The sequence below is a fragment of the Nomia melanderi genome, chromosome 10 (genome assembly GCF_051020985.1).
Source record: "Nomia melanderi isolate GNS246 chromosome 10, iyNomMela1, whole genome shotgun sequence".
NCBI classification, from domain to species: domain Eukaryota; kingdom Metazoa; phylum Arthropoda; class Insecta; order Hymenoptera; family Halictidae; genus Nomia; species Nomia melanderi.
Genome location: NC_135008.1, coordinates 5,377,939 through 5,875,219, shown reverse-complemented (window position 1 = coordinate 5,875,219; position 497,281 = coordinate 5,377,939). Strand labels below are relative to the sequence as shown.

The window sequence follows — 497,281 nt, the reverse complement described above, 5'->3', positions numbered from 1 at the left end:
CGCGATAAAATGTTCCTTTTCTCATATAAAACAAGCAATATGGCGCGTTTTTAGGGCGCGACATAAAGATTCTATCGTGGCCCCTTACTTATGCGCTATCAAGATACAAAAATTTATTCCCGCGGCGTCAAGGCCGCAAGCTGGCAATTATTGCGAGCCCCGGCGGACACTATCGCGAAAAATTATCGAATCACGTCCGTAACAAAGTAATGTAAATTCAGAAACTAACACGGCGATTCTAAATGTTAAATTCTTTATCGTAAAACTTGCAGTCCATTAAAGAAATTGAATGAATTGTCGCCATTTAGCCCGGCGATCTAAAAAGAGAACGGCTCTAGATGAATATTTATCGCGGAAATTAACATTGGACACCCCGTGGAATCTCGTCGATCATGCCGTCGGTATAAAGCTGCCGTTCAAATACTAATTTCGCGTTTCTTTTTAATCGGAACTCGACGAAAGGCCCCCCCTCCCCCGATCGTCGTGCAAAGATAATAATCACGAAAAATCGGACAATTCGTATTTTCCGTTGCCAGTGTTTCGCACCGGCGACGGATGAAATATTCATGCTGGCGTGTGCAGCTAATGTATGCAGCTATTACATCTGCATCTACGAGCGACGGTGTAATCGCCACGCGCATGTATAATTAGACTAAGGACACTTTTCAGTGGGTACACTCTCGGCCGGAAGGAATCATGGAAGGACCCGCGAGATCTATGCGTAGGCACGAACACTGGCCTAATACATAATGTACCGATCGTAACGGAGTCCCCGAACAGCTTGGAAATCTACGTCGCGTTATTCTCCGCTCCCCGACCATCAATCAAATCCGCGTTTCCAGCTGTGACTCTAGAAAAATGCTCCGCTCTCCCTCGTCCTCGATTTATACGCCGTCGTATCGTACGCGCGACACCCTCGGCGGCGTCTCTAAATAAAACATCGTCGCTTCTTTGTTCGAGTAGACGAAATTTCGAGTACAACGTGAAAAATTCCGGTGAATTCGTGGTTCAAAGCCTCTGTGATACATCTGCGCGCTGAGCGGGCATGAATAACAACCGTACCGAGACTCTTTCGGGTTCAAACGAGTAGTCTCTGGGCGTGAATCATTCCGGAGCCTTCCGTGACAGTAGAAAAATCATGATTGCCTTTGCCACTGTACCAGAGATTCGAGTGTAATGACGAAAAGTGAACACCGATCGAAAAACACCGGCGGCCGCGCGACGAGTTCAGAAACGCGTGGAACGTCCATCGACGGTTTGTTGTTTCCAAGCCCGAGCGCCGTTAAATCGCGCACAACCCACGAATTGTCACGTGCCCGAGCGTATCCGCGTATTTTTATTGGCATGCACGATTTTCTTCGTGCCTCGTAAAACTGATTTATTCGCGGCCGTTCCCCGCGCGCACGATCGATACCATTGTTCTGACGAGCCATTAGAGGGGTCGCCGCGGTAAATTCTATAATTCGGGTCGAAGCAAATAGTCACGTTGGAATTCCGCGTCGGACACCGCGAGGAAATCCTGTTTGCCGGCGGGTTAACCGCATCACCGTCAAACCTACGGGAACGTAGTGATCCTCCGAGTTACGTCGTAATTGTTTGCTACAGGTGCAACGATAACGCGGGAACGCGACAAGTGCGTTACGCGAATCTAATTCTTGTTGCGTGGAAATTGTGCATTTCGACAGGGTTCCGGGACGCAACAGCGGAATTTCGGAATTTTACTCTCTCCGAATGAACGTTCGAGATCCTCCGCGAACGATTCGCTAGACTCGAATCGTTTCGTTCTTCCCGCGGCGGGGAGTTATGCGGCGAACAATAATAAATTGTCGCGAGAGGAAAAATCCGCGGGGAGAAAGATCGCTGATACCGACGACAGTATCGGCATTCAAAATTTAATGGCGGCGCGTGTTTCATTTATTTCGAGCGGACGGCCATTCAGAATACAACGATTAAATCAACATTAAATATCCACCGCGCCCACTTGAATCGTGCGCGCGCACGCGGGTACCGGTTTCAAAATACACGTCGGCGGGTAGCGCACGCAGCCCCATGAATTATGATATCGCGACGCATTAGTTTTAAATGATGCTTTTCAGCGTCAACGATGAATTTATGAATAAGGATAACCAGGATTCTGGTGAGTTACTGGATCGCCGGTCGCATATCAATCACCTGGCTGACCCAGAATAGCGAGCCCGCGCGCTCGAGTTGCATACAGTGTAATTCCGCTCGTGACCACGCTTTTGTCGAGTGGTCGCGAAGAGAAATTCGTAAGATACTGAAATATTTCCGAGCTCGGAACGGACAAAGTGAGAGGTATTTCGAATGTAATGCACTTCTGTTTGAGAAGATCATCGATAAGATAGGGAGCCATACGTAAATTAAGGAACAAAGCAATTTCTTTTCAACATTCCACGTAACGATGCATTATACAAACCTGAATACCACATACAAAACTTGACAATTTTACTATATCACGACTGAGAGTCTACCTGTCGAATGCAAAGTCTAAACAGATATAAAGAATCCTAGAAATTTCTAAAATTAAGGAACAAAGCAATTTCGTTTGAACATTCCACGTAACGATGCATTATACAAACCTGAATACCACATGCAAAACTTGATAATTTTACTATATCACGACTGAGAATCCACCTGTCGAATGCAAAGCCTTAACAGATATAAAGCACCCTAGAAATGTCTGAAATTTCTAAAACCTCATCGTGGCGAGGAAAGTAACGTTCGCCATTGAAAACATAGCCGCGGATACGCGCGTCTATCGGGGGTGCCAGCGTATTTTCAAGTTAATCTAGCCACTAACAGAAGTGGTTGACAAGCTTAATTCCATCAGCTTAGCAATCGCGCAGTGCAAGCTGAAAAAGCCCGTCCTCCTCCGCGGCCGCGCCTCTTCCCCCGTCCGTAGCATCACGTTCTGAGATGTATAACGAGTGGATTTCCGTCCTCTGGAAAGATGTTTCGTAGTAACGAGGGGAAGAGTAAAAAGGCGGAAAAGCCGGGCGGGGAGGTGGCGGATGGGACGTAAAACGCAGAAGGACGCCACCGTTCGTCCGGCAGATTGCCAAGAGACGGTTTTGGCCCTTGGAGGCCATCGCGCCAACTGCAACCTCGTGGGCGGAATTTAAAAGAGGGGACCCGGCCATTATAAGTTTTCTGCTTCTCATCGGGCTTCCGTCCGCGCGACGCGACTCCGCGGGCTTCCCATTAATCGCGGGAGGTAATTATTATGAAACGAACAGCCAATTTAACTGCACCGGAGGTGAGAATCTTAATGAAAAGGGGTGTATTGTCCCGGAATGAATGCGTTTCCCGTGCGCACGCGTGGGGGGGGACGGTTGTTCCTCGTGGCACCGCTCGTGAAAAAATGGCCGCGAAACGATCACGCGGACACGATATTTGCTCAAGATTTCAGGATCCATTACGATAAATCGCTGGTTAATGAAAGGATCGTAAGGGGGTGGGGAGGGAGGACGAGCAGAGAAGACGCTCTCTCTCGAAGAGAGACCAACGCAGAAGAAACGGGACGCGGAGAGTTTGTTGCATTAACGTCATCGTTTGTAACTTTTATTGAGCGCGCAGCAAACCGCTCGGTTCGGGACAGTGCGCATAGGAATATTATGCGCGCCGAACGATAAATAAAAGCCGGTGTGTGCGGCTGTTGTTGATATCGCGAGCGCGCGACACGTAATTAATGTCGGCGCGTATAAGCGTAAAGAACATGTGTTGCCGCGCTTCCACCGGCACGGCCATTACGTCTCGCGCTAATTTTCGAACTTTCATCTTTCCCTTTTTTTCCCCTCTCTCCCTCTCGTTCGCCACTCCCGCCACTCTTTCTCTTTCCGCTTAATTATCCGTTCAATTTAAACCGTTCGCCGGCGCGAACTCGATCTTTGTTACTTATCGCGATCACGGAATGCGTTCCCGGATCACGGGTACAACCTCGGACGAAACTCTCGACGTTTATCGGACGATGTAACCGCTCCGAGCTTCTGCGGGCCCGGATTCAGAGGCGGGGATGGGGGATCGGACTTTCGGATATTCCGATAACGGGAAATTAAACGGGCTCTATAAGAAGCGAAGCTCGATTTCGAGTCGATATCGAATTAAACGATTCCCCGTCGAAATACGGAGACCGTGGACGCCGGTGCGCGCCGCGGGTTCTGGAACTGCAAAACTACCCCGTGGCAGGGTTCAGCGGTCCGTTTAACCCCCTGCTTAAGCATGCTTCTCGTAATAGATCTGTTAACTGGTAGTTACGTCAATTAGGTTAACTCCGAGTAGCTGGTTTCTGGATTACTTAAATAGTCATTACAGTCGCGGATCTCGGGAACGTCTCTAATATCCTGGCTCCGCTCGGGGGAGGGGCCCGTCTCCCGCTTTGCGGAACGGCGGACGCGACAACCACTCGTAAGACGATCCATCCTCGACCCAGAACGAGCACTTCTTCGCCGCTCTCGCAATCTCACGATCCACTTGTCCCCGGGCTTTCGTAATTGAAATTGCTCGTGATTTTAATATTTCACTCTGTTCATCGCGCCGATTTCCACTCTCTAAATCGTACCCGCTCGCTGCGGGGCCCGCGCCGCACCGGACCAGTTGCCGGTCCCCCGATGCCCCAGTTGCAATAACCAGCTACCGGTCGTCTCGCTTCACACTCGATGCTGCCCGAATCGCGAAATAAAGTATCTCGAACTGCTCTGTAAAGTATTCCGAAGAGTTAGTATATCCCGGCTGCCGGGGAGAAGGAGAAATTGCGAGGCAACGTAGGTCGATCGCTTGTAATTATTGCTTCTGATCTGAATACGAGGGATCCAACGAGAACGTGTCTCATATTTCAATGTTTCTAATCGGTCAGTGAGAGTTTCTTTTATTTCCGAGCGTAGTCTGGTAAATTATAAATAATTCCAGAGTCGTTCGCAGAGCGGCGTATCTAAAATCGTTCGACGAGCCAATCGTGCGAAGAGAAACGCTCCTCGGCGTTCGACTCGCAGACAATATTTTCAACGCTCCGGGCATCGGATTCAACGATCACCGCTGCCGGTGTTCTCCGGTTGGAATCGGCGTTCACGCTGGCGCGTCCGCGCGAGATCATTGCGGAGATATCGTTACGTATTCGCGCGATCGCGGCGAGCAATTTCGTCAAGTTGCGCAAACACGTGTTGCGCGGATACGTGCTCCGCGGGCACGGTGATCCGGTCGTAAACATTTTATCCGGCGCGTTGCGCCGACACAGCTGCGCCGGGGGAAGAGCTCGCCTCAATGACAGAGATTCAACCGTGAACGGCCGGCGAACAGATTTTATCGCTCGCCTCGTACCCCCGTGCCGCGATTTGCGAAATCATTCAACCCGCTAAATGAAGAGTTGCGCAACCCGAGTGAAATTAATGCCTCTCTCGCCGGCGCGGGCATAAATTATATTCATTTACGTATCGTAGATCGTTTTAGAGCGGCGCGCGAGCCCCGTTCTCGTCGCTTCGTTTGCGAAATTCCGTCGGCCCCGAGTGTCTACGTGAAATCGCGGAAAAATTTCCGGTGTAATTGATTGGACGCCGACAATCGAATATCGCCTGTCCATTCCGGCGCGAGTGTAGTCGTCGCGCGCGTTACGCCAGTCGAAAATTGTTCAGCGATCGAGTGGTTGTATCTTGATCGGCGATTTTGCGACCCTTCCGAAACGTTGCTGAAAATTCGATTCCGTTCGTTGAATTTTTTTACGATGTTTCCGATCGGTCGTCGACGGCGATGGCGGAATGTAACGGGGAACTGGATAAAGCAACCAAAAGCCACGGTACAGCTACCTTTTTAATTTCCACAACGCTTGTTCGGCTTTCGCGGTGGCTGCTACCGGTGTTTTTTAGCGATCGGCGGTCCGACGTAGCCCCGATGGTGATTAATCGTACTCGCGTATCGATCGCCGCCGATGCTTCGAATTAATTATCGATGTATGACGAGGCGAAACGGAACCGGCGTCTTTGGTTTTGCTCGCAAGCGAGAACCTTGGACGGGCTACCCTAATCAACCCTGGTAAGTCGCGTTATTGCCGATTAATTCAGTCGAAAAAATAAATTAGTCATGTCCGGGTTACTGATAAGGATAACGCGTATCCAATTATCGGACGATAGAAAAGTTTTAATGAAATGCCTGCTGCTAGACCTGCCGCGGGAGAGCCGGAAGAAAAACTCGCTCCGTTTACTTTGCTTCGCTTGCGTTACAGTTTCCTAGACGCGGCGAAAAAAGCGCGGTACGGGCTTGGCTGTAGAGGAAGATGTGTTCCGACGCGAATGTTCCTTGCAGCTTGAAAGTTGTCGGAAAAACAGTCGGATTAAAGTTTGAAATAGAAAATTTGAAACGCGTAATTTACAATTTGAAATTTTTTAAAATTTGAAAGATTGAAACGTTAATATTGAAAAGATCCCAGTGGTCTTTAACACGTTGAATACCACGGGGGTCACCGGTGACCCCCAACCAAATCGAATTACTATAGCTCACTCAGTTAAACTATGATTATTTGAAAACATTTCTATATTATAAAAAATACTATCTAATGCGGTGACATCCAGCTATACGAACGTGCAATAATAATAATGCAAGTCAATCAAATGATTTAATATTTAGCTACCTATTTACAATTATATATACAAATTCAAACTCTTGTTAGATCTATCTATTTATTTAAATGTTAATGTGTTTATGGTATAAGAGCCACCACAGACTGAGATCTGATAATAGTGACAAACACTACAGAGTTATATTAACTATTTTGCCTTCGCCATAAGGGCGCTACTATGTATCTACCCCCCGCCAGACTATGTAAGGCTGGGGGAACATTTTTTGAAATAAAGCGCTTTTATACTTTGTCTATTTTCTGTATTTTTCTCTATGAAATCGCGCGGCATTTAACGCGTTAACAAAAGCAGATATATTAATGAAAATTTAACAAACCCCACATCATCCAAAGAATCGACCGAAACGAAGTACACCCGGTGATCGCACCAATTACAATTCAAACTCACGATCCGTCGAACCCAGTCATTTTCAATGACCCACGTGTACCGCGAAGTTCGATGGACGCAGTCGATCAGGGTGAGCGTGCTGTCTGCGGGGCTGATACTGAAGCTAGAATCGCGTCGCGCGTGCGCTGCCGCGGTAACGTATTCGGCGCGTGTACGGGAGCGCGCGTGAATCGTAACCCAGTTCCGTACACGCGAACGGATAATGCGCCCCTTTGACGCCGTTCGAGCACCACCGCTTCATCCCGAGTCAATCTTCGCCGAGGCTCGCGTTTGAATTATTACACCTTATGTGGATCGGCCGTTGACTGGGCGCTCGAAACTCTGTTGCCTTAATTAACGGCGCCGCCTTGTGAAACGTGGCCAATCTGCCGACCCACTCGTTAAATTATCACGATCCGCTTCATTAAGCGTCCGCTACTCGATAAGCTGCATCGCTCCGTCCGAACCGTCGAATCGAATTCACGTGTTTACGAATTACTGGTTCAAACGGGCAACCGATTGGGAGAAATCGTGATTTATAGAGACTCGCGCTGCACAACCGATGCCTGGCCAGCTTATCGAAGCTTCTAATGGTCGGTGATTTTTCAATTGAACGGATAACGAAAGGATGTTCCTTAATTTATGGCTACGTCGAGCCTCGGACGCCGGTGTATCCGTCGTCTCGGTGTCCGACGCCGTGGCTTCCCGGCGTTGATCAATTTTCGAGGAAGATCTCGTTAAGTTGGCGCTTAGTAAATTGACGCTGGAATGCATCCATTAGGATGCTAATAAGCTGCGCGGCTTCAGTGTGTCGGTGTAAATAAAGGCTCGTGTGTCAGCGCGAGCGACTCGTCGTTTCATTACTTATTGCGATGAAAATGTAATTACGCGACGGGGGACGGCGCGCTCGCCACCTTCGGCCGACCGGGCTCTTTCGTTTGTAGTAATCAATGAACCGCGATAATGTTTCGACACTCGGAATCTTTCCACTTTAATCCAGGCATCGTTAAACTAGAACCGCTGCGCAATCAAATGGACTGCCTTGTATTTTCTCGTATAAATCGTGAGAACGCATTTGACGGCACTTGATTTCACTCGCGTCTATTCCACGTACTTAGCCAACTTATTTAATAAATCCTTACAGTGCTACATACATCCATTCGACAGTCGTGAAACAAAGAATCAGATGTACATCATTCCGACCCATCCAGTAGCAAAGCGAAGTCGTCTTCAGATCTTACGAACAATTTTATTTCACTCCGAATATCGTATCGAATCTTACAATTCCGCTATTCGAAACCGCGACTACGACTCGCCTCTTGAAGGCTTCAATAAAAACACAGAAGACCGTGCACAAAGGAAAGCCGCGTGACGGACTGCCGGGCGATGCACGCGAAAACGCGGACACGACGTTTACGCGATCCCGGGATGTTCGTCGGCCGCGGTAATTAAGACGCCGCGCAATTACCGGGGTCCGCTTTATAAATCGTCGCCGTGTCTCGTTTGCGCGGGGCACTCGAGGAATCTCCGCCGGAAGTTGCGGCGGTTCCGAAGGAGAACGAACGGTCGACCGAGCTGGATGGCCGGCGATCGCTCGGGGTTAGCGCGCGATCCTTCCCGGTGCCCTTTATTTTCGCCCCGCGGCGTAACTCGAGAGGACGCGGGACGGCCGTCGACAGCTCCCTGAGCAGCGCGAGCCCACCGTTCACGGAATCTATAAAATGCCCGAGCTATTCAAACCGGAGAAGTTATAATGTTACTGAGAATTCCCCCGCGAGAGATCGTTATCGGCCGGGCAACGTCCGCGCCCGACGACGTACCGGCCACGTAACGTTTCTCCGGTGTGCGGCGTGGCCGGACGCTCTCTCGTTTCTCTCCGGTCGCCGCGATACTCCACGAACTCCAGGACTAAGGAGGCCGCGGCTGCCGGCTGATAAATGGGCCTGGCTGAAATTTCAACGATAACTCCGTATACGATTTCTCATGAGGCCGCGCGCTCTCCCCGCAGCCGCGCGGCGCCGCGCCGGCCGGCCGGCGAACGCCTCCTCGTTTTTGCCGGTGGCCGTTCCTCCGGCGACCCTGAATTCCGCCTTCCGCGAAGAAATTTTAAGCACGCGCGGGACGCGCTTTCTCGGCCACGTGAAATTGATTTTTCAGCCGATCCGGCGACCGGCGAGCCACCGCGGGACAAATCTCGTGCCCCCGCAAGAAGAACGATACGACCGCCGCGCTGTTTTTCTGGACCCACCCAGTTGCTGTGTGGAATCTAGCCGCGGAGCCGCGACCACGGCTGCTAATGAGCCTAGGGGAACTTTTGCGGAATCCGTGGACCGTGCTGTAGATCGATGATCGCTCGAGCTATGCGAAACTTGGGCACGGTAGTCGACGGCTGCGCCGAGCGAAAGTTATTCGGAATAACGAATGGAGGATGATGTGTAACTTCGGTGCGGTGAATAATTAATAGATTCATTATCCGTGGCTAATACATAAATCGTATTCAACGTTGATCGACGGCTGGTACTTCGCCGTTGGATGTAATCGTACGTGTTTGTTCTTGGTATTTGTTGCGGAGTTGCTGCACTTTCATTCGTCTGTCGATCAAAGGAATATTCCATGTAGACGCTTACCTTGGACGAGGAACAACTCGAAACTTAGCGTTGTAGCTTGGATAATCTTCATTTTACATAATGCAGAGTACAACGTGCACGGAATGAACGATAGAACGAAATTAACTCGAAATACAAAATTGCATCCAATGTTACAGTAGTTCTCCGTGACGTTTCGTCGAAGAGTTATTCGCCGACGCAACGTACCGCTGATTAAACGGTGAATGCGTCGCTCGAATCCCCCAGAAGCTCGCGCTATACAATTAGAAGTGACAACCGAAGTTAATACTTGGCGAAGCGAAGGAGAACTTTGATCACGGTATACGGTATCAAACGAGAAAACTGCAAACTGCAACTATACGCATTATATACTCCTCTATTCAGAAGAAATCCTGAATCGACGCTTCATTTCATCGAACAGCTAAAAATACCGAGCAGTCAAATTGTTTCAAAATTCATTAACTTCCCAGAGAAGCATCTATTTTTAATAATTCCGAAAGAATTCAGTAATGGATCAATTTGACTAATTTCCTAGTTTCACTGTTTAAGACGCATCGTTATAAAACCGCGTGAAAAAAGGAATCCAGTGTTCCCATTGCTCGTCACCATGATTCGTCAAAGTCCCTCGGTCGACCGCGAGGAGGGACGATTCTGAAAAAGTGGATGCTCGTCGCGCGCTGATTGCACGACCAGTAGGAGAATCATCGAGCACGCTCGAGCAGAGGAGTATCACTCCGAAATCTACCGGCGCGGCTCGGAACATTTACGAACCGCGCTTCGTTAGTATAACCGCGGCGGTGGAACGTGATCCAATCGTCCCTCTCTCGTCGCCGTGACTGGAGACGGCGCGGTGCACCGGCCGCGTCGCATCTCGAAACACAATATCTCGCGCGTCCCATTATACTACGCGTACATCGGACCGGCAGCGTTCTTCTCGACGCGAGTCATCGAGACACGAGCGCTCGCGTGCGAGGAATTTCTTTCTACTTTCGTTCGATCGAGCGCGGACAACGCTTTCCCGACATCGGGGAAAGGGCGCCTCTCCGTTTCGCTCCGCGTTTCTATTATCCTCGAGGACTCCGGGTTGTAACTCGAAAGGTAAAGTTACGAACGCGACGAGAAGGGAATCCTACAGGCTGATTTATTTTTCCTCCGTGTCCCCCGCGATAAGGGAGCATCGGTTTCCAGGGGACTCGTAAAGCGTCTTCCTATTTATTCGTTCGAGCAGTCTTCCGCTTAATCGCGGCCGTAATGCCCACAGTAGTCGGAACAATAAATCATCGTTACCTAATAACGAGTGAGAAGAGTTACGGTGGAACAGTACGGCAATGATTTATGCCACGATAAAAATGGCACAAAGGTGCGCGGCGCGCGAAGGGAACGGCGCATTGACCGTCCAATAATTATAAATCTTCGGCCGCTCGGTAACCTCCTAACGCGAACAATAATGAATAAGCGGGCATTACTCTCGCCGGCGAGGTTCTATTAAGCAAATATTGACGCAACAAGAGGGATCGCGTAAAAAGGAGCCGCCGGTTCGCCGCGACGACGGCGGGGGAGCGGGACGCGAACCGCGGAAAGCTGATCGGGCTAATCGGCTGTCATCTTGAGAAATGTTTTCGCAAATGCCGGCTGATGCAGCTGTTGCCCCGCTCCGTATCGGGAGAAATGATTACGAGGCAGATGCCGTGGGAGATAGCGTCGAGGCAAGACGTAGCGAATAGAGAACAATCGTTCCGTACAGGTGCGCCTTCGTCTTATTCCGTTACGTTGAATTGTTTCCAGTGGCGCTCAATACCCGAGGCGCGGGTAATGGTGCCCGTATCTTCCGCGGCCGATGCTGCCTATTAAGATGCCCATTAACTGTCGAACGTCGGGGTACACGGCCGCCGAGATATCGTACCGCGCTGAAATTGGGTTAACAGTGAAAAATACCGCGTCACGACGCCACGCGTTCGACCGTGGAAAGGTTCGCGTCCGCTCGTCGCCCGTGTAACATCGCGTCGGGACGTCACGCCCGGGCCCGACAAAAGGAAACGTCGCTGATGAAGAACCGCGCCGTTGATTGATCGCATCGGGAGATAATTAAATATCGCCGACGATGATTGAACCTAACGTCGGCGGACGGGCTCCGCGGCGCGCTGTTCCTTTTCTGCGATCCTTCTGTAATATATTGTTGCCGACGCCGCGCGGGTAGAAAGTCAAGGATATTTACGATACGCGCGAAGATAAAGAGGACGCGGGACATCAATTCGACGGATTCGAATGACGGATAGCGGAGCACGGAGACGCGCGACGATAAGACTCGGATAAGCGAACAGGTTTCGAGTAAATTACATAATATTACGGGGTCAGGTGAGTATAGGCGGAGCCCGGCGTAGTGTTGCTAATGGCGACGCGGCGAGCGGGGGAAGATCGTGTCGCGAGTCTCTGTGTGTTCGCGTTGACAATCCCGATAACGTCGCCGCGAGCAGATAGTCTAGTAGGTTTGACGAACGTTTATTAAATGCGGCTTTTTCCTGTCTCGAGTCGAGCGCGTCGACTATGAAACTCGTGTAATGGAGCGATTACGGTGGAATGTTTAGATCCCATTGAATATCATAGTTTCTACTATGAATATTAGAACCATCGATCAAAGGCGACTTAAACGGCAGAAAACTACGCGAATTAACTGTGCCAATGAATCGAGACTGATCTACCGATTGTAATGAGTTCTCTGTACCCATCGAGTTAACCATGTAGCAGTTGACGCGATGTTAAGCCGAAATTAAAAGAGAGAAACAACTGAACCCCTGATTCCGCCGTACTTTTACGCCGTTTGAACGATAACGAGCGCCCGTTTAGTCCGCGGAGAAAAAAGAGGAGGCAGGAGATCGTGGCTCGCTGCAAAAGGCGATCAGACCATTTTCTGGCTGGTTAGTTATTCAATCGAGAAGCAGCCGTTCCACGCCGCGGGAAGGTAATCCGAGCGTCGACCGAAACGGAAAACAGATTTCGAGTACGGTCAGATATCGGTGGTTGATTCCGCTCGGGATTACGCGCCATTAAAGTAACAGCTACGTTACGGCCGGTGTAATAAGACCGGACAATTACGTAGCATTACCTTCTTCGTGGAATCTGATTCCGCCGTCAGACGTAGGCTTAAGCTTCTAATATAAAATATCGGGCATCGTTTGATCCCTTAAACCTGCTCCCGGGGTTTTCCCCCGGTGGATTCGGATCCTCGGTGTGCCGTTCGATTCGCGCGCACTTCGATTCCTCGTGAAACCGACGTTCGCCGGGGGATATTCGTGAATCGGGCAGAGACCGGCGCAGATAACGCGAATTGGGTCGTAAGAAATTCGTCGTCGAGTCTCGAGGATTGAGCTAGATTTTATTTAATTAATTCAACCCCTTCCGAATATTTATTCAGTATGCTCGTACCGTTGGAAAATAATTTGATACCGATGGCAAGGAAATCGCGAATCCTATTTGCAGGAACTTTATCGCGCGAGGGACTTAAGTAGAATAAGTGCTAATGGTCAGACGTCGTTTCCTTCGAAACCCGTACCGATCGAGCAAACTGGATACCAGCTGAATCTTGGACGATCCTTTTACACGGTATGAAAGTTTAATTATCCCTTCGTAAACTATAGTCGATAATCGACCGAGTCGAGTATTCGGCGTCGCGGCGTTAAACTCTTCTCCGTTCGCGCAACGGTGACCAGCATGAATAATTACTTATTAAATTCTATTCACGAGCATTTCAGCAATCGGAGTGACGGAATAGTAAATGGTACGAGAGAACAGCGGTCCGGTGTCCAACGGTGCGCGACGTCCGCGCGGAGCGCGTTGACGAATGAGAAAATAACCAGTCGCGGGTAGTTCATCACCAGTTTCATTCCTCGTCCATTTCCCGAGGTCTCGCCTCAGATCGACATTTTCCAGCTATAATAACGTTCTCGCCGGCGAATCAATCGTTTCCTGCACGTTCGCCCGAAAATCATCCGCCGGTGCGCGCCGATGATTAACACCGAAATGATCAGGTGACCGGAATGATGGATGAAATGGCCTCCGCCGGTAACCGAGCGTACGCTATCGGCTAAAAGCGAGAGGTCGAGCCGACGTGTAATCGGTAGGATCGATACCATAAAATCGTTGGAAACCTCTGAAACCGAGTTCTTCGATGTCGAGAAAGATTCCGAATCGTTCGAATATCCCATCAGGTTCAGAGATCACCTGCGTCCGCCGTCAGGTTGATCGCTTCCTTGTCAGCGAACGTAAAACACCGCGAAAGCCCGTTTCGCTCGCCGGCGTAGGCCAAGACAGCGCGCGGCTCTAATATCCGAAACCTTTGAACTTTATGATCCCGATCGAATCCGGGCGCACCGGTGCAAGCTATGCGAGCGGCGTTTCGCCTACTCGGTACGGAATTCCTATGCTGAATCTTCCCCTCGAATTTCAAGGAAAGGGATAAAGACGTCGTATCTCGGGAGATCCGCTCGTAGAACCCGCGAATTTCTGCTTCGACACGTAACTATTCCGATGTAGCCGCGCTGCGGCGGCCGGGGATCGGCGTTGCGCTCGTTTCAGTAGACCGCCGGCCCTCGTTCCCTCTCTTTCTCGATCTGATAGCCGGGAACCGGTTTATAGACGGCGGAAAAAGAACAACGGGATCGTAAAGCCGGACGCGAGAGCTTCAATTTTGGACGAGTACCGCTTATCTTCCTCCTCGTCGAAGCTCATCCGCGTGAGAGCGTCTAACGTGATCACCGGCGAGTTTTACGGGCAATATCGCTTTACAATGTGCAATTAAATGAATTTCAACCCGGACGTAATCGTTCCGCGAATAAGCCGGTAAACGCGTGAACGGGGCGGGCGAGGAGGGATGCGAGGATAGTGCCGGATATAAAGCGCAACCTCTCGTGGAACGTAAAAGCCGTTCTCGGCTGAGCTGAAACTAATCGTTAAACATTGAGACATCATGCTCGTGAACACCTCGGCCGTCCTTCGGCGAGTTCATCGTCTGGCCGTCCGTTCTCGAAATCATTCGTTTCGTGCCGAATAAATTCGACGTTGCGCGGGGAATATAAATAGGGAGGGCAGTAACAGAATGAAATAATAACAAAGAAACTAGAATATTGCGAATTCTACGTATTATTAACGCATAATTAATATTCTTTATCGGAAATATCGAATATTTCGATCTACATTTCCAACAATAAACTATTCCTTTCATGTTCCAAATTAATGTATATAATATTCATTTAACACATCAAGCGTCATGTCACTGATGACGAACGCTTCCGAGTTACTCGAAAACAATCGTAACATGCAAAATAATGTCCAATGAAAATGTTTCATGACGTAACTAAGTTGATAATAGTGTAGTGCAAGGACTGTAACGCGAAATAATTAATAATCCTTTTTCTTTGCTGCAGAATAACTCGAACGTTCCAGGTTTTCGTGGCGCTCAACGCGTTAACCAGAGTCGCGGAGTAATTCTAAGCCATTAACGAGTTCCATCCTCGTAGCGATCGCACAATGCGTCGTTCGCGGGCCAAGAGACGACCATGGTCCGGCAGTGGATTCAACAAACTCTCCTCTCCGGGGATCAAATCGTTCGTCGAGTGCATAAGGGGAAAAAGCTACGACTATCCGAGACCGTTCATTGTCCCGGGGTCGAGAAAAGAATCCGCGGGCGTCAGCGTACACTGGGAAACTTTCTTAAACAGTCTTTGGAACTCTCGGCCGGCGCGCTGAGCTTCTCGGCGCCGATACAAAGGGAGGAGGAACGAGGAGGAGACGCCTGAGGAAAAGGACATCGGTCGGTCACGAAGGCAGCCGGGATCGAGGTAACCCGAAGACTGAAATCTGGCCGGCCTCGCGGGAGTCAGGGAGGACAGAAAGGCCAGAGGGCTTTCTCACCGGAGTTGCTGGAATTGTTCGGAGGAAAAGTTTCCCGCGCCCCGGCGACGGTGAAAAGCGTCACTTAGTAGTAGTTCGGCTGAATTCTGATTGGTCTGCATTAAAACAAGTGCGAACTAACTAAAGCTCCGCGACGCTGCCCGTGTAACAAGAACTCCCTTCACGGAAACGTCTTCGTTCTCGTTGCGAGGATCTTCTGTCGGTTTGGGAATCGATGATACACGACTTAGCATCGAATCGATTGATACTATAGTGATCCCGGACGAGCCGCCGAGTTTATAGTATGGAGGTATTATTATTATAGAAAAGGTGGATCTTCGGTAATCGAGAATTAGGAATAAATATATGTACTTAATGAAATAAGGAAACAATACGGACAGCACGTAAAAATACAACTCACGGAAGCCAACACACGACTCTCCCTCGCCACTCTCTTACCACTCTTTTACAGACATTCTCTCCCACAAGCATTCTTCTCACTCGTACTTATCACAAACACTCAGATGCACCCCTGGAAAGCTGGCCCTGCAATCTTGGATCCGCGACGCGCAGGCCACTTTCCCTCGACGGTTTTATAGCCTGTCCTTCACTCAGACTCATCCTTACATTCGCTTTTCTTAAAAATACTTCAACCTACGCTAACAATTCTAGATACTAGAATACCAATAATCGACCAATTAACGGATAGATCGGAATATACCAATATTCGCGATTGAAAGCTAAGAAAATGCGATGGTACGTACGGGAAAGGATGTGTCGGAAGTATCGCGGGATTGATTTTTGTGGGTCTCGCAACGCGATAGAGCAATCTATCGTAAACCGTCGAGGATAACATCGAGGCAATAGCGTCGGAGAACAAATTGCGCTCGGCGGGAGGAAGCGCAGCGTTTCACGGTACATCGGCGGCGTCAAAATCCCGGCGATGTGTTCCGGTCGGTCAGGCGACGCGGTATTCCGCGACGAAGTATTAATTTTCGCGAACAAATTACGGTTATTAATAATATAATAATGTAACAGAACGTCGCGGTATGTGCTCGCCGTGTAATTTATAGGAGCGTTATAGGCGCACTAATTTATTCGCTGATCCGCGGGACGTTTTATCGTAGCTCGGATCGGCGGCCGGCCCGAATCATTAAATTATAGCGAGCAAATAGATGTAAACAGTTTGAAAGTGGAAAACGTATTGGACACCGATAACGCGTGATGAGCAGGAGGAGATTTAAAGAGATTGGAAGCCGGGGATCGTAATTCATTTGGCCGATAATCGCGGCAAACTGGTTTGATAAATCTTTTGTAGCCATCTACCCTGCCGGAGACTGCCTAGACAGGCAATATCGTACGTGAGCCGCGGATCGTCCGATCCCCCCTCCGGCGGCTTTAATTGGCCGGCGAAACAAAAATTAATAAGAATCCCGATGGAAACGCGCGGCCGGGCCCGGCTCACCGGCGATCGTCCCGCCGGAAAAAAATCTTGCTCCGAATGTCGGTTATATATTTTACACGGGGCAACGCTTCCGTGATGTCCGCGTATTTCAACCTTTAAACGCACCGCGGTTCCCGTATCTTTTATTTCCAGCTGTACGCTCGCCGTTAATCATTTCTTTTTTTTCGTTACAATCGCGGAACCAGCGCGCACCGAACGAAAAATATTTACCGCTTATCGGGTACGCCCGAAGATCGACTATTAAATATTGTTTGCACCGTCGGAACGGATTTAAACCGCGCCGGAGTAACTTCGTAATCTATTCGACGGCCCCGTCGACTGGAAAAATCTACGCTCGTTGAGGGGGGCGGGGGGAGCGAATTGGGACCCGAATCGCGCACTTCTGTTCCCTCTGTTTTTCGTTTTGTTTGCCTCTAATTGCACAAAGTCGAAAAATGGAAATGCGCGCGGGTTTTCCTCCCGCGCGCAATCCGGTTACCGTGAATGAAGAGGCGAACATTGACGCGGAATAATGGCCTCAAAGAGACCGTTCCACATATGAATTCGCGACGGTGCCTCGCGAGCGACAATCGGCGCGGGCGTTTTCAATATACGCGCCGCGAACGGCGCATTGTCGCCGGCGCGTCAAACATTTCCTTATATTGTAAGCGAAACCAGAACGCCGCAATTTCCCGACTCAGCCGGCGGAACTATCTGAACTTCTGCCGATATAATTGTGTCAGATGGGAAGTTCGGGAACTGTGCCGGACGTCCGCGAAACAAAAATTCACACGTAACCGTGCGTGCCGGAGCTCCCCCGCTATCACGGCCGTTTAACTTTCATACGCTCGCAATCCGCGTGCCCGTCAAATTGACAATTTCGGGGACCATAGCCCGGTAAATTTCGGTCTTCCCACTCGCCCCGGTTCGCGGGATATTGACGTTTCTAGCGCTCGAAAAATACTGCCCGCCCCGGTACGCTCGTATATCTTTCTGTCAATGTTTCTGGACCATCGTTAACCCATCCTTTCGCGATGTAAGCGATTCCTCATCCGACGAACAGGTTACACCTGTTAAATAATCTTGCTCGTAGCCACTCGAGACAATTGATTCCGAATATTTATCGCTTAAGCTACTCGAACTCCACTTCGCGCTTCGAACTGTCTACACCTGGCCCTTGATTTACGCGAATCTCGTTTTTACGCGGTTGATTGGAACAATATTTACGCGGAATTCAGTAACAGCGAATAAAATATACTCTTGTTTTCTGAAATGTCATTGTTATTATTTCTCTTGTTAAGCTGTGCGAAATAAATATGTATTTCTGAAACTTATACCAGCTTTTGTCTTCAATGTTTTTTCTCTAGTACCGACAGGTTCTATTTACACGATTTCGCGTAAAACCCACGTGGAACGGATTTCCGCGTAAATGAACTTCCCATTCGTTCACGATAAAGCAGTTTCCAACTTTATGCTACTACGCCTAAAAAATTGATTTTTCTAGGACTCTATCTGTTAATAGATACAATCACATAGATACATTGTAATCAATAATAACTTTATTACAAAGTAAACGTTACGTCACTGAATCTGTACTCTTACGTCACAATATGAAGCTTATTTCTAGCTACTATGGTATGAACATTAATTTCTTATTAAAAATTTTGCCGCTTCCCAGGTTGAAAATCGATACTTTTCATGATCAATCAATATTCAAGCTCGCCCAGTGCATTTGATTTAACTTCCCCGAGCAATTTTGTTGTCAACTTTCAAATATCACCGATTACATCTCCAGTACGCTCGCAAGTCGATGCATTTGCCATGTCGATTGACGCGCGAGCCTGCGGCTCGGTTTCCGCGCGGAGGATTCTGTCCTGCACGGGAAAGATCGACCATTAATAACCCGGTAACTTTTAATCGGTATTCCCGACAATTTCGTTGTCGTTGCGGGCCGAATCGGGTCGCGCGCCCGGCGGATTCGAGCCGAATGATTTATCGCGGCCGATGCGCGTCGCGGCGCGGCCGCAGTTTTCGCCGTGGCGCATAAATTTCGGCCGGCCGGACAGCGCGCTTCTTGGCCCTCGGGTAATTTAATATTTCGTCGTCTCGATTCCAGCCAGTGGTCCCATAAAAAGCCCCGTTAAAACGGCGCGCACCGTGCCCGCGGATTCGACCGAGACACCGGGGCTTTATTGTTTCAACTATGACAAACGCGCGGAGGAAATTATTTCCGATAGCGGAAATCGTACCGCTGAATCATTGCTATCAACGCGTGGCTGCTTTACAACGATCGAACACCATTCGATTAATGTTGCGGAGGGTTTCGGTTTTCGTAGTTTTCTTGAGTAAGCTGTTAACACTCTGCGTACCGGCTAATTATCAGAAAATTTAATTCTATGGATTTTCAGTGAGATCCACTTATATCACCTTCTATAAAAAAGACTCAGATATCATGTTGTTATGTAATATATTTTAAATGAACAATTGTAATCAAATTTAATATTTCTTTAAATGCTGTAATTAGCAAAGTTATATAGCTAAGAGTCTTCGTGTAAAAATTTCTTGTTACCAGTACGCAATGTGTTAATAGGTATTTTACATATTTAAGTCATTAAGGTGGAAGGGGAAAATCTCTGTCTGCTTCTTCGAGAAGGCGGAGTGGGGGGAGGAAATTAGAGTTCGCGGCTAGTTTCCAATTATACACGATACTTTACAGTTAATAGGTGTAACTAGATGAGTCACAATTTAATCATTTTTGTGAGATAGTCTTAGTGAAGGTAAAGTCGAATGTTGATCGTCTGCGTTTCGGCAATCAGTGTCTTCTTAACAGTGGAACTACTAAACGGGTCGGAATGATTTATTCTTGATTCCTTCTTTTTGCAATGGTTAACAAGGTAATAGATGTTTCTTTGAGAAATTATCCGAGAAATTGATTTAGCAGTACACAAACTGAACGGTGAATCAAGTACAGCTTCAGTAGACGCGCTCTTGGAGTTTCTATGGAGGAATTTCGAAAAGTCAGTTTAACTGCACGGTAGTTTCAGTGTTAGGGGAATGTGTCCCCGAGTATCGGGGTGCAATAAACAGAGCTGGAATAGAACAGTAGAAAGTAGAACGCATTGCAGTAAAAAGATTACGATTCCATCGAGTTTTCGCCATTTTATTTTACCTACAAAATCTTGTCTTACATTGCCTTTGAACTGGGTCTCAAATAATAATTGCATCGTATCACCGAATACTATTTGTTGCTTCAATATATCAATTGGCATTACTGTTGAAGGTAACATTGAGGAATTCTTAACCCTTTAAATGAATTTATCGAGAAATCACACATAAATTAGGGAACAAAGCAATTTCCTTTCAACATTTCACTTGATGCAGTATACAAAGGTTAATGGCAAATACAAAAATTTCTAATTTTACCGTATCAAATCACCTAGCGATTGGACGTCGCCTCTTGAGTGCAAAGGGTTAAACGTCGATTATTAACCCTTTGCGAACGAACGTCATTTCGGCGAGATTAGATGTTCATATTTGCAACGCTAAGTCGCAAACAAATGATTTAATTACTAAAACAGCTGTAAATATCTAAGCAATCGATACATAATTTAGCTTCATCTGCTGACGATTTTCTATATCTCAAAGAATCTTCGTGCGCAAAGGGTTAGTCTTGAATAATGTGTTAACACATTGTGCGCCGGCCTATTTTCAGTCTATTGTTTAATTACTAATCCTTCGTTAATGCAACATTTCAGATACGCACAACACAAACCCAAAGTAAAATTACAAATTCCTTATTCATTCCGTAAGTTAGAAATTTCGGTTCGATTGACGTTTAAAAATTCTATCAACACAATCACCAACGCTCGCGCTTTTAGTAGCCGAAATTTATCCGTCGTACAATGTGTTAACACGTTTACCTTCCATCGGAATCCCGATTCCGCAATTCTGCGGTTAGAATCGGTATCCAGCCGGGCGGCGTAAAAGCCGAAGAACGCTTGCGCGTAAAAGTTTCGTGAACGCGCGTTTACGACGCGCGATGTCGAGCCAACGGGAGCCGGTGGCTTCGTTTCCGCGGTAATTAAAAAGGAAACGGGCTTCTTTCTCCGGGGCACGATCATCGTTCCGTTCACCCGGATAAAACAATATACCGTACTTTCGTCCGCGTCACGTACATGCTCATCAACTTTTTCCTGCGGCTCGCCGTGGCAAGGGGGCCCCGGTAATTTTGGAATTTCGTAATTTATATCAGCCCGTTAACGAGAACACGATGTCGGACAGATAATTTCCTCCGGGCTGTCCCTCCCTCTCCCCGGCGAGCCCGGCCGCCGCGGCGCCGCAGCCGCGCGCGACCGAGACGAAACGGCGAGCGTCGCGAATAAATTTGCTAATTGATGCTTCCGTGCGGAATTTATTATCTAGATCAATTACGCTCGATACGGAATAATTCCCGAATAATTCCTTCCACGGAACAGAGAGACAGTTCCTTTCGATGGCCGTACGCCGGCCAATAAAGCCGGCCGAGTATAAAAGTGAAAATAAATATTAAATTACACGGATGAGGAGACGAGGGCCGCAAGTGAAAAGGACACGGCGCGCCGTAAACTACTTCGCCCGTATGGTTTCGCTCGCTCCGGCCCGCAATTTGGGTCGTCCACGAGTTCGACTTACAATTAGCTGACAGTGGTCTGCTCGCGACAGCTCACCGGGCACGATCGCGTTCGTCAAACGCCGGGACGCTCCGACGAACGTCTCGTTGAACTGCGAAGAACTCCTTAGTCATACGAAATTCCGGCGTCCGCTATGATTCAATAGATCGAGACGACTTTCGGTTCCCATCCGCACGCCTCGAACGCCGATCGGCACGGACTCGATATAAACAGAACACAGTTTAACCTAACCGTTCCCCGGAGCGTCTGGGAGACGTAACGAGATAAGACCGGGGATATTAAAATTACCTTAGAAATCATGGGAATGAAATCTCCGGCTTAATCATACTTTCCCTCCCGTTCTTTCGACAAACTAAAAGAACGTTATCCCACTATCGGAGCCGACGTTTACGTAATGACCCTCCGTTCGCTCAATTGTCTCGTACCCCGAAGGGCCGCGTCGATCTCGCGATCTTTTATTACTCCACATAATGAAGCTCCGCTTGCGCTCGGCCGGGGCCCCCTCCATCGATAAGCGGCGGACGGGACGGGGCGAGGCGAGGAATCGCTTCGGACTGGTATTTCCTGCGCGGCGCGAGCGTGTTTTCCGCTCCTTCCCGGTTTCTTTTATTTTCCGGAGGAATCGTTATCCCGGGGTACTTAGCTTAATGAAGGGTTAAGACGCGAGAGGGCAGCGGGAAATAATATCGGAATGCGTTGTTAGGCCGGCCGAGTGCGATTCAGTCCGGGCTTCGTCCCTGATCAGCCCGTCCGTCTATCCGGCAGTACTGGAATAGGCTCGCCGGGTCCTGGCGGTGGTACGGGCGCGGGCTCACGTGGGCAGAATCGACTGGGGTAATTGTTGCCGGCTCTATAGCTTCGAATCAACCGTGTAATCGGCGCTCCGCAAATCAAGACCGAGGGTGATGCAATTAACACATTCAGCTTGAACCAGTTCGTAGCTAATTCTCGTGCGCCGACCCCTCTGCGCGAGGTACATCCAATAATGATGATTGCCTCTTTCCATGGGAGGGTTGCGTCGGGAAGAAGGAGAAATTTCTGGGCGACCGCGAGCGAACGCCGGTAAGTTCGCGATCTCAGCCGATTCTTGCCTCTATTAAGTAATTATTATTCTTCGTTTTCTACCGGGTTGATGGACAGATATCGATGGGTGAATCGGTGAACTGACGGACGATGGTTGTACCGAATGTCCGAGCGTATCCGACGTCGTTCTCAGGTTCAGATTTAGTATCCAAACGCAAGGATTATGTTCTGAACTTATAGCTGGACGCGAGCGGAGATGTATTCTCGAGTAGAAGGAAATCTTAACGATTCCACGGCTTCCCCTCGATTCGAACACAAACGATCCACGTCGGGATCAACGTGATTCAAGTGCAACGCGTTCCGCGTGCTAATAGACGGTATCACGTGACATCATTGAAATCTATGGACCGTAAATCCGACGGCTGTTCCCCCGACAAGGTAAAATAAGTCCGTCGCAGCGATTTAGAAGCCGTGACGTAACCGCGGCGATAAAGTGTCGGGCCGCGCGAGCAACGCGAGTATAATTCCAGTGATCGGTTCCGCGTATAATTAGATACCGGCGACAGTGTCGTTCCAGTGAAATTTGACACGCGGATTAGGCAGCGTTATTATCGTGGCCGCGGGATCGGGCAGGTGCAACTGCAACAATAATTATGGGAAACCGACACCGCCGCGACGGTTCGTTTCCCTTTCTTCGATTATCGCCGCCGATTAAGTATTTCGTAACGATTCCGCGTAACTTATCCGCGGCTCCCATCGGCCCGCAGTTTCCGCGCGCATTAACCCAGGACTGCACCGGCGGTTTACACGCCGCGTTTTCTCCGCTCAAGTGCGAACCGAATATTTCAATGCATCCGACTGCGCAAGCGTTCGAGATCCTGCAGCGTGTTCCACGCTCGAGGATTCAGTTGCACTGACACTTTGCTAACCGAATAGATAGATCTCCCTGTTTCGAGGTAAGCGTCTAGATAATCGGTGAGAAGTTCGCTTAGAAGCGTGTTACCTTTCAAACTGTTTATTCCTTTCGTTATTTAACACTTTGATCGCCAAGTAAACAATCATCAACACTCCCATGTCGAAACAGTTTTCTTAACACTAGATTTACGAACGTTCGGTGGACAGTTCGTTGTATCGTTCTTAGAAAAATGGATATCCATTTAGATCTTGGAAATTAGAGGTTTAACAGTAAACGATTACATACTTGCGTAACTGTGTCGATCAGAATTGACACTAGCATTTAGTAAATGTTTATAAAATTCAGTATGAGTCAACTTGACTCGTTCCGTAAATCTAGTGTTTATAAATCGTAGACTAAAGAGTCTCGACTCTTCGTAACGATTACTCTGTCTTCCTTGTATCTCGTACAACAAGTAAGACTTCGTTCGACACGTCACCAAGAAAATATTCAAGACTACGTTAAAAATGGTGTCACCCGTGTTCGGGTGACGTGGCAGTCGACGTGTTAATCAACTCCGAGGCGGAGTTGCCTGCAATTGAACGTTACCACGCGTCATTAGCGAAAAATGCGCCGTAGAAAGTGTAGCTGCGATAAAATCGGTTGAAGTATAATCGATTCACACTGTGGCCTCCTCGAAATACTTCCCTGGTCTGCTATTTTCATGAACAAAAGTGAAGCGAAATCGAGCCGGGATCGGACCGGGACTCGGAGTGAACGTATGCATTATAAACAGCCGAAGAATATTCGATCGAAGCGAGAACGGATCGAGATCTATTCTATACAATGTTCCACCGTCACGATTATCTCGTTACCCTGCATACGGTAGCTCTTGAACCGCGTCGCCGCGATCCTCGGCGCCTCCCCGGAAGCCCAGGAATCTCCGCGGGCCGCGCGTCACGTAGCGATCGCGGGATTTAACAACAGAAACGCGACGTCTGCGGCGCGCTCGGCTCGGGGAAGCAGTGAATGCTGGGTGGTAGGAAGCGAGGAAGTTTGCGCGGAGGAAATTACATAGACGTTTTATACGAGAAATATATTTGCCGCGGCGCGGGACGTGCGATTGACAGGGAGCTCGAAGTGTAACGTCTGCGACGCGCGGCGAGGTATTCGCTCGATCAGGCCGAACGTCCATTTTAAAGAGTTTACTCTGTATTTTATTGCATCACATTGTCATATTTTCTTGTTAGAACTCGATATACACATGTCTTTAATTTTTACCGCTCAGATCGAGGAAGTACCTCCGGAAGTTCCTCCGGAAGTTTCAACTTTAACCCTTCTACCCGTTACAGTATACCCCAGAACTCGCTTGAATACTCTTCGAGTAACAACGAACACGTGGTACGCGTCGTTAGCAAGAAACTCGAAGATTTTCCAGCGTTATTCAGAAATTTCGCGCGTGTCACGCTCGCGGAATCGTTCGCCGAAATGCAAATGCCGACTTCCGCTCGATTTGCCCGGCGTCTCGCGGGTCGGAAACGTACGCATCGCGATGTATAATAACGAGTCGAAGGACGTTCGGGGCGAAGAATTACGCCGAATGGGCCGCGTGAAACGTCGAGGAGCAGAGATGGAAGCGCGGGACGTATCGGCGCGTCGGCGATCATTACGGAGTTTACAAGTTCTCGTTACGGGGTCGGTATTAATTAAATTGACTCCGCGTAATCGATACCAGGGGAACATACTCCGGGCACTCGTTAAAATACATTGATTCAAATACACCGGAACAATCGCGGGATTTATTACGAGCGTTTCACCGGCGGCAATCAATAACTGCGCGACACGGGTACGCGCGCCCGAACAAAACGCGTCCCCGCTTCTTTCCGTCCCCGACAATTAGCGCTATTCATCTTGCCGCGGTTTTCAACGAATTTCGACGGGGATGGTTAGCAAACGGCGAAATTAATAACGAAGAATTATTAAGCTTTCAGCCGCAGCGCATAAACCGTAAGCGATATTCGTTTCTGCGCGGGCCCCGTATAAATTTCGAGCGGCCCGCTCGAACGCGATTTATCATCGGCCCCGAGCGTAGGTCTCGGCTCGGCTCTCGTCTCCGCGAGCGAGCTAGCGCGTGTCGCGCCGAAAAGTTCGGCCAATTTCCTTGCGGATCGATGCGCCGGCTCTTAGCCGGAATATCTATGTTCTCTAGGAACTTTACACGGTCCGGCGCCTCGGTATAAATCAAGTAAAAACGGTTGTACCTACCCGCGCGATGCCGCCGCCGGCGATCTCCGCCTCGCGTTTTTTCCCCCCTTCCCCTTCCGGCCCGCTGCGCACGGCCCCCCTTTTCATCGTGCCTCTCTTTGCCCCGCGGTCACTCCTTCCCGGCCTCCCCCGATCCTCCGCGAGTTCTGCACACTTTTTCTTTCCGCCTCTCTCTTTTCCAAGCTTTATCGGCTTGTATAAGGTGTCCCGTGACGCGCCGGACCCGCTGCACCGCTGAATTTCTCAGCTAAATACTGTGTAATAAATTCGCGCTAATGCACGCTCGAGGATGTTACAGGTTGTTCGTGTTTCTCGGAACGATGCGTACTTGTAAATTGTCTTTGGGGATGTAGATTACGTTCGGATTAATTCTAGAAATACCGGAGGGATCGGAACGAGTCACCTCGAACTTTGTATTTTACTATTGTTGGACGTACGATGGTACTCCGTTCGGCGACGGTACGGTAACGAGAGCGTCGCGCGTTAAGAATAATAAATTTGAATAAATCACTCTAAGTACCGGATGGCTCTAGCGTCAGTTGTCTAGATTTATCGCACGGTTTGCGAGAAGACACTCTGTAATACGGCGGAGCCTACAGATTGGAAGTTATAGGGACTTATTTCGGACGGGACAATTAAGTCTAATAGAGGATCTAAAATATTGCGGAGCACCCTGTATATGCGTGGTTAACTGCACACTCTTTCTCCCACTCGTGATGCGAGCCGTTCATTATCTCGTTCCCGCGAAGATATTTATTATGAACGATCGCGGTTGTCGTAAATAAGAAAGCCAGAACGGAGTACAAACAAACGTGATTGCCTACCGACGAAACGGCCACGATATATCTCGCGGGGTGGCGAATGGGGGCGGTAATTATGTCGCTGTACGCGCTGCCCCGCCGGAACACCCCGGTGAGATTTATGACAACGCTTCGACACAGCTATCGGCTGCTTCCCTGCGTCCGTTTCGTCTATTTTTCTCCGCGTCGCCGGGGACGCGACGTATAATTCCGCGCGCAGATTGACAACTCCCATCCGAGCGGGATAGCTCGGAAAAACGGACGAAACGGGTCGCCCAGAAAATCCATTCTTTTCAACTTTTCAACTCTACTCCGCTAAAGAACCTAAACATCCAAATCCGGTCGATTAGAAGAATTACAACGCGAGACTTTCGAGGGTTCAATTATTGAGTGGAGTTAAGGCTGAAACTTCGAGGCTCGACGCTCGCAGTTTAGAGTTCGCCGCTTAAAGTTCGCGTCTAGAGTTTAATGCTCGAGTTGCGGGGATTAATAAGACGATTAACGTGCACAGTAACATATTTAAAGGGGCGAAATTATACAGGAGATCCGCCGTCGGCGGGCGAATTCATCGGGCGGAATCACTCCCGCGAAATTAATTAACGTCGCCGCGTGATCTATAGAGCCCGATGCCTTTTTCAGAGAGCATATGGTTCCGCGGGCCGGATTAATTAACTTCCAGCGCATTCTTCGGCATAACGAGTCCGACGAAGGAACCTCGCCGAAGCCGGATGAGAAGCGGGGACGAAAAACTGCTCGCCGGGGCGAGAAAAACCGGCGGATTATTGCGTCCATTAAATACTCGAAGAGTTTAGCGCAGTCACGATCGGGATCGACACAGGGTAGACTCGCCGCGGGAGTTTCGTCGGAATTAATCCAGATGAATCCGTCGTTCTAGATGGAACGTACGGGGCTATTCTGATCGCGCTTCGACGTATAATCCGACAGCGAACAGTGAATTAGAACGCTCTCCCATATTGAAATACGAACATCGGAATCATCTCCTCGGCAAACACGTATCTCGCGCGACCGGAATATGCGCGGCGGGATCGATAATAGCTTTCGACTTTCAGGATCCGCCGTAAAGGAGCCAGAAACGGTGAAATTGTGCTCGGGATACGATCCGCCCGCCGGCTCGTTTGCGGGAACTTTTATCGAAGGATGTGGGAGTTCTGCCTGATAGACCGGCGTCTCGTGAAATTTCGTTTGCGGATCGGGAATGCATACCGGTATCGGTTAATTTCAGGAGATACCATGGAAGATGTTTCTAATAATACGTATATAAATCGGGTCGAAATTGGAATAGCCAATGCACTCGATACGGAACACGGGATTTCCTTGTGAATCTTTTATTCCTTTCTTGGAACTGTCTACGCCCTCTTTGAGAGCACCAAGATGGCCATCCGCGAATCTATAACTTAGATTCCTTTCGCTACAACGAGTCGCCGTATAAGATTCCTTACCGAATAAAACTAATAAGATTCTCCTTGCGCGGCGAACAAATATTCTCGTCGGTCGATCGATGTTCCCCGGTGTCTCGGTGGTAAACAGATAACCCCGCGGGCATTTTTCCTTCGAGTTCGAGATAACTGTTCCCGAGCCCTGACCGGCGAGCCTCGATACCGCGGACAAAGCGCGGATTAACCATTTTCATTACGGGGCAATGAGGAGAACCGTAACTGGCCGCGATAAAACATAACCGCGTAATTTATAAATACCGTTCCGCGTCGCAATCAGCTCCCAAATACGCCGATTCCGCGCGCGTTTCTCCCGAAGCCTTTAATCGGCTGTAAACGAGCTAACGAGTGTCCCGACTAAACCCGTTTTTCACCGTCCCCGGCTGCCACCAACGTTGTCGACGTCGTCGATGGCAATGAGCGATTCGACTCGACGCGCGGCCGAGAAATTGTTCCTCGAATTAAGCGATTCGTCGCACGAGCTGCACGGAACGGGTATCGACGCGAATCCGAAAGCAGCCCGGTGCACCGTCGAACCTCTCCGTCGTCGTCGCTCCTCGCAGGATAACGATCGCGGACGGAAATTGCGCGCATTGCGCGCAACGTTTTTCGGAATCGCGAGTCATTCGGATTCCCGAGTGTCCTCGAAACTCGCTGCTTTTCTTAATCCGCGGGGAGCGAAAGCTGCTGAAGTGTTCGTTGTCCTGTGACGCGGGTGCCAGGACTTGGCGCGCGTAAAATACACCGTAGACGCTGAAACGTGCGACGACGACGACGGTGTTGAGCTTTTCTCACTTTTTCGTTGAACGCAACATGTTCCCTGAAACTTTAGAAGCCTGAAACCCAACATCGCAGCATGCTTCAGCGTGTTCTTCAATTTTTCCTCGATAACTCTGCACTGTTACGATATTTTATTTGAAATGCATTTTAGAAGACAGTTTAAAGAGTGCAAACGATTCTCCTTACTAATAATATCGAAGATGTAATAATATAATCCATTTTAAAAATATCTTAACGAAGAGGCACACGTGGATAAAACTGATGTCGAGTCACGCTCATACGAGCGCAAAGGGTTAACACGTTCGCAGCCAGCGAACGAAAGTTTCAGCAGCAATCAAGACGGTAGCACTAGGTTTTCTACGGAGAATACAGAATGTCATGCATCGCAGATATGAAACACTGGTCGCCGAAATGTTGAATCTCCCCAGTTCTCGCGGCGTTCTCCGTTTTAAAAGGAAACTAAATCAACAAAGGCGCGATGCAGTTACCAAGAACAGTCGGAGTCCCGCCTACCGCGCCGTTCCTTAAAGCTGTCGGGAAACTAGCGCGGGCGTGGCGTAGTTTTCACGATAAACGCCGATGCGTAATTGCAGCAGTACGCGTCTGCCAAGTGGATTTATCGCGGAAATAAAAACGGCGGCCTTGTTATTGCGCCCCGAGCAGCCTCCAGTTACATCTATCCGACGCGGGCCCAGCTTTTACAGGCGCGTCCGTGTAATTTAAGCGCCGCTGGGACACTCCTGCGCCCGAGTGCACTATACCATTCCGCATTAACCTAAAAAGGACTTCGCCGGGTCAGTGGTAACTCTTCAGCACTTACGGCGCGTCGTTAGCCCGCGATGCCGCGCGCAGCCGTTTAAAGCCGATCCGACCGCATCGGTGTACCGATTAACTCTTTCGTTGCGTCGCCGGCCAATAATGTACCGTTGCACGGATTCCGGCCGCGTAAACAATTTCTCGTCGCGGTGTGTTTTCCTTTTCGATGCCATAATATTTGCCCGAGGATAGCGATTATTTCATTCATTCCGCGGAGAGCCGTAACGCGAGTCGAACGACGTATTTTCCGCAATTTCATCGGGCGCATCGTTATTCCGCGTGTTTACCGTCACCAAAACAAACAGCTCTAGGAAAATACGTATTTTTCCGCGTGTTTCGCCGCGAACGGAATTCCCAAATAATATGTTTCCATGGGTAACTTCGGCGTACAGTGTTTCCAAACTTCGTCGACTACGGTCGCCTGCAGCTATGAAAGGATTAAGCGTGCCGACACGTTTCCATCCGGCTACGAATTCGCCGTGCGTGGGAGCAGTACCTGCACGCTTCCTTCTTCTATTTTCCCCGGCGGCTTCATTTTTGTCCCGCTCGTTCCTTTTCACCCGGCGGACAACTAGGAATTCCGTGTCGGGGTCCGGCGCGCGACTATACACGCCGAATCGCCGGTCGTTTTTGCGAGGAAGCTATTCCGCTGTCTGAAAAGTTCCGATCTCTCGCCTGAGAGCGATCGCGCATCAATCTGCCGCCGCTTTTGTCGGTCGGCAGCGTGTACACGCGCCCCGCCCCGCCCCGGACTCGAAACTATAAAAATACCATTCCCGGGGATCAGCCATTGTCGTCTCCCGCGGCGCACGCTCGATGAAACGCCTCCCCCGGAATGATCTATCAGCTACGATCGACCGCGGTGAAAAGGTTAAAAGGCGGATTTGCCTTTTTCAATATCGCCGGTGACGGATTTTCGCGCGAGCGGGTACATATTCCGAAACGCTCCGGATCGGAACGCGTGTCGTTCTTGTGGACACGATCGTGATCGAATCGCGGCTCTGTTACCCGACCGTTTCCACGGTGAATCCACGGCGATTCCGTTGTATCGTGTCATTGTTCGTCTGAGATTTTCAGCGGAGATGGGGATTAAAATTGTACGGGAGATCGGACAACGATAGGATCATATTTGTGGAAGTTCGTGAGAAAGTTATTGGGAAATGCTTGAAGGAGCTCGCTGAAGATATTTTTGACGCGTTATTGAGATCATCGTATTACCCGACTATTTCATTATATTACATAATTGTATAAATATGATATTTCTTTCTCCCTTGAACTGCCACGTTAATGAAGTAAATGATTTCAATCTTCCGAGTGAGAAACATTCGGAATAAAGTAGCACTCCTCCAATGAATGCCTGTAACTAATGAGAACGCACTTCCAGCACGGTTCTGTCTAGACAGGCTCGAACCTGAATGAGTTCTTAATTTGGGAAAAAGGTAAAACGAACTCGAGATGTATTCTGATAAAGTCCCGTTCGCCTTGAGCGAATGAAGAAGGCTGTCGGGGCCGGGGTTTTCTTTGTACCCGAGGAAACCAATTGCACGCAGTCTGCAGTCTCATTTAATTCAGCGTCGGGCAACCTTTCTTTAGAAATTGTTAAAGACGAACCGACTGCGAGGAGCCGCGAAAGAAATCGCAAGGTTAACTCGGCGACTTCCGCGATCGGCCGAGCGCCGAAAGAAGGCGTAATCTATGTTTAGCCAGGAGAAATTGACCTTCTGATCCGGAAACCGACGGCGTTTCCGCTCGCCACGAAAATTCGCCGTTGCAGCCGCGGATAATAACCGTGAACTTCCAGTTGCGATTCCCCGCGGCGGCCGGCCGGAGAACAATCGGTCGCTGGAACTTTCTAATAATCGCCGCTTTCACGAGGGCCCGCCGCGGATACGTGCGAATGCGTTTCATTAGACGTCGATGGTTTTCGTTCGATCCGCAACAAGGAAATTATAGATCTCGGGGCCGGAGTATCGGCACCGGTAATCAGAAAGTATAATGAGCGCCGACTCTTCCAAAAAGGCGAGCCCGCGTGTGAAAGAAAGTTAATGGAAAATAAAGTTTCGAACATTGTGGAGATTTAATCGAGTGCGAAGGAAATATAACGTATGGCCGATTGTGCGTAATAGCTTGAAAACTATACGCGATTGCGACTCAAGATTATAACAGAAGCTATATAAAAGCTGCTACCACTGAACAATGACTAGAAATACCAACGCTCGACAACTCAACTGACAATACTGACTGCAACTCTGTCAACAACTGACTTTTCCATCCACGCAAATCCCACCTATTATATTTATAAACTCTTCAAACGATAAAAGATACATTATGTTCTGCAGGATACTACGATACCTAAGTACAATACATTTTCAAGTTTCCTTAGAAAATAATGTGTAGAATAGTTGCAGTCAAAATTAACGCTTTGCACGCGACAGTTTTTCACTAGAAGTATTCAATATTCTGCGATACAGACGATGTTCTTTGAAATTAATTAATGAGGAAACATGTTCGAGATTTTATTTCAATATTCCACGTATTGATGCATCATTCAAAGCTTAATATCATATATAAGACTTTATAATTTTGCAAGTCGAGTCAAGTGGTGACAGAGTCTCCTCTCGAGAGCAAAGGGTTAAGGAATAAGAATTTAAGAAGCGCATTTGAATTGACGAGGATATTGGATTACAAAAGGAAGCGTCGAATGTGGATAATGTTGCCTTTTTAGGGTTAATGTCGATGATAGACCGGTTTACACAGGGTCACGCGTAAATACGCTTGTCCCGTAGTCATATCCGGATCATGTTTACTTTGTATCATCAGTATCCGCGGAACGGTAATAGAAACATTGACGGGAGGAATTTAAAAACGTGCACGCAGAGAGTACGCACGGATTTCCCGTTTATCCCGTATCCGCGGGGAATGGAGGCGCAGCATTCCAGTTTGTTATCCATCGAGACGCTTCCTTCTCTCTCTCCGCCACGCAATTTTCCGGCTTACCTGCGCCGAGGGAAACGATCGCGTATACAAGCTCGCGAGGGGAAATTTCGCAGACTCATTTCTGTTTCATAAACGAGCGACTAGGATGTTGATATTTCATGGATAATGAAATGAAAACCTGAGAATTTATCGTCGATAATTATTACGCTGCGAATGTTTGCACGGAATAAAATTCATTTCCCACGTTTTACAGGCCCCGCGTGTTTAGTACCTCAACGATTCGAATCCATTAATAACGAAACGGATATTTGATTTAATCGTACGGTTACATTTGAGATTCCGAGAAGAATCGGAATTTTAGATGGTTCCGCTGATAGTTTCAGTTCCAACGATTTTCTATCGCGCCGGGTTTCTGCAGGGTTACATTACCGAGAATGCTCCGTGTCTGAACCATTGGAATTATTTTTGAGAAGCGGCAATGGCTGGTTCGTTCGAAGCACGTAGCGAGTTTCGCTAATTGTTCCTGACGTAACGTTCTGGTTCGCCATGAATGAAACGCGCCGTTTATTCTCGTTTTCCCGTTAAACAATTTAATTAGCGGGGGGTCGCGAAAGAACTTCCGGTCCGGCGTTTCTCAAAGCTGGGTTCACGACTTCGCGAAACTTCTAATTGCCAACGCGGGGCCGCGTTAACAAGCCGAGGCGTCGCTGCAGAAAACGCAGATGGATGACGGCCGGGAGTGCTGTTGAAGCAACGGTTCGACGATTCGTTAACTTTTCCCGCGCGGATTATCCAAATATTCGGAGGTAAGTAGACGGATCACTCGGAGCGTGTATTCCACGGAGAACTGAAATGTCTTGACAGAGAATTACTTCGCGCCGTCACTTGTCTGCTCGCAGCTCGGAGAGTGAAATTAAACCGAATCAAAATCCGGCGAACTTTCCGCCGCGTTTTGGAACCTGTACTTAACCGAATTGTTCGGACCGTGATTAGTAGATTCTGGATGCGTAGTTCGCTCGAGTTACGATCCAGTTTCGACGGAGTTCTCGACTATTTCTCGGCTTAGTTTAGTTCGCCCGGCTTCTGGACGAATTAATTACACCGTAAAACCGTTCGGACACTTCCGTGGAACTTCTGATAACGTAAATCACCGAAAATCTACGTACCATTGGATACCGAACAGTTCAGTGCATGTCTTCCGAGAAGAAATTCTTGCGATTCAGGGAACATCGATGAAACACGAAGGAACTGCTTGAACCCAGAATCAACAGCGGTTAGCTGTAACACAGTTGTCACAGCCGCCTGGCTCCCAACAAGTACCGAGCAGCAATTGAATCCAACTCGCTGGAATCAGCATTCGACGTGCCATTGATACCCACACCGACACGCGTCTCGCGATCCGGCGTAACGTAACGCGCCGAGTTTCTTGGCAACGCTACATCCGCGGAGCACGTAGCCGGAAGCGCGGCACGCGATAACAGACATTGTCGTTTTCGTTGCGCATAGTTTGACGCGTTACTATAACGGCACTTGGCAACTATTCGGCGCGTTTAGCGTCGGTTTCCCTTCTACGCGCGGCGGATTTCATTTTCGAGGATGTTACAGGCACGCTGATTTTACACCGCGAGAATCGGCGGTTAAGAGGATACACGGCGATTAGGCGTTTTTTTCCGTGGGTCCCGTGGGATACGTTCCAGCGTGTCGATAACAGTACGGCGAGGTCGGAGGTGCAAGGATATTTAATCGAAAGGTCAGGAGTTAAAAGGAATCGTAATTGAAGAGTTAATAGCGGACTCCGGGCCGAGTGTAAAATTGATGAATGGCGATTGTACAAGTTTCAGAGGCGCGCTCGGTTAGAATCGAAAGCCGCGGAATAAATGGAATAATGCGGGAACGCGATTTTTCATTTCCGCGAGCGATCAGGATCTCTTAAGGATTCGCTCGGGCCGAATGTCGGTACCGAGGAGTTTAACGAAACGGATTTCAAAGGAATCAGAGACAGCCGGTTCCCACGTTCCAACCGCGAAATCCACAAAGTGGCGGATACTCGTCCGTCGACAAACACCGCGTGCAACGTAATATTATGAGCACACCGTTTCTGCAAATTTACATTTCTTCGGCCCGGCGCTCCACGCCGCGGCTTTCTCTTATTCTTTAAGGCCGTTCCGGGAGGATGATCGGGCTGCGGAGCCTCCTTTCGGGAAGCGGGAAAAGCGGCAGGTAATTGAATTCATTCCGACCGGCCCGTTTTCCAGGCTGCCGTACCGTTTCACCGGATATCGCGGTGTTGTTCGCATTAATTGACGCCCTGAGCAGCCTCGAATCACGCCCGATGCTCTCGGCTCATTGATAATTCAAGGAAATGGGCGGCAAATAGATTCATAATTAAGATATCCACCGATAGGTAATTACAATTGGGATGTAATGGCGGAATTATGATAATTCACGGAACGCCCAGCCGTCTTTATAATATGTTAATTAATACCGCGAACAGCCCTCGGGCCACGCCGCGGCGAAATCGTTCAAGTCGGGGGATATCCTGTCTCCGTCGTGCGGGGACATCCGAGTATCAATTTCGAGAGAAATCTTCGCATTCGAACAATTTCCAGCGAACCTCTCCAGACATTTCTTCCGTTGAGATATTCAAAGGAGATTTTAGCGTCATAATAAACCGCGTTAGAACTCAGGGAAGTTCACAGGTTCACTCGTTAAATGCCGCGTCACTGGTGACCACCAATTAAATCAAATTACTGTAATTCCCTCCACTAAACGACGATCGCTTGAAAACTTCTCTGTATTATACACAATCCGACACATAGCAATATTCAGCAAAATAAAAGGTTCAGTAACGATAACGTTATTTAACCAGTTAACTGTGTTTCACAAGTATAGGCGCCATCGTAAAGCTTGACACGATACTAATTCTTTCAGCGATTTCTTTATTTCTTCGCATAAACATGTAATTCCTCTTTGTTTCGCTTTGACCGTTCATTAAAATATACTCTACGCGCATTCGTCCTGCGTCGGACGAGTGCACGCTCCATTCTTTTATTTTATCGCGCGCGGAACGAGAGGTTTCTCCGACTAAATTCCACAGTTAACTGGTTAAATAACTCGATACACTTTCCGCGTTTCGTGTATTCGGCAACGCGTTGAGCGTGTAAGAGCATTAGATAATTCGCCGTTGAATCTGTCGTGTCCAGAATCCAGTTCGACTCGCGATGGAACGCGAAACATCGCCGGCGCGGCCTCGACCGCGGCGTTCATTAATTTTAATGCGGACGCCCCGAGAGATTACGCGAACCCGGATCGCCACTGTTCGCCGGAATTCTCGGTGCGTTTTTTAAAGTGCGTCCATTCGCTCCCGCAGTCGCGAGCGCTCGAAATAAGTTGAACCGTATTCGTAATAACCGATAGCGACGTCGATTTCGCGGATCGAACCAGTCCGCGGCGAGTAAGTGGCCGCGCGATCGGGCCCGTGCATCGTTTAAATAGACCGCGAGTGGTGCTCGATGTTGAAACGGTAATGATACACGGTAGCATATAAATTATACCCCGTTCCGCGGCGCAATACGGGACTGCCGCTTGTCTTCTCGAATTCCGTGGACTACGTAACGGCGGATGAAATTTACATTCGCCTCTCCTCCCTCGCGCGAAACGTAATTCCCCGGGAAAAATGTCGATCGAAACTCGTTATTGCGATCGTTATAAGTCCGACGAGCGGGTAGTCGCTCGCGGAACGCGTTTATCCGCGTTTAACCTACCGGAGCCGTTTAAAACGCGTCACGATCCGGCGACTATGTTATCGTCTCGATGGGAACCCGGGAACGGAGAGAAAAAGAGGAGAAGTGGGAGAAGACCGGGACGGAATAAAACATAATAAACTGTAAACGGAAGAACGTTTGCATGGGACGTCTTCTATTTACCTTCGGGGAAACATGCTCCGTTCCAGAACTCGTGGAAAATCCTGCATGGAAGTCGACGTGGGATCCGGAACTTCTCCGTATCACGAGAACGACGCTCCTTCGCGCGTTTTGCAACGATACGGTTGCTAAATCCTGCCGCGATTCGTTTGCTTCGTATAAATCGATAACCATGATTGACGTTCTATCTACCGACGATCGTTGGCTTTCTAAATTTCTCAATCCGACCAATTAATGAAGCACCGTTTTAAAGATCTTTAGTGGCAGGTGCAGTAAGACGAACCAACGACGAGCATGCGCGTCGAACGATAAGCAGATGCGTCCGATGTACGTCGAAGTAAAAAACTAAACGGGAATGGAAAAGAATTAGCAATATTTTAGGGTTTCGGATAGCAGGTATTTATACACGCGAGACACGGTTAACTGGTTAATAAACGTTTCGACGATAAGAGTAGCTGTGATCGTGGGTCAGCGAGCATTTCGTGTAATATAATTTAATATTTCCCTTATGTTTATCGTGTAGAAGTAATTAAACTCCTTTTTGATAAAGTACAGTTATCAGGAAGCCTGTTAACAGGCTCCCGCCAGATAAAATGTTAACTTGCCCGTTCGTTTTCCTTTTTCCCCGCGTTTAACGCAGCCGAGTGGTATCGGGCTCGAGCGGATCGCGGCCGGTTTACGTTGGTTCCAAGGAAAAATGGCGGCCGGCGGTACACCGCAAAAAAAAAACGCGCACCCGTATGCACCTATGCGCGCGCCTTCGCCTGTAGAATTTACGCGGATATAATTTTGCGGGCTCGCGACGGATCGAGATAAATCTAATTTTCGCGGAAGTCCGAGAGAGCCGGCGGAGAGCTCGGAATTAACGCCACCGGTGGCAAAGTTCGGGATAACCTTCATTTATTAGCTAGCCTCGCGAAAGACTCGAATTCTAGGTAAGTACGGTTGTCGCGTCCTCGCGTCGTAAATTGGCTTCGCCGTATGAAAACGAGATGGCCGCTCGTTGTCATCGATGGTTAGCGAAGAAACTTTATTAGAAAATACATTCGCCAGAAACCGTTCCGTTCGGGAGTCCGATCATGACTGGTTGTTTCCACTTAATGCGTTGGACGCTGACATACGGTATTCTTCTATTTCTGACGATGCCGCGGTGTAAATTCAGCCGACGAAGGAACTGTTAGGTGATAAGTATTTCTGTGTCGTTGATGATGTTTATTATAAGTAGAAGCGACGCGGAATAGTCAGACTCGAATCAATCAGACTTAATTTTACAGATACGGCTGCCTTGTGTTGTCTTAGGAGAATATTGTTCGAAACGCCCTGTAGGCTAATGTGTTCCACTTGTCCGAAGTGTCGGCAACTTTTTTGCGATGATTAATTATGATGTTCTTGTAGCAGACAGACAAACAAGATAGCGTGCAATTTGTCCGCTGCAAGACCGTGCTCAATATAGCGGACTCACCTTCGCAGAGATCGGGCAGCAAAATCTTTGATTCGAACGGACGCGGCCGCTATCGTGGAAACAGTCGAAAGCCGCGATGCGGTCATTTGTAGCGTTCAGGGACGTAGGGAAGTTAACGGTGATAACTTCGTGGAACTCTTTTGAAGCGAGAGGAACATTTATTCGCGGTGAAAATGACAAATCCGTTAGCTGTTTGCTTTCTCGTACGATTACGTGTTTTTCTTGTACAGGGTCGCTCGAAGGCCAGCATAATATACGAGGAAACAAGTATGTCACAGCCAGTTATGTGTAAAATGGCAGTTTCTAACGTGCGCGATGACAATTAATAAACAAACGATCAGGAAGTTGTATCGAACGGGCCGACGTGACACACAGCGTACAGAAATTCAAGGAAAATAACGCATTCCCACAGTACAGTAAATTCTTCTTGCACTTTAACTTATCGTGTCGGCCTCGCGATGGAAATTTCAAACGGAATTTAGCAAATCTAAATGTTATTTACTTCCTTTGAGTATTCCATTACCAACTATTAGCCTCCGGTGCAAACTCGAAGAGTATCAAACTCTTTCCCTTCCCTCGTTAATGACAAACGGTATCCTTCACCGGGCACAGTTAAAAATCCCGAGTCAAGTGGTCGACAAAGAAAGAGATGATAAACCAGGAACAAAGGAAATCCAAATTCCGCCGCAATGATCGCAAACAAGTCGCCGACTTTCGCGAGATACGCCGATGGGAACTAGGCTAAGCAAGCGTTCTTCGAATATTCGCAACAATCGGGGCGGCGTTGTTTGCGAATGTGGGGGCCGTACGCGTCCGCGTTTGCACAGGTCGCGAAGGGACTGGTTGGTTGGTCCTGGAACCGCTTTATCGCGGGCATAACGCTGCTACTTAGATTTACCGAGCAAACGAAACGTGACGACAGGAAGGGAGCGCGGCCGGTCTGTGTACCTCGAATTCGGCCGTCCTTCTTGCCCGGCGCTCGCGCGCACACTCGAACGGGCGTGTGGCTAATGAAACTCGGGCTCGCGGCTGATATTCGGCCGCAAATCAGCGCCGCGCTGCCCATAATAGACCGGTGACGGCGGAGCTTAATTACGAGCTAGCGGGCGGACATTTGCTACGCGTGCAGCCGAGCCCGGCAGTTTATAACCGGGCGCGGTATCAGTCTCGCGCGATCTCACCGCCGCCATTAGAAACATCGTGCCTCCTTGCGTCCGCCTCGGGAACCACTGCAACGAATTTTCCGGGTTGCCCCGGGGGCGCGGGCCTCGTTTGCAGGATGCGCGCCGCAATTTTTCGTCCCCCTGGCGTCGCATTAAAGACGCCACGGAATTGATTAAAATTCAAAGTGATCCACTTCGGGCGAAAGCTGCCTCCTTAATGATCCCCATAATACCATATATAAAAGCGGCAGAAACTTCGACCGGCAAACGTGACTGAGATCGGAATGAACGCCGCGCCGCGCCGCGCTTCAACACGACCGACCGGCTTTCGTTCGATGTTCCAGGTACCGTTTCTGGGCTTACAGAGAATAGCTTCGGCCGTATTCCTCTTTATCACTGGCCATATTTTTAATAAGCGTTTGATTTAATAGTCACGCCGTTTTAACACCCGGCTCGCTGGAACGCACGGCGCGGCGGTAACGTTCAACGTTCTAGACCGATCTCGATTGTTTCCTGTATTCGTTCAACTTGACGATAAATCGTTCGTCTTAATGTCGATCGTTAAACCGGGAGCAATAGCCTGAGATTAACTTAACCCTTTGCACCGGCGAGTTCTTTCCGAAAGGACATTTCAAGCGGAATATTAAATCTCTCGCTCTACTTTTTCAACCACTTCGTAATACAACCCTGTCGCTAATAAATTTATTGAAAACAAATATTCTATATCTATATTTTCTCTAAAGTATAACAACCAATAACAATAGAACCAATACTTTATTCGATAGAACCGTAATATTTACATTCGCCGAATTCCGTTCGAAACGTTCATCCGACACGTTATAAGCCGAAGGGTGAAAATCTCCTGGTGCAAAGGGTTAACTCGTTACGGAGCTGTTTACACGATCGTCAATCTCGCTGTCAGCGTTCAGCTTACGTATGAAGCCGTCAAGAGGCAACGTTCATTGTAAACTTTTCGAACTCCTCGATCTCCCAGCGTTCGATCCGTATGGTAGCGACGCGCGGACACGTTGAAATGGACGCTAACGTTCGGCCTCCCCAACGATTAGACCCCGATACCCTCAGTACACTTCCTACGATCAGTTATCGCACCCTATTCAGCACTCTGACACGAATTCAGACAATCATTCATTCGCGTTATCTCCCGCGTTCCTGCGGCTCGGTACATATTATGTACAGTTATTCTCGCGCGCCTATGCCTGCCGCTCGCGCGCCATGATAAATACCTATATCTGCACGCACGCGTGCGTGCGCCCGTGCGTGTGCCTCGGGACGGGTACGTGTGCGCCGGTGGAAATTCCTCCGAGATGAAACATTATTTTTACCGGAACCCCGGGGAATTTCGAATTCGCATTTCCCCGCCCGCAGCTACGGACGATCCATCATTTGTTACTTACACCGCCGCGACTATCCGTAATTATTCACCGCGTACACTTCCACGACTCTTTCCCTTCCACTTCGTGCTCCCTCTTTGTTCCCTTTATCATTCGCTCTTTCTTCGTTCACCGGCCGCCCCTCCCCTCCCGCCCCCGTCGTGCTACTACACGGTCCACCGTCCATTTTTCTCCTTCACATTCTCCTCGCCATTACCGTTTCACCGTTTAGCCCGGAATGGTAGAAACCCATTGGTCTCGTCACCTCTTTCTGTAACGAGCAATTAACGCTGAGCCAACGGTAATATAAACACGACCACCGGCAGGTCTATTCATACCCGCTCCCGCTATTCGGATGATAAATGGATTGAAAACTGTTTTACTAACGTTCGCCGTTGCCCCTGCTAATTACTTCTTGTAGTCAATTGGAAGTGTAAGCGCACGGCGCGCGGCTAAGTTATGGACTTTCCTACTGATTGCACGAACTCGGAGGGGAAAAGTCGGCACGTCGGCCGGGCTCGTTCGAGTTTTCTTTCACGGAACCGGAGTATCAGTGGTACAATTCATCCTGATTCCATTTAGCGAAGTTCGCTGCTCGCCGCGTACCAAATTAATAAAGCTCGCACGCGTGCTTGTTACCTCGAGATGGTAAATCGCGGTCGCGTACCCTCACCGCTGCTACATCCTCGTCCTCGCCTCCCCGGTTGTGTCGCGTGGTCGATCCCCACCACGTCTCCTCGCACCTCGTCGCCGACGAATTACGCTGGAAGCTCCGTCCGGAAAATTGATCGGTTACATCCACTTCGTTCCCGTCTATCCTCTCTAATCCTCCCTGTCCCCAGACGTTCCTCTTCCCCCCCTCGTTTGTTTCATGATAAACACGCCCGAGTCGTCTCCATTCAAGCCGGCCACGTTTCCCCCCCCGTCGAACGCTGCAGGCTCGCCGAAGTTTCTCACGCGCCCGCCGCCATTACCGGAATTTTGTCCGGGCTCCCGGCGATTACTGGGCGGAAAATCTGGAAATCCAGCGGCGAGTCGCCGGTCCCCCGTGCCGCAACTGTTAATCAGAGATTCCGGATGGTCCGCGTTGATTTATCGCGCGGACGCGACGTGTCCGCGCATAGTCGGCCCCCGAACCCGCGCGACCCCCCTTCCCGTCCTCGTGGTTTGTTTCTTAATTTCGAGCATCGACGGCGGGTTCGTTCGGGGCTCGCTTATCGCCGGCGGTTTGATTTACGAGCGACTCCCAAATGAAAAGAGCGACCCGGGGGGAGGGGGAGGAGAAAAAGACGATTCGAGGGAATCGGCGGACGGATCCGCCCAGAGGGACGCGAGACTTTTGAGAACCCCTGTCGCGGAAAAGAGAAGCGCGGAGAAACAGGGGGGAAAAAAGGAAGCTGAGGAGGCAAGGCGCATTCCGTGCATTGAGTTATTCGACTCGCGGCCACCGCTAATAATTTTAATCCACCGGACGTATGTACTTTTACCCAAACGGGGGACCATTAATTCACCATATATCCAGTGTGCCGAGGGGTCAACCTGTTATTTATCATAAAATATGAGGGCTCGTGCCGGGCGAGCCGCAGCCTTTATGTAATGCTGCATAATAAATTGCATTCAATCTGCTCGCTCGGAAATATTTGTATAGCCCGCGCGTTTCCATCGGCCGCTTCGTTCGCGACGCTTCGCTTTCTTTTTTATTCTCTCTTCTCACCCGGCGTTTTATCCTTAACTCGCAGCCGTGATTCTTTCAACGGAACTCCTGTTAACCCCTTCCACTGCTTTGACGGATCTCGCTCGTGATCGGAGTTTCGAGTTCGCGATTTCGAGCTAAACATAAACATCGCCGATATTGGCGTTAATACTAATGCGGAGGCTTAAAAAGTTCCACGGTCCCGCAGGATTAACCGGTCATGGTCAGCGAACGGAACGGTGGACCGTCCCGTGGCCCGAAAAGCCGGCCAACAGCCTCCCTAGGGAATCGGCTCGCTCCAACGAGGACGTTCGAACGCTTTATTAACCGATAGCCCTTCGTACCGGATGCCCGTCCGACGTGCACCTGGAAGGCGAACGCGTGCAACAATGCAGCCGGGATTCGGCGTCATTGTCCGAAGTAATTGGACTGCCGTCGAAACTTGAACTCTTTACGATCCATAAAGGCGTGCGTCCGAAGCTGGACGATAAATCGCCGGATGAGCCATTAACTGGCTAGTCGGCGATTCTTACGCGTTCCTCGTAACGGCCTCTAAAACAAACAGGGGAGACGGTTCGGCAGGATACCTCCTCCCGCGTATCGTTACGACCTCCCAAGAATGTCGTTCCGTAAATTACCCTGGCTACGGATACACCATCGGTCGCGTTCAACCCCTTGGAGGAACCATTTGGGATCTGTGTAAAGCTAGGTGTCCATTTGAGAGTAAAAGCTTCGTTGGCTGCTCTGGAACGTGCTTCCAACCCTTCCCCAGTTGGAGGGCATTAGTCACCGAGTGATTTAGCATAACCAAAATTGAACGAAAGAGAAGTATTGAAATAAAGTAGCTCTGTTCTTTAATTGACTTGTGATTTCTCAATGAGTCCATCAGAAATTGCCGCATGTTGAAAAACTCTAGAGTGCAAAGGGTTAAGTGGATGCGTTTAGAGCGTCCAGCTAAGAAACTGTCGAACTCAGTCACTCTTTACACTGTGTCCGAGAAGTCTTACCAGAAGCAATCTCCGACGGTTTTCCTGTCGAATGGACACCTAGCTTAACAAAGCCCGCCTCGCCGTCAGCCGTCGACACAATGGAAGGGCCAACGTTTACTTTCCGCGGGCCGAGCCGCGCGGGACCGGCGCGTTATGGTTTTTTCGAGCGGACGGGAGGCGCAATACCGACAGGCGTTAATTCTCGGGCGACTAACGGCAACTTTTAGCGCGGTGTTGCGGGCATTTCGCGGTGACGGGGTAATTTCGTCGAGTAACGGCCGCGCGCTCTCCTCGGCGGACGCTGCGAGCATCGTCGCGCGTTATGCTTGACCCGTCGGTGCTCCCGAGAAATTTATTAACACCGTTTTCGGACGACTTTATGCGACTTTCCATTCACCGTCTGGACGATTTTATTACGAGCCGCTTGAAGAGGATGTTACCACCGCGTCCGCGGACAGACGGTAGATTCATGGTGAGAAAGGTCCGTTGATCTCGCGGCTCGCCGGTCGTCGATATATTTTACGGGGTTTGCCGGGGATTAATGCTGATGAATGAATAAATTACGGCACTTTCTATCCACCCGTTTCCGATAACCGGACCTTAGCCGGCGTCGTCTACGAACTTTTCGTTCGCGGGACGCGCACGACCGCGTGTAAATTAGCGGAGCGAGGAAACGGCCGCGCTCCCGCGAAACAAGGTCAGATGAACTATTAAAGAACTAATGCACCCCTCGAAGCGGGTCGCGCCAATAAAGAAACGTCCCGCGCGGCGTGCAATATTCATAAATAAGACTATGAATGTCAATATTATCGTTACGGCGGAAATTAAGCATACGAGGTCACGGAGCCACCGGCAATCAGAAACCGCTTTATTATATGCCCAGTCTCGTAAACTCGGATTCTTGGAGAGTTGTATGCGCCGCGCAGCCTCGAGCTTGGCCAAAGGTCCTTAATATCTTACGCGCCGCATGCTGATCTCCAAGGATTCCTGGATAATTAAAGCTTTCCCTTTCGTGACAAACCGACGTTGCCAACGGCAGCCTTCGACGTTCCAATCCGGGAGCGTAATTAAAACAAAATAGAGGGACGGAGGGGGAGAAGGAGGCAAAGAACACGTAGGGCGTTCGGGAAACGAGCGGCCGTTCCGTTCACGCTTATTCTACTTAACGCGAAAACGAGGGAAAGATCGCGCCATTATAGTCCGGCTAACGGTCCTCGCCGGGCTCCATCAACCGTTTTTACATTATTAATTTCCATGAAGGACTTACGGAAAATAACAGTTCTGAAAGTCTCCGGCGCCGCTTTAAACCGCCTCGATGATCCGTAAATAATGCTCGAAAATGTGCCGGGGCTTTAATAACGAGGATTCAAAATTATTATAATTCTCCCATATTTTCGGCGGACGGCCTGGACGCGCGTTCCGCAGCGCGCGCGAAATAATTTCACGGGTGTTAAGTGGAACATTGTTTCTGGTGAATCCGTCGAAGAAATATCGCCGGGAATTTATTCGTGTTGCAGCGACCGTAACACGGGATATCCGAAAAATATTAACTGCATCGTCCGCAGGCCGACGTAATACCTTGGAAATTATTATTGCGCCGCGTTCGGCCGAACAAGAAATTGATTAACATCGTTGCGAATGAGAACAAAAAATAAGAAAAAAGAAACAAAACAACGACGTTTCAGGTGTCATTTTTCACGAGCGGTATCTCCGGCGCGCCGCAGTAATTCGGATCGAATACCCCTGTTTTTCCGCTTTTCCGTTGCGGCGCGCGAGAAAAATTTCACAATATTAAATTTCTCGAGGTTAAAGAGACTCTAGCCGGCCGCGATCGCAACGGGAAATGGAAACGCTCGTGTTTCCCCGTCAGGATAATGTACAACCGACCGCGAAATACGATTTCTGTGTATTTCAGCTCGCATTAGCGGGTCCGCGTCGTAAGCGCCGCAGAAAAATTGCATTTTCGATCGGACGGGCACCGGTAATTAAAAGCGAGGATCTGACCGTTAATTCCACGGGAGCCGAGCGATTACGCGTGCCTTTACGCTCGTTCGAAAGTATCGGCGAATGACACCTTGATTGCATTGACATTTCGCGATACGCATCTAGAAGGAGCATGGCCGTGAAAATTCGAAAACACGCGGCGCGTTCTTAACCGGGAACTCGAATCGGGTCGCGATTTCACCGGGCCGTTCCCTTCTCCCGACCTTCCACCCACGAAAACGTACTTCCCGTTCACCGCGACGTTTAACGAGTCACTAAATAACCGGCATGCGACTATTAGGCTACTTCAATCAAACGGTTGATTTATTTTCCAGCCTTTTATGGCCCGTTTCTGTTCGGCATTCGAGTAAATCACCGCTCGGGAACAAGATGTTTTCAACGTCCTCCTTAAATTGGAACAATTCACTTCGCGAAAGAAAGGTGTACGGTAACAGCCTCCTTCTCTAATGTACTGGAACAATTCAATTAGCCATTCGAAGACAAACGCTTCGAACGGCTTGTAAGGCTCAGGGATCCAAAAATATTTTACAAATCGGTTTACGGGACGACGGAGTATCAAACGAGATAGCATATTACAGAAACTAGATCGAACCTAAAATTCGAATCAGCCGATAGTTTAGACTTAACCGTAAAGGAAACTCGTATTTATGAAAGTGCGCGGCGCGGGAGGGGAAAGAGGGGATCAGCGAGGGGAAAGAGTGTCGAAAGGCGGAATCACGGGACCTGAATTCGCGAAGAACGAAAGTTCGGTGGAACGTTTACCGTCGCGAAGATGTGACTTTCTGCACCCTAAGGATATTGCGCCGCTGCGAGCTGCGCTATCAACGGAAGTCGGCGAACAACCCCGGGACTCCGTTCCCCGCTCGTAATTTCGTATTCGCGCCCTTACCCTGTACCCCCTGCGCTCGTCCCTTTCGGAAATAAAGTCCGGACGACCCGATAAAATCGGATCTGCAGAAATTCGAATAGACAATACGCTCGAGCTTGGCTGCCGACCTTCGCGCACTCCGCCGTTTCCTTCGCGAGCATCTCCTGCGTGAAGTCACTTTAACGGGTTGGGAATTGACCGTGCCCTTATCTCGATCGTTTGGATCCAGAATCGTTGGAGTCACTCTTGGCCAACGATCGCTGGGATACTAAACAAGAACGTTTCGACTGAGGAGTTCTTTTATTAATTATCGAACTGTTAAGAGATTCTTCTCTGGGAAACTACTGGAGAAACTGATTTAGTAACACTGAATTCTGAGTTAGAAATCTATTTAATCTCTTTCTATAGAAATATTTAAGATCAACTGGAGTACTAGATAGTTGCGATAATGGTAAATTATAATTTTAGTTAATTGTGTAGCTAAAACAGAGTTTAAAGAGGGATATACGTATAAATATGGAATATTGTTGAAGCTATCAGAGAGTATTACTGGCAAAGGAACGCCAAGTAGAATGGCAAGAAGCATCGCGTGCCCACACGACATATAATTCGTTTTCAATCGTTCCTATTAACTCGTTACCAGAGAAACACGCGTTTTCTGTTCCTGCCCGGCTCACGTTCGCGCCGTAACGAGATTCGATTAACGCGCGTGCATACGTCCGCGAGCGATTATTCTTAACGGCGTTCGTTTACGGCGTATAAATTAATAGAAGCCCCGTGTCGCCGTATAAGCGTAACCCCGCGCGAAACTTTCACCCGTGGGCCATTTAGTACGCAGCGCCTTTTAATTGTCACTCCGATTAATCGTTTAACGAGCTTTTAATCGCGGCCCGTTCGACTTCGAGCGCAGTTAGAAAGTGTTCCCGGCAGATACCAGCGCAACGTGTAAACCTTGAGGTATATTGAAAAATTCAATCGACCCATTCTCCCGTGTAATCATAAATTATCGGGCCGAAGCATTGTTGTTACCTTTCTCCTCCGCTTTTCCCAGGGGATTTTATTGTAATACTGGCTTCATGGTTATCGAGATTTTGAACGGTTTACCCCTTACATTTCCAACCGAAACATTTGCATTTATCGAAAATATTATTATCACAATATTTTCGAAGCAATCGATGTGAAAGTGTTGAATGAAAATTTAAAGGAATTTTGTCAGATTCCCAGGAGAACGGAGAACAGTTTCGTGAAAGGAAATTTCAAAATGGGTAGCTGTGCATCGGATCGCCAAGGTAAGAGTTAAATTGATCGAGGTACTGGAGATTGCGACGCGTTAAAATCGGGTTAAAATCATCGGAACTAATGGCATTAATACCATCGATCCTTCGAGCATAACACCCTCGGCTTGATTTCCATCGCGATCGGATACGCGGTTGGCCTAAGACTGAAATTAATCGTCCCCGCGGTGACCTTTGCACCATGGACGTATTTATTGAGTTCGTGGGAAAGTGACGTCGGTTTTCGATGTTACCAACATGAGGATTATTTTTGCTCGACGATCAATCAGGATACAAGAAGCTTAATTGAGAATAAAATGATCTTTGACTTGGATAGGAAAGTACACGTGTTTCTCGAGGATACACCGGTAAGGGGAGACCGCGGACAATGAAAAAGTTTTTGTATAATTTTTTCATTAGTACCTTTCGTACTTTCGCGCGCATAATCGCTCAATTACCTCCGTATACTCTTCCCTGTCCTTGTCCGTTTCGCAGGACGACCTCGTTGCTCGAAACGCCTTAATAGAATATTTATGAGTCAATTAACTCCTCCGGGTAAATCAATTTTAACTCATTTCGAGAGGCTAATGCTCGTGGAAGTGGGCACGGGAAAACGGAGACGTGTAAATTTTCAATAATTTTTGGTCGGAGCCCGACCGATTAATATTGTCGGAAAAAACCAGTTTCACTCGGGGTAGAGGGCAGGGAGCAATAGATTCACGCGCTAACATCGTTGAACGAAGGCCAACGCCGCAGGGCCAATGAAAAGAAAGTAGCGGAGGAAGGGTGTTAATTTATGAAGGCTATAGCGTGTGTCGCTGACAACAATTAATTACCTTCGTGCGCAGAGACGCGACCAATCCGCGTCCTCCTCGTGGTATTTCCCGCCCGCCGCGATACCTTCTCGCAGCTCGGACCGTGAACTATTTTAATATTGCTCGGAACACTTCTTACAGGTGCCATCGCGGTAAAAACGAGAATTATGAAGTCTGCCCCTGAAGGAAGAGAATAAATATGTCACGGACCTATTAAGATCACAATTATTCGCCGGGAATAAACATTTCGACCCATTTAACGGAGAAATTCAGCTCCCCCGACTGTCACGTTCCGCGAATACCTCGGCGTATTTTCGAACGGAACGAAGTAATTCAGCCGGTAATTGTTCGACCGAAGAAGCACCGGAAGATCTCGACTCGTATCGGCCGGCCGAGAGGTCATTCCGAGGTGGGAAGGGTACTTTCGGAAGCGAGCTCTCCTCGAGTGTAACTAAAATTATGAGACGCCGCGAAGCACCGGTGATTCGTAAGGTTTCTCGTGTTAGCGCGAGCTACGTTTCTCGAGTCCGAACAAAATCCAAGCAGTCGAAAGGGGCTGACTGCGTTTCATCAACGTCTTCCTCCTTTAATTAACTCGGCGGAATAACACGACGCGTCGTCCTTCATTGTCACATAATTTGGTTAAAGGCCCGAGTTCGAGACGGTCGTGTTATAAGACACAATATTCGCGAGATTGTTCCAGAGGAGTTCCCTCTATTAATTGGAAAGTAAAGTTCGAACGGAAAATGTACGGCACGAATCAGGTTCCAAGTAAAATTCGCTGAAACCGCGAAGGGAAACATTCGTCGCTGATTCTACGTACCTGATTATTCCTCCGCGGTACGCTGCGAACGATCTTGCGTATTTCAATTCCTGCTTCAGACAAACCGCCCCGTCGCGCGCGGAGCGCCGAGGAAAACGAGTTAGCCGAGTTTTCCATGTCCGGGGATGAAGATTAACGTTAGACCGACGACTCGGGAAAGTTTCGGTGGTCAACGGAGTGCATCCTTGTGTTCCCACCGCGCCGAAAATGAATGAACTCCCGCCGCGCTGCATTTCCCGGCGTCAAACGAAATTTCTGTCCGTTCATTTCCCTCCTTTTCCGCTCCGGCCGCCTCGCTGAAAGGAAGAACAATCAGTGTACCCGCGCTGGACAGGCTCGGGGTTGGGAGAACGAAGGGTTGCTCGGAACAACACCGAAGAATGCCGTCAGTCGGCGGTGACAACTGCTGCATCCTTTAAAACGTGCTCCGCTTCGTTTAAGAACCGTTTAGCGTTTCCAGGATGAAAAGGAAATTCTACTTTAACTATCCTATGATTTACGAGACTTTATCTTTGGATAAAGCCACCAGAAACATCTCCTTTCGCATTTCTTGCGAATCACTTCTAGCGAAAGTAGTTAGTGGAGCGTAAGAGGAAATCATATGGCGAGAGGTTAAGGAAGTATAATACCGTCCCTTGACAAGCTCTTACGGTTAAAGTCTGCGGTGCTTCGGCGAGCAGCAGTGGCCGTTTGGCACGAAGCGCCGGTCACAGTCGCCGAAAACTTCGTTTGGGTAATACGTTTCGTCCCGCGCGTTCCCGAGAGAGTGTCCAAAAAGTCCGTGACCATAAATCCCCGCGACGGAACAGATACGCTCTCCCGGTTTCTTTTCCTTTAGCAACCCGAGCGACGACTATATCCCGCACCCGCGGGTGCGAAATTTATAGTCCCGACGAAAGAAGAACGGTTGCAACAACGAGCAATAATTAATGCCGATAAATAAAGGGGAACGCGCGGTGTGTAAGACTGTAATTAAGGAAGGCAGTGGCACACCACCGCGCCTCGCCGCGCCGACGGATTATTGAATCGTAGTGCGTTCGGCAATTTAATTAATAATAGGTCCCCGCGTAGCGCCGGCATGCCGGAACGCATTAGAGGTAAATTAACAAATGAGTCCCGCGGGGGCCGTAAACTCGGCCTTATTTATCGTGCCCGAAGACAGGCCGCGCGTGTTGTTCCGATAGCCGACAGGAAAAAAGAGATAGGCGCGCACTCGATGGATCGTTATTCAAAATTTTATGCTCCCCTTCTTTTCCCGACCATCGACGTCACCCGGGAAATTTATTCGGTCGTTTGTCGGCCGGCTTTATTCCCGGTGAAAATATCGCGACGATAGAGCTCCGCGCGTGCATAAATTAGGCACCGACCTATTCTCCGCGGCCCGCGCGCGGTATCTCGGCCGGAGGCCTACTGAAAAAAGTTCCGCTTAATCCAGTAATTATCGGTCTAACTCGTTACCCGGCCGCATTCCTCGCGTTACAATATCGTGTTCCCCCGCCGAAGAATTCCGGGACTTCGGCGAAGTTATTATTAATTTTCTGCCTATCGGGGCTGAACATCTGGGACGCACTCGAAAATTCCGAGACGTCTGCTTTTAATTAACGCCTGCCACCGCCGTTTACCCGTAATATACACCTCCGACGTAATATGTAATTAACGTGACTTTGAAGAGGATAATGAATAATCGAATTATCGATCGAACCTTGATAAGATTATCATTTGATTGAGCGCGTTTTAATTGCCGCTCCCCCACGCCCGCGTCAGGTATAATGCCCGCGCGGATCCACGCGTTTTCCGTTGCGTTCGAGGATTTTTGGCTTCTCGATCTTCCAGGGATTCGTCGATCTGGATTCTGTGAATATTTCAAGTGTCTGGGACATTGAAGGATTTATGGAATCGCGAAGCGACCTTGCCAGGATTCGCTAATTCCCGCTAATTGCAGTCTCTCGGTGTCTACCTCGAATTTCCCTTTGGCTCCTTTGTTTCAGAAATAACCGCCGGTACTTTTTTTTAAATAAATCACGTTGCGGAGGCATTAATAACAGTCAAGATCAAAAGTTTTCCCCTGTTATCTGATCTCGGGCGAGACCCACCTCGAGGGACACAGTTACGGGGGATTTTTAGATTTTAATTGCTTCGGTGACGAATGAAGTCGGCCCCCGTGTCGCAGTCGGAGCGGTTCGACGCCAATTTTCTGATCGAACTCACCGATCACCCGTGACAGGGCCGCTTATTCAGATTTTCTAACCGCGTCGCACGCGTTGCACGCGATTACCGGCACGGACACGGTGTTCGCAGACATTATTTGATACCCTTGTCAATCGAAGTAACAATCACTCGCGTCGCCTTGCCGGCCGAGCGGCTTTCTCACCGTGCGCGGCTACCGTGAAACTTCGCGCTCACGTTACCTATATTTGCCGAGTAATTAACTACGATGTGTCCGTGCATTTCGATACACCAGTCCGCGAAGGATCGTTTTCACGCTGCCTACCGTGCACCGCTCCGGGTATCCGCAACGCTTAGCTGAACCCTTTTGTTGTCCTCGCTCTAGAAAACGAGGTGAGTGGCGTCAGGCGAACGCGTCGGTTATTGTTCGATACGTGTTTCAATTCTCCGATGCAATGAACGCTTGAACCGATGAATCGACCTTAAGGAATGCGTTACAAGCCGAGTTAAGAAATTCTGCAGGTTCATGGATCTAGGAAATGGATCTCGGTTTCTAGCTCTTAAGTTTTCCCATGGAATAAAGCCCTCAGACACATTATTCCCTGGTTATCTACGATTCATTGATTACTAATCACTCTCATTTCATTTCAAACGTCAAGCTACAATGTATGATTCGAGATGTTAACCCTTTGCGGACGGATGTCATGTTAGAAAGATCGAATTTTCACAGTTGGAACACTCAATAACAAACAAATGATTTAGTTACTGAAACAGCAAGAGATTAATACATGATTTCCTTTCTTTCATTATTTAAGCAATCGATATCTAATTTAGCTTCGTCTCCTCAAGGTTTTGTATATTTCAAAGAACCTTCGTCGGCTAATGGTTGACTCACGAGTAAGCGGTCTATTATACCCTGAAATAAGGTGTTTACCGCGTTATTTACAGGTTATACGATAAAACGCTGCGGTCGACGTTCCAGTTTTTAGTTCGTTATCCACCCTCCTCCGATGCAGAGCAGATTTTTCGCCAGCGCGCGATGAACTTCGGGAATCCCTCGGACCACGACGAAACAGCCGAGCGAAGGGAGGACACGCCGTAAGTGGAAATAATGCGGAGCCAGTCCCCTTTCCGGCTTTCGTTCAGTGGCCAACTATTTCGAGCTGTTGCTCGCGCTAACAAGAGAGGCGGAATACATCAAAGCGTCGAAATCGTCAAGAACGCCGGATCGAAGCTCGCCGGCCGCGACAGCGACGGTTCCACGCGGGTTATCGATAACGCGCCATTATTTCCACCCCGACGAGCCGAGGACCTCCATTCGAGACACGAAAACGCCGACGACGAGACCGAGCGAAGCGGAATCCGCAACTATCCACGAAAGTTGCGCGGGTTAACCGGAAGTTGTTGTCCGGCAACTATGCCGAATATCGATTACAGTTGCAGCAAGGTGCTACTCCATTCGCGGGCTCAACATATGTACAGACTCGTGCATACAATGCACCTTTCCGCCTACAGTTCTGAAATACCGACACTGTTAAAAATGCCCCGACGCATTAGCGAACTGAATCGAACGGTCACTGAGAGAACTGTATAATGCTGCACCATGAAAAGTGTGTCTTGATAGACCAATTGCGTCTGATTAAACTTTATAAAATAATCGCAAAGGAATAACCTTGTAGAATACTGGTACACCGATTTGGATGCTAATAAATAAAAGAGCAAAAGACTATCTGAGTATAATCCTTTCGATCGTTTACAAACCTACATAATTACGAAAAATCGTTGCACGAATATAAATGATCATCGCTATTCCAATTCAGCGCCGCTATTTCGATATCTGTAATGAATCTGAACATTTTCAACTATCTCGGTGAACGTTCCGGCAGCGGCGTCGAAGTACATCGGTCGCTCGTTACGTTGCAGCTCGCGACGCGTCATCGCGGAAGTCTCGCGATCGCGAACGGAAAAGATGATAGCCGCCGTAAAGAAAAACCATTGATCAAGGACCGAGGTGAGAGGAGTCCCGGCCGCGCTGTCACGTCCCGGTCGAATAATTTCCTTATAGCCTTCGCCGCGGCTAATTACGAACGGCCTGGCCGTGGAAATAAAAGTGAGGCATCGGGTGTAAACAGTCGGGGCGAATAATTTATTCTTTCATTTCATTTCTTCGGCCGGTCGCGTAATGCGAGTTCACCGGTTCTGCTTATAACTCTCGCCGCCACCGGCGGAGATTAAAACGGCCCCGGATAATGAGAACCGCGCGCCGTTCCTTCGCTCCTCTCCTCGCCGTTCGCGTTTTCTTCCTTTCGCGCGCGCTTTTCGCTCGACGCTCGTCTCTTTTCCGTTCTCCGTTACTCTTTCACCCCTCGCTCCGTTCGGCCGTTCCTTTCTCCCTCTTTTAAACGATATTACTTTCCCTGGCAGAGCCGGGAGACCCGCTCCTCGGATGATTTCGTATCGTCCGACGACGCGCCGTGGGATGTTCCCGTCCGCTTTTAATCGGTCTCCGCCGCGTCACGACGCGCTCCTATCGCGATTCCTCTCTGTCCGATCTGTACGCGACCCTGGACGCCGCGGACGTTACGAAACGGTGGCTCACGGAGCTCTCTCGGCCGACGAATGCCGTATGAAGTTGTTCTCGGGCCGACAGGAGGATCGCGGCTCTCCCACGAGTTTGTTTCCTCGGCTCGTGCCGACGGCAGCTGAAAGGATTCAAGCTGAGAGGTAGTATTGTGCAAAGGGAATGCTTCGACAATGGTTCGCAATGTACCAGTTGCTCGGCTACCATCGGACTGTGGATTTTTATGCATTCATAATCAAGCACGGACGCCAGAAACGATTGAATTCGTTTCACTTTGACGTTCGCCTATCGGGATCAAACATTTATTCAAAATTTCGCTTTTGAGCTGGTCGCTTCGATTCCCGTCGGTGCTCTCGCGATGCGATCGGACGATCGACGATCTCCTCCTTTCTCCGTCTATCTTCCGAAGGTTGATATCGCGGCGAGGATGATTGAGACGCTTTGTAGTTGGTTCCCGCAGAAGATCGAACGGCAAACGAGCTTGCGGCGACGCGACGTTGCCGAGGAATATAAGAAAATTTCTCGACGGCGTGTTCCAGGCGAGGGATCATGCACGCGACGAGCTAGGAAGATCGATAGCCACCGCGATTACGTGATGCTACTTAAGATAGGAACAAGGGCTGACGCGTAATTATGATGCAATAAACGCGGCGGAATAAATGAACGGCGCCGCGGCGCGGGCCGCGGGCGCCGCGCAAAAATCCGGTAAATGAATCGTAAGTAATAACGCGGCGTGTTTCTCTGCGACCGCTCGGAAACCGTCCATGTTAATTTCCATGCTGGAAAAGATGTTATCTACGGCCGCGCCGCGCCGGTTCGCGGGCCCTTCTCGCCGCTCATTACGCTCCGTGCTCTAGTAATTACAATAAATCGATTAATGGACCGATAACGAGCGAAACGTATGATTATATCCGTCAAACGTTTACCTTCTATTCCCGTACCGGCCGCACAACGTTTCATTACACCCGATCGTTTCACGGACGTCGCCAAGGACAGGGAGCCGACGTTTCCTCCGATCTACCTTGATATTTCGCCGGGAAGGAAAAATTAATTATTGCCCGTACACAGCGAGACTGCAAACCGTCCGATCGTGAAACGACAATGTTATCGGTACTAGAATCCTGTCGCAGCTGAAAAAACGTGCGGCAACTTTTCTGGAGAAATCGGAGGCGTGGCCGATCGTTTCGTGGTTTATAATGTTGCTTTTCATCGGACCAGTTCGGCCCTCTCGAAGGACAACTACTCAGGATTCATGGGGTTCCTGTTAATTTATAGTAAGTGATAAAGATGTAAGAAGAAACTTCGCGTTGATATCTTATCGGACGATCGTATCTGGAATACAAAGTTGCTGTTATCGAGCAACCGACGACTGTCTCCGCATTTCAATGTGTCACAGTTGCATATAAAAAGCCGGTTCCACCGTTGAGTTGTATAAAGTTTAATAAAGCTTCTGTAATATAAAGCCACTGCGTTATTGTCCAAAATGCAAGCATCGTTGAAACCAGAGTTGCAAACGTAATTGTATTCAAAGTTGCAAACACAGCTAGCACCAGAGTTGCTAACATATTATACATATTCCACATCTACAAACTCAAATCCGAATTTTTCATTTGAATTATTCCGCGGCGAAAATTCGTTTCGTGGGAAAAGGAGAGCTGTAGCGAAACACTCTGGAACTGGCGTAAGCCGCTAACCAGCGAATTTACAAGATAAATTTTCAATTCCACGATTGCCCGGCGTGTAGAACGTTCTACAGGACAGTTACAGGGAAACGTCCCGGCTGAGCGAAATTGCGAGAACGTCCGTGGACACGATCGAGACGAGTCCGATCTATCGAGCACCTACGGGACGCGTAAGAGGGCCCGATTTCGTCGGGCTGCCAAGCGAATTCATTAGCCGTGTCGCAAATTACTGCTCCAGACGGGTCTATCCGCCGCCTCTGGCCGAAACTAATTCCGCACGGTCGTTCTCTGAGCGCGTCACGAGCCGTGCTGATTAGCGTTCCCCTAATAGCAAGAGGCTGCGTGACGAGATAAAAGGTAAACGCGGTGAAAGGGTGCTTTCCGTGCCACACCTACGGGTCGCCCGGTTTTATCTTTCCGCCGCCGCTTACGAAATTTAATATTTTACCAGGAAAATTCCTTGCTCGCGAAAAACTATCCCCCTGCTTCACGGAACGGTCTTAAATTGGCATCGCGCAATTTGCGCGTGTGCGCCGCTCCAAACGAGCAGCGATTTTATAGCCGGAGGACCGTGTATCTCTATTTCAAAGGTACTCCGCGAAGTGTGCACTTGATACTAGGATATTCATTTCGACTAGATCCGTACGACGCGATTCGTATCAGCTCACGATCGAACGACACATTTCGTATATTTTTAGCACTGTTAGTCGAAACAGTAAACAATTCCGACGAAACAACCGAGGCCCTTTGAAGAGGGAACCGTTCCGGTGGACTTGCAAATTTCCCCCTGTTCAAATCCCCTCGACCCCATTATTTTTATGAAATCGTGAAACCGAAGAAAGCTTCGAACGCGAAGCAAACGATGCACGACGAGGGTTTGCGCATCTATACGCGTTAGCAGGGTTCAAAGCCAGGGGTATTAATTTGAATACAGAAAAACAATAGCTTTGAAGCTCGCCACTGGTACGAGCGAGTAGCAAAAGTTTGCGAGAACCAGTACAGGGTAAGACCGTGCGGAGTCGGCTCGTAGAAAAATAACGTTCCCCGTTGTCGCGCGGCTCGAAAATTAGGGTAATTGCGTACGCGAGGTTATTTTCGGCTCGCGTGAAAAGAGACAGTTCTCGATAAACGATGAAACGGTGGCTGTCGGCGGGACGTTGTTCAACATTCCCGGGGGATCGTAATCGCTGATCTCGCAACAAATCACGAAAGTTGACTTCGCGAAGTAGGACGGGTCGGCGACGGGGGACGAGACCCGTTCCGCTCGCGAAGTTGTCGTTCCGATTTCATTATCGACCGCCGCGCGCCAAGGAATGCGAGGAAAAGATTTCGACGGGGACGCAACGCCGTTCCTCTGTTAACGACAACGGTCTCGTAAACTTCATTAAGCCCGGCAATATTGTATCCATCCGGCGTGTACACGGGGTCGTGAAAGTAATCAACGATCAGCGACATCCAATTAGAAATGCCTCTCATCGGCTTCCATGCGCGGCGCACGCAATGGTACCGGTGGCGATCGAGATTGATTAACGGGATTAACGGGATAACGCGAGGAGAGCGGTGCCACCGAGTATTTACCCATATTATTGCGCGACGCGTGTCCGGGCTGGCGTGGCGCGGCGCGGCGAAGAAGATCGCCGAGCTTTCTTCGAGATTGCTTTTGTCTCCTCCGCGCCGGAGGAGAATCTGCCAGTCCAGTGAATCGGCCTCGAACCTGCGTCCCTCGTTTAATGGATAACTACTTTGCTAATTGAACTACCTAGACCGTCCGGACTTGAAACGGCCGCCCTCGGTTCATCGTTCTCCGCTTCGGCTGGCCCATCCCGCCATTAATCCGAGAAATAATAATTGGCCCGGTTTTATAGCCTACCGGAACGATAGCTTCTAAATTGCGAGAGTCACTCGCAGCTAATCCTCGTTACGGGATTGGAATTTGAAAATCGCAGACGGGCTAGATTTACGTATCCGCCGTTGCGATCGAGCGACTTCGCGATACAATCGTTTTATCAGGGAATGATGTAAGGCTTCTGTAACTATTGCTCTACGTTTTATGCTCCTCGATGAGCCGAATATCTTCGCCGAATTTATAGTTCATCTTGGTAGCTTGAAACGCTATGAAACGCTGTTCGACCTTTCAATTAACCCCTTGTTATGTAATCTATCTCTCAATTACGATCGATACTACTTTGTCATTGATGATTTATTGAAAAGAGGACGATTCTAGGTATATTCTATTTGATCGGAAGTTTAATAATCGATAACCGAGGAATATTTCATTCGATTGCGAAAGAACTAAGTAATATTCATGCTTGTGAGATTCTGGTTGAAATCTCTACCATGAGTCTGACATGTTATTATCACGTTAATAATCTGTTTAGCTACATTGAACGCGATGCTAAACGAGGGGTTGTCCGCCAGCGGGTCCGCCGGAGTTTCCGTCAAACTCGACACGATTTTCCTGTCGATGCCGGGATACCCCAGCGAGGCCGACTCGCGGACGACTTGTACCGCGGTCCCTGTACCAACCGCATTTTAATACGAGCGCGGCATCGCGGAAGTTATAATGTAAAAGTAAGGGCGAAGTTCGCGAGAAACTCCCGCCGCGACTGGATAAACTTGTTTACCCGGCTAAAAGTAAGACTGCGCGTTGTTTGCGAATGAATACATACGAAAGCAGCGGGCTATGCATAAGTAAAGGGAGGGGAAACGTTACGCGCGTGTACCATCGCAACGGAACGCGCCTGTTACGGGGAACTTCGCGAAAGAAATTGCCGCGCCACGTCGCGCGGCACTTATTCCTGTAACTGAAGATACCGATAAGCGGCCAACTTCTCCGCTGTTAAAAGTAGGGAGCATCGATTCGTTTCCACGCGCGGTCCCGGGGATATCTGGTTCGCACGGCTCGGTGACTTTGCCACGTGGAAATATCGCGTTCCGAAGCGGCGCGAGCAATGGCCGTTAAAAACTTCGGATCATCTTGAAATGGCGTTTAACCCCTTGTCCTACAACGAGTGAGGCTCGTGGTGAAGATTTTCAAAGTGATTCGAAGTGAATATTATTTCTCTGTAATCAACTATTATACTTAAAAGGACATATTGGCGTAACATATGCTTAGAATTCTTCTCTTCCTCCAATAAATTGTTAATGACAAAGTAGTATCGATCAGAATTGAGAAAGAATTCACAGGCCAAGGAGTCGACGCGTTAACCACGAAAGTCAAGGCGGTTTCGCATAAAGCTTATTCATTCGTAGCAAAGATTGATCTTACAATTGTCTCCGAGGAATTCAGAAGCGTCGGTCTCAGATATTATCCTCAACGGCAGTCTACACGAGGAGAAATCATCTCGAGTTCTGTCGGGAGATAGTAAACATGTCAGCGAAGCGTCGAAATTAGGGAAATGAGAGAGCAGTCAGGTCCGTGCAATGTTACGTTAAGAATATCCTGCCAGCATCGCGCCGAGCCGCTCACGAGTTCTAAAGAAATTCTGGAAAGCGTGAGGAGTATGTGAAAGACAGTTATTGGCTGAACCTATGCACTCCACGATCCCCCAGCCGCTGCCACGTAGTTCCGTGCCTCTCGAGTTCTACATCGCTAAATCATCGCGTTACCGTATCGACAGATGCAGGTCATCGTCGAGAATATTAATAGCAGGCTTCCGTGGATATTTCGATGGAAAGGAAGGTCGAAAATCTGTAACGGCCGGGTGGCTCTCGCTTCCGTATATGCGCGTAGACGCGGAGAACTAGTTCCATCGAGCGGTAACCTATATGACGGACGTTAACGAAGGCAAGACCGACGGTAGGCGGGGCGAGGGTATCCTCTCAGTGTTGCGGAGCAATGGATAATTGGTTCTAATAGGCGTCTGGAGGCTGACTGCCGTTACCGGACCAGAGAGAGGTTCGTCCTTTCTTGCCCCTCGTTCCTCGGCCCACATGACCCCGCGGGGCCTGCGTGTTTCCAACGGGAACGCGTGTTCCAGCGGGCCTCGGCTACGTATATCCACGGTGTCGCGTTACGTTACGTTCGCATTAGCTGTTACCAGTTCCATCCATTCCCGTCGCGGAGCCGCGATTCTTAATCGCTTCCCGGCGCGGTCGTCCGCCGTTAAAAGGAGATAACCACGTTACGGCTCGTAATAAGTCGCGGCAGCGGCTCGCCAATATCCTTACTCGCGGAGAACAAATTTGGAACTCGTGTCGTTTCGCGCAGCCAGCTCTCCTCTCAGCAGATAATACAGACGTAAGCGTCTTTCGCGCGTGTCCGCCGATAATTTCGCGTTCCCCTCGATCGACTCAATAAAACAAGGTACTACAAGGTTGTACAAGATTACTTGCAGCGGACGGGAAGCTTGTCGTCGATCAACATTCGAAACTGTTCCGAGTTCGAGGATAACCGAACGAACGAACGAAGGAACGAACGATGAAGTTTCGAAATTCATCTAATTACAGGAATAAGCGACCGATGGGACGAGATAGCGGCGGCAAGTTTGGAAATAATTTGACTGCCACGGGGAACGAGTTAAGGGATTCTTCGCAGACGACGCAGAGGGCGTCGCGGCAAAACAGCTCGGCATTAATTGAATAATTAATCAGCGCGCTCCGGCGAACGCCGTTACGGATGACGTTCCCATAATCCCCATCCGCGCGTTCCCTCGCGAAACGCTGACGGGATGGATACTAAATCTCGCTCGTCTACTCTATGAACTTCCGTCCCGGCGTGTACCGTGCACCTGCAACTGCATTTTCCAAAGACCGGCGAACGGGAGTCTTAAAAGTTTCGGGGCGGGTCGACATGCGCGGAGGCCAGCGCGCCCACTTGACATTCCGGACACGCTGCCTCATATCCTTTTACGAGCGGCGCGGCCTTCCACTTGATAAGGCGAGTTCTCAATCGATACTTGGACGAACTTCGCCGGAACACGTGTAGTAATCGCGCCGGGGACTCGAAATAAAGGAAACGCGGAAACGCTTCGTCCCGCCTGTGCCCTGATCCCGAAGGATCTTTCCAGCGAGATCGCTCGGAATAAGATCGAGCGCTTGCGATGTTTTACAGCACACTTCTCTTCTCTTTTCGATCGAAGGCGTCTGACAAGAAACGCTTTGAATTGCAAGGTAACGATCAAATTCGGTGCATACACGGAGACATGGTTTCGTATGGAACTAACAAAGTCATTCGAGTTTAAAGCATTTTTGCGAACGCTTTACTTTCCAAAGAGTTCCAGTAATGTTTGCGATAGCTTCTTGCGTGAATACACTCGAGACACAATGGCATTCAGTGTTAGGCGCGTATGATTTCTCTGCATCCGCCGCGCGCTTCTCTTTCACAAGTCGTTCGCGCGTTTGAATTGTTTCAGCGTCGCACACGACACCGTGTCACTTTTCTAGGATGAAAGAGGCAAACGCGCCGAAGCCGAGTAACTGCGGGCGATAACTCGGCGAATATGAGCAAGCCGCGATGAATGGAACGATATCCTTATCAAGGCGTGTAATTGATGTTCCGTGTACGGTTTTTATGACCCCGGCTGTTTAACATTTCTCGAATTACCTTTCTCCGCCTTTCACTCCGACGGAGTGCCAACGCGTATTGTTCTTTCGCGTCTGGTTCGAACGTTGTTCGATTTCCAGGCGCCGTCGCCGCGTTGTCCCATTGCGAAACGCGCACAGAAGCCACCGTGGAAGTGGGCGACAATGGCTCCGGCGAACGGCGATCGTTCATCCGGCAGAATTTTTGTTGCTTCCTGCGCGAATAATAACCGGCATCGCGCTCCGGTAAGGCACCGGCTGCCTCTCCTATTATGCAGAACGTTCCCGCAATCTTTTTACAATCTCCTAACGAGTGCTGCGGAAGCGAGCAATTTCCTAGCATGGATTTTCACAGAGTTCTCCCCTTACTGTGCGTACGATTCGTAATTAAGATTTGGAGCAACCTTGTCGATACAGCCTGTTGATCGTTATCCTAATAATTCGCCACTATGTGCTTCGCGTGCAATTCGCGTTGCGTTCGCGTGTGCCGCTAATTGCGCCGATTCGAAGAAGTGTCGGAAGCTAATGACTATGTACACAGCTAAGTTGCATACTCTTTCCAAGGTTAATCACGATTGCACGGGTGCTCGTAGAAGAAAAATCAATCGCTCGACGAATAGACGGCGAATCGACAAACAACAGAATCGATCGAACGATAAGTCAGATTCACAGCGAGTGAGCAGTTTTCGAACGATAATCACGCTTCTCTTCCAGTCGATCGTGTCCCACCGTTCTCCGAAGGAACCGCAGCCGTAAAATCGCTCTAACGAACGAACGACAGCGGAGAGCGCAGAAGTGGTCCCAGGACGACTCGCCGAACGCGCGCTGGCAGGAAATGCAAATAGAACTCGTCGGGGTGCCGCGCTCGCGAAATTTTCTATCGCGTAACGGGAACTTGGACGGGGAAGATAACGCGTTCGGCTGATTGCAGCTGGCTGCATCCATCCGACGACCCATTTTGCACGACGATGCGGCGGAACGGGATAACGCGGCCGACGTCGCCTCGGAACCGCGTCTGCGAAGCGGTGATCGGTGGATATGTTATGCAAATTCGATTTGCGAGGAGCGCGCACCTAAGCGTTGCGCCTAATTTCTCCTCGAACGAAATTATAAGCCCGTAACGAGATTTACGGGCGACGTACGCGTGCGCCCGCCCGCCCGCCAGCCGTATTATGCGCGGACGAAGCGTTCAACGTCGTGAACCGCTGCACCGAGCTGCACCGAGTTGCAGTGCTATTTCCCGGGCTCTTTCGCGCCTCGGCGCGGGTAATGGTTGACGTTGGACACGTTCGAAAACTCGAACATCGGCTACACGGTGCCGGTCGAGCGCCGCAATAAATTACCGCGCCGCCGCGCGGGATCCCCTTATTTCCACGCTTGTCACGATCGGAAACAGTTAGAGGAATTTCGGTGAACACGGACGCCGGTGCCAGCCGTCCGCGTGTCCGACCGCGGAGAGATTTGATACCGTACACGCGCGGGGGATTCTTTCCTCAAGCTCGTGGCATTCGCCGGTAGGCTTGCGAAACTCGCCAGGCGAAGCCCGCCGGCGTGCGCACGGCGAAGGGTTTTGGTATTGTATGGTAATGTTTTCGAAAGTCGAGTGGAACGTCGACCCGGTGTCTCGCGTGTCTCGCTCCGAGCGCAGTTTCGCTAATGCTCATTTATTTATCACCTGGCGGGTTTAATGATCCGCGGGAAATCCGATCCACGAAGGAACGCTCGAGCGACGAGCAAAACAGCTCGACCGGCCGCGCGGGCGCAGGCCGCTAGGGGGATACGATTATTTGTTTCCACGGTTGATCGACGACTGCGACAAATTACTCGGATTTAGGTCTCCCCGGCGAGATGATACGTCGAATCCATCACACTTCCGTTACTTTCTCCGGGCGACCGTGCACCGTTTCGTACCGCCGGCTCTACTCTGTCCGAGCCTCCGCTATCATTATCATTATCCCCGCCGTATTGAAGTGCACCGTCACCACACGCTCTTTCCCGGCACAAGAAAAGCCGTAGCGTCGGGTGAAACGTATTACCGTCGTGTTTATATCGGGGCGCTGATATCGATATAAATCGCGAAAAAGCAACGTTCGCTCGTTAATTATCCGGGTGCCCGTCCGAGGCTGGCTCGCTCGCATCCTCCGTGAACATTTTACGCGTGACAGAAGTCGATCTTTTTATGGAATCTCATCTCGCCGCGATATAAAATCACTTATTACTCGTAAACGTTCTTGCGGACGGTCGCCGTACTTATATTTCATTCCCTGTGACCGGTAATCGGGAACGGACGGCAGGCAGTTTTTCCCCGGCACGCTGAAAGATTCAGGCTCACGGGAATCCATGAAAATCCCAGCTCGGAACTGTCGGCTGGGATCTTTGACATTTCCGAGGATCTCGCGACGACCTGGCATTAAGAATTTTAACGAGTTCGAATCGCTGAAAAGATCGCGGAAACATAGAGGACGGGACGGTAATATAATTTCACATGCCATCTTCGGTGAGACGAGCCCGCCGGAGAGGGCACCGGGTCACTGGTTCGTTAAAGCGAACCGAAAAACGTGTATTTTCTGTCGACCGAATAGGTTGCTCGATCGGCGGAGCACGGTGACAGGAAACAGAATAGTTTCTGCCGCTATAATCCTCGCTATAAACCTTATTTCGCCGAGACCATCCTCTCTAATCCTCTACTTAGCATTCGGAAAGATCGCTCGAGAAAAGGGGCGTAATTCACTCGAAAAACTGACTAGCGGAAACTTATTAGTTTCGAAAACGGAGCGATACCATTACGAACATTCGCTTCCGCGTGAGATCTTGAATTTCAGTGCTCCTCGAGAATATTATTCTCGAATATTATTCCGTTCCGCGAGATGAAACATCGTCGAACGTTCGGGCTATCCGGTTCTCAGCTTTCGAAACTGCAGAAACATCTCGCCGCCGATTTTCGCGGGCAAGGAACGAACGGTAAGTGGAGCCAATCGACGTTCAATCCTTCAGCGCCTTAATCGTCTCGAGTGAAGACGTTTCGCGCGAGGAGCGAATAAACGCGCGGAGAAACAGTCGATTCCGGCTGAGTGGAGTGGAACGAGTGCCGGTTCGTCGCGAACGTGACAAATCGCGAGCGGCGGGGTGACATTTTCCGAGTGTACGCCGTTTCTCGGGAATAGTTACGGGGCTAAGTAGCGGGAACGATTCCGTCGTTACGGGTTCTATCTGCAGGCCGATCGTCACGAAAGTTTAGCGTACCGTAAATGTCGCGCCCGTTAGCTCCCCTTTGTAGCATTATTTCACGCTTTCCAGACCGTACGGTAATCCGCGATCGGTGTCTTTCCGCGCCCCCGCGGCGCGTACGCGTTCGACGATCGTTGAATTTCAGCGACCGCTGGAAAAACAGAAAAAAAAGTCAGAACGCACGAACAAAAAAAGAAAACAAGCCGTCGTCGGTTTCTCCGCGCGTTCACTCCGACGTGGCGATTTATTCGGCGGCGAACCTGAACGAGGGAACAAAACGGGGAAAAAGAGGAGCAACGCGAAACGAGAAAAATGTATAAAATGAAAACTCGTCCGCGGTCTCTTCGTTAACGAAAAAGCTTATTGTCGGCGCTGATCGTTAGCGCCCGCGACGCGTTCCGACGGGCGGCCGCGCGAACGCGCGACGAAGAACGCCGCGGACAGGATTTGCCGCGATAAATGTTTGCCTTGTCGAAAACACGGGAGTCCTGGTATCGGTCGATGCGTAATATTCTTAATAACGTCCGGCGCACGGCAAACATTTGGAATCTGTTTATTAGCCGACGCGAAAGCGTTTCGTGATTATTGCCGCGCATAAATATTTATTATACAATGCGTGTTTCCAGCTGCGATTCTATCGCTTGTCCGCGGATTAAATTAACGGCGTGTGTCGCGAGTAAACTAGCCCGGCGAATAATTAGCCGTGAAATTCGATTATTTGTTTCCATCCTTTCTTCGTTTTATTCTTCCCGGCCGGTCGACTCGCGTTAATGCGACTCGCGGACCGATTCCAGGCTTATCCCGGACGTTATTCAATTCGCGCCGATCGATTCACCGGACGCGTTACGGTCGTGATCGCCGTTATTTCATCTGTTTCTGGAGCTACCGTTGCACTCTCTCTCTCTCTCTCTCTCTCTCTCTTTTTTTCGACACACCCCGAAACGCGAGTATTTTCGCGTCTATCCGCGCAGAAATGGAACGATCGCGTCCATCCGAAAGGCATTTACGAAACAAATCCGCTGATAAATATTGTGTAACAAGTGTCGGCGTGGAAGTGTGGAAAAGTTCGCGGATCTGCAGACTCGTTATTGACTCGGATTAAAAGCTTCGTAACGCGTACGAGTCCATCGGGTCGAGTATAGGCTAACACGTCCGTGAAAGCTTAATGTTCGTATCGGATCGATCCGATGGTATTTTTGTCATTTATGAGATAATAATAATGGAATCCAATCGCGCGCGACGAAGTAAAGCGTGTCAGCGCAGTAACGCCGACAGGGACGGGTTAATTAAAACAATAAAGTTTTTAATCTCCTTGCGCACCGGAGACAAGAAGCGGCTGACTCTCCGGCCGCCATGATTGATGGATATGTCAGTGGATAAATAACAGTCCGACATAGTTCAGGATACGCGGGCTGCGCGGTTCGAGAGGCATCTCCTCTAATTGTATCCGGCTTTTCTTGCGTGACGCCAGATTCGCGAGTAACAGCTGACCGTTGCTCGATGATAAAATAATTAAATCGCTGTACAGACAAGCGAGATCCTTCGGCAATTTCAAACGATTTTGAGCCTGATATTACCGCTTATTACTTCTCGGTCGTTGATTGGGGAATCTTGATGGATCACGGAAATATCGGGCAATCTGGAGGCATTAAGTAGATAGTAGCTCGCAGATCCGACGATCTAAAAACTTGAAAGCGTTACCAGATCCTGCGGAGAATCTTGGATATCTCGGGGGAATCAGGAGATATTTAAGGTTTAAAAGATTCACGATGATTCCGGTGATTCTAAGTTCTTTAGGAAATAGGAGGTACAGCGATTCCATAGATTTTAATGACCCGAGGAGTCCGAGGGAGACTGAAATTCTGAAAAGCCTCGAAGGTTCGGCTAAAGTTTTTTCATGAAAGATATATCAAAGGCGATGCCAACTATTTCTTTTTTACACCGAGATAATTTATATTTCACGAGGCGCTGTACAGGGAATAATTTATATAAAACGATGTTCTCCGTAGAGATTAATTCATATTTTACGAGGTCCCGCGTCGAGAATAATTTATATTTAACGAAGCTGATCATAGGGAATAATTGATATTTTGGCGAGTATATTCCTCATAGGGAATAATTTATGTTTTCGTAAGACAGTCGTAGCGAAAAAATTATTTTCAGAACGAAATAATTTATGGTACGTCCGTGCGGCACGAAATTTCAGTAGGTACTGGAAAGGGACTGCGAGTTCATGCAGTCCGCTCGCAATGTCGTTGGCTTCCTCGTTACAAGCGGTTTCCCTTTCGGTTCGTTACCCCGGAAATTGCAAGCAGTCTGCGAAATTTCGACAAAGAATGTTTAATTGATGCTGCCCCCGGTACGCCGCAGAATTAAAATGAAATTCACTGCGTAACGAGAACACCGGCATTTTGTAACGTTCTCGTTACGCAACGGCACAATATTTCGATAACGACTGCAAAAGATCCATAAAAACATTTCATCGAAAAGGAATACCGTTCTCCTCTTTCTGTTGCTTTTCACGGTACACGCGGACAAGCGGGAGAAAATTATTTCCATTGCCTTATATTTTTACGTTTCGAAGATAATCGACTTTCAACGTTCGATACACGTGCTGCAGAATTTACATCAAGCAGAGGCGGCAAGTTATGCGCAGGCACGCCGGCCGATTCATATTTTATCCTACATTTTCGACTCCTTGTTCCGGTGGAATCACCTTTTCCTCGGTTATATCTCAATTTCGAGAATACCCATCATAAAGCTCCATCGATACGGATGAAAATGTTGACGCGAACAAGGGAGCCGACCCGAAAGCAATTTCGAACTCCATTTCGAGTCGAATGAATCGAGAAATCGAATGCTTTGCGCCTTCGCTCTTCTCTTTTTTACGCGAACTTTTCCGTCGAATCCGGTACAACGCGTGCGAAAACTGTGCGTGCGCCGTTCCTGCCTGCTTTTTCGCGCGACTATCGGTCTCGCGGATCGATCGCCGATATTTGCATCAATGATAATCATCTCGGATGGTAGCCGGGACACCGAAATAGACACTTGTTGCTGGAAATCAGCTACCTGGCCGATCGTTCGGCGCCGGATTACAGATCGCGTGCAACACTGTAATTTTTTGTGGTCACGCGATTAGCCTCGGCGTTCCTATGTGCGTTGAGTAAACAGCCAATTGCATCTTTCATCGTGCATTAATGAGCCCCGATCCGAGGCTATCATCAGCGGCTTTTTAGTTGCACCGGACGAGCCACTCGAAAATTAGAATGGAACGTATCCGCGGCGAATTAGTTTCGCTACTTATCGTTAATGAGTACCTTCCGCGACGCAGATCCGTCCGACGATACATTCACCCTCGAATTTCCCCGCGACGTTCCAGGAAACAAGAACGAAGGAATTAGTGGAAACGCTAGGCCCGCTGGAAATTAGTGGAAACGAATAACAAGAGCGAGGAGATTAAACTCACGGCAGCCTCGCGGAAACTGCATTCGTCAGAGCCGGGTGGGAGGAGGTCGAGATAACTGTTTTTAAAAACGGCGGTGGGCAACCGTAGTAAATTTCATTCGATTTTCATTAGCCCCGGCTAAATTGGTTTATGTAATTGAAGCTGAATAAAATATACGAAACACTCTCTCGAAATTCTGGTTCGAGCGACGTCTAACCGAGCCCTATCCGCCGACCGGGGAAAAATTATTCGCGCGACATGAAAGGGGAGGGGAAAATGGACCGCGTTCATCAAATCTTTTACGGTTCAAAGTGACGGGTACGTTATTAATCTCACGTCTGATTCTGTTTTCTATTTCCGGCTAAATCAATAAATGGGCCCGTAATGTCTGTCGTTGGTGCCGGCGATCCGAGAAATTTATGGTTTCTCGTTGTATCGGCGGTACGTAACGAGACCGATTATAATGATTTTCCCGGCGGATCATCCGCGTGACCCACTAACGCTGGCAAACGTTAGAAATTAGAAAGCGATCTAATTAAATCTTCTTGCGTGGCTCGTCGCGAGGGACGAATCGCGCGGCGGTGTCCTGGCGCTGCGATCGTGTAATTGGGTCGACATGGATCACGAGAAGAAACGTGTCGTACGAGCAATTTACGGAATACCCGTTCTACGCGTTCATCGCGGAGGACGCGCGCTTCCGGAAACTGACACCGTTTAGCGGGGCGAACAGGAGGAGCTCCTGCACGTCATTTAATAAGCGGCGAATCGATTTCACACACGTGTTCGAATCAATCTAAATTAATGTTAACATTGGAATTAAATCGATCACGGCACTGTTATCTTTCGAGCGTCGCTTCACCGTTCACGTGGCCTAATTTGCTACAATTTTATCGTTAGCTACAGAGGGCATAGGTAGCAAAATCTACTGAACACCGTAGAAATATACAGGTCGTTCCCAAAAGTCTGGTACAGTGGGAAAAGAAGAATTTTCACGAATTTCGTCTCGTAGGCTTTAAGAATCAATCGAAATTCTTACGATCGCACACGTCTTTGTCAGAGAATTTCCTATGAGAGACATTCATTTGCTACACGACTGTCGATTTCAATACACAATTGTTTACATTGCAGAACGCACCGAACGAGCCAGTCATTTTAAAATCAGAGGCAAAGGGGAACGAGCCTCGGAATGATTGCTACGAAGTAACTCCACCGTTATTAGCCAAATTCAGTGGCATATAATGAACTCGCGTAGCATCGTGTAATTGAAAACCCGCGAGGTGTTTAACATTCGAAATGGAACGTTCGCCGAGGATACGAGCCTCCTGCTGCTACATTAATCGAGCGTTTAACTTTAATTCACCGCGCCATAACATTTTACGAGCGTCCGCCTCGCTACCCGGTGGAGAAAAAATGGCGGCCGGGGAGAGGAACCGGAATGGGGGTTCCTCGGACTGTATGAAAAAAGAGAACGGTCCGTTCGGGACTCGCGTTGTGACCCGCGGATGACCCACCTTAACGTCTCGCGGCGCAAAGCGGGGCCGAGCGGATCCGGGAACGCGAACAGATTATGACGAATAGTCGACAGCGCGGCCGGAGGTACTTAGCCGGCCGCCATTACGGCGCGGCCATTTTTCAAGCGGGCCAAGTATCGTTAGCGGCGTTGCGGATGCCGGGGCGCTGCTTTTTTTCGGACGGGGCTCGAATTAACCGGCACGGTATCGAGACTTGTCCGGTATATCGAGTTCGTGCGCCGGTTCCGCGCCGGACGAACTCGAGAGTCGCGCCGCGACGGGATTATTAATTTCTCGTTGCGACCGAAAGAGCACCGCCGTCGAACGGCGGGCTTTGAAAGATCGAGCCCCTGGGAGATAATGAAAGGGGAGGGAACGTTGTTTCGGCGCACGGCGAAGTACCCGGAATCATGATTCCCATACGACGACACGCGTACTTATACACACGATAAATCTCAATAACACCGCGGCGAGCGATATACGCGGCAACCTACTATCTTTCCGAATAACTTCGGGAAACATTACATTTCCCGGAATTACCGTACAGGTGTTCAAGCAACAGTCTCGCGGGACCATTCTCCACTTATTCACGAAGTTTATAACTTCATTCGAGACGATAAAAAACGAAACCGCCGCGGCGAGCCGCTCGAACGGAGACGACTAACCGACTCTGCGCGCGTCTCCCACGTTTCAGGTTTACGCCGACGGGGGTAAATGTGTCTTCCTCGTGCTCGCAGACACGTATTGCTTACAGCTATCCATAAATTAGGCGTCTTGTACAGATATTGCATTCTCTGTGCGCCACGGCGCGGCGTAAAGGATCCAACGGCGGTATAGGCGAGCTAAGCGAAACAGAGTGCTGGAAATTCCTCGTTTCCGAGGCACAGACAGGCGACGGTATAGTTGCGCGAATGAATGCAAAGTGCGAGGAGCGCGGGGGAGGGGAGACACCGGGTATTCCCCTCGAGCGGCGCGCGGTCGGTGGAGCCAAGTGTACTTCAAACAGTCCCGGATCGTCTCCGCTTCGTTCCCCTCCCCCCGCGCGACAAAAGCAGACGGATACACGGCGAAGTGGCACGGGTCACGAGGTACAACGGGACGATCGTCAAAGGGGTTGTCTCGTCGTCTGTCATTATAATTACCGCAAAACCGTAACCGGCGTGTCTAAGTCGTAACTAAGATTTAGATTGCGGCCGGGGGATGCGTCGGGTCGCATCGAGCTAGGGCGTCGCCGCGCCGACCGGATAATAACACCTCGGCGAACCCGGCGAGCCGTAATATCATTGCGCCGAATGGTCCATTCGTATTCTCACGGGTATCTCGTCTTCCAGAGACGTCGCTGGTTGCCATTGCGGTCGCGGTTCCCATCCCGTTGAATTCGATTCGCGGGCACGATCCGAGATTCTCGCGCTCGCCCGTCTCTATCCTCTCTTTTCCCGCTGCCCCCACCGTCCTTTCCGCGCGAGAAACGCGCTCGACTGGATCGTGTGTCCGTCGATCGGTCGGCGGACTTCGAAAAAAAGCCGCGGCGTAAAAACGATACCCTGAAAAATTGTAATTCGAACTTGAAATTCGGTGGTCACCGATACACCGTCCGGTGTAAAACGACTACGCGGTCGGCGGTGATATTTAATAATATTGAATTCGTCTTCCGCTGCCCGAACGGTTCGATTAAAACGATATTGTGTTATGGCTGCTGGGAACGACGGAGGTTCGGCGTCTGAAACGCGCTCGGAAAATAACAATGCGATTAATAATATCAATATCATTCTCCTATCGTTATCTTCTTTCGTCGGACGCATCGCCGGTAACTTCAGCTGCGCAGCAATCGGCCAAACCGAGCTATTCTCGAGTTCTTCTTTCGTGACTGTTAAATAGATAACAGAATCGTAAGTCAATTGGAGCGTTTGCACCTGCACCCTTAGAGTTCCTAGAGAAAAATTTGCCAAAATCAATTTGACCGGCAGTTCGACGGTAGCTCTATTGTTGAACAAACAAAAACTGACGATCGCTTGTTCGGTGCGTGAAAATTCGTACGTTTCCCCGCGTCGCGCAATTGAAACTTTCCGCTCGGCCAGCGCGCGCAGAGAGCCGTTCGCGTCCGCGGGAGGTCCAACCAGCGGAATAACGCAGCTCGCCTCGTAACCGGCGCGAGATAGGAGGAGGTCCAGATTTCCCTCGAATTTCCAGCCCGCATTGTAACGCGCGCCGTCCGTTCGGGGTTCGACGCGCCGCTCGCGCTCCTCGGAATAGAGCGCGACGGGGCCGCGGCAGTAACACTTCAAAGCATATTTATTCGAGCGAAACAGCCGGAGCGAATAAGTAATTTCAGGGGTGGGGGTTTAACTTTCATGAAAAAGTCCGCACGGTCGGGGCCTTTGTGAATCCGAGCGGGCTGTCCGGGCTCGTAATGTATGCCGCGGCTTAAAAGCCCCCTTTCTACGGAATGCGCAATTATTTTTTAATGCACATTATTAAATACTCGCGTGTCCACGGCGCGCACCGGCGCGACAGCCGCCTCGGTTCCGCCCGCGGCCACGTGACCGTCACCGCCGGAAAGGAAACGTATCGCGCAACGGACCGTCCGAGTGTATCGGTCCGCGGCGAATTCGAGAGGAAAATTTATGCGTCCGATCGATCGGCTCGACGATACACAGCGTATTTAAACAGCCCATTGAAATTTCTTATTACTTCCTGGACGTTGTATTTTTCGCGTGAGAGGCGGCCGGCGACGGGCGGGGGGCAGATACCGCGTCGGACGCGAACGACGTTGTAAACGCGGCCTGGTACACGGCCGAGCAGCGCGTGGCGTGTTTTCGCTCGAATTGAGAAAGATCGGGCTGGCAATAAACGTTTATACGATCGCGCGGGAAACGCCCTTCGCGACTGTCTAATAGGCGAGAGAGCGGCGGCCGCCAGCGAGAGATGCACGTCGCGAACCGGAATCGATGAGTAACGCGAAATCCGAGGCGGACGCGTGCATCGACCGCTGCGGGGAAAGTATCTGGAAGAGTAAAAGGAAAGAGCGGACGAAGAAAAAGAAGCGACTAGCGGAGAAAGAGCTGAAACAGCGAGAGAGGTTTGAATCGAGCTGGAGGGGGTTGGAATGGGGAGAGGGGGGCAAATAGGAGGAGAGCCAGTGAAGAAGGTCGCCGGGTACCACGCCAGACGTTGGCTCGCGTGCTAAACTATGCGTGTAATATGCTGAATTATTTTAGCCCCCGCGTGCTGTCCCAGCTCTGCCAACCCGTACGCACATGGGAAAGAGATTACGCCACCTTGAATTCTTAAGCCGCTGTTGCAATTGCCAACCGCGGCCGGGGGCAAGTCGCCAGCCGGTCTAATTAACGGCCGCGTCGACCCATCGGGTGTCGACCCGTCAAAAACGATCAAAAAGAGGATCGTCCCGGCTGCGTTTTCTTTCTATTGCATACACGTGTGCCTTTAATCTTCTCGCTCTCTATCCCCCCGCCTCCTCTTCCTCTATCCTTTGAACACTCTCGCGTTCCTCTCGGTGTTTCTTACCGCGGGCCGCCGCCGGTTCTCGGCAATCGAATTTTTTGCCATTAAACACACTTGAACCTGACTTTATATAGATCCTGAATGACGAATACCCGACGCGTAGGTTTTTCGTCGCACTCGGCTGCGCCTCGAACTTATCTCCTATTCGCGTGCTAGGGAAACGCTTGTCCCTACACCGTACGATCCCCGGTATTCTCTCCTCGGACGAGCGTGTTCAATTTTAATTCGGCTGCATTATGTAAAGGCAATTTTCGCGTTACGAGGAAGGGCTCCGGGATATAGGAAAAGTGCAATTAACCCGGTCGCACGATTTCAATTAAAGGGAACCGGGTCAGCGTGCTGCGGAAGACGTCGCGAACACGAAAATATCATGGAGGAACTTTACGCGCGGATTATTCCTGACGAGCCGGCCGCGATCGCTTTTCTCGTCGACTACGATGGGGGGGGGGGGGGGCAACTGGAACTATCCAATTACGCATTGATTGAGCATCCGTAAAGCTGACGAACATTTTTCAACCGGTGCGGTCGCTTGAATATTTCATTCGCCTCGACGCCCGCAATTTAAAGAACGCCGGTCAAGTAACCCCTGAATCTCGTGTCCGACGACTTAATTAATAATCGGATGTGAGGCTCCGCCTACCCGCCAGGAGGAGTTACTTTGAAATATTGCCTCACGGAAGGCGAGAAGTTGATCGGCCCGCCAGACGATTGTTACGTCGCGGCGCGGAACTTTCGCGCGTTTCCGGCTCGGGCATCGTTCCCTTCGATTATTTCCCTCCCGTCACAGACGCCGCCGAGCCCGCGACCCGAATAATGTCGAGAGTCCGCCTCGCGCGGAGACACGGAGTGTCGATTGTGTTCGTTATCAACGTCTGCTTTGAAATTCAACTCTTATTCCGGGTCGCGCGTGAAGTGTCGAACCTTGACACCCTCCGGAGGATCTATTTTTTTCTCCTCTGGAAGCAGCGGATCCTCCGGTGCGGTCGAAATCGCTCGTCGTAGGCAGACCGAAGACAAATTATGCGTTTCATTAATCCCCGGCCGTCGCCGCAGGGTCAATTTCACTTCCAATAAATTTCGTCCACGGTTAACCAATAATTCCACGTGCAATTAATCAGTATTACGGGCCGTCACGATTGTGTAAGTGTTTTCTGTGCGAGTACGCGGACGGCTGTTCAATAAATAAAGATGTAATTGCCGGTGCTTTAGGAAACGCTCCTTTTCGGACGACGCGACTCACGGTCTGATTACACGCCGGCGCATTTTTTTCCCGACAGCGGTACGGAGATCCACTACTGTTCCGTTCCCGCAGCGAGAAATACCGTTCGTTGCTTGCGAAATCGATATTATACCTTTATCCGGGAGATAAAGATCTGGTAAGGGTATCGCGTGGAAAAAATTACGTGGAAATATGGCGTGAATATTTTAAGCGTCTCTTTCCAGGAAGCTGACGTCGGGAATGAGCTTCTCTCGCGGTCCGTCTAACGCGTCTCTGCGATACCAAATATTACTACTCGCATAATGATTATTAAAAGATTGATATTAATCATCGTGAAGTACCTCAGAAGCAAGGAACCACGATTTCTGAAGCAACGAACACGGTGAAGAACAAGAAATGGTGCCCATCTATGTTTTCGGTAAGTAGATATATCGATCGAAAGTCAGACTATTTATCAAACTGCATCCATACGAGCAACATTCCACTGCACAATCCTTTAACATTATATATTATAAAGCGTAAACGACCTCTACGTTACGAAGAAATAAGGAAACGATTCGAAGCGGTCTGAACTGAAACCGGACACCGAGGCAATACAGAAAAATCCCGAATAAATCGGTGCACTTTGTAACAGCTTCTTAGAAGCACGAGGCCAGCGTGAGGCAGCCAACAAAGTTGCAGTCCCGATACGATATTGCGTGCACGGTGCGTGTCAGGTACACCGCGAGCAGAACACGCAACGACCCTTTGTCCGTGCACACGAATCGCCCGGCGGTTTTTCTCCCCCCCGCGCGACGTTCTCCGGGCAAAATTATTGCCCTCCACCTACGAGTAACTGGATCTCGTGCCTTCCGAGCGGAACAAAGCGGCTGGCGACGGGGTTGCAAGAGAATGCGGCGCAACGCCGTGAAACGCGTTGCACCGGGAGCTAACACCTTTGTGACTGAGGCGACCCGGTGCACGGTGAACCGCGATATCGGTACACCGGGTCGAACCTGTAACTCGTACGCCGCGAAAACGCTTGATGTTTCCTGCGACGTTCCTCGGATTACAGTGGCTCCGCTTTTACGAGAGATTTACGAGAGATTCACGAGAGATTCCAGCTGTGTCCCCTGTTTCGCGCGACCTTTGATGATCGAGGAATGACGGTGGCTGGAACAATACCTAGGCTAAACAGGATTTATCGTGTTAATGTATCTCAGCACTGAACCCCTCGCACTCGGAAGTTTTCCACTGATAATATTTCAGTTCGGTGAAACTGACTAATGAAACGTACATAAATTATGAAACAAAGATGCTTTAACATTTCACGTGTTGATCTATTATACGAAGGTCAATGTTATATACGTGACATGATTCGACTGTATCGAATCAAATGATTGATAGTCGCCTCTCGAGTTCAAAGGGTTAGACGAATCGTTATTCCGCCGGGCTCTGGATTTTAACGATAGAACTATATAGAGCAATTCGAGTGATTTACTCGCGGTCTCTTACAAAGGTTATAAGTTCTTAGCCGAGCAATAAACAAGCCGAAATTATTTCCCGAGTCAACGTATTTTCGTGCCAGTTTGGGGAGCGGAGGCGGCAAGTTCGGCGTTATCTGCCAGGCAATAGAATACAGAGTTCCATTCTATACGATTATCCGGTTTAAAAAGGATTATGCAAAGAAGTGGCGTGCTCGCGGTTCTAATATTTCTGCGTAATAAAAATTATACTTATTCAAATTTATTCATAAGCTTTTCCTATCTCGCGGACATAATTGATACCAGGGCCGAGTGGAATGAAATTGATCGAGCAGCAGGGAGGAGGAGGAGGAGGAGGAGGAGGAGGAGGAGGAGGAGGAGGAGGAGAAGGAGGAGGCCGGGCCGAGAGGGACTTTCTCGCCGGAGATTGCGTGTCAAAATCAAATGAAACGAGAGTAAGAGAGGAAGGAAGGGAACGGAGAGTTGTCGTAATTTTCGCGGTAGCCCGCAAACGATACTCGTGCGCGTCCTTTTCGTTTCGTTGTAATGTTTCGGGTTTCGTCCGGGTGAAACGAAAGCGATGGCCGTCTTAAACGAACAGCGAACGGACCGAGCGTTTCCGTCGCGTAATGAGAGCGCATCCACGAGCCGCTCATTAGTAACCCGTATTAACAAGATGTCATTTTTTCCCGAAATTTCCTCCTTTTTCCCCGTTTCGCCAGCGACATCACGCGCAGCTGCGTGTCGGTCGAGTAGGTTTGTCGAGTGCGTTCACCGGGAAAAATTACAGCGAAACAAAAATACACGCGCCGACACTTCGGCAACCGAACCGCGTGAATTTCATTTACAGCGTTGGACGAATTTCTTTCAGCGCGACCATTACCCCGTGTATTCTATTCACCGCGTTTTCCACGATTCCCGTTTGAATCGACGTTACAGAGAAAAAAAATCGGTTCGCTCGTCGGGGAGCCGGGGCGTGCATATTTCACGGTCGTTTCGGGGCGGTATTGCCATTTCGAGAGCGTGCCCGCCATTTTGGGAGCGCGCGCGAGACCGGCCGGCTATATAATATCGCCGGAAGTAATTTAAGTTGTTCAATTTATATCGCGGGAAGCCGTGAGCCGTTCTTAGCTTTTCGTTACAGCCGTTACCGAAGTTCGTCGAACAATATCGGATCTCGCGACGGTTTAATTGAAATCCGGATATAATCGGGGAACGTGCGACGAATCAGAATACGGCTCGCACTTGGCTCTCCCCGCTTTCGTCATCCAGTTCCTACGTGAAATCGGTACTTGTATTAATTATTTTAGATCTTCCGGATTCTTTACACGTATCGCGACGCTGGATTAACGTTCCCCGTAGCGGCGGCAGCTTTGGAAACGAGACTTCACGGAAACATGCGTTCCAGATAACGTTGTAACTTCAAAAGAAATTTTTCACGTATTCCGTGTTTCACGCGTTTACGGAAGAAGTTCGCAAACGCGTTTTCAATGTTTGAAACTTCAAAGGAACGTGGCAGGAATGAAAATCCGGCTTTCGAGTTTACGGACTGCAAACGTGATTCCGCTTTTTTCGAATGATTGGAGAAAGTATTGCTCGACGGTCGCGGATCTCAGAATTCAATTCAGGGAATGTTAACTGTACGGGAACAGTCGGTTTAGCTAGGGCAGAGGGGCGAGGGCCGGGGGGAAGGGAAGCCGGGTTATTAAGCAAAATTACGTTACTCTGATTGAAGTCGGCGCGACATTGCGACTGAATCGATCCCGACGACGCACTCCGACATGTCCGCCAATTGTCGGTCGAGGCGCAATCGCGGTATCTGCATATGCCAATCCGTCAAATTCTGGCTGATTCGCCCACTTGCTTCGATTACTCTGTCAATATGAGATCTGCGATGATCTGCTCGTTCGTCGCATGTGTCGTGGGAACGTCCGAGGCACATTATTCCAGCGAACGGAACGCGCGAATGAACGATTGTTGCTCGTTTTTCACTGGAGTGTCGAAATATAACAGATTCGGTAACTAATAAAGAAAACTCAGAAATTATTCTCGTTTCCGCTGTACAGCAAACTGCTCTCGAATATTCGTGAAAAATAAACGGTATATGCGGCGCGAGCAATTCCCACGCAAGCTTGTTTTCGATTTTCAGCGATATTTTCCGCGACGAAAATTACGATTCGTTTGAGGACGCTTGAAACGACAAGCGTGGGCACTGACAGTAACCGTGACAAAAATCGCTAACGCAAATGCGTTTTTCGTGTTTGTAAAGTGGCTGCGTTTGCGCGCTGTTGGTCGGCCGCGCGTGGAGGATCAGCGAAACATCGGTCAAGGACGGGGAATATATCTCCGGAGCATCGAATCAGTTTCCAATAGAGGCGACCGATCGTTTGCCAGCCGAATGAACGAGTTAATAGCTCCGCGTGCGGAACAGTTGACGTCGCAATGGTAATTTATGGCAGTAAAACAATAATTCCGTCGGTCGTCCGTGCGATTAAGACGATTATACAGCAGAAATTAATGAGATTCCATCCGCTGAGCGTCTCCAGGAAATTGTTTTCAGCTTCCTCGCATCCGATGTTTACTTTACTCGTACCATTTACAAATATCCCCAACTTATTGTCTTGCGATTGAAATTAAGAATCACCTAAGGGAAACATAAAACGCACATATCATGTAACAACGCGATCCTAAAACACTTTCGCGCGCGGTAAAAAGTATTTTACGGGAAGCACTCGAACAGCACGCCTCTGTATCTCACCGAGTAACTCAAAACCTATTCTCCAAGACGTATTCTCTGCTCCGCGATAAATTTTCGGCGTTTGTTTCCGCCAGTAAAGTGCCGGGCGCAAGTTCGCAGCGCGGAAGAAGATAACAAACTGCTCGATAGGAAGGTTGAAGAGGGTCGGGGGGAGAAAAAAAGAATCTCAATTAGAAGAGAACCAGGGGTGAGACGGGGAATCGATCGACTCGCTCGAAAGTTTCGCCCGGGAAAGTTTTCCACTCCATAGAGGCGGAGCTTTTTACAAGCGACTTCGCCGGGAAGTAAAAAAAAAAAACGAGAGAGAGAGAGAGAGCGATATCTCGCCGGTCCCGCATCGATTGACGTTTATTATCGGCGTAAAACAATTCGGAATCATTGGACCGATCGGGGTAGCTGCTGTTATTGCCATTGTTACACATGTCGCCGGGATACGAGGATACGAGGGGCTAACTTTATGATCGGAACCGTGTGCCGGGCCAATTCAGCACGCGTAAAATCGGTAATTGATAATAGAAAGAACGGACGCCCGTGGAACACCATAACCAGACCGATCCGCGGCGATCAACCCTTGTCGGAGGCGAGCTTAACCGTGTCTCCGGTTAATAAGTGCCAGCCCTGGCGTCGGGACGGCTGGAAATACTCGGCGGATCGTTTCGCTGGCCGAACGAAAAGTATTAATTTCACGGCCGAGCCGATGGAATCGGTTCGAGCATCAATCTTCGGAGTCGCTTTAACGATATATAGGTCCACGGTGAAAGTGTCTGCGAAACTGTACCGACTCTCCGCAGTAGATTCGTGTACGGTGTCGAATCAGTCTTGGATTTCCAGGTCGGCGAGGCAGCCGACTTATGTCCGCAGCTGTTCGCTTCATAAGACGCTCTCGATCCCCGCTGATATCGATACTTTATTGTGATTCCTTAAATACCCGAGTGATATTTTATTAGACCGTTCGTGTCTCGGACGAGCGACGAAAAAAAAAGATGGTAAAACCCACCGGGGAATACACGGGATCGGTCCGCCCGGTGAACGGGTATACGTGCATAACCCGCTGATACCGGTAAATGAATATTAAACGGATATTAATAAAATTGTCAGGAACTGAAAAGATCGCGGATAAGGGTAATAAGCGGACAGTGGTAGTCGGCCAGCGACATAGAACAAGAATTCCTAGCGATCCCGCAAAAAGACGAGCGGCCGCGTTCATGAAATACCCGTTACGATAAGTAAATAACCCGATAAGATACCATTACGTCCAGCCATTCAGGCAGCTCCGTAAATCCCCGCGGCGGGGCGTGCAGAGTGTCCCGCATATTTTCCGGTTGACGTGCGCGTATCGTTTCCATTTCTAGAATAATCAATTCTATAAATCCGTGTTTAATGATCCGGAGTGAGGACACCGGCGCTCGCCGGTAACGTGTAAACGTGATTCGCATCGCTTTCACGACGGGCCGACCCGTTAGCGGGCAAGAGGCGAAACCCGCGAGTTCCTTGCCGGCCTGAACCCTTGTTCGCCCGCGATACCCGGCTTCCCCTCGGACCATTCAGCTGTCATTAGCGTTATTTATCGCCGTTCGAATGAATTACGCCCGGTGCGCGGATTCTAGACCGGGCAGGCTGACCATTGCTATTACCGGATGAGGCGCCATGAAATCTTAATAACGACGACAGCGCGTCTACCCTGTCGTTGCGCGGCTCGATTTCCTGGAGCCGTTCCCGATATTCACTCTACAGGAACGCACTTACGGCGACGAGTCATCCTCCCGATGAAAAGATACGCGACGGTCTCGCGGGGAAATGCTGCGCGGCGTCGTTGCCTCGCAGGATGGAGGAAGAACAGACGATCGCGATGTTCCAGCCGTTCGATGAACACGGGAGAATGACGAGGGACGCGCTGGCCTTGATTTCGTAATATATTGAAATCGAATAGCGGAGCATTAACGCGTCGATTAACGTGATGATTTTTAGCGTTTTATGGAATACTTGTTTGTTGATAGTAAAGTTGTATGATATGAGAAGTAATTGTTAAATGGTTCGAGATTAACGATAGATTCCTTCGGGTTGCATTCTTTTAAAGGAAATCATGGAGGACGAAGAGAAAAGAGAGAGGCAATCCACTTTGGAAATATGAAACTCATGCTACGATTATATTCGAGAAGTAGAAAGTGCAATTCACCAGACGCGTCACACGTGAATTTTTCAAGCTTGATTATCTCGGAAACCATCGTATCGAAAACCTTTATTATACTCGAATTCAATTTTTCTCGCGGAATTATCGCTCTTTCTTTGGAAAGCGGCCTGAACCGTAACTCCGATTACAGAAACTGCGACGTGTACGAGCCGAAGATAAAAGATACTTCGCGATTGAAACGTTTTCGCGACTTAACAGAATTATATGTCAGCCGAGATTCCAATATATGTGTGTACTCTTAAAATTCTTAGATACGAAACGAATGTAGAAAAATCAAGTAAGCCGTTCGGTAGTTCCGTTGTTAACAATGCCGACTGTTTTGCGTTCGCCGGTTGAGAGTTTACGCAGTCGTAGATCCACCTACGCAAAGCGGATCACGGGGGCCAGCACGTCGCGCGATTTTCTTTTGTTCGGTGGAGGCCGACCGCGCGTTTTCCGTATCACGTGGCACGCGGAATGGAACGACTAACGAGCTATCGTACCCGTAACGTATCCGCGCGCGGCGTACCTCCGGCAACAGATGCCAACTCGCCTTCCTGGAGGCTCCAATTAATTGTGGTATCATCACGCGACCGCGTTATGTGTGCACACGCGTGTGCCGGACGACGGCGACCGCGGCCGAGCAAACCAGCTCCGATCGAGCAGAAACTACGACGTCGTACTTAACGAGGGCTGATCCGATCGTCATCGGATTAAACGGAGAAAGAGGGAGAACGAGAGACCGGAGACGCATACGATATCCGCGAGCGCGTTCTTCCTTTTAAACGATTCCGACGGGAAGTCGGATTCCTCTTATTCCTGAATCATCCGGATCATTATTGTCCCTGATACTCTAAGCAGATTGGGCGGAAAGAGTTCCCCGGCGAGCAGGTGTTACGCGGAAAGCTCCCAGGCGACGTAAGAGATTTCTTATTATCGCAACCGCTCGATAGAGTTGTAAACATTAGCGGCTAACGAGTCGTTCGTCCGTCGAAGTGGCATTAAAGTTCGAAAAAATCGGTGCCTTCGGGATTAAGCGTCCCGCTACTTGCTTAGTGGGACAGAACTGGAATGTTTTAATTACTTTATCATCGGAGTAACCGTTCGCCGGTCTGAGATGATAATAGATACTTAAAGGGGATCAGCGATTAGACGCGCGCTTCTGGGTCACGCTGCACTCGATTACCTCGCGCAGTGTGAAAAATTTAGACGATACTAACCGACGAGTAAATTAGAAAGCATTTATCTTCATCACGCGGTTCTTCTCTCGGCAAGAAATGCAATACTGTGGAAGAAATCACCGACACGCGTAGATTCATTCTTAATTACACTCGCGCGGTGCGTGCAGCCGCTCGAACAATGCGCTCGCGGAACGACACGCGGGGAGGTGTGAGATCGTGCGGAGCGTACGCGTTATCCGGAATCTCGATTCATTAAATGATAACAGACCCTTATCGCCCGATCTCGGCGACACTTTGTACGTTTTGTATTCATACGTCGCGCCTTTGATAAAGGCCGATTCCCAGGATTCAACCGGCGTAATCCAGCAGCGCTCGGTCGTTAACTTATCGTCGTCGCGTCCGTTTCCACCTGAGCGTGGAAGTAATTAACCGGACGTGTAGAATTTACGATTACGCGTGACCGTCCGGGGAAAAGCGAAAAAAAACGGCCGACGCGGAAGTCGAACGGGACTTAACGAAGGAATGCGTGATACTGCTCGCGTCTTGAGTTACGCGCGGAAATGGAAACCTTACCGGTCACCCTAATAAAGAACCATTATCCCGCCGGGTGTATTTCCTTTTTCCCCGGCTCGTTACGACGGATGAGCGGACAGCAATGAACCTCCAGCTTCTTTTCTCCGCGACAACCAGAACAGAAAAGCGCCCGTCATGTTTCCGGTTCGACGCTCGACGATGCTTAAGGGAGTCGAAAGCGAGGCTACCCGCAATTCGATAAACTTTCGCGGGAGAAGAACCGATCGGATTTCCACGGGCACCGCTTCCTCTGTATCTTGTTCCGAGAAACTTTTGGCAAAACGACGAAACCGACAGTTCCGTTCATTTTTCAGTCGGCAAGTTTCCTCGATATTTTGTAATCCCGGATTTCCAGACATCGCCGGGATCCGCGATCTTATTAAGATGCAATCTCCCCCGAGTTTCGAAGAAGCCGATCTTTAATGTATAATTACTTACAACTCTGGGATTCAACTCGTTCAATTCCGTCTTGTTGTTCGCTAAATCCGTCTATTACGCTTCCAACGGTAATCCAACGTTAACTCTTTGCACTCGGAAATGTTTCAGTAGAAACATTCAACATTCTCCGATGGGATATAGACGACATTCTTCGATGAAAAAGGAAGCAAAGCTATTCCATTTCAATGTTTCCTATACCGATGCATTATACAAAACTTAATAGTATATAGAATTCTTTATACTTCTGCTACGTCGAATCGACTGATGAATTACAATCGCCTCTCGAGTGCAAAGGATTAAGCTTAAAGACAGAAAGGTATTTCAGTCACAGAAACATTCAGACATCTCCGTTTTATCGACGCGCTGATTCCCGTAGGTTCCACCTCGGCACTTTAACGAGGTCGAATAATTTCCCTGCGAAACTTTAGGCGACAGCGTTCATGGTGGACTTCGAAAGTTGTATTTCCGCGGCGAGGATAAAGCCGAGTTACTGATCCGCGGCGGAAGAAGAGCCCTGTTCCGGTTGAACGGAGGTTGGGCCCGATTTCCGAGGAGTTAAGTAATTTGTCGTTGCCGATGGGTTAATGTCATCCATCACTAGGCGGGAATTTACGATGTAATAAGGCCGATTTCTGCGATCTACCTCGAGCGTCCCTTCTCAATCCTCTTTCGCGACGTTTTCCCGTCCTCCGGCTCCCCTTCGAGTCTTATCGCAGTTTCCATCGACTTCCGTGAGCTCCGTTGCCCCGAAGGTGCGTCGGAACTCTATCCCGAGCGGGATTTCTTGCCGAGCTTTGCACCCGGTTCAGGATTAATTAATATGATCGGGTCACCGGACTAACCGTCCGGAGAGAACTGAAAGTTATCGCTCTGTTATCGGACCGTGACTGCCTATCCCGTGAACCAGCTTCTTTCCTAGCGACCGACGCGATGCTTGAACGGACGGCGTTTTGCCTTGCTCGAACTTCGGAAAATATAAAGTTAAAGATAGCGCATGAATTAGTTAAGTGGCCACTCTCTTGACGGGCGAAACGTTCGCGAAAAAGTTCATCGCGCTCGTTCGACTTGGACGCCAACCGCCCCCTTTCTTCCCTGAATTCGTCGTTAACGACTAATGTACCTCGGACGAGCATTTAATTAACAGCTACACGGCGAAGCAACTATTACACCGGCGCGTCGATGTCCTTAGATTCCGCGGTAATCATTAGACGGCAGATATTTACGCAAATATCAGCTTTTATGGGCTAATTTATAGAAATCGGAGTCGGAAAGAAATTTTCATTACTCCGCCGGGGCACCGTCGCATTCCGGGGAAGATAAAGATTGTATTGAGTTTTATGAAACATTTTAGCATGCCGAGTTTAAGAAGATCGAGTGCACTGTAAACACATAAAACTCGCGGCCCGGTAATTATAGCAGAGCCATCCGGTGAAATTTACGCGAGCGCCGGCGCGAGGCGTAGCGGTTCAGAAACACGGAAGAGCGCAAGTTACGAACTGAGGGGACGGCCGGTGACATTGCATAAATACAATTAAGTGGCCCGCGGACTGCCGGTAAATCGTGATCGTCGTTCCGTCCCGATCCGAAAGTTATTGGAGCCGAGTCGGTGTTCGAAAACGGCGCGCTCGCGACGGAACGGCGGCGGCCGACGTATTTACGCGGCCTGGCCGCGTAAAAGCGGAAAGACTATCGACGGGCCGCATCGATTTCCTCGGGGACTCGCAAGTTACCGCAACCGGATAATTCGTTCGCGATATAACTCGGGACGCGCTAGCTTTACGACGATCCCTCAACATACCGCGAACGCTCCCGGACGAGTTCTTTCCGTCGGATTTTACAGTTCCCGCGTCCGACGTCGGGGATTCTCGAATTTTATCGCACGCGGAAACTCGCCGTCCGCGAATCCCCGCGCAAAAAGAAAAGGTTTACCCGCCTTATTAACCCTCGCGGATGTTACATCGAATCTCCTCGAAGATTTTCATTTGCCTCGTATATATACCGCCGCGTCGCGTTATTCCCGGTAGTACTTAAATCTAGGAATGCAGAGCCTTGGGCCTAGTTCTTTTTCAACGAGAATGACATGTCGTGAAACCTTCGGACGTCGTTGTGAATACCATTACGAAACATCATGGACTGGATTCCGAGACATTTCTTTCCCTTCCCGATATACTGCTGGGACGACTCGAATTTGTTAGAACGTATACGCTTATTGCTTGCGGTTACCGCTCTATATCGTGATCATTACGAAACACGAGAACCCTGAAATTGCCCACGGAATGTAATTCGAGGTGTATCTTATTACTTGGCGTCTATAAATTTCCATACGGTCGTCGATTGAGATCGAAAGTCGGCTTCCGATATTACGAAACCCGGACGACGGGGCAGAATCCACGAGAAGGAACGTCTGAAACCGTGCATGAATAAACGCCGAAGAAAGCGTGGATAAGAGAGCATCGAGCAAGGTAGATTAATGCGCGCAGAATTTTGATAATGGCGTAAATATCTTAATTAATGCCGCGGCGAGCCGCGATTGCCTGCTCTTAATTTGTAGCTATCGAGGTTTGTCGGAAGAAAAAGGGGACACCGATATCTTGACAGGTAATCACGATGATTTATCATTGCTGAATCTTTAAAGGGCTACTTTAACGATGCTGGCTGGCTCATTAGAGAGTATTTTTTTACGATTCGAATGGCAGATAAAGTACGGCGGCTCGCGCGGCCGCGCGCGCGAGCAAGATGGCGGCCGGCCGAAACCGAAGCACGAGTCATCGGCCCTCGTTAAAACGGGTGACGCATGAAAACTTTCGAATTAATCTTTGAAGAAATTCATTACTGCCGCGGGGAGGCATTTAAACGCGCGGTTATGACGACAGAGGATGATCTTTACAAGCTACCGCGTTACACGGCCCGAAACAGGTCCCGGATCGCTCGCATTTGCCTCCATTGAAGTTTCACGATGCAATCGTTACAACTCTTTAACGTTCGAATGGCCAATGATTCGTGCTTCTTCCGGGCAATTATTCTTAATTCTCGCTAATTTCGTTCGTATTTCGCTTGTCGTTTAATATCGGATTAAAGTAACAAAAGGCGACGTCGGTCGGCCGAAAAACAGCATTGAAATACTGACCGTCGATCGCTCGAGACGCGTATTACCGTTATAAGAGAGGGGGAAAAAAAAAAAAATACATGAATTACGTCTCCTCCGACCATTAAAATTACTGCGCGACTAACAACAGTCATCTCGAAAAGTTTCTACGATTTAACAACTCCTTGAGACTTGTAATTTAGCTTATCATAAATCGCGAACGCTACGGCTATCTGCGTAGAACGAGGCAGAAGAGGAACTTTCCCTCGGAACTTTCGAACAAAGCTCACGTATTCTACGCTGGAGCTCGTAAGTTGGAAAGGATTCGAGATCCTTTTATACGTAAGCAAATAGTTGCTTTCCCGATCCGACGCGTCAAACACGTAGAGAAACTTTATTTACCGAACGCGTTTATGGGATTCGCCGGAGGCAATCTTCGTCTCCAAATTGGTCTCGTTTGATCGCCCCTCCCGAACGGAAACGGAGACCCGCGCACGGCTGCGGAACAGGGAAATTATGCGGTTTCGGCCGTTCCATTTTTCCCCGGATAAATGTAGTTCATAAATATTGCAGGACGAAAATTGGAATTCAACGCGGGGCCGACACGCCACGCCTACGCGCGCCTCGTTCCTCGTCGGCCTCGTGTGTTCGGCGGAATGCGTTTGACAGCGAATTGATGCGCATATTATAATAGATTAACGATACGTACATTCATCGTACGAAAATAATGCCAGACTGCCTTATCGATTCGAAAATTTCGAGACTAAATATCGTTCCTGTAAACGATGGGTTAATGACTCGCTGCGTCACGTTCCGTCGTTCCAGCGGAATCATTTGGAATGGTAAACTCGAATAGTAACACTTAATCGTCACTTTGATTTTATATAGCAAAAATCTTATATACAATATTGAGCTTCGTACAATGTATCAATATGTGAAATATTGAAATAAAATAGCTTTGTTTCTGTATATATGTATCACATCGGAAAATGTTGATTTCCAATCGAAACCTTCTTGCTGCAAAGGATTAATGCAATGAGATGGGGATTTTTTTACTTGGAAATATGCGAATAGATCTTAGGGCTTTCAGACATATGAAACTCCGTGCTACGTTATCGTCTACATTTTCGCTCCTCGTCGCAACAAATCAGTCCTACGAACTAAATTTCTACCGTGCTTCATGAACGAGCGGAGTGCAACAGATTATAAGTTCCATGCATAACGGCAACAATATACGTCCCCAGAGACGCGCCGTCAGGCTACAGACAAGAGAATTCCGTTTTCTAGAACAAACGTGCCTCGCCGCACGGCCCGACGTAGATATACTGCGCTGAAAACGATAGATAGGAAAGGGGGACGATAAAGTGGGCCGGCGAACTTGCGGGAAATGTGACAATCGTCTCGACGCCGACGGAACAGGCAAGAACGAGCAAGAACGAGAGAGGGGGCTGGCAAGAACTGGAATTGTCCTGGGGTTCGTCGCCTTAAGAATAAGTCACTCGCGCCGCGAACGTTCGATAAATCAAGAAAAAAAAACGAATCATCGTTGTAATCTTTATCGAAAATCCATCGAATCACGCTGACGCACAATATGCCCTCGTTTCGCCCGACTATTCCGGTTTTCTTCGAATTCGATCAACAGCTCGTCGTCGCTGATTCAGCGAGCCGACTGATGTTTTCAGCGGAAAAAATACGAGCTAACGATCGCGCCGTTGCACGGCTCGGGTCGAGGCGTCGATAAGTCATAGGATTCATTAGGAATATGAAATCATTAGGTGAATTTAAACCTTATAATACCGCGAATCTCATTACGCGGGAATATCGAGGACACGCCGGCGAAGCTCGGACGTTCTCGCGTGACGAGTCCGCGAACGAAACGCGATCACGTACGTATAATGGCATGGAAGAGGCTTTCCAATACGTGTCACCTTTTCGGTGTTGTGTATTATTACGAGTTATTAGTCGGTAACATCACGTTCGTTCCGTTTCACCCCTGGCCGACAGATTATTTGCATTCACCGGCGTGCGGGGAAGAAAAGTAGCTCGTTTCCGCGGCGGAATCGGCGCAAAATATTCCGGGAATGCAACACTTTATCCTATGCGCGGTGCATCGTGACCGGGTGATGTTCGTTTGAAAAATCTCTATACGGGTAATTAAAGTCTGCCGCGTGTGAGCGGCATAATGAAATACGCGCGATTCCGCGCGTGAACGGGAATTTGTAGCTGGACGTGTTTTGAATGACCGAACCGCGTCCGGATACATAAGAACATTCTAAATAAAAGCGGACCAACAAAACGGCCCGTCGATCGATGGCGCCGCGCCGCGATAGCTGGCAATTATTGGACATTGATTCGAGCGCGCGCCAGCGCATTTGAAATTCGATCTGCGCTTCGGACAAGTAATAAAAATTATAGCAATATCAATTCAATCCCGATGAAACCGAATGAAAAATAATATCCGCCGGTTCGAAAGTGTTCACCGTTACTATTCTGTCCGCGCGTGTCGTAGAAACGTGTTGCTGCGAGATGCTGTTATTATCTCCGGCGAATCGGGACTCGTCCGTAAACGTAGAAATTCCAAATGGCGACGGGAGGAACGTTCGTTCCCGGAGCAACAGAAGGAGGAACGCGCGCGCCGGCATAGCTCTCGATCTCGTTAGGAGTGAACGTTCGAACGACCGTTCGTTCATTTGCTCCGGCAGATCGTCCCTGATAAGTGTGGCGGACCAGGGAACGTCATATCTCGCGAAAGTTCGATAACGATCTTTTCCTGCAGCCATGCACTTCGATACAATGCAAACTTAATTAAATAGAACGCCGTCGCCGGTCTTCGGCCACCGTTTCGCCCCCCCCCCCCCCCTGCGCCGTCGCAAGGCTGAGTCTCTAGCAGAGAGCAAATGGGTCTCGCCGAGGGGAACACAATGCCGAGTATCGGGTGGAAGCTTCTTCACGGCGGCGTCGCGACCGGAATCGCGTTCGACGTGTCTCCTGAAGTGGACCCAGTTATAGCACTGCATACACTCCTTGAAACTGGAAGTACGTGGCACTGGAATCGTTCGACACTGTTTGGATTCTAGAGCACATACTGGCTGACTTCTTGTTACAGCTGGCTTTTATAATATAGCGAGGTGAATGCTGTATAATGCTTGTCAATCGAGATTTAGATGTCCCTTTGTCGCTACGACTGCATTCAATTCCTATACAACACGAAGATGACTGATTCAATTGTTAACGATCCGACCGTTTCGCGAGAAGACCAAGAGATAACTCTATCTAGGCGAAGGCAGTGTCCAAATTCTAGCGCCTCATTGATTTCAATTCAATTTTCCTAGCTGTAAAGGAAGCTTTCCTCGGACAAAGAAAACGGAACGAAAAGGAGCAAAGGAGCCTAACTCAGACTTGACAATTTAATCGAGAGGAAGGTCACTGTTTACATCCCCTTCGTCTTCGTCAACTGTCCGTGCAGCTCACACCTGTGGGCATCCGCTAAAATCCCGAAGATCAATAAACGACCGTATCAGTGTCAACCACAGGGCACACAGTTCGCCCGGTCGAAATCCAGAGGCCGGCACGCCGGTCCGGGCTAGGTCACACCCGAGTTCCATCCGCAGCGGAGATTCGATCCCGAAACTTGCCGGCAAAGGCTACAAATTACAGCGACAACGGTGTACAGCGCGCGCCGGTGGGGGTGGTTCCGTTGAAACAACAGCGTTTCCGTGACAATTAATCGTGGCGAGACCAGCAGGGAGCAGAGGGCGCAAGAAAAGCGAGACTGCCGCGGCGCGTCCCAAGTCGGGGAGCATCTTGACACGGGCTGAGAAGCGTACCGCGCCGTGCCACTCGATTCATACGGTGCTTTACGGAGCCTGTTAATTACCGGTGACCAAGCGACAGACACGAAACGGCGTCGAGTGGCTTAACTGGCCCGTTATGCTCCTCCCGTGGGCTGCGGGCTCGGTGCAAATCACTCGTACGTCGCCTTGCCAGCACGAACTCAGCACAATTCTGTGCACCGAGGAGACGCCTGGCGCCGCTGCCGTTACTACACCTGCCATCGTTGGTGCCGGCGCAGCTACTGCTGCCGCTGCCGGTGCTGGTGCTGCTGCTACCGCTGCTGCTGCTGTAGCAGGATCAATGCGAGAGGAAGCTGTAAATCAACCGACGCGTCTCTAAAGACTATACACGGTTCTGCGCGTCGAGGTTTCTGATCGATCCTTTGGAACTTAATCGAAGGGTCTGGGTAACGTGGAAATCCTGATAATGACGGAGGGCTATTTTGATTTGATATAGTAAAATTATAGAGTATTGTACATAACATTGAGCATTGTGCACTAATATTGGAGATATTGAAAGAATAGATTTGCTTCTTAATCTATGTATGTTTTCTCATTAGTCGGTTTCAAACTGAAATATATCTAGCGAAGAATTTTCGAGTGTAAAGGATTAATTAACGACGCCTTATTCATTAGGTACCTACTTTGGATTCAATGGGTCCAGTGGAAAGTTCAATTTGCAATCTAATTGTGCACCGTATTTTGGGAATAATGACACGCTCTTCTGAATGCAAGTGTCGTTAAGAAATTAAATATGTCGGTTGTATGAAAGGGATTCGTTCGTGTCCAGGGGAGTGGCCGAAGTTCCATTTTCGGTTCGTTGATCTTTAGCCGTAACCGATAGCACATTCTGCAAGGTATATAGGTAAACAAACGTAAAGTTGAAAGGGTCTCCGGTGTCCGTGGAACCTCCCTCGTAAGACAGTGAAACATCTCAGGTTACCAGTTTGAAGAGGGATTAAGGGGGATCAGGATCTAACCTTCTGGTATAAACCGTAAGATAGCCCGCTCCTGTGCAATTAAATCCGCGGGTCGATAGCGGTCCGACCGACCGACCGACCGGGAAAATAATTTCTCACTGGTAAAACGATCTTGTTCGGCGACTGGTTCAACAATCGGACCGCATATGAAATTTCAGTTTGAATTTCACGCGGACACTTTATGGTACGTCCGCGCGGAGGATAAATAAAGATTTTTAAATCGGGACCGGGGATCGACTTTTACTTACTCTCAATTAAATCTCTATTTTATCGAAACATTAAGCGAGCCCACTCCCTTCGACCGGTACTTACACGATCTTAAACACTATGTTACTTCATTCTCCGAGGAGCAGCCGGTGCGCTCGACGCCCGTGCTGTTTCGTGCAATATGTGTGATTTTTTCTTTAAAGAGGCCAGGTTTCATTAAAAAGAACATTTGTAATGGCAAAAATAAAGGATTATCGAGCCACGATTTCGTTCCCTGCATACGATTCCCCGAAAAGCTCCGGCGATTTCGTCGGGCTCGATTAATTATTATTGACAATCGGTGCTCGTCGACCGATATATTCGGCTACGCTCCGGTCCCCGTAAAAGCCAAGGATTCCTCGATTACCGGGACGAAATTATAATGGAACAGGTGGCGGCCGGTTCACCTTGAACGCCAGTATCTACGTGGAGAGTCGCGGTGAACTTTCGTTTCCATCGAAATCACGGGAACGATGGGAATCCCACTCAGCAGGGGCAATCTTCGAAATTACCTAGTGGTATGATTTTTGATGTTATGGTTTCCACGGATCCGCAATCTTTTGGCCGTTCCGCGCAGGGAGGAACGCGGATTCTGGAATAGCGCTGTATCGCCGACACGTCGCCGACCCGTGACGTTTGTATACATCGAGGAGATTGCCATCACCGCGAATCGAATCCGTAAAAGAACGATCGTGATTAGAGAGTCGAACAATTAAAAGTGGAATTGGTCGTCGAAGCGGCGGAAAGGAGGATAGTCTGGAATCAGCGCGATACGTGTTCTGCTGGCAACGCAGTTCCTTTCACGCGAGGTTTCGAAGATAATCGTCTTACTTGTCGAGCGAACGTGTCCTCAAGATAAGAGGATCTTCTTGCACGGAACTGGATTAGGTGGCTCCGCGAGCTGCAAATCTCGGCATTATGGAAACCCAAGATGCCGCAATTTCCTCGACCGCTTCTACCGTAAATCATATTCTATAAACACACCGTCTAGTCGGCCCACAGTAGGATATTCGTCCGATTTGGGCGGCTAAAAGTCTGTTTTAAAAATTTTACTTAAATTGATGAATTTCTGCTGTTTAAGACAATCTATAATAATGCATCTCGAAAGATATACATTTTTCGACTACGCGTTTTACAAATTTCTCGTAACACTTTCCGTATGTTTTGGAAAAGTAGTACGAATTTTTCTTTAATGTAAGTTGTACAACTTCACGAATGATTTTGTCATGTGATAAAAAAAAAAACTAATTTGCGCACGTCAAAAGCCACTCTCTACGGTGATTAAGTTTAATACTTCGAAACAAATTTTGTTCGTACAAATTTCCATTACTTTCAACTGCAGTAATTTTTAAACAGAAGTATCGTCATTCTTTAATTCAGCTCACTGGTATACAAAATTTGCAGATATTCAATAAATTGAACAATTATATATTATTTGTGATGCATTATTATGTTTTATATATTATATTCTATATTACATCTTGTAATATATCATATATAAATGTATATTTTCTTATATAATTACATGAAATTATATATATATAGATAATTTATATTAACAAATTGATTGTAATATACTATATAATTGCATACTATTGTATATTAATATATTACATTCCCATATTTTCTTGTAAAAAGTCGATGTAAACCTGTCTTTAATTTCGGTCGCTCAGATCGGGCGAGTACCCCACTGTGCGGCCATCAAATCAAGTTCGGGGGAACGATTGAAACCTTCACGCTGCGGCTGCGTGCAATTATTATGTACGTGTACTCCTCGACGAACGATACGATCGGCCAACCTGCCGTTACTCTCGTATTCGACTACTTAGAAAATGAAGAATCAGTTACGATACTTCCTGAGGCTACAACTAGATTCTGTAATTTCTCTTCCTGTCAAGGGTGGCAATTTATGGGAGTTCATTTTCCTACTTTGCTATTGGAACTTTCAATCTCACTCTTCCTCGAAGATGCATAGAAATCTATTTATTGGTAATTCTTCGGGCCAAGGAATCGCGTTTATCTTCACACATTGAACGATCCCCGAAATTCTTCCTGGTGAGATGCATTTTCTCCGCGAAAGAATGCGCGATGATAAAGTAATAAGGAAAGTGGAGCGAACACTGTTGGTGCGAGGAGCTCACGTTTGGATGCAAATAAGTTAGCAACTCGCCAACTCCTCCCGCGCTAATAGTTGTACCTTTGCCACCCACTAATTATGGAAATTCCGCCGGAATACGAGCGTGTGCCGTTTCAGTCTTTCGGCGATCCCCGAAACTCGGATTACAGACTACCCGCTCCGTTCCCAGAAACTTTGATAACCTCCTTTTTCGGCGTTCCTCTCCGTTCGACGTCTTCCCGGTAACGATAACTTTTCTACACGCAGCCACAACGTCGGCTGGGAAGCGTTTAATAAGAGAAATTGGTAGCAGTCACGGTTACCGGGCTCGATGGAACTTGTTAATCACCGCCATGCAATGAAACCCGACGGAAACAGGAAACGGATTTTCTTTTAGCGCATTCCTCGCGGACAACTTTCACCCGATGAGTATGGAAATTCGGGCTGCCGGAATTGGAAGAAACACTAGAACTTTCAAACAGTGGCAGCGCCGGACATTACAAATACGCGGAGCAGCGAACAGAAGGATCGTGCTACCGGGTAATAAACCGAGCGTCTCGGTAGAAAGAGAACGCGAAAGGCATTACCGCTTGAAACATTTATAGCGCTCCATTTATAACGTATTGTACTTGTATCGTTGAAAACTAGACACCTTGAGCAATTTAATTTATATTTGAAACTAGCCCGAGCCGGGGGATCAAAAATCAATCATGGATGTCCGACTGGGCAGTTATCCACGGGTCACTTGGCCGGGAACCCATTAATATTTGCTTTCACGGAGCCAGTTGTTTTAGGCGGAAAAAGGCAATGGTCCCGCAGGTAAGGGAGCCCATTTTCACCGATTCCGAGCGCACAATGCCGTGCGCGGCGCAGCAACCTCCGTATAATATTATCGTAAAACACCCGTTACCCGTGCACCACCGGGCCGACGTCCATTAAATCATGAAGGTATCGAGCAGCCGATACACGACCGTGTCACTGCATTATCGTTGTACTATTTGTATCCGTTTAGACGAGAAAATCGCTTCCATTACACGATTCCCTCACGATTCCGGGCGACGCGGCGCGCGCGCGCTCCTGCACTGGACGCCGTGACGCGCGTTTTATCGGTAATAACGCTTCCAGTTTTATAGTGACACGGTGTTTTATACTTTTCGTGACTCGTAAATTTCACAGGCAGCTTTATCGTTAATATCGCTTCGTGAATCTCGGAGGAGGACGCGATACCGTTCCTGCCCCGTGCAACCGTTCGCCCCGGTATCCGCGTCGAATCGGCGCGAGCCGAACGCATCCGCGCGAACTTCGAAAATTTCGATCGCTTTAACGTGAATCCCCGGAGCGGATGATAATGGCGGACATAACCGAAGTCGTATTTCGGGGGAGATAAAGGCAGGAATTTCCATGCTTTAATTAGGAAAATTTGTTCTCGTCGAAACTTCAGAGCAGCGCGCTGTGTAATTGGCACGAAAGTTGCCGGGATTCGTGACTCTAATGCGTCGTAATTGGAGGGAGCGGGACGCGTTTCAGCTTTTATCTTGACCAATGAAAGTGATGAATCGGGAAAACAGCGGTGACTCAACGAGGAAATTGTGTTTCGGAAGATGAGTTCCAACTCTGCTTAACGATAGACATCAAAAAGCTATTATCTTTGACACGAATCTCGGGCTGATTAATGGATCGGTATCGTGGCTGGTAAGGGATTCAAACGCGTTGAATTATCTCTTCGAACATCGAGCAATGATTTTCCACGTGTTTTGCTCACGTAATGAATCAAACTTTGATACACTCTTTAATAATGTTACACAAGTATCTATTAGTGTAGGAATACAAATAGTGTTAAGAAAGGCTCAATGTGCAAAGCGCTTCAATGGTCAAGTCTTTGGTTCGAATAATAAAACCGTCTGTTGCTATACAACACTGTACAACGTTAATACGCCGACCACTACGGATCACTACTGACTATACAAATTTCAAGCTACCTGCAACAAAGCTTCCTTTTTGGCGAAAAGGCAAGTAGCAGGATGTTCGTGTTTGCGAAACGTATATCTTCCCGAGTTATATTTTTCAAGGGAGCCGAAGAAAAGGGACCCATGAAATATTGATTCCTTGGAGGTCACTTGCAAAACTTCGAAAAGAGGAACGGTAAAAAGATATTTCTTCCAATTCTTAACACGTCCCTTTTAAATCTCGAGGAAACCATCTACTATGCTGGGAGTAAAATAATATTGAACGATGAAACACTGGCCCATTGGTTTCTTTCAAATATTCCAAGCAGAAATCACTGTTGGGCTGATCTTCTTTACATAAAACAGTAGGTACTAGAAAACACTGTTTTATATTGTAACAAAGAAAAATATTTTCTTGAATAACTTATGACTTCGTAGAATTCCGAAATAAAAATCAGACTAGCTGGTAAAATTGATACACTGCGACAACTGGTGGCAGAAATTATGCCAACAAAATTTTATAACTTTAACTTTATCCTATAAAATGCAACGCAAAGAACACTCGGTGTTTTTACCGAGTACCATGAATCAAGAAACAATTTTAAAAGTGTCCGCTTATCGCGTCACCGCAACGTTGAAAAGGATTACAGCGAATTTCACCTGAGTCGGAAACCCGAAGCCTAAAACCACGCAGTGCAGATTAGATTAAATGCTTCGAACGAAAAATAACTGTTTCAAAAACTTTCCTGCTCTTTGCCAAAACAACAGTGTGTCATAAAATTGACTAGAAACGAGATAATTTTTATTGTAAATATAATCAGACTCTCGAGAAAATACCACTCAGCTTATCAGATACACTAAGTAAAAACAGAAAGTGGCCTACCAATTGATCCATTCACCCGGATATAATACTACGGATACTAAAATAACCAGCGAAATCCTCAAAGAAACAAAGCTTGCCGCGAATTCTCTTGTTCGATCACTTCGAGTCGTATCTTGATCATCTAATTCTGATAAATCACAGACGAAATCCTCTGATTCATACTCTGAGACCGAATATTATCGTGCAGATCGAAGAAATAATTCGTTGGTTACTCATAAATTCATCGATGACGAACCAATATCCGCTGTCCCATCAAAAATCTCTCCTTCGTAATAAGAAAACCCAGTGGCGCACGGTGTACAAGTACAGGCAAGAAAAATATATACACTCGAACAGAGTCTGATAAGCATAGTTCGCACGTGACTAACTTTCGCGGTCATAGATTAAGCTACGAGCCGGGCCGGCCTATCGCGGCGCTATTAGAATTACTCGCAAGTACCCATTGTGATCTGCTCGTTTCCATAGATCGCTGACACAAAAGAAATATAGCGTAGGACACGCGGATTGTAACCCCCTGGCTATTGCCACACACGTGGCTGATAACCCCGTACGATCTTCCTCGAGCAAACACGGTGTAATTGCATAGGCGCCGGATTTTTCTACCCACATACGGAGACCCGGCCTCTATCTCTGTCCCTTTTTCCAGCGGAGCTTCGTGCTTCCATGGCCTGCAAGCGGCGCGCTTCCCGAACGGCGTTCACCGGGCCGCAGCGCCTCGTACTACTTATCGGTACCTGCTCCGGGGCGAATTCGACCGAACCTAGAATCTCCTTGCCACTCATTCACTCGTCGATCCCTTGTTATCGCCGTGAGCGGCTGGAGATCCGAAGAATCGATTACAGTTTCGCCGGCTGCGAGGCTGCATTATTCATTACGCACCGCGGTTAACACACGTGAAACTTTCAGCGACCCTGATGTTCTTTGAAACTCGTTAGAACATTGAATCTTCTTCGTGGAAGTTTCCTTTCCGCCAAGTGTTTAGTGCATTGAACTCGGAAGATAGTAAACGTGTCGAGCGAAAGGATTTTCTTTAGAAGAAAGAATTGAAAAGAATTTAGGGGAAACTCTGATATAATATTGAACGCAACGGAATTCGTGGAATAACATCGTTTTTATGTAAATACGTTTGATCGCCTAATTTCCGCAACGCTCCTTCGGCTAACCCCGGATCCTTCGAGTCCTGTCGACTCCAAGCAGTACTTTGTTTGTTGGTTCCCTTGTATCGAGAGCACGCCGACTAATGTATTCCGAAGGCAATCATTGCGGTGCCTTGTTCTATGTAAATCGCCGCACTTGGTGGAGATAGATTGTCCGAGACGGTTCGCTTCGTCGTCGTCCTTTCGAAATAGATTTCGTTCGACCGAATTTGCCACGGTGTACCCGTTTTAAGGGCGCGCGTTAAGGAAACGATTAATTTGAAAGTAAAATGCCGTGAAACCGCGACGGGAACAAATAGTATCCGTGACGTAGGAAAAATGATTGTTACGTCGTCCGAGCGAGCGCCGACATGCACGATTCGCCGGGAGAAACATGTACGGGAGGGGAATAAAAAAAAAACCATAGAGGAATATCAAGATGAGCCGCGGTACTTTCCAATCGGAAAAAAGCCGGCAGGATAAATGAAGAAGTGAAGGCAATTTTCCTCTTAAACTAACATCCCATCATAGCTGCTATATTGTTGGACCGCTACACGTGCTCCGGCAGTTCCCTGTACTCACTCAAGTTTTTGCAGCGGAGACGCAATCATGTCGGCTCCGCTTTCCAATTGCACCGTTACCGAGCAACACGCCGCGATCGTGGCCGGGACAGGTCAAACCCTCTCGAAGTCACCGAAGAACCTCGATAGAGTACGATCAAAAGTGTATCGTGTAACTGTCGGCCTTCTTTTCTCCAAATAACACGCCGCTTCGTTTAAAAAATTTCCCTCTCCCCGTTCGAAACATCCAAATATCAATCCTACGAATTGCTTCAGCCTAACTGTCGACGGTCACGTTGCACCGATAAAAACTGTCAAACATGTAATAGCAGAGAACGACAGGAATTTGGCAAGCAAAGACACCGGACAATTCATACCGAAATTTCTCGAGTCAATAAAACATGACCAACGTCGTTTAACTTGGCCCCATTCTTTCTTGTTTCTCCGGTACCGGCCAGCTTTCCCACGAACGAATCAAAGCGGCCGACGGGGACCGCAAATGCACCGTCGATAAAGCCTCGGAATGACTGAAACGTGTTACACTTGTAACGCAGACGAGCCAGTCGATAAGATCGCAGGATGGTGTAACACAATGGCCGTCGCGACGTTGCACACGGTCGGATAACGTTCGTCAGCCTCTTCACGGGTTAATGTCATAAAGCACAGGTTGGGCGGGTGGGGGGCGGAGGGACCCGAAGACGCAAACTCGGTGTACACGGTGGCCGGCTTTTACGATCCGACCCATAAATCCGCGCGAGGAGATAAGTGAGTCGTCCGCCTTCCAAATACCGCGTATCGTCGATCTTCCCTTTACATAAAGAGCCTGGGTACCCCGGCGAACCCAGAAGCCAGTGCACAGTAATGGATCTCACTTCCAACCTAATTCAATCTAATCGTTAGCGGGACTTCGCCGTGTACGGCCGTGAGCGCGAGCGCGAGCGGTAACTCTGAAGGATGTACGAGACACGGTATGGTAAGATTCGAGATCGTTACGCGTACCTCGACGGAGTTACTAATTCGACGAATCCCCCTGTATCGGATTTTACGGGGAAAACTGGTAGCGCTTGTCAACGGGGACGTCGGGAAGTTGGAACTCCTTAGATTGATGTTCGATCCTGAGTGACAATCGCGCTACCGAATATTCTAATGTCTCTGCGCTCATGTGTCGGCGTCGGACAGTATTTAATTAAACACGAGATTCCTTGATGTATCTCGATATTAGTGTATTCCAGGGAACAGGAGACGAACGGTGAATGAAAAGAGCATTGAAAAGGAAATCCATTGTAAACCGTAAAACTGGAGTTCAATTAAAAGGAATGAAACCTTGTTAAAAGAATGTTTAACCGAAACGTACATCGTTAACAGGTGGTTCGACGAACGGAGGTTTCGGAGATGATTGTTAGGAACATCCCGTTACTGTATCGAAATATAAAAATCGATTCGTTGCACCTAATTGAACTTCACTCTCGCGAAACAGCCTCGAAACGACGGCACTCGAACGGACTTTCACGCGTTCCCGTCGAAGCCGGTCAATCTCGGGCAATCGATATCTATTATAAAAACAGCCGACAATGATATTATAATAAATTATCTGTCATCGGGCGTCTCGATATTTGCGGGACCGGCTGACACGGCCGAGCGGAGATAACGAGACGCGATCGAGTGCCACGGATCGAAGGTATGCATCCTTAGATTCGTTTCGCGGATAAAGCATGCCGCATTTCAGGGTGCACACGCAGGCCGGCCGCGTTTCCGTGATCACATTTGACTGACAGTTCGCCGTGCCGCGCGGCGTTCTGTAATCGAGCCGATGGAAAGTTTTCGACCCCGGTGGCTCGAAAAACGGTCGTCGAGTGCACGCCGCGCACGGTTCCCGGCTATCACGCGTGTTCTGTTTGTTGAACTGGAACCGTACGTGTCGCCCGGTGATCTCTGGAGTTCCACTCATGCTTAAAATTATCCAATTTCTCTATTATCGTAGCACGTACGTGCGTGTACGGGAATGCTTATTATTTGCCACACCTTGCGCAAGGAGATATTTTAACGATCCCGCCGGCCAGCTCGCCGGCTGTCCATTTAGGGCCGGATAATAGTGATCGTGCATCATCGTTCTTTGCCTTCTTTTGCGTGTACGCACTGTTATGTTGTTCCGTGATCCGGCACGCTAACGGAACGGTATCAATCTTCCTCCGTCATTCGAACGCTTAACGCGTTTTCGCGTTGACAACGGAACGTGATGTCCGCTGCGAGGAATTCCGTCCCGTTCCTCCGCTCGGTGGAAATGTTGCATAACAAGTCGCAGATGACAACTCGCGTGTTGGCATTCGCGAAAAATCTTTTACACGACGAAATGATATCGATACGCCGAGGAAAAGTGGAAGCGCGCGGTCGTAGGTCAAACTCATAGATGTTCATTCGCACCGAGTGACTTTGATTCTACCCGGAGAAAGTACCGAATGATGAATAGTAGGCGGGAATCGGTAGTATTCCGTAGAAAGCGAAGAGTAATGAGGAAAGTAGTGATAAGTAGTAAATGGAAAGACAGAGTCAAGGGGATTCAATCTGAGAATCTATATACCCCGCGAACAATCTTTGCCGATGTTATCAATGTTATTTAAGCAAATTCGAAAGATAAGGTTGGCAAAGAACACCACACGCAAGATTCGCATTCTGAATTGCTTACCATGACCCCGTTGCAGTTACATATGACAATCGATAATAACTGCGTGTCAACTGTCTGTTTACACTGAATTGGCAATCTGTTGTTTACCTCTGCCCTCCGAGGATCAGCGGCCGATATTAATCGGAGTTTCTTTATCTCACTTAATATGTATTTTCCTTAACCGATCATATTTAAATAAGTTATCGCAGACGTTGTGTTTCGATGTTTCTTCGTGTAACTTTCGAGAATCTTATAATATAGATATCGATCGTCTTGGGACCCGTTGAGCGCGAGAAAAACAAGAGTGAAGTACAATGCTGCGATTGAAGTTTATTTGACGGTAACAAGCATTATTATGAATGAACTCGGCTTATCGTGTAACTTATGTATAACCCGATTTACCGAATTCATCCCCGAGCTATGAACAACATTTGGGTTATTGCCAATGTACAGTAATAATAAATATGGTGCTTCAGGGAAACTCGATGCTGCATGGTACCAAGAGTATTACCCGTATTATTTATTCAGTCCCTTGCACTTCGATTACTTTGGTGCAAAGTTCTCATTATTCACGAGCAGAACTGGGTACATTGTTCCAAACTTGCGAAGTTATTTTCGTTTCCGCGGCAACCGCCGTACAGAAACTCTTCACACTCATTCGTTTCCGGATTGTAACAGTATCTCCTGATCCTCGCTCTGCATGGACCACGCTCCACTGGCAATAAGCACTCTACAAATGATTTACAACCGTCATTGGAACGAAAATACAGGTAAAATTACCTCACTGCCTCGGAAATCGAGAAAATGGAGAATTTAATATACTCTGAATCTTTGTTTCTTCTTTAATAGAGAATACATTAAAAGTCACTAATACCAATGGTATAGTTTACGTCAATTGAAGCAATTATCCCTGTTAAATATAGAACTTTTCCATTGCAGAACGAATGGTTGACTCGTCAAACAATTACCCGTGAACACCTAATATATGTATCAGTACCAAGGCTCTCGGCACGGTCAAAGTAGGATATACTAGATACCAAAAATGTGTGACAAGTATTGAAGTAACAAATGAATGCAGAAAAATATTCTGTATATTCTGTATATACTAATTAATATTATATAACCATTGTAACTAATTTATAAATAAAATGAATTCCATTAAGTCTATTGTTTCACTATATAAATCAACGTGATAGAAGTTCTATGGTGTTTTCAAGGAATAGTTACTACAAACTGAATCTACAATATCCCAATGAAATCAGGAAAAACTGAATAGCCTTTAATATGAAATTAAGATCAATACCGTCTAAACTATATCAATGAAAATTCTTTATTCTTTCCACCTCTAAATCTTCGGTGTTTCTTTAATTTCCAATTTATGCAAAAAACGACGAAGTTACGTACGTGGTCCAATAGCAGCAGAGACATCGTAGATGAGCACGCAGAAAACGGCAATTAAGAAGAAGGCGAAGATTTTCCCGTTCATTTTACGGTTTCCTGGTGCTAACAGTGCGCAGCTCAACTTCGTATTGCAACTTCGGCAACTAATGCTCCTATACGTTATTAACCGGACTTTATATAGATCGCGCGAGACTCGATACGAAACCTATATAAGGATGAACGAACGATATGGCACTTTTAATCGTATTATCGGCGTGTATATTTGCTCAACACACACGTACATGGTGTTATACTTTCATTGGTTTAACCAAATCCTTGAAACGTGCTTGATCAGGGGAAAATATGGTTCAATGTACATCGCCGCGAATGCTGAACCCGAAACATCGCACTCTGGTTCCTTACAGCGACTGGTGTAACCGCTCGTTTGTCGCGCGACCATTGTGACGACTTTTAAATGGCATTGATATTGTGACTCACGTACGATGATAAGCTATTTATCTATTTCGCTCTTTATTAACAGAGATAACCTATTCGATTCTACATAACGACGCATTCATTCAGACTCGTGCATACGACACGGTTTTATCGAGTGCAGTTTTCCCGGAACTTTTTTATTAACATGTAAATATTCCAGTCGCATCAGCGATATGTCGGTAAACAAATTTATAAATAAACGTTTACTCGAATTGCGTACGAATTTGGTAACGTTTGATCCGAGCCTGTCTCATTTATCATCTGAACGATCGTGTTCTGCAATGATAATTAATGATAAACAGCACTTGACCGGTGGCACTCAGCAGAACGGGATATAAATAATGGCATTGTGTAAATGTATTTTCGCGCGGAAAAGTCCATTAAGGTGATGGAGAATAATACATCATGTTTTTGTTAACTAGTTCCGACTCGGTCTAATAAATTTCTGCTCGGTTGTACACGAGAAATTATGCTAAATAATCTGATTGGCCATGTTTTTAAAACTACGATATAACAGCAAGACATACGATAATTACTTAAGTGCATTCAAACGTATCATCTGGTTAAAGGATTTTGATTAAATTTATGGCAAGTGTGTGTATACATATAAACCCTTACGTCTGTGTCATGCGGTATAATCTACTTACTCGACTGTCGCGCCACGTTTTACGGTCTGGAATCGACGAAATTGTGAAGTTCTTTGCGATGAATGCTGTCTGACTCGTAGGGTAAACGATTGGAATTATGTCTGCAGCGCCCTCTTCGATTTTCCGAACGTTAATACACGAACGAACATCTTAGCAACGCCACAAGGCACTAAAGAAAACCACTCTAGCGATTTTGGCGCCCCAACTTTCGGCACAGACTCGAGTCTGTGCTTTAGGTGCTATGTAGAGGGAATCGCTGCGTTGAGTTTGGAAACTCATTTAACCTGTTCGTGCAGTGACAGAAGATTTAAAAGCGCGATAAGTGTTTTAGAAGTCAGTGTTTCACGTAACATACCGTAAAACATCGTGCGGGAAAACGGGCGCACAAAGAGGTACATCATGATACTCATTTCTTTCATATTCACACGAACAAATCGTTTTTGTTTATCCGAAGCACATAACCTATTTCTGGAAAGAACGGTTTTATTTAGAGTTTAAAACCGCGTAGAGTAGTCCTGTGTCGTTGAATTGCTCGCATCGATTGTATTTCACGTTAATATTATGTTCTTTGAATTTCATTTACACTGTATCCGCTATGACAAGTGATACTTGTTTGCTTGGAGTTCTAACCTTCAAACTATAATGTTTATTTGGCAACAATTGGAGCCAAATTTCTGAGCTGTTGAATGTGGATGCATTGTATTCAAATTATGTCAGGAATGTTGTATATGTGTATTATGCAATAAGAAATGTTTAATTGGTGATAATATTCATGTGAATATGTCTATAGTGATATGAAGAAGGTAAAGCTGTGACGGTGGGAATTAAACGTAAAAATAGACCTGGTGACGACAGGAATATCTAACCTTATGCCCTCAGCTACCGGTACGTATAATGTTTCTGAAAAATACATGTAAGTGATTCCTTTTTTTAATTTGGGTACTGTTTGTCTCATAAGTTTGGTAATACATGTAGCCCACGAGCTAGGTCAATAGAGATCTTAAGAATTTTCAATGGATCGTGTCTTGAGGAGCAATGCGCTTGATTTTAATCTGTTCAAATTAAAGAACAGTTCAATTATAGGAAAAATACCAAAGGTGCAATGCAAATTCACACCTTTTCGACAACAAAAATATGGCATATACGTATTACAGGAACTTTGAGGCAAAATTGTGTGGAGCAAATTGCATGAACCATCTGTACAGAAGAACATGATAATTGAAGCCCTCCCTGAAAGTAGTAAAATTATATTAAAGAAATGAAATGAAGTTGTTAAGAAATATACAGTCTCTCTTGCCGTAAGATAAAATGTCTGCTTTCAAAGAATTCCCAAAGAATGCATTGATATTAGAAGTTATTGTTGTAGGAGCCATTTTCTATAGATTATTATACATTTTCTATATAATTATTAAATAATTATTGAAATAAAATCCATATAGTAAGATCAAAAAGAAACAGAATATTAAAGTCTAGAGACACAAGCACCACAATGATTTTTGTTAAACCAATAGGTGTTGTTCTGTACAGAATAATGTTGATCAGCAATAAACTTTACAGGAGGTAATAACCCTATAGGGCAGCAGAAGGGTGGGGCGACTATGCCCAGTAATGAAGAATGTGGGATCCGAGATGTATGGGGCCACAATCTGGAAGAAGAATTCCGAACGATACGGCAAGTCGTACAACAATATCAGTACATCGCTATGGATACTGAATTTCCCGGAGTAGTAGCTAGACCTATTGGTACGGTACATTACGAACTGCTCAAATCATCTAGCATTCCTTGGCAGAATAAAATAATGATTTAAAAAATAATTCCGAATTCCAGGTGAATTCAGAACTAGTGCCGATTATCAGTATCAGTTGTTACGATGTAATGTAGATCTTCTACGGATAATTCAATTGGGTCTTACGTTTCTCGATGAATCGGGGAATACCCCTGGGGGTAGTTACACGACGTGGCAGTTTAATTTCAAATTCAATTTACAGTAAGCTCTGACAATTAATATATAATAAGATAAGTGGATTAGAATAATAATAAAAAAAATATTGATGTTATACCTTATCTTAGGGAGGATATGTATGCACAGGATAGTATAGATATGCTACAGAACAGTGGTATTCAATTCAAAAAACACGAAGAAGAGGGTATAGATCCATTGGATTTCGCTGAACTTTTAATGACATCGGGAATTGTTCTTGTCGACGATATAAAATGGCTATCGTTTCATTCCGGCTATGATTTCGGTTATCTACTGAAGCTTCTTACAGACCAAAATTTACCACAGGAAGAAAGTGAATTCTTTGAACTCCTTAGGATATATTTTCCGACGATATATGATGTAAAAGTAAGCTTGAACGCTTATTATTTTGTTATAATAAATGTATTGTTCCCTTCTATGATTCTAATAAAAATTCTTTTTGTATTCAGTACTTAATGAAATCTTGCAAGAATCTGAAAGGAGGTCTTCAGGAAGTAGCGGAACAATTGGAAATACAAAGAGTGGGACCGCAGCATCAAGCTGGATCTGATTCGTTACTCACGGGAATGGTCTTTTTTAAGATGCGAGAGGTAAAAATCATATTCGACTGATAATGCGATTAATACCATCCGATATTAAAGCAAAAATGTTTTATTCTAGATGTTTTTCGAGGACAACATTGACGATGCGAAATACTGTGGTCATTTATACGGATTGGGAACATCATTTGTTGTGAACGGTTCAGGAGGATATCTAGACAGTAATGGAGATAATTCTTCGTCTTCGTAATGTTAACGAAAAAAAAAAACTATCGCGCTTCAATCGGATCAGATTATTTCATTACAAATAAAATGTTATAAATAATGTTTTACCTAATGATCAAGCGTATAGTTCATGTCCATGATATAACGAGTCACTGCTGTAGATCATGAATATCACTGATCGAAGGAAAGAAAACAATGAAAACAACAGGAGAATTTTTTCATATTCGTGCACTTTTTTTTTGTATATCCTCGAATTTTTAAGTCTTTCGTAGGTTTCTTCTGTGATACGTGCTAATTAATCGAAAATATTTACGATAACGTGCAACGTGAAATATATAAGATAGTTTCTTTACAAACTTTTATGACAATATTGGTATAAAAGATATAAGATTGCAGTACAAAGCAAAAAAAAAGAGAGATAAAAGAAGCAAATACTAATTTTAAGATTTTTCAAAAAATCTCTAAATGATGGGATAGAACATTGGAAAAGCATTAGAAGAGACGTGCAGGGAATGCAAGAGTTGCATTGTCCGAGTGCATCTATCAGTGTTCATATGTACATTTATCATACAGTGCATTTATAGATCAGTAAATTTTAAGCCTGACAATTTCTTATAATTAGCGTTTTCATTAATATCCGTTAAAATCATGCTTCTCGTAAACCTTAAACCGAGCGAACAAGACGTTAAACGCGTAGTATAACAGAAAAGATCATTCTATTGTCCGTCTATGATTGATACTCCTATCGAATGATTTCGTTATCTCTATAGAAGACTACAAATAGTCGACTTACTTTCTAAAATTATTTTACGCGACATGATCCCCTTATACATACTACGTACATTTTATTGTCATACGCATTATTTATCCGGCTAACGGCAAAACACCCTACTGCTGTGCCCTGAACGTAATGACGCAAACATGCATTTCTTTTGTAAATAACACGACGTTCCAGAAATACAATAAACAATTTACTTAAACCGAAACCTTGTTAATTATTAATAACGATTGTAACAGAGACACGTAACATTTATTGCTTTCGAAACATCATCGTCGAAGCTCCTTACAAAAAAAGATAATACTCCACCTGTTCCTTCTCTAATTATTAATGCTAATTACAATAAAACCACGAATATACAGTGATCGTGCGACATGTTATACTAATTGTAAGAGATACGACTTTTTAAAGGCCGTCGATCCACGCCCTTTGGAAAATGTAGGACACGGATCCCTTCGTTTATTTCATTGGTTTCAGTTTCCACGTTAGCTTATCCACCTGTAGTAAGAAGATAAACGCGCGTTATCGTAATATAACTGATATCAGTCTCGTTATCAGGGTTCGTTACCTGAAGCGAAGCTCAGTGTCTTTAGGCGTACTAGACAAATCGGTTCATTTACTCTGGGGCTTATTAAAAATGCGGAACGAGCTTCGCCTCGACCGCGTTTCCGGTTTCGCAAAATCGATCTTTCTCGGATGTCTTTTATTGTCGTTGGCGAGTCGGATTTCCGCTCAGAGCGGAAAGGAAACTTTCGAAAGTGTATTCGGATTGGACGGAGGTAAATCCGTGGGCAACAGCGAACAGCTTCACGGGGAAATCGATTCGAATGTCGGCGATGCATCGGCGAAGAAGACACCGGAAGAATTAGAGGACCTGACCGACGATGGGAACGCTTTCGGGGAGATCGACGAAGGGAAAGGGGATGAAACTCCAAATGTCGGCGACGTTGTGGAACCAAAGGAACAAATCACGTATTCTGAAGGTATTTCCGGTAGAGCGATCGGAGAAAAAAGCGGAAAGTATGTGAGATACGGTGAGTGTTTCGATATCGATGGGCGTGACCACTATTTTCCACATTTTGTTTCATCAGTCGAGATTTCGAGGTTCGCTGTCTCAGGGTTGATTCGGCAAGATCTTTGTTTCGTTTTTTTATCGCTCGAACAGGCGCGCGTGTAGTTTTTTCGAATCTGTATTCTTGGAATGTGTATCGTGTAGAAGCGTTATTTATTATATTGCTCCAATAACGAATCCGATCTTATCTAACTTTATCAGTTACTCACTCGTATGTGAATCGCAGATGAATCATTGGATATCCATCGTCACTACTTTCCTAATGATAAATCACGCTGTTCATCATTACTGCTTTATTTTTATGAACATACGCTCTCGACTATAAAATTACGGGAAACATGATACTTATATCTTCGATGTTTACCGTGTTCTATGAATATTTGAATTGTTGCCTTGGAATGTTATACGATAGTCGATATCCATATTGAGATGAGTCATAAACGTTCTCCTATGTATTCTCTACGCGTGTATTTACGTAATGTTTAACTTGAAAATCTAAATTCACATAACGCATCAAATCACCATAGATTCGGATTCACCGGAAGCGGACAGGTACGCGCCCCGCTCGTCAGATTCAGTTATCGATTACCACATAACTGATGCGCGACTAAACCAAATCCGTTCGAAGTTCATGTACTGGTACTTCGACAAAGGCGGCGATAACAATGAGGGCGATTACCAAAAAGAAATTCAATCGTCAACACCTCAGACACACAAGAACTTCAACTTCCAACTGCCCTTCTTCGGGTTCAGATTCAATTACACCAGAGTACGATCAAACTGAATTTTCTATAGTCTATACCGATCTTAGAGGCAAGAGACAATAAAGAATTGTTTCACGTTCTAGGTGTCTATGAATGGTTTCCTAGAGTTCAGCGATCCTCCCGTGCACTACACTTACCCCCTGGTATTCCCCGTGAAAGATTGGCCGAAGAAGAATGATCCTAGTTTCATAGGAATATTCTTCAGCAAATGCCGAATAGGTGAAATAAGGCGGGACGATATAGACCAAAGACAACCGGGTGTCTACTTTAGGTACGTGAAGCTTCACTTCGCCGATAGACAATGAACATTAATTCGAACAGTACTGTGCGCTGAAATATTTCAGACTCGAGAGAGATCTACAAACGAGGAAGGACCAGTTCGGTGTCGAAATGCGGGAGCGTTTGAAGTGGGACATCCGCCAGGGGATAGTCGGTTCCGAGTCGTTCGATCCTAAACACGCTGTTATAGTCACGTGGAAGAACATGTCATTCGCCGGTGGCATCGATAATTCCCTTTACAAGACGAACACTTTCCAGATGGTTCTGGCCACAGACGAAGTGACCACTTACGCAATTTTCAACTACCTGAATATTCAGTGGACCAGTCACACGGAGGCTGGCGGCGACACCACCGGCGGGGAGGGTGGCGTTCCTGCTTTCGTAAGTTTCAAATCTTACCGTTTATTTTTTAGAAACGCGACTAAGCTTGTAACTAAGGATTTGAATTTAATAACGGCACCCTTGTTGTATATTGAAATTACTAAAAGAGCTTATAGTATTTGTAAGACTCTTGGAAATCCTGAACTTATAACGACGATGCTTGAGCGAGTAATGAGGATGACAATTTTCCTTTGTATCAGGTCGGCTTCAATGCTGGCAATGGAACCCAAAGCTACGAATACAAGCCCTACTCCCAAATGTCGACTATACGCGACTTAACGGGCAGAGGTTGGGCAAATGGTTTCCCAGGGCGCCATATGTTCAGGATAGACGAGAAGATCATGCTTGGGACATGCAACAAAGATATCGGTAAAGTTCGAACTTCGAAGGAACAATAATGAAAAGGGGAAAGGAAAGATTAGGGACACTGGGAATATTCGTGTGTTACAGCTGGAGCAAACTTGCCGTTAGTATTTGCTCCCGAAAGCGGAAACATGTTGGGCGGGACCATTGTCAACATCACTGGCCCTTGTTTCAATCGGAACGAAAAGATTCGATGCATGTTCGAGACTGTGATGGTAATAGGTACTGTGGTCGATAGCAATCGAGCCATATGCGTTCAGCCGTTTGTGAAGGCTCAGGGGTATATCCGGTTCGCGATTAGCATTGGAGACAGTAAAGTGTACAACTGGAAGGGCAAATATTTCATCGGTAAGATGAAGTTCAAGTTTGATTCGATACTGGTGTTAATAACTTCGATACTTTCCAGAAACCCCAGCAACAGCAGCCGAAAAGATCTTTGTTGCCAGTACCGTTCACGAACGTCAGCCTGCCGAGATAAAAATCACTTGGGACCAGTTCAACTTAACTAGCAATACACAAGCTGGAGTACAAATAGCCCTATGGGGTTATCGTGAAACAAAGACTACCCCCGAGTTTGAATACATCACTCTCCTAGAGGTTGGTGAGCCGACAGTTCACGTCTAATGCTCAGAGATTATGCGATGTGATTTTATAAATGTAAACTTTACTAATCAAAATTTAGGCCGCATACCAAAACACTGGCTTCTACAACATCGTTCCAGCTACATACCGTGATGCGTACCACCCTTACCAGCAGGACATGACCTTCGGATTTATTCAATTGAATTTAACCAATCCGAAGCAGCACTCCGATCAAAACGTCACACCGTGCGTAGATCGTATTTAAACAATATTATTCGTTTCTCCCTTTTTACACGTGATTAATTATTTCCCAATGTTGTACAGGACTCTATGGAGTAGACCGATTCCTCTAGCGTGGTACTTCGGGCCGAGCTGGGAACGAGAAATGGGGGCAAAATGGCCGCAGCGACTTTGCGACAAGTGGATCATGAACGACAGATACTTGAAAAATTTCGCCTCCGAGATATCCATATGTCCGTGCACGTTGAAGCACGCGTTGACCGACAAAGGGCGTTTCCTTCCGGATTATGACTGCGACAAAGACTCGAATTTGGACTGCCTCTACAACCAACACGCTCATCACTGTGTGAGAACTGGAGCACCGAAGTAAGTGAAAGTAAGATTCAAGTAACCTGAACATGTTCTTTAACACAATTTTTCCATATTAATAGCATGGACGGTTCTGAGCAACAATGTTGCTACGACAAATACGGGTTCCTGATGTTGACCTATGATCAGCAATGGGGTTCGAGGCCACATCGGTCTCATAATTTGGGATATTACCCATGGGATGAAGCCAACAAGGTCCCAACCCTTTCTCACTGGTACCACGATGTGATTCCAATCTATCTGTGCTGTATGTGGCAAGAAGAACACGCAGTGGGCTGCGAAACGTTCAGATTCGAGAGACGTCCGACGCAAGATTGCGTGGCTTATCAATCTCCCGGAGTAGCAACGGTGTTCGGGGATCCCCATATCGTAACGTTCGACAATTTAGAGTATACCTTCAACGGAAAGGGAGAGTTTGTTCTGCTGCGAGTGAACCATGCGAAAGACAAGCTCGATGTGCAAGGCAGGTTCGAGCAATTGCCGAACAACATACACGGCGAAGTTAAAGCTACCCAGTTGACCTCCATTGCAGGTAATTGAGGAAGCTTTGAAAGTCGAGAAGTCCAAATAAGACTTATTTCATAATTAATTGAGAATATATTGAATAAATATCTTCAAATTTCGTTCACAGCAAGGGGCAACAACTCGGTTCCGATAGAAGTTCGGCTGAGACCTAAACACGCTCAGTGGCGTTACCGACTAGACGTTTTCGCGGATAAAAAACGAGTGTACTTTGACAGACCAGCCCTGAAATTCCAACACTTCCCCGGAGTTATCGTTTATACACCGACGTACATTCTAAACCAGAGCGAAGTGATTATCATGTTCGACACTGGCGCAGGAGTGGAAGTGGTTGAAAACGAAGGATTCATGTCGGCTAGAGTTTATCTACCTTGGACCTATTTGGTACGGTTTAAGTGTTGACTTAATTTTTGAATAATTCTTACTTGATTCACTTATACGGATAGCCAATTAATCGAGTAGTTGCTCGGGAAGATAAAGAAGATCGGTAACGCGTTTGGAACCATTTCAGAACAAAACCAAAGGGCTTTTCGGTAAATGGAACAACGACATGGCGGATGACCTAATAACCCCAGAGGGTCAAATAATAAGCGGGACCAATCTGAATCATTTCGAAACTGTGCACAAAGATTTCGCGTTGAAGTGGATGCTAGAGGATAAGGAGGACGATTTAAAGGGTGGCACGTTGTTTACCAGAGAATTCGGCAGGACTGCTAGTTACTTCGCGAATAGAACTTTCGAGCCTGAATGGCGGAAGATGCCTGAAGATATTATACCTACTAACAGGTGACTAGCTTATCGCTTCGAAGAAAGATTAACCGATCCATTATCATTAAAAAAAAGTAATTTATCTTTCAATTTGTTATAGATCGTATGACTTACAGCGAGCCCACGATTTGTGCGGAGATACGTATCAATGTCAATACGACTACGCGATGTCGCTGAATAGGGATTTAGCGCATTTCACGAAAAATTATTACGATACTTATACACAGATCAGGTATATCAACGAAGATGAACCAGGTGAGTGATTCAGAAATCGACGAATACCATTTGCGTAACGTTAATATAATGACTGATCCATTCTATCGTGTGTTCGGTCGTTTACAGTGGTTTCGTGTGGTGTATTGGAGACACCACGATTCGGTCGCAAGAGCAACTTCTTCTTCACGCCTGGCACGAAGGTAACTTTCGAGTGTAACCAGGACTTCATACTGGTGGGAGATCAACGGAGGGTCTGCATGCCTGACGGACGCTGGGACGTGCCGGAATATGGATACACGGAATGTCTGCGTAAGTATTTATACAATGACTCAATCAGCAAGCAGACTTACGACATTCTTTCACGATGGGGGGACGACACACTGTTCAAGATAGTTACGAGATACTAAAATGAATATCGAAGCTTCGCCTGCACATTTTCATCGTGCAGAAACTCAGATCATAACTCATAGCTAAAAATAGTTATTACCTTGACCAGTGTGCGTTACCACAACACTGCGGATCTTAATGCGAATTCATCTCTTGAAAGATTGATCGATAGTGTAGAAAGAGGCTTGCCGACCAGATAAACGATAGCGTTAAGTAGTAATATCTGATACAAGTGCATAAAGATCTGCAGTCTACACATCACATTCGTATACCTATCATACTCTAAGCTTTTTGTTTTAATCGCCCTTTGTACCCTTTCGCGATCATTCTGATTCTCGTAATCTCACCTATCAAAAATTCTTATCATCAATCGGACACTCATCATTACGGTTGGGCCAAAGACAGAGTGGAGAATAAAAATTGTTTGATATTACATAAATATAGGTCAGGTCGAGTATGCTCAGCGTACGGCGTGGACTACAATTGGTATTGTTTGCGTCGTGGTAATTACCGTAACCGCATGTATCGCAGGCGCCTTTTTCTGCGTGAGGAGGGGTAATTCGAACGAGAGTTCAGTCAAATCGTGGCGCTTTTCCGAGCGTAGCTCTGCTATTGACAATGAAACCGCGTTGTTGAGGCATAGCACACCGTTGAAACCGTTCGACAGAGCGATCTCGCCGGTTAGCGATACTAGCACAACGACGAGCACTAGCAAAAAACGACATAGCTATGACAAAGTTTATCGAACACACGAGCCCCTACCAGACAGACCGGAAGTCGATTTCGAGGACAAAGATTGGGACCTCAAAGAGCCCTATTCCCCGACAGACTCCGAAAAAAGTACCTTAACGAACACCACCGAATCGATTAGGAAAGCTGGAAGCCCTACCAAAGAGAGCGACGTGTAAAGCTGTTCGTTTGGAAAAGGCAACTCGTAACGAAACGAACCAATGAATTGGAAGTCTTCGTTGACTAAACTTTTGATTTGTGGTGCGGTTAATGTTTTGAGATGGTGTTTCGTGAATCGATTCGAGTAGACTTCCGTTTAGTATAGCGTACGTTTTAGTTATTGAAAACTGATTAGTAGGGCATTATTGTTTTAGACTAAAGGTCGCTAATAGAAAAATGTCTTTTAAAATCAGTTTCGAATTAAATTAATAATCAGGCTGAACGGATACGCTTTATGACTCACGGTGTATACGTACTCTTCGATTAAGAAACTTATCATTTGCACGTTCAAATCATTGGAGGCATTTACCTTCCATGACAAATATTTATAAGCATTTTCCTCTTCGATTTTCGAAACTATTCGCGTTCGGATTGTCGCCGCAATTTAGCGTTAAATCGCGCGCGACGAATATAATTGTATATCATTTCCACAAAAGACGAGTCCGCGCGACTGGAAACGAACGAAATAATCGCAGAACACGATTGTACAGGGTGGTCATTTTTCAGCCAGTAGAAATTTGCTTTTGTTTTTGCTGTGGAATAGAAATGTGTCGGTTCACTGTACGATATGTATTGGACATATTGTTGTTGCATCAAAAACGAGTTTTGTATTTGTGAAAAAAAAAATGTAATGAAGAGCATGTTTCGAACGGTGCTGAAACGAAGTTCATTATAGTATGATTGTATAAAATGCTTACTTATTATTGTAAGAACGCAGTTCAATAAATATTTTTTTACACCTTTAAATGCTCAGGAAATTTCTATTCCACATGCATTCGCCAACATATTCGAGCAAATATTTGATACACTCGCTAGAGATATTTTATTGGAATGGAAATTTCCACCAGTGTTATTGTCATCACTTTTAGTTACTCTTATCCTTTCACCTTCATCCTTTCCATAGCCTTTTGCACTCGGAAGTTTTTCACCGGAAATATTTTAACATTTTCTGATGAGATAAACACGATATTTTGTGAAACTAACTCGAAGAGAAATCGCACGTATATTGAAGAACAAAGCTATTTTATTTCAATATTTCTCAAATTGATACATTATACGAAGTATAATATTAAATATCAAATTTTATAGTTTCACTGTATGAAATCGAATGGTGAGTGAGAGTCACCTCTCGAGTGCAAAGGGTTAACAATCTAGTATCATAATCTAATTTGGCTATTCACGTTTATCTATTGTTCTAATTCTTTTTGTGTTTATTAATTCCACCAATTTCATTAAAAATCACAGGTCAACAGGAATATAGTTCACGACAGGCTGGTACTGCAACTGGTATAGTACTTGCTTGCCTAGTACCAATTATACTTCTAATAGTGTTTGGAGCTATCAGGTTGTTAAAGAAACAGAAAAAAGAACGAGAAGAGGAGGAGAAACTCGCTAGGTATAATACTAAGAAGCCATTACCAAACCAATATAATTATGCAGCCACAATTTTTGTTTTTAATTAAGTATGAATAATGAAATACAATTCTTGCAGAACAAGAAGTGCAGAGCTGCAGAGATTAAAGAAAATCGGAGAAGATGAAGAGCCTGGACCTTACACAATCAAAGCAACAGAAATTAACTAAGTAGTATTTAATGAATTTTTTATAAAATCTTTTTTACAACTTTCCTCGTGTCATCCTACATCAGACATTTATCATTTGTTCATACCAATATGTTATCATATACATTTTAAATAAGTATTCATAGCAAACTTAATTAGCCTTAATTAGTTAATTTATATAATCAACCAATTACAAAATGAAACACCTATTTAATGGTAGAAATATACCAATACAAATATACCATTTAAAATTTATTGTAATTTTATATTGTTACACAACAAGAAAGACTGGAAAATATAGTTAAATTCAGAGAGAAACCGTTGTTTAAATCAGAAATCAGCAAATCTGTCGTGCGAATAAAAAATTCCATACAGTGAAAACAAAATGGACGCCAGGCTAATGCAACAAGTTAATGCATATATTCACATGATTATTGTGAATAAATGTCAAAGCGAAACCTTTACATATTACTATTATTTACCACTTAATATTCGCATGAACTCCTACCAAAACGCTGACAAATGAATATTAACTCTCCAATCACGGGCAACGTGGAAATCGCGTTCTAAATATTTTATAAAACATCCCCGCCTCCTTAAATGTTAACCTCTCTTAAGTACTTTATTAGGCTATTGTCAGTTATCGAATGTCCCTTATTTCATTAGTTTTTATCCGACTCTTAGGGCGCGTATGCCTAAGGAATAAAACTAAACCGCGATTTCATAAATGTTAACGAGGCCAATTCGTACTTACGGTGGCAGCGCAGTTTCGTGTTTGCCGCTCCGACCGTTTGATTGTGACAGCCGTTACAGGACTTAATGCCGGCGAGCTGTATCTCGTTTCCAAACGAAACCCGATTAAGACAAACTTGAAACAAATTACCCAAATATTACACCGTACGTTCCTCGTTATTATTCACTTTAGAAAAACGTCCCCGCACAGCCGTTACATTACACATTGCGAAACTTTCGACGCGCACGTACCGTTTGAAAAAAGTCCCTTCGACTGTGCGACGCGCAGCCAACTTCAGGCCGTTGAACGAACATTGCCCCCTAGCATCAGAAATCGGCAACTATGTCACGAGTTACCGACAGTCCGACGCATGGCGTCGCGTCACTCGTACCGAGTGGTAATTCTACCAGCGCGTTATCCAGTGATTAAACTATTTATGTTAGACTTCCTGCTTCGGGGGTTTAGGATGCGTGCCGTCCGGACGTTGTGTTTCTCGGTAACAGTGATTACGCGAATTTACAAACGTTACCAAAGGTAAACACGTTCCGTTGTAACAGAAACGAGTGCCAGTATCTGAGCGAAATTTTTGTGCAAAAGAATCACGTGATATATTACGGATCGAAGCAGTTCGGTGCGATGGAATTAATTGGATGACAGTCGGTGAAAAAAGTCACGGTACCAGAGGTATGTGGTCCTGACTATCGTTTATCGTAGAACAATATTGGTCTCCCTCTCGATCGACCAATAATTGGATAAATAAACTTCGGAATTAATCTTTTGTTTGCACCGTGTGTCATGCTGTTAAATATCAAATGTTCTGCTCGAGCATTGTCTACCGCGTGTAGATCATTCACTGACGCACTTACTGTTGTAATGATGAAGATGGGGTGGTTAATTCATTGTAAGGGAAATGAGGATTTATAGTCTTCTAATTTGTATTTTAACAGCATCAAAAGCGCTCGTAGGGAATATTGTAGAACTTTAAATGCTTAAAACTTTTAAAACTTTTAAAACTTTAAAAACTTAAATTACTAAACTTAAAATATACCGCTAGTGTAACATTTGAATAACACATTTAATAGATAGTAGCATAAGTTCTATGTTATCAGATATATTAACATATATTTGATGAAAGTCTCGTTCGTACGAAGAAATTCAGTGCTGATAAAGTATTTAGTTTTTGAATTTTAATAGAGCAACGCGACTAATTACTAAAATATGAAATATGCATGGCGGGGGTGAGTAACGCCCTCGATAACTTTCGGTGCGGAATTAAAATTGTACAGTATGCAGGAGGTACATGCAAATAATGAATCCATTAATGAATTTCTAATTATAGATCTTGGCATTTACACGATAGATTTCACACGCTAATCATTCTACGAGTTGGGAAATATGTCTTCCATATTACAATGGCTCGATCATGGCTAGGATGTTTTTTGGGCGTTTTAGTGCCATCGGCAGTCTTTTACTTGTATTTATTGTTCAATGGTAATGCACCGCGACATTCTTCAAGTTCTCAAGGTCTTCTAGGATTCTCACCGTGTATCATTGTAGTGCCTTCCGCTGAAATTGGTTCCTTCAAACTCGATGGGAAATCGAGCTCGTTGTCCCTGGACGAGAGAACGCGATTGCGCGTCGATGAGCCTAGCTTCCAAAAGTTCCATGTAGAAAATACTCAAATCGAGGTAAACATGCTAAAAGAATCGATCCGACGTGATCCTTAATTGCGTGTGTACGATAAACATGCAATTAAGAATCCAGTTTAGATAGGATCTTATCTTAGGAGCAGCATCGATCTATCCAGAGACATGGAAGATCGATGAACAATAGCTAGTATCCTTTTCATTCAAGGGAAAATGCGATACCGTTCACATCGCAATGGTCTGCGCCGGATACAATTCGACGTTGGCCCTGGTGACAGCAGTAAAATCCGTTTTATTCTACCGCACTAAACCGCTGCACTTTCACTTGCTCGTCGATGAGATCGCAAAGAGAACTTTGACGACCCTGTTCCGAACATGGGATCTACCTCACGGTTAGTTGAAAGCCCACCGGCATTATTATTCTCCTCCGTTCCTTAACGTTAATCGATCCAATTCTTCTTTCATCGATCGCAATGCCGAACTTTGAATCGTATTGTCCCCGTTACATTAGTCATTCAACGTCGGCAACCGCTGGAAAACATTTAACTAGCGGTGACCCGGTTCCAACAATTAACCGAGTGAACTGAATTAGACCAATTAACGGGCCTCGAGCAGATCGCATTACTCAAGGAACGGACGGGAGCCAATAATGCCGTGAGCCAGCACGGGGTCGACAATTTTTTTCGTGCTCGTTCCAGTGAACTTGACGTACTACAAGGCCGAGCGATGGGTGCCAAGCGTGTCCTGGATACCGAACAAGCATTATTCCGGCGTTTACGGTCTCCTAAAGTTAATTCTGCCGGACGCGATGCGGGAAGACAAGGTGCTCGTATTCGACACGGACGTGACCGTCCTAAACGACGTTAGTTTGCTTTGGCGGATGTTCGAGAAGTTCACGAACGATCAGGCGCTAGGATTGACGGAGAATCAGAGTCATTGGTACATAAAGGCGCTGTCTTACGGGCAACGGCCATGGCCAGCTCTTGGCAGAGGGTTCAACACTGGCGTGATGCTAATGCAGTTGCAGCAACTCCGTAACAGAAAATTTATGACCCTCTGGGAAACAGTTACCAAGCGTGTGCTCGCCCGCATACCGGAAACTAGTTTAGCCGATCAAGATGTAATAAATGCGGTTATCAAAGAGCACCCGTCTATTATATATAAAATAGAGTGCACATGGAATATTCAACTGAGCGATCACACGATCAGCGATCTTTGTTACCGAGACACTAGTCAGATAAGTGTACGTGCATTTTTCAACGGAGCATAACTACTCTACTCGAGTTTCTCCGAGGTTTCCATTATCGGGATGCTTTTAGATCGTGCATTGGAACTCTCCTCGAAAACAGGATGTATATAATAAGCACATCAACGAGTTCCGTAAGTTGCACAAGGTCTTCCTCGAAATGGATGGGAATTTGCTACGCAGACGTTTGTTCGGTTGCGATAAGCACGACGAAACCGTGTCACAAGTAAGTCTCGATTTTAAGTATCACGGCGACGCGATCGAAGAATCTTAATCGCGATCTTTCGCGTGGTTAATCCACGGACAGCCCTAAGCATCCGTTAACGTTCGTCGACGGCAAGAAAGCGATTTCTAATTTCCAGTACAACGAATCGAGTCCGTGTCAGGATTTCACCAGAGGCGCAACCATGTTGTACCGCACTCACCCTTTCCTCCTAGAGTACGAATATAACGTGTACGCCCCTGCAGACGTTGCTCTGGTAACTCAGTGTAGCGTGGAGAGAATACCACTGCTGGAGGACCTATCAAAGCACTGGCCAGGAACTATAAGCGTCGCGCTTTACCTCACTGACGCAGAAGTGCAGAATTTCCTCGAATTCGTGCGCGGATCCATCGAATTACGCACGAGGAAGAATATCGCGTACCACGTAGTCTATAAAGATGGGGTGCGTTTTGTTTTTAAAGTTCGAGGACGTACACAGATCACAGTCTAGGAAATTATTTCAATAAAAGACGACTCCTCTTCTAGGATCTGTACCCGATCAATTACCTGAGAAACATCGCGATGTCTTATGTATCGACTCCATACATTTTTCAACTGGACGTCGATTTCCTGCCGCAGTACGGGCTACACGAGGGCCTCATGAATTACATCTCTAAATTAAATATCACCGAATCGGACAAAGTAGCTCTGATCGTGCCGGCATTCGAGACCGAACGTTACAGGTATTTCCGCTCAAGCGGCTTGCAAGCGCATTCAGATCTGTTGTCTGCCGCACAATGTGTACACCCTCGGTGATTCGATGCGTTGCACACTCACGTGAATGCATGAAATGTCTCTGGCGGGTTTCGACTGCCGATTACATTCGGTCACGGGAACAAATGTCTCTTTGAACGTGTTAAGATCGTACCGCGATATATATATATATATATATTGGACTTATAGATAGAATTAACGGCGAAACGACCGAGCGAGTGACCTGTCATTATGATCATTTATATCGGATACCTGTTCCGAGAAATACTTTATCGAATTAAAAACAATTTGTCAAGAGAATGGGATTGTAATGGCGGGATATAACGATTCGCGTTAGAAGCCAAACACGTTTCGTGCACTCGTGCGAGGGCGGCGCGAATCAAACGAGCTGGGTGTGTTTTATAGGTTCACATTCCCCGCTGACAAAAACGAGTTGTTGAAGTTCTTGAAACGAGGAATTTTGTACACCTTCCGGTACCATGTGTGGACTCAAGGCCACGCTCCCACTAATTATAGTTACTGGCGGAACACGATGGAACCGTACGAAGTACGTGACGTAAGCCGACCGCGATCGTTTCCCCGAGCTGCAAACGATTAAGTTAATGTGATCGTAGGTCTCATGGGAACCAGATTTTGAGCCGTACATCGTGGTCTCGAGGCTGGCCCCTAGATACGACACCAGATTCGTCGGTTTCGGGTGGAACAAGGTTTCCTACGTGACGCATTTGACGATACTAGATTACAAGTAAGAGATCCCCCGTAAGCGGCTCGTTAGTAATCTTAATTGCATTGATCACTGTAGTGCGATACCATAAATTGAGGATTTATATAGGTACATCGTTTTACCGGATACGTTCATTATCCACCGACCTCATGCACCTAGTCTGGACATCGGCAAGTTTAGGACTGATTCTATTTATAGGAGGTAACGTATGAAAAATATAATTATAATATGGACGATCACACACTTCGATCCCTACGAAGATTACCTGTCAAATAAACCATTTTCCGAAACATCCGCTGATTTTCTTATCAAAAGCAGAAGGAATCCTTAAGAGTGTGTTGATTGTGGAGCACTATGTACAACGTGTTGGAACATCGCCATATTGGATGAAATAAAACGGATGTAATTGCATTCACTTTTTTCTCTATTACAATGCCATTCCAGATGCTTGAAGAAGTTGAAGGACGACTTCGTCGAAGAGCTGCTGGCCAAGTACGGCGAGAGCGCGCTGCCAAAGTTAAAGAAGCTAACCAAAGAGGACAAAGTATTGAAACCCGTTGGAACCAAATAATTGACAATATTTATGATAAATATTTTGGGCGATTCCGAAGGTGTTAATTATATTATTTTCTCAATAAAAAGAAAAGATATCTTGCTGAAAAAGAAAATGATGAAACGTTGTCCGTCCCCTGTTCCGTGGATTATTTGTGAAAAGAGTCGCATTGAAGTCAATGGGAATGGGGTTGGGAAATATTTATTAAAATTTAACCATCGTAGTGGAGTGTACAGAGTGGTGCTTTCAGTACATTCTCTTAATGTTACAGTCACGCTAGATATTTCATTTATAAAATATGTATAATATTTACAGTGATAGTACATTGACATGGCATTATAAATTATAGTCGGCCGAGAATGTTACACCGAAACGGAACTAAATTCGGTTGAACGCGTGGCATGCCGCGTTGTTACATGGTAAAAACTCTCGTACAAAAATAATCGTGGCTACAACGATCGCAATGATAATGAATAACAGCGCAAAAACGTAAACGGTTATTGAATCGGATCGTTAATAGGAATATTAAATAGTTTTAACCACAGCGATAATCATAATGATAGTATGATAACACGATTATTGATAAGACGACGGCGTTACGTATATAATAAAAAGTATCAAAGAAATCAGACGTGGTCAACGTTTCCGCGAAATGTTACGTCGATTAATTCCATCCTTAACGTTTCTATGTTCATCTAGGATCTAATAAAAGAAAGTGTTCTGAACGCTACCTACCCTAAAGAGGTTCCCTTAACGTTTATATCGTGACACGCAAACATAGTTCCTTTACATTTATAATAATCCCTATTACGATAAAAACACTTGAAAGCGTTCTTATCCTGTACAACGGTGAGCTGTACGAGATACGAAAATATGGTAATGGAACGTCACTTATTCATGACTCAGCCCAGAGTAATGTCTACACACATTCATCAAGTACGAGAGAAACCTGGACGCGGCCTGATCCACAGAAACACGTGTCCTACACCGTTTTCGCCTAACGGCTCATCGTCAGGAACATGTCTCGCGTTTCTGCACGTCACCATTTCACATACGCTATGTATACACGCGGAAAGTGGCGAAAAGTCCTTCCGTATCCGTTCACAGACCTGGCAATGGAATGAATTAGGCAGTTTCGACGGCGATTAGGACACGACTCGAGCGATCACACGAGAAAGCACACTTGCATACATCCGACGTCTCGGCTAACGTTCGCATGGACGAACCGTCGTGTCGCTGTTACGAGAAACTCGGGTCTCGGCACTCTGTACAACCCTCTGTGATTGGACGTCGCGTGATCCTGTCAAATTACAGCGCAGAATAACGATAATGGTACCTTCTTTTCCAGGGCAAATAAACTGTAACTACCAATTCCGCTGGTTAATTAAGTTATAAAACAGAAAAGCATACATCCGTTCAGACTTTGAAATGAAACAATCAATAGGTTTTAATATCGATTATTAGTTTCTCGAGATATACTTTGAAAGTTCAGTTCTCGTTAATGCGTTCCTTCGATGTTCAATCATTTTAATGTAGAACTTATTTCTGTCTTGCATTAATTGTCCGGAATTCAATGAACCGCGCAGTACCACTCTTTCACTGTAACACTTAGGCCAATCGGGGACTTTAATTATTCACCGCGTCTACTTGTACGCGAAGAATGAGCAGTATCATGGGGAGGATGCTTCAGCGGCCTTGAGCAACTAATTCACTTCGTCTCCACGCGCGACCCATCACAAATTGGGTTTTACGACCGTCGAACGGTTCCAATCACAAAGAGTTAACGCGTTTGATCAGATTTACATTTGCAGCACTTGTCGTACGCAAAACCGTTCACGGGTTTTGTTTTCGCAACATGACGCTCGATCGACTTCGCAGAATCAATTAGGACATTCTCCCGTTCGCGAGAATTGTTCGCGGCTTCTGGATAGTTACCCGGTTAATTCGTCCTTTCGTCATCAACGCAATTCCTTCGGACCAGTTACGTATAAAAACGAAATTCATATCGTTTCTTTGTCGATAAATGTCAGTCTTCGAAGAGCAGCTACTACTTAATGCTGTAACGAAATGCTACACGAGCTCCGGTACGCAAAGGAACGACGTTCAAACTAATGCACGCGATGCACTTAAATCTATTTAAATTAATAACATCCTTAGCAGCACACGATTAATCCTTGAAAATCAAAGCTTACAGAATTCATGCTTGCAGCTGTAATGTTTAATTATTAAAGGCGCCCGAATACACGAACCAGTTCGGATTCAGGAGCCTCGAAATATTCGGCGCCATTTTGATTCCCACCTCCGAGCATTAGTCAATTAATTACGGAACCCTGCCACTGCAGTGCACATTAGTACCGCTGAGAATGTTTTACAAAAATGCATTGAAACGGAACGAATTCGGGGGATGTTACCGTCAGTTTTTGGAATGTGTTCAACGTGATCCGAAACGTTCTTTTCGATGTTGAAGATATCGATGACTCTGTCGAATGGTGTTATCGATTATGCCACGGATGTACTACATTGCGGTCGAAGGAAATTTTTGAATAAAACGACGTGAAAGATGATCGGTATCTTCGAGAAACGTCGTGCTCGGTGGTATATCACGTTGAATTAGATTAATTATGCGCACATTACGTCCAGATGGCTGTGGTCGGATCAGTGTATTGGACGGTACTTTCATCTGCACGCTCGCAGATGCAGTCAAGAACTTCACGCCAATATCTCAGTGTCAGGACTGGGGATGTTCTCCAGGACAGTCGGTCGGAATAGGGTTCGAGTCATCGAACTCGGCAAAAACAATTATATCATGATATCATCATAGATTTTTGAGATTGCGGGACAACATCGATTAGAATCGTCGCTCCTAAAGCGATCGATTTCGTAAGAAATTTCGCGTCAGAATGAATTTCTTTTGACAGCGTAATCGAGGATGCAAATGGAACGATCGACTGCAATCGTTACACCTGAATTTCTTTACAGGGTTCACAGTAAAATTTGAATTTGATTTGATGGGCTGTTTAGAGCTTGCACGCCAACGAACTCGCAGGCGACCCTGCACCGTTCATACGTCCAATCCCCTTCGAACTATACGCTATTGGTTGAAACCAGTTTTTGTTAAAATCAATATTTACAAACTGCCTCTAGTTACGCGGCCATTCGCGTCTGTCAACATGCTTCGCGTGATCGTCGATTTTGCGATTGCGCCCATGGGGGTTCGCGATCCAATTTCCCTTCCGTTTAAAAAATTCATGTTTGCCGTGCCTTGTGCGAGCAGAAACGTAATACTTCCCTGCTTTCTCAACCGAAGGTAACGTACGAGTTCAACCGTCTAGAACAATTTCTCTCAAACGAACAGCACAACGACGTCCAATTTGACTAAAATAAAATCGTCGGAAGAATTTAAAACAGACACGGATTAACCTCGTGATCCCATCATACGCATACAAGACGTTTCTCCGATCAAATTCATAAAAGTAAAATTTAGAAATCCAAGCGCAAAGTATGCGTCTCGTTAACCAGTTAACCGTATTCGAAGAGTATTCCCTGTTACCTTAAATCCCAAAGTGATACTAATTTCTCCAAACAAACATGTAATTCTCTTTCATTTCGCTTTAGCTTTTTATTTCAACGTGTAACTAGGTGTATCTGTTCTACGTTCGACGTATATACTCGTCACCGGTTGATTTCATTACACATTCCACCGAGAGACTTTGAGAAGCAAGTTCCACAGTTAACTGGTTAAAAATCCTGAGCGAAACGTGTCCGATAGGAACGCGGCATTTGCAATTACACGCGCCTCGCCGCTCCCCGGTCCCGTCAGTGAACCCTGATCCCCGTTTGACTTCCGTCGTAACGACTTCAAGCGGATATGTACCCGTCGGGTAGATACGCAAGTCATTAGAGAAGTGAAATGGTAAACGGAGTCGGTTCGAAGTGTATCGCGGGTCACGTGCATCGATCGCTCGCGATCTTCGCGTCCGACGACTGTTCGAGCTGTCAAAGAGGGATTCTCATTACACCCGACCAACAACCTGCCCTTTCGCGGTCGCGCAAAGTATTTCGCGATAATAATTGCGCCGACTGCCGAGTCTCGTTCGTCGCGCGCGGACCCCGGTAAACAGGGCCCGGCTAATAGCGCATAGAGCACCGCGAGGTTGACATCCGCAGTAATTGCGGGCTTGTACGTGTTCCATTTCCACGTATACTTGTCGCCGGCGTCATTAAGTGGGAGTATGTGACGCGAGAAGGCAACGGAAGGGATGGGTTGGCTCGTGTTCTCGCGAAACGAGCCCCGCGAGGGAGAAAGATTCTACCCTTCCTCTCCCTGGAGTGTAAATGGAGAGAATTCTGATTTAGGGTGACTAACGTGTAACGCTCCGGGTGAAGGGGAAAAGTAGCTGGATGGTAAATATTTCAGAGTAGCGAGCCATTATTTCGAGGTTGATTCGCAGAATCTCGAGTAGCTTGTGTTTCAAGCGGATAGAAATCGTAAGGTTCGCAACGGAAACACCGATCGCTTAAACATCGTAACACATCGATGGGAAGGGACAGGCTTAAAATAATCAGAACCGATATGAGGTCTCTCGCGGTACCTAAACGACGAAGCTGAAGGTCTCCCGCATTACGAGCAAAATCTTCGCGTGGCACTCGTTAAAACGCGCACCGAAATTCTCATTACCAGACTCATCTCTAAGCTTCCCCAGTCTCAATTTGGAGCACGGCATAAACCAACGCGGAGATGTACTCGCCGTAAGCGTCGCCGCGATCGAGAAATCAACGCGATGGAGCCGAGTTTAGGGGATCCAGAAGTACCGTGCAGCTCTAACGACCGTTCAATTATATTTTACTGGCCGTATCGCGCGCGATCTGGATCCGGTTAATTCCCCGGGCGTCGGTGTCGTTGATCCCGGGGCGGGGACGTAGAGACACGAGGCCGTCTTCCCCAGGCCGCGGTCGCCGTGTGACTGGACGTGGCCGGAGAACCCGTCAAAATACAAAATTACAAAAATATACTCGTGGCGCCGTGTCAACCGGTCGTGCCGCGCTGCTTTCAACGTGGCCGCAATTTACATATAAACAACGTCGTGGATCAGCGTGCAATTAGGGTCCGTGTATTTACAGGGCGCGGCACGACGATTGGATCGGACGAGCCGCGACTCTGCTAGGCCGCTTAAAATAATTCGCGACGATTCCTGCACGGACGTGTAGCCTCGGCCCCGGACTCCCCCAATTTTCTTCGTGGTCGCAGCGTTCCCGATCCCCCACTTCCACCGGAAATGAGAGGAGAAGGCTGCCGGTTGGCACCTGTTTCGCGGATCCGATTCATCGTTCTTCGACGGTGCTCTCGCTAAAGATCATCGTCGTTTGTTTCCCTGCGGCGGCGATTAACCCGTTGACGCGTTAAATACGGCCAAGGGACCGAAGTTACACGACTGCGTCGCGATTTTCTCCGCGTCGTCTCAACGGCTCCGCGTAATCGTACACGAGTCTCGTTCGTAATACTGTTTAGGTGCGTTTACGATCGTCGGGGAAGGTGCCTCGTCGTCGTTCGATCGACTCGTTTGATCGGTGTTAATGGTCGGTGTTCGCGATCACTGGCGGACAGTTCTACGAAAAGTCAAATTTTACGAGGAAGCTGATCAAAACGATCGGAGGACTCGATGATTGTTAGGCGACCCTAGAGGAACGATAAAACACGAAACTCGATGCGCGTAATTGTACATTTTATCCAATAATCGCGGTGAATGGGCTATCTTATGTCGTGCGTTTACAACGTCGAAAGTACCGTGGAAATTGTTTGTCGTCCCCTAACCGTTTTGAAAATTGATGTACTCGGTGATAGGAAGGTAATCGACGAAGTGTAAATATTTGGAGAAGGATAGAGAATTTGGAATATATCCTGTTGGAGTATAGTCGACTGGATTCGAATAGCGTTACCGAGCAAGGATTCTTCGCCGCTCGCAACAAGTTGCACGCGATCGATCCGAAAATCCCCGGTAAAGGTGGGAATGCAACGTTAAGCTCCGGATAAAACGCACCGAAAGTATAACAAGTTCGTGGCTTACGTGTAATAAACTCTGCAGTTGAAAAATGATCCTGCCGGAGAGCTGGTATCGATCAGTCGGAATCACACTGGCGCAAAGTGTTTCCCCTTCCCGATCAAAGGTGTTCCATTAGTCGTTGTACAATTAGTCTAATAACATGACCCGAGAAAGTACGGAAAAAGGTATTAAAAAGTAACCTCGTTGCCTAGGACTGAGGATCGAATTGAAAGGTAAATTCAATTAAAAAATAACCACGTGTCCGAGAAGTCTGCTACAACGTCGTTTAAATTCGATTCGTCCGTTACACATGGATCGCGTTACGCGTTAAAATCGCTACGAAAGTGTATCTACTAGTTACGTATACAATGGCGTCCTCATCGTTACAAATTGGGCCAGTTTTTCGTTCTCGTCGTTGGCGTCTCCGTCATTGGCACCGCCGCTTTACAAGAAGATCGTGTACAAAACGTGATCGTCGTTCAACGCGTGTTCTCCGTTAGGCAAACAGTCAGCGCGACAATAAATAAGACGAATGGTACCCGTTCACCCATAACACCAGCGTCTCCGTTCATTAAAAGATCGATGCGCGAATGGAACGGACATCGAGCTGTCCCATAATCCACCATCTTCATTGTCGAGTGTCACGAGAAGTCAACCGACAGACCGTGCTCTACCAGAGTCCACCACTAGAAGTTTCGGTTTGTGAAAGTCGAATCACTGTGTATGTCGTCCGCGGTGAGTCTCGGCACAGAACATAAATAAATTAGAAAACGCAGGAGAACAGAGAAACACGGAGAGATAGAAAGAGATCAAAGAGAAAAAGAGAAAAACAGGGACGAGGAAAGAACGACCGGCGAAGGCGTCGCGTGCCGAAAAGTTCTGCTGGTTCCTTGCGAGTCAGCGGTTCGCCCGACGACCTGTTTCACCGGATGTGGAAGCCCGCCGTACGATCGTCCGTCAGCACATTCGCCGGGCGAAGTTACGCGCTCGAACCAAGTATCGACCCGCGCGTCGCGTCGCGTCGCGCCGCGTAGTTTCGCGTCGTGTCGCCGCGCTGGTCGTCTCGTCTTCAAAGGCACTACCGATTTATTGTGACTGCGGTCATGCGTCTCTCCTCCTCAGCACGGCCACGACCTCGCGGCCTCAGCTTCGCCGACCCATGTACGCTGATCATACCTCGGTGCCATCTTCTCCTTCGTCCTCGTACAGGGGTCCATTCGTGGACTTCTTCTTGGGCTTGGGCGGTGGCCTGGGCGGGACTTTTCTGCCGAGTGTGTTGCTGCTGCCCGATTGTTGTTGGGCTAGAACGTTGTTGCTGTCCGTGGACTCGTCGGCTAGTTTAGCTGGCCATTCGGCTGCGCCCTCGGGGGCGGCTCTGTCCAGCGGGCTGCTGGTTAGTATGTTCGGGGTGCTTCGTTGTATCGTGCCATAGTGCGAGCTAGGCGTCCCCGGCAGGGGTCTATTCCTCATGGAGGACAATGGCTCGGGACTTTTGTTCAGAGAGAGCACGGAGCTTCCGTCCGCGGTGGTGCGCAGCCCTAGGTTATCGTAGACCGGTTCCAGGCCGTCCGTCGGCGACATCGGTGGTCCGCTGCTCCAGCTAGGCGCTCTCGGTCGCCGTGGTATCGTCACGTAGCCGTGCCGTGGCATCACCGGCGCGATCGTCGAGCTCGCGATACCGTACGGCGTGACGCTACGATTGTGGGGCAGGGTCTTGAACGCGGCTGGGTATTGGTTCGAGGGCGAGCCGAACGCGGCCGTGGTGGGTGTCGCGTGCTGACTCGGAAGACGAGTGTTGTCAGGTGCTGTGGATGCTTGGCTGGTCGGCGAGGCGCCGCGACCTCCGGAGAAGGCCAGTAGGTCCGGCGGATACTGGCGGTAGCTACCACCTCCTCCACGGCACAGGGTACCGGTACCGCTCTCGAGCTCGGGGGTAGCTCGTTCCTCCCTCTCGTCGTCGCCGACCCCTCCGATCACTCCGCCGCCGACACCGCTACCGATACCATCAGCTGCCAGATCATGAACAAAAAAAAGAAGGAGGAACGTTAACAAACAGAAAAGTGGAGAGACGCGTGGTGATGAAACGAATTAAAAAAAGAGAGAAAAAAAATGAGAGAGAATAAGTTGCGAGATGTTGCGTGTCCGAGCGAATTGCCCGGTTTGTGGCGTGTTTGTGTCTGGATTTCTGGGAATGGGAAAGACGCGAACGCCTTTTCGATCGAAGGTGTTCGATCGTCGCATTCAGTCACGCGCGGGTCAACCTCTCGCGGGATCTTTCGACGCGGGGGGTGCGGACCGAACGGCGAGGAGGTCGTAATCATGGGAACAGGCTGAATCCTCCTTAGCGCGACAAGTTAGATGGAACGTCCGATATCGCGTACCGATAGTCGAGGGTATTACATAATGTAGTGGAGCTGTCGTGGCTTATATCGCGAAGACACGTAAATCGATCGTGCCGGGCGAGATAAAATTTCATCGCGGGAAAAGTGGGTCGACTTCTGCCGTCGGAGTTACCCGAATGCGCCGTTCGAGTTTATAAATTAAATGGCGGGGCCGCCCGCCGCGATTCGTGTCGTAACGAATCTGTCAAGAAAATGGAACGGAGGTCGACGTCGATGCACACTCGTCCGTTTTTATCGCGTTTCACTCGCAGCCACTGACTTCGCTCGCAATCTTCTCGACGAGGAGGAGCAGAAGTCGGTCCCTGCGCGACACACCGTCGTCCTGCGCCAGTTCCTATTACACCGGGAGTCGTTGCGGCAATGTTGGTGGCCAGGTAAACGAGGGAACCCGGTAATCATGGAACTTTTATCGCGGTCCGTGTTTTTTCCGAGGATCCGAATGCAATTCAATGACGGTCTAAGGAGAAAGTAGAACACGCTCTAGGGGAATAAGGATGCGCTGGGGATCAGCCGTAACCGCGACGGATATACAAAGGATTGCGGGAGGGATAGCCGAGATGTTGGATACGAGATCCTCGATTATATTCCGATTACCTTTGAAATCGCACAGACCCGCGTGGAGGTACGATACTCGCGATTTACCTATATCTTTATTTCGATGACCACCGCGTGGCAAATGAATTCAATAATTGGTAAACAAAATGGCCCCACTCGATAACGCTCGGAATTCTGATATATTTTGGTCGCCATTGTTTCTTATATTATCGGTTTTCACGAAACAGAATAAAGTTCCAATTTAAACCACCGTTTGCCCGGTAATGTCGCGAAATTTTCCGTATCGTCTTACGGTTACTCGAGGCATTTCGCTGCTTCTGTCCCGGTGTACACGCGAATTCAACTAGACGCCTCTCTCTTCTCTCCCACGGCTGACGCTTATTAATTATGTACAGCACCAGTAGAGTCTCAAGACAAAAATAATTCAATCCTCTGGAACGCTGCTTCCCGCCGACGTATAATTTACCGCCTCTGCTTTGCTCCGCGTATTTACACCTTTATCAAAATAATTCGCGAAACGTCGCGTTTCGGGGATACGACGATCAGATAGGTCGCGTCTAATTAACGACGCGCCACGTCGGCGCACAGACGCGGCCGCCCGATCTTCCACGAGAAACGGGGCTCCCGCTCGCGTGGAGGAAAAACGGTATCGCTGCCAGCCAGACACAAATGACGAATGCCTTTTTCCTCTCTATCATTACGTGTTGCACGCTCTCATTAATCTTGCAACAGTCTTGGCCGATACTTGTTAACCCGGGATCGATGGCGCCTCGTTTATCTGCCGTCGGGATTACTGAACCCCGCCGCAACGTTCCGACGCGATCGTCTTACACTTAAATACATTCGCCGTTCGCAATACCATTAATCCGTTCTATCCCTTAATTATCGATGTTCAACCATTCCGCGGATGTTCACCGCGGTTCCTTTCAAAGGAAACTGGAAGATCGATGGCCGCCGTCGTCGACGATGCCCAAACTGAATTTTCATTTTCGGAATTCATCGACGTGTACGTCTCGTTAAACTCTGATCGATCGGTTACCATCGATGCCGGGTCAATGGTTTCCGCTATTGTTTCGGCGAAACATTTTCAGCGTTCAATTACGACGAGAATACGTGTTAATTCTTTTAATTCAAATTGCGCCCGGCGAGAGATAAAACGGGAAATCAAATCGAACATTCCTTCGAAATGTTTTGATTAATTCATGTAAACCAAATTGAATTCCGCGACCGACGGTATCTATTATATTTTTGTTACATTTACGACCGGTCTCGCTGAAAATCATCCTCCACCGTTACGCGTTCCTATCGGCGCGAGACATTGATCAGGAGAAAGATTGCCAGGGGAACTATTCCGACTATCGGTTTCTCGAGAACGTAATAGCACCAACGAGGTAATTATTCCTCCGTTTTCCTCGAAACTAGCACGCCAGTCTCACACGCAACACCATCGAACCCGTGTCAACGTCGCCCGTCCCGCGAGCGTTCTACGTTTCGCCGTGATCGCCCGACGGAAGTAACAAATAGTTAGTAGCTAGCACCTGGCCACGCACTGTTTAGTAATGTAGGCTGTGTACTGACCAAAGACCGAGTCGTTGTCGAGCAATGTACGGTTCAGCTCCGTCATCTCGGTGCCGTGCGACGTCACGGACGGCGCCTCGTACCGTCTGGGCGGCTTCACCACGGGATTTATGGTCGTGATCAAGGACTTCTCCTGCTCGCCGAGGCCGTGGTGCTCTATCGAGGCGGCCTCCAGGCTCTTCTCGTCGTGCCTCGTCCTACGGCGCCGACAGTAACACACGCAAAGGGACACAGTGACAATTAGAAGTACCAACGCCGACACACCCAATGCCAAGGCCAGCGGCAGACTGATTATATTGTCCTTGCCGCCTATAGCGTCTCCTGCGATAGCCAGGGTCACGTTTTTCTCGGTATTTCCGCCAGGACTTTTCGCCACACAGACGTAATCACCCTTGTCGGAAAGCGTGACGTCCGGAATCGTGAGGTTCAACCAGTCGTGGCTCGACTTCAGGATGTAGCTTTTCTCACCGTTAGGCCGCCTCGTCTGGTTGTTCAGAATTCGGGACCGATACAGCCAGAACAGCTGAAAAACGAGAAGCAAGCTTTTCATGAGATCCTTCGATCGCGTCGGGACATTCTCCGACGACGGAACACCGTCGACGAGACCTGCCTCGACGTACAGCGGGAACTAAGCACGGAAACCATTGGAAAAACTCAGTACACGATATACCGTTTCTCGAATTATTCTATTTCTCTTCTACTTTCCGTATTTTCCGTCGTCGAGTTCTAGGATCATTCTCTTCGGTTTATAGAATAAAAAGAGAAATAGAGCGATCACTGTTCCACGACAAAAGTGATTCAGCCGTGAATCCGAGTCAGCTGAGGGCCGACTCGTAAAAAAATGAAGACGCGGCCGACTCTCGTACGCGCGGACAATGGAAGTTGGGCCGCGGAACAGTGCGAGCTCGCCTTAAAGGTGTTCTTAATTTTCGGCCTTCGTGCCGGGAAAAATCTGAAAGGACTTCGTTATTACACGCAAAAGCTCCGCGTAACTACGCCTCCCTTTTGTACGGCTCGTATCAAAAGGCTGCCTTGTCCCCCTCTCGCCCCCGCCGGTTTCCTCTTTTTTCCGGCTGCGCGAATTCTCCGCGCGAGAATCAAAGAATTTCATTAAATCGAGAAAATTCCGCGACACGGTTTCCAACGCGGTCCCCGCGACCCGGTCACAAAGACGCACGAATTACCGCACGTATTAAAGGGCAATCCGCAAAAGACAGAGGCCCGCAATTTCTCCCGGTTCGGTGTCAATGCAATATTCATCCCTCTGCGGAAACCGTACAAGATTCATGCGACGAGACCGCACCGAAAATTTTGGCATTCGCGTCGGCGAAGGTTCCCGCGGAGCCGTTTCAATTAGTAAAGAAGCGCATCCGCCGGATAAACCCGAAAGAGTTTCTTCCGGTCCGAGATCAGGGAACAATGTTGCCCGGCCGCAAACGTTTACATGCTTCCAGCTAAGTTGCCCGAACGTGAATCTAGCCGGGCGCAATCTTTTCAGCGGCGGCCGACCCCCGGCGTCGAGTCGGATTGTATACTAAATTGCTCGCAAGTTACCGCGGACTGGCCGCAGTCAACGGTTCCCCGCTTTACCTCTCTTTCTTTTACAATGCCCTAGTGCCGCGAGATAGCTTCCGTTCCGCCTCGCCTCGCTTTTTTTTCTGCGACTCCACCCCGAAACGAGAGAGAGAGAGAGAGAGGGAGCTTATGGTTACCTGAGGTCGCGGAATCCCGGATGCCCGGCACCAGAAGGTAACGTTCCCCTTGCCGACCTCGGTCTTCACGGACGGCCCGATCGTGAAGATCTCCGGCCTGCAGGCGAACTCGTCGCTGCTGATCTCGTCCCACATCTTGTCGGCTAGGGTAGCCGGGTACTGGCACGTGGTAGGTTTCGTGTACAGCTTCCGCTCGATCGTCCAATCACGGAATTTCTTGAGATGGCAGTTGCAATCCCACGGATTATTCTGGAGCTCGAGGCTGCCTAGCTTCGGCAGGAACTCGAAGCTCTGCACCTTCAGCGTCCTCAGATTGTTCCCGTTCAAGGTAACTAACTGCAGCCCCGGCAGATTGCGAAAAGTCTTCTCGTCGATACGCTCCAACTCGTTGTTCGACAGTATCACCTTCTGCAGGTAGTGCAGGTCTCGGAACAGATCCTTCTCCAGTACTTTCAACTTGTTGTCGTTCAACAGCAACACCCTCAGCCTCTGAGTCTCGTTGAACGTGCCCGGGTACAGGGTTTTTATGTGATTCGCGGACAGGTCGATCTCGATAACGATCTTCAAGCCGTTGAACGCGTCCGTGTGGATCGACTCGATGTCGCACTTCCGCAGCACCAGCTTGTGCAGGTTCACTAGATAGACGCGGCTGAAGGAGTTGTACATCAGGTGCGTGATCTGGTTCCCGGTCAGATCGAAGTTCTGGACCTCGGGCGATAGGCCTTCCGGGATCTGCGTCAGGTTCTGGTTGATGCATTCGGCGGTCTTCTTGCCGGACACCCATCTGCACTTGCACGACGGCGAGCATTGCGCTGTCCAATCCTGCTGGCTCCAGCAGACCACAACCATCAGCGTCGAGTAGAGCAACAGTTTCGCTGTTCTTAGCTCCATCCCGAGGATTTCTGTTAACACGAGAAACACAACGGCGAAGATTAGAGAGAGAGTCAGAGTGCGAAAGGGAGATTGTTGCAAGTAATTGCGGCGGCCTGCGCCATTTGTCTCTTAATCTACGACCCAGAACCTTTTCCTTAAATGAACGTAAATTGCTGACTCTACGCGGTAAAAAGTTTCGTTTCAATTTTCGTAAATTAATACGCGAAAATGCGGTCCAGGAAATGATATAAAATAGTCCTTAATCAGCTAGTGCGCCACGAGCATCCACGAGCGCCAAGCGGCGCTTTAATTAAAACATTTTTAACCAGTAATGTTTACGCAACACCGTGTACCATGGGACAGCGGGGGGCTCGCCGGGTCGAGCAACGCGATCAACAGGAGGAAGCTGAACTTTCGTAGTTACCAGAGGAAGTCCGACAACAGAGCTGTATAATACTTCCGTTACCAGGACCGACCGCCATCTTCGTTTCTCCGAATCCGCCCCCCGCGTTTCTCCGTTTCCTCCTTTTTCGTGTTTTTACCTCGCTCCGTTTTCTTTACACTTCTTGGCCAGTTTCGTTAATCTCGAACTCGGGGGAGGAGAGTCACCTAAAGCGCGGTACCGTTGGCAATTTAGCTTAATATCATTTTGGTGTAGCCCCCTCTACTTCACTCGCGACCCCATCCCCCCATTCCCGCTCGTCGTCGGTCGGCGAACGCGCGTTGCTGAAGTTAAATTAATACAACACGACGACGAACACAGTTTACCCCTTTTATTATCGTTGGGTCCGTGGAGTCCAAGGGCGTGCATCAAATTACTCCCACCGCCGTGCAGGCGGCTAGTACAATTCATTTTGTACCTCCCTCCGGGATAGAGCGCAGGAAGACGGGCTCGAGGAAACGGCGCGCCGCGCGACGGCGGTTGCATCGAGCACGACTACGACGACTACAGAGACGACGACGACGACGACGGCGACGTTCTTACTATTTGAATTTATTCCGAAACTCCGAGGGGAAGAAAGAACGCCGGAGGAAGAGTATCTCTCCTGGCGGCGAGTGTGACGAAAAATCGGAGGAAAAGAAGGAGCGACGACGGAGCAGCGTCGGTTATGCGCGGGTAAATCGATTCCCCGGCCGGGGAAAGGACCCTCGAACATTATAATAATGTCAATTCTCGTGGGCTCGATATAAGCGAACGTTACACAAATTCAATTACGGTCGACGCCGCGTATACCACCAACAAACCTCGTTTATCAGGTACAGGGGACGCACCGCGGCGCGTAGGTAAATCGGATCGAGTTATCGAATATTTCTAAAGGGAACAAATTGGCCCACCAGATCCCGTTCGAATCGGACGCGGAGACAATCGTAAACATTGTTCATTACCGACGTAACTACTCGTCATTTTTTTTCCCGCCCGCCTCGGAACGACACAATCGATAATGCCATTTGTCCAGTTTACCTGTCGGCGCTCATCGAAAATCTCGTTGCGCCGGACAGGGACGATTGTTCGTTCCGCGCGGGCGATAACGTAATTCTTTCAATTCAGCGCGCGAACAGATTATTACGCAATTCCATTCGCCGTCAATTAAGGCTGGCGCTTCACGGCTAGATACAGGGATTTTTTCGTTTCCGGCTACAATCGGCCGGCGACGACTCTACGCTGGCGGCAATAAATAACGCGATTCGAAGATAATGCAAATCCCCGGTTCACGCCGCGACGCAACGGCGCGAAATAATCTCGCGCGCGCCGATCGGATCCCTTCGGTGGAAGCACGCGTGAAAAATAATTATAGCGAGGCCGTATTATACCCCGTTAAACCGGCGATGGCGCGACAGTAATCGCCTATACTTTCGCGAATTAAATCACTCCGAAGTCGCGCCGCCGTTTTATCTCTTGATAACGGCCGAACCCCGATCCTCCCGCACATTTCATTATTTCTATCCCCGGCGGCCTCATAAATAACGCCGAATTCGAGCGAACGGAAAGTCGGAGGGGGTGGGGGTTCGTCAAGTCCATTAACTTCGGCCGCGCAGAAAAGCCGGCGTCGTCGAAGGAGAAATAAATGGGCAGGGTCGCGAGAATTTATTTCTCGTCGTGGAACCAAGATTCCTCCCGTTCCCCCCGTTCCGGATGGAGCCAGTGCTTAGCGGTGTCGTCCTTCGGCGCGAGAACTTTCCACATGCATGACTCGTGCGAGCGGCCTCCTCAGGACCGGGAACTTTTTCGAGTCTCCGGCCGCGACCGGGGAACTCGTGACCCCGCGCGCTTTGTCGCTCCACCGGACTTTATCTGGTCGCAGGGCAGGAAGGGAGGGTGTTGGAGGATCCTTTTGTGCCGGGTCTCGCGGCGAACCGCGCGGGAACAAAATAAATACGATCCCGTGACTCGTCGTGCATTCTATTTTTCTCGTTACACGCTATCCATTGTTAAATCTCTCTCTCTATATCTCTATCTCCCTTTCTCTCGCTCCCAACAGCGTCATCAACCACGGCATTCTTTACCCGGCTTTTCCAACCCCCTCCCCGTCGTTTCCCAAGCTTCAGCGCTGGTGCCGGTTTCACCTGATCGTTGTAACGCGCGTCGATCGATCCCATTTGACTTGTAAATATCCAACCAACGAGGACATTAGATATGCATAAGGCGAAAGTAAAGAGTTTATATACCCTCTATGTATACTATGTAGAAGAGGAACGGGGTGAGCGACGAGGGTTACGGGGAGGGGTAGAAAGAGGATCAGGGAGAGGGTGAATTTCGGAGCGGCGCGGTTAACCGGGACGACAGGGGGCGAACTGGAAGCAGTGTCCTTTGGAAACACGGGCCGGAAGACACCTTCTACGTGCCTTGTTCCAGGACGTGCACAGTCGGAAGGAGTTTGACGTGGACATACGTCCCCGTGTAAGTGTGCGCGGGGCTCCCGACCCACCTGCCGTTTGCATACCTCTCGGAAAAAGGTACGCCCAACAGGGAGGAGGCATGTGTTTTTCTCGTTCGAACGGAATTCCAAATTGCCGCGTTCTCTATCAATCAAAATCATCCCCTCCGACGCTGTTCCTCCTGGGATTACGTGTCTCGATCATCGGGTCGTTTTCATAAAAACTTCATCGATCATGCTTGTCTCGTGACGAGATCGCAATCGTTTTCGTACCGAGCGTGCTTTTTCCTTCGCAGCGGTTCCTGCGGATTTCGTGGCGCGAGCGTTGAGGTTCATGACGAATGGAGTAAACCGATTGTTTAAAGAAATCGAAGAGAACAGAAAAGAAACTTCCTTTTAAAATGGAGAGAACTTGATAAGGGGGTGGATACGATTTATTAACGAAGCAATTACGTTCGCGAATCAAGAAGACAAGTCGAGTTATATGAAATAATCCTTATTTTACGATTGCCGTTTGAAATTCGCTTATTTACCTAACACAATTGATGGGAAATATTAATAGACGTTCGACGAGTAAACAGATAAATGAAATTTCCAATCTCCGAAACTCGTCACAGTGGGAACAGAAGTAATCGGGCGTTTCATGGTTCATACAATCGTTATTGCGTCGCGTAAATCGATCTTCCCGCGAGCCATTAACAGGATAGACGGTTTTCCATAGATCCGCGCGGTGGTTTTTCTTTTCCCCGGTCGGATATTAAAAAAGAAACTCGAAATAATACGAACTCGTTACGATCCCGTACGCGATCTGATTCGGATTGAAACGGTCCAGCAGCTTCCGGAGATCGGGCCGGAATTGGCGGCGCATCGATTAACGTATCTTTTCACATGCAAAAAGGTACCCCGCAGTGATCCTCGCCTAGCCGACGAATCTCCCCGATTAATATCCGCCATTTCGCGAGCAATCGTCGAAGCCCGAGCCAATGAATTATGGCGTGATCGCCGGTTTGCCGAGCTATTATAAATCCTATCGATTGCCGCCCACTGTCACGGATGCTCAACGGCGATCAATGCCACGTTTACGATTCTGTGCCCAATCATAGACCGATCGAAACGGATTCGACGATACAATTATACGATATGTTAATCAAACCGAGACTCGGAAATCTGTTGTCCGTAAATTCGCTAATAACCCCGAGATCGACGGACCGGTCCAAACGACATCGACGTCCAATCGATTCCCAGTTTCGCCGGTGTTAAATCCAGCGTCGATGTTTAAAATTTCAGCCATTGTTTCGCGCCGCCCCGTTCACCGCCCCCCCCCCCCCCCTTCCCCTTCGCCGCGTTAACAGTGTACATTAAACTGCCACGAGAAAAAAGTTAATACTCATCGGTCGGCAACGGCTGTTAATTATAACTTAATTGTTTCAGCCCCGGAATTTCAACGTTAAACCAATTTCAAACTATTCCATAGAATTTTAAGTAGCCCCGCTAATTGAATTTTTCCGAATCATAAACGTCGATCGCCGGTGGAAAGAAGTTTAACGAAGCTGAAATTTCGTGTCTTCCTTTTTTAGAAATTTTCCGAAGTTGTCATGTTCAACGGTCGAACCGTACGTACGCAACAAAAGGCTTCCACGTTTTTTCCCTCTGCTCGCTTAATGCAGAGGGGATACTTAAGAGCTCTCGGCGCTTAATCGTCCGTGGAAATCTGTCGTTGCATATGCAGCCACACGACCCGGAGGGCTTCCAATGAGATAGCAACGAGCCAAACCCGGCTGGATCCAATCGAATAAACCCGATCGATCCACTGTTGCGCCGAACACGCGTCTACGGGAAGCTTTCCTAATATCCGCGACAATCGAGCGGTTTCCGCGCAAACCTCGGAAGAAGAAGAAATCCGTATCGTTCGAGGAAGCTCGTGTGCCGTCGAGAATCATCGAGACGACGCGCCCCTGATCTTTTTCCCGTGCCGCGAACCGATTTTTAAAACGCCTCGGAAATTCATGGCTCTGCGGCTCCCATCGCGATCCTTTTAATTCACGATTTACGGGAAATGAGACGGAATTGAGCGCAGCCACTGTTTGCCTGGTAATATTTATACTCCCTGCCGTTTTAATCTTAATATCCCTTAAGGTTTCAGAGGTCTTCGTGTTTCAAGCTATTAATACACCCGATATCCGAGGAGTCTCGTGGCGCCCGTGGAATTTTAAAAGGCGATTAAAACGCTAGAATGTTATACTTTAATATTACAAAGTACCGGCCGCATTAATTCCTTCCCCGGTCTCATTTTTCCGCATTTTGCTTAATAATGGCGAGCATATTTCTTCCTGAACTCCACTTCTGGGCGACCTTAAACGTACGATTTTGTCATTGTTCCCGGTTCTACCTTTGATCATCGTATATTGCGCCGTTAATATATAAACGCGTTGCCAGCCGCTTCCTTCGATCTTCCGGCGAGGCGAATAGTATCGGCGCGAATTTAAAAATTCAACTCCCCACGGGTTACACCGATGTTATTCCACTGTACCAACTTCGTCCCGACGCAGCCTAGCATAATCTGGATTTATGGAAATGATAGATCGCAGTAAAAGCAGGGTACCGTACCCATTTGGTAATTGAATATCAGCGTGTGCGCGCCGATGATGGAATTCTACGTGATCGAGTGCAACCCAGAACCTCCATTCAGCCGAAGGGATATTTTCCTTTCATTTCGTCCTGAACTATAACATCGTGACGTTTATTTCGACCTCTGTTCCGATGCTCCACGAGTTGCCGATTTCGGACTCGCCAACTTACAGCTCCCATCCCCTTTTTAATCACTGACTCTTTATATCGAGGCGAGAACGGTCGAAAAAAAGGGGAGAAGAGATATATTCCAGACCGGCGCAGTTCACTCGAGGGCGTTTGTTCCTTATTAGAGGAAAAGTTTCGGCGCTGATCAGGGATATTTTTCCAGCGGCGCAATCGAACCGAGCCGAGCCGACTTCGAGACCCGCAAGAGGGAAGTTCGGATAATTATTCGCAGTCCGAGTGTCTTCGAAGTGGAATCGATTTGCTGCCAGTGCAGAAGTGAAAGCACAGATCGGGCATCAGGATCCTCCCGGAGGCGGTGTCGTCTATATACGGTACATTATATTCCAGTTACCACGGAAACTTCCTCAAGATTCAGTTTCAAAGTGGAACGGCTCGGGCGTAATAACGAAACCGAGGCGGGGCGAGAGAAACTTTTCCCTAAATTGGTTGGTCGAAATACAAATCGGCGGGCGGTCGAAGCAAATCGCACAGACATCGAGTTCCCGCGGCAGACATAATTATATTAATTCTATTAAATCTCGCCGGCCGTTTATTTTCATTGTGCCTCGCTCCTCGACTTGATTTCCTGAAGCGCGAAAGTTATTTCCGCGGGCGCGCGATCCGTTGAAAAGTTGTTAACGTCATATCTATGGGGGCAAAAATGGTATCTTCGGAACTAGTTACTTCGCACCGGGTTCATTGTTAATAACGAAATTTCGTCTTAAATATGTTTCACGTATCTCGCAAGGGGTAATTCATTTCGGAGAGGAACGTTATTAATTTCTTAGCAGAACAAAATTCCACGACGCGAAGATCGTTTCCGTTCATCAATCACTCGAGAAAATAAAAGTCCGCCAGATATCATCTAACATTCGCAGAAAAACCATGCGCAACCGTTACACGTCGCGTAACCGAGTCATTGTCCGCGTCCAGACAAAACTCGTTTGTCCCTATCGAATTCGCCAGAATATTGGCCGATTTTTGTCCGGGAAAAAAAACAACGAAATCTGGTTCATGACACTGCCGCGTGTTTGATAAATAGCGTTCCGCGACGAATGGACTGGGAATAAAATTTTGTAAAGGCTCCAACCGGCAGCCGTACGGACAAAACTTCCCCGTTTTTTGACATTTTAATGCGCCCCATTGATCGCCCGTTACCGCGGGTCGAATATCGTGGACCCGGAATCGCGTTAAAAAAAATCGGAAGCTACTCGCGACTGCTAATAGTCGGCCGAAGATAAAATAAACGAACCTGACTCTGTATTAACATCGAGGAATATATTATTTAATCAATAACCGACATCTCGACCGAACGTTGTGGCAAAAGGGGAATTCATTGGCGGAGATCTCGCAGCTTCGCCGAAAGAATATTTTATAATCGGTTCGCCTCCGAAGAGCGGCTGCGTTTCGCGCGCGCGGTCGTTCAACTCGCGGCGAAACGCGAGCGCGCGCGATCCGAGTCGATTTCGAGCGGAAAATAAACGAAACCCGGGATTTAATCGGCTTTGTCTCGTTCCTCGAGGAAAACTCGTGAGTTTTTCGAAGTTATCGAAGGCGGCGGCGGCGGCGGCGGCGGCGGCAGTGGGAGTTCTAATGCGTCTGCACGCACCGCGGCAAAGGCGCCGGGGTTAATCGACTTTCTAATTATAAATGAGAAACGATCGACCGTACAGAGAAGGCTCGAACCCCTCGACAAAGGTCGCCACTCCACGATAAGCTGTTAATACTTAATTACCAATGAATATCGATACGGCCGACGGCTGGTCGAATAACAGTGCCGCTGATAACACAATTCCGAACGGTTCGCGGCGCTCCCCGGTCGCCGAGAACGTTTCCGCAATTATTTCCGTATTTTCCGTGCGATCAATTCTCCAAATTTAATCACCTATTTTCCTAGCAAACAGAGACACCTGCCCGCACGCCGGAACTTTGCGCCGTTCATATTTCGGGATTTCTGCGCGCGGAATATTCAGATTTCGAGTGGCCCGATGATATTATTCGATCGAATAGACTCTTAATAACTCGACCTGTATCCGCACGCAACGAAATCAGCTAAAACCGATTAACAATAACGAAGCACAGTGAAATTCGACCTCTATTCGTCAGAGATCTTCGATTCCGTCACAAGTACGGATCGATCGTGCACAAACACGCGAATTCTCGGTCGTTATTCTTCTGGTGTCAGCGAATCGCTCGGAAACTCGATGAAAGAAATTCAAGCGGGGCAAGCTTGACCGTCTAACATCGCAGGGAACTCGAAACCGGATGACCGCACAGTTCGCCGCGAGGAGAGCCGATCGATCGGGACCCGGGCACGCACGCACGCAGCTACGCTAATATCGGGGAGCGTTTCCACTCTATACGGTTGTGCCTCGCTTACAGTTACATCTCGTGTCTCTGTAACGTGACAAGGATCCAGGGGGAGCAGCAAGGTGATGCCCTAGAAGGCTGCCAGCGAGATATTAATATGGGCGCGGAGTCGATACACACTTGCCGTGCCTTCCTCCTCCGGGGACGTCACCCTTTATGTAAGTAAACCTCTTGTCGTCTATTTGTCTGCGCATCCACCTCCGTCGCCCGTGCGCGTCGAGGTTCACGTGCACGGCACGGAGAATACAGCTCGTGATTACGAGATACAACCGTCTCCGGGGAGGTCCGTAAGGAAGAACGATGTCGCGCCGGGGGAAGGCGCACGTACGTAAGGCAGCAGCGAGGATCATATATGCCGGTGGCCGGTGTGCATCTCCAGGACACCTAGCGCATCCCCCCGCCGGACCAAATGGCGTTTGCTTGTGCCGGAGAAAACTCCGAAGGAGCGTTAAATTCGGTAACAGCGAGCCGGCTACGCCCGTCACGGAGCGGACGGCGGGCGCATTTAGAGGATAACGCAACGTGCGATTCTTTATATACAGTAAGAATGATAATACGCCGCGGCCGTGTTTCCTCGAGGGTGTTCTTCGTATTACTTAACCCCGCGGACTCGAAAACAACACCGCCGCGCGCACCTATCCGACCGCTCTTATTACCGCTATAAAAACTAGAATTTTAACTCTCACGGCGGTGTTCCGGCCGCGTCTGAAATGTTCCGGCGCGCTATCAGGGTAATGCGCCGTTGTATCCATTTTTAGCACTTAACCGGCGCGGCGAACGCATCGGCGGAATTTGCGGGGTCAAGGATTCCCAGTCCCATCTCTGGATAGTGTATTCATGAAGGAACTCGAGCTTGAATTCGCTGCCTCGCCTTGAATTTCTCCGTATTCTTGACACCCTTACTTTCACGGAGCGAGAGATGTGATCCAGAGATAAAGTAACTTTTATGGAAGTTCTTCCATTCGCGGCGGTGCCCGTCGGAGTTCGAGGAGCGGGAACCGCGCGGAACGGAGGACGGAACGGGTTGACGAGCGGACGTTAATCTCGCGTTAAATTATTGAGCCGCTTCTTTGGTAACTTCGATAAAAGCTGGCTTTTAATTAGCAAACGGACATCCTTCGTGGCTCGCGGAATACGCGGCCGAAGACCACGCGCGCGGCGGACGTATGAGAATTAATAACCACTAACGAGGTAATGTCACTCTTTCAGGGATAATGGCTCGAAGAATGGAGGGGCCATAAAAACGGAATAAATGAGAAGACTGAGGGTGAAATCTGTATGGAGGGAGTACCGCGCGCGTATGCAGCTATTCGATACGGTTTCGATACGGTGCGACGGGAAAGATTTATGCGATTCCCGGCGTGCACTTACGCGGCTGAAATTACGCGGCCCTCCTGTGTGATCTCGGTTTCAAGCACGCCCGCAGAGGAGATATTTGATCGACACGGTGTTGCAGTTCCCGGCGCCGTAATTACGTATCACGGGGAACGTCGTAATGAACTGCGAAGCCGAGAAAAATGCGTCCGCGTTACCTCGCGGGGGTATATTAAAATTACACGGAAACTTCCGTTTCGTTTATTAACGTTTCCAATGGAAAGTGAGGCGAGCTTTCGAAGCGATTAAACGCTCGTTAGCTCTAGCGATGGAAGCGTGCGATAAAATTGTTCGATGGCATTGGCAAATTGGCCCCAGCGGACGGGGAGCAGTTAAAAAAAGATTTTCGAAAGGTAAATTACGGGAGATTTTACAAATATACGGGTCACGAAGGAAACATCGCGTAGGCCAACGAAACGATTCCGAAATCTCATCTTGACGCCTGCGCGAAGGTACCTCGCGGAAGAATGAAACCGTAAATAATAATAGTCACTTGCCCGGAGTACCCTACAATTTACACTTGTTCCTCGGGATCCGTAAAACAAATTCTCGCAGTAGCATCAACTTTAGGATTAATAAAAGTAGAAAAGTATCCAGTGATTTACGACGAGGAAGTGTATCCCGCGCCGGACGACTTAACTCGCTGCATTTCGTTCCACGGCGAGCGTATTTCAGCCCCGACTGCTTTTTACCATCGAGCCAAGGAGTCTTTTATTTCTAATGATACACGCGAGCGCGCCGCGTACACCCGCGGGCGGACTCGTGGAACTAAGAATAGTTCCCGTGCTTTGTTATTGACGCGGCATGATTGAAACGCGGGGCTATAATTTCCGTTTCTATCTATCTGTAAACACGGACGAGATACAGCGGGGCGCGCAGATGTCAAAGTAGACGCAGCTGTGACCCCGCCGGAAAACTCGTATTTATTATCGGATCTCTACAATTACTCGTCGATCCACCTAGAGTCTGATAAGTATTGTTTCTCCAGCTGAAATAAAGAAAGGAATTGCGAGCGAGCTCTGAGAAACTGCGGATATTGCTCCCGGCCGAACTTGAAACGTACCTGATACAAGCTGATCGTCTTAAATACTTAAATACTTAAATATTTGTCGAAACATCTGGGCGAAAATAGTCATTTTGCATTGTCTGCAGTGAAAACTGATTCGAAAATTTTCATCGTGTACAATCTCGCGCGGTTACTCTCTTCACATTCGCCGATCTTACGATAGGAAAATATTCGCTCGTCGAGTCCCCATTAATGTAAAAGAGAGAACATCCCCGTGTAAAAGTGTTTACCAGCGGAATTATGAAGAAACGATAATGAGCGTGTTGCGATAACGGGGCAGATAATGAGAAAGCCGGCGTAAGCTTTGGCTTGCGAGGTCGTTTATCCGCGAATACACAGGATTTAAATCCTCTCGCATTACGGAAGATGGCGAGCGTACCGCTCCGAAACGGGTCGACGGTCGGCCACGTAGCCGGAAAAGACGAAGAGAACTTTTTCCAGCGTATAATTATCAACGATACAACCCTTCGCCCCTTGGAACTTCGGCTGGAAGCTAAACGATAACCCAGGAACGATGAAATGAAAGCAACAAACGAGGAAGTCCTTTTAATCTCACCGCGAAATCTTCTCTGCTTAATGTCTGGTTTCCATGGCAGGCCAAGTTCGTCGGATGATTAGCGAGCTTTGTGCATTCTTTCCGCGACGATTATGAATGCAAATGGGAGAGGGATCAAGCGGCGAACAACGTCGCGAGATAACAAGTATCCGCTGTCAGGTCGCGCGACGTAATAGAACACCCCCGTTACTTCCTATCTCATTAAGATTCTATTGGAAATCGTTACACGTTAGCCGGGCGCCAATGTTCTTTTCCCCCGTGAAATGTAATTCCCGTCCGATCGTGTATCTTCAATCAAGCGAATCTCCCCCGATTTTCGTCGAGCTTCCGCGGAGCCCAAGGTCGCTGCTTCATTTTTTATTAACAAAGAAGATACGAAGGGAACCGATCGCAGATGAAAACCACCGGTCACGGAGCGTGCAGCTCCTGTCTGATATCGGAACGCATCCAATAGCGTAAGTTTCCTCAGACTTCGCCGGACGAACCGGGGATTTACCTTGCCTCCCGAAGTTTCGAGCTCTCTGAATATTTACAGACCATGTGTCGCTGCCGCGAAATTGCATGAACTTTTCAAATAAGCGGGACGGACGTGTAAATCATCCGCGGGCAGCTACCGCGCGCGGGGAAAAATTCCAAGTACGTCCCGGAAGCGGTCCGATCGAAAGCTCGTTAAAGGAATTCGCGACTCGGCTGTACCAGATTAATCCCCGGCATTCTCGCTGCCGTTTTCATTACGCCGTTAGCTTTTCTTCTGCGAATTTTTCACCCCTGACAGCGTAACCTCCGCCGATATTGAACCGTGGATGAAATTAAATGGAAAGATCGCGTCGTTCGGCTCGGTCACCAATGGGAATTCGATTCCTCGAGGAACCCGGGGTATTTGTAACGCCTTGTTTCATCCTTCGGGCATTAGTCCTCCTAAATTTTTATATCTCCGTAAAATATCCCTGGCATAAAGTCTCTATCGCGCGATTGAATAACTATGAGAAGTATTAATAGCCTGTACGAAACGGTAGGACGTAAAATCCGTCTGAAATGGAGACACTTCCAGTCCGGGGTCCACACGCACGGACACCGACACCTTTCCAGACGATTGCGCTTCTAGGTTAAGTAATCTTCATTCTCAAATATAGAAACATCGATATTCAAGAATATTGAAGGTGGTTAACGAAACAATGATCATTTCTACTTTCATAGATTCGTTGTGCAATTCTTGCGCGAGGCTATATCCGGCGGTCACGTGTATATCCGTCGCAATTTATTTTCCCCGGCTTAATTATTCTCCTCTAACCGTGCGCAACGTGAAAACTTCCAACCGCGTCTCGAAGGAACATTTTCTTTTTTTCCATAATGAGTGGCTAGAAGCAAAATTTATTTTTCAAAGAGCCGTGACACGGAGAGCGCCGTCGGATGGCGGAACAGCGGGGGTGGGAGGAGCGCCTTTTTCTCTTCGCGCGATCCTTTGATCTTTCAACGTCACGGTTAGGGCGTGCCGGTCTATCAAGAGCGTCGCGCGCAAATAAGAAACTTCTGATTCCCGGAAATATTCAGAAATCAAGCCGCGTGTATCGGGGAGCGCGCTCGCTGATCGAAACGCCGCCGCCGCTTCGGACCGAATTATTTCTCGGATTACTTTTTCCCGGCGCTACCCGGTCGTTTCTGTGACGAGGGTAAATCGAAACGGAGCCTTCTTCTCTCCACTTTCGCCGTAATATCTCCCCGGCGACTTTCGGGCGCGACCGATGAATCGCGCGTTTTCCCAAAAACGTTTCGCGATAATATCCGTCGCGCGGATAACGGACGATCACTCGATATTTCGTTGCACGCCATGTACCGTCCGACGTTTGGTCGAATCGCGTGAACGAAAATCGCAAACGACACGGAATATAACAAAGCGAGATAGAAATAAGAAGTTTGACGTCCATGTTCTGTCGTTTTCTGTCGTTGTATCTCACTTTGTCGTATCATGTATCATTTGCGATCTTCGTTTACGCGACTCTCGACCAATCATAAAAGTCGGGCGAAATCGAGGCGTCAACGTTTGTCGCGAGTGGACGCCTTTCTCTTGCACTGCTGTTTCAGTTTGGCACTCTGCTCCCTCAACGCGTTTGCAAGGCCTGCACATTTTTTAGCGTTCCAGAGATGGTACAATTTTTATATCCACTTTTTCGATTCAGATTTCTGAAATATTTTTAAATATTACTGCACGTTTCTTACACGTCTACTTGTTATATAGGATTTTTCACAGTTAATTATTATTTATTATATAAATAAAATCAGATCGTCGATACCTGCATATGAGAAAACAAAAGAGATACCTCGTATCCCGGTCATAAAGCTCGGTTTATTATATACGAGATATTTCCTGACTCGTACGCAATGTATCAACATTATTTCTACGTTGGATTTTATTCGCTCGCATGATTCAATAGAATTCATTGTTCGAGTCTTTTGTCAGATGATTAACTTTTCAGGAATCCCTTTTATATTCAAATCGTTTTCAATTCTGTGGGCAGGAACTTTACTGTAAAATTTTCCGTTCGCATCTGAACGGATCAATGTACGCCAGCGTTCGAGATGTTCCATGAAAATGGTCGGGGTAAAACAGTAATTTTGCGAGTTTTATACGGGAAACGTGGCAGATTGGATGTCCTGTTTAGAGAAACAACTTCTTCCGTCGAACACCAGGCGAGAAGCACAAGAGAAACGCGGCGAAGTAGAACAAAATACAAATACCGTGCACCTCGAACCCGTAGAGAAACTTCGAAATTTATCGACTTAATCGTCTCGGGGTAAGAAAGCGGTTGAGTCAAAGGAGGAGCAAACTTCTCTAAACAAATAGAAACTTTTGATTCTCAGCCAGCGGCGGGGGAACACGCAGAAACGTTTCATGTAATTGTAATATCGCCGAATTTTGTAAAAAGAACACTCGATATCCTTTCGGATGTTCCGCCAGGTTTCCAATCTATCGCGCAGCTTTTATTTAGCTTCTCGCGTGGTAAACTTCAGGTCGGAAAATTCGGTGAACCGTTTTGTTCAGACTTACCCTTAACTTAGACAGGAGCGAAAAATCGGTGACCGCCTTGAGCGTCACTTTGCCGAGGGAATGTTCTGCAACAGAAACCAAAAGGCGATTGAATAGATCAGTCTGGCCGGGCGGTATTGATCGGCGAACGAGAGAATTGACAACAGAATGCACGGTTCATCGGTTACTTTCGGCTCGGCATCGCGTAAATAATTGAACGCGGGCGAAAGCGTTTCGCGGATTCCATTTCGTTCGCGCAAACTGCCCCGTAAAAAAATGCGTCGGGGACAAAGAGAAGCTTTTCCCTCCATGTCGGTTATGAGGCCGAAGGGACCGGAAAACGGGCGATATCCAGTTTTTTTCCTATGTTACGCGGCTCGGCAAACAACGAAACAAAAAACTTTCTATTAAGAGGAACAAAGGGGGTCCGGCCGGGGTTCTATTCGCGAGTTATGTGTCCCGTAAGCGGCTTTCCGGCCCGGACGGTTTCAATTTAACTTCGCGCGCTGAATATTCGCGGGAAAAACCGGCCAGTGACTAACACCGGAACCCCTTCGATTCCGGAACGATTACAATGAAACCACCTGGCACGATCGGAACCAATAGATCGCAAAGCTGCTCGATCGAAACCACGGCTGCGGCCAAGTTTCGTGGTCGTCGCAAGTTTTTCTTGCTCGGATTGTATAACAGCGCCGGTCTCGCTGTGCAAGACGAAGCGTACGCCTAAGGAACGTGCGGAAAAACGAGCAGCTGTTCGTCTTTGAAACTAAAACGAAACCGCGACGTCGCGACGAAACTTCGGACGAAGTTCGATCGGTTAACGCCGCGGCGTGGGGCGGACGATAAGAAAAGCGAAGCCTTATTGGCCAGCGAAGGGGCTTGTCTATTCGTGATTCTTCGTGGGCCGCTCGATCATCGAGAAATCTGATCGTTTGATACACTTATAGTTGAGCTCAAGGGACATTCGATTAAAGTTACTTTATTTCAACTTTCTCACTTGAAAACAACTTCCCCGAAATTCTTCTTAGATCGATCGTTAATTTCACTTTGACGAATCGGCGAGCGAACGTATTAGAATCGCAGGACCTTCGTTGAACGCTCGATTTCATCCATTTACAACCGAACGTTGGAATACCCAGTTAACTGCTAGTTATTCCGATTGAACCCCGTGAACGAATAGTCGAGGATATTGCGCCAACTTGCAAAGTACTCCGAATTTCACGGGTATATTAGTTGAACACGCTATGGCGAATACGTTTCAGGGTTTATTGATGGAGTCTGATTGAACGCAGGGTCACAAAGGCATGGCGTGCCTTCCGAGGATTCTCGTCGCACTAAATTCCCTAGGCCCTTCCTCGGCTGGTTCCACTGGCTGCGCCGAATGACGGACTGTTTTCAGCGAACGCGAGGCATTCATTTATTAAGCAAACCGACACACCGGAGAAGACAGATTTTACGAGGGTAATCTAGCCGCGTTCCAACCTAAAGGCTCGCGCACCTAGCCAGGTGTTTAATTATTCCGAAGACGTACGGTTGCACGCGCTTTACACGCCCTGCCCGTAGGACACCGGTATTATTTCTGCCTCGTTATGGCCACCGCCGCCGCTGTCCTTTGTTCGCCCCACAAAGATAAAATCAAGCGACTCCTCTGGCCAGATGTTAATTACGCCGACGAGATAAGAATGCGCGCTTACATTGAAAAGAACAGGCATAAATAATTCAGATAATCTGGGAAAGTGGATCGTACACTTTTTTCCACTCTTAATCCTGTTTAGAACAGGTCGACACTGACAGATGTTACCGGCTAACTTATGTGTCATCGACCTGTTAATCCTCGAATCATCTTGTACGAGAAGATGAATTATTTGTTTCCCTTCCGAGCGGCTAAGCGACTTTCACGAATGTTGTCACCGTCGGGGCGTTCACATTCCAACGGGAGTATTCAAATCTGGTAAACAGATGTCGCAATGGAAACCGTCTCGTCATATGGTTCCAGTTTGCGCGGCCAACGGGTGAGACGGGATAAAGGGCACGACGCTGGCATCCGTTTCATTTAATTCAGGCAGCCATCCAATTCACATCGGACGCAGGAACTTCCTAAACGAGAAAACAGTCGAGGAAGAGGATCGTGAGTGTGGATCCTGCATCTTTTATGGGCAATTCTTCACGCGATAAAAGTTCGGTCGTTTCCCAGCGGCGGTCCACCGACGTGGCACGCTGACGTAAATACGCTTTGGCCCATTTTCTCGACTGTAATCTAATCTGTTGGGAAAACTGCTCGTCATTTTCAATAAATCTTTCACACGCCGTCCTTAATTCGATCGTCGGCGCTGGGGGTGTGGAAAAGTTACGCCGTTCGCGGACTCACTGGATTCCAGCGACGCGCGGCTGTTAGAGAAACCCTTAAATCTCCTGAACGGGAGACCAAGACAATATCAGTGTACCGGCGGGGGTCCTGCCAATCGGCGATCCGCTGGCTAATCGAAAAACACGGTGTCCGTTCGGAAGGCATCGCCCGGATGATCGGGCGCGCGCGATTTCACAAAGCGACTAATAAGTGTGTTTCAATGAAAGATGAATCGATCAGACTTCACAGCGCAGCCAACGCTCTCGCCGGGGATGTTTGATCGTGCGAGCGCGTACATGATTAAACCGGAAAGTAGAGTGTAATCTCTACACTGTCTACGCTAAGTACAGCCGGCTCATTATGCATGCGCTGTGTATAATACAGTACGTAAGCACTATCGATTCTGAATCGCGGCCGAGTGAGGCAACTTCGACGGAGTTCATTAATAATTGTTTGAGCTCCATCAACTTTTGCGGAACGGTTCGTTGAATTTTCCAACGGCACCCGTTTAACGCGGACCCGCCTAGCCAACCCTCCGACTGCCATTCCACCCGTAGAATTTATTTTTCGCTGAATTCTCCGTTCTTCCGTATAAATTCATTTACAGAGACGATCGAACGAGCCGTCCGCGAAATTCTTTCGTGCATTCGCATCGCGGATTTACTAATCATCGATCACGGGTAGCAATCGGTTCACGATCGGCCACACGTAGTTTCGACTAATTTCGCGGCGCGTCACTTAGGCCCAGTCGATTTTCCAGGTAATTGATCATTCGAGAAGCGGCGACTATCGAAAAATAATTTGCCCGCTAATTAATTGGCCCCGTTTTTTCCTTTCGCATTCGCCGCGTGACGCGCGACCGACGGATTTCCCAACAAAAACGTGCCGGTCAGTTCCTTTCCCGCCGGTCTAATTAAGTTTATTCGAGTATAGGCATACCTAAATATCCATTCTAATAAATGCGATTACAGCTGGGATCTGATTCGGCTCGACAAAGCAGCTCGGACGGGGAGAAAGGAGAGCCGGCGACTGAAAAATACATTCAACATTTTCCACTTATTTCGTCACAGGGAAGACCGCCCTACCCTCAATTATGGCGGCTATTAAGGCCCGTCTTTGCGCGGGAGTGCTCGCCTTTTTCCTCCTCGGAGAGGCCGTTTCTTTCTTGGCCGCGCGAAAGGAGCCACCGGGCAAATTCCTCTTTCTTCTCCCGATTTGAAATGCGAAACATCTACGTGTTGGACGGCAAACGCCCGCCGCGCCGCCCGACTCCCGCCGCCGTCTTCCTTCCTTCCTTCGTAACCGGCATAATACGAATTAAATTATTTCTTAGACGAACGGGGGTGAAAGAGGTCAGGAGTGGGCGGTGGAAGGAGTCGGGGGAGACAAAAGAAATATCGCGGGAGGAACGAAACGTGGCAGAGAAGCGAACCGCCGGTAGCGGTTTTCGAGCGACGGGTCGGGTCGGGTCGGGCCGCGCCGCGCCGGGCCGGGTCGAGCCGGGTCGGCGCCAGCCAGATCGCACGGAGTGGGTACCGGCAACGACACCGGGAACACGGAAAAGAAGAAATGAAAGGAAGATAAAGCGGCGCGTTAAATCGGATACTTTATACGTGTAATAAGCAGGAGGAGAGCGTACTTATGCGCCGCGGGTGTTTCATGAGGCCCATAACCATCAGGTACCGGGAACGAAAGAAGCTTCTTTTGCTGTTTAGTTATTCGCCCAGCAGAACCGTGGCGTTTCTATTCGAGCATCCGCTGGATACACCCTTTGTGGGAATTCCTTGCAATTGTTTGCTCCATGGGTTTTCTGCGGAGCGCGGTAATGAAAGCAATGTCAGCGGGTTCGAAAGCCTATTGTTTCCTTAACCCTTCAGCCGCGTAGACACAGACGGATAAGTTTGGTACAGTCGCCGGCGACGAACGTGATAGGTAATTAAAGCCGGAAATATTTCATTGTAATTGAAATAGCCAAAGTGTTCCGTAACTTGTAAGTTTACATTCAACAGTCTGCGACGTCTCTTTCGACGAGGAGAGGATTCCTCGTACGAAATGCTAATACATCGCGATGCTCGACGTTACAATAGCAAATTGATCGCGAGCGAGTATGCTGAAGCATCATAGAAATGTTGGAATTAATGCTCCAAGAGCATCGAGGAGAGTAACGAGAATAACCAGCGGACACGAAAGGAGTTCTGACTCCAACGAGACCGCAATCAGCGCGTCCCGCGTTATGGCGGAGCATCACGTGCTCTAAATGAATCAAAGCGAATAAAGATTACGAGCTTTTACGTGAAAGTGACTCTTTCATAGCCGCGTGTTTTCCGCCCGCGGCGAAAGCTCGCAATGAAAATCCCTCGTGTTCACCGTATCGCGGGCTACGATAATTTCAAGACACCCCATTGTCTTTGCGTTGATACGGACGGTAATTGATGGAATTTCCAGCCAGCCGGCAAAGAAGCGGGAGCAGAAATGCGCTCTTCCGGTTCTTTGAGCCGCGTCGCGCGAATACGTCCACGTCCCGCGTATAATCTGCTGCCGTTTCGAGTACCGGTGCGGTGGAAACGTTCACGGGCAGGCTATCGCTACGGCTGTCGATGTGGCTCTTGTTTAGTCGGAACAGACTATAATACGTAAACGAGAGCGCCGCGCGATCTTCAGCGCGGAACACTATGCATCTCCCAACCCCCACGGATACAAATGGGCTTACGGATGCACCCGTAGTCGTTTCGCTGGCAAACTACGTACAATGTACACCGTTCATCTTGCGCGGTTACACGACGAATCTTGGCAACGATTTACCGTTAACCGAATTATACGCATTATCGAGATGCCGGGGCTCGCTGTTTAAGGATTAACGAGCGTGTTATAAATAACCGCTCCCCCTATCGATCTCGTATTGGCGATGCCGGCGGTTTTTCCGTTGCGCGAAGGGGTCGACCGACGTGCACGCGGCTCGTCTTGTTTCACGCGGGTAAATATTTGCGGTAGTTGGAACGGAACGCGTATTAATAGCGGCGCAGGACGAATCACGTCTGGGCAACGAACAATAACGACCCGGAACTCGTTTTCCGTTTCGACGACTGGCTTTTCCACGACGCCGTACCATTCATCCGTTCAGTCGCCTCCTTTTTTTCCGTTGTTATTAAATTAACGTGGCGGCCGCAAACAGACCAGGTTACAACCGCGCCGGCGACTATCCTTTTGTTTCGATACCCCGCCGCAAACGAAACGGAAGTTCGGTCGTTGTGCGCGACGTCAGCGTCGCCAGTCGATGACCGCCTTTATTCGATAATTTCCAGAACGCAAGCTTCCGTTCGATACTTCGATGGCTCGCCACCGCCGTCACAAAAGACCGGCGAAATTGAAATCGCAAAGGTTTATCGAGTGAAGTTAGTTCCGCCGCGACGGCCATTACGGGAAATGGTTCCTGCCGCTGCGAGCTGCGCAAAACCATAGGCGTACGCTCTGGGAAATAGTGTAAAATAGAAATAAATCGAATCGTTTATCCAACGATTTTCTAGAGCTTTTTTCGGCCGCGAGTCATATTTCCTGGCCTGTTGTTACGTCATTTCGATTCGAAATTGTCAACCCCTTGTAATCGAAAGTTCTTCACTAGAATTATTCCTCATTTTCCGACTAGATACGGATATTTCGTGAAACTAACTAACGAGAGGACACAAATTACGAAACAAAGCTATCATTTGAATATGTCACATACTGATGGAAGCTGAATATTATATACAAAACTATAATTTCGCTATATCACAGCTCTCGACTGCAAAAGATTATTAATACACGAAACTTGTGAAATTTGTAGGGGACCAGGGGATCGTTTTAGTCGGTTTCATTGAATAATGAAAATTGTATAAAACGGTAATTGGTCCCCGGGTTCCGCCAATCAGCTGTCAAGTTCGCTCGTCAAAATTTCGAATTTAGAGTATCTATGAATCACGCGGTTGAAACGCGGTCCGGCCATTACGCGAATCTATAACGGAATTCACGAATCCACGGTGCACAGGCGAGAGTTCATGCACCGGTGACTCGTATGTTCGATGGCGGCATTATCGAGCGTGTGCGTGACAAGATTTCCCAGGATTCCGGGGAGCGAAGCCGGAATCCGATTCGCGCGAGCGAACGGAACAGTAAGTTTCCGTCTCGTTTGCCTTCGGTGGCTTTTTATTCAGGCAGACAGAGAGGAAGTCAAGGGTCGTCGACAGTTTTCGAGCGGAGTCCGACGGAGTAGTTCCTCTCCTGTTCAAATTTTTGCCCCATATCTCCTTATTCCCACGGCCGTGAGCGTGCTCCCGCCTCGCTGCCGGGCTCGCCTCTATCGCCTTGAGCCACCTTAACACCTCGCTTGTTCCGTAGAATTGATTTCAGGTGCACAGACTCGGGAAAGTCAGTGTTTATTCAGGAGCACTCGAGAAGTCCCGAGATGGGCGAGATTGAAACCGAACTATTTTCAATCGAGCCACTCTCAACCCGGTTTCTATACTTTGCAAATCGAATTCGATTGCCGCGATATCCCCGATTCACCGTGATCCGCCCTCTCCCCGTACGCCCGTCGCCCAGCGGGCTCCCCGGATTTCACCCCCGTCAACATTTGACGCGGGCGCGACGCATAATTTATTTCGACGCTTGTCAAACGACAGATTCTTGAACGGAACCGGAAGCCAGTGGACTAATCTGTCTTTTTCACGAGGATAGGTGACAACTTTCATTTGACTGACGTGCTTAATTTTCGTCACTCGAATAGACGTTCAAATCAGAATGATTGTACGTCCATTTAACGTCCTAACTGTTATTTTCTTCTATTTGCAGTGAAACTATGTATTAATAGGAGGTTGTCACAGTGTTACTATGGATTTCCCAGGTTTTTCCGTGTACATTGTTAAAAGACGATATTCCTGTGCAGCGGCCACGTGGGGATTGACGGTCTAGGGTCAACCACCACTCTCCCCAAGCCGAAGGGCCTCTCGAGGGAAGCCTTTGTTGCTTTTGCCGTAATTTATGGCACCTAGACCCTCATACGTTCAGGGTTCGACTGCGAGCGTGCAGCAATCCTCTCGAGAAATTTCTAATTTCTTACACTTCCCGTAACTCGTCCCATTGAAATAAATAGCATACCTCATACGTGAATCTTGATTCTCTTATGCACCGATGAAACCGGGTCGCTGACTGTTCCATCGATATCACTCATCGATAATCCAACGAGAACCATGTTGAAATTCAATTTTCAACTGTTGCGTAACGTCACCAAACATCAATATCCTCGCGAATAAATTTATTATAGTACTTATGTCTATCGACGGTCGAGCAAACATGCGAACGATGTTTAAAATCCAGCATCACAGAAATACCGGGAGCAGCGTTAACGGGAGAAACTACCAGAAACCTTCACGCGCACGGTCGTACACATGTTGTCGAACCGCCAGCTAAAATCGGACTGACAATTTCCCGAGGATACCTAAAGAGAGGGAATTTCCTTGGTTGCCGAGTCCTTCGCCGAGGAGGGAGAGGCTCGGCACGCTTAATTGATTGGTTATTGCTTTTACTTGTACCTGTCCCGGATGGGATTACGGGCATAAACAAGGATCGACAAGGTAGGTAGGAGTATACCTCGAAATTTTATTTCCTGCCCGGCCCACGGTCTCCAGTTTCCACGCGAAGATTGCGTGCTACTACAAATTAATCTATCAGCCCCCCCCGATCGATCGATTGATGAGATACTTCCACGTTTTCACGGCTTTCGACGCGCGTTTGCTTGTCATCCTCTGAAGAGACAGTGTTCACCGTTCTACTTCTCGCATCTGCCTGGATATCATAACGTTCGCGGGTCTTCTAATTTGCACGGTCAACTGGGAACGTGTATCAGTGTTCGTTCATTTTTTCCAGCTCGAAATTTAAGGAGCTTCTCATTATATTATTCCACGTTGTATAATGATCGTAACCGAATATATAAATTTGATACAGCCGCAGCTAACCGTTAGCAAATTATTTCGTTGAATTCGCGAGCACCGCCCGCTTCCGTTCTCCTCTTTTTGGAATTCCCTTCATCCAGCCGGCGAAACGCGCTGCGGTAACATTAACGTGTTAATTATTTTACACCACGCGTACATATCCTCGCATTTTTTCTACTTTAAATGATACATTATGCACACAATTTTGTTCCAAAAGAATCTCGTTTCACGAGATATCCTATTTCCGCCTTACCTGCGAAGGAGGCTAGCATCCGCGATGCAAAAGTAATTCAGTAATTACACCGGTGTATATTTAACCGAGGAACCGGGCAAAACGGAGAAAGAAAAACACGATTTTCTATACTACCGCCCCCTCCTTTCTACCGCACAAAAAATTCGCCATGCTTTTACAACCTCGCGTTAATGTTTCCATTGCAGCAAGGGATACTGTGATAATCATTAAAGCGCGCGAGAGAAGTTCACAGTTAATCGACGATTTAAAATACACCGGGCGCAACGTTGTTCCCCGTCCGTGGAAGAATGTCGCTACGGATCGTCGCATTCAACTTCTGGTCACGTTGTTTCCGTCTTTTATTTGTTTCCTCCCGATCGAGATGTCGCTCGAGTCGAAGATAATAATTTTCAGCTGAAAGGTTCGCTCAACCGTGAAATAAGGGGAACACCGGAATGTATACGGTGCTCGAAAGCGATTCTATGTCATTTTCTTTACGAAACAAACCCATTTAACGGAAGCTCCGCGCTTCACGCGGCGCAAAAGGCAAGCTGAAACAACAGTCTGGCACTTGTTGACGCACAATTTCGCCCAATCGTTTCGAATAGAGCTCATTGGAACGACAACGGGAGAAATTAAGCCGAGTGTACGATTAATTGAACTCCGCCGACCCCGTCCAGACTGAACATCTTGCGCGCCCTTTGTCCGCGACATTCTTATTGGCGTCGTCGTGTCGTCCCACGAGAAACAGTTCGTCGCGAATAAACATGCAGGAACGACCCGGCGAAAACCTGCGCCATCGATCCCGCGGCAAAGTGGAAAACTTCTCGAAGACATTCCTAATAACAAACAAACCGGCCGGCGCAACTAGCTCCGCGAACAAAGCTTTCCAAGTAATAATGTCCCGGGTTGCACGAATCCTTTGGAGCTCCCCATTCAAGTTCCTCGAATAGCCAGTTTCGTTTACCGGCGCAACACGGAGACGCGTACACCGCCGATTGTCCTATATCGTTGTTATGTCAATGAACGCAGCTCGCGCTGGAGCGGGATTATAAATCTTTCGAAATCAATCTGCGAGCGGGCAAACACGACGAAAGCGAAAGAAACGTCTGAACGCGGCTGAATGCAAGGTTCCTTTCCAGTTGATTGCGTTTCGCTTCTTCTTCCCTCCTGCTCCTTGCTGTTTCGTCCGTCTGAATTATTATTTTAGAGATACCACGGGCCACCTTCATCGCGCGAGCGGGCCGCGCGTCACGTTTGTTAGAACTCTTCCCGCCCGGCGAATAACTTTTTCCCGGGGCGCGGCTAAATGGATTTTTCGTGCGTAGTTTATGTTCCAAGCGCGCAACGCTCGCCCCGTTTCGAGGATCCACCGTTTTAAAAAAGATGGCCTACTTCACCACGCTAATGACATAATTCCTCCAGATAACCGTGTCAAGCCCGCTGCAGTGGAACAATGGACACTGCGGGGATTGTGTCCCCGCGGACTTTTGATGCCCGGCTCCATTCACTACGGAGTAATCGAATGTTTGCGGAATTCTTGAATATTTCAAACAGCCCCGACGAAAATGAAACTTCCCCTCCAAGTTCCGTATTTTTTTTTTTCGAAGCCGTCGCCGAGCCAGGAACACACCGCGATCTATACAGGATAACGAGGCAAGAAATCTCCTCGGCCCGAGTATAAAACTCCGTCGCGATTATAATCGATCGGAACGCTACAGCGGCGTTCGTTTCAAACCGAACAAGGCATGGCCCGATTCGATTCAACGTTTATCGTCCGCATTCGTATAGATTTTCCACGTGTTCCGGCTGAAAAGCCCGTTCCCGGCCGTCCCCTGAATCCGATTCATTAATTCCCGCGGAACATCGTGTCCGCGCATTCGAATTTCGCCGGTCGTGTCTTATCGCAAAATATTATCCGACGTCGGCCGTGGTTCGATCCGCTCGGTCGCCCAGTTCCTCTCCTTTCATTCGCCGAGCAGCCGCGCGCGCGCGCGCTCGCGCCAGACGCATTCAATTTGACTTCTAATGACGGCTGACATAAAGATGAGGGAAAAGTAATAACCCAACAGCCGTAAAATCGTTCTTTTGTGGCGCGTAACGAGCGACTCGTGCGCACTCGAATTACGGATCGATACTATTCCTTGCCCGGCGCTCTGTCCCGCGCGGCACGTTAAAACAAGCAGCGATGTAATTACCGGCGTAATCTTTCCATCTGAGACACACCGCCGGCCGAGTAATCTGAATGCGTTCGCCGAATGCATGACGGTCGTTTGTCCGCGTCGCGCCCCGTGTCGGGCGAAAGCAAATTTCCCGTACGACCATTTTAAAGCTATGGTCACACCAGACTTCGAGTAACGTCATAAGAACAATGCTCTAATTAGTACGCCGCTGTCGGGCACGAGTTCTGAAACTCGCCGGCAATACGCCGCGCTATCAATGTTAATTGCTCTAACTCCGCGGTCATCGTTTTCTTCGCTGTGCCCCCGCGAACACGGCAATGCGCGTTTGCGTTTCGCGGAATGGTAAGTTCACGTTGACAACGAATCTCGAGTGTATAAAGAGCTTTCGCCTGCTTTTGATGTTGTACTCGGAATTGCGTGCTTTGTCCTTCTCAAATGATCCTATGGAAGCTGTAGTCTCTTTCAGTGTTGGATAAAGTTGAGCTCGAGTGAGAGATGAAGAATAAAGAGTGACAAATACAATGTTGTTCGAATAAGACTGGATTCGTTGCTGATCATATCCATGTCTCGCTGGATCGATTACGTGCTCCATTGGTGTTTTAACTGCGCGTACACGTGTACCTCGGAACAAGCTCGTAAAACAGCTCGCGATTTCAACGCAAGTGTGACCCGGGCCTTAAAGTCACGCCGCGAGTCTTGAAGTCGATGCAAATGGAATATCGATTAATACTTTAAAGCGAGCTCCCCTTCCCCGCGACTTCGAACGACGCAATTTATGGATGCAATGACGCCAAACACCATGTAAAATACGAACGGCCGGGAGTCGGGCCGAACCGAGAAACGCGAACGCGAGAGCTGCAGAGACGGGGCGGAAAATAAAGGGGGAAAAATTGTAGGTGAAACGGTTCGCGCGTGCACAGAGGAGAAGGATTAACGCGTCACAGCACGTGGAATTACGCCGCGATGATTGAAACAAGTGGATCGCGTTTGTTATTCCATTATTCCCTTTCGCTCTGCTCGATTTTTGCTCGCCCCGAGCGGTCGCCTAACGGGGATAGGTGGAAGGCGTCAAAAGCTAATGGGTTTAGAGTACCGAGAGCCGGACACTTGATCGTTATTATATTTTACTCCGAACGAAGCCGCCCTCCTGTGCTTCCTATGCAAATTGCTCGCGATAAAGATCACTTTCTGAGGCTTAATTAGGTGGGGGGAATGCATAATTCGAAACTTTCCACGTAATTGGCTCGAGCTCGCCGTGAAAATTTTTCCGGTTAACGGATCCGCCAGAACGCGCCGGATGCTCGAAGCCTAGTGCACGACGAGGAGTCCGATTCCTCCGCATCGGCGATCCTGCGAGGTTGTACGAAATTCGATTCGATCGTCGCGGACCGCGTGCAAATTGTTCGATATTTAGAATAGGATTTAATTCGAGTTAAACACAATAGATAAATACGAACGCAGACGGAATATCCGGCAACGAATTCGTCAAAAGTGAACTCCATTACGTGGAATGTACAATAACGCTTCAATGGTGGCAGGAGAAGAGTTAATTTCACCCTCTGTGCCCGGCAATCCGCAGTGTATACACAGTTTCGAACTAAATTTGCTTTAACGAAAGCAAATAAACGTTTATTATAGTTAGGAAAATAAAGGGGTAGCTGTTCGAACAACTAAAATCGCCTTCATCTCTATTCGCGGAAACGTTCCTAAACTGTTTGCTGAAACTTCGCCGGCAGACTGCTAATCGTGTGGATGGGATTGAAGATTCGTTTGCATAATCCTTCTTTTCAGCTTAAGCTTTACGCTATTAATTCATACTCCAGACGCTTCCCTTCTCGGCGAAAGAATCGAAATCACCCGGCAAGCTCCATTCATCCGCGCAACCTGTGGCGGTACTTTCAATAATTATCCAACTTCTAATTATTAATTCCCGGTGCCTCGGGAGCGGCGTGCACCGCCTCGGCGAGCTCCGAAATTCGCGAAACAATTCCGGAGAAACACGACCGCGAGTAATCGCTCGCTCGTCCGCAGGAAGAAACAAGAAGAAAAAAAAACAGTGAACACAGGACCAGAGAACGACAAGCGATAGCCGTAACCCGGATTAACGCGGAGCCACGGTCGTGTAGGCGTATGGTAAACGTCGCTTTTTAACGGCGCTCTGACCCCTTTCGACGTGAACGTGTAAACGGTGCGACGCGTTAAATTGGGGGTGGCTTGGCTCTCGCGCTGCACGCCGAAAAGCGGGACAGAAAGGGGTTAGAACAGTGACGAACAATCCGCGGGTCTGCTACTACTTATCTGCGGCCTGCCGAATAACTGCCGGATAAAACTTGCAATTATCGCAAACACAGTCCTTATTCTACTTAAACTAAAATATATTTATTAATATATTTATCACCGCCAAGAAAAGATGAATCTTCCATCTATACAAACTTCAACCCTTTGCGAACGAAGATTCTTCGAAACATACAAAACCTTCAACATATGAAGCTAAATTACAAATCAATCGCTTAATCAATAGAAAAAAAGAAAACTACGTTCTCTTGCTCAACTAATATCATTTGTTCGCGAATTAGTCTTCCAAATACGAACATTTCATCTCACCGAAATGCCGACATCCGTCCGCAAGGGGTTAAAAGCGCCTATTGAGATTTCAAGTGGCCTATCATTCAGTTCACATGTCTTTAAAGTAATTTCACAAAAGAAGCATCTGCTATCTTTTTAAATTAGTTACTTCCATTCGGTTCCAGCGGCAAGTGTTACAATATAAACATTACTGAATTAGTTACATTTTCCACTTCCTTTGACGACGCGTCTCCCTTCGTTTCCTTTACATCCTCCATTTAACATCGTACACGTCGCGACTCGCGTAGGATATTATTTCCTTAACGTTGTTGTACCAGCGAGACAAAGGTTGCTCATCACTGGTTTAGAGCGTGGCCGGTACGATGGCGCGAGAGAAAGAGGCCACCGTATAGGAGAACCGGTTCCGCCGGGCATGGCGGCGCCAGGACGTCTCGCATCATAGATGTGTAATACGAGTTAATACGTGTCGAACATGCCGGCGCGTTCACGGGACACAGTATCGCGGGCGGGCGATGTCGCGGGGCCGTGGCCTCTCTCGCGTACACCTCGAGCCACACGTACGAGTACACAGAGAGAGAGAGGTGTATCGGTCGAATGGACGGCGTTTGGGCGGAGTGCAAGTCACTCACAGCTGTCCTCCGCATATGAGCACGCATGCTAAGCATTAATCATATCGAGAACAACCCTCCGCCCTCTGCCTCTCGACCCACCCCCACTTGCCGCGAACCGGTCTCTCCTCTAAGCCTCGCCGGCCACCCTCTCCTTTCCGCTGCTCAAGCTCGTTCAGCCCTCGCATCGTCCACCGATCATGCACATGCAACGGGCCGGAGATGCACGGCGCGTATATAAACGGAGCCGCCTACGGGCTGCTATGCTGGCTGAGCTCTCTCGCGCTGCGCTTGAAGTTCAGCTTAATGACGATGTCAATCACGGGCTGCGGTCGCTCAACCTTTGCCGGTTTTCGAACGCCTCATCTCGAGGAGCAACGGCTCCCTCCATCTTGTCGGTGCCACTCGGCCTTGGAAGACTTCCGTCGACTGTCCGTGGAAATTGACGTTGAATAGAAATGTTTAGCAACGTGAGTAACTAGATAACAGTGTAACGCGAGAACCGAGATACCGAATTAAGAATACCGTGGAAGGTTCGAAATTCTGCTGGTAATCAACGTGTCGAATGACGCGGCGAAATGTTTCTCGAACAAAGCGTGCGCGTTGAATCGAATTGAAGGAGACTGAAAGAAAACGGCTGGCTGGTGCGCGAATCACGATTAACGGCGTTGATCTTTGTCCGCTGGTCACTCGGCTTTTCCTGTTTTCCGCCTTCCGCGGGGAACTCGGGGGGTCTCTTTTAACGCGTTCGCATCACGGAACAGTTTCAGCTTCGTGACAGCGCGGCGAACTTGCTTGATAGCGTGCTACACAGGTCGCCGAGACTTTGGGCAGATTAAAAGATGCGATCTTAAGCGATGAATTAAGCGGCGTTCCACTGTTAGTTCTTTCTCCGTTTTTCCGGCACGGTCGGCGCGGGGCTGGCGTCACCGGTTGCCTAGATAGCGACCGCTAATCGGCGAAATTATTACGAATTGGTCGCACAATATCGGCACAATGGCCACCGCGAAAACGTTGGCATGCGAATTAAATAAATCAACGGTGGCCGGTCGGATCGCGAAACGATAATTGGCATTAGCCGTACCGTTTAACGACTGGATATGTCATAATAGCGTAAATCGTAACGAGTCGGGGCAAATAATATATATGAAATATAATATGAATATATTGATGTAATAACGCGGTTTGCGCGAGTGGCAAACAAAGTGGAACGGCTGGCGAACCGATAAATGGTTTACAGTTCCCGGCAGCCGTATGACGAATAGAAAGTTCGGTTTCATAATCCACGAACGACCGTAACTAATAACAATTCTAAAATCGACCCCCCTCCCCCTCCCGCCACGGTCGGAAAAACATTCCTGTAATTCGCCGCGTCGCGGAATAATATTATGACAAGTGACGTACTCCGGTAGTTTCATTTCGAATGCGTCAAACCATAGAAATCAATTCCGTACGTGTACCTCGATTAATATTATTATACATTCGATATTCTGGATCGTTCCTGCAAATTGATACTTGATGCAAGTTCCGTTTAAAATATCCGTTTCATTCCGCCTCTTGCCTGTAATGTAGAACGCGCGTGTATGTTTAGTTTCTGAAATTCGATTACAATCATTTTAATTGAAACGGTCTACGTATAAACACCGTTGAAATTACAGTAACAGCGCGCGATTCGAATGACTGACATTTATTCCGCCGTTTACCGAAGTCTCGGTAAATCCTGTCACTTCCCCGAAAACCCCCATGGCGTCGGGGTGGGAACGCGCTCGGACAAAGAATGGGAAACGATTACGGGAGAAGTGGTAATTTCGTTTTAAAGAAAAAGGGGTTTGCTCGGTAAATGGACGCGCGTTTGCGTCGTTCATGGCCATTACACGACACAGATGTAGAACGATGATGCAAGGGGCGATAGCTTAAACCACCCCTCCCGCCCCCTATCGTCCGTGTAAGTGCCATTATTATGCCGCGCGAGATATTCCCGCGAAAATTACGACGACCGGCGCGGCGTCGTCCGCGTTTTCGAAATTGCCGCTGCGGGAGCGCGAGTTCGATCGACCCGGTTGAATGCGAATCGGCCGATTCTCGCCGTTCCCGTTAACTGCGTCGCGAGATAATGGCGGGGCACGGTCCGTGGCTGAAATTGGCACTGTCGCGGCGGACCCGGCGATCGCCGAGTCGCGGCCACTCGAGCTCCTTTGTGAACATTCGCGAACGCCCCATCGTCGGGACGCGACGACAGGAACGTGTGCCGGGTAAAGTGCCGATAATTGGTACTTTGCGCGACACGTAATTCAATGGAAGATCGACGCGGGTTCCACGCCTGTTTCCGGAAATACTTTCAACATTCTTGCGTTATTTATTACAGCGCCATTCGCGTAACACACGGGAGCGCGCTCTCGTACGCCCGCAGTTTATGCAAAGTCAGATAATCTGTGAACGTGTGTAATCTTGAGAGAGACCGATTACAAGGTATATAGTTGCACCTTACGTTATCTGTACCGTAAGCTGGGCTAATGTTTATTCAGGGAACAGTGGAAAAACAGTTGGCAGTTGAAGGTTTAATTAGACGTTCTTTATCGTATTTTCCCGTGGTTTTATTAGTTCACGGGGGAAGCTTTCTTAACGGGTATGTAATCTGCCGTCAAGAATGGTCGGTTATTATAAGTTTGTCTTCCCTCTGGCAAATATTTTCCTACCTTCGCGTCTTATTATCCTTGGCTGTGTCCAGAAGGACTCCAAAGATTACGGGGAGGATAAAATAATGTACAGTATCAAAGAAAATAGAAGTTTGCCTAGCAAAAAGGTGGAGGACAGTGCAAGAGGAGAGCGTACAGTGTCGCGGGTGAGCCTGCGTGTAAAATCCAGCAGCTTTTTCGCGAACCGAAAGAAAAATAATTACAATTGTATCCCGCTCCAAAGATCCATTCATCTCTATTGTTCTTTTCACCCCCCTTTTTTGCGAAAAGCAACAATATACTTTCGGAAAAAGGTATAAAAGTTTCAAATGGAAACGTCGAGCACGTCAAGGAGCGCACAAAGAAACGCATATTGCCAATCAGAAAAATTGGATAGCGCGGTCCACGTGAATGCATTTTTCGCGTCGAAGAGGAAAGAGGGAAACACAGGCGTCCGGAGAATAGGCGGTCCATTGTCCGAAAAAGAAACGGGAACGGCAAGGACAAGCGTTTTAATATACGGCGGGATCCCGTATAACGCGATTAAAAAATTCCCTGTTACAGAGATTTGAAATTTACATTTTACAGGTTTTCGTGTACTCGTTCGATTTCTTCCTCTCGCGTGTACTATTTTTTTTCACGATGAATCCTCGTTTTGCAGTCGCTTTCCATCGATCTCTTAATCGCGTTATAGGAGTCTCGCGGCGGTTGAAATAAACATGAATTACAGGAACGCCGCGGCGGATAAAATAGAAGAGCGAGGTCGCAATAACGGCAGCCGGAGCTCCGTGTTCCGGCCACTGCGCGCGTTAAAATCAACTGTCGTGCTCTCGCGTCGCTCGAAGACACGTGCGACGCACGCGACTTTCCTCTCGCGTAGGCGTGCGCGCGTAAACGTGCCCGGCCGACTAAATAAACCGACTTGGAAACTTGCGCCGGCTAGACGGTGTTATGTCTGCGGTAAATCTATTGCTCCGGTTTAAGTCCGATTCACACCATTCCGTTCCGCGCGAACGTGATCGTTACGGTGCGTTTATGCAGACGCGAATTCCATCGGAATAAATCCCGAAGAGTTCGATTTAAACAACAACCGGCCCGCCCTGTCCATTAAATTCCTCGTGTATGAAAAATCTCGTTAAACATTTTAAATCCCGCGATGACGCGCTCCGTACAATCGAATATCCTATAAAACCGTAAAATCCGCAGCTTAGCAGCTGTACAATTATATCGGAAAGAGGGCGGGGCTAATCACAAAAGCTCGCCGGTATGAAAATTGCGTTCGAATTTCGTTGCGGACGCGCCGGAAATTTGAAAACCGGGTTATCAACGATTCCGCGATGGTTTCTGATTGTTTGATCTTACAAAGGCTTCCCGTTTGACCGATGACAGTTTTGAAAAGGTTCCGCAACTTTTCACGACGGCCCCACAATGGCCGGGTTTCCATCTAAGCGTTTTGCGATGGCCGCCGGACAAAAATTCCTGGTCGATTCATCCATCACCAGTTTCGCGTGTCGGTTGTCGTTCAAAGAATATTTCTGTCGAACGGCGCGCCGGAAAGCACGGTGTGAATACGCCTTTATCCGGGAAGCTATGAAAACGGCAACACAATCAAATAACGAGTTGATTGGAATGGGAGCCTCTATTTGCGGTGCGCGCGAAAAGTAAAGAGACACGGGGATCATCGATGCGCGGGCTCACGCGGTCATTGGTAATCGATGTTGTGTGTTTCGATGAGTGTTGAACAACTATTGACACATTCTTTGGGACACGACCCGCCCGGCCATTGTCGTTAATCCGGAGCAGACGACGTAACGTTGTAACGCGCCCGCTAACCGGATTTCGAAAAGGGGAAGATGAGGAACGGATGAGGCGGTTTCATCCGCGCGGAGGCCGGCGGTTTCATTAGGGAGGTTACTGAACGGGTCCGTACTTTATGCACTGGGACAAGTATGAAATTTGCGGTGAATTACGCGATGATGATGGAAATCATTTACCGGGGAGAGCGGTTAATGTATTCGAATAATTACAACAATTCACGTTTAACAATAATGAAGCAGATAATTGGGGAAAAGTAGACGTTTAATGCTACGCGTCGTGAAACGTTCGCAGAGGAAATGGAATTTATGGAAAAAACCTGGCGAAAGAATGAGGCGCATGAAAACGCAATTACTTTTACAATTACCCGACTAATAAGCTGATTAGACCCCGGGAACGGGTAACAATTTTGATTAAAGTGGAACGTATAAAAAGAGATCACCGGTGAAGAGCGGAGATAGCGAAACGGAATTAGAGGGGACAATAATTCTTACGATTATCCCGGTATAATTAACTGCCCTATTACCCAGCTGTGTTCCCAGTGAACTACTGCCGCGGGTACGCAAAACAGAGGCCGGCAAACCTGTGCGCCGCCACGTATTCGCGGCATTCGGCCGGGTATAAGACGCGCGCGGCGCCCCTCGCGTTTCGGCATTTCCATTATGCGGTTCTATCGTCACCAGGAATTCCGGCGTGTAGAACGTCTGAATGCAAATTTCATATTTATTCCCATTAATCTTATTCACGGCGACGAACGCGAGCCCCGAAAATGCGAGCCGTCACGCGAGCAGCGCGAACGACCTCGCCGAAGCGCGAAATCCCCGGTTGCCATTCAATCCGTCGCGTCGAACCGCGGGGAAACTTTAAAATCATCGTCCATCCATCAGTTTATCGGACCATTATCGGTATATTCAGAGTTGTTACCTTGTCAAGACAGCTCAGCGTTGAACTGACCGTGCGTTGGTTACGTACGAGATTGTGTTCGCAATAATTGGCCATTTTACAGAGGTATCGAAGATTTCTAGCAGAGAAATGGCTATAATAGGCGCCATTGGTGCTCGTAAAGTATTATTGACAATCATTTCAGCGAAACCAGTTTAGGTCTGACGTAAGTGAATTCTAATTCAACAATGACGTCTTTCGTTTGTCATATATTATATAAATGTGATTAGTTTAGATCGGTTTAATTTAGTTTAGTACACTCTCTTAGAAATACGAGTTGACAAAATTCTTAGCTAAAGGATTATACATACATTAACTATGACGATTATAGGATTCATTAAATTTCAAACTTCTATGTACTCAATATTTTCTTTTCTTATTACCGTTCTTTTCATTAGCCGTTTGAGTCCCACCGGTTTCTGCGAAAATTCAGTCGAAAAATGCCAAGAGATCGCGTTCTTTCGTTTCAATGAAGAAACTGAGCTTTTCTATTTTCACAAAAAGAAACTTTAAATAGGTCGTTATATTTTTACAGTCTCAGGCGGATAATGACAAAAATAAAACTGAAAAATTAGGAAAAGAAATAAATAAGCTACGTTTGATTCTACGAACCGATAGACTGGCGCTTTTAGGCAGTGTAACGCCTCGGGCTCGAACGGTCAACCTTATATACATCGATGACGGTTTGATGGGTTTTACTGTCGGACAATGATCTTGAACGTTGCGGATTCCCCGAACGAATCTCCCGATGATCGACGGAACGCACCGCAAGGGCGGCGAATCGAAAATTGCTACCTGTCGGTTCGTTATTACAGCCGGTCGGCCCGACGGCTTCGAAAACGGGCGTTCCATAAACGCCGCGCTTCTTTACGCCCGGCCTGACAAAACCGCACTGTTAGCATCTTCGCGAGACGCGCGGCGCGAGAGCACAAAGCAATTTGAAGAGATACCATTCCGTGTACGGTAGGTACGATCTGCTCGCCGGCGTGCCCGCGAGGAAACGCCGCCACAAAGGGATCGTAACACTTCCGCCCGCGAAAGATCTTCATATTTTTTCGCGTCTCCCCTCCAGGAACCTTCTGTTACGTCCGAGATAAAATCTTGTCCTCTTATAGGAGAATTCTAAAGAGCCGGAAGAATAAGCTTGGTAATACGACGGCGGCGAAACAGAATATTGGAGTCGCGGATCTAAAACTCAAGAAAACAAGCCGACAATCGACTCGAGCGTCGTAAAGTTGTATGAACTTCAGAGAAGAATGAATAAGATTTTTCTTCGTGGAAATGTTAATTATAGGGAACAGAATATAGAGAAGGTTCACGCAAACAAGAACGAATAACGAAGAAACATGATTAGTACTTCTACTCGTTTCTCAGGAAACGTCGATGAATCTACTCGTGGAATTAAGGACTGATTAACTAAAATACGCCAGACGGATTCCCTTGGTTCGCGTGTAGGATGCACTTTATTCTAGCACGTCCATTGAAATCATTCTGTACCCTTTAGCGACTCCGAACGGGCTATACGTGTCCGGCCTTTAGAAAATACGTGGCTCCGTATCCGGGTAATTGCGAGCACCGGCGGAAATTAGTGTATCTATTTGAGATATTAACCGCGCGGGAGACACAAACGGTCCCGAAACGTAACCATTAGCCGCGAACGAAATACTCGTCACGATTTGCGCGGATGTCGGATGTATAAAGGCTATTCATATTTCTCGCAATTGCTGTGCATCGTAAGAGAGAGGGAGATAGAGAGAGAGAGAGAGAGAGAGAGAACCGTGAAACACCGGTGCCGGCGAACGGTCGATTGGAGCGAGCGTATTTAGTCCCGCGAGCATTCGTACTTTCCAGGTAGCAAATAAATTCTTCCGAGTCGTTGTGCTCGCGCAATTATTCCTCCGGGAACGGGCCGATGTAAAAGGAGAATCGAAATAGAAAGGATACCTGTGGGCCGCTTGTATTACAGATCGCATCGACGTGACGCGAGGCCCGCGAACAAAAGACAACGTTTTTCCCTGCGACGTTGTGTGCTCATTGTCTTTGACCGTCTATGGGAGAGGAAATATCGGGACGTTCCTCGGGAACAATAAGTCCCGGTTAGGCCGATGACCTCCCATATTTGAAACCGCCTTTACCTTCTTTTCCCGGGGTTTTTTTTCTCAGCGAGCATTAACGGAACATCTTGCAACCGCGGACAGCAGAAAGCGAGAAGTGTCTTGTAAGATGTAGGTATGGGATTACAAGTTCTTCGAGATCAATTGAAGAATTTATATATTCCTTTTCATGAATATTGAAAATCTTTCGATGTACGGGATGTTTCGATGTATCGGAAAGCTTGACGGTATAAAAGACGTCAAGAGAATTGGATATTTTTATGGTGTAGTAATCTGAAAGTCCGATTAGATCGGGGGGAGCTTGAATATAGACCCTTCGGTCCACAAGAAGGTCGCCGGTTTCTCAGTGGCACGTGTTTACTCTGCTTCTCCGCGGTGTGTACTGTTCCTTTTGTGTTCCGAGGTGTTGGTTGAGTCCACAGTGTTCGCCGAGCGTTACGTGGACGATATCTAGATGCATGCGCCGCGCGGAGTCCATGTTGGTTCTATCGGCTGCGTACTATATGGAGTTGACTTCCATAAAGTTAGTGTCTTTGATACCGAGTCCATTTGCCGGGAGATAATCCCTGTCGCAATGTACGCCGTTACGTTCCCGGTATCGAATCCTCGATTGCTGAGAGACGATCTTCGAAGGATCGGCAATATCGCGCGGAACAAACGTTCCAATGATAAATGATAATGCCCGGTAATAAAGTCTGACGGTGGGTAATTAAATTTTTACGAACATACCGAACGCTCGGGGATATATTGATTAATAATAATTCGGAGCGTGTACGGAGAACAATTTGTAATTACAAAATTAGCCCGACACGTCTCCAATAATGTATGATAACGAAAGCTCATGATGGTCAGAACGGCGCGATAGGATACGATGATTAATAACGCGCTATCGGGATTTTAAAATGTAAGTGGCGAATTTAATAGCTGAAACGGCAGAGTTTCCCGCCGCATGGGAAAATTATTGTTATTACGGTTTTGAAGCGCAATAACTCATCGTGATTAATTCGTTCGTTCGTTCGTTCGTTCGTTCGTAAGCACGCGCTGGGAAAACGTGGCGCGATTTTATTAATACCAAGACCTAGTTCACTGCCATCGAACCGCCGTAATGACCGCGTTTAATTCTCTTGTCGACAATTCATTTCACAGTTAACGCCTTTCGCCCGTGGATTACAGCGAACTTAACTGGAATAAATAATTAAAAACGATACGGGACGCTTCTTCTCGCGGTACCTTTTGTCACGAAGGAAACATTACGCCCCCATCTTCGGCTGTCTGCTCTATCAATATTATCCTAGCTTGTACCAACACAGATTTGTTGTACGTTTTTCGACGAGTAGAGTTTCAACATACATTTACATAAATGGAGAACATGTGTACACACAGTCGACTGTCTCTCGCGAAATTAAAATGACAAGAAGGAGCAAATGGAAACAAGCTGTGGATTGTTCCATAGAATGGCCAGGAATGGCAGCGTGTCCAACGGACGTGGCTCTTTGGAAAATATTGGAATTGCTCCAAAATGTCCACGGAACGTATGCGCCACAATTTTTCAAGCTAAACACGTATCTCCGTTTGTTCCTCTTAACTTCGCACAATTCTAAACTGTTCTTAAAGGATCACCAAACGAGATGATCATCGATAGAAGATCCCTGAGATCCATAAAAACTCCAGCCAAGAGGCCAATTAATAACTCTCCACTGCAGAAGCTGATTTCAATAACGACGCGACATGAATTTCAGTCGACCGCCCGAAGAATCTGCGCCGCAAAGGAAACAAGTTTATGCATTCCCGTATGATAACGTTATATTCTACAACTGCGCATGTTATATTCCGACAGTCGTACAATGCAACAGAATGCATGCAAAATGTATGAACCTCATTTTACGTACATCAATAAATCTTTGTACATGAAAATTGAATGTCTCGTTGACTCATTCATGAGCGGCATGATGTACCACGGAAATACTGTCCGCCCTAAATAATTCCGGGTGCATTACGCGCGTACGCCTATGCAATAGTAAAAATATAATTGCGTCCTCTCGTCAAACAAAACGGTTTACAGTTCCGAAAAATCTATTTTTCAATAGCTCCGTCGAGCGTGTCGTAAACTTCCCGTCGAACCAGCGCGCGTCGCGACGGATTTTTCCGCCGCGGACCGTCGAGCGCCCTCGGAGATCTCTCTCGCGCAAACTTGAAGTCGACGTTGGTAATAATATCCCGCGATCTCACGAGCGGCCGTCCGCTTTCCGTCGATAAAGGTAATGCATCCCACGCGGCCTGATCAAATAACTATGATCAGCGTGTCCCCGCCGGATCGCCTTAACGTATGCGAGACGATGCCCGTCCGGGAACGATGTATCGAACGATAAGCCGGCAGATTGCTGGGACGCGCGCGGACGGTCTCGCGCGAGCAGCCCGTTCAACGGAGGAGGAAGAGGAACCCGGCCGGGCGCGTGGTGCTGCATGCAACGCCGGCAATTGAGGTTCAACCCATCGAGGCTGTGCCCGTCGAAATGAGGTTCGCTGCCGTTGTACTCGTGATACCCCGGTAAATGCCCGGAGAGCGCGGCCGCGCATGCACACGCATAGGGAACCGGCTGGAACTTGCGAATTGCTTCGCTCCGCGGCGGATCGCGCGTGAAGTCGACGTTTCAATGGAGGCCTGTGCCCGTGCTGGTGCGAATTAATCGCTTAACCCGTTGGCCCGTGATTTCTTTCGTAACTCCGCTACCCGGAATGATTTACGCGTTAATAATTTACTGGGAACAAAGAAGAATTCCGTGTTCCACGGTTATTCCGGGGCGTAACAATTGATAACAGGAACGTAGTATTTAACGTGGACCCAGAAGAGTTTCACTGGCGTTTCATTTCTGTTCGCAACAGATTTATAGACGTTCGCTGTACACTTTATTCTATTATTCTTAGTAAAATAGGAGCTCGTTCGTGTACATTTCGAAAGAATTTCAATCGGAGTTTACACTTAACCCTTTGCACTCGAGAGATTCTCGATTGAAATATCCGGTACGTTCTAATTAGGTGTAAGCGAGATACTTTGAAATGAATTCATTAAGAAATCACATGTGAATTAACCCTTTGCGCACGAATGTCGACGTTTTGCCGAGATCAAACTTTCATATTTCGAATGCAGAGTCGCGAACGAATGATTTAATAACTGAAGCAGCAAGGGATCGGTGCATAGTTTCCTTTTTCTCTATTGTTTAAGCATACGAGATATAATTTGGCCTAATCTGCTGAAGTCCGCAAAGGATCAAGGAACTAAAGCTATTTTCTTTCAATATTTCACGTATCGATGCAGCATACAGAGGGTAATGGAAATACCAAAGTTTGTAATGTTCCTCTATCAAATCATCTGGCGACTAGGAGTCGCCTTTCGAGTGCAAAGGGTTAAAACTTCCACTAAATAATGTTCATTCAATATCATATTAGCTTTTAACCAGCGTCCACTTTTATCTCACATCTTTCTCGCGTGGCACGATATTGTTTAGCAACGGGTTGATCGTTAGCGAGTCAAGCAGATTGCGAGAGGTTGAAAGATCGAGCGAGGAAGATTGAGGATGATAGGAGAGGACATTCGTGGTACGTTTGATTGCGCGGGGGTGTTCTTGAAAACCGAAATTCCCAATGGCGGTCCCGACGGGCGCCGATTAACGGGCCGCTCCTCGGCAGGCTAAGTAATTGCGGTCGTTTAATACCGGGACGGGAATAATACTGTCGCGTAGTAAATCGACGCCACGATGTTTTCCGCGGATCGATTTGTTACGCTGTTTTTGTCTGGCCGCGTTCTGCGAGCGGGACCGCCATCGAACTAATTACGGTTTCGGTGATTATGATTATGGTGACGGGATGTGGGTGGGATGAGAAACACGACCGCGGCGGAAAAAGCTGTTCGACGACTGGTTACACGGGTGTTTAGGGAACGGGCTGATTCACGGTGAAACGGAGCCTTTTTTAATTGCTTTGGCGGGGAACAATCTGAAAATGATACCGTTGTGCCGCTGGGGCAGAGGCTGCCGCAATATCTTCTATCGGGTAGAGGCAATAAAGGAGATTTAGTGGGAGGCACTAAGTGGTGTTAACGTGCCGCCCTGACAAAACAAGAACTTCCCGCGTACTCGTTCTTTTCCCATTTATTAATCGCGTTGACGTTCGTTTCTCGATTTCTCGGTGAGATATAAAATACGCAGCGGCGATTGACATTAGCCCCTTGTTCTACGATATCAGACTCGCGAAGGTTCCAAGTAGAATTTAACGAACATCAATATTATCCAATTCGTTCGAATACAAGTTACGTATTATTCCTCTGTTATTAATGATTACACTTTAGAATAAACGTTGACGTAGAATACTACAGTGTTACTATAGTATAAATAATGAAAGGGTGGATCTTGAGTAATCGAGAGCTAGGAATAAATATATGTATTTAATAAAATAAAGCTAAAACTATGGTCAAAATATAAAATATGGTAAAAAGTACAACTACTTGTACACTATCAACACGACTCTCCTCCCGCAACTCTCTGACCGGTATTCCCTGCCAAGAATCATTCTCTCCATCACTAGCATTCTCACTCGCACTCGTCACAAACACTCGGATGCACCCCTGGAAAGCTGGCCCAGCAATCTTGGGTCCGCGACGTTCTGCAGGTCACTTTCTCTCGTCCGTTTTACAACCTGTCCTTCACTCACACTCATTCTTACATTCACTCTTCTTAAAAATACCTTAACCTACGCTAAAAATTCTAGATACTACAATACGATTGGAATTTTCTCTTATTTTGAATGAATTATCAACAACAAAGTAGTTAGATCGATCACAATTCAGGAAGAAGTCACAGGGCAAGGGGTTAAATCTAAAATGAAAGCTTCACATTCGGTTGACGGTATCGTTTGAATAAAATCGGCATTTTAAAATACCCCCGGGACAATGTTTCACGCGTACGAATCTATTAGATCAATTGTCGCACGGCGTTCGGACGCGCGAGATCATCAGTCGCCGATGATAATTTTTCAGCGGACCGTAATTTCTCATCCCCCGTATCATCCGAGGGCTACGCCGCGTTAATAGTGATCAATCAGATAGTATAATTCATATTCACGCACGTGCGAGAGAGCCGGCCCCGATAGTAACGATGCCAATGATTTACTGGCGGCCCGGCATGAGCGTACTACGGACGATTTGTTTTAACGTTACGGTTTCCCGGAGCAATAAACAAAACCGAGTGCGTGAAACGAGTGCGTGGCTGCGAGCCTCGCGAAATTATCGCCGCGGCTGATTAATTAACGAACTGCACCGAAATTCCCCGTCGTTCCTTTTTTTTCCACCGATGCGCGGGTTGTTTCGTTTATTCGTCGCTCGCGATTCGCGTGGCGCTAAATTAAATGTAGCGCGCTCTGATAGAATTCAGTTATTGTTAGTTACGAAATGAACTAATAGGCGTATCGTACACGTCGCTCGTGTTTCATGGGAAAAATTTTCGCGGAAAAATATGTTCGCTTTCAAGGCACAATCGGCGTTGTTGTAAACTCATGAATTTTTCAATTTCAATCGCAACATGTTTTTGCGTTTTCTCGTTCATGCAACGCTCCGCGACGGAACAGCGAATTAAAACGCGGAGCGAAACGCGTTAGGAGCCAATCAACGAGCCCCGAGCGAGGAGCAGGCAAATTGTCGCGACACTTTCGAACATTAACCGTGTAATACCTTTTAAAGACGTTGCTCTCCGAAGTTTCGAACGCACGCGCTCCTCAAAGTCATCGCCGGTGATTATATTTACAGCAAAACTTCCGGCAAGAATTCGATCGTTAAAGACGCCTTCCGGACATTAAATCCGCGCTGAACTGGCGCGCACTCGAACGATTTCACTTTCGCGTCGGACGGTGAAGCTCGCCGATGGGTCGCCGATCGAGCCCTGTAGCTCTCGAGGACGCCGAATTAATCAGCTTCTTCGCGCTCGCCAATTTCGGAGTTAATAAAGGGCTGATGAGTTATTTAAATCCTGCACCGGGGGGCGTAGTGGACGGAGAACAGCAGCGACGAAGTTAAATCATTTGCAATGGAGTTTCGGTTATCTGATTTCCGATTATCAGCCGGCCCCGCTTTTATTTGAGCCGGCGAGGCCCCCGAGTGATCGGGAGCGAACTCCATCACAGATAATCAACGTTCCGCTGTATCGGGAATCCAAGTTTCCCTGGCAGCCCTTTCACCAAGGGCTTTTGCCACGCGGAGTTTGAGAACGAGATGATTGGCAATGTTGGGCTATCGCGAATGATCGTAGCTGCTCGCGCGAATTTTCTTTAATTCGGGGAAACATTCTCGTTCGTTGAATCGAAGAGTCGGAAAGGGAAAAAACGATTGATTCTGTTTTAATCGATTAAAGGGCTGACTCGCTTAGGGATCTCGGTGTTCACTGACCGTTAATGTTAACCCTTTGCACTCGGAAGCTTCTCGCTAGAAACATTCGGCGCCGTTTGAAACGAACTAATGAGGAAGCGTACGTCAATTAAGAAACAAAGATATTTTATAGGAATATTTCACATGCAGGTGCATTATACAGAACGTAATATTGTATATAACACTTTGGAATTTTTTTATATGAAATTAAATGGTGACTGAGAGTCACCTCTCGAGTGCAAAGGGTTAATCAGTGTCATGTTAATCATCAATATGAAGAAAGATAGAGGGATAAAATATACTCATAGCTAAATTCCAATTTCATTTCATTCTCCCGTGTACAAGTCAGTAATCTCGTGTCACAACTAATAAGAGGCAAGATGCAATTGATTACATTCGTTGGAACACTCGAAAATGAGTTCTTCCGACGCACAGTGCGGCTTAACTTAAACAGTACGAGTGATACAAACAAATATTTCAGACGAAAGTTGTAAGGTACAGAGCTGAGCATACGATGGTTACGACTTTTTCACACCAAACGTTATATAAACAGAGAAACGGAGTTTATCTACACAATTTGAAATGAAAATTATCTTGTACAGCATGGACTATTCAACAACACCTTCATTTTTCGTCGTACGAGTAATCGAATTTTGGAGTTTTGTCCACAGGCGTCACTGTGCGACGTCTTCTATTAACCAGTTTTTAGATGTAAGCAGCAATCGATGCGAAATATCGGATCGCCGCGGAATAGAAGCGTTACAGAGTTCCATCCGAATGAATTCACCGCGTCGATATGACGATGGCGCGCCGCGTCTCTAATGTTCGCGAGCGGAACGGCAACGATCGGCTGTTGTTCGGTTGCTTTTATCCGTTTATCCGGGAATTGGCTCGCGTCGACGAGCAGGAAAATTTGAGCGGCACGGGGCGGCGCGGCGCAACGAAACGGCGCAATGTGCGGCTACACGTGAAATGTGTCGGCAGTAATTGCCGTGGTAATTACGGTGCGTCAGTACCGGCGACACCGCTGTCTGTGTAATGCGAGTCTAAACGTGGCTTCCTGCGTGTACCGCGCGCGTCACGATATCAGGGACACCGGCTAAAAGGAGCAAAAACATAACGACACCCCGAAGATCCCGTCGCAGCCGCCTGATTACGTTGCCGCTCCATTTTTGCTTGTATCCCGAATTAATTCATTCGCCGCGGCCTCGTGCTCTTTTTCCGCCCGTTATTCCCCGAGAATATCATTCCTGCGACTGCGTATTCACTATTCTCTGACTACCTTAACACGTTGTCCGGAGAATCAGCACACACCGAATTACTCGTACGATCAAAGCAACTTTTTTCGAACAGAAAATTGAAAAGCCTATATCTGACGCAAAGATCGGTCTTTCAACCTTCTTGCATCTGATAGGTTCGATTATCGTATCAAGTTCGACTCTCAAGATTGAAGAAGCCGAGCTTCTGCTTTTCGATTTGGTTCAGTGGCCTCGTCTTGAAGGTAGCGCGGGGTTATCGAATATTGAAGAGGTTCGTTTATTTCCACGGAAACCGCGAACTAATGAAAACAAGAAACAATATGGACAGAGTTTTAATTAGCCGGCCGGGTAAACGCGGAAGAAGAGCGCGCGCCGCGCACGACCCGGCGGCCTCCGTTCCGTTTACAATTCTCCATCATTGTCAGCCTTCAATTTACGCGTTCCGCATTTAATTCCGACTACTTTCGCGGGGAGCGCGCGTGCACGGCGGACGCGTTACCTTCCACTCCCCATTACGAAACGAAATAATAATGATGTATTATGCGCGTGTCACAATGGCCACTGTACGGTTGAAAATTGCACTGAAACACGCTTTTGTGTTCATAATTAATGAACTCCATCGAGCTGCACGGTTCATACAAACTTCCATCTTCCGAATGATGGCCGGCCGTGTTACTTAGGTAATCCGCGCGCGCACAGGCGCACACGTATATACGTATACAGAGACAGAGAGACGTATCCGCCGGGAAATTATTATCGTCGGGGCGGGGATGCGGAATACGGACCGACCTCTCTCGTAACCCATTCGGCAACCCTGAAATTTTCCCGTTATCTCGTCGGTTGTATGCAACCGAGCGCAGCCGGGGCAACCATCTCGCCCTGCGCGCCGTCCGCGGAAACTAACTTGGACTAGTCCGTCATTTCCAGTTTCTCGTGGTACTTCGTACAGCGAACCAGAACCTGTTCCGCCGTAATAACGCCGGCTAATTGAGATGAATCCGCGCTACCTCTTTCCCGATGGATCGGATCCACCGTGGGTCAACGTTAATAAAATTGATCGAGGGGAAAAGGATCGATCGCCGGTAATCATCGATCAAACGCGATGTTCGGTGGCTCGGTTGCTGGCATTTAGCGCGATTTCGAAATAGTAAAGCCACCGGCGCGGTGCTCGGAGATCGTCCGATAATTCTTGAAAGAGTCGACCGAGACCAGTAGCAAAGGCGGACTAACCGGATACACCGCTTCGCCGTTTGATTACTCTATTGGGTTATGATACTTGATAATTATCTCTTGAAAAGTAGTCCCTAATTAGACCGACTATTACACTTATACGGAGCTGAGCACTGAGTAGTTGGATTCAAAGTTAACTCAGTCCATTAACACGTCGACTGCCAGGAGAATTTCCAGCGTTTCGAGTAGTAACACTTATTCTTTAATAACAAAGGCAAGTGATATTGAAAATAATTATTAATGGTTTAGTATCACAGTAGTCATATTACGCTATCTAGCTACTTGTATTGCTAAATATTTTTATTTACAATCAAGTTTTTTATTATAATTGTTCAGCAATTTGGAAGTCATCGGTGACCATAGCAGTCAACGTGTTAACGGGTCTATTTCGATTCTTACCTTATTATATCCGCTTGATGTTTAAATAGGATACAATCGAAATTTATAGTAAATCTGTCGTTTGTGACGATAAGAAACAACTCGAGGACAATCATTCCATACTTTACACCTGAACACGCTCCAAGCGCAGCGGGACAGTCCCAAAGGGCGCCATCAGATTTCGCGGCGAGCGGGTTTCAAAATTAAATTCCACGCGTGCACATCTATAATGGGAGGTCCCTTATTTCGCGTTATCATCTCCGCAGGGCGTAATTTCCATTAAACCCCGACACGTACGGCTCGCGCGAGTGACACCCGCCGTGTCGGCGTTTACGAAACACGCGAGACAGTCCCATGCCCGAGGAAACACAATCGCGTGACGAATTTACACGCGCTTTACGGGGGCGGCACGCTTTTTAGTTTCGACGGTTACCATTTAAACCCGCGGACCGCACGCGCGCGCGCGGGCGCGGGCGCGGAACGGCACGGAAGAAGTCGTTCGCGTCTGGGCCGATTAAAATCAAGTCGCCCACTCGATTCGCGGCGCTTTAACGGTCGGTCGCGGGGGAGATTTTATAGAAACTAATTGCGTCGCACTATCGCATTCAGCTGGAAGCGTTGGAGGCTTAAATTAAATTCGATCTCGGCGAACGACGAAAAGTTCGCGCGACTAGAGCGAGAGGTACACACCGAGGCGCGTTATTACAAGGCGAAGGTTCAGCCCGGCGCGAGTTCGGCTCGCAGTCTCCATCGATCCGAGGAATCGACCGCTATTTTTCAAGCGGCGTGTCTGGCCCCGTATGGCGGATCGCCGGGATATCGTATACCGAGACGGAAAACTTTTTCCCAAGGATAAAGGGCGGGGGAAGGAGTTACGAGTTGTTTGCCGTGGCGGGCGGGCAAAGAAGTTCGCCCGAGTGGACGTGATTACGCGGGGAAAACGATGGCGGGCCAGGGGGGAGGGAGCGGACGGGCCAGGAAATGGGCCGGGGCTGATTGCTAAAAATTACGGCGCGCACGCCTCGCCGCTGTACACTCGGGCCAGCCCGCGTCGATCTAGCGTGAGATTGCGTCTCCTTGTTAGAATTTGTAACAGCTGCATGTTCCTGGGCATCTGCTCCGGCTGTCCCGACCAAGTCGAACGGCTTAATGCTTCGTCCCTGCCGGGACGAGCATGCTCTGGCGGCAAGATGCGACACCGAGACGCTGATTCGCGACGACTCAAGCTGTTGAAACACGCGAGCGGACAATTTGGAAACTCTGACGCCTCGGCGACGAACGTTGTCCTTCTGATGACGCGAAAGTTTCGTATCGCAGAAATCAAAGATGCGAAACTGATTGGATTATTTAAATAGTGGGAGACTGGTGTATAGATCTCTTTCAGTTTAGAGTTCAGCAGCTCGATAGATGGGTAATTATTCGGCTCTGTTAAAGGTCTTGATTACTTTGAAGTTGAAGAGGGTTAATGTATTCATAGATTTATCTGGAAATATACGCGAGGTAAACACACGTTGCACGAACGAGTTACAAGAGAGCATAAACTTTAACGGCCGGAACATTTCTACATAGAGGCAGGAATTATTTAAGGCCCCGTTGTTTGTACGTTGCTCCAGATCTTCGGACGTTTCCTCGCATCTTTCTGCCGTTGTATTCATGGTTAACCCTTTCGAAACCGGGCTGCTACCCCTGATAAGTCCATTTGCAGATTAAAGCGAGTTGTTCTGGGTGTATACAGGCCGCTCCATTTATCATGATTACCCTGAACAGGTTCGTTAGGCTAAACCGTGGGAGAATAATAGCTCCTGATGAGTTTCTTTGTTCCAGAGAGCTACGTACTTGTTACCATTCGATTAATATCTATTCCTTTCGCCGTGTCCCCTAATCAAGCTCGATTTCTTCTTGAAACTCGCACAAAGGAGGCTCGCGTGGAATATTTCCAATCGCATTAATCATAATATCCAACCTCTGCGATCCTCGAAACGATCTCCTCTCGAACCGTCTTAACAGCGACCCCGATAAGCAGGAAAATAATTTACCGCCGTCATTAATGTCCGTGACGTCCAGTACGCGCAACGAAAGGCGAACGGAAACAGGGAATAAATTAAAATTTACCTCGGAACCGGCGCGACGTCGCGCGTCGCGAGATGATGTACGACCGAGAGAGGTTTTGTATTTATTTAACCGGGGATTCCCGCGAATTCGGCCGTGTCGTCGAATCGCAGTCACCGGCCGCGCGTCTGACAACTGTTCGACCGACGGACTGTTATCTAAAATTGTCCGTAACGGCAGGGACCGATAATTGCGCGGTTTCTGCGGCCATATTTTCGGTCGCGATAACGGCCGGTTGTCTCGCCGGATCGACTCGTTGATTAACTGTCGCCGGCTGTCCCGTTTCCAGCCGCGGCAACACGCTCACGCTCGATGAAGATTTACGCGCCGGGAACGTGACTCCTTGACTCTGTTATATTGCACGCCGCTCTTTTACGGACTGTCCGCCCGTTGCGAGATTCATGCGCCACGCGCGGAATGGCGGCCACGGCTGCGGCCTGAACGAACGTGCCGGAGACACGCGTCTCGCGGACAATCCGCGTGCATGAGCTACGAGGGAGAGGTACGTCGACGTCCCCCGTTACATTTTTATCGGTGGTTATGACAGAACGAAAAGCCGCGGCTCCATTATCGCGCGCGCGCGCCGATCGATCGTCGAGTTTTTACACTGACGAGAAACAAATAAGGAGAGAAGCGGCTCGGAGACGCGTCATTGTCGCGTATAAATATTTTATTGTCCCGCGGCCTCGTTTGACGGAAGGTATTGAATTCCGTTTTTACGAGCTTATGCGGGAACGACCGCTGTAAAATTCGTTAGAGTTTAGTGGACCTTTTCGAGCGCGATCTAAACCGCGTCGTAGCAACATCGCCGCTCAAAGTGTGGCTTGTCGGAAATATCGACGAATGCGCGTTCTGGAAATCCTGGACGTTAACCGGGGAAAATGTAATCTCGAACAAAGGGAAGCTTGGTTCAGAGACAAGACGAGATAAGCATGACCGGTTGCGCGAAGGGTTCGTAAAGAATTTAACGTTCCGCGCGCTTCAAAGGGCGCTGCGACTTTTCGGAGAACTTTACAGGTTAACGTAAAAATCGCATAAATTTCTTTTTATCGGCTTTTATACCTCTCCTTTATGAAAATTCCTCCTGCGATTTACATCGGACGCAGTCCATATAATCTTCCGCGAAGTTTCTTATAGCGAGATTCTGTGAGCGTTCTGGATTTTTCTGGGTGATTAGTTTCTGTAATCGTTATGTTCTTCTTTTTTTGTTAGTTTCTTAGAGAAATTAGGCTTCTCGCATGGACGAGTTGAGCCTAGATCGAGATAGGATGGACCGTGCGTAACAGTCGATAGCCGAGGTCATCGAATGACCGCGAAGCCGGCGATCGGCCTCGAAATAGTCACGATTCGCTCGATCCATCAGCGAATGGCGAGGGTGCAGTACGCGATGCGGGGCGCGAGGTAATCGCGATTAACCCGATTCCATCGACTGACCGTAACGCCGATTTCGACCGAGCGTACGATCTTTTTTTCGCGGGACCCATTTACCCAGTGACGTGTTCCGCGCGGGCGTATTCCAGTTTCGTTTCAACCACCTCGGTGCGTGCATGAAAAGACCGCGGAACGGGGTCACCGGACGTTCCCTTTCAGTCTCCGATACGTTTTCTATTTCGCGATCAACCTCGCTTAGTCCCCTCTTCCTCTATTTCCCTGATTTCCGCACGTCCGTTCACATTCCTGCCGCATCGACACTCACGCGGGAACGGCGTATTCTATGGCCAGGTCGCCTGATGCATCGTCGGTCAACTGATCATCGGTTATTCCAACGTACAGCGATTTACAAACGCATGAAAATGTTTAACGCGTGAAACACCGTTCAAGGATATCGTAGATTTAATAAAGTTCCCATAGAACCGATTACTTGGAAAATTAGAAAATTAAAAAATATTTGGACTACGTATTTCATACAATTAATTAGTTAAATGTACGCGAATAATCTACGATCGTAGTATTTACGTTGCCAGGTCGGCTATAGAATCGGTTACATAATTCGACGCCGATACGTTTGCCAAGGGAACCATGATCCTTTGCAACAATATCTACGGAATATGACAGAGCCCGATGATATCGCGGCTGCCAGGACGTTGTAAGCGGAATTTACGGAATCCGGATTGAATAAATGGCCGGTGATACACGTGTGCCTTTGGGGGCGGCCAGATGCGCTCCGGTCATTCGTGCACCGACCGATACTGCACCGGATCGTAATCAACATAACGGCGAAATAAACGGGCGCGCGGCCGTCCGTTCGCCGATGTCACAAACTGTGAGTGACACGTACGCGCCGCTCTCATCTCGCGAATGCGACGTTACAGCGCGCGCTACGCGTACGGCCGTGTGTCGCGTGTTTTTATGGTCTTTCGGTTGCTCGTTGTTTATTCCGCTCATACGGTAATCCCGCGTCGGCCGCCGGTCCGGTAAAAATGCGAACGTAACTCGCCGCGATCGGACGGTGATCGAGCGTGTCTTAGGAGTTCCCCGATAAAATCACGGACGACACGCATTCGGTGCACGGCGCAGTTTGCGCCGTCGTTATCCGATGAATATTCAATGCCGGGTATCGATGAAATATCGTTGATAGGTGTACCGTGACATCGATGATCCGGCTCGATGGGGAACGCCGCCGAATCAGCAAGTCAAAGGGACACGGGCCGCGCCCCGGTTAACGATTACAGAAAACCCGCCAACGACAAAGACGATTTATTCATCTGTCGAGGAAAATAGAGCACGGGTAGGAGCTAAGGGGCAAGCAGAAGACAAACAGAATAGGTCCGTAGACCGTTTTCGTTATTCATGAGCCGACATTTTCCAGACAGAGTCCCCATCGATTCGCCGTTCGACGACGTCTAAGCACACATCGATATTGATATTAGAACGAATCGAAGCGATGCCGGTTATTTCGGTTGACGAGACGAGGCGAATGAAATCGGCCCGCTCGGTCAATATTTATGCGCCGGGGAACACCTTCCAGCTCGAATAATCCGAGCGGGCCGCGTTCCTCTTCCGCAAATTTAAATTCGCCTATTCCACCGACTCGCGGCCGCGTATCGATTCCCGGTAAAAATACAGGTATCGTTTCCGGCGAGTAGCTTTCCGATGGTATAATTCTAGTTTCCGGTAATTCCGGCGTTCGTTAAGCTTCTCCGTTCTACTGGAACCGAGGATCGCGGCAGTTATGAATCCGAATGAGGGCGCAAACGAGGGTGCAGTCGGAGGTGCGCTGCATCTTGTCCGGCAGTTCGGATCTCGATTCAATTCCATGTACCGCGTTCCCAGAAGAGGGAATCAGAGTTGCAGAGCTTATTATTCGGTAAACTCTCGAGAAAATCAAAGTTTCGAAATTGTATCAGTGACCTAGATATTTATAAACATCCAATAAGAAACATCTAAAAAGAAAGAACCGTCGATCCAGCAATTACATCTACTAATTAATATCTAATTAACATTCAACAATGTCCACTTCGCTCGCAGCGTTATAAAAGAGCCGAGCCATCTGCATGGCGGAAAGGCAGAGGAAATGGGGAACGAACCAGTCGTCACCGAGCGTTCGAAAGAATCGGCGTTCGCGCGAGGTTGGATTTTCCGCGTGAATCTCGTTGTTCTTCGGCCGAGCTGTTATTAAGGGGGGGATGGCGGCGGAAAAGCGGGAGCGGTTTTTGACGCGGTCGGCCGACGTAAATCCATCGGGCCGGGAATTTCCGCGCGCACGACCGAACAATGGCGGCCGGCGGATTCGATTTCACGCGAGACGCCGGGAATGGATTTACTCACGTCCAGCGAGATTTCCTCGGCGGCGCGTCGTCGTCGTCGTCCTCCTCCTCTTTGTCCTCGGTGGCACGTCACTTCCGTCGCGGATCGATCGTCGGTGGCGCATCAATGAATCCCTCCTGGTCGCTGACTCGAAGATTCCCCGTTGCAAATCGCGCCGGCGATCACCGGGTACGCGTGACACTGAAACAAGAAAGATAAATCGATCAGCTGTCAGCTCTTCGAGAACGAATGTCGTCGCATTGTACTTGAATTATAAAAATTCGTTGTAAATAGGTAATCGAATTCTTCAAACAGTGAGAGATCAGTGCAGTTTCCATTTGGCATTCGAGGTCTCGATGTATTTAATCGTTCGAGTCACAAGTAATTAAACGTGGAATGTATTACTTACACGATTCAAATGCGGGAAAGCAACGAAACGGCGAGCGCCAGTGAAATTCAAATACACCGTTATCTAAAGCGGTCAAATGTAGATCTTTTCGACGTGGAATCTGAGCATCCAGTTGGCGGTCGGTGGGACTCAAACGATTGACTTCCTCTGCCAAAGGTTTTGAATACTTCAAAAAATCCTCGTCGGCAAAGGGTGAAATCGCGCTGCGGCCGGGTTTACCGGCCGCCTGATCGATACGGGGGTGAAGGAGGACGGTTTTTCGCGGCTTGTCGCGGCGGTCCGCTCCGTCCCCCCATTTCTACGGTCACCCGGTCAGCGGGCTATTATTAAATTCCTCTTACGCGGGCCACGGACACCGAACGGTAATTAACGCGAGCCTACATTTTTTTCCCCGCGAGCAGTTTTAATTGCGCGCGCCGCGCGCGAGCAGTTTTAATCAAGCCATACTAATTTTTCGGCCGATCACAGGGGAAACTTCGGCGGAACTTGTTGCGGACCGCGCTGATTAAAGTTTCCCGGATGGCTACGCGAGGCCCGCGGGCGCTCTTTTAATATGGATTTTAGCCGCAGAACGTTCAATTTATCGCGAGGATTCGCCGGCTTACGAAAGACCGGCTCTCTTTTGTGCCGACCCCAATTTCGCATTTCTGTTCGACGCAGATTTTTGTGACAGCCGCACGACCCAGTGCCTTTTCACCCGACGGATTGAAAATTCTTTTAAAATTCGAACGTATTTCTCCATTTCGGAGATTTTTTCAGTTCCAAATGGGGAATATTTCAAGCGTGATACCCGCTTCGGACGAATAACGAACTGATTCCACAAACGCGCCGAATTCATTGCTGCACTTAACACACTAATTCGCGAGATCGAAGCGTGCACGGCTGTCGGTCCGCGGGTAATTGTTTCGAAGTTACGTAATTCACCGATGTTTGTCTACCGTTATGGGAGACTGATTGCCTTAAGGGCCGGCGGCGTATCACAAAAGAGTGTACTAAGTAGGATCACGTGAACGGGAGAGTATTTTTCCGCATTAAAATCATATTACGATCAAATTCGTGCAAGAGCCGCCTTCTGTGCGCGACGCCGGTCTACTTGAATTACTCTAACAAGCTTGAGGCTGCCTGTTACGAAACCAGCTTCTTCGCGTTATTATACCCAGCGCTCAGCGTGCGCTACAATCTCTTGGAACACCGTCGCGTCGCGTCGCGTCGCGTCGTCGATCGGAGGGTAGATAAACATGACGGAGGAGGCTGCGGGGTCAATCGAACGAGTCAATCAATGCGCGCGGGATAAAGGGACGCGGTTTAATGGCAAAAATGAACTCGCTTCTAAATGGAATAACAATCGCGCCGCTGAGCAAGGGAATAACGTAAACCCCGGAGGGAATTGTTCCTTTGCGAGTCAGACGAATGATTGATCGCCGCCACTTCGTCAAAAGAATCCAGCGAACGGGAGGTTTACAAAATAAAAGCTGTGATACAGATAAACGGATGAAACGAGGAGACCAAAAAACAACAATCGGCGAACGTTCCTTCAGCGCCGCCGCCCATTACCGAAATCGCGTTTTCCGTTGGCACGAAAATCGCTTGCGTATCCGCGAATTTTGTTTCGCGTTTGGTAACTGAAATAAAATCAAAAAAAAAGAGAAAAGCGAGAGAGAGAGGGGGAGGAATTGACAAAAAGTCCGGCCGTGCGAGAGCCTCTCGAGTGAATGGGCCGGAGCTTTCTGCGGTTTCACGGCCGTTTCAATTTACTCGCGGCGAGGAACGAGCGAGGGGGCGCAGAGGCCGTTAAAACGCGTGGAATCAGGCTGGAAGAATAGCGGCGAGTGAAAAAGAGAGATCGGGCGGGGGGAGGAGGGTGGCGCGGGGGTCTCTGGCTGGTCGAAATTCAAAGTACTTGATGACAACGAGCGCAGGGTGAGGTTAGATTGAACCGTACTTACGTGTACGCGGAATCGTGCCCACGGCGTGTTTCGTACGTGCATGCGGTTGTTGTCTAAACGCGCGCGAGGGAAAGAGGGGCGAGTTTAAAAGGGTGGCTCATCGGCGTCGCGAAGGTAACGCCAGCGGCTCCTGCCGATGTACAGGTTGTTTCTTCGATTCCGGTCAGAAATCTGGAGGATCATGCAATTCCCTATCATTTCGCTTTCCGTTCAAGCGCATTCAAGATGCAACGAATACACTCGTGTAATTTGAAACACACGCTAGCCACGAGTGTACTCACGATCGGCAGCGAGTAGGTTAAACGTTGTTTTCGAATGTTTCATATTGCGGTATTACTCAACTAAATACGTAAGACAGTTGCAAAATCTTCTTCAATTAGAATCCAAGTTAACGCGATTACCAGGGCGAAGCAAGTAACGGTAATCCAGTTTGTATTCAAAATACCCGGATTATCATCCGTTTAAAAAGTTTGATTAAGCCCCGGAGGGCTCGCCCTATCAGTTATGGGTTAACCGGTCTGAAGTCTCGAGAATTGTTTGGCCCAGTGGTGTGATCTTTCAGTTTCTTTCGCGTAATTCTATTTTCCTTTCTTCGGGAACTTCTTTAAACTTCTCCTCGTCCCCCGGTGTTCCGTACAGTTAAACCGAGGACCATAACCGGGTCGAGATGAATGAGTTTCTTAAAGATGTTTCAGAAGTCGCGATCGCAGTGCGTCGGACAGGGGAGAGGTTGAATGCGGAAGGTCGCCGGTAGGGGCGGCGATAATGAAACCGCCTGTACAAGCAGCGCATTACTTCGCGACGGGCCTGTGTTCGTAAGTAATGTATCGCGTTCTTTGGAATACACCCTTTCCCTCCGCGGCGCCATTCTCATCCCCGCGACACCCTTTACACCGATCCACCGCCCTTCCCGCTTCCTCGCGCGTCGTCTTGCTCTTCCCCTGATTGTTCGCCGATGTGTTCGCGCGCCTTGCAGACTCGTAGGACAACCGCGTCGCGCGGACACAATGGAACATTACGGAACAATCGACGATGCATGCCTAGGGGCCGAATGAAAGTGTCCCCGTTGTGGGATCGTAGGTAGCAAATCCGGCTCGAAGGACCAAAAATGTTACGCTACGATCGACGTGTGATGCCCGCCAAATTAATCTTGGGCACCTGGATCCGTCGGTAGAGCAGTGGTCGCGTGTTCGCGTTACGTTTTGTTCGAATCGAGAATTTTGTACGAGTCTGTCGTGTGATAGACTCGAAGATGATGCGTGATTGAGTTTTCCGAATGTTGTACGAGAACTCTATTTGTCGAACGCGTGTCGTGAATTATGGAAAGAACAGTTCTTGTCGAATGTATGTGTATGACTGTCTTGTCGAATGCGGATGTATGACGGTCTTGTCGAATGCGGATGGATGACTGACTTGTCGAATGCGGATGTATGACTGACTTGTCGAATGCGGATGGATGACTGACTTGTCGAATGCGGATGTATGACTGACTTGTCGAATGCGGATGTATGACTAACCTTCGTCGGAACTCTTGCACCCACAAGTCAACTTTCTTACCCCTCCTTCGGATGTACGGAAGGGGATGCTGACGGAGTGGGAACAAGAGATCGACGAAGTCTCGAGTAAAAAATACATTTGGCAACAGCGAGAAAATACCGCTACCTTGACGAACGTGCAAGGGTGTACCCCGATGTGAGTACGCACCCTTGTCCGCAGGTAGTCCTCGCTGTTGCGCGCACGTTCGGTTAGTCAGCGACGAAAACCCCGTTACGTGGGCCCATGTGCACGTGCCCACCTAAGTACGGGCACGTACCCATGGCCGCGGGTAATCCTCGCCGCTGCGCGAGAATTTGTCTGGTTTATGACAGGGGCGATTTTTGTACGGGACAGAAAATGCGAGGCTGACTTGCACAATGGCCGAAGCCGGGCCCCGGATCAACTGTCCCGAACGCTCGATCGTGTTTGCGCCCGTGTCATAAACCAGAACCGTGTATCGACGTGCCGCGGTCCTCGGTATCCCGAAAGGCCCCTTGTTCCACGACGGAACATGCTCCCCCCGTTGAGAGACCCTGTCGATCAATTTGCGTACGAGTGTTGACAATGTGCGAATGTAATATACAATGTTGCGATACGGGGTCGTGTAGACGACGAAGACTTAATCCTAAATTCGTGTGAGGATCCGAGAGGATGATCTTCTTCTCGTGGAGGCCGTGGACTGCGTGGATGCTCCAGTCCACCCTGGGATGTCAAGCGTTGTCTTCCGTCGGAAGAAGCGCGAGTTGCTTGACATTCCGCTTGAACGTGCCGTTTGCCGTACGAACTGTCACCGCCCTGATGACGCCATCTGAGCCGGGGTGTACGGCTTCGATGCGTCCGAGGTCCCACTGCAGCGGCGGAAGATGGTCGTTCTTGAGGACCACGAGAGATCCCGTTTTGATTTCGTGCGATCCTCGGGTCCATTTTTGTCGCACGTTGAGGTGGTGGATATATTCCTTGTGCCACCTAGTCCAAAAGTCCTGTTTCACCTTCTGGGCATGTTGCCAGGATGACAGGCGATTGCTCGGCACATCGTGAAAACTCGTCTCGGGCATGCCCGTCAACGAATTGCCGATTAAAAAATGGGCGGGAGTGAGAGCAGAAGGATCATTAGGATCTGACGAAAGTGGTGTCAGCGGACGGGAATTTAGGATCGCTTCTATTTCGATTACTATGGTATTGAAATGTTCGAACGTGTATAAATTGTCACCCATTACCCGTCGGAGATGGTGTTTAAAAGATTTTACCGCAGCTTCCCAGAGACCACCGAAATTGGGGGAAATTGAGGGAATGAAGTGCCATGACATCTCCTTATCGGTAAGGAAATGCCGTAACACATCATCCCCTTGCAAATCTTGGTAGAGCCGGGTGAGTTCGTTATTGGCACCCACAAAATTGGTGCCATTATCCGAGTAGATGTTACGACATATGCCCCTTCGCGAAATGAAGCGTTTCAACGCGGCGATAAACGCTTCCGTCGTCATGTCGCTGACAACCTCGAGATGGACGGCCTTCGTAGCGAAGCAGACAAAGACGGCAACGTAAACCTTAACGCGAGCCCGGTTTCGATATTTCTTCTCCTTAACGGAAAATGGTCCACAATAGTCGATGCCGCAATTCTGGAAGGGTCGAGACTGGGTGACGCGGGTAATGGGTAGACGACCCATTACATATTCGGTGCTCGGTGGGCTGACGCGGAAGCAACGGATACATTGTCGTATGATTTTACGCACCGAATTTTTGCCGTCGATGGGCCAGTACCGTTGTCGTATGTTGTGTAACGTCGTGTTCAGTCCTGCGTGGTGGTTGTCGATATGTGTTTGTCGAATGATCAGTTCGGTTATGTAGTGTCCCTTGGGCAGTAATATCGGATGTTTTTGGTCGAACGGTAGGTCGGAGTTTTGTAGTCGGCCTCCGACGCGAAGTATTCCCTTTTTGTCGCGGAACGGGTGCAACGGGAGCAACTTACTTTTGGGACTGAGTTCGCGCTCAGTGTCGAGGCGGTGCAAGTCAGTCGCGAACGCGGAAGCCTGCGCGAGTAAAACAACGCGTTCGTTAGCGCGGCGAATCTCCTCAACCGACGGTGGTCCGTTCGCGCGATAGTCCTTTTTGAACCGTAAACAGTAGGCCACGATACGCTGAAGTCTCTTTATGCATGAAAACCGTCGCAGAATTCCGTCGTCTCGAACGACGGACGTGGCGAGACACATCACCGGCCGCGATTCCGGTACCTCCGTGGAGGGCGCGAACCTTGACTCAGGCCACCTCGAACGGTCGTGGCTGAGCCATTGTGGGCCATGGTACCAGATCGAGGCACGAGCGAACTCCGAGGGGGTCTGTCCTCGTGAAACTAAGTCCGCCGGATTGTCGTTCGAGCGTACGTGATTCCACGCGGCAATGTCGGTCCTTTTCTGTATTTCTGCCACGCGATTGGCCACAAATGTTTTTAGCGTGTTTGGTTCCTTTTGTAACCAATTTAGTACGATTGTCGAGTCCGTCCAGAAGTATGTCTTGTCGAGTCGGTAAGTCAGTGCGTCGCGTACGGTCGTGTAGAGGGATGCGAGGAGGACGGCACCGCATAATTCTAGACGAGCGAGAGTGGCGGTCTTCAATGGTGCGACTCGAGACTTTGCGCACAACAATTGAGATTTGATGTTCTCCGCGGAATCTATCGTGCGGATGTAAATGCAAGCTCCATAGGCTCGCTCGCTCGCGTCGCAGAACCCATGGAGCTCGATACGTCTAGCCGCGCGTTGAGACACGTGTCGTTCAAACCGAACGTGCTCCAACCGTGGCAATTCCTTGACGTACGTAGTCCACTCCGTATGAAAAAGAGCTGGGAGTGACTCGTCCCAGTCTAACTGCAGTTGCCACAATCGCTGCATCAGGATTTTTGCGGTGACGATGACCGGCGCGAGTAAGCCCAAGGGGTCGAAAATTTTCGCGATCGCGGAAAGAATGTTGCGTTTCGTGACCCGCTGGTTATGGTTCGAGTCGACTACGTAAATGATGTTGTCGCGGCGCGAGTCCCAAGACACGCCGAGGGTTTTTACCATTGTGTCGCCAAAAACCTTCGGGTGAATTTGCGACGTGGAGAGTCCGCCGAGAAGTCGCGGATGGTTGGAGACCCACTGTCTGATATTGAGTCCGCCGCGTTTTAATAACCCGAGCATTTGATCGCGAATGTTCAATGCTTCCGTGTATGTATTTGCTCCCGTTATGAGATCGTCCACGTACAAGTCGCGTCGAAGAACATCTGCCGCCACGGGATAGTTGTTCTGTTCATCTTGCGCGAGTTGATGCAAACACCGGATCGCGAGGTACGGAGCAGAGGTCAAACCGAATGTGACCGTGTTCAACGTGTATGTCTTTATGTTGTTGTGTTCGTCTCGCCACAAGATGCGTTGATACGGCCGATCCTCAGGACGTATGATAAACTGGCGGTACATTTTCTCGATATCGCCTGTGATGACGTATGCATGCATACGAAATCGCAAAAGCAACGCCAGCAGATCGTCCTGAATCGTCGGTCCGGTGATCAAGGCATCGTTGAGGGAGACTCCACTGTTCGATTTCGCGGAACCGTCAAACACTACGCGGACCTTCGTGGTTTCGCTCGACTCTTTTAGGACCGCGTGATGAGGCAGGTAGAAACCGTGCGTGCCGGGGGTTTCCTCCTGGCTCATGTGCCCTAAGTCGAGGTATTCCTTCATAACGTTGGAATACTCGCGTTTGAGCGACGAGTCCCTTTTCAGTTTCCGCTCGAGTGCTGCTAGACGGTTTAGTGCGCGCGATCGCGATTCCGCGATGTCCCGTTTCTTTTCGTTGAAGGGTAACGCTACGACGTAACGGCCGGTGCTGTCGCGTGTAACGTTATCCTTGAAGTGTTCTTCACATTCCCGTTCCTCCGAAGTCAGATGTTGTATATGAGGACCGTCCTCCAATTCCCAGAATTTCCTTAAGTCGAACTGTAGACTTGTAAGGAAAGTCTGGGCCTTGATACGTGATTTCGCGGTCGGAACGCTCCCCCCGATGATCCATCCAAACTGTGTTTTTTGGAGAATCATGTCCGGTCCGTTTCGGGGGGAGAGACTCCGTTGCCCGATGCTCAGGCACGACAACGCAGGTCCGGTGCCGATGAGCATGTCCACGGTTCCCGGACGATGGAACTGCGGATCCGCGAGTCTGATGTTCGGAGGAATGGGAATGTTTGCGCGGTCGTTCTGTTGATCCGGTGTTGGACCCGAGATTTTTGGAATGGTGTAGAATGTTAACACACGCTGATAGTTCGCCATTCTAGATTTTATCGTTGCCGTGATTAATTTCGTAGCTACCGTGCTCATTTGATTGAGCGCTTCAATCGTTGTCGCGCTCTTTTGAGCCGGTAGTTTTAATTTCGCGGCGAGATTTTCGGTCATGAAGTTGGCGGTGGAGCACGTGTCTATCAGCGTGCGACACTCTACTGCCCTTCCGTCGCGGTCGAGAACGTTGACGACTGCCGTGGCGAGCAGATTATTCGCAGGGACGTCGATCGCGGAGGCCGTACAAACGTGTTGTACCTTTCGTGTCTTGGTTCGTGTCGGAGTCGGTCGTGTCGCGGTTCGTGTCGGAGTCGGTCGTGTCGCGGTTCGTGTCGGAGTCGGTCGTGTCGCGGTTCGTGTCGCGGTTCGTGTCGCGGTTCGTGTCGCGGTTCGTGTCGGAGACGATCGTGTCGCGGTTCGTGTCGCGGTTCGTGTCGCGGTTCGTGTCGCGGTTCGTGTTGCCGTTGGTTGTGACGTGGTTTGTATAGCCGTTGGACGTGACGTGGTTTGTGTAGCCGTTGGACGTGACGTGGTTTGTGTAGCCGTCGGACGTGACGTGGTTTGTGTAGGTACCCTTAGTCATGCCTTAGCTGTCTCGTTATGACGGTGAAGCTTCGTGTTGTGTCGTCCGTGGCACACACGACAGGTCCCGGATCGACAGTTCTCAGTTTTGTGACCGTCTCGGAGACAGTTAAGGCACAACCCTGCCTTTCGAGCCGCTTCGGTTCGCTCGGCTATCGTCATCGCGGCAAATTTCGCGCAATGATACATCGCGTGGACTCCCTTGCAAAGGTGGCAACGCGGCGTGTTTTCCTCCTGTCGCGGTGAAGAGGGGCGCGAGATTCGTCGTCGTTGCGTTGAAGGCGACGAGGGTGGTGTCGACCGCGGTGTAGACGCCCGCGATGAGGTCGAACGCGCGATTGATGTCGAACGCGGTGACGACGGTGGCGTCCGTTCCTTCGTGACGTACGTCCGATGTCGCGTGACTTGAGAGTACGTCGGGCTTGGTTTCGAATGCTTCTGATGCCTGCCCGACCCTTTCGGCTCCTTGTTTGGAACCTCGTGATGGTTCCGTAACGTGGTTCGCGTCGAGGTCGTGGAAACGTAGCTTTCCGTTTGATGCGCCGCAATGTGGAGGTGTTTGAACACCTCCTCGATTTTTGGCGCCTCTGTATCGGTCAGGGTACGTTCCCACGATTTCAGGGTGCCCTTTCCCATTTTCGAAATCGCGAGGCTACACAATAGGTCATTGCCGATATCTTCTGGCGTCCGACCGAGAGCCTGCAATGACCTAATGTGCAGCTGTAAATGGTTTCGTAGGGCTCGAATGGATTCCGGAGAGTCGTTCTGCATCGTCGGCGTATCAATAAGCAACGCGGCATGACGGAGAATTAACACGCGTTTGTTGTCATAGATTTCACAGAGGTGAGTCCACGCGGTTTTATAGTTATCCTCTGTGATCGCGAATGCACCGATCGCGTCCGCGGCTTGGCCCAATAATGATAGACGCAGATAATTTAATTTTTGGTTGTTTGCAAGACCTGGATGGGCGTCTATCATCGTAAGAAACGCGTCTTTGTACGTCGTCCAGTTTTCGAGCTTCCCGTCGAATTTTGGCAAATCTATTTTTGGCAAATTGATGGTGATCGGGTGCGACGGAGACCCGATCAAGGAGGAGTCGGAAGCGTTGACCGGTGTGCTGTTTCGGGCCGGTTTCTCAAGGCTATCTAACAAACGGCGGGCGTCCGCGAGGGCATCGTCGTAATTGTCCGTAATTGTTATGCGTTCGGGGTCTAAACCCTCCAGATTTTCAAGGTACCCCAATTCATCTTGGTCCCTGTTGAAGGAGTCGAAGAGACTGCGTATACGCTCAATGCGCTCGCGAAGTTTGAACGGCGCGTTTTCGGAAGGTTGTAGCTTGTGAATAAAATCTTTAAATACCGTCACCTGGCCTTTGAATGCCCGTTGTTTATACTTGAGCATCCGGATGCGTTCGTTGCTATTGGCTTCTACGTTCGTTGCCATTTTAATAGAAGCGAGGATTGTGAAAGGATATTTGAGAGATCGACAATTCGAAACGAGCTTACCTCGACGATTTTCTCCCGAATTGCCTTGTAGGTGTAGCCTGGATTCCTCCTGGTTCCCTTGATGTAGTCTCGATGCTTGTTTCCGGCTCGTTCGTGTTCCACGCACTGCTTCCGTAGGCCGAGGATCCGGCTCGAAGGACCAAAATGTTATGTGGGATCGTAGGTAGCAAATCCGGCTCGAAGGACCAAAAATGTTACGCTACGATCGACGTGTGATGCCCGCCAAATTAATCTTGGGCACCTGGATCCGTCGGTAGAGCAGTGGTCGCGTGTTCGCGTTACGTTTTGTTCGAATCGAGAATTTTGTACGAGTCTGTCGTGTGATAGACTCGAAGATGATGCGTGATTGAGTTTTCCGAATGTTGTACGAGAACTCTATTTGTCGAACGCGTGTCGTGAATTATGGAAAGAACAGTTCTTGTCGAATGTATGTGTATGACTGTCTTGTCGAATGCGGATGTATGACGGTCTTGTCGAATGCGGATGGATGACTGACTTGTCGAATGCGGATGTATGACTGACTTGTCGAATGCGGATGGATGACTGACTTGTCGAATGCGGATGTATGACTGACTTGTCGAATGCGGATGTATGACTAACCTTCGTCGGAACTCTTGCACCCACAAGTCAACTTTCTTACCCCTCCTTCGGATGTACGGAAGGGGATGCTGACGGAGTGGGAACAAGAGATCGACGAAGTCTCGAGTAAAAAATACATTTGGCAACAGCGAGAAAATACCGCTACCTTGACGAACGTGCAAGGGTGTACCCCGATGTGAGTACGCACCCTTGTCCGCAGGTAGTCCTCGCTGTTGCGCGCACGTTCGGTTAGTCAGCGACGAAAACCCCGTTACGTGGGCCCATGTGCACGTGCCCACCTAAGTACGGGCACGTACCCATGGCCGCGGGTAATCCTCGCCGCTGCGCGAGAATTTGTCTGGTTTATGACAGGGGCGATTTTTGTACGGGACAGAAAATGCGAGGCTGACTTGCACAATGGCCGAAGCCGGGCCCCGGATCAACTGTCCCGAACGCTCGATCGTGTTTGCGCCCGTGTCATAAACCAGAACCGTGTATCGACGTGCCGCGGTCCTCGGTATCCCGAAAGGCCCCTTGTTCCACGACGGAACACCCGTTCCCTGGTAAATTAGTCCGAATTGTCGCGGAGCCAATGATCTCGGCGACAATTTCTTCGTTCCCCCCCTTGCAGAGTTTTCCGCGTTTCCCCTACCGTTCCCAACGGTTTCCTCGCCTCTTCGCGGATGTTTCGTGCACGTACGAAAACGATCGCGAGGCCGTTCGTAATTTTTGACGATGGGAAAGTTCGACGCACACGGCATTACGGACACCGGGGAACCGGAAAGTTTCGGTCCCGGAGCAGCACGCTGCGCGAGCCATTATAATCACTGGCTAAAGCTGGCTAATTTCGTATGAACTTGTTTAAACTTCTCCGAACTTTTCCGCCCGTTTTTTGCTCATTATTTTCACACACAGCTCCCTCCGCGCGCGGAAATCCCCGTGTTCTTTGTTATTGATAAACTCATCAGCCGTTCGAATAGAACCACCGAAACGTATCCGTCAGAGGCAAAACTGAATTCACCGCGGAATATCGAACGATTCGAAGATAGAAATAAATCCACACGCTGCTGTCGGATATAAATATGACCGGAATCGGCGAGGAACTCCGGCGGTCGATGTAACAATCGAACGGACGGAACTATCCTCCGACATCCGTTCCGCTTTAACGCCCCGTCCATTCGGATTGCGGCGACCGGAGCGCGAAAAGAAATTCCAGCGCGAAAACTAATTAAAGTTCCCGGATCTCTTGGCGGCGCATGAATCGCCGATCGTTACCGGCATTATCTCCCCGCGTCGCTATACCGTGTCTATCAAGCGCACGGACTCGAATTGCCGCCGGGCGGGCGGGTACACGTTCGCGCGGAGTGAACCGAAACTAATCTTCCATTGGAGGATACAGCTGGCCGAGCACAGCTTTTAAGCGGAGACACTTCGCCGCGGTGATAAACGAAGTCCGCTTTGTCTTCGAGTTACCGCGGGTGCGAGATACAGCCGCGCGGCAACGAGGTTCACGGCCATCCGTTATCTGGAGCACCGCTATCGGGCGTCATGGAACACCGCTATTGAACCGCAGAGCGCACGGTCGCAAGAAGCAACGGCTAGGTGCAAATTTGTCGGCCGTGCCTCATGATTATCGGACTGTCGGCTAAGTGGGGCGGCCGGGGGCCGGCACAGCTCGTGCCTCGAGTACGTTCAACTCCGCATCCGCGTTCTAGACAACTGCGTTACCCGCGAACCGCAACGGCCGAGATGTCTGCGCTTTTTACGCGTCCTCGGTGCGGCGCGGCGCGGCGCGGCGCTCTGTCTGGCCGCCGCGTAACGAACGCGAGAGCCCGTCCGCGCGGAAAAGCAAAAATTAAACGCCGTACATGTGCAAACGGGATTATCGGGGACCCGCGCGTCGCGTCGAGAAAGGCTATCTTCTTTCTGAGCCACGGCTAAAGCTCTCAAAGTCGATTGCACGGCAACTAGAAAGGTATTACGCGAGAATGCGACAGTAATTTGTAGAGCGCGATTACCGCGGAAAGCTGGTCCTTTGTGGATACCTCTTTTTTTTCGAGAATGTAATTCCTCTGTCTGGCTTGCGGCGGAAATACCGGCGCAGTCTCTTGGGCCTCGGACTTTTTGCGCGATGATATACAAACTCTGCCGGTGCATTATAATGCGGAGGATCGTGTTTAAGGGGCGAACTTCGCCATTCATGGGGAAACTAAGGTTTGATTGCGATGTGCTCTGTAATAGGAATTATTAACAGTGAAAAACGAAGGACTCGGGCCGCGGCTTGGGCAAAGATTTCCACGTTAGAGCGTGAAAATATTCGAAAGCCGATAGAACCTTCCCTAGGGTGCCAAACCTCTCTACTTTCAATACACTTCTCCGAGCGATTTTTCGCTTATTTTCGATATTGGATCGACTTCGAGCTGGTACCTTCGCAGACGTCCAGGTTACCGTTACTTCGTAAACGTTACGGATTTTACGAACGAGCGGTATTTTGAACGTTAAAAGTAGTTTAGCGATAAGAGGACGTTGTTATAAATCTCAGGGGAACCACCGAGAGAGCCCATTAATATCAATGAAGCAGTTGTTATTGTCCTTAACGCCAGGAAAGAATAATTCCGAAGTACATTTCGTGTCGTGTTCGCAGCTTCCGTCTGGATTCCTCGCGCCGGGGTGGACTCGGAAGTTTCGCGGAGGGCTTGAAAGTATAAACAAGGAAGGACGGATATAGACGCATCGGAGGAAAAGTTCGGAGTCGCAGCTGCAAAAGAAAGTGGCTCGCGGCGCGGCGCAACGGCAAGAACAATCAACAAAAGAAATCGGCCGAGCGGCTGACTATTAATTCAGCTCCAATGAGTCAGAAAAGTGGCCCCCGAACGACGCAGACTCCGAAACTTTTCCACCGATCGGTAATCCTTCGCCGTGCATCCCGACGAACCGGCGAATCGCTGATCCGCCATTGACCCGGATAAACTTTCGTTCCTTCATTTGTTGCTTCCGCCGAGGGGGTCTCCCATAATCGAAGATTAATTAACAGCCACCTACCCCCGCGGACCTCCGTGAATCCCGAAATCTTTTGTCCGGCGGACGGGGGACAGTGGATATCTCATTAAAATTGAAATCTCCTTCGAACCGTAACCGATTCATTACGCGCCGTAATTTTCTTGGCTAAACATTTGGATCGGGCACACACCGGCGTATTCGGCGTATTATCGGGGCAAACTCAATCTCGCCGTGCCCGAATTCGCAGTCGTAATAATTCAAAACCATTTACTTCTGAATAGACCGGCAATAATCGGCTCGGCTACAATGGTTTCCCGCGGAACGTGGCTACACCTTCGGCTATTTATCATGGGACAAAGTGCTCGAAGGTGATTCATTCTTTCGATGGACCGGATTTTTCCAGTCAGACCGATGCTCGTAACTCAAAGCTGAACTATCGCGGATACAGCAAAGCCCATTTCGAATTGTCTCGGAGCTTCCATTTCGACTACAGCGGCGTTACCGTTGAGCGATCGCTCGATGTCTAGCAATCATTTTTATGGTTATGATCAGTCTCACGTAACCGTATCAACGAACAGCAAATTAGTATCGCAAATAAGATGGGAACTGACCGATCCGTCAGTCTAGTCATCAAGTGGTCTTCCAACTGTTGCGTCTAAGGGTACATAAATAGAGACAATTCGAAGGTTTCTTAGCAACCTAATTAAAACAAGTCCGACACATCATACATCTGCTCTCTGATAACAACTTAACACATTGCGCGCTACCGTTTAATTACTAATCCTTCATTAATGTACATTTTAGATACGTATAACGCAAATCCAAAGTAAAATTGCAAAATCGAATTCCTTATTCTTTTTCGTAAGTCACAAGTTTCGGTTGTGTTTCTAGTAGACGAAATTTACACGACGTATATGTCAAGCCCACTCTCCCTAAAAAACAAAAGCACACGCGGCGTATTCTGCTTCGCAGTCGCCTTCCAGAGACATCAATTTTCAAATCGACGATCGCTTCCCGCTCGGCGCTCGTGCTATTTACGCGCGAGAACGAACGTACCCAAACAACTGTACACGCGAGAATCACAAGGCCGGACCGAATAAATTCCGCGCTTAAAAGCGGCAAAGAAACAGAATTTACCGCGGGGTGTCGTTATCGGGCTCTCGCGGCGCCGCTTAAAGCTGCCGCTATGCAAGAAAAGAATCCGTGGCGTTGTATCAGGCTGAACGCGCGCGACGTTCGGCCATTCTTACGCTTATCAGTAATTCCTTTCTTCGAACGGTCTCCTTCTTATCCGCCGGCACGAGCGGCAGATATTTTTTGCCAAGCTGATAGCGAGCGTTGTTGTCCTCATTCCTGACGCTCGCCGATGGATCGGCGAGCCCTGTTCCTCCGTTTCCTCCCTAATAAACGTCCTCCGCGTGCCTTTCTTGCACGGCTCGCCGTACACGGACGCGAAACGCTGCGGCGCGACCGTATCTCGGCTATAACGCGGCGTATTGTAACAGGGGACGGCGCACTTAACGGTACGCGTTCGTTCGAGCGTGTTGAAGTTTCCGGGGACACATCCTAAACGCTCGAATTCCTAAGTGAGTCCGTCGTATTGTTAATGGGTCGTAGCAGCGGCGCGAACCCGTTTAAGTAGGAGCTTCCCTTGATGTCCCACTTGAGTTTCGGCTCAGGCGGAGATACACCTTAACACTTGCATAGAGATACGTCTAGTTTGCCTGTTTATAGTTCGCCGGAACACGCTGTTACATCCACGACTACCGGGCGTCCTCAACTTTTCACTTGGAAATCAAACGTTTCGTTCGTCGCTGTAAAACATCGATTACCTCGTTAACTCCTATCTAATCTTCGTAAGAAAATATGCGACGTGCGTTGTTCGCGAACGCGTCCGCGACGAGAATATTTGTCATTTCGGTCTTAGCGTCGCGATTCACGCTCCGACCCTGCGACGTTTTACAGTGATAGGGTTAGTAAGGGTGTTGAACTGGTTTGTTTGTTTTAACGAAAAATATAGTTTCACAATTTAACGATTCGGAAGATACATTTAATTTTTATAGTATTCCTAGCGAAAATGAGAAATGCTATAACATTTCTTCGATCTTTTATTTTCCTTCTTAGTACAAAATATGGATGCGTGGAAAATCTGATAATTTTAGTGTAGTTTCTTTAAGATTCATTGAAATATTTAATATTCTGGTGCAATATTGGAGCCTACAGAGTTCAAAGGGTTAACATGTTTCGACGAGGCGTAGATGATATTCTTTGAGACTAACTCGAAGAGAAATCACCAGTGCATTGAGGAACAAAGCTGTTTTATTCCAATATTTCAAGTATCGAGGCATTATACGAGTTCAACGTTAAATATCAGATTTTATAGTTTTTCTGCGCCAAATTAAGTGGTGACTGAGAGTCAGCTCCCGAGTGCAAAGGGTCAATATGATTTATAAAGGAGCTACGCACGCGATAGAACGCTACCCAGAGGTCATTCCCGATGAAAACGTTGTAATCGCACGACCGCCACGCTAGACTCCGCTGATCCCGTTCTCGCCGGAGTAGCACCTGATACCTCGCCCCCGTTATCGTCCGCGTAACTTACGAGGCTCCCCGCCGTCGCGCAACAAGTACCTTCCATAAAATCTCGGCCGGTTCGTTCCTCTTCATTTCGGGCCGGAGTTTGCGTTTAATCCGATATCTCTATCCGGCCGCGATCTAGCTCCGTTCCGGCGGGCCGCGTAAATATTCAGCCGCGGTTATACAATCGCGGATCGCGCGCTGTGCACTGCCCTTCGTTCTTTCCTGCTGACCTTAATACCTATCCTGCCGGGTGGAAAAGGGGCCACTGACGCGGCTCGATATCCGAACGACCTCGGCCAACAATGGGAAGTGGAAGCGCGGCACGCGAGCACCGCGGCAAACCGTGAAAATTCACCTTACCGAGCCGAGTGCGTCGACCGAACAGCGCACACTCTAGGGCACTCTAATTACACACACGCAAAAAAGCTCACAGGAAACACAACGGGGAGAGCTTACGGTGTTTCTGACGTGTGGGATCATTATTTAACACTCGAACGAGACCTTGAACCCCTTAACTGTTAAATGTTCTCGGCGCACAGTGTTACTCGCGAATATTAATAACGAGGGGTTAAGTCTCGGTTAGGTTAATATTCGCGCATATTAACACTAAAGCTACCAGACGGGTCAAACGACCCATGCCTGATGGTTTTTGGAATTATTACAAAGGTGACAAATGTTTCTCTGAGAAATGATTAAAGAAATTCATTCAGCACTACGCAAATCGAATTGTAAATCAATGAAAGTGAACAGATGCACTCTTGGAGATTCTATAGAAATTTTAAAAAGTTAATTGAACTGCAGTTTTAGTGTTGATGACAAGGGGTTAATACTACAATGATGTCTCTATATTCAGGAGCAGACTGAAGATTCCATTGAAAAGCGAGTGTTCCTAATTGAACTGAAACTTAAAAGCTGGCTCTGACGTGTACGAGGATCGTTCAGCGATGAAGAAGAGTAAATCCGATGGTAGAGGCTGGCTTCTCAATTTAGAGGATGTTCCGGTGGATCCCGGTCCCATGAATTCTCGCTTACTCACAGATTCCGCGCTACAGAATATCGTCTTAGGCAAGATCTGTCGTGTTCGGCCGGAAAATATTAGCCGTTCATGGTCCCTGCAGAGCCGTCGCCGCCATACTGTACATAGATCCTTCGATCCAACGCAGCGCGCCTCCGAAGAGCAGCCAGATATTCACGGAGTAGAAAATATTGGTCACCCATGGTTATCGCTCAACGTCTAACCCAACTATTCCCCTCAGCTCCCGGCGCCCGCTGCCTAATGTAATTCATGGCGGGGAAGTGGCCGTGAACTTTCAATACTAGTTGTCTGAAATATAATACTTGACTTCCTATGATACTCCGGGGATCATAAATACGGAAGGATGCCCCATATCATTGCTGACACAGGGGACCCGCCTTCTGGGTAGTAAGTTATCGCCCCGGACCGCGATCGCGCTGCTCTGGCGCCGTAAAAAAATGTAACGCGTATGAAACCTTAATAAAATCTCAATAATTCCCATACCGTGTCAGACTGGAGACTTGCCGCGGGGAATAAAATTCTGCTCGACGATAATTTCGCGACGCCCGGTTAGATAAGTGTGAACTGCCGCGAAAACCCGCGATACGGCGATTAAGTTTGTCCGACTAGACTTTCGCCCTAGCAATCGTGAAAAGAAGATGATATTTCAAAGGATAAAGGAGCGAAGATCGACCGAGTCGCCGTCTCGCAGATCTGTCAGCGTTACGAGCGAGACGTAACGCGAAAGCAACGCCGAGGGAAGACAAATAGCATCTCTCCGTTCGAACATAAATCTCGATTGACGCGTGAAAAGTTCACCGGACGCGGTTCACGCAGGAATCGGGCACGCTCCCGCGTGGATCGGTCGAAGTGCTCGCGACGGGATGTCAAGCGGTAATACATTTCGATCGTCCCACGCGTTATCTCCGAGAGAAAGGGCGGACCGAGAGAATTCGCCCGGAGGATGGACTTTCTTTAAATTCATCCGAAAAGTAGGGCCGCGGGATACGACCGTTCGAGCAGCACGACTCCCAAAGGGTCTCGAACACGACACCATAAAATGAAATTCAGGCGGGCGGTGCGGATCGGCCGTAAATAGAACCGACCCGGACTGACCATGGCGGGGTAAGCTGATAGAACAGCTGCAATTCATCCGGGAGAGCGAAACTTGTAAGAAACCAGAGAAAACGGCGTGTTTTAATCCGAGCAACTTCGCGGCGAACATCCCGGAAACTTGGCTCGACCGAGCTGCATTATGGATACAACCGTCAAAACAAGGCAGCCGAGCCAAGTATCAAACTATTCAAAATTTCGAACATCCCTTTGAACATTTGCCATGGGAATCGCAACGCTGCGGCATCGGAACTCGCCATTACTCCGGTAACTGTAAACTTCACGAAGCTCGAAGTACGATAACGCGTCAAGGATGATTACGCTTCGGTTGGCTCGAAAAGAAGCGAGATTGTCCCGGTTGAAACGGTGAAATCGACGAAAACCGTGCGAGTTTCCGACATTGTCCGACGCGCGTAACAGCGGCGGAATTTTATGTATAACAGAGAATTCCGCGTACAATACGTAAGCGTACGTAACCAGTGGTAATCGCGATTCCGATGATCATTGTGCTGAGAGATAGCGGGCGTTATTTCAGCGGAATTAATCGTACACGGCGGGCCGCGATTACCGTCATTAAATTATGAGCGACCGCTATTAGAACCGGCATTGATGCGGCGATACCCGGAGTCGGAATTAAACACACGGAAGGACGGTTTATACATTTTAACGTTCCCTTGGTCCGCGCCGGTGACACCTATTCGGTAATACCGGTCGGATGATAAGCGGACGCGAGCGGTTCCCGAATCCGCGGCAAGCCGACCGAAATAATAGACTCTGCGGAGGCTCGTGTCGATGAATATTAAAGCCAGCAGCCCGGAGCGGGGGCTTATTTATAATGCCTTAATCTCGTCTCGACCGTTGGATTAATAGTTCGGTTTGGAAACGGTCGCATGCTGGGCTGCAATATAAAATGCACGACGGGTCAGCCCGGCGCGGGTGGCTCGACAACAACGACTGGTTGCCGATTATGAAGGAACAACGCGCCGATTCCCTCAGACCCCGGCGATTGGCCGTAGAATGGAATGCGCGATAATTGGGCTGGCTTAATTGTATACGTCGCGCGTGTTTGCGAACCCGCGCCGCCACTAGACTACGATGCCACTAGGAATCGACTCAATCAGGCCGTACGCAGCCACGTATAAACCTATTCATTCTCGTGTGTCCGACCCCCGCTTCGCACCCTCGATCACCCTGCCCGCCATCCCCTGCCCGTGAATACCGGCAAGGTTAACCGCGAAACACATCGGGCCAACCGGTATCGAGGAATCGAATTCCAGCAGGTCGGGCCACGCCAAACTCGATCTCCCGTTGCACGGATTAAAAACGGATGGTTCCGTTGACGGATCGTGGATCTTCATTCATGATCATGCTTTGGAATACGTAATTAATATGAATATTGTAGGATTGAGATTTAACGATCGAGAGCAATTAATCGAGAGAGAGGAGCAATGTTTCGGAAGTATAAGGCATTCTTAAATAAATTTTGTTAGCTGTTGGTTGTCTGTGGTCTGTTTTGACAGTTGACTGTTCGCAATTGGCGATCAGATTACGTTAACCTTTTGCTCTGCAACGAGTGAGACTCGTGATGAAGATTTTCAACGTGATACAAGTATATATATTACTCATTCGAATTTAAAGTAAATATTATACGTAATCAACTGTTATACTTAAAAGGAAATATAGGCGTAACATTTGCTTAGAATTCTTCTCTTTCTGCAATGAATTATTAATGACAAAGCAGCCGCATCGATCAAAGTTGAGAAAGAAATCATAGTATAACATTTGCTTAGAATTTTTCTCTTTCCCCAATGAATTATTAATGACGAAGTGGCCGTGTCGATCAAAGTTGAGAAAAAAATGACAGGCCAGGTTAACCCTTTGCACTCCAGAAGTTTTTCGCCGGAAATATTCAATATTTTCTAATGAGATACGGACATTTTCTTAGATTGAATTAAGAAATCTCGCATGCATTCAGAAAGAGAATTATTTTCTTTCTATATTTCGTACATTGATGCATTACACAAAGTTTAATATTAAATATGAAAATTTACGGTTTTGCTGTGTAAAATCACTTGACGACTTAGAGGCGCCCCTGGACTGCAAAGGGTTAAAATTGTCGCAACTTCGGTGAACGCATTCCGTGGATGGCGTCATTACATTGGCAACGATCATTAAGCAACGATTATTACCAGTCAAGTCTCGATCCAGTTCGACCGTATCGTTTACTACTGCGAATCACATCTAATTCCCCGAATCGCGATCAACAAGTTGCACGACGCAAGTTCCTTCGCGCAAGTTCCCGCATTGTGTGCTACATCGGAAAACCTGCAGGTACGTCGCGAGCGTTTATCGGGTCGACTTAGGTGTCCGCGAGTTCGGTAAAGGATTTAAGTCTTCTCCGAGGCGGCGGATCGGCTCCGGACGCAACTCGTAACTGGGTTAAACTCGCCACGCGTTTCGGTTCAGTTTCGGCGCGCGTTAAATCTGGGTGCGGGTTACAGTTCGCAAGATTTCCGTTCGAATTGAATTCGACGCGGCCCCGGCTCGGATAAGGTTAACTGCGGATCGGATCCCGGAGGATATTACGCGCGTCGAACAATCTCGATTAGATTACGGCGCGCGTTAGGTTCGCGCGAGCGATACGTTCCCGAAAAACAGGAGGTACGGAGGCATTCACTAGCGCGGCAGATAAATTTTCATCCGAGGCCGGATCGACGATCAACAAGTAGCTCCGCGTAACTTTCTCGTTATTTCTAAATTGCGATCTATTGAAAGATTTAAGCGAGCCGGCGGGCTGCAGTGGCCTGCGGTTTTTCTAGCTTCGGCCTTCCGGGAAGTTCGGGCGCGCGTACCTGTCCGTCGGTTCATATTTTAAAACTTCCCGCGGGAATCGAGCGTGCAAAAACACCGTTAAAACAGTTCCCGGCGAACGAGCAAGAAATGGATGGACAGTGCCTCGTGGCACGCTTTGTCTCCGTTTCCTCGAACAATGATCGATGGGGGTGTCTAATGAAACCGTATATACTCGGAGCTAAGCGCTCCATCCTCGGGGCGAGGAGGACGAGCGGCTCTTAAACTTTGACACGGACCCTATCGTGTCGAGGAGCTTTCAATTTCATTCGAATTTTCCACGTATAAAACACGATCGGCTCTATTTTATCGATCACGTCGCCGCCGCTAACCGGCGCCGAACGTGCCGCCGTCGAATGGATAAAGTTTGACGGTTACCCTCGCGCGCTCCTACGCTTTTTCATCCCGTCGCGTGTAACCGATTCCGCGGGAAACGTGTTAATTACCTTAAACGGCCGCGGCGACATCAATATTGACGGGCCGGGCACCGGTATTGAAAGGTGAACGGCCGGTTGCGCACTTTCCTTTCAATGGTGTCCCATCCCCCGCGGCGGGCGGATTGATAATTGTCCGTCGCGCGTTCCCACCGACGCGGAAGGGCATAAAAACGATGATCATTAATAAAAGTCCTGCCGCGGACGCGTGATTAGCGGGTTACGTGTTCGCGTAATTAAACGCGCTTTTACAGCGACGAAGATGAGCCTGTGAGCGTGGAATTCGCGGTTCGCGTGGCGTACGAAGGTTGGTTTGCGTAACTCGACCGGCCATAAGCGATTCCTATCGCGACGAGGATCCTTCTCATTATGTTTCGGTTTAATCGAAGATCTTCGGGTGAAAAAAGGACACGTTAATTCGCATGCACTCGAATGATGCAGAATGGTATGTACTTAACGCTAAACCTACCGAGCAGTTAAACTGACTTCTTGAAATTCCTCTGTAGCAACTTCAAGGGTGGATCTATCGAGACTTTGATCGATTTACCATTCAGTTTATGTATTCTTAGCCCCTTGTCCTACAACAACGAGTTAGACTCGTGAAGATGTTCAACGTGATTCAACAAATACATGTATCATTCAGTTCATTCGAAATGAAAGTGAATATTATTAAAAGAAAACAAAGGCATATGCTTAGAATTTTTCTCTTTAATAAATTATTAATGAAAAAGCAGTCGTACCGACCAGAGTTGAGACACATATAGACCAAAGGGTTAAATCAATTTCTTGAATAATTTCTCAGAGAAACATCAGTTATCTTATTAATAATTGCGAAAAGAAGAGATGGGTCATTTTGACCCGTCTGGTAGGTTTAGTGTTAATATATAATGATAAAGCTTGGATGGTTTTAAATATTATTAATTTTTCATGTCCAAGTTCTGTCGTTAGGCAGGAAGGGAACGAACTATTATCTAATTAACATTTTTAGTTTCCAATCGATAATGTGTAAATGAAAGAGTACATTGTTTCACGTCTCGGGAATATTGCCTTATAAAGGATTAACAGAGCCGGCACGGTATCCCGCGGCACGCTTTTGTAACTTGCCTCGCGCGACGCTTCTATTCAATTAACAAATCCTCCCAACGCAATTATTGCTTCGCTAAATTCGCGTACCCGTGACACGAGGCTTTGTTTGAAATTCGGGCGAACTGCTTGAATTATTCAGATTCCACAGTCGATTTGTTAACTTTGTATTCGTGTAAACGGGGCCGCGAGGTAATTTATTAAAACTGCCAATTAGATTATATTCGACGGCCACGTCAACTTTTTTCCCCGCGAACGTCCGTTCCGGTTCTTTTGTTCGGCGCAGCGGAGATCGCCGCGGCTAATACAGCCCGCATATTTAAATAAAGCGATTAATTAATCCGACGGGCGGTTATATTGCGGCACTTGTCAATCTTCCTCGGGAATTGAGGACAGAAATAGCGATGCTGAATGATCTGTTATTCATGTCCGTTCTATTAATTGCGTTAACGCGGTATTCACCTGTCGAGACCGGTGTGTGATGCGTTTCGCGTGTGTCCGTGCCCTATTCATTTAGCAATTATACTAACAATCGATCGGATTTAATCAGCAAAAATAGTCTCTTCGTTACTCTCGCGAATGAACAAAATTACGTTACATTTCGCGTTCGATTAAAAGGAAAGCTTCACTTATTATTCACTCGCGACATACGTCATCAACAAAATGTATAAATTCCCGAAGTTCTATATAAAAGAAACTCAATTAACACGTTCCCTGCCAGACGGTTTTTTGAAGACTTTCGTATTGTTTTATTTCTGGTGTATGCCTTACAATGATTAAAATAATGCAAAACTCATAACTGTCAAGAAAAGGGTGTATAGTTTAAGACGCATAACACAACAAAGCAATAAATTAATTTTTTTAGGAATTATTCTAACAAATACCTGGCTGAACATTACTCTACCGAGCAAGTCGCATCCTCGCACATGATATTTTTTTACGATGCCTATATTAGTTTAAAATAAAACATTTTAGTTGAAATATATTTAATATTTATGTGACAAGTTTCTATATAATCAGGAAGGGATATTACGGTGAACTTTGTTAAAACATAGCAAACAAAAACGTGGTTTATCCACGCAACTATTACAGAATGCTGCAACTTTTACAATACAGTTTCTTGCTGACTGGTAATCGCATTTTTTAACGTTAAAACAAATCGCCGCGTGGGGCGTATACGACAATAGTATTAAGATGCCCATAATTGACTGCGTAATACATTTTTAATAAATTCTTCATTTTACAATGAAAATACCCAATACTTTAACGGAAAGTTCAGCGCGTACGCCCCACGCGGCAGGGGACGCGTTAAAAACGAAGATCTCCCGCGTCAAATTAACCGGCGCGACGCGCCGAGCCTAACAGATTCCAAACGAAGAAACAACAGTTATCCCCCGGCGCGGTGATAAAAATCAAAGCACCAACCCCGCGCTCCGCCCCGAGCACTTTGCACGAACTCCGTCGTGCCCCCCGTAGCTGTAATGTTTTAATGGTATTTGCGGGGATCCCGATAAGCTGCGTTTCCCCTATATTAGATTCGGAATTTGGTTCTGTTTCCCGGGCTGAATCTCATCGCGTGAAAATTGGAAAAGTTCAAAGCGGCCCGGCGGCCGCGACGCCGGCTCGGAGCGAAAGGGAACACGAAGCGGGACGGAAGGGATCGGATGAAGCTGCCGGTGAGAGGTGAGAACGAACGATCGGGAGAAAAAAGAACCGGCGGGAGGTTTAAAGAGGGATGGAACGACGAGGACCGAGAAAATTAGAGAGGCACGAGCGAAAGGGAGAGAATCCCATTGTTCCTCGCAGTCGAGGGCGCCGTTCGATTTCACAGGGCGCACCGACGCCGGTGGAACGAATCAATTGCGCGAAAGTATGCACCGAGGTAACGTTTAATATGGCGGTCTCACGGTGAGCCCCGATGCCTAGATGACTCTCCTAAAGTATGCCGGCTAAGGAACCGTCGGCGGATCGTCCTCGACGGGGCTGGCAAACAATCCGTGCGAACGAGTCGCTGGAAATCGGATCTTCCGCTTGCACTGTGCCAGGCGAGGGGCTGTTATTTCCTCTAGACCCGGTATAATTAAGCTTCCCAGTCCGACGACCGATCCCTGGATGCGTTCAGTGTACACGGCCGTGAGTGCTCCGCGAACGCTTTCGCATGATCGCTGATACCTGCCACCGGGAACTAAGCTCGGAAATTGTTCCATCGAGTTACCCTACTTCCCCGGCGCATTTGTTTCTCCCTGTATCGAATTTAGAGCGTGTCGAGTTTGCTTATTAAGTGCTCGACGCTCTAAACGACTCGCGAGTACGGATCTTAGCACTGTAACCAAGTCGCGAGACTCGATAAAAACGGTCGATCCGCGACTTTCAGCGAATCGGAGGGTTGTTTATCGTAAACGTTTGAATGTGGAACAAAGCACGTTTAGGGCACTCGATCCGAGAGCGTACCAAGATTTCGTCCTGCCTTGTTTCCTTCCGGTTGTAACGCCTTCACAAAGATCCGTTTACAACATTTTCATCCACTTAACGTCGTTAAAGAGAAGATGCTGCGCGCGGAGCGTGGAGGGATCAAGAACCGTGCCGGCGGAGGGGGAGGCGTCGCCGAGTTCCGCCGCGATTCTTTACGGAAACGTGGCAAGCCGCGGCAAAGAAAATTGCAACGAAGTGTCTCGTAGTTCTGAGATAATAAAAGAAACGTGCTGAGGATCGCTTTTCTTCCGCGGCCGGCGGAAAAGCCCCGGCGCGAGAGAAACAGCCGGCATTTTGCGGCTCTTTTCGACGACGCCGGGAACGTTCGTCCAATATAACCGTGTTCAAATAATCCCGCGGAAAAAAATGGACGGGGCGGGTTGCTCGCGCGACGGAGAGAGACGCGTTTCACGGGCGAACATTAATGATCGCCGAGAGATTTCGTTAGAGATGCCAATCTGGCTCGCGACTCGTTCTCGAAGAATCAGATTGGAACAGTGTCAATCCGGACGAAAAGCGTCACGTAATTAAATCACTTCAACGTAGATACGTTTCTATTCCAGCGGAATATTTCAGCAGGTCCTCCGATTGAATTGCAGACTAGGGTGGATCGATATGATAGAATCGAGTCGCGGGTCGAATCGCTTGAAAATAAGACTTCAATCGACGCTTGTTATCATAAATCATATTTCTCGCTTTCTATTTTCTATCTGTGAAGAGAATATTTACACATTGCTCTCAACTTATTACAGTATTCTACAGAATGCACTGTAGTTTGTAATGTAGTTTTAATAAACACATTGTGTTATAACATTTAGACGTTATTTAGTAGTAACAGTAGATTCGTTAGCAGTCTCTCTAGTTATAATCGCGTCTAAGACACACAATATACGTTCAAGCGTTAACAATCACATTCCATTACACTGAATCGTATCTCTGTATTATTAACGCCTCCACTGCGGTCTACCCTGCACGATCGAAATTCGGTGCGAACGCCGTAGAAGCACCCACAGCTCGCATCCGTTTATCGCACACGAATTATCGAATGAACACACTTATCGTGAGGCTTATGAAAGTCAGCGTGACCACTGAATTTCCTCGGGCGCGATATAGAGTTTCAGCGCGGTTTGGCGGCCGTTCGGGACCACTGAATCGCGTATGCGCGACCGAAGTAATTAATCGTGGGCAATTAAACTTAACCGATAGGCTGCGGTCGTCCGGCTTCGGAAATATTAGCTTTCGGCGAGGCCTCCGAACGAAGCCCCGCAGCTAATCTTCTTTCGATGAGCGGGCCACGGAGCCGGCTGGCCGGCGTCACTCGGTCCCCCGCGCTGACAACGACTTATCGAGCCTGTCAACGACTCGTTACACACGACACGGCAATTAGTTCCGTGCCGGTGCGCGCTTATTAATTAACCGCGGCCATCGGCGAGGCTCGTTTCGCCTCGGACCACGGACAAAGCGGAATCGATACGATTGTCACGCGTGCACACTTTTCTTCGCGCGTGCCGGCTGAGCCGCACCGACCGATTTTCCAACGATCGAGGGGCCCGGATTCGTCCGCGTCGCGCGCGACGCTCGCTCAATGAGTAATGTTAGGCTGCCGGTGGATAAACGGCCGATCGACATTCGTCCCTTCGAAGCGTCGCCCTTTATTACTCGCGGACAGTTTATAGGGTTTTACAAAACACGAGCTGCGACTCGTTCCGGCGCAGACAACAGGACGTTTATATCCGAGCATCTGTTAATCGAATGGCAAAGTTGCCGTTCAGCGTGCGCGTGACGGCGAGGACGATTTAGTAATGTTGCTCGAGCGGCGGCATGGAAATCCTTAATTTTTCTCCGCGAACGGTTCCGATGCGAACTTAAATTGCACGGGATTAGCTATTAAGGAGCCGGCTTCCGTGCAGCGAACGTTATGGGAGATTTACTGGGATCTTCTATTTGGCGTGCGAAAACGAATCGATCCTCCGCGGGTTGAAATATTTAAGGACTTATTCGGAACGGCTTCTACTCGTGATGCTCGAGAGTTATCGGTGGCGTGTAACTGAAAGATCGCGTGAAGAAAGAACGCCGCGGCGGGGGATCGGGAGAAACGTATGCAGGCTGCGATGAAGTTGACGTTGATCGTTCCGAAAGGGTTTCGCATTATGTCACCGCGGGTCGGGTGCGACGCGTGTAACGAGCCTCATTATAATCGAAACGCCGCGGCACGCTTGTCGATGCGGAAATTGCGGGACTTAATTCCCCGGGAATTGAAAGAAAAGCGTCGTCATTGTTTCGCTGCAATTGGTTACATCACGGGCAATATCGCCGCGTCAGTTGGTTGGCGATTCCATTAGTTAGTAATTTGCGACGGCTCCGGCTCGACAAAGATTAATAGTTCGACTGACCTCCTTCGATTAGCTGATTAATCAAGAAAGTTGATTAAGCCTCGAACGAGAACGTATTCAAACTTCGTCAAGCATGCATAAACATCACGCCTGAAGGGAGGGGGTTGGTTGTACGCCGGTATTTGTATTTCCAAGAGTGGCCCACTTATTTTCCAAGAAGCCGGTACATCGGGAACAAAGTTAAGTAGCCTGTCAAGACCACCGCTCGAGCCTGTAACCTGATAACCGGCGATTACGATGTAATTTACATCTCCGTGAGTGTCAGAATTCAAATCGAAATAATCCCCGTGCAGTTCAACAAGAGTACAAGATATCGAAGAATACGATCGAACAATTTATTCGTTCTTCACGTCTGAGACATTAATCCGTCATCGAGCATTCATCTTCGCGAACGAACAACTCATTCTTCTTCTTTCTACAACCGTTCCTCATTTCAACGTACATTACGTACATTTCCGCGTTATACACTCGTCCCTGATCGACACTATTCTCCCGCGAGAGATTATTAAAACCAAATTCCACGGTGAACCGGTTAAAGATTCCAAATGCATAGCGACACGAAATGACAGAAGAAAATATTCGAGCGCCGAGAAGAGGAACTCCGATTCCGCGACGCGAATCAATATTATCCCTCGCGCTGCTTTATTTGCCTGCGCCGCGGTCCCGGTTCCATTCCTCCGTTATACACTCGGATATTGCGTGAATTCCGGGATACTCCCGGAGCCAGGCGATGCCTCCTTTGTCGTTCAAAGCCAAAGAATATTCGGGGAATAAAGAACCGACCAGCCCCGGCGGAGGTATGCGCGCGGGGCGCACGCAATCTCCTCCGGGTCGGCTCTCGGGGGCATCGTTCGACTCGCGGTCCGTGGGGGTAACGTTCCGCGTGTAGCAGGTGACCGGAAATTCGGCGAGCGGTTATCGCGTGGGCGCGCGGAGCGTTGCAGAGATGCCGTGTCACGAGCAGAGCGCGAACTTGACGCGGCCGGGGTTGATCGTCGAACAGCGAGCGCCCTCGGCCCCGTGTTCCAACCTTTTATCAAGATCTATAAATCTCCGGCGTGGAAATAGGCCACGGGGACGCTGCGATGGGAATTTCCGGCGTTCGCGAAGACGTTACGTAAATAACGAAGCCAACGGTCCGAGTTATGGCGTTCTCGAACCAGCGATTCGACCTCCGGCCTCCCGCCCTTAACGATAAGGATTCATTTCCATTCTACGGCCGCTTCGAACCGTTGCGATTTCTACCCTCCCCCCGTGTCCTTTCTCATCCTCTTTTTCGTTTGCTTCATTTACCAGGTAATATAACGCGAACGAGGAAACCCGGGATCCGTTTTCCCCCGGTCCTCTCGCAACGGCGATCGGGGGGAGGGCTGCGCCCAGGCATAACCGAGTTCCTCCTCCGTTTGATGTCCCTCGCCGTAATCGGCCGGGCAATTACAGAACAAAAGGATCCTACAGCCGGGCAGATGTAGGACGACTTTATCCCGAGTTAAAGGAGGGACGTTTCATCTTTGCGCGACGTCTAGAAAAAGGGACTCCGGCATTGTTTGCCGTCGGAGTTTGCGCCCCCTTCCGCTAGGAGAGGCGGGAAGGACCGACCGGCGCGCGGAACAGAAACGGCGCGGGCATATTGTAATGAAACGCGCCGCGACGATACGTCGGGATTTACTTTTCAGACTGTTCCTTACTTCGGGCTCGATCACCTTTGTGGATACGGGGAACTTCCGCCGTGAAAGTAATCTCGGGAACAATATTCCTCCGGGGGGAGGAAGTTTTCGATTCGACTCGAGCAGTACGAGCATTGATGCGCGCGGGCTCGGCGTGTACGCGAGCCGACGCGAACATATGTATGTTTCTGTTGCTCGGTTGTTGCCGCGATTCGTTTTCCCGTGGCTCCCTTTGTATCGTGTGTTTCCGTGTTTATGAAGCCGACGTTTAACGCAACACGTTTGGATCGACGAAATCTAGATATCGTTTCCATGATACAATACTAGCTGAAAGGTTGAGAGTATTGAGGCTGACCTTTTAATCCTCGACGGATGAAGATTATTTAAAATATACGAAACTTAAGGCGGGTCCCGCCGAATTACGAATGCTTAAATAATATAGGAGAAAGAAACAATTTACTGATCTGCTGTTCTAGTAATTAAATCATTTGAAACTTAGTATTACAAACTTGAGTTTGTTCTCGGCAGTGTCGACATTCGGAAAGGGTTAATCTTCTTGCATGCGATGGACCCAAGAAAATCCAGCCCCTTATGTCACTGAGTAATTTTTTAATTTATTCAAAAAAATATATGTATTTCAAGTAACATGGTACATTGCGTTAAAGAACAAATGAACTTAGTTATTCGTTGCAGATATCAAATCATAAAAGCGTCCTGATACATGTATCGAGTCTCGCGGTAATTAGCCAGAGTCTCGGAACACCGTGCAAACATCTTGAAAGTGTTCGGTTGCGAGTAGCGATTTTTGGCGCACCGGTCGTAGGAAAGTTCATTACTGTTGGGTAGCGTTCGCCGCGGCAGCAATAATTCTATGACCGGGGAATACTTTGATAAAGTCATTAATGTACCTATTCATAGAGAAACACGAAACTTGGAGCGGCCCGTCTAAACTATGCCACAACATTTGCCGCAACGCTGAACGCTCCAAGTGGCATTCGAGCAATTTCTAGCCGGGTTCAATCTTCGCGGGCGCAGGCCCCGTAAACCGGGGGGGACGTCTTCATCGCAGCAATAAGGCGGAAGTGGTGGTATTAGTAACTCGCGAAATGTTCATTGAACCCGGGGTAGCAGGTGTTTCGCGACAACGCGGGCCGAGTGATCGCGTACGAGTGCGTCGCGTCGCCGTTAATGCGTGCCAGAACGATCTTGATAAACGGTTCCGGCCGTTACCCTTCGTTATCAAACGGGAATAAATGTACCATGGATTAGCGAGCTCCGGAACGGGACCGCTTCTTGCCACTAAACCGAGGCGACGAGGGAAGCCTTGGCAAACTCCGAACGCCCGTAAAGATCAAAGATCTTCCGAAGCAAATCCTTAAGTGTAATAACCAGAGCTTCTTCAATTATTCTCGCAATTTCTTTAAAATATCGACTGCTTCAACTATTAACTACCACCGACCTGTAAAATCGACTGTTTCATATTTTACGAAACTTATAAAGAATACATTCACCGAGACTTCAATTCAATTATATTTTAGTTTAAGCTCATCTATATCAATTTTCTGAATAATTTCTCAGAAAATCCCTCGGGTTCAATAATTACGAGAGAGGAGACCCGAAACGTCATTTCGATCCATCTCATAGTTCCAGCGTTAATAATCTTATTCTTGATTGACGGTTAATTACCAACGAAGAAACAGCGGGATAAAATTATATAGAACAATGAAAACTGATCTCGTAACTTTCCTCAGATTTTCTGCGGGGCGAGTAATTAAAACAGTTCCAAATCACCGTTTATAGGTATCGCGGGTGTATCGTCAATGGCTTCGGCGAGGGTCGCGCGATAATACTCATTATTATTCATTACGCGATTCCTGATTAGAATCGGGTGAAAAGCCGCTTAAACGGCGGCCGGGAATACAATCCTAGCCGCATGAATTTTCAATCGGCGATCTTTTTGCCCCTCGCGTTTCGATAATGGCCCGGATCCTTTTTCCTTCTTCTGACATTCGTGTCTGTCGGTTTCAGCGCGCGTCTGGCTTCGCTCTTCCCTTTTCCCTTCGCCAGACACCGCGGCTCCTCGGCGATATTCACGATCCGCTCGGTTTCTTACGATACTCGCCGGACGCAGACTCTCGCAGCGGCGCCGCAGTTTAATTCAATCGTGACAATCAACCGCGACGATTCGCGAGCCGGTCATTGGAAATTAGTCCCGCGACCTCGAGCTGATTACTGGCGCGTGTTCGGACGCGGGCGATTATTTCCGATCGCCGTGCGATCACTTCGCCGAAATGATTCGAACGAGTTCGCTTTCCTAACGTATCGATATTCCACTGGCGACCATTTTCAGCGCTACTCGTTAGGTTTTTTTTTTAAATAAAACATCTACGCCGTTATTCACAGTTCATCATACAGAGAAATAATAAATAAATCCGGGGGCAGAGCTGTATTGGTCCAATATTTATCTGCCGTTAAATGGTATAAAATTGGAGGGGGAATATTGAATTTTCTGATTCTTCTATATCACTCCGAACCGCCATTGCGAATCGGGAGCAAAGGGTGAACCGAGCCAGAATAAATCGACGTATAAACGCTCCGCGGACGAAAAATTCGGAATTCCTTGCGAATCTTTAACGAATCGGAATTAATGAACTAGGAATTAGCCAGAGACCCGGAATTTCCGGGCCACCGGTGAAACGATAAAATAACTAAGTATAGCCGCGGCGAAATGATGGACGCGCATCTAACGCAGCCCTGTCCTGGCTCTCCCTCGGGGCAAACAGTTTCCCCGTTCTGTATTCGTTATTATAGCGGACGAACGTTGTACGGTTGATGCTCCGTTATGCGTACATGTAAGCCGACATGAATTCGATATGTCGGAGGGTGCGGTTACCGGGCAGCGGCCGGCGAATTCTAATACACCCGGCTCGCTGGGGGTCGAAGGGTATTTTCTATAAATATTATCCTATTCCCGCGAAACAGTCGCGTATACATCAATAACTTATTAGGGAAAACCGCGTGGAGGATACAGGGGAGAATATAACTTATATTCTTTATTACGCAGCCCAAATCGATTTCCCTTCGCCCTTTCGATAGAATTCCCTGCAGTCCTCCTTTCAACCTGCCCCCTCCACTTCTATTACATTCGATCACGATATTATAAAAGCAATCACGTCACGAGCATTCGTTTCCAAGAGAACGGATACGGGATTCAATGTGTTTTCACAAAAGCGTTCGTGGACCAGAATCTCTCGAACTAGTGCATTTACTTCGGAGAGAGGGAGGTAGATAGAGAGATAGAGAGAGAAGGAGAGAGAGAGAGAGAGAAAGCGACGGAAAGGGGGAAAAGACAAGAAATCTAGGAGAAAATATTTCCAGACCCAGTAATGCACTCAACGGATTGTCGCGTGGCTATCGCCCCGTGTTAATGTTAATTCAATCCTCCAGAAAAATTTCTTTGCAAACGTTCACACTCCTCCCGCGGATAGAGTCATCAGCGAGCTGGTAATCTTGGCCGCAGATCCGATTCGGTTCTACGCGGGGATCTGGAGCTGTTTGAAGAAGGAAAAAGAATAACGTTTCCTCAATTTCACACCCTCAAGATAGAATATATCTGTTTGGACTACTTGGATGGGATAGTCGAGCACACCATCAGGGAAAGATAACACTTCAACTTGAGCGCTCGTGGATGCACGTGAAGCTATACGTACACGAGGAGGACCTGTTGAAGTGGCAGGGTTCAAGATTAGAGTACAGAGTTTCGAAAGGAAACGCTGCGAAGGAGGCGTACGCGACGAGGGAAAATTAACGTCGCCCTCGGCCGAGATAACGATCGGATACGTTACACGCGCGTCAAACGGAATTTCGACGATGAAATCAAATAACCGTGCGGTTGATATAATACGGATGAGACCTGGCCAGGAGCGGTTGACAGTTCAGGGGAATCCCGTCGGGAGAGTGACAGAAAAACGACAGTCGGCCTTCGCGCTCGGCGAACGCCGCCCGCGGTTATTTAAACGTACATTACGCGCTGCGAAGGGGCGGAGCCTCCGCGCAGGAACAATATTGTCCTCCTGTAATTAAACGCAACTTCGCTTTGCCTTGGAGCGCGGAAGGGGCGGCGTCGGGTGGATGACTTGCAGCCTCTCGGCACCGATGTGTTGAAGTATAACTGGTCCGCCTACGGCGTTAGCCTTTATTGATTCATACCGGCCAGTTGGGGACAGGCTGGATGCATAGATAATCACTGGGGAAGGAAATAGTCAGCGGGACTGCCGGCGACACAGTCACGACGCTGAGATTCACCGCTAACCTACCGGAATCGCGTTAACCCCTTGCGGTCCCCGGTTTTTCGCCCCGAAGCTCGTTGAAACGTCAACCGCAGTTCAACGTGCCACCCGAATCGTTTATTCAGGAACTGATCATAACAGGAATTAACGAAACAGATAAATATCGGAATAAAATGCGTCTGCCTCGGCATACGGCCGTAGAAGCTTAAGTTTCCCATGAACAGCTCGAAACGTAGCCTGTCAGAAGGGTTTCACGACCGGCGATCCCATCTTTCTTTTGTATCTCGGCCACCTTGACAGACACGTTCGCTTAGCGGAGCTCGGAACAACACTTTCCGCATCCCCTCGTTATTATCATTCGCCCAGCTTCCCACCGGGCGGAGTTCCGCGCAGTCGAAATCATTTGTTCGGCGGATGGTTCTCGTCGTTCCGAGAATCAAACGAACCTCGCTCCAGAAAATTCGGACACCGCGACGCGGGAATCTTTTATTCCATTTCCGTGCATCGATGCACGTTGCACACGTCGGGGGAATTTAATATAACAACCGGCACGAGCTAGCGCAGCGAAGGGGGAGCGAGCGTGAAAGGACGAGAGAAAGGGAGAGAGAAATGACACGGCACCGGCGGAATTGAAACGTATCCGTTTCTTCATCGAGCACCGGCTTAGCATCGTGCTCGGGCCCGTCGACAACTCGTTCATTCGTCTCGACGGTGTGTACCGGTGACTGACGCTTCTAGAAAGGATTTCCCGCGATTCCGGGGAACGGCGGCGGCGGCGGCGGCGGCGGCGGGGCACGGCTGACAGGCGGAAGAAATTCGGTCGGAATCGATTCTCTGTACGCTTTCTTTTAGGAAAGCACTCGAAGCAGGAAAGGAACTCGGGGGCGAAGAAGTAATAAAGAACCTGTCGGGAATTTGGCGGCCATTCTTCTTCATTGGCGTACTCCATTTCCCGCGGTGCACCACAATCTCCCGCGGTGATATCGTTCTACTCGGGCTTCGTCTCTTTTCCGGATCCTCTCCCCTCCGCCTCTCGCCCCGTCGCGTCGGCTCACGTCGCTCTCCCGCGGCCTGTCCCCTCCTTAACCCGCTATCTCTCTAGTATCTTCTCTGCCCCCGGCCGCCGCGCCCTTCGGCCGACTAGATCAGGCTCCTTTGAATTCTCGAGTGTCCTTCATATCTGTCCTCACTCCCGGTGTATTCTCTTTAACGAAAACACGTGCACTCGGGACGACCAGAGCGCGGCGAGGAAGAGAGAGGACGGACAGAGGGAGAGTGCCTCGGAACACCCCGCCAAAGGGGAACCGATCGAGCGGCAACGGCGACCCGTTAATCTATTACCGATGCACCTTCCTTTTCAGAATCGGATCGATTCGGCGCTGCCGATGGCCACGTGTACCTGCAACTTTAATTAATATCCTCGATCGTGCTGGAAGCGACGAGCAGCGCGCATCGATCCGCAGCTGGACGAAAGCAATTTCATCGCGGAGGAAAGAAAGTAAACCGCGCTGCTCGAGTCGCTGGAACATCGGGCCGCTCGAAGGAGGATCGTAAACGGTCCGACGCGAGTTCTCCGGTGGCCGCGAGCCGTGTTACACATTCAGGTAAATTTGTTGCCAGGTGGAAATGAACCGGCGGCGCACTGCTTTCGTAATGAACGAATTCGGGGGGTTAAGCTGCTTTGCCCGGAGCTTCCAAATCGCTTTGTCGATAAAGAGAATATTAGCCTCGTGGCGCTGCGGAAGTTTGCGACTGCCAGTCGCCATTTTATTTGATACAGCGGAATTAGGTAGTAAAAGTCCCCGAGATATTCGAATAAAATAACTTTATTCCTTAAATCATGCATCTTCTCTAATTAGTCAGCTTCCAAGAATGTCGCTTGTACCTCGGAAAATGTGGAATACTTCCAGCGAAAAACTTTCAATTGCAAAGGGATTAACCTACTCGCCGCAGCTACCTTCCAGTGGGAATCTCCAGATACGGATCGAACCGCTCGCGACTTAAGCCGAACCGTGTACCCGTTACATCGAGCTTGCGTTTTCGAAACGGAGATACGCGCTCTCGAAGATCGATCGCCTCGCGATGATCGAGTATTCCTTTATTCGTCTGTCAGCGGTCGGAGGTATTCAACGCGCGATAGTAAATACGGCCGGGAAAAAGAATAAACGAACAGTCGGATGGGAGTGTACGAGTTCTCTGGATCCTTTGTAACTGTTCGTTCCGGCGAAAATATTCAAGCAAGCTCGGTTGGCCATGCTCCGGGATATAGGTCAAGATTCTTCTTATCAATCCGCCTCCACTTTGTCGTGGCCGCTGTCCAATCCCGGCGAAGATAATTCAATCCATCCCGCGGAAATGTAATCCCGGGCTAGAATGTTGCTGAATTCAGCGTATTCTTTCAGGCGCCGGTCCTCCGCCCCCGTTAACCGGCCACCGGTTCGTTAGCATTCATAATTAGCATTAATTTGTATTCATGGTTCAAGAGCTTAACATTCATTACTCGGCTGCGAGGAGAGGACACGCGCGCGCTCGCCCGCGACCGCGCTCGCGAGCCACGGCGGTGCCACTACGGCGATTTTATTTCAGCTCGGCTATCGGAACCAGCCACGAAATGTTATTCGTGCAGCCGGCCGGCATCGCCGGATAAACGGGGAATTAATTCACTCTCGAAGCGGACGGCCGCGAAGCTGAACGTCCGCGTACTGTGCACGTAACCTATTAAACGGCCTGGCTCTCCCCGCCGAGCAATCCCGCCGCTTCCACGATCCGTGTGCCCCCGCCGCCCTCCCTCTTCCTTCCATCGACTAATCGAATGACTGGTCAAAAAAATTTGCATAATCTGTTTTCGCAGTTAGGAGGCCACTCGTGGCGGTCAGGTGGCCGCGAGCAACCGGTTGCGGCCGTTGTCCGCCGCCCCGGGAAGGAAGCGCGAACTGATGCAATTTATCGGCGCTCTCGTTCCCGTATAAACAGGTGCGGTAACTCAGCTGAATTTCCATTAGAAAATATTGGAACTCAGGTTTACGGTCGCCCGTCCTGGAATAAATAGGATTCTTCGACGGCTCGGCGGCTCCGCGACGCCTGGCTTTGAGTAACAGTACCGAACCGTAACGCGAATATCGATGTTTACGGTCCAGTTTTGACGAAGTACGTAAACTGCTAGGGAATCACGGATGCTGCGAACGCGCGCAGAGAACCGCAGCCCGCTGATTACATTACGCTCTCGTCGCGAGAGGAAAGAAGCTGAATTACGAATGGACTCGCGCGAAATTTAATATGTTACTATTAATACAAGCAACGCGGGGACTGTTTTGTACACAAAACTTCAGAGACCGTCGCATGAAATGCCGCGGAATATAGAGAGAGTGTCTCTTAATTAAAAGCGCAGAAATACGAGCGTGCGCGCAATTATTCCGGCTCCATTCGTTAACTTTTTCCCGTCCATTGCCACCGGTTTCCGATTGTATTACTAGAAAAACCGGCCGTTAGTCAAGCCAGCTGCGCGAGCGGCGCAATAAGCAACAGAATAAGTCACAGGAAGCCATCCTTCATCCCGCGAAGGAAAAGCTCGAAGCGGTGCAGCCACGCGATGCTTCTCAATCGGTCAAGCGATAATTCCTTGGAACCCGCCGTTGGTTTTCCCCTGCAACAGGTATCCGTTGATCGTGAGTCTCGTTGAAAAGGTCGCTTCGATCACCGATTAAACGACTCGCGCGGAATCGTTCCGGAATATGAACCCAGCGACGCTTCCAGGATTTTTGCCATTTGGAGATGATTCGCTGTCAATCGAGCCAATACAGGGGTAAGCGGAGTCTTCGCTGCGTGTTTCCTTCGTAGTTTCGATTGGTTCGTTGTGGCTGTATTAAAGAACAGCAAATTAGCATCGCAAACGACACAGAAACTGACCAATCGGATCCACGCTCCTCGGTTTAGCCTTCAAGTGATCTCCCAACAGTAGCTTCCTTTGTTCGCGACAGTGGAGATGCAGGAGCTCGCAGATAAGCGGCACAAAAGCCAGTCCATTGAAAGGACCCACGCGAGGCCAATTGAAAGAAGGGAGCGATAAGTTTTCGGCGACGTGTCCGGCAGGCTCGCACTTCCGCGAGCCGAATCCCGGCGGAGGGAACCGCCGGAAGCGGATTCGTTCGCAGAATGACGGTCATAATGGAGGAACGGATCGGCCGTAGCTGCGCGCGAGCGCGCGCGTTCAATTACCGCGTTTTAACGGTGGATACATTAACGGTGGAAGAATAGCTTAATCGCGGCCGCGTGGCCGGAATCGGAAGGGAAGAGCGAGCAGCTCCAAGTCGGGGCGAATTTTTCTGAGGGGAGAGGATTGAATGTTCGGGGGAACTGTGGGATTGATTAATGCGGCCGGGCTCGTTTCAGCGTGATACCGTTGCATTAGGGCTAATCGTAGAGGTAATTCCGATCATTTTTCAGCCGGGGGGACACTGTATGAAGATGGATCGATTGTTACAATAATTTCTAATAACTTCGGTAATTGCGAGGCCGCTCCCGCGCGGTTTAGTCCGGCGGTCTAGCGGCGCGGTCGGTGAATAGGGCGGTTTCACCCACTCCTCCTAAATTGTCCAGCGTTTGCATGGAATACATTTATTAACAGAACGGCGGAATATTGACAGAGTGGGAAAGCAAACGAAGCTGAAGTAGGGGGCCCTTCACCATGAACCGGGATAGAGTGCTTGATCGATAGATTGCAGCGGCCTGGGTTATATTATTTTTCTCATTCCCATTATTCCTATGATTTTTGGAGATTGACGGGTGATCGAGTGCCCGGACTCTATGTTTAGTAAATAGTCGTGAAGCACGATCCTCCGTGGAAGGTTGACGAATGGAACCCACCGTTTCGCTTCCCTTCATTCCGACAGACACCCGGAGAGCTCGCCGGGATAATCGTTTCATCGTCTTTCTCGGTTTCATTAGGCTCAACGACGACGCCAGCCCGTTTCCTTATTTAGATCAGCGGAGTGTATCTCCGAATCGACTATCGAGGACGGCGGGCAGGGTAGAAGCGGAAGTTTCCAGCGCGCTCATTAGAACGCATCAGTTTAACGACATGACATAATAGCCGGGGTTCGATAGATTACACCGGTACGTCTTAATCGCGGCCGGAGCGGGGTTTTTCTTAGCGAATGCTCGGTGCTTAGTAAGCTCGTCCTCCGGCGGCATTATCGACGTGAAAAAAAAGGAAGGATCGCCGCGCCGAGCACGGTAATAATTGGAATAAACGGTCGGGACTCGTGATTTCATTAAAATCAGCGCCCGCCGCGGTTCCTCGTTTCGTAACAGGAGTAGAGGAACCGGAGCATCGATTCCAATTCCTTTTTTCTCGGCGCGGTATTTCGTTGCGCTCGCGTTTCCTCGTTTTCGGGACATTAAGCTGCGTAATTGACATACTTGCCGATATATGAAGCGGTTTCCTCATGTTCCGCGATACCGAAGTAGGCTGCGCGCATGGAAACCAGTTTCCCCAAGGTTTTTTGCCGGCCCGGCGTTGCGCCCGTGCGTGCAGGAGTCGGCCGCGCTCGTATAAAATTTAGGTAATTTCGACCCCGGAAGTTTATCCTGTAATTTCCGCTAACGCGAGTCGCTGGTCGTTGGACGTTCAACTTTCATGTACAGTTATTAAACAAATCTCGGCGCCACCCGACCGTGCTGGCCGCGTTCTCGGAAAAAGAAGGAAAGACAGGGCCAGTCGCGCGTGAAACTTTCCTCGCGAGAAATTTTTAGTGTTTCGTTTCCTTGCTCCGGGGGAGCGAAGTTCTGCATCGGCTGCACGCTGAAGCACAACGCTTGACTCGCTCGCGAATAAACGCGCGGTTCCGCGACGGTCGACCATGAAATTCGACAGAAACAGTCCAAACGTTGCTTAAGGTTGCCGCGGAACAACCGGCGAAAGGCGATTGTTTCCAATTATTCCCGCCTCCGCGAAGAGCCAACTATTTCCTAGATCGGGCAAACTGATTACAGGCCGCGGAACCATGAAGGCAGATCCATTATACGGAATCGATTATCTTCGGCCGATGAACCGCGGCGCCACGATTTCCCATTCCCTTCGCGCGCCGGAGAAGCTCCATTTCCCGCGCGAGCGTGCACTCGCTAAATCACGAGCGAATCGCGAGTTCATCTCGGCGAGTGGCGGACGGATGCGGATCAAGCCGACAATACGGTCTCTCCGTCTCCCGGCCGCGTCTCCTTTAGCGTCATCCGCCGGCTACGAGCGCAGGGAGACCGAGAGGATGAAACTTAACGCCTCTCGTCCCGTTGCCTAATGGATTCACGCGAAATTATCTTCGCGGAATACTAAATGAGCGGTAAGGACTGTCGTATAATTCAGCCTCGTCGTGGATATTAGGTGTACCCATTTAACGTCACGTCCCTTCCGTCTAAACGTGGCATCGTAGCTTCCGGCCTCCTGAGGGACGACGTAGCAGAGACGCGGCGCTGCGTCTGTGTGGATCCGTGAGTCCGTGGGTGAGACGGGAAGGGGACGAAGGGGAGCAACAGAGAGAGAGAGAGAGATGGAGGAAGAAAGAGAGAGAGAAAGGAGGGTGGTTGGCGTCGAGTGCAGATAAAACGAGGGTTCGGTAGGGGTTAAAGACACGGGCAATCGGCCAAAGCCTGGCCACGACCTTTTGAGCGTGCTCTATGCCCTTAACTGCGGCTTTTGTCGACCTAACTGACTCTTACTTCCTGAATTAACGTGTAACACGGCGCTGGGAACAATCAGCCCTCTCCTCCGATGCAACCCCCCGCGCGGAGAGCATTCGGGAAGACAGGGCAGCTCGGTCTAATTGCAAACAGTTCGATTGCGTGCTCCTGGAGAATATATCCTTCTTTCGCGATACGTTTGTTATCGCGATAACTCGACTCCAGGGATGAAAGCCGGCACTGTAACGACCGTGCACCCTGTAAGAATCGGTCTACCCGCGGACGCATCGAGCGAGAGACGGCCCCTGTTCCCGCGGAACGGCGACGGATAGTTCCAAAGACGTCGAGCGACCGGCGAACTTTGAGAACGGAGAAAACGACGGGGAGCGAAACAACGAATAAATGTATACGAAAAAGTATCCTCTAATTGGACCGTCTCGCCGACCGGGACAAAAGGAAGTCGACGGAGTTTAATAAGGGGAACAGGATCGGGCGAGTTCGCGGAACATAATGTTTCGGGGCATGAGTCAGGAATTCAGCGACAAAGAGTCCGTTCGTAAATTAATCGAGTCTCTTTCCCTCCCGCTCGGCTTCGAGAAACAAGTTCCCTTGAAAATGTCATTACTCTGATAGGATTCCCGCGGAAACTTCGCTCCCTTCTTGCATCTACCGGGGCACAATGGCTTCATCCGAGGTGAAGGATCTCGGGGAATCGAAAGGATAGCACCTACAGCCGTCCCTTTTTACGGGGGCATTAATATTTAAGCTGCGTATCGCGTCGGCGCCGCCGTTCCGACGTCCCGTGGTGCCCGGTTCCGTGGATCTCGCGGCGCAGTCCTTGTAATTAATAATTAAATTGCCGAAACTTCCTGGCCGGGGCACGTCGAGCGTGCGATCGCGCGCTGATCTTCTCGCAGCGGGCTCCTTTCAAGGCGAGGAACCACGGAAGATGACTGCCGGAGAACAAAGGACCGCCGGATGCGGAAGAAAAGCGATAGATGCTCGGAGAACGGCGTAAGAGCGCGGGACGGAGGGTAGAAGCAGCGCGGGTAGACGAAAAGAGAATTGTCCGGGGCGGAAGGGTTGCGGGGGGGTTTGAAATAGCTGAAAGACAGAAACACGCCGGGTACGGGGGTCGGACAGTCAACGACGATGAGATAAGGGACAGAGAAAGAGACAGGGTTGAACTGGCGTGTTGGGCGGGGGCGAAAGAAACGCGGACAAAGAGGAGAACCGGAAAAGAGGAAGGGATCGAGACTCGGAGATAAGACAGTCGAAGTCGACAGGAACTTTTGAACCGACAAACGCCCTGGAAAAACATTGAATCGCACAAAGGCTGATGATCTTCGCCGAGAGTCTGCCCCCCCCCCCCAACCTCTCGCCGCGTCGCGGCGAACGACGCGGCCGATTGTTATTCCCGCGACGAGCAGACATATCGCCGCCTCCTTCTAATACGTGTTTAATTATAACTTCCCCTTTAAGCCGCGCCCCCATCCTCGCCGGCGAAAATTACTTTGTCGCGTTACGGAATCAGACCCGGTCGTCTAAAACTTTGCTCCGTAGTTCCCCGACCGGTTCGGTAGTTATCGTCTTCCGCCGCGTTTGGGGAACTTGCGGACGGTCAACGGCTCGGGGGTGTCACGGGATATCTTACTCGGTATTCCCAAATGTAAAGGATTCTAATACCGGTTCCCAGACTGCGAGAAGAGCCTCGCAGACGGCGAACGTGTTCAGCAAGTTCTCCGTTCGTAATCGTCGCTGAGAAATTGGGGGTAAATTGCATTGCTACCGGTGAAAGTGAAACGAGTCTACTTTTTGTTTCTGCCTGTTGGTTAATCCGCTGATACGGTAGAATTAGCAGGTAGTTTTTAACGGCGTCCGTTAGGCAATCAGGCGGGTTTAATCTCTGCCTTCTAAGTGCCACCGGAAAATATTCCCGGAGAAATCCGATTAATACGGGGATTGCATTGTACGGTGTCTCAACATTTATCACGACCAGTGTTATCCTTAAGCTGCGCAGATAAATCGTAAAAGGGGGGATTGATGGAATGTTTGCCCTTTATTTCGGGGAACGCATTAATCATAGTTAGCGAGGGTGCGTCGTTTGCGTGTATAGAGGCGCGGTGTCATCGCCGAAATCACTGTCGCCGGATCGGTCGGGAATTTGGAGAATATCTCGAATGACTAGGTCGATTAGTTAATTTGCGTTCCGTCGCTGCGTTACGTCTACCAGGCTCGCTGATTGCGACGTTAAATGTAATTAACGACTGTGCCTGTAAACGCGAAGGGCCCTTAGGTGATTTCATCCATGGCAACGATCGAAATTGGAAGATCGGGCCAGGCGTTTATCGCCGTTAGGAAATACGGTCGCGATGCTCCCTCCATGGAAACCGGAGATACGAAGTCCCGTTGAAGAACGTTCGCTCCTTAAAAGCTTCGATAAAAGTCCGCCGAGTGACTTACAGGAGAAAAACCTAATCAATTCTCGCTTCGTTAGTGGATCTTAAGTAATTTTTGTGCTTTGACTTTAACGAGACCACCGCTCACCGTAAATCCCCGTTTTTTTATCCCGTTATCGTTAGCATTTACGGGCGTTGGTCATCCACCGTCAATTAATTAACCACGAAAACTGTTGCATTCAGATTCGAGCTATCTCCGTTTGCCCCGGGTTTATGCACTGGTTTTACGGTGGTCGGAGCCAGCTTCGCGGTAATATATCACTGTTTTTCGAGAAACGTTGCTGGCAGTGTTACGAACTAGGAAGAATCTCATCCGTGAAGATAACAAATGCTGTGTGACTTCCGGCCGTTCCCACCAGGCCGCAGGTTACATTTCACTACCACGGTACTACGCGAACCAACTAAAAAACACATTTCGCCCGGCGATATTTTACCGGCCGGATAAACACTATATCTGGAGGATCGAAACCGTCTACCGGTATATCTGTGTAATATATTCCTTTCCACGTTGAACGCTTTATTCCGCTGGAGGCCCATTAACAGGCTCTTCGATCATTTCGAAAAGGAGCTTAATAATTATGTCACATGGAATGAATCGTTCGTTCTCCGTTGCAATTATTCTTGCTCCGCCGTCAATCTTCTACCTCAGACACGCTGTCGAAACGTGGATAAAATATGCACACACTTCAGAAATTTGTAATTCGTCGTCCATCGACCGGCGGGCACTAGACGGACAGCTCGGATTTCATTTGCGACGAGGTAATAAAACGTCCGATAGCATACGCGATCGAAATAAACAAATGTAGCATCCTCTCCGTCTTCGGAACCTTTGCCAGCCTTCAAATCGTCGTTTATTGATTTTATTGCGCAATGCTGCGACAACACGGTTGCGGTTCCACGGAGGAACTCGAATAACGACCAACGGTTTGGCATCCACGCCGCTGACCAAGATTGTAATCGCGTGTCTGGCTTCGCACCTGCGGTATCCGCCGATAACGCCGCGTTTCGATCAATTTCACCTGGGACTTACTTTCCTTTAACTATCGGTCTCCATAGCGCCGCGCAGTAACCTCGGATATGGCCCGCGATAAAAGAATTTAATTGGCGCGCTCGTTGCGACGCGCGGACGGAATGAAAACCGGCCTAAAGTCGCGCCGAGTAGCGATCGTTCTAACCGATTCCACTCTCTAAATCGTTCGGCGGCCTGCTGACAATCTTCCTGTGTCGAAAAAAAACATCAAGTCCCACGAGTGATGCGCGGGGAACGAAGAAGGGAGAGAGAGAGGATCGACGATCGGCTCCTTCCCTACGGACAGCGTATGAAATATCCATAAAGTTGCGGCGCGATACTGGCGAACGCGCGGGGTACAAATGTAACGTCGTCTACATATTGATCAGAGAGTCCCCTGGTGCTCCGATATATTCCGGGCTGGATGGTTTTCCGACGGTGGTAGCGATTTGTTAGCCACCGCGTGCCGACCGGCCGCCGGTAAAAGCCTATTTAACCGTATTCGACGATCCACCGCGCTAACTGCAATCCCTTTTTCATTTTCTTCCGTCCTTGCTACGTGTTTGCTGTCCGTTGACACTCTAACTGATATTAAACTTTTGCCCTATGATAAGGAAGACTCGATGATTTGCATATGAACAGTGCGCGCTTGAAATTTTTTTAGAAATATTCAGCGAGTTCCGAGGTGAGATTCATCGAAACTGAGACAATATATATAAATTAAGGAACCAAGGTATTTTATCTCAATATCTCATATATCGAAGATTTATACGAAGCTCGATATTATATATTATATTTTGTAGTTTCACTGAATTGAATTAAATGACAGAAAGATTCGAGGCTCGATATTCCCGATACTTCACCTTCAAAGCAAATATGTAATTACGAGAAATAAAACGTTTCCTCGCGTTACTTGGAAACTGTTGATAGCGAGATTAGTCAGTCAAGCTTACCGAAGAAACTCATATAGCGAGGGGTTAATGAGCCGGAATACCGAGCCGGTTTCCGCCTTGGCTTTCAGGCACGCGCGATATTGCGGGTCACGGGAACACGTGTTCGTATGCGTACGTGTCCCCGGGCCCGGGCAACGCGCCGCTGCCGGACACCCGACAAAGGAGACACGGGACTGTCAAGACCGTTGGGCGGCCCGGCAGGAGAAGCAATTTAATCGGTTCGAGAGATCGATTCGGCTTTCGAGACAATTAAGCTGCACCACTTTTCACTCGAACGTCTAATTTCCGACCAGCCCTCTCGCTACGATGTTACGGTCGACCGGTAATTAAAGCGACATGTCGGGTTTGTAACCGCCTCCCCCGCCCCCGTCCGTCCGCGCGCGTTTCCACGCTGGTTCCGTCGGGCCTGGAAAAACGGTCGCCTCGAGATTCGTGGGTCAAACCGGTTGACCTCATTCCGGGATCAGTGACACGTTTGATAGGGAAACGATGGCGCTAACCTGCGCGTGGGAGGAACGGGGTCAGAGATTCTGCGAGCTACACGAGTCGAAGAAGCGATAGGGGAAAATGTAGAATAAACGAAGCAGTGTCGTGTCCCTTAACATTGTCAAGTACGAAATATTCGCATACCTTCTATTTGTAAGACCAGCTAATCGAATTTACCAAATGGAATCGTTCCCGTTATTCTCGAATCGAACGCGAGATTAAAAATATTTGGCGAATTGTACAGGTTGTCTTGCAACGGCTAGTAAAAACTGGTTATCTCTCGATCGCGGAGTTTATCGATATTATCCTCCACGAGGTACAGCGGCGCGGGTCAACGTTTTTTCCACTTACTCATACAATCTCGCACAAGGTATCGCCATTACCAGCCGCGGCGTGACACTCGGCCGGCCCCGTGCATTACCGGTTCTATTAAAATTTGATCCTCCTGTTTAAAATTTCATCCGTTGATTATACGCGTACAATTACCCCGATTAAATTGTTGCCGCTTAAAATGGAAATCGTGTACGCCCCGGACCGTTCGACGCGGAGTGACGACACACCCTCGGTGCACCCGTGGGTGTACGCTCGCAGCCGCCGTCGATCCTTTTTCCAAACAGCTCGAAAATTGGGATTGCCGGCTGCGCGACGCCTTTCACCGGCACGCCGTCATCGTTCTTTGTTATCGTCGTAACGGAGAACGCCTTTCCTGACAGCGATTTAGGCGGAAGCCTTTCAGAAATAACGGGAAAAGAGCCGAATATCGGATAACGCCGGTTTATTTTACCGACGAAAGGGTTGCCGCGTAATCCGGCGGGCGCACCTTCTCGATGGCGCTTCAAAAATTGAGGGGTTACGTTGCTTTAATTTCACGACGTAATTCCCCTTTCGCTCAAATATCCCGACGGGTGGATCGGCTTGATGATGTTCGGCGGCTTTGCCGTCGGGTGCCTCGCGAACGTTCCGAGTCAAAGAACCGTCACATTATTCTAATTGTGGCGATGAAAGGACGTCTGGAGTATTCGGACGAACGAGCAACCGGGAAATTTTTGACCGACTTAATGGATCACGGGACGAAGAACAGAGAGAAAGAGAGAGAGAGAGAGAGAGAAGCAACAGAATCATACTCGTGAAGGAAGTACTTACATAATCGGTACGCATCGTCTGGTTGATACCGTAAATTCGGAATATCAACTAATTAGACTCCGCGGGCCTTTGCGCAATTGTAAATGTGTTCTTTACCCGGCGAACGCGTTTGCTCCGCTAATAACCAGCTAATTCCCATTAACACTTCGGAGCGTGAACTCGCGTAAACATCATTAATTTAATCACGGCACAGGAAGCGTGATTATAATCCCACGTTTGCGCAAAGCAGTCATAAATCCTCTCAAGGAACTCGCCGCGTGATGGCTCAACTAACAACCGTTCATACCAGTCATTCTTTATTTGCCCGTTGGCTTGTCGTGCGAGGCATAAAGTTATGCGCGCGCTAACTCGCCGAGTCTATAGATCGCACAACGGCGCGCTGTACGTACGCAAAAGTGATTAGAGTTCTTTGTTCCCATCTGTACCAGTTAGCTCGCAAACGCGGTGACTCCCTCTGTGTACCGTTTAGCAAAGACAAAGTGGGAGGAGGAACAAAAAAACGGAATGGAGAAAGCGGCGACAGAGGAATAAACAAAAGGCGAACGGGAAAAAAGTGCTCGGTACCGGCGCGGGTAGGGTGTATGATTCCCGGGTACTTCGCGGCAATAACGGTGTAACCAAAAAGCACGGACGTCGCGGGAATCGTCGATTAATAGGGGGTCGTAACCGGCGAGCCTGGTTCAGTGGTAGCTTCCCGTCACGTTTGTTACGTTGGCTAGGATTAATGCGATTTTTAGTCGCAGGCATGTAGCCGGCCGCGGGTCGACGCGAGTATCAGGGCCCGTGCAACAATGGCCGGCAGCAAGACCTCTTGGTTATTACCTCAGAGTCCGTCGTTCCCATTAATTCTGCCTATTCAACGTCGCATTCCTCGCTCGCGTGTATGAGGCCGCGCGTCATCCTGCGCGCAGACCGATGGCTTTTGGGATCGCGGGGTATCTATCCTCGGTGAAAGATAACAAAGGACCCACACAAACAGACACCGCGATCCGGGCTGCCATAGCGTTGGATTCCTGATCCGCAGTTTTCTGGACACTGGTGGCTGCGACTGGACCGTGCAATTCTTGAGAACTGAACTTTCCTTGGGACTGTATCAGGTGAATTTAGAATCGGTTGCTAGTTGGATTACTCGTTGGAATACAGAAGTTGATCATTGTTCTCTTTATCGCCGATGTTTTATCCTTATAATAAATGTAGATGTGTGTCAGGTGTAGCTGCGAGGGTTTCCTATGGCGGAATAACGCTTTTTGCAATCGATCACGAAGCACCGAGGAAAGCAGCTAGCATAATGTATCCGCAGAATGAGTTAAGAGGAATGGTAATCGCGAACGCGGGGGATTTCGATGCATTTGGAAGTTTCTTTCATGGGTTAAATTTATTCCCGAACGGTCGCATTAATATTAATGCAGCTACATGTGACTGTCGCGAAATCGTCCGAGAGGAAGGTGTTCGAGTAGAGAGGCGTTAAAAGTCTTTGCGAAGTCATTCACGGTCGATTAAGCGCGTAAGTTGTGACAGAAGATTAAGCTCCCGAAAACGACGGAATTATGAAAATCTTTGGTATCATTAAACTCTCGGAAGCCAAGGATACTTTCGAACTAGACATTCATTTCGACGAGAAGCAATTGCGACCGCTTTAAGGCCGAACGCCTGTTTCCTGATCGTCGGAACGTCTTGCACAAATTAGAAGCAGTCTTGCAAATAAGATCGTGTACACATCGAACGCTAACAGAACGAACAATCGAATTAATTCCATCCGCAGGGTAATCATCAATTTTATCCGACACGCGCGCGAATCAACTTCCCGACCGTAAAACCATAACCATATCTCGTCGAGGCTGACCACTTTTAGGTTCGCAATCGATTCGTCGATGCAACAGTTTCAATTTGACTGGAAGCAAACGGTTGCGGCAACATCCTGGGCTTGTCACTCCTGAATGAGGGTAACAGTGCGCAAAATAGAAGCTTAATGAACACGAGCCGCACACGATCAATCTTATTTCCCTTTGATCTTGACTCGCGCTTTTCATCCGGGATGCCAATAGTCGCGAGCCCCGTCCATGCTCGAAATAGAATTGATTAAAAAGATATCGGTGATAGAGTGGACGCTGAATTGCACGTCACTAATCTATGGGACACATCATTTTCACGGTTCCCCAGTTTCGTGAACGGCGCGCGCGATTTTTCTCTCTCGTATCCGCGCGGTCGAACTTTTTCCCGTGAAATAATTCCAACCACGAGTAATTCCGCTGGAAATAGATGGACGCTCGCTGGACACGTCCTATCCATCGGATATTATCGCGGCGTTGACATTGTCAATCGCAATACGGTCGAATATTCGGAATACCAGCGCATCGAGTCGCGGCCATGGTTCGTTAGCCTCGAATGATTAAAAACAGAATGTCCGCGCGGAACGGAATCACCGGATTCGTTTTACTACCTATTCCCAGTTATTCCGGTAGAGTAGTTGCAAATAATATCTACTCGTTCGTTGCTGATTTTTAGACTAATTAAGTCGACAACGCTAGGCATTCTTGAATCGAAACGTTCCTCCGCAACCTCACCATGATTCCCTCTTCGCAGATTTATTCGCATTCCGTGGAAAAATAATTAAAATGATATCAGCTCTGACACGAAAGCCATACGAAGAACGAGATGTACGGATACACCGGAATGGCAGTGTCGCATAAAGTTCAACGAATTCATTTTTTGTGTTACACGTCCGCCCGATTGATACGGATTATCGTTCAGGATCTACGTATCTCGTAATGCACGACACTGTCATGCAGTTCGTCCATTTCCACGGACACCGTAACGGGGTCTACAAAATCGATAGAATTGTAATGAATAATTTCATTTAATTAGTTGCAGCTGGCTGGCTATCTGACAAACATCGACGACCGTTTCATTTCGCCGCTCGATTCATTCGTCGACTCGTCCCGCGCGCAAGCCATCCGCGTTACGCCGACAAGATGGCGATCAGCTCCTTAACCGACGGAAAAAGTTACGAGTAACCCCACGTTCCGCGCGCTTCATCGCGGAACACCTTACAACTGCATCATTGAAAAACTGTTCTCAAGTGTTATCAAACTAGACTCGAAACCATCGGTGCATATCAAACTTGATCCCACGCCTAATCCTATAGCTTCAAAAAAACACACGTCCCTTCCATAAAAAAAAACGAACTGCTGCGACAGTCCTCCATTAAGCCGTAACAAAATTCCGCTCAACTTTCGGTGGAACTTCCAGCGCTATTAACTGGAACAAAGTTACCTTTCAACGACGTCAGACCCGCTCACGTGCGCGCGCGGGGCAGCGGCGGACGGGGCGGTGGAAATAGAAAGCACGGGTGGAAGGGCCGCCTATCATCCATCTTGCAAACGCGAATATGAGTATCAACAGAGCGGTGTTGTTTCCAGGGCCGCAAGCGTTTTAAATAATTAATTGGCCGGGAAAATGGGACTCGCGGATATGAATTCGGGGCCATTCGTTAATTTCATGGTTCATTTCGCACGCTCTTTTCCGCTCGGCCGTTTCCCACCGGCGACCGGTCCGATTCTATCCCACCGCCACCGCCCACGCCTCTCCCTCTAACCGACGCGCCGTTCTTTTTTCATTACACGACACTCGCCGCTTATGAATGTGACGGGCTATCGGGGGTGCGTAACTCTTCCGCGCGCGCACCGACCGGCCATTATGGTTTAGCAATTGTCGACGATCATCGGCCGACCCGCAATTATTCTCTTTCTATTTATTACCCTAGCCCCGCTGACTCTTGCCGCGTTGACCTCCGCCCACCCGTCTTCCGCGCGAACCTCCACCCCCATCGTTCCGGCTGCAAATGCACCAACGAACGTGGGAATGCGCCCGCGCCACGCGATCGGGACGCTTTAATTGTTTATGTGCGCGCGAAACGCGTCAGCGTTCGTCGTAAATGGACGTGTAACCGTCGAGGCTAGTTTCTGATATACTTAACAGCCCTTGCTTTCAATTATTATTCCCATATGTCGCCGGAGACATGATTTTTGAGAATTCTTTCCCAAGCGTAAACCGCGGAGGGTTCTAGTTTGCGAGATAATCGCGAGAAACTTTCGATACCATTGTATTGAATTTTGTATATTTCTATCGTACCGCTAAGACTGTGTTAACCCTTAACGAACCGGAAGTGATTCAAGTTATTACCGCCGAAAAATAACGTAACACAGATGACAAGCGAAGACAAATTTACAGAAGTGACGTAGCACAATGCTTAACGTTAATCGGAAACATTAGATTAAACAAAGACTCTCAGTTAATTTGACACAGCAAGATCGCAATGTTTGATATTTAATATTAAACTCTCTATAATGCATTAACACATGAAACATTCGAAGTACTTTTGTTTCCGAATCAACGTCTCTTAATTTTCGCGAAGTCAGTTTCAGAAAAAGTCTCCTGTGTCTCATTAGAAAATTGCATTTCCAGCGAAACAGTTTAGGAGTGCGAAGAGTTAAGCGTTCAAAATCGTTCAAACCGTAGATTAGATGTTGATATATTAGGTTCGAAGTATCGTGCGGTTCTCGCTCTTTCCGCTAACTATCGTCTCTATTAAGCTGTCTTCGTATTCCGTTCTTTCTTTTTCTCACCGCTCCCCGCTCCCCTCTTTCGACGTATCCCCTTTCCGACCGCTTTTTGCCGTTTTCGGCCGGACGTCCCCCGAGGCATCAGCTGCGCAGACAGCCGCGGAAGCTAATTTCCATGGCAGCGGCCGTTCTCCGGCTACCAACTATCCGAAGTCTCCGGCAACTATGTCTGATAGTTGATCGTCATGGCTGGTCGCCGGATTAATTAGGTTACCGTATACCGAATTTACGGCGCCCGATAAATTGTTGCCAGGCGTGCTTCCCGTCTTGCGGTGATATTTACATGGTTTGCCGGGCCATAGAAAGCTTTGCCATGTAAATTCGTCGATGTAGCTGCCAGATGTAATTATCAGAACGAAGTTCCGAACGTCGAAGCGCACAGTTTTCACGGCCCTCCGAATCGCACGCGAAAAATTATCGCGATATTTGTACCTCTAAGTCGGCTGGCTGCGTCTGCGAACCCGCGCAGACATCTTCTCGTAGCTTAGACGGCTCGTGGATCCAGAAGCTCGCATTGTAAGCGTACCGGCTGCCGACTTAAACATGAATACCTCATCTGCGAGCATTCTTCAGAGTTTTAAGGGTTCTAGAGCAGAAGCTGGGGTGATGCGACGGTTCCACGGCGAGGGGATTACACGTGGTGTTCCTGGAATATTCGTAATCTCTGTCTGTGCATAAATAGCCTCGTTAAGTGCACGCGTACGGGCACAACCGGGGAAACAAATGTTCCATTGATTCCGAGTTTTGCGATATGCATCACAATAATGGGAATACACATAAACGTCCGCGGTAATGAAAATAATGCACGGAGCATAACTCTGTTTATTTAGATACATGCCGAACCAATACGCTTACCTCCGCGCTATACGCGAAATTATACGCGTTTCATTTTACCCGACTCCCGACAACGAACAACTTTCATTACGCATTTCCATTTCACCTGTCGTTGGCTTTTAATAAAATCGAGCAAAAATTCTCATTCTCGTTCCCACTAGCGGCCGGTGAATCGGATAGCGGGCAGTCGGCGTTATCCGGCTGCATAAATAATCGCCGCGTCGTAAAATGGCTGCCGGCAAGTCGATATCGCGGTATCGGCCGCGAAGATCACCGGATCCTATCCCGTTCGGCGTTGAGTCTCGCCTCTAGTCCTGGTTTCATTTACATTGGAACGCGTCCCGACGAAACTAGCAACTGCCTTGTGGCCGTCCGAGTTCTAATTACACACGGAGGTCCGAAGAAACCCCCGTCGGATATCTCTGAATATCCCACAAACGGCAGGAACGAGAATATTAATTTTTCAGCCTGTAATTTCGGGACGTATTCATTTAAGCTCGAACCACGATGATTACACCGTAAACCGGTATCCACGTTTATACGAATTCCGCGTGAATCCAGATACGCGAACGTTTCGTTTCACATAGACCATGCGACAATACGCTGAACAAAATGAGATGCTGAATTTTACGTTTCATAATTCCGCTGCGTCGAATCGAACGATGTTTCAACGCCTTTCGAATGTGACCGGTTGCGATACTTAGAAGTAGCAATTTTCTAGTTGAAACTTCTCGTCCGAGCGCGCTGGATTACGTTCACGCAACAGCCGAATGGTTCCTCGGTGGAACGAAATACCGTTCCACTTTGTTAACACCGTGTACAAGCCGGCGTCGGGCGCGTAACCCGCGACCGCGACACGGTATAACAGCAACACTTAAAACCGAATGCTGTATCCGCGTGCAGGAACTTTGAAATTCAATCGGACGCGAGCGATCAAACTTCCGCGGAAGCGTTTCATCGCGGCGCGACGCGACGCGCGGCCCGGAGAGAAGATTAAAACAATCGCGCGTACACGAGCGACCGCTCTCGTTAGCCGAGCTTTCGTTTTTCCTCGTTGTAATTGTTTCGGAGCGTGTTGTCGATGCGACTGTTCGATATGTGCGCCCCGTGTCCCGTGATTCGGCAAAGCGATTCCCCGCGTTTCCAGGCCGATTCCTCTTCTGTCGCTGTTTGGGCCGCGTCACGGTTGCCGTTGCGACGAAAAAAAAATAAAATAAAATAAAAGGAACAACAAAATAAAAAAGACAAAAACTCTAGGTCCGCGTCCGGCTCGTGCGCGCGAACCGCATCAACCGCCGGATATGCTCGGAATACCCGCCGCGAATAAACGGGCGGTCGTCGGCATTAAATTGTTCTTAATTGCCGTCACGGGTCGCAACGATTATCCAGCTGACCGACGGTCACGTTCGAAAAACGGAGCCCGCCGCAGCGGCGACGCGACCGCAGCTCAATAAGGGCCGACGATAACGATAATAACTAGATCGCTCGCCTTTATGCGTTTATGCAGCTTATACTGGCCCGCGGAGCGAAATTTATTTAACACCTTTGCAAATATGCTTGATGTTTACATTAACGCGTTATCAACGAGTGCGTCCTATTTCTCTCGACGACGCGCTCTATTTTAACTCGTTCGCTTTTTCGTCTCTTATTTTCCGTACAATCAAGCTATAGAGAACAAAGAACTATCGCTGTTACCGTTTCAAACGAGCCGTCCGCATTATGAAACTTTCCATTTGAAACGGTCGCCCGCGAGAAATCCACGGCGCGTTAATTTGATTCAACACTTTTTATCACCCGTCAAGAAGAAACTCGACGTACGTTGTTTCAAACGTGTGCCAATTAGGAATATTAAAACACCGAACGTTTCGTCACGCGAGAACGAGCGACACGCGTTTCACCGGAACACCGTTGTCAGCCGAAAGGTTCGAGATCCTCTCGCGGCGCCGCGTCGGCCAGACACGCGCGACACAAGAAAGATTTCGCGACGAGGGAAAGCCTGGGAACCGGATTCCGGTATTAAACAGAGCAGGAAACGCGTGAGGGCTGTCGACCGCCGAACTTCGCGGGAGAATATTTTGAAAATCAATGTTCGCAGCGCGGTGTCGCGCGGCAATATCCGACTATAGCCACCGCGAGTTTCATCGGGCCGGGGAAAACAATTTTTATATGGGCACCGGTGATCCAATCATCCGTGCATTGATTACACGCGAACGGGCCGCGCGCGGGGGACGGGATTGAATAAACATTAATTTCGTTCATGTTCGATGCTTTACATTCATCAAGGAACCTCGGATCGTTTTTTCCCCGCTGCCTCAATATTTGATTACAATGCACTAAAAAAAACTGCCCGGCGCGTCGGTTAAATCATAATTTATTCCTGCGTGACTCGCTCGCGCGAGGGCGGAGCCGGCGGGGCCGGCTGAATTTTGCGGGCACGCGTTGCGTTAAATTTTATTTCCCCCGAACGCACATGAAAGCACCAAAATTGCGTTCATTCGATACGTACACTCGTATTTTATTAACGAACGAAAAGGCAGGATATGTTTCAATAACAGCTATTAACGTTTAATTGGAGTTTACCGACAACCATCGTTCATTACCGCGCGTATCATTCCGTCCGATCTCCGAGCTGATCGATTCGCCGGCGACAATTCGGGGATCCCGCGAAAAAGGAAGGAGGCGGTCTCGTAAACCGCGGTTAATCCGAACTTTCCGACAACGGTTGTCCATTACCGAATGATTCCGACGGACGTGTCCGTGATTCGATTCCCGAGCCGATTGATTTGTCGAACAACAATTCGGGCCCGGGTCGGAGCGGAAAGAAAACGTCTCGTAAACCGCGACAAACGGCGAGCATAACGACGCCGAACTGCCGCGGTTAATCATTCCGCGAGGTAACTTCTTCGAAGTTCGTAATTGAACTGGAAACCATGGGACCGTAGTGTATAAGGGTCGCGGCGACAGTAAATGTACCGTGATCGTAAAATTTCCGCGGCTCGTTGATCGTGACACGAGCCCCGGCCGCCGTAAAAATTCCCTTTTCGGACCGAGCCCGGCGAGCGGAACCGTCGCGTAAACCGAAAAGACTCGCGCCGCCGGTACCTGGACGACACGGGGAGGGAGGTGAAATTAAACGACGACCACCCGCGGGAAATAAAAGCAAGTTCGGGGGGCGGTTTTGAAAAGACAGATGATGGATAGAATAAACTTTAATTAAAACCTCGGTTTTAGTGGCGCGCGGGGGTGGGGCAAGGCGACGGATTAAACTCGGACCCGAGACGCGCCGCCGCGCGATGCTTTTTAAGCGACATTATTAACCGATATTAACACTTAGCCAACGGGACGAAGTGCGCTTAATCGCAACTACGCTGTCGCGTTCTTTTCCCGAGCGGTGGCAATCTTCAATCGCGAGCAACTCCGCTTCAGAATTAACACTGGATCTACTGAAACATCCAATTCGATTTACAGTCGCTACCTGATTCGACGCAGCAAACTTATGAAATTTTCAATTCAATATTAAACCATTGCCATACCATTTAACCGGGCAAAATTCGTGCCATAACTATAGCGACCGACATTTCACTCGTGTTGTCGTCTCGAGTCAGACTCGTGATATTTATGATTGGTCCAACATTTTTATCACGAGTAAGCTCGTTAAAGGGGTTAAACCTTGTGTAATGTACCAACACATAAAACATCGAAGTAAAATAGTTCTGACTATTAATTTATAGAAGATAAAGGTCTCTTGACCTTTTATCTCTCGAAAGTCGTAGAATATTACTTGACCTTATTTTTGCTTTTAAGATATTAAATGGTCTCGCTTGCTGTCCTGAAATCTTATCCAAATTTTGTGTAAATACATCTCGGTCATCTGTGAGACACCATTCAATTGTCTAAATAAAATTTTTATCAATGTCAATAGATTTTACTGTTCTCTCAATTTTTCTTCCCGCCTTATTACTTTTAGAAATAATACCATGCGATTTCTGGCCTACGACTTTTCTCTATAATCTATCTGTCTCTTTGTAGTTTATTGTTTTTTTGTACAAAAGGGTTGAAGCCCGTATGCTAAATAAAATAAAATAAATAATCAATTGTGTTAGTTGCGAAAAATATGGTTAATATTTAGCCAGGAAGCAATGAATATTTTTAATGAAAAATATTGTCGAGTGCAAAGGGTTAATATTTTATAGAAACTCTGAATGTATTTTGATCGAGTTACATTATACTTCTTCTATTACTATATCTCATTTGGGAATTTCCTAAGAAAGCAGCTGTATTTTTCTAATAATAAAGAAGAAATTAGGAATATCATTTTCGTAGTTCTAATGGTAAATAACGAGAGAAGTTCGAAACGAAGAACAATTCGAAAATCAGCCTCGTCGCTACAGGAAGTGGTAGTTCCTCCCAATTAGTAATGTACAGACTTGTTCCAAAACAAAGGGAGATCCCCGTGCAGTCACTAAATTGTTAGACGCGAAATAATCATCTAAGCGGGACAAGTGAGGGACGCATAACGATCCGCTCGTTAAATATTCAATCGGAGATTAGAAACGTCGAGCTGCGGGGATTAGAAGAAACGTGGAAGTTGCTCTGCACAGTCGAACGGGAACGGGGAAAATCTGTTTTTCCCTATGCAGCGGGTTCGCGGAATCTCTCGCGGGTTTCAGAAATCCGGGGGAAAAATTACATCTTGTTTCATCGCGACCCTTATTCCATTCTCGTGTCGCGCCCGACGCAAACAGGCCCGCCACCAAGGAAACATTCGAGCCGGTAAACTTCTCCAGACACGTATTCGCGTGTGTGCATTCTAAAGAATACGCTCCGGGAACGACGGCTTAAACCTCCTAAGCCGGCAAGGATTACACCGTTCGCGTAGGAATAATGAGAATTTTTACTCTAAAGTGTAACGCCGCTCACGCTTAAGAGGGGCGTTCCCGGCCGGGAGAAATTGCGACAGAGAGCGGTGTTTGTCGGGCAAAAAACGCGGACAAATTCGTTTTCATTTGAACAGAAAGGAATGGAGTGGAAAAGAGGAAACGAGGAACAGTCGGGCTTTTCATTTTCATATATCTGTCCCGGTTTATCGTCGATTGATTACTTTTTTAATAGAGCGCCGGCCCGGTCGCCCGAGCTTCGATTTTATAACGGCCGCTCTTGCCCGTGGTCTCCATTATCCGATGTATTAGGGACACCCGTAGCGTGACACGCTGCGAGCGTATACGATCGCGTTATATGACGAGCTTCTGTTCATAAAACAAGGCGCGCCGCTCGAATTGGCTATTTCTCCACTTTTCCGCGCGTCAAAAGCCGCTCGCGATAAAGCATGATCAAATATAAATTTAATACAATAAATTACACTCGTGTTTGTAGAGTCCTTCGCGCACTTCGCGCCGCCATATATCACACCCGTTGCGGCAGTGCCACGGGTCGCCGGTAAATTTAAAATAATAATTCTTCCCGAAAAAATATTCGCCAAGAGAAATATACGGCGTGCTTGGCGGAAGATTAACACGGAGGATGTTCGTTTACGAGAAGTGCGAATTATTGAACAGATTTGTGTCTATAACTGTTCCACGTGTCGAGATTGCATAACCTACGTCGCCGTTCTACGACGGATCTTAACATTTCCTTGATGGAGGGCTTCCAATTTGCCGGAAAATCGAAGAACCGATAAGGAAGCGATGCAATGTTTTTCGGGAGTTCCGATGAAAAACAACGCGTTCCATCGGGTCGTTACGGTATCCGCGCGAACTAATTACAACAGCGGCGGGATATATGTTTGGTTGCCGGATTGTGAAACTTCTGTTGTACTTCCCTACATCAACTAATTGCGACATTCCAAGATATATAGATACGCCGGCAGCGAGCGGGCAACGGTGCCGGGGCTTTCCGCAAAGTTTCCAGCGGAGCTCGCGGGTGTGCGTACGTGTACGGAGGCACGAACAACGGGAAAATACGCCGGCGCTGCAGCCACGGTGCCTAATTTAAATGCGAACACGCCTCAAAGTAATGCATTCTCACGGCGCGCCTCGATAACACCAGCCCTTGTCATCGGTGTTAGTTTGCTGACGCTGGGGCGTTGCGGAAATAACAGCCGTCGATTTGTTGCTCGCGATAAACGCGGCCCTTGACTTTCAAAATTGAGGGAAACTAGGCGAGCTAACGAAGTCTTTGACGCTGCAATCGGAGGAATTTGATTTTCACGCGAGACAGCGGCGAACGAGATTGAACCCTTTAATCCGGAGAAAATTAGTATGAAAAGATGTCACCGAATCCCCTTGTCGTATTTTGAACGAAAAAACAATGTTATCCGTCGAACGAGTACGCCAACGGTTAATGTATCCCACCCCGCATACCGACGGAAAATTTAACACGAGCATTCCACGCAAGCGCATAACTTTCGCCAGCTAACTGCAAGATCATCTGCGCAATCAGGACGCCGAATTTATTATTCAATCGCCGCTGCACCCGGAGTCCGGGCGAAATATGCATAAACCATGCTGCAAAATCCCGTAAAAATCTCGGTTGATCCGACGAAAAATCAATATCACTCCAGATTCGGTTACATATCCGATTCTAGGCCGAACTCGCGCCAGCGCGGGCCGACCCCCCGAATTTCCCCGCGAATGGGAAAATTATTAATCGCGTACGAACGCGCTCGCGTGCGCTGCAGGCTGCGAGATGATATCGTGTTCTTTTTCCGTTCAGGTGCGCAGCCGAGGGCGTTCTCTTCCTTCGTGGGACAAGAGCGCGAAGGGCGGCGGGGGAGCGGAGGGCGTCGATGCCGCATAAAACGTGCGGCTACGTGACATGAATAATTCCGGGGTGCGTTAAAGCGTCGGAATCGGGGGAATCGAGGCTCGCGGCACACGTCCGACGCCGGGAGGTGTTCTTGCGGGCCGACGATCAATTAGCCCTTTGTCCTATGATTTCCCTCGCAACTGCGTTCGCTGGATTGAAACTCGCTATTTCATCGCTAGCAATTTAGGAAAAATTCTACGCTCGGCCTATGTCTGCGTTTCAACGATCAACCTTTTACCTACGCTATAGTAGCTTTCGTGTTATCTCTTCGAACGATACCCCATTAAAGAGGCGCAATTCTGTGTCATCGATAATTGCGCACGTTGTAGTCTAATCTAACTGTACAATGGAAAATTCTATCGGTCTCGCATCGCAGTGATATTTATGATACGCGTGAGACGTGCATAGCGTCGCGACCAGCCCCGTAACTAAAAGGTCAACAATTGATAACAGACGAATGACGTTTAACGTCAGGAACGAGTGACGTGCGCATTCGCCGAGCTATCGTCGAATTTTCCGTTGCATTCTAACGCGCTGCTGTAAGATAAGGGGTTAAACCGACCAGGCAGTTTCGCCGGGCCGCGAATAAAGGAAAATATTCGCTGGCTATCGATTAATCCCTGTTACGGGGTAGCGTGTGAGGGAGAGGGACCGGGAGGACAGGGGATGGGCAACGGAGGCGTGGCTATTATTCATCCGCGACAGCTTTTCCGTCGCGAGCAATGGTAAAACGACGCTGCGAACGATCCATTAATATGTTCGCTTGTTGCGCGAGCCACCCTCCGCGACTACCCTAACCCCCGCCCCGCTCCTTCTTCTCGCCAGAAGAGACGCCGCGCCGTTTTTCTTCTCTCCGGAGGAAAAGATCCCGGCGCGAGGCACGTCGATGCAGCCCGCGAATCGATATTTCAAACGTAACGAGCCTGTCCAAGTCCCGTGAAAACCGCCGCGTCCCTTCTGCTTTTCTCCCCACCGCCGACGCCGGTCCAATAAGCTCGCGAGGATTAATATTCAATAACGAAATTCGTCAATGTCGGGAGCAACGTTCCGCCCCCGCGGGCGCCGATTAATAGACACACGCGAGCGGAAAGTCCCGGCCGGGATTTTTCCCGTACGCGTCTGCTCGTGACCTCCGCGGCCGAAGTATCGCCGGAATCCGCGGCGGCGTGAATGTTTGCGTACCACCGGGAATTAATGGTAACCTGTGGTATTTACGAGCCAGACGTCGTTAGGATTCTCGGCGCTTCAAGACGGGCACCGTGGATTCGACGATTCGAGCGACGTGATTCGTACAGAGTCGAGATTGCGTGCAATTGATAAGGTACGAATCGGATCGTTTCTTTTTGATAGGATTAAAAACTGAAACGTTGCTAATGGAAAGTGAACAAGAATTTTTCAGTCATCCTTTCGCGAATGAGAAACAAGAAATGGAAGATATAATTTGCGATTTGATAACCGTAGACTGGATTTTTCTGTTAGACCGATTCACCTCGGTCGACCGTACTTGATTCTTAACGAGAACAGGGAACTTCCGATTAATATTCGAAGAAACGCTCGAAAAGTAATGTATGGGGAGCGAGTTTCCGGCGGTAACGACGTGACTCGACGCTCCTTGCGAGCGTCAAGGAGGCAGACGACGGTGACAAGCTCGCGATTCGTTCGCCGCGGCGTTTTAATTGACGCGTCGATCGAAATCACAGCGGGCAACGAATGGTGCTCGATTTGCGGGATTTTAATTGTGTCAGCCGCCATCGATGCGCATTGCCCGCGGCGTATGGAATTATTTACACGTTACCGTTTCCTCGTTGCCGGTCGCGCCTTCGGCTATCTTAATTGAGCCTGAAACCAGGCCTCGGAGCAGCGCGGGTCGCGATGAAACTGTTTTATCAGCGCCGGTCGGGAGGGCCGGAAATAAAAACGTATCCGACACGGCGGCTTCATCGAGTTAACCTGGTAGCTTGTTACCGGCGAACCGGGTAAAAATGATTCACGCGCCGGGAACAACAAATTCACCTCGGCGAGATTAATCTGGCCGTTTTAAACGAATATTCCGATAACGTCCGCGCGTAATGCTTTACAATATGCGGGTCGATTGCATTAACGAGAAACTGAATGAACTTATCTCGGTCGCGTGTTTGCCGTTTAAAAAATATTAAATAACGAGTGGGACGGTTTACCGAAACCCGCGCTCCCCGGGGAATACCGTTCGCCGTTTGCAATAGTAATTTTAACGGAAACGAAACAGCCATTTAGCATTCGCGCCGCGGAACAAAAAAAATATTCGCTCACCGGCGCTCGGCACTTGGAGGGGAGATCGGTGTTTGCTCGGAATTCGATGTCGGCGTACCAACCTGTAAAAAGAAGAGGACAACGATTGCGTGATTAATACAAATGATAAATAGCGTGTGCCTGAAAATTTCCTCCCGTTCCCTCGTCCGCGTTGTTAATCACGCCGTTCTATGAAATTTCGTCGGCGGAGCCGCGACGTGAATTGCTCGCTACAAAGCTAATAGAATTGCGTTACACCGTAGGAATTAGTCAGCTCTGATGAAGCATTATTCGATTCCTCTAACAAGAGGCGCGTTTAATACGATTAGACCGACGCAAGACAAACGAGGCCGTAAGTGTACCGTACATTCGTCACGAATCTTTTACGAATTATGTACATCCACGTATTCCCCTGTTATGTTCAACACCTATCAATCGCGTCTAATCCAGAAATCCTCCGCTCCATAGAAACCTTTCACCGTTTCCATCAATCAAATTTATTATTCCGGTGTCGAGCCGAATTTACTGAAAATTCCGAATCACGTTCGTTCAAACCAACGCAAAAAAAACCTTTCTCCACGGTGAGCCCCTGTAAGTGTAAAATAGTTATTCGGCGGCTTTCATTTCAGCGTCGTGTCAACGACTTCGCCGCTGCAACTCCTGGCCGATTGTGCATGCAGCTCGCAAAGTCGCAGGCTGCAGAAACACGCGTGTACGCGATGCACCGGTGCCGCCTAATTCCGCGAATTCTGTAATCTTCCAGGACCACGAATATGCGAGCGCGCGGCCCGGCGCGGGCGCGCGCTCGCGTCGCGCCTGTGTTCCCGTACGTGCGTGTAAATATACCGGCGCGGGGGCGAACGCTCGCCCGTGTATCGGGCGTACATATTCGCAAATACCCGGAGATCAAAGCGGAACGACAGAGCTAGGCTGCGGGGGAAGTTACGAGGTGAATTTTCCAGGGGATCCTTGGCTGGCTGCTGGCAACATCCGGAATTCGCTGGGACTTTCGTTTCTCTGCAAACATCGGCGAACAGCCGGATCGGACAACGTGCGAGGTATTCCAACGGCGCGGCGAATAAGTGAACAAGGAACGTTTATTCAGGCGCGACAGTAGAATGCGGATTTACCGTATCCACCACGGTTACTTGTCCGACCGATATTGTGCCTGATTTATTCCGATCCGATGGTCGTTGGCCCCCCGGGTGTCTCGGCGCGGATCTACGACGCGAAATTCGGTTTATTTACGGAGGCTCCGGCTGTAATTCCGGCTGCGGCGTTAGATATGACTGGGCTACGGAGAGTTCGGGGATTCGCGCGGCGTGTCAGCTTATTCCGCGACGAATAAGTGAACGAGAAATGTTTGTTCAAGTGTAACCGCGGCGCCGGGACTTCCAATAGTTACTGCTAATTTGCCCCGCCGATGTTGTATTTGATTTGTTCCGATCTAACGGTCCCCAGGTGTCTCGGTTCGGGGTCCGCGACACGGAGCTTCGGTTTATTTACAGAAATTCCATGCATAATTCCGGCCGCGCCACTGAATATTGCCGACCGAGAGGGCTTGAGGATTCTGGCAGTGAATCGTTTTATTCCTGAATGACGAACGTTCATTTCCATGCAATAGTAAAACGGGGATCTCGAATGCGCATTGCTAACTCGGAGTACAGATGGTGTGCTTTATTTACAAAAGTCGCGAAGCTTCGACTTATTTACGGAAACTCTGTTCATAACTGTGGCTGTATTAGTGGTGAAACGACGCGATAAGCTCGCGGGCGAAGCGGACACGGATCACCGAGGAAGTTCTCGGATTCAACCGGCGAATCACCTTATTTTCGGCTGGAGTTGGAGGAACGTGTGACTGACAACGACGAAGATTGACACGGAAGAGCTGACGGGGACGAATGGTTTTCTGGAGGAGGAGCAGATTCGGATCTCCGTGCGGAGTCAGGTACCTGTTTCAGAATATCCTCCGGCTGGAATCCCTTGATTCGACATTCGAAATTCCGCTGACTTTAGCGACGAATTATTTATTTGCGAATTGGGATTCAAGGGGAACGGAAGTTCGCGGCGGACAAATAGATTGTATGTATCTATTCGGATCGTCGAACGGTTCCCTGAATTTTCGTTGGAATTTGAAATGAATAATAACAAGAATAATATAATATCCGGATGCAGATTGTATAGAAAGATGCTCGTACGTGGGCGTGATTTTTTCTAGAATTTAACTTCCCCGTGTGCACCGAGTTGCCGGATTCGTAATGAACGCCACACAGCGGTGAACTGGAATCGGGAAACAGCGGGCGCGTTTCTCGTTACTTTTGCTGCTTTAATGCGCCTACGTGCTCAGAGTCGGCGCCGGCCGGCCACTTGGTAAACAGGTGAAACGGTTTTACGCGGCTTGACAAATAAAATTACCACTTTTGACGGTGTCGATTCTAAATTCGCCGTTGAGAATTGAAAATCGATACCTGCCCGCGAATATTCGCAGGCGGAGTCTTGCGGGCGGAACATGTCCTGCCACTCGATCGAATCCGCTTCAACGGACGTCAATTCTCTAGGAACGTACGCGTTCGACGACTGTACAGTCGTCGATTCTTAGTTATCCGCAAACGTTATCCAATCAATTTCTCAACGCGTATTGATGTTTTCATTGTATCTAATATTCAACTCAGCTATGTATTTAAACCTTTGACGAAGATTCTTCGAAACATAGAAAACCTTCATATGAAGCTAAATTAAATACCAACTGCTTAATTAATAGAACAAAAGATACGTGTAGATCTCTCGCTGTTCGACTAATTAGATCATTTTTCCAAGACTCAGTCTTCCAAACCATTTCATCTCACCGAAATGCCGACATCCGTCCGCAAAGAGTTAAATCGATATTAATAAAAAGGGATGTATTTAACACCAACAATTGTCCTTCACTTCCTTCGCAAATTCGAAAGCATTCCCGAGTGGAACTCGTCGAATATGATTGAGCCGAAATAGACTTACAGTCACCAAGACCAAGGGTTGACACCGGTGTTCACACCAAAGTTACAACCCAGGCTCCCGCTGTTCAAAATTCAGCCGTGCAGTCAGCGGAGCTTGTTAAGTTCCAAGTCAGGATTCAGTTCCAGTGCGTCGAATCCGTGCCGCCAAAGTTTGCGTTTGTGCCGCTACGTCCGCTCGCAGCCCCCGGTTTTTGCCCAAGAAAACGCGGCGCGCTCAGACATTCAGCGCGGCGACGACTTAAATATTTAATTCGAGTAGGTAGCGCGCCACGCCGCAACCAGCCTGCCGCGGAGAGCTTATAACTAGCAAACGTTGCCCCGCAGAACTTGAAGTGCGCCCGTATCGCGTGCCTGTTATGTCACGTCGTCGTTTCGCGCTATCGTAACTCCATAAAGTTCTTATAGCACCGCGCTGCGGCTGTCATCATTAAATTATCTGTCAGTTCGAGACATCGGCGAACGCATTTCACGCGTTCCACCTTGAAATCCTATCGCCTGGTGACTGTCACATATAGAATCCTACGTCTGCCAAGTTATCCCATAAGTAATATCGTTTCTTCTAGACCAACTTCCAGCTGAAAACTGACACTTTTATTCTGTTAATCGCCTACTTATTGATCATCGTTGTGCATTTGCACTACAGAAGCACTCAGTCGATTGATTTAACACAGCAACGTTATAAAGTTTGATATTTATTATTAAACTTTCTATAATGCATTAATATACGAAACATTGAAATAATAGTTTCCTGAAACGTGCGATTTTCCGTGAAGTTTCAGAAAATGTGTATCTCATTAGAAAGCGTACAATGTTTCCAGTGGAACACTTTCGGAGTGTAAAGGGTTGAATTATCTGTAACTGCGATACTCGCTCGAAGCGAATTCACAGAGAGGTACATCATCGCATCCAATATTTTCTATTCCTCTCTAAAACACCATCGTTCCCGAAGCAGCGATGCCGAGGAGCGTCGCCATAGAATTCCTAATAGCGGCCGGGACTTTCCTAAAGATCAAAAGTTTCCGCGCGAAAGTACGGCAACTTCGCCGTCTGCAAGGCAATCGAGCTCCTATTATCATTCCAACGACGTTCCGCACTCACAGGTGGCACTTCGCGGTAGTCGTCCAGGTTAATATCGCCATATCGGTGTGATTCGGCGCGGCAAGGATTCCCGTCCAGTCTGGAGACGATTTCACGGTGCCGTTACCGGAGACATCGCCGTGGAAGAACGTCGCGCAATAAACGCAGCCGAGGAGGGAGCAACAAGTACAGAATCTCAAAGCGATCGCGCGGAGGACGCTGTTCCGCGAACTATAGTCTTTCCCGCCGTTTTTTTCAAATTCCTCGATCGTCAGGCGTAGCGCCAAAGTGAAACTAAAGGAAACCGGCTGCTCGTTGTCTGAAAATCTTGCAGAAAAATAAGACATTCGAGACTGGACAGATTCAACATGGCGGAGGATCGCATTACGCTATCATCACGGTCGAGAGAATAGAAAGCCCATCGCTCACGCTCGCCCCGTCTTCATCCAGGTCCCCGCTTAGGTCTCCTTGTCTCCGTCTCTATTTAAGGAACGTTAATCAAAACTTTCCTCATAACTGTCCCCACTTTCCCGCTCTGCTATAATGACCCTTTCTCCGACCGTTGTCCGTGCATGGCCGAGCTATGCTAATTCAACTCGGTCCCGCTCCGTGCAGGCTCACCCATAAACTGGAATTTTTAAACGGTCGCGCTTCGCCCGCGAATGAATTTCCCATTTCCCGTTAAACGGGCCACGCCTAAGACTCCCGTGGCAGCGGCTCGAAATTCCCCGTCGAGGAGTTTCTTTTTCAATCGACGTCCGCATCCCCGCCAGCGTATGACCGCCAATAGAAACGTATACGGCAACCGCGTAAACAATCAACGAACGGTAAATATTTAAACACCCCAATCGCTTGTGGCAAACAGAAACTATGTTTGCATATCCAGCAAAGTCTAACAGCAAATTTCCGCGTACCGAAGGGCGGCGTAACGTCACCGAACTACTGTTGCATTTAATTAACGCACGAGACGTTGCCGCGCGATACGAATCGCCGCGGAGCGGCGCGCGCGCGCGCCGCGATCCTCGTCCCTGAAGAATGCAGCGGTGGAAACAAGAGGAATGAGACAGAGGAGGACAGCAAAGTTCCAGAGCTTACGTCGGACAGGTCCCCCGCAGACGCACCGGGTGCAGGAACGCGTGTATCCGCGGCGGTGTGGCTCGTCTGACACGTAAACGCGCGCGTCGTGTCGCTGCGGCACACTGTCGACGGATGCAGTCGACTCGGCGGACACATAACGCGGTCGCTGAATGCGCCTTTGTACAGACAGGGCCACGTGCATATAATCGCGCGGCCGGGCCCGGCAAAATGCAATTTGCAGCCGCGTATACGTGCCGAAATCGCGGCCGTCGCACGAACGTGCCCTCGCAGATCGTGCCAGATTGCGCGTTAGACGCCTACTCGCGGGGCCGGGACGGGGTCGACTCGATACGGAGTCCGACAAGAATACAACGCGCAAGGTGTCCTGCACCCGCGATCGACGGCGAACCGTCCCGCTACGGATCACGCGCGTCACGTCGATTCAGGTCGCATAAATCAGACGGATCGTCCCGTGTCCCGTAAAAGTAAATCCGTAGAAAAGTCTGACGGGATGTTACTTGATTTATGCGCGTCGTGACGCATGTGCAGAGGGCGACGGAGGGTCGAACGGTTGTGCACTTGCGGCGCACTTGCAGCTGGAGCTGATGGATTGAGATTTTTCGTGTACTCCGCGTACGCGACGGAGCGGCCGGGACAGGGACTGTTGCGCGATGCTATCTCGAATCGGCGCGCTGAATTTTGTTGTTGGTTCAACGGGATTCAACGTTGCCGTGGACTTTCATCGGGAACGGTGATTTCTATATTGAATACGCGGCAGCGAAACATTATTTTAATTAGCGCGATGAACGGCGGAGAGCGCGACGGCGGGGCTGCAGAAGGCGATCGCGAGCAGAACAGAACTTCAAACATACCTGTGTTGACTTTGCCTGAAACTCGGCGGAGGTTCGCAAATGCGGACCGTAATTTGCGTATTTCGTTCTCCTTTCAGCCGCGACGATTGCGCGGCCGTAATTACCCGAGGCTCTTTAATATCGGTATCGGGTTTAATCGCCGCTCCCTCGGCATTGATTGATTTTATTGTGGATCGAACTACTTCCTGCTGTGTTATTTCACGCACGAGCCACCTAATTGCCTATCTTCCCACGAATCGGAACGAAGTACGCGCGATCCTGTACGCCGGGCGTCCTGTAACTCGCGGAGTCGATCGGTGAAATCTGTGTCTTAATTGGATTTGCGGCTGCTCGAGCCGGAGCGAATAAATTATTTTCGAAAGTAATAACGCTCGGTTTAGAACGGAAAAATCTGCGAATAGGCATCGAACATCCGATTCAACTGTAAATACGAATAAACGTAACAGCCGACAACCTCTCCGCCTCTGTACCGTATTTTTTGTTGTATCGTCAGTCCGTTCTTCGCATTTTATTAGGAACGCTCGTCAAACGCGACAGATGACGTCGGAAGCAGCAGAATTCGCGAGAACAATTCGCCATTGAGTTAATTAATATTCCACGGCGCAGCCGGCAATGCCGGAGCAGAAGTTGCTGAACTTAAACATCGATTATTGCGAAGCGTCGCGGAAGCGCGAGTTTCCAATCGTATTTACGTTTTCCGGCGCGGCACCGTCGACGACACCGCGGCGGCCCCGCAACAGTGGCCATTGTCCTCGCACAGTTTAAAATTGATTACAGCTTGAAAAGCGGCGCTCGGGGGAACGTGGCTGAATCGCGACAACGACTTCCGGCCCGAGGGAAATCGAACGACACGAACGATACATCCGGCCCGAAGATGGCGAAGGATTATGAGACTTTCAATACGGACTGGCCATTGTTACGAGCAAGATCGTTAACTTCATAATGACGCAATTGATAAGGAGGCTGGTTCGCGTCCCGTGAGCATGGGTCACTGCCCTGTGGAGAGAGGAGGCGCGTTCTATTACGGGTCAGTGGTTCTCACGCGAGCCTTTCTTTCCTCTGTCCGTTGCGCGTCTGTTTTCGCGCGAACGATATCCGGGGATTACGACGGCCCGATGTTTCACGGTCTCCGGAGGGATTATACCATTCGTCTACCGTTTGTTCCCGGAACATCGATATCGAACGTTGTCGCAACAAGAATTCTCCGTGATGTGTGAATTTAATCCTCATATATTAAAGGAATCCTGCACCGAATTGTTTAACGATCATTATTTGCTTGAAGCTGTTCAATCAATTTAACGTCCACGATTGAAGCAGCTCTGTCATCGAGAAATTCCATATAGTTTGATATCCATTTATTTAATACCTATTTGAAGCTTCGAGTTGGCGAGATTTCCAGAAGCTGCCTACGACGCTTCTATTCTGCGACGGGGCAAAGAAATAATTCATTGGCCCGAATTGACGAGCGCGCATCGAGGCCGCCATCCTAGTTAGGTTCGGAATAGAATCTATAAAAGGCGAGACTCGCGCATACAATAATTCGATTCCAGGACGCCCCGAACGCGTCGTGTCCCAGCTGAATTATGCCAAGTGGACTGCGAGGTAGCTATTTGCTGTTACACGGCCGCTCGGCGCGAACAAGCACGGAAAGTCACGAGCGACAGCGCGGATTCCGTTATCGATAGTACAAACCGAGGCGGAATCGATACCTGCCGATACCGACTCGGCTCGATGCACTCCGCTGCATCTCGCGATACACGGGGCCGAATCGGACCGACCTTCTACTTTCTCCCCGCCGCGGCGTGTCGATTCCTTTATGGCGCGGCCGTTCGTCTCTCTCCTTTTCCCGGCTTGATTTACGCGGCCCTGCCGATCCTCCGAGATAATGTTCGCCGCCGCGATCGGAAGAGTCTCGGATTAAAGCCCGGTGACGAATGAGACGCGAATAGCGGAGATAATGCGGTGCCGGCGACCCACCCCCCAGCCAGTCCTCCGCAGCTTCCTCTGATGTTCATACCGATATCACTCTCGCTCCGGAGATAAGTGGCGCTAAGCACACCCCCCGAAGATCGTGACGTCGATAACTCCCTCGGCAGTTTCTGCTTCCTATTTGTAACCATCCGAACCGGAGCTTCCTGTGCTCGGCTATCTGACGTTCGGGATCGCCAGTGATCTTATCGAGGGTGAACCGGTTAGGCTTGTCTGGTTCTTATTTTTTTGGAAAAAAGAAGATCGAGGAGTTTCGCTAATAGCGTAGTTCAATGATAAATATATCTGGGATGAAGAGTAGAATGAAACTAGACGTTGGGAACTGTTGCGAGAGAGGATAAATCGGTTTTCGTTTTGGCGCGTGTCACGCGAGATAGGACGAGGCTTTCGGAGGAACACGGGAAGGGATGAAAAGATAATGAAATGTGACCCAGTTGCGCGATCCCCCTTCTCGAATTTTATTGTGGATGGGGAAACTTATGATTGAATTGTAGAAGTTTAATCGATTTCCATTCCGCGGGGTTCCCGAAGAATATGTAGACCAGAATTTCATGCTGATGGGAACGACATGTCCGATGAAGTGTGATTTGAAGTTCGCAGCGGATGAAGATTGATTTGCAACCGCGTGAATGGCCAGTGGCCATCAATGAGCCCGCGTAGAATTATCTCCTCTCCCGCAGTTATGAATTTATAACGAGGAATCGTCATCTAGCGTCGGGTGAGACGGGAGTTACGGAATCGGTTTCATTAAATTGTGCTCGATCACTGAAACGCCGGCGTTGATCCGGCCGAATAAATGAAATAATAAATTCGATTGTAAAAGAACGAGGTTAATTGGAATCTTGCCGGAACGCTCTTTCGATCATCGTTCGCCGCGAACAGCTCGTGATCGGTAATCACGATAACCGCGCGGACAATGGTTCGACGCACGACGATCGAGTTAAGTGAACGAATGACGGGGGAGAGGTCTACTTTGACCCATACATTTTTATTTTCTAGTCGATGTTTCCGTTCGATCATACAGCCGCGTTCCCTCGTCAAAGACAGAGCGACGTGCGGAGGCGGAAGCGAAGCGAAGCTCGAACGGGCGGAAGACGGGCACGATAAATCGAAAAGAAACACGGCGCGCACATACACACGCGCGCGCGTCTCGTCGGAACCGACTGAAGTTCCCTCGCTCCTTTCATTTGGACACTTCTAACGCGTCTTCCTCGAAGCGTTTCTTCGTTTCGGATGCTCGCGTCTCCTTCCATTCTGCCTCGCACCGCCTCGCCGAGCCTTTGCGCGACGTAAGCACGATTTTTCTAACTTGTGTCAAGGAACGCGAAAAAGTCATCTCTATTCCGCCGTGCTCGTATTAAAAGAACTTACAGTGTCGACGCTGCAGCATATATTCTCCGGGAGCGCGCTCGTGGAAGCGACTTGTGTCAAATAATTGTACAACGGGAATAATAACTCCATCTAATTGCGTCTTTTAGAGCGTGTAATGCTAATATAGAAATATTAGAGCTTTCCACCTTTCGGAGTTGCATTAAGGTCTTCATTGTTTCCTCAGATTTTGCTCTCCTTTCTGGTTTATTAACCAGTTAACTGTGGAACTTAGTTGGAAAAACCTCTCGTTCTGCGCGCGATAAAATAGAAAAATGGATTGTGTACTCACCCATCGCAATACGAATGTACGTAGAGTATATTTCAATGAAAGATCAAAGCGAAACAAAGAAGAATTACATATTTATGTGAGAAAATAAAGAATTCAGAAAGAATTAGTATCGTGTTAATCAGATATCGATCTAGGAAATGCTAACAGATTTACCGAAACACAAGATTTGTTTTCGAAAACTATTTTCTAGAAAAGCGGGACACTTTGACTGCGTTAAAACGCGTTCGAACGGCGCCGAAGCAACTCGAAAACTCGTAAGCCCACATTTGTTTCGCGGTTCCGATGGTGTGCCGTAGACAAATTTATTACCGGATGTGCAAACGTGGCGCCCGTGGCCCAATAAAATGCTCTTTACAGTCCTGTTTAAGTCCTTCCCTCAATCTCGGACCGTTCCTGATCGTAAAGGGGGAATTCCTTTCTTGGTCAGTTGGCCGCGTTTTACAGGAAGATCGAAGGGATCCACGACGCTCAAAGTGGCACTCGTAGAAAAATGGGTTGGCACACTGCCACCCATAAATAGTTTATGACGCAAACGGGTCATATCTTATAACAAGGTAATTCTGTTCTTCGACAATTTACCTTTTCTTTTTTCGACGATAAGTTACACGACCCGGAGCGCCGTTTCTGCCGTCGACGGCCGCGGACGCGCATACGTATCCTCCTAATTTCCAGATGAATGGAACCGCGTCGCGCCGCAGACTCGGAAAACACGATGTTTCCTTGGAATATCAGTGGGACGGGGAACAGACATGATATATTCGTTCGAAGAAATCCCCGAGCAGATCTCTGACTGCGAAAAGGCAGACGGAACGAAGGAAAAACGTGCCCTCCAGTTTTATCTAGCTCCAGCCCTGTCAAATATTCATCCCGGATTCGAACGTTTATGAATAAGGTACAGAAGAAAGCTTTCCGAAAGTTTGATCATCTCTTTACGAACACTCTCTCCTTGGATTCGGTAGAACCGTTCCCTGTTTGATTAATTATTTTGCATCGATGATAGAACTTGATCCGCCACGTCGCTATCGTTCAACGTCAATGTTCCGGCGAAGCCATGAGAAACATTAGATGCGCTGATCCCCGCTTTTCACCGGTCCCGCGCCCCCAGCTGCCTTCCTTCGGCGCGTACACGCCAATCAATTTATTAAACAACGTTCCGTCCGATGTTTATCCTTCATCAACGCGTTATTTACCACGGGAACTGTAGGTAATACACATTGAGCCGTCTTCGGGATGCACGTTAAAGCACCCTGCGAGGGATGATGAGCACACGGAGATGTCAGCGTAACGGGTACGCTAACAAAGCTTGTTAAAAAGAAATTCTATTTTGGAGCATAACCATGCTAGGATAACGAGGAGGGGACTATCATCCATTATGTACATTTTATTCCAGAAATTGGCTCTTACATTCCGCGCCGATCGATCCGTTTAACATGATATTACCTAAGCCTCGCTTGCGGTTGATATTCTCCGTCAATCCTACTCGAACGCCCCTTATCCTACACGAGGAAACAATTTCCGATGATATTTTCCCTTAACCTTTACTTTCGCGTGTTTTTAACGCTCCGGTCGAATGCCGTCGCAATGACGACTTTAAGCTTCGATATCTGAAATCGAAAGCTGCAAATGAATAATTGTATTTAAGACTTCGACGCGTTATTCGCGGAATGAGTTTTCATACGTTTCAAGAACTCTCGTTGTCAAAGGATTCGATTGAAAAACAGTTGGAAGATTCGTAGGAAACTTTCTTGTTATTTTCCAGATAATTCGCTGGCAGCCGATAACAATGTCCGTCGTTATTTTCCTAGGCTAGCGTTTAGTGTTTGCCCAGGCGGCGTGTAATTAAATTGAAACCGGCGGCGCCGCGATTTGTGGAACTTTGTTTGCCGGCATTAATTAATTAGTCAATTGATAGCCGCATTGTCGAAGTTTAATCTTGAACGAATTAGTCGATAATGATCGAACGAGGAGCGGGGCCGGGCTATTCGTCTCGTCCCGACGTTCGCGACTGTAACGGAAGGTTCTCCATTAATTCCCGGAGAAAACGGCGGAGATAAACGAACGCGGGGGCCGAAACGAACGGAGAGGGCCGGCCACGGTTGAAAGGGGATAAACTGAAAAGTTTATATTCTTTAAAAAGAAGATTCATTCCGAAGTTTCATCGGGCGATAGTTTATCAAGCTCAACGGCAATCTTCGGGGAGAACTCGATCGTTACGCAGCCGATCGTGGAGCCGTGAAACGCTCGCGATCGTCTCGGATTGTTTCCGCTGACCGGTGTTTCGGAATTCTTTCCTCCGCCTTCTGTCCGTTTAATTGTGTCCGGCGCGATTTACTGCGCCCGCCGACGCTCCGCTGTTTAACAATCGAAATGTCGCTCGTTTCATTATGCGAATAACTTTAAAACGTTCCGATTAGATTCCAGTTGAATCGCGCGTTCTGCGAATAGTTCGGACCGGCTCGGAGTTAGTTTAAAGTAAAATTGAACCGTGGCGAAGCGGGTCAGATTAATTCCGGGCGAAACGGGAATGAAGTCAATGAACGCGGGGCGTATCAAGCCGATCCAGAAGAACCGTCCACGCCATGTTTGTCCGGGTAAGAAAGTCTTCGATCCGGTGGAATAGGTCGAACAGGTTGAAGCTGGCCCGGTTCGAGCGAAATTCGAGCGAGCCACGCTGCGCTGGACTAAATTAGACGTACCCTAATCAGAATGAAACTGGATCGGATTCATTTAACTTGGGTTACCTCGGTTCACGGTGTGCGGCCGACGGCGAATATTTACGCGAGGCGGACGCATCGGCGCGTGCCGCGGGCAAAACGATCGGCGTGCTCCAATTCGATAAACGCCGCGTAAGAAATCCATTTGTATTCGTTCCGGGCAAATAACTTTGGTTAACCATTAAGTATGCGTCGCGTGAAGAACAGCCCGAGATGTCTATCGTCGCCGCGTGTGAAAGATGCAATAGTAAAAATTAAGTACACGGCATCACGCGCGGGAAACGGTTAACGGCACTTCGAGCTGGAATTCCTGAACGCCATGTTTATCCTACGCCCAATTAAAAAAAATCTCCACCTATCTGATCCGATTCGCTAGATTTATCCCAGGCTGAAAGTGTGCCGGAACGAACGTTCGGTATAGCTGTCACGAATTAAGCATTGCGCGGAGCTGATTGCTTGGAAAGCCGAGGACCGGAATCAAGAGTGTTCGGGACTGAGCGAACGCTTTTGAATGCATGAACTCGTGTGCATCGTCGAGAGTTCGAGTCGGAGACTTTGGGTAATCGAAGAAAATTGCGCGAGAAAGAGGATGAAGTCAATAGGACTAGATGACGAAATAGGGAGAGGTCCCGTGAGTTGCATTCTGCGAGATTCAGCGAGTCGGATCGCTCTAGTTTTCGCTAACCGCTCCTCTGTTGGTAATCTTGTCGTTAAATCAGTGAATTCCGTAAGTCCATCGTTCATTCACAGCGCCGCGCGGGGTTCCCTTCATAAATAATCCCGAGAGATTTCTAAAATTGATAGCTCTCGGAAAGCCGCCCCGCGAAGAAAAACCTCTCCTCTCGCGGCAGTCTCGGTGTCCTCGAAAACTGCGACCCTCCAGCTGAACGACCCTCGATACACGTAACCGCGGGGAGAGGATTCGAGACGCTCTCGCGCGACGCTCGCAAGAAGCTAATATCCCTGCCGCGGTTCCGTTTCGATCGGCTCGAGGCGACGTCACCGGCAGGATAAATGATCCGCATTGAACGGGCCGCGGGGCTGGTCGGATCCATCGGGTCTGCGCTCGATCGACGTGGATTAATGCGTGCGCGGGGCCGGGCTCGGCGACTTTTCGGGAAGAAGCACGGCGGAAAAAGCCGATCGAGAATCTGGCATCCGCGGGAACGTTTTGCGGCGCATCGAGTGTCCTACATCCGGTTCGCCGGGCAAGATCAATCGGTCCACGGTAAACGAACTATCGTAATCCCAGATACTCCGCAGAAATAGGATTCGCAGCAAAGTGAAGTACGACAGTATACTTTTACAGCCCAGAGCCGGTCGAACGGGCCGGAAAATGCGACAAACTGCTATATATACCGGAATTTATATCCGTCGGACCAGCTCGGATAAAGATCGGGGAAATTTGGTCGGCGAGGGAGGAACAGCGACGCCGGGGGGAGGAGGAGGGGGCGGCGAGAACGCGACTAGGCGGATATCAGGAAATATAGAACGGTTCGCCGGAAGACGTTTTATCGACGTGTATAAAAGGGGAAACGGGGAAAAGTGTATTACCGGGGTCGAGCGTCGACGGAAACAAAAGAAATCGGCCTTTTCCTCTAGCCGAACTCTTTCCAGGCGACGTCACGCGGTGCGACGCGATGCTCTTTCGCGAACACTGTCGGGCTATTTTGCGCGTTCTCGGAGGCGGAGGGGGAGGGGGCGGTTGTCGTTCGACTGGATAAGAACCAGCCTCTCCCGAGATGCTCGAGGGAGGGAATACGGTCTGTAAAATCGGTCGCGACTCGGCGCTGAATACGTTTGAATGCCATCTCGAGAGCAACTGGGCGACATGGCTTAGCCGGCGCGTGAAATAAGTAACAGACTCGCGAATGCCACTCGAGAACGTCGGTGTGCGGGTCTGTTCGATCAGTTTTATCGGTTATTCGAGATCTCTCGATGGACCTTTGTATTCGTGCTCTGCTTTTCGAAAGGGACTTAATTGTTTGAGGTAAAGTGGACAAGCCAATGGATGGTCATGCTTCTTTGACGTCGCGTTATTTCGGTTCGATTGATTAACCAGCTTTCTTTGCGAGAATTGATTCCCGAACTGTTTAACTTCGAGATATTCCTATCGATTTTCTATTGTTAGACGATGATAACAATGGCCGCAAAAACGAGCAACGCGGCTGGCAAAGTGGAACCCGAGACATTCGACCTCAGGCATAAATTAGCGATTCTAAGCGGTCCGAGAACACCTCGGACTACAATATTGATTGCGACACGCACGCGACTGCACAGCACGCAACGTATAATACAATAAGTTATGAAAACCGCGATTGGCTCGTAGCTCCATTTACTCAACTTTCTAACGAGTGCAGAGAAATCGTTGTTTCACGGTTGGAAATTTATGAACGAGGCGTCTCGCCTTAAAGCGGGTTCGATGCCGTTGCATCGACTTCGGATTACGTGCGAACACTGAACAATTCATCGAAGCGAAGTGATCGTTCCGTACAAAGCATCCCGGCGGTGTATCATTCGAACGAACAATTCCCCCTTTTCGCGGCAACTTTGAATAAAAAATTCCTTCCGCAAAAACAAGCGGACAGTGCGAAGTTTTATGGACACGTTTCCGGCGTCATGGAAACATTAACAAAGTGGTGCACGGGAAAAGGGAGAGTCCGCGGAAACAGGGGCAATCTGTTGAACCGACGGTAATAAAAACGGAAGACAAACGCGCATCCGTTTCAATCCGATATTACGATTGAGCAACACGGATGCATTTTTCGCTGCGCTGAAACGCGCCGCGTCTCTCTCACTCTCTCTCTCTCTCTCCGCGTCGTGGAATGGCCCCGTTTCTCTGTTGCGGCGCGGCGCACCGCGGATTTGCACACGACGGAGGAATGAGTAATGCCTAATTTGCATTTTGCGTGTGACTTTGTCTTCGGCGTTACACCGAGTTTATTAATAATGCAATGGACGCGCGACGCGAGTCCTGCCGGCCGTGCAACAGCGGGCCAACTGTTTTTCAGCGTTGCCGCGGCGCGCGCGGCGAGCTGGGCGAAGGGAGAGGCGAGGACAAGCGTCGCGATGCTTTTTCCGGGTGAGCGTGGCTGCCGCTCATTTTCACCGGAACACGGCAATCAGCGGAATGCACGCTCGAAAGAAATGGAATTTCGACGACCGCTCGAAATCACCGTCCCGGCTCCCGTCACAGCCATTTGATCCTCGTCTAGCTGCGAGCGCCGCGAATCTGCAGCTCGAATCTAGGTTGACTGACGTATCCATAAGCGCGCCCGTTTAAAACCGCATGGTAATCAAAAGGGAAAAAAGCCGGACGGGAAATTTCATTAACGTTGGCCACGCTTCGCATACTTGTCACGTTGATGCACTGTGGATTTAATCGGATCAATGTCGGTGATCGATGCGGGGCAAAGAAAATACCCGCGTCGGTGATAGTATTACATTAACCCAGCGCAAAGTTTGAAATTCAATATTACGCTTCGTACAGTTCATCGATACTCGAGGGCTGAAAGTAAAATAACTGTGATGCTTAATTTACGAGTGATCTCTCGTTCATTTTAAGGAACATCTGTATCTCGCCGGAAAATATCGAGTATTTCTACTGGAGAACTTTCGCAGCGTAAACGGTTAATATCAGCTCGGTTGATTTCCGTGCTTTTTCGATAGAAAACACGGCAAGTTCGCTTGCGGTTCAAATTGATTCTAACGGTGCACGATTAATTCGCGCATTCCCGGCGGTCGGAAAATCGGCGGAAGGCAAACAGAATCCTCGCAGACCGTTCAAATCCGGCGAATCTGTGCCGCGCGAGGGTTGTCGGGAGAAACAGTTACATTCTGCCCGTTTGCCGTTCGACGAAAGGATAAAAGCCCCGAACGCGTAGCACTTTCCTCAAACGAACCGTTGCATCTTAAAACGGTTTTGAAGTTTTAACCAACTGGACGGAGCCCAAACACACTCGAGCCCCCGCGCCGACGCGTCCCGCCCACGCGCACAGAGACAAGGGCAGAGAGCGTGTTCGCGGTGTGTCTTGCTTTCGGTGAGTTCTTTGAACTATCTAATTGGTTCAAACCTCAGAAATCCTTTGTGAGGGAATGGCTCCGTTTCGGGCGCACGCTTCCTCGGGTTACTTTTCATCCCCTTGTCGAGCGGAATCAGCGGAAACAAACGGCCCGGCCGCGGGAAAGTAACGAACAATTTGATTTCGGTTTCAGCTCAAAGCGAATCGGTTTCCTCCTTTTCTCCCGCGAGAAGTTTCATGGCCGCGAGAGATCGGTCGATCCGCGATGGCCGCCGGCGATGCCGCGAATCGAGCGACGCAGGGGACAACTCGAGGAGGACGGAATCCGCGAGCTGCAGCCGGATTCGAGGCGCACACGAGCGGGGCCGTATCGGCGGCCCGGTTCGAGGGTGAAGAAAACAATACGCTACAAAGCGATAAAATGCAAATTAAACGGCGGCGGGGTGGCCGAATATGGAGCAACGGGAACCGTTTCCCGACGACTGCAACGCCAGCATAAAGGGGAGCTGAGAATGCAGGCGAACTCCGGCCGAGCTGCTCCCCCGGCTGAAACGCGGAGGAAAATCATGAATTTTTCTCCTTGCGCGGCCTGGTATTCTTCAGTTCCGTCGGACTTGATCGACGAGTGCCTGCAACCAGACAGGAACGTTTTGATTTCCAGCGCATCCCTCCCGCGCACCTTCAAATGGAATCTCTACGCAGTACCGTCGTTTAATAATTCCTTGTGATCGGAATCACTCGCAGTCTTCCGTTCCAGCGACTTTTACCCTTGCTCTAAGGCATTACGATTTCGTTCGATTCGGGTGCACGTTCGTTTCCGGTAACTGCGGATATAAACGAAAGTATCGTTGCTCGGTTAAGCAGCCCGCGTCGCTTCGGCGAAGATTCTTCTCTAACGTACGCGCATTTTGTTTCTTTATCGACAAATTCAGTTTCCACGTGTCATTATGGGATAGAGAGCGAAAAATGAATGTGTTCTTTCCAGCGGCGCATTATTTACGCCCGCTTTTTCCCTCGTTTAACGATGCCGAGCATTGGAAAAAAAGGAAACGCGGGCAGAACGGCGGATGCAATTATGGTTCCCCGAAGCACCCTTCCGGAAATAACAAACTCGCGCTTTCTCCTCGTAAATTTCTTTAAAGACCCGCCATTGAGATTGATATAATTTCGTGGCGCGAACCTCGCGGCCGCCGGGAGCTCGAAAGTCAATGACGGAACAGTGCATCCCGTTACTCGGTCCTCGATAATTTCTCGAGCAAATTGTCACCGAAATTCCAGCGCGGTAAACCGCCGATTGTATTCGTTCGACGAGTCGCGTCGCTTATTTGTAACTCTTTCAACGTCCTCGACGAGAATAGAGTTTCCCGCGGTTTTCCTGGCGAGATCGGCTTTTTATCGTCACTCGAAGTCTTCTCGTTATGCGTGGAATACAATCACGCGTTCGATAACAACGGGTTCGAATTAATTGGACGAGAAGGCTCGCATGTCAAACCGGATGAAGTTACGCTGGAAACACTTCAACCGTTTCGCGGAATGGATCTCATCTTGTCCGGCGAATCGAAAACAATCGAGCGCGGAACGGCCGCTCGATAATTACCGTGGATAATTTTCGAAGGTCGGCTCTTTTATTTCGGCTTCCACCGGCGCAATAACGAGAACGTCGCCGAAAGAAACAGGAAACTAAACATCCACCGCGGCGACCCAGTTTACATTTCATTTTCCTCTTCAAATTTGGCGCGACTTCGTTCCCGCAATATTTCATTCGGTGCTTTATCTTTGTTCCGTGGCACCAGTGTTTCTCAACCCCCCGATGTGTTTCAATTCCCCGGCCGCGATCCTTTAAAATTATGGAAATAAAGCAGCGCCGGCGCACGTTAATGAAATTCTTCCGGGAGACCGCCGCATCCGGCCGGAATTATTTATGGACGATCTTTGCGCCGGTAATTCGGCCAATCCGGCGGTACGTTTAAAATATTATCAAACGCGCGATCCGATGCGGAGCGCTCCCGACGTCTCCGAATACGTTGATGCATTTATTTCAAATGCGGTTTTAATCACGAACAGAGAGACCCCGCTTTGATCCGTACAATTAAATCGAATCCCCCCCCCAATTAGAGCGGTTCTATGGAATCACGTGTCCAATTGAAACTTCGAGAGAACGAAGATACACGTTCAACCGGGAGCAATTGATCGAATAAAATATAATCGACCCCGTCTGCCGGGGACGACGCATTCAGTGCATTGTCCCCGATCTCTCTCCTCGACGGTAGTCTTGAATTTAGAACTGGGTCGAAAAGATTCCTCTATTTTGATCAACGCCGGGAACTTCCGAACGACATTACGCCCCGAACGTTTCATTTCAAACTTCCCGAGGAGTTTTCTCGTTACGTAATTTAATCGTTTCCAGGTCCCTTTCGCGTGGCGGCCCTCCCGCGCCTAACATATGCGCCCGTTCCGAGGCTCCGTCCGCCGAGAGTAGGTGGAGGACCTCTACATCGCAGCGTTGCTATTTAAAGCGCGATCACAGCCGGGTTAATCAAGCTCCTCCGAGAGAAAGAGCACGGTCGCGGCGGGGTCAAAGTTTGCCGAACCGATAAAAATTTACGAGCGAGAGGCCAAGGAACGCCGCTCCGTCTCTTCCCGCTGCGACCCGCCGACGACGCCTTGTCCCGTTTGTCCCGGATCCGAATCGGCCGCCGTTCTTTTCCCCCTGCGCCTCGTCCGCCTCCTGAATTGCATTTATTTATCAAAGAAGGAATCGCTGAACGCCTGCACCCGGTGTCCCCGGCGCGAGGACAGGCAAAGGAGTCTCGGAAGAAAGGCGACGAGAGGAGCAACTCTCGAGGAAGATTCTCTTCATTATATCCGCCGAGGATCAGCGGAAAGCTCTTCAAGCTAATTCACTCGAAAGAACGATCGGACTCGGGATTAGTTGGAGAACCTCGGTCGAGAAGTTATCCGACTTTTTCGCGACTCTTCCGGCGATCGTAAGTATCACGCTCAACGGAAGTTCCTTGTATATAACCGACAATCGAAAGTTCGAGTTCCGCGGGGACGAGCGACGCTCTATCGATTCCATGCGGAACAGATATTTAAGTACTGCGTGTCTATCTTTATATATATATATCTCACTTTGCTGTTAAATTCGTTCATTTCTCTTTTTCGTTCGATTCAGCGAATAACAAGGATCTGTCGAAACCGAAGCGTCAGCGTCGCTATAACTGCGGAAACGATCATCGCGGGTGAACGTTTTCCCGTTGCGCTTTCAGCTTGCAGGTAGCCGACGCAAACCATACGGTCTCCCGCGGGAATCTCGGAATCGGAATCACGTTCGAAACGGAAGCCCGGCGTGGCTCGCGCTAAACAAATGACGAATGGTGCCCGTATTGTTTCCAATCCGGAAAGTTTCCTTATTTTTCGCGTGTCCGTGCCCGTTCGGTATACCCGGGAAAACAGAGGGAAGGGGGCCGGTGATCGCGCGCTGCTCTGTTCCTCGCAAACATCGGAGGCGTCGGAGGCACCCAATAACGCACAATCGAGGAGTCGACTGCTCCTGCTTTCGCCACTCGATATTCAAGCGAAATGAAACGCGGGCTTTGGCGTGTGTTATCGTTGCCGCCGCGTTACCCGTGTTTATATCCGTCTCTGGGATGGCGAGCCGGCTATGACCGCGGCCCGCTCTGTCGCGTTGACAGAATGGATGATAAAAAAAAAAAAAAAAAGGGCAGCCCGGTCTACGACGCGAGGCGCGCTGCCACGGCCGCCAATCCGGCGCAGGCAGCCCGCGAAATACCGATTTCAAAGCCGCGATCGCGATCTGCCTGGAACAGGCCCGATCATAAAGCACTCCTCCTCTGTCCCAGCGGGAACAACGCCGATCCGTCGACACTGATTCGAAGCGGAGAGGCAACCTTTAAATCGGATCGGCCTCGATCGGCTCGGGCCGGACTCGGCGCGGCGGCCCCCGCCTCGACCCGACACGATTGCCGATATTTCCGGGCGACCGGAAATGACGAGCGGATCAATACCCCGATAAAGGCCCGGTAAATATAATCGCGCGACCCCGGCAAATAACGATCTCGCGATAATTCCCGGTACTGATGTCCCTCGCGGACGAGCCGGCGAGTAATTCATATCGCGCCGAGGCATCGATGAAGTCGGGGGAAATTTAGTTGTCGCTTTGCGGGGATTGTTATCGTTTTGTTGCGCCCCGGGTGGAGATACTGTTGCGTTCAATACGTGATCGCCGGTACGAATGATTTTGTTATTAACGCTGCTCAATTATTGCTTGGCGCTAGCGTATCGCTCTGAATGGAAGACAATGCGCGCGATATTATGTTAAACCGAGGCGTTGAGTTGCTAGATTAATAGGTTCATTGTGTTCGTGTTGGCTACGGAGATTGATAATTCGTGCTATTTAATTACCTATTAGCCGGCGCACTTTTAGCGAGCCAAGCGAAATGCTGCACCTCGTAACTATTAATGTTCCCTCTGGTTTGTACTTGTAACAGCGGAGTACGCTTTCTATATTATTCAGCGGTTGATAATAACGAAGTTCTATGAAGGATGTCGAATAAATATGAAAAACCGGCCTCGGCGAAGAGGAACGCCGCGCTCCGACGCGGCGGCCGTGCAACGGTACGCCGACCGTATTTGTCCGTTCGTGCGTGCGGTTTCGCGTGAGAATCGAATTTTTGCGGAACGCGGAGATTAATCTTGCGGCGGCAAACAGGCCGTACGCACGCGACGCGATCATTCGATGGAAACACTTTCCATGGTCGCCTGAACTCTTCCCTCCCTAATGACCGGCAGAAATTGTAATTAACGTCTTTCCGCGGTATTATTCCGCCGCGTTCCGCATAATGCAGACGTTAAAAAATGAATATACAGCTTCAAGTGGTATTACAAAACAGGAACTGCCTTCGAGCGCATGCTAACCCTCTCCTAATCGCTTCGAGCTTGTTATTTCCCAATTACACTCATGTGAAGAGAACAAACTGAAAGTGAAACTCCGATAGCCACGACACGTCCGATCATTGCTAACCGTTTCTACTGAACATCTACTGAAACACGTTGCTACACAGAAATCGACCGTAGCTTTAGCAGTGGACTCTAAGAAGCACAAAGTAGTTGCGTGGCACGAATGTCAAGTGGTTGTCGTTACGGCTACGCACGAGTAATACTCGTCGTCTTAGCTGTGGGCAATGGGCAACCCTCGTAGCGGTAAGAATCATTCGTGCGTAAGATCTGATCCTTAAGTTCGTAGTTACTCGTTGGCCTATGGCATGCGCAAGTGTCGGTAGAAGCGAGGAAAAGGTTGAAGACTTATATATATAAGGAAGGGACAAAATTCCCCGAGACTCTCTCGAACCTCTGCCTTCGGAGAAGGTTCGAGGTTCCTTTAATTTATAACGACGTACGGAGTAACTCTAATTGAACAACATACTGTTCCGAGAGTCTTATCGAAACGCAATCGCTAATCAGAATCAGTCGCGTTAATCCCGTTAGAAAATCCATCGGGTTCGAACTTCGAAGCTCGTATATCTCCGTCTCTGTCCCGACGTTTCTTATCTCGCGAACGGTGCAGCTCCGCGGCGGTAAACAATGCCCGGAGCCGTTTCACGGGTCAAGGAGCCGCGAACCGGCCAGGTGAGCACGTGCTCGAGGAAGTCACGTTTTCGCACATGGGGCCAACACATTCATCATAAAAAGCTCGTTACGACACCACTTGTTGTCCGTGGCTCAAGCCTTTCGACGTGTCTGCCGAGCAAGGAGAGGCTCGCAGCCGCCCTGCCCCCTGCGCCTTTCCAACCCCCTTTGCAAATTGTGAATAAAATCGCCGCGGGCGGATCGCCGTATCGTCGCGTTCCATATCGCGCTGCGGTCCTAAACGGAATTTTTCCCGCTCGCCCGGCCGCGTTCCCATTTCCGCGGAAAAGCGGCGCGCTCCGATCGATCAGCGAGCCGACCCGACACGACCGGCCGGTCAATCAATCGACAAATATTTTTAATTCCCTTCCGCCGGCGAAATTCATTCGGCAAATTCGGGCAACGCGATTCCCCTGCCGCTCGATCTGCTTTGCATTCCGGAAGAGCTATTCCAACGATCATGGTCTCGCGTTCTACGATGGGTACCGTGACATCGCTCGTTTCGACGGGAATTTTTGTACGTCCCGTTAAACGCTAACGGACCGTGCCGTGTCTCTAAAGCGGCAAAGGCTGAAAAAATGTTCGACACGCGGAACGAAATGATTCGAGAACATGACCGATCCCGCGGGCGAAAAAGAACGAAAGGGACGAAAGGCTACGTTCTCTGAACACGGAATACATATGCAGTTCTTCTCTAGGAATCCGGCCAATTAGGAAGAAGGATGTAGCAGCGTTAAAAGCTTAAAAACTTTGGAGAGCCCGTATGAAGTTCCAGGTACGCTGGAAGAGTTAGCTACCATGCGGATTAACATCTCCTTCTCGCGGACTGCTTCAGACGCTATATTCTATGGCATCAAGTGTAATTATTCCGCAGAATGTGTGTATTAACTTTCCACTCGACCTAGCCAATCACGACTACCTTTACGTAGACGCGAAACTTGTATGCTTACTGCTCCATGGGTCTCCCGGGGTTACGGTAGAACGAAAATATGCCGGAACGTCTGTTTCTGGGTGTGTACATCGGCGGTAAAAAGACTTAGATTCGAAAGTAAACTTTCCCCATTCGGGAATAATGCAGGGATGTTTCGAAAAGCAACCGTGTTAAAAAGACCTTTTTACATTCTGAAAGCACCCCCAGGTGGTGCTAAGCACATAGAAGTCTGATACTCGCAAGGTAGCTAAACGCACAGTTCTCTTCAGTCGTTCACTTCTGTTAATAAAAGAGACGCAGGAAGTAATTCGAAAGATTCAATTTCGAAATACACCCCCAATGAAAATAAACCGATTGGTTCGATCTTCGCGTTCAATTATCTTCCACACTTGAACAAACATTCCCCGGTTCGACGGGATTCGGTCGAAATATGCCAGCATTAAAAATCCGATTTCTCATCGGGGGGAGACGATTTGCGTTACCGTAGGGAAAAATAATCTCGCGGTGAATCCTAAGGGGTGGCGGAGCGTCGACGATGGCTGCATCGTTAACCCGACGATACAGACAATCCCTTTCTACTTCGATACGAAAATTCAATAGGGTACGGGCGACGGTGGCCTCGTTTCTGCTCGGCCTGGTCGTCGCCATCAAGTTCACCCCGCAAATAATTTTCTTCCCCGTTTCCTCCCTCTGTCTCCTATTTCTCCTTTTTTTTCTTTATTTCGTTGAATGAGTACCGATAGCTTTCGGCGCTCCGCCGGATATTCCAGCGACGGCGGCTGGGCGTGAAACGTCTCCAGCCCGGCGACATTTGAATAATTCAGGTTGGACCGTATTCCTTGGAAATGCCGGCGTCGCCGCGGTCCGCGTGGAAATCAGATTTTCGAAAACGCCGGAAATATTCCGGCGAGACGAGCCCGGGATTCGGCGCGTGATGCACGCCGTAGGAGCGGCACCGGCGAAGGATCGCCGGGAAATATCCAATTTTCGCCGCGGTAATTCAATCGCGGACCCCTGACCGCCGATTACTTTTACAATTAGGTATCTCGGCCGTGGCCCGATCCTCCTATATACCCCGACACGTACGGATAGAGTTTTAATTCGTTCGCAGCGATGCATGGAATAATGCGCGCCGTTCCATTCAGCCGTGCTATGCAGACGGCCGGAATAAATCGGCCGGATTCATACGTTATTCATTACGATTTTCACTTTGTACATGATTTCGCCGTTTGCCGTCTCGTGAACTGTGAACGGGCTGCTCTTTGGGCCGGCCTGGCTACTTCGTAACGTTGGCGCTTCCGTTTCTACCGTTTACTCGGTGTCTTGAACATTTTTACCGCATGTGATTCTTAAATGGTTAAAACTAAACCTATCGGACGGGTCGAACTGACCCATTCCTGGTTTCTTCTTTATGCAATTATAAAAGGATAACAGATCTTTCTCGAAGAGATTATTCAAGAAATTGATTTAGTAACACGTATACTGAATTATCAATCAAGTCTCGATGAATGCACTCTTGAAGTTGCTATAGAGGAATTTAAGTGAATTTAACTGCTCGGTAGGTGTAGTGTTAAAGAATGCAGCCTCTTCAAAGATCGATTGTTCAGAAACGGACCGAGGCAATCCTAATCAAGCGATACTCTTAAAATTCTTACGAGAATCATAGAAATTCACGCACCTGCATTTAGCTTCCGGCTGGATGGATCCTAACTAGCAACCTGCAACAGAGAAAGCAAGAGGAGAGGGTAAATATACATTCGGCGACGATACGGAACGGGACGATGCCCCATTAGGCCCGCGGACAATGGCGACATCGTCTTCTTTAATTCTCGCGGCTCTTCAAAACGCTTAGCCCGCGCCATCGACATAACCGTTGGCTGTTTGGCGAGGGGAATACGGTAAGTATAATGTTCCGCCGGCCTTGATACAGCCGTAGGAGGTCGTTAAGTAACGCCGCGGTGGCGGAGCTTTAAGGTTTGTCATGTAAATCGTAATCCCGCCATCGAGGGTCGAAGGACGGGGTGGCGAGAACGCTTGCCACTGTCCTCCTCCCTTCCTCTCTCTCTCTCCTTCGCTCTCGTTCTCTCTCCTTTTTGCTCCGCGTTCTCCTTTCCCCCCTTTTTTTCTCCTACCCGATGCCCCAACTCCCGCAGCCATTATCATCGAAAGCGGATTCGCAGTACTTCGGCAACTTTCAGCGAAGAATTTATTATAATCGCATTCAGGAGCGTCTTATGGCAACGACTGCAAAGTAGCTATCCGAAGACGGGGACGCCGGCGCGGGGCGGGAGCTGATTGAAACTCTGAAACATTTGCTCCGCTGGGTAACTTAGCAGCCAATCGTCGCAGATAAGTCGGTTTCCCCCGGTTAACGGTTTCCTTAATTAACCGCCTACCGTCTCGCGGTCCACGTTGCCCGCGACGACGACGACGACGACGGATATCGAGAAGTTTTCTTCCTCCCCCCCGCGTCGGCACGCTTTACACCCGAACCCGCCGCTCTATTAATTCACCATTATCGCGAAAGTATAGCAACAATCCGCGCGGCCGAGTTAATAGCTTCTTGCCCGTTCTTCGCCGCCGCTTAATTGCCAGCCCCCGCGCAGCACGTGAATTCGCCGCGATTCCTTCGCCCCCGAAGATAAATACCTGGTTATGTAATTAAGATCGTAACGATGAGAGCCTGTTATTTCAAGCGGCGCGCCGCCCCGGCGATCCACTTTCTGCGAGGAAGTTTCACGCGACTGCGATAGGCTAAGAACGATCGACGATACCTGTACCCGGCATTGGCGTTCCGGATCTTTCGCAATTGACGCGCGCTTTGATCGCGAGAAGAGAATTTTATATTTAATACTCGTCTGTTATCGTTGAGCTGAATTTATAGACGATTCCGCTGCGGTGGTTCTTCGTAGACGTCGAGGTAACGTGGTTCTACCTTGGGTATATTCGGTGCTTGAGATTTATTTCCTTTTCAGTCCATTTTAGTCGAATTCGGTGTACGTTGTGTTTGAAGGTAAATGAAAATATCGTAGAGAGCCTAGTTGCAAGGTACTTCTTCGCGTTCACAAAATTTCATAAAGGACGCAGTTTCTTGGACGCAATTGCAATTTTTGAAGCTTTGAAATGAGAATATTCCTTAAAGAAGTCTTCCCCGAGGGAGAACGTCGAAAATGAAAGATGTATGATACGTTGCCATTGAATTACTCGGTAAAAGCGTCTACTTCAACATTTTCGCCGGAGAGTAAAACACTCGAGCCGCACTTTTGCAAACGATGATCTCGAAGGGATAATCTTCACTGTCTAAGACTCGCGAAGTGGATTTAATAATCCCTTTCAGCTCTTTCTCTCGAGTAGGATAACATTTTCCGTCTTCGTTGCTACTCCAATTTGTTGCTAACGTTATCTTTTAATTCCCCCCATTCGTTCGTTCAGACGTTGAACGCGTTCAAACATCGCGCGAAATATAACGATCCGTGCGGCTCGTAAACCGACGTTGCCACATAATGGCGCGGATAATGAGCGGCGCGGTGGATTGATACACCGCGAGTAAAATGCGGCTTTCCCGCGACCGCGCAGGTACTCCTGGCCGAAATGATCAACAAACATATCCCGCTTATCGGCGGAGGAGTTGCGCAACCCTCGGGTCGATGGGAGTTACGCGAAGTCGCCTTAGAGCCGCGTGTTACACGAAATTACCAGGAAAATGTTCCCGTGAATTAAACGGGAACTTTAATAAAAACAGACGTCGCCCGGTGTCGGTAGATTGCGGCCCCATTTGGAAACACGAATCACGCTTGGCGAACATTTTCTATTAAAAGGCATGAAAACGCAACATTCGAGTCCTTCGAGTGTACTTTCGATCCCGGCGATCGTTACGTAAGAATGACGTGAACTACTTCGTCGCGGTATCACGATAATCCAGCTCGCGTAACGCGGATTTATAATAATGCAGACACATAATAAAACTATTTGCAACGGTGATCCTTGCAACATAAAAAGGATGAACAAACCGTAGATTATATCTTGCGCGCGATGTGTGGATACCGACCAATCCAGTTAACGAGCCATCGACAAATATTGGTCATCGCTGAGAACGCTGATGCATTAACGACATGATTCATTGATTAATACGTAGCATTATCGGTGACTATCGATAATGATTCATCGGCTTCGACTTTCTTGTACGGGATAAAGGCGTAAGGCTTCGACGATATTGGTACTCTTCCGTGAAGCCTGCCAATGTTCGCGCGTTGGCTTTAGAATTATCCGAGGTAGAAAGAGAAAAAAAGAGTGTGTAGGAATAAAACGATAAAGTAACCTGCCGCTTCGCCGGTATCTATATTTACAGATGGCTGGATTGATACATCGTCGAACGGTACACAAATGTTCGCCTACGACGGGACGGAAATTATTGATATTTCGGTGACACACTTCGGCCGACCCGCCATTTTGTTTCCCATTTGGCCTCGCGCCGCCGCCTGCATGATTAAACCGGATTTTCCATGAGAAAGGTCGGAAGATAGAACAGATGCGGCTTGAAAAATGGAAAAATCGATCCCGATAAGGTTTATCGTCACGGCAATTACCACGGAGAGCCGAGGAACGGCGCCGGCGGTGACGAACATTAACCGCGGATCGCGATCCCCGCGAGAGGGAAGAAAAGATTTCGCGGGAGACCCCAATCCACCGTGTCCACCGTGCGTGGAAAAAGTCGTTAACTGATCAAACGAATATACGCGGCTTTTTATAGCGCCGTTATCGGCCGCGCTGAATATTCAAAACGTCGCCGAGTTCCGCGATTTGATTAATTGCTCTGACCTACCGGGCGCAGATTTCTTTCCTTCGGGTCGGGGGGGCGGGGAACGGTCTCCGAGAGTCACGTTCGTTATCATTAACTACGTTAAACGCGCGGAGACGCGGAAAAACACGAAATCCCCGGGGAAACGCGAGTAAGAAACGGAACCTCCGCCGAGGAACCGGGGATAAGAAACGGATGCAAATGCAGACACGGTTAATTAGCATCGACGAAACGCCGGGGAAGTAAGAGGAGAACGCTAAAAATACAATACCGCTCGGTGTTAAATGACCTCGGCCGGAAAAAAGAACTTTCCGCGTTCGATGAATACGGAAACTCGCAGTTTCGGCGAGTTAACGGCCGCCCGGGTTTTCCTTGAACAATCCGACCGAAGTTTCCGCAAATTGAAATTCAATTCGTAATTTTCCCCGGGTATAATGTGTTTCATTTCGGAGTGACGTTACGAGATAAAAAATTTCTGATAGTTGCCCGCGCGCAAAGAACTCGCAACGCTCCGCTAATGGTCCGCCGAAGTTCCCTTACTTTCCGCGGATTTATCCTACGGAGAACGGATTCGAGCAACGGACTGACTTAAATTTCAATTATTAGTTAGCCGAGCCATTACTGTAGCCTCCGATCGATCGTAATATAAAATATTCCGGCGTTATTAAATAATCCCCTGTACGAGAGCACTGAAGCCTGACCCAGATACTTCCGCCATATTTTCTCGCAGCGGACATGGAGGAAGCAACGGTGGCCAATTTAACGAAGCGCGATGCTAGTTAAACAACCCTCGACCGGACAGATGGAGATCGTAATCGGGTGTATTGTATCTAAGACGTGAAACAGGAATCGCCGGAATGACAAACCATCGAATACCCGGATGTTCAATGGAGTCCGGCAGGGAAGGGCACAAAAGCTGCACTCGAGGCAGGCTTCAAAGGGGCAAGATGTTCCGCGGATAAGGGAAATGGGGCCACGGGTAAAGCAGCGGCCGAGCGGTGGCCTGTAATAAGGGAAAAATAAAGAGCTCGAGGAAATACGGAATCCTGGTCTGGCTCGAACCACGCGACGCTGCTCAACTTAAAGGCGGTTCGTTACGACGAATGGCGCAACGGCATCGGACGTATTCGTTGGGTGATCGCTCGATGACTAGACTGAAGAATTCAGCTCTGATTGATTAGATTTCATTCACGATGCTCGTTCACTGTTTGCCAATACACTTTCCGGCGTCTAATGAGAATCGTAAAGAGTATTGTAATTCGGACAAACTACAAATTCTTTAAATTATTCACATTTTTCTGTCGAAATTTAAAATCGTATGAGATTCAATAGAGCGTACATCAGAACCTTTCTTGTGCTATTAGACGTCAAGTCATCGTCCAACGATACCTTCGAATGACACCAAGAAGCAACGCGTTGCTCGAAGGCGCCGCAGAAGCGCAGCGCGTCGGAAGTTCGGTGGGACGATAACAATCGTCGATTTGGATCCATAATCCGCGTGCCTCGTGCTCGTCCAAACAGTTTAACTTTAGCGAAACTTCGGCCTCGAAACGCGCGTGATAAACGATCCAAGTTTCTCCTTTCATCGGCTGCCATCGGCGGGGCCGTTCGACGAATACTCCAGATTCCAGGGCGTCGTTGACGCCGGCTGCCCTTTTCCCACCCCCGCGTTGCACGCGAACCGGAACTGTTGTCACCGCCGCGTCCCCATCTTTCCTTGGCTCTTTGGTAAATTATTACACAGGTTACCGAACGTCGATCCATTCGCGACGATCCATCTGCCGGCGCGTCGCTGTTTCCACGTTCACGAACGATTGATTCCGCCACTGTTTCTACCCCGTCTGAGTATTCTCCTCTTTGTATCGTTGCCGCGCGGCTTTTCGTTCCCCGTGAAATTGCTTCGATCGATCCGCTTCACGGCGAAGATTCTAGTCGCCTTCAACTTCCACTTAATTCATTTCTTGACTCACCGCGGATTCTTCGAGGGTTTCTTGATCATTCTCTGTTTCCTCGAACGCGGCGAAGACCGGCGGTTCAAGAAGCTTCTCGGAGGGCAAAGATTGATTCTACTTACTCGTATTGTTGTCTTGACCTGCTAACCGAATCATTCCTCGATCGCGGACATTCTCGTGAACGACTCGAGCCAATTTGTCTTTATTGCCATCGCGACTACACGATTCATATCGAGCATCTTCAGACCACCGAACGAAGAGATACAACTGAACGTAAATGAGGAGTTTACTCGTTTCCCGGTAAACAAGTCGGTAATTCAAGAAGGCCACGCTCGTTTCACGAAAGTGAAAAGCGAGAAGCCGTTCCCAGAGCAGAATCGCTGTACAAGTTTCCGAAACGATCCGACACCGGTACATTCCCGTTTTTCGCGGGACTGGGAAAAATCCTGGGTTTCGTGCGGCCGTTGTTTAAGGCTACACTTTAAGCCTCGCAGTCGGGAAGTTAATCGATACTTCAAGAAAGATTCGAGGGGGTTTGAAAAGCGGACTTAACTCTCGCTCGGCTGGTAATAAAGCGGCTTACTCACGTCTTCCCGAGCACATCCGCGGGCTCAATCGTACCGCGAAATTGGCAAACTTGCTGCCGCTGGTCCCAGCGTATTTTCCTTATTCGGCGTGGACCCGCGCGAATCGCAGCGATCCGAGTTAACTTCCCGCCGGGCCGAACGCGACGCGCCCACGATCGGAACCAACGAGTGCACAACGTTCCACTGGTGTTCGAGGCATCGCCATTCGCGGCTCCCTGAATTCAGTTCCGCTCGCGATCGTAAACTCGTCCCGTCTGGCACGCAATGTGACAGATAACGGTTCGTGGGTGATAAAGCGGCGAGTATCTTAAATCGAAGCTGATAAGAATCGATCGTTATCGTTTCAAGGACATCAATAATATATATATTTCTTCGTATCGGAGCGAGGTATCGCTGCGCCGGGAATAAGGGATGAATAAGGGACAAACTCGGAGGTAGTTTTCAACGGACCGACTTCCATCCAGAACCTTTGCCAGCGAGGCAGTGTTTCGTCTGGGAGCCGAAGCGGAAAATGCGCATTGTGATATGCAGAGTCTGAAGTGGGCTGAAAGGGTGGCTCGTTACGCACCCCTTGTACCTCCACTGAACCGAGGCCTGTTAGGTGTGCGAGCAGTCTTGATCATCGAGTTTTCCCTCGACACTCGTACCTCTGAACAAGACCAAACTATATTTTTTAGAGCCGATCGAAATACCAAACGCAATTCTTACGTTACGCTTCTGCAACGTGCACATTTACATGGTGGTTACTTCTGATACATCCGTCACGTATAATTCTATCGTTTCTAAGTAAATTCAAGTTCATTTAGATCTTATTATACTCAATGGTTTCGAAACGGACAATAGATACATACTCGTGTAACCACGATCAAAATCGATGTAAACATTTTGTGAGCACACTTTCATGATCATCCTTCGTAAACACACCGAAGAATGTTTACGACGTCTAATACGCGTTTAATTAGCCCATTTCGAAACCTACGGTTAACAGTGCGCGAATATCACCGCGAATTCCGACAAAGAGTATTTAATGAATAATATACCATTCGCGTAACTTCCATTTACACGGGAACTCGCAATAACAGGGGAACGCGAGCGTTCTATGGAAGAACACTCCCATTTTCAGCAGCGGGATCCTCCAAAGCAGTGTACAAGCGTTCGTAGCCAGTCAGCCAGCCAGGGAGCAGCTTCGGGTGAAAAGGTAGAAAAAGGTTGTCGGGATAAATGTATAGATATCTGCATGAAGCATCCGGCCGGCGGGTTCCGCCCGGTCTGAAAGTTTTATACGTACACACCGAGCAAGTCGGGGTATAACTGGGCTTCTGGCCGGAGGTGGCGCGAGGGGAGGGCGGGGGAACTTCGCTAAAATATCCGTCCACGCAAAGTGCAGAGACGTAAATTGCATCGAGCACTGCATCGTCGAAGATACGGACCGCGGAGCTCCGCCTCGCGAGCCCCGAGCAACAGATCGATTGCGCGCTGCGTGGAAAAGAAACTGGAACCTCGAAGAACAAGTAGACGCTGCGAGGGAACGAACTTGCGGCCGCCGAAAGTTCGGGGTTGCTGTCCGTCGGCGAAGGTTTCTGATGTCGAATCGACAGTCGCCTCGCAGCTCGAAGAAACTCGAAGGATTTAGAAGGGTTGAGATATTCACGTGACGATTGCACTGAGAATTTCGAAGTATAGATTATTCAATTGCGTATACTATACTAGATTAATCAATTGACTGTGCTCGATGATTACACTCTTATCTTGAAAGCCAAAACAGTACTAATTCCTTCAACGATTATTTGTTTCGTTTCGTTCTGCTTTAATCTTTGATTTTAATGTTATTGCTGTTACGTTCAACGTGTACACGGATCGTTGATTTTATTTAGAAACTTTCAACGTGGATCACACTGTTAAGAGAATTTAATGAGATACTTATCTTATTTGGAACTCGACTCGACCATTGATAATGCTGGCCGGCGATAATGCTCTATTATTGTCCACGGTACCGGGAACTCAAGACAGGAGGCGATTTACAAGAGTTCGTTCTTGTTGCTTTCTGCCAGACAGCGATATGGAACGCTAATATCTTGAGCTTTATTTATATTTATTATCTTGTATTTTTAACCTCAACTCTCCAAGATGAGCTTCCTCCCAGGCGCACCTCCCCTTCCGAGTTCGAGCCAAAAATAGCCGAGCGTACGTTGAGAATAGATCGATTTTCAGTCGAGATGCGAGTCGTTCATGATCCCAGTCTCTGAACCGCTGAACCTAGGCGCGTGACACGTGAGTTCCTTTTAAAGAACGGGGGCTTCGATCATCAAGGGTGTTTCGCTGGAATAACGAAGGTTTCCGCGTTAAAGCGACTTCCTGTTCCAGCAAAAAACTGCACGCGCACGCGTCGCGCCGCTGTAAGCACCTTACCGTAAGCAGTCGCGACGGAACAATATTCTACTTAACGAGGATTTTAAACGCGCCTAACGCGATTACCGAGGAATCTAACGCGAGCGCCGAGCAGCGGCACGGGTATTTTCCTCGGCTACCCTCGATTCAGTCGCAGATCATTTACGTTCATCGGATAAATAAGTTACACGACAGAATTATAATATTAAATCGACCCGGACCGTGCCCGCCGGAGCCCACGGGACCGTTTTATATTTTACACTTCATTCCGTTCGCTCCCGTTGCAGCGGCTTTTAGCCGGAATTATAAAATATTCGAAACGCGAAATTTCGCTTAAAAGCGGCACTTAATCGTGTTCCCCTAACAATGCCCGATTTAATTTGACGCTCCCCGTAACCTCGACGCTCGCGCGTGGAAAAATTCGAAGGGTCCGCGGCAAACAGTGTTCCGCGAAGCTCCCATTCAATCCCGTTTACATTGGAGCGGAGGGTGAAGTACGTTACTTTAAACGGGAAGTTAAGCGTCAGTGACCGTTCGCCAAAATGGCGACGGATCGCGTGGCGAGCCATTTATCTCCCGGCGCGGCGGGATATTTTCCAAGAATATCTTCCCTGGTGTACACGGTGGCAAGTCTCGCCGCACGAACTTTAATAATGGCCCAGTATATCTTGCGCGGGACGCGTATTATGCCGACGGAAGGCGGCAACTATTCGCGGCGGCGCCGGTCAATGCGATATTACAATAAATAGCCTGGGATCTTGGACGATTTGTTGGGATCGCCGTTAACCCATTCGAAACGAGTTATACATAGCACGTGTGACCGTCGTGAAACTCTATTATCGGTTAGTAACGTCAACGATATCTTTCTTTACTACTTTTCCGTAACAAGCATCTTTTATTGACCCTTTGCACTCGAGGGGTGACTCTCGGTCGCCATTTGACTGAAAGCAACGAAACTGTAAACTGAAAAATTCAATATAAAATATTGAATCAGGTATTAAAAAATGAAAAATAGAAAGAAAACAACTCTGCCCCATAATTTATGCAAGATGTTTCTTTATGTAAGTTGCAAATAATATTGTTAATATTTCGTCAGAAAATAATGAATGCTTGTAATGAAAAATATCGTCGAGTGCAAAGGGTTAATAATTTACATTACATTAGTAAACAAATTTCTACTATAACCATCGATACAGTGAGAAAATTAAGTTTCTATTGCTTTCAAGCTAAAAAAATTGGTAACGCATAATCAAGATCGGTAGTACAAAAAATAAATAATAAAGGAATAATTTCGAGTTCGTCTGAGGATCGTCTGTCAAAAACACTCTCGTCTCGAGTGGATCATACGCGCTGACGTCGGTACAGTAGACGTAAACGCGTTTTTTCCGCGAGTTTCGCGTCCGACGCGGAAAACGTAGGCCGATAACGTTCCGCTAAATCCATTACCTTTACGATTATCGGTGGTGCAGCGGATCGGATCGAAATATAGGCATCGACGACGGTTTCGGAGGGGTAACCGCCGCGTTTATCGATCAAGCCGGCGCAAGAGATAACGCCGCGCGAATCCGCGATTCCCAAATATTCCCGGCGCGCCCGGTTCAATCGACGCGCACCGCCCGGCCCTCTTTGACGCGTTCTCCACCGAGCAAATTTAGATCTTCCGCTTGTGGCCGATTTCACACGCCCATGGCCACCGATTTCATACTGAGCGACAGCGCGCGCGCCTATTCCGCGTGACGATTACCCGACATCGGCACGATTTAGCGGAACAGTCACTCGCGCTACGGTGTTACGATCCGTGATTGATCGAGACTACCGCATCTTGTGTTCACGCGGATTGAATTTTCCAAGATTCTCCGAAAGAATACGTATACGAGATACGCGGGAACTTCGAAGAACAACGTGACAGCCGTTCGGATTTCGAGATTTCGAGCAATTCGATGCTTCTCCCGTTCGCTGCTTTCATTATTTAATCTATCGTACGAATCGGTGAAATTGGTTTCAATCTACTCGTCCCGTGGAGTTTATTTTCCAATAGCTATTACGATTCCAGACACTCGATCAAGAGTTTCAGTTGGTTAGTCCAGATGACGGCCGTGTTACGCGTTATAAGACCCGAGGGAAAAGGATTTGTTGACAGGCAGTCTAATTGGTCGAGGCAGCCGGCCGGCAAGAGAGAAATCCGGGATCGAATCCCGGTTCGGTAATCCGATCGAGAAAAATTCTTTTTTCTCGCGCGCCTCGGCGGGAAACAGCTTATCCGGAGAAAAACACCGAGCAAAAAGAGGGCGCGATTCGAGGGATTAATCAATCCAGTTTCGCACTGTTTAAAGTCCGCCGCTCGAACAGCTACGGGACGTATTATACAGCGGTATCGTTTTGTCGATAACGGGAACCTGTTTCTTTATTTACAGCCCGCGAGTTCTGCCCTCGCCCCCGTGAAAAAGATTCCGGAGTTCGCAATCCGACACGGTCCGAAGTTACGAAAGTTCCGAAGTGTAACCGTATGAAACGGGGAAGGGGATCGGTTGAAATATTCCAGCGCGGCCGCCGTAGGCTTGCTTTTCGGTGAACTTGCATTATTTCTGATTCACGAGTTTAGTCGGCAGCTCGAAGTTCAAGTGCGCGATACGAAACATTGTTCGGGAAAAGAGTAATTCCGAGTTAGACGGTCGAATGTTACGAAGCTTGTCAAATTTTTGTATCGTCAATTATTTTTAACGGTGCATTTAATCTTCTATTTCTCTTAAATGCACGCGATACTTTCATATACTTCTTCTTTATCTGAAATCAATGACATTTACGATGTAATAAGTCTTTCGAAAAAAGTGGGACATCTCTCCGCGACTAACTCTACAATTTTCCTAGGGCTCCTCGGCCGCAAACACGCATCGCCGCGCGAATCCACCGCGTAAGTACCTTTTACGAGAACGTTAACGCTCGGCGAAATTAACGAGGCTGTTATTCGGGGCCACGGAAAGAACTTCGGGAGTTTGGAATTACCGTGGCGGACAACGCTGAAAGCCAAGGTGAGAATCGTATGATGGAACTTCGATTCGGGAAACGATAACGATCAGAGACGATGGCCTAATAGCTCTTCTTTCGAAATCGACGAATTACTTTCCGCCGAGCTAAGTATCGAAGAACTCGCGTAAATTCGATTTACAGCCTAGCCAGCGGTTTGTGTACGCCAAGGCTGGAACGTAAAGCTGCGTGTGTTCGATTATGTCCGATCAATTTTCATCGGCGCCGGTAGTTCGACTTTTAAAGAAGCCTTACGGTATAACCATGTTCCACAGATGTGTCTGTAACTGTTTCTACCAGCCAACAAATTCGAAGGTCGTTAAATTCAATCGCGGTTATCTACCGTTCGCAACGATTCGCTCGGTTCAACTATTCGTTCCTCCAAAATTCCGGCTTTGTAAGTCTAGACGAAGAGGGTAACTAACCGACGCAAGTGTTCAAGCGGGACTGAACACAGTTCCATCTTCCTGATGAATCCTCAGCCGGCTCCGGGGCGCAAAGTGTTTTTAAAGCCGCGAATCTCGAGCCGCGCACCGTCGGGATCGTATTAATTCCTTCCGCGGCGGCAAATAATAGCGTTCAATGGGGGCGGAGGGGGATCGGGGAAGGTCTGGCGCCAGGCAATCTCATGAAAGCGGAGGAAGCGTATATAGGGTCGTCGGGCGGATCATTGGGGGCGATTTTTCTCGAGAGCGTTCCCCGTTCCGGCCGTGAATCTTTTGAATTTATCAAGCTCCGCGGCCCGTATAAGTTACTTATCCGAAAGGGGGACGGCCGCCGCGCCGAAGGAGCGCGCATAAACATCGCGCGCGGCAAGGGAAACAGGAAGGAACGGACGGAGGAGCGGAACAGGCGGGAGGCCCGAAACACAGAGTAACTGCCGCAAAGCCTGACACATATTTCGCGGAGTAAATGGTTAATGCGCAGCCGGAGACGCGAAGAGTCGGCCGGGGAATAAGCCTGGACAGCGTTACTTCATAAAAGGCTGACATATATTTCGAGGCTAACTTTCGCGCGGCGCGCATTAGCCGGCCGGAACGCGGAACGCTGTGAAACGATTCGCAGCTTGTATAAACGTTTCATTAATTCGTCGGAACCGGCGGCCGAGCCGTCTGTTATTTGAATTAACTGCAAACAGGATTGTATTTGGTTGCGGCGTATTGATGAACCGTTTCGTTTCCCGAATTGTTGACGGCTGTGCGCTCCGTAATAAAGGTCTCGCAGGATACCGATCTTCGTGTCAAGTGCAGCGAAGCTGCAGTTTTCAGCGGGCGATCGACGGGTCTCGATGGATTACGGTGTTCGTTAGCTTCTGTCTCGCGGAGGACTCGTTCCTTGGGTATTCAGGGATTTAGGATCTTCGTTTGCCTTCGAATCTCTGCGTTCCTCGATAGGAAAGGAGCTCCGCGCCGCCCGAGGTAAGAACGGAAGAGAGTTTCCCATAAAGTAATAATCCCGAGGCAACGGGGAATCAACAAGTAATGCCGACGAGCCTCCATTACGTACGGCAGGTTTTCAGCGAACTGAGTATTGTAGAATTTTCATCAACGTCTCCGGCGTTCATGCGCCCGTAACGGAGCGTAACTTGTAAGAACGCCATTTACTATTCTCCGGCAAGCGATTTATTGATGCTCACATTCGACAATGTTCCCGGCGCTGCGCGCAGGATTGATGCTAGTCATTAACCCCGGAGCTACGGGCAATACAATAGCATTATGCGCTGGCAGTGTTCGGTATCGCCTCTAATCTGAACACGGAGAGCCCATGATAACACGGGTTTTACCGTTTTCATCGTTAGCTTCTCAATAAATAACCGAACCAACTCGGAAATCCCGTCGAACAAAGTACATCGTAACAATGGCTCGGGCGAATTAGATATACCGCGAATAACGGCGAAGATCGATGGGCCACAATTAAAAAGGAGAACCGTGATTACACTAATGGAAAACGCGAGAGACCGTCGGTGTTCCTTCGTTTTGAAACAGCGCGACGGTGGTCGATAGATTGAAAAGGATTTGAGCGGCTTTCGGGAAATTGCCAAGTCGGGAATCTTTCCCTCTGTTAATGGCGATCTTAGAATTTCGAAAGCCGCCGGTGCCGAGGCGGTCGGGGGAAAGATGTCGAACATTTCCCGAACGGTTTCCGCGCAGTCGTCGCTACCGAGGAGGAGAAGCAACCCCCGATACTTGTTAGCCGATACGCAGCATTGACGCGCGGATAAAAGCCGGCAAAAGCTTTAATTACCCGGAGCGTTAATTAACGTTGCGTAAAGAGCTCAAAGTGCTTCGGGAATATGCTCATTTTACGAGAGTTGTTTTCGCGGATACGGGGCCGCCGCGGGGAGGTAGAATTTACGTCCCAACTTTCGCTCTTCTTTATTGCGTATCTCGGCGATTCAACGCGCTAAATGCTTTTCATTGGAATTATGCGCGTCCACCGGCACCTGGCAACTCCTCCCGGCAGATAACGTCCGGCGATTCTTCGAGGGCGAGCGCCCTCGAATCTTGCGGCCCGGCACAACGACGAAAACGGGGACACTGCGCTCGGGTTAGCGGAGGCAGGGAGCCCGACGTCTATTCGCAGATCTAAATGAAGGGAAGACAAACGCATTAATATTTGGAGCCTCGACGTCTTTGTACCGCGAACAATGGATTGTTAGAATTTCGGTGCCTTTGTTCGATGGGTAATCATCGCCTGAACGGTCCTTTTTAGGATCCCGATTCGGATCTCCGCAAACAATGACGAAAGTTTCGCCGAGAAACGATCGGCGAAAGTGAAACTCAGCGAAGAACGGGGGAGTTCGATGGATCCGGATTAGAAATATCGACGCTCTCGGATCTCGGGGCTTCAGGGAAGCGACTCGACCGGGGACTCGGCGAAGATTTTTCTATATTCGGCGGCCGACTTGTCCGCCGCTTCGATTTGAGTTTCAAAGTACCCATCTCGACAAGTATTCTTCAGCGTACGAGAGCAAACAGAGAGAAAAAACGGGCCGCCGGACGGGAATCGATTGAATTCCCCGCCGCTCGTCGGCGTTGCCCGATGGTCTAAATAAAAAATAAACCGCCGACAGACGCGGATTATTATATATATTTCGCGGACCGTCGACGGGAATACTGTGTTCGAGGATTCCTCCGTTTTTCGTTTGTTTACAGCGTATTTACGAGTCGATTGTGCCTCCGTGATGAAATATTGAACAAAAGGGTGCACGGAATGTTTTGGTTAACGCAGCGTTGTTCATTCTGAACGAAAACACGACGAACGATTACGATCGCACGCAGGACGAAACGTATGTAATTAATTTTTACGAGAGCACAATGTTCGCGTTGAACGCTGTATGTAACCCGGATATTCACGTTTATTTTTTGACGGGAGATCTTCAAGCAAACACGATACGCTTGCCCGAAAATACAAAAATAATACTCGCGATTTTGTGCGGGAAATTTGATTTTCGTTAATGGTCGTCAACACCGTGACGAGAGAGCCGGGCAAATGTATTACAACGCGCTTAACGGAATCCAATCGCGCGTCGTTTTTAAATCTGTATTACCATTCAGACAATCGGTACGATGAATTCGCTGGTTCGATCGACAAAAGGACGCTAATTAACTTGCGAAGTACAACGGATTATAAATTCAGCGTCGCTAATTATTTGATATAAAATGTGTCCCCCCGCTTACCGGCCTCTTTTTGAGTAGAACGAGGTGAATGCGTTAGAGGGCTTGTTAAAATATTTGAATTTTACGGTAATTTCGACAATATATTAAATGCGCCTTTGTGCCGGGCAACGCGATAGCCGGCGGCGATGCTTGCGCAAAAAAATCAATGCCGTGCTTAATGAAAGCGTAATAAAACTACAAGGCAAAGCGAGAATCGCGGAACGCTTTTGCAGCAACTTTGTAAACAGACTTATTAGCTCTCCACTTAATCACCCTCTGGCCCGTTTCATTAGAATCCTCGGGTGCTCTGCTAATTACGCAGTCGGGATTTCTTGTCGGAACACAAGAATCAAAGATTAAAGAACACACTTATATAGCAGTAGTAAGTTTTCGAAACTTCAACGACCGGACTCACTTTAATCAGAGGAAAAGAAAACGAGAGGAGACTATTAGAAAACCTCCCTTAGAAACCTTTCTCTCACACCGCGACGTCAACCGAAAATTGATTTTCAACCACCTCACATTCGATAAATACACGCGCTTCAAGGAACATCCAACTATTCTGTAAAAAAAAAAACTTAACGACTGTGAAAACCGCGTTACCTCCATATTGACGCAACACACCGAAATACCCATCGCCGGTGCACTTCCGTCACGACTTCGTTTAAAAGTTGCTCCCCCATTTTCAACTTTTAACAACCACTAGAGGCTGAATCTCCGCAAGCGTCCCTCCTTTTCGAAAGAGTTCAATCATACTCCGGGATAATTCACTCGTACCCTAAACTTGCCCCCGCTACACCCACAGACGACGGAGCGGCGGGAGGCGGGGGAGGAAGAAGAATGCCAGGTGTTCAGGCGCGCCGCAAACGAATTGATTTCCAATTTGGCCCGCCCGCTTCTCGACCGGTCCCCCCCCCCCCCCCCGCATCCATGGAATTGTCCTCACGGTGACAAACTCCTGGGGTAGCTTGCTCAGCGGGACTGCGTCTATCGCATTCCTTGCTCCAGCAGCTTCTTGCTCGGGGATCCATGATCGATCGTCTTTGTTCTTCCGCGCCCCCGGAATCCGGTAAGTAGACATATTAAGCGGACCGGTGCTTAGCTGTCAGCCGGTTCCGTAACGTTCCACCCCTCCGGTATCGGGCCACCCCTTTGCTAATTGTACGCCCAGCGAGCACCGTTGTTCGATCAGCGGCAGGCAACTCGGAGGACGCGAGAGAAAGGATTAAGGCGTAGCTGGGTGCTCTCTGCCCACTGTGATTGCAGGCCTGCGGGGGGGCAGGTCGTTCCGATGGCGAAACCATCCCTCGTCGTGCGGTGTCCCTGCAACACCTAACCGCACGGAACAAGACCGGAGCGTTGCAATTAACGTAAACGCGGCAGCTGGTATTAAATGCAATAAATATCGATGCCACCTTGGCCGCGGGCTACACCACCGCCATTTCCTCTCTCCGTCTCCCTCCCCCGCCCGCTGTAACACCGTTCTCCGTCCCTCTCTGGTCTGACCGCCGGATGGGCCATGGGAAACCGAGCAAAGAATTGACAAGCCGATCGGTTACGCTCGATAATAGCCGATTAAAGGAGCTAATTGAGAACCGGAGCTCCCGTGCGGTTTAATTAGCGAACGGCGAAACTGTATCCGGACGTGTCGGGAAATTATCACTGGACTGCCGGTCTTTATCGAAATATGGATTTTTCTCGAGTGGTCTGTAGAACCTGTAATCCAAGGGAAAGCTGCAGTTTCTATCGAGGGTTTCGCTAACGTTTATCCAACATGGGATTTTAGTGATTCGCGGAGAACGTACCGTTTCGGTTTTGTTCACTGTATAAATCGAGGTGACAGAGTGATCTCTATATTACACCATAAAAGCGAATCCCTTCAAATATCCATCGATTCTTCGTTTTTATTAGAAGAAATATGTTCCGGAACATTTTGTGACAGCGTGTTATTGTTGCCAGTTTTTCCGCTTTGTTCATTTGCGATACGCCGCGCTCCGAGTGTATTTTTCTGTTTTTTCTCTGTATTGTGCAGTTTACCGGTTTGATTGAAACAATTCGTTGTTATTATTAGAGAGTGCACGTCAATGGAAATTCATATTTTTATAGAAAACGTTGCAAGATGATAGACGCTGGAAATTCATTTCCTGCCCGGAAGCGCTGCGTACGAAATAAAACAGAATCATCCACTTACTTCGCTGCTCCTCGAATACTTATAAATATGCTAGCTATGAATCGTTTTCGGATCAGCGAACGATTTGACGTAATTAACCACTCATTAGATATGCTCACTCTCCGCTCCTTCTGCCTCCCCGGGGTGCCTCAATCTTGCAACAATATCCCGTCGTTCCGAGCGTAGGCTAATAAAACATGCAACAGCCAGTGGATCCTTCGCGCGTCAATCCAATTTGAAAGTTCCAAATAAATCAGGTTCGCCGGCGTTGCTCGCGTAACAAATTTCCTCCTCGCCCCATAGAAAGACGGGGCGCGTCGCATCTGCCGCGAAACTTCGTAGCCCGCTCACGTCCCCCATAAATCTTCCCATCAGCGCGTGCACCGTGATACGGCCGATTAATTACGTTATTAAAAGAAGCGTTTCGTTAAGTAATCACGGGATCCCGTTTGACAGGGCGCACGCGTAAAATCAATACCGCGCCCGCGACGCCGGTACGGCGGAAATGACTCGCGAGGCGGGACCGGGGGGCATGATAAACGGCGTAAATTAACGTTTCTTATCGCCGGCCGCCCTAATGGCGGCATAATTAACTTGTCGAATCGTGGATTCGTTCGCGGGTCACGTCGCACGGTTTATCGGCGCGCGATCGCCGTCATCGGCTCGCCGACTGTCGTATCGTTCCCCGGTCTTTCGACCGGGGAGCCACCTCGTCCCCGCCACTCCCCTTCCGCCTCTTAAGCTTTGATTAAGCATTTCGACGGGAGAGAGGCCGAGGGACGACAGCGGAGTCAAGAATTGGTTCGCGAACTCAACGGGAAAGTGAATTCGGAATCAGCGGGGGTGGGTGGTTCGAAGCTGACGAAAGCAAGCCGGGCAACCTATGAGGGTTCAGCTTGCCCGGTTCAATCTGGCTTTTCCTTTCCCTCCCCCAGCCCCTCTTTCTCCGCGGAGCAAGCGAGTTAGCGTACACAGAGAAATTGGTTGGCGCAGAGCTCCTCTTTCCCCGGACCGCGCGCCCGGTAAATCGAGAATTTTTCTGTCCATAATTTTCAGTTTCAACGCCCGCTCGTTCGTCTTCGAGGCTCGCGCCTCTGTCCCGCTCCCGCCGCGAACCGGGAGAAATGGGAGAAAGCTTACGCGGAGAAAGAGGCAGCTGCGAACTCACTCGATAAACGGTTTTAATATTCGGAAAGACACGGACTATAAAGCACACGGCTCGCGCGTTGTTTTTTCCCGATCCCCGCGTTCTCCGCGTGCTCCTCCAGGAGCCGGCGTCGCTGTTCCCCGCCCGGGCGCGGCCTCCGCCCGAGAATTTCAATCTGAACGCGCCACGCTGACGGTTGTTTGATCGACGCAATTTTCTGCGTTCGAATTCCGGCCGAACACAGAGTCGGCGCGCATTCGGCGAGGAATTCGTTTATGCATCGGGAACGTATTTGTATTAACAAATTCGAGTGCATCGGCGCGCCAACTCTTTGCGGCCGTTGCGCGGAACGACTTATGAGCGCGGAAATTAATTATTCAAAGCTGGCCGAGCGTACGCGCGATGTCCGAGCATTCCGTGCGGGACACCTGTTCGATGTCCATGATTTCGGTGATTGTTTCGTCCCGGCGAATCGAATGAGTTTTAGAAAGCATAAAGTCAGCCGTGACGAGGAACGGATACGTTTTATACAGGGTGTAACGTCGGACCGGTATTTTTTTTCTCGTTCTCGGGCGAAGGAGGATCCGCCGACCCACTTGCAGCTTGTCGAACGAGGACGTTACAATCCACTTGACATTGATTTACGCTCTCGAAACCCGCTAGCAGAAAGTACCGGGCGAATCGATACCCGAATTAGTTGAACAATCTAGCCGAAAGGCAAACGCTGCGTAACGAGGCGCAAATGAATTCCATTAGCTGCTCGAGCTGCCCTCGCCGGAGGTTGTCGTTATCCGCGGCCGTACGCGGCTACGGCTCAATTATTACACCAAAGACCTCTCGACCAGTCGAGCGTTAAACGTATTCAGACGTATAGACAGCGGGAAGGCACCGCGATAAGGCGCTACTGTACGATCCCACGGCCGTTACACAACTTTACGAGCTAATCACTGCCCGGACCGATTGATTACCCAACGTACCATGAAACCTGCGAACGCGGCTGCCAGATTCCCGATGGAAATTCATGGCGCCCCGTTAATCGGAATTTCACGAATTTCGACATTTCGCCGCGATACTTTTATTAACGCACCTGAGCTGCGATTCACTTGTGAGTTGCGGCGTACTCCTGGAATAAAGACATACTTCGATCTTGAATGAGTAGAAAAGTTTGAATCGATCCGAGGAACGCGAAGGGTAGAACTCGACGAAAGGTCACAGGATTTTACGTCACCTAAAGGGACTAAGAGGAGAGTAAGCTCTTCAGACCTGCCACTTAGGAAATATAGAATTATTATTACTCCAGTCCACTGTAATAACCTCAATCACATTTCTAGGTCAGTAATACGAGCGACCGCAGGAGGCATATCAATCCCTAATCAAGAATAATGGTGACGCAGATTTCTCTTCGTCGGCGCCGATAAGAACTAACAGCGGCAGAAGCAGTTTTTAAAAAAAAATCTGCTCGGCGTCACGAAAATATTCGTCACGCGATGTAATTTCACTGGAAATCGACAGGCGGTCCCAAAGTTGTAAAGTAAGATCTACTGACATTGAGGATTAGTCTAATGCAACCCCTAATCTGACTCCACCTATGAAAACTTTAACACTCGTACAATGGATGTGAACTTCCGAGCAAGGCATTAAACGCGCGTACGATCCGCTCGTCGAAGAAACGCAAGCGAAAGGAGTCACGAGTCACTGACCTGACCCATCCTCAAACACAGCTCCGCCCATATTGAATCTTGATAGAGGAAACACGTCAGACAAAGAGACACGTTTGTCCTTCGCGTTAGGCTTCTCCAAACACGATCCAATAGACCGGTCGAAACGTCATCCGCCGCGCCGGGGATTATTTTAATCGCGATCGGGCGTACCGGCGTCTTTCTCCCGGTGGTTAAAAAGTTTCCCGTTCGACTTCAAACCCTCGATCGCGACAGGCGAGCCGGAAATCGGCACGATATCGCGGGGAAACGTTTTCCACGGTTGTACTCGGCAAGGAGGCAAAAAGCGATCCCGATTCCGGCGTCTCCCGTATCGTTCGACGTTCGATACTCCGCGCCGATGAGGATTACGCTCACGCGCGCGGGTCTTGCCAGTCGCAAACGAGACTCGACGTCGGGAATCGCGTCGCCGGCTCCGGGATCGGAAAGCGATATTTATTGCAGCCACTTTCATCGCGGCACTCGACCAAAGTTACAATGATACGCGTGGGTCCCGGACGCGTCATCTATCGGATCGACGTCTGTTATTCGACGCGAGCACGCCGCGGATGAGCGCCTCTCCATGACGATGGAAAATTTCTCCCCCTTATCGCGACTCCGTTGAGCCTCCGTGCTCGCATTTATCGAGTACACGACTCGATGGCTCTGAGCGGCGAACAGCGGTGTTCCTGACTCTTTCGCGACGCGCTTCTAATTTCCTTAGGACGATCCGAGAGGTTCGAGGCTCGTTCGAAAAATTCATTTGAACCGAGCTAGTTCAGGGGGTTGGAAACACGGTGAACGTCATTCGACGTGTTTTACTTGACTCATTAACGGTTAATCAATTACTGATTGACTACTGAACCAGTGTTACTCGATCCACTGATAGAAAAGTACAAAAATTTGTCAAATCGGAAAGGGTCTTGATCAGAATTTATAATCTTCCGGTGTCAAGATCATTCCCTCATCGCAAGATTAGGAAAGCCATCAATGGACCTGTCCATAAGGTTCTGACTTGGGTAGAGTGTAATTCTCGCCTCCGTCGTCGTCCTTGTCGCGAGAACTACGCGAAGCGTCGTTGTCCGTGCACGCGCGATTGAATCGAACCGCGAGGAAAGTCGGTCGCGCGGCCACCCTGCGGTAACTGGGTCGACGGCAGCGAACCCGGCTCGCCCGCCGCGAGAGCTAATGTTAAACAGCCTGGGGATGTTCGCGATGCATCGAGCGCTCAATTAAGCTGACGACGGTACACTTGTCGAAATTTTCGACGGCGAGCCGAGGCTCGCCGCGCCTTCGCCGGTTCTTTAATAATTCATGCTTCGATTGTCCCCAGTCAGCGCTGGGAGCCGGCGCAAAATCCCCGGCTCGTCGCCGGATCCTCGCGGAGGACAGTTCTTACGGTGGCCGAGCTTGCGCCGCCGCCTAATGGATGTTTAATGCAATTTGCGTGTACCGGCGGGATGGCTCGGCCGCCCCCGCCCCGTCGTTCCCGCAATCATTCTGCGATTTCCGCGCGACAATAATAATCGGGGGCGCGCAACTGTTATGGGATCGGCTCGGCCCCGCTCGGGTCGCTGCGCCGTGACGTATGACGCGATCGGAGGGTAGGATACGGTTCTGGAGGCGAGCCAAGTTTCGTTGACACGATTCTTCTTGCGCGGACCCCGCCTGTAGCCGGGCATTTGCGGACGAAAGCTCGGGACACGTGTAGCCTCGGCACCGTCGTCGCGTATTGTGTACGATCGAGTCGCGATTGAATTTAGCAAACGCGTCAGCGCTGTGGACGAACGGTAATTCCTCGATTACAATGCTGATTGTGCCATATTAATTAGGTGGTGAGCTAAGATGATTACTTTAGCGGGATGAACTGTCCGATGTCCGAGCAGTGGCTGAATTATCGAGCTGCAAGAACTTCGCGTCTGAAGCGTACATGTGAATCATAGTCGAGAATTTTATTTTCAGACAATATTTGGATGCAATTTGAACAATTTCCGACACGACTCTCGGCAAACAGACGGCGTCGGCCGGTGTTCGGAGTACGGGCAGCTAAACTTGATTCCCGGAGCATCGCGTTGCATACTGCACGCGTTTCACGGCTCGATAAAAGGGAATTTTCTGTACACGGTGCGCCGGTTCGGCCGTGATTGCCGAAGTAAGGATCCCGCGAATAAAAGTTCATAAAAGGCTCATTGTCGCTCGTATTCGCGAACCACTGAGAGCGTTTGCGCCGCGGCTGTTTGCATTCGTAATGGAGACGTCGTTGCCGCGGAAAAATTGCGGGTACCGGCGCGAGCCCGTGAAATTTTTACAACGGCGCGGAGCCGCGCGCGCGTTTTCGACGTCGAATAATAAAAAGAAAAGGGAGCGAGAGGGGGAAGGGAGGGAAACGAAGAGCGAAGGGAAGAGGGAAAGAAATCTCGTAACGCGCCCCCTGTAATTGTAAATTATACGCGTCGCGTTTTTACGGCGGAACGAGGTCGAACGACGAGACCCGGAAAGAAAACAGCCGCGTTTTAACGACGGAAACATTTTTAATTAATTCCCGCGCGGAGAAAAGGAAGCGAACCCGTTCCTTCCGCTCGGCCGTGCACGCGAATTTTCGGCCGCCTTGCGCTTTTCGCGTCGATTCCGCCGGAATATCGGTTTGTTATCAGCGGGGATCCTCTCTTCGAGCTCGCCTTTCAAATATTTCTCTCGAAGCCGCGGTCGTTCAGCCGTGAAAGAGTCTACCGGAATTAAAATCGTCCGACAAATCATCTTTTCCGTCGATCGAGCGGCGTTCCGAATAATTTCTTATCGGCAACGTTTCGTTTATACTCCGTAAATCGGTATTTATTCGCGATGTAGCGAACGTAACTCGTCAATGGCACCGCGGTCGAGTTAACGACGCGTTACATCGCTTCATGCAAAAAGAGACCGAGCGACGATGATTCACTCCGCGACAACCGAAACGTAGTAATTCGAATTCTTATGACGTACGGGCGACAGACTGTACACTTCGCCACAGTTTTACAACCGTCTGCTTCTTTGCCGTTCACCGTAACGCGAAACACATACGTTAAGCATACATTACACGGTTTACACGTTGCCGTTATTTCTTCGGGTTTTTTTGCCCCCGCGGTCTGGAGCCGGTCTCGTTTCCCGACAGAAGGAAACGATAAGTACACCGCGGGATCGTTTACGTGCGGTCGGATCTAATGATCTGTCATTAACATATTATATAGGCGGGCCGGCATGTCAGGCCGAGAGCACCGGCGAGTCGTGCCGAAGAGTTTTACGAGCCGGCGCGAGGAGAGCGGCGCGTATTCTAAAACAGTTACTCAAAATTTGCATGTCCGTGCACGCGTCCCTAGTGTGAACCGGATGTAAGAGAACTATTATTCAAATCCAACCTATTTTCCCCCGGCACGAACGCTCGGCCCGAATTAGACGCGAGACCGTCAATCGTTCCTGGAAAAGGCAGCCGCTTTAGGAACAATTATTCGGCGCTTCAGACGGCGCGGCGGGTGTACACACCGCGATGGGAACGGACCGGCACCACGGCTGGTCGAGTACGGGGCGGACACGTGAATAATGGCGACGGAAATAGGTACAACTGGAAGATAACGGGGAACAGAATGAAATGGAAATTGAAAGGCTCCTGATTTAGCGTTACACGTAGCGCTCTACACAATGCCTCCTTGAATCCGCTTTTACTTCGAACGTCCGTCGTTTGTTCTGCGTATCGCCGACGATGAGAGAAAAATATTTGTTTTCTTTAATTTACTCACTCGAGCGAGGAATGTTTATTCTTCTCAAGCTACTTTCGAATTACCACGCGGAATTCTCGTTTGCGAGTGTCTCACCTGGAACAGAAACAGAAGTGACGTTAGAGTAATCGTCGAATAACGATTAAAAGCGCTCGCCTCGTTTAAAATTGTCCCGGAGGAATGTTACTTCCGCTTTAATTTGCGTCCCGTGTCCCCGCAGCGGACCGCGCTGCCAAAAATTCGGGAGTAATCAAGAGCAGGTGGCCACTTAGTTTCGAATAAGCCTTTGGGAGCGTCAAAGCTCAACTTTGGATGGTCACTGTGACTCCTAATTTACCTTGACCCCCTTCGCCCTCGGGGCGACGTAACTTTTCTTCAATTAGGCACGCTTTCGGCGATGCACTCGTTTTCTTCCCTCCACCCTGCCCGGTTTCCTTTCTGCACATTCTATTCACATTCGTGTTTCAACACTCGACGAGAGTGGCACGCTCTGCGGAGTTTCCAGCGACACCGGTCAACTTTACGCGGGATTCGGTTACCCAACGCGTTTAACGAAAAAATGGGAAACAGCCGTTTCGACGGAATGATTGGCATCGTTCAACCTAAAATTACCCGGCAACTCGAATACCTTCGAGCAATTACGTACAAAATCGACGCAGTACGATACGCTGTTCATCTGGCTCGTATCAATCCGTGGACAGACAACGAAACTTTCACTTTAATAATGAGTCGTTCGACAGAAACTTTATTGTCTAGTGGCTGAATTTACGAGCAATATTCAGAACCCCGTTCGCCTCGTATCTGGTGCTCCCCACGATCCTTACCGCAATAGTAATTCCCGATGAATCATACTGTCTCGAAGCACGGTCCGCATCGAGGGCAGCAATTGCTCTTTCCCGGCCACGAAGTTCACGGCGCCGAGCTCGTTGCACGAAAGGCCTAGGGCAGAAGGTGGCCTGGGAGCGGGTCGGCGTGCGTGCGTGCGCGCGCGGGCGCGCCAGCGAGCGAGAGGGTAAGAATCAAAGCGAATTAACCGTAGCGCTGGTATCCGCCCTACGATTGACACTTAAGCCGTAAATTGCTTACTCCCCTTCCAATAATGACGAGCCGGACTATCGTTTTACTTCGCCGCGTGCGTCGACACACGAAACACTATCGGCAGCCACCGTCAAAGGAAAGTCCGGTCTAGGCCAACAGCTAAATTGATCCCTGTCCTCCCTTAGTATTCGATTAAGCTGTCCATAGTCAACAGGAAGAACCTGTAATTTGTCTATGTCCAGCCGCAACTAAATGCATCAATTAGCGGACGATCGAATTTTTGTAAATAACGTCTATCTCTCTTGTTATTGAATATGATTATCAGTGATTATCTATTGCGATTGTTAATTTCTTTAAATCCTGGAGCACGGTTCGTTTCTATTGTACAACGAAGAGCTTTTGTCGTTAGAAACGAAACAGCAACGATTGTACACGAGCAAACGGTAACGAGATATTCGATTCGAATTTCGCGAATAATAGTATTTACCGAGGAAGTTCGACGGTTAATGGGTTAAAGTGCTGTTATCGCCTGTTTTAATGTATTCATCAAAGCAGCTCCGACCGAAGTTGAATTTAATATCGTAAAATATCACCGCCTAATAATCATTTAAATACCGTTAAACCATCGTCGGCACAGAGTTGTAAACTTAATGAACCTGTTCGTTAATTTCTTCCTGTTACGCGCCTCCCGTAATTACATACGCGATACGAGCGAGCCGAACGATTTATCGATGCCGCCGCGTCCGACGGTTTCGAGATGACGCCGTTCCTCCCGCAAAAAAAGCCCCGCTATCGGGGACTCGCGATACCGGCCAGGTTTCCGTAGGAAGCGATATCCGCGACGCGGACACTGAGTGCGCAGGACGGAACAGAATCGGCTTATACGCGAGAGTGTGGGTGGATAAATCGCCGCGGCGCGCGCGGCGATAGGACCGATGGAATCCGTATGTAAACCGAGATCCATTAACGCCTATTGGCGCCGGTCGAATCTCGCCGAGTGCTCGGGAAATTAAAGATTTGTCGGTTTCCACGCGATCAGCACGTCAGACTCATCGTTCCTCCGCGAGTATCCGCCGCGCGCGGGCGAGACGGAAGCGATCGGATCACCGACGACACTCAAGCGTCCCTCCCTTCCCTTTGAAAAATCGACGCTTGTCGGTCGTTAACCCGCGGAGCGCGCTCCTCTCCTCCCGCGGAGCGGTTATTGAAAATCTGAAGCATTGTATTTCCGAGCGAGAGGATGGAAACAAAAAAAATGATCCCCCATTCTGTTCGAATACAATGTTGTTCCAGCGGTAACGCCGCCGCGGAAATACATCGGCAGATTTCAATGTGAAAAGGATCCCATCTATTCGCTTTAATTTCAATGTTCGGAAATCCTTTCTACAGAGCTTCTGTAGTTCGAAGCGCAGCTCGAAACGTTACAGGTCTTCTTCCCTCGGAATGTCTTCCTCGAGACGGCCCGCGAAAATATCGCGTCGGGCCGCGCGTCTCGCGAATTCGGTTCGACGGGACGCACGGTGCACGCGCGGCGGGTCGTGAAATTTAATGAAATATCCATCGAGCTATTGAACCGCGCGCGATTCATTGGAAAGTTTTATTTCCGCTCGTCGAGGACGCGAACGGTCCGCATCACTCGCCGATCGAATTTATTATTCGTGCTATAATATTATTATCCGACGCGGAATCAACATCGTCACGTGTCAGCCGACGGCCGGCCGTGTCGCTCGATCGAGTAATCCGCACGGAAACAATCCTGGCCGTCGATCGAACGATGAAGCTCGCTTAGAGGAACCGTTTACAGCGGGAGCAATCGTTGCCCGGGTAATCGCAATTAATCGCGGGCCGCCCTCCACGGCGAGACGTTGCGTGCCGGCGTTTCCGCGGGACCACTTTTCCCGATCGAATTATACGGGGAATCGGGCACAATGGAAAATATTATTCGCGAATGTTTGCCCGCCGCGAAATTACGGCGACTCCGGCCGACCGTTAACAATTTAATGAACGCCGCCCCATCCCTGATCCGCGCGGCTCGACCGGACTCGGCCCGGCTCGGCTCGCGGAACCCAATTAAAAGAAAAAATGAATGTGTCGGGCAATTAGAAGGATACGTATCGATACCGATGAATAAGCAATACGCGCGGGCCGAATAAAAATGTCAGAGGGCAAACACCGAAAATATCGGATATCCGGGACGGCTATTGAAACACCGGAGGATGGCCGAGTAAGGAAAATAATGAATTATAAAGAAGCGCTTTATGAATCGTCTCGCGTGTCGATTTCAGTAAAGTGTACATTACTCCGCCCGTTGTCCTTAATTCAAGCGGAATATAAGCGCCTGTAGAGCCGACGTCCGATAATAATTCTCTATTTGGTGTATCGGTTACATTAAAATCGCGCTGGACATTTAAATGGAGAACGGCGTCGACGTAGTTATTCCCGTTGTCATTTAACCGCGGTGTTAATTTCACACTTAACTCGACGTTCGATTCCAGACGCGTTCCCGGTCGAGTTTGCCGTTTAAATTAAATCGGCGAAGAAAAATGACTGGCAACGGGCGTTCCCGCGAAGCGGACACGCGTAAAACGACGCGACACGGGCCACGGTGAAACTACACCGCGACGCGGAGACGAATTTGTTACGGGAGACAAATTAATGAGACGATTATTGGAAGCGACGAATTTCAACCGCTACTCTAGGCCAACAGTGACGCGCCGCGACCGACTATTTTATCGCGGGCGAACCGTGCGCGTCGCCGCAGCGAGACGCCATAACGGTTTCATTAAAACGGCCAACGGCGACAGGTTCGCGGCCCATTATTCGTTTTTACGAGCGAAGGAAAATAGCTTTAGTCAGTCGGCGCTCTTTTGAGCTCTGTTGTTTCAACGTTCGGATAAAAGAACTGCTCTCGAGGAGGAAGAGAGGGCTCGTTGTCGGATCTAAATTAGATTTCGTGTCATCGTGAACGACGTGTATACGTTACACGTACATTCCCTTCGTAAAATTTCAATTTGGGTCAACCTTTGTTTTTCTTTTACAGAAATAGACGCGCCACCGTACGAAAATATCGAAGAAATTCAATTTATGCCGGATGATGCTTTCCCAGTGAAAAAGCGAATCGAAAGTTATTGTGAACGCTGGAAAGAGGTCGACGGCGACGAGTAGAATATTATTAATTCAGAAAAGTCGAATTTAAGCGCACGCTAAGTATCGTACGTTTTTCAACCGTGTCCGATCGTCGGCGATCTTCTCCGCTCGGCGCGCTGCGTTGAATTAGGACGTTCGCGAGACGTTATCTCCAAATAACCGTCGACAAACTTCTTGCCGGAAGCTTCGATTTGTCGATATTTAATTCAAACGCTTGCACTGCGTGAAAGATAAATGAATAAATGTTTGGCCTTCTGAATGAAACGGAATGCGGAATTGAGCGTACCCGTGCGACCGCGGGCCGAGCGATCCGGAAAATCATTGCGGACACACGGCAACCTGATTCCTAATGAAATAAATGCGCTCTGATCGTATTTATAAAAAGCGGCCGTGTGACAGCCGTCGGTCGTTTAATTAAGCGGTTAAATTCGCAACGAGTCACGGGAGGCGAAATCGGTAACGGATTTTTGTTGAACGCTTAAACGGCTGGCCGCGTGATTCGCCGGGATTTATCGCGTGACGCGAACGATGCTCGCTGCCTATTACCGTCGATGCATGTTCTGCGTAACTTGACCGAAGTTATTGGACAACCGGAACATTACAATAAATTTCCGGAAGATAAATATAGTATTAAATTCCGGGAAACTCGTTTCGCTCGGAAAAAAGAAACGCGTCGCGGTACCGAGACAAACTGTTATTTCAGTCCACAAAACCAAAGGGGGAGAAGCTTAAAAATATGAAAAATTTCTTACGCCGTTCGCCCGGAATATTCGAAAAATACTTGTCGAGCAAATACCGTGATACGCGTCTCTCCTCGGGGTCGATACTGAAAAATTGTTTTAAAGAGATGTCGGAAATACGTTCCTCGGATCGGTCTCGGATAGAGTTAACGTAAACTTCGATATCGTATCGGAGGGTCCTTAATTCCAGCTGGAACGAGAATTCCGAGATTACCAGTGCCAGTTCTGGCCGTTCCCCGGCGAATTAAAACCACGGGAGTGGAAGAATCCGAGGAGGATGCATCGTCGACGAGGGGTGTCGATTCGATCGAGGTTCCGTGGGGTCGTGAAAATAGCTGGGCCGGCGCGGCGGAGGATCGGCGCGCGGGCAGAGCGGCGGGGAGGAGGATCCGCTTCGCCCTCCGTGCCGCGATAAGACGTGAAATGGACGCCCGTCTTTCCCCCGAGCCACGCGAACCACGCGAGCGATGCGACGATAAGCCGGAGACCCCGTCGACGGAGTACCACGTACGTAGACCGAGATATGGATTTTCACTCGAGACCAAAGAAGAGCATTCCCGGTGGCCCCATAACAATACGGTTCGACGGGATCGCGTGGACGGAGCTCGCCCGACGTCGCGGAGGTGACGAATAAAGGAAGCGGCGTTCAAGAGGGCGTATATCGATGAAGAAGAGCAGGGGGTTGAGGGAACAAGCTGGAACGAGAGTGGACGAAAGGGAATAACAAGGCGAGCCATGCTCTATCTCGGCTGACGTAGGCCGTGGAAGTCAGCGGTTCAAGCTGTAACGTTATCTCCCGACCGATAACGATAGAATGGCCATTGCGGAGGTAGCTAGCTCTCGCTGGCAGCGGCGGCGCCGCTGCCGTTGCTCCCGGTGGTGTCGGTTCCGTGGATGGTGGTAGCCCCGTTCGATCCATCATTCACCGGTTCGAGTGCGCATCCCGACATGCAACCGCATGCAATCGTGTGTGCATACGGTCGAACGAAGAGAAGCTGATTCGGCCCGAGAAGGAACGTTGGTTACGTATGTAGCATCGTCGAATCGCATCGGTGTTGCCGATCTTGCCCCCGTTGCTTCTCGCTCCCAGCGACCATGCCTCTTCACTGACCATCGCGCGGCGCCGCGCCGCGTAGCCTCGAGAGCCCCGATAGGTGGATAGGTTGGATAGAAGAGCGGTTAGATTTCTCCCGAGCCAGCGCCTGGCCGCCTCGTTTATCAAGCGCGTGATGAAGCTGTTGGGTTAGGCGAGGGCCTCGACGAGAGAGGCCACGGCATAAGCAAACCGCCCGTCTTATCTCGAATCGCAACGTCTTGTTAGACCACCCCGACCTCCCCCCGTTCACCCGCGCCGTTTTCCAACCACCCTACCTATCCCGTCCACCGTTCCCGTCCCCTCGCCCTCCATCCTCATCCTCGTCCTTTCGTTCCCCGACGTTCCTCGAATTTCTCGTGGCGCGCTCAAAGGAGAACCGAGAATATTTTTCTGGCCGAAGGTCTCCTCCTGCATCCCGTGGTATCCTCCGCCCCTCCCGCCCTCCCACCGTCCCACCCTTTCTCGTCTGTTCGCTGAGCCAACCCCGTCCTTCCAGTCCCCTATCCCTCGCGCTGCCGACAGAGGAAAGAGAAAATAGAACGTGAGTATTCGATAACGAGGCGGCCGGCCCAGTTTCTACTCCTTCCAGAGGAAAATCTCCCGCGTCTACCGTAGGCAGAGACGAATTTTTCCGCTGCATTTTCTTGACCCGGTTTCAGCCATATAAAGCGGAAGGGATCAGAAGCGACAAGTTTCACCCGGCTCCCGCGCGAGATAGTTCTGATATTTCTTTCTTCCTTCACTGTCGGCTCCTCTCCCCTCCCGACCGCCGACTGTTCCTCTTTCTTTTTTTCTCATTAGTTTTTGTATTACGCGCCAGCCACGCGTTCATTACCGCTCGTTTACGATCTTTTCTTTTTGTACATCGTCCCGGCGATGTGTGCATCGCGACGCTTCGTCGCTGCTCTGGAACCGGCAAGTCGATACTGAATTTCCGCGCAAATGATGTCACGGATATTTGGACGGTCGTTCGTCGACTCGCTCGGCCGCGATTCTCCGTTTTTTTGCGCGTCTAACGACCGACGCGGTCGAATCAGGCGCGCGAAATGTTATTCGCGACACGGCGCATCGTGGAAGACGTGATTTCCCGCGGAGGAGTCAATAAAAAGTATAATGAACCAAAGTCTCCTCCACGGAATACTTCCGCGAAAGAATTAATCCCGAGATTATTCTTTTTTGCGATGCTTGGGAGAACTGCGCTTCGAACGGGTAGATTCGGCGCGTCGAACGCGCACGATCGACGTTTACGCGATTGTTTTGATACCGCGGCCCACCGTGCGAATGAACAGTTTTCCAACGACTCGTCAAACGTTCCCCAGGAAAGTTCGCAACGAGCCCGACTGAGTTTGCGGCATCACAGAAGTTAGCCGCTCTACGACGTTCCCGTCGTCGCGGGAGTTCGCTGATATCTTCGGAACTCGAACGGAAAGCGGAAGAAAATAGTCGTCGGGGTTATTAATAATACCGAGCAATTGATCGTGGAACGACCCAATTTGCGCGATTTAATATGCAACGCTTGCCCAGGGTTCAACTTCGAGCAGGGCGATGTGAAATTTGTTCCGTCGAACGTTTACACTTCGCGATCTCGCCGGCTCCAGACGTTTCACGGCGATACCGTTAACGCTCGCGCCCCTCAGACTTATCAGCTTGTAATGGAAATAATTAAAAAGAATCCTCCGCCGGTTCATCAAGCAGGTAAATCACATTTCCACCGACCAACAGCGGTATAATTCATCGGGCGGCTGCGGTCGGGAAGTAGATCTTTGCTACTTTCCGCCGTTCGTCGAATTAATATCGCAGTGATTACTAACCGGGTCGTTAGAAAATTACCTCGGAGAAATTCCCGGTCGAGCAGAAGAAAATTATAGCTTCGTACTAACCGTGGGTCAAGATAATTTATGTCCGCTTAAAATATTAACGTTACCCGTCGTTATAGTTTCTCCTGTTGCTCTTAATTCCACCTATGACGGTATTTAAGAGTCAATATTTCACACGCCGAACAGCCCAAGAATTTCCATACACGTCGTTTACACGTTAACGAACGTTCCTCGCCGGGAAGCTTTGTTCGCCAATGAAATTACAATTAGACCGGCGGAGGAAGGACGGTTCGGCAACCTTTCCAACGTAGGTCGGCGATAACCATTTGCGAGTCGGCTGCGACAACGCGTTCAAGTAATATCAAGGAAGTTTCAGGGCGCACCGGTTACCACGAGAATGCTCGAGTTTTCGAAAAAGTTACGATAAAAACCTTCTGGAGAACACTTCGCGCCGCTCTGTTATGCCGGCGTAGCCTGCTTTCCTTTTTTTTTCTTACTCTCCGCCAAGTTCCCACCTCTCTTCCTCTCTCTCTCTTTAGCCACGATCTCCCGGCGTTCGCCGCGCTCTCATATTCGCACGTGCTCCTTATTTTTCTCGCATTATGGAGCCGCGTTCACGCCCTCGCTGGTCCGCGAACGCTTTACCAGGGAATGAATTAAAATCCGGTGCGCCGCGACCGGGCTATTTCTGCGGTCGCAGGGAAGAAAATGGCATTTCGCGGTGGCCGTGTGCTATCCGTTTCGGAAGTGCGTCAAGAGGGCCGGAAAAAGAGAGGACGGAAGCGTGGAGCCGAGAATTTCGAACCGTCTGGGGATATCGGCTGCGGGCGAACCTTTCCTCCGCCGCCGAAAGAGAAAATTCCGTCTCCTTTGGTGGCTCAAGAATTGCTTCGAGCCCGACGCTCCGACCTAGCCCGGTCCGACCGCCCACCCGAGGAAATTTCTCGCGCAGCAATTTTAAGAAGGGTAAATGAAATGCGACGCGAAAACAAATAGAATTTCCATAATGTTTCCCTCGGGCACCCGGATTCCCGAAAGAGCGCGCCGTTCTCGTGTTGTTCGCGCGAATCTGCGCCCTAAAAACGAACTTGTTGAAACGCGGATCAGGCAATCCTCGCGGATTAATCTTCAACAATTGCTCTGCCATTTTACCTTTCGCATTTTATGATAACTGAATTTTCCGCTGGAGCTTCAGCTGAGGGAGCAATGAAAACTGTACGGGTTGCAGGTGGCATAACCTATGTTACTAAGCACGAAGGAAACGATGTCGTGAAATACGATACAGTCGCGCGGCACGCCGATATAATAATTAACCGCGACTTAACCGCGGCCTCGAATCTTCCGTGCTGTTCCGCCGCTTTTTTCGACCTAACCCGACGGACGAAGTTTCTGATCGAACGACGCTCGCGGCGCAACAGCCGACCGAGTAGCCTTCTAATCTTGCGAACACCTGCACCGTTCATAACTTCCACCCCCCTGATCAATTCCCGATAATCCAGGAAAATGAAAACACCGAAGAAAAATATTTGACCGTGCTATACAGGGACGTGCGCGGAATTTATAGTCCCGCTCCCGCGGTATCGTAAATCCAACGAGCGCTAAACGTCCGCGACACGCCGCGTGAAAATTAATCCCACCCTCCGGGACGATCGAAACTGATAAACTCGAGGATCAGCGGTTTCGTTGCGTACAGAGTTCTTCGGTAATCTTAGAAAGTACCGGCCCAAACGCTCGGGAAATACGTATCCGCCGCTGAAAGCGAAAACCTTCCGAAAGTTTCGACTTCGCAGAAGTACACTTTGTTGGGACAACCAGTACAAGTACCGGTGTTTTAGTCCATTCGAACCTTCGCTCGACGATTATTTAGTTACATTCTGCTCGTCGACCTACTGCAAACAATAAGCAGTAAAAAACTAGAGTCGATGATTAATTTGAAGCTCTCGAGGACTTCAAAATAGACTCAAGCACCTGAAGATTAACCCTAGCTTCACGGCCGTTCCGTAAATTTACCGTTAATATCGTTCACAGCGCAAGAAACGTAGCAATTTGACACGAAGTACACAAAACCGGTGCCACGCTACGCTCGAAAATCGCGGAGGCCTGGAAGCTACCGCGAGGAAAACATCGCGTGCAAGACACCGCTGGAATCTTTATTGCACGCTTAATCCTCGCATCCTATATAATCCTTGTTGCGTTCATGCATTTACCACCCCGGGAGGACGATCGTGTCCCGGAAGATGCGGGGAAGGAAGAACGGTCGACGTCGTTGTCGACAAAAAGGCGTCGCGTCGCGTTTCAAGGGCTGAACCGCGAGTACGTGTTTCTGTTATCGCAGTGCGTATCAGGTAATCCCCGCGCCGCCGCGGAATTTTCAGTATTTCAGATTACCGGATACGGTTCAGGACGAGCGGCGGAACGAAATCCTCGAAAAGTTTGCGCGAGAAGAAGCTCCGGCAGATAAGCCTGCGGCCGCGCGGAGATGGAGGGGATGGAAAAAGGGTGCATTTAACGTTGGCGGAAGAAGAAACGCGGAGAGCTTGGCCGATAATCCTCTCGTTTATATTACTTTACCGGCGCGGAGTTCTTCCGTCGGTTTCTCGCGCGGCGCCATCGCCGACGTCCTCTCTTTTACCGCCGCGGCGGAATGACAATGGACCCCGCTTTCATATTCCTCGGGCCGACAAGGCGAAGGCCGGCCGCGGATTCTGCGATGCCACTAATGAAATTTCTGCCGCGAAACGCTGGTCGGCCGGTTCCGCCATTAATGCGGCCCCTGACAAGATGGCCGACCGGCTGGAAGATGGAGACGCAGCGATGGAGGAATCGCGACTCGGCTCGCTAGCGAACGCCGCTCTAGATTTTCCTACTTTCGACCGGATCGAACGAAGTTTTCTTTTGGAACGATTGTTAAATACCTTGTTCATTCTTGTGACATTTGTTTCTGGCTACACTAACCTCGTGACGTTTAGATTTCGCTCGCTCGAGTAATTGTAGACTGCGACGGTAATTGAGACGACTCGTGAATTTCTTCGAACGCGACTACGCTGAACGGACGGTCTTCGGTTTCCATTTGTTTTTTCATTACGACGCTCATTCCTCGATGGAATTCCGTTCGGAGCAATAATCGAATCATCGCTCTTTCGCCGGCCATTTGCGAGTACGGATAATAATCGAATCCCGGCCGCTTCTATCTCGCTTCTATCTCGCCTGTCCCGAAAAAGAAATCGATGGCAAGCGTACGGAATTCGATGAAGCGATGGTATCGACGAGGAACGACGAGGGCCGGGGCGAAAGCGAAAAAAATGCGGCAAAAAAAGTGGGGAAAAATCAGCGCGAAATGACTGCAAAGTCGTCTGCGCGGATCGCCCTTCGGCCGGGCCGAGCGTCGCTACAAGCCGAGCGATGGCGGGAGCACTCTTCGCGCGGAATAGGCACCGCCGGGTTCCGAGATGCGAAACGGCAGTTGATTTCCGGCAATTGCCGGCACGGATCGGTCCTTTAACTTCCGGTATTTGTCGAGCTTTCAGTGTCCATTTTCCAGCGCTCGAAAACGCGCCCGACCGAGGATAGGATTTACATTCTCGCGCGATACGTCACAGCGTCGAGCGCGTTAGTTGATTCTGCGGTCTGATGCGCGGTCCATTCGGAAAGGGAACTTCGCCGCGTATTCGCTTCCCACCTGGTCAATTGTAAAGCGGTTACCGCGATGGCAATCACGCTACAACTTCGCGTAATATTAGAGTAGAAGGAACGGCAACACTGCGACAGTGTCCGTTCTTCGTCTAAAAATTCCCTCGCGAATATTTCAAGCGAACCGAATGACCCGCATCTGACAGGAAATGTCTATCACCTGCCTTCGGTAGGTTATTCTGAACAGTTAAAATTGATCACCAGATAAAAGTGGGCGTTCTTGAAGATACTTCGATAAGCATCGGTCTAAAACCGGACGAACGACGTTACAGAAGTCTCGTCCGCGTTTTCATAGTGCCGCGAGTTAATTCGGATCCCTTCAAAGTTCTTTTCACGCGCGGCTGTGCCAATTCCCGCTCGCGTGTCAATTTCATTCGCGGATTACAATTGGTAATTGCGCAGCGCGCACAAAGGGTGGAAATTCCAAGGATCGTTCAGGAATCGTCCGATTCCGGCGTGAAACGCGTCTGGCCGACGCCGCCGTTTGAACATTGTTAACGCGATAGTAGCTCTAAACGCGTTAAATTGAGGCAGGAGCGTCGAGCAGCGAAATTCACACGGTCTTTCTCTCTATTTACGAGCAAGAGCGTACACATTGTTCGTCCCGGCTGGCAGGGAAGCGACACTTGCCGCTGTTAGTCTAAATCTTGAGGAAATGGCACTTGATCCGGGTTTGTCTTCTCGCGCACACACGCGCCGGGCCGCGAACAAATACGCCACGCGAGACGGTTCGAACCGATATGGATGTATTTGCTTTTCCTTTGATCGGAACACGTTCACCGCCAGCTATTCAAATCGGTATTAAAATCGCGTTTCTCCCAATTGGAAAACGCGGAAGGAAGAAACTACCGGATCAAAGTATCGATTGCTTTCTATTATGCTATTCGAGGCTAAAATTAATTTAACTCGCTTTTTATCGATTACCAATTGAAATGCTTGGATTCACTCGTGTGTATTCCGAAAGAGGATTGTCTAGCGACCGCTAGAACTTCTGTTTCTCCTGTCAATTCAATTAGAAATAGATTTCAAAATTTAGATAAGAAAGTTTAGAACGATCTAAATGTCTGTTTTCACGTGAAAATGCATCGGGACAGTATATTTTACAATCACGCGCATTATTATTCCGAATACCGAGTAATCCAGGCGATAATTGTAAATATGTCGATAAAAATTCCGGCAAAATGAAAGCCGGGACATTATATATTCATCGCGATCGTATCGCGACATACCGATCGCCGGCTAATCGTTCGCCGGGCGGGCAGCGCAAACAAGCGTATCCATTCGGAGATTCACGCGAAAAAACAATGTAGAATATCCCGGCGCGAACGCATTATCCGCTTAAACGTTATCGGGCGAGGCTCGTATTTTTCTGCGAAGTTATTTCCCTAATCGAGAGCCTCGATTTGGTAGCGCGTTGCCGGCGTTTACCCGCGTCCTTCGAGCAATATTTCCGCGGACCGACGAGCACAAAACATCCACGGATCGATTCGTAACGCGACTCCGTTGGCATTCGACGCGCGAATTTAATTATCATCGATGCTGCGCTGCTACTTCGTCCGGAAACCGTGTATGTGTTCGCATTAGCAGGACGCCGGATAGGAACGCAACGCGCTCACCGCGCCGGAATCCTCTTTTCGCGAGCTTTTTCGATTACAAGCTGAATATTTCTATTCGCCGCATAAAATATGCCCGCCGCGACGGATAAGATTTCAATCTGTCCGCCTCGTTATTGAAACTAAACGCCATCCGGCGCGCGTTTTTCGTTCGTCCCTTATTTTCCCTCTCGTGCTTTTTTTTTCTCGTCGGTCCGCCCGCTGATTCACTCCCGCGGGATGGGATTCGCAGGTCCGCGGCCACCGTATTCTATATGAATCTATATTTTTCGGGCCATTAACGGGTTGCGGCGATTTCATCTCCGCGATGGACGCTATTGGCTGTGTTTCAATTTCCGCGGATCGAAATTTCCATTTCAATTTTCCAAGAAGCGCCTGTGTGTATTTCGCATATGAATTTTAGGGAATTTACAGTATCACGGCGAAATGTACCGCGAATGTCCAAGTAAATATTGCGATCGACGGTGATCCGTTTTACGAAGTTTCGGCCACGCGCACGCAGTCCGCGCGCGGCAATCCGCGCCAGCGATGGCATCGCGATGGCCGGTGGAACTGGATTTTCAAGATTTCACCGGCTCGATATCGTTCGGGTGTCTATTACGGCGGAGGAAAAAAGAACGGTAACTACCGCGCGCGCTAATTGAATCGCCGCGGAAAAGGATTTTACGCGACGAATAATTAATTGATAGGGAAATGCAGAAGAGGAGACCGCGAAACATTAGCCGGCGAACGGATGCCGCTCGATACCGTCAATTTCAGCTCGTATGAATTAAATCCGAATGTCCCACTTAATACGATTCATCGGCTGAACATTACGTATTCCGCGTCGCGCTCTGAGCGTAACTAGAAACAGGCGAGCGTTTCAGCCAAACCGTTACGGGGACGTAACTATTTCTCTCACAATCAATTAATGAAATTCCTCGGCCGTGAGTTCCCTCGCGATTAAACTGCACACCTCCTGGCAAGGTTCGCCGGCTCCGCAAACATCTTAACGGAATCAAATTCATTCAGAGTTCACGGACGGGTGGCGGGCTGGCTGTGAATTCTTTCGGACAACCCGGTGCGCTGGCGCGCGTCGTATTCCGCTTACGACTGGCAAGCGTGCTACGTAGACACTTGAAAATCTGCCAAAACACCGGGAGCACAGTTTAATCACGCTGGAGGTCTGGCGAACGCTTGCTAACGGATACCGGAGGGTGTGACGGAGCTACCGAGAGCGAGAGACAGAGCCTCGGACCAGCGGAGCTGTTTATTTCTTACATAATTTAAGCGAGCCTGCAGCTAAGTTGCCGGAAGTCACGCGGGAAGAGAGTGCGATGCTGTAGCACGATGGTCCAGTTGTCAAAATGTGGCAACATTCTCGAATAAATGTGAAAACTGGAGAAATAACGCGTATGAAACACTGTTCGCAGTTGGTACAAGAGCAACATTGAACCTTATCAATTTCTTTAAATTCGGCACTGCCCTGTAGTTTCTCTATATAAAGAAAAGCTATGATTAATACTCGATTACAAGTGTAAACGAATAACGTTTAACGAGAAACTTCAGTAATTAAGAGGTTCAATCAGCAGCCCGGAGCTGCAATATCAACGACAATGGCCCGTTCTTTCCCATTAAAGACTGGAAATTCGGGAAACTTTGGGACTGCCGAAATTGGACTGCATCCGCCGATATTTCCGGCGTATCATGTGCACCGGTAAACCGAAGGGGTTAAAGGGGAAACGCGGAATCTCGTTTCGGAGTCCGTAATGTCGGAGCAGGGGGGGGGCCGGTGGCGTGTCGGGGCTCGGCACTCGAAAACCGTGTGGAACACGCGAACGGCGACCGTCTCGCCTTTGCTTGGCCAGTAATTACGAAGCGACGGAGCGGAATTTGTATGCACGCACGCGTGCATCGGCCCCGGGCTCTATTTGGCATTCTGCTCCATCGCGTATTTACGCGAGCCCGGAGCGTTAAAGTGAATTGAAAATTTCAGCGGGTCGCGGCGCGGCCCTCCTAGTTCGGTGAACGCTTTCAGTGGAGCGTGTCGCCGCGGATTCCGCGACTCGTCGGCCGCCGTTCCGACCTCCGTATGCACGCGCACGCGTGCGCTCTCGGCCAACTTCGCCGGAGTTGATAACTTTCCTCGGCGCTCGTTGACGGCGAAACCACTTCGAGCTTGACGGGTCGATGCTTCGGCGTTGAATTCGGGATTTTCGAATTCTCGGGGAGACGCCGCTGTCTTCTCGGAGGGTCGTCCGAGAAGCGATTCAAGTTGAAGTTCGCAGCACGGAGACGATATTTCGCGCATGATGGAGAGTCTCGTTTGTAATGGATAGAAATCGCGGATACCAGGGACGGCGCGTCGAGTTTCCCAATTGTTGGCATATACAGTTATTGTTCGCTCGTATTGATCAATGAAACGGTCCCTGGACTTCCTCGCAAAGCCTCCATGATTCAAAGTCCAGAAGCCAATATTGACCCTGCGAGGCGGACACAGACTGCGACGTCGCGAAATGCTCCGTGGCGGCTTTAAAGAAGGAACGAACGATGGAACGGCGGAGAAACGAGGGAGACGGGTTCGCGAGGTCAATGGCAAGGGTAGCTATAGTCTGACGCAAATGAACTGCTGCTCAAGGCCGGTTGCAAACGAGTTCCATGCATTCTACCGACCATATAGCTGCGGTCAAGTTCCATCGATGGCTTCGGAGAACTTATTCAGTCCGAAAATATGGAGATGTCCCTCAAAGCTTGAAGATTCGAGTGGAATGACCTAACTTTTAGATTATAATGCAACTTTCTTTATTATGAAGGAATACTGACCGCAACGAAATGTTAATAGCTGATGAAGTAGATCCAGTAGAGCTGGCAAGTGGAAACAAATGATTGAAATGTGTTTGAAATTGCTGCGGTCAAGTTCCATCGATGGCTTCGGAGAACTTATTCAGTCCGAAAATATGGAGATGTTCCTCAAAGCTTGAAGATTCGAGTGGAATGACCTAACTTTTAGATTAGAATGCAACTCTTTTATTATGAAGGAATACTGACAACGAAACGGTAATAGCTGATGAAGTATTATAGATTCAGTAGAGCCGGCAAGTGGAAACAAACGATTGAAATGTGTTTGTAGACGTATGACGCTCGGTCGCGACGAGCAACAATGACCCAGTTGTACGGGCACGCGATAAAGCACCGGTCCATTATCTATCGCTCAAGTTAATTGGACAATTCGAACGGAAACGACGGTGTCGAGACGGGCGGCGATTTGACGCGGGCGTAATGGGCTTAACCGCGCGACGATAATACCGTCTGTCGGGCCATTAAGAGGCTTTCGAAAGAAGTTGAACTCTCGGATCTAATTTAGCATCATTAATTACAATTGTCGCTGTGGTCGTGGGAATGGCCAGCCGGTGGGCCACGTGACGAAAGCGTTTAGTAGACTAGTAACTTCTGTTGTTGCGAGCACAATGGTCCGGGACTTAAGTGCACGGCGCACAATGTACTTTTTAGGAGGACTCCGCTTCCGCGGAGTTAAAACGAACAATTGGCTAGGCGCGGGTTGCGTATTTAATCGCGTTAATTGCCCGATCGATGCACGCCGGTCCGTATCCGCAATCGGAAGAAACCTCTTCAGAAATGAAGCGAAATTTATATGAATCCTTCCGCTGATATGATTCTCAATTAACCTTCGAGTGCTCTCTGCCCCTGCCCGACGTCGGACACTGTACAGGCCGTCGGGAAGATCCATTAATAGAACAGTCCTTCTTTAAATTAGTTTTACTCGCGGACTGTGAACAGAGGATCCGTATTGTAACGTCGAGTCCACTCTTAAACGAGAAGTTATCAAGGCGGGGACTTTTTAAAAAATTATCCACCGGGAATAATTTTCCATCTAAGAAGATTTAGTTACCCTAGCCCGCAGCTAGAGCAAAGCAAAACCGCGGAATTACAACTCCCTGGCAATTAACTGCACTGTAATTCCCAAGGAACAACCGGGAGGCACTGATTCACGATCCCCCGGGCGTTCCCGGCGTCGACGATCCGTCATAGATCCCAAGGCGTGTCTCGTTCCCCCGGAATCCGCGAGAGGTCGATAAAACAATTTTCTTCATACATTTCTCGCGAAATGTTACGACGTCTTCATTAATAATTCATAAGCCCGAACAAGATAATCCGATACGCGTGCGGCTTAGTAACCGCGATTCAATTTCCATTTGTTATTCATTGTTCCGCGGCGATGTCTCAGTCGACGCTTCCGACTCGGCCGAGAGCCCCGGCGCTCCCGAATCACGTTTTGACGTTCCTGTTTTGTATTTCCGGCTTCGGGAGCCGCCCACAGGAGAAAACCGTGAGCCGAGCTTTCGTCAACGAGCTCCCGTCCCGTCGTTTTCCGTTTCCGTTTCTTCTTCCTCCCTTCCTTCCTTTCGCCGCACTACGCTTCTTACTCGGTAATGGCACAATCGCTGGTTAGGCAAACGCGGAGGGAGCGCAGCGGAGTGAATTATTACCGGTGACTCCTTAAATTCGAACTGGAGCCGCGGAAAACGCAACAGTTGCGCTTTTTGCGCTGTGCCTAGCAGACTCTAATTTCGTATTCTTCTTACGTTCGGTCGAAATCGCGGTTGAATATCGCTATGAATACATTCTCGGAATCTCGATAATGTACATTCGGTAGGATCTTCGCTGTTCCATTTAATCGGGAAATCACAACATTCATACGTAGAGTCCTGAGATGAAGATCTTCAGATTTCAAATCTCAAATCGTTAGATTTCAGATCTCAAATTTTCAAATGTTTGAAGTTTAAACTTCAAACTAATGATTCACTTAATCGGGATTATTATATAGGACTGTCCCGATATATCGAGTTGGTTAGAACCACACTTCATCCGAAGATGCCTCCACTGCAACCGCAGCGTTACGCGTTACAGGAACGCCAGATAAGGGACGGCCCGCCATACGTAACCGTGGATTTTCTCGGCTTGCCGCTTCAAGATATTTCCGGTCTGCTTCGCTGATAATAGACTTGTCTTTGCGAGTCTCGGTATCCGTTTCACCGCGCGCTACCTTCCAATAGGGCCGCGGCGGTCGTGTGGAACACTCGGGATTGCGGAGAGCGGCGGATCGATGGAACCAGTTATCTGCTTTGGCGCATCAGCCGACTGACTTTCTGATATCCAGTTCGCCGACTGTACGTGTACCGATTAAAATTTCAGAATCCCGGCTGCTGAACATCCGCTGCAACTTCTCGATAATATGTAAACTTCACGTTTCATCGTGAAACCGAAGAATCAGATTTAATCAAACTTCCCCGGTGGCTGGCTGCCGCACGGCCGCGAACGCATTAAAACAGGGAAACTCCCTTCCATTTAGGAATAAGTTCCAATTATCGCAGCTTATATATCACAAGAAGCTGCACGAAGTTCCCCCGGCCGAGCTGCCGGGGAACGAGCAACAATGCCGGTGATTATTATATCACCCGGTCGGACTTCCTTCGGAAACCTTTCGTCGGTGGAACAAAGGCTTCTAAAATTGGCAGCTCTTCGGCAATTAGCCATTCTCCACTCCTCGATCTCGGAATTAACGGGAACGATGATTATATTACTGGCGTGGGGGAATCGAGTTACGGGGGCCAGCTTTTCGTATCTCCCGGAAAGTTTCGATTCTCGCGCTGCGCCGGGCCGGCCACGTAGCCGGGGAGTGTTCCGCAATCTCGCGGCCGCTGATGCACGTTAATAGACACGAGAGCTTAAACGAGTTTCCGTTAACAATGTATTCCAATTCTCGGATGCGATTACTCCGCCGTAAGGCGTCGTAAAAGGAAACGTAAAATACAGGGGCGAGTACGTAGCCGGGACCGATCTTCGTGAAAGTTTCACGATCCTCGCAGGACGAACGGTTGCCGGCGGGTGGGGCGGCACGTTAATGCGGCGTCGTCATTCGTCCCTGTGCGGTGAAAACTTAACGTATCTCCGACATCTTGAATAAGGCAACGCGGGTAACGCGTTCCGTCGAAAGAGCTCCCATCGATTTCTTCCAGTGCCGAAGGGAAACGCGACGCGGCGCGGCCGAGCGACGACGTCGACCCGGCGGAAAACAATTTAGGGAAAGGAAACCAATTTGACGGAAATACATGGCCGGGGGAGACGTATATCCGTCGGAGACGCGATAATGGCACTGCGAGAGGGAACCGAACATTCTCTATGTTTCGGAACTCGAAATTCGCGATGGATCTTTGTTCGACTCTTTGTACCAATTCGACGATTCTCATTCATAACCACAGTTTCAGGTAAAATATGAATATCACGAGAGAGATATCAGCTGCAACTATCGAATTTTATCCAGCTAATGCAATGATTCGTTCTCAATAACATTGCCGATGAATATATTCTAAAATATTGCCTACAGTGCATCTTTTATCAATCCTTCGCAAGCTGGGTTTCTACCGTTCGACGCGGAGAATTGATTGTTTCCTCATGAATAAAATCACAGAGGAGGTAGACTGCATATCGTACTCTAATATGCGAATCTACTGGAAAATTCTGTGAAAGGTTCTTTCATTAATCGGTTACCAGGAAGCCGAACCGTTGAGAAGTTAGGAGTCAACTCGCAGCGAACGCTCCGATTTGTTCGCGATTGATGTTCCACCTGCGTCACAAGATCTCCGCAGCACGCAACAACATCGTTAAGCGAAACAAAAGATGAAGGCAGATGCATCGACGTACGAAGCATTGTTACGCGGGAGCATCGTTACGCGAGCCACCGATGCATTTTCTGATGTTCCATGCGCTCAGCGAACCTCGAGTCGAGCGGTCTTTTCGCGTGGCACGTCGCTGCTTTCTTTTTCATCTTGAACACGCGCGAGACGGTAGCGTCGCTCTAACTATTGTGAAATCGCGCGCAGCCTCCGACAGATCGAAGAAGATCGCTCTGTTTTTCGCGACCTCCCGATGATTCCCGAAATCAAGAGTGACTGCGGCGCGATACGCCGAATTCTGTTACAACCAGATACACGAATTTCCGGTTCAGCGTTCCGCCGTGTATCGAGTTTCGAGATGTTTCGGGCATATTCGGACGGCGTCTCTCGTGCTCCCGCTGGCATCCGTACTTCGTAGTAATTCGACGCTGTCGTGGAAGCCAGCGGCGGAAATTGCTAACGACGATCCTTCGGATAATCAAAATCACGTGCAGTATATCATCAACGGATCCTCGGCTCTGCGTTTCGAGCCACGGTTGATTGATCTTTAAAGGGTTGCGCAACACACGACGACACCTTGCCACTTAATAGTTGCCGTCGCGAAATATATCTTCCTAGAGAATGCTGTGTGCTATAGGAAGTCCTCTACAAAATAAAATTCAAATTCCGAGTGTCTTCTACAATATTTCCTTTCTAACATTCACATCAGATCTCGAGATCCATGACTGATCATCGCAACGACGCAATACGATTATCTAAAAAATTATTAAAAATCTTGCGAAACAACACTTATTTCTACACTCGTCAACCCTTTGACAGTTTTCCTCTAGAAATATGTAACCTTCCCCCATGATTCATTTCTCAGCTATGATCGATACAACCACCTTATTCTTAATAATTTATTAGAAAAGGAAAAATTGTTACGCTTATTCTATGCATACGTTTGCTCCTAAGGTTAACAATAACAGAAGAATAGTATCTAATTTATGTTTAAGAACATCAGATAACACTCAGATTTGTCAAATTCAGGTTAAAACTTTCGCCACGAGTCTGACACGATATTGCAGGTGAAGGGGTTAAAATCGAATATCCCACATATCGACGCATCATACGAAGTACAATTCCAAACATTAAGCCCTACACTTTCACCGTGTCGGAGCAAACGGCAATCGAGAGTCGCGTTCCGAGCGCAAAGGGTTAACGAAGCACGAAACGCAAACGATGCCCCGTTAATTCGCAGTGTCTCGTTTTCCAGCGCGATCGCCAGTCGAGTCGCGGGGGAGGGAGGGAAGAATAAGAGCACGGAGGATCTGAAAAAGTTGTCGGACACGCGAACGAGTTCCTTAATGCGACGTGTTTAACAATCCCCGGGGAAGAGGGTCGAGTCGAACTTGGTCCGATAGTCGCGGATACCCCGGAGTAAAGTTAAGATTGCCGGGGCGGAGTGACGCGGGCCGCGCGCGCGCGCGCGCGGGCGCGTTTTAGGAATAAAAACTTCGGCGCGGCGTGTGCAACTACGACAATTTTCGCGCTGCCCCCTCCCCGCCGCCCTCTGCCTGAGCCGACTTACTTTGAATCGAGGAACTCGATGGGAAAGTACGGGCGACTCAGTTGGAAACTGGGAACAGCCGCGAGCGACTTGTACGGCGTTCTCCTCGTCGTCGCGGAACGAGTGGGCCCCGGTCTCTCGAAAATACCGTGCGATCGGTCGAGCGAAATCCAAGCCGCGACGAAAGCGCGCGATTCGCCCCGCGAGTGGGGCCACCGGGCGAGGCAGAATTAAGGAATTCGACGGGGAAATCGAATTTCCTTGGGCCGGGGCCGTCCCACGAAAATGAAGTTAGAATTCCGTCGAATTGGCCGGATAATCCGTCAGTCGATGGCCGTAGGGCGGAACGGAGGGCGGTAAGGCGGACGGGTCGAAAATGGTCGATTGTAAAATCGATGTCACGGGAATTCTGTTCCGAGAGCATTGTACACGCCCCGGGACGTTATCCCTCGAAAATATCAGAGCCGGCCCCCGCACTTTATTCGATATAAAGTTCCTTTTATAGGGAGATCGGGGGCGGATTAAATGGATAAATTAAATTTATTTCCGTCCGGTCGGTAGGTAGCCGGTCTGCGTCTGAGACGGCCACCCCCGCGCGGCGCGGCCGTTGTTCCCTTTTAACGTGCGTTACACCCGGTCTAATACCATCGTAAATTCAATTCATCCGAGGAAAGTTCCGGCTCGCAAGAAAAATCCTACATCTAGGAAAAATTTGTAGCCTGGAAACGGATCACGTTGTTTCGCTCGTTAATTTTACAGGACGCCCGTGCAGATTCGCCGGGGGCAGCGGCGGCGGCGGCGGCGGCTGCTAGGGAAACGAGCCGGACGGGGGAGCGGTCGTTCTCCTTCCATTGATCGCGAGCGAATTTATTTATTTATTTGTTCGTTTACAGGCGGGATTAACCTCGTTCCGCGCCGATAGTAATAGCGAACAACGAACGCCGGGGCGTCGATGTAAATTGCCGGGCGTAAAAGGAGAACGATGGGCCTTGCGCGAAAACGAGGAAAAAGCTGCACGGAACAAGAATACGAAACTGCTCCCGCCCGGAGAGCCGCGAGGGGGGACGCAGCACTTAAATGAAACGTCGACGACTGGCGCAATCCTCGTGGCATCGAACACAGTTGGCGGATCTCCAAGAACATTTCAAGTCATTTGTATATCTTGCACCCTCTGCGCTCGAGATCGATCGAATTCCTTATTCCGGGCTAACCTCGGAGCGCTACCCTAGAATCAAGGGTTTCGAGAGTTGCTCTGAAGATTCATCGCGGCTGATAACGAAATTATCATTCTCGCGGGGCATGATACCGTACACTTCGATGGAATATCGAAGAAAATCGTTGGTACATCGAACACGTCGATCGAGCCCTCTAGAAATTTATCCGCGGGACTTATTCCGAACGATTCGAGGTCCGAAAAATGAGGTATAGATTCGATTAAGTATCCCGCGGATTCATAAATCGCGGCGGGGAAAAATGCGATCGGCGTTCCCGGTGCGGCGGGTCGGGATAACGTCTGTTATAAAATTATAGACCGATTAGCGCGACGGGACTTTCGGTCTTAACCGAGCGAAGTCTCGATTAGTCCGGCTTGATGCCGCGCGGCGAGGCGTGTGTGCAACTGGAATATCGCGTCTGGCTTACCGCCAGATTAGCGGGCCGATTATCCACGCCGAAACCCGTTTCTATCGGGACTCAAAAGGCACGGATCGAGCGGGTCGCGTGAATTAACCGGCCGACCCGATTACGTTCGGTCTGTCCATCTTCCCATTAATTTCGCGCTTTTGACCCGACGCAGCGCGCGGCGTTCCGTTCGCTCCGCCCCGCTGTTCGGCCCTCTCTAGAAAGCTTCTAGTTCCTTTAATAAATACTGCGTGCTTGAGAGGGAACCACGGATAGAGCTGAGTAAATAGCGAGATGATATTTTCATTTTTTAGCGCGGCAAAGAAATTTCGTAGCTCAACGTGACCCACTTCCAGCGCGGGCTAGCCGCGTTGCGGGTTTCTTTAGCGTGCCCGTTTTGACAGCGTCGTATAACTCCCCTAATTTAGATTACAAACTGTAATTCCGCGATGTAATTACGACGTCGTATCGAGAACAAAGCAAGAGTTCACGTACGGGAGCGAGCTCGGTTTTAATTCCATCGTCGCGTCTGACTATTAACCGGCCTTTCCACTTACACGAACCGACGACGGCGTTGCCGTAATTGCCGCGGACTCGCCGATTTCCATCAAATTGTCGAAACGATCGGCTAATATCGCGCGGCGGTCAACACTCATAAACAGGAGTAGGAGCAACGATTAACGATCAGCCGCGTTAATGGCGTCCCGTCGCGTGTGTTTGGCAAACGTCCCGCATCTATTTATTCGGCAACGTTTCATTCCGCGCCCGACTGATTTTTCTCGTGAGAATTCGCCAGGCTTTTCGATCGTATCGCGGCCGTCAACAAAAGTCCCGCGACCTGGGGGAGGGGAGGGGGGTTAGTTAGCGCGGATAGGGGTTAAATAACGCCTGGTTATTTATAGTGTCGAGTGTCGAAAACTGTGACACCGTTGATAATCGAGCGTCGAACCTTCGGCCCTATTCAAACATGCATCGTTTGCATTTTACCCTCGCGACACGGGCGTTCTTCGTTAACAGACCGTGTTATCCCGATCGATAGCATCGTTAAACACTGCACGCGGGTTAAACATGCAACAGTATGAAATCGGGATTACGCTGCTTTCGCAGGAAGCGCATACTCGAGAATCGCGTAGTAATACCCTGGCCCAAACGATTAGAGCTTACGAGCTTGCGCTGCTGTCGACCCTGCCCCTCCCCTCCCTTCTCGTTCGCCCTTGTCCTTCCACGTCTCGCTCCATCTCGCCGCCACTCCTCTTTTTATCTCTCGACCCATCCTCCCGCTCGCCTCTTCTGACCGCCCTTTCCTGCTCTCACGTCGGAATGCGTATCGCGAATTCATAAGCGCCGAATTTACGGCGCTCGGAACAAAGTTCGCTCGATCTTCGCCGAGGTTCCCTGCCTCTCAAGAACCGTGCTCCGGAATAATTTTCAACTTTTTTCACAGTCGCTCGTACCGGTTCCCAGGCGCGCGAGCGCGATCAATGGGCATCGCTCGACGCGTCGCATCGAGAAATAGATTCGACTCACGTAAAACTGTTTCACTGCCGGGTAAAACAAACAAGTAGCATACCCGGCTCCCGGGTCAATCGATTCCTTTCTCTCGAGAAACGGATCGTCCGACGGAACGTCGTTCTCGGTTTAATCCCGAGCGTAATTCCCGAAAACCTTTCCCCCGTCCATCGAACTCTAATAAACATGCCACTAACGATCGAAACAATTGATTCGCGCCGTGCTCGCGCGGACTTCATTACTTCCCGCCGCGTTACGGGCGCCGTGAGCTTCTCGGAGAAAATCGACGCTTTCGCGGAGCAGTCGTGCACCGGCCGCGCGCGAATTATCGTCCCCGCTGACCGAGCCCCGGCGTCCCGGCGATATATCCGGCGGCGTTGTATATCGTTTAGAACGATAAAAGATACGATCGCCGATGTAACTATCGGTCGGTTCGGCCGGCAACGGCGGCGGAGGTGGAACAATGGAAGGCGCGCGCGCGGCCGTCGATTTCTCGAATCGCGGCCGTACGTTACCGGGAACGATACCGGGTAGCAGGTTATCGGAAAGAAATGTTCCGGCGAGTCGTTACTGCCGCGTGACCGTCTACGTCGCGGCGACGTCGAGTGGGCCAGGCTGCTAAATCACTCGGGGAAATTGCAGACACCGGGCGAATGGAAAGGATAAAAAACGGGGGATGGCTCGTAAAGGTAGCCGGCGCGGCGGGGACCCGGCGCGCACGGCCGAGAATAAAGAACGAAGTGGGGAATAATGTACGCGGAATGATCGTTAGCGGCGACAGACGTTTCGTCGTGGCCCGCAATCCGGGGGGTTTATTACTGTCGAAATGGATTCCCCGCGAGCAGACGCGGAAAGCGATTCCGACAACGCTCCCGTGTGCCGCGCCGCGCCGTGCGCCGTGGGGCTTCACGGGTGAGCAACGCGAAACCCACGCGGAATTGCTTCTTCCACGTGACAGAAAATATTTGTCTACCGTCAGACGTACGAAATGCGGTCGCCGCCGCCGCGCTCTTTACTTTTCCCGGACCCTCCGCTGTGACGGCTACCTGATGGTCTGCTCTGCGCAATGATTCACCGGGAGGAACTGTTCCCTCGGACGCGGCGACAATGGAACTCGCGCTTGGCAGTCTTTGATCAATTTCTTTAAACTCGAATGCAGATACACTTTGACTGTTCGTAGGGCTGTACGTTTGAGTTATCCAAAGATGCGGCGAGATTATGAAGTCTGTACAACATCGAGTTTCGTGTAACGCTAATATTTCCTCATTAGGTACTTTTCAGGAATCTCGTCTGCTCATCGGAGAACGTTGAATACTTCTAATTGAAAACTTTCGGAAGGCACGGCTGCGGAGCTTCTCTTCGTTAGGAACTTGTGTGGTTTAAGAAGTAGTCGAACGTATTTAGTTGACTCGAGCGAGCAAACGCGGAGATCCATGGGTGAATCGATCGGAGAGACAGCAGTGACAGCAACGTTATACAGACAACCACCGAGAGGAACGAAGTGTCAGGGATGGAAGATTGCTCGGAGCTCTCGAGGAACCGGATATATTCTATCGCGCTGGATATCGTGGCGAGGTTGCCCATGGAAGAACGCGAAAACCACACATTTCGGTCGGAGGACGCGCGGAGACCGGGTGGCTCGCAATAAATAGAGATATCTGGCCGAGTATCGGGACCCGTCCAGTCGGACCGGTCCAGTCCCTTCGCCACGATGGGATCCTATTCTTCACGGTCCGTCGAAACGTTGTATTTCCCCCGGACGGAGTGGTCCGGACCTTCTTAACCGAGTCCTCGTCACTCCTCGCCGCTGGGAATAATGTCACGTGATTGCGCGATCAGACATCGTGCTCTTGAATAATCGAACGGCGAAATGAATTTCTTAGAACGGCGCCGGGAGTTAGGGCCCATAACTTTCGTCCCACGGACCTCGGCCCGGTACGTTTCTCCCGTTGGAAAGTGAATTTAGCGTCTCGGAACGGTAACTTCTTCTTCCAACGGAAAATATTCGGCGAGCTCCGATGCGGAAAGGGAACGTTCCGCGTTCAACGCACCGACAGTGCTGACAACGGTTATTGTAAATTCTCGAGTGCAGCGCGCCTTGAAAACAGCGTAGAACGCGAAATATCGCGGCGCTCGGTTCGCTCGCCGAGGAACGAGCTTACCTCGCCCCGTCCGCCTGAGACAATGGTTCCATCACGCGGGGACGCCGCCCCCGCGTAAGACGCGGCGGAAGACACCTCAGACGTTCGAACATATCCGCGCATTACAATATCAATGCGGCGCGGGACGGGTGTACATCCGTAATCCAGTTGCAGACAGGCGTGGCTGCACGCGCGTTGCCCGGATAATGCGGCGGATCCGTTATCCAGCCGCGGCGGATATTAGAGGTATCCGCGTCGCCGGCACAATACGAAAGTCCCTGTGACGCCGCTGAAGCCGGGTCCCCGGGAAGAACGACGGGGGGAAAGTACTCGCGCGTCGTAAAGTACCATCGTATTAGGTCGAAACTACCGGCGGCATTGTGCGAGGATTTCGTTCGGTCGGTTTCGGACGTTGTTGGCCCGCGAGAGCGCAGCCCCGTCTCCGAGGAAAACTTCATCGTGCCTCTTCCCCGGCGAAAGTTAAACATCACGGGAGGCTCTAACAATAAGGTAAACAGACGTCCGTGGAACAATGAACAGCGCGTATAAAGTATCCGCAGACAGACTGCGCCCGGATTTTCTTCTCGAATAATCAAAGGGTAGAGAAGGAGGGGAGTCGACGGGCCGCGGGAACACTCGGTTGGAGAGCGGCGCGTCTCGGGCTTGGATATCCCGGGGAATATTTGAAACTCGACATTCCTCGAGAAAATTGTACGTTAGTTTGACTGGAAGTTCGTGCTTCCACGCTCTGGGATATTGTTCCGAGAGGCATCCGGATTGACGGTATCCGACGCATCGGTGTTCGGACGGGAGCTTGATTCCGACTCGGATTGTTCCGCGCGGAGGTCGGACGGACGTAAACGGGCGTTTTGTTAACGGCACCGTCGCTCGCCTCGTGCAGTCCCCTTAAATTGGATAACCTTTAATCACGCCTCGTTTGGATTGGCCCCGCGAGGAAGGCCGGCGCGCAAAGGACGTCAAAGAAACGCGACGAGCCGAACACGATCGCGCGCGCGGAGCAGCGAACGGAGGAAATCGAGTAGCCGGGAGGATGTTCTGGCCCGGAAAACGCCGACGGGGAACCCCGCTCGCCGTTGCGGATTGAACGATTTAAAGCGGCGCCGACCAACTGTGGACGCCGCTGCCGGCTCGATTCGACCAGAACCGACCAGACTATCGCCGAAACCCGCGCTCTCCCTCGCCCCGGGAGCCCGGGAGAGCGTTTGAGATCTCTGAATGAGGCCTTGATAAATGGGGCAAGGTAAGAACTGAAAGGAATTCGTCCGACTAACAGTGCTTTGCGCGGGCTTTAATCGCGCGGTGTTGGGAAACAGAATCTGCGGCTACTGGGAAAGGATATTTCTCTCTCGGGCTTGTGGGTTCGGAAACGTTAAGCTCGTTAAAGTATTTGTTGGGATCGGGAGAATAAATATTTACCGCGAGGAAATGTTCACTCCGGCGAAACTGTTACGCGGATTTTAATGAACAGGCTTCAATTGATGTTCCAAGTCGCTTGTAACGGATATGTCCATTAGGGGATCGAGTATTATTTCGAAGTTTTAATAAGTGCTCGCCGCAGACGACGCGCGCGGTGCATTATTCTCATTAACCTGTCGTCAAGTATTCTTTGCCATCTCCACATTGACTATCAAGATGCCGACTTATTACGCGACTCTACCCTTCGCGTAACGACGATGATGTTTTGATGTTTGTCAGACTGAAGATGAAAGACGGATACAGCGATATTAATTAAGCCCCTGCGCGCAGTTTCTTTGCTGTCAAAGGCGGAATCCCGTGCTTTTTTTTTTTTATCCCGGAGCAGACGCTCAAAGAAGCAGACTGCACGAACGCCGCCGGCGAGTGTAAACTGCCGTGAATTAGGTTGACGAACCTAATGGTGCATCGGGTGCAACAGTGACGACACTGTTCAAGTACTCGGCGGCAGTGCTAACAAGGTTTGATTATGCCGTTGCGCTGCCAACTGAACTGCTACGCGTGGAGGCCGACCCGTGTATCGATTATTCTTTGTGCGATTAAATAATTACTGTGTAGTTTACGTTGTTGATTAACGCCTAGAATCGGATTGTCTCTCTCGATTAATCGATGTCTTACTGGTATATACAGTACAAACAATTTTCGTGAACGTCTTCGTCTTGCAATGAAATCATTTTAGATGAAGACGTTCACGAAAATTGTTTGTACTGTATATACCAGTGATATACCGATTAGGTAACAGATCATTTGAAAACCTCGATTACCGTTGAACTGAAAGTATCTTGCAATGAAATCATTTTAGATAAAGACGTTCACGAAAATTGTACTGTATATACCAGTGATATACCGATTAGGTAACAGATCATTTGAAAACCTCGATTACCGTTGAACTGGAAATATCGAAAATGATTTCATTGCAATGAACCGCATTGAAAATATTCGATGATACATCTCGTTCACTGTCTTCCGTGGAATATTCCGATTGAAATATATCGAGTCTGCGACATTCAGTTTTGTTTCGTAAACCTTAGGATCACCGGCATCCAGGAATAGTTCCTCTGACCGGTCGCCATTTCTATGGAGTTGTCCCATTCACCTGGACCTTCAGTAGCCTACTATTCAATCGAACTTCATCCAGGCCCCATTCAGGCGCATCCACCTGGCCTCTTTTCTGAGCTTGTACACAGCGTGAACCGTCAATGCCCTTAAATGTCCGTCGGGATGGTCAAATCACCCATGATACCCGATACCGTCTACCCGGACCAGTCGGTCCAGATCCGGTCAGCATAGACGGAGTCCGCTAGACGGACAACTGGTTATTTACTCCGCCCTGCGCGTTCACAGATCTATGCGCATCCAATATCTTCTTAGAAGCTGAACGAAACCTTTGATCCACTTTGACGTCACCGGCCAACTCTGATTGAACGTGTGATCGTGTCAACAGTTAATTACACTCGAGCTTAACCGACAAAGGAAATCTGTGTGTAGCCAGAGGTGTGAACGATTACGAGCAACAATGCACCTCGTGTCTCGTTCTAAAAGTAAGACCGGAATAGAACGAAACCTAGCCGCTCCAGCGCCATTGTACTCCGCCAGCGCGGTTCCCAAAAATTCCTAGTAACCTCGGCGGCCCGAGAAACTTAATTACATCTCGAGTATAATTCAAGAAGAAAAGAGAACCACCGTCCACGCCCCGTTTAACAGTGACTTCCGGATAGGCGGTGGACGTAGGAGTACAAGAGGGTGGACGGAATTATAAAGTATCCACGCTCAAGAAAAATGATGAAAATTTTAATACCGGCGAAACATTAATGCCCGGCTGTACCGGCGGTGGAATGGGCTGGCTCCGGAAACACGCGGAGGCGGGCGCGCGCGCGCAGGGAAACGAAGGGTGGACGAGAGGAAACTCGCTTTGACGTTTGACCGTGGCAGCTGCTAGGTATTTCGAGAATTTCCCAGACATTAGCCGGAGAGAGCGGTTCTGTAATACAGCTTCGTACGGCGGCTACACAGCGAGAAGGCTGGCTGGCTGGCAATCCGACCAGCGCGGCGGCAGCCAACTTCTCAAGTATTTCGTCCCGGAGTCGGTTAACTTGGAGGCGCAGCCGTGCCACGATCGGACCGCACAGCACGTGGTAATTGCCACCTCGTGTGGCCACCTTGCAAATATCATCGCGGAACGGAATTGACCGGGCCCTCTACGTGCACCGCGAGCAAGATTACGGGTTATCCTTAATGAAGGTCACTCGATATCCACCAGACAACTGTTCCTCCCGTGGACGTTAATATTCCGGGGACCCCGGAGAGACGCCGGCTACGTGTCCGGGGAACAGCCGCCGGACCGCAGCGACTATCGGAACTGGAGTAACGACGGAACTCCGCAACTGTTACGCGGACTTTTCAACGAGCCTCCGACCGGTTGCGGTGCTCTTCAAACTGAATACACTGGTACCCTTCATTGGGGGCAAGTGGCGAATAAATATCACGCGAGCTATCGATAAAACTGCATCGGCTCTGTATTATTTGGTAAACACCGCGATGTTTGGAGTATTATTATTACTGTTATGGATTGGAGGGCCGAAGAACTCTACGTGGGTTGGAGAGAGATGACCCACTTTTTTGAAAACAACCATTACGGTGTAAGTGTCATTGATACGTAACAAACAGAAATATATTTATGAGCAAATACCTGGGAGAAGAATATTAAATAGACTTTTATGCGAGATATGCTAGAAAACAATGGAAGATATTTCATTGAAACGACATCAGACTACTTCCCTCGAAATTATTACTTTCACAGGAATCTATAAAAAATTCGTTAAAAAGAGTCTGCGCGCAACACTATGTAAGACGCGATCGTTCGTAAGGATTAATTAATTCGTAGGATAGGGGTGATTGAACGGGGAGCACAGCGGAGGCGGATAATTCGTTACTTTTAAGCGTAAATGGCGCGCAGCTGCAACTGACGCGTCGATTCCGGGAAAGAGTTAGGTGAAATTAAATCAGTGGCTGCCGAGCAGATACTTTGCACTCCCGGCTGCCGTAAAATCCGCGCTCGAACCGGCGACGTCGACGGTTTTCGGTCCCGCAGGTTGTGTCGGATCGTGTTCGCGTCCGGCGAATTCATTGCGTTTCGCGTTCGGTAATAAGCGTGCCACGGTTTTTAACGCTAAAAGCCGTCCGGCGGCGGGCGGCGAAAAACCAACCGGAAACGAGGGTAGCGCGCGTACGCGTGACCGGTAAACGCCGGGCCGAATTCGAGCAAATGATGCACCGCATTATGCTTGTAATATTCCCGCTCGGAAACGAAAACGTTATACGGTGAATAATGTTATCCGCGCGCGGAAACGTAACTCTCCGATGTATAAACCGCACGGCGGACTGTTAATTCTCGCCGCGCGCCCGTCTTTTTAATGTACCGCCCGTGAATTTCGCCTCCGGCCTGAAATATCACTTCGCAAAGGTGTCCGCGTTCTTTGGAATCGGAACTATAAAGACGCGAGCGTTTTCTTTATCTTTGCACGGGATCCTCGAACTGTTCTGTAATTTATGAAGCGTTTCATAAATTTCTGATGAGCTGGACGCGTATTTATAAGAGAAATTAATGTATACTTCGCTCCGCGAAAAGTGAGGAAGAGGAGGAAGGAGGAGAAGCAAGAAGCTACAGAAATTATACAATGATAAAAAGCATCAGTACGGGAATCGTTTTAATTAAAATCTCGCGGAATTTGTATTTCCGGGGGTGAATTAAATAATATTTGCGAAACAGGATAAACCAGCGGAGCGTTCCGCGTAAAAAGGCGGGCAATAAGCGGCGCCAAGATTACAAGAGCGTACGTACGAAAATAATCCAGGTAACGATAATCGTATGCAAATGATATGAAGCCGCAAGGTATAAGACATTTATGGGGGCGTGCACGAAATTGAAACCGCGCGAAGAGTCGGCGCTGCGCGTTCCGTGTTTGGTCAAGGACCGGAAATTACGCCGCCACTGTTTTCCTAATTTCGGACACGAACGAGAGCAGCCGGCGACGACCGATACCACCGTTCTCGTTATAAATAATCCGTGCCCGGAACGAACGCGGCCCGGCGTCGATTAAACGGATCCAACGATCTCGGGAACTGTAATTCCTTGATCAAACTGTTTCGCTAATTTAAGTCGCCCTCTGACTGTTGCGCACGGCTCCCTCCCTTTAAACGAAATGTTTCCTTTTAATGAGACGACAACGTCTGGCGCATCGTTAAAATGCAAATTAATTGTATAACTGCTAATCACTCGATACTAATTATTACAACGGAACAATCTTCGGTAACTGTATATCGGTGGCTCGGCACGACGGTTGTTTACAAATTAATTGCACGGTCGAAAAGTTGACACGGCCGGGGATCAGCGTATGATTAATTAAAGCGGGATTTAATTTCGATTCGCCGACGCGATGGCCCAGGAGGAGAGTTTCCGTAATTGTTAACTGCATGTAACTTCGTTTCAATTATACCGCGCCGCGCGAGCGGGTAAAGTTATTTTAGGGTAATGATATCAACATTTACGCCGAAAGAAATATAATGCTTCCATTACGGGCAAATTAATGGCAATTGGACGATAACTACGAACGCTCTAATAAACGGAGGACGGTGTGGTTTAATGCACGCGAACAGCATCGTCGGGATTATATATCTATGCCCTTAACATCAGGAATGTTTCGCATAAAAAGTAAAAGGCTCGAACGGAATATAACGCGGCCGTCGTAACTCCTTTATAGCGGGGAGCGCGCCAGATATTTGGCAAGAGTGTACCAATCCTTCAAGCATTTAATTGCACCTTTATCGAGGATGGAAGCGTTAACCCTGCTCCGTCGAGATTACGAGTCACGCGAGCTTCCAAAAGTATGTCCCCCCCCATTCTTTATCGAATCCACAAATTTCAACCATCGAAACCCCTGCAACCGTACCCTACAAACGACCCGACGACCGTCCTCGGTTCGCTCGAACGGAGAGCCTCCGTTCAAATGGAATAAGAAAAAGGAACATCGATATCGCTCACCCTCGCAAAAATGGCGATCACGATCCGTACGCCTCGGAACCCTCGGTGAACGTCTGCGGACGTGTTCCTCCGACATTTCTAAGTCTGACATTTCACTCACAAAACACAGACACATCTCGCCGAATCCCCCGTGGCCCCCGGCGCAAGTAAGTCACGCGAGGAATCACGTTTCCCGGGATGGTCGGCCAAAAACCCAGCCGAAGAACGGCTGCAACGGGGATCGTTAGACCGTTAACGAGGATAAATCTCGCGCGGAGTGGCCCGCGTCCGGTGTACGCAGCGCGAAGATCGGAATGACGGTGGCTCGCGGACCCTTGTTTCCGGTCGGTAAAAAAGCCAAGCATTCCGGCCCGGTTTCCCTGGATTCCGGCACGCTTGCATTTCACGCCGAGCATGTAAATCTCCGCGACTGGGAACGTTCTTATCTTCCCGCTGCTATAAACCTGCCCTCCCCTGGAATCCCCCCTTGCGACGCCGGGCCGAGAGAGGGGACGGGGACAGGTATGCGTAAGGTATAATCACTTTTGTAACCAATCCTCACCCCTCCGCCGTCGTCTCGACACGCTGGATCTTTTCCGTTAATCCTCTTTTCGTGGACCCCTACATTTTTATGTACACTACAATGTTCCCTTTCGCTCGACAATTCATGCGTAAACCTCTTTTCGGAGGACCAACGATTCCTACGTGGCAGCCACTAATTTTATTTAGGACCTACAATTTTTACTTAGCTGCCGACCACCGCTGCCGAGGTCCTTATTGCGCAAGATGAATCTGGGCGCGGGCCGGGGGGAGGGAGGAGACGACGCGGCGGAATAAAGCTGTCCGAAACCCACCATTTATTCCACGGCACTGGGTCCGACCATGGGAGGAACGAAACCGACAACGAACATCGCTGAGACCCGGACGCTATGGTCCCGCGTCGTCGACGAGGGCGACAGACGTCTCACCGTTCTCTTGCTACATGAAAATCCCATACTCGTACCTTCCATGTTACCGCTGGAACTGGCACGCCGGGGTGTAAAGGCTGATCCACACTGGTGTCACGGTCGGTGGCAGGTGGTCGTTTGTTGTCGATTCAATAGTTTCCAGGTGAACTTCGGTAACTTAACCCCTCGCGCTATCATTCCGCCGGGCAAAATCCGGCCCGCAATTCTAGCTGTCTATATCTCACTCGTGACGTTCGTGTTTAGTCGAAAGTTCCGATGACGAACGAGGACTCGTCAAAGTAACGCACGGGATTAACGAAACGAAGGAGCTGCCAGTTTCGTTCAGTTTATTCTCTCATGGAAATAATAGCTTTCGAGGATATTCGTCTAAACAGTCTCTATCAGCAGTTATCGTGTCGGATGAACGGTAGCTCGAGTCAGTGACTAAGATTACCGCGATAGTTAACTCTAATCGGCCCACAATGCGACTTCAAGTCACATTTGTACTTTTAACTTACATTTTTTGATTATTTCATATTGCATTTCCAAAAGTTTGGACTTTTAACATTTGGGCCCCATAAACGAAGCCAATAACACTTTAACCCTTCGCACTCGAAAGTTTTTCAATGGAAATATTCAACATTTTCTGACGAGATATATGTCATATTGTTTGAAACTAATTTAACGATTCATGGATAAATTAAGCAACAGAGGTGTTTTATTTAAATATTTCACGTAGCAATGCAAACTTTAATTTGAAATATTAAATATTCAACTTCATAGTTGTGTATCGAATCATATGGTGACTGAGAGTCACCTCTCGAGTTCAAAGGGTTAATCATTCCTTTTGTTCTCCTAAGTGACTGAGAGTCACATCGTGGTACGATTCGTTCTAAAAACACGTGGTACGATTAGGGTTAAAAATCAATGTACATCATCTGAAACGATTCAAGTGCTCAAGTCGTAAAATCGCTACCTCTATTGAGGTACCTTTAAAAGGACCTCTAGAGAGAATTCCTACCGAACAGCACAGTTGCCACCATGAAAAGCTCGCCAGCGAATGGACGGACAACTGGAGGGTTGCTACCAGGATGTATAGTGAGAATCAACCTTAAGGGCGGAGAGACGCGGACAACGGGGAGAATTATGGCGACGGGCAGGTCACCGGAGTCCGGATCGCAGTGCAGGGCCACGCAATTCGAAGTTGTCGCCGTCGACGCGGCGGGCGCGCGCGCGCGCGCGCGTGTCGCTTTATTAAACTCGCGGAAACTGTTCCATTTAAAATTACATCCGGATTAGTCCGAGCTAAGTGACTAGCCCGGGGGGAGCGAGGAGGGCATCCGAATCAGAACGCACACAGGCCGCGTTTCAACTCCTTCCGCGCAAGTTCCTCCTACTCGTAGATCGGGACCATGTACACGTCGACGAACTCGAGAGCTCCTATTTGGTTACACGCTTAATTATCCTCGACTGGTTGCGAGTTTCCGGTTGTATGTTGCTCGCGCCCGGTCCTCTTGTCTGGGATCATTTCACGGCCCTGTTGTGCTCGGTTCAGTATACTGATCTTTGTGTACGCGCAACGATCGTGTTTATGAATCACTGGTTCTCGATCGCAGTTGTCCTCGTTCAATGATTTTTAACGCTATTCCTACCGCGACCAGTCGAATTGTTTTTAAAATTTCGATTAGAATTTCCTGTGGACAAGGTAATTGAGTCGCCTTTATACTTCACGACTTCTAAAATATATGTATAAAACATTTTTCAATATTAACTCCTTTTTTTACCGTTTCTTTTCTGAGAAAAATTTGTAGTCTCTCTTACCTACCACGACCGGTCATTTGATCGGTAGGACGATTTATACCTTTTTGTAATAGTATTCTCCCAAAGACTCAATTCTGAAACTATAAAGTCGTTACAAACGAAAGGTAATGCAGTTGTGGCATGATTTTAGCCAAAAAGTGCCTTTCGGGGACTGCTTTACGGTACTTCCAAGTGTTTACAGTTCTCGCTCGCCTTATTTAAAATTTAAATGTCAGATTTTTCATTGATCTGTTTTCACTGGAATTATTAAGGACAGTCTCTCCGAGGGACACACTCGTCGTCGAACTAAACGCGTTTAAAAGGTAAGATTTCGTGGAACAGCGTAGGAGACATTCCATTTGGCGAAGGAAATCACGGGAACTCGCATGGTTACCTCGCCGTCCATCCCGTTGAACGTCACGCTGTCCTTCTATCAATCCTGCTTCGTCAGTTCGATTATCCCCGGTGTCAATCGGCGCGATCTACGAGCGTTTATGCGTCTGTCCGCCAGATAGGTTTCTCCCACTGATTGGCTGTAAATAATCGCTCGGCCGACGCGCCGGGTCCTCGCTCGTTCATCATCCATCGGGCATTCAAGATATTACGCTGATCCGCGGAGTGTCTACGATCCTGCGCTTTCGACTTTCCGACGAGATTACCGGTTTCCCGATCGGGGGAAACGTGCTCCGGCAGGCCGCGACGTTGATAAGATTCGGTCGAGCGGTTCGCGTGCTGCTTTAATTACGCCGCGGCGTATTACGTTTTATTAGACTTTTAATTTCGCGGAAAAGTGGTTGTAAAAGTCAATTACGCCAGGTGTTTAATTATACGGGCATTCCTCGAATATCCATCGCGCGCCGGTTAACCGAGAAGTTGTCGGCTGCCTTCGCTGGATTCAGTGACAAGTATGAAACACGTTTGGAAACATTGATAAGGATGTGAACGCCTCTAAGCACCCAATAAAATCATTACCGTCTGTCTCTCGGCCGAACAAAAATACCCGGGGCGAGCCTACAAATGACGTTCATAGCGCGGAAGAATGTCGATTAATTTCCTGGAATGTTTCGCAGATTGCGGCATTAACATAGGCGATGCATCGCGGACGTAACTGCGTTGCCTGGGCCAGCGCGGGATGGACTATTTACGATGCAGTTTGCGTTACCAAAGCGGCGATCGTTATGCAAATGTATTGCTTCATCGCGCCGAGGTATCGGGGATGCGACTTCGCAATGGCGATACTAAGAACCACCTCGTAAAGAAAATTTTCAAACGACCGCGGAAAGCCGAAGCGCGAGCTCGTAACGTTCGAGATACTAATTGTTAGGAATGTATCCTCTATATCTGGCGAACCGAGATTAGCATTACAGAGAATCAACACTTTAGAACCAATTACCTATGCTTTAGAATAACAATCGGCCATTAAGATCTGCATAACATCAATCCTCTATCTTCATGCTTAACACGTCGACGCCAGTAATCTACCGCTGATCTACCGCTAATCAAAATGATCAATAAGTAAATTAATTTCCAATTATACACGACAATATTTCCTATCTACCAATTCAGTTCAACCAGCTAGATGTTTGATTGCACACACCTTCCGTATAACATGAAAATGTCAGGCATCACCGGTACACGCCGGCGTGAACGTGTTAAAGGACATAGGAAAATAACATTTCCCTAAGGGAAAAGCTTGGCCAACACGTCCGAAGGCATCACGCGCGGGTAACAGCTGCGATTGAAGAGGTTTGCCAACAATTTGTCGAAACCAGCCTCGCCTCACGCGAGTTCCTCAAACACGGTAACACGGGATCGTGATTAGCGAAGATGAACGACAGTATTTCGTTATGAGATTATAATCACCCCGAATGCCGACATTGTTTCCCGGCGATACGCCGTGTCGATAAAGCCATTAGGATTGCGTGACCATCCTCTGTGACACCTATTATTCATGTTATTAGGGCGACCCGGTTCGGCCGTGACGGGGGAGCCGGCCGACACCGATCCCGGTGCACGGCTGAATTATTTTCGCCGATATTTCAGCGGATATCGGGGAGCGATGCGGCGCGCGCGGTTCGTTACAACGCCTCGCGACTGCAGGATTCAAGGTTAACGCCTGGCGCTTCGAGAGCTGGCACACGGTCCCGGTGGAAATGAAACCGGGGGAGCCAGCCGTGTTTCCGCGCCATCGCCGGCAAAAAACGTTACGGTCGCGACGAGCGCAACACGGCTGAAAGTACAACGGGACTCCGCAGCCCGGAAGCGTTAATATTGTTAATTAAAGCCGGCACGTCGGAAGGGTACAGGTTGTTATTACTCCTCGACGACCATAGCGGCGAATTTACCGCGCGCCGACATTAAAATCGAAACGGCGAGCCGTGCGATTACTTTTGATAATTGTAACCGAAGTCTCGCGGACGGATCCTGTTCGAAGGGTCCCTTTGACTATCGATTCGGTTCCTGCATCGCCGCGAGCGATCGCTAACGAGTCGTCTTTAATAACGCGTTACAGGCGGGAACACAAACGGCTCGGTGCACGCGCGTTTCGGCGGACGCTTAGGAATACTTGGTTCGTTTAAAGTTCGAGATCCCGAAGTTCGCGTGTCGGATTTTTGCGAAGTTTCCGCGGAGCACTTTGCTCGTTAAATATCACTCGAATGTAATTTCTTTTATCGTCAAAGGGGAAATTACTTCGGCCCGGTGAATATGTCCGCGCCGCTTCGATCCGATCCGCGGCTCGCGAATGTTTATAAATTAGCTCGCCCCGGGAGTGGAGACGATGTTTAAAGCGGCCTGCAAGGAATAGCGATGGAAACGACCCGGAAACGAGCGGCGTAGGTTTAGCTCGCGATCGACGGCGAAAAGGGGGCGGCGAGGGAGAGAGAGAGACGGCCGGAGGAAAAATAGAAACGACGACACGGGAAACCAATATCATGCCAACGAAATCGATACCGGCTAAATAAATATTGTTCGAGAGGCTACCGAATTGACAGTGAGTCCCGTCGAGTGCACGAATGGAATATTTATTCCGCGGGGCTGGGAAACGAAAGCACCGCCGAGGAACCTGCTCCTGAAGTTGTATCTTATATCGATAAATCGTGTCGTCGTTGCTCAAACACGGTTCACCGATAGAGCTGTTGGCTCCGATAAGCTTATCAATATATGTCGATAAATATCGCCGAGAAGCCTGACCAGTCACCGAGATACGATTCGGAACGTTAACGCTCGGACACTGATAAGATAGAACAAGTCGGATGAAAATAGTAATTGCCGTGGCGAGTTGATTACTTTAATTATTATGTACTCGTAACTTTTATCTGCGCGATTGTAAGTATGGAAGTATAATTTCCTGTGAATCCAATTTCCATTAGGCGACTATTCCTGGCACTTTTACATTCTATTCGTCGGCACTCGTACACGATTCTTTGCAGATGACTCTCTTAACACTAACCGACACTTTTACTATCGTAACTAATTAAATAACTGGCTACAACGCAGAGACAAAGAAACTAGACGACAAATTTTTCTTAGTAAACAGAAACGAAATGACAGATGAAAATAGAAAAATCGATTAATCGGACAATATTAACGCAGAATTTTAAATCCGATTAGTGTTAATCGACTTCTGCAAATTGCGTGTCAACCAAGCACACTCCTTCGGAATTGCCGGTACAATAACATTGTGCCAAGAGCGCGTAAGGAAGTGTAATAATCGATCTACTGCGATCCTGTTACAGGTAACTAATAACGGCGGGTTAATTGCCCTGCTCCGAAATCGATGTTGCAGCCGATTCTATCGATAAAACGATACTTCACGCGGGCACTGTGAAGGGGGGCGGGGGTTGCGATGAGTTTCGGCTAAACTTTCGGCACAGTTACTCACCTCATAACACGTCGTTCCTCGAGTACGCGCCGATCCGTTCGTGCTCACGCAGGGACCTGGAACAAACAGCAATCGATGAATCGCGATGGCACGCCTGAACGTCCATAAAAATCGACGATCCGCCAGTCGGGGCGATATCACGCGCGTTCCGCGCTGAAATTACATGGCAGCGAACGCTACGATCGCGCGCGATTTTTTCCGTCGCGTGTAATTGTTAATTCGAACAATTTGCTCTCTTTATTCGACGCCCGATACATCGATCCGCGTAGCCGACTCATTCATTGTTTCCCCGCGGGAATAACTAAGGGACGTGAATCGAAACTAATTTGACGCGGGGTCATCGAGCGTCCAGTACTTTTTAGTACGGACTCGGTGCCTGGGAATCGGTTTTATCTCGAACAAAGAGGCTCGGAGGCTCCCGCTGTCGATATATCGACCTACCGGTGGGCAATTTTTGAAACGTGGAAAGTGGAACTATTCCACGGGCGGACAATTGAATTAATATTTAAAATTGTTTGCATGGATCCCAATTTTTACGCGAACAGAAACGACTCCGCGGCGGTTCCCGCTAAAACGAGAAACAAGTAACGGCTGAAACTGATTAAAATGAATGTAAAAATGATTGCTCGACGATTCAATATTGACCGAGCATGTTTAATTAACTCCCGCGACGGTGGACCCTATTCAGAATTAAACACGATGTACATACAGTCAGCTGTTCATTGATTACATTGAATTAATCCGCTCGCCTAGTTAACGGATGAACGGCCCGACAAATATTATCTGTGTATTCAGCGGAATCCCTTGCGCGCTGCCAAGAATTCCTCCTCGCTCCTTTCCGGCGCCGAAAGCATCTCTTTTACGGAAACCGTTCGCCGCCAAAGACACGCTGTACCTAGTGCATTACTCGAATACTCGTGAACAGTTTGAAAGGGAAGCGGGGGGAAGGACGACGAGAATTACGGCGCGATGCGAACTCCTTTTCTATTGGACGATCTACCGTTCCGCGGTTTCGTCGGATCGCGGGGAACGTTCTCGCCGGCGCGCACCGAAAATTTCCTCCGCCGAACAGCCGGCGAGCATCCGGCCGGCCGGGAACAATATTTTCCTTGCTATAAAACACAACAAAAGCCGTGTTTCACGTCGCGCCGGATTATTACGATGTGCGAGCGCGCGTTATCCGGTGCCGTGTTGCGAACGCGACCTCCGCCAGGGAAACATTTTAAGGGACGACAATCGGTAGGAGAGGGCGGCGGACGGAACGACGGACACTTCGACAAGGTATTTTCACGTCGCTCCCGGAAATACCTGCCAGCGAGCCGAGTTACGCACCACCTACGAACTCGTTCATAAAACGTCCAGGTTGTTACGACGATATTCAATTTTCCGCTATTTTTAAAGCTCCTCCCGGTGCAGCTAAGTATCGCCGTGTCGTCGGGATAATGGCTCATCCAAGGACTCGGCTCCGCCGGCTTCTCCGGGGCGCATTGTTATATATCCTCTAGCGCGCTGATGAAAAGAGATGAACCGAAGAGATATTCGGCGACACGCGAGTTCGTCTGCAGATAGGCGGAATAGATTAAGGAAATGGAATTTTTATGATAGAATTAGGCGAGATAAGAGCGAAAAGAGATCGCGACGCGGAATATTATACGTTCCTCCGGGCCGGAGCGCGGACGGAGCCTTCGAAACTAAAGAAGATTCCCCAAACCACCTCTCGGTCTCTCAATCACGCATTCCCTGCATATGAATTCCTGCGCGCTCTCCTATAATAAAATGTCAACAGACCCTCGATCACGAGAGCCATCTCCCCCTCGGTTCAATTTTCGCCTTTTGTCAGAGCTAATTAGGTTCCGCGCGGGCGTGAAATCGAGATTGAAGAGAATTCTAGTTGGAAATCGATGAAACTACGAACGGAGCATAGTTCGATTCCCTCGTAGATCGAAATGGCGGTATAATAAAGCCCCCCCGGGGTGCAATGACATTTTGATGCCCGGTAAGTAACAGCGACAACTCGGACGATGAAATAGAAATGAAATTTTCATGGAAATCACCGGGTTCTCGGTTCCGGAAGAGCTGAAAAGGCTCTAGCAGTGTTTCAAGGGAATGTGCTCGATTAAGTATGCAGCGAGTCAACATCGACACAACAGGTTGGTCTTGACAGGAAGCCGGTCTACGACGAGAAAACGCGGATACTCGCGTGCGACGTTACCGAGAGCCGAAAGCGTTGGTCGCGAGGCGGATAATTTATATAGCAGTTCGGCGGAGTGGTTGAAAAATTTCGGGTCGAGTTATGTTCATAATCAGGACGCTCGGAGTTATACGTCTTCCGAGCGAGGGGAGGTCTCGGGGTGCTACGGTCCTCTTCGCGGAGACTTATAGGAGCCCGTGGAGATGGGCAGCCTGCCAAAAGGCTGTAACGTTGATGCGAAACCGAAAGAGAACCATGTATCATCGGTTGACTCGATTGTAATACGTAAGTGGCGTTCCTCGGTCGAGCGAGCATCGCTCGATTCTTGTGTATCGACCGTGGATGGCTGGGTCAACGTTAAAAATGGCCTCACGTTCAGTGTCGAGCGACAAAACGGGTCCGCGAGTAACGAGAGGAAAAAGAAGTGCCAGCCGATAAACTTGCGTCGTCCTGGTGGACTAATCGGTTTTATTAAATCCAAGGAGGGACATATTTCATCGTTGAACGGGAGACTATTGTTCCCGTCTTATCGCGGATAAATTGAATTCCTCTCCATGGCGAACGCACGAAACGCGGCACAATCGGATTCACTATGCGTGGCGTAACAGTGAAAATACTGTAAGCAGAATATCAACTCCCGACCTTGTATCCATTTTCCCCGGTTCCATAACGACTCCACGGTTACAAGAAGTCCTTGGTTGCCCGGCGTCCCGGCACAGACGAAGCATTCATGAAAATTATGTCAGCCCGTCCACGCCCAGGAGCACGAAGGGGTCGTTAAAATAAGACAATAAAATAAAAAAGGAGAGCAGGGTGGGGGATGGAAGGGGAAAAAGGAAAAGGCGTTTATCGATCGACGGTAACAAACCTCTCGCGAGGAGGGACGTGTTGGCGAGAGTTTCTGTAGTTAATTCCGTGAAATTATACGAACGTGAATTGAAGGAAAAAGCCGGTGGAGCATCTCGCGACCGGCGGCGCGCGGGGCGGCGGCGGCGGGGGCGGAGGCGGGCGAAGAAACGGCTAACCGAGGTTTAAATAGCGGCCGGCCGTAATTTCTGGTCTACGAAGTGGCGAGAATGTTCGCCACAGAAATCCGTCGTCGCGTCGCGGGGCTTGTTAGGCGGGGAAAGAAAGAGAAGGAGGACGGTGGAAACAGGGGAAAGAGGTTGGGGTCAGCGCAAAGCGAGCCCGATATTGCCGGACCCGCCGCTCGAGGGAAAAAGATCGACGCGCGCCGGCGAAATAAGAAAAGTTAGGGGGGCGGATGGGGTCGGGGTAGAATAAAAGATGAACGAATGTGCAAATTTGAAGGCGATCGGTGGCGTCAGGTGCTCCAAGGAAATATACAATTCTCATGAACGAGGGCGGTGAGCTACAGCAGCAGTTGCAGCCAAGGTGGAACAGAGATACGGTGCAGCTACGTCGTTGCAGCTGCGGCTGCTCCAACTGTCGAGTGGATCAACCGTTCTTCTCTGGTGTAATAACGAGCGTCGAGGGCGAGAAAGAGAGATAGAGGGACGGAGCAGGGGAGGGGGGGAGGGAGACAGATAGGAAAGCAGAAACCGGGTCACGATGCCCTCAGAAATTAAACGTAACGACTGCTCTGAAACCGTAAGATGGGAATGATTATACGCTCGAATTAATTTACGAAGAATCGCCATACTTATTAAGGAAATACTCGCGTTGCCGTGAAAAGGAGAACTGTTCTATGGCGCATCGAATCCGCCCCCGAGATCGTTTCTTGTCTCAACACCAACAGGGACGCCTTGTTGAACCTTTCTAATGGAAAATAGAGTTATACCGCGGATCTCTCCGATAGCGTGGCCGACATCACAGCCGCGGAAGCTACTTTGAGCAATGAACCGAGATTACCGGGACTATACGTCATGCCGATAGGCGGGGTGCAATTAAAGTTATCGGCGCGGCCGAGGAAAATCGTCCATTCATCCGTCGGACAATGCACAAACAAGTCGGCGAGATTCGGTTTAATTTTAGTATTCCTCGAAATCGCGACGCGAGGCGATTCGAATGCGAACGGGAGGGAACTCCCGGCGGAAGGATAACCGAATCCGAGGAAAGGTTGATCGCGATTTCACGTTCCGCGGGAAACTTTCGCGATTGCAGATCGGCGATAATGCTATTTCGGGGGCCGAGAATGAAATGCTAATTCCTCAATCGGAATAAATTTTCCCGCGCTCGTCCCGCGTCTCGCGGGCAAACAGGGAAACAAGGAAACAATTCCGCCGCCGGTGAACTTCACCGTTAAAACCTTCCCTTTTCCCGACCGTCTCTCTTTCACTTTGGACTCCCGCCGGCCCCGAATTCCCGCGGAGGCGAACGAAAGTGCCTCAATTTTTGTTCCGCGAACTTTTCCCCGTGACCGGCAATGGAACTCTGCTAATCTCTGAAACGCAATCCCGTAGAAAGGGAAAACGAGCCGCCTCATCGTGCCGCGGCGAATGAAATTCTTCTCCGCCGCATCTCCGTGTTTTCGTTTCCCTTCGCCGCTTTCCGCGTCCCTCCCTTTTTTAGTTAGTCGCCGGCTAATTATCGCGCGGGAACGCATCGACGTGTGCACGGTCGCGGCGGCGGGGACCGGGGGGAATTCTTCCACGGTTATTTCGGGCCGCCGACATCTCGTCGCGGCGTCACGTTCGCATCCGGGCGCGAGCGAACGGCAACCTAATTCGAGAATATTCGTGAATAAGGAAATACGGAGCCATGAATGCGCCGGTGTGCTTAGAACTTACGGCGCGCGGTGCATCGTAACGCAACTTCCGCCTGGCGGATTACACTGGAAAGACGAATTGCTGGGGGAAGCCGTTTTACGTAATGTCCCGGTGAACAGGGATTGCCTCGCGATTACGTTTCGGCAGCCTTGTTGTTCGCTCGTTCGTTCGTTCCATGGAGAACCTACCGGAAAAAGATTTCAAGAAATTTCTCGCAAAGAGAAGCTAATTTATTCAAACCGTTCGTAACGAAAGCTCGATCCTCGAAACGCGGAGAATAGTTTGCGATTATCACGGAGAATTTCTTCTTAACGACCAATTGAATTTAACTCGGCGAATCTCGTTAGTTTGTAAATATAGCGGAATTTTTTGAAGTGTTCCGTTCAAAAGCGCCCCCGGAACAGCGAAGTTGAGAAGTCAAAGATTCCTCATTAGCATCGCGGCTCAAAGAACGCTGCACGACGTAGTGACGTTATCATACAAATAACGGCGCAGCGGTTTAGCACGCCATTCTCCTCTGTGACAACTTTTCCAGGAGTTGGCGTTCGGAATGGTCTTTCTTTCCCCGGGATCCCGGGATCCCGTTCCAAGGGATACGTTAATGGGTCCAACGTTACGAGCAAGAAGCTCCTCGGTGTCTCGGCCTTACACCCTTTTCTTGCAGTTTTTACAGCTAAACTCGCTGTATCTTGGTTAAATAGACCGGTGTCTCTTCTCATAATACACTGCGACGCGCCTATACGACGGCGCCGTTATCGTCGCCGGTGGCTGCGTGTTCTAACGTTTCTCCGGTAACTCACCCTAATCGTTATAGTTTATGGAAGCGCATTTATTATTACATCTTGATACCCTTCGTCGCGGTGTTACGGCCTCGTAAGTGTAACATGATTTTCCGGGGCGACGATTTCGGTGTACAGGGCTTAATAGACTTTGGGACGCGAATTGGTTACTAATAACCGTAGTCCGGCGAAGTTCGTCGGGTGGACAAACTCGCAGCTTCGAGAAAGATAGGCCGCAAGTCACGCTGTTAGCCAGTCGGTGTATAATCTTCGCTGAATACCTAGATCATCGCGTAAAGGTTCGTTAGGAGCTTTGTTATCAGATTACCGATCTCTAGACGAAATTCGAGTATCCTGTTATTAATAGAAATTATATTATTCGTGTTACAATAACACGAATTATAATGGAAATTAGAATATCCTAGAGTAATTCCAGGAAGAACTAATTTAAGTTAATCCAAGTATCATTACGAATACTGCTATCACTCGTCGGATGGGCTAAATATTTCAATTTAACGCGGGGATATTACTAGATGCGCGGAGATGGTTTTCATTCCTCGTTCTACGGTAACACGGTTTCTGTCCCAATGAGTTCCCATTTACATGCAAAATAATTCGCCACGAAAAATTTCGCATCGCCCGCCCGCGCGGTAGAAATTTGTTGTAATCACGGAATGAGATCTCCGCCGTGGTCGAATTAATAATACGTTACCTGGCCACTGTCGGGAGTACGAAGGGGTTCGCGATACTCGCGAAATCGCGTGGCCGAGCAATGAGGGATCGGACAAAAGGAACGGCGCGTATTAATTAAATTTCCCGGTCACGGATCGCCGACTTCTTTTCCCGGGCTCGTCAGCGCTTTCGGGCCGATGCAACGATCGCGATCGCCATTCGCGGGGCAAATAATGACGCGCCGCGCCGGCTCGACCCTGCCCGGCCATCCGAAGATACGCGATAAAAACTCTCAATTCCTGAAGCAGCGAAACCGTACCTACCGCGTTGCGTTCAACAGAATTTACGGGACGGAACGAGTATCGACGTGGCCGGGGCTCGTATCGGAGCACGGCCGAAACGCCGAGAAGAGGCGCTCCGCAGCGAATCCCCGCCGCGAACGGTCAGAGAACGCCGGGGAAGACTGTTGTAAGATGAGGCTAATTAAACGTCGCGCAAATCCTCCGCTACCACGTAACAACAAAGGACGAGGAGCGCAACGAGACAAGAGGAACGAAGCTTAGCGCTAAAAAGACAGAAGTCCCTCCGAGAAGATGGCTACGAAATATTAATTGCGGCTAGAAAGATTGCGAATAAAATTTATTCGCGTACTCGATGCTTTGAAACGGTACACTGAAGGAACAGCAATTTCTCGCGATCTCTCGGCGCAAATCGCTTCGATATGTTCCTCGTCGATCATTTCAACAGCGAACTGCCCCGGAAACCCGACGCGATAACAATCGAAACGTTCGATTCGCCGTCTTGTAAGAACGGGCGTAAACTGGCCGGCGGACTCGTAAAATTCCGGAACGAATGCAAACTACGGTGCAGGTGGGCAGGGAGCAGGTTGAATGGCGTCGGTGGCACGTAGCGCGCGGTTCGGGCGCAGTTTTCCGTACAGGAATTATTCTCGTTGCGGCCAAGTTTTCGCATTATCGTTACAAAACGCATGCAATTCAGGCTACGTCGGCCGCTTGCTAGCTCGCTCGCTCGCTCGCGTCCGCCTGTTTTGTTTCCACGGCGAGGCGCTTTTACGGGCGACACCGGGGCACACGGGGCGACGAGGAACAGCCAGCGTAGCTAAAAGTTACCACCGCGAAAGGCCGTTCTCAACCTTTCGCCGGCCCGCTGACAAACTTTCCGCGCCCGCCCACGCCGCCGTGTCCCGTTTTAACCTCGTTTCCCACCGCGGAGCAGGGACAAGATAATATTAAGACGCGCTGCCCACCCGACGGAATCCGCAGGCGCCTGCGAGCTTTTTCCTCTGCTCCGCTTCTCCTCGGAGACACGGGCAGGAATTGGGAGGCAGACGGCAAGTCGCGCGTGAAATAACTTCGGAGGCTGCCGAACGTCCCTACGCCGGCGGATTTCATAGAGCAAGTGCGAGGCGGATGTTATCCGTGGAACGCATCATCGATTTGCTCGGAACTCGGTGCCAGGGGGCTTGTCGAGGAGCGTCCCGAATTGGTAGAAATTAGTTCGTCAATTAGGTAATTTGTAAATGAGGATCAATGGGACCCGGCGAAGTCCCCGGGGAGTTCGCTAGGATCTCCGGGTAATCAGTGGAACTGTTCGGGGATCTTACGAGTGGAGTGCGCTCGAGAAGTTTAATGATGTTTTCATCTTTTTCGGAATACCGCGCAGCACTTCGGAGGATTTTAGCCGAGGCGGTCTATGATGAGATCTTAGACGCTAGTACAGCTAAAACCTTTTTACATTTTACAGACGCTAACATTCCCAGGGAGTAGCTACAGTACTACAGACCCGGGGAATTTATATTCCCGCGAAGACACCCGCGGAATCATCATCCTGCGCGGTTGAAAACATTTCCAGCCAGGAGCAATCTCCGCGGTCCAAAGGGCACTCGAAAACAAAGATAGGGAGGAGCGGGAGAGCTGAAGAAAACCTTTTTCGTGCTCGCGAGCTCTCCGCGGTTGAAGTTCCGCGAAGTTCCGCGAGCTTTCTCGTAGCTCCGAGGTACCGGGATTGAGAAATTTCCACGGTGTTTCCTTAGCCCGAGCGACGCATTCGAAACGCTGACTATTCCGAGCCGTTTCACGTGCAATTAACCTGTCGCCGCGCGTCGTCGTTTTTTATCCGTTCGCGCCGGGGCGACGAGGCGGGCTCGAGCGGGGCGGGCAAGAACACGCCGTCACCCGGTTACATATTGTGCGCCTGTCCGCAATTTTTCATTTCCCTCGATTCTATCACGCGTCAAGCAGAACGAAAAATATTCCCGCGACTTTGCGTTATTGCGCAAGCCGGATCCAATAGAGCTCGTATATCCGCGCCGTGACAGGCCGGGCTCGTCGCGCGGATGCTAAGCACGCCTTTCCCGAGGAGGCCACTCCGTCTCCGACGTGGAATTTTATTCCTGCTAATAAATCACCGGGACTCTGGGACTCTTTAAAAAAAGTAAGAAAAGAAACGGGAAAGAGGAGGGACCCTTACGAGTTGCCAGAGGCGGAGGACTGTTTTGACTGTCCTCATCTCCATGATTCAACCCTTTGTGGTTTTATGCTCAGCCTGGCTGGACATTCAATTTCATTCGAACATTTCGGTATGTCAGTAATTTTTACTATAATACTTTCTAATATTATCATTACACCATGTATTAGTACAGTTTTAACATTTCATACCGTGATGCGACTATTGCTTTTATTCATAGGGTCCAAATTTTAACCCTTTGCACTCTAGAGGCGACTCAGTCACCACTTGATCTGATGCAGCGAAACTATGAAGTTGAATATTATTTTAAATTAAACTTTGTATTGTTATAGGGAATATTTAAATAAAATAGTCGCTTAATTTATCTGTGAATTATCATTAAATTAGTTTCAAACAATATCGTCTATATCACGTCGAAAAATGTGAAATGTTTCAGTGAAAAACCATCGAGTGCAAAGGGTTAAAAGCACAAAGAATCTTTTGCAAACGCAATACGAAATAATCAAAAAATTTCAGTAAAAGGTTGAAACGTGACTCAAAGTCACGTCGTGGTCCGATCAGGGTTAAAGTGAAAAGAGGAGAATATTTCGCAAAGAGTCAACAAATGTGCCCGGCTGGACTTCGCGAAAGGGGTTGGAGGTCTGATGGCGCAATTTCAATAAAGCTCAAGGTGGGTACGACTTAAATCTCCAGCCGGAAAACGTACTAACGACCGGGAACGGTCCCGCCGGAATCGCGTTCCCGAAGCCAAATCGATGAGATTCTTGACAGTTCCACTTACTTCCGTTCGCCGTCGTAGATACCCGGGTAAATGAGATCCGGCGCGGTGAAACTGCGGAACCGGGGAATTCACCTCACACGTGTCGCTCCTCACGACGGGCCGAGATAAGGCCGGCCGAAATCGAATCGCGTCCCCGCGATATATTTCGCGACTAATAGCTTCCCGGCGACATTCTTACTTTCCCCCTACATTATTCTCCCTTCGTTTCGGTCGGTTGGTCGGTCCGGTTGCGCCGGACGCGATTAGAACTTCCGCGGGAGTCAAAGCGATCGAGCGGGCAGTTCGGAGAGCTATTGATTAGAGGCCGGGTAACTTTCCGTTTCGTCGACGCTTTCACGGTTAAATTGTGCAGCTTTAAATAAACCGTGGAACGGTTCGATCGAACGATAGATTCAACGTCGAGAGCCATTGTACGTTTCAGAAAATTAATTACCGGCGAAACGTGAATCTATATAGCCCGCGTCATCCATCCCAGTTTGCCAGACAATGATGAAGAATAATGGATAGAATGTCTCATTATACTTTCCCACGTTTGCGAGGAAAATATCGGGATTGGTCGGGGTGTTCCGATCGTAAAATCTCGAATGTAGAGGAGCCATTTATTACCGTGACACCCGGGGGAGGCGGCGGCGTCTTTGCGTTGCCTTTATCCACACAATTATTTGAAAAAGTATCAGCAATAAAATATTGTTCGGTTTTATCGCGTGAAAGATGGCAGTTCTTCCTGGGACAGTTTCGAGCCGGTGAACTAAAATGATCGGGAAAGTCATCCGAACTTACTGAAAATCAATGAACGTGCAATTTCAAGGGGGGACTCTGGTTGTAATTCCGCGACGGTGCTTTATGGACAAGGGACACGGCGCGGAATATGCGTGAAAGGAAGCAATCTTTTTATAACACACATTACAAGCACAATTTACGAGGGTCCCTGCCATAAATCGCGAGCCCGGGCGCAGAATTATGCCAGTTTCTAACTCGGGAAACGCTTCGCTTTCAGAAGAATCCCCGCCATCCCGTGACAACGGCTCTGGGTTCAAACTCGAATCAATGTGCTCGATTAAAGAAGGAAACGTAGGAACTTTTTACTCGTCTCAGCCGTAACTCTCGGAAATAATGGAACTCGAAACCGGGCGAGATAACCTACGAGCTAATCGCGCTGCTTCTTCTCTACCCCCTTCCATTCCCCTTTTCCCAATACAAAGCCTTTCCTAATTCACGGTTATCTAGCTAACACGCGAGAATAAAATCAAATCTAGGAAATAGCAAGCGGAAGTAATCCTTTTCCGGTACACACGTTCTATCGGAGATGCATTACTCATGGCACATTTAACTCAACGAATGGCTGTACGCCTTTCTCATTGAACTTTCATGCCGGATAATCGTTCAGACTCGCTCGTACGAGTGAATCGCGCATTTCGCGAACTCAGTCGACCTCGAGTATGTTTATAGTAGCTTCTATAAGATACATAGTTCGGTAATATCTCACGAACCTAGTTTTCTAGACGATCCTCCGACAAATGAGCATTAGAACTCGCGTCACGAGTTTGACTTGTTGTTTAAACTCGCGGTAGAATTGATTGAAATTTTGATCTGAATTTAATTCGAATACGAGAGATTCTACCGTACATCGTACGACAATGATTGCCTGTCAGCTGCGAAAGATCATCCGGGTTCAACGCATAATCGAGTAGTGACAAATGTGTTCGGTAATTCCGTCGTTAATTCGACTTAATTCGACCTTATCGCGATTACCTCGCAACCGCATACCTATCCACCTACACACGGGCCCTTAATTCCCCATCTGTGCGGAGTTTGTATCAATCGTTTACGTCATTTCGTTCGGTGTGCGTTTAGAAGGCAGTCCACGCTAACTGCGGTCTCTGAGCCACGGATTAGTGAACAACCCGATGATAGTAACAATTAAGAAGCAAATTGCTCATTAAGTTGCAGCTGCGTTCGGTTACCGTGCCGTGCACGGACGCGCGTACGTTTCGGTGCGCAGAAGCCTCGTTGGGCTTCCCCGGACATTTTCCGGCGAATAGACGCCGAATATGTTTCGACGGGAACAGTATTTTACATTTTATATCCTGTGTATCCGTGATTGAATTTGTAACGTATAAATCAATCGGGAAGTTTATTGGCAACATTCGGTACGGCGAAGCTTTCGCAGGCTCGTGATTCGTAAATTTGGAATCGCAGTTTATTGATTTTCGAAGCTACGGGAATATCCTACGGACGGGACAGATCGAAATACCCGTGAACTCGGACGTCGTTCATAAATTGGCAAGCATCGACGGCAATTCGAAGCTCCTTCGCGGACCTCTGATAAGAGACTGCGTTCCCACAAGTTCGGCGAACTTCTTCGAAACGTGGCACTTGAATTTTTCAGCGACCCCGCGAAATGCGCTCGAAAACTCGAAACCATTTCGAAAGTACTAAGGCCGGCAGAGATTTTCAACGGAATTTAGGAAACCCGGTTAGGAAACCCGTCTAAACGTAGTCTATGAGAATTTAATGAAACTCCGAGTTGCCCCGGCCGAACGTCCCCTTTTACGAATAATAATGAACGCCATTCGACTCGCTCCGCCATTGAAACATGGACAATATTTGCAGCGGTGACCTCGCTTCGTCAATAATTGACAAGTCGCTGTCACTGAAAAATTCATATGGAACCCTTTCAGCGCAGGAGCATGCGCTAAAGATAAATTTGCCGGCGTCTTATTAAGAGGCGAACGTTATTCAAGATTTTATCCTCACGAGCTAACGGTGATTTTTTGCCGTTCCCCGGTGCTTTTTTTTAGGTTTCCGTTCGTTTCCGACACTATGGACGGAATAAATTATGTCGCGATGAATTACGCGCAGTTCGAGCCTGTTAATGATTGATCGCGACGAGCGGGACCGATGGAGCTTCGAGCCCGGTCGAAACAAAAACATAAAAGTCGCGGTGGAAAAAGCGACTCTATGGATTCAGTTGTTCGACGCTGTTGGAAATCGTTCCAGATCGCGTTGAATTATATACCATCCTACCGGCGCGCACGGTCGAACCGGGCGACGCGACCGGAACAAAATTCTTCGGATTTCGAGCGGGCGTTTCGCCCGGGCATTTCGGACGCGAAAAACACTCGGCATTTCGAAATGAATCCGCGCGATCCGTGCTCTCTAAAAACCGCTCGTTGTTTGTCGTTCTGAAAAGTCCACGAATAACTCTCTCCGTATCGTCGCTCGAATAACTTACGGCGGCGAGACTCTCGCGCGGAAGACGCGGCTCGCTCGCGGAGAATCCGGAGCTTGTATCGATCTCTCGTCGAACACCTCGTAAATCTACGAGACGAAATCGCCGCTTCGCGAGCGAGTCGTGCGCGATGCGTCGCCGGCGGGTCACGGTTGACTGTACCAGCGGCCGGCATTTTCATCGAATCCCGGAGAACCGTCGGGATCGAACGACGCGAACCGGCGGACAATTCGTTTCTCGCTTCGAGTGCGGAAGCCCGTTCGATGGTTCCGTGCAATAGAGTGTTTCGTGACGGGACTGTGCGCCGTCGCTCGGACAACTTCGAATTTTATCGGTGTACACCCGGTCGGCTGTGTATACCGTGGCGGCGTGCGCTTGCGCGGCCGCGACCGTCGTTCGGGGCGAATTAACAGGGGGATATGAGAACCGCCGGGAAAAAAGCGAGTTGCGAAATGCCTTCGGCGAAACGAATTTCGCGTGGAAACACGACTGTCTCTGGCCCCGCGACTCTTTTTACGTCTCTCCGTGTTTACGCTCGCCGAAGCAACAAGCCGATATTGCCCCATCGAATGTCGATGCGAGCCGTACGTTATTAAATAAGCGTTTTAGGGGTGGGGCAGTTTCCCGGGGTAAAACCGGTCGAAACGCTGCGAACGTCCGCCGCCCGCTCTGGCAGCGTTACGCGAGAACCGGCCCGGCTGAAACGTCGTCCGAAGAAATATTCGCTAATCCGATTCTTGCCGGAAATTCAATTAGCCCTCGGAGGAATCAGCGGGCCAAGTCGGCGCACGGAGATTCCGGTATTTCGAAAGCGAATTCAATTGCTACCGGTGACGCGGGTACGCTTTGAAATTATTATGTACCGTTATTACTTGTTATTTCACTGCTGCGCCGAATTCGCGTAATTGGTTCCTTCATTAAATTGAATTCGTGCCCCGGCGTGCTGCGAATATAACGTATTGTCGATATCCGATCGCACGTTCCGGTATTCTACTTATATCGAGCGATGAACGGCGACGTTTATAGATGGAATCGTTTGATTGATAATGCTTAATACGGATTTCTCTTTCACCGAGCGAGCGCGCACCGATCATCGAACGGGAAATCAAACATTTACACGGTGATTGAAGCGATGCGACGATGCGCGGGACGAGCTGGGCTCACGACGTCTTTCAATAGGATATACAAGTAACACTCGCGACTGTTCAGCTAGATACCGTGGCGGCCGACTGCTCATTAACCCCTTACCGCACCTTTCAGCCAGTTAACTGTGTTTGACGAGTATACACGTCGTCGTAAAGCTTAACGCGATACTGATTCTTTCAGCGATGAATTGCTTATTTTGTCACATAAACACGTAATTCTTCTTTGTTTCGCTTTGATCTTTCATTAAAATATACTCTAGCATTCGTCTTGCGTTCGGCGAGTACACGCTCCATTTTTCGATTTTCTTCGGTTAACTCGGAAGAATTCAGGTTCACGCGTTGTCGGAACTCGAAACAAATGATATCTTGCGACTACCTGCGACCCGAGATGCAGTTCACGAGGTCGACTCGCGACACTCGTGTTTGGTCCAAACTTCTGAATACGAGTCAGACTCGTGATATTTATGTTTGACATGATATTACGACTACGCGCCCGACTCGCAGTGTTTACGCTTGGCCCGAAATTCTCATCACGAGTCGGACTCGTCACAGTACGAGCAAGGGGTTGAGCGTTATCCGATTCCGGTGGGGTAAGTAGCGTCGCCTGTTTCCTTGCCGAGTGACATCGTTTTATGCCGGGATGCCTAGTTGCTCTTGCCGGATAATGGATTCCGTCAAACGCAGGCTCCCAGCGATACAAAATGAGCCGATAATTTCGTCCAGCAGCGGGTCCGGCGACCGAATTCGCGTTGGAAATTCAACCGGGACGGGAATTTAATTACACGACTCCGCCCAGCCCTATTACACTTCTCCATACGCGACGCGAAATCGAAAAGTACTGCAAAAATGACCGCGGAGCGATGAGAACGGAACGGAAAAACGAACGGCTTCCTCTGGTTTCGCGCGAAAGAACGAACCGTTATTATTACGAATTTAATTAGACGACTCGGTGATACCGAGATCGACGGGGGAAGGGAAGAGAACGAGGGAACAGAAGCGAAAGCGGGACGGAAACGTGACAGTCGGCGGCGATCCGTCAACCCTCCGGACACGGTGAAAATGATCTTCGAACAGGACAGGGCGAAAGAGTGGCCCGGGGGCGTTGGTCCGCGTTCCAGGGGGGAATACGAATACTGACATTTGCATCCGACATTTTACGTCTTGTTTTGCATAAAACAGCCAGCAGTATCAGGCTCTCCTCAATCCAGATAATGGATTCTCCGGCTCTCCACCTTTCTTCCAGCGAATTTAACGCGGGCCTCCATTGTCCCCCTCGAATGGCGGTGGCTCGTAAAATGCTAATTTGCGGCCGTCGCCGCTGGAATGGATCAGATCGGTTAGCACGAGTGGATAAAAATCGTTGGAATACCAATCGAGGAAATCCTTGAAAACGAGCCGGAGCGTCGATCGATCCCCCTGGCCCGTGTACAAATCACGTTCTCGTGCGGTACACAGGTGCGCCTGTAAAAGGTACTCTCTTCTGCCTTCCCAACGGGCACATGCAAACGTGCGTGCACACGGACACTCCCGTATGTCCTCACGTTCCTTCCTCCGACCATTTCCATGGCTCACTTTCGCTATGACACGCAGAGAGGGCTCGTCGCGCACACCAGCGCTCGGCGGCAGCGCGCGACGAGCGTGTCCGCACGATATTCTAAACAACACTCCGGATTGACATTAGATATCAGTGAGGCTAGTCACGCAGGTAAACGTGCCCACGGTACCGCGACTGGCCGGAAAGTAAATTTTAATTGAGGCACGAACCTCTCGTTCCGCCTTGAAGTTCGTCGCGTTTCGGGAACAAGGGACTCCACTCGCCGACCCGTCACCCGCCCGCCCTTACTTGCTTATTCTCGCCGCGGTCCCGTTGGTCACGATATTCCCCGAGTTAACGTTAAACAAGAAGACGACGGGACCGGCTCGGCCACGGGAAAAACCGTATCTGTTTGTTTATCCGGGCATGGTCCGGCAAACATTGCGCGTCCCTTGCGCTACCGCGCCGCTGCACCGCCACTTACATCGACAAATTGCTGCCACGTTATTGCTTGCCCGCCCTGTGTGTTGGAACAGATGCGATCTATGCGACTTCGACAAATATCCTCTTCTCTTCTGGGTTTATTCCGGTCTACTTGTTATTAGAGTGATGACTCCATGGGCTTATGATACTCAGGATTCTCTGAGATTCGATGTACTTGCGTTCAATGAGAACATCAAGGTTTCCGATTTGTCGCGTTAGCGAAGAAAATTGTAGCTTTGTGTAGCGATATAAGGCTTAATTATGCTGATGTTCGACGATAAATTTGAAACGATATCGCGTGGGAAAGTATCAAGAAACTGTTGTAAGCGTAAGAGGAAAATACAGAAGGAAAAGACATTTCCGATTACATCTTAAGTGTTTCATTACTGGGTATCAAGTATCGGTTGTCGATGTGCAACGAAGTCTGTGCCGGGCTAATCCGTTCGGCAATGCTACCGCGAGTCCAGTATACTGCAATAATCGGTTAAACAATATATTACGGAGGAGCAATCAGTTTGCGGAGCTCAATGCCTGGTCTCGAAACGAAACAATTACAAGACGGTATTATGGACGTGTCTCGGGATTGAGGGGACCGGCATCGAAAGCCATTATTTCGGGATTAATGGAAGCTTTCACGGGTCTATCTAATTATCGGGTTGCTATCTGACCATACTCTTCGGGGAATAACGAGGGAAATAAAGAAGGAAGCGGCAGGATGTACTATCCCCGCGCACGGTATTACAACGAACCTGTATTCCGTCTCTTCGGGGACCGAGCCGCCCAATAAAAGTTCATCGGAGGCATTATTTAGGAGATAAAATTGAAAATCCCAGCGCACCCCGTCCTTTCGACGGCGGGAGCGCCGACTGACGTTGTATCACGCGACCGAATACACTCTCGCGCGGAGCATAAAGGAGCGTTAGGGAAAGTGAGGCGAGGTGGCGAGCCTCTGGCATATTTTATGGCAATCAAAAGTTCTCAGGCAAAATCTTCTCGATCGTAAACGGTGTAACGACACGGCACCGAAAATTTATTGCAGATTAGTTTGGTACACGCGCGAGCTATACGCCCGGGCCGAGAGCTATCCAGGCTAAAATCCATTACAGCGGTCACTATGTACAGCGCGAGCGGTCAGGCCGATACGCACCCTCCACGCAACAAAACGATCGAGAGTGTTTGACCGAGTACACTCGGTGTCTCTTTAGTAAGAGCAACAGAGGAACGTCTATAGAGATTTCAAAGAAATTTAGGAAACTGACAATAAACAAGAACAAGTACGAAGATACTTAGAGGAAGATCGATGTAATTAAGAAACTGGAGTACTCTCGCGTTCGATCGTCCATTGCTAGAAGCTAACAACAACGTTGCACCGAATCGCTTTCCGATGGCAAAAGAAGGAAACGAAGCCCACCAGGAAATTGTAAACCGAACCGTGATAATTATTCGCGCGTCACCCAGTAGGTGGCCGCACGCCGGAGGAAAAAGCTCGACCGTCAGGATTCGACCGATCGCCGTGACTAAATACCATTTCCAATTCGATCCGTGCTCCTTTCATTTCCCCCGAGCGTGTATCGTGTTTCCAATCGACAGGCAAAAGAGGTCCTCCACCCGCTTTTAAAGGACGCCCGGATAAAACAACAGAAAGGACAAACGGGGGGACAATTATTCACGCGTCGGCATTTCCAGGAGGACTGGAGGCAGCCACGGGACGCGTTTCGTCGGCCTAGGAGGACGCGTAATAACAGGCGCGGCCTAGGAAGTACGAGCGGGGGCTGTTTGCAAGGCAGATTACACACGCAGCCGGCCCAGTCTGCCGCCACTCGCGCCGGGGCCCTCGTAAATATTCATTTAATCTGATCTAATCTATACGAACATATTCTGCGCCCGGTGTAATTGTCGGCGAAATTGCAAATCGATATCTAAATGGACCGCCCGTCCCCACCCCAGATATTGTACTTCACCGGACAGCCATTGGGCGAGCGTGTTCCTCCATCCCTTCCGCTGTGCGTCGTCATCGTCGTCGTCGCCGGCGGGCGCCAAGTGACGGCCAACTTACGCCCCCAACCACCCGCCGTTCGCGGGCGAAGTTTCGATACCAGCCGCGTGTCCCGAGGACACCCTCCCATATGACATTTGTAACGTTTCCAAGCTGCGTCCTCGATTAATCCCCCGGCGACCGCGTCCGCGTGTCCGCGTTTTTCGCGCGTCGCCGGCTGCGATAAATTGGATTACACGGGCTTTCCAAGACGACTTTCTTGGAAATGAAGCTTCAAATAGAGAAGCCTCATTCGATTAAGTTGTCTGGAAAGTTTGCTCCACTTCCGGAAGCCCCCTTCGGATAGGCTACTTTAATTTCGAGCGTTAAAGAAGATTGCACGATTTTCACCGGATAAGTTGAAAGAATCGAGCACGAAACTTCGGAAACAAGCAGCACCTGTACCGTGCGATTGAAGGTTAAGCGTAAAGGTTCGCGCGACGCTGTACTGGACACCGAACTTGTCAACGTCTCGCGTCGGTGATCGCTGCATTTAACCCTTCAAACTTGGAGGGCGTCTTCCAAGCCCCTGGGCAAATCCAGTCCTGATGGACTTCAGCGGTACGAGAGATTGACAAGGCTACAACTGCTCGCGAATCGAGGCCAGATACAAGGTCCGCGCCTGCAATGATCGTTTCTGCACCGACCGAGAAACTAGTCCTCGCGATCTTCGAGGAAGAACCCGGCGACTCCGGAGTTCAGTTTTCCGTCGATATTTCTGGTCGTGGGTGTACAGCGATCGTTGCCCTCCGCGCGAACTTCAGGCGAGTCGTGCTTCCATCGAGCCATTGATCGTAGATTCTGCCCACGCTAATCGGACGCTTTTGTCTCAATTATCTCGCGTCTATCTTGCCGGGGATAAAGCGGATAACGGGGGAACACTCGGCGCGCTGCGCTCTCTCTCTCTCTCTCTCTCTCTCTCTCTCTCTCTCTCTCTCTCTCTCTGAACTTTTTACCGCGGAGCCAGCGAGCGCTGCGCGCTTCGCCGGACCGGCTTTCAAAGCGGCTCTTCCTCTAATTCATCCCACTTACTTCCTACTCGCTTATCCCCCCGGCTCGCACGTGTCCCCCGTTTTCGTCGCAATAAAAACACATAATTTACGGGCAGGTGGAGCTCGACAAGCGCCACCGTAAACATAAAAATAAACGCATGGTTACGGGACGCGCGTCGTCGTAAATCTAGCCGTTCAATTTCATTCAATATTTACATCGTCGGGATATAAAACGGGGCTGCCGCGAGGGAGGGGGAAAAAAAAGAGTTCGGAAAACACGGGAACGGAGGGAGGGAGAGTGAGAAGGGGAGAAGGAACGTCGCGACAATTAATCTCGCGCTGTTACTTCCCGCGCAAAACCCGAGGCATCTATCGGCACGAAGTGAGCGCAAAATTAAAGTTCCACGGTACACGTGTGTTCGCCGCTCGTGAAAAATAATGCCCGCGGCGTAATACCTGGTACGCTCGAACAATTCGAACTGGAACAACACTCGAAGCAACGGTATTAATATTTCCGTGGACCGCGTACGCGGCGATCATCGGGAGACCGGTCAAATGATTTACCTGTAATAAATATCGGATAGCCCGACGATTCGCGCGTGACGCACCGACCGACCGACCGCTGACAAATATTGGACTCGCCCGTTTTGCTTTGATAACCAGCCGTAAACTCTCGCGAATGGAGAAATAAGTTCCCACGTAATATTTTTAACGAAGGGTTAACAGCTACTCTTGGGACTGTGTTAACCCTTCGCGGACGAATGTCGACATTTCGGCGAGATGAAATTTTCGTATCTGGAAGACTAAGTCGCAGACAAATGATTTAGTTACTCGAACAGCAAGAGATCACGTAATTTCCTTTTTTTATGTTAATTAAACATTTTATGTATAATTCAGCTTTATCTGCTGAAGGTTCCGTATATTTCAAAGAATCTCCGCAAAGGGTTAATCTTCGCTATTGTTATTTCATTCTCATCGTTCTTCCGATAATTCCGATCAGCCACTCAAGACAGCTTCTGAATCTCGCATGGATGCGTTTCTAGCGATAATTTGATTTACCTATCAGTGGTTATTTCCATTACTTTAATATCTACCGACCGGCAGGGTAAATTATGTATTATCCGATGCGTCACCTCGGCGAATATATTGTGTCAATACAATTTAAGGTTGTTATTCCAAGTGAAATGCATTTAAGTACCTTTTAACACATCGCGATTGATGCGTGGAACTTTAAATTGAATCGCGTATTTTACAGAGGAGGAATAATGCACAAGGATTTCTATAGTTGCCGTCGTAAAGGGAGGCATTGAAACGTTTTACATAACAGGAACGATTCATTCGGCTCACAAAAATCTCTTTCAACGCGAAAACGTTTGACCGCGAGTCCCCCTGCAATCAGCGCGGTTCGAAAATGAACTTATTACTCGAGTTAAGGCCCGACCCCAGCGCCAACTCCATCGTGCGAATATTAACGCATAAGAGTCACTTTTCGTTCCCGGTTTCCGCCTTTTTCATCCCTCGCGGTCGACCGTCCTTCCCAGCGGAATTTCGACCGCAGAAAATACGGGAAATTAAAGAGGCGCCGTGTTGGAACTTCGGCTGGAATTCAACCAGGCGAATTTTCATCGTGGCCCCCGTCGCCGGCCGTTTCATGTGCGCGAACCTTTGATGCGGTTCCGACATTATCAATCGTCATACGAATGTTTATTACCCTTTGCGGCCGTAATTATACGCGACAGTTCTAACGTTCCGCGGACTCAAATTACAATTGGCACGGCTTGCGCGCGGTGTCCGGTAATTACAGAATTTTCTTCCGTCTCGCGCGCGATACGCCGATCGCAATTGGACGTCGAAACCAGCGAGGCGTTGCGAAGTCAGCGGAGTCTCTAACGCGCTGTCCGACAAAGGGCTCGCTTTTTAACGAAAACTCAAACCGATCGTGCGCACTCCGTCGTTGGGGTATCGCGAAATCGCGATATCACGCATGAACAATTGCGTAATTGCTTAGAGCCAGTCAGCAGCCAGATAACATTAAATGCGAATAGCGCTTCGGCACGATGCACGCGCGTTTGCTTTTCTGCCGCACGCGCGACGACGTTGTTACACTGGTAAGCAATTCATTATGAGTCACGACGACAAGATTCATTGAGTTGCATTGGATCACGGGACGCCTACCGCCAGACCCATTGTTGCTGCGTACAGAATTAGAGACCCAGTTCCTTCGTGTAATTACGGTGAAAGGCTACGAGACGCACGGTCAAACGAATCCATTAAAAACACAAACAATCCGATGGTTGGAATCGTAGGAGCATGGGAAATGTTTATTATCGATAGCTCGGCGAATTGATTTAGGATGAAGAAACATCGAATTATTCCAGCCGAATCCCGCACAGAGGTTCGGAATATCGTTTAACGGTAACTGGATCAGCCTAAAATTAATTACGAGCGGAGGAGCGGTAACCTGATTCTCTATACACTGTCAATTAATCGTCTCGTCGCGGCGAATGCTCGATCGATGACTCGAACTCGCCGAGTTCGCAGCGGATCGTCATCGGTATTATTACCACGAAAGCGGTGCGTTCCTACGTTGCTCCCTGCTCGGCGTGACTCGTCTAATGGTCGACGCGAGCGAAGATGAATTCCCATTAAAACAGTACATCCGTCCAGGCGCGTGCGTTGATCGCGCGTGTCACGGAACCTCGCGTCGCAGCTGCGAGTTCGAAGGCCCGGGGAACAAGACCGACGAAGAAACGCTACGCTCGCCTCGGACGTCCGCGATTTAATCGTACGCCTCGGGTAACTGGAAACAAGCGACTCGTTCTTTTGCAAGTTACCTTGAAATAAATTGCCGGCGGAATTGCTTGTCCCGGCTCCCGCGAAGCGCGCGCGCGGGCGCGCCGATCCCTGGCTTCCCCGAATTCCGCCTGCGCCCTAAATTGAAACCGGTGTCTAGATTATAGTTAACATTTAATGCGATCCCCGCTCGTTCCGAGAGACGGGACCGTCTAGTTCCGCGCAGAAGGTTCGCCAGAATTGCTTCTACCTGGAGTTTCCTTTCAATTCCGACCGGCGAAATCCTGTTTCGAACCCTTTCGCCTTCGCGCGTCTGCTCTTAGCTTTTAAAGTCCCCCGACGTCGCGTACAGCCTGACCAGTGAAATAAAACTTTGTTACCCTACGAAATTCCTGTAAAGTGTGAAAAGAACGGTAGACCTCGTGCGCGACTTATAATTACAACGAAAATGTATTTCGACCGTCATTACGCCGGCACGTTGTAACGCGAAACGACTACAAAGGGTTAATCCTCGGGTGTTTCATTCGAGAAGTAATTCAATTCGAGCGTTTTCGAGTATTTTAAATATGAAAGCCGAACGATCCTTCGTTCCCCGCGGAGTCCAATTACAGAGCGGCGGGAGGGAGACGGAGGATCGGGATACGTCGCTCGTAGCTAGATAAATGAATACTCGGGCGCGAAAACGCGCATTCATTCCGATGCATCGGGGTCGTGGTGCGTGACTGCGGGCGATGAACATTCCACCTTGTTACAAATACGGAGGAACGAAATTGGCTCGTATCCACGACACACCGTGGTAGGTCGTGGCCCGGGCCGCGGTGATGAGGATCGGGTGTCGTGACTGCAGCTCGGTTCGCGGACCTGTAAACGCCCAGAATTTCTGCGGATCGGTGTGTCGTCGAGACAGCTTTTCTCCTTCGGAATGAAAGCGACGACGACCACGACACCGATGACGACGAAGGCGTCGACGGCGATGCGAATATCGCGGAGGGAACTGAAACCAAAGCGACGCCGCGAACCGCGCGGAACCCGGAACTGGCCTCGCCTCTCGTATAATAATAACAGTGACAATAATAATAGTAATAACGGTAATAGCAACAAGAAGGTGCAGTGAGATATTTCGGATGCAACCCGTTCGAGCTTCACCGCAGCGCGCCGGGCGCAATATCATCCGGCACTCTGCGCGGAAACACTTGTACTTTTATTACAGAGATATTCGGCGCCCGGGACGATGTCAGAGAACCTAACGGGAGCGCGGCTAGTGCCCCGTGTAATTGCAGCCGCGTAAAAAGGGAAATTACGCTTCAGACGGCCACGCCGGAAAAAGATTCGGAATTGCTTCTCTGATGGATGCTCCGCATCGATCCAGTTTTATGTGGGTCGCCGACAGATTTCTTCTCGCCGAATCCGCCGGCCGGATGATTACGCCCGAAACTTTACGCCCGGCTGGAGGAATTTTTGGAGCAGGCCCCGTGAATCGCGCGACAACGAGAAGGACGGTTCGACTTGTAATACGAGTTTTCGCGTTGTTCGATCGAGCGTGCTCGATTAAAGGAGTCTCCGACTCTCCTCCGCGTCAATCCTCGGCGCTTCGATCTCTTCGGATCGCTCCCGAGGAATCTGTTTTGACGAATCGACAGATCCGTACGAGAGCAAATTGAAATTTCAACCTCCGCGACTGCGAGTTCGCCGGGGAACTGCACGAGTCCGGATAGAACCGTTTCCGCTGTGAGCACCAATAACACGATTAGATACAGCAACTATTGGACCGTTCGTTTTATCGGAAAAGCCAACAAAAAGTCGGCTGCGTGACAGCTGTTTAAACACGACACGTGCGTGGGTCGTCGCTCGAACCGGGCTCACAATCCAGTGAAATCTAAGTTCCGTCGTTATTAGAAACTGTGAGCTGTGTCCACAACGGGCCAACTGTTATCGTTCGTGTTATCCTCGCCGCGGCGTTAGCTTGAACTATTAACACGGAACGCCGTGCTCGCGCCGCTTATCTTTTTCAATGACGAGAAGGGGAAACAGTAATTCAATATCTCGGTTCCTTTTTTTCCCCCTTGTTCCCGTCGGGGAACCGATACATTAAATCGCCCCGTTTTTTCCGTTCGTTCGTAACAAGATAAAGAGACGTTGCGACGATGCATCGGAGTCTGGAAATTACAGTTTCCGACGGAAAAATTCGGGCGGAGCGTGTAAGCTTGTAAAAATGCTTCGAGCCGTCGGTGCCGAATTAATTCGATACTAAGAAACGATACGCCACGGTGAAAAAAACGCGTTCGTTAGATTGAAGTAAAGAAGATTAAACATTTCCAGGTCCGCTGAAACGGAATCGAATTTACGGGACGGTTTTTACCGTTCGATTCCTATTCTCGGCCGACATACTGCATCTAAAATGCATTGAACGCGAGTCTCGCCGTCTTCCGTGTACGCTCGCGCACAGATTGGCCTGCGCGCAACGATAGCGGCGGCGAGGAAGCCAACGAGATTCACGGTAAATCATTCGCTATTGTTTGGCACGGCTCCCTGCCCCGAAGAGACAGAAAAGCCGGGCGTTATATCAACGTCCGACGACCGCTTAAGGGCCCGCGCATTTTTACGATAATGGATTTGCGAATTACATTTACGATCGTGTCCTCGATACATTCGATACCGACCAATATTCGTAACTCACAGTCTTGACCTCGATACGAGTCGCTTCAAGGTATAACAATTGCCCCATCTGGGTTACGACTGCCTCCCATATACGAAAAACAACGATTTACGGGGGATTCGTGTGGCCGAGGCTCTTGAGCAACATGGCGACCGTGACTCATCCTTAATTCCTCTCGACAGCCTATAAAGTTTACACCTTCCTTTAGTCTCGGAACATTAACGATTAATCCGACCGTGCTCGTAAAGCGAATGCTAACATCAAATAAAGTATATAACCTGATCAAAAAATTAGAGCCACCATTGATGCTATCTTTGAGATCAGCAGTGAATGTCTTTTGATTATCTGATACTTCATTTTATCTGGGCTTACTTTCTTCGATCGACTCTCGGTCTTAATGCTACCTTGAAAAACTTTTCTTTTGAAAAGTTTGACAATTGCGGAAAATCTGGTATCCCGAGCTTTGAATTTTTGAATAACATTCTGAACGATCTAGATAAACAGTGGCGCGGTTAACCCTTTGCACTCGAGAGGTGACTCTCACCACTTGATTTCCTACAGTAAAGCTATAAAGTTTGATATTTAATATACTTCGTCCAATGCATCAATTTGTGAAATATTGACATAAAATATCTTTGTTCTCCGATATACGTATTATTTCTTCTAGAGTTAGCTTCACGAAATATCTTCATCGCATCAGAAAATGTTGAAACATTTCTAGTGAGAAGCTTCCGAGTGCAAAGGATTAACCCTAATCGGAGCACGACGTGACTTCCAGTCACATTTGAACTTTCTACTTAAATTTTTTGATTATTTCATATTGCATTTCCAAAAGATTTCTTGGGCTTTTAAAATTTGGGCCCCATAAACAAAACCAATAACATTCTAACCCTTTGCACTCGTAAGTTTCTCAATGGAAATATTCAACATTTTCTGACGAGATATAGGTCATACTGTTTGAAACTAATCTAACGATAATTCATAGATAAATTTCGCAACAGAGGCGTTTTATTTAAATATTTCACGTAGCAATGCAAACTTTAATTTGAAATATTAAATATTCAACTTCATAGTTGTGTCGTATCGAATCTCTCGAGTACAAAGGGTTAATCATTCCTTTCGCTCTCATAAGTGACACAGTCACATCGTATGATTCGTCATAATAACACACGGTACGATCAGGGTTAAACGAGATCCTACTGCCATTAAAATTTCCGTTATCCGTCCATATTCAACGAATCCCCCGAAAAGTGTCTCCGAATCGGTAAGCGAGTCTAATTAATTTCCACCGTGAATCGAGAGCCGAGCGACAAGGATACGGAGTTCGCGTTCGAGTGTGCGTCGGGGAGCGCGGTTGACAGACGCTCCCGACCCCGTCATTCATCAGTAACGGGCCGTTTGCGTTCGGGCTTTATGCGGTCAGCGTAGCGTGCACACGACTCTCCCGGGGTCCGGCGACTTTTCTGAACGAGGCCTTTTATGATCGCATCGAGGCACACCGATCCGGCCCGGACTAATTCTGCGGGGATAATTTTGCGGCGCGTCCAGCGTGGAACAAAGGCGCAAAGCGCGAGCTGCACCGGCCTGTTCCGATTCGCCTGACCTTCGCTGCCTTCGTTTAGCCTGGCGGTTAAGAAGTTTCAGGGCAAGAGCACGGGGGATCGATGAAACGAGGCGGGTCACTGCTTCGCCGTGCAGTGGAACCCGGCCGTTGTTGTTGCCGTCGCTGGTAAAATCGACGCGTCTGCGGCTGACGCGACCGTCCACGTTAGAGGCGACGTTACATCGGCCGCAATAACTCCGGTTATTTATTGGTATTCACTGTTCGCGACGGCGGCGCGTTTCAATTACGCGCGTCCGGGGAAGAGGCATCGATGATTCTCGTGGCACCGATTCGCGCGATGTAAAAATGTTTCGAACGCTTGTTGTTCATTTAACCCTTCGCACTGGAAACGTTTTCTCGTTGGTGCTACCAGCAATTCCAAGCAATTTTAATAGAAAAAGCATGTTGACCCTCTATGGGCCGAATTTCTGTTCGTGATTACAACAAAATCTATGCAGTGCAAAATTAATAAATATCCTCATATGAATACGAATTAACAACGTATTCAATAGTTTCAATAATTTCATGGAACAGATATTTTTTGTAACTTCTAAGTTACAATGACGTTAAGCTTTCACGCCTGTGCATATAAAAGTTTAAGTGATTACTTAATTTTATTCACCACTTTCAGTGCAAAATGAAATGAATCAACAAGATGCCAATATACTGATATGTAACTTCAACGTTACATGGACCTACAGAGGGTTAACATATAAATGAACGATACGCGTATGGAAAGAAAAGTCATAGGTATATTTCATTGTTTTTTATCGATTATAGACACAAATGTTATAACATATTTAATACGTTTCACAGTTTGTAATGATAAATTTTAAATGGCTCCGCTCCGGAGCCCTCGAGTTCAGAGTTAACGTTAACACTGGCAGATCAAAATTACCCTTCTCTGATTTATTCTTTTATAATTAGTGAAAAGGTACAGACACATCAGTGAGAGACGATTAATTTGGTAACGCCTAAACTGAAATATAGACCAACTGAAATCTCAAGTGCAAGTTAACGAGTTTTACAACGACATCTTAGGAACTCGGTATTTAGAACCGTATGACTTGCAGATTTGTAATAAGAGATTACGGTCGACTGCATTTCATTCTGCGCGAGATCAGATCTGAATTTCAATACGGAATCTTTGAAACCCTGCGCACCGTCCGGTATATTGCCGGTTGATGGAAGGATACCGCTTTTTTTCGCTCGACCGATCGAAGCTCGTGAATCTACGGTGAAAGGACTGCACCGAGGAAGCCGTGTATGCTCAGGTATGCAGCTGAATCTACCGGATGATCCGCGAAGAAATTCCAGGAAGGAATTCGATCCTCGGGAAAAAGGATCATCAAGCGGGAATTAGTAAACCGTGAAGCGTCGTCGTTTAGATACCGAGAAATATGTATCTCTGAATACAAAGATTCCTTCGAACGGCTGTACATTTAGCTTCGTATTTTATTGCTGGGTGTCGGTCGATATTCGTTAGCGATCGTTGTTGCCCGTGGCTATTAAAGTGCTCGTAAATTAAATGCACTCGGCCTGCCCGAAGAGATCAAAGGTCAGTTGAGCTGCACAGGACACTTCTGTTCGCGTCGATACTTACAGGTTCCGGAAAAAATTACTAGATATTAACCCCTTGCCTAATAACAACGTGCTAGACTCGTAAAGATTTTCAACATGATTCGATAAATATATGTATCAATCAATACATTCGAATTCAAAGTAAATACCATTCCACTGCAATCAACTGTTATACTTAAAAGGAAATATAGGCATAAAATGTGCTTAGAATTTTTCTCTTTTCCCAATAAATTATTAATGACAAAGTAGACGTGTCGATCAGAGTTGAGAAAGAAATCAAGGGGTTAATAACATTCATATCTAAAATATTAAGTATCTCGCCGGATTCTGTCCTGGAAACGATAACGATTCCTCACTTTTGTTCTCCTTTTAACCCCCCGAACTCGCGAGCGGCCTCACCGTTTGATTTAACACGGCAAAATGATGAAATTTCGATATTAATTGGATGTATCGCAATTAGGCACGAAATGTCGGAATATATCTATCCCTCGTGCATTATATCTATTCGAACCGAAAATTTAATCAACGTTCCATTACAAAAATTACGAATATACGCAGCGAAGGAAACCGTCGAGTGCGAACGGTTAATGACAACTACAACGATGCGCATATGCCATTGAACAAGAATCCAGCAGGTGATCAATTAACCCCGTTGACCACTGTAGTACAAGCGAGATAATCGAAGATCCGAAGACAATAAACTAACCCTCCTTATCGCATCGCCGGTACACGGGTAGTCCAACCGGCAAAGATCAAGTCTATGGGACCGGCCGGAATATTGGACACGCGTAATCGCGTGTACCCGCGTGATTACGCCGCGTGTGCGTCTTCGCCGTCGCCGCGGACAAACGATGCTATCTACGAGAACACGCCCTTCGGATACCAATCTGGCCGCGGTCATCGCGGCGAAACGACGTCGCCACGATTTATTACGCCGCAGCGCTCTTTTTAGGAAAAATAGATCTAACACTCGCGTGCTCGCGATGCGGCGGATAAAACGACGACGGCGCGAGCCGCGAATCGACGCTGTAACCTGTTTCTCGAAAGGGGCACGAGAATAGCCGCCGAAATAACTGTTCACCCGACGCGATTACTCCAGGCTGATGACGTTTCGGTACTTGTTAACGCCGGTCACAACCTTGAATCAAACTTGGACCTGTAATCACGTTCTTCTCGGCGTTCTACGCGAACTTAGGTGTTTATTAAGGGCAAAGGGAACACAGATTACCACTATGACGCGTTATAGTGGAACGGTCGCCGAAGACTAACTCCAGGAGTTACGAGGGTCCGAAGTTTGCCGCTTGGTCGGTGATTTTATTGTGGAAAACAAGTTAGTCAAAACAAACAGGTAGTTGCCGATAGTACTTAGGGGCAAGTCCCGTTAAACCGCTCCAGATTATTCAGACAGTGGCTAAGAGAAACATTCTTTGCGATTAGAAGAATCAAGCTGTCCTCCCTTAACATCTTGTCCTGCAACATCGTGTCAATAGAATTTGATAAATATAAATGTCACTTCGTTCTTCCAAATCGGAATTGAATATTATTTTTCTGTTATTCATTGCAATGCTTCTGAGTAAACGTAGACATAGAATAAATATAGAATTTGTCTTTTTTTTACTGAATTATGTTCAAGAAAACATCTGTGTTTTAAACGTTCGAAACATTTGCTGTTTCGTGTTATTGTATTTTAACGCTTAGACAACCGAATGGGAAGATTTTCACTTAGCAACGTACTGCCTTTCCTTCTGTTGTTTAGTAAGTCTTAAAGTGGGACTATGCGATTCGTCAAATACGGTTTTTGTTTTTACAAGACAGTTTCTAACCGAATGAATTGAATGAATTCAATTGAAGATAACGGAGGAGGTTGTAGTTATACTTTTTAGGCGATCGCCTAGGTGTTAAAATACATAGAAGTTCGTTATCCCAGAAAGACAAATAAAGTTCATTAATAGTTCGAATTATTACGGGAATTCGTTAGTGTAACGTCTATATTCGTCGAAGTTCAAGTATTTCCAAAAGACAAGTAGAAAGCTGATTCACGGAGACGTACATGGCGAGGAAAGGGTTAAACCCTGATTTTATGGCCGGCTGATGGCGTCAAGTATCGCCGACATCTGGAGATACGGTGTGCAGGTTAGAACAGGACCTTTGGCAAGAGAGAATCAGGGCGAAACCATTATCAAGGGTGGACGAGCTGGATAAATTGCATCGTCGCCTTGTAATCAGTTCGTTCAGCTGGAGCGCTATGAAGCTCTCGACTCTTCCGACCGCAAGGAACTTTTCTCTCGGGCATTTCTCGGGTAAATAGATTATGAGAATCCATCAGCGAGTCTTAGCCGGCGTTAGTAGGTGTGGTCGAAAATTTCGGTGCTCCAGTGAACGGCTATTGACCCGATTTAAAGTAAGGCCAACTGTCGCTAACGATTTTCCTCGGGGAGAGGGAACCTCGACCAAGATTACCCGATGATAGAATTATAATTGAGCGAGAGGCAGGTTCAGGCGCGAGGCAAACAGTCGATCCTCGTACAGTAATGACGAGTGATTTGCATTTAATACCGTCGCGGAATAACAGGGAACTCGCGAGTGGCGACACGAGTAAGAATAATTTGAGTCGATAAATAATAATCGAGGACCGTAGTCACTTGAAACTCGGTCGGCCGGCAATTAACACTTCCGATTGGTCATCGGGTCGAACATTATGAGAGGAAATCAACGAATTCAGGAGGTTCCCGCTTGCTCTCCCATGCAAATAATTCGCTTCGGTTTGTTTGCACTTACAGGCCGGTGAGCTCACCGATCCTAATTTTACACTGGCGCGGCCGCGTTCCTGTCGTTATCGATGCGGCCCGGCCGGGCCGCTGCTATCGTAACCAATTTTCCGCGTTTATTTGCGCAAATTTCCCAGATCGCTTCTGACCGGCCGGATTTTAAAGATTCCGAGAGAGGATCCCGGCGCGAAGAAGGAAAGGTCCGACGGTTCTCTTGCCGTTGTTCGGCTTCGGTGAACTTATACAGGGTGTCGGGTTGCGGAAAGCGTACTATTTCGTGGTTAATATAATTAAGCGCGCGAATAAAACGAGGAATTCGGTGTGGAAAAATTCCATGGATTGTAGAATTTATTGCAACAATATTCGTCCAACGACGGATATATTTCCGATGTATCGGTTTCACTTCAAAAGTGATTTGTTCCGATGGAAAAAGGGATTACACACGAATAAAACAGAAAGCGAAATTCGAGATGCTGCGGACAATGAACACCAGAGATAACGGATCTTTTGCAATTCGATATAGAATTTTTGCGAGGACATATATATATATATATTCGAATATATATATATATATATATATATATATTCGAATAGGTAGAATCCCCCAAGGATATTTCATCATCGGTCGACGGCGTTTTTGACGTAACGCTTCGAATAATTGATGGACACGTCCATAATAAAGGCGATCGAGGGGAAGGCAAAAAATTCGAGCGAGTTTACGGTTGAACTCGGCGATTCACCTATTCACCCGAACCTTTTGAAATTTTCACAGTCGATCGACTAAACGAAGCACAAAAGCATTTTCCATCTAATTACGAAAAATTCTGCTCGGCCATTGTTTCAACATCATTCCTCAAACGTGCCTCTTATACGTCCTAATTATCTCCCACTAATTATCTACGGTATCGATCCGCGGATTCCGCAAAGATTCGATTTCCGCGTCGTTAAACGCTTTATCGCGCCGCGGGAAACGCTTCGTCCGCTTCTCGTAACCTGTACTCGCCGCCACCTTTCCTCTTTCGGTTTGGCGTCTAAGGGTACGTTTACAGCGGAGCCACGATAGAAGCTCGGGGAACAACGTGTCGAACAGTGCGGCGATAAAATATCTTTTTTCGGTTGCGTTTCTGGTGGACCTGCCAAAAGCTGAAGCTGAAGAAGAATTATTATGTCCGAGTACTTCGAGGTTGTATGTCACGGAAAATGTACGCTTTAAACGTCAATTTTATGTAACGCATTATTTTCACTGCTGGTTAATTAACATTACGAAACAAAGGAATACATTTTTACTCTTCGCAACCGTTGCAGTAGAGTATTCGCCCGATTAGACCGAAAGTCTATATTAGAGATTTTACCGACAAATTTCTGCTGTTTGAGATAACTGAACATGTAAGGAACAATATTTATTATCGTCGAAACACTCGAAAAGTGCCGAGCTATCCCGAAAGTAAGGCATTTTTCGACTACGCTTAAAGTCTCTTAAAATCTTTACTCTTCAAAGTTAAAAGTTGTACTTTGAACCCTTTGAACTCTGTAGGCTCCACTGTTGCACCAGTTATAATATCAAATATTTTAACGAGTCAAAGAAACTACCCTAAAATTATTAGATTTTCCACAGATCCAAATTTCGTGAGAAGGAAAATAAAAGGTCGAAGGAATGTTATAGCATTTTTCATTTTCACTGGAGATACCATAAAAATTAGTTGCTGATAAATTACAAAACGATCTGGAGTGCTAAGGGATAAAACCTCTCTAAACTCGACTATGTTTTGATTTGACTGCATGTGCCGGTTTAAATGACTGATTCCGATTATTTCATTTCGCAGTTGAAAGTCAGAATATTCGAAATGATCTTAAAAATAAATAGTTTCACTTGAATACTACAATGAATACCTGAAGAAACTGAAAATAACCTATCGTTACAATTTTGACAGGAATTACACATTAATCGTATAAAAAACTCGGTAGTTCTAACGTCAACCTGTCCTTCACGGTCAGATCGGGCGAACACCCCAGTGGGCGTCGCCCTCATCGAGTACCGCTCCGCTGTAAACGCACTCTAAACAGCGACACGGGTTCCCATGAATATTGACGATCGGCGGAGAGGGCCGATTCATAATCCCGTTCCTAATCGAGCGGGCGGTGACCCTTCATTTTTCATCGGCTATCAGCGGAACAAAAAAGTTCGTCGCCGACCCTCCGCCGTTCTCCGCGGCTCCGTGGCTTTTCTAAGGCGACACGACACCCCGGGGCGCTGAACCTCCCGTCCATTCCAGGTCTCCCTTAACGATCGGCCGCATCATCCCTATCTGCCGGTGTCAATAAACGTAACCACGCGAGGCTGCACGCTCCCGCGCTCCTTCCGGTTCTCGGCGATTCGGCCCGCGTCCCCTATCGGCCGGCGATCGCCGGCTGCTTTTCACCGGGCGACACAATAACCACCGGGCGAGCCCCTCTCGTTGCCGCGATTAGCTTCCCGTCTTCTTTATCATCCTTTATCGTCCCGTTCGGCACGATAACCGGGACACGCTGGGAGGAGATCGCTTTCGGTTTCCGTGTGGTGGAATTCGATCAAAGCCGAGCACGCGGCACGACCCATCCCGGCTCCCGGTCCTGCGAGCCCGCCCGTGAAAGAATCGAGACCCAGCCCTGAAAGGAGCCTTTTTGCTGATCTACCCTTTACGATACGACGACGACCAGCACGCTCGGCCGCTTCCACGAGCGCGCGAGCGGCCGTGTGTTGGCGAGCGCGCTCGCAAGCTTCTAAAGTGTCGCTGCCCGTGCCGCCTCGTCCACGCTTCGGCATACTCTCTCGCAGACCATTAGCGGGCTGAATGATTAATGGAGCATTCACGAGGAGAGGACGATCGTTGTCGCCCCGAGGAAGACACCGGCAGACAACGGAAGTCGACGGTTTAGCTCGGCTATTTTTAGTTGGAATTCCTTGGCCCGACGTCTGGCGATACACCGACGCGATTGGCCGTTGCGTCGGGAGGTTCCTCGTGGAATTAACCGATTTCGCTTCGAGATGTTGATCTGTTTCCCGGGTGGAAGAGTTCGTGAACTCGGAGCATTGGGAGTCGTGTATCGTGTTGCGTGTAGGTGATACAACATTCGAGACTCTGAATGCGGTCCAATCCGGTCGATCTGAGTTGGCGCCTGCGGCGCTTCCTTCGGTTGCGTTTTCAGATTTATTGTATCAAATGTGTTATTGTAAATTGTAACGTCGTTTGGACCTTCGTGAAATCTGCGGCACTCCCGCGAGAAAGATGGTGCGGTCGAACGTTCGTTATCCGAACTTCTAGAATTACGAGGTTTATACAGTCTGCACAATTCTCCGATGCATTCCGCTTAATTCCATCGCCGCGCACGATAAAGGAGTGTTCTCAGTGCGTCCTGTCAGCAGAATCGAGAGGTATGCGAGCCATAAGCGCCGCGTAAATGAAATTCTTTGGAGGCCCGGCGATCCCCGGGGGTGAATGTTGGCGTTCGTTTTTCACTCGGGACAAAGCTGGCTGAGACGCGAGCCAGGAAAGCGGCCGGCGTCCTTATTGCGGGAGGAAAGTTTCGACGACACCTAGCCGGCCCGGGCTCGCCCGTTGTAACAGAATCGCGCAGTTTTTGTTGCCGCGTCGCCGTTTCCGCGGCGAAACTCGGAAGCGGCGGCAACCGCGATGAATTATTGTACATTAGGAGCCGGCGCGAGCTTTGTTTGCAAATACGGGGCCGCGAAGTTAAAGGCTCCGTGTCCGCGTCCGGCCGGAATCGCGCGAAAAATAACAAGTCGCCCCGCTCGCGGGATTATGAATGGACAGGTCCGTCCGCGGGCTGAATGAACGAACGAACGAGAGCTTACATTTACAACTTTTTAACAGGGCAACGGCGGCCCCGTCGTTCCCGCGGACTAATTTCGCCGAGGGTCCCCTTTATTCGCGGCATTCACGCCGGTCCCGCCATTCAGCCGACGTAATTGTCATAAATATCAGCGCGGATCGCGAGCAGAAAATTAATTTCATTCGATTCGGCGGGAGAAACGGAGAGGAGAAGACGAGGGGAAGAAAGGAGGGAGAGAGAGAAAAAAAAGTATTATTCTCCGCGGTCGAGGTAGAGGCGGAATGTGATTCGTGAATAAAATCCATGCCAATTTTCAGCCGGATTTCCTAGCGGGGCTGTACGCCGTACCAAATGGCCGGTACGCGTTGATTGCATACCTTATAACCGCAAGAAAGGATACAATGTTCACACGGATATGCACTTATCCCGGCTAGGTGAGCTACGGGCGCAGTCACAAATAATCAACTATGCCGGCGAGAGATTTCTCAACGGGACCTCTTCCTTCGCCCTACGTTCCCCGTCAACGTATAAATCGTCGAACAACATTTCTCACCTGTCCCACGGAGAATGCATAACTTGAGCGCGTGCATGCGTAACGCGCGTGCCCTCGCGGAAACAATCGGAGATTCGGCGGATCGAGCGGGAACTCGTGTGCCGAATGAATGGTCCTCGCTTGATCGGATCCATCACGGTTTCCTTGAGTGGCTCGCGGGATAAGTGACTTCATTAGCGCTAAAACTACGGAGCGGTTGAATCTGATGTGTCTAAAATTCTTGTGGAAACTCTACGATCGCGTCTATGGGGATCTCGAATGATTTGTAACTTAGCGCGTTAGTGAATCAACTTCTTTAGTAACTGTTCAGAGGAACATGTATCTTGCCAGTAATTGTGAAAAAAGAAATCAGGAATTTTAACGTATCTGGTAAATTTCACCGGTCGATTCATCGAAAGGGAACGTTCGAACTGTTTATCCCGTTCTGAATAACCCGCCTCTGTTTCTGTTCCGAGATAATTCAATGAACGCGCGTGTTAAGAGAAAGAAAGCGCGCAGCCCGAGGAAGATAATTAAGAGAACCTACGGCTGATAAGGGAACAATCGCGGCAATCCCGGCGAAGAAACATTTTCCCAGTCAATTATAACTGGATCGTGGATATTGCATTAGTTTCTGGTGAAACGAGTTTAATTTGCCGGCTTTCGCCGTTTGGGCGAAATTTTCCGAACCCGGGGCTGAATTTTTTCTCTTTGTTGAATGCAGCTCCGCCGATGCAGGCACGTGATTCACCTGGAAATGAATCCGCCCGGCAGCGGAAAATATCCGTGCATCGCGCGCTCCGCGCCCTTGGCAACTGCCGGCGTAGTTTCCACACGTCTCTGGCATAATTAAACAAATTAAGTACACCCGTGCGATGCACGGAAATGAAATCTTCACAGGCGAGAAGCTGATCGCCCACCGATCGCGAATGAATCTTCGTACTTTCCGAAATCCACGCGCCCGCCTTGATTTCCCATTGAAAACGAAGTCCGCTCCACTTGTATAATCACTTTTCTAGCACTTCGCACGAATCCTTCCAAGAGGACAGCTCTCGCGACAGTCGGAAGTGGCACGGAAGTCGCCGAGCGAGGGAAAGTTACTTCGCGAAGTGGAAACGGACGTTCCATGGCAGACACGGCGTCGCGTCATTCGGCGGGGGGACGGGGCAGCGTGATGGCTTAAAAACGGCAACGGAATCCACGGATCCCCGGCCGCGCGGTTTAAAAATATTTCCCCGGCGAGTAAAAATACAAGCTCGAGCACGCGATGGCGGTTCAAGCCTTATTGACAGCGGCTGGCGTGCTCCAGAAAGTGAACGACCCTGCGCTGCGCAACGTACAAATGCCTCTCGAGCCGTGAAACCTGTAACTAATTGTGCTCGGCCTAAAAACACCGGCGGAGCTGGGTACACAAATCAGTTTACAAAGCAGAAATAACGCGCGGAAGAAAGTCACCGAGGAGAAGGATGAAGAGAGCAACACGGGAAGAGGAGGGCGACGGAGGAACGAGTGAAATCCTATTTTTTCAGTGAAAATCAAAGACAGCCGGTTCGCGTCGTATCGTGACCAGAGCGATTTGCATCGTAATGCAAGTCAATTACGGCGCGTTTCATAAATCACGGGCGCGTGCACGCGACTAGCCTCGCCGCCGACCGAATCCTCGTTCCTTAGTCGGGTCGGCTAGCAGAAATTCGCGGGCCGCGACGCAACTTCCGCTCCGACTGGCGCGCACAACAGCGCCGGATACGCGGGCACCGTTGCGCGGCGTTCTTGCCCACTGAAATTTATTTCCATAAACGCCCGCGAGTCGTTCAAGCCGCTTGATCACCGTTCCCGCTGTTCGAATGGGACTCCGCCATTCAGAAACTTCCCGGAGCACTAATCCATGAACGAAGGGAGACAGAGTTTCTCCGAGCAAGAATTCGCGAAAGTTCGCACAGTCGTTCGTCACGATGCGCCCGGCTTTGTTCGCCCGGTCGTTTTCGACGATTACGAGCATCCATTTGTTAAGCGCGCGCGAGAAACCTCATCGACTTATCGGATTATTCCCGCGTTTCGACCCCTCGCTTTTTGCCGCTCGGCCAACTGCGTCGCTCGAAGCGGTGCTTCTTTTCGATACGTTCGGCCCTTACATCGCGAACATCTTCCGAGTATCGTTCGAGTCACTCGACTCATTAATTTCGGTAGCCTCGCCGCCAGATGCACTTTATCGTTAGCATTTCCCAGGGAAACCCGGTTCGTAGCTCGCGAAGTCTAAGTCGAATGTGACTGAAATAATACTTCGGCGGTGCCGCTTCCGAGACTCTCGGCTCGTAAATACTTCGGTTACAAGAATAGCATCGAATTCCTCGGAAAACTGGGCCGGTCGAGATGCAATTTCTCGCGAGACCAACGGGGAAGTTCCCGGGGCGCGTTATTCGTCTCCGAGCGGCGGGCGTCGGACGCAGTAAACAAATCAGCTATTTTTGTCGGGGACGCGCGCGAGAAGGGCGCTTAAGGGGATTACCCGTTTCAAAGTAATCCAAATAAAAGGAAGATGGAACAGGGCCGGCGGTGGGTCGGTAGGGACGAATAGCGGCGCGATTAAATGCTTCAAGACGTTACATCACGTTTTTCTTTTCTCCCTCCGGCCGGCGGGCTTCAACGGGATGAAATTAACCTTCTCAGCCTGCGAGAAGTTTTTCTTTCGATTCATTAAAAGTTCAGGGGGCCCGGGCGTGCTGTATGGTAACACCGGAACGGGAGCGACGTTTCGGAGCGGATCGTCGGCGAGGAAAAGGGGCGCGCGGGGCGAACGAGTTGCCTTTTCTGGGTTTTTTTCGTCTCCCTCTCTCTCCCCGTTTCTCCGGCTCTCTCGTTTGCCTTTCAACCCCCCCCCCCCCCCCCCACCCCCTGCCATCCTTCGACCAAATTCACGAAACAGGACGCGATAGCCTAGCTCGCCCGGCTGTTTGGCCCGCTCTCTCCACCCGGGGAAAGGCGATTTAATAAAGGGAGCGGAAACATCGCAGTTCTTGTAAGCCGGAACGGATTGAAGCTCAAGTGGCTTATTTCCCTGCGAGCTAGATAGACGGCTCTATTCGAAATTTTCTCCTCTGCGTGCCGAGCGGAGCAGCCCCTCGCTGGGACAAGATACAAACGAGGCAATTAACGTTCCGGCGCTGCACAATATTTTGACGGATTTTTCCCGCGACATCTTACCTTTCGCGATGTCACGAAAATGCAAGGTTATCGGCGGAAAGTCCGGCGAAGCGCGCGGCCCGAAGTCGGTTTTCGAAGGGAGAACATTCGTTTCGCTAGCGAACGGGAGTTGCATGAAGTTGTTCCAGAAGTGGGAACGGTCCGTTCCGACTATCGGCTTCTTGGAGAAACTCGCCGCGAAGTGGTTAATTGATTTGTAGCGCGACGCTAATAGGAAGCTCGTTGTTTTTCCGACGAATGGGATCGCTCGACAAATGTGGAATGAAAGCGACGTGAACGTGAAAGCCGGGCGGTACATTCTGCATCGGATTCTGCCCGGAATAATTCCCGGGCTATAGGATAAACTCGAGAGAACCGCGAATCGCAAGAAAGGGTTCGCATGGAGAATCAGTTCTATGGAGTTCAGTACAAAAACGCGAGTCATTAGCGGGGAATCTTGGACTTTAATTCTAGTTTCGCCCGAAGTTATGCTTTCCTTTCCGCAGTAACAAAGGCGGAGGCACGGCCGGCGCGTAATGAAAAAAAATAGCGCCGCTCCATTTTTCGAAGCTCGGCCGTGCTCCGTTGAAATTACGAATTTATACGAATTCACCGGGATGCTGTTCATTTCTCATCCGTTATTGAAGGGACGACCGAACCGCCAGGAATTAAGGGTTTTTCATTTCAACCGCGGCTCCGGCTGTTTCTCTTTTTAACGGGCGCGGCTAAATTGCCGCGACTCGCGGGCCGAATTCATTAATTTCTGGCGTTTTCGACTGTGAATAATTAGCATCAACGCCCGCCGGCCGGCGAAGAATTAATTTCTTCTCAGGTAACAATTACCGGTCACGGTAGATTTCCCCTTCATAATGATTAAACCGTGTGTAACGCTCCGAGTGGCCGTCGGTGAGGAAAATCTGACTGAAAACGCGAGCGATCCATTATGCAAAAGAAACTCCGGTCCGCATACTTACGAACCATTTGTTCAAGCGGCGGCGACGATATAATCTTATCTCGGAATCGAGTGAACCAATCCTTATTTCGAGGCCGCCGCCATTAGTCTACATGCATTAACGTTTCGTTCCCTTACCTTAAAAACGCTGCTCTCGATAACCCTTAGGACCTGCAAACACGAAACGGAGATCCTTTAGTTATAGAGAAAGCCGATCAAAGGTTAAAGATATTCCGCCGCTGTTGCATTAAATAAAGATCAATTTAATCTAACGGTTGCCCTGCGTTCGAAGCGATCATTATTTAAATAATGCATTTACCGCGCGCGCGGTTGGATATTCATAAGCGAAACGCAGCGAAGCGATTCCATCGCGACGTGTTGCTTCGAGTCCCCCAGCGTTCACGAGGTTTTTGTCACCCGCGGCGGGTTTTACTGCACGCTAGGCTAAAGTTCGCAAACCGGAAGTTTGTCGCGTACAGGGAACGCGCTCGCCGGCGAACAAAGACACGGTGGGTTGTAACGAATGTTGAATATCGTGGGTGGCTGCTCCCCCGCCGTTGCACGGTGTAAATGTAAGCGCGGCCAGGCGAACGATCGAGAGATTGACGCCTGTTCAGGCGAGAAACTCCGTGACCGGTCGTTCCGGCTAATTGCGATGAAAATTCCGCTCGCCCGGATACGAGACAATTTCAAAGACCGTCTACAACTAGTAATGAGAGGTTCGTTAGAAGTAGCATATTGATCTGATTATTTCAATGAATCGAATCGATGTATATTTCCTAATCGCTCGTAAATCGAACGGAATAGCTCAACGGCATTAAATATAGAAATCAATCGAAAATAAGCAACACTAAAACTATCGACCTAGTGAATTAACTTATTTACAACTTCATTCCCTGGTAACAGCATAATTGATCATTCAACCAATCGCAGAATACAAATTTCCAAACGACTTTAACCACTGCTGGCAACGAATTGAGAAACTCGACAGGATTTCGCGCGAGGAATTTTGTCTACGCCTATTATATATAGATATGTACACAAACGTCGTTTACCAATAATTTTGTACGAACCGGTAGATTTCAGAACAATCCGGAATATGTAATCCAGTGAGATTATCGACGTGTAACACGTCTTTCCAGCGCAAGTGGTTAAACCGTCCAATAATTCCAGTGTCGAAACCATGGATGTAACCGTTACATTCCGAAGATGATCTCTGTCTAACAAGCGGCGTACACTCTCGGCCGACACACAAGTTGGAAAAGGGAAGAAAACGGCTGGCCGGCCTTAATTAAGTTCCAATGGGAACAGTTTAAAACATCTCGCACGTTCTGCCCCCGCCCAAAACTCAATCAGCGAGTCCTTAAAGGCAGCCGGTCGTGCGGAGCGTCCGCGCTTAGCAAATAGATAAACTTGGCCGGGAAGTTCCGGACAAAAGTGGCCGATGACTCGCCGCCGGGAAATGTTCAGATACGAAAGTCGTTCTCGTGTTGCACGTGCGAATCGGAACCGTGGAGATTGGAGGGCGGAGCGCAAAAACTTCTCAAAGTTCTTTCGAGCCCGGCCAGAGACGAGATTCTCGCCACAGGATGTTCCACGGGTCTTGTTGTTGTCTTCCCAGGGGTCTTCTTACCAAGCGATGACTTGTTTCTCACGTACACTTCATTAGGTACCCCTCCGCAGGGACATCGGACCCTCTTCGGAGACCGAGATTACTTCTTCTTGAAAAGCAATTTTGTTGCCGTATCTAAACGCGGGAGAAGCCACGAAATCGGGGAGAATAGGTATCCCCGTTCAAGGGTCGGGATCGCGCTATCTTCCCGGGATCCTGTTATCGTGTAAGCAACGCCGCTGAAAGAGATCCGCCCGTCCTCTGCGGCTAATGGAATTAGAATCCTATTTCGCGACCGCTAATTGCGTCTATAATCTGAAGCGAATCTCGTGCCCCAAAGATGCTAATCGATCTTACTGCTCGGATACTCCCGATATTCGTATTAACCGTTTGCGGCCCGATACCGTCGTAATGGCGGTTGCGAGCTTTGATATCTGAGATTGAAGGCTGCGAGTAATTTAATTATTCGAATAATCGAAAGCTGGCGGGCCTAGATATTCCCCGGCGACGAAGCTAGAAACACAGCTAACGATAGATCGAACCGGAAATCGGTTGAAAGGGAACGGTCGAACAGCATACGCGCGCGTTCTTCGCTGAAATTTTTATAGGCGTAGAACGTAACGAACCTCGCAACGCGAACGCGATATTTTCAGGCCGAAAGGATTTCTCCGTTATGAAGACGTTAATTGCGCGTTCCCGGTTAATTACTCGCGTTATCCCGCACAGGAGTGCGGCTAAACTACGTAAACGCGGAACAATTACTTAAACGGAATACGGTGATGAGATGATGAGCCCGAATGGCGTATTACGGAACCGCTGTAACGTCGAAACAATTACGTCAGCGACGGGGGTGGCGGGTGCCGGCCGATTAACGCGGTTTTATAAATGATTCCTCGCGAAGCGAAGAGATCGCTGGTTGATTCGCTTGAGCCCCGGTAAAAGTGCGCGGACACGCGATCCTGATATTGTTGCAACGGCGCAAAATTGAGCGGGGCCAGCCCGCCGAGGATTGTAATTTTAATTTAACGACGTATAAAAATGTTATTAAGTCATAGGTAGGTGGGGACACGTGTATAAGAGGAGGACGATAAAACAGGTAATAAAGTTGCTATTAAATTTTAGGGGTGACGATGGCGGGGGGGAGGGGGTGCGTAAATTGTGGCTGACACGAAGCGCGAACACGGGCCGCGATAAATAAAGTGTGACGCGACGAGAGCTCTCGACGAGCGGCGCATGAAAAATCGCGAATATCGTTTTTATGTTTTCTTAACTTCGTTTTCTTTTCATGTTCCATCCCTAGTTAACCCGCCGCGGCGCGCGTCACGCGAGAAACGCGATGTCTATCCGGCTCGACAATTCATTTTAATTAATTAACGGCGACGCGCGTTCGCAGGAGTGCGCAGATTCAGCTCGTGCCGCCGGGACAAAAGGCGATCGTTCTAATTGTGCGCCAAGCATTTCACGCATTCGCGACCGATTGTTTGGCCACCGTTCCCCTACGAGCCACCCACGGCGACGGTAGCTACACGCCACGCGCGCGCGCCTTCTTCTCGCGTGAGCCAGCATCCACCGCCTGGAAATTTTGATCCGTCACGCGCATTAATCCCCTAACGATTGTCCCCGGCTAACGGGTCGAATTTATGACGACGCGCCGAAACCGGACTGAAATTGAGTCCGTCAGCGATAATTCGATCCTCGAATCCCCTTCGCATCGCGGCCGGCAGTACAAACCGTTACGAATTTCGATTTGTCGCCGCGCGGAAGTTAACCGAAATGGCGCGCTGCAAAATAAAACAGCTTCCGCGGGGGGGAACGCTGAAAGTTCGGAAACCGGCGAGCGCCGGGTATTAATGTTTGACGCGTCCAGCGCGGACGCGTTTCAACGTGTACGCTTACACGAGCGACGCCGATTCGCCGGCTTAATCACCAGAAAATATTTGTCGTCGCGGTGAAACGCGCCTCGTCCGGCGACGGGTAATCGCATTAACGTCCCGCGTTAGACGGCGAACTTACCTCGCGGCGTTATTACATTTACCGAAGCCAAACGAGCCGAGTCGCGTGTTCTTCCACTCGTAAAATTCCTAATTGATGCTGAACGAGGGGCTCGCTCATAACGCGCTCGCGTTAAAAACAGAGCAAATTCGCGCGGTTTCGCAGCCGAGAAGCGATTCATTCGAGAACACACTTGTCGCCACTGTGCGAGCTTTTTCCGCGCCGTGAACGCGCGGAATGAAAAACCGACGGTTAGCCTCGATTACAAATCGACGAGGTGAGGAGAGGAGGAAGAAAAAAAAATGTAATCCGGCCGCTTTGAGTTCTGGGAACGTAATATTGACACACGGAAAGTTTACCGTGTCGCGTCGGAATGCCGCCGCGATCCCCAGCTGGCGGACAACGGGCGTTCCCGTCGCAACGATGAATGTTTCGTATTAATTAAGCTGCAGTAACAGTTCCGCGAACTTGCAAGTATATCCGCGTTTCGGGGACAAACTGACGAGCCGCAGATTGCTACCGGTGAAACCCGCACAGGTGGAAATCGTCGGAAACAAGATCGAGGAATCAAAAGATTGAATGAAACGCCACTCGCTGGAAATGCGATCTTCGCTCGCCGCTATTTGCGATGAAACGCTTCTCTACAAATTGTATTCATACTCGTTCAAATGAGCAACGATGTGGTGCGAATGGATCGGATGCTCACGCGAAATGGGTCGAGTTTATTTGCTGTAACCGAAATAAATTCCCTTGATCGGACGCAACCGTGGCTATATAGAATTCGGTCTTTGACCGTTTCGGTTTGTAACTGCGGCCGTAACTTCCCCAATGTTGCAAATACAGCTACATTCTTCCTCGCGTCGGCGATACTTGGCAAACCAGATCCTTTTAACCGAGTGTACAGAGAGTTTCGGTTAGTCTCTGTTGTTGCCAATAGCATCATGAAGTTGCCAGATAGTCGCTGGTTTATGCAATGGCCGGATTCGCTTGAATCTCACCGCCGCGATCAAACGGGAATCGATGTTCCCCGTACACAACGGTGTGTCTTCCTAGCAACATCTATTTCTGAATTTTCAAACTTTCTTCTGTAGCCTTAACGACTGTGTTAACAGTAGAACGACCGTACCAATCAAGCTTACTGGTTCTGGTTTCCTTATTTCGCAATTATTCTTATCCTAAGTACTAAACCTACTAACTGATTAAAAGAATAAATAGCTTCACTTGAATACTGTAATAAATGTCTCAAGAAACTGAGAAAAATCTCTTACCACAATTTTCAGAGAATTGTAGGATTGAGAAAATGTATCAGCACTTTTAACGATAAATAAAAGTTTAATAAAAAGTTCAGTCGTTCCAAACATTTCTCCGTCGCATCTATCCAGGGATCATCCTGTTTGCCATCATGCTTTCCCTAGACATACCGGCGCCACCCCGTCGCAAAACGCCGGGCACACACCCAAACAATTGTGCATTCATAACTTGAGACACTAAACATTACACTGCAGCTACTTCATCGCGACTGACATACTCTATTGATTGCGGACGGTCGTAGCTTCCAGCGCGTTTCCCATCTCCACAGAGTACATACGATCTCACATACTCGACGGTTCTCTTCTCAAATCACATTGCAAGTTGCAGCGCGCTAATCCAAAATTCCACGCGCACAGCTCGCGAAGCAAATCTATCAGCGATCCGCGGAATCATCAAGAATCAAGCACGCCCGCATCTCCGCGAGATTTATTCGAGCGAGGGTGAAACGAAAAACGTTTCGTTCCGATTCCAGAGGCGGAGCGTCGTCGCCGCCGCGAGGAGACGATAATTCGCACGCGGCGTTAATGGACACGGATCCAATTAAAGGCGGCGGGAAAACTTTTCCGGGCGTACAGCCGGCGTCGTTAAGTGCGTTTTAAAATTCGTTGCACGTACCCCGACGAGACGTCCGCGGATCCTTATCGTCGACGGTGCAATAAAACGACGGGCCGACGAGTATTGTTCAATTCGTCGGCCGCGCGCCGAACGGCTGGAGAATCGTTTCTCGTTCGAACGCCGCGTTCAGCCGATCGCGAGGCGAAGATTACGCTCGTATCGCTTCGGAACGCCGTAAAAACTACTCGTGACGGACTGTAGAGCCAGGGGAACGAGATCTCGAGCGAGTAGGGGCTGGTTAAAGCGGGGTCGAACCGCGATAACGCAATCTTACGCCTGCGAATCATAAACCGGCGCGGACTTGGACTCGACGAAAAATAGCAGCGATCGGGGACAACCGGGGCAAGCGGGGTGCGCGATCGTGGGTCGCGAAGTCGGTGCTTAAGCCGGCCATAAAAATGGATATCAGGCCGTACGAAGAATTTCGTATCAACTTTCGTGGAAGCGGAACGCGGGGGAGGCTCGCGTGCCCGCTCCAAGAGCCGACCGTGGAAACAAAATCAATTCGTCGCTCAAAGGTCAGTGGGCTGCTACCCTCGCCGTGCTCGCGGCCACGTCGAGTGGCCACCCCTCGACTTTTTGCCGGACCTTCCCGAGCGATGAGCACCACCTCGTTTCGTCAATTAGCGCGATTGTAGAATCGAATGTTCCATCGCTCGCGCCGTGTTTTGTCCGAAACGACTGATATCCATCGACAAAGAACAATACCGTTTCACTGTGCTCGATCGTTAGCGTCGCTGAAAGTGAAATTCCCACGGAATTGATCAATTCAACAGTGCGTCTTCGTGTCGCCCGTTCTCTCGGTGAACTTTCAACCTCGGATGTTTCTCGCAGAAAGTCATCTCCGACGGATTGCGAGGAGAATTCACGGGGATAAGCGAGTCTGTTAGAGTTCGTTATTCAAATTTTACCAGCTAGAGTAATATATACACGGTACATAGAAATAGGGTATCGATCACTTCGGCCAATATGTATGCTCGGACCGAACGAAATTGCCTCTCAAGGGGATGTTTACCCGAAAAATCCTTCAATCCTAGAAATGACCAGCAGCGCACCGACGGAATTGAGCCAGATTATATTTGTCCGTCGTTATGACGAACGTCCTGCGCGCCGGCCAAAGTATCCCTCGCACATGCATCGTCGATTTATTGACCGGCCGTAAACGCGACGAACGGTAATCGAAAATCGTGCGTAAAATGAGGCGTGCTCACGATCGATGATTCCGGCCGTCCTCGATAACTGCGGGGTGAACGATACACGCGCAATTATATGGCGCCGGTGTTACGCTCGTTTTCACCGATCAGTGATAAACCGCGCGTTCTCCGCTCGCAGCCCATCCTTGCCACCCTCTGAGCGCTCTTCTCTCCAGCACTCGGCCCGACCCCGTTCCGCTATGAATCCGACCCGAAATTATATCTGATCCGAGCTGCAGACTTGCCGTTTGTTTAACGCTATTCGATACTCCATCAAACTCGTCGTTCGCCGGGCCACGATTAGACCCGTCGATCCTTTCCGCGCCGAAACGCCCGGAACACCTCGACACCCGATACCGAGGATGGCATAAGCGCCTCTGATCCGTGGATACCTTAGAGCCTAGACTCCAGACGACGCTCGTACCTATACGGTTCGTCGAATCAATTTCTTTATACCACGACCACGGCGAACGATGGCGTTTTAATAATGAAAAGGCATTCACGCCGGGGAAGATTGAAAACGCGCTGGGCACAGATGTCCACCGGCGTAAAACGGGACCGACGTTCCGTTTTGATCCGGCTTTAGGTGGCTCTAACAAGGAGCCCTCGTGAAATATCCAATGTAGATTTTGATGAGACTCGGTGGATTTATGGATCCGTAAAAACCGGAGGAACGAATTTCTTAACCGAATTCCGCGAAATTCGGGCGTGAACCTCGCGGTTTTGTCTTCACCTCCGGATACATTGAACGAAACTGTCGTCCTTGATCGTAAAACGTCTACCATTTTTCGGCAGAGGTCCGCCTTCGTCTGTTCTAGATGATTCGTTAATTCGACGAAACTTGCTTCTGATTGTATAAGGTTCGGATCGAAGTTTCGACGGGAAGGATACCGGGACCCCCGAAACCGAAGACAGGAACGTTATAAAATTTAATGCTAGCCGTACCTGACGTCGCGCGAATGTTGCGCTGTTCTTTGGAGCGAGTTTCAGAATCCGAAACAAAATTTCGCGCTGTCTTTAATAGTTCCGCGGACCCGAGCCCGTAAACTTTATGCGGACCCGTGTATCGGGAAAAGAGCCGGCGGAAGAAATAAAAAGACAGGGAAAAAGAGGGAGGAAAGTAAGACGCAGAGTTCAATATTGAAAATGCACGTCGAGGAGGAAGAAAGAAACTGGAGGAATGAAGAATACGGCGGAGGGCGGGCTCATCCATTTCATTTTTCAGTGCATTACGTAATTCAGTTCGACCGCCAACTTTCCCATTATGATTGTCTACCGGAATCCTTGCCCCGAATGTAGTATCGGTTCTCAAATAAAAACGCGGTCGATATTCAAAATTGAAAGCAGCACGAAGCGAATATACAGTCCGGGTTTCTATAAACTCGTCGTTTTATAAATATTACAAAGTTCGTCGAATCTGAACTGTGCCAGACTAAGTGGTCAAGAATATTTCAACCATCGAGATTAAACATTCTACTTTCAACTGGCAGAAATGTTCTCGATTATTTCGGAGTCGTGATAATTGCAATTTTAGCTTGTGAAATATGAACAACTCATAAAATTGAAACCATAGCGGTGCAAGCCACAGTGAAAGATTGGAGGATAAAAAAAGGAGAGGTCGTTCCAGGTAGAAGTAAACAGGATAATTTCGGTTGAGATGACCGGATCTCATTTACATCATTAAGCGTCTATATTTTCCATCGTTTCAACTGTTATACTGAATCTTATACAACGGTCTATTTAACTGTTCTTCTTATACATATATTCACTTCCATAAATATATTTTGTATCAACGCTTAGGCGACCGCCTAAAAAGAACTATAACGACAACCTCCTCCATTATCTTCGATTGAACTCATTCAATTAATTCGGTTAGAAACTGTCTTCTAAAAACGAGAACCGTATTTGATGAATCGCAAATAATCCCACGTCAAGACTTACTAAACGACAAAAGAAAAGATAAACAGTATAAAAGGCAACACGTTGCCAAGTGAAAAGTGAGAGATCTCCCCATTCGGTTAGCTAAGTGTCAAAAGACACCTTCTGAAATTTTCTCTTAAAATTATTATCCCAGTTAAATCAATTGTCTTCAATTGAATTTTGGACATCTCCTTAATTAATTTTACAATTGTTACTGAAAAACTCGAATAGTCAACTCAGATTACACGACTAAACTGGGAAAATAATTTTAATCTAAAAATTCCAATGGTATTCGGTACAAATAGTTTAACACTTTACCTATCGCCGGTCGTTAACCAATTCTTTTGTACACTAGAACTATTGAAAAGCTAGTAATCGCAAATAATCCCACGTCAAGACTCACTAAACGACAAAAGAGAAGATAAACGGAATAAAAGGCAACGCGTTGCCAAGTGAAAAGTGGAAAATCTCCCCATTCGGTTGGCTGAGCGTTAAGTATCAATGATATCCAATATTTCTAAAAAGAAATGAACCATCTCTCTCCGACTCGCCCAACAGCCAACGAATCAGTGTTTCCGTGTGATTTCTCGTCGGTCTGATTTCTGATTCAAAAAGTACCCCCAGCCCGGACGAGGCTAAGTTCCAGCCTGGTCAACGGTGTACGTGTACATCCGCGGCGAAGTGTGCGGGGAATCGTTGGAATAAATTAGCGAGAAGTTTCAGTGACGGCGTCGGCCGCATTAATAACCGAGGATGCTCTCGCGGTGGTTCTCTCCCGGCGAAATGAAAGAGTGGCGTCTGGCCGAGACCCGGCCAGTCGTTCGCCGGTTCCATCGAGCTGCTACTGCCGCGCTCCTCCATCCGATATCACGGTAAAAAATCGTCGCATAAATCCCGAAGGAAATCGATCCCGGATCCTCTCTTCTTTCCCAGCCGCCTCGGATGGCCGTCTCGCGCTGACACGCGTGAGATTTACTCGCGGCGAAGAACCAATTTCGTCCCCGCATCACTCATATATCTACTTGATTAGGCGATTTGTTGCGCCCAAGGATCACCCTTCGCGGACGCGACACGTCGTTCGCGGCCTCCATCGTTGTGCAGCGCCGGGAACGACCGGGAACCGAATAAGCCTGTACATTCTCCGCTGACAGGGAACTTCACGCGACCCTCGATTTCGACGCAAGTCCGCGGACTCGCGCAAGAACTAAAAATAAAGGACGCTACTTCCTGTTTTATTAACGGGGACCCGAGACGCAAGACGAAGCCGTCCTCTGAAAATCGCCGCTTTGAAGATACCTCGAGAATTATTGACAAGACTGTAATTTATGGGAAAGAATATGGTAGAAGGGGGAAGAAAGTGGAAGAGGCAGAAAGGTAGAAAATTCGTTAGATATTTATTCTACTCTCGATAGAGACGCGTGGGGAGAGCGAAAAGGTAGCTCGGCTTTGACGGAACAGGTTAAAGGTATTTTCCATCCTCAGCGATGTTGAGTAATACTGATTTAGTTATAAATGGCAGAGAAGATTCAACGGGCCGGCTTTGAAAGAATGATGCGGATTACGCTGGCCTTATTGTTCCGGGCAGGTTTCGGAGTTTCCTCGACGTAAAAGCGCGTCGTCCTCGTGTCGCCATTTTTCAACGTTCCGTTTCAATTGTTTATTTACCGGTACTCTTACATCGGCGGCGCGCGCCGCGCGATCGCGTCTGATCCGGTATATACGCTCGAAATTGTTGTTTATTTTTTCTTGATAATCGATTCGATGGAAGCTGATAAAAACAACGACACGCTGCTTAGGACGCGGCCGGAGAGCCGGTGCCCCGTTTGTATCGATCGACCTGACAACGGAGCACATTACCGCGACGCCGGCCTCTATAAAAAGGTTATAAATGTCAGGAACAATTGATACTATTATATCCGGACTTGTATGGAGGCGGAGTACATTACGAGTCGTCGGCAGAAAATCTCACAAACGTACACAGCCTCTCTCTCTCTCTCTCTTTCTCTCTGTCCGTTTCTCCGGTGAAACCTTGTTGATTTATTTACACATGAAACCGCGATGTATTAAACGCCGATGCTCGACAATGAGAGTGGAAGTGTTCATCGCGCGCGTTGAATGTAAATACGCGGCTCGTGTTTTCGACACGTTACATTTTTTAACGACGTCGGTCAAACAATCGTTATTAAAACGTCGCTGCCAGACGAGATGGGAAATAAACAGAAACAACAAATTACACGGCGGAAGAGCCGTAAAGCGGAAAAATGGCGGAATGAAAATGTGTTTACGATGAGGCGTACGCGGCGGAATGCATAAAACCGAGTACGCGCTTAACGAGTTCATTGTGTCCTTTAAAACAAAATATCTTACTGGAAGCGCGATTTTCTGTTTTTAATTGCTCGCGCGCCGTTCCTTCGCGAGATGTCGCGTTCAGTGGCCGTTACGCTGTTAACATTAATATCGTAGTTGCGCCGTGGAGGCGCGAAGATTAAACGACCGAGGGAAAGTGACTATTGTTTAAGTGTGACGTATGTAAAGCGTACAACGGGATCTTGATATCGAATACCGTGAAACGGATAGGAAAGGAATCGACGCTGTGACTTTTAATAAAGAAAGTTCGCAGTTTATTGTCCATACTCGTCCGAAGAAGAAGTTTCGCGGCATATCGCTTCGAGTGATAAGCATGCCCTCGGCTGAAATTTTTGCTCTCGAAATATTCCCTCTCATTCGTTTCACTCCGCTTTCTGTCTTCCCATCACCAGTTCGATTATCCAATACTTTTATTAACAGCGGCGATCGATCACAAGTTTCATAATACCCAGCTACAACTGACACCGTTATTCACGGTGCCGTTCGCTATCACAAAGCGTCTGTGCACGGTTTTCCCATTCCGAAGCGAGAAACTTTTCCAATTTACGAGGAATATAAAAATGTATCCTCATTAGCTTTCCGTTCGTTTTCTGTTTTCGTCCGACGCGTGAATGGGAAACATTAGGGTCCAGATGTTCCGAGCAGGCTCGTCTCCTGTTCGCGTCGATCGATCCGCCAGTAACAAGCGGATGAATAAAGCGCCACCCGCGCACTCTGTTAAATAACAATCGACTCAGTTCCCTCTTCCATTAACCCCATCAAGGAACAAAAACACTCTCGACGAACTCGTCAGGTTTTTTATCAACCGCAAGGATCATCCTCGACGCCTAAGGACGATCCTCTCGAAAAATACGAGACGAGAAGCTCTGAAATCTAGTCCAAAGCCGCGAGAATCGTTCCAACCCGAATTAGTGACACTTTAAAGATCAGCGTCCCCGAAATGAGATAGCGGGACTGGCCTAAGACCCGGCCGGGTCTCGGCTCAATGATAGCGTCGGTCCTCGGGGTGCTAGCTTAGCAGAGTTGGCTACATCTTGTCTACCGACTGTAAACCAACAGACTACCGGCTGAAGGAGTGCGCTGCCCTACATTATGCGAGCCCGTGGAGAGCGCCGAGCGCCGAGCTCCTCTCGAAGCTGAGTACAATATCCATCCAAATATTGCAAAGGTTTTCTTCGTCATTAACCGTGAACTCGCCGACTCTCTTTCACGGTGGGCCGTGTACATAGCCAGGTGAATAGGGGCGTCGGAGGTCGCGGTTGGAGCAGAAATTTAAAGCGGCCTCACGAAATCGTATTCAGCCGACACAATCGTTCGCTTGTCCCCGTCGGAAACGGAGGGATATCCCGGATAGGCGTGAATCGAAACGGTCAAAGGGTTATCAACGCGTTCCCCTATCGTTGGGAAGAAAAGAGTAGGGGGCGTGGAGCGTACGAGGAGTCGGCGCGAGAGAGAGAGAGAGGGGAGGTGCGCGGGTAAGCCTATTTTCGTGACCCGTGGCAAAAGAGGGCCTGGAAGAACCGGGCGAAAGTAACACAAAGCGCCCAGGCTCGGCAGACGGGGAAGAGTCAAAGACCGAGCGATTCGAGATCACCGAGCATATCGAGCCTTCAGAGAGTCGATCGCTCGTGAAACTTGCTCGCGGCAGCGCTTAAATACGTACGGTGTGCCGGAGCGATAGGGTATCGATCGGTCTAAGTAGAATGCCGGGGACGCGGGGAACCGGAGAAATAGATAGAACGAAGAGAAGGAAAGGTGTGGATTTCGTTTCGAGTATTCCCGCGGAGTCGCGGGCCGAGATATCTGCAGGATTCGCGCCGTGGGCGAGGAAATTCTAACTCGCCGGAATACTCGGGGATATGAAGTTCGCTCCCGGGGACAATTTGTAAGTCGTAGAATTGACATTGACGCCGTGAAAGTTTGCCAACGCGACGAATGGATGGATAGATTTTCGAGTGTCGCGGTCTTATCGCGTTGCGCTTAATAACGAGCTCTATTATACTGCAGTCCCCAGCGCTCGAGAGTCGATAGAATCTTACCTTAGCGCTTTTCACCTGCCAAACTTGGAACCGTGGGGAACTCGAGCCTCTTGCGAATACTCTTGAATACTCCGACGCTTCATAACAACTGGCATCCTTCGTGATTCCTCGTTTATTCCTCGCTGAATAATTTCTTCCGAAAGGATCTCCGCCGTTCCGCGCGTATCGATTATCTTGTACGGCCGAGCGACGACAAATCGCGCGGTACGTGACACATTGTAGGGACTGTCAGCGCGTCGCGTCGCGGGTCGTTTAAAATTCTACGCCCGACCCGCCGCGCGCCGCTAAATTCAAACGGCGCTGTTATAAATTGCGCGCGGTCGTACGGCTCGCGTACCGCGATGGCCGCCGCGCCGCGAACAACCGGACGACCGTCGAAAAATATTCGGACACGAAATATTTCGGGATTGCAGGCACGGGGACGACGCGGGGCGAGACGAGGAGCGGCGAGGACGAGCTCTTCCGGAGTGCGCCCTCGTGCCCTCTGGGATTGGCAGACGGAATTCGATTAGCATCCGGCTGTACAGGTGCGCCGTGGCCTCGATTGGAAGACTCTCACCGCAACCTAGACGAGGTTCTCTTGGTGTTGGGGGCAATTACCGCGGTGAGCTCGCACCTCGAAGCACAGGAACATAGGAAGACGGATCTTGCATTCTAACAAATGCTTTGTACGCGGCCGCATCACCCGTATTAGCCACCGTAGTGTTACCGTCATCATCGCAATAGAACCCTTCCTTCCCTCCCGTCCTTCGGCCCGCCGCCGCCGCCTCCGCCGGCCGCAAATTCCACGCGTAATCATCGATCCCTTCAAATGGATCGGTTCGCTAATACTCGACGTAGCCGTGCGCCTGTCTTCCCCAATCCTCGACTCCGACACGGTAATGGTGACTGTGTGTAATGATGATGAATTTGCGGCCGTACCCACCGCGCTTCCCACTAGAGGGCTTTTCCATCAATCCCGATTCCCGGGGACCGACGGTTGGACCATCGATCCCGTCGTATAGATCAGACCTGTCCGTGGATGAAGCCCCGTGCGGTGTTTCGTACCGCGTCACGTGTCATTGCCGAGCGATGCCTTGAATCGACAGGCCTTAACGATTCTATCGGCCGCGAATGTCTATTTGGGTCTTGTCCGTTGGATGTGACAAGACCCGTAAGAATTTTGACCGTCAAGACAGGTTGACGCGGAAGTTTGGACATTCGGTAGTAGATTGAAGTAGAATTCAATAGAAAGATATTCAAACGTAATGCGACATTATCGAGTTACCTATCTATAATTTTTAATGTAACTGACGGTGGATTCGGATTGGATTCGCCCCGACGAGATTAACACGACCTATATGGCGAAAACTGGCACGAGAATTTGGAAATGGTCGCGTTTGTCGCATTTAAAGGAGTTCAATTGATCCTGAGTTGCGGGTAAACGTCGAACCATGATTGCAGTTGCCACCGAAATAGTCTCTGATTCGTGAATTATTCTCTGAATTCGTGAATGAGTGCCCGTTTCTCGGATAATTCCACGCAATTAGTGTACCGTTCCCTGACAGAAATTGCATCAAACAGTCCGGGCAAGTAATAGTCGATAATATATCGCGCCGGTTTATTAATGCACCGCCATGAAACGCAGTCGTTCCTCTGACTTTCAGGAATTACAACGTTTCCGATAAATATTCCAATTTCACCGTGACTTATCCGTCGTCCGTCGATCCCGAGGGGCGGGGAGAAAAGGAAAAATTGAAACCCTTTCAACTTCGGTAAAATTGATACGATTCCGTGAGTTCTTCGGCGTCGACGCGGCACGCGATTAAGCGTAACGACGTTGCGTTACCCTTATCGCTTCGACTCCCGCTTCCTTAATTAAGCTCCTGAGCAAAACAATCGATACCTTTGTCGGATCGCTGCAAAGTCCCGCGACTATTAACTTCGATTTACAGGTCTCTCAGATTTTCTTGCGTTCCTCCATTCTTTTAAATCGCAACGAACGGTTGCACAGATATGAAGTCGCAACTTCGCTCTTCTTATATCTAACGGTCTCTGACCCGTAAAGTCTTCTCCCGCAAGCTTCGCGTTCGGAGAATTGGCGGCCGTTACCTGTGCTTGATCTTCCGATAATAACAGGGACCAATTGTGGCGCTCGTGGCACCGGAAACTGAATCCAGAGACTATTTCGTGGGGACTTATTAGAGACCGATCTGTCCGAACAATCGAACTGCTCGATCCCTCGCCATTGTGCTCGAGGTAAAAACAATTAGCGAAGTTCTCGGCCGAAGTCGCAGCGAACTTGACGCCGATCGTTCTGGCCGAACTTCATCGAGCAAAAGTTCACCGAGAATCCCATTGAACCGCGATTCACGCTGCGAAGGTAAAAGTAGCAGAAAAATTCCGGACCATAAAGAGTACCGCGGCAAAACGACAGGAAGCAGGTAAAGGTAGCTTAAAGGCGGCTAATTAATCGTGCCACGTCGCGAGCGAAGAAGATGATCCCTCCTGTTAGCAATTATCTGGAAATATCGGAACCGCGATATTTTGCGATATTGTTTACCATCCGGGGGCAGCTTTCCGAACAGCGAGTTCTAATCCAATGTAAACAGATGACCACTCTAACGAGTCACGCTCGAAACGAACGACAAATCGAAAAACCGACAATTCGCGGCAGTTCGGCCTCCGCCTCCGCCCCTTTATTCCTCCGAAGCTGGCCGGTGTCGCGTTTGCTCCTTTTTCTCGGGATTCTCGGTCGTCTCCGGTTCCCCAGGCTTTTCCGCTTTATCCGCGGACGTCTAATGACGCTCTCGTTCAGTGGTCCGTTCGAAACGGTTTTCTCTCTTTCTGCGTCGTCTCGTTCTCGCCGCGTCGTCTCTTCCCGTCACCGCGAGCCCCTTGTCCTTTCTCATCTCTGTGTCCCTTGATTTTCTTTATTTCGCCGGCCGGGCATACACGCCGTGTGTTCTTTAACCTTTTGAACCTGTCCTTCCAATTAATCTCTGTAAGCAGGATAAAACGAGCACGCGCCCGGACTGCGGAACACAGGGAAGAAAGCGGCCTCTCTCCGGCCGGCTGCTCTTTTTCTTCGTGCACGTGATTCGCCGAGCGGCGTTGCTCGGCTCGCTGCCGCCAGCCAGCCGCGTTTAAGATTCGGTTTACGAGCTTACGCTCCCCAAGCTTTCCTTGGACCACGGGCCCGTGTAACGCGAGCAATCCCGACGGCTGCCGAGAAAATTCGACGCGGGCCGTACACCGCGATTGCTCTCCTCGCGCTCGCCTATTTAATTTTCAATGTTTTTTTTTCTCTCCCCCGGACTCGGGCGCGGCTCCCGCTTGCATTATAAATTATACGATTCCGCGCTCGCTGAAAAGGGGCCGAGCGCGAGGGAAGCCTGGGATGAGTCACGGACACCGGCGCGATGTCGAACTGCTTAGAAACCGGCCGAGTGAAAGGGAACGCTGGTAAATACGCGCTCGTTAAACGCGCGCACCCGTCGCCGTCGCTGCTCTTCGTCCCGTTCGAATTCAGGTTGTCGCGAGAACGCGAGCGCCGCGACCCTTTGCACCGGTTATCCCGGAGGTCAAGAAATCATCCCTCTTTGATAAATGTTTTCTTATATCGCAAAGAAGATGTTCATAAAATTGGAGCAGTATTTCTACCCGAGTAAGACAGGAAGGATGAGAAACCTGCTCGACGTTTGCCAAGGATTTCCTTGTGCAGCTCGCAACGAGATGATCCGAAATAAAAAATTACTTTCGCGGCTTATATATATACATATATATGTGTATATATATATATATATATATATATATATATATATATGTATATAGATATACATACGTTTTTTAATGACAGCTGTGTGCGATGCCGCAAGGTGCAGAATTAATGATACCGACGCGAGTCTTTGACGAGCCGCGCCGCGCTTCAAACCCATGCACGTCACACGACTCGAGACTTACAGGAAATTTTTTCGACGCGCGCTACGAGAGAAACCTCCTGAACCCAAAAAATCGAGAATTTTTATATATCACGTCAGACAACCCTCTTAAGCGGAAGCCGACTCCATCCGAGAGCACACGCGCGTTACGTATTCCCGCCGAAAGAGGCTTTCTTTCATCTTCTATCCAATCTTGGGACTTATCCCGGTGATCCTGAAAAACATTTCCACGACGGCCAACGAAGCCCCGGGATCCCGCGCTTATGTTCCGCGCGCGGTGCCCAAGAAATCTCGGATTACGAGGTGGCCGGCGATAAATTAATTCCCCGGGAAGCCCCATTCGCGTGTCGTAGCGTGTTTAATTTGCGGAACGGTCCGCCGCGGGAAGAATCGTCTACGCATCGCGAACGAATCTGTTTCGTATGGAGCGGCGTTCGGTGGCCAAGAAATTTTCCATTTGCCTCGGAATATCGCGCGGCGACTTAGAGTCCACGGGATTACAGGATTCCTGAACGACGGCCGAGCTAGACGCGAGGTAACCCTCTCGATCCCCCTCGCGCTAAGTAATATTCGAGGATTTTCCCGGGGGAACTGCCGACGGAACAGAATTCTACGGACCGGCGAAAAATGCGCGAGTAATGCTCGCGCGGGGATTCCGTCGTATACTTATTAAACTCCGCGCGTACTTGAACCGTGGGACGCAAAGTTCGCGATACGCTCGCCGGACCAACTTTTAGCCTGCCGGCGTCGTTGGAACCGCAGAAATGGCCTCGGTTACCGGCTGGCGCGCCTCGTATCCCTAAAAGGGTTGGAACAAAGGTCGAAATAAAGCCGGTGATGCGTCGCTTCCTTGGCGAACACCGACGGATTCAAACTGAAACGAAATCTTTGGGCATCTTGGATCAGCTACTCGCGGGAACGTAATAAAAACTCGACGTTGGAAGAAGCCGGCGGCTACGATTCGGGTGGCTTCAATTTTCCCGCGACGAGAATATACGCTACTTTCCGAGGGGAAGAAAAACGCATGGGAATTTTCAATTAGCGAAATGAAACGCGGCGAAACTCAGCTGACCCGAACTTCAACCCTTTGCGAACGGAATTTCGTCGAAAGGGCAACGTCAGGGTTTTCTTCGCGCTGCTTCATTTTTCCGTTCTGGAAAGTGACGTCCGCGTGATGCTCTTATTTTCGTAAATTTTTGATGCTTGAGTTTTCAATATCGCCGGCCGAAGTATTCGAGTTTCCGGGAAGTCGTCGGGGAAACGAAGATCGATAGATTGTAACGCGACGACGTTAATAAATGATGTACACCGTATTTTCTATTCTGCGCGGTTCATTCACTGTCTTGTTAAAGTTCGAGCAAAAGTTCCGCGCGAAGTTTCGGCGCCAGAGAAGTTTCGTGATAGGGATACCATACTTTCGAAGTGTTCTTTGACACGTCGTACTTTCTGCTCGGAAGAAGCGCAACAATGGCTCGTCGACGCAAAGTATCTCGCAGTTCCATCAAAGGCAATGGAACATCGACTGACCGAGTCCTTTGATCGTAACTGATCGTTAAATCTAACAAAGACAAAAAGGATCGGTCCTTTAAATCCGACAAAGGGACCTCCGCCGCGCAGCAAATTACTTTCGAAACTGTGATAGTTCTAATAAACTTCATCTCGCAATCGAATCTCCGGCGTCGCAAGCAATTACAAAAATAACAATCGACCTCCTCTGTATCCCGAGAATATAAACGATTAAAGACACAATACCCTCTCGTTCGGATTGAAAATCCTTCAAGAGAGCGCAAGAGTGAGCAGCGCGCGAGCGAGCAAAACAAATGTAATGTAAGAAAGACAAAGGGACCGAGCAAATAATTAGAGACCGAGCAAATAATGGGGCAAAGCGTTTCGACCCCTTCGCGCTGGGTCTAGCGAACCGAAAGGAAGTTCGGCTCGAATCCAGGGGAGTCGATCCTTTCACGCCATCCACGGACGTACGCGAAAGTGCCGCGCGCACAAAAGACAGTTTCGCAATAGTCTCTTTCGCCTACTCGTGGATCGCGAGATTGGCTTCACCTTTCAATCCTTTCAGGGTCCGACGCTGCAGTGTCCGCGGGGGACGGATCGTGTTTCCGCGGCGGAATTAGACGCAGCCCGGCGCGCCGCCGCAATAATTCTCCGCGGCGCGGTATATTACCGCATGCGTCATCGTTCGCGGCGGAAACGGGAAAACACGGGGCCCAATATCGAGTAACATTGATAAACAACCGTCGCGCCGTCTATCACGCAGCTTTTCGCTAACCGTGCCCACTGAAATCCCGCGCCGCCGGGTATACGCTACCCAGGAAACTACTCTCGCACTCGATCATCCGGCGCGCGTACGCGATATGGTAATAGCTTTATTCAGATCCGGCCAGGAGGCGGCCCGGGACACGTTCCGGGCCCGTCGGATTTAATAAAGATTCGATTCCGCCGTCGAGCGCAACAGGAACGGGGTATGCGAGACCTGTGTTCGTTGGATTTAGGCCAATTATAACGGGGCAGGCTGCGAACGGCGAGAGACGGCGAGAAGCTAAGAAGACGTCGGGGAACGAGGATCTCCGTGATACCTGCGTACATTAGAAACAGCTCACGCCGCTACTTTTAAATGCGCTGTGCATCCTTCTGCGTGTGCACGCTGAGAAGTTTGTGTGGTCTCTGAAAGGGTCTGCAGCTGGATCCTCTTATCTCTGCTACCTGAACGCACCAGTTGCTTCGACAGATTAGGAAAGTAGGGTTGGGAAGATCGATGGTTCTCTTTGTTGAAGGGTTATTGTATTATTTCGAATGTCTATGGTGTTTATAGATTGCGTATTGTATATGGAGAAGTTGAAAAATTAGAGAAGTTGCGGTGCCAATTATAAATCAATATTGTCCGAAGTGTAAGCTCCGGTATTTAGGCGCCACACCTCGCCTGTCTCCATTAGTTTCCTCACTTTGTCTTCATTAAAGAGCCTAGATTGTGTGCATGCCCGAGCTCCTATACCAACTCAAACTTCTGAAGGGAATAAACTTCGGACGATGGACGAATTTAGAAAGCGTAAAAGGTTAAAAGACTTAAATCGTTCCGTTAAGCGAAGGTTCATAAAGCGTCGCCTTAAAATCTATTCGAAGGATCAACCCTTTACGCTCGAGAAGCGACTATCGCTACAGCATTCGACTTGACATAGTAAAATTATATAAGTCTTATATAAAATATTAAGCTATGTATAATGCAATATACATATTAAAATAAAATAGCTTTGTCCTTTAATTCACATACGTTCCCTGATTATTTAGTTTCAAAGGACGTCGTCTCATCGGAAAATGTTGAACATTTCCAGTGAAAAACTGCGGGGTGCGAAGGGTTGCCGTTCGATCGAAGGGAACGATGCTCTCGAATAAACAGATTTGATCCTGACGCCCACATTTTCATAATCCAATCGACAGGCTCCTTCCCGAGGTTTCATTTTGTTCTCGCAGAGAGGGATGATCCCGGCATCTCGCAGCTCCATTTTTAGCGGAGCGAGTGTATCGATACACAAGGGGATAAGAGAACCCTATAAATCTGAGGGATGGTTAGAGAGGGTCGGCACCCGGTTGAATAGAGGTGTCGGGAGGCAAGGTGACAGCCAGTGACGTCGGTAGGTCGGATCACGCCGTCGGTACGGCGACCGTCGACATTGCGGGATAGACGATCGGAAATTCGATTCGGCGATCGTGTAAGTTTCCGCGCGAACAGGCAACCCCCGCGTTCGCCGCCATCTTCGCGGAGAGGCTCGGCTACTTTACGCAGCGCCGCTTAGAATCTTATTGAAACTTTCCACTCGGCGTAACATTCGGTTGCCGACCGACCGTGCACGTCCAGCCGGCCGAACTTCCCGAGCCCACGGTCCGAGGAATGCCGAAAGCGAAAATCTCGGCGACGATCCGATCGCGACGGACTCGGAACAAATCGTTCCATTCCATTTCGAGTCCGAAGAAATTTGGCAAGCGTCTGCGGTATCCGTTCGAGCATCTTCGAGGATTTATCGGCGAGCGGTTCAAGGGAATTACAAATAGTGCGCCCTTCCTATAATCACGCTTCGCTGACCTCCTTATGCTCGTGTCGCATGAATCTGTGACCCGGCGACAGTGGCATCGAATGTACTGAATCGAGCGCTCTTTTATCGTCGGGCTGTTTATTCCCAAACAGAAATCAATGCTTCTTTCGCTCTTCACGCTCCCAATTATCGTTTTTGCTGGCCGTTTCACGGAAATAACCCGACACGGTGCCGAGTACCATTACTTTCTAATCGGAGGAGACCTTTGAAAACGCGAGATGGGTCTCGGGAAAAGCAATTATAGACGGAGCGCGACCCCGGACAGGAAAATCTCGGGCCCGTGACTTTTATTTCAGACGGCGGGACGCGTTGTAGATCCGCGCGAAAGACGGCGTCGCAGGCGGCGACGGATAATCTCCGACGGAAGTAATGTATTCGGATGAAACCCGGCCGCAGTAACGGGGAAGTATGCTACGGTAACGCGCGAAGAAAATGTACGGGTTTATAGATGAGATCAATGATATTGGAAATTGGCGGAATCCAACATTCGGTAGAATTTTCTACGGTACGCGATGCTTCTGCGGTCGTTCCATTTCTGGCCAGGTATCCGCCTTACTTTCCGCGCGTAAAAGCGGCGCCGTTAAGAAAAACGACGCACGAATGGTCGCGTGTTATACCGATACGGAGTCCTTGTTGAAAAATCAGCCTTATTCCCTGCCTTTCCACCATTCTTGTAACGTTCCGCCTATTATGCGTCTCACAGGGGAATGGCAGCGTGACTGGCAAGAATAGATTTTCGCTGTGTTTTTCTCTATAGCTTTGATCGATCGTAAAACTGTCCAATTAACACTAGGTTAATTTCTCCTTACGATTTCATTAGATCCCAGGAACAAATGCTCCGGATGCAGTCGGAACAGCATTACTAAAATCTCATCTTTTATTCGCATTTAATTCCCAGTTCTCGCCACTCCCGAATACATTCATCCGAATTTATTTTCAAAAACACGTTCCCTCTGCCGAGTTTTTCAACAAATTTCCGTGTTCGTTGGTTCTCCGCTCGCCGCAGGGCATCATCGAATAAATATTTCTTGATTACCTGCATTCATTATTCCTTTCCCCGTTCCCGCGAGTAGAATTTAATAAAGAAGAATGCACTTTGCGTTGCGGCGCGTCCTTTGGACCACATTATATTCAAACCTTGTTTGCCCATCTCTTCTTTCGCCGGCCTATTATTCTTACACACCCGCCACCTTCGGCTATCCTCCGCTCGGCATTGTAATTTGTAAGAATAATAAATTCGCGCTATCGTTATCGCACATTGTGCACGGCGTGTTCGGCGAATACCATCGACATTAATTTCACTTAATATAACTGTCTGGTTTTACCGTGCCAGAATATTAGGTGTATCTCGGCCGGGATTTGTGGGAACAGTAATTAGAGACGGGAACACCGGGGACAAGGGTGAGTGGGACGGGGTCAGAGGGGAGATAAAGGATCAGATACCGAATATTAGTTTCTAACTGCATATGTCAAGGCCCGGCTTCTTACGTCGCGAACAACCGGGAGGGAAGTTTGAGCGCTGCAACATGCGCCACTCAGACAATTTAAGCGTGCCGCGGTATGAGCCAAGTTTCACTGCTTTAATATCCAATTTCCAGCTGGAAAGTAACGCGTTTTCGATCGCCCCGAGACGCTCGCGTCGCAACAACGACGGGGACGCGGAAAAAATACCGAACAAGAAAGAGCCATCGCGCGCGACCGGCCGATTCGATTCGTTTTACCGCTCAACCTCGCGCGTAGAATTGCGCGTGACAACTTTTTACTGGCGATACCGAAAGAGGAACGAAAGAAACGGGCGCGACGTAAATCCAATTAACATTACATCGTAAATATTGCCGGCTGTAACGCCGGCTCGCGTGTGCCCGCGTCAATCACACTTCCGTTTCAGGTCGCGAATGAAATTTTCATGCACCATTTGCGATAAACCCGGGAACCTCTTCCGATCGAAACAGAATGGAACGGCCGGCCCTCGAAAACTTTTTTCTGGAGCGTTGATATTGTTTTTGAAGTATGTATGAAAAGGTATTGGAAGATAGAAATCGTATGATTTAAAGATATGCATTAAACTGTTCGAAGAGTTTCATTATTGTCGCACTCGAAATAACCTTGTCGGACGAGAGTTCTATTTGGATTTGCCAGGAATAACAATGTCTGTGTTAAATCCGGTGACGGTATATTTATATCCTCGGAAAAACCGAAGTGATATAATTCCGCCAGGCGAGAAATGAATAATTAATTCTAAGAAGAATATGTTTAAAGAGTGCAGCATTCCACCGGAAAATATTATCGAGCTTGGTAAATTTAGAAGATCCGATGTTAATCGCACTCGAGGAAATTTTCATGGAGGCTAAACGAACGGCTGAAACAAATCGAAGACAATAACCAGAACTTCCTCTCATCTATCAGGCGTCTTGCACGCAGATTACGTCCAGTCACTGCGCGTGGTATTAAACATAGTGTAATTATCTTGCTTAACGACGCTCCGACTTTAAAACTTAAGAAGAGAGAGAGGGTTTCGCAGAAGACTGTAATTAATTATAAGATATTGTGAAGGTAAACTGACTCCGAGCACGATGGAAGAGCGTAGAATGCAAAGTTTCTGAAAGACTATCCCGAACGCCGGCCCATTAATCGCGCTCGTTGAAATTATTATCCGATTGCTCGTGCCTTTGGCGATCTCTAGCGAAAGAAATCGTGCCCCTCTTCGATTTTCTCATCAGCTTTAACCAACGGAACACTCAAAAGAAAAGTAATTTCGAATTTCTACGCTGCCAAGCCTCTACATTTGCCCAAACGAATCGTCTTAATTCCGTTAGAATGGTTCAACGTCTTATGAAGCAGGCTACGTAGAAGGAAAATAAATTTAATTCAGAATTCCTATGCCGTGGAAGCAAGGGAGGAATGAAGCAAGGAAGGAACCATGGAAGGAAGGAAGGTAGGAAGGAAGGAAGGAAGGAGGTTAACTGACCTAGTCTCTATGTTTGACAAGGGGACGAACCATGGAACTGCTTTAACCGAAGCTAAACAAGAACGGAAGAACGTGGCCGAGCGGACAATCTGGAATTAATTAAAGCGGCGTAGGTGATGGATCTAAACGGTACGAAAGAATCTTGAAACCGCGATTTGTCTCGCGCCGCGGGTAAGAGCGGCATGGTCGAACTTGCCCGACCGACGAATTCCGATCCCTCTGGAACTTAATTAAAGTAAGCGAAAGAAAGGAATTTCTGACAACATTTAATCGCCTGTCCGGAATATGTAGGTGTTCGCCAGCTACCGGCAAACGTTCCGCGCTCCGTTCCCGCCGCGACACGCTTCGAATACCTTCAGAGGTCCAGCTTTGCTCCTATTTCACGAAGATTACCGAAAACAGATGGGACGAGTGTCAAAAAAGAGCTGCGGGACTCTCGAGTCGAGTCGAGTCGAAAATATGTTAACGGAGGCTGCTGCCCGCCGCGGGAACATGACGGGAGTTCTTTGAAGTTACTCCTTCCACCCGCTCGACTATCTTTCCACCCCGTGCCATCCACTTCCACGTTCCCTTGCCCACTAAATCTTGCTTCGTACGCGCCAGTATGCCGACTATGCGAAATAATGCAGAGGGGAAACAATTCAGGCAATTCATCAATGTAAACAGAGAAAATATGGCAAACTGGAGGGGTATAGAACTTCTGCAGTGACAACTATGTCTGGCTATCTATAGCTTCGTCCAAGTTTGCCAATTGCGATATTATATTGGAAATAGGTCTCGGAAGAACATATTCCGTTTCAGTGATAAGAAAAAATGTCTCGAGTAGTAGAATATTCCAAATAGTAACGTGTGTTTAAATCGAGAAATGCCCAGCTATTTGCTCGGCTATTGACGCAACTCTACTAAATTATTGACTGCGGTTTAAGGTTGGACTGGCAGCGCAAGAAGTACCCAGATGACTGGTCTATAGCCCGAGTAGATGAAAGAGAGCTACCAAGGGCAGGTGAACTGGATAAATTATAGCGCCGCCTTGTAATCAGTCCATTCAGCTAAGGTATTATGAAGCTTGCCCGACTCCTCTGACCGCAGAGAATTTTTCTCCCAGCCATTTCTTGGTTAAATGGATCGCGAGGACTCATTAGAGGGACTCGCCGGTGATCATTAAAACTATTGTTTAATGGTTTCCAATTTATGAAACGGCCGTAGACGAGCGGCGGGGCCGCTGGACGCCGTATAAAACCTGCCCGTTCTACTTCACGGGGTTGACAGTAGCTTTCTACAAATTTCTGGGCTCGCCGGGCTGAACCGGCGAGTCATCGTTGACGTTGCGCGACCGGAGTGCGCCGGTACAGCGAATCAATCTCTCGAAAGGTGGCATTAATTCGTCGACAAGCTACCGGTAGCGTGCGCCGTGCCAATTAATTTACGCGTTGAACGGGAGCAGTTCATATCTCGAATCACGGCCGACTGAATATCATAACCACTAATAACGGCAATGATTTCTAGTATTCTTCGGCGTTCGTCGAGGCTGACAGGGAACGTTTAGCAAATTGTTTGCGGTTCACCAAAGCCGTGTGCAGGGCGCGGCAATATCAACTCGGTATGCGGCGTTCCTTTTCAGAGCACCGCCGCGACCGATGTCTGAGCAGGCGCGCGTATGGGAACCAATATGCAGCGGCGCGCCGAAACTCCTTTCCGCGTGTGCCATGCCATTTTCAACTGGAAATGCTGAAATGAATTTTTCTCTCCCGCGTTTCAAAGGATCTCAACCAGCCGCTCGCACGATACGACCGCCTTGTCGCGCGCCACGCATACACGTTAACAGCCATCCCGTCTTCGTCGGAGCGGCTTCGAGCCGTGTGCGCCTCTGTGTGCGCCACGGTGGCCGCCGTGGGCGCGGACCATTCGGTCTTTACTTCCGGTTCAAAGGTCAAAGAACCAGCCCCGACGAGCGGGCCCGCCGCAGAGCAGGAAAACCCTTCGATATTTTTTCCCTTTCTTCTCTTTCTCGTTCTCTCCCTCTCTCTCCCTCTCTCACTCTCGTTTTTTTCGCCACTCGTTCACCATTCTCCACGCCCATGTTTTTCACCTTCTTCGAGCCTGTCGACGTTCTCCACGTGTTTCGATAGGGGAACGAGTGCGGCTGAAGAACCAGAGACGGGAGAACGTCAGCGAGCGTCATCGAGTGCTCGAATGGGCTCGTGGCTCCGCGAGAGGGACGATTATTCGTTCGAAGCTGCACCGCGACGCAACGCGAAGTGACGAGACTAGACGAGACGAGACGCGCCGAGCGGATAGGTGTCGGCGTGAGCCGCTCGCCTCTGCACCCGTGCACTCTAGTTTATTACTTCGCCGGCGTAATTTACTTGCGGCCCTGCCGCATCCACCGGTGCCAGGCGAAATCGAATCCCCTGTGTTCCGGCGACGACCGGGCGAAACGAGACTGACGGTGTCAAGTGCCGCGCGGGTAAATAACGCGGCCCCCCTATCGCTCGGTCCTTTTTTGTTTACAATTTTCCCTTCGTGCCCTCCGCAATCGTTGGCTGCGAGCTTTTTCGAGCGAGAGCGTAAATAACGGTGTCCGAATGTCGGCGGGCGCGATGCAACGGACGGACGGACGGACGGACGGACGGACGGTTCTATCCGCCGGCCGAACGTTCCGGTTAATTATCGAAAGTGTTTCGGTGTTTGAGCACTCGCGCGGATTAGAAAGTTGCGATTAATAGAATGGGAATAGAAAACGAATAGAAGACGGAAGTATATTGGGAAAAATCGGGGCAAGATTGATAAAAGTTCGACCAAAGGAATCCAGTCGGAGACCAACGGATGAGTAAGAGTCCTTACTCGGGCACGAAGAGCAGAAGCCACGGATCCGCTCTCATTATCTCAGCGTCGTCGTGGGATACGCGGAATCTTTATCGAGCGAGGTATCGAGGAAACGAGCTTCCCCGCGATCCAACCGACGAAAATTTCATTTTTCAGATGGTTCTCGTTCCGCCGCGGAGCGAATCAGTTTGAAAGCGTGGGCGCATTAACAGTCGCCGGACCGCTGACATTAACCGGATGAGACAAGACATCGTAGCAGCTGGATCACGCTCAAAGGCGTAGCGGCGGCTTGCTCCGATGCGCGCGGACGGATCTGAATCCGAGCCCGAATCCGTCTTTCGCATTGAAGTTGAATCGAACGGGATCGAACGTCGACATTATGCTTATGAACTGACACAGCTACCTGCCGGGTATCCGCCTCGTCGCGAACGGGGACGTGCTTGCGAGAAGTTATTCGGAATACGGAATACGTACGCGGTGCATTCGCGTGATATCGGGCCAGGTGAACGGGAAATATAAAGTCGTATCACGGAAACCCGATTCGCGAGATCTTTGCCAGTCACAGGGCGTATTCGATTTCTTGGTATAATAATACGCTTATTGCACAATGGTCGATCGACTTACTCGAGTTTCCCGCAGAACAGATTAGATAATGCCGGGCGACGATTAAACGAGGAAAACGCGGGACCGTCGATAATGAGGACAAATCGCGCGTCGGCGGACGGATCGATCGATCGCCGATACAATACCGCGGCAACAATGCCGCGATCCGGTTGCGGAACTCGTCAAGTGTTATCTACGGCGGCCGGGAACATTATCTGGATCGTCGAAAATTGTATGTCGCCCCGTGTGACTTATTCCCGGCGATATTTTCCCGGGGGATCCCGATTTCTCGAGTCGGGGAAAAATTCGACGCAATGATTCAACAGCGTATCCGGCGATCGGTAAAAGTCTCCCGTGCAATTTGCCCCATTGCCGGGTAGAATGGAAAACGTAAGGGACTTAAGATGCCGGCTGACCGGGGCCACGAGACGTGGAAAAGGAACGAATTCGCCTAACAATATCGTATCTCTCTGATGCACGTGACGAGAATATTCCGTGGCGTTCCGTGGTCAGCGGATATCCGCATTCGAGTGATTTTCATCGCTCCTACGACCAAACACGGCCGATCGATTCGACCGCAAGGGATCCAACTACCGTGGCGGTTGAACGCAATTTTCAATTTGGACCTCATCGGCGATTTTAATCCGGCCAAGATAATTCATTTCTATTTTCGAGTCGATTAACATTCACCGTTCGTCGCCGGAGCATTTGATTACGCGTATACAATACTGCCTCTGCAGTTGCCAGATTAACAATCTCGTTAGTCACTGCCCTAATGTTATCGTGGGATCCTGAGGCTTTGTAGAGCGATCGACGATCGACGCGCTATAATTACCCTTGAAACAACATTCAATTATCTATCGCACACCGCGTAGAATTCGAAGAATTAGCCGCGCGAATGGAAATCTCTTCGTTCGCAAATCCGTTTGCGGAAGCGCTCTGTTGTTCCGGTAAACAATGTTTCAACGAACAACAGGTCGGACGACTCGTGTCTCAGGTGAAAATGGTACAGCGAGAGAACCAGCGATTTAATAATTCCGGTGAAATTAATTTTTCATTTTCTCTGATCGGTGTCGTAAAACCGTTGAAACAGGATCCTGCGGGTCGTGCCTCGCATCTGGAATAAACATTTTCTGTGCGCTCGTGCTCGCGTGTCCCGGCATCGATGTAACTTTCATTACGCCCAGGTCGGGAATCTCGTATCCAGCGCGAATCATTCGGCCGTGGGGTTCGGCCGAAACGATTTGCAGCGATTTTCGCGTTCATTGACGGCGGCCGGCCGTGGGTAGCATTTTTGGCACGTGCTCAAAAGGCTCGCAGAATCGTGGATCAAGTATTGCCGTTCCGTTTGCTCGGCCGCTCGCACGGGAGCAAGTAATCACCTGACAGATCATTCGTCATGCTTCGCCTCCCACACGTCACAGACCCTTCGTGTAAACGTCCCGCGGAATTGGCAGCGTCTTCTCGTCATCGTCAGTCGTTCCGCCAGCGTTTCCGCGAGCCTCGACGCACGCACGCACGCGCGCACGCACGCAACGTACGTCGCGCTCGAACGATTATCGCTCGGTCTCGAGAATCTCCCAATTTAGCAAACAAACCGCAGCCTTCCGCCTTTCGACATCCCGTACGACCGCATAATCTACGTTCCCTACAACTTCGTTTTAGGATCCGCCGAAATGAAAGTTCATTTCTGGTCACCGGTTAGCATGCCACCTCGAGCATCCGTGCATCGAAACGCCGGTGCCGTTCGATCGTAGAAGGGAGCCATTATAGCTGAACTTTCACGCATTGTATGCAAGACAGAGTCCTTAAACGGGCACGATCAAACAAGTATTAAACTCCCATGACATTTTAGAGTATCGTAAAAACACAGGCCGCGTGCATCACGATGGCAGCTTTCAGCTGGCTCCCGCCGTCACCATTTTTAACGGCTCACCGGATACCGGCAGCTGGATGCGGAGGAACGAGGGTTACCGCGCGTTTCTTGCGATGAACGCGTTCGATGTGGCAGGGGGCGGAGGGAATAGTTGCACACACGGCGTTGCATCCGCCGTTGCCCGAGCAGGCTTATTTTAAGGATGGATTACTTCGAGAGGATCTTCGGCCGGAGCTTCGTAAAGTCCCTTGTACACGAGTTCCGGAGGGAAAAAGAGGGTAGATTACGGGTCGGCGATCCCTTCCTGCCCCCTGGCCCCTTTCTATGGGCTGTTCGGGAGTTCGGGCTACAAATTTCGTACACGTGTGCTTTTCATCGGAGTGGAGTGGGACCTGCGGTCGCGCGGTGGTACATTACTGATACCACTACCGCGTGAGTGGCCAACTTTCTACAGCCGGCAGGAGTTGGTACATAGTAAATGCTTCACCAAACAGAATTCTTGTCTCTGGAGTTCATTTAGGTGTCGGATGTACTGGGGATAGAATAGACGTTATAACGTTGAAAAGTGGGCTGAGAATATCAAGATCCGAGCATCCGCTTCAGACCATAATGCGGATCTCTATGCAAATTCGAATTTTTCAGAATATATTTTTAAAAAATATAATTACAACGTGAAGTTTCTCCTAGCAAATGTTCTGGAGAGTACTCTGAATTATTCGTATATGTTTTGTGTCGCGAGGATACATAAAGATCCCCGGTCTAATAGCAGTTGACGTTTTGGAAGTAGACTCACGTGTTCACGCGTTTATCGAATTCATGAAGGAATTACACGGAGGTTTACTATCTTAAGGAATCTGTGCCCTTTACGACGGCAGGGGATAATCCAATTTACGACCAACGAAAGGAAAATTCATCGGTAACCGACTGCTCTCCGATTTGATCTGGGTCCGACCGTTTCTATATACTTTATCGGAACTCGCAAAAAGGAGAAAAGAACGGAGCCAGGCACTTCTCCAACTTTGTCATTTCTTACGTTCGGCCGGTCAGTTGCAGATTCAAATAACAGGTCGTAGTAAACACCTTCGCCGAGGAATAAAGTTCGTTTCCGGGTGCCGGTTTACTACCCCCTTCCCCGTTTTGATGAATGTTGCACGCGCGTAGCTCGTGCTATAAAGTCGCGGGAACACCCAGTAGACCGTCGTCCCGTTAACCGGTCGGTGTAAAATTACGATAGCGTCGCGTGTGACGACTCCTGCGCCATTCCCCGAGTACACACGTTCCTTTCGCGAGTAGGTGCACGCGTCGTCGTCGTCGCGCCGGGGGATCGGCGGGAACAGTCGGCCGACAAACGAAAGCTTTTACGATCATTTTCCGAGGGAGTGCCGGGAACATCGGCGACGACCACGGATTTTATTTACAGATTTATTCGCGATGATAAAATCGATGGAATCGGTTTCACCTGCCGTCGAAGCGCGCCGGCGAATCGCTCGCGATCGTTGCTCGCTCGTGCGAAACTGTTGCGATTTCGAGACGTATTATGATTTATAGAAACGAAAATTCGACAGTTAAACGCACGCCGGATCGAGAATCGAGAAATCCATGGGATTCGCGCGCGTCGAGGCAGGCGAAGATAATGAATTTCAACGGGACGATGACCGAAGTCGATTCTTCGTGAGAGCCGCTCGTAGATTAAAAAGAATTAACGTTACGATCGGTAATAAATTACCAGCGGGATAATATCGGAAACGTGAAGCAGCCGAGACGTCACGCCGCGATAAGTATCGCGGGCTTCGTTTTGCAGCCGGAGATGACAATTAATTAGTTGCAGCGGAGTAATGGCGTCACGCACATCGCCGTTTTTTCGTCGTTTTCCGTGCCGACGTCGGCCCAGACGTTTCATTACCGGTGACTTCTAATTATCCGGAACAAACGTGGGGCAAATCTCTTTGAGCGCGTAATGAAATCCGCCCGGTGGGATGTGACGTCACGCTAGCCGGTTGAACGGCGCGGTATCGATAAGTTTCTTCGGCGGGTCCGCGGAATTAGAAATACGCCGGCCGCGGTTGATAATTAGAATTCCAGAATCGAGAGACACTCGGGACCAATTTGCCGCGAGAGTTCTCCGAGTTTAATTAGTTAGAAAATAGCAGGACGAAGTGTAAATTCGACGTAAGTTCGACGAGTCGCCGTAAGTACAATCGAAAGTTTCGCCAGCTGTGATCAATGAGGGAAAGACCGGCTTGATTGGCGCGGCTGGAATTATTAATGATAATTCCGGAGCATCGACGCGGGACTACGGGAAATGGAAATCGATATTATTTTTCTTCGATTACGCTCCCTTCAACGTTCCGCAATGCTGCCAGGTCATGTAAAATGAACGAGCACAAAGACCAATCCGGTGTTTCCATCGAGTCGCGCCCGATGCACGGTCCTGCTGGAATAATTATCCCGTTGAACGGAATCAGCGGGCTTCGCGCGGTGCTCATTGATTAAGTTTATTGATGAGAAAGTGTGCACCGGCTCGAAATCAAAGGCTCAATTTATTACGCGAAGATAGTCGGACGAGACCTGCTCGCGCGACACCGAAACACAATAACATACAGCGGCGTACATTATTATAAATCCGCGGACGCGCGCCCGTCGATAATACGATCGAGCTTACAACGCAGCGGGCGTTCCCATCGAAACAATGCTCGATAATGCGAAAATAACGCGTTCTTTGTTCGGATCTTTCCTATCAACATTCGGTATTTTCTGCCGGACAATGCGCCGATAATTTTCAACCAGTGAATCATTCACGCTGAGTGTAGTTAACAGCCAAATGCTCCTATTACCGTCCAATAGTAACCGATCGATTCTTTCCAGTTCAAGTCGAAACTGTTATTCCAGATTCCAAGCGTTAAAACCCTTGCGCTACTTTGACGAGTCTCGCTCATGATCATAACTCGAGATCAGGTGAAACATAAATGTCCGCTAGTGAGACGTCGACCGCTACAATCATAGCCCGGATTCTACAAAGACTCGAGGGAATAAAAATTCAGGAGAAACCCCGGCGATAGAATTGAGAAGTACGCGCGCTTCAGCGTTATTTCATCGAGACCGGAATCACAACCATCCATTCGCCGCGGGTACCGGAGAGGCTAACAAACGCGACAATGGCCGCGCGAATTTTTGTTACGCGCCACTAAAAAACACTCGGCCCCGCGACGATCGCGCTCCCGGGAGCCCGGTAATGGCGCCATTCGCCGTATGTAATTCACCATAAAGCCGGGGAGTAACTCTCAGGCCGCCTTAAGTGTCCGCCGTATTTTTAACAATATAAAGAACGAGCCCGTATGAAAGTTCCACGGGCGAGCATTGCGTCCAAGGGGGCCATAATGCGCCCCTGAAAATAATTTCGTTGCCGCGGAAGACACCGGTGAGATTTCGAGGTGCGAAACTCGGGCGGCAACGGCGTCGACGCGACGCCCGAAGAAAAAGAGCGTGCGAATTAAAACGGAAGCGGACGAAAGCGCTTTCGGCGCTCGCATTCTTCCCGGTTTAATACTCGCCGGCGATCTGGAGGAGAAGCGCGCGCCGCTCGCGCGGTATCACCGCTAAAAATCACGGGAGCAGCATTACGCGGGAGACAAGAGACGGATAAAGAGTCACGCTTCGAGGCCGAACCCCCCGCCGCCCCCGTCCATACGTGGGTGAACTGTGCTCCAAGTATTTAAACGTCGAGCACATCGTCGAAAGAGATAAAACGGAGAGCGGCCGCCTCCGCTGAAAGAATTTTCGTGGAGGTTGAATAGAGCGCGAGGAGAGAAAGAGGGTGAAGGATTAGGGAGCAAGCTGGAGGAGAAAAGGAGCTTACGAGCCCGGTTGAAAGTGCTGATCGTTTGGTGCCCTATTACCGGCAAAATAGAAAATTATCGTCGCCGCCGCTGCCGCGCCGGCCTGGGACGCAACCGAATATTTCGCGAGGAAAATACGTCCTTTCACGGCTATGTTCAAATAATTCCGGCCATTTTCACGCACGCGGCCACCCTTTTAACGCGCTCAGTAATATCCGTTTTCCCTTCCTCGCATTTGTAACTTACTGTTTGCCACGGACAAACGAAGTCCCGTCCCTAATTAGCAGATAACGTTTCTCTGATATTCTGCAGAGCGGAACTTGAAAAACCACGAAAAAACAGGCCGGCTGGATATCTCCTTTACGTTCTCAGCGATGGAAAAAGATCAATTATACCTAACTCTCTGTCAAACACCCAAAGGAGAGATCCAACAGAGTCCCAAAGCTAATTAGTGCCTCCGTCCCCGAACAATCGGAAACGGGAAATCGATGGAATCCTCGTCCGAGGAGGACGACATCGATAAAACACACTCACCGCGGACGATTTATCAATTCGCCGCGCACTTCTCGAGATTTTCCGATGGTTACCTCCGAAAATGTGTCCGAGTACTTTGACGCCTCGTGTCCCCGGATCCTCCGGGTAGAAGTGTCCACTTTCCGGTGTGGCTGGTTTCGACGCGGCCCGGGAGCGGCGCGTCGCTTTTCTTCTTCGGGCGCGCTTTCAGCGTTAAAAGCGACTACTGAATGGCCGCGAGCACCTCCTCCACGGATCGAGTGGACGCCGTCGGGGCGTCGGTGGTGCGGCCGGGTTCGGAACTGTTCAAGTTTTCACGCCATTGACGCCGGCGAGGATTAAGGAGAGCATAGGAAGCGAGCCCCGCTTTGTCGCAGCTCGCCAATAAAGCTGGATTACGCTGAAAACCCGGCGCCGATTCAATTGGGCTCATCGGGGAGACTCAAAGAGCGCGGACACAGGAAGTACAACGGAACAACGCGAACGGCGGGGGCCGATCCCTGCCTGGACATACATCGCTGATCGAAAGTCTCTCCCTCTCTGAGTTATATCGCCCGCGGTGTTTGCGTTCGCAGGCTGACAACTCGTGGGTGAAAGGTGGCCGGCGTGATTCGACGGTTCGCGTGATTTCAGATTTACGTGTGCCGGCGCCCGGGTGTACGGAACACCGCGCCGGTGCGCGCAGCATGAAAAGGAGAGAGACGTTTCGATTGCAGCGTACAATGTTTGCCGGAGGAGAGAGGGAATTTACTCGCAGTCTACTCGGAATGTACTGAAGGGAACTGAGAAGTTTGCTTCCGAAGAGTATTGTGGGCTGAGGGCACCGTTCCTCGATACAGTGGTCTGGCAAACAGGGTTGAACATCGTACTCACAATATCGATCGCGGCGAATTTGTTGCCGAACCACCGATAAATTATGCCCTGCTATATACTTACCGTTCGGTTATCGTTTAAAGAATGATCTCCATGGAACGCTCCCTGTTTACGAGATGGTTACAACCGAATCGAATATTTAGATATGTATTATATAAACTAGAATGTTATTGGTTCCCTCTATGTGATACCGGCCTCATTCCATTTAATCAGAAATTAGTGGTCCACGGGTTCCAAATATTCGAACGTTCCAGGATCCAGGAACACCGTTGTCCGAACGATTACAAGGTAAACCGTAAGTATACGCCCAATCAGGTTCGTTCAGGGAAATTCGACGGCGCGTAGATTCCGCGAAGCACTTACGAACCTGCGAATTACGCTAATGAAAAATTCCGCTAACGAGCGTAGCCGGGTACGTATTAATCTATCCTATCTATCGTGCAAAAACGGGAAGAGGGAAAGCGTGCGCGCGGCGCTCGGAGTCGCGTCCCCGTGATCGTGAATCGCGATTGAATTTAATCTGCTAAGAGTACATCTAATTACACGGTCGTTCCGATTATCTTATCCCTCCGCGGGCCGGCCAGTAATGAAAATGTACAGCGAACGTAACGAAACGAAACGGGTCGCCGTGCGTGGTATTATCGCTTAACGAGTACGATTACCACGGGACAGGGACATCGCGATAGCGGCCGTCGGGGATGCGCGTAGGTGTGTCGGCCACAATTTCGAGGCTTTAAAAATTTCAGAAGCCGTGAATACGGGCACGCGCACGCCGGCCCGCGCTCACGTGTGTGCGTCGGTGCGAGGGTGGGCGCGAAAACTTGCTGGAACTCGTCGCACGTAACACGAACGCCGACCCCGAAGCTGAAGCCAGGCGGGGCCAGGGTTCGCATTACCTCGGCGTCGGCTAATAATTGACTTCCGAGCAACTGTTTGTCGTTGAAAGTCAATGCTTAGTTATTCTATCAAGCCTGCGGCTCTCGGCCGCCGCGGAACACCGCCATAGCTTACCAGTTCGGCACACGTCGAAACCAGAACCGACAAGCCACGGGATAGGAAGTTACCCCCGGTACGCCCTGTATGCACTGGTATCACTCAATTATTCCTTCGGCATTACCGGATTATCAATGTGATAGTTGGCAGAGGTACTCGCCAAAAGCCAGTTCGCGCGCCGCCTGCCCCGCCAGGGACAATCTACATCGAACGCAAATCTACTTTGACCCCGGCGGCTCCCCCCTCACCCACCCCCCACCTAATAGGTATATCACTGTTTGAATCCCACTAATTACGAGCATCCGGCGAAGATTACTCTCTGCATTAAGCACGCTGCGATTGTTACTTCGCCGCGATAATGATGATTACGGAGACCGAAAACCCGTCAGGATCGCTGATACCATGAACCAGAATCGGTGAACTACGGGATAGTGGTTTCTGATATCCTCTTTGTAACGAGATAGTACGATCTCTGGGCTGTTTGGATTTTTGAGTAAGCAAGAACTCGTTCGAGAGAGGTGGCTTATGGAAATTTTAATATCGTCGCGGACTCACGTGTTAACGATCTTTCCCTCTTAATTGGTATCACCTGTCACAGGAGTAGGAGAGATCCCTCGCGATGCGTCTCGTTTGTAGTTTTAATTGATCACGTGTAACCGTATCCGCGAGCAGAAACAAAAACGAGATAAGAAAAGATGAAAGTCGACGAATTCGACCAGCATTCCTCAGCCTAGCCATCAAGTGTTAGACGAGCACTTACGAGTTACGTCTCTCGTTTGTCCTTTTATCGAGAGATCCGAGGTTTAATTGATCATTACCACCTACTGTTACAATTTTCTTAAACGATCGACAACAGGGCACGCTCGTTCGGAAGTCGCCCGGCGCCGGATAATTGGACGCGACGTTAATTTCGGGTAGCAATCGATGCCGGTGGGCACGTACCACGGACGCGATCTCTTAAACCATGAGATGAGCTTTCCAAGCTACGTCACGCCGGCCGCATTGTCGTGAATTGGGATTACGCGTTCTGGAACGTTTGAAAATGTGGTAATATGGTATCGACAGGACGTGCCTTCGATCCCGGAACCACCGCAACTGACGAGCATGCGGGCCACTGTTTCACGTTTCACGATCGAATCAAGTTCAGTTTCCACTCGAATGTTCCGCAATGCCGTGACCACACTCGGTGTTACCACTTGCGAGCAACTCGGCCCTCCCGGCCCGTCCCCGCGATCCCCGCCCCCCGCGTTGTGGACATGCTGGCGAACTTTCGACGTCGCAACGACCGACGCAATTTGCTTCAAGGGCTTTCTACGTCAAAGGAACGGCGCGCCAGCCCCCATTACATTTATGGTAACCGACGTATTTACTTTCACAAAGCCTCATCGCCCAATGCGCTAACAAGATATTTACGGGCTCGATGGAACTTGCGTCACGGGCCGCCCTCGCAGGCGACGCCGCCGTGTGTCGTCGACGAGACGGGCTTCCACCGCACCCGCACGAGCTACCCGTTTCCTAGGTATCGCGAGGAAGTTCCAACGGGGCCGATTACATTCGAAGAAGAGAAAGTTGCGAACTTCGGATAGAAAGTGCTGCAGATTTGAGGAAGCCGACTCTTTGTAGAATCGGTGCGGCTGTGCAGCGCGCAGTCAGTGGCTCTAACAAGGTTAGAACCATCCTGGCGTGCAACACTTGTTGACCATGTGTGGTCGGAAGCATCGCTGCAAGGTAAACGTTTCTAGCGACGTATGATCCTGTGGTATCCGCGTGCCCGACACTTTGGAACAGGCAATTCGATTCGCATAGGAAACGTCTTTACAAACGTTCAACGAAAATCTCATTTCGTCGACTCTAATAAAGAATCGTCGGAATGAACTAGCCACTCGAGAATAGAAAATTTTTGTACACTTGACGATTCTTGCCTGATGAGCTCGCTGCTCCCCTATTAAAAGGAATAGAGCGAGCAGGAAGAGGTCCACGAAGCAATATAGTACGCTCGCTGAATTCAATCCGCGCCGGAGCACAACGAGCGTGGCCACTGATTAGCAATTATAATTCGCCGCGAAGAGGTTGGGGCAGGGTAGGGGGATATCGCTACCGGTCGACGATCCGCTGAAAATTTCAAGGCATGTCTGCCAATCTTTTCTCTCCTTTCTCCGACGGCTCCTGCTTCGTTCTTTGACCCCCGCGATCTCGTTCTCCGGCGGCGGTGAGCCACGGTATTCCGTGCCGCGCACGAAAAACAACGGCGAATGGCCGATTGCCCGTGCATCGAACCCATCGACGCGCAGTAAACAGCCTGCCCCGGTATCCTCGAGCCACGGCGCAGCTCAACCTCGAGTCGAGAGACCCGGGAAGCATGTTCCATTCGTTTCAACAGCGGTTATTCCCGGAGCCACTCCGCCGGAGGAAAGAGCGTCGGTTTGAAGCAGCGAGGATCGAAGAAATCGGTGGCTACGCGCGCGGAGCAAGCGACTTTTCATTCCGAGGAAATAGCGTTGGATTGATCGATCCTGACATTTCGGATCTCATGATTCTCCGATGTTGATTAGCTTCGGGATTCATGGGGAATTCATGGACGTTTAACGAAATTTTGATATTATTGGCTCGAAACGCTCACCGGTGAACGTAGTTTTACGAGTGCAGAAGCAGCGGGAAATTCGCTGATATTATAAAACCGTGAATTCGGTTTCCGGAAAAAGGAGACTGGAGGTACACGGACCGTCACAATAGCTGTCCACTTCACACCGAGCGCCCAAGTGTCATCAGCCTGGCGTGGATGTGGTGGGGCGGTCGGCTATTATGACCGTCGGGATACGTCGAGCCTCTCCTTTCGGCGAATAGGCTATAGGGTAGAACGTGTGAATAAATGGATCGCGAAGGGAGTAGAAAGTCCGGGAAAATTGCGATTTATTCGATCTTCTTCATTGACATTTCGAAGGATACGGGGGTATGTGTCTTCGTAGGATTGTAAACGGAATGGCAGCGTCGGAACACGTGTCTCGCGCGGATTTACCAGTCGGGAAGAGGGACTGGAACGAGTGAAATAAATTGGGCCTTAAAATGTACAGTTTGCCCGAACGATTCTTCACGTCGGTGGGAAGACGGTGTATGATCGGGGCGGTGAAGAATCATTGGGATGCAGTGCGCGCGAGCGATGGCTTATGTTTCAAAAGGCGAACGTAGGAAAAAGCACGCGTGCATCGATGGTTCGCACATGTTACAGATCCGACGGACGTGCATGGGGAACGTTCCGGGTTAGGAGCGGGTGACGGGAGATATAGGTGAAAAATAGCTGTGGCCTCTAATACAACCGTTTATGATTTATGGCTGGAACATGATGCCGTTTGTAATGGCGAAGCGATAAACCGAAAGCCCGCGGAACGGAACTTCTCGCGTGGAGGAACTATCAATTCATGGATAGCCGATCGTAATGGCGGGACCGTTTTGCTTGCTTTTAGAACAAGGCGGCCGGCTTTAATTGGAATTCAAATTTCTGTTCGCTCGTTTTACGAGTGGTTACTGTTTTCAACTGAAAATTGCTGCTTTCCGGACATTATTGGCTGCTGTAATATCGTGATCTCCTTTTTTCGTAATCTCTGGTTCCGTATTAATAATCACGTTTAATCGAATATCCGTTTAATCGAATGTTCGCGTTTCATTGAATGTTTTCAATGAGATCCGGGAAGTGTAATATTAAAATACTAATGTAAGAATGATAGTGTCAGATGTTCGGTCTAGCGTACCCCACAGAAAAATTGAGCAGGCGCAACTTTAACGGGAGAATGTATTCGAGTGTATGTTAAACACAGCGCTTAAAATTCTAAACACTCCTTATCTTAATGCACTTCGATAAGGATAAAACTCTTTAAGCTTCACTCCGGCAACCTCTCGTATAATTGAATTACGTAATTTCAACGAACAATATTCAGTCCCCTAAATAGCTGAGCTGGGAATACAGAAGCCATTAAGGGATTCAAGCGTCTCATGCGTCACGCCAACGTCTGCGCTCTTAGGAACACAGCAAATCCGTGAGCGCGTACGAAAAGAAAATTTAATTCAATTCTACAAATCAATGAGATCTTATAAACAAGACCAAGATATAATTCATTCATCTTTCCACTAAACATCTATCACGTTAATATCCGAATTTCCCAGCTCACTGTGAATTCTACGAAGCATATTAAGTCGCAATCGTCTAAAGATACGTTCATCTTCCATTCACTCTACCGACGAGTCCCCTTTATCTTGTTATCGAAACTACACGGCTCGCTTTGACATTCCCTAATTAAGCCAAGAGAAGGTTCGCATAAAATCCCATCGTGCTGAATAACTCGTGGTTCCTCGACGTGATGTTGGAACTAGTCGCGGAATCCGCGAAACGAGCTGTCTCCGGATCCGAGACAACGTCGGTCCGAGCGAAGCAGCGGCTGGCTGGCCGGGTGTTAAACGGATCTCCATTCGGTGTAATCCGAATGAATAGGACATTCGCGCAAAGTGGCGTGAAGAGAAAGCGGCGATTAATTGACGAAAATTCACGTTAGGACAATGACTCTCGCGCGGAGGACGGCGGGGGCGAATGGTCGTCGCAGACACCGCGGGGGTGGCTCTAATTCTCATCAGGAATGGCCCATTCCCCGCCAAGATATTCCAAGTTCCTAGGGAGGGCCGTAAAGAGCGCCGGTACTTTCCCACGCCTGCACTTATGTGCGATGAAGTTAGCGCCCGTTCCACATTTTTACCGCGCTACGTGACAACGAAAGCCCGCCGTGCCGCGCGACGCGGGTTCGCGACGCGAAGGGGTGATTTCGCGACGGCTGCCGGATAAGTGCACGATCGACGAGCGCCAATTATTATAACGGCGTCGCATCCGAGGGGGCTGCCGGATGACGGCGTTCCCGCGGTATTTACAAACTTAGACCGGTATTCCGGCTATTATCCGCGGAGCCCGCGGCGACGTCCATTAATTCGGAAAATAAATCGGGCCCCGTTCCCCGGCGATTTCGTGCGGTACGACCGGGAACCGCGGGAATTTTTCTCGCGACATTATCCGCGATCGTATAATACACCGTCGAAAGCTACCGTCGACGTTCGACCGCGCCGCTCATGAATAAAAATTTCTGTCGAAGATTTATTCCGCTTGGTGCAATTCGAATAAACGCTAAGCTATACCGCCGGTGTAATGTATGCTAAATAAATTTAGCATTCGGGTCACTTCCTCTAAGAGGAGCTCTTTAGAATAGCTCCGCGCGGAGGGCTGCTGCACAAATAATGTTGCGAAATTTACATTCTAATGATCGCGCGCGGAAAATATAATAAATGTTGGAGAGGTGCGTAACGCGTTGCCGTTTCCAGCTGCGCAAAGTACCGCTCGCGAGCCATGTATTCCACCGTTATAAATTCTTTTCTCGGCCCGAGCCCAACAGTTCGATCGAGCCAGTGAATCGAAGCGCCGTTAGACACGCGGCCGATCCACGCCCGTGACGATCCGAAGACGGAATATCACGGACGGAGCGAACGCGGGATCCAATTCCGCGATCGCTAGTGCAAGTTTCCGCGATGTAAACACGGCGATACCGCGGAACTGGTCTGGCTTAAGCACACGTAATAGATTCCGGATGTATGTCAAAGACTGCGCTTTAGAGATTCAAATTTATCGGGTCCAGCAATTCTGCGATGTCTGAGTGGTGTTTCGCGGAGTACTTCTCTTTGCTCCGCGCGGCACGAGTTGGGATATTAATTTACTACACTCGTCGATCCCCGCATCTGCAATGTAAACGTCAAATATTCTCATTACACAACGCAACCGCGATGAATATCGTTGCGTCGAAAACCACCCCGATCCATCTTCCCCGGTCCTTCAATTCAATAGAAAAACGAACGCAACGAACGAATCTTCAATTGCAAGGGATGAAGTTGAAGTACGAGGAAGCCTGATGCACCGCGGGCTTTCAACGTCGGCCGATGAAAGAACGGAACAGGAGTGGATAATTAGCGAGGATTCCTTACAGCTGGTCAGCGAAACGGCTCCGTCGTTCGCGTGAAACGCGCTCCCACGAGGCGGGGAGAATATAAAACCCATAGTTCACCGGTAAAAACTACGTGCCACTGAATATACGTGAAAATAAGCGACGGGGGCGTGTGTCTCCTCGAACCGCAAGTAACAGCAATTACCGCGCCGGGATTTGCCGTGTCACTGCGAATACGTTGGCCTCGGCTATTCGTCCCGTGGCTATGCGCCGCATGATAAACGAGCGGAATGATAGCGTGACTCCGTTCGACCGCGGAACAGAGTCACCGAATTCGTGACGGAACGTCCAACGCTCTATTTTCCATAGACCGTTTATTAAATATCATCCCCCATCGTCGGGGAGTACTTTAAAAAGCCCCTCGGCGTGCGCCGGCCTCGAAAATTTATACAGTGTCGAAACCACGGGAAATACTCGACGAAATATGTATATACATATATATATATACATATATATATATATATATATACATTCCGCGTGCCGCGGGACCGGTAAGTACAGCACGCGAAAGTTCCTCAAATATTCAGGAGAAAAGTACGGGACCGAGACACCGGCATGAATTCGTATTATCTAATAATAACTGGGCTCCACCGCGGCGAACCGATCGAGGGCTCCGCCGGAGATCTGGCCGCGGTAAGTGAAAAGCGGATCAGCCGGATCCGGTGGAATCCGTTGGCTAGAATGTTAGCATCCACTTCGGAATCCACGGCGACCGATCCGGGTATCAAGATAAGGACAACTTGTTTGCATATAAGCAGCGCCGACGTCAGAATACCTAAGCGTGACTCCTTACGCAGCTTTGCCTCCCTCCGCAAGTGCTCATTGTCTTTGCGTGCAATGCGTAAACAGAACGGAACACGCGCGAATATAGAGTGAAGCATTAACCGGGGTGAATAGGGGAAGTAACGGAACACGGGACAAGACACCTGAGTTCTGGGGCTGGTATTGAACGTTGCCTGGGGTAGCGTGGAATTGGAATCGGCGGCGCAGGTTTTCGTGTCCTTTTCATAGAGAATGTCCTCGCGGAAATCGAATTTTAACGGTTATCCGTGTTATTTCTGTACCAAAGTTTCCATCGAATACTCTGTAAATTGTACTATCTCTATTTTACTAGCAGGTCTTAGCAAAATACCATTGCTCTAACATCGTTTCTTTACTAGTTCACTAATCCTACCGTGCTTATCTTCGTAAACAGTCGAAGATGCGATTAAAGCTCTGACACGTATTTCCCTGATTAAAGAGAGCGGTTCGCACCTTTGAATAGAGAATACTTTTACCTGCTATAGGGATATCGAGATCGGTAGCTCGTAACCGTGGAGAAGTGTCGTTATACCGAGGCTTCGGATTCTTCAGCCGGGGAACACGATGGATCGGCGGTCGCGAACGGCGACACACAACAGCTGCTACGTAAAATCGGTATAAAGGAGGGTATCGCGCACGCGAGGCAGTAAATATTGGAATCCTTCGTGGAAGTTCGGAGTCATATACGCCCCCGCATAATGCCGGGTTGCCACGGGCCGTTACGGGCCCGGGCAGACAGACCACCGCCGCCACCCGTCTGCCAAATAAATCATTGGAAATACCTTCCGACACGTGATGGCGGAAGATTCGGCTTGATGCGGCCTCGCGAGCGGGATATAAGTAGCTGACGTGTACACGCGGCCGTCGTAAATGTGCCACGCACCTCCGCTGTTTATGCCGGCGGGACGTGGCACCGTAATACGACGGCGGAGCCGAGGTCCTGATGGGCTTCGATCAATCACCTTTCCCCGCGATCGCTGCGAAAGAATGACGGATAGGGGCGGTAACGAGTACCAGAAAACATAATGGCGTTACTTGGGTGTTTGCGGTCGGAAATGGGGATTGGAAGGGTGGACGACGCTCCGCGCGCGGGGTGGCTTTGTCGGGGCTGAAGAAACGAAGAGTGTAAATGGTGTTGGGCGATGGGGTGTGGCGTGACTTTATTATGTCGGGCGATAGAGTAACTTTTGACGTTCGAGGTTTGAAGGTGAAGATGGAGGAACATCCCTGATTTCTCTGATTTTAACCCGTTGCGCTACTTTGACGAGTCTCTATGGTGATCGCAATTTCGGATGGAATGTAAATATTACAAGGATTCTGCGCTGATATGTGGTAGTGCAGAGTTGAGGAATGTTAAGTAATGTTCATTGTATGTTCTGGAGTACGTAAGGTATTCGGTGTTAAGAGAAGAGGCTCGATTTTTAAAGTAGCGAAGGAAATGAGGCAATGATAACGGGGACACTGTTAAAACGATAGGATAATATTGGTTGTACAGTAATAACATCCATGGCAGAGCAACTTAGTGCGTAATATCATCAACAAGACGTCCCGGTAGCACAACAGCGGGAACACAAACAAGGTGTGCGCGTTGCACTAATTTGAACTGGGGTGAAGTCTGGGTGACGACGTTTAAACCCGATCGATCAAATTCTCGCTGTCTCTAGCAATTGCAGAGAGCGATTCTTCGATGGGCGCTGTCCAGATAAATGAGTGACGCGGAGAACGATCCAGACATGGTTGATGGGAACAAACGAATGCAAATGATAAAAAACTGGGGGCTATTAAATCGTTCGTAACGTTGCAAATGGAAAATAGATTGATGGCGATCCAAGTGTCCGACTCAACGGGAAAGGGGAGAGCTACTTTGCTGATTAAAACCATAAAGTCTTCAGTTGTTCTATCTCACGCAGCAACGAAACAACTATTGAAAATAATAAGAAACTTTTTTAACGATTTCGTTAAACGTTCGACGAGAGAACACTTTTCGTCGGTGACGAGGAAAGTTCTGCTCGTCTCTGATACACTACAGTCGATACGGTTTCATTGTCTTTAAACAATCCGAGAACATTCTGTTCTATGGTGCGCATAATGTTTGCCAAAACACCGGTTCAAGTGACCGGTATAGAACGTCAGAGGAAACAATGGCTGTCAGCATTTTCAATTTTCTTTAATTCGAGTACAACTGCCTCAGCAAAATTTCCAATAAAAGCCCGCCGGCTGGAGCAACGTTCACGAAACTCGAGCGAATACATTTACTTAGCGAGACACGGTAATTCTCGAAATGAACGGTCTCGTTTGTATTTCTCGAGCGTTTAATACATCAAATAGTACTGCGAACAACGGAGGATGGAACATAAATCGTCCACCTAGACAGGAAGGTAATTCTACGCAAAAAGATAAGTGGAGTGTAGAAAATGAAATTGTTTTGCGTAAAGTGTTTTCAGCTCTCAAGAAAATTCCACGGTGGTAACGAACTACCACGGTGCAATTCAATTTAATACGATTATTCTATCTTGCTTCGGTATCAACAGAATAATGCCAGCCACTTTTCAGACAAACTGATTCATCGTCGAAGGAACGTGGAAAAAATGTAAAGCACTTTCGAAAGATTCGAGCATCTGTGAAATTCATTTAAAGGAATACAAAACCGATGACGTTAACACCGAATATAAACTTTCATTTAAACTTCTGCGTTTTCCTTCGTTTATCTGACTTAATATTGGTTCCCATATTCTTCGATTAACCAGTTTCTCAATTGCCGTCTTTCCTTTTGTTCCTGTTTTCACCGGGGAAAAAACATGTATCGTCTAACTTGTTTACCTTTACTTTGTAACGAGTTGTTTGACTGGTTGCGATAGGAATAGCTAAATTCGGAATCGAGGTACGTTTCGCATTAAAAGTAAACGACGCAAAGATCATTCCTTTTACCAGCGGAAGATGTAGAGACGCGAAAAGTAACACTTCGTTAGCCCATTGAACTCGCTTCCGGCCGTTCGCATCAATCTTAAGCAACGAGAACACGAAAGGTACACACGAATTGCGTGGCTCTCTGACCGGCTCGCGAAATAATTCAAGGAACTTTCCCAGTCGCATCTGAGACGCTCCTGTTCCCATTCGGGATAGCCGTTCCGCGGGAGCCTCGAGTTTTTTCCCCCGATTCTGAAACGGCGGAACCGTGACCGAGCCGAGGCGCTGAACGGATTTCAACGGGACTGCGAAAACTCGTTTTTCCGCGGGTTTTAGTTGAAAACAGCCCCGCCCGGCCGCTACGGTTTTAATCACCCCGTTGTCCGCCATTTTTCTCGTACTTTGTACACCGCGCAAGCAACCGGCCGAGGTAAGTCTTTTTTTTTTATTATAACTCCGCCGCGAAATAGTTAGTTCCTCTTTTTTCCTGGAGCTGACCGAGTTGTACGGCGTCGGGATACACTGTGTCGACGTGTACATTTACGGCCCGGGAAGCACAGATCCCAAAAAAGACGAGCCGACCCCCGCGAGAAGGAGGTGTGGCTGCGGCGACCGCGGGAAAGAGAGACGAGTCGCGAAAGAAAACTGTTGGGAACACACTCGATAAACAATGGGTCGGTTTTTGCATGGAAAGCTGCTCACTTATTTACCCGAGTGGACGGGGAATGCGTACCGGGGCGAAAGATACGAGGCGCGGAAAGGAAATCTGGCCGCAATAAACAATCGTGAATGTTTTCTTACGCCGCCGACCAACCGCCCCCATCCCGCCAGTAAATTTATTCCTGTCGACGAAGAAATATAACGGCGCGTCGACTTCGTTTGCGTACCGCAATAATTTCTGAACGGTGATTTAACGCTCGCAATCTTCGGATTTCGGCCGGGTCGGGGAACGTTTAACGGTAACGAATGCCCTCGACCCGAGCTGCTGGGCGCGAATAATAATCCAGAGGCGGCAACGAGAACTGGGGAAATCTATCGGTTCGCTAGGAGTAGTTTTCTTTTTTTTTAAATGTTACTAGACGGATCGTTCCTCTTTGGTGTCTTGGCCCAATTAACGCGAGGATTTATTCCGATTCAATTGGAGAATTGGACGAAAACTGGCGAAGGAGAGTAAAGCAATGTAGTGGGGAATTTTTTTTAGAATTAATATCCTCGAGTCCGAGATAAGTTGAAGTAGCCTTTTATCGTGAAATAACTCAGCGAAGATAACGGTATAATTCGTCCGCGGACCGAAGCTCTTACGGGTGGCCTTATTCCTATGATTCGGGCCAGTGACCACGATCTTGGCGAATTCCGAAAAATTTCACGATCGAGCTGCCGCGCGCTGGTCGCTGCTATCTACGGCACGAGATGTCCGAAGATAATCAGCACTCAATTTTATTGGAAAACGAATCACGCGGGCGGAGTCCAAAGACGCATTGTTCGCTGGGAGCACTTCGGCGATCGTTCAGTTCGTTGTACGGCAGTTTCACTGAGGTGCTCCCGTGAAATTTATGACGCAGCCGGGTTGTTTGAAAAGTTATCTGTCTACCGTATCGTAATCATGTCGGGCTCGTCAATTATTGATTAACAGGGTGCACAGAAATGCCCTACATAATTTACAGAAGGATATACGTAGGAGTATCTACTCTAAAATTAAATTTCCATCATTTTTCCCGAAAAATTTATTACGATGTCTACACACTCCGCTCCAGATACGCGGTGAAATTAATTAAAATTTGAACCGTTTGATTCTGTCAGCGCGTGTTTTGCCAGCAGTGTCAAGAGGAATCCGACATTTATATTTTTAATTTTTCGAATATCAAACGACGCTCTCGGACGAGTAATTAGCGCGGAACATTTCACCAGAATTTAGTTATTCGCAAATCGGGAACGAGAAAAACCGTTAGCCACGGTGAACTTTCAATGAACGTCGAATTCGAAGGCGGACGACGCCGAGCGCGAAGGGGAAAAACTGGGTCCCCTGACAGCGCGGTGCATATGCTTTGCACACAGCCAATTATTTCGTAGAAATGAAAAACCCACAAAAAGGACAAATTGATGCTCGATCTATTTCGCGAATCGTTCAATCAATTCCGAGCGAACGGCGTTCCGACGAGCGTGGTCGTTAACCGGGTTCGCATGTAAATACAATTTCCGATATAAATCGAGATATTTAGTATTCGAGTGGCTGGTCCGTTGTTTACACGAGTCGCCTGGATATTATTGCCAACAATGGAGAAGAAGGTATTTAACTCCGTGTCGGCTCTCCGCGCGCGAGATATTACGAACGAGGAGCTGATAGTGCAGGTAGGCAGTGTCGGTTTTTTCGTTAAAATTGTGATTTCAGGATCAACGGCCGCCGGAACAAACTATCCCGACGAGTTTATCGATACCGCGTTGTTTATTCTAGGTATTCCCGACTGCGACCGTTGATCTCGGCCACCCGATTGTTTGAAAAATGCATGCCAGCAATTTTTGGAAGCTTTCAGGCAATTTGCCGCGCGTCCCGTTTACTCAGATCACTCGGCCGGCTTCCGGTCTCTTTAAATTACTGTATTATTTATTCACCGTTTTATCGGCATTTGATTGTTCATTGACCACGGTACGAATATTCGAGATTACCGAACGCGCGCGCGGCGGCGCGAGGGGGAGAGCGAAACAACACGCGGCGCTTGCATAAATATCGTTCCACTCTATTATTCATTTGGAACAATACAATTTCACGTTTATTTTAGCACAGGCTCACCCCAAAAACTCTACCGTTCGCTTATTTTTCGAAGCTTTCATCCGGCCGTCGGATAAAACGTTCACACCGAACTGCAACATTTCCATCGTCGATGGAAACAAATAAAAGAGGGAGAAAGCGAACCACCATCTCGCCCGCTATTTCGGTAACCAGAGCCATTCCGCTCTCGTCATTTCCGTGCTTTATTAAAATCATCGGGTGTACGCATCACCCGGTACAAAACGTGTCCCGCTCCTCTTAATCCACTTAAGTCGCGTTTATTCCTGGCGTAGTACTGCTAATCCATTTAAATCGTGTTTATCTTCCGCACACAATCTAAATCTGTCTCGGCTAGACAAAGTGTACGGCGGTCCCGCGTAGGTGTTCGTCGAGTATTTTTATCACAGACCCCTCCGCGTTGCGTTTAGTTTAATTGCCTCTCGAGAACCGAACGAACCGCACGATCGCCCCACCGACGATCGGACCCCTAATCGCGTCGATCGCCGAAATCACGACACTGATATCCTTTTTCACGGCGCTCCGACCTATGTACAGGTCAAGAGCCCCATAAGAAACACGTCCTTTCACCGGCTAACCGGCGCATCGACGCGACTCAAAGCGAACGGTTAACGTGCTCGAGCTGAGTGTGCATCTCGGTGACACGACACCGTCGCGTCGGCTGAGATGCATGTCGGCGGAGCCACAATACCGCGCGAAATCGTACGGAATATGTACAGCGGCATATGCGGAAATATAGGAACCAGCTGCACCATTCGAGAACAATGGAACGAAACGTTTCGTACAAGCCGCCTGCCCGTCTTCCGACCAAAGTGGCGGCGGTGGCGGCGCCGGAGGATGGAGGAGGACCGAGGGAAGTGCGCGAGAGAGACGCCGAACTGCTGTTTCCACGCTATTACCGGCTATCTATGAAGGCATTAGATGGAACTAGGTGTTTCCCAGGGCATCGGTCAGAGCTACTGGGAACGAATGACCGACGCCGGAGAAGAAATTCCCCGGCGTCGCGTTGCGAAGTGTTTTGAATTATTTTAAGTTCCACGTAACCTGAAGAATATTCACTTGAATTCCGTCGCGATATGGAAACGCCGACGTGACAACGAATAAATGAAATTCATGTGTACAGAACGTTCAGTGGCAATATTTAGGATACCCATTTAATCATACTTTTAAATCAACTACCTCCCTCGAGGCACGAGTAGAATATTCATTAATAATAGCTACTATCGAAACTCAATTTCGAGGGACTCGCTCGATGATGAACGAATCCGGGTCACTGCGAAGCAAAGTCCACTGTAGCGCAGAAACAAGGTCGAATTTTCTGTTCAATTACTACCGGTATCGCACGGCGCAGCTGAATGGTCCGTGCTCGTGGCACTCGTTTGACCGACCCTTCGAAAGTCTCCCGCGCAGTTTTCCCTTTTCGGGTGCTCCGCATTTTTGAATGTATCCGGCAAGCATGAAAACAGAACGACCGGCACGTAACGCCGGGCGTCTGTATAGGAGCAGAGGCCGCACCGTGGAAAATGGACCTTGCCGGCGGAGGGCCCGCCGGTTGCGCACCCTTGATCAAGTAAGTACGACCGAGAGCCGGAACCAGGCTATTCAATCGACGCGATTGGGAAATTCTCGCGAGACTGCGAAAACTAAATTGAAATCGGCTTGTATAAACGCGGCCCGAATGAGAGGCTCAAGGCGAACCGAAACCAACTCCGAAAGGTTATATGCCCGCGGTTATGCGGCCCGTCGATGATCGATACACTCCGGGAATTGAATCAAATTCGGACGAGTATTTAAGCGTGATAAATCGTAACCACCGTGTCAGCGCGTTAAGTATGTATTATAGAATCGAGACTGTTCCATGCATCTTTCCAATTTCGATTGTGACGCTTAAAAAAGAATTGACTCAACGTCCGATCGCGCGTTGCGATGAAAATCTGTCGATTTCGCTTACGTGAGCTCCGAGAAGGCTGGACAACCGCTTCGTGGACACGGCGAAAGAGATTCGGCGGACACAGCGATGCTTACCCTGCAACAGAGGAAATGAAAATGTAACGGAAATAAATTAGAATGTAAATCGGAGAAGCCCGAGCCGAAGAAGGGCTGCTGGCCATTACTTAAAACTATGGCTCGTTTCCAGCGCGGCAAGGTGGAAACGGTTTAACCGTGGCGCGGTCACATCGTGCACTCGCGCTGTAGCAGGGTACACAGTGTATAAGTGCTCGCAAATTTTTATGCAATTACCGGGAGAATCCTCTTAGCCCGTCTTCCGGTGAGTTCCTTTCGCATGCGTGGTATTCCCGCGGCTGTTATTCTATATTCGTTCGCGAAACATCCGCCCGACCGGGCAGCGTAATATCAAAAAGCTTCGCAGCCACGCGTACGCTCCGTGTTTAACTAACCAGACGCATTCTGCTGTGACGGCAATAGCCAGAGTCTTACGGGTCGCCCCGTGGAGTTCATTTTAAGCCGCTTTCCGGGGGCGGAAACTTTTCGGCGAAGCCAGCTAAACGCGGTACACGCGGCGAAACGTTAATACACACTCGCGAGATACGGCACGAACGTTGGACAGGACCTCGTTCGCCGGTGCAAATGGGAGAAAATCACCTGCCACTAATATCCCGGCTGCTCGGCGACCTTCGCGCGGGATTGCCAATTATTTATCAGTGACCGCTCCCGCGTTGGCGGGCCAACACGAAGACAGGACAGCGGACTAATTGGCAATTTCGGTGCTGTGACGCGCGCGAAACTAAGGTCGCGTTTAAATTTCTCCCGCCGCGGGAACCCGATCGTTCACCCATACCCGTTCCATCACCCCACCTCAGGATGGTAGGCGCATTATCTTATCGACCTTTCGGTTTACCGAACGATAAGCGAACGTGAGATCACTTGTTATCGGTGCGTCGGAGTCACACGCAGGATATTGCGAAGCTCACACCGCGGTGCGGTGTCTCGCGGAGAACGTTCCAGCCCCGCTCCACTCTGCGCGGAGATAGGAGGGTGGATATAATGGCGAAGGTTATTTTCGCTCTTATCGGATCGGGGATAAGGAAGTGTACAAAAGTTTTCGGTATCTATTTAGTTTTCGCGGTTGCCCTCGTCCCGAATCACGCCTGATATCGGCTTACAGAGCTTCCTTCGTGGAAGAAAGGATCAACGCGTTTTCTACCTTCAATGTGCTCCCCTTCGGATACTTAAGCATTCGACCCGTGGATTACGCAGTTCGCGGCAAGTTGCGACGCATGGAAATGTTCCGAGTAAATTAGAATGGGAAAGTCGACTGCGGTCGTGCCGTCAATTACCGCTAACTCGCGAAGATTCTGCTTTATAATGTCCCAAAGGAAACTTCGCGAAGCGAGCCGAAGTAGAGGCCATTCCCGAGGCTAAACACACCCGCAGCTGCAAAGAAATTCCCCCGGCGGAACAAAGAACTCCGGCCGAAGTAACGAGGAGTTAACGCTGTTTCTTATTTCTTTTGGAATCCCGTGAACGTTCACGAAGTCGTCCCCGGTCTCCGCCAGTTTCTTGTCGCATTCAATTTAGGCAACGCCGCGTGTCCTCGTACGTTGCGATTTCGAGTCCATTGCGGTCGCGGCGATCATTCGGCCATTGCACATACTTTCTGTTCTTCAATTTGCTCGTTCCCTCTCTGTCCGGCGCGCGCGCGCGTGTATGCGCTCTAAACACGGGGCCAACCTTACCTGACCGAATCGAACGTGCCTCGCGTGTGCTTCGAGCCGTAAAAGGGCGTCGAAGGAAGAAAGAGCGGAGAAGTCGGGTAAAGGAAGATGGGGAAATGAGATAGAAGGGCCGTTCCTCCCCGAGAACCCTCGAAATCACGATTTCCATCAGGTTTCTAACTCCGAGATGCCTGAGACACGTATGCACGTACCTATACCTTTGACCATTCGCGACCTCGCTGGTCCTTTGAAACTATACCTTAACCTTCTCTCTGACTCATTTCGAACTCGTCTACTTTCGTCGCTGGTGGACGAGTCACTTGAAACTATACAGAAGATTCAAGTATGCTACAAGATGCGAACAGCCTGAAAGATTTATATGTTACAGTCGTAGAACGCACGCGACAATTTTGTATACCGACTGCTAAAAACGCGTGTACAGTACTTGAAACGAAAAGTTTTCCGTTCGCATAAGAAACGAACCCGTACGTCGAGTTCAATCGAGCCTGCATCGATGATACACACCGCAACGGTAAGAGGTGCTGCACACCTCGCGTTCGCACGCGAGCCCACCCACGAAATAGCCGGCGCGATAGATCGAGATCAACCGGGCGTAATTTCCTTGAATTTACGGAATAGTAATATTCAGTTGGATGCATTATTCGCGACACGCGATATATGCTGCGCCTTCGGGCAGGGGTACGACGTTCGTAAAACACACACAGGAAGTGCTCGGCGAGCTAAGGTCGGCGAACTATCGATCTTTCGATTTGATATTCGAGCGCGCAGATGGCGGGGGCGGCGGAGGTCGCCGGGTTCGAGCGCGGGGAGGGACGGACGACTTGCGATCTCGTAAAAAATTCTTTATCGCGATCCACGGGATCCCTCTGACCATGTATCAGCGTGTACACCGGTCCCGGAATTCGATCGTCGTCACCGACGGATCCTCGGAGATCGGCGAGATCCGCCCTCGCCGTCGAATCCTAGAAACTTAGCCGCCGCCTCAACTTCGATTCTGAGGCTCCCCGGTGCACCGTAGCTACCAACGACCCGATATCATCCGAATAACTGCAGGCGCAAATCACAGGTGTCCGGAAGTTTGCTGGTAAATCGTCCGGGTTATCACACACCGACGCCGAGTATCTCAAGTTTACGAAATGTAAACAGCAACGGGGAGTACATTCGAGTAACTGGGCGTGACAGCGGGAACGATACTGCCGTAAGCTCGCTTGGAAATCGATCGAAAAGCTTGATCGCATTTTCTCTTACGCGAGCGACTTTAAACGGCCCGGTCGAATTTATAATACAATCGTCGGCTGAGACTGGCTATAAATATATGAACTACAGTTCGAGCTTCCATTAATGAATTTTACAGTAGGTCATCTCTAAATACGGACATCAAACTAGGGAATCCGATGTCCTCGGTATCGATTCGCTACGAGAATAAGAGCCAGACCGAAAATCCGCCCGGAGAACGCGTCACCTATAAAGTCGAGCTTCACAGGGAAAGCGGGGAATTTCTCGGTTTTCGGGCAGGCGACCGGTCGGTTCGAAATTCGTAATAGGACCGAACTTCCAGAACAACGTGTGTGAACCGTATTGATCGCTTAATAGGCTGCTCGGAATATCGGTCGCACGAACGGCCCTCCGCGCGCGCCGCGTATCGCCGAGCGAGACCCGGCCGCAGGATGTGGAAATTATAACTTTTAGTTTGCGCTCGGCAACTTCAGGTTTACGAGTGGTCCGCGCAAATGAAACGTTAAAAAGGGTGTCGGCCTTGAACGGGGCGCGCAGCTCGCGGCATAATTTTATATGGGTACAGCTGCGGCCACGGATCGGCGTGTCTAATCTATCGCCGATAAAGTCCTGGCACCGTGAACGCAACAGCCGCTATGTAATTTCAGCCTTCGGAGCTCGCTCGCCCGCTCCCCATCGTCCTCAACTGAAATTCCATACGCGCCGCCAATTAGGAATAAGTCGAGATGTTTTCGTATTACAGCCTGCAAAAGCGAACCGAGGATCGAACGCGATATCCGTGACGGTCGCGTCATCTATCGCTGCTTTCCTTTCAATTCCTAATTAGCCCCCACCGCGCGGCAGTTCTTCCGCTTCCTTAACTTCCAGCCGCGGGCCCCCCCCCCCCCCGCCCCTCCGTCCCGATACCGTGAATCACAATCGCGTTAATTAAAGTTACGTCGGAGCATTGAATCGCGATGAGATCTCAGCGGCGCCCGCGAAATAATAATCCTCATTCATTCGGAACGCAAAAATTCCCCAGCCGCTACAGTGTTGTACTTTTCAGAAATAAATTAAGAGAAAAATGACCGGCCGGTGCGCCGTGGAAATTGCTGCAGCGAGGAGTAACCCTTAGGAAATAAACTGATATAACTTTCGCGTTGTTCCGATGAGTCTGACGTTCTCGTCTTTTCTATGGAAATATTTCGAATTACTTTTCTTCGTATCGCGCGAACGTTATTTCAGATGGACTTCATTTGCGGGAAGCTCGTTTATATTTGATTCAAAGGTTCAACTACATCTGTATTTTGATATCGTATTCACCGCGGAATCGACGTCTTAAAAGGGCATCCAATTTCGAAAGTAGAATCGACCGTCTATTTCAGTTCCGATTGAATCGCATGGTACCATTAAGAAATGACGTGAGAATGAGATCGTTAACGTATGCATTCGAATCAACATAGGTTCGTCTACGTCACCTCGGTTTTGAATGAGTCCAAGAGATTGTACGATACTAGCCTTTGAATCGATCGAATTGAGCGCTCTCCGAGACTTCGAAAATGATCCTGAATCGACGAGAACCGCTGTTCCCATTCACTTGAAACCAAAGACCACTTGGACTAAGAGTTGGCCAGCGAGAGAACACTTACACGGGTCTTTAACGTAGGGCTGTAACACGAGAGCATGTGACAGAGAAGACCTTCCTAGCTGCCGGTGTCCACAAAACGCCGGAGACCCACATACGTGACAAATGAGCCATAAAAATGTTTTCGAGTGGAACATGCTCTGAGATGGGAGCAATCGATATATGACCTTTAACCCTTCGCAGACGAAGACTTTCCAAAGTATCCAAAATCTTCAGCAGAGGAACCTAAATAATGCACTGAACTCTTAGACGCTAGGAAAAAAGGGAACTATTCACTAACCTTTGTTCGTTAAAATAAGTAAATGATACGTTTGCAATTTCATATTCTAAACATGAAACTTTATCAACAATATGACGATGTCCATCCTCGCAAACTCAAAGAGACTCAGAAATCAGTCCCAAGGTGCAAAACATCTGAATTCCGCACGAATAGTGGACATATGCGGCCGAATTCTGACTAGTGAAGCCAAACTGCATGGATTCGGTCACAAGTTTGTGATGCTGGCACAGTTATAATACAACAGGGAGAAAGCACACGGAACAGGAAACGCTGAAACTGCCGCAGAGAAGCATTGCCGACCATTGATGAGTTTGCAGACGGCCATCGCAAACGGTAGCAGGTATACAAATCCGATAATGCCGGGCTACCATCAACGACGCCGCTTGTTTATGGATTATTATCGCGTTACGCAGCTAGAATAACGCTCGAAGCGACACCACCGCCGACGCTCGGCAATCGAAGATGCTCGTTTCGCGATTCGCACCCGAATAAATCGCGACGACGCATAGAATCCCGCGTCGCGACGTTCCTTACAGAGCCCGATCGCGCCACTCGACGACGCTTTGACGCGAGCATCGATGTAATTTCCTCCCCGTCGTAATATATGCTTCCCCGGGATTGATTTATTACGTCTTCGTTCGCTTTTTATTGTGTATTTTGACGCGGCTCGATGCCTTCCGCGGGTCGATCGCAGGGCGAATAATAAATTATTACTGGGGGAAACGGAATTGTGCTCTCCGGATGTCGCGGTACGATTCAGTGCCTCGACGTGAAATACAACGAATGGGAAACTTCTTTTAAATCTTGTAATTTTATGTGACGAATGGGAATCAGCCGCGCACGCCGTGGATTTATGTATGTCGTCGCATTCTTCAACGTTCAAGCGAATTTTCATATGAAATGCGATGCGCCGTGCTACGGGAAACATCAAAATCCGCAGTAACAATGACAAATAGCAAGACGGCATATCGAGTATTTCGCGAAAACTGTTTTCAACGAGGGGAATATTATTTAACGATACCACTGGTTACGCCGTGTTCCTAGAAAATGCCTTTCTCGAAGTTTCGCGCGCCGTCTTGCAGGTTAGCTGCAGCTAGGTTACAGCGGCTGGATGTAATTTTGTAAATAAATTTCCCGGAATTCCCGTTCCTGCGTGCCTCCGATAGCTAGGCTGAATATCCTCGCAGCTACCGAATACAAAACCCAGTCGGAGGAATTTCTAGCCGGCTCCGAAGTCGGACAGGCGCACCGCTCGGTCGTGTGTAAAAGTAAATTCGAATGTACGATTCATCCCGGGATAGGGACTGCAGGCGGCGGTAGTTTCAAGCGGGATTATGCAAAACCGATTTACTAAGCGCTATAATAGCGCGGAAACTTACGAGGCGAGAAGATAATGCGAGGAACGAGGGCGGAAGTGCATTGTCTTGTTCCGGCCAAAAGGGTTTCGCCAGTTCAGTTTTCGCGCCATCGTTCTTTCGGATATCTGGGACTGATAGGACGTATTTTACGACGGTGTAGAATTTAAAAGTCCTCTCCAGAGCTGGCTGCTAGAAAATGCGATATCCCGGGTCCATGGTAATCAGGTAAACTCCCCGCGACGCGAAAGCTAAACAACTGCGATAACTCCGGTGACATTGATTCCGACATCGAAACGGATTAATCCGTTCCTTTGGGTCCTGTCGGGCAAGAAATTACGAACGCCGAAGAATTCGAGGAGTTCGGAGGATTCGTTCGTTCGATGTCGTGTGCTTTCAACGGCACTTTATTCGGTAGACTCAACGTTTCGAACCGGTTTCGCGAACCGATACGCGGGTACGAGGATTCATGGGACACGGTACGAGCACGATCGAACTCATTAAACTGCGCGCAATCGGCAGCGTGAAATCACTGTGTCGATGACTACTTGATGGAATCACGGAATCGTAAAACCAACGACCTACAGGATTCGGTGTAGCAGTCGCGTCGTCGTGCTCATGGGACGCGACGCACGTAACTCGAGATACACAGAAGCGCAACAGTCATAGGTCATGTAGATTGGGTCCCGTGTGTTTTCCAGTTATCTCTGGTAACTTTTCTAGAGGTCCATATATTCGGGTCTTGAGTGCTCCTCCGCGCTTATGAAACGTAGCGCATGGTCGTTTAATTTCGAAATGCATTCATCGTAATTACGTAACGTGTATTACGTGATGTTGCGTTCAAAGCAGTTGCTGGCAATTTTCTTAAAAGTGTTCTCCTAATGAAGATGAACCTAAATAGACCCTCCACTGCGAAGAATGGAATACGAAAGAAGAGAACAGTTATTCCACGTTAGACGTTGGCGCATTGATGCGATGACGGGACGCGATTGAAGCCTCAAGCGTCACGCGAGCATTGATTTTATCTGGCTTACATTTGGCTCTTCTCGCTCAGGTGTAGAACGAGACGGAAAATCGTAAATTTCGTACGTTACCGTAGCTCCTTATCTGCGCCCCGCGCGGCGAACGAGACGCGCTCAGTCACGGTCTTCAATTTTCCATTTACATTTCCCTGCAAATATTTGTTTCCGTGTAACGGCGGCGAGCGTCGGCGTCGCTAAACTTAACATCCCGCCTTCGGTGGCCGGCATTATCGACGTGAATAGAGCAAAGCAACAATGCTGCCTCTTTTTTTCGAGTTCAATTCATCTGGCACTCTTTGTTCGGTGAACGTCGCGGTCGATCCAACGCAATCCCGTTTCATTGTTAACTACACATCAAAGAAACCGCTGCGTTCACGCTAGTTCTCTGGACTTGTTTCGTGCCGCTGTAAACGGTTGTTATATTACATGTTCCGATAGTTTCCATGAGGGAAAAAATTGCGCGGCGGCCTCCTTTCGCGAAAAATCGTCAACAATTTCGTGCCGGCAGCAAAAATGGGTCGCGGTCATCGGCTCTTTCGATGTACAATCAATGTTGCGGTCGAAAAATAGATATTCGACGAAATGGACCCTTTGAAGCGCCGAAGGGAAGTCAAACGTTCGCGTTTCCGCGCGCCTCGACCTGTACGTTCAAGTCGGCACGCTGCACCGAAATATTTTTAATCCACGTTTCCCGGAGCTCATGCCGGCAACGATACAATTCGAAGCGAGCAAAGAAATTTCCGTGTGTAGTCATGTTCGACGATGATGCACACGAAGAGTGAATCACGCTCGCAACTTCGTCCAGATTGCAGAGGGAACACGTCACAAAGCGTCGACGCGTGCGTCGCGTCTTGAGCAAGAAAACGCGGCGCACTGATCACCGTTTAATTTTTCATCGGCATTAATGCGCCCCTTTGGGCGCGGGGAAGACGACACTCGGTAGATCGGAGCGTATCTATTGATTCGCCGCGCAGGAAAGTTTATCGGGCGAAAAGCTGTCTTATCGTTCGCTCGCACGTGTATACGTGTGCGGCGTGTTCGAAAGGCGCGCCAGCGCTTTTATCTCGTCGGGTACATTTTACCCGGTATACGTGAAAAGATAAATATACACAGGTCACCTACGTGCAACGAATTGATTCCGCAGACTTATCGGATTTAGTCCGCGTTCGACTTACCTCGCCGTTTGCTTATCTTTTATAGCCGATACCCGTCTGTTTCGCACTCGAAATGCTGTCGACCGCATTAAAAATTTTATTTCGCCAGACTCACTTTTATCTGTTCACGCGACTCACATATTTACCCGCCGCGATCCGCGTTATTTCAGTTTCATAATGCTCGCGCTTAGCGAGGGTACGGTGACTCACGGCGGTTAACGTGATTACGTTTATATAATCAGATACTCCCGGACATCGTTTCGCGAGCGAAATTTTATTTCTGCATTCTGGAACGTTACAAGTTCAGACCCCGGGCTCGGTGATACCGGTTTGGTCACTTCTATTTATGACTATTCATACCGAAAAGGATTCCGACGCTGTCCAAAGTTACCCGTAACCCGCGGTGCCCGAAATTATTACCAATTCCAACGTTTATTAGAATGCATCTGAATTATGCGCAAGTCCGCCCCAAGGGGGTGAACAATAATATTAATCTAAAGTTCGGTGTGCCAGTGAGTCACATCTGCGTCGCAAAAGATTAACCCTAGCGCCCCGGTGGCTGGATCAACCGCGGCCGATACCGAACTTCCTCCGCGCGACACCATCTGAGCTTCGCTTTGGTATTCAAATGTAGCGCCCGTAATACTTCAACATTATTTCACGAACAGTACTATCAAACTCCAATGATACCGATACAACAATTACCGGAACGTCGCGATAGGATTAATATTCATCCCTTAACTCCGACTAAGCCGCTTTTCATAGAATTTAACGGCGCCGCGACTTGTATATTTCTCGCCGGTGAATTCTGCCCGTCCTCAAAGAGCACACCTGAAACATTCGAATCCGCGTACCCGACGCTCAGCGTTAAAGTTTAATGGCCGCCTGTTTCGCTCGAAAATACAGGGAAACGTCGTCGTCGTCGTCGTCGTCGTCGTCGTCGTCGCCGCCACCGCCGTGCGGAGTCGCAATCAAGGGAGTATAACTCTCGCGACAACTTGTTGACCCGGGACATAAATAATACTCGAGCCTTGACGAAGGCACTCGGCATCAACACCCACGGCAGACACACGGCCTATCGGTTTTGCTCTCTGTCCCGTCGCAAGATTTAGCGACGGCTTAATATAACCTTCGCGGAAGTTACATCCAGATCACGGGTAAACTAGTTTCGCGAAAGTTTCGCTAGCTCAGATGGAATCGCGTCGGCTGGATGTATATACATAGGTGTGCAGGACACGTCCCGGGCTCACCAACCGCCAACACACACACTCGAGCACAGACAGCTCGCCGTAAATACCGGGGACGAAGGGACGCGAGCCTTCGACGTGGAATCAGATTATAAGAAGTTGTAGAAAATTTGGATTTCCTTCTGGCGTGAGGCGGCCGCGGGAATGTTACAGTAAATAATTCATGAAAGGCGACGGGACTAATCTACACGTAAATCTGGTTCGTTCGAGTTCCACGTAAGCGTTGGTATAAAGTAATTCGTGAGCGGCGTCAGAGCGGCTGGGTTTGAAAGATACCGCGATTCCCTGAATCCGTTCGGTGAATATCGAGGAACATCCGTTACGAATATTCCATCCCGATATCAAATCGGATAGAAAATTCCGGCGCTCCCGTACAGGAGGAACGGGGGAGCGAATGTAACCGTACTGTTTACCGATTAATCTTCAATGTAATATCCGTGAAATTAGAAGGGCTAGCGGAGCCTGTACGCGAGGGGGGATTACAAGTCGAGGTATCAATATTTCATTTCGTCTGTAACAATCGCGCGCTTCGAATCGAATATTTCTGCACGGCAATTTTCGAACAAAAGCGTTTCCAATCTCAACTTCGCGAGAGCTGTGTGTAGTAGCTGCTACCGCCGGCGAGATTAATTTATTTGGTTTCGAGCGTCTTCGGTTCGATCGATCGCCGCGATGCCGGGCAGACCGTGCCCCGTCGATTCCGTCGACAGATGAAAAAAGCCCGGCGGAAGGGCGGAAAGGAGAAAGAGGAGGAAATCTGTTCACGTAGAATTCGCGGAATGGGAAGTTAACTGGCTGCTTCTTCCTCTGGGATATCCCGTGTCCGGATTCATGTGTCAGATTCGAAAGTTCCCAGTAAGTTTATCTAGACGGTAAGAGTGGAAGGAGATTCGACGTTTCGGTACACAGAAACGTACCAGTTACTTACGGCCGCCTGCACGCGCGTGCACGGCGAAAAAGGAACAACTTGAATGAAGTTTAATGACGTGCATAAAAGCTGGAATCTGCAGAGCGCTCTGCCTAAAACAAATTTCCCGGGCATAGTTCAAAAGACGATGTAGAGCGTAATGGCCTAATCTCTGTGTCTCGTTACGTAGCGTGAGTTCTACGTTGTAACAGCGTTTCGCTTGAAAATAACAATCTTGGTAAAATATGGCAAGAAGAAATTTGAATTATCCTGACACAAATTGTTTTCGATGGTTGGATCGCGTTTTAAATTGTTCGTGAGCGGACATCAAAGGGACTATAGCTAAATCTGCGCTACTAATCCAAGGATAAGCCAGTAGGACAGCTGTTTGGTAGCATAATACGATGCTCGGAATCGGATATATATCAGTGTTAATGGATACACCATTAGATTGCTCCTGTCACTAGTCGATACGTAAGAAAGGTCTAGTATGAACAGCCGTATCGATGGACGTCGGCTACTTCTGGTAATCTACTCGAATGGAACATTAATGAATACCGTTTGAAAAACCGCCACGGTCGCAAGAACAATTTTATTACTCGAACAGAGGATAAAACGAAAGTATCTTCACTTATAGCTCTCTTTAGAGCTGAAATTTATCAACTAACGTCCTCTTTGGGGAAAAAAACATGCTCGTAAAATATTCGTTCGACTTTATCTCGGCGCTCGTTTCATTTTTTAACGGTCGAGTAAAATATCATTGACTCTTTCCCGTGAATTTTCCACCGAATAAAGAAACCGTAAACGTTCCGCGCGCTCCCCCGGAACTCTGCGTCCCGCGCGGGACGAAATTCGGACCGGCGAAACGAAAGTTATAACGTTCGAATCTACGAGCGGCGTTTCATCGAGTATTTGGAATAATCGTCGCGATAAATTCCGAACCCTCTCGAGAAAGCAACAATTATCGAGTTCGCAAACGAGGTCCCGGTACGTACGAGCCCTACGGTGTTCACGCGAGATATATTCGCAGATTATTGGAAACCCGGGGCCCTCGTCGCTCGATTTATTATAACGTCCCCCCGAAAACTTCCTTTTCGCCTCGCGGTGCCCGCCGGCACCGGTTAAGGAATACGCAGCCGCGATATCCAGCTTTCCCTCGACGGTAATGGCAAAAATCCAATCATAGCACCTCGTAATCGCCTTGAGTGTTTTAAGCGCGCGCATTGTTATCTCTTAATTTACTGCTCCGATAAATCGCGCCGGCACGAATTTCTGCTCGCGCACGCACGCGCGCTCGCGCCGCACACGGGGAGATTTCGCTGAATAAACGTACGGGCGATGCACAAGCTACGAGCGTATCAACAGAGAAGTTATGCCGGTTATTATGTAGACGTCGCGAAACGCAGCGGAAGCGGTTGGGGCAGAATTGAAACGTTCCTTTGAATGTTTTACACTGTAAAAACGCGTGTCCGTGATTGCAACGGAATATTAAAGTTTCAGAGGAAACATTAGGTCGCTCGGGAATGAATTGCGGCCTTTGCGCGTGCCGGTCGAAGGTATTCATAACTGTAATTAAATCGAATTTACTTAGCCGAAGCGAACCCATTAGAATGCATCGTACGTTCACCGACGCTACATAAACTTCTTTACACCGTTGGTACGAGAACAAAATGTCTAAATATTGTACCACCGGGGAACGACATTTACCTCCAGCCTGATGCCATGCAAATTTTAACCTTTCGACGTTTCATCTGCACGGAAGATGATTAAAGAAACGGCCAGAAGTTTTTGACTCGAAAATTACTTCCTGTTTCAATTATAGAGTTCGTAAGATATTCATTCGTCAGTCAATTTTCCATGCGGAGCATTCCAGCGAAATCTTCGAAAGTAATTTTCCCCGTGCTGGCTGAAACTCGAACTCGATCGCTATATAGTATTACTGCAGCATTGTTCCGGCAGAATCGTCCTATCCCGAAATGACATCAGGGAGATCTATATCGGATGCGTTACAGCAGATCGTGTTCAAACATCGGGAAAATCGAGAACGTAACAACCCGAACCGGTGTCTGTGATGTCCATGGAAGGAGCTACAGTTTCTCGCATAATCAACTACGCGAATCAACGTTGTAAGCTTCGCTCACGGAAGAGAATTGCAATTACGACATTAAATTGACTGTGTTCCAGGAGTATTTAGTGCTACACACATCAAACAACGTCGTTTCTACGAGCGAATTACGCGAACACGAAATAACGAGAAGCGTAACAGCATTTTGAACATACTTAAACAGATTTTTTCATGATTCTGTGAAACAGTGACTAGAGGTAGACGTTTATTAAAAAATTATTACGATTAAGAGACCACGCGTTTCGAACAAAGCTCGTTTAACGGGCTGATAAATAATTTGGGTGATAAGACTGATAAAAGAATTCGATGAAACTGGATTACGCGAGATTATTAGCGTTCCTTAGGTCAAAGATGCGGTAAACGATGGAATGCGCGTAAAATGGAGCAGAAAGATGGAGACCGAATATTCTTTCATATTTTCCTGTTGCAGGATTGCGAATGAAAAGAATATTGGAGCTCTATATGAGACACTGGAATATCTGAGTTAATTGGAAGAGATCGGTCCGCGTTTTTAGTGACAATTTAATTTATCCGGCACGACTCAGTCATTATTCTCCGATAAATGCGACGCAATACCGTTTGATCATCCCAGTGTACAATCATTCTCGATCACGAAAGAATTCTCGGAGCGTCCGGATATCTTATTTGCCGTTCACGAGTTTCGTAATACGAGAAAAACAGAATTGCCACGTAACTCCTGTTTACTCGGTTCTGATATTCGACCGCTCTGAAAGATGACCGAGAGATTAGCAAGCATGCACGAACGACACCGTCTGAAAATTTCAAACGGGCGTACATGTTATAAGCGAGATCGAAAATTCATTGTACACACGTTCACGTTTCGGAATTTAAATCCCGGCTTTCCGTGTCACGCACGGCCAATCAATTAAGCCGACCTCAGCAAAATAACCGCGACGCGTGCAACATATATTACGTTCAGATTTTCCTTCGAGGCACGCGATTTCGGATCGACGTCGAATAACTCGGTGGTCCTGCACGGAACGAGCTCTTACAAAATTCGGGAACGGGGACGGAATTGTTCGCACACAGGCACGATCCGGCCACGTTAACTATTCAAGTGGATCAGCAGGGAGAAAAGTTAGCCCGAGCGGTCGCGTGCGTGCGATAAATACGAACATTTCAGAGATTACAAAATTAACCGAATACGTAACTGCGTGCTAATGCCGACCCGGAGTGGCGGGTTAGAAATTCGCGCAATAATCCCAGGTTCTGCTCCGCGATAAAGAGAATTCGCGATAAGGGACGCGCGTTCGCGGCCGGCGCGACCCGCCCCGAAATAATGGCCGCCATCGGTTCGCCGGGCCTCTATTTAATGCAACCTCGGGGATGAAGCTTTAAAATGTTCCACGGAAAACCTCCGGCTCTTCTCATTAACGACCTCTATATTTTAACTGTAAATATTATTAAATCTATGGAAATGTCGGCCATTTGTTCTAACGATATCATTTACGAGGATATAAACCGCGCAGCGTCCTCCATTCTCTCCGGAGCGAATGTCGCGAATAACTCCTTCTACCAGAAGAACGCTTAACATTCGAGAGAAAGAGGTAATAATATTTTTATAATAATCCGCGAGAGAACTCGATCCGCGGATCAGGTCCGGCGCGCCTAGCATCAACATTCAGTTGCCGGGGAGGTATTCACCGCCACCGGGAAAATATTCAAAAATGTGTATTCGGAGTCGGCGGATGCATACTCGGCATAGAAGTGGCGGGCGTTCGCGATATTATTGGCACTTCCGTTCCCGGAGCGGGGAAACTCTCGGAATGGAATAGCTTATGGAACGTGTTTCTTCTTTTCCCGAAACGCGTGTCAGGTGATTGTATGGCTAGAATAAAATTGCATGGTAGAACGTCGGGGTCGGTCGGCTGGCTGCATAGACCTAGCTGGCCGGAGGGTTCGCATAGGTGCGCGAAATTCTGGGTCATCCGGAGCACACCAGCGCAGGGCCTCGCCAAGACGGTTCCCAAAGGCGGGCATTAAGTGAATACCAGGAACAACAGCATCCAATTCGACGCGTGCTACGCGGCGATGTGTGCGTGATATTAACGTTAGCCGATCGAACAAGTCTCTATCGCGTCGATGGCTTCGGATGCGTCTCCGGGACGTCAGGGACTCGGAGAAGCGAGGGGAGAGAAAGAGAGAGAGAGAGAGAGGGAGAGAGATGGCAGGTGGAAATAGACCGAGGGACGAGCGAGAGAGACGGAGGCAGGGAGATGGAGGGGGGAAAGACCGCGCGTCCCAGGGGAAATTCGTCATATTGGCATTCCTGGAATGGCTCGTTCTCGTGCAACATGTAATGAGGGAACGTTATGAATCTCTTCGCGTTCCGGGTCCAAACTTTTTACATTTATCAGGCGTTCCGACGGTCAAGCAATCTACAGATTATCTTCAAACTTTTCTTCTCGGTATGAACCGTATACATGTCGCCGGGCTTTTACTTCGACGTCGTCTCGAGATAAGCTTCCACTTGCTTCGCGTGTCGTTGCCGCGAGGGCACGATCTTGTTTGAAATTTTCTAATGAAAGATAGCATTCAGCGATTCATATTGGAACAGGTGTTAAACGAATTCGCGTAGCGAATGGGAGAAGCTTAAATTCGTCCAGGTTCGCGCGGTAAGATTCATAAACGAATATGTAGGTGGAAAGCTCGGTTTTATTGTTGGCCTTTGTATTCCGTAGAATGAGCATTTATAGTATTATCGCGGGCGTCGCGTTATTTGTCGCCGCACGATTTACGCTTCTATATATATAAGCATGCTTAACAGGTGATACGAAAATTGTCGTGCAACAATAGATATTAATTTCGTTCGGATAACGCGGACACGCTGTTCATCATAATATACCGAAAACATTGATCGTCATTCTATACGATTCCTCGACAAGTCGTTGACGCGACGAGATTTATATCTAGCGGTCGCGTTCCGATTGGCCAAACCGGCCGCGTATAATAAATCTGATGCGATCAGCGGGACACTGTGATTCGAAAAATATGTCGGCACGTCGATGGACGAGGCTCGCGCGATTTATTCCTATGTAATGGCGTAGAATGCGAGCCATACCCGCCGACTCTTTTCAGCATTTGCGCGGCGAGAACGCGTAAAGCGTGAGTTCGGATTCAAAATCGATTCGCCGTATTACAATCATCTCGAAGCGCGGATGAAGGATGAATCCGCAACGACACAGCGCGTAAATTGTCGGTCGGAACGATGGTTTTTCTGAAATTTCAGCGCGACAAAAAGGAACGCATCGAATATCGATTTCATCGATTATATTGTATTCATCGAATTCACTTCGGCATTACCGAGCTGTGTTTATCCTTTGATGATCGGCCGCGAGCGAATTATTTTAGTCCAGCACGTATTAAAATGAAATTAATCGTTCGCCTGTCGATCCCCAGCGTTAAGCACATTTACGAGTGAATTGACGGTTAGCCAGCCGGATTAAAATATCTACTTGGATGTGTCGCGGCGAGATGATACTTTTAACACCGCGTAGCGAAATCAAATAACTCAATTTATCGATGAATTCGCGAACGGCTGGAATCGTCCAAAGGGACTGCGGCGAGTGGACGCGATAAACGGTTAAAGTGCTCTTTCGAAAACCTATTAATTCTAAATGATATTAATGAAGGAACTTCGACTTGAATATGTACTGCATCTCGACGATCGCAGCGTAGGACCGCGATAATATAATTATAAGAGGTTCAGTAACTGCTAGTCACTCGACATTCAAGCAGCTTCAGTTAGTTTCTCATAGAAAATACATAATTAATCTCAAACCGAAGCTATCTCGAACCACGTACCTCTTACCCTATATATATATATAATTATAATATAATTCCGTATATATATATACGGAAAATGATCACTTTAAAGAGAAGTCTCTTAAACGATTCGTTTCCCAACTAATCCACAATTATCCAAAGATACGTGTTGGGCAAATGTAATGACAAAAAAGATGCAGTAAACGAAAAGCACACGGTAAGGGAGATACACTGACGACTAACTGAAATTCGGGTTACACCGCAGAACAGTGAATGCAATTCGACGAGCCGGGAAACAACCGAACGTTTTAACAACTTGGGCTCTGCGGGGAACTTAGAAGGTCCTCCACCTTTTAGCGGTCGGTGCGCGAATTTCCGAGAGCCGGCGTACACGAAATCGTTATCACACCGGGACTAGATCCGCCGGTGGAAACTTCGCGATTCTCGGGATTAACTTTGTCCTCTCGTGAATTTGCAAAGGATGCCGCCCTTCGATATCCTGGATCTTAGGTGGATTTCACCGGCCGCGGTCTGCCGGGCGTTGCATCCACTCCTGACCCTCTCATGAACGATGAATATTTTAGGTGGCGCATCCTTAACATCGACCACGCCCAACCAACGCGACCACTCAGCTACTTTCCTACCGATTCGTTTACATCGACGATGCCCTCGTCTTCTTCTTCTTCTTCTTCCTTAAGCTTCCGCTGGACGAGGCAACTGAATGGGTTTCTGAATGATCGGAGATGAATTCAGTGGCGAACGGTTAATTTGATCATTGAATTGTATTCATGGCGATTTAATTTGTTTCCTGTTATACAAGTTCCGCATTCTCCGGCGAATTCTGCGTTAACGAAAGCGCGGGCGATATTGAATAACGGTTCTCTTGTTAACGAAATGAACGGGGTCGTGCCCATCCTCTAGGAGCTTCATTTTAAACGAAATGAAAAGGAGGCCTGTCCTTTCCGGTAACCGAGTTTCTGAAGCCGAGAGTTTCGCTTCATATTCAGATATTAATGTAATAAATGTGTGGTAGTCGGCCCAAGGTTCTCGAGCTGAACTTTCGCAGTTTTTTTTTTTTTTACCTTACGTTCGCTCTCGTTTTAAACAGCTCAATTATTTTTCAGAGGTACGTTATTACGTTAAAGGCGCGGTTTAAACTAAGAATTTTTTACCGTTTCGCATATTACCGACGATAATACCGGTCTAAGTGCGAGCCGCGAGCGTTCAGCAGCGATTACCGTGCAATTACCTGCCAAAAACGCGCGAAGATCAATCGGGGTGGTCGTCGCCGAAAAATAGTCATCCAAAAATCGAATCGCGCAACGTCGCGGCCACGGTCGATCGGGCGCGATCGACGTCAACGCTAATAAAAGAAATTTCGCGCCGGAAGGGGACGTTTACACGTGTAGCCACCCTTTTAACCTATTAACCCGTACGTTCGGCCGTAAATGGGGTTAAGCCCGACGGTCTTTCTTGCGGAGCTATGTGGTGCGGAAGCCACGGGAGCGCACACATCGCTTTGAATTTCAAGTAGATGTGACGATCCCCCGGACCGCGGGATTCCTGCATTTCGCCGCGTTAAATGTTTACCGTTGCCACTTCATAACTCTCCCCGATAGCGAGAGCGTACGCGCTCGCGCAGGGATTGTAGCTCCGTCGAGGAGTTACTGCGATTTAATGTGGCGTTAGCCACACTGGAATGTCGAGCCCCCGATACACACTATAAGTCCGCCGAACCTTGCTCCCTGACTAATTGTTTTCGAAAAACGAAGATACAGCAAGGTCGGACCAGGATTCACGGTGCGAACGCATGCATTAGGAATAGGGACTCCGAAAAACGCGGTGTCTAAAACATAATTCGGCTGATTATTTGAAAAATATTAGAAATCAGTGAAGACCGGGCCGCGGGCGAGGATCGAAGAACAAAACTTCGATGTCAATCGAGTCCGGGTTATTACGGACGTGACTTGGATCCGCTAGCGCAGCAGAAAAACGGTCCTGCTTCCGTAACCCGATCGCCAGGGCTAAATCCCGATATTAAAAGTCGAGCCAGCGGCCGTGAGAGGACCGATACAACGGGGGCGAATTAACCCCGACGATATTACCGTTATTCGGTTTTCAATTAACCGTGCGCCCCTCTTATCCCCGAGCTCGAGCCTCTTCGATCCCTTCCCGCCGTCTCGAGTCGCGAAACTTTAAAGTCGCTTCGTTAAAGCGAACTCCGGCGAGCGACGATCTTCGGGACGGATCAAATATAGTCCCACGCGTGGAAAGAAGCGTCCCGAGACTGTCGCTCAACAGAATTCTCAGCTATCGGAATCCCGTGCGTAGCGTCGACGCGTTTGTTAGGTCGATTCAAACTTCCGAGGAGATAAGTAGGTGACTAAAAGTCGACGGTGGACGACGAGAAGCGGAGCGACGGGCGGATGGAAGTTTCTTAGACGATGGGAATCCCGTCTCGTCGGCGAAGCGTTAAGCGGGACGATATCGCCGCGGATCAAAGTGTTTAATGCGCGACTTTTCGGAAGAAAATCCGAGTGTCGAGCGAAGGGGATCTAATTTTCGCTCGAACACTCGCCACTCGCGACCCGCCTATCCCCTTTCGTCGTCGTTTTCGTCGTCGATGACTAAATCGCATCTATTTCTACCCTCTTAACACGCTCGCGAGGCGGGATCCCTTTCCCGTTCGCCGGGAACAGCGTTCGCGGGAACTTTTCGCGCGACCGCGAGCGTCAGCTCGTAGCGTTAATTCGCAGATAGCGATCCGACGAAGCTTGTTACAGAGGTGCGCGAGCGTACGGGGAACCGTGCCGCTAATAAGTGTGGCACAGGCTCACACGGATGACGTTTAATGCGTCGCCCCGCCGCCGCGGGCACGTTCGTCTCCGCGGCGGTAATTTCGACCTCGCACAAAGAACCGAAACGGCCGACATTTTTCTCTGAATCTCGCTGTATTACGATGACACGAGGGGCCGCCGCGAGGGGATAGACGTTATTATAAATCGTCGGCGGGGATCCTCCGCGAACGACACAAAGCCCGCGGAGGGAGTTTGATTTCGCGGGACAATTGCAACGTCTGTTCTTCCCGAATTCGGTTCGCTGCCCGCGGAAGATCGCGCGAGGATAAAGGATTCAAAGGGGTTTTTGAAATATTGAAGTCGGCAATTATTTGTCCCGAGTGTGGATTAATCGTTGGTCCGGAAACGAACGATTCGAATTGAAAATTGAATTTAGAATCGGCCGGTTGCTCGTGGCCGAATATTTTCCGGGCAATTATTCCGAAACGCCAAAGGCGTGCTACTTTCGACACCGGGAACGTTGGTGAAATTTATGAGGTTAATCTACACGATCCACGGATTTGGAAATCGAGGAATAAAGGCGCCAATAAACGGGAGAGCAGCAGCCCCGCAAGTGGTTATAAAATTTGCAGAAGGTCGGCCAATAAATTTCGAGGGAGGAGGCGCCGCGCGCTATCTCTCTCGGACAGTCGACAAAACAGCCAGACGCGGTAAAATGCAATTCCGATCGGGCCGGGGAACGCTTCCTGGCCGAGTTCGGTTCATCTTTAATTTAACTTTCCCGCAGACTTCTCTCCGTATTTTAATCATTTTCATATTAGTGGCTGTCGAGGTAACGGCCGATGTATTTCCAATATCAGTGCGGCCGGATAGGAAGTCGAGGTTGAAGAAAAGTTTCACGTTACTCGTGTGCCTGGCTGGAGGACGCCGCTTCATGTAATCATGATCAGCCAACCTCGACAAAATGCATGTACTTTACCCAGATATCTGGCTGTTCCGTTGCAAGCCAGCGCGTCGCGCCGCTCCATACCGCGATACGTCGAACGAGAGGGAAAGAAAAATTGCTTAAGCACGGAACACTTGTCACGAATGTAATTATTAATTTGTACCCTTTCGCTGCGCAGCTTGTATTACGCTACGGCCTGAGTCAGCATTAATAACCGTGAAACACAGCCGACCTCGATTTTCCACGTTATTCTAGTCCCCTGCCATGTTACATGTTTTTATTGAACAATTTTACCGTCGGCGTAAAAGATGGAAATAATTAAGGGGTACACGTATGCGCCGGGGCGGCTTGAAATATCAAGGAAATGTACGATTCGCTACATACGCCGGAGAATACTCTGGGTTATTGTGTACCTTCCACTTATTTGTGCATGCGAAATGCAGCTGCATGTTCAAAATTTAACCTTTCTGCTAATTGATGCTGTAGAATGGCTAATCGAATAAACGATGTTTGCGCGGGCACTGTAACTCGAGCTAACGAACATCTAACAGGAATATTCAAATTCCTTGGAGCAAATCATTTCGATTTCTCTCCGCCCTTCGGGCACAGAAAATGTACTGACGTCAACGCGTTTCCTTTGAAAGACGCATGAAAATTAGCTCGCGCAGCTTCGAATTTATCGTACACGCCTTAATCCCGCGATGGGAAATACGACAGTATGATCTGCGAAATTCTTGTTACCCGACGTCGGGATATTTCCTGCGAAGCTTACGAGTTATTCAGTAATTCAAGATACCGTGTTCGGTTTCAATTTTCCAGCAACCTGGTTCAGCCCTCTTCTCTGCGAATATTTCGCAGAGGATACGCAACTTCAATAAAATAAAGGAGTGCACCCGCGCTTTGTAGGTGTATCGATGCGTCAATGGGGAAATTTGGGTCATTGGAAGATTGACTTTGTTGTATCACGCAAGCTTTTTGCCCCACTTTTTTTATGCGTCTATTTTTATTCAACTAAACGGACGATACAAGCCGCCCCCGTTGCATAATTTCCTTTGTACACACGACGACCGGTAAAAGAAAAATAAAAGGAATCCGAGAAAAAGATCTTTCTTCATAACATCGAATGAAATCCAATTTTAAAAATCTCTTGTGAGATTTGTAATAAAATCAACCAACAACGACTGTACACGTCGAACGTAAGGCGAATACACCCAACGTATACTAAAATAAAAAACCAACTTTATTTTAAAAAATAAAAAATTAATATCATTTTGGCTTTTGAGATGACGAACAACCGAGTAAGGTTCGTCACAAATATTATAATTCGTGGGATAAAAGAAGGCGGGTTATCTGATGTTCTAATGAAAATGCATTTAATTTGCCGTTCGACTCGAATCGCCGGATCAAAGGACATCTGGGAACGAATTCAGCTGCTCCGAGATGAAATCAAATGGTATGAAAAGGCGCCTGAAGGTGACTGTAATCAGATAGCATTCTGGACGTGATCGAGAATGCTTGTCGCGAGAAAAACGGGTTACAGATCGGATTACAAAGCAGACAGAGGGTTTCTTTACGCTACGGAATCGGACGCCGAGCACAACACGATGTGTCATACAAATGGAAATGTGCTTCGCCTTAAGACGCCGCCTGCAGTCCCCTACTTCCTGCTCGTAGTTTGCATATGCGTTACTACACGTGTCTAATGTTCTTGTTCAACTTAGTCGGCGTTAATTTCGCTGATTATTTGAACGCGACATGGAAACTTATGAACTCAGGCTTATCGCATCTTCTACAGACAATTGGATTTCGGATGAGGCAAGCTGCGATACGCTTAAGTAATTTTCTACATTTATTGGCGGAGCTGTAATCGTAGAGTATTGTATTTTGAGAACTTTCAATCGCTAGGAACACTGTACAACAGTTTAGATAGGCAAAATATGGAATTTGATATTCTAATAGTTTCGGTATCCGCACGTAGTTCGAAAACTCTAGCTGAGCTAGAGGATTAAACAAGCATCGCAGTAAGTTTCATTGAAACGCGTGTTCTGTTTGTTCTGGTTCACGTGTCCGATTGATCGCTTCAAAAGCGGAGCCGTTCGTTCGGCTATTGTCAGTGAAGGTATTTAAAACGACCCCTTTGTAATTGTAAACGGAAACGAAATAGTGCAGGGAATGTAACGATGCGGAATTTACAAATGTACACTGATTCATTTGATAATGGTGGAACAAAATCGACTAGCCTACATCAGATCGGATACGGATGAGAGCGTAAATCACGTGTAAAAGTGATTTCACCGTGGACATAAGTAAATGTTTAGTATTTTCCAACGTCCAGTACATTTTCAAACAATTTACACGTTTCACTGACGCGTAATTATTCCGCAGCCCACAATTTTATCGTATCCCCCTCGATAATCCTTCAAATGGCTTTTTTCATCTGCGAACGTTATCAGCATAAAAATTGAAAATATCAAAGCTAACGATCCCGGTCACTTCAGCTGCCCACGTAAGCGTCGATCCTATTATTGTTCCCAAACTATTACGCGAAATTGGCGCCGCAAGGATTGACCATTAGTCACGCTTTCTACGCGGTGATTGTACTCTGGGGTGTTATTTAAACTGTAAAGCCCCTCGCAGAAAAATCTCCATTAGAAAACACATACACTAATACCATGTAATTTAAGCGAAACAAGAAACCGTGCGCAGCGACCGCTCGTAAAGAAACTTTCTTAAAGAAAACCGAAGCGTATCAAATTCCTCGCTGACGGACAAGAGGCCGGCAACAATAAGTCGTTCTCCGATTCGTCCGGCTAACGGAATAAATAATAATCACGATACGGCGCGAATCGTACGCGGACGGAGCGAACAGCTCGAGGAGCGAGCTGTCCGCTGGATTGTCCAGAAACGTGATCCCCTAATCGTTCGGGACCGCATCGGCCAGGATGCAGCGAGTCCTCGGCAACAATTGCAACGTTGAATATATTATCACGAGCGGCCGCAACAGCCACCCACGTAGCTCGTACACGAGGAAACGGAAAAAAAGAAAGGAAACGAGCGGCGCCGTGCGTCCTGATTGCTCGGGGATACGAACAGACAACGCACTTGCTCCGAACGCACGGCAAGGCCATCGATATAAAAGGCTGTCGTTCGCACGAAGGCCAACCGATATGTGGGAAAACGTGAGACGCGGCAGCGGCGCGGCCTACTGGGACACACGCAACACGCCACCGCGTCCTTTTTAGCGAAAACCACCGATACCCGGTCTGATTAAGAACACCTCGCGTGTGTTATCCGACGATCGCATCGGATTGCGCCGACCGATTTCTCCTACGACCGTTAAAGGGAGATATCGTGAACGTTGTGCGTTAACCCGACAAATAAGGCGAACCGCGTGGACGGCCGACGGTGGGCCGAGTGTGGGTGTGACTCATGTCGGACAGAAGTGAAAATGAATAAATGTATGCCCCGCGGCTCGAAACGTTTTTAAAGGGACGCGCGGATCAAACGATTCACGACCCGTGCCGTGGGATGCACGGTTACATTTAATGTCCTTTGAAAGGTCGGACGTCGGATGTTTAATGGAGCAGTCGAATGGCTTCGACCGGAGACTTTCTTAACGTGTACGGCGCTTGATTAATTAAGAGTTTCTCTTTAAATTTGTTTCTCGATAAACCGGGAAAGATGACTGCCGGTTTGAATGGGACCTCGTCGAAAAGGAATGCGAATTTTATTCATAACATTTCACGATTTATCAATCTTACGAGTGGCGCATAGATAGCACGGTTCGATGAATAGCGAAATATAGTATGTGTTAGCCGCGAATAGCGAGTCTATTCAGAGTTCAAGTGCAGGTATCCGGCTAAACGAATGAAATGCAATCAAGGTGGAATATCGTGTTGCAATTCTCATTATGATCAATTTAATTATTTCCCGCGATTCAACAGCGGCCACTTGGAATAAAAATAACGGGTAAATACTGAGACGCATTTGGACGCATTCCGAGTTTAAAATGGACATATTATGCGAGTACATTTGATGCAAATATGATCGATATCATTAAATGAGCAAGACCGTTAGTAGTAAGCACGGTCCCAAAGGTGCACATGGGCGCCGCGAGTATAATCAATGATAAATGAATTTTTAACTGCGGAACAATTTCCTGCGTCGGGAGACTCTATACCTTTAATTAGGGATGTTTGTCATGGCTCGATGCCCGGTAAATAATCGCGGAGCGACGACAAGGCAATATCGAGTCGCCGAATAAAATATAAGCATTCCGATGACCATAAAAATGCCGATTCATTTGTAATATTTACGAGCGGTCATAAACACATCATGTAACGCTATTATATCTGCCACTGGAGGACATGCATCGTGGGATAATTTAATAAAAGGGCGTCTCTATTTCACGCCGCTGAATAACTATTTTCGCGAGGGGCGAGTTGTTCGAGCCGCGATGGCTCGCAACGTCTCACGCCGCGATATCCCATAAATTTGTCCATTATTTCCGCACGGAGCCGTGATTTTTTGTTTGACGGGCATCATTTATAATCCATTCGAAAGAAAAGCCCGAAGTCGCCTGCATTTTTATAAGAGCCCGCATTATTATGCGAGACACGCGGAACGCTCGTAATTCTTCGTATTACGCATGCACGGGGAAAAGTGTAAATCGTGTTGACAGGGCATAATGATTCGGACGTGACAATATTGGAGATTCATGGTAATCCTATCGGGCCGACGTCTTTACAGCTGACGAGAAATGACCCCATCGGGGAAAGCTTTTCGTTCCCCAGTTCGGTCGTGTCGAGCTTTAATAAAGTCGCTTTCGAACCGGCGAATTATTGGAGGCAACGCGTGAGCCGTTATTTCAACGAGAAATTAGTCACATTTGAAAATCTGTCTTTCATCGATGAAAAAGATACCGCTGAACTATTCAGTATTTTATCTAAAGGAAACAAATAGGAACATTATTTTTTTAGAACCGCGGAAGACAATGATCGATACTTTATGGACGTATCGCGCTGGAATGTTATACCAGTGGCGCTTAAATTTTTTGATGGCCTGAATACGGCGGATGAGAGAAAAAGGCAGTAAAAGAGTGAGAGGAAGAAAGAGGGAAAGGCAGAAAGGGAAACGCGTATCGCGGCCACGGTTGCGACAGAGAAACCGGCCTCCGGCTTTATCTGGCGAGAACATACCGAGCAATTTCTTTAAAAAATAATACATTTTTCGTGGCACGAAAAATTTCCAGTTTCCCTTATCGAGCATGTGGATCGCCGTTGCGTGACACACTTGCATCCCATGCCATGAGTCAACGAACTGCTACACTAACAGTGGACCTTAAATCAGATTACTGTGCGCGTTTTCCTACCTGGCCAAGTCAGAATGCGGGAATATGTGAGCCGGGTGGTCGCGCGTTCCTCGCGAGAACAATGCCATACACTCTCGACCGCTTCTTTAAACTCTGCACAACGACCAGGCATTGGGGTTACCCACGAGAATAGCAGTTTTCTTTTGCAGGGTCATCTCAGAGGAAGTACGAATACACCTTTCCGCTGGTAAGATGCGGCGGCAACGCTTTCTCGAGAAAACGGGAAATACTCCGTTACCATCGGGACACGGGATATGTTAATTCTATTTAGTCGCTCGGAAATTTTCTAACCTTAGAGCTTCGAATGTATCAAGTACCTCGGTTCGAATCGAATGTACCTTCACGATCCCATTTGCGAGATTAAAAGATGTATTCATTAACTTTTAGAATTACTTCCTTTGGACACGCCTCTCAAAGCGCGTATACGGTCTGTCGCCTTTCAAACGTTTCGCAAGAGAATACAAAAGATTAGCCAATAGCCTGCTTCTCGGACTTAATCAATGAAGTTATTATCCGCGATTCGAATCGATGAATAATACAACAGGGAGTCGAAGCTGACTGCGGGTACCGCGACGAAACGAACCGGGAAAATATCGTGCGTTTCTTAATAGTTTTCAGCTGAAAGTTCCGGAGCGGAGGTTAATTTGTGTACCGATCGAATCGACCCAGACCGCTTCGTTGAATATTGTAATTAATTTCCGAAGGGGCAAACGCAAACAACGTTACACGCTCGGACCATTCTATTCAAGGAGCTGTTCACCACTCGCCATATCTCATTACCCCTTATCACATGATACACAAGCAGACTATGGACTTAATAAGCATAAGTGCCTGCAACTGCGCAAGGAGTACAGAAAGCTCTACTGCACGATTTCTTGCCTAATTAGCGATATACTTTTATGCCTCCTTTTTGCTTAATATCCGAGCACTTAGCGTAAGAGGAATCGCGTATATCTGTATCCCCATTCGATCAATTCTCTCTGCATGCAAATTTCTATTTTCGTTCCACCGGTTACTGAAAAAGAACAGAATAACAGAGACATATATTTCGCTTTTCAATGGAGGGAACCGTCGTTAATAAATGTCCACCCGATTTCCAGTATTCTACAACTTTGCACGTACCGTAACTTTGTTTGTGTGTACGTTCATATTTTCCCTGGATTCAGGGAACAGTTGAAATACCAAAGCTTCGTTGAAAGTAGTAGGAGCACCTAGGTTCACAGAGGGAAGCGTATCTGTACCGAACCGTTTATTCCGCTCCAGAAATCCAAACATGATCCTTTTAATTAGTATACTATTTATTCCCGGACAGTCGGCTACGTTTATGGGAAACGTGTCACGCGTCAAGCGAAATTACATTACAAGAGCTCAACCGAATTGAGCAACCCGCTCGAAAATCTTCGAAGACAAAATATTCCTACGGTGAAAAGGTTTCCAGAGAAACCTGTAAAACTTGAATCCCACTGTGTAGAATACATTAAACGCACTTCCGTTAAGAGAAAGAAGTACACCAGTACCAACTGCAGAGGATATTCTAACGTACCTCAGACCCTCTACAAGTTAAGTTTATAAAAGTCCATAAAATTCATGGAAACCAGTGCCTGCAACTTCACCGACAAACTCTGGCTTACAAGTAAATAAAGTTCCCCCCTTAATATTCAATTTCTTCAGAGACGATTACGTTTCACGGATCCAGGGTAGAGAAGAAGAAGAAAAAAGGCAGATATAGATGAGAAGAACGATCATATCTAGAAGAACTCCAGAAACGGTACTCGGTTTCCGTGAAAAAGTAACAAGTGCCCCAAGATTTAAAGGTAATAACGCCGGCCGACCCGGCCCGGAGCTACGGCACAGCCGAACGTCCTTCGATAAGTATTCAATATCTCCGTTAAGAGATAACCGGGACGGTATAAAAGGAATCCGTGGAACGTTTCATTGTCACCATATGCAGCAATAAAACGAAAGACGAGCCATTAGCCAACAGGCGCACATGTGGCGCTCGGCCAGCCGTGGCGCGGCGGTGCGTGGCGTGCACGGGCATTCGTCAGTTTCTGAATGGATTTGAAAAGCGCGTGAGTCAGCCCCTTCCTGGAAAGTTGATGCTATTTCAGCGTGTACGGAAAACTAAAGCGAAATAAAGCATGACTAACGGACTCTCCGCGGTAGATTTACGCGAGTGCGTCCGCGCGCGCAAGGCCGGCAACTCGGGAATCCGAGCGGCCCCGGTTTTTCGACCCGTTTTTCGCTTACCATCTTTCCTTTATTTTGCTCTCTGTCCCCCTTTTTTTCGGGGCGGCTTCCTTTTTCCCCTCTCCTCCTCTACTCTCGTTCACCCCTTTTTTGCACGGTCGTTTTGTATGTTTTGTTTCCCACCGGTTACACACCCGAAACACTCTTCCACGGGACATACACGGTATGCATACATACGATATCACCTGAGGCTTCCCTCCGTGTCACCAGCGCGCGTTTCCCGGCGGTGTCACGGCGCGAGCGCGACGCTCGTCGCTCACACGGACACCGATATCGCGTGCGGATTTTGTGATCTTACGTGATTCGGGTCCTCCGCCCTCGAGAGCAGTCGCGCACGGTCGACCGGCTACGAAAACATTGTGGGTGTTGTGCTACGTTGTGCAGTGGATGCGTCGAAGCTGCGGTTTTCGAATTTTTTTCCGCTACGAAGCAACGCCGCAGTCGCGTTTCGTGTCGTGACACGGTGTACGCGCGACGAATCGAAGACGCGGCCTTTGTGCGAGCGATGGCATTCATTTAATCGGTGTAATTATCGTGGAATGTTCGAACGGAGCATTCTGAGATTCAACGATAATTCCAATAGCTGCCCACCCCACCAACAGTCGAGACTGATGACGTTTGGGTGCTCGGAGTGGGGTGGACAGCTATTATGACTGTTGCTGTATCGCGCAACTCTTTCTTCGGAAAGCAAATCGTAAATATTGATTTATGAGGATTAGGAAAGAGAGAAACTGAAAATCAGACGGAAACGGATCAGTTCACAGTCAGCTCGTTTTTGGAGTGCTCCTATTTTATAAGTGCTGCGCGGTGTGTATCCCAAATATTTTTGTGCATTTCTTTCAGCTCGTTGCGACCCGTTTTATTTATTTTGCGACCCACTAAAGGCTCACGACCCGCATTTTAAAAAACTCTTGTTGGAGCACCACGATGTTCGGCTGTGCGAAAGAAATTAAATAAACGGCATTTAATTTTTGATGGGTCGAATTATTTCAGACACTCCCGTTAATTTGGGTACAATGGCCTATTTGTATCAGCGTGTAATTGACCTGTTTACACAGCAATTATTACGGAAACCAATTTCGAAAGGGCTCGATGGAAACAAGTTCTCTAGAACGCAATGCTTTCAAGGATTCGCGCAGACCATCGAGATAAAGGTAATGAATTCTCGAGTACGATGACTTAAGAGAAATCATATTCCTCGAGAATAATTCCCTCGAATGCATGAAATAGTTGCATCGAAACGCCGCAAGGAATGGAAAATGCAATGAGATCGCGAACGTTGAATACTTCGGAATTGCGATTCTTTAATATTTGCGAACTATATTTTATTCACTGAAGCTATTCGGAATAACTCGTCGCAGACCTCGTGGAACTGTATCAACCTCATAATTTCGACCTTCGCTTTTCAATACTCCGAATGTTTGTAGAAAAATGGGATTCCCCTGGAAATGATTCTCAGACGTTATACTCCGAAATTCTTCAGCGACGTCGAATCCTCCGTATTTTTCTTATAATTTCACTCCCTTCGAAGGCAAACGGAAGGATTCCTAGGTCGGGATGCCTGGAGTTGCGTTCCTATTAAAAGTATTTTTATCGAATTCGCTCGGCAGTGACGCCGAGCCGAGAAGTGGGAAATACCGAGGATCTAAATCGCGAATATAACTCTATCCATCTAGGGAAAGTCGGAGAATTCTGGAGCGTGAACACTATGACAGATCGGATTCATTAGCAGTATTTTCTCCGAAGGAATCGTGGAGAAAGGTGAAACACGAGGGACGAAATTTCCCAACGCCCATCAGGAGGTGTGTGGAGAAGTTCGGGACGCAAAGCAAGGTGTGAGTCACATTCCGTGAGTGGTTCTTCTCGTAGATTTAAAATAACAGTGTACACACCTTGCAGGGAACGGGGAGGAATACGGAGTGGCAAATTAGAAGGTAAACAGAGAGGGTGAAATTAGAAGAAAAACAGAGAGGGTGAAACGTTACCGAAGAATTTCGGAGTACAGGATCTGAGGAGGATTTCCTTGGGAGTACTCCCTTTCTACAAATATTTGTAGAAATGGGGAACATCAAAGGTTCGAACCATGAACTCGATACAGATCGGTAAGGACCACGAGTCGTTCTGAATATATTTAAGAAATAAAATACAACCATCCTAAATAAGCAGCGCAGGTTATAAAAGGGCTGAAAGGTATTCGCGATCATTAACCCGTGAACGCCATAAAATCCCATGAAAGATGTTTCGGTAAAAAGAAGCTACCACGGTTGCGACGTCCTCTTTCAGACCTATGTATGCTCTCGACCATAATAATCCACGGTAAATGTATTTTCCTCGGTCCACGGGAGTAAGGGAGAGGCGAAAAAAAAGAAAAAGAAAACAGATTACGATTTTACGCGTCCCGTTTATGTCTTCTATACAAGTCAAGCCACTACATCTGAAAGCTGAACGTTATACGCCGAAGAAGTTTGAAAGGGCCTAACACACAATGAGAATGCTCGGGTGTAGTGGCTGGGGGACGGCCTGGAATCGACGCTGATTTCGGTTGGCCGACCTGCCGCTGGTGAATACCTGCGAACTGCAGGTCGTTGCTACAAACTCTGGCCGGAATCATTGAAACTTCACGGCCGCAGGTTTTAAGTACCGTCGAAGACGAAACCATTCTTAGCAGACAGACTGGTATATGGTCGAAAGACAGGGGCCCGGAGGGAGGGGGGCGAGAGAGAAAGAGAGAGAGAGAACGATAGCGCAAGGGAGAAACGGCAACCTTTTCTTGTCGTTACTCGCCAAAGTTCAGACCAACAAGATCCCGAGAGAGATCAACGTTCAAGTTCTTCGTACAGTGGTTCGGTTCCCCAGGCAAGATTCCATTCCGAGTGAGTCCAGGTTACCCGAAGAAAGAGCGCCGTTTCGTAGCTGTCCTGTCAGCCTCGTGTGACACGGAGAAGGGGGCTAAGGTAAGGGGATCGACTGTACGCTTATTCGCGAGTATCCGAAGAAGGTCATCCGCGATGACGCAGCGGAGGGAACGACCGGCGCGCGCGAAAAAATAAAATCCAAGGGAAGAAAGGAATAGAGGTAAAAAAAAAGAAGAAAAAAAGAGATCCACTCACCACCTTACAAGGTAGCCCCCGTTTTCGTTGGGAACCGCCGCGGACGCTGGTATCCGTCAATCGTGGTCTGCTACAGCGACTAACTCTCGACTCCTCTTCGTTCTCCTTCTCTACCGCACCGTCGGGAAAGACGGAGACGCTACGAGCCCGCGGCACACACTGAGAGGACCCCGGATCCTCTCGGCGGAACTTTTTTTCCTTTTTACCAACTGCCTACCACGCCACTCCCGTTCGAATTTTCTTGCCCTTTATTTATCTCGCCCCCTACGTTTCACCGTAACGCGCGAACATTGTGCTTGATCGTATTATACATGTATACATGGGACAGAACGATACTCTGACTCGGCTCGAGTCACACTTCGCAGATGATCGGAAACACACACTAACAAAGCCGCGGTGGCTGACAACCGGAAAAATCACGTGGTGACGCGTCCATCCGGAGTAAAAACCGCATAACCTAACGACACTTGGAATACCCTTTTATCTTTCCATTTCGCCGCCGACGAATATCAAATCTCGATCGTCGCGAGCGCGTACCGATTAACGGAGCTACGTCACTCGTGGTACCCCTCGATTCACCAGTAACACGCAACGGAATTATACGGTGCACGGGGCCCGGTTCGACACTCGAAATATGACACGACGCGCGTACAAGTTTCGCGCGCTGCAGACTCCGGCAGACTGAGCGCCGAGAAAGTCTTGGGGCTAGCGTACGCGATTGCTGCGCTCCTCGCGGCCGATACCCGAGGCACTGTGTCACGCGTCTTTCGCCGGTCCCTCTTGCGCTCCGATTCCTTAGAAACTGGAGTAATACGGTCGGCTGTACGGGTCGCGTACATGCTAAATCAAATCCCGGCTTGTTCACCGATGCGGAAAATCCCATCCGGAAATAACAATCTCGATTTTCGTTAACGTAACGGAAGTATGCGGCTGCGACGGGACCCCTGACTGTTCCTCCGTCAGGACGTCAGACGGCACGAGATATGTAAATCTAATGAGCCTGTTCTGGGATTTTAACAATGCCCGCCGAGTCGTATTGTAACGTTAATTATGAACATTCTATTTCTGAGTGGATTCCGTTGATTTCTCCGGAGGATCTTGAAGTTGAAATGTATTTTCGCGGGGAATGAATAACTAACCTTCAAGAAGAGCTCCGCCGGAAGTACTAAGAGCATCCGACCAGCGGCGCCATTTAAATGTAAGTCAGAAGAAGTACTTCCTTCGCTCGCGGGGAATGAATCGTCACGCACTTAATTGGACAAGTTTATTAATACTATATAGTATTATTAATATTTTAATTACGGGAATATCTGAATTAACCTAGAAAGAACGTTAAAAGACTGCTCCTAGGAACTGAATGAGGATGTCTGCATATATAGTCATTGATTCCTGACGTTTTTTATTTAGTGCATCGGTTGGACGAACTTGTTTTGGTCGTACGGACAAGTTACTGTCACTATTTACACATTAAAATAGTAGAATATTTGACCTAGTATTTTCCTTTTGAGGATGTCGTTAAAGTTTAAATGCACTTCTATTACCTATGTATGAGCCCGCGGTGCCATCACGATGAAGTATATTCAGCCATAGCTTTTTTTTATTTAAGCTCGAAGCGACTAGCTGAATGACTGAATAATCCACGTTCGGAATTTTATGTTTCGTGCTACGAAAAATGTCGCGGATGTATAAGTCGCCATGTTTATTTAGTGTACACCCATACAGTAGCGCTGGTACGTGCACAACCACTCATCGTGGCTCAGTTTGTTTATCGCTTTTACCTCGCTTCTGAGAACAAATTCTGAAAGTCTCTCGACAAATACGGGCGACATTCATACGCGACGCGCACACCGCTGTAAACAGTTTCTTTTTAAATATGGTGGGTACACACATTCACACATTTGGTGCGCACATGTCGCGTTACATCGGCTCTAGCAAACTTCTGCAACGTGAAATGTCCACGATTCAGCTTCTTTTCTCTACGTGTGGGTGTTACAATTTTTTATGACAACTTAAACGCGACCCTCTTGTTAACCTCAGAATTTATTCACCGCGGCAGAGGCCCTATGGACACCATCGTAAGATTTCGTTTAGTTGGTGTGAACGTTGCGTACAGTGACCAGCAAAAACGTGGCGTGAACCCGGATTTCTGAATGGTTACCTTTCGGATAGATGAATTCCAATGAAATACTTAATTACTATTTGTTTTCTATCCCAAGATTCCACTTTTCCTCTACGTCTATTTCTTTTACCTCAAACACGTTACGCTATTGTTTGAATCTCTGCGTCCATTAAAAAAGAAGTTCGACTCGTCGCGCGCGCCTGCGATAGATATTTCGCATCCCAAAATCGAAGAACTCTATGTAAAAGAAAAATCCCTCGTTAACGGGGAAATAGATACGTCTCGTAAAATAATAAAATCTCCAATTAGAGCGGCAAACTAAATTGGAGCTGAGAATATAACTAGAATGTTACGCTTTTGTTTCCACTGCATGGCCCACATTCACCGCATACGCTGATATCGACTATGAAATAATATGACTGTACTGGTAGTATTATTATTCGATCCGCAATATTGCAATTAGGTCACACCGCTACTTCTAAAATTTACTACACCTTTGGCATCTTTTGAACATTTACCAGCCTTCACTGACATTTGCGAAACGATAATATCCGAGGCTCCACGCGAGAGGGCTAGTAACGCTAGTCAGAGCATAAATACAGCCGGGGCGAACAATACTTTGTCGGAAATGAATGGTCAATTGTGGAAATGAAAAGATTAGTTAGGTCAATTTATGATACCGGCCAACGTAAATACCTCGATATTGAAGTTACGATTGATCGACGCTGTAATCAGTATTCCTTGCCTCTCCGCGAGTCATTTCGTCGGACAACGGAGGGTGTGGCGACAGACGAATTTTTCATTGCGCGTACCTACAGCGCCCCGGTGTGTACCATTTATTAGAACCAATTGAATAAATTACGTTTCATTCACGGTGGAATCTCCCCTATCCCCGCGGTCCGGCGTTTCGTGCGTCGTTCCTCGACCTCTACGTATCCGCGGTCAATAATAATATCTCTACACAGTGACGAAACTCCTCGCAGAATAACGCCAAATATACTTTCCCTCGAACGCGCGGACGCGTTAAACGAAACAGCTTCGATTCCCCCGGCCTCCGCAAAAAAAAGGAAAGAATTACCGTTCGAGGCGCACCGTTTTGGTATTCGAATCGCGTGAGATATTTTTCAGAAAGGATTTGTATGCCGCGCGATGCACCCAGCCATCGGGTTTCCCCTGCAATGAGGACTTATTATGATAACTATGTTTTGCATTACATATTTGAAAACGTGGCTGTCGCGCGCCAGACGAGACACAGACTGGCGACGAACGCGACAAATTTTTCGATATTGACAGGTTTAACATACACGCGTGTCTCGCGTCGTACGGCTAGTCGATTGGACAGCAGCCGCATTTGAGATTCATCCGTTCCTCTCATTTACTCGTCTCCCAACCCACCTCTTTTTGACCGTTGAGAGGGGAAAAACCATTTCGATACGCGCCGATGCGCGTTAAATATTTAATATTCGGACTGTTGCGAAAAGCTGACGGCCGTCATCGCAATTTAATCGAATACACGAATCGATCAGCGGGCCGGTTGAATGCCGGGGCCGGCGAAGAATGCGCGCGTATCTCTGTATCGTGCTCCGCCGCTTCTATCGCGGATGCATGCAGAAAGAGATGTAAGTCGGCGGCCACATTGTGCGAAATATTCCAAGCGCAGGCAGCTGATTAAGATGTTCTAATTGATAATAAGAGGGGGCCGCGATATTTCCCTCGTCCCGATTTAGAACGCGGCGATCGAGCGGCGAAAGTACATTAATTCCGGAACGAAGGAATGCCGAGAATCCGTCAGGGTCGAAAAATCAGTCTTCATGAATATTCCGAGGAGTCTCCTTCGTCGAACAAGATTTCGATGTTTCTTCTATGTCGAAACGCTCTCCGGGCACGTTTATTCGATTCCGATTACCGTCCCAGTCGGGGGGGAAGTACGATACATAGGTGTGAAAATAAATTACGAACTTCTTCTTAATGAAACTGCGCGGCGGACAGAATGTCGGGGCAATTTTTCAAGCCTGTCTCATACTTGTCCCACTCTTTTAGGAAACCGGAAACGGAAATGTATAGCGCAAGCGAGAAACGCGCTGTGAGATTGAAGCAAGCTCGGGAAATTTATTGTAATTGAAACCGAGTGGCCAAGTTTTATTAAGCGACGCTTATGACGCTGAATGATTCAGAACGCGAGACGCTTGGAAAATCTGTTTCACTTTTCTCAGCTTTCTTTTCTTCTGTCGAAGTCAAATCACTCTCCGGGGCTTGCACATATTCGCTCGAGATTCCTCGGAACCCTCCGGACCTCTGAAAACACGCGAGGGTTCACGGACCTCACGGAATCCCCTGAGATCGCTTGAAATTCCGCAGGCACCCTAAAAAACGCCACAAACCCTTCTGGGCGACCCAGTCTCACGTTAATTCCGGAATCCCAATGATCCTGATCTTATGAGGCCTCGTGGAACCCTTTGGACCTTATCATCTCTTTCGCGAGACGATCGCGAACCTTTTAAAACCTCTCAAGTATTCTTCTTTTACAGAATTTTATGCTTAAAAATATTTCCGCGCGCAGGGTTACCTTCTTTTTTCGCTGCGGTAGTTATTCCAAGACGCTTCGTATCGTACTATATGTAATCGCATCATCTCGCGCGACGTTTCATTCTGTGTCCGCTATAATGAACAATATGAGTTTCCTTTCAAAGTATGAAAAACGCACGAAGTATTCAACAAGTATTTTTCTCTCGGAGTTCATGAACTTTCATTAGTTGAATTAATTTCAGCGTCTAGTCAAGTTTCCTCTCATTAACGCACTGGCTTAAGTACAAAATCCTCGGAAGCGCAACTTCTCCTCGTCCCGTTGTACCGTCGCTCGCGATTTTTGCAGGAATAATTTGCATCTGCTCTAAATATCGACTATCCTCTTTATTATCCTCCCATCGGGGAACCATGGGAGCGGGGAAACTTTTCTTTGCGACGCTTTCCAAATGTCCAGCTCGATTACGTGACTTCTCTTAATTTCAGCGAAGTCTTGGAACTGTTACAAACTATTAAGGGAATGTAATTAAGCGGAGAATGTGGACGACGCCATGCATATTCAGGTGGAGGTACTTGAAATATCCGCCGCTACTATTTAACGATCCACGTGGCTCGCTGAAATATTCGCACACGTAAAAACGTATGTTCATGTACTCGTTGGGACGAAACAGTTGGTGACTTGTACTTCAATTTTTCTTTCCTCCGCTTCTTCTGTTCCTTTTGCTACGCGAATTATGGTGCGTACGCTGTCATACGGCAATTCCCGGGAAATGCCTTTTTATTGCATCAAACCGTAACGGCACGCCCAGGTTAATTCACTACGGTGACGTTTTCGTATCCAGTTTAATTGCCGGTCCACCGAATTCCAGAGTCGAGTTTTGAAAATACACTTGTAGAAATTGAATAGAACAGCTGCGCGATTAATCGTTCAATAACCCGCTGCCGATGGTTCTCGGAACGTGTATAATATCTGCGAAATATAGAGAGAAGCGTGCTTTTGAATCGGTTACTTCAATGCATTAGCGCACAACGAGCAATCTATCGCAAGGAGCTGCTGGCCCACGAACAATACACCCATTGAAACGGAATAATGTACATTTCGAGTGTAAAGCAGAGATACTGTAAACTTCAATACAAAATATATTTACCGGGCTCCCGTTGTTCTGGGTCATTCTGCGAAACAAAGAAATTATCGCTTGATTATGATTACGATTATATTATTCACGGTTCACGGCACTCGGAACGCCGCATTCATTCGTGGCCATTATCTATGAACCCATACGCGAACGATACCGCTGTATTTATTATATTAATTAACAGAATAATGTTAAATACCACTGATGTGCAACTTAACTTCCATTTAATACCCACCATATGTAGTAGTATCTATTGTCGCTTTTCATTCGTACCAACGAGTCAAATATCCGTGAATTTTTTATATCGAACGTTTACATTGTTCGACCCAATTTTGACTATCAAGAGGTCGATAGTGCCTTCTAAAATACCTTCTAACCGATGCCCTAAGTGGGTGTCATCGTACAAAGACCCGCAAGAGAGATTACCCAAATTGCCGACTCGATCAGCGTAATCCACGTAATTTTCCTTTCAGTGGCCACGGCAACTTCACTTTTTTACCTCCGATCTTAACTCCTCTCAGCCAGTAAACGTTCGTCAATATGGCCGTCTTCCTGTTCAACCCTTCGTTTCCTTCCGTTCACTTTGTGCCATTAGCTGCAGTTCTAATGCACTCTAGCCAAACCCGAGGCACACTTACCGAGATGCACGGCAATCTATTACAATAATAACCAATGTAATCGTGACAATAAATTATCTCTCGTTTGATTTACCGAATCAATCGACGGGCAAAGTGCAGACAATAAATAATCATTTTCACGATACCACGGATCGCTGAAAATCAATCGTATATTATATTCATCGAAACGGCGTCTAATGGTTACATAAATTAAGGTTCTAGCAGAAACCATCGAACGAGAGGCACAGTGGAAACCGGCGAAGATGTTCCATCCTCTTCCTTCCCGTTGCACGTGCAGTTTTCGTGGCACGTCATCTAAGTTATTATTCTGCTATGCCTACTTCGCGTCCTCTCTCTCTTTCCGGCTCGCTCCTTGTATTTTGATATCAGCGCGTCTGTCTCTCTCCCGCGGGTGCTTCGTTAGTTTCACCGGCGTTTGATTACGCGGCGTAGCCGGAAGGCCAAATGTTTAATTTCTTTCTTTCTCTTTGCACGGCCGCGAGTCTCGTCGCGATGAATGGCAGTATAAGAAATAGTAAAGGTACGTTTGCACAGGCAAACACGCGAGAAAGCACGCCCGCTGACACAAATACTCCGTGCACGTGCACGCTCGCCCGCCGAGACCAGTGTTGGTCTTTTGTAATTTCTTTCGCTGGCTTTTTAGTTTTACGGCACGGCCGCCTACCCTTCCCCTATCTTTTTCTCCCCCATCCCTCCGCCGCTCTTTCACTCGCACCGCGCGACGGAATAAACGCGTGCATCACGGCGCGAAAGCCGAAAACCACGAGCGTGGCATTCGATCCATTCGAAGCGCGCTAAAAATCGGCTACCTTTTTCACCAGCCGATACTAAAAATGATTGTTCCCTGGAAACAATGGAATGTCGATTGTGCGCATCGCAACGACCGAAATTCTCGCCCGATAGGTTCGATTGTGGATTCGGAATTGAAGGCGTCGCCGGTCCAGGAAATCATGCGTTTCGCGCGCCGGAAATTAAAATAATATTCTGTTTGTTTATAACAGTAGATCGCAAAGGAATGCATTTCGCTAATCCACCGGCTGAGTAACGTGGACATTCGAGGAACAAGAGCCTGCGGTCGCGACGAGATTGTTTAATTAATATTCGCGGGAGCACGTAGCGACATCTAGAGAGTGCGGTAGGAAGGAAAATTCGAAGCGACGAACTCGACGGTCGAGTTTACAATTATCGTGGGAAGAAACCTTGTCTAACGTGTGGTGATAAATTTGAATCGCTTACATATTTCAAATTTGATTCTGTCGTTTGAGAACACGACCTGATTTGTGTATTACATTTCTTGATAGGAAGTGGCTTAATATATCCATGCTACGGAAAAATATTTTCTTAGGAATAGATAATACAATTAAAAAGTGGTTAATTTATATATAAGTAATGCAGTTGGTGCAGAAATAACTTGAACGAACGGATATTTCTGGTCTATTACGGTATGGAGCGTGGGATGCATTAGATTCGCTTCAGAGATTTTCCATTTCCGTCTGGTTCTTCTCTTCTTTCGCTTTTCATTTGTTCATTCCTTCGGATCTTACGCAAACGAGGTGGCTCTCTTAATGTTACGGTTAAATAGCAGAAACGAGGGAAAATTACGGGAACGGGAGGAAAGCGGAACGAATGTGTTCACGGGAACGTAACGGTCCGCCGGTAAATAAGTAATGTCGCGCAGAAAGTGCACCGATGGAGTTTCATTTCAGCCACGGGAAAGAAGGAAAAGTAAGCCGGACAACGTTCACAGAAGCTGCGGCGATGGCCGAATTGCGGCGCAGTAAAGAATACAAATAGTTCTATTATTTTGTGAACAAAGACCGTCCCGGTATGAGGTTCGAATCTAGAACGAGCCTTATCAAAAATAAAAGCCGCCGGCCAGCTTCGATGGAACGTGGAAACCTAAGAAATTGGCGAAAGCGCCGCACTGTGCAGACGTGCTTTATTCATTTCGATATTAGTCTGTCGTCCTTAGTATTAAGGAATGAACAATTATTGTTTTCAAGATCAAAATGACGAACAAGAATATCTGAATCAGCGTGCAAACACTGTAAACATTGAAACGTTACCTATATCAAACCCAGATCTATTATAACTATCGACGGATAATGAAAAAGATTCAACAGACGTATTTGATATCCATTCGTATAGTCGGTTAAGGAACTGTAATATTTCCATAATTTTGGAATACTCGTTAATCTTTTGTTTAATTCTGATGAGAAACAGATTATTCTCAGCGCTAAGTATCTAAATGGTATCGAGCGTTTCATAGGTTCGTTAAGAAATAAATTAAAGGGGATATACTTTATCATACAGATTTATTTGCTCATATGGTCATAGGTATATAATAATTGTAATCTAAAACTCTGCGTATAAATATTATCGGCCGTCGAGTGGCCGTCAGGCTGGTAGAATTAGTATCGTTACTCGGTGCCAGTTTGTAAATTCATAGAAGTCAGATTGTAACCGGAGTTATTGTGGTTTTACGGACAGTAGCGATTGGTACAGCGACATTCACGAGCGACAGCACAGTTGGTGACGGGATAGTTTAGTCGAGTATCTACGTGCTGGTGCCAAGATCGCATTTCCGGATCGCGTTTTGAATGTGAATATCGAGCGGAAGATTTACATCGACATCCTTGTGCTTGTAGTCGTTCAGAAAGTAAGACGGTCCCTCAATGTTTGCTGGAAACTCTTTTGGTAAGAATTCTTCGCTACGTGGTTCCAACTCGAATCCTGATATGGGGCATCTCAACAATCTACGTGAAGCAAACATCACTATTAGTTTAGGATCTTAACTCTTATGGCGTCTGACAATTAGTTAATCAAATTCAAAAAGAATCGCATTTCGAAATAAAGGTAGAATAAATTAACGTTGGATGTATTTCAGTAATTAGCATGGCATCGTATGCGCAACGATATATTGGTATTCAGTAGTACGAGAGTTAATTAGTAAGTCTTGATTACTTACTCGTAAGTCGTTGGACTAACATGAATGCGAAGTGGTTCACTTAAGGATTCGAATTTATTCGCTAAGGTAACATTATGCCCGAACAGGCAATACCTAGGCATTTTCTTCCCTACAACCCCTGCGAGCACCATTCCAGTGTGAATGCCAATGCGCATCTAATGAAATAAAGCGAAATATTCAAAGTTTAATCGATACTCTTCCAGCATATTCGCGCAATCGTAGAATAATTAAATCGATTGCTTCTTTTTATTAAATTCTACGGTCCTTTAGGATGTTAAGTAATAAGTAGGCGTACTATCGTACCCTTATTGGTTTTCCCTTATGAGTTAAATGATTAGAACACGCTTGTATCATTTTCAGGGCCATCCAAGCTATTTGTTGCGCGTGTGTGCTGGTATCGCGATGAAGGCCACAGGCTACGCAATACGCATCTCCAATCGTTTCTACCTGTAACAATTAAAGAGTATAAAATTTTTTTCAGAATTCGAACTTATTCTCTTAAGGATTTATATTTGAGATAAAACTCGCACCTTATACACATCCAGCTGACCGCAAAACGAGTCGAACTGTTCGTAAAGATTCTGAAGCATATTGATGACCATCATTGGCGTCGCGGTCGAACAAATCTCTGTGAAACCGACGATGTCGCTGAAAAGCATGGTCACTTCGGGATAATTTTTTGCGTCTATAGTTTCCCCTGTAAAAGTTCATTGTAATGAGACATCGAATCGTTTGAGTTAAGAGTAGATTCTATATTGTTTTCAATGACTTACCTAACCACAAGCGTTTCGCTATGTCCGGAGGAAATATAAGATGAAGCAAGCTAACGTTCTTTTCCCTCTCCGCGGACACAGCAAGGTTTGCTTCCTCGATGGATCTCTTCAACTTGTCCATCCGCCTTCTTAAGCCATCCTGCAACCAAAAATATGATTACCATGTGCATTTCAAGTAGAAGAATTAGAAATTTTGAAATTCAGAACTCCAGGAATTCATAAATTTTGAAATTCAGAAAATCAGAAATTCATAAATTCAAAAATTCGCTTGCTCTTATTGCGTTTTATTCAAATATTATTATCATATTCATCGATTATGGTAAACTCGTTTCGTTTAAAACCGCCATTTCACCGCTGACACCATCTAGACCGTACTCTCCGTACGCTGGCGCCATCTATGCGGAGGAATCGTCTCGGTAATGTAGGTAGGTTCTTTAAAAGCGAATATTGTAAAAGAATTTCGAAATATCCATGAATAATTGAATGCATTCACATGATGATACGTATTTCATCCTAAACTGGGACTAGCCAATTAACATCCTTTCCACTTCGTTGTTACTTACGATACAGATCGTACGGTTTAATACACGAGCGTATGAATTTTATAAATATAAATTTAACGATGTCATAATAAGATGCAAATGCAGCTGTACCTGTGCTCTAGCTTGTTCCCCTACTAAAATTACGTCCCTCGTAGCGTCGTGTAATGGAATATCAGATATAAAAAGTCCTCGACCAGTCAGCCCTTCCAGACCGTTCAGAAACGGCGAGCTTACGAATAGGATGGAATTCGATTCTGGACAGTAGACCATCTGACCTTTCATCTCTAAGCCCTGAAATTATTGAAATCCTATCAGTATAAACATTCAGGTAACGTTATCGAATAAAGACGTGTATTCATGTATATTGGATCCTAAACCAAAGTTCTCGTAATCCTCTTTTATAAATTTGAGAAGTTTCATTTTAAAGTATCAATTTAATTCTACATTATTTGTCACACTAGTCTATTTAGAAAATGTCAACCACGAATTAAATTTTATACGCATCATTCTGCTGTTCCATAGATTACTGCACTGCTCTTACAATCGATTATCAAAGTTCTTTGTTTTAATATTTATTATCTGTCCCCGTGCAGTGTGTCCTAATCCATAGGGAAATTCCATTAAAGCGACAAATAGTTCGTTATCCCCACAGCGGGTGTATTTCCGTTTTTCATTCGTTTTATTTAATACGGCGCGAAATTACTCTATTTCCGCGGAGATCAAATTAGGAAAGAAACTACCCAGGGGGTGCAGCTCACCCCAGCAACCACCGTGGGAAAACACTTGTTCGCGCCAGTTGTTTGTACATTCATCTGCCGGCCACGTAGTGGCTACACTACAATATTTTCGATTTACATACGAATGAACCACTCGTGTACCTCTGCGGGATATTTATCGACACCCTGCGGTCTCTTTAGGGTCAGCATAAAAGGTGTATTCACACGCCTCAGTATCTGGTGGAAGACGAGTATAACCCCGCGAGGTCGTGTAACAGCGAAGTACGTCGATATCTCTCGCCCCAATCGGTTTAGATGTTGTCCGAAAATCCTCATGAATCCGACCCCAAGCTGCACGAGCTCCAAATTTCGATCAATGACGAAGTGCCATGGAAACGCTTTGCAGAAGCTCGCGACTCCCATGCGAAGGTCCGTGGCCTCAGTCGAGAGTGGACGGAAAGTAGACGTGCCCGTGTCGAGATAATTGTCGATCTCCGAATCGACGTTCGATCGTTCACTGTAACGCTCCGGGATGATACGATACCTGTGAAACAGTTCATCATTAAACCGAGAGGAACGTTCCTCCCGTAATCGCGGTACCATTAAGCGTAACGTAGAAACGATTCGAAATGCGTCTCATCGTTACGGGAGATTTAATTAATAAGTAATTTATCATCCGTTGTATTCACTTTTAATCTACTATTTATTAAACTTATTCATTTACGGTTCGCCATAATAGGAACAGCACCCAGGCCGCTCGGTATATCGGATTATGCACGGTCCATTAATGAGTTTACTCTTTTTTCGGAGAACTTTTAATGGACCTGAACTCATGAAAATAATCCAATTACGGAAGTTCGCGGGAGCAAATAGGGAGGGGCCTTCGCGAATTCCTTTTCCGCGCTAATGTGTAATGAGACGCCTGAAATCAGCGTGCAGCGTGTTCGATGCAAATGCTTGCGAACATCGCCGATCGATATATTTGCTCGGGTCGCCGTTTCACGGCCCCCGCCGCTTTTTCCGTGTAAATTGAATTTCTCTGTTGTAACGGAATGTCTGCAGCAACGTATCGATCTGGCGTGCAAGCAGTAAACATTGTTCCTTTTCAGTGCGACACCTTTCTCCGTAATCCGTTCGAATTTCATGTAACTTAATAGGCGATGCATTTGCCGTCCATTGATTTCGAACGCGTGCCTCGTAAAATGTTATTAAAGCCGATCGAATTTCTTCGTTGCTCGTTCTCACGTATATCTATATCCGCTTACCGGATATTATACTTATGCATTTAATGAGTGTTATTAAGAGCGGAACGTTAGAGGTTCGTATCGCAGGAAATACCGGAAAATATTAAAAGGCATCGAATGTGGGAACCCCGCGTTTCGTGGAATTGGATTTGCAATTGCGCGGGGCTAACGAGTCGCCGGTTGTTTTCCTTCTATTATCGAGAGACGCGGGACAATGAGGTGCGGGACAAACGAAGAGATTATTCTTACCTACACACAAACGGATAGAAGCGGTTGGGAATGATTTTCACGTCCGCATCGTCGTGATAAATTTTCTTCGCGATGATCTTCAAGCTGCCGCCCAGCAAATAGGCGATAGACGGGTGCTCGGTTGTAAAATGTAGTTCTATCGCTTCCGGCGTAGCGATGCATACGAATTCTGCCTCCGCTTCTGATCCGGATTGATGTTGTACAACGTCGTTTACACCGTCGAGTGTGGTCAGGAAGGCCGTCAGATCGTTCCCGAGGCAACGGAATGCTCGTTCGAGCAGACCCACGCAAGCAGTATGGATCAGCTGTTCACCGAGGCGTTCGAAAAACTTCACCTTGCCGGAGTCTGAAACTGTTTCTCTGAATTAGCTGTCACGGGCGCGGCTTCAATCGGATTGCATCTTTGAGTCGGGCTCACGCACTTAAACGAATTAAACGATCTCTTTCCGAGTAAAAGGTACCAGCGAGATTAAAAATCTGCCGTACACGCGAAATATAAAGAACATTAAGCCAGCAACATTGAGACTTTCAATTCAGTTTCATATTTTATTAATTATACGTCCATCCGAACGATAAACGCTGCAAACATCTCCGATGCTCTTTTACGTTCACTCAAAGTTTCGAGAAACCTTGATCGTTCGTGAAGGGGTAAAGTTCCGGAGCTATATTCTTTTGGAAACCTAAAGAATCCACGGAACTTTAGCATCGTATACCTCTTCTTCGTTTAAAATTGCCTTACGCGAGATCGTATGGCATACGACTTATGAACCAGGGTTTCCTTGACACCAGTTTCCCGAGGATTTTCCAGTTTACAGCCCGATTGATCGCAACCCGGGTTCGCAACTGCGCAACCACCCGGAAAATATAGCACGCAGTTCGAAATGCTGTCAAATCATGTACTCCAGCAGATTTAATTTCGAATGTTATTGCGCGAAGCTTTAATATCTGTCGGAAAGATAGTCTGGCAATTATTTTTCGACAGAGGGAAACCGATAAAAGAAAAACCGCAGCCATAATACGTTCCAGTCCCTCGTTCGAGCGACCCGCTGCTTGCACTGCGCTGAATGGAACCGTAATTTTGCTGACGTGGGAATCAGCGACGATTCTCCCGTCCCTTTCCGTCCTGCGAATTGGAGAAAAAAGGGAGCCGGATGCAAATTCCGATCGTTGCAGGAAAGTTGCTAATCTCCAAGCGCGCCGTTCCTGCGAGCTTCGCGAACGGAGCTCCGTTACAATTTTCCATCCCAGATTATTCGATAACCGGTGCCATTTGTCTTGTAACAAAGTTACGCGGAGCATGAAAAACTTCAAACTGAAATGCCTCGCGAACGCAAGCGATTCTGCAACGCCTGGTACAGGTTGCAACTTGCACTTATTCGAAAGTTTCCGCAGATACCGAGCGTAATAAACGGCCTCGCGTACACCGCTCGCAATGGATCAGAGGTTAGCTCCCTTGCAGAACCGGAAATCGACGTGGCCGGGTTCATGTTATTCTAATGTACGTGCGCATTATTTCCCAGCGAATGTCACTATCAGGACACGATAATCAATAGCGGTTGGTGATCGGCTATATAATACACCCATCCAATCGCCTGGAACATCGCTCGGTGTTTCTGTGACGGCCTGCCAAATCATCCGGTAAACATTGACAAATCGATGGACCGTCGGCAGGGTCTGGTACGTTGCCTATCATCGCGTCCAGAGGGAAATGATAAGCGACTCGGTGGCAAGCGCGAGGTTGATAAGCTGAAAAGAAGGTAAACGTCACACATTTTCGGCATACCGCATTGCACGGGAATAGATGAATCGTTTATCGCGATAGACCGAGCGTATGGTGCTTCTTCCTTTCAATTGCGCATCTGCAGCCGCTTTCATAGTTTTATCGCGGCATTTATCTAGGGAGGCAGGAGATCCGCGCACAGATATCTGCTTTAGGGTGAATCGACTGTAAATTACACTGGACGGTTTCAAAAGTAGTGGTCACTTACTGGTCGGTAGTGGTGAATCGTGATCAGTTACCGGCGAGTAGTGGTTAATAGTGGCCCTCTAGTCAATAGTGGTCGCTTATCGATCAGTGGTGGTCAGTAGTATTAACTTACTGGTCCATAGTCGTAAGTAGTGTTCACTTCGATTATTAATACGTCGGTAATTAGTGGTCCGTAGTTCGAATCGGTCAGAAAGCAATTCACCGCCCGTTCTCAAGTTTCCTTCCGTTAATTTGCTAAAAACTGTATTAACCCTTTGCAGTCGAAAGTTTTTCGCTAGACATATTCAACATTCTTCAATGAAATATAAATGATATTCTTCGAAACTGATTAATAAAAAACGTACAGAAAAATTAAGAAACAAAGCTACTTTGTTTGAACATTTCACACATCGATGCATTTTGCTATACTGAATCTAGCGGTGGCTGAGAATCACCCATAAAGAATAAAGGGTTAATAAAGCAACAGGATTCCTCGTAAAGGGACGTATTCCGTAAACAATCTTACGCGGAAAATGGCGTGCAAGGAAAGCCATATTTTACGCGAGAGAAAAACATGAATCCGAGAGCGTTCTTCTCGTTTTGAAGAGTACTCGTCGCGGGGGTAGGCGTGACACGTCCCGGATAGCTGTCAGATCGCAGCCATCAACGTTTACGGTACAGAATCGAACAGTATAGTCGTTATTGTGAACGGGGATCGAAGGTTAACAAAAAAATTTATGCAACGGTACGCAAACTCGATAAAGCATTCCGTTGTGTACTTGTGTGCGTTTGTGCGTGTCTTCGGAGAGGGCGCCCGATTTTATCCGACGATTATTCGCGTGACGAATCCGATGGAGCCGAGTACATACGCTTGACGAGAACATTGATCTGCATGCCTGACTGAATTGGGACAATACGTCGAGAAGGAACACTTTGGGAATCGATGCGAACGTGCCTTCTACCTTGTTACATACATCGGTGCGCATCAATATCGGCAGAAACTCCGGTCCCGCGGTTTCTTTGACGAGAACGAGAGTTAAACAGTCGTTTCCATAGAGCTCCCCCGAAAGTACACATTCCCATTCCATCCTGACAGCTTCATTCGCGTCGAATGAACTCAGCCGCCCTCGTCAATTTAACGTTAGCTTTGAAAACATAATCTGCTAAATCTTACTCCAGCCTTACCGCCTTCCTCGCTAAAGCCCCTTAAATCTCGAGCGACCCGCGCGGAATAGGTTATTCAATTCTTAACAACGTTGTCCGCTGTGCACAGAGGAAAGTAACACTTTAAAGTTTCACGAGAAATTCTTTTTCGGCTTCGCGCTCTATTTATTGCTGCTCGATCTTTCGAACGATTTCGCGTACATCTATAAACAATGGCACCCGGGAAAGGTAAACGCAACACTGAATGGTTTTCTACTCTTAGATAAGTCGGCAAACATTCCATAGAAATACTCCTCGGGAAATATTTATTGATTTTCACTGAATAACTCGCAGCTCGCGATACCGTGATCAGTCCGTCGTGATCACTCACGCGCTATGCGTATCAACGAAAAACTCCGGAGACTCGACAATGCGTGTATTTTTCCTAATACGCGGACTGATCCTTCCCGTTATCAGTTTCCGCACTCAGTGTATTACTAGTGTTTGCGGTACTGCGGTTCCGCGTCTCGGTGCTTAGGCTGTCGCTCGGAATTCCTGAAAGGGAGGATTACACCTCCCTGCAAGCTACACCTTTAAAAAGGATTAAGGTTTTACGTTCACGTGTACCGTAATACCTTAACGTCGATGTGTCACTGTAAAATATGATGCAATTACAAAAGTGGGGATACACGATAAGGTCCGCCAGTAGATTTGAGTCCCAGCGGACAAGGGCAGCGCTTTAGTTCGATGAATTTCGTTCTCCTGCACACTATATCGAGTGTATCGAGACTGTGTGCGGCGGTTTCTGCGAGTCAATAGTAAGAGAGGTCTAATACGGGCGCGCCTTTTCGAAGCGAACTAACTCGAGGCACTCTCCGAGGCTCCATCGCGATTGCACGAGAAATCCTTTTTGCGCTCCGCCGACTCCGAAGAACGATCTCGTGCTACTCCCCTGCAACTATCATCCCCTTTTCCCTTTTTTATCTACTCCGCCGTTATCTCTAATGTTAGGCGATCACGCCACGGAGGACAAGGTGCATCATCCCTTCCTTCGCCCCCTTCGTACTCGCCGACAAAAATTCGGGTCGGTTCGGCACGAGAATTCGTAAGCACGAGCACAGTTCCCCGCATCACCGCATTCTACCTCATATTTTGTTCGAGCTTTCTTCTCGTCGGACCTTGCATAATTCATATTCGTAATTACGAGCGTTTCAATTATTACTGCACGCGGATGGGGTCTCTAAAAGGTATTAATAAACTAGGAGGTTACAGCCTGGAGACTGCACACGAAAAAAATGGGATCGTAAAGATTCTATTACACAAAGGTTTCTGCAACGAGAAAAATGATTATCGCCGTGGCAATAATTAAAGCGTTTTAAAACTCCCCCGAGAGCGAAACTCGGCTTCCGCGCGCGCCCGCATGGCGCCCGTATTTTTTCATTTAGCTTAAAAACAGTTTTCGCCGCGCTGAAAGTTTGCGAAATAATAAACGCATTCAAAGGTGGAACGTCATTAACGGCCTAAGTGAATCTTTCACGGTGGTTTCGCCTAATTGCGAGCGGGCGAACGATACCGCGCGCCGGAGCCGCGTTTACAAAGGGTCGAACGGCGTCATTGCATTATCGCACGGTGCGCCGCGTTCACGAGGAATAATTTCTTATCGTGGGACGCTCCGCGGCGGGCGACCATTTTGCGGCCGCACGGAAGAAACGTTGGTCCTCGTATGCGGACACGACGCCGGTATCTGCGGCGGAATTGTCCCCGCGGATCGCCGAGGCTCCATTGAGCGATCCTGACGGAAATCGTTGATAAGTTCCGACAGGGAAGTCGAATCTGAATACGTTCGCGTGCATATTGATTGTCCACGATGATTAATAGGACGTTCGCGGAGCATGCTCCACTGTAACTACAGTACTTGACAGCCGAATGCAAATTAGGTTAACATGCCCTCGAAGATGAAGGATCGGCGCAGAACCACCTGACAGCGTATATTGGTTCCCCGTCGAACATGGTGGCCAGAATTCTCGGCGAATCATTAAGATCCGTCGATGGAGCGTCGGCGGCGGGCGGGACGTATTATTACACGGCCTCTCTGATCGTCCCCGGCGCCATTCTTTCCCGGAGAAAATTATCTCCCCGTGCCGGGAAAAAAGCTCGATTATAATCTTCAAACCGTTCCAGATAGTCTCCTCGCTCCACGGTTTTTGTGCGACGAACGAGGCGAAAAATTCGTGTTTCACGCGGCGGCGTCAAAGGGAATCGCGCAATTCGAGGATTTATTCAATACAGCCGCACGAAATGGCACCGCCTTGACGTTAATGTCCCCTGTCAACTACGACAACGCGAGTGCTTCTCCCTGTAACCGCGACACGCGCGCGATTAAACAGCACGCGTTTCGAGTTTGCTTTTATTACGACGAGACCAGGCGGTTCATTAAAAAGAATAATTGCTCGACGTAGAACGCAAGAGTGGCTGGAATTAGGGCGCTTCATTAAAGTGGCGAATTCCATCAGCAACCGGACACTTGTAACGAGTTCGTGTATGAACAGCAAATTGGATTCTAGTAGCTCGGTAAACGTTCGATACCTACCCGGCCGGGTAATGTTTTTTAAAGTTCGGCCAAACGAACTTACGACCGCCTTCGAGAGCAATAAATGCCTATCACGGTGAACCGGGGAAGATAATTGCAGTAACTAGTTCGAAAGTGCTTCGGAACAACACCGGCTTATTTTACAACGGGTCGTTTCAGCGTTTTAATTAATGTTCCAATTGATCACCGGTCAACGTGTTACGGTTGTTCGATGTTTGCAGAGACGGGAACCGGGGGAAATGGCGCGGGTCGAAGTCGTTCAGCCGTGTTCTAAATTACAGGATTGGCAGGAATAGTTTACACAACAACAAAGTTATGGCCGTAATTACCGCATTATCGGGGTCGCGACGATAAAAGTAATTCGACGAACACCAGTTCACGTGAATATCAATGGCAGAACTCGTTCGCGAAATTCGGAGCGTGTGTACGTTTAACGAAATATTACGTTGACGAGTAGCTGAAATCGATAGTCGAACAAACACTTGAATAAATTACACGAAAGACGGTTAGAAAATTGTATTCTCCTCGCGTGAACGGTCGCGCGCATCCCTCGCACGCTTCCCGCGAGCGCCGAGAAGCTCCTTCTTTCCGTTTCCAGTATTTCAAGTATTTCGAGCACCTTCTTGCAACTGCACGAACGTCAAAACGTTCACGGCACGTAACCGTTGCTACTTGTTGCGGTCTTGTACGCCACACTTGAAGGAAATCTGTTCAGTTTCATAAAGTCACGCGTCTCCGCGCGCGCCTCAGAAAACTGGGGAACATTTGCTTAAAAATTCACTCGGTTTTGGACCGTCGAAGGACAGAATTTTGCGGATTTTCTTTCGTGCCGGTATCGCTTTCACTTCCCGGTAAAATATGCTTGAGATACTCCCGAAGTGATGGCTCAAACGTCGTTAGTCTACTTTGCGGACTGTATTGGCAAAAGTGTATCTCACCAACGCCGAACTTTCTTTCGGATACACGGCTTCTCAAAAATCTCGGAATTTCCAAAGAGATTCGGAAATACGCTCGCCGGTTTCGGGGGCAATCCTTTACTCGATTTTACGTCGGGGATACATTATACGATCCACTAGGCTGATTCCATTATTCAAACTGCGAGATTCGATGCTCGGATCGCGAAGATAACGGTTACACGTCGTTCGCGGGAATTCGGCGAGTTCGACGATATCGAATTCCCCGTGTACGTCAATTTCCATATTTATACTTTCACCGAAATTCCTCAGTTACCCGGTAATTCTCGCGTTCTGAAACATTTATGTCGTGATCCGGGTGTTCCCGGCGTTTCCACTTAACCCGCGGCATTTCAAAGGGAAATGGAAAACGCGTCGGAATTTGATTTACTTCTCCGCTCTTATCCGCACTGTCTTCCAATGTATCGCCGATGAAATATTCAGCTTCGTCGGACGGGCGTGAGCGTCCTACTTCTCTCTGCGAGGGAACAGAACTCGTCGAATTCCGGCTCCCGCGATTCGTGCGCTGTTTCCGCGGAGCAGGAACGACACATCGAGGGGGAGGCTGCGAAATACCGAAACGTGTCGGGACGCCGAACAGCCCTGCGAGACGTCCGAAACGTTGGGTCGCGACAAGGGAAAATATTAAAAAGGGGGAGCACTTTGACGTGGTTTCTTTCGAGAGCGAATCGATAGCCGGGTCTTAAGAGGATACCCCCGTTGAAACGGATCAAGTATCGACTTCCCTTCATTGCCGCGTGTTGTGCTTTGTCGGTCCTCTACCTGCCACGGAAATCTGGCGCCGGACCTTAGCCGGCTAACGAACTTGCAGAAATTTCGAGAGAACGGGTCGCGCGCGAGCCGAGAAGTACAACTTCGGGAATGCTTCCTGGAAGCAATGTCAGCGGCAAAATTGATTGTACGTTGATAGTAGTCCGTCATCGAGCGGAAAGTTTACGACAGCGTGATCAAAAGATCCCGCAACTTCCTATGCGGAATAATTAAATCAAAGTTTCTGCTCCTCGACGGTGTAAACGGAAGCGAAGTTTCGAGTAGCCGGTCGCCTTTCACTCTCGTTCTTAATTCCTAAACGCCGGTGGCGAAATGACGGTTCGAGCGGTCGCTTCACGAGCTGCCTCTGAAAGCGATGATCAGCGGCGGTGTCGTTTAGTAGGCGATCGTGTAACGCGAATGCAATTTTCTCGGACCGCGCTCCCGGCCCCGCGAGTTCATTAATCTTGAACGCTCGGAATTACGTGTCGTTACCGCGCCGCGGAAACTTTCTTACGGGATCGTTTGTTGCACGGTCGATCTCGTTAGGGCTGCATCATCGAGATAAGGTCGCGCGTGGCTGGCATAGTTGCCCCGGTATTTTCGTGTTATCGCGAATTTACATTCCGTCCGTGTAATTACGGGCCGTTGCTCGCTGCGCGTACGGTTCGAGCATCGCGGCACGGAAATCGGCCGTGTCCTCCTCCTTTTCATCGCCGCAGCCTTGTCGCGCGTGCCGCGTTCCAGCACGATCGTTCGACGTTACGACGTCTACTTCGCGACTTTGCAACTGGGGAATAACAAATTAATCCGAGTGCAATTCAACTTCGGCCGACTGCGAACGCGCGTAATCTACTCTCGCCGTCCCAGGCGACGCCGATTCCGATTACATCGGATCCTCGGTGCCGCACCGCGAGGTCGATCCTCGTTAACGCCGAACGTACGGCAAGCTGGATCATCGGTCTGAATGGAACGGGCTCCGTGGTCTTCGGTTTACTGCGTTTTACGGAAATTCAGTCGGAGAGAACAGACAACGATATTGAAACTGCCGACGCCTCGAGCTGAGTGCATGCATTAGCGCTGCATCGAAGTTTACTGTATCAACAGGCGCGTGTTATCGTTCGAAGATGTTTGATCATCTGCTATTTTGACAATAATCTTGGCTGTTTCCGGTGTGATTAATTGCGAAAGTATGTTTCCGTAATCGGATTGTTAAATTTTTGCTTTCGAGAGGCGACTCTGTCACTTAACGTGACGCGATAATACTATAAAGATTAATATTTGATATTCAATATTAAACTCGAGTAAATTGAATATTTAACATTTAATATTAAGCTTGAATAAACGTTGAATATTTCGAATGAAACACTCTCGAGTCCAAAGGGTTGATACGAGATTCGAGAAACTTACGCGTTGTTAATTGAGCTGGGAATTACGTTAATTTCACAGGAATGATAATTCACAGTAATAAAAGAAGTGAGTTGGTAGGTGAATATGTTACTGTCGCGGGAATGGGACGTGAAAATTGATAAGAAAGTGGAATAAACGAGAAAAGAATATGATACTTGAAACGGACGAGGACAAATTATTCTCGGTTATCAAACCTTTGTTCCTCTCGCGCTACGATTCATCACGTCAGATCTAATCAACGTCCGACAATTGTCATCGAGACGCTTGTACTGTCGCCGGTGCGCATTCAACTCCGATCGATCGGCATAAGAAATTAACACGAAATTCCGAAGATTTCGGCGGCCTTTGATGTGATCCACGAGGTGCTCCACTGCCAAATTCCTGGAATATCGTGGATACATGTCGTATCAGCCCCATCAAATCGCCGTCCGTACCATCCGGGAGATTAATGAGGTATCCCGCGATATTATGCGGCGGTGTACACAGCCAGTTCATCCGGGAAAAAACTTAATAAACCGCGGCGGGCGACACTTTCACGGGAACACTGTCATCCCTGGACGGGCGAGCCCTTTCTTCAGCTGCGCGGGGTAATTGCCCGTGAAATCAGTATTTTTAATATTCCTTTCACGGCTGCCGCGTCCGCGCGAGCGCCTTTCCGAGGAGCAGTTTGATAAGGGGACCGTGACGTATTTAGTCGTCGTTAGCCGCGGCGCTAAGCTCGTTCCTTTGGCCGGGCCCTCATCGATCTCCCGATGATGACGAGCGAAAATGAGAGAGAAACGGATAAAAGGGGATTATAAATTGCGCCCCTGTTACCGGGATGGAAACGCCTCTGAATATTTTATATCCGCGAAGCTACGTATCGATTGGTTTTCACGCTATTCTGCGGTCATTCAATTAAAAACTCGGTCAAGTCCGTATTAACGAATCCCGCGTTATCAACGGCGGCGCGAAGGAAAAAAGGGACAAAAAACAGAAGGAGGAGAGGCGCGAGCGAGGCGCGGCCGAAGACGCTTCAGAGGAAAGGCTTTGCCCGGGCACAAAAGCTCAACGAAATTAGCCCCGGATTCTGGGAATGAATAGATACGGTCGCCGTTTCATTCATCGGGCTCCAATTTTTCCTCCTCTCCTATTAAAAACGTCGGAGTCGTCTCGAAAGTGGATGCTCCGATGAATTGAAAAAGGGCGAAGGGTACGAAAGCGGGAGAATAGCTGGCGCACTTAATTAGGCACGTTCGATTCGAGCCTTGTAAATACACTGTAAACGGTACGCAAATTGCCATTCGCTTTTACGAAAGAATGAAACCGTCTGGGCGGTCGTGATCGCCGAGCCTCGCCGCCGCGGAACGTCGATTTTATTTTACGAGCCGCGTCTCGTCCCATAACTCCTCCTCGTAAACTGTTTTCTTTGAAGGTGCACGCGTCAATTGTTTCCCGTACCAATTCCGTTCGCAGCGTCGAACGATAACGCGTACGGCCTCCCGTTCGCGGATCTTTGACTGCGTTCACCTCTGATCCCCGAGGGAGATCAGCCAAGTCGGATATATTAGCTCCATGCATATGAAACGTTCTTTTTCCGAGGCTTTTGATGTCACCGCTGATCGCCGAGCGAGGCAAACGATGCCTGATTGATCACCACACTTTCGAAAACTGAGTGGCCGGATTAAAGGCGGCCGAAAGAAGTTTCATTGGAAATCGATCTCATTGCGTCCCGCGAACTTTCGCGCTCGAGTTTGATTTCGGATTAAAAAATATCTTGTATTTAAATCGAGGATAAGCAAAGTCCGGGTTGTATCGGATAAGATCTCGCGGAAGACCACGCTGACGAGTAAAGTTTGATGAAGATCGCGAGGCGAGTCGAAAAATAAGCCGCGCCGCACACGGCAAAGTGATTACTTCTTCGAAATGGAAAAGTTGCCGCGCTCTCTCGCGGTTTCTGTCGCGCGGGCGAAGGAGGAGCGAGCGAAATCTGGAAGTGTGACTGTCTCGTCTTACTTGTTCCGTAGGCGGAACACGAAGCCCGCGAAGTATCGCATAACTTTTCAACTCCGGACAAGAGAAGATTTGCCGGGTACGGCTTCGGGAATAGGCGGAACGCCAATAATCATCGCGTTCTCTTTATTTGCCGCCGCGACGCTCCAAACAATGGTAAATAAATATTCTTCCGCCAGCCGTGGACGAAGAATAAGAACTAATCTCGTCGCGTTAGGCGTCGGCGAGAGTTTTGCGGGAACTTTCGTCCCCCAGTTTCAGAGTTTCGCGGTTAATTGTTTTCTTAAATCCTCCCTTTCGCGCGTTGCGACGGATTTTTTCTGATTCCTTCTATTCAATGATCGAAAGAAGCCTTTCCGAGATCCTTCGTTACTAAAAACTGAACGTCGACCTTTGAATAGCGGCTAATCAGTTTCGCAACGATTGTATTAATAGATTCTCAGCAGTTTCACTCGGAAAAAGTCGTTTAACCCAATTGCAGATGAAGTAACAGATTTCCGCTGGATAAAGTATTAATTACGGAAACTTCATTCGTAAAAGACCGACCAGAAAATTGGAACGCGGCTAAAGTTTTGTATTGCTTGTCACATTTTTCTGGATCAGTCTCAGTGAGAAGTTTCCTAAGCACGTAACATATAAACATGTTTGATAAAGCTGCGTCTTACCGAAGTTATAAGTTAGTATCTCGTAAATCTTCTTCAGTAAGCTTAACCTCTTCTCGGGATCGATGTCGAGGAGGATCTTGTCTCTGAAACGCACGGTGAAAACGTTAGCGTCGTCTCGATTGTAACTTTCGTCGCGTGTCACCGGCAAGTGAAATTGTTTCGATAATTGTTTTCAGCGAACTTTTCGATTTCAATGAAGCTTAATCAAGAAAACAAGCCATCCGCTCAACGATATTCCCCCGACAATGGTATTACCCCCACGCCCGAGATCAATAGTCACCTAACTCGCTGTGACATTTATCCCCGGAATTGATATCTCTATTAAGAATTTATCCAGCAACCCGCGATCGATGGAGGAATAGAAAGGCGGAGGCTAATAACTCGCATGATAGCGATAAAGGCGACGTTTCTCTCGATTGCACAATGCGTGCCGTTGGGCGTACACGGGAAAATACTTACAGCGGTCCCGTGGTTTGTATTAGATCCTCATCTTGACGCAAAACGTTCTCCAGAGCAATGGCGACTGCCCCGTTCTGCAATAAAAACGAAAACCGGGGCTGTGTACTTCGTCGTGGAAGATGATTTCTTTCGCGGTTGATTTCGTACGTGCGCCTATAGAAAGAAAGCTACTGCTGAGCGTTTCGGTGGTCGAGCACACTCGAATAGGCGTCGATAGAAATTTCGAAGCTGCTTCTATTATCCGGATATCGAGGAGACCTCCGCCCGCAAACGGCACTAACGCCACAACATTGTGCGAAGAATAATCAATATCAGACACACTTCGACACTAGCGAATGCGATACCGGTATCCCGAGAGTTATTCGATACCATCATGAATATCCAAAGCGCGTCGGATCGGATAACATTTACCGAGGAATCGTGTAACACGATCCAGCTTATCAAAATATCTGGGCCTCTGATATTGATAATACTGTACTCATTCGACAATGTTTCGCGCCGAGCACATCGACGCCGATAAAAGGTGAATTTCCTGAGATTTTCCGCGTTAAACCGAACAGACTCGATATTAAATACTCGGGATTCAAGCGATCGTGTATTTCCTCCTCGGAGCCCGACGTCACGCTAATGATCTAAGACTTTATACCTTGATATTCCTTGGTAATCCCCGTTCAATAGAATCTATGTGAATGATCCTGAAACCTGATTCCACCCCGATCTGACTTACTGACATTACACAGACACAGAGGGAGATCGAGAGGAGCTTTAACGATATTGGAAAGTTGGAGAGGTCTCGGAGGTTTCAAAGGTATGCCGGCTTCCATAGGTTCCATGGGATTTGGGCGATTTTAGCATGATTCTTATACTATTATGAGATCCCTGTTATATCTTTTATAAGACTTCACGTGTGCTCGCTATACGTTGATCATATTTTATGTACGAGAGATCGGTGACTATATTATTAAATCAAATTCTATCATTCGCGCCGAGTCGGTTCAATGCCGCACCCGAAAGTCCGCTTAAAAATCCACTGAATACTGTATCGATTTCATCGGGTCCTGTCGCATTTAGCCGAACACGGGAACCGTTTCAATAGGTTCCGCCAGTAACGTCCGCAGCTGCCGTTCGGGGCGTAGATTTTTCAAAAACCTCACATAAATTGTGCTTGTCGTCGCGAGAGCACGAGGAAGCGCAGTTCGAAACTCTTCGGCGGATCGTACAAATGCGACCCGTCGCCAAAAACTGCTGGAACGCGAGAAGTTCCGTTCGTCGCGCGGTGAACGCTCGCCGCGGAGCGACCGAAAATCTGCTTTTTTGCTCGGGGAGGCACGGGGAAATTAATAATCGGCCTGATAATTTGATAAAACCGGACCGGGTACACGATCCGGCCTTTAATCGTGAATTATAACTCCGGAGAATTTATCGTTCCACTTGGTGCGCGGCGATGGGCAACTATTCTCGGGGGAATTCCTATCCGAAGCGGTTATGTGGGACATTACTTTGCCTACGCGACCTTCGGCGCTCGCCGGGGTTAAACGTGGATTCATTTTCTGTCCACTTTCTCGCGGCGAGCCAGATTGAATTACGATCTGCATTATCTGTCCCCGACTAGGAAGAGGAATTCCGGACACGACTTCGTGCGCTGTTCGCCCCCATTGTCTATTAGGATCCCGCGCAATTGGAAACGCGTGAAACGTCTTCTAATCAATTCCGCCGTATCACATGAAATCTTCAGCAAGAATTTTCCATTTCACGAGTGATCGGTGTTGGAACTAATGAAATTCCGAGGAACAGTTCCGTTCGATGGATTCAGCGTATCTTGTTGCCGAGTATACGAATCGCTCTAAAAAAACCACCCCTCCGCGGACGAGTCGACTGGGCAAGTACCCGTACCTCGGATTACAGAAAATTACGGATTAAGTGCATCGTTGACAACCTATAATTTCCCGGTGAAAAATAAAGTATACGCGATCGGAGTCCCGCCGACAACCTGGAGCGGTTGATCGATCGGTTTCCGCTTTGTGCCCCGTTCGCAGGGATTTCATGCGAAAGCACGGGACTCCAGTCGAGAATTCCGGAAGGTTCGGGTGTCGGAAGAAATATTCAAGATATTATCGATAAATGTGATCTCGCTCGCCGGTCGAAACGGCGACTTTTATTTGACTTTCGGGCTCCGGTCAGCTTCGGCGACGATATCCCTGACCCGCGGTAACGCGAATGCGGGAGTCTCCGCCAACGTTGGCTTGATTAAATTTCTTTATCGCCCGAGGACCCGTGGAAAGCAGGGCAAACGTTCGAGATATAATGCGCACCGATGAAAATTATATTCCCCGTTTCTTTCGCTTTAGCAAAGGCCGACCGAGCCAATCGAATTTTCAGGGAGGAAATGTTTACTCCCGAAGAAAGCTTCGCAACGGAAAAGAATTTGCAGGCAGCCCGCGCCAGCGAAGGTCTCGAAGACTTTAGCTACTCGGTCAACACTTTACTAGCTGCGTAACATCATAAACTGGGATATTTCTGGACAAGCGCCGCGTGTGTCGGCGTCAGACCATGGTGGAACCGGTGACTCGGCTGAGTTCATTCTCTGAAATCTCGGTCCCACGGTGAAAGAGATTTTCCTTTTACCTAATTTCTTCTTAGAGACTGCGCTGAAAGCCCTCGAAAGCATCTTATCGAGTTAATTATTGCAAGAACTGACTGTAAGGAATAGATTCCTCTAACGACGCGCGGATTTACATGGTATTTTATAAGAATTCTTAAATTTCGAATTCCTGCAGTTCAAATATATAGTACGCTGTCATAATATAAAGTATTACCCAGTCTGTGATTCGATAGATGAAAGGATATTAAATGCAATCCACAATGGCAGATATATTGCAGCAATGAATCAAGCGGATCTAAGACCCGCCCATGGATAGCGGAATGGACCCTTTTACATTGAAATTTATTCGGTCGGCGACATCGAGTTCACTTTTTCGACAGCCAGACCTGTCGAACGGTTATCAAATTTATTATATTCTATGATGATCGTCATTTTTTAGAATATCGCCGGGTACGTGACAATTTTCCCATGCTGCTCGTTGCGATAACCATTCCGTATGATGGATGACACCTGTTTGTAATGCTGTTGTATGCGCGTTTCTTCGCTCGAACGTTTGCAGGAACGTTCAGGATATTTTCACGGATTCCCAGGGAACCGAAACGTTGTTAATCGCTCCACCAGAATGGAAGATCGCATAATTAATCGCAGGACTTGCGTTAGGACTTGATGGATGAAGCGTGTATGGGGAATTGGAAATTCCTTCGGGCTAAATAACATTGTATCTCCGGCAACTACCCAGCAGCGTGCAGCCACTGAATTAGATCGAAGTGCATAATTTCTGACGTCAGCGCAAGTGAACTGCTCAAAAATTCCTGCTGCTCCATGGAGATGTACGATTAGCCGGGGAACGGCAAGTTAAACCGAGTTTGGCAGACGCGAGGATTGTTCGGGCAAACAATGTTCGGGTAGATGTGTTCCAATTGGAGCCAAAATCGATAGGGGTTCCTTTAGAACGATAACGGAAGGTCGGTCGAGCCATTCGCGGAAAACATGCGTCTTCGTGGGACGCCGTTTGCGAAATTTATTCCCCGTAATGTGCTGAAAGCTTGGAAAATGTCGCACCGCAAGCTTTTACCGCGCCCGTCACTGTCTGTCAGTTTGTTCTTAAAATACTCGAGCGGCAGCGAAGCTTGTCCAATCATTTTGAATACTCCGAAAACATCTTCAACGTTTCGTTGCAGGAGTACAGCTCGGAAACAGCTTGAAGAGAAGAAATTGTCGATCTTCGCTCGTTCTCGATAAGAATATTCAGAAGCCACGCTCGACGCTAACCTTTTACAATTGACGGTATTCAAGAAAGACGCGTTTAAACGAATACTTCATGAATCTGAATTCTCCATGGTTACATCATCTTGTAAATGATTATTCAAAATTTCACCGATAATATTAAACACTGTAGAATCTCGATTAACATAATCGGATGAAAGCAATCGCGGCAACATAATCCCATTATCACTAATAAGTCACGAACCCCGGTAGAGAAGGTTGTAACACTAAAACTACTGATCAGTCAAATTGCCTTTATGCAATTTCTCTATACAACCTCTAAGAGTACATCGATTGAAACTTTAATCGATTTAGAATACAGTTTGAGAATTTCTAAATGTCCTCCAGTAATTTCTCAGAGAATCCGAGAAACGTCTGTTACCTTTCAAATAATTTCAAAACGGAGAAATCAGAAATAGGTCATTTCGAGTCACCCGATAGTTGCGGTGTTCATGCGACAAAAGGGACGTGTCGCGATAAAATTCTCGCGACAACTGGAGCCAATGTCGCGCTAAATATTTTCCCGATGAAAAAACCGTTCGAAATCGCGGTCGATACGCGTTCGACCGATTGGATTCATCGTTCCCCAGCGGATTCGTTGACAATGGCAACGCTCGCGAGGCATTCCGACGGCAAAACGTGCTGCCGGAATTGGATTTTTCGAACGTCACCGGGCCGGCGCGACGATGAAAAATACGCTCGCCGGCGGTGCGAGCCGCCCTCGAATTCCGTGGACGTGTCGGACGGTAACCCGAAACTAATTGCCCCCCTCTTTTGTCGGTTCAGCGACGCGAAGACGGGGGACATGGGGTGCGGGTTTACGGAATTGCGGCGCGGCCGATGTGTAAATTGACGGTGTCGTTCCCGTCCATTCGTCGAATTGGACGGACAGAGCGGCGGAAACCTCGTTACTTAGTCAAATTGCCGGGGAATCAGGTTTTCCGTGCGCGTGCACTCACGGAATCATCGCGGCGACCTGTCCCGCCGCCGAAAAACGCGAGCCCGCATCGATCACGGGGGCGAAATGACATTATGCCGGTCGCGGGTTCCGCGAGGAATCGCCGGGCTTCCCGTTCCTTCGATGTATCGGCCGTGATTCACTGCGGATGGCTCTATCGGATTTATTTGCGAGCTATGCTTCGCGCTCGAACGCCGGGACATCGCGTGCAGTTTACGCCGGGAGCCTTATACGATAACTTACTCGATGAAAGTCACCGTCCTCCATCGGAGAAATATACGATCATTCCCTTTAGCGTTTCACATAATTTCCCTGGCAGTTCCGAGGCGCGAGTCAGCGTTCGCCGGCGTACGTCTTCGCTCCAGTTCGCCTCTCTCGCCGAGGACCGAGACGTGACAATTATCGAGGCGGCTTAATCATTCCCTAGTTCGGGAAATTCGCGATGTCGGGTGAACTCAAAGGGCAACTGCTTGCCAACTAAACGGGTTAAACTTCGTTGAATGCTATCGAGGGCCCGAGTCGCGCGGGAATAAATATTTGGTTGTTTGCATTGCCACGAGCCGCAAGAGACTTGTGCCGAAGTTAGCGTTAAGAACAGGCCTCCCGCGGGGAAGAAAATGCAATTTAAAAGTTACGGTAATTCCTACGCAACTGCAGGAAAGGAAGCGAGCGGGGACTGAAAAGATGGAGTGTTAACAATAGCTGGGAGATAAAGGCGCAGTGTCACGCGCATCTCGCTGCTCCGCCGGGCTCGACTTTTCCAAGTTAAAGGAGAGATCTTAATGACCAGCGCCGTGTCCCATTGTCAGGCGAACGCACGCGAATGATCGATTCCAATCGATCCGTTCGAATCCGATGAAGCTCGTCAAGGTGTACGGTACTTCGTCTCCGGATGTTTGATTTTTTTTCTGGGACCGGAAACGGTGCCGTTCCGTGAAAATATCGCGGCGTTTCACGGGTTTCCAACCGGAAAAAGCTCTCGCGATTATTCCGCCCTGGGGCGAATCTCTGGGAAAGCAGCGAATCGCAATCGAAATCAGGTCAGGATGATGGAATTACGATGAAAGGGGATTCGGCTCGTACGTTGCGCCGGATAATACATATTTATTCGTTCCTTGATTCCTTTTATTCTCTTCCTCTTTCGGCGGAGCCCGGGATAGGAGAGGGTGCGTCGTAAAGCTCGCATGATCCGTAAGTACTAGGCCGAGTAATGAGTTTTTACGTTAATGCGTATCACGCTTTGGCGAAGAACGTTGAAGAGAACCGACAAGATACACCGCGATAAAGGGAAATGGGATACGACGTCACGGAAAGGATGTGTATTTTTCGCGAGGCCGACAAACAGTGCGTTAACTCGGTATACCTTTTTCATCGCAAATTTCCAGATTTTCATCGTAACAGCGTTGTTTGCGAAAGATTCGGAAATTTACGGATTTCCCTCTGCTCCGGCGTCATTCCTTTCTTCCTTTATAACGTTAACTGGTCCGGTTACTCGAATACGCTCCGAGTAAACACAATCCGTTGTCAAGCATAATATTGTTATCGGCGTCGTAAAATTACTCGTTTCATTTGCGTAGTAGCCGTTAACTTCTATAAACTTGTTGGTCCTCTTTCTCGCGACTCGCCGAGATAGGAATTCCGAAAGAAAACACCGGTTACGTCGAATTAGGAGGATTTCTGACAAAGCTCCGCATGGAAATGTTTGAACTATCAATCGCCCTTTAAAGTGGTTTTCTGTGTTTCCAACTGCGAATACCTTTCTGCGAAACAGGGTGTAAGTTGAAGCGATCTCGCCGAAATTACAGTCGGGTCAGAATTGACTAAGGCAACCGGTAGAATGCTGCTCAAATACACCGGGGAGGATCTATTTACAGAAATCAGGTCTCGCAGCCAACAACCCAAGATAATTCGCGTCGAAGCGCCGCTGTTCTCAAAATCTGGACTCATTAAGGGATGTAACGCATACTCAATTACATATTCCGGGACAGCGTTTCGCGGGAACGCGTTGACGAAGCATCGTGACCTGAAGATTAATTAACAAGCGCCAAGTGGCGGGGTTTCCGCGTCCCGACGGTTTCAATTCGGTTCGGTATCATTCATAACGTTGCGGGGAATAATCGTATTAGACTGTGGACAATATTATTTATCGGTGCAATTTTGATGCTCGCCGATGACGTTTAATACCGCTTAAGAGCACGGCGCTGCAGATATTAATCAATGCTACGAGGAAACAATATGGTAGCGGATAAAGTCCGTAATTCTCTCTCGGTTAGCTTCGCGCATCAATTCGAAACGCACGGCCGGATTCTTTAATAATAACATTACCCGAGACAAAAGTAAATGGAATTTTCGAGCAGAACTCGCGGCTAGTAGAAACAGCGGGCGATGGTCAGACACGCGCAGAAAATCAAACTCGCTGAGATACGCGTTAATCTCCGTGATTAAGTTACATTTTATCAAGTACACTCGATATTATCCTCTCCCGAATAAAATTCCGAACGCGTGTTCGTGTTTTATTCAGTGAAACTTTGATCGCCCCTTTTCCATCTGTTACGAATAATTACCGAGCGTTGATGCACGTGAAATCGATGTACGAAAGGCACGTAACAAATGGCGCTCGTATTAAACATAGATATAGTTATTCGAAGCTGCTAGCATCGGTATGATCAATTGCAACCCGACCCGTTCGCCCTTTCGCCGACGCATTAAACCCCCGTTCACAATTATCGACGCTCCCGACGCGACGTGCAATTGTAACGAGCCGAAGAAATTAATCACGGCGCGAACACGCGTACGATAAAAAGGATACAGATCAAACAGACGCATCATGCCTATGAAAGCAAACTACTAGGAACGTGACTAAGGCAATAACATTCGAAAGACAAGTAGAATTCTGTCGCGAGCAGTCGCGAATTCGCACCAGCGCGAGTCTTCCAGTCGCGGGAAGGTCTTCCGGCGAGCGAATTCACACGCAGCCCTCGATTTTCTAGCAATTTCGCCCGGGAAACGGTACAATGGTCGCGACTGTTCATTTGGTCGGTCGGTCGCTCGTTGAAAATGCGCCTTGCGTCCCTGAACTCGATAAAACTTGTATCCCTCGCCGATGCAGCCCGCTGTTTACGATTCCGCGGCGAAGGCGGAACGGCGGGTGAATTATGAGCAACGGGATGTAAAAATTCGTCCGGCCAAGAAATTGCGTTTCTCTTCCACGTCTGTCCCGGGGAAAATTAGATCTCGCCCCTTCGCCGGTCGTACGTGTTGGTATTGTGCGCGCGAGACGGTCCCGCCGCGCTCGGGTGAAAATGATAATTGCGGAAACGATATTAGCTGGGGGGAGGCCGACGTGTGCTTTTCAGAAATGCGAAGGGGGGGGGGCGCAGTTAGCATGATTATATTTACATAATACACTAATGCACGCGACGATCACCGGACAACACGGGAAACGCGGCGCGCGACACTAGAACGGATTTGTTTAATAAACGAGTCGGTGTAATCAGACGCGACCAGAAACGTCCCGAGTGTTTTCTTAGCGGCCGAGAGTACGCGCGCTGATTAAATTTGGAATTTTAACGCAAAGGTTTTCACGGCGGAGGGGACTAACGAGGAACGTAGAGTGCTCGTTACAACGAAGCGAGCGGGGTAAAAAATCGCGGGTGAAATCGGCGGCGCGTAACAATGCGAGGATGCCTTGGGACGGAGATTTCGAAACGGCACAGAAATCACTGTTCCGCGTGCGGGGACACAGGCGAATGTTGCTGTAACTAGTGTGTCGCAATCGATAAACGAGACAGACGCTGAAGTGTAAACATTCCGCGGTATTCTGCAATTTTTCGCGCGTGACGTACAGGAAAAATTCATGGAAAAACGATACGGAAGCACGGTGAATGCTGTAAACTTTTTTTTTTCAAACTAGAAACAATCTAGTCGGAGGGTTCTTCGTGCGTCTATGCAATATTTGTCGAAACGTAGTGTTCCGTTGTATAAATAATAGCAACGCACGCTCCGCAGGCTTTCACGCGATTAAAGAGCAGTGACCAGCTCGCTTTTGTTCGCGTGAACGAGAGGAAGTGCTCTCGCGGTAAGAGCAACATTTACATTGCGATCCGACCTCGTGTTAATACCGAAAACGAAGCAGCTTTGCGTTCGCCGTAATTCGTAGTGCCGAATCGATCACGACGTTTCCACAAGCTCGCGGCCAGGCCACAATAGTCCGCCCGCCATCCGGTTCGATACGCGGTACTGACCCTAGCGATTATTCCGAGACGCGGAAGCACCGTAAAAGCCGCGTATCGATCGAGCTGTATCGTGTGTTTTCCATTTGCACCTAGTCAGCCTGTGCCGCGGCGCAAAACCACCGGCGGATATATTTTAAGGCAGCGCCGGATCACGGTTCCGTAACCTTTGCGAACGCCGGGAAGCCTTTGGCCCGGTTTCTCCTTGGGCTGGGTCCTTCCGTCGCCTCCCGTCGCAATTTATATAGAGGATTCATTGAAAGGCCCCCGGTTAGCGGGACGAGGGGCGAAGGGGGCGAGATGGAACCTCATATTTTCATATGAAACCATGGCCTCGTTGGCACCGGTCGGCGTCGTAAAACGCCACCCTCGCACGACGACGCACGGTCCTTCGAACGGCCGTCAATTCCAGGATCCCACGACTGCTTGGTGGACCGCCCTTGCGAACAATTAGGGGTTTCGACCAATGGACTGGTACCCGGTATAGCGGCCATCAATCTTCCACGAGTCCGTGCCAGCATCGGCAATCGATAATTTCGAAGATTTTCGGGGCGACTCGCATCTGCTGGATACAATCCGGTGTGTGGCTGATGCAACCTTTCACGAGGGATAAACCGACACTTATGCGAAGGTTTATCGTTAATCTTAAATCCGTTCAGATTTTCTGCTTATTCGCGAGGATACTTTCTATTGTACCGAACGAATCTAAAAATATATTACGGAATAAGATACAGAAATATCAGCGTGAAATTTTCGTAAAATTTCTCGGATGAATTTAGAGATTTTAATTCATTCGACTCGACGATATTGGATCATCTTTTATATTATTTCATTCTTTCTCCAACTTCGACTATTAATTTGTAGGGAATTTCCAATGCATCCGCAATCATTCGCGATACGTTTCTTCGGAGTAAAATGGGAAATGTCCGACAGCAATCCGCTCGAGAGACAGTTCATCGATAAGATAGTTTCGGCCGGCTTGTGATTATCGGTTGGTTAAATTCTCCGCAGTCCGGGCAGCATTGTTCTTTTATGCGTATCAAATGGATTGTAAAATTCAATTTCTCACGGTTCGAATAATAGGAGATCCTCATCCACGCCAGCCACCCTCAGCCTTCCGCGGGTGCCTCGTTAATGGCTGGATCTCATGCCGGCGCTCTGTTTATCCGTTGGCCGTGTATTAATTGAACGAGAGCCGCTTCTCTTCTAATCCGGCTGATAACTCGCGCGAACAGCTGCCTGGAATCGCTGACGACAGCTCGAAAACAAACGACGGGTTACAGTTTTCAATGGAACGCCTCCTTCGTCCTTGCTTCTCCAACGCTGCGACCGGTTGATTAGTTTCACGACTTAAGAGTGGAATTAACTGGCACCCTTATCTTCCCCTCGGTCGAGAAATATAACTTTATTTCATGTTACTTTACATTTTATGCAATTGCTTTCTGTAATCCATTTTAAGCGTGTCTGCGGATTAAATAAAATCGAAGGATCTCCTAAGGGATTCCCCGAGGGCCTTCGAAGGATGTTTTCAAGGGACCAGCGCTGGTCCCAGAAATGACCCGGAGACACTTAACCTTTCGCACTCCGTAGGCGTCCTTCGGTCGCCACTTGATTTCATACAGAAAAGTTATAAAGCTTGATATTTAATATTAAACTTAATATTATCCACCAATATATGGAATATGAAATAGCAGCTTTGTTCCTTAATCTATATACAATTTCTTATTAAGTTACTTTTTACCCTTTGCACTCGAGAGGTGACACCGTTTGATTTGATACAACAAAATTGCAAAGTGTTGTATATAATATTCAGTTTTGTATAACGCATCGATATGTGAAATATTCAATATCAAATAACTTTCTTTCTTAATCTATGTACGTTCTCTCATTAGTTCATTTCAAATAATGTCTATATCTAATTGGAAAGCGTCGAATCTATCCAGTGAGAAGCTTCCGAGTGCAAAGCGTTAAAAGATGTTTGTTTCATCCGAAAATGTGTCGAGTACTTCTAGCAGCAAACCTTTGGAGTGCAAAGGGTTTCACGAACCTCCGCAGATATTCTTACGAATGTAACCGAACATCGAGTCTTATTTTGCCAGCGAGTTACTGTTAGGAAACATTCGGTTTACCGTTTACGCCGATCTTTTATCAGGTGATTCATTCTTATTTTTAAGTGACGTAATTGCCTGACAGAAGTTAAATTATTGCGTATTACGGGATTACACTTGATTAAGTGCAATAAAGACGATGCGCTGCGTACGGATCACCGCTGTTCCTTCGAAGGATGTTGATGAATCTCGCTTCATCCGTTAACGTCTTCATTAATCTTTCGCGCGGCAGGCTTTCCATTAAATCTCTTTGATAATACGTCGTCTTCGGCGTATGTTTATGTTATATGCATCGCACAATCTATCAGGCACGGTGCAATACGCTTAGCTTCAATTTACGGAACGCTCTTTTCAGCGCCGCGGAGGAATTGTTCCGCTAAAAAATTCACCGCGTCCCGTAAAGTACCATCGGCCCGTGATATTGACGAATCAATTTCTCCGCCGCACTTTTCAATCCGGCCATTAACTTTTTCACTGCGCGCAGCTACGGTATCGCCGGTCGCGTTCTGTTAATTTTTAACGAACACCATTCTCGCCGGAACGGGCCAATAAATACCATCGAACGCATGGGATCACTTGTACTCTATATTCCCGATTCGCACCACTCGCCGCGCGTTGATGAAGTGCCGCGTGTAATACGAGATGTTTCGGAATATGCGTACACTTTGCAATGCGCATTCCAACCGCTCCCTTTCACCCTATATATCGAATTAATATCTCCGGTAATAATGATTACCCCTATACATTGCCGTATCGTTATTCCACATCGTCTATTCCGACCCTATATATTATTGTAAACTGCGAGAGTTTCAGAGCATTCCGCATTTACGATCGCGCAGCGGAAATATCGCGTTCCACCGCCGCGCTGAAAAACATTTTACATTCGTCGGTGTGCGTCGTTACATTTTTAAAGTCCGCCGGATTACCCATAAATCGTACGACGCGTCGCGAGTGTACCTTATCAACGGACTTTCTCGCGGAACAATGCCGCACGGGGGAGAGTTTAATTTCGCCCGTAATTGCGCCGCGTTACAGCCGATAGGACGTACAGTAAGCCCGAAAGATCTGTCGAAGTTTCCCCGTTCGCGGCGCGCAATGAAAAAACTGGACGAAACGAGTAATTCCGCCGATGGAACGTCACATCTCGTCGCCGGGAATCGAAATTTCGCGGCAGTTCCGAGGAAATTAGCGATGAAAACGTCGCGGACAATGGCTCGGTATCCAGCGACCGAGAAGATCGTCGTAACTTACGGCGAGCAAGGGCTGATTGAATTAACGCTCCGTAAATCCGACAAATTAAACGGGCAGGGCCGGGGAAAAAAGAGCGCGCCGCCCGCTGGCCGCGACGAAATTAAAAGTGGAACCGGGGAGCACAAAAATAATATCCCGCGACCCCGCGCCACTTCCTAGGTTAATTGCACTCGACCCTTTTCGGCCGAAGCAACCTACTCCACCGCTCCTCTTTAGAAACGCTCGATAAGGCCACTCGGCCTCAAGGATTTCGACAAAAGAAATAAATGTATTATAAGTTCCCCCTTCTGTCCTCCCATCTGTGGATCATTCTTTTGACGTGTACCGCCCAGAAGCTTTGATCTACCTGTCTATCGGTTCACTTTGTACCCTGACTCTTGATGAATCTAAGGGGCGCCTGGTGTTGAGGAAAGTGGTAACCTACTCGTCGACGGAACAACTTCCACAGCTTGGAAAATAACGTTGTATTAAATTATATATTCATGTCGGAGATTATAAAATAGAGCAAAAGTGTACAATTCGATCGAAGCAACTTGAATTAAGAAACTACCGTCAGATGAAATGTGGATATACATTTATGGACATTTAGAACGTTCATACCCGAAGGAACACGTATGAGACGATGGTTTCGAGGGTATGAATAACAGCTTCTTTTACGGGAAAGTTGAAAAGGTCATAGTAAAAAAAGGATCTTAAAGACGCGTACTGCATCGCGAGATCAGCTATAGTTCCACGGTACGGGAGTCAGGAGAATGTTAAAAGCGAGTATTAAATGAAGCGAGGGCAACAGTGACTGCGTTCCCTATGAATTCATTATTTGCGTTCCAAGTTAAGAACTTCTCCATCGTGATAACCCTGCTCGAACCTTCCTATTCGCCGAGAACCAATGGAACTCGTGTTTTTAAGTAAACGTGACAAGGAGCACTCTGCGCGTCTTAAGTCGCGCAACAACGAGGAAAAATGTGCCGAAATTTTCAGCGAATCGCGCATAATTTCTACAGGAATTTGGGAAGACTGCGATTCCCGCTAATGGCGGTGCGCGATTGATCGACTATTAACGGGCGGCTGCCTTGGAAGATTCGCCGTGAGCCGGGCGAGGCTTTTAACGAGGGCGTCGTTCACGCGAAATCGCTGGCGAGAGCAAAAAGTGCATTGTCGTTTGAGCGGCGCGCACCTTTTTTCCATCGCGGAGCTCCCATTAGTTTTGCATCAATCCGTTCGTGTTTGGTGTGGCCAGGCGGCGGGGTCGAGGCGCGGCGGTTATCGATTCCCGGCGAGGAAAAATCATGAGCAACACGCGGCGGGAACGTTTAACATTCGTTGAACGGGATTCCTGCGCTCCGAGTCGGCTTCTCTATCCGCGCACGTGGTAATACTGGCGAAACACGTAATATGAATTTCAAATTAGAAGCGTCCCGTTCGCTAAAATTGCGCATATTGCCCGATACGTTTCAGCTACGAGCACTTAATTCGAATTTGATACCCTCCTCCCGCGAACTCTGCCCCATATATTTGCATTCCGAGCGGCGGCCCTCGCTTTAAGCGTCAACTATCAGCGGAAGATCTTCGTACTCATTGTTCCGATGTTTCGGGGCTGTGAATTATCGCGTGTAATATATTCCCTGGTGGAAGACGTAACAATTATCAAACATTCCGAACGTTCTACGTTTACACTTCCGTTTATCGCGATATCAAGAGTTTCTGAATTATCAATTCAAATTAACGCTAGAACTACGATCGAATCGCTTAACATCTTGATTCGTATCTTATAACTGCGAATCACCCGAAGTTAACGAAAATCGTTCCGTACTTCTATCGAAGTGGACATCGATCGTTTACTCTCGTTCTTCCTACCGAAAAAAAGGAACGCCAGCCGACGGCTTTGAGCAATCAAAAGTGCCTTCGCAATGTTTAACAGTTTATCCTCGAGCGTAACCTGTTGAATCGACGACATTTCATTGGCATAAACATCAATAGCATCTCGCTGCGATGTTGACGAAGTCACCGGGAATCCTTGGCATTCGTTGTAGATAGCCTTTCATTTCCTCTTGAAGCGAAGTGGCTCGATGCCGTGTTGTTTAATCGAACGGATAATACAGCTTTGAGCGGACGCCGCGCGGCGCCGTCGCGCGTTTTCCGGACGACGGCAATGCGGTTACCGGCCGCCTCCGTGCGGAACGACCGCAGCTCGAAATAAAACTAGCCGTCGCGGACCGGTGTATCGTAATTGCGGATCGATTTCGTGCATGTCCGTCCATTAGCTAACTACCGCGTTTACGTTTCTCGCCAGTCGAAACGTTCCCAGCGGCGCGACGGATGGTTCCGAAGCGAGCGTCGACAATGCGGATCGAATTTTAATTCCCCGCCGACAAATCCGTTGGGCGAATTTAATTCGGGATATGACGTTTCAATACCGCGACCCGATCCCTCGATCCCCGCGCCCGCGACGGGGATTTATCGCGGAACGGCTCTCGCTCCCCTGATTGGACACGCGTGGAGCGTCTGCGCCCGGAAATTAGAAGGCGGCTTCAAAATTAGCCCCCGGTTCATTCTTCGAGTTTAAATTCCATTAAAGCGAGGCTCCTACCCGGCGGGGCTTTCATTAACTCTGCTTTCCGCGGACCTCGTATTAAGTGTTCGAGTTTCGTTCGGTAAATCGTGTTCCAGCTTGCAGCGGCGGATGCGTCACGCGATATCGTTACCCGGCCGAAATTGCGCTAGAACAAACACGGGCCGCGCAAAAACGCGTGCTCCAATTCGTCGCAAGTTTCCGGGGACAGATTTGTTGGTTCTGTCGGCGGAGAGGACGAACAAATTTCGGGAGAGACGACTGGGGGAGCCGAAATTCAATTCCGGCGACGACGAACTTCCTAATTTTTCATCGCGCGGCATGTAATCTTTCGAGCTTCGGCGGACACTCGCCGGTGAATCGCGTCGCGCGACTATGAAATCGTTTTAGGGCGAACGGGAGTCTGAATTCTCGCGAGCTCTCTCGTGGAAGGCGCGGGGGTTACTTTTACTTTTTCAAACGGAAATATTTCATCCCCAAATGGAAGTTTCTTGGCAGTAATTCAAGGCGATCCCGGGGTCTATACACACGGAATAAAAAAGATAACCGTAAAAACTGGGGAGACGAGCGTGGTCGCGGCGGAAAACACACGACGCGGCGCCTCGTTCGGCCGAACGGTTCGTTGATGATTAACAGACCCGCCCCGGTAAATAATAATAACGTAGCGTAATCGTTTTTCCGGATTTAACAGCGCGATGGCTCCCTTATTAAAATTAATTCCTCGAAGCGCGCGCGGGCACGTACACAACGTTTTCACGGTTATCTAGTCCGACCGTGCTCGCGACTACGTGTCTCGCTGCGCTTTATAACTCGCGAGTCCTTTGGTTTATTTAAAACGCGAAGAATATCGGCGAAATAGCATTGAAATCCGTCGAAGAGGGAATTCAAGCTCTCGAATATCTGTTAAAAGTATATAGGAAAGTTACATCAAACAATTTCGCAGCTCAAAGGTGAAGTTTCGTATTGCTTTCCAATATTTTCAACAAAGAAAGACACACAATGACGGTCGAACGGAAACTTTCCTATATTTTTCATCATTTTTTTTTTTTCCTCTCGCCGACGTGTATCGGGTATCGAAATCACCGTCACGTACCGCATCGGAATGCGGAGTCGCCAAAATGCAAAATCGCGACGGCGGTTCGATCGATCTGTCGCCGGACCCGACGGAAACTCGCGGTTGCAGCCAGCAATTTTTTGCTTCCGCGCCCGGTGAAAGATTCTCCGACAATTTTTGCGGCCGCGGGAACATTGTTCGCCGACGATTAATCGGCGCCGCGAGCCGGCTCGCGGAACGAAACTTCGAAAACGCGCCCGCCGCGGGACGGAGCGGGCCGCGGCGAGCGTTTATTGCAGATTTCCGACCTAATTCTCGACGCGAAGAATTCTAATTTGTAGCACGTGTAGAATGTCGCCCGTGTTTCTCGCGGAACGGGGTCGGTGATTTTATCGCGTTTAATAACGAACCGGCCGCAACAGCCATGAAACACCCGTGGTTATTCTGCCTCATTGCCCGACGGGATCGTCCCATGAATACTGAACTTCGAACGACTTTCCGTCTTTCTCTTCCATTTTTCCGCTCTAATCGGAACGTAACTTCGTCGATGATGATCGCGTTTACCGAATGGCCGCTCTTCAACGTCCAGAGGTCCATTAACGTACAGAACTTTTATCATGGGAGTACGTAGCATTACACGGTGAACCGACGACGTTTCCTTTAGGATATCGTAATCTCTGAGCGAACACGAGACGACGATGGTACTCGTGATACTCGTATTCATCGCGTCCCGTACGGTTTTGCTGACGAAGTGGATGGAACCCGTGACGGCGAAATTTTGGAGTATTCGTAATTCGAGAATCAAGAGTTTAATGTCAAATAACGTGGAACAATTGAGATCGTTATTGCGATCATTAATTGACGGATCGAACCGTTTAGTGTCGAAGTTAAATACGTCATCAATCAATTAAGGCTCACTTGACTATTGGGATAACGTAACTCGTATAAAATACATTGCATTATTTCGTGTAAGAAACGAGGACGCAATTCTTCAACGACTCCTCGATGGAAGCTATCAATTTTTTCGAAATTTCAGCGACAAACACGTGAAGTTCTGCTTGAATTCGTCCAACCTATAGAAACGAATAACTCACTGAATAAACACCTCGATGCCTTAAGATAAAAGGAAACGATAACTGGCTGGAAAAGTAGTTGCGAGGGTAGAAAAGTTACCCTCGCTGTTTCTTATCAATGTTCCACATCCGCAACCCCGAGAAACAACGAAATTACGAATTGGCACCTGAGAAAAATTCCTTTCACTCGAAGTTCCCAAGATCTCGCTCGAAACTGGCGGAAGCGTAATCGTATTGAATCAAGTTTAACAAACCGTACGTCCCGATCGTCTGAAATCGTACAATTTGTATTCAACTGATTCAAAGACAAGTCGTTCGGTTCGCGTCGACTATCTACACGATGTATTCCGAGTAATAATCCAGAAAAATGATAGACTTTCCCTCGAGTCGTGCATTCGCGAGGAGGACCTATTGTGTTTAATAAGACGTTGATCAATACCTATCATAAAGAAGACGCGCAAACGACCTCGGGTTCTATCCTGAGGGATGACACGCGATATCTCATGATTCTTATTCTGGAGGACCGCGTAAGAGGATCACAGTAGACGGGCGAAGCGGAAAGGAGCCGGGCTTCATCATTTACGCGGAGTCTAGCTTGCAGCCAACAATCGGGAAGATAAAGAAACGCGTCTGTCAAGGGGGAATCGAGTCGGGAGGGTTTTCTGAAAAATTCATAGATAGAGACAAACTCGAGGGACGAGGAAGACGTACAAAGTCTCGGCCCCCTACTCTTCTCCTGGAACAAACTTCCGTCCCAGATCGCGCTCAACTTCTACCGGGTTTTTCTTCCTAGAGAGCAATCGCGAGATTCTCGCGGGTTCGAATCTCAGCGCTGCTCCGCGGGTGAACCTGCTTCCCTATTTCCGCGTCGGAAGGTTCGACGACAGAGAACCGCGAGAAAACAATGGAACTAGAGTTCGATACCGTTGGATTGGTCAGGACTAGGACAGCGTCGCTCAGGTGTTTCAGGTTCAGCGTCTGCGTGTCTTCGGCGTCCTCGAGCTCCTCGCGTGCCAGCAACGTGGTGACTTCGATGGAGGATTGTCTGGACTTGGCGGCATCGTTGCGGCCGATTCCGCCGATCCTCTGGGCGTCTTCGCCCTCGTCCCCGTTCCCGTCATCGCAGCTCGCGCTGAAGCGTTCGCTCGAGAATGGACATGCCATTTTGCGTCGATCGGCCTCCGAAGAGATCCCAGCCGTCGATTGTTTTCGCGCGGAGGACTGGTCCGGCTCAGGTCCGGGTTCGTGCGAGCGTGGCCGCGGTTAATTGATAAGAGGCGCGTGACACGGCGGCGGCGGGAACGGCACTCTCATGTTTATCAGCGATCAGCTGTGCAGTTGACACAGAGAGCCCCTTCCTCTGTCTCTCCCTCTCTCTGGCTCGATCGTTTCTCGCCACTTGTTCGTCCCCGTGTTCGTCGGCGCGGCCGTTCGTCCCTCGGCGTTCTTTCGTTTCTAGCGGTGCGTGCGAATCCGTTTGCTCCTCTCTGTCCCGTCTGGTCCCGGCGTCGGCCGATCCTCTGGCATCGTTACCTCAGCAGCAGTGCCGGACGAGACACCTGCCGCAGCTACCATCCGCCCTCGTGTCGCAGGCCGCGGCTAACGACGCTATCATTTCACTTATTACTGGCGCGCGCTTATCGCAGTCCGTGTTACCGCAACGCAATCAGCACTTACCACCCGGCGTCCTCTGCGATCTCACCGGGTCAGCCAGCGGTGCACGCGGTTACATATTATCCCCGAACCAGAAAGATCAATCGGCTGTCTCTCTCTCTCCCATCGGCTCTCGTTCCCTCTGTCCCTCCTTCCGGGTGTCTGACTCTTCGACAACAATAAACGGCTTCCGTCTTTCTTTCCACGGAATTGTCGGAACGGTAACGTCGCCTCGCGCACTTCTCCCGGGCACCGATCGCGGACGAGCCTGCGAGACGCGATGGGCGGCTGGCGAAAAATTCGCGCGCGTTTTTCGAGATTTCGGGTAGCGTAATCGCGGTGCACGAACCGCCGTCGATTGGCAAGCGCGCTACGTACGTTGCTGTGTCGGAGCGCGTAGCGCCATACTAGTCGCGGATTGACCGAGGCGCAGCGAGCAGCGCCGAGTCGCCGTTTCCTGGGCGAGGGGCGGCCGACGCGAGGGACGCGGCGAGCTGGATACCCGAGGGGGTGTCGAGGAGCGCCGAGGCGCCATGATGAACGCCGGTGGAAACGCCTGCGCGAATTTTCAGCCCCTCTCGACCCGCCGAATGGGAGAGAGAGGCCGGCTTTTTCTCTTTGCATGCAGCTCTTTCAACCGCAAACGAAAACCTGCTCGCTATGCCCTACTTGC

The 497,281-nt window shown here is 48.7% G+C and overlaps 5 protein-coding genes across 19 annotated transcripts; 3 read left to right on the top strand and 2 right to left on the bottom strand.

Moving 5' to 3' along the window:
- The first annotated feature begins 102,613 nt into the window (after positions 1–102,613).
- Pop2 (CCR4-NOT transcription complex subunit Pop2) lies at positions 102,614–105,387 on the top strand. Of its 2 annotated transcripts, none has more exons than XM_076371362.1 (7): positions 102,614–102,812; positions 103,211–103,305; positions 103,996–104,163; positions 104,249–104,408; positions 104,492–104,768; positions 104,852–104,992; positions 105,063–105,387. In XM_076371362.1, the coding sequence occupies exons 2-7, from the start codon at positions 103,290–103,292 to the stop codon at positions 105,189–105,191; spliced, it is 891 nt and encodes a 296-aa protein (XP_076227477.1). In that variant the 5' UTR covers positions 102,614–102,812; positions 103,211–103,289; the 3' UTR covers positions 105,192–105,387. The 2 variants fall into 2 exon arrangements, with proteins under 2 accessions (XP_076227477.1, XP_031838901.2); XM_031983041.2 differs by having other exon boundaries at positions 103,978–104,163.
- Positions 105,388–106,503: 1,116 nt separating this feature from the next.
- Positions 106,504–114,705, top strand: mesh (sushi domain containing 2 mesh). 3 transcript variants are annotated; one of them, XM_031982871.2, is made up of 16 exons: positions 106,504–106,978; positions 107,544–107,785; positions 107,864–108,051; positions 108,125–108,440; positions 108,641–108,809; positions 108,891–109,151; positions 109,210–109,400; positions 109,486–109,631; positions 109,710–109,991; positions 110,057–110,526; positions 110,626–110,900; positions 111,028–111,302; positions 111,385–111,539; positions 111,627–111,809; positions 114,081–114,231; positions 114,328–114,705. In XM_031982871.2, the coding sequence occupies exons 1-16, from the start codon at positions 106,582–106,584 to the stop codon at positions 114,416–114,418; spliced, it is 3,792 nt and encodes a 1,263-aa protein (XP_031838731.1). In that variant the 5' UTR covers positions 106,504–106,581; the 3' UTR covers positions 114,419–114,705. The 3 variants fall into 3 exon arrangements, with proteins under 3 accessions (XP_031838731.1, XP_031838730.1, XP_031838729.1); XM_031982870.2 differs by lacking the exons at positions 114,081–114,231; positions 114,328–114,705 and adding an exon at positions 112,332–113,793 and having other exon boundaries at positions 106,504–106,927; XM_031982869.2 differs by lacking the exons at positions 114,081–114,231; positions 114,328–114,705 and adding an exon at positions 112,332–113,790.
- Positions 114,706–115,496: 791 nt separating this feature from the next.
- LOC116429634 (xylosyl- and glucuronyltransferase LARGE1) lies at positions 115,497–120,498 on the top strand. Its single transcript, XM_031982787.2, has 12 exons — positions 115,497–115,813; positions 116,469–116,620; positions 116,687–116,817; positions 116,984–117,167; positions 117,474–118,018; positions 118,095–118,247; positions 118,384–118,686; positions 118,770–118,966; positions 119,403–119,544; positions 119,612–119,742; positions 119,830–119,922; positions 120,166–120,498. Exons 2-12 carry the CDS (start codon positions 116,542–116,544, stop codon positions 120,290–120,292), a joined length of 2,085 nt encoding a protein of 694 aa, XP_031838647.1. The 5' UTR covers positions 115,497–115,813; positions 116,469–116,541; the 3' UTR covers positions 120,293–120,498.
- Positions 120,450–453,657, bottom strand: kek5 (leucine-rich repeat, immunoglobulin-like domain-containing kekkon 5 protein). Of its 10 annotated transcripts, none has more exons than XM_076371230.1 (9): positions 452,986–453,657; positions 422,028–422,102; positions 372,133–372,165; positions 333,039–333,094; positions 269,768–269,807; positions 184,120–184,299; positions 132,563–133,464; positions 130,851–131,373; positions 120,450–128,324 (listed from the first exon to the last, which is right to left on the bottom strand). In XM_076371230.1, exons 6-9 carry the CDS (start codon positions 184,220–184,222, stop codon positions 127,486–127,488), a joined length of 2,367 nt encoding a protein of 788 aa, XP_076227345.1. In that variant the 5' UTR covers positions 184,223–184,299; positions 269,768–269,807; positions 333,039–333,094; positions 372,133–372,165; positions 422,028–422,102; positions 452,986–453,657; the 3' UTR covers positions 120,450–127,485. The 10 variants fall into 10 exon arrangements, with proteins under 10 accessions (XP_076227345.1, XP_076227344.1, XP_031838635.1 ...); XM_076371229.1 differs by lacking the exon at positions 422,028–422,102 and adding an exon at positions 245,124–245,185 and having other exon boundaries at positions 452,989–453,657; XM_031982775.2 differs by lacking the exon at positions 422,028–422,102 and adding an exon at positions 147,520–147,584 and having other exon boundaries at positions 452,989–453,657.
- An 8,050-nt stretch (positions 453,658–461,707) lies between these two features.
- Positions 461,708–497,043, bottom strand: Gycalpha99B (guanylate cyclase 1 soluble subunit alpha 2). 3 transcript variants are annotated; one of them, XM_031982785.2, is made up of 12 exons: positions 496,633–497,042; positions 495,880–496,563; positions 477,843–477,916; positions 477,384–477,466; positions 465,894–466,245; positions 464,563–464,944; positions 463,796–463,975; positions 463,143–463,281; positions 462,900–463,066; positions 462,673–462,816; positions 462,370–462,524; positions 461,708–462,157 (listed from the first exon to the last, which is right to left on the bottom strand). In XM_031982785.2, exons 2-12 carry the CDS (start codon positions 496,117–496,119, stop codon positions 461,959–461,961), a joined length of 2,115 nt encoding a protein of 704 aa, XP_031838645.1. In that variant the 5' UTR covers positions 496,120–496,563; positions 496,633–497,042; the 3' UTR covers positions 461,708–461,958. The 3 variants fall into 3 exon arrangements, with proteins under 3 accessions (XP_031838645.1, XP_031838646.1, XP_031838644.1); XM_031982786.2 differs by having other exon boundaries at positions 465,894–466,239; positions 495,880–497,043; XM_031982784.2 differs by having other exon boundaries at positions 495,880–497,042.
- Positions 497,044–497,281: the final 238 nt, after the last annotated feature.

What these genes read in the sequence shown, in the direction of transcription:
- Pop2 (XM_031983041.2), top strand. An exon ending in CGACGATATATGATGTAAAA is followed by an intron (nt 104,769 to 104,851) that starts GTAAGCTTGAAC and finishes TTTTGTATTCAG; the next exon opens with TACTTAATGAAATCTTGCAA. An exon ending in TCTTTTTTAAGATGCGAGAG is followed by an intron (nt 104,993 to 105,062) that starts GTAAAAATCATA and finishes GTTTTATTCTAG; the next exon opens with ATGTTTTTCGAGGACAACAT.
- Gycalpha99B (XM_031982784.2), bottom strand. Translation starts at nt 496,119, where the DNA reads ATGGCATGTCCATTCTCGAGCGAACGCTTCAGCGCGAGCTGCGATGAC. An exon ending in ATACAAACCACGGGACCGCT is followed by an intron (nt 477,467 to 477,842) that starts GTAAGTATTTTC and finishes CGTGCGTTTCAG; the next exon opens with AGACAAGATCCTCCTCGACA. An exon ending in AGCGAAACGCTTGTGGTTAG is followed by an intron (nt 463,067 to 463,142) that starts GTAAGTCATTGA and finishes GAACTTTTACAG; the next exon opens with GGGAAACTATAGACGCAAAA.
- mesh (XM_031982869.2), top strand. Translation starts at nt 106,582, where the DNA reads ATGCGGAACGAGCTTCGCCTCGACCGCGTTTCCGGTTTCGCAAAATCG. An exon ending in AGGGTGGCGTTCCTGCTTTC is followed by an intron (nt 108,441 to 108,640) that starts GTAAGTTTCAAA and finishes CCTTTGTATCAG; the next exon opens with GTCGGCTTCAATGCTGGCAA. An exon ending in GACATGCAACAAAGATATCG is followed by an intron (nt 108,810 to 108,890) that starts GTAAAGTTCGAA and finishes CGTGTGTTACAG; the next exon opens with CTGGAGCAAACTTGCCGTTA.
- LOC116429634 (XM_031982787.2), top strand. Translation starts at nt 116,542, where the DNA reads ATGGCTCGATCATGGCTAGGATGTTTTTTGGGCGTTTTAGTGCCATCG. An exon ending in TTCGAGACCGAACGTTACAG is followed by an intron (nt 118,967 to 119,402) that starts GTATTTCCGCTC and finishes TGTGTTTTATAG; the next exon opens with GTTCACATTCCCCGCTGACA. An exon ending in ACACGATGGAACCGTACGAA is followed by an intron (nt 119,545 to 119,611) that starts GTACGTGACGTA and finishes ATGTGATCGTAG; the next exon opens with GTCTCATGGGAACCAGATTT.
- kek5 (XM_076371230.1), bottom strand. Translation starts at nt 184,222, where the DNA reads ATGCGCCACCGACGATCGATCCGCGACGGAAGTGACGTGCCACCGAGG. An exon ending in CCGGGATTCCGCGACCTCAG is followed by an intron (nt 131,374 to 132,562) that starts GTAACCATAAGC and finishes CTCGTTTTTCAG; the next exon opens with CTGTTCTGGCTGTATCGGTC. An exon ending in CGACAACGACTCGGTCTTTG is followed by an intron (nt 128,325 to 130,850) that starts GTCAGTACACAG and finishes ATGATCTGGCAG; the next exon opens with CTGATGGTATCGGTAGCGGT.